Source organism: Pteronotus mesoamericanus, unplaced genomic scaffold (genome assembly GCF_021234165.1).
Source record: "Pteronotus mesoamericanus isolate MK-2021 breed Mesoamerican mustached bat unplaced genomic scaffold, CSHL_Meso_final scaffold_85, whole genome shotgun sequence".
NCBI classification, from domain to species: domain Eukaryota; kingdom Metazoa; phylum Chordata; class Mammalia; order Chiroptera; family Mormoopidae; genus Pteronotus; species Pteronotus mesoamericanus.
In genome coordinates, this window is record NW_026555329.1 from 5,916,505 (window position 1) to 6,493,220 (window position 576,716).

The 576,716-nt window shown below is 40.2% G+C and overlaps 3 protein-coding genes across 4 annotated transcripts; 1 reads left to right on the forward strand and 2 right to left on the reverse strand.

Moving 5' to 3' along the window:
* Window positions 1-74,135: 74,135 nt before the first annotated feature.
* Window positions 74,136-101,334, forward strand: CDCA7L (cell division cycle associated 7 like). Its single transcript, XM_054564645.1, has 10 exons — window positions 74,136-74,187; window positions 87,784-87,924; window positions 92,319-92,456; window positions 95,588-95,959; window positions 97,316-97,387; window positions 97,502-97,672; window positions 98,323-98,448; window positions 99,355-99,504; window positions 100,459-100,595; window positions 101,205-101,334. The coding sequence occupies exons 1-10, from the start codon at window positions 74,164-74,166 to the stop codon at window positions 101,233-101,235; spliced, it is 1,362 nt and encodes a 453-aa protein (XP_054420620.1). The 5' UTR covers window positions 74,136-74,163; the 3' UTR covers window positions 101,236-101,334.
* A 966-nt stretch (window positions 101,335-102,300) lies between these two features.
* Window positions 102,301-353,434, reverse strand: DNAH11 (dynein axonemal heavy chain 11). Of its 2 annotated transcripts, none has more exons than XM_054564603.1 (82): window positions 353,102-353,434; window positions 351,937-352,080; window positions 345,723-345,919; window positions 345,055-345,244; window positions 344,003-344,102; window positions 340,696-340,907; window positions 331,176-331,409; window positions 329,825-329,992; window positions 322,013-322,129; window positions 317,468-317,605; window positions 317,026-317,150; window positions 316,275-316,470; window positions 313,918-314,022; window positions 313,389-313,781; window positions 310,103-310,435; window positions 309,462-309,716; window positions 309,209-309,378; window positions 308,752-308,974; window positions 304,528-304,644; window positions 304,324-304,410; window positions 300,600-300,758; window positions 299,584-299,667; window positions 296,836-296,994; window positions 294,093-294,215; window positions 293,186-293,308; window positions 291,161-291,385; window positions 289,772-289,863; window positions 288,425-288,551; window positions 278,972-279,121; window positions 275,743-275,976; window positions 266,553-266,684; window positions 264,408-264,568; window positions 260,805-260,961; window positions 260,545-260,690; window positions 257,611-257,727; window positions 253,179-253,317; window positions 249,926-250,018; window positions 248,262-248,456; window positions 246,927-247,004; window positions 244,708-244,840; window positions 242,533-242,660; window positions 241,384-241,532; window positions 234,962-235,112; window positions 231,968-232,099; window positions 226,531-226,704; window positions 223,320-223,524; window positions 221,131-221,296; window positions 220,114-220,216; window positions 218,554-218,793; window positions 216,438-216,599; window positions 215,976-216,169; window positions 212,341-212,503; window positions 211,304-211,427; window positions 210,744-210,886; window positions 194,445-194,606; window positions 187,667-187,900; window positions 183,974-184,120; window positions 179,085-179,198; window positions 176,870-177,013; window positions 176,062-176,244; window positions 174,453-174,554; window positions 171,154-171,288; window positions 166,858-167,028; window positions 158,543-158,778; window positions 157,240-157,362; window positions 144,293-144,497; window positions 138,815-138,979; window positions 136,852-136,992; window positions 133,350-133,520; window positions 130,195-130,317; window positions 127,998-128,191; window positions 126,686-126,834; window positions 125,707-125,834; window positions 121,744-121,971; window positions 116,905-117,096; window positions 114,072-114,191; window positions 110,060-110,302; window positions 107,580-107,762; window positions 107,388-107,503; window positions 104,292-104,404; window positions 103,648-103,788; window positions 102,301-102,578 (listed from the first exon to the last, which is right to left on the reverse strand). In XM_054564603.1, exons 1-82 carry the CDS (start codon window positions 353,432-353,434, stop codon window positions 102,331-102,333), a joined length of 13,509 nt encoding a protein of 4,502 aa, XP_054420578.1. In that variant the 3' UTR covers window positions 102,301-102,330. The 2 variants fall into 2 exon arrangements, with proteins under 2 accessions (XP_054420578.1, XP_054420576.1); XM_054564601.1 differs by having other exon boundaries at window positions 210,744-210,913; window positions 316,275-316,497.
* A 23,331-nt stretch (window positions 353,435-376,765) lies between these two features.
* SP4 (Sp4 transcription factor) lies at window positions 376,766-446,803 on the reverse strand. Its single transcript, XM_054564428.1, has 6 exons — window positions 446,610-446,803; window positions 446,083-446,195; window positions 444,037-445,585; window positions 404,759-404,987; window positions 397,485-397,684; window positions 376,766-380,101 (listed from the first exon to the last, which is right to left on the reverse strand). Exons 1-6 carry the CDS (start codon window positions 446,614-446,616, stop codon window positions 379,854-379,856), a joined length of 2,346 nt encoding a protein of 781 aa, XP_054420403.1. The 5' UTR covers window positions 446,617-446,803; the 3' UTR covers window positions 376,766-379,853.
* Between the last annotated feature and the right edge of the window lie 129,913 nt (window positions 446,804-576,716).

Consider the following 576,716-nt stretch of genomic DNA (forward strand, 5'->3'; position numbering starts at 1 on the left):
GGAGCTTCCAATCCAATTTGAGGACACAACAAAAATAATTTCTGACCCTGAAGCTTTTTAAATAGACTGAGAAACTCACAGGCAAGACACATGCCTAGAGTCCCCCATGTTTATGCCTACATGCGTAGCTCTTCCTATACAAATAGATGCACACAACCACCCTCATCTCAACGGAGGAAGCGTGCATGGTCTATTCATAGGAAAATAGTTGGGTCAGGCTTTCTGGGCTTTTTGTTTGTGCACCACAGGGGACCGAATAGCACCGCAGGGGCAGGCATCCGATGTCACGCCAGCCACCTACAACATGCGGTGCCAGAGGCAGAGATGAGAGCGCTAATTAGAGGGTGTCAGGAGACAAGGAGAGAGGGAGAAGGGCCAAAAAAAAGAAAAGCATAAAACTTTCCATGAAGAGGGAAAGTAATAAAGGGTGGGTGGGTTTCTCCTTTTTATTTTTGCTGGGAATTCTCTGCTTTGGGGCTGTACTTACTTCAAAATAGTGCTCTCTCCCTCATTCCGTAATATACAGCCAAGAGCTGGGTCCATGGACATAGCCCGGCTATCTTTTGGATGCTGGCTCCGTGCTTAGGGCAAACATTTTCCATCTGCTTCTATTCCTACATCCTAATGACCCCCTCTGCCATTGCTGACGGAGGTCACACTCCGGGGTCTTCACGAAGGTCTCCCCGTTTTGGGAAACTGATCGCGCATAGCCCAGCACTCCCTGTCTTCCCAGGGAGCATTTGTAGCATTTATGTATTTCCTGGTCAAAACTTTTTATTGAAGTGGGCCTGGCCCCCTCACCCTGGACAGTTAGGTTGGTGGACAGAGCAGGTATTGCCTTAGAGGGTTATTATTATGTTACTAAAAATTACAATAACTTCCAGTAACTAAGGATTTGAGTGGTTCCAGCAACACATTTGCCATTTTTCTGGATCTCATGTTGCCCTGTTTTCTTGCCTGTAGTTGTCTTTTCTGGGTACGCCTTCCCCACCCTCTCTGAGAAAGCTGAAAAATACCTGGTGTCTCAGTCTCACTCTGGACCAGTGACATCAGAGCCTGCGGAGGGCCCAGGCACTGGTTTCTGTGCAAGGTTCCGAGACGAGGCCAACACGCAGGCAGGTGGAGAACCACGGGCAATGTCCTCGTCGTGTGACCCCCGGGCATCCGGTACGCCTGCCGAGTGGGTCGGCTTGGCCCCATTCTCTTCCTTCTGGGACTAAACGCTGTGTGCTGCTTAATTAGCCTCTTTATGAGCCTTAACCCGAGTGCCAGGACCAGGACTAGGAGGGTGTGAGTGGGGCACAAAATGTAAGGAGACACTCACTGTTAGGGTCCCTACTCTTGTCTAGCCTGCTAATCAGTCGACCTTCACGGAAACTTGTACTTCCCTGCCCTTGAAAGAGACCTTTTACTTATCTCTCTCACCTCCATCTAAGCCTCCCTATCCTTTACCATATTTGGCGATCCTGTTTAGCAAGTAGCGTTCTAAGGAAGCAAGAGACATCATTCTGCATTGCCTTCAGTGCCAACACTAAGCCATAATTAAAAGCATTGTTTTCTTTTTTTAAAAATAGGTACAACTGTTCCTTTTTAACCAAAATATTTTATCCTGAGTAATTTGCCTCACCTTTTCCAAATGCAGATACTTTCTCAAAATAGCCAATTCCAAAATTCTTGTTTTATTTCTGAGAAAATGCCACCATGGGCTTCCTGGGGCTTTTGTACCATATATTATACGTTGACCCCCAAAACCACCTTCTAGGTGTGGAATTCTTCAGCTTTCATGATGGTTACATGATGTGAGATATTCCAGGTGGCTATCACAGACCCTGGACGTCACAGCAGACGTTGGTTTTCTTGCCTTTACTTCCAGGTGCCCACTGCACACACCTCCGCCGCAAGGTTCTACTCCTCCCTCCAGTGAGCGTATCCAACACACCCCCGTTGTTGGCCTTCCCTCTAGACGGCCTTCTTCTAAAGCTTCATGTCACTCATTCCCTATCCTGGTGACTCACCCTACGTTCTACCCCATTGCATCAGACAGGAGTCTTGCCATCCTCCCAGCCACTTACCTGTCTAAGCAATTCAATTCTAAGACCTTGGCGCTCTGCCCTCTCACCTATTCATCACATAACCAGCCCCCGCCAGTTGCCGACCTACCACGTTTTCTCCTGCCTCTTTATCTTCGCACATGTTGTCTCCCTGCCCGATGAGTTCTTCCGACTCATGTCAGACCAGTGCATGGTCCTCTTGACCTAGTTAGTGGGCACCTCCTGTGGGAACCTACTTTGCACCCTCCAGAGAGTGAACTCCCCAGTTCTGTGTCCCCATCGCCCCTGGTAGATGCCCCCACCATGGCTTTTATCATAATTAGTGTAATTGTCTGTGATATGAATCCCTGGATTCCGTGAAAACAAGAGCCATTTCCCATCTCTCTCCACAGCCCCAGGTTTTAACCCAGTCGAGGACAGCTAACAGGTTTACAAGAGATGTTCGTTAAGTGAAAAAGTGTAGTGGCAGTAAGATGTAAAACTCTGGTGTTAAACTACCTGAAATAAGCATTTCAGTACCACTATTTGCTATTTGTGTGAATCCAAGCAAGTTGCCTGAAATCCCTTGGCCAGTTTCCTAGTCTGTAAATTGATACAATAATATGACCTATTTCATGGAATTATTGTGAAGAGTTCATGAGTTAATTACTTTAGAGCACCTTCTACACTTCTAAACTAACTCAGACCTTCTAAAATGCTATGAAGAGATTCCTTCTCTTCTCTCTCCTTAGCAAATGTATACACAATATGAATCCAGGGACTATGTATAATCTTGAGATCACCCTTAGCACCTAATCCAGCATGATGGTGACGATCAACTATTTCATAGCATGTTTGCAAGGATGAATGAATGAATATAAGCAAATGACTCATAGCAGGGCCTGATACATAGTAAGGGCTCAATAAATGTTAGCACTCTTTATTATTATTACTATTATTATCATCATTCCCCTCCCCATTCCAATAGCTCTCCAGTGTCAACCTAATTCAGTCCAAAATCTGTAGCCTGAGTATATGACTAATGTGCCTGCATCTCCTTTGTAACCAACATTCAGTTCCTTTGCAAATGCTCTTCCCTTGACTCAGTAACTCTTTGCCAATCCCACTTTTCATCACTTGTTAGAATCCACGCATCCTCTAAGGCCTGTCTCAAATGTTAATTTCCTAATAAAACTTTTTTTTGTATTTTCTAACTACAGTATATATGAGCTGCTTCTGAATGCTCTGTGAACTTGCTTTGTACTTCTTATTGTTACTACTATGACTACTAGCCTTTCCTGTGCCCTTCCTGGGCGCCAGGTGCTTGACAAGCACAAGACACAGGTACCGCGTCATTTGGTGTTCTTTAACCTCAGGAGGAAGGGCGTGTAAATGGGAAAGGGCCCAGGGGCTTGCGAGGCTGGGTGGTGGGTAGGGTGTGGCTGAGGCTGTGCTTTTCCCTGTGTCTGAGCTTGGATTTGACCCTTTTTACACATAGTAACCTGGATTTTCTTGCCTAGTTAGCAAAGAGGGCCGTTTGCTCTTGGAGGACAGGAATTGTGCCCTCACTCAGCTTTGTAACACCGTTAGTATGGAAATAATGTCCTTTGCAGCTGGTTGATTTGTTTTTAAATTTAATAATGAATCATAGTTAATACATATCAATTACACTAAATCTTAACATTAGAAAGAACATAATACACTTTTCTTCTGGTCGTTCATGCATCTCTGTCAACGGGAAGATCACCATCAACGCTCTGCAAACCCAGGAGGACAAAAACAGGTCTCTCCTCGATGACATTAGCTTGATAATAAGCTATTATTATATTCATTCGCATTTTTTATTTTATTATATAGGGTAGAGTAAAAGTAGGTTCACAGTTGTTTGTAAGGAAAATAACACAATAACTAATAAATAATACCAGAATAAACTGTGTTCCACCTGCTGACAATGGTAAACTTGCTTTTGCCAGATCCTGTACTCCGGGTTAGTGCAAAATACGTTGCCCCTTCCTGCAACGCGTCATTTTTATTTGTACACTCAGCATAATATTGTGCTGGTTGATTGTGAAGCCCCACTAGTGGAATAGCTTGGGAACCAGAGCATCTCCAAATGACATATAAATGGCCTAAGGAACCTGACTGCCCGAACTACCCAAGTGGAGACTATCTTACCCTTGGAACCATTTCTAATGCACATTAGCGTCTGTGGGCTGTTAAGCGCATAGAAACCTAAGTGCACTTACAGATCCTTCCCGGCCAGGCTGGTGGGCCAGGTGTCCACTGTTCCTACTCGCCTTCCATTGTGCTCTGGAGGGCCGACCTAAAATCGGGGGCTTCTCCACCTTTGGATTTTTGGGGCTTGGCCAAGGGGAACACCAATAAGAGAATGGGGGGCGGGAGGAGAGTGACCGGGGGTGTTTATTTCCTGCCCCTCCCTGCCGTGGCGCCTCTGTCATCGCCCGGCCTGCCGCCTTTCCACGTGCGCCCCGCCCCCCCCGCACCCCCCGCCACTAGACGGAAACCCTACCCCCTCCTGCAGAAGCCAGGGGGCGCTAACCGGTCTGTGGTCTCCTTTACCCTGATGACATCTTGGTAAATAGTTCCCGTACGGAACCGTCTTCAAATCCCCAAATTTGGGTCTGCCACCTGTTTCTCTAGATGCTGCGTGATAACCCACTGTCACTGCACGGGCCCCTCTCACAGCGATCACACTCAACAGCTAGGTAGGCACCAAAAGGACATCCAGGTGCCGCCAGGAGGCCTTTCCAAATCTATGAAAAGCTTTCATTGGAGGTCCTACAAAAGCTCTCAAGGAAAGGCCCTGAATGAGGGAGGACTTTTTTAAACTGTCCCCACTGTGTCCTCCTAGAATTAGACACAGAGCGAAAATGCCAGTGAACTCCAGAGATGATCTGTCCACTTAAATACATGTTTCCTTGAGAGGCTGCAGATTCATCGCAGCAGGTTTTGAGCAGAAAACATTTGTCTAAAGTGAAAACCTAGAAGCCAGCAACGTATGATTAGAAGACAGAAAATGCCGGGGTTTTTTTTAGATTGGGGACGATGGCTGTGAAGTAGGAGATTCTGTTCTGTGCTTATTTGTGTGCCTGGGTCTTCCTGGCCTCTTAGTCTAATCTGCGCAGATACAAAAATTACACAGCAATCTGGAAGCTTTAAAAAAAAAGGGGGGGGGGGAATGGCAGTAATTAAACGACCAAAAAAAAGTATATTCAAATAAAATTAAGGGTTTGACTTAAAGCCATGGGGGGCATCTCCTTTTGTTTCTTCTTTTGGAACATTTAAAGGAGAATGAACCGAGCAGCGCTCTGTGGAAGCGCCGGAGCAGGACCCGGGCCGCAGCCTGGGCCGAGGTGTGCTGGCCCGCGGCCCTCTGGATGCCCGGCGCGTCCCCCGGCGACTTCTGGTTCCGTCCCGGTGCTTCATGGAGAAGAGGCCCAGGAACCAAAAAGAAAGAAGAAACTCAGAGTTCAGTCATTTGGTTTACCCGTCATATCAAGAGGTTAAATGCATTAGCTGAGACAAAGGGAAGTTATTTTATCATGGAAAATAAAGAGAAATATTTCAGATACCACAGAAAAGCACCCATACCTATGCCCGCCCATATGAAATATACAGGGCAGGGCAAGCATAGGCTTACAGTTGTGAGTATGCGAAGCACAGGCTATTCTTGCATTATTACTTATTAGTTACCGTATTATTTTCCATACAAACAACTATACACCTTCTTTGCCCCACCCTGTATATAACATAATTTAATACAGTCTACCATTTTGCCCCATTTGTAAAGTAAGAAAGTGTTCTGGATATGCCAAATATCCAGAATGAATAGTTGTCTTAGTGAGAAGTTCCAGGTTCGGTACAACTAAGCAGCCGGCATCACTAGACCTATTGCAGATGACATCCCTCTAGGGTTGGCTCTTGGCTTTGTCCAAAGGAGCAAGCAAACCTGTTGTGTGACCTATTGAGATGTACGTGATGGTAAAGCAAGCTACAATGCTTTGTGGGTTTAGCCCCGAGTTTCGGGAGGATATCCCCTGGGGACAGACCCAAAGCGGGGGATGAGGAATCTGCTGGAGAGAAGGTCAAAGCTCAGATGGCCAGGGGAAGCCTGGCTGTTCACAGAATGGCAGAAACAGAGGGGTTTCTAGAGAACACGAGCGGTGAGGAGTCATGCGGGCTCTGCTGGGACTCCCTGTTAGGATCGTGTAGAATGGCTTTTGGGACCCAGAGAAGGAGGCATCCTAGTTCCTGTCAGCCCAGCATCACAGCATCCCCGGGTGGGTGGGCAGAGGGAAGAGAAACCAAAAGCGATTTGAGACGGAAAACCTCACAGCCAGCTGCTGTTCCCTTTCTCGGAGCCTCTGATGACTTTGCAGTGATCAGCCAGTGAAGAGGGCCCTCAGCCCAGCTGGCCCCACTGCAGAGCGCGAGGACGAGGAGGCGCGGGAACCCGGCGCTCTGATCGGTCAGCAGGCTGTCATTTGACTTCATACCGTCAAGCTTTATTTCGTGCTGCCTCCGACCCACAACTGATAAATGCCAAGACCAAATGGTTTGCATTTCACCGTCTTTGCTTTGCCTCCCTAGCCACGTGGTGGAGATTGTAGGAATGGCAAAATGCCCCCAACTAGGTGGAGGCAGGTAAAAGGAACCCCGATGCAGAGAAGGCTGGCCGCTGAAGGAAGGGCTGATGGTAACCTCTTAGCCACATCGATCCTGTCCGCTGCTCTCGAGGGCAGCAACCTGTCCTAGTCTCCAAGAGGGTAGGTAAAGGCTCAAAAAGCAGTTAAATGCTAAGTCCTCCAAAGCAAATATCTCTTAGGTTTCCAGCTATTTCAGGTTCCAAATAAATAAACCCTGTCTCCTAAATCAACCCAGTGAGGGAACTGAATCAACCCCAGGGTCTGGAGCACAATTAGCTACATTAGAGAAGGAATTAGGAAGCAGTCCTGCCCTCGCTCCTGAAGCTGAGTGCAGCCTTCCCTCGTAAAGCCAGACATCTGTCTTTGCCGTTGCCTTGTCTTCTTGCTGGTACATGGAAGAGGTGGTGGTCCCACCCGAATGCAAACTGCATCGCAGTGCAATGTACGAGAAGGCTTGCTGCAAACATAAAGAAGTGTGCTAGCACAGAAGTCCACAAACTAGTCATGCAGTATTGATTAACTGTGAAGACTTTTTTTCCCCTTTGTTCTGTTTCACTCAGCAAAGTCTGTATTCTCTAACTTCTACCCTCATAATCCATCCGAACCAATTCCACATGTCCTCAAAGCAGATTTGGAAAACAAAGGCTGATCAGAAAATTCCCAGATTTCTTTTTGGCACCATCGAGTGGCTCTTATCCCAGAGCCAAGCAATGATGCCAGAGAGTCTCAAAAAAAAAAAAAAAAAAAAAAAATCAACAAATAAAGAATCAAATCAGTCAAGTGTTACAGGAGGCTGGGGAGTGAATTAGTATGTTAGAGGATATCTTCCGCCTCTTCCAATATTTAGGGGCAAGAGAAAAACACACCTCTTGGGTGAACATGAAATTCAAACAAACATGCCTAGTGTACCCTTGACATTCATCTTTTCAATTCCGTTAGAGGGTTTCTCATAAGAGTAGATTGTTGGGTTTCCAAAAACGAACTGACAGTCATTGCTCCATAAGTCCCTTTTCTAAGGGTATCATTTTCCTGCGCAGTCTCTGGGATTTCTGCTTCATTGTCATTTGAAAGCGAGATTTACTTTCACACAAGGCTGGGCTCTGAAGCACTAGCCCGTTCAGAATACTCTGTATCCATTTCATAAGGAACCCCAACTTCCTCTTATGTTTCCAATTTGCTTAAGCCTCTAAGCAAAAAATAAAAAAAAAAAAAGTGTATATTTTAAATTAGATTTTTTCCTAAAATTCCCCAATCTCGTGCCCAAAAATATCCTGACCACCTAGTTATCCATATACTTGGAAAATGTTTCCTCTAAAAAAACAAACAAACAATGTTTCCACTTTCTCCAGAGCCCTGTAAAGAACTTTATTTTCTTAGGTAAAATATCCTGAAGATGTGAGGAGGCTCAGGCCATCTTACTACTGTAAGATGGGAGGAAACCCCATCTGTGTGTGGGAGGAAACCATGGGTCAGTTGCTCAGCGTGCCTAGGAAAAGTCTTCAGGCCTTGCTCACGGTTCCCTGGCTGCTCACTTGAGTCACCTGGGGAATTCTGAAAAATGAATGCTACAGCAGGTCCTGGGATAATGCAGTTTCACTCAACGTCATTTCATTATAATGTTGATGAGATACTGAAGGAACTGAGCTCTTGTTTATATTGTCAACCTGTGGTCAAACTGGGGTCCTTTATTCATTATTTCACTACAGTTTCACGAACCTATCAACAACATTAAGTGAAGATTCAAGTTTTGAAGTAAAAGGTATAGCTATTCAAACTTGGTAAAATAGAAAGTATTAATAGCTTTATGATAGTGAAGGCTAGGCTTGGCCATCAAGTGAATTAAGAAGAAAAATCTGTGGGCTTTCAGAGCTTTTTGCATTTTGACATGCTGAATACAGGACTGTGGACAGTGTTCTATTCTTGAACCGGAAAAGAGGTTAAGAATAAAGTCATAGAAATGAGAATTGTTATAATTGCAAAAACATCAAAAATTTCTTTAGGGCAAAGATTATTATTTATGAAAGAGCCAAAGTGATTTTAAAAATTATTTGTAACATGCGCCGGATAAACATGCATAATAAAATGCATTTTTAGTCAATAAGAAAAGACCATCAACCTAATCAAATCCAGATCTCAAGATGAAGCCCCGGGGCCAGGAGCGCCCGGTAGTGCCCAGGAATTTGGAACTGCGCGTTCTCGGGCCCCACCCCAGACCTGATCAATCAGAAACTTGGAAGGCGGGCCTGCGCAATCACGAGCGATCCGGGTGCCTCTGAAGGCCTTCAGGAGGGCGGGCAGTGCCCCTGCAGTGGGTATTTTTGAAACGATGGCTCTAGAGGACTTTACCGTGCAACCAGGGCTGAGAGCCTTGAGGTCTTTCCTTCACTTCCTATTTACTTCTGTTTGGTTTCAGCTAAGAGAAGGCCAGCCACCTGTCTTGTTCCTGGTCCTTTAGATCAAACAGCCAGAGCTGAGGGAATTCTGGTTTCTGTGCTGTGAGCCTAGAAAGCTCAGCCTAGAGTGTGTCTGGGAGATCCGTCCTGCATCTACCCAGTGACCAAAGTGAAACCCCACCCCTGAGCACCAGGAAGCACTGCAAGATCCGCAAAGACATGCAGAAATACATTATTTTATGAGTCCCTGTAATAGTAATCAGGACGTTTTTTCTCCTGTTGATAATCCAAACCTCAAGACCTTTTGGATTTGTTTTGTTTTGCAAAAGATCTTAAGTGACTTCCTGACTGCTGTCCCCTTAATCAAATCTCAGACCTGAGGTCATTGAGCTGGAAGTCTGATTGGTATGCTCTCTTGTAGCTTTGAATAGGAAAAGATGTTTGTGAAAGCGTTTTTTCTCTTCTCAACTGTTTTCTCAGAATTTTCATCCTTCCCCTCCTCCCTGCCGCCTTCCATTAACCCTCACCCTGCCCTGTTCTCTCTATTTGCAAGCTTTTGCTCCTGTGTAAGACAGATGCCTCTTACTAGAACCACAATCCCCTCTCTAAATTTCTTAAGAGGAGATATATTTTGTTTTTGAAATTTACACTATTTTCAATTTTAAAAGAACAAAAGAATAATATACTTTGCATACCGTATATCTAAGTCTGAAGTAAAAGGTATAGATATTCAGACTCAGTAGAGCAGAGACTATAAATAGATTTATGCTGGCTAAAGTTAGGCTTGGCCATCAAGTGAATTAAGAAGAAAAATCTGTGGGCCTTCAGAGTTTTTTGCGTTTTGGCATGCCGAATACGGGATTATAGACAGTGTTCTATTCTTGAACCAAAAAGAAGTTAGGAATAAAGTCATAAGAAATGAGTTGTTATAATTGCAAAAACATCAAAAATTTCTTTTGGGCAAAGATTATTATTACACAAGAGCCAAAGTGATTTTAAAAAGTATTTGTACCATATGCTGGATAAACATGCATAATAAAGTGTATTTTTAGTCAATAAGAAAAGACCATCAACCTAACTGAAAAATGGGCAAACAAGCAAGCCACAGGCAAAAAGAATTGCAAATGCCATCGAAACATGAAACAATCTCAATTTCATATTTAGTTAAATAAGACTGAATGTGAAAAACAAACCGTCAGATTGGCAAGGATTACACCATTTGGTAACTCTGTTTTTAGGAATTTACCCTGTAATTACTCTCACACAGATGCATACAGATAGTATTGGGTTGGCCAAAAGGTCTGTTAGATTTTTCCCACACGATGGCTCTAGCAGTGCTTAGTTGTCTTTAACTTCATTCAGAACAATTTTGTCAGATTATACTGTGCCAGCTGTCATATCAGTATGCAGTTTTTAAAAACTTACTAAAATTGGTGAATTTTTGTGGAGCCATTTTAATACTAAAGATGGAAGAAGATACACAACATTTTCCATGTATTATGCTTTATTATTTCAAAAAAGGTAAAAACTGGAAAACAAAAAAAGGTTTGTACGGTGTATGGAGAAGGTGCTGTGACTGATCAAATGTGTCAAAAGTGGTTTGCGAAATTTCTTGGTACTATTGACATTTTGTCCAAATAATTCTTTGCTGTGAGGCTGTCTAATGCATTGGAGGATGTTTAGCCTCTGCCCACTAGAAGCCAATAGCGGGAGATAGCTGACATGCTCAGAATATCCATGTCAGTGAAGTTATTGATGAAAATGAAAAATGTCTTTTACAGAAAAAAACTAAATGGACTTTTTGGCCAACCCAAAATAAAGATTTTCACTGCCATGTTATTTTCAACAGATTAAGAATCAGAATCAACCCAATGGTCTTTAAGTAGAAGAATGGTTACATTAATTAAAATGTACCCACAGGCCCAAGAAGTCTGATGGGAAAACATGAGATGACCCTCCACGTGCTGACGTGGCAGGCTGCCCCGGCGTTGGGGTCAGTTGCAGAGAGGGGAGGGGGTGTGATTACAAACACACGTGTGTGGGTGTAAGCGCAGAAAGTCTCTGCGATGATGCACAACACTTCCCAACAGTGGTCACCCTGCCGAACGTGAACACAGAGGGAGGGAGTGTTTTCTGCAATTTTCTATGCTGTTTGATTTATCTACAACAACCAGGTATGTATTCCGTAATATACTATTGAAAACTTAAGATCTATGCGCCCTTTCTGGCAAAGCAAAGACAGCCGTGCTCCAGGCTTAATTTGGCAGACTTGTGGCTGGGTGGAGGTGGAGGTGGAGGTGGGCTTGAAGGGACAGTGTCTCATCCTTTTGCAAGGATGCCTTATTTGCAATGGACACCTTATCTGTTTGTAAGGATGCCTTATTATATCATCCTTTTTTTTTTTTTTACAGTTACAGTTTACATTCAATATTATTCCGTATTAGCTATAGATGTACAGCATAGTGGTTAGAAAATCATGCACTTTACAGACTAGCCTCCCCGACTCCCCACCTTGATATTTCAAGTACTCACCTGCCCCATACATGATTATTACAACGTTATTGACTATATTCTCTATGCTGTAATGTATATCTCTGTGACTGTTCCATAACCACCAATTTGCACTTCTTAATCCCTTCACCTTTTTTACCCAGCCCTATATCAACTTTTTGCAATCACTTTAGTTAGTGAGTTCAAGCCCATCCACAAAAGGGTCCCAAGCTGAGAACATTGGCCCCACCCAAAAGGAACTCCATAGTGAACAAACTTTTTTGATGGAGGAGAAATCTTCCGTTCACCCCATAACACATTCTGTGTCATCCTGTGTGTCAGAGAACGGAGGGAGGCTGTGGACCCTAAAGTTTGTGGGTGAGTGTCCAGGAGGCCCTACACGAGCCCACCCCGGGCGACGCCAGAACCCGTGCCCATGGGCCCTTCGCTGCCTCCCTCGCTTCTCAGCGCTGCACACAGCGCGGCCCCAGACAAGCCTGGCCGCCCGGGTCCCCTTGTGCAGGTCACACCAGCTGCCTCTGAGGACATGGTGAGGGTGTTGGAGTCAAAGTCGGGATTTCCAGGGAGAGAACGGTTAGGTGCCAGCTCTGAGCCCCTGTGCGCCGTTTTGTTCCGATGCAGTGGGAGGAAAGGAGCTGAGAAGGGCGCTCAGCGTGCCGGGCTGTCCTCCCACAGCCCGACGGGGTTGCCGCGGAGACTCAGAACACACGTTAAACGGAAACACTGCGGGTTCCCTCATCAGCCCGGGCCTGGGGTGGCCGCTGTGCGTGAAGCCGGAGGGGAGACCCAGTTCCGTGCAGAAAGCAGCCCTTTCCCTTCCCTGCGGGGCCTGGCGTGGCATGGAGTGGCCGGAACCTTGAAGGTACAAACTTGAGGACTACGAACAATCTCCTGTCGTTCTAATTTACATCTTTTTTTTTTTTTTTTCCCCAGGCTAGTCCAACACATTTTAAGCTTTAGCATCCAAGTCAGGTTTCTTATTAGTGGCCAGTTGCACTGTTGACAAATTAATTAATGAATCTAAAGGGGGCTCTCCTCTGACAGTAAATGCCAGGAAGTTTTTTATCACCGCAATTTGCATCCCTGGCTTCCTAGCAATCCATCTGATTTACAGTGACGTCCTCGTGACTCCAACTTTAGAATATTTATCGGGGAACTTCACTGCAATCTCATCACAGCGACCTCCTGACAAGGTGCGGGGACGGGTATACTGTGTGTTTTAGGTCCGCCACCCCAACAGTCATTTCTGAGATCCATGCAAATGAAAAGCATACCCATATGACAAGAAGCCCTTAGTTACTGTACTGCTAGTCCCGAGGCTCGCCTCCCCGCCCCTCCCTCCCCGTCTGCGTCCACCCTGAACTCCCTCAACAACTCCGGGCCCCATCCGAGCCGAAGCATTCAGCCCACGGCAGCGCGCTTAACGGGCTGCAGGAAATTTGTTTTACAAGGCTGGTTTTAACCCAACTACCTGCTGTGCAGCGCATTGCTACTGTTTGTGAAATGAATGATGGGAAAGGCAAGTCTGTGATTTCATTTGTTCAGACCGATTACTCAAACGTTGCACACGGTATCATTTGCTTGTCACTTAATGACTGACCAGCCTGCCTGAATCATTAGCGCCGCAGCGCAGTGAAAGGAAGACCTCGGCATAATGAGGCGCTGAAGGAAGCGGAGTGCTGTTTTACCTAAAAGAAATGGTGTGCAGAGATCCAGCGCAGCTGCAGGTGTTCCGATGACAATGTGGGAAGCAGTTAGCTTCCAATTTAGCAGAAAATTAAGAGCGAAAAAACTGTTATTTGTGAGAGAAGATCCTCATGGCAGGCAATCATCCTTGCTCTGTATCCACAAGATGAGCATTCAGCTGTCTTTGTCGTGACTTAAAACAATTGGTATCTTGGGCTGCATTCAACACCAGATTGGTGCTTATTATCTGCAGTTTATTCTTTCTTGGGATATTTTGTTTTTTTTTCCCCCCCTATTTTATGGTTAATTTGCTTGCTTGAATGTAAAGCCATTTAAGCTGAAAAATCTGGATTGTGGCTCATCATTGTGCCAGGGCTCTGAGCTGTATGATACAAGATAATTGGTAATTTTCAAATTCATAATCCATTTTGTTTCACTCATCTCCACCCCCCTCCCCCTTGTCCCTTCTGCTCGCTCCTCTGCCCCATTCTTTGGCATAAACTTTGAAACTGGCAAAAGAGGGGATGTGTGGGGATGTAGATTCCTCCAGTGACGACGTCAGCCTCCTGGGACAACCTTAGCACATGTTAGAGAACGAGACTCCGTGACACAAACCCATGCACCTCCAGGAAAGCAGTCACCTGGCCGAACAAATGCTTTCCTGCGGAAACATTTCATTCCACTTGGAAGCAAAGCTCCAAGTCCTGTTGGTAGTTCCATAGAAAGGTTGTTGCTGAGGGGTTGTTGTTTGAGGACGGAAGGAAAAGTCTGATGTTCTATAAACCGACTGCCAGCTTCCCAGAGCATAAATCTAACATGGCACCATATTTCTATCCCCTCTTGTCATGTCAGTCAAGGTGACGATAAAGTCTAAATCTTCATCTGCCAGTTAGATCTAACATAGCATATTAATATATCCCTGTTATTCCTCACGATGCCAGTCAAGATGAATATAGATAAAGAAGCCTAAATCTGCGTCCAGTGAGACCCTTTTCCAATTTTAAACCTGAATGGCCTATGGGATCTACTTCTGATAGTATGCCCCCCCCCCCCCCCCCGCTTGCTATATTCTTTGCTGTTTTCCTGGAGGACCAATGCCATTTGAGTTCGCGCATTTCAGTCAAGTTGTTTCTGAGAAGCAACATTTCCCTCAGGACTTTTCCTCAGAGAGGAGGCGGCCTGCCCCTGTGAGTCTGTCCTAACGCGACCTCAGGATGATGGCAGTGGTCCATGTGTGGGACTCCTGAATGGAATCTGAGCGGGTGACAGACCGCACTGTGCCGACCACACCAGCCGAGCTGTCCACAACAGTCCCGCTGCCTCCGCTGACCAGAACTGGACTGAGATCCTCTCTCATTATGAGAATGTACTTTTCAACGATGGTTTTTCTTCTTTCCATCGGGCAGGCTTTTTTTCCTTGAAAGCAGGGCAGTTCCGCCCTTGCCGCTTTTCTTGTAGATTATAATGCAATTTATTTTCCCATGCTGTCACTCTGCTATTTCCATGGACATGCCTGCTAATAACACCAGTTCAAACATTAAAACGTGTTTCCCCATTTTGAAATAGCTTTCTTTAATTTTTTTTTTTTATTTTAGAGAGAGAGAAAAGGAGGGAGGGGGAAGAGAGAGAGAAACATCAGTTTGCTGTTCCACTTATTTATGTCTTCATTGTTTGATTCTTGTATGTGCCCTGACTGAGGATCAAACCCTCAACGTTGGTGGACTGGGACAATGATCTAACCAACTGAACCACCCAGCCAGGGCAGTTTTGCAATAATTTTCCACCTGAATTATTATGTTATTCTTCATGTGCACTTGTGTAAGTTCAAGGAAGGAGAATGCAAAAAAAAAAAAAAATAGAAAAGAAGAATAGAAAGCACAAATATGGTGACCAATCATAGGCAACAAATTAGTAGACAGAGGAGAAAAACAACCAACAATAGGGGATAAAGGGTTTTCCCCCCTCAGATTGTATTCTGTGTTTCTCTTTCATTTCTCTGTGTCTTGGCTTTCACTTTCCTCCCTGGCTCAGACACTCAAACGCCCTTTCACCATCGCTGGGTTTATTTTTCCAGATGCTGGCGGGCCTGAATTCCCAACCGAGGCCCAGCTTTCTGCGGTGTAACTCGGATTTCCAAGCATTCCCCTCTCGTGTGCGCATTCTCATTGACTCCTTCCTCCAGCACAGATACTCTGTTGTCACCAGCTGGCCTGAGAAAACACTCAGCCATGCTCTATTTTTGTGTCCACTAATAGTCGCTTAGTCTTCTGTCCTGCCAATTTGGTGCATATTTTCATTTTCTCTCTGTTCACTTCCAATAATCCTGTCAGCTCTCAGCATCTATTTCATTAAGCTTCTCTGGTTGAACAGCCATCAGCAGTGAAGGATCCTTTGTGAGGCTGAGGGAGAACGGGTCTCGTGTTCTCACCACACTGGCTGACCTGCCAAAGTGGGGGGATGTGCGGCATGTCACACACATTGCCTGGAGGGTGCAGAGGCCCCATTCGTCACACAACTTCCATCACTCACCAGGCACAGCCTTGTAAACTGATTTCCAAAAAAACGTGAGAGGATTATCCTCACTCATGAAATGCAAAATTTGCTTAACTACCTTAGAAGCTTTAAGGCTACTCCACTTGTTTTTCAAGAGAGGTTCATTTGAACTACAAAGTGAGATTGCAGCGGCGGTGGGAGCGGGGGAGCAGGGGAGTGAGGCCCCAAGCCAGTTATCCTGTACTGATCGCACGCAGTTCGAGTGTCTCGCTCGTGAGTGTCCAGTCAGCCCCCGCCTCTCCTTTGGAGGCCTGGTGTTCTAATCCAGTCCTCCTGGCTGGCTCCCTTTGAGTGTGGTCTTCGTGTCCTAAGACGTGGCCCTTTGTGCTTCCTCATTTCTCCAGTGCGGTGGCGCCACCCTCATCACAGCCCCCACACCTGCTATCATGCAGTCACCCGGCCTCCTTTCACTCGTTTTCCCTTTTCGTCCAATCTGTCTGTCCAGGGATGTTGAGACTTCACTGCAAAAGTCTTTTTCATTTTTTTCCATTTTTCACTGTCACTACCCCAAACTAGACCTTCATAGCTTTATGCTTAAATTACAGTTTTAACCTAGACTATGTTCTTCTCATCAACAACACTGCTTCCCCACAAATACATACATGCACCTTCACCTTCTCATGCATCTAACATGCAGCTGCCAGGTTCATAATGCAAAAATACCAGTTCTTTTAAGCTTATCCCCTTCTTTTGTTAAAAATCATTTTTAATTTTTCAATTATAGTTGACATATTATTATATTAGTTTCAGGTGTACACCCCAGTGATTAGACATTAAACAACTTACTAAGTGATCATCCCAATAAATCTCATACCCATCGGACACCAGCTATAGTTAGAATATTATCAACCAAGCCTAGCTCCTTCTTAAGGACAAAAAGTAGTTTTCTAGTTGGGATGACAGCATAGATTTTTATGTAATTTTATTAAATATAATGTATCAATATAAATATAAAGGTGACTTAATTTTTTTATACCTCATGCCAGGAGTATTATGCTCTATAGTTCAGAATGCAACTGAAATGCCCCAAGATATTGAAAAATCACTCCTCTGTTTACAATTCAAGAACCTCAAAACTCCAATTCCTTTGAGAGATGGCTTTGTCCACCTTAACTCTCTGCATCCCCTCAAAGGGAAAACCTTTTTTTGTCCATGTAGATGATCTTAAGTGGAAAGAAGAGGAACATAGATGTACTCAGAGGATATAGAAACTATGTAAAAATTGGTATGTGTCCCTTTTCACTTAGGACAGGCTTACCTTGGTACCTGACTGGCACCCAACTGGTTCTTTCTTTCCCAGTTTGGCGAAGTTCTGAAGGGCCATGTGCTTTACAGAGACTTTATTTATTAAAATTTGTTTTTGCATAAAGCACTCAAGATTACATTTAAGATAATATTGTAACTCTCCTCACTAATAGGTTGAGATATTCAAGGTCTGAATATCATTTTATAAAAGGACTACGGATATTGGACTATTGTCTTTCTGATGATTTTAATGCGCATTTAAGCAAAGCAATTTTTAAACTTTTTTTTTTTATAGTAGGGGAGGTTCTGGGGAAACAGTAGAGGGCTCTTTAGTTGAGTTGAGGTCTTGGATGGTTTGTAACTATACGAAATGTAGTTGGAACTTGTATTTGGGAGAAGGAACAGGAGAACTAAACAGCCATGCATAAGGAGGAGAAAAGACTTTGGAGCTCCAGAAACTCAGTCCAAGAGGAAGAGGAAGGGGAAGCAAGTGGCAGGGGAGAGAGGAGCTGGACAGCTAAATTGAGGTGCACGGTGTTGTGTGGAATGGGTCAGCCACTGAGTAGTCCCTACTCTCTGGGCAAAAGAAATGTACATGGAAGGACTTTCAACAACAGGAATGGTTGAACACCCTGATAGTCTGTCAAAGGGATCAACAGATGTTGTGTATGTTCATATAATGGAAGGCTCAATAGCAAAAAAGAAAAAGAATTAGAGCTACATATATTACATGAATCTTATAAACCTAATATTGAGTAGAACATTTGGGAAAGCAGATATGTCCTGTGATGCAATTTATACCAAATTTAAAAACATGCAAAACAACATGTCATAAATGTATCAATAAACTCACAGGAATAATAAATACCAAATTCAGGATAGTGGTTACCTCTGGGAACAGGGGCTTGGGAGGGTAAATGAAGAGGGGTACACACAGGACTTGAATTCTATTGGCAAGCATCATTTCTTGAGCTGGGAAGTAGGCACATAGTGTTCATTTGAACTTTTAGCCTTTTTGATATCTCAAATACATTTTTTAGAACAAATTTTATTTCTTAGAAGTTTCAGATTTACAGAAAAATTGTGAAGAGAGGAGAAAGTTCCCATATACCCCAAACTCATCCATTATTAACATCTTATGTTAGTTTGGCACATTTGTGACAATAGATAAACTCATACTGATAACAGTGTTAAAAACTAAAGTCCATTTAGTTTTCTTCAGACTTCCTTAGTTTTTACCTAGCATCCTCTTTCTGTTCTAGAATCCTGTTCAGGTAGAGTTTTACAACTAGTCGTCATATTTCCTCAGGCTCCTCTTGACTGTGGCTGTTTTTCAGGCTTTCCTTTTTTGGATGACCTTGAAAGTTTTGAGAGTACTGTCAGGTATCTTGTAGGATGCCCATCTAAGGAGATTTGTCTGATGTTTGTCTCAGGATTAGACTAGAGTTATGTTTTGGGGAAGGAGACTGCAGAGGTAAAGCGCCATTTTCATCGTGAGAGTGCCGGTCTTGCCAGTTGATGTTGACCTTGGTCACCTGTGGGTGTCACATTGCTCCAATGTAAAGTCACACTTTTCCCCCTTTCTATATACCCTGCTCTTTGGAGGGAAGTCATCCTGTGCAGCCCACACTGCAGAAGCTCTGTGTCATGTTCCACCTCGCTGAGGGCAGAGTGTCTACATAAATTATTTGAAATTCAGTGTAGGTATTTAGCTCTTCTCCACCATTTACTTATTGGGTCAAGAATTTATATCAGTATGGATTCACAGATATTTATTCAATACTATGCGTCATAATCGAATAATATTTTATTTTGTTACTGAAATTTTCCCAGCTTTGGCATTGGAAATACTTTCAGTTGCCTCTAGGTCCCTTTGACATCCCCCCTGCCCCCTGCAATGGTTGTGTTCTATTTGCTTTTTCAGTCCTCTCTTACTTCCTGGTATTACCAAATGCTCCGGACTCACCTCGTGTGTTTCTTGCCTGCGTCATAGAATAAGCCACTCTCCAGTGAGCCCTGGTTACTTTTATTAAGAAGTGGTATTAGAAACCAGGATCTGGGTGCTTGGTGTGCTTGCTGCTACTGGGATGTTGTTGCTTCTAGGCTCTCTCAGCAGACAAAGCAGGAAAATATATGTATAATAACCTGTGCCTAGACACAAATCGATAAGTACTTTCTATATGTAACCAGCTGTATCTATATTAAGCTAAATATGAGTTCACCCTCATCCCCAAGTCTAATCTGTTACCATATGGATCAGTCTAGTCTCTTCCCCTTATCTGTAAATTCTCACTTCAACAGTGAGGAAACTGGCTCCCACCATAATACATTTTTAAACCAGTCTAAAAACCGGTAGAAGAGAAAAGTCGTGTGCATATGAGGAGTGGCTATTAATAGTTCTGCTACAAAAAGTTAATTCTGCCCATTCTAACCTACCCAGGGAAGTGAATTGTAACGAATTGTCCTAAGACTATTCATAGCCCAGAAGCATTACATATAATCATTCTGCTTTAATATGCAAACTGCACACAAACAATTTTAATATGTGGTAAGAAAACAGAAACATATATGTATATATACCTGTGTGTATGTCCTATTTACAAAAGAAGAAATTTACAAAACTAGTAAGCCTAAACATTTACAAATAAATTATGCGAGTACTCGATTAAATTAAAATGAAAACACTTGCTATTATTTTTACCCTAAGTAATATATATGGTAAGTATGTGGTGAGCTGGGCATTGTCCTGCACAGCTGATAGTAGTGCAAGTTGTGACTGCTTTCCCAGAAATCAGTCTGGCAATAAGAGTCCAGGGTCTTATACATGTTCCTTTGGCTCAATAATACCTCTTCTAAAAGTCTTTTCCAGAAATTAACACTCTGAAAGGCAGACAAATGTTTTTGTTCAAAGATGTTTATCACAGGATGAATTAAAACAGCAAAGGATGAAAAAACTACACTGGTGACTAAAAGGACAGTTAACAAATTAATGGCAGCTCCATATAAACACTAGTTTGCAACCACAGACAATAATGTGCATAAAGAGTTTTGAATAGTCCTGGCTGGTGGGGCTCAGTGGATTGAGCGCCAGCCTGCAAACCGAGAGCTCGCCAGTTCAGTTCTCCATCAGGGCATATGCCTGGGCTGCACACCAGGCCCCTGGTTGGGGGCATGTGAGAGGCAGCCCGTTGATGTATTTCTTGCATGTCAACGTTTCTTCTCTCCCTCTCTTTCTCTCTCCCTTCCCCCCTCTCTAAAAATAAATAAGTAGTAAAATCTTTTTTTAAAAAAAGAGTTTTGAATAATAGGGAGGGAGGATCATTACCAAAACAGTTAAGTGAAAAGTACCAGGAATCAAAATTGTTTTTTTGTGTGGTCTTACCTATGTTAAAAAGTATATAGCACAATTTCATATCTAGAAAAACCTTTAAATGCATCTATCCTCCAGTAATTCATCCTACAGATATTCTGGCTTAAGTGTCCAATGCCAATGTGCAAGGATATGAATTCCAGCATTGTTTTCAATAGCAGAAGATTAGCAACAACTTAAATGTTCATCAAAAGAGGGCTGGCTAAATAAATTATGGTACACCCAGACAATGTTTAGCGTGCCCTGAGGCAGTTCTCTAAGATTTTACGTGACCTCAGAGATTCAGTATTTAGTGAGAAAAGCAAGTATAATGTTTTTCTTCTTTTATAAAAGATAAGGATATGTTTACATAATTTTTATACTCATAAGCTAGAGCCTAAGAATGCAAAAATACAAAAAAACTAGTAAGAGAAATTTTCTCTGCAGAGGGTCAGCTGTGCAAAAAGGAGTTTTCACTTTTTTGACTTTTGCATATTTTAAATATATTGCTAAAGTCTTGAATTGCCTTTTAAAATAAAAGTATTTTTTAATTTTAAATAAATGAAGAAGAATGCCTAGTATATCATGGTAAGTTGTTTGCTCTCTGCGGTAGTCTTGTGAGAACGTCTTACTCTGTGGCAAACATGCAGGTTAGGACAGCGTCCTGGGGCGCCGGTGCTTGGCCTTCGGGGAGAGCGGTGGCACCTCAAGTCCAGGCTGACGCAATGAAGGAAGGGACAGCAGTTTGAAGAAAGGAAAGGCATTCTAAAAAATCAACTAAAGCCACAGAAAAAGGAGATCAAAGAGCCAAGTGTCACATAAAAGTGTAAGCCCCCGCCCCCCCAGACTTTCAGATATCTTGGGGAGGGCACCAGAATTCGCACAAGACAGAGAAATAGATGGAAGGGTGACTGAGCGCATTTTAGTAGAAGGTGGGGGACTCCCCCTAGGCAGGGGGTCTGCATTTCAATGTCAGAACTGCCTTCATTGACAGTATCTCAAGGAATACTGGCCTTCGATAACAACCAGCAGGACTATAATCAATCTTAAGGAAAATAAAACAATAGATTAAGCTGGATTCCAAGGTTTTTCTTAAAATTCCAGGCAAATGCAATTCTCTCATTGCAATTTGTCAGTGCTTTTCTAGAGGATGGGAAAATTCCTCATATGGATGAATTCATGGATCATATTAATGTACCAGTCTGATAGGAGTCTTACAAAATCTTATAATCCCATTAGACTCTGAGCTAAAATACTGACATCTATAGTAGTTAAAAAACAAAACAAAACAAAACAAACAAACACAAAACACTTTTGGATATACATCCAGACCAAAGATTTAGCATGAATAGGCTCTTGGAAGATAATGAAAGAAATTTAATACAATACCATTAGTTTTTACCAATTTTACCAATAATGGAAGCTAGAAAAAATAACCAGTTGCTTATGGGGACAATTACTTTTAAAATTTGTGAATCAAGAAAATTTCTTCCAAACAACTAACACTTTGCAATGGGACCTAAAACACACAAAATAAGAAATAATCACATGCCTCTGGAACTTCCATCACAATTCCAAACAATCTGGAAAGGAGACAGATGGCTTTTCCGACAGTCTTGGTCTCCTTTGGCACTAACAACAGTTGTGAAGCTGTTAAAGCATAATAAGTCCATATAAGTTGTGACGTTCAGTCATCCCTGCTGGTATTAGTCTATTTGCAGGTGGTGGTACATTACCACCTCTCTCAGTAATAAAAAATGCTCTGTTGTATGTAAGATTCTGAAACTGTCAGAAGCCCATATTTGTAACTGCTGCAGAGAAAAGATTAAAAAAAAAAAAAAAAAAAAAAAGACCTGTGGTTTCCATGGGGAAAAAAGTTCATTTGCAGTTCAGTTATATCTGAACTGATTAACAGTAAGTATAATTTGTGAACTATTACTATTGCCTACCCCAGACAAGTTTTATGATTTTCCACAATTATCTACAGTGTATTTCACAAACTTTTGACAGCAATAAAAACATAAAGGTCTACAATTTAGGTGGGCAAATATAAGCTCTGTAGTAAAACAACTTGACAAGTTTCCTCGCCAACATACAGATGGGATTTACAACACAGTAACTGAAAAAAAAGTGATTTTAGATCCATGGAGATTACTTCATAGTTCCCCTTTAATTAGAAGCTGAATCCCTTCATAAATGGATATTTATATTTCTGATATGATATTGTCTTTTCTTAAAAGGGGGATTGATAGAATTTTTAACACTATCATATTTACTATAAAAATGTAAACCAAATTTTTCTATCTACTGGCTGCAAATCTCAGATTATAAAAATCAATGATAATTCAAAATTTGTAACAATGCAATTCGTTAATGGTCTTCTCTGCTATTGCTGCTTATGGAAATACGTGATTTTGGAAACCACTGAGAGGAAATGTGTCCCCTTCAATCTTTAATCTGGTCACAGGCTTTTATTTTTTATTATACCAAATTATTTTATTGAATTGGAAAGTTCTCCAAATATCATTAGTTATAAAGAAAGTTATTTGCCTTGAATTGATTCATGTTTTACGCTGTCATATCACATATATATTGCTGTCTAACAACCAACTTCCAAACTTAGCTTAAAACAGTGGTTCATTAATGTCCATGGTTCTGTAGGTTGGCTGGCAGATTACCCCATGGGGCACGCCTGAGCTCACTGGTTCAGCTGTGCTCAGCTGGTGAGCCAGCTTGGAGCCGAGTCGGCTGTGACAGGAGAGAAGGCCATTCTCTCCATGTCTGACAGTCACCTGGAGCTGTCAGAGGAGTCACCTCAATTCTCCTTCACGTGGCCTTTCCTCCTCCAATGGCTGGGACGGAACTTCTTCATAGAAATGTCCAACAGGGCAAAGGCAGAAGCAGCAAGGCCTCTCAAAGCCTACAGTCCTGAACTTGGAGTCAAACCAAGTCACAAGGCAACCCAGACTCAAGACTCGGAGAAGTAGATTCCATCTCCTGCTTTGGGTAGCTACAAAGTATTCTGGCCGTGTTTTCCAATCTACTACCACCATATAATTGGAAATGCCAAAATTCAGTCCCTACTGCTAGCTGGGCAAATTATGCAAAAGGTGCTTCAAGGCACTTTTCCATTATCTTCTAGAAAATTGTAATAACTACACATTTATCAGGACTTCTAAAAAGAAGGCTGTTTCCTGGAGTTGTGCACTGCACATATACATAACCAAAAATCACTGTCCTGCCCAATTCCATCCTGGTGGGCACTGTAGTAAAGGTAATGAGAGCTGGACATGTGAAAATAGCAACAGAAAAGGGGGTTGGAAACCAGGAAGCTTAGTCCCGAGTGCAGGTGATGGTGATAGATTGTAATGGAGAAGAGCCTGAACCGCTGAGTCAGACTATCTTGAATTGGAATCCTGGCTCCATTGTTCCTGAACTGTGTGATCTGAGGCAAAGTACTTCTGTGTCTCAGGCTCCTCCCCTGTAAAATGAGGGCGATAATGATATCCTACATGAACTTTCAAGGACTGATTGCTGTAAAGCACTTAGAAACGCTGACCTCTGGTAAGTGCTGCATAAGTATGAGCCGTTCTCACTGCCGTCACCGTCACCATCGTCACTGGTCAGAGGGGGCGCCCATCTTTGGGTGTGCCTGGGCACACTACTGAGAAGAGGAAGGATCGTATCAGATCAACACAACCATATTGTATCGCATCCCATTCTCATCCAAGCTCATAACTATTTGGGACAGATAGAGGAAAAATTTTAAAAGACCATTTCGAATATTTCCAAGATAGAATTTTAACTAGAAATTTCCAAAATTTGAAGAACTAGTTTCTGTCATCTGATAATTTGGCAGGAATGGCACCGTGATAACAAGAATAGAATTAAAATGTGAACACCAGGAATTGTCTACCAACTTTGGGCTGGACATTTTCTTCAGTTTTCTGACACTTGTAAGTCTCTGAGTAATCTCTTAGAAATTGAGGCGTTTACAGTGAATACCATTGAGTTTTTATTAACGATGTATTGATTACATATTTACATATTATATATTAGCGACCTTTCCTGCCCGTCCTCGAAAAGTTCTGTTTTATGAGCACAAGTGTGAGAGTCCTGGAATCATGTGCGTTTGCTTTCGTTTTTAGGAACTGTGTTTTTAGTAAGCACCCCCGCGGGTTCTTATGATGCACTATGACTAGGGTGCTCTGCTCCCACTCAAGTGTGGCCTGTGGGCCAGCCACGCTGTTGTCACATGAGATCTTGTTAAAATGTGGAGTCCGATCCAGACCTCCTGGATTTGAATCTGTGTGTTAACAAGGTCTTCCTTGGATTCCTATGCACATTAAAGTTAGAAAATAGCTGGATGACAACTTTTGGTCATGGTGGCACTGTTCCATTTTCTGAATTATTTTCAAACATTCAAGTCACATATGTTATACATAATTGTTTGACATATATAAAATTGTCCTATATATACAGAACATGTAATTATATTCCATATTCCATATACATCTGTACGGAATCTTTGTTACTAATTCAAAGGAGATAATCCCTACAAGAACAGCTACCACTTGACAGCACCTTGGTCTGACAATAGGCTCTACCACGTATTTATATATGCTTAATACATATATTAAACACAAAACCCAGGCCTTCCATAATGAAACCACAACATTATTTTATCATTATATGATAGTAATTTAGGTGCTCTTGCTTAATTTACAAGTAAAATTCCCCGTAACTATGCTTTTCCTTCCTCTGACTTTTACAAAACTTTAACATCAGCACTTTTAAGTTAATTCCCCTTTAGTTATGTTGCTCAGTTGTATATATCACTTCACTACTAGAGTAGTCTAGTAGTCAGGCATAGTAAATCTCTTTGTATGACTTTCTCTCATTCATTCACTCCTTTAACAATTTATTATTGAGCTCATGTTTCAAGCGCTATAGGCTTGCAAGAAATACAGAAGATAACAAAATATCTGTATCTTTGAAAAACATCGATCCAATAGGAAAGATGGAAAAGAGAGTCAGCAATCATAACTAGATTGAGTAAGCAGTTTAATAGCATTTGAAGGGGTAAGGAAAGGCGCTACAGGCAGATGTGTTTTGGGGGAGTCGTTGAGTATGATTGGAGTAAGGTGTGTGCATGCATTTAGACATGTTGTTGGAAATGTTGGCAGAGGCCAAATCGGGAATGCCAGGCTAAAGAATTTGAACATTTTCCCCACAGCAACGAGGAGCCATTGAAGAATTTATTCAGAGGGTGAGACTCTCAGAGGTGCAGTTTAGAAAGATCATCTTGGCAATGTGTGGAAAATAGAATTGAGAGAGTGGCAGCCACATTGAACAGTAAGCCTATGACCCAAAACCGTGCACACAGAGAGAAGGCAAATTAGAGAAAAGTATAAAAAACAAAATGAACATGGTTTGATGTCCACTTGACTGTAAGGGGCACAGGAGAGAGCCAGCTCCAGGATCACTCCTATGGTGGGGCACCCCGTAGAAGGAGCAGGTCTGGAGGAGGAAACAAGACGTGCAGTTTGGAGCAGGTCAAGGTTGACGATGCTGTGCACTATGCATTGGAAGTGTGCTATGCACAGCTAGTTTAGGGCCCAGAGGAGAAGGTCCAATTAATTTATGGATTGTCTACCACGTGTGACAGCCCAGGAATCAGAATGGTTCTCATACATACCCATTTTAACTATCACATGCTGGGAAGGAGTTTTCTTCCTCTTGCATGCTGTTTTTCTTCTTTAAGCAATGCTCTCCAGTAGGAGTTCTCTGAGCTAACCCCCAAATGAACAATATGCAAGATTAAGCAAGACTCTCCATTCCCTCTTGTAAAGCATGAACACGGACTTCACTGGACACTCCAAGCTGGTAGATTTCTCTCAAATATACCATCACACGTCCTCTCCCAACTGTTGAGTTGAATGTGCACCAGCAGTTAGCAGTATGTGTTCCCAAATTTTTATATCCCAGTTGTAGTTGTTATTGTAATTACATAACTCAATTAAATATTGTAAGAGCACTGAGCTATGAATGTGAACATAATGAAAGTTGTGATTTCTGTGAAAATGGATGCGGAAACAGGAAGAAAAATTAACACAAGGGCATTCGCGTAACAACTGCTGTCAAACTGGTGGTGAGACGAATGTGGTAGGTGAGGGGAAATAGGCGCAGCCTGGAAGGACTCGGGATTCAGATCGCTCTGCCGGTCTAGTCTCCACTCCACTCGGAGGAAAGCAAGCTGGAAACTCTGCGTGAAGGACTGTAGTATAGTTGATACAAGAAAGGTGTTGAGAAATTCGAAATAGAACATCCATTTGCAAAGGCAAGGTCTTGACCCTCGTCAGAAAACTAAATCCCAAATTACTGTTCAGTTATAATTTTACATTAAAATAAAGTGTTTAATAAGCTATGTATGACTGCTTAAAATATTTTTATTATAACTGACTCTTAAATTAAATAACCAAAAGTGGTTCCGATCCCTCTGCTATGAGGGTTTCTATTGTTACGTATGTATGAAAGCTGTTGGATGCTGACTGCAGTTTGAGCTTTTTAAAAGGAAATGAGTAGCCATGCAGACCTGAACCTCAGTCCCTGCACAACATAGGACCCTCCGGCTGTAGCTCCACCTTTTATTGTAAGTTTGGCTAAAACATTTTCCTACTCTCTACCCCAGCTTTGTCTCCTAAAAAATGGTCATTGAAGAAACTCAACTACATTTTATTCTTAAAAGTTTGATGTGCCAGAGACAGTGAAAATTTTGCTTCAACAAAATAAGGCAATGAATTTTATAGTCTCTTGCTCCAACCAGATCACAAGAGATGTGTCGTCATTCAGCGTCATTTAGGATTTTCTGCAGGCCTGTTGATGCTGGGAGCTAAAAGTCCCCTGCAATGTGATTTTGCTGCCTTATCTGCTTTTACTTTTTTAAAAAGCACACACACACACACATATGCACACACATATGTATACATATAAAAACAAGTATATAGACTGTTTGTTCAAGTAAAAGCAATTAAGTGCAAGTCAGCGTTTCCTGCATCACACCTGCCTGAAATGAGGGGCCATGAGGTTTAAGTGATACTGCAACCGTTAATCCATTGGCTAAATTTGAAAACATGGGGAAAACAGTGCCACTGAACTTATCTGAAAGTCCTACATCTCCAGAAAAAAAATGCCCTCAGTAATTATTAAGGGAATCAGCAAAGGAAATATTTTCTTTTCCTGTCTTTTTTTTTTTAAAAGTTCTATATATTAGCACAAACAGGTTACAAACTAGTGGCTCATGGGTCAAGGGTTTGACATTGCTCTGCAGGACTGGGTGTTTTTAATTTTACAAATTGAGAGACTTCATTCAAGAATTCAGATTTTTTGGCGTTTTTCATGAAATGAGAAGGACTGACAAGAATCAGCCAGAGCTGCCCTGGCCCGGGACTTGGTTGGAGCACTGTCCCGTGCACCAAGCAGGGGTGGATTTGATCTTGGTCAGGGTGCGTGCAGGAAGCAACTGGTCCATGTTTCTCACATCGATGTTTCTCTCCCTCCCTCCCTCCTTTCCTCTGTCTCTCAAATCCATAGATATATCCTCAGGTGAGGATTTTAAAAAAAAAAAAATTAACTGAAGCTGAGCTGTATCTGCCCATGTTAGCAGACAATGTATTTGTCTTGGTCAGGTTCTTGTGTCTGTTTGCTGTAGGCATTTAAGTTAGTAGCTTTCCCTAGTTTTAGCAAGTAACGGTTTAAAATTAGCCATTGATACCAACTTATTGCTCAAACTTCACATTTATTCGGTCGTGTTCTTTCACTTCTTTCAATCCGTCTGTGTCAATCATTGGTCTGTGTCCATATTTAGCCATGAATCAACTTCTGTTTTTTCTCATCTATGTCTCTGCGTTAACTGGTGTCTATCATTATCTGTTTAACTGCTATGTTATTGCCTGCTTCTAATGCATCTTGAGCGAGTGTTTGCCTCATTTTTTTTTTTAGCAGTTTCAGTCTCTAAATAAGGTTTGAGAAGGTAGCATTCTACATCAGGCTCAGCCAACCTTTTCCGTAAAGGACCAGACAGTAAACAGTTTTTGCTTTGCACATGATACAGTTTCACTACTCAATGCTGTCACACCCCAGACTTGGCCCCGGATAAGGTGTGAGGCCGCGCAGGCCGCCCTAGCAGGACACCACAGACCAGGTGGCTTAAGCAACAGCATTGTCTTCTGGGGGTTGGTAACCCGCGATCAGGGTGCCGGCACGCTCAGATGCCCGGGAGGCCGTTCTTCCTCGCTCGCAGATGGCCGGCTTCTCCCCAAGTCTTCACACGGCCTTTCCTGCAAGTGTGTTCCTGAAGAGAGAGGCTCTCTCTTTCTTCCTTTTCTTTTAAGGCTGCCAAACCTATCCGACTAGAACGCTACCCTTACAACCTCATTTAATTACCTCCTAAAAACCCTATCTTCCAATTCAGTTACATTGGGGTTTTGGGCTTTGACATGGGAGGGTGAGGAAGTGGACACAGTATAGTCCATAGCAGCCAATGAGCAGAGCAGTATTCCAATAAAACTTTATTTACAAAAACAGGCAGTGCGCTGGGTTTGGCCTCTGTGCTGTATTTTGTCAACCTCTGTTCTAGGTTATTTCTTGATTTATTTGGAAACCTTGCTTTTAGGTTAATTTCTTTCTTTCTATCCTTGCTATTAAAATTGGTCTCCCCCCCCGCTGGGGAATATTGGCTTTTTCCAATGGTAAAGGTAGCATAGCATGTGCAGTGTGCATGGAAGAGCCTTAGGGAGGAGCGGAGAAGGTCAAGGACTGGAGTTGCTCGTTAACGTAATTGGCCTAACTCTCCCATCACGTCCGCTGCATCTGAGGCCTTGAAGGACCTTGAAAATTCTGAAATGAACCCTGGGCTTATATTAAAATCACTGCCACCCTGATCCTCACAGATTTAACCAGTGATGATGGAAGTCCGTTGAGCAGGGATTGCTCCATTAAGTCAATGATGTTCATACATTTTTTAAAAAAAGATTTTATTTACTTATTTTTAGACAGAATGAAAGGGAGGGATAAAGACAGTGAGAGAACTGGCAACCTTTTGGTTCACAGACCGGCGCTCAATCTACTGAGCCACCCCAGCCAGGGCTGATGCTGGTACATTTAAAGTGAAGAAGGATTGTCAAATTAGCACCACAAAGTCATAAGACACATTTTAACAGGATGTCCCAAACTCAACCTTCTCCTCTGGTGGGGTTCTGGGCCTGGGAGAAGGAATCATTTCACTTCCAAGAAATCCTGAGAACCCAGAAGACACGGTGGAGGAGATGAGTGGAGGATGTTTGCCGGCCCTGGGAGCAGTGTTGCCTCCACGGGGAGGCAGGGAGGGCTGGGGACCCACCGCAGGCCAAAGCTCAGCGCACAGCCCCACGCTGACACCGCGAGGCCTGCACAGAGCAGGGGACTGCCCGCCCCTTCCCCTCCTTGTTTACACTCGGCCCACACCACCTTGGGCGATCGGCATAAACAGTGTCCCCGCAACATTCGCTTTTGTTTTCACGGAAGGGATGTGTTGACACCAACTACCTAGCTGTGAATGTAAACACGATGCTGACAGCCGTGTGCAGGCTATGTAGCAGGTACCGCTTACCACAGGGAGATGTTTAACCTTGACACGAATAGTAATTAAGCAGAACCTTGGAAACCGGTGCCTCCCCAGGAGCCAATTAATAATTTGGTGGGGGAGATGTTCTATGCAAATTTCCCCCACAAAACACTGCAGAGTGACATTCCACCCTCCACCCAGTGGACTGGGCTGGGGAATCATTTGTAACAAAGCCCTGTGGTGCGGGTGTGAACAAGTTGCAATTAGGCAAATTAAATGAGTGTTGCATGTACATCAATTAATTTCTGGTCACAGGATGTACAGCGATCGGGACTACCTTCGTTGTATATCAAAGACTTCATCTTGGCAGCTCGCTTACCTACCTCCCCCTCCTCTTCCTCTGTACCCACCCGCTGAATTCTCCTTGAATTATTTCCTCCCAGTTTATTTACTTGTTAACACCAATGTAGCAATACACTCATCCCAAATAGTCTTCTGCCTCCACAGGAAAAAAAAAAAAAAAAAAAAAAAAATCCCTAGCCTGCTTAAAGTGACATCTCTAAAATGCATGTATCTAGCATATATTGTATTGCCCTTCCTGGGTACAACAGTGATAACATCCATTTCCTCTCCCACTGAGGCAAAGAAAATAAAATAAGCCTCCTATGAAAGAATGGCAGGCCCAAGTTGGGGACTTCCCCACCGAGTAAATTGTGTGGGGAAGGCACATGATTCAGTGTAATTGTCCCAACTTAAGTCCCCCTACTGTGGATTTCTGTGCATTTGAGTCATCGCACTAAGAAAAAGCCTCCCAGGAAATGGAGTTAAATAATCAGCCTCTTGGTTCTTGCTGCTTAGAGAGCGTGTGCAGCGGGGACCGCCCCCCAACCCTGTAGCCGCGCCCTGAGGAGCTGTCTAAATGTGCACACCAGCGTCTAACGGATGGGAAACAAAGGAATTTCTTTTACTATAGAGGGCCCGGCAGGGAAAGAATAAATAGGCCCAAAGTTTAAGCTTCCACTATAATTTATCCCTCATGGTTGCTTCATCTTTGACTGAAGGTCCCAGATGCCAAACACTCATTCATATACCATTATTTCCTTTTCTGTGGAAATTATTATCTGTTTTTCGCTCTGGTGAAACTGACCGTGCAGGTGCCAACAGATTGCTCTCCTGTTGTCAGTGGTTGGAAGCAGAGGGTTGTGGGGACCCCGAGGAAATGACTCAGGACATCAGGGCTCCTGGAGGAACCAACGCTCCTTCCAAAGCCAAAGCCCCAAAGTTAGCAAAATGCCCAGGTTCAATTTGGAAGTGTTGCCAGAGCTAAGCAATTTTTATTTATATTGATTACATAAATACCTGAAGATTAGAGTATGCAGATGAATGGATGGATGAGTACAGTGACATCGTTCTCTTCTGTGCCCCATTATGGCGCTCGCGTGTGGCGCTCACTCCGTCCCCTCCTCCTGTAGCAGACACTGTGACTCCCTGCAGCCACCACTCTTCAGAAGCAGCAGCCGAGCCTCCCCTTGCTTTGGCGTGTCTCCCCTGGCCCCACGCGGCGTGGGTGCCCAGAAAACTCATTCCTCTAATTGAACAGAGCAAGAGAAAGTGAAATCCTGAGGAATTGTAGGAGTCAAGGCGCTAGAGCTCCAATCGTGGATCCTCGGGACAGAGCTGCAGCGGCTGGGTGTGCCCCACGTGGCCCCGGCCAGCCCGGCCAGCACCCCCTCTTCTCAGTTGTTCTTTTTTAATACTATGTTCTTTCCTAACACTAAGGCTTTTCTTTCCTTTTATCTTCTGTCCTTCTCACACCGACTTCATCTCCTGTAGGAGCTCTCAGTGCTTCCTCAGGGAGAGGTTCCAGCCTCTCCCCTGCGCTCCCATAGCAGCCTGCTCGCCTCCTCCGAAATCCTCACCCCCTGTGTGATGGTAATGGCTGTCCTTCCTGATGTTCACCTAAAGGACAGGGGGCTCCCACGTCCACTTTATTTCCTAATACCTAACATAGGACACGTATTTGTTGGATGCCTGGATACATGTATGGGTAGATGGATGCAAAGATGAGTGGACGAGCCCTGGCTGGTGTGGCTCAGGTAGTTGGAGCGTCACCCTGTGCACTGAAGGTTGTGGGTTTGATTCTCGGTCAGGGCACAACCCTAGGTTGTGGATTCAATCCCTGATTTGGGTGCATGCGGGAGGCAACTGATCAATGTTTCGTGCGCGCTCTCTCTCCCCCCCCACCCCACTTCCTCCCTCTCTAAATGCAATGAAAAAATCTCCTCGGGTGAGAATTTAAAAAAAAAATACGTGAAAAAAATGAATGGATACATAGGTGGCAGGTGGATGAGTAGATGCGCGTGTGGGTAGATGGATGGATTCATCGGTCCTCAGCCCGCATCTGGACCTGGAGCCCAGGGCTGCGCTGTGGGCTGGGCTCTGTGGAGCCGAGCAGAGGGGCTCAGCCTGTGGAGGTCATCCACTGCAGGGCCTAGGTCCACGGGCAGCACCAAAGATGTGCAGGCGAAGTGAACGGTCAGAAGGCTGAAGATGAGACCCAGGAGGAGAGGGAGGTGTGTTCTGTGGATGAGCAAGGCTTCCCAAGGAACTAGGAAGGGGAGAAGTCTGAAACCTGGTGGGTAGGGGTGGGAGTGGGGCAGTTTTAGAGTGTTAGGCCCCTATTAAATAAAGGTGTTCTGGTTTCTTCTGATCATAAGAAAGGAACTATTGGCTGAGCTATTTTAGACAAACACAAACTTCAGGAAAGAGTTACCACTTCCAACCTTTTCTCCCAGAAGCTGAACACAGGGACCTCCTCTGTTGTTCCCCATTTCTGACTTCATCAAGTCAGTAGCCTAATGACAGAATAGAAATCTTCAATTTATCACGCCCTAGCATGGAGGTTCTCCAGCCTGGCTGGAGATTGGAATCACTGGATAGCTTTTTTAAAAAAAAAAATCAATGCCTAGATGCAGCCGGAGTTGAGAGGCAGCTACTGTTGCTAATCAGCGGAGTGCGGCCTGGGGCCCAGCAGCATCCGCATCTCCCAGGAGCTTGTTAGAAACGCAGTCTCGGGTCTCACCCCCGCCAGCCCCACTCTATGAGAATGTGGTTTCAGCCTGACTGCGGGTGATCCACACACACACTGAAGTTTAAGAAACGCAGCTCCAGTTAGGCCCAAAGTCAAGACAGCGCAGAGGATATTCACCAGGGACTACATAAAGACGCACAGCTACCGGCGCCAGTTTGCTAAGTCTGTAGTAACTGAGGACTTGGCAAGACTGCGTGCCTTGAACAAGCGAAGTTTATTGTCTCATAGTTCAGGAGGCCAGGCCCCTGAGATCAAGGTGCTGGTAGCGGGTATTCTCCCAGAGAGCTGCAAGGGCAGGACCAGTTCAGGCTTCCCTCTCGGCTGATCGGTGGCCACATTTATGTTTGCATGGTGTTCTCCCTGTTGGAGTGTCTGGATCCAAATTACACCTTTTTATAAGGACGCCAGTCAGATTAGGGGCCCGCTCTACTCCAACATGCCTCATCCTGCCATATCTAATTGTATCTTCAAGAAAACCATTTCCCAATCAGGTCATATTCTGAAGTACTGGGACTTCTTTATATGCCATTTTGGAGGTTCAACCCATAACTGTGTCAAAGGCCAGGCTAACCTGACATTTTGGAGGTTCAACCCATAACAGTGTCAAAGGCCAGGCTAACCATTTGGCACCTCTTCAAATACTCTTTAATACTTCTTTTGTAAAAAGAAGTCTAATATAAAACAACCTTCCTACATCATGAAAAAATAATAAGGAATAAAGGACAAAATGAGAAGTTTGTAACTCTCCTTGTACAGGGCAAAGTGCACCCCTCACCCCCAGCATTTCCCTTTCTCTTCTTGACCTCTTCACCTGCCTCTACCCACAGCACTGAGTAGATGGAAGGTGTATCTTAGCAGAGACTTGAATAAACCAACCAGCAGCAACACCTAAATTCTCCATATAAAACCCAGGGGCACCCCTGAAAAGGCATGGCTGCCACCTTTGGCCTCAGGATTTTAAAAATTATCTCCTTGGCCTGGCTCAGTAGCCCACTTGGTTAGAGCACATCCTGATACACCAAGTTTGCGAGTTCAATCCCCAGTCAGGGCACATATAAGAATCAACCAGTGAATGCATCAATAAGTGGAACAACAGATTGATGTTTCTCTCTCCCTTCCTTCCTCTCTCTCTCTCTCTCTCTCTCCCCCCCTCCCCCTCCCTCCCTTTCTCCCTTCTCGCCCCTAAAAAAAAATTATCTCCCTGAAATACCCAGGCAGTCATTATAAGTCCACTAAAGCAAGCAGTTTATCTAATGGGGCAAAATAAACGGTTTGCAAAAAACTCAGGTTTTATTATTATTATTTTTAATGGCTTTACAGAAAGTGATTTTGTCTCTTGATACTCTTCTACCAAATTTTGAAGGGGATGAGGAAGTGGGAGACCAACGTGCCAAGGGACCCTAATCTCTCCTTCCTGGTGGCCTCCTCCTTGGGGTGGACGTTAAGAACAAAGTCGTGGGCAAGACTTGAATCATACGGAAAGGTTTGTGTAGTTAAAGCAGGTTTTCCCCACATCAGACTAGCGACGCTGGGGGCTGGGCGACTCTTGTTGTGGGGCCCGTCCTGTGCACCGCAGTGTGTTCAGCAGCACCCATGGCCTCCCCTCACTAGACGCCCCCAGTAGCGTCCTCATCCTCAGTTGTAGCAGAGCCACCTCCAGGCACCGCCAAGTGCCCCTGGAAGACAATGGGCAAAAATCGCTGAATTAAACAAACAGAAAAGGACTGCTTAATCAGCTTTGATCTTAAAACCCATTCTTAATTCTCCGAATACACTGCATTTTTTAAAAATTCATATACTAAATTCCTACTTTAGTTAAAATAAGATTTATGATGATAGAGTTAGTTTTTCATTTTTCCCTGTGTCAATCACAGCTGTTCCAAACTTGAGAGAGGGAATACAAAAAATGAAAAAAGAAAAAAAGGACACTATGGTTGGTGATTTTAAAATTACTTAGAAAAAGGATAAAAAACATTATAGATTTTTCACAGTGCACCTTACTCTGATAATATCTCTTTTCAATATTCAGCCAGAAGTGTCCTTCAGTGAATCTCATAGGAAAAAAAAAAGAGTCAACTATTTCTTAAGTTTATTAATTTAATGGGCTCTAATTTTTTATTTCACTCTTACAGAAAGAGAGTCCATTTAAAGGCTGCACTAAAAGCGGCAGAGTTTCTAGGCCTGTCTTTTGGGCTCTTCCGTTCGGGTCAGGGCGAACCAGGAGGAACGGGGCCAATGAATGAGGAAGGGCCAGCCCTTGTGAATCATGAAGAGAAAAAATTGTCTTAGCCAAAAATTCCTTTAAAAGGGAGGTTAATAAAAAGTCTTATAGTTTTGCTCCCTTAGAAGTTTCTTAAAATAAAAATGCACACTAAGCTATCATGTCTTATCACAGATGACAGCGTAATTTTCTGCAGTTAATTGTGTATACCCTGTATAGGTATATGTGTGTGCACATATACATAGACGCATTAAGTCCTTACTTGGCATCATCAATAGGTTATGTGGCTTAAACTGTGACCCCTCTAAATTCAGCGCTGTGTGTCCTAAATTGTCCCATCCTGCTGAGAGGGGACCAGGTCCTGTGTACCAAGGGCTCTGTTAACGGGACCCCTGCACCCTGACAAGCCCAAGCCAGTGTCTGGTGCGTGCGTACCTCCAGGTGAGGGGGAGGTATGTCTCCTAAGGCCTCCTCTTTACTTGCATGGGGATCCCCAGGCCCATGGAGAGAGCTGTGGTCACAGGGCCGATGCGGCCACAAAGCCCCGGCCAGCAGGGCAGAACAGGTCCAGCCACGGTCCCAGGGCTTGGCTCTCTGCTTGTACCCTCTCCTTCCTCGGCGCTTCGCACTATGAAATTATAGGAGAGGTCAAGTTGCTTTTCTTCACCAGTTTCTCTCTTACTGACACTTGAGCAGCAAGGTAGAAAGACAGGGAACAGGACAGACTAGAAAGAGGAGAAAACCTGAGGTGAATTCCTAATGCCCATTATAGAATTTCTGGCCAGGGGAAAGGCTGGGAGGTTGGGGTTATCCCTGTGTCTCCATTAGTAATTCTCTTGAGTTGTGTGGAATTCGAATTCTGACTTTTAGATCAGTTCTTGTTTAGTATATATTTCTATGCTATGTAGAACCTCATTAAAATGCCTGATGTTAGTTAATGTACCTTAACATCCATTTCTATAATGTGGAGGGCTACATAATTTAGCATAATTATCAAGATGAACCACATCTAACATTACAAGAAAATTGCAACCTGTCATAAAATAAGAGGGCCATACTATAGCAGAGTTCTCACCCTCTGAGTTGCCCCTTTAGAAAAGCCCAACAATGCAAATAAATCGTCACTCCCCAATTTGATGCTGCTTTGGTGATTTGATTAATTATTGTGAAGTGAAACAGCTAACAAAGAAGGATAAATAAAAATAACTTCTTGCATCCAAAAGAGGGTGCAAGTTTGAACTCCGATACATGACAGCAAATGAAAGCAAGAATTATAAACAATAGGCCCAGCTGAATGAATTCCTATGCATCGGGCTTCATTGCTAGAAATAGGCCCCTGTGTTGTGCTGGTACATTGTGCACGCTCTCACCTGCAGACCTGCCTTTTCTTCTCCACTTCTGGGGATTAGGAAACTGTGTTCTTACTGATAACAATGAGGTAACACTGGGGCCAAGAGGAGCCCGGCAGCAGGTAGTGTCTCTCAGGGTGCTTTGCCCTTTATTCTAATCTAGGCCCTGCTATTTTTATAAAGCGTTTCTGGTGGGCGTTTTGGTTTTTTTTTCTGTTTTGTGTTGTTTTTTTGTTGGTCATTTCTCTTCATTTCTTAATATGAACTAGTTAACTCTGCAGACGTTAAAGACCCACTGCAAATACTGCCGGCCAAGTTCCACTAGACTCTCACCTATATATCCTTTGGTTCATTATTTGCTAAAAGTCAATACCCAACCCCCAAAGCTATTCTAAGTACTTTTCCTTTCTATAATCCCCTAACCCAGGCTGACCTCTAAAAACCTGCTCTGTCAGGTTTAAGACGAGTGCCAAGCACAGACCCAGCACGTATTAGGCAGTTAATGGATATCTGTGGAGTGACAGACCTCCCAATATATACACCTGTACATGGACTTCCCATAATGCTCTGCTCTCAGTCTCATCCCTTCCTGGTTCAAGGGAACCTTCCGCTCATCTTCTGTGACTTCTCAACTGCACTCTTTCCTGCTTCCTTTCAGCCTCCAAACAGGTTGTCCCCCAAAAGTGATTTGCACAACAACCCTCCAACCAACTGCAGCAAAAACCAATCAACCAATGTAGGGATTAAACCAAAAGATACTGTAACCTTCCCTGAAAGCCAGACAGACTCATTCCATCACAAAACGGGCCTACCCTACCAGGGGGCAAGTCTGCGTGCACCCAGGTCCAGAGGAGGGCGGACACCTCTCTTTACTGACCATCCCATGGGTGCCCAAGGGGCTGTCTCCCGAGCTGCTTCCTTCATTGCCCATCTGGGTACAGCAAGTGTTTCCTTTCTCGTGCCCTGGATTCTCACACTCTTCAGTGCAGAGCACCTTCAACACCTCTCTCTGCTGAGCATGGCTCTGCTCTCACCATAGCGTGGGCGCGTGGTGTGCGGAGAGGCCCCGTTCCACAACGCCGGGCCGCCCGGGAGGGGAGCGGGGGTTCACCCAGCCTGAGTGCTCCGCCTGTCTGCCTTTCTAGTTCTTTATTTCCTGATAAATTTCTCTAAATGGTCTCCAACTGAGGCTCCCACTCCCTCATTACCCAAGACTCGTTCTGGCCCAACCCACCATTTCCCTCTTCCCATCACGGCCACTCTCGAGCACCCCTCTGAGCTTGCGCTTTCCCCAGCCACCCCTTCTCCTGACCCCCGGGCCCCCCTTCCAGATCTGCTCCTGGGCCCTCAGTGGTCCCCTCTCCCTCACCCCATAAGCCCCTGCAGTGCCCACGACCTAAGTTTCCCATCTCTTCTCCTCACACACTCACGCCCCCATTTCCCTCCTGGCACAGACCTGGCTGAGCTGCACATGCTCATTATTCACATTCCACAGCTCTGCCTTGTCTGCTGGGTTCAGGGGCTTATGGACTGTGACTTCACCCAGACTCAAACCAGCTTGTCACAGAATCATCAGACGCAGTCACCTCTCCAAAAGAACAAGGTGCCAACGTTTTTCCTTGGCATTCTGTTCAGCGGGCATCTGGTCTTAGTGTCGCTAAGTATCCAATTTCACCGAGCCGGTCATGCATCCCCACATCACTCTCCCAGCCCAGAAGGAGAGTCGGCTCGAGTGTGCGTGTGCGCGCACACACCCCTAGTATGGGAAACTAACCTTTTCAGGTTGGAAATTTTGTTTTATTTGTTTTTAGAGAGAGAGAAAGGAAGGGAGAAAAAGAAACATCGATGTGTTGTTCCAGTTATTGATGCATTCATTGGTTGTTTCTTGTATGTGCCCTGACCAGGGATGGGACCCGTAACCTTTCCCCACCCTTGGGGCTATCAAAAATGGGGGCAGAGAGTGTTATTCTGAAACAACAACAACAACAACATCATCATCATCATCATCATCATCATCATCATCAGACATCTTTGGTTTTCGAGTGAAATGTAACCAGTGGTTATGCTGTTGTACATTGCTGACATCTTTGGACAAATACAGACTACAGATGCTTCTATACAGAAATACACTAACTAGAGACTTTGACGCCTATTTCCTTGAAAGGTCTTAGGAAGCTCGATTCATCTGGGTTCTCCCCCAGAGGATCCTGGAGCAGGACGGCTGCCGTGAAGGCTCCGCAGCGGACGTGACCCCTCCAGCAACGGCTGGAGCTGCGGTGCTCCTGCCCCAGTGCCACGCATCCGGCTCTGACTCGCTACCACCTTCGTGACTTCCGGGATGCATGAGGGATGCAGCGAGGCAGTGAACCTGCTCATGCTCGTGGCCGTTTGCGTCCTGGTGGCCGCTGTGGGTGGGAGGCACTGCCTGCCTGTTCTCCTGGACTCGCCGCGGAATGTCCGAGCCCTCTCCCCGCAACCACCCTGGAGCCCACTGACTGGCAAAGGCAAAAGCGATAGATACCTGCACAGCCGTAGAAGAAATGAAAACCTTACCTTTTCAGGCACTGCACCATATAGTTTCTTTTTCTTTGTCACTGTTTTTTTTGTTTGTTTGTTTGTTTGTTTTCTGTTTTGGTTTGGTTTTGTCTTCGAGGCTGTTTTTCAAGGACCAACTGAATTGCAGCTCAGGAGGAAAAAAAATTAAAAGACAAGTAAGCATCCAGAAATCTGTAAAGAAGAAAGAGAATTTCATGACTATAACTCTGACCTCAGCTAACTCAAATAAGGTGTTCATTACTGAACAATTAGAGCCACCTACACAGGACGAAGTGAATTTCTAATCAACAGGTAGTAATAGCAAAACCTCCTCAACAGCCAAGAAGCATTAGAGTGGATTATCCATGAAGAGAGGATTAGAAAAAGAGAGACCCGAATGCGGCAAAGGAAACCCCAGCGGGCCAGCTGGCTAGTGTTTGGGATAATAATTCCAAACGTATTAAAAATAAATTGTAAGAAAGAAAAGGCTGAAGGCAATAAAAGCAAGCTTCACACGATACTGTATATTGTGGATAAAATCGTGCACATTGGCAATAATCACTTCCCCAGAGGCGAGTGGTAAAGGCACCCCCAGCAGAGACCAGCAGAATTTAAAAACACGAAGCCTGCTGTATGCTAACAAGAGTTGCTAGAAGGCGGGGGGGCGGGGGGGGGCTTATAATGGAGACTGACTAATAGACACCTTCCTGGTCTGTTTTTTCTGTGGCTTGATTACTGTTTCACAAACAATGTTGAAATGGGAAGAAAAGAGTAGGTGCAGAAAACCTCACTGCTCCACAGCCTTAATTGCGGTCTTGCTGAAGGACTTCATTTCCTTGAGCCAGGACCGAAATACCTTTTCTCCTTCCTCGCTTATGGGGTTTGGCCCACAGCGCAGCTGGAGAGCATGCAAACCCCTTTGCCCTGTCAGCCCTTGTCCACCAGGAAAGGACTAGAATTCCGAAGCCAACAGGAGAGTAGAGTGACTCATTCTTGTTTTCCCCATACCCACAGCCTGCCGCCTTTTTTATCTTGAGGATCTGCCATTTTCTTAAGTGTTGCTTGCTTATTTCAGGAGGCCTTGTTACCTTCAGGTAATCTGTAAACAATTCCCATTTTTTCCCCCTTACTTTTAGTTTAAGTTAATGAAGTACAACAACTGGCTGAAGCTGGGGAAATCACTGGGCTGATGGTTCCTGTAATTCTGTAATTGTAGGCTCCTTTTTTAAAGTAAAAAAAAGATTTTATTATTTTTAGACATAGGGGGAAGGGAGGAAGGAAGAGAGGGGGAGGAACATAACTGTGTAGTTGCTTCTTGCGCACCCCCGACTAGGGACCTGGCCCGCAAGCCAGGCACGTGCCCTGACTGGGAATTGAACTGGCGACACTTTGGTTTGCAGGCTGGAGCTGAATCCACTGAGCCACACCAGCCAGGGCTATAGGCTCCTTCTTAAAGAGGTTTCTTAGTGAAATCTGAAATTCCTTTGTCCTTAATTTCTGAGTGATCGATGGTATCTTTATTGATGGAGAGTTTCCTTTCTGAGTTGGTTTTAGAGTCTGCAATGAGTCCTTGGTACAAGTTAATGTGGTTCATCCATCCATTCCATTATTAAGTTCCTAACCTGCTGCAGGCACTGTTCAAGGGGTAGTGAGTAAACGATGAATGGAATATGATTCTAGTCCTCCAGTCTTTATGGTTTATCAGGGAAGCAGATGTGCAATAAGTAATTAGAGAAATGGTTTAAGAAAAAGAGTAAAGGCTTTCAAAGGGAAGGCCGAAGAGAAAGCTCCTGATTCTTTTAACGAGGACTCAAAGAAATCTCTGCAGAGGATCAAGGACATGCGGTGGAGAGAGAGAGGGGCAAATGCACATGCAAGAGCTGGGAGGTGAGAAAGAGCAGGACTGACTGAGAGAACTGTGAGAAGTTTGTTGTGATGGATCACAGGTGGCACTGGCTTTTCTGAGAAATAGGGGAAGGGCTGGAAGGAGGGGAAGTTGCAGGAGACCACAGAAGGGAGTCAGCAGCCAGATCACCCCCACTACTATGCCTCAGGAGAGAATCTAGCCAGAACAGCTTGCTGGGTACTGAATGTTGCAGGAATCATGCTTTGCCTATGTTCTGCCTCCCAGCTTGTTAAATCTTGCTAAATATTCCAGTATCCTCTTTTCTGAATAGCTGTTCTTCTGATTGGTTTTGATTCATGTTGGTACAAGAAAATGTCATGAGCGCCTTAAGTAATTTACCTCTTTCATAGATTTCTCAAGGAACCAGGCCAAGGTTAAATCTCTTTGCCCATAACCTGGTGTTGCCTTGTACAACCTCCCAACCTAACAGCTGCATGTCTGTCAAACAGGGATTAGAATAGAAAACTGGGGATCTGGACCCACCAGATCAATTCAGAATGGAAGGGTTGGTCCCTGCTCCCGTAACCTAACCTGCTGCACTGCACTTGAAACTGAGAGAACCGTGCAACTTTGCAACGTTAGGAAAAGGCAGTGCCGTTGGTTCAGCCTATTAACCTAATAGTTAAGAGCAAGAACTTTTCTTTTTTAATAAAAATTGGTTACTTAGGGAATAATGCTGATTGAAACAAGTGAAGTACCAAAGTACTGATATGTATGAAGGCAAAATTATAATTCAGATTAACCTACACCAAACACAATACAACGATGTAAGAGTAAAGGCAATCTGATGTCGTGGTTAATGGCCCAGGAGAATTGGGCAGCAGACTGGGTTTAAATCCTGGGCACGCCACTCACCAGCTGGGCAACCCTGCAACTTACTGGGTTTCTCAAAGCCTCAGTTTTCTCATCTGCAAAATGGGAATAAGGGTACCGCCCCTAGAGAGTTGTATGGAAGGTTAATGAGATGATGATATAAGGTGTTTTAGGTACATGCCTGATGCTCATCAGGTCATGAGAAGGGACTAGCTGTGCTTTTTAAACCTGATGGGACAAGTAAGGTCTTAGCTCATCTCTCAATTCCTCCAAGAAACATTTTTTATGTTCCCCTCCCACCATTTGTCCCACAAGAGTGGGCCAGTACCCCTTCTAAGAAATATGTTCCCACAGCATCTCAGTAGCCATTACTTGGGAACGCCGTCTGTTATGCCTTACTCCTTCCCGCTAGTGGGTCTGGCTCGACCCCCCCCGCCCCCCCCTCCCCGTCCCGGGCTGCGGGCCGCCTGACTTCAGGGACCGTGCCCCGTTCCCCTTGGCTCTCTGTCGGCACCGCATCCTCTCACACACTCAGAGAACAACTTAACTTAAAATAACCCAGAGTTTGAAAAGAAATCTGTGGCCCGTCACAATCAGAAATGAATCTTTTGAACTTTGAGTTGTTATTATATCAAACAGTGCAACGTGACCTTGGTTTAGGGTGTTGCCATCAGGTTCCCAGCTGCGAAGTCCACAGGGTTGAGCAGTGGAGGGACCCAGATTGTAAGCCAGACTTTGCCGCTTGGGAGCTGTGTGACTTTAGGAAAGTTACTTAATTTCTCGGGCACTCCAGTTTGCCATCTCTAAAATGGGGATGAGACAACAAATACGAGAAAATACATAATGTGCCTGGCATAGAGCAAGCACCCATCAAATGGAAATTAATGATTTCATTAAGTCATTTAAATTGTATTCACACCTTTGCTGATGTTTTCAAATACTTGAAATAACTATTAGTATATAATTTAATTGGCCTTGTAGACAATAGTAGGGAATATTTCCTGAGCGGTTTTTCTCTTCCAGGCACTGTTCTAAATGCTTTCTTAATTTTATCATCTCAACAACTCCCTGAGATCATATGCTATTATTATCATCATCCCATTTTACAGATTTGAATGCTGAGTAAAGCAAGATGTGCCACTTACCTGCCACACAGTTACGTAGAGTTGAGTCTAGACTCAAACGAGGCACCCGAGTCCATACCCTTGACTGTCACCCCCATCAAGGACAGGCCAGGCACATGACAAGAGAAAGGCTCTGTGGAAGGAAGACTGAGACGCCAGCCACGCTCTGCTTCTTATGAGACTCCCCTTCCCTTCTGTAGTTTATGTGGAATCATGTTTGTCCTCACAGAACTTCAAAGTCAAGTATTGACATTCAACTTTTTATCTGCACAATGGTCTCCTGGAAACCACATTATGAAGTAAATCATTGCCAAGTGTTGCCGTTCTTCCCACAGGAATAATGTTCTCATTCCAGGTTGTATTCCTGAACAAGGCTTCAGGATCAAGTAAATCATTAAAAGGAGTCAAAATGTGTCAAAGACGTGGATAGAAAACAGCCATAACCCCATAGTAGGCTTTTAAAAATAAAACTGTCTTCCACGTTCTAAAAAATAGGCACACGTGTTCTGATGCCAGCTCGAATCCTTAAAGAGCAAAGACACCACCAACAAATCGAACCCGTATGAGTTGAGTATCCTTGCTAGGAAGAACTCCTAATCTGTAATACTATCGCTCTTTTTAGAATGCAGGAATAATTCAGGAGGAAATCATCTGGTGGCTTACAAATGGTTCTATGAAAAGCAGAGGCATTCAAAATAACTAATGGCTTCCGTGTTCCTCCTAAAACTGGGCTTACGTTCCTCCAATTTCTTCACGACAGTTTCTAAATATTTAAGGGACCCCAGAGAACTCGGGTCGCTTGAATATTAAGGGACCACAGAAGAACAGAAGCCTTTTAAAACCAATCTTTTAATTTATTTTTTGTTTTGTGATTCAACCTTGCTGCCGCCTCACTTCCCCGCTTCCATGAAAGGACAGTCCGAAAGAGGGGAAACCCCGAGTTGGGAAATATTTAGCAGCCTGTTCTTTTGCCTCTTTATTAAGAGAAGGCACTTGAGGGCTGACTGAACAGACAAACGCCCACGAGAGAGCCACGGCCCTGCTGAGAGGTGTCCTGAGACCATGTTACTCAAATGCAACCGAAAGGAAATGGTGTGCACAGGCCTAAAGCATGAGGGTGAGGATTTCCAGAACAATGATTCTATGTAATTATGAAGTTATAGACAATGTATTTGGGACAATGAAGATCATGTATAATCATGATTATATCATCATTAGGAAATGGAAAGAAGAGTTTATAGGACAATAGGTATGACTCCACCATTGTAAATAATGAAAGCCTAAAGAAACGTAAAGGATAGCTGTTTTTCGGGCATGAGATTTATGGTGACTGTGTTTCCCTGTGGCCCCTCTACATGCTCGTTTCTTTGTTCTACAAAGAACAATTTCTTGGCAATAATTTTGTATTTCACTTTCAAATGGAAACGAATCTCAGATTTCCAAATGTGCACCTGTTCCTTTCTGTCCTAGTATGAAATCCTTGAGTGACATTTGTAGGCCCTTGTGTGGTTTCAGTGCATACTTAGGAATAGACCAGGTCTTTACCCTATGAAAACACAGAAAATAGAGTTGTTAATGACAGTAACTGAGAATGGAGAGATCTTAAATTAACATTTTTTAGCTCATTTTAAAAGTGAAGCCAAAAACAGACTTTGATAACGTAAAGTGTCTGTAATTCTGAGCCATTCCAGTAGATGGCACTATTGTATTAAAACCACCCATTTTTTGAGCCGGGACTAGAGAAAGATTTTGGCTGTCTTTCTACAGCTCTCCCTCCCCCAGTGGACAACTCACAGGAATGAGGGAAATAATAGAATATTTTCTTCTGTGATACAGTATGGATGGTGCAAATGGGAAAATCTTGTTCAAATAACTAAAGTTTTCTTTATTTGAATATGTAGAATATGTCTGTATTTGGTAGTCCCAGGGCATATGTGCTTTTATTTATGTTAATTGGAGCTTCTAGGTTAACCCTGTCTCTCCCCCCATCCCTTTTTGTTTAAAGTTTGTTTAACAAACTTTTTGTTCAACAACCTTTTTGTTCAAAAAAAGAGGGACTGAGAAACCTGAGCTGTATTTTTATGATTTCTCTTCTCAGATAAAGGCGTGGAGTGAGGGATTGACCCCATATGTTGTTGTTGTTAATACTTTCCTCAGTTTGTTTGTGTCTAAGGACCTAGAATTGCGTGGTGAAAAGATCACATGTTTTGTACCCAAAAGAGTTCACATCCTGGGTTTTCCACTGCTTGGTCCCTCTGAGCACCATGTTTCTTGTCTGGAAGAAATGAAGTCAGTAGCAGGTCCCAACCCTGTGGCTCCATGGAGTTAGAGGTCTCCATCTTCACAGCGTGGTGACATATCCTCCACAGAGCAGGTCCTCAATTAATGTGGCTACTGACACTAAAATTAATATTGCCATAGGATCTGAGTAATTGATTAAATTGCTCAGTGATTAATTTCTGGTCTTGTTGAATCTTCCAATGTTGACTTAGATGGAGATGAGAAAATAACCAGGCTGTAGGTGGAATTTGGTTCATTTCTTAAAGAAATAAGAATCCCAGCAACTACTTCAAAGTAATGTATATACAAGAGTGCTACCTTCATCAGAAGCAAAATACTGTTTTAGTAAATCACGATGATTATTATTGCTTGAACCCCTCCCTGGGTTGATGGAAGAGAGTTGATGTTTGTCCACCATGACAATTGGTAACTCACAATTTTATATCCAAAATGGATCTTATAAAACATGGTGCAAACCACTCATTTTTCAAATAGGGAACCTCTGGTCCAACAGGATTTTTTTTTTTTTTTAATGTAAAACCCTTTTTCTTTTGAAATAATTTTAAACCTACAGAAAAGCTGCAAAATTGTAAAGAGAATTCTTATCTACCCCTCACTCTCAGCCTTCCCCAATGGAAACATTTTACGTAGCCATACCAGGTATGTAAGCAAATTAGACATTGGTACAATACCATTAACTACATCTAGCAACCTTGTTTGAATTCTCATTAGCATCCTTTTCATTCTAGAACCCAGTCTAGGACCCCAGTGGATTCCGTTCTTGGATCTTTTCAATCTCCTCCAGTCTGTTACACTTTCTGTCTTTCCTTGTCTTTTGTGACCTTGACACTTTTGAAGACTTCTAACCAGTTGTTTTGTAGAATGTGCTTCACTCTGCAAATTCATATTTGCGTGCCATTGCCTCACAGTTAGAAGGGGTAAGCGGTTTTAGCAGGAATACCGTTGAAGCGATGCTGTGCCCCTCAGTGCATCATATCAAGGAGAACATGATATTGACATGTCATTACTGGAGGTCATAAACTTGATGACTGGCTAGGGTGGTTTCTACTCATTTTTCCACAGTAAAATGACCATTTTCCTGTTTGTAATCCATCAATAGCTTTGTGGCAAAATTTTAAGACTATGTAACTATCCTGTTTCTTCTTAAACTTTCATCCACTAATTTTAACATCCACTGATGCATACAACAGTTGTTGTTACTGTGGTTTTTTGTCCTATTTCCCCCATTCCTTCTATAATGAATAATTGGATTTCTTCTGTAAAATTGTTCTATTCCCTCCCATTCGTGTTTACTAAATTATTTATTTATATCAGTGTAGACTCATTGATCTTTATTTTATTCTATAGGTTGTAATGTGTTGCTATCACTTTTTTTTATTCTAAATTATTCTAGCTTTGGCCATTGGGGGCTCTTTTCAGTGGGTTCCATTTTCTTTTGACATGCCTCACATTTTTGTGAACATTTCTGTATATTCTGTCACAACAAGATAGTCTAGGCGCATCTTGTATTTTGCCTCCTCAAATCCTGGAATCTTCTCCTGGGAGCATGGTTCCTTTTATTTGAGAATGATACTTAGAAAACAAGATCTGAGCACTAGATGTGCTCATTGCTACTAGGGTGTTATTGCTCCCAGGCTCTCAGCAGTCAAGGACCTTTATGTACGTATGTTAATGCATACCTGCACATACCTCTGTATTTCTGCATCTGTTGCTGTCAATCTGCACACACAGGAGTTTGAACTGATGCTTCTGACTTAAATCCAGTACCACAGGGTTCATTCTTGTTGTTGTTGTCTTCCCTCTTCCCTTATTTGATGCCATTTTTATATCAGCGGTGTTTTTTTAAACAGTTACTTTCATTAATTGTCCAATTTTTTCACCTGATTCATGGATCCAATGTGGAGTGTTTGAAAGTTTGTTCTGTCGAAGAACATCTGATGTTATTGTAAATGCTACTGTAAATTACATTATAAAGTTTAACATAAAACATAAAGCCATACATTTTTGAGTTTTTAATTGATCATATGAATACAGACATCGGTGGCACTAATTGGTGGCACCATACTTTTTTTTAAGATTTTACTTATTTATTTTTAGACAGAGGGGAAGAGAGTGGTTGTCTCTCACTTGGCCCCCACCGGGGACCTGGCCCCCAACCCAGGCATGTGCCCTGACTGGCAATCAAACCAGTGTCCCTTGGTTTGCAGGCTGGCGCTCAATCCACTGAGCCATACCAGCCAGGGTGGCACAATACATTTTTGAGTTTTTAAATTGATAAAATGAATACAGATATTGGTGGCAGTGTAAGGGTGCCATAGTACAAACAATATTCTTTTATTGTTTACACACATTTATTCAATAAGCTTTCTTATAGAGAAATTACCAATTGGAATCATATCCATTGCTGTTGATCCTATAATAAAGTTTATTGCAGTTTTTAATTTCTTAATAGTCCTTGGTCTTATCCAGTCTATTATTAGAATACTAAAAGCTGCAAGAAACATGGAATTGCTATTTATACTAGAAACTGCTAGTTCATTGTTAAGTGGATGAATCATACCCTTCTGAAAATCTGGACTTTCTTTCTTTTTTTTTCTTTTTTCTTTTTTTTTTTTTTTAACAAGAGAGATTTGCTGCCTCTCCACATGCTTAAAATGGGGCTTTAGTTCAGGCTGTTCGATAACACCATCTCCCCTGGCCGAACGGAAGTTCCGAGTCAGGCTTCTTCAAAGCAGGGCTTTCACCTCACACTCCATGAGAAACTCAAGATAAAATTTTAGTGAAACTTACCTGAACTGTTTTATGTGAGCCTGTGGTAACGAGCCTCCTACCACATTCAACATTCTTCTTCATGCCTCTTAAATAACAGTAAGGTTCGTGTGAACGGGGAGTGGGGGCCAAGCTTCCAACACAGTCCCTGGGCTGCTAAATCACATTTTACTGCGGCCGTCCTGTCTCCTTAAATAATGCAGGAAAGGCAGGTGACGTGCTTACAGGCTGAGAGATTACACTTCCTAGCTATTCCATATTTAAGTCTGAAGTCCGAAATCTCATTGTTATTAATGTGAACTGTAGCCTTGGAAAATTCAATATTTGTGGTCACCGTGTAAAGCTACAACCTGCCTTAGCTTAAACTCATAAATAGTTGGAAAGTGATAAGGAACCTCACATGAAGTTTGCCTCCAAAGAAGATCATGCATCTTTCTGAGGGATTTCCTCGCAAACCCTTGGAGGCCTCAGAATCATGTTATGACATTTATTTCCCCCCCCCCCCCACCATTTTCAAGATGTAATTGACAAGAATACTGTAGGATCTCACTGACATGTGAAATCTACAAAAGTCAGACTCATAGGAGCAGATTGTGGAGCAGTGGTTACTGGGGGCCAGGGCGTGGGCAAGACAGGGAGAGGTTGCTCAGAGGGTACAGACTTTCACTTTGAAGAGGAAGAATTTCTGGGGATCCAATGTACCTGTTGGTGACTAGAGTTAGTAATACTATACTGTGTACTTGAAACTGACTAAGAGAGGAAAACTTAAGTGTCCTCACCAAACTTAATAAAAAGGTAACTCTGTGTTAATTAACCTGACTGTGCTAATCATTGCACAACGTATACATAGATCAAATCATTGTGTCCCTTCAAGCAATACTTTCAGGTGGAGCTCCTGGGGATCTGAACGGGAGGTGCAGGCCTAGGCAAGTCACAGATCCAAAACTGGGCAGGACAAAAAGCACCCAAAATTAAAGAGTTTATTTACAGCGCCAGCGAGAACCTTCAGTAATGGAGGACATCTCAGAGAAAAGGAAGGGGGTCAGGGTTTTTACCCAGAAGCAAGTGCTTTTCTGAAGAATTCCTTTTATAGCACCCAGATGAGCAGCTCTGCTGACTCTTCTTGCAGACCTGCTCTGAAGGGCAGCTCCCCCTTCAGAGGGTCCATTCCACATGTAAACAGCATTTCTACAGAAAGTTTGAGTTGAAATCCGTATCTCGGGAGCTCCCACCCAGCTCGCAGTCCATTTGGGGAGGCACTGGGCCAGATCTAATATCCCTCCTTCACAAGCAGCCCTTCGGATATTTGAGGGAGTGGGTAGGGAGTAGGAAACTTCCAAATCGAATCCTCTCTCTGGGCTAGACATCTCTAGTTCTCACCATTGTTCTCCCTGCCACGATATGTGCCTCATCACGCTTGCTCTGGTTATAGGCTATTTGTCTACATATTCTTTTTTTTTAATCCTTACCTGAGGATATGTTTATTGATTTTAGAGAGAGAGGAAGGAAAAGAGAGAGAGAAAGAGAAACATCAATGTGAGAGAAACATGGATTGGTTGCCTCTGGCACATGCCCTGATCAGGGACCCAACCTGCAACCTCTTGGTGTGTGGGACAATGTTCCAATCACCTGAGCTGCCTGGCCAGGGACATCTGCATATTCTTTTAAGTGTGGCACACTCCATCCATGTGCTTCTATAAGCACAAAGTAGAAACTCAATTAAAATTTCTTAGGCAAGCACCTCAAATAACTTGTGAATTAGGGGCTAGGTTTATCTTGAATTTTTTGTTTTGTTTTAATTTAATTGTGGTAACATATACATAAAATAAAATTTTTGGCCCTAGTAGGTAGCTCAGTTGGTTAGAGCGTCGTCCCAATACACCAAGGTTGGGAGTTCAATCCCCAGTCAGGGTACATTCAAGAAGCAACTAATGAATCCATAAATAAGTGGAACAACGCATCAATATTTTTCTCTCTAGAAATCATAAATAATTATAAAATGTACTATCTTATTAATTTTAAGTGTACAGCTCAGCAGTATTAAGCTTATCCACATGGCTGTGCAGACAATCTCCAGAACTCTTTCACCTCGATCCTCTGTGTCCATTAAACAATAACATTTCTGTTTCCCTCCATCCCCAATGCTCACAATCATTGTTTTGCTTTCTGTTTCTATAAATTTGACTCTCTAGGCATCTCACATAAGTAGAATCATACAGTATTTGTCCTTTTGTGACTGGCTTATTTCACTTAACATCACGCTCTCAAGGTTCGTCTGTGTTGCAGCATGTGCGAAGGCTGAATGATAGTCCATTGTGTGCGCATATCACATTTTGTTTATTCCTTCACCCTTTGACACATACTTGGGTTGCTTCTACTTTTTGGCTGTTGCGAATAATGCTGCTATGAACATGGGTGTGCAAATGTCTCTTTGAGATTTTGCTTTCCATTAATTTGGGTCTATACCCAGAAATGGAATTACTAGATCACATGGTAGTTCTCTTTTTAATTGTTTGAGGCTACTCTACACTCAGTTTGATGGTGACCGCACCGTTGTACATTCCCTCCAGCAGTGCACAAAGGTTCTAATTTCCCCACATCCTTGCCAAAACTTATTTTCTTTTTTTATAGTAGCCATCCTAATGTATTTTCGGTGATATCTCATGTGGTTTTGATTTATATTTTCCTAATGCTTAGTGATTTTAAGCATCTTTTCATATGTTCATTGGCCATTTATAGATCATCTTTGGAGAACTGTCTCGTCAAATCCATTTTAAAATCAGGTTATTTTGCTGTTGTTGAGTTGTAGACATTCTTTATATATTCTGGATATTGAAATTTATATATGATTTACAATTATTTTCTTTCATTCCATAGATTGCATTTTTCACTGTGTTGAAGGTGCCCTTTGATGCATAAAATTTTTAGTTTTGATGTAGTCCAATTTGTCTGTTTTTACATTTGTTGCTTGTGCTTTTGGTGTCATATCCAGGAAATCCTTGTCGTATCCAATGTTATGAAGCTTCCCCTATATTGTCTTCTAAGAGTTTAATAGTTTTATCTCCACCGTTCTTTAAGCAGCTTGACAACATAGGAAAGAAGAAGGGAGACTACAAAGCTGAGGGTGGGTTATTTTGAGATAATCAGAGAAACGTGTTTGTAAGCTATGAGGAAGATGCCAGAATTGAGGTAGAGCTTGAAATAGGGAGGGAAGGGATGATGGACAGATCAAGGTCTCAGAGACGGTGGCGTTGTGGTTTTGGAGGCAGAGTAGGGGGAGGGGGTATCCAGAGGCCAGAAGAAAGAAATTATGTAAGATCTCCTGTCAGATGGCTTCCGTTTCCTCTGTGAAGCAGTCCGCACGCCATTTCATAAGGAAAGCAGCAGTGGTGCTGGCGAAGGCCTGGAGCAACTGCTGAGGGGGTGGGAGAAGGAGCAGACCACGGGCATGTTAGCAGAGCGGCCAAGCACATTTGGTCGATGGATATAAATTGATGGTGATACCAAGCACCTAGTTTTATCGGTCTCTGGCCGCAAATGCCCAGGAAATTATTGTGAACTCACCCTCTTCGTCTTTGACAATGCTCCTTATCCTGAAGTTGACTTTGATATTACTGTAGCCACACTGGGTTCCTTATACTTTTTGTTTATGTGGTATATTGTTTTCCATTCTTTCGTACTTCATTTTCCCCTGTATGTACAGTATTTGTCTTGTGAATAGCATAGAGTGGAGTTTTGCTTTTTTATCAGTCTAACAATTTCTGCCTTTTACTTGGAGTGTTTAATTCATGTACATTTCATGTATATTGATACAGTTGGGATTAATTCAATGATCCTAATACACATCCAGGTGGACACGGCCTCCAGCTCCTGGCGGCCTGGCCTTGGGGGCTTGACTTACTCTTTCTGAGCCCTGTGCCTTCCTCTGCGCGGAGCAGGTAGGGGCTGCTGTGAGCATTCAAGACGATGAACAAAAAAGCACAGGCACATAGTGGGAGTCTGACTAATTGCAACTGTTATTACAAGTGTCATTTCAATAACTCTCCATTAACTTTTATCATAAAGATCTTTAACTCTAGCCTGAAAAGAGTTCAGCAGCATTCTATAGACTATTAAATGTTTTTAATTAAGAAATGAAGTTCATGTTATATAAAATTGACCACTTTAAAATGAGCAATTCGGTGGCATTTAGTACATTCTTGATGCTGTGCAGCTCCCACCTCTCGCTCCAAAACATTTCCATCACCCCAAAAGGATGCCTTGTATCAATTAAGCAGTGGCTCCTCTCTTTAGCCCTGGAAACTGCCAGTCTGAGTTCTATTACTATAGATGGCCTTCCCTGGATATTTCCAATAAGTGGAATCATACACTATTGACCTTTTGTGCCTGGCTTCAAGGTTCACCTGTGTTGTAGCATGTGTTAACACTTTATTCCTTTTTTATGGCTGAATAATGCTCCATTGCATGGCTATTCTATAATTTATCTATTCATCTGTTGATGGACATTCAGGTTGTTTATGGTCCCATATGACATGAAGGATAGGGAAACTCCCAATAGGAAAAATAAAGAAAACCTTTGGAAACCCATGGAATCATCAGTGCCAAGAGCTTTAAAGTACTTCAAGTCCAGCTACGTTTTTTTTTTTTTTTCAGGTGAACAAGCCCAGAGCCCACCCATGTAGTTTGCAGCAGAGCTAAGATTAGAACTCGGGGTTTAGGCTCCTGGCCTGTCCACAAAGTAAAAACTAAATAAAATTATCTTAGGTAAAGTCCCTTGAAGGCGTCTCATTCAAGTCCCTGTGTCCAAAGGAACACACACTAAGAGGGACTTGTGTCAGTGATGGTCCTGCCAACTGGGGGAGCAGCAGCAAATTCAGTTCTGTTGGGGACTGTGTCTATCAAGGCATCAAAGAATGGCAGTCCTGCACGTGACTGTCTGAAATGGCTTAGCTCACCTCCCGATGACTAGGGAGCTAAAATGTGGATATTAAGAAAGTAAAGGAAAATATACCTCAAAAGCATTTTTGCAAGAAAATACAAAGTATTTTTGCAAGTGAAAAGCTGCCATTTAATTTTTCAAACAGCAAACAATGGGAAGAGGAAAGGTTTAAAGTGGACTCTACAGTGTAACTAGGAAAAATGGTATCAAATAAAATGAGAACCCCAGGGACCGATTGCGGGCTCTCTTAAATATTGCCCATCTTGGGAAAGATCAAGGCCTCAAGGTCAAGAAAGAAAACAAAATGTTCCCAATGGCATTTTTCATTGTTTTCCCTTACAGGCAGCCTTTTGTTATGTACAGACTTGACAAAAGAAAGCCATTATTTTCTTGTGGGTAAACTGACGAAATTAGAGGATTTTCCAGGCTAGGTGGTTGCGCACAGGACAGTGAGCTCAGAATCGTTCACGAACCAAATGACCGCTGGCTCAGCGAGGGGATCAAGGAAGTCGCATATTAGAATGTGGGATCAAAATATAAAAATAACTGCTACCTATGTTAGAAAAAAAACTAGCCCTTTTCCGACGTGCAAACCCTCCTAAAGCTGGAATAAAATTCCTCCTTTTCTTTGTGAGCTTCCTTCACACCACAAACAAGAAATATCTGTGGCCACCAGGTACGTGAGCCGTTGACACTAAAGTATGTGGCATTTAGAAGAGACTTGGAAGGTGACAGGAAAAGTCACTGCAGGGTAGCAAGAGAGAGAAGGGCAGAGCTCACAGCCTTGGTACTTAACTGAGTAGGACCTTCTCCTCTGGTGCCACAAAATGATGACAGTACAAATAGGCCTTTGGGAGGAAACATGATGTGGTGGGGAAAGCACTAGAATAGAAATCAGGAGAAAGTGCCCTCAGGCCTGGTACTGCTGGGCAACCCAGTTCCCTAGGCCTCAGTTTCTTCACTCCTGAATTGACAGGTAGGACAGATAGTTTTGAAGATGTCTTTCCAAATGAAGCTGATCCCCAGGTGATTTTGAAAGCTCAGAAAGCTATTCTGAAAAAGAGAGAGGAAAATGTGGTTGACTGTTTATTAATGCACCTAGGCTGCCACTTCCTGGAGGAGGAAGAGTGTAAAGAGGCAACATTAGTGTAGGTAGTCAGAGATGAAGCCAGGCCCTGGCTGGGTGGGTCACTTGGTTGGAGCATTGTCCTATACACTAAAAGGTGTGGGTTCAATTCCCAGTCTGAGCAGATACATAGGTTGTGGGTTTGATCCCTGGTTGGGGCACATATAGGAAGCAACCTGTATGTTTCTCTCTCACATCGATGTTTTGCTCACTCTCTCTCTCTCTCAGTCTCTTCACACCCCTCCACCCCATTACTCTATCTCTAAAATCAATAAAAGAACATATCCTTAGGTGAGGATTTTTTTTTTTAAAAGATGGAGTCTTATTATCTGCATTCAGATCCTTGCCCTGACACATACTTAGCGTATAATTCTGGGCAAATTGGGCAAGAGTTCTGTGCCCAGCTTACCTATCTAGAAAAAGGTTTAATAATAGCGCCTACCCTAAAATGTTGTCTTGAGAAATAAATGAATTATTACAGTGTTGCAGAAAATAATTAATACATGATGAACTCACCAGAATGGATTCATTCCTTTCCCTGGGAACCCAAGCTAGACTCCCTTTCCCAGCATTCCTTGCAGCTTCTAAGGCCATATGACTGGATTCTGCTCCATGGTGTTGGAAAAAAACCTAATATGTGCTGTTTTTAATCCTGACCCGTAAAGACCTCCCAAATCATTCTCTATGGCTGCTTTTCCCCCTGAGAAGAACCAGCAGCAGATTCCAAGTTTCCAAGAGAAATCTTTCCTAAACACTTATCAAACTTCATGTGAGAAAGAAATGAACTTCCGTTATTATAAGCCACTGAGAGCTGGCCTTCACAGGTTACAGAAGCTCGAGAGTTATACCCTAACAATATAACACGCCAAACAATGAGCACAGAAACTGGCGCAGAGCTGGGGCGTGAATGTCAAGTAGTGCTCAGACCTACAGGAAACGGGAGCTGCTAGGGGATCGAACCGCCTAAGCAAAATAACGGGGGCGGGGGAGGGTAACCTGGCGTGGCTGTAGGAGAGGTCCCCTGGACGAGCCTGGGCAGAGATACTGAGATGGGAGGCAGGGTGACATTATCGAGGGACCCAACTACCAAACTAAAGAACTTGGAGGCTATCCAGTTAGCATTGGCGAGCTACTAAATGACTGGGAACTAAGCTAACATTGCCTAGAAGACGATGTTCTTAGCTGTAATTGGAGGTCGTTTTAGTTTGGATGCCCCCTAAAAAAGCTTTGAGGGAGGCTCAAGCGCAAGTGGCTGATATGGCACTTGATCTCAGGAAGCACAATGGGGAGCGAAGCAGTGACCGGGAAGGGAAGAAAGCCAGTGACAGGCGTGTTCCTGAGCAGGTCACTGCCATGGGCCCCCGGGCGCAGGCCCACTGGGCACCCTTGGGGGACCATGACTCGGGATTGTCCCCCTGGAAGAGGAAGAAAGGGAAAGAGGTATACACCTAGGAGGAAACGAGGCCTGGTCCCAGGACGTGAGCGCCGGGGCACTCTCCGCCCAGCCGCGCTGCCGCTGGAGGGAAAATGCCCTCCAGTGAGAGCAGAGAAGCAGCTGCGGGCCCGGCGGCGGGACTGTGCGCAGACGTGAGCTTGGGGTTGAGCGGGCAGGCCCCGACAGTATCTGCCACCGCACCCTCTTCTTCACCCTTCTATTTCTAGGTACCTCCCTTCCCACAATCTATTAGCAGTTGGTTGTGGGAGGACTGTGGTGATACAAGGCAAAGAATAAAGGCTTTGGAATCCAGTAAACCTGGATCTAGTCACCAGTTATGAGCTGTGTAATCTTGGGCAGGTTACCCTCTCTAAGCCCCAGTTCCCTCATTTAACAATGAAAACTCGATCGTGGCAAATAGAAAGAATCTAGCAATGCCAGCTCTTGTCTCCTGCCTCTAAGCGCTGGAAGTTTCCTCCCGTGACATGAGAGAAGAGAGCTGATGTGGGGAGGGTGGTGGGCAGGTAGCTGGTCGAGAGACCCCCTCGGTGGTGTCGTAATCAGACTTCCTGTTATTCCTACCTCTGGGTTTCTTTTCTGGACAGGCTACTCCTGTACAACATACACTTACTGATTCATTCGTATGTTTGGTTTTGGTATCCTCCAGGCTGGGGCAGGGTGAGAGAGGGAAGACAGGGCTGGACTAGACTCCCCAGAAGTCTATGCTTGGAGGTCACTTGTAAGAGCTAAGAAGGCCTGGGTAGGGAAGAGCCATGGGCTTGAGACCACTCAAACGGCCAAGACACACTTCCTGTGATGTGACTTCATGCCCCGTGACCCACATTCACCGAGACCCCAAAACTCATGCTTGTGATGAGTTTTCAGTGTTATTAGGTTTCCATAGAAGCTGACATCCGAGTCAGCACATGGCTGAACAAAGATGGTCCATAAGGACATAATTTGTGAGATACGGGAGAGTAGGAGGAAGTAAGGCCTAGGTTTGCAAAAATTAGGAGGAGGATGGACCTGGTACCATCTCTTCTGTTATAGCACATGAACATAATGTTTGAATTTGCTTATACATAGTAGACAAACCAGGGAATAATACCACCAAGATGAATATTAGTCAGAGCCCCCTGAGAAGAAGATGTCAAGAGATGATGAAACATATAAGAAATTTAAGCCCTGGCCAGGTAGCTCAGCTTGTCGGAGCATTGTCTTAGTGTGCAAACGTTACAGGTTTGATCCCCGGTCAGGGCACACATGCAACCAATAAATGCATAAATAAGTGGAACAAAAAAAAATCATTGTTTGTCTGTCTTCCTTCCTCTCTCTCTCTCAAATCAATAAATAAAAAAAGTTTTTTTTAAGGAAATTTATTAGGGGAAACATCTGTGACAGAACACGGGGAGGGAGTCAGGAGAGTTTGGGAGACCCTACCCCAAGTGCAGGATGGCAGGAAGGAAGCCAGGATGTATGGGGGGAGCGTCTTAGACTGCAGCGTGGATCCAAGGAAAGCTTGGCAGTGCCACCAGGAAGCCCAGCCGTGTCTCCTAGGGAATGCGCCTGCTTGTTATCTCTGTCACAGAAAAAGAGGGGACAAGAAGGTAATTATGCTTTTTTGCTAGTGTCACCAATGAAAACACACACACACACACACACACACACACACACACACATGACATTGTCAGCTGAAAATAGTGACTCGTGGGAGAATACACAATAAATGTTCTCTCTCTCTCTCTCTCTCACGCACACGCACACACACACACACACACACACATATGCCCCTTTATCCTCTTTTACTTACCCCAGTTCACCTTGTCTGTGGTTGCATCACATGGTTATCCCAAGTTCGTGTAAACTTCTTAATGGAAATGTTTAATAATAAGTGTGCCCGTGGCAGTTTCCTGTTTTTGATACTGAACTATAGTTATGTAAGGTGTTACATAAGGTGCACCTCCTATTTTTGCAACTTCTTTTTAGTCTGTAATAATTTTGAAAGTAAAAGTTTAAACAAATGTATTATGCAGAATCCCAAACATGAGTGAGCTTACTGGTTTTAAGACCCCGAGTAATACACAGAAAAGGAAAGCCTTCATTATAGAGGAGGATTTTCAAATAGTACATGATTTTTATCTGAAAGAATGTGAGTGTGATACCGCAAGAGCAATGGGCCTAAACGAATTCTACACTTCACCTCCAGAGACAAGGCTGCAAACCTAGCCCAGGACAGAGCCTTGCATGGTTCTCCCTGTTTTAAGTGGGGTTGAAAAGTGCTTGCCCTGGATCGAAAATAACGACTAGTGCCCAGCACTGCAGGCTAGCATTTGCTGGAATCCTGTCTTATCTGGAGCCATACAAGCTGCTGTTTCACGAAAGGAGGAAACAGAAAATAACCACAAAAGCAGGTCTCTGTTTTAAGACTGGAAGGAAGAAAATCAGGACCATGAGCCAGTTCCCTCTGATAACGTGTTTGTCTTCAGCTGTGATGACCCCCGCCCCCCAGCTCCTCCCCAGAGTTGGGAAGTGACAGTGTCTAACATCGGCCACTTCCACCCGGCAAACTCTGTGCCTTTATCCAGGCGAAGGGCTTTGTTTACTTATTAGGAATTTAAGATGTTTAAAACAGGGATACCACTTTTGTTGGGTCAGTTTGTTTTATTTTCATTACTTTTTAAAAAGCATATTACTCTTGAGACTTGCAGTTTTTAATGTATGTCTCTGTAGCACCTTTGCCCTCATAGGCCTGTTAAAATTCTAAATGTCTGGAAAGGTTACTGCTGACATATTAAAGGAGGTAAATATTTCCCAAAATTTGTCATAAATTCTAGTAATTTAAAATGGCATTATCAATATCAAGTCATGGAGCTTAAAGAAACTTGTCCAAAGTGTCAATAATAAAGAATAATTTCAATCACATATGCTAAAGACTGAATTATCTTCTCAGTCCCTCTATGGGAAATATTACATTATTTTCATATTACAAATGAAGAAGTAATCAAAAAGTATATATTCAAAAAATATCAGGAACTGTATTATAGGGCTACTTTAAACACTTAAAATACTGTTTTTTTCTTTATCATGTCTGTGGCATTTGCATTCTTATGTCATTTTTTGCAGTATTTTTCTTTCTAAAAAGATATTCACTTTTATAACTATTTTTTATTTATAAACTTTATTCTTTTGCTCAAAAGGAACACCTTCCCGATATTACATAAACTTCAAGTGCCACGCAACCTAGATATGCCCTTGGTAATATTTCCAAAAGCAATATAAACAAGAAGTTCCTTTACTACTTTTCCTTTACCCAATCCCCAGAGTCATCCATATTTTTTTGCTGTGACTCTATTAGAAATTTTCATATCCTAAATAATATAGTATATTGCTATTTCTTGATTTACTCAATTTTAGATATTATTCGCTTATTTCTTACCAGATAAAAAAATGTATTTCTCTTGCCCTGGCTGGGTGGCTTAGGTGGCTGGAACATCGTCCTGTGTACGAAAGGGTTGTGGGTTGGTCCCTGGTTGGGGCACATGCCCAGGCTGCGGTTCGGTTCCCAGCCGGGGCTCACGAGGGAGGCAGCCAGTCGATGTTTCTCTCACGCATCAATGTTTCTCCCTTTCCTTCCCTCTCTCCAAAAGTCACTAAGCATATCCTCAAGTGAGGATTCAAAAAATGTACTCTTTACATTACGTTTACTTCTGCTCTTCCACCTTCTCAATATACTTTTATTATTATATTTAGTCAAATAATCAGTATTTATGTCATAATTCAGCAAATATCATACATTGCAGAGCCATCACATATAACATAATTACATTTTCTTTATAGTACAGCTTTGTGTTTTTGTTGGTTTCAAATAATCTGTTCCCTTATATTATCACTTGTTATGGTAGCTTCTCAATGGACTCTTTCACTCTGGACATCATGCTCTTTATTTCTGAATCAATCTCTGTCTCTCTCTCCCCCCCTCCCCCCTCTCCCCCCCCCTCCCCCTCTTCCCCCTCCCCCTCCCCCTCTCCCCCTCTCCCCCTCCCCCTCTCCCCCTCCCCCTCTCCCCCCTCCCCCTCTCTTCCCCTCTCTTCCTCTCTCCCTCCACGCTTCTGCCCCCCAGTTTGCACTGTTTTCTCTGCTCTGTCATTCTGAAACTCGCCTTGGTCAAATACTGGAACTCCTGTATTAATTCTATATGTCTCTTAGCTTTTCTCTAGCAGTTTCCACCTGTTTTCTTTTTGCTTCCAGGAATATTTCCCGGACCTTATCTTCAAAATCCTTCATCGAATGTTTTACTTTAATGATCATAGTCCAAGAACTCTTTATTATTCTAGTATCATTCCTTTTTCATGGTATCTTGTTCTTATATTTGGGCACAGTATCTTCTATTATCTGTCTGAGAAGAGAAAAAAAGGTTTTAAAAATATCTCCTTTAGTATATGAATTATCTCCTTTTACCAGGTTTATTTTTCCTATTAGCTTATTTGAATTTCTTTCATGTTGGAGCATTTCTTAAAATGTCTGGTGTCCCTTGTTTTATTGTTTGTATTTAAGAAGAGCCCATGCAATGCTGATTGGAAACTCTGGTGGCACGAACCCGACTTGGTGGCCAGTGGGCCTCACTTAGGACAGTAGAGCGGAGCACCAAACATGTCGCTTGGGGACCCTCAGAGGTCAGCATGCGGGGTTTTCCCTAAGGCTGTGCAGCCTCTCTCTGAGGAAGAAGGTGCCGATTTTCTGCCCACAGGGTAGCTTCCAGGCTGCACAGGCCTGAGGGAGGTAAGTCTGGGGCTCCATCCAGCCACGCTCCACGCAGGGCTGGGACCGGGCCCTGTGTCTCGGAGTCACACCTCGCTCCGCCCTCGGCCACACTGAGCACCTCCGAGTGCAAAGCCTCTCCAGGTTGTTGAAATAAATTTGATCCCTTCTCTTCCCCACCCTTCTATAGATTTTGGCTTCAAATTCTTTCTCTTTGCTAAATCAGTTACCAGTCATCCATTTGCTGTATATCCCCAAAATGGATAGAAGTCGCTCACGCATTCGTATCTCCTCTTCCGTTCTCTTTGCCCTTGTAGGTTTATACATTTGATTATGACTTTACCATTACTTTACTGGAGCTTCAATATGGAGAAAAGATAAAAATGACGAACCTAGCATCTTTGAATGAAAGATTGCTTAGCTTTTAGCTTTGCTATGGTGATATAGTATATAGAATTAACAATTTTTTGATGTACTGAAACTTGTCAACTTTAATATAAAAATTTTGCTCCAAAAACTCACCAATTGTCCAAATAATATTTACTGACAGTCATTCCTTTCCCCATTAATTTTAAATATTGATTTTATCATGTACTAAAGTGTCACATGTACACAGATTTCCTCCTCAACTTTCTAGTCTATTGTTTTTCTGTACTAACATTACAACATGGTCCAAAATAGAATTTTTAGTATTTATGGAAGAAGACGCTTATAAAGGCGGAAGTGTGGAGGGCCCTCGAAAGCCATAACACACCCCTGCAAACGTGTATTAGGTTTTGTTGTTGTGGGTTTTGGGGTTTTGGGGTTTATGTTGTTTTTTTTTTGTTTGTTTGTTTCCTGTGTGACTAGTTACTCTCAAATTTAAGTTTTAAATAGCAAACAGTTTCTCATGGAGTTTCTGAGGGTCCGGAATCTGGAAGAGTCTCAGCTGGGTTGTTCTGGCTCCAGACTGCTCCTGCGGTGGCCACCGTGGGAAGGCGCCGGGGCAGGGAGACCTGCCTCTCCGCTCACTCCTGCGGTCTTTGGCAGGCATCTATTTCACACTGGCGGTGGGCCAGACACCTCAGTTCCTCCCGCTGCGCCTCCTCCCGGGCCGCCTGAGTGGCAGGTGGCTTTTTCCAGAGCGAGTGATCCAAGGGAAAGGCGGAGACCAGGAGGAAAGCCACAGTCTGTCTGTATTTTTGTTTGCTGTTACTTTTGTCGGTGATGGTGCCTCCCCCAGCAAAGCGTCCTTTGCACATCTGCTACACACCTACCGTGGGTGGGCCCAGCACCGGGACCCTGGGCTCCAGGCTGACGGAAGTGCCGTCCAGCCACGTGCTTCCAGGATTGCAGAGCTGGGAAAAGAAAGTATGTTGAACCACATGCTGGCTTTTAAATAATTTATTTATTTTTTACAACTTGAAATAATTATAGACTCACAGGAAGTTGTAAAAACAGTACTGAGTTTTTAACTTTCCGCTTAGCAAACAAGCATCTCTGCCGAAGAGAAAAGCGCTTCTGAGACCCTGATCTCTGAACCCTGCTTGTAGAACCTCAGCTTCACCAAGCCATACAGTTCCAGGGACCCGATTCTGTCTTCTGAAGCTAGCGGTTCCAATCTGAAGAGAACAGGAAGACTGACTTGCCAACATTAAAACAAAAGCTCTACTTAAAACTTATCACATGACACATCTGCAAAGGCACCAAATGCACTGGGTACACACACATCACTGACTCAGGATCCCCTCTGGGAGTTGATGTGTGTTGGACGGTTGACAGGAGTGAAGAGGAACTTTAAGATTCTACTCTTCATTTGTCTATATAGTTTATTTCATGAGAATGTGTTATATTAGTAACTAATTTTTTTAAGAAAAAAATAATACATTTTTTCTCTGTAATCTACCTCCTTTTTTTAAATCAGGCATTTCAGTAGAGTCACATCCATGAAAGCATCCTGGGCTTATTCTCACTCCCACATAAAAATGAGTCAGCAATGATCCAGTTTCTGCCTGGAAGTCTCCAACCGAAAAGTCTGGTGGGAGCTCCTCAACTTTTCTTACTATTGCAGCTCCAGGTGTCAGATACTGGTGTTCACTCAAGACAGCTGGCCCATGACCCAAACTTGAGGCCTTCACTCACTTCGGGGACCCTTGGTTACCCAGACCACCTTGGTTGTGTGGTTCGGAGAAACCAGGGAACACAGCCCGCACTGCTGGGTAGAGCCATCTGTCAGTGCGGGGGAAACCGGGTGCCTTCCCCTAACATACCTCCTTTGGTGGCACAAAGGCTGTCCTGTCTCTGCTCAGGAGTCCCCAGCATTCTCTCCTTTGGCTTCCTGATGCTTCTTTGCAGTGTAACAGAGGAGAGGCGGGGAGTGGGAGTAAGAACAATCCCAATTCTGACACTGCAGTGTGTACGGAACTGCAGACTGAGGGGAAGGCACACACACAGCACACACACGCACCACACACAGAGTTTCCGATTTAAATTCCAAAACTCCTAGCAGAAAGGAAGTGGCCAGGCAGGACATGAGCAGGCAGGACATGAGCAGATACAGTCCGCCTTAGTGCAGCTTCCCTCCATCCTGGGAATCCTCTGAGGAGGACGCGAGGTGACCAGAGGTGCTGACACCCTACGAGTGGTCCGGGGCACCGAGAAGTCTAACTCAGTGCTGTACGGCTGACCTTTTCACGTCACTCTTCAGGAAGAACCCGTCCAAATTTACTGCTTATTGCTTTCCTGTCTCTTCAAGCAAGTAAGCGTCTGGAAGGCCTCAGTCTCACTTGGGGGACAATCTAAATCAGCATCCGCCTCCATCCTCCCCGCGCTCAGGGAAGTCCCTTTCTTTGCATTTGGCCTTTTTGTGTCCAGTGTTTCTTCTCTCTTTTTGTCACCATCAGTTGGGTTAAAATCTTACATGAGTTATTTGTCTTTTCCAAGAATCAGCTTGGTTTTTATAGATTGCCTTTATTGTTCATTTTATTAGTCATCATTCTTTTCATTATTATTTCCTTCTGTTTTCTTTGAATTCATTCTTTCCTTTTACTTTTTTAAACCTTCACATGAACGCTTTGCTCATTTATATTTGACATGTCTTAAATTCTGATTTCCCCCAAATTTGTCTTTAGCTGCATCACCCCAGGTTACATTTGGTTACACTTTGAATATTTTTAAATACTTTTCATATTTTGTGGTTTTTTCCTTTGAACCCATAAGTTAGTCAAAAGTAAAGTTTTTATGTTTTTGGTGTCTTTATAATTTCTAGTGTTGATTTCTAATTTATTTTTGAATTGAGATTAGAGAACATGATTTGGAGTCTGCAAATAACTGATATTTGCTTATTGCCTAGTAGTAGTCAATTCTTGAATATATTTTAGGATATGTGTATCTTATAAACTGCACATGAGTATATGTATGCCCTTCCTCATATTTTATAAGCTTGATCAAAACATTTTCCAGAGATAGATATGTTTTAAATCTCTCCCATTAGCATTATGGATTTATCAATTTCTAATTGTAATTCTTAAAATTTTTTCTTTATATTTAAGATTATTTTGGCAGACACATAATATTTATAAATTATTAAGGGACTGTTAAATTAATCCTTAGTGCTTGTTATAGACTAAATTGTGCCCCTCCCAAATTCATATGCTGAAATCCTAACCCTGTGTATCTCAAAACATGGCTATATTTGGAGATAGGGTAATGAAAGAGATAAATAAGGTAAAATGTGGTCACATGGGTAGGCCCTAACCCTACCCGACTGGTGGGCTTTCAAAAAGAGAAGATTAGGAAACAGACATGAACACGCACCCATAAAAGGCCGCACGGGGACACAGTGAGAAGACAAGACAACCATCTGTAAGCCAAGGTGAGAGGCCCCCCGGGGGAACTTGCCAACAACTTCACCTTGGACTTCAAGTCTCTAGAACTATGGGGAAAAAAATTTCTGTGTTTAAGTCACCCAGTCTGTGCTATTTTGTTACGGAAGCCCTAGCAAACTAATACAGCGCTTTTAATCTTTTGTTAATAATGCTATATTAGCTTTCTTTTGGATATTGTTTGTCAGGTATATTATAAAACTCGGTAAAAAAAACCCCAAACAAACAGAGGTGTAGTTATTTAAAGAGGCCATGATTATATAGGTGGAAAAGCTTATAGAATCTTTAAAAATTCCTGGAACTTGTATAAGTACATTTAACAAGATCTCTGGCTACAGAGTTAATATACCAAAATCATTTGTATGTATATATCCTAGCAACAAACAATTGGAAAATGAAATTTGAAAAAAGTTAAGTGGCGTTGAAGGACAGACAATTGACAGCCAATGGATGAGGGTGATTAGAGAGAGAGTTCAGATAGATCAGGGAAGTGGGCCCAGCGCTCAGCCCGGGGCCTTCTAATAGAGTTTAACAAGGAGAAGAGGGGCCGGCAATGGAGACTGAATAGGAGTTGCCAGTTAACTAGAGGAACCAGAGAACACAGTGTCTCATACTAAGAGAGGTCACTTGGCCAACTGAGTCCACTGCTGCTGAGAGGTCATGACTGATAAAGATAGCAAAGTGACCATGATTACTGGCCACATAGACGTCTTTGTTAATGCTGACAAAAGCCCAATTAATTTGGGTTCTGGGGAGACTGGGACATAAGACATAAAGAGCTAGTATAGGCAACTCTTTCAGAATGTGCTATTGTCAAGTGGAGGGCAGATATGGATTAGTAGCTGGAAGGGGATTGTGGAATCAAGGAAGTTTCTCTCTCTCGCCCCCGCCTCCCCGCCTCCCTCCCTCCCTCCCTCCCCATTTCCTTCCTTCCCTCCTTCCTTCCTCTGTTTCAATGGTCATAGGCCATAGGAAATAATCCAATAAAGAGGGAGACACTGGCTGCAGGAGATAGGGAGGGCATCATTGCAGAAGTGAGGTCCTTGGGAAGAAGAGGAGAGATGAAAGCCAAGCAGAGGGGCTGAGCTTTGATGGAGGCGGCATCACTTCACACCATCTCTAGGAGGGAAAGCAAAGAGCACAGGCTCAGACCCAGCTGGGTTTTTCTATCTGGTGATAGGAAACTGAGGGAGCTACCATGGGATCATTTATATTTTTGCCATTAAATGCAAGAAAAGGTCATTAGCTGGCAGTGACAGAGAGGCAGAGTGAATGAGACCAGAGGACAAAGAGAAGCTGTAAAATGTGACATAGTATTTGGGGAGTGAAGTAAATATACCAGGGAGATATGGTCAACTTGAGTTCAGGAATTTTAAGAGCCAGCATGAAATTTATTGTCATGAAATTAAAGTGAAACTGGTCAATGTTCAGCTGCTTTGATGCAGGCATGAAGTGGTTGAATTTTTCGGGCTTACTTGAGCGATGGTATTTTGATGGGCAAGTGGGATACAAAGGAGAGAAAACCCAGGGGGTTAAAGGTAAGGAGTGATTATCATAAAGTGGAATGCAAGCTCTTTAAAGAGAAAAGCGAAGCCATAAAAAGATAGCTGGTGAAGGTCTGTGAACTGTAATGGGTTGGAGGTTTTAAAGGGGTTAAAATGATGCAGAAATAGAAGTATGAGAGGAGGTAAGCCATAGGTATGGGAAATAGTTGTCAAAGAGTGAGATGCTCAGAACTATTATTTCCGCGATGATGCATATATTAGTGATGACAAGGTCAAGGGTATGACCTTGGGAAAGCGTCACTAAGGTGAGACAGAAGAAACTGCCGTAGGAGATGCATTGAGGCATTATCTCCTAGCTCAAAACCCGCCTTCGATGATTTCCCTCATGATGCCAGGGCTGGAACTTTGCAAATCACTTTTACTTTGCCAGATGGCTCCCTGTTACACTCTGCCAGTGCGGGAGCCTAGAGGGAGCCCACAGAGCTGGAGGAGGAACAGGGGGCTGGCTCCTTCCTGTTTGTGTCCTGTTTCGATCAGTATTTCCCCAGCAATGTTTCTGTACCCGGGCTGCAGTTCCTCCCCACAGCAACAGCAGAGCCCTGTTTGGGTTTTTCTAACACTTGTGGAACTAGCTTTATCGAGCCCGTCGCTCAGACACGGGCGCCAGCCATGGAGGACCACTCTCCAGAGTTGTGTGTTTCAGCTCCGCAGGCCCTCCTCTTGGTGTCTGATTTTGACAGTCCTTGTCCCCCCTTCCCTCCCGCCCACCCCTCGGGTGGTGGCTGCCTCCTGCAGTTGCCATCTCTGTGATACCTTAGCTTCCTTTTTACCCTTTCACTTCTCTGTTGAGAATTTTATATCTAGCTAACAATTCTTCATATTCAATTCTCTCTGTTCAAGTAACTGGCGAGGTTCCTGTTTCCTGACTGGACTCAGTGTGAACAGAATGTGAGACTGTCATGAAGCGTAACACGTAAAGGCAACAACGTGACGCTAGAACAGGGTAAATAAAGAGCAAGGCAGTGTGATTCAAAGGTGAGGTCCTGTGGCAAACAGTCCATCTTTAAGTAGATTGTTTCTTCTTTTGTCTTCTCTGGGGCCAGAAATCAGGTTGAAGTATACCTCTAAAAGTGTCCTTTAGTTGCAATATGGAGACCACTGTAGATTCACATGAAGTTTTAAGAAACAGTAACAAGAGCCCTGGCTGGTGTGGCTCAGTGGGTTTTGCATTGGCCTGTGAATCAAAAGGTTGCTGGTTTGAGTCCCAGTCAGAGTACGTCTGTGCATTGCGGGCCAGGCCTCAGTTGGAGGCATGTGAGAGGTAACTAATTGGTGTTTTTCTCTCTCTAAATAATACATACATACATATATACATACATACATACATACATACCAAGAGGCTCTGTGTACATTTTGCCTTAGCTGTAATTCCCCAAAACTAGAATCTGCCCCAGTGTCCCTCCATGGGTGAATGATTAAAACCTGTGGTTCACCCATACCGTGAACTACTACTCAGCAGTACAAAGGTACGGGCTGTTGGATAGATACAGCTACTTAAATGAATCCCCAGAGAACTACGCTGAGTTTAAAAAGCCAGTTCCAAAAGGTTACATACAGTTATCCAAAAGATGATGTAAATTTTTTGAAATTAGAACATTTTAGAAATGGAGAGTGGATGAATCTACACTGGTCTTAGTATTTCAATGAAAAGTGACACTTTTAGAGGTGTATTTCAACCCAATTTCTGTCCCTGGAGGGGACAAATGAAGAAACAACTTACTTAAAGATGGGCTTTTTGCCACAGGACCACACACTATGTTGTTTGCAGCTCTAACGTCATGGGGCTGGGGAGCAGGGTAGAGGGGCGAGCTTCTAAAGTTTAGAGATCTATAGTGTTTATCAAATGCCTGGAATATGAAACAACCAGGTTGTACAATAGACATGTTGTTAGAGCGAACTGAGATCGAGATGCTGAAGCAGAAGCTGTCAGCACAAATGTTTGTCTCACCTCAGGTTTCAGTTAAAAGATTTCATGAGGATTAAAGACGCTTAAACACTTTCAAGCAGTTACAGTTCTACCCAGAAGTTAATAAACTTCAGGGACTGCTGATTTTAGCATGTGACTTCTGCCTAGCCTATTTCACTAGTTGAGCTTGCTTTCTTTTTTTTTAAGGGGAAGAGTAGAAAACAAAAGATAAATTTATGATGTCAAATATGTGGTTTGCTTGCATTGCCTTTTCTTTCAACCTTGTGATCGAATTCCCCTTTTGGTTGTAATGTAGACACTGTTTTAGCTGCTCTCAGAATGTCTTTTTTAGTGTGTGAGCATCATCCCAGGCTCTGATAGTCAATCAAACATGAAAAAAGAGAACTCCAGATTTTCATCATCAACATCATCAGCATTATCATCATCATCCTGGTTTCTGTTTGATTGTTTTGCTTTCCTTCCTACTTAGGGAAGCATGTTTCAACTTTCAAGTGTAGTTGATTCTGTCTGGGCCATCACATAACCCAAATTTCCTAAAGAATTGCAAAAAGCAATGCCTACTTACATAAGAAATCCTCCCAGCCTTTCCTGAGCCCTATGGAGAACTGCAAGGTCTGGTATATAAAATCCATGACAGTTTTAGAGTATTTGGGGAGGAAGTGGAGAGAAAGATGGAGTGGGAGCTTCACTTGTAGAAAGGAGGCAGGGAAGCTAACACATTGCTTTTCTTAAAAAACAAAAAGATTCAAAATATAGCAGTTCAGTTTACCTTGGTCAGCATCTGATTGAAACAGTCCACCTCCTGCTTATAAGAAGAGTGTGATAAGGGTGTGCTTGCAAAATGACATTCTGTAACAAGCCATATTTAACACGCTTGCAGAGTAGATGACTTCTTGTTCATATTTCATATACAGATATGATTTGCTTGGGAAATAACAGTTCAGAAATGCCCGAGTCTTGTCACACTGCGTTTCCTGAGACCAACTTGGAATTTATGGTTATGGGTTTCATTACATAGTCTTAGGATTAGACCTTGAGTTTTATGTTGTCAGAAATTTCCCCGGGGTTGGGCTACAGTTAGCAAGGTCAGGAGCTCATTTGGACTCAAAAGCTATAAAAGAATCCAGACGTGATAAGTAGGTCAGAGCTGTAAACTGTTAAAGACACGGTGATCGGATTAGCAGCCGAGAGTAACCATCTGGGACAATTTAGCCACATTAAAGTCTAGACCACATGTAGATTTTGGGGGGGAAAAAAAAAGAGAGAGAGAGAGATAGAGAGAGAGACCTGGGTGTATGGGGTAGAGAAAAGACTATTAAAAGAAGGGACAAACACCTGCTAAAAGTGGTCTATAAATGGAAAAATAATTACTTTCACAAACAAGTAGGGAGAAGATTCAGAATCCTAGACACAATAAGAAAGTAGGTTGGGATGATAGTACATTAAAAACTTAGTTCCCATTTTTTTTAATTAAAAATTGAATTTCTTCTCCCCTCCTCAAGCTACCTGAGTTGAGTAAAGGCAAAGAGGTGAGACTATAGCTTTTGCTTTGTAGTAGGACCCATCTTGGTTCTAGTTTGGCTCTACTGGGTCTCTGTGGGCAAGTTTCTTAAATCCTCAAAGCCTCAGCTTCTCATCTGAATAATGAGGACAGTATCATGCACATCACACGCTTGTGATGGCGACTGAGTGAGACGATGCATAAACAGTTTCTGGAACGTGGCTGGTGTTCAATAAACAGGAAGATTATTCCTATTAATTCTCATTACAAGTGTCTACCACTTTAGCCTCCTCAAAATACAATCACACCCCATACTACATATTCATTTTTGGTAGGACTACTATTGCGTAGATTGCTCAGGTTTGCAGTATCCACATTTTACAGATGAGAAAAATGGAGTTCAATGGTCAGTCCCAAGGTAACCCAGCTGGTGAGCCATTGACCTTGGATTACAACCACAGTGGTTCTTCACACAAGGATTGAAATTACCTGGATGGTGATTAAAACCCAGACTGATGGGTTCTACCCCCAGAATTTCCAATTCAATATATCTAGGGTGAGGCCCATGAACTTGAATTTATTTATCAGAGCTCAGGTGATGCAAACCACTGAGCTAGACTAGAGCAATGGTTCTCAAACATACCTGCTCATTAGAATCATCTGGAGGCTTATAATCAATGAAATCGTAACTGTCTCAAGGCTGTGAATTTTTCTATCGAAATTATGATTCAGCCTTACCACTAGCATATAATACTTCATTATTCCAAGTGAAAAGATAAATCTGTAACAACTTCGGAAATTCCACAAAGTCTGGAAAACTGTGCCCTCTCCCAAATAGAGTGTAATATAAAATATTTGTAGAGCCAACTATTTAATGAAGTTCTACATTTCTGATTCCAAAATTTCTATTTCAAGATTCAAGATTCTCTATTAATGCTTGCCAAGTACTCAGTTAGCAAATAATGGAGGTTACTGACCATAGCCGAAGCAGTAATGTTTCCTTAATATTGTAATGAATATTGATACTTTGAAATTCTTTTCTGAACACTAGATAGTTGGTTATGTTAGTTTTGACAAAATAGAAAACAAACTGTGCTTTAAAAAATATTTTTCTATCAAACTAATGAAATGTCTTATGACTTTTATCACTTAAAAAGTAATTTAGAAGTTATTTTTATAGATTTGTTCTGAACTCTATGTTCATATTTTATAGGTTAGTTTTTTTAAAATGCTACCTATATAATTCATTATGAGAATAGTTAGTTCTATGTACCACATTACTTTTGTTGGTACCACAAATCAGAAATGGATCATTGTCATTTCCTTTTATAATACAGGGTGGGGCAAAAGTTCATATGGAAAATAATATAATAAATAATAATGCGAGAATGAACTGTTTTGTGTACTCAAAACTGTAAACCCACTCTTGCCCCACCCTGTATTTATGTTCCTAGAAAGGTGAGAGTTATTGGATAATCTTTTCTAATTTCCAACCATTTATTGTGAGTGCCTAGTTATCACTGTGTTTTATATTCAAAGATTAAACAACTAATAACATATTTTACAAAAACCTATGAAATACGGATTGTATTAATCATATTTGGAGTTTATATGGCATCTCTAATAAATCCCAAATACTTTGAAAATATTGTTTCATTTATTTTCACAGCCGTACTTTTGAGGAGCAGATGGGTAACTGTCACAGCTGAAGGATGAAATGAGAGAACACATGCAACGATGCACTCAGCACAGGGCCTGGCGCACAGCCAGAGCTCATTAAGTTGGCTGCCATTATTGATACCACTGTTATTGTACTGTTGACTTTTTGGTAGAACCACAGGCATTACAGTTTCATTACGATGTGTACTTTTCTTACCCAATACATGAAGGCATCAATTATTGGTTGTTCAGGTCCTTTTCGCCATGGCTGTTCAAGTGGTTATCCTCAGAATGTATTTCAGTTGCGAGGCCATAACTGTATTATGTTGGTAGAATACAAGTCAGGAAGATAGGACTACCAAGTTGTAATTAAAGAAAACTTTCCAGAAAAGCACCCGTCAGTTAGATAATTTTGCTACAAGAGACTCAGTTCTAGGTCTTTTATTCTGCAACAACTTAGAAAAATTATCTCTCAGGGTTTCAAATTTAGGGATGTCTGCCTTTTATAGGCTAGGTTTTATTTAATCACAGTGAGCCTGAAGTTTCAAGATACCAGGAGATAGAGAACAGCCAGGGATATTATCTTGTTTAATGGTCATTGATTTATTTATGATCATATATTAATGTTAAACAGTATTCAGATATTACCCACAATGCTTCCAGCTCTCTGCCAAAAGTGGATTCTTTGCTGGTTTGTCTGGAACACCAAATAGGTGCAATTCACTGTTTTATAAAGGATGGACGGAGGAGGTTGCCCACAGCTAAGCTCTGTGGGGCGGGTAGAGCTACCAATTCAGAGAAGAGGAGAGCGAGTCGGACTCCTTTCCCAGAGCAAAAGTTGTTGGCCAAGGCTGACATCCAGTCACAACCATTTTATGCCATTTAAAGCACGTGCAATGGCATCTAATCACAAATTTCTTACCTAGTTGAAGGTAATATGCACGAACTTTTTATTCTGTAATAGAAACATTTTTAAAGGAAGCAAGCATAGATTTCTAGACAGAGACTTAAAGAAATTCTGTGAACATCCGTGCCTGCTTTTCCTGTTGCAATTTGTATACTGTTGCTTTTGCAAGGGGACACCCTTGCTGTGCCATGCTGAAACCTGATGCTCACATGTTAGTAATCCTGTCAGTAACCCTGAGTAGGAAGTATTATCACAGGATGTTAAAATCCCCTGGTTCCTAAGAGATTTCCCTAAACAGAACAGGCCACTGTAGAATAATTACTAAGTACCGTTTGAGGACATAGGCTTTGCCAGACAAAGGGAGAAAGTTTCCAGGCTGCCACTGGAAGACTGGCTACATCAAATTTCTAAAGCAGGAAGGCTCAGCAGCTATGGGTTTCCAGGTACAAAGCAGGTTACTTCAAGTGCTTTGCCAAATTTGACCTACTTCGAATTCCAAAAGGGATTTGATGAAACCTACAATGAAAGGGGGTAAATAAAAATAAGATCACTGGTTCATGGGAAAGCAGTGACACCCCACCAAAAATTCTGATTGAATAAATTATGCTCTGAGTTTCCTGACAGCCAAAGGGAAGAAAGTAAAGAATAATGGAACGAAGGTTGAATTGGGAGGCAATAAGGGATGGCTTCCAGTTTGGCAATCTGCAGCCTACATTTACTATCAGAGTGGTGGGGATCTTCTTGGAGTTTATTTCCTTGTTTTAAAAAAAATGCCTCCAATAAGAATCTGGAAGAATGCTGGGAGGATTCAAGGAGAAACTGTATGAGAAGGAAAACTCACAAGCACAGTAAGAATGAAAGTGGTTATAATCAAGTTTACCCAATAAAAAGAAAGCAAAGCATTACCTTCATCAGACAGTGCTGGATTATCTTCCTACCTTGAAGGTCCGGAACACAGAGGGCACAGAAGTCACGGTTGCAGAAACAAGAGGGAAGGAAGGAGGGTAGTTACCAAATGTTTTCCCCTCAAGCTCGAGTAAATGCTCGGCCAGGTTCGTTCATTCCTTGAAAAACGAAAGGATGAAAAAGGTCAGAGTGCCAGCCGCCAAGAAGGACTGCAGAAGGTCTCAGGCAGGTAGACTGCGCCTCAGTGAACTCACCACCGCTGGGCGAGATAGGCTTTCAATACCACCCAGTAAACCTGCTGCAATTTCAGGTCATCCACCTCTCGCCCGGCCTACTTCAGGTCTGCAACCATTTCCGCCCACACGATTCTTCACCCTTCCTGTGGGAATTCCAGGGAGACTTTTTCCCTGCCTTGTGCCAAGTCAAGTCCCCTTGTTTTACACCACCATGGCATCTATCACAGCTCCAAATTTACATGTGTTTGCATCATTATTATTGAACACCATTATTAAATAATGGCATTATTTGAATTCATTGTTAATTAAAATTTAATCAAATTAGTTACTAATTACATTATTATTATACTTATTTGCATCACTATTACGTTATCAATCATGTAGGAGGTGGCAGTCTCCCTGACTGCCTGTTCTGCCTGACTAACCTCCAGCTCTGCAGGGACCTGTTTTTTGTTCAACCATGTGTTCCCAGACCCAACACATTTCCTGGCACATGGTAGGTATCCAGCCAATATTTGTTAAAATAATCAGCATTACTGAATTTCCAAGCTGTCTAGCCGCGCTGGACGCTACGTGTACCATCGTGTAGCAAAGGCCTTCTAAAGTTCCAGGGGTGTTTACAACTTTTTGCAAAGGGAACTGTGTAGCGAAACGTTTTGGGAGGCGGCACAACCTCGCCCCACTGAAGCAATCCTGGAGACGGCCGAAAGCAGCCGAGGATTGCGCTCCAGGGCACATCCTGCACTAAACCCTGCAAACGTCCTGCGCGCATAATCCGGAGTGCCAGCTGGAGGCTGCGCTGGGACTGCCTCTTTTCATTTCTCCCGCGCAAAACCCGGCCGGACGGCTCCACTCCCTCCCTTCGCTGCAGGGGGGGGCCCCGGAACCCCCATACTGTTAGCTGCCTCAGGCTGCGCCCATTTGCAGCCCCCTCTCCCGCCGCTTGAGAAGCAAAGTTCCCTAGTCGCGAAGTTTGGGTCTGTGACCTAAGCCTGGCAGCCCAATGCAGCGGCGCCAAGTGGGCGGTGCCGCACACTCCCCCTGTCCCGGGCGCCGAGTGCGCCCCTCCCCGGGCCCGCTCGAGCTTCGGACGCTGCGCGCGCTGCTGTGGGTGTTCTCCCTGCGCCAGGTCGGGGGTGAGCCAAACTCCCCCGTGGCGGCGTGCTAAGAGGAAGCCTGAGTCCCGGTGGAAAAATGGAGTTGGCGACTCGCTCCCAGGTGAGGGTCCGGCCGCTTGACGCAGCCCCGACACCCCTACAACCTGCCTTCCCTTTGCGTCCAGACCTCCTCCCTTCCTTGGGCTGGAAACGTGGCCCTTGGCCCCTAATTGTGGATTGGGCGCGCTCAGTCCCGCAAACGCCTGAGTGGGCGCGCCCTGCAGGTGTGCGCAGTGGGTCACGGTTGTGCCAGCCAGACCGGAGAGGCTAGAAGCCTCCGTGCTAGGGTCCTGGCCTCCGTTCCTGGTGGGTGTCCAGGGGTCGAAGGCCCAGCTGCTGTGGCCGCGAGCCCCAGAATTGACCACATTTGCAGGGGAGGTAGCAGGAGCGCAGCGCTCGCGTTTGCGGCGCTAATGGAACCAGGGCTTGGGGGCGCGGAGCTTTTCAGGTGCCCGTCCCCACTTTCTCTAGAAATTGGCACAGAGATAAGGAAGTTTAAGAAAAGAGTGATTTTTCTAAAAAACAGTCGATAGACCAGTTCAACCTGGATAATGGAGTTTAGAAGGAATTGCTCTTGTATTTGTTCTAGAACTTTTGTAAATGTCTTCAAGGAATTTGTAACCACTTGGGGCGGGGTGGGGGTGGGGATGGCAACGTCATTAAGCCAAATTAAAAAACAAAAAGCCCCAGGATCCCAAACCGTTTACACAGCACGACCCTAATTAACGCGTTAGGGTCTTAAGTCGCTTTTAAAAATTTCTTTAACAAACACTTGCGAGTAAGTTACCCTAATGTTTCAGTGGGGTTTGGAATTGTGAGCGTGGTTTCGGTTTTCCTTCTTTTTAAAAGAGTTTTTCTCTACTTTCTAGTAATGAATGTTCATGGTTTTTTCAGAGGTGAGCAGCACTTTTCTTTTCAAACGAACTGCAAATAAAACTTTTAGAACTGGAAGGGAGCAGCTTGTGGGAACCGGAGAGATACTCAGTGTGAGGCGTGGAGGGGTTTTCTTGCTTTTTCTCAACTCCCCTGACTCACTGCTTCCCCCTTACCTTCGACTGGTGTTTACCTCCATTCTTCACCTTGGGCGCTGGGCCTTGGCGTTGGGAGAGTAGGAGGGCCAGCGCCAAGCTGCTGGGGTGGCCAGCGGTGCCTGAGCCCAGGCTGCTGTCGTCTGGCCAGGTATAGCAGCAAATTAAAAGGTAGAGCCACTGAAGGTCGCTTCCGCCCTGTGGTAATTTCTGAAAGACTTCCTGAAAGTGGACACTGGAGAGAAATCTGTTGTGGATGTTTGTAAGAATAAATTTTCCCAATGGAGGAGGGTTATTGAAAGCAAGGAAAACAGTAACACAAGGTTAAGAAGGACTGAGACAGGGTTAGATATTTATTTATTTATTTATTTATTTATTTGAGCCATTGGGCTTCACCATGTAATTAGTATCCTGTACTCCTAAGAGGTTCAGGTTTCTCCAGGACTTAAACTGAACTTTCTGGAAGAAGCTTTGAGGCCCTTGTGAATTTCATCAAAAAATGTATCTTGATACTGTATCACTCTGCCTGAATCCTGTTGTTCTGCCTGACTCACTCCCACCACTTAATGTATATAGCTCTTGCTCAAAAAGTTCCAAATGTCCCAGAATGTGTAGTTAGAAGTGAATAGCTCTAAAATGTTAAGTAAACTACCATGTGGGGGTAAATCCACAAATTATATCTGTCCCATAATGCATCAAACAGGGTGAATTACTATATGTAAGATGATAGGGTGTTTCCCCCCCCCCCTTAATAAAGATCTAATTGGCAGCACAAATTAAGATGTACGATGATTTTTCCAGTGGAAATGTTCCTGTTTATCATAATTTAAATGTGAGCAGATTATAGTCTCTTTAATTTAAATTAGAGGAGAGTGGTTCCATGGGGTGGGCAGGTGAGTGCAGATAAGAGCACTTAATGAACATTCCAGGCGCAGCAAGATGTTAAATTCGTGTGCCTCTACCCTGTGCCCCTGGCCTTGTGAACAGCGCAGTGTGATGAGCTGCCTGAAGCCGCGTTAGTGCCTGCTGAATACGGCTCAGCCCAGGGTGCGGTAGGTGTTAATCTCACACACTCACACACGCAGTAAATAAAATTTCCACCCCCTGGAAAGCGCAGAGGCGGAAGGGGTTCCCACAAGGCAGCTGAGGCCTGATGTGAGTAGAGGGCTGTAGAGAGGGAGGAGAAAAGAAGGTCTTCCTTTAACACTGACTTCCTTTCTAGCCTCTTTTTTGGGGATGGGGGGCACCCTCACCAGTGCGTGGGATTTGATGTCCTCTGACAGCGATCCCACCTCCCGTGGGCTGTCGTCTGTGCTGGGCTGACCACTGTGTCTTTGCGCTTTAAGAGTGAATGACAGCGGTACTACCCAGTGAAGGCCAGGATGGGTCTGGTCCCTTACTGAGACCAGTGTAGCGCACAGGAGCTGAAGGTGAGACGGCCTCAGCTTCCTAGGCAAGAAACTGGGTGGCAGAATGACAGTGTCGTCCTTTAACTGTCTTCTAGCTCCAGGTTGGACCCTTAGATGAGGAAGTGATGCGAAATGTTCTCGTGAGTGGGCATGTTATTGGCGGGGTAAAGGGGGATTTTTCCCTGGTATTGACCTACCTCATGGTTACAAAGTGTGTACCCATCTAATCCTGGGGCTTAAAAATTTGTGACCAGGGGCTGGTCAGAGACGGGGGTCATCTGTAACTTCTCAGGAGGACAGATCGATTACTTGCCACGTTTATAGTTCTGTATTTAAAAAACCAGCTTGGTCATTGTTGTGATATTATACCATCTCATTAATTTAAGAGCTGAATTTTTAGTCATCAGGAGAAACCTCAGAGAACACAGCCATTCTGACCAGGACAGAAAACTGTGAGGTAATTATGTGACTTTAAAAAAATTTATGAATGTTACACTAAATTAATGAAAAGGTCAGTAAAGCCATTTGAATAGCATAGTCCAAGCATGTTCATTTTAAACTGCTTTTGAGAGTTTTCCCTTTACCCACCAGCACTTCTTGAGTTACAGTTTAGAATTTTTACCTTCATGGTACAGTTTTGTTTTATAAAGACATAGTTTTATTCACCAAAGTGGAATTGATGCAGGCTTTTGGGGTGGAGGGGGGCAGATAGAGATAAGAAAATAAGGGTGGGACCATTTTATTTCCTTTTTGTTTATGAAAAGCAATGGTTTATGGATATTTTAAGATAGTACCATTCAGAGGCATATTTGGGAAATATAGCTGCAGTTTAACACACAGAAAACTTTGTCTTCCATGGTATATGTTAGTGCTCTCTATGCAGTCCAAAAACATGAAGTCTGTCCAGAAAAAATCCAACCATTGTTAATATAACGAGAGGAAAGTGGATTGGAATGCACATGTGTGAACAATGACGCCTTCACTGTACCAGTCAGCAGGGGGTGGTAGACACCGCTGAGTGAGCACACATGCTGTGTGGCCTTCACTTTCAGAATCACCGAGTGAGTAGAGCAACGAATCTGCGTCACATTCCTTCGGGGAAACTCTTCGGATGATTCAGAGGCTGTGGCTCTGGGCAACTGGTGATTGGCAGCCTCACAACAACAGGATGCCCGGTCATGGATCGTGTCTCACGCAGCGTTTTTTGACAAACCATTAAGTCACCCAGGTGACTCAGCACCCCCTGCAGGCCAGATGTGGCACCCTGTGACTTTTCCTAAAACTAAAATCACCTTTGAAAGGGAAGAGACGTTAGAGGGTCGATGAGATTCAGGAAAATAGGACAGGGCAGCTGATGGCAACTAGTAGAAGTGTGTGAAGTCCCAAGATGCCTACTTTGAAGGGAACTGAGGCGTCATTGTCCTATGCACAGTGTTTCTTGTGTCTTCAATAAACATCTCTATTTTTCATATCACGTGACTAGATACTTTCTGGGCACACCTCATGTCATGGGACCAGAGTTGGAGTCCAGACAGTTGACATTTTCTGCCTGTTCCCCGCCGCCCCCGCCCCCCCCCCCCCCCCAATGATCATTGGCTCACATGGCCTTTGAGCATCAAGTATGTGCTGGGTATCATGTTAGTTATGGTGGAAGAAAGGAAGACTGCTTTTCCTGCCTTTGCCAGAGCCCAGCTAGTCCCTGCTCTGTGCTATGGGGACTTGTGGCCTTTGGTGTGGGGAGTGGGAAATGTTAAGAGCCATCCTTCCCTACCACCTCCCCTCCTAGGAGACTATCACTTCCTTTTAAAAGTCAGGCCATGCTAGGTGCTTAAAGTTATTAGAATTAATCCTCACTGTAGTTCTGTGAACTAGGTTGTATTTGCATTTTATTTTAATTTAATCCCCCCCCACTGCCCCCTCCCACCCCCTGGCATTTTAAAGATAAGGTAAAATTGAGCAATTAGCTTGAGGCAGCCAGCCAGGAATGAGGTAAGCCGGGATTCCATTGCCGGACTCTTCCCTGTCTGGAATCACGGGATCTTGGCAGGTCTCCAGATTTTCACTGAAACTATTTTACGAGGATGGGGCCGCTGAAGGGAACAGGGTGGGCCAAGGACAATGTACTGTTCTGTGGTGTCGGCACTTCTGTTTTTTATCGGGGTACCTGCGCTCTTCCCTTTCTAGGAGGGCCAGGTGTCAGCAGGCAGTAGCTGGTCTGGTTCTTTTTTAGGAATTGAGCAGATTATCCAGATCACGCTTTCAACGGGATTCTTTGGATACCGTCTACAAATGTCAGTTTGGAAATACGAATAAGCTCCACCAGGCTTTTACGTAAAAATGATTTTTATGTGAATTTTGTATTGTGCAAATAATAGCGCGCTGAGATGTGCCGAAGTGAAGCACTGTGCCGCTGCTGTCCCCACCCTGCTCTCCGGGTCTCCTTTTCTAAACGTTTTCCGTTCGGCGGCTGTGTTCAGTCAGCGCTTTGGCATACCTGTAACAGCGTGATTGCTCTTTGAATTCTTCCTTTCACAGCTTCAGTATGGTTTTTCTCAATAGTTTGGAAGTCTTGATAGTTTTAACTTTTAATGACTGCATTTCATTGAGAAGATATGTATTGTATGTGTTAATTTTCTGTTGAAAAATTTTTTCTTTATTAAAGGCATTTTTCAATAAGTACCTGTAGGGTATAGTACCTACCTTATTGCTTGCGTTGGAGTCCACAGTATTTTTTGTTTTCCTTTTACTCCTCACCTGAGGATGCATTCATTGACTTTAGAGCGGGGGGGGGGGGGAGGGAAGGGCAGAGAGGGAAACATCAATCCTTTGCTTCCCTTTCATGTCCCTGCCCACCAGAGTTTGAACCTGCAACCTAGGTATGTGCCTTGACTGGGTAGTGAATCTGAGTCCTTCTTTTTGTGCGGTGACAGTGCTCCAACCAGCTGAGCCCAACCCAGCCACTGAGAGAGGAGAGAGAGAGAGAGTGAGCACGAGCGTGCGCGCGCGAGCAGTTTTTGCTCTGATTGGAACCAGGGCCCACGATTACTGGACTGAAACAGTGACTTTCTGCCTGAGCTTACTGCAGCTAGCAGAATGGTTTTGTTTTGGTTTTTGTTTTTGTTTTTTTTTTTTGAAGGGGAGAAAGTGGAGAGTAGTCTCTGTGGTATGTTCTTAACCACCTTCCGGTCTGCCTGGAAAACCCCCAGAAATATGTGAATGTACTAATGGATGCACAGCGGGCCTGTGAATCAGGCTCTCCGGGAACGTGTGCATGCTGGCTGGCTGCGGCGGTGGAAGGCAGGGATACCCTGCCCGGAGCTGCTCTCCTGGGGCTCGGGATCCCTGTTTAAAGAGAGTTGCCTTCTTCGGTCTTGCTTACTTGAACTGTAAACTCTTCCCTAGGGAGCATTCCAGAAGGTTGAATGTCTAAAGGCTGAACAGTTTCTAAGAGCTTAAAAAAAAAAAGGCAGGGGGAAGTACCTCTGATCTGGGTGCTGGTTATAAGGGGTGGGTGCATTTTGTAAAATTTCACCAGACTGTACACTTAGGATATCTGCACTTTTCTTGTTGCGTGTTGCACTTAAAACATTTACAAAATAGCAGCTCCCAGGTGTGTGGGTGACAAGTTCCCAGGTGTCTTGCCAGTCGAACCAGTATCCTCAGGACTGGGCATGGTCCAGGGACCCCTTCCCACAGCGCCCTCTGCTGCCCACCCAAACCTGCCACAGCAGCAGCACAATGGTTGGGGCAGCCCCCACTTCTAACCCTTCCCTCCAGGGCAGCCCTGTCTACTTGGGGAGTGCCTTGCATGTGTGAACGAGTTCTGGCATTTGGCCTTCTGTCGCAGGGCCTGGCCTTGCCCCCCACCCTTCACCCGCCTGCTGGCAGACCTCCCCTTCTGTTAGGAGAGCCCAGAGTTTACCCCAGGGTGGTGGCTGGTCACTCCAACCATGCAGCAGGCCAAAATGATGATGCGCTGATGTGGGAAGACGGGGCCAGCCATATAGTGGTAGGGAGCTGTTAGGTATTGTCAGATTTCTTAAAAAGGTGGTCTGGGGTCCTGGCGGGGTGGCTCCGTTGGTCGGAGCGTTGTCTTCTACACCAGAAGTGTGTGGGTTCAGTCCCCGCTTGGGGAGCGTACAGGAGGCAACTGATTTCGGTTTCTCTTCTCTCCCCGCCCCCACTCTCTCCAAAATCAATAAACATACCCTGAGGTAAGGATTTTTTGAAAAAAGGCGGTTAGGGCTGTCAGGGGCCCTGAGTAGAGGTACGCGTCCCGGCAGGCCCGGGGGCGGGGCCTCTCCGGCTTTCCGAGGCGCAGCGGGCCGGTCCCCCGAGGCCTGGGGGTGGAGCAGCCCCACCCTGCCAGTGCAGGCGCTGCTCTCCTCCGCCTCCAGTTTTATCTTTAAAAGTCATGCCTGTTTCGCATTCTTTTCCATGAAACATTTTAATTTATTTTAATATCAAAAAATACTACTTTAAGTTAATCTTCTAGGAAAAAAATTCCCCTTCCTGTCCCCACCTGGAGTCCAGAAAGCCCTCTGGCTGCACTTTGAGAAGCATGGTCCTGCCAAGTGTGAGATTTAGAAGTCATACCTGTAATAAATCCTGACACAGAAAAGATGTCTCCCCCGGCAATATCTTTTCATTTAAAGCTCCAGGACCCTGAGGGCACTTAAATGGGGGAAAAACAAAAAAATTGAATTCATGTTTAAATCCCTGAGAGTACATTTTTGTAATGGAAAATGTTGAGTGCCTTTATTTTTGTCCTCTATTAGCATTGGCTTAAAATGAAAAGTTAAGAAAAAAATCAAAGTACATTTAAAGTTATTGTTTATCCTTAATTCTCTCTCATTTTTTTTCCCCAGCAGTTGGCACTGGGCATTATTTTTTCAATTGGGGGAATTTTTTTTTTTTAATTGAAATATCAATAGTTGAAGCCAGTGGGGCAGCATTTAGCCCTGTCTCCCACATTTGGCCTCTAACATAGGCTCCCTTATCTGACTTAGGAAAAAAACGGCAACAAAGGCTTTCTGTTTCCCATCTCTCCCAACTCTAAAAACTCCCTGGAAAAAGCATCTAGTTGTCCTGACCTTCCTCCTGCTGAGTGTGTCCTCTTCCCCGGTTGTAATGAGGAACCGAGGCAGCGCGCGCTAAGAGTGTGCACGTTCGCTCGGGCACAATGCCAGGAGCCAAGTGGTGTCAGCAGCCCGCACGGGCCGCCGTCCCGGTGATTGTTGGGGCACGCTCTCCTCTGGCAGGCGGAAGTGTGTCAAGAGGATCCCTGTAGGAAGGCTTCCAGGGCTGGGCTGTGGCGTGGAGATGCTCCGCCCTCATCCCTCTGCGGATCCGGTCGGCGCTGGTCTGCACGGAGCGCGGACAGGCTCCTCTGAAAGGTGGGCACCCCCTGCCGCACTGCTCTCCAGACTTTGTTTTTGTATTTGCAATTACAGTTGACATACCATGTATTAGTTTCAGGTACACAACATAGTGATGGTTCATTTCTACACCATAAGAAGTGATCCCGCGCGCCCCCCCTCCCCCCGCCCTTAATTCTAGCACCCACCAGGCACCATGCATGGCTATTACAATATTATTGACTGTATTCCCTAGGCTGTAATTTATGTCCCTGTGACTGTTTCTTCCACCTGTGAATCCACTGCAAGTCCTACCCCTGTCGGGCTCTGTCCCGTAGCTGCACGGATCTCGAGGCCCCTGGAAGTCTTCCTCACCATCGCCCCCACAGCTGGGTCAGGCGCCCTTGAGGATTGTTCGCCGTTCACCTTGACCGCACCATGTTGAGGCTGTTTACAGAATGTCTGGCTTCCCCTACCACATCCTCCTCAGATGCCCAGCACACATTGGTACTGTTACCATCTTTTTAGTAACCTTAAATTATGACCATGGACAGAGCATTGTCGGTGTCACAGAATGTTCTCCGGGCACAGTTTGGAAGCCATCAGGGCTTTATACAAATGTTCTCTTCCTTTGCCTTCGGGGTGCTTATCTCATTTTTCGTGTGCTTATTGGTCATCTGTATATCTTTGGAGAAATGTCTGCGTAAGTTCTTTGCCCATTTTTCAGTTGGTGTTGTTGAGCTGTAGGAGTTTTTTACATATTCTGGATATTAATCTCTCATACATTATTTGCAAACATTTTCTCTCCGTAGGTTACCGCTTTCACTCTGTTGATATGTCCTTTGATGCACAGAAGTTTTTAATTTTGATGAAGTGCAGTTTATCTGTTTTTCCTGTTGTTGCCTGTGTTGTTGGTGTCATATCCAAGAAATCATTGCCAAATCCAGTGTCATGAAATTTGATACATTTTGAGGGAGTTTTTGGGGGTTTTTTTTGGTAGATGGTATAAAGTAAGAATCCACCTTCATCCTTTGTGTGTGGGGATGAAGTTTTTCCTGCATCATTTGTTGAAAAGACTGTCCTTTCCACGTTGAACTGTCTTAGCACCCTCGTCAAAAATCATCTGAGCATATCTGTGAGGGTATATTTCTGGGCACTCTGTTCTCTAACATTGATCTACATGTCTGTCTTTATGATAGGACCATACTATTGAGATTACTGTAGCTTGGTTGTAAATATTAAAATTAATAAATGCAAGTCCACCAACATGGACTTTTTCAAGGTTGTTTTGGCTATTCAGGGACCCTTGCCAGTCCATACGAATATTAGGAAGGGCTCTTCTATTTCTGCATTCTGCATGTGATTTGAAGTTTTTAGTAAACTACTTGCCTACGTTTAGGTAATTATTAATGTAAGCAAATTTGAATAGGATAAACAAGACTTTCAGTTCTTATAATGTTTAGGTTCCTTTCATAGGACATCAGATTAACCATTTTAAAGTGGACAATTCAGTAGCTATTAGTGCATTCACACTGTATAACCACCACCTCTAGTCCAGAACATCTTGTTACTCTGGAGGAGAGACGGTTCCGTGGTGTGGCCGCTCGCTGTCTGTCCTGCGAGCTGGGCGCAGGCCCCACAGGGGCGCCGGGCTGTAACAGGAACCCCAGGGCCCGCGCAGCGCCCCTGGAAGTATTTATTCACATCGCCAGCCTCTCCATTCCTTGTACGTGCTTCCATTAAACCAATATAGTGGGTGCTTCTCCTCTGTTAACTCTTTAGGTAAAATGGGTCTGGGCCAGCAGGGCCTTCAGATGCGCAGACTGATGGAAAGTCAGGAAGAAAGAGACAAACCAGCTCACCGTTCCCTCTCTCAGTGCCACCTGGGGGACTGGACTTGGTGGCTGTTGCGCCAAGTCCAGCACATTCTCCTAAGTATTGTCTGTGTTCCTCTAGTCACTAGTATTGGAGTATCAGTTCTGATGGCCAAACGGTGTCTTTGAAAAAGTAAGGGTGCCAAAGACTGTTAATTTACCTTCTTGTGAAATTTCAATCTTTCTCCCAAGAACCATCTCAAAGTTAGGCTTGGTTTAGGTGCTGCTTCTTAGCATAAGTGTGGCAGGTGTTAGTGGAATGTTAATTCTGTGTCTGTCCCCTGCGGTGATTTTGTCAGATGGTGGGAAGGTGTTTGTAATTAACCCTCTGACGTCATTAAACGTCTCGTATTCAGTTTCTGAACTTGTGTTCTCTCAAAAGCAAATATTAAGTTTCTTTTGACTGCATCATTAACTTTCTCTTTGTTTTAAATAAAAAGTATTCATGGTAAAAATAACTAGATTAGTAATTTCTCTAATGATCCAAACTGACGGGAAAAAGAATTCAAGTAACTTCTGAATACACCGCATGCGCCGGTGTAGCTGTGGTCTGAGGGCCCTCAAGGACCTTCCAGAGTTTCACAAGGACAAGATATTGTCAGAATAATACTAAGACATTATTTGCCATTTTCTGCCGAGTTACCATTTGCCCTGATGGTACAGAGCCAGAGGCAGAGAAAACTGCTGGCCCTTGGCCTGCACCGCGGCACCGCGGCAGGGGCGCCAAACTGCTGCGCTCATTGCGCTCTTGACCCCAGTGCGCTCGATATTAGGTGAAAATGCCAGCTTCGCGCGAGAACATCTTGCAACAGTAAAAATTGTCTTATTAAAATCTGGATCCTTGAGGGCCTCTCCTTAATATATTGGATGATGAAATGGATGTACATAGAAAGTCCTTTTGCGCCCCTAAGTATAGTGTTTGGTTATCTCGGAAAAGGTCGTGCGTGCGTGCATGCGTGTGTGTGGTCAGTCAGACTGTTCCAAGGGTACAAAGACCCACGAAGAAATCTTGAACTTGGCGGCTGGTGGTGGTGGTGGTAATGTCAGTGGTTGCGTACGTCTGAAACTATTTTGTGTGTATTGTAGATAGAGGAGATGGGTCAGTATATGAGAAATTCTAGGAACTGAGGTTTTCATTGTGGGAGGAGGGGGCCATTAAGCAGAATGGAGGTTGGTGAGGAAGAATCTGCCATGTTGCATTTGAATTCAAGGTGTCACTATGAACTTCTGATTTAAGATATTTAAAATCTCCATGTGCAGTCAGAGAGCCTAGAAGCAATGATACTTCACCAGCCAGGAGCACACTGAGTTCTCAGATCTCGATTTTACGTGCCAGGGCTCCTTGGAGAAGTGGCTGATTGAAGATCTGGGGCAGGAAAAGTACACTAGCTCAGCATGCTTGTGAGAAAGCACGGGGGTGACCAAAGCCTGTTAGGGTTGTGTCAAAAGGACACAGAACCTTAAAGGAGCCCCTGGTGGCCAAAATTTGGACAGTTTGGGCATCACAAAGAATGATGACAGTAATGGGTGATGACATTGAATTAGAAAACAAACAAACCATAAATCTACATGGTGGGGGGCAGGAGGGATACACAGGAGGAGAAAGAATATTGTATTACAGAAAATGCCAGCTGGTATATCAAGGGGAAATAGACTGGGAAAATCGCCATTTTGCTGCCCCTAATGTAGTAATTGATTCAGGCAAGAGTTGCCAGTGGATACTGAAAGTATTGAGTGAAGTGTTATCAGGGAGAAGGATGTTCACAGATTGAGATATTTATATCTCAAATATCATCCTAGTTATTACTTAGTACCTACAAAGGGGTAAAGTATTTTTGCTACAGAGAAATCTGGCAGATCCTGCCCAGTTGCTCAGATAGCGTGACTATTAAAAAGGGAGACAGCCAGACGTCACATGCTTTCTGAAGGAAGAACGCAGTGCTACCTGGCAGGCAGTGCCAGAAAGTGAACTTGAATCTGATCAGGCCCCCAGATTCAGCTACCAAAGTACAAAACATTCAAAGGAACAGGAGTCTGTGAAATACCATTCTGGGGCTGTAAACAAACTGGCAGATGCTCCAGCCCAACGACCCAGTTTCTTCAAAAGTAAGTTGCAGGAAAGAAAATTAAAATGGAGACATTAAAAATAAATAAATAAATGGAGACATAGTGAAGGACTCAAGAGACATATTAACTAGTGTATGAGCCTTATTTGAATGATGATACAAATAAACTGAGTTTAAAAAATAAGTTCTAAAACTGTGATCACAGACTATATATTTGCTGATTATGCAGGATGAATGACACTGTCTATAACTGCTTAAAAAACTTTGGAAGGAGGGCAGTGGGGTAGGGGTACAGAGGGAACAGGGTCAGCCATGGATGGAAACTTGCTGGGGGAGGGGTCAACATGGGTGTTCATTATACTACTCCATCTACTTACTCATGTATTTTACAGTTTTTATAATAACACTTTTAAAAACATTACTAATGAATAAGGGTAACCTGACCTTTTTTGCCTCCTTATGCACTACATTGAGAGCATTCGTCATCTGCATAGGACTCTTACGAAAATATTTAATTGAATGTATCAGGAAACAGTAAAGTTGAGAACGTAAGACATTCTACAAGGTGGGTGTCTTGGGCTGTCTGTACTCAGTGTTATGAAAAAGGCAACAAGAAACAATGTCACAAAAAAACCCCGAAACAATCAAATGCAGTGCAGATCCTTGCTTAGACTCTCTTTCCCTCAGCCAAAGGTTATGAAAGACATTTTGGAGACCGTTGGAGGTCTTTAAATATGGACTCCTGATAAAGGATACTGTTGAATTGATGTAAATTACTTTAGGTATGATTATGATTTTGTGTTTCTATAGGAGAAAGTCCTTATTTTTTGGGTGATCTGTGCTCAAATATTTTAGAGTGGTATCTGCAAATTACTTTGAACATAGGTGAAAATGCCAGCTTCGCGCGAGAACATCTTGCAACAGTAAAAATTGTCTTATTAAAATCTGGATCCTTGAGGGCCTCTCCTTAATATATTGGATGATGAAATGGATGTACATAGAAAGTCCTTTTGCGCCCCTAAGTATAGTGTTTGGTTATCTCGGAAAAGGTCGTGCGTGCGTGCATGCGTGTGTGTGGTCAGTCAGGTCAGTTAGGTTGGCTCATATTAATTAAATGACTTTTTCTAGGTCAAAAACAGTCAAATATCAGCAAGCACCTATGGGTCCAACTAATACTTGTCGAAAGAAAGCTAATGTTGCGACAGATGGAGGTTCCACGTGAAGAATATACAAATGTTTGTACTATTCTTTTACCTGCATCGGTCTTTCAACTTCTTCAGAATGAGGAGCTGGGAACAAACACGTGGTCAATGTATGAAAATGAACCCTGAGCAGATGCACGTTGGAAGGTTACGTGTGCCGACGACGCTCTTGCTAGTAATAATCGCCTATACTAGCATTTATATTCTCTGGGAATTCTAACACCCTACAATTGATTTAGAATATAGAGAAGAAGGAAAGCTGTTTCATTGTGTGCGTTCTCTGAATCAGCATATGAGAACAGAAAAATAAAGAACTATAGGTGGGAGTTAAGAAAAGATGAACGCAGTAATACCTTATGGAGTCTTTTTTCCATGGATGACATTTAAAGACAATCCACTGTAGGAGAAAAATAGATCATTAGTTTCTCAGAAAACTGATGTCTGCTTTTCTCACTCTTTGTCAAGAGATCAGAAATGGCTTCTAGGTAGGCAGGTTGTGACATTCTCTGTAAGCTAGGGTATATCTCTAGAATTGGAAGAAGTCTTACCCCCACCCCCCTCCCCTCTTGTTGCCTAAGGCCTGAGCTGACACCCTTTTGCCCAGGGTTACTGGGGTCTACTGGACCCCCCAGGCAGATTGATAAAGTTATGAGATGATAATTCCCACTCTTTGGAGAATTTCTATAAGTGATTGCTCTTTTCTGTTTTAAATCCAAAACAGATCCCTAAAGATGTGGCTGACATCTTTAACGCCCCTAGTGATGATGAAGAGTTTGTCGGCTTCCGAGATGATGTTCCCATGGAAACCCTCTCATCAGAGGAAAGCTGCAATAGTTTCGACTCCCTGGAGCCGGGGAAACAGGTACGGATGCCTTCGTGCTCATCTGGAAGCCTGGATCTCAGTTCAGATACTCTTTTCTTTGCACATGGTCAGAGATGGGTGATATCCGTCAGTTGTTGAGCATTTTATTTTCCAAGCATTATGCCTTCACGTTTCGAGAAACTGATGAAAGCGCCTAGCTCACTTTCGCTGTTTAAATCCTTACGTGATTTTCTTTTCTAATAAAGGAGACCTCACATGATCACATCCATTTTCTGTGCAACCTCGGGGCTGCTGCCTGTGACGAGGCTGTATTCAGAGACTCACAGACAACGGGTGGGTTGGGGGCCGGGGCGCTGGCCCTCACAGCAACAGCCCACGCTACGCAGTGCAGTGCTGGGAGTGTGTCCTGACCACCAGACACTTGTGCCTTGCTCTTGCAGCATGGCTCTGTCTGCACTTCCCTCTTGGAATTGCTGGGAAGAGCCTGTTTCCTTCTTTAATCACTTTGCTCTGTGGTACAAACAAATTATGCCTCTCTGAGTGTTACATTCCTGGAGGTGTGCGTTGTGCTTTAGCACTGGCCTGACCCACCGAAGTGTCCAGCCCTCTGGCATTTTCTTCTGAGTTCACGGTGGCACTCAAAGTTCTTTGTTCTCCTTCGACCACGGTCTCTCTTAAAAGGCTGTAAATTAAACCCGCCCTGCGTCAACCAGGCAAGCGCGGGAAGGAAGCAGGCAGTTATGTCTGAGCGCAGCGTGGGCATGATGGCTCGGCTGGCTGTGTGTTCTGGCCTCGGTGGGGGCCGTGTTCTCCCAGCGTGTGCTCCTCCCCTCTCGGTGGTCCTCGCCTTACTTGATGTCTCCACGGCATTCGACCCTGCCTGCCACCTGTGTCCACTTCCCTTGTTCTCTTTCCCTTATGCCATTTATTCTTGGTTGTCGTCTCTTCTGTTTCCTTTCCCCATACGTGGATGTTCTCCGGGGTTTTGTCTTCAGACCTTTTCACTCAGTGATCGCAGTGACTGCTCTGTTTTCAGCTGTTACCTCCCACTTCCAAGGCTTGGCTCCTCTCTCCGGCCCCAGATGCACTCCTGACTGCCAGCTGGGCCAGCCTGAAGCTGGCCCTTGTCCCTCCCCTGGTTGTCTGTCTGGCTCCCCCTTTGTTATCTCCATCTCTGGTGTTCTTGACCCTTCCTCCTCCTCTCTTAGCTCCCTGACTCCCTCCAGGGAGTTGGCGAATCTTCTTGCCTCCATTTCTCCCCTCTCTTCCTCAGAGGCCTTATTAGCTCAGCCGCAGAACTGGGCTGTGGTCACGAAGCCCCCCTTCCTCAGAGAGCACCGATCTCCCCACGCGAGCGTGGCCAGGCAGTGAGGGAGAGTGGAGCCTGTTGGATCCCCCGTGAGGCATATTCCAAACAGTGCAGGATGTGGGTGAAATGCTGAGCGTCCAGGAGGTGTTAAGAAACAGAGCATCTGCCTTGGCTGCTGGATGGCCGCTCCTTCTGTGTGGTCAAGCCTGCCCCCTCTCCGCCCCCAGCATGCCGTAGTGCGCCTGTGGGCCCTGCACACCTTACTCAGATGGCCCGTGACAATATGCTTTTCATAGAGGCTGCACTTAATTCATGTACCTGGCTGGGAAGGTGCAGGTGCTGTGTTATCCCCATTTTACAGGTGATGAAATAGAGGCTCAGGGAGGTGGATCAGCCCCGAGTGCCCTCGTTCCTGGCTGCGGTGCTGCAGTAGACCGGAAGCTGGATCGCTGCCCTCCTCATGACACTCTTCTGCCCTGTGTATCCACTGGTCCATGCTCTCCACTCTGCCTGCAGGCTCGCTCTACCCCAGTTCAGATCGAGTTCAAATGCTGCTGCTTCCAGGAAGTCTTACTGGATTTTCTCTTGTTCTGAGCACCATTGTGCTTGTGTCTCCCTTCTAACGCTGATCCTCACCATGATTACTTGGGACCTGTCCATCTCCCCCACTAAATGACAAACTCCGTGACGGAAGGGACCTCATACATGAGTAGTGCTTCCTGCTTTGCTGGTTTGGACTGCTTGCTTGCGTGGTCCCTTCCCCTCCTGTTTCACGTGTCCAGCACAGTTGTGAGCGAGCACCTGAGGGGAGAAGTGAGGCGGATGCTTGTCTGCCTCTGTTCAGCCCGCTGTCTTTTTCCAATCTGCTTTCATGTCACATGAGCTTCAAAATAAAAAGGCAACCACTCTGTTAGCTCCTCTTTTTATCAGTTTATGTGCGTATGTCCTTGATCATGGTGACCAGGCCTCATAACATTCTGCCTAGTAATGACTTTTAAAAATAACAAATGGATCCCGGAGAGTCGAGAGCGGCGAGGGGTTGTAACCTAGAATGCAATATGGCTGTGTGTAGTGTATATTTGCTTCATACAGAGACACGTTAAAAGCATTCCTTAGACCCTGCGGGATAAGGAGAATAAAAGCACACAGGCCTTGGTTTAGGACTGTGGCTAAGTTTTTCTCTATCAAAACTTGGCCATCAAAGATACCGATCTCTCCCAGGCTGACGGCTGCCCTGATGGGCCAGCTCAGACGGTAGAAACTGCCGGAGGACTGGAAGTGGGGAGCTTGCCGCTGGCAGGCCCGCCCGGCTCTCTTCAGGCCCTGGGCAGGGACTGTGGGTGTATGATGAAATTTGCACACTGACCCCTTTCCCCGAAACAGCCTCAGGGGCCGGCTCAGGGCTCTAGGAACCAGATGCTTCCTGCCCTCGGCGGGAGAGAGCAGGTTCGTGGTGGGCTTCCTCGGGGGCCAGCCGGGCACCGTTCTTCTGTAATCATAAATCCTCATTGGCCGCTTCCCCCTTCGTGACCCCCGCACTCAGATCCATCCGAAGCGACGGCAGGAGCAGTGCAGACGTGTACTCAGTGTGTGTAGCACTGCCGACTTTGGTCTCCCTAAGTACAACTTGAATTTCAGTCTAAAGAAACTTCGCATGCGTGTGTGTGTGGCGGGGGGGTGTGTGTGTGCGCAAGCAGCTGCACCACAGCTATCAACAAAGGAACAAAGTAATTTAGCTCTAAGCACACACTCTCCAATTACCCATAGTAATTCAGAGGAGACATTTTTAAGCTTAAAGAAGTTCTGGATATAGGCAATTCTTTTCTCTAGTCCCTGTAAGTTTTTCTACTCGTCTGTTGTATCTGTTTTTCTCCAGAGATGATCTGAGCTTGAAGAAGCATGTAATTAAAGTCCGGGAAAGGCATGGAGGAGATACAGATGCTCCAGCCGCCTGCGGTGTGTTGAGGGGTCATTGTAGCATCGGGGGTGGGAGGAAGAGGCGCCAGAGGCAGCTGGGGGCATGGGCTCCAGCTTGGGCTGCTGGCTCAGGGGAGGCTGTTGGTGGGTCTCCTCTCTGAACTTCAGGGCTTTCTTTTCCCTCTCCTCTCCTTCAAGCATGCCAATCAGAAAACCCCGTTTCCTTTCTTTTATTCGTTCAAAAGAAAAAGAAAGCCCTCTTCTTTTAAGAGTCGGTCGTACGGCATCTTTTCTTCTGCTCACTTGCTGCCTGTCGGTGCTTGCTGGCCTCTCACCACCTGGGGACTCCTGCTGGCGGCGCAGGCTTGGAGCGGACACCAGGCCCCTGGGGCCGTGTGCGGAGGGGCCGTATGCGCGGGCGGGCCGGGGAGCGTGAAACTCACCAGCCCTTTCCTGGAGTCTGTGAAAGGGATGCATGCTTGGCCCTGGCTGGTAGCTCAGTTGGTTAGAGAACATCATCCCTCATATGCCAGGTTGCAGGCTCAGTCCCCAGTCAGGGTTCACACAAGAGTCAACCAATGAATGCATAAGGTAACAACAAATTGAAGTTTCCTTCTCTCTCTCTCTCTCTCTCCCCCCCCCCTCTAAAAAATCAATGAATGAAATTTTTTTTTTTTTTTAAGGGAGGCATGCTGGCTTGGAGGAGAGGGGCTTTGGGGTGGCTATTAGGAAGGAAAGCGTGGGCGGGAGCCAGGGTGTTGCGCACATCTTCCATCATCTCCCCGTGACTTTTCTGGTTCTGTGGAAGCTGGCATTCCATCAGCGCTTATGGGTCGGACAAGAAGCTGCTGGACGCTCTGGACATTCAGTTTTTGAAATCATTCCAGTTTGCGGGCCAAAATTTTTGTAAGCTGTGGAAAATTGTGTGTGTGTGTGTTTTTATTGTGGTAAAATATACATAGCATAAATCATTCCATTGTAACCATTTTTAAGGGCAGACAAGTTCCCGGTGTCTTGCCAGCAAGACATGGAGTGGCATTAAGCGTATTCACCGTGCTGGGCAGATACCGCTGTTGTTCGTTTCCAGAATGTTTTCATCGTCTCAAACAGAAACTCGGCTCATCAGACCACAGCCCCCCATTGCCTGGAAACCCCGGTAACCTCTCTTCTCCTTTCTCTCTGTGACATACGTGTGTTTTTAATTTAGCAGGATGTGCACTTCCGTTCCAAATACTTCACAGAAGAGCTAAGAAGAATTTTTATAGAGGACACTGACTCAGAGACGGAGAATTTTGAGGGATTTACGCAGAGTGATCTGAACGTAAACAGTGTCTCAGAAGCAAAGGTAATAATTATCAACACGGGGGAGTGTGGGCCGTCCTGATTGTAGTTCTGTTTCTGAATTGTATTTTTACTTGAAAGAAGTCACTTCACAAATGAAAAGATACTACTTTTTCTTACATGTTTATCTTACAAGCCAGCTAACAAAATAAAAAACCTTGCTATTCTAAGGTGACTAGAATGCCACCAGTCCATTATGCTCTTAGAGAAAATCCAGTTGCCATCCTCTGGTGCCTTGGAGGCTGTTTTGGAGGATGTGTCCCGCGTGCTAGGTGTCTCTTATTGTCCTTATCAAAGAATTTCTTTTTTTATTTATTCATTTTTAGAGATGGGAAAGGGAAGAGAGGGAGAAGGAGGGAGAGAAACATTAGCTGGTTGCTTCTCGCATGCGCCCAAAGTTGGGGGCCGAACCTGCAACCCAGGCCTGTGCCCTGGCTGGGAACTGAAACGGTTATACCTCGCTCTGCGGGAAGATACGCAACCACCTGAGCCACAGTAGTCAGGGCTCAAAGACTTTCTTGACCCTCTTTTATCTGAAAAGAGGAGGGCCTATCTGGGAGTGTCAGGTCTTTGAAGTCATTTCTTATTGTGTGTGAAATAATGTTCTTGGGATTGTAGTTAATTTGGACAAGATTTAGCTGTAGTGCAGTCTTGGGGTTCTCCTCGTGCATTCTTGGTTTTTGGAGTTTGACGTGTTTTTTAATGAGAAAGAAGACCTGGACCTGCCTGATTGCCTGAGAGAAATCCACTCTTGTCACTTTGCCATAAAGACTCATTTGTTAGTTGATCTCTCTTATAATTCTATATAGTTGATCTCTCTTATAATTCTATATGTTTAGGCCAGTGTATTGCTGACTGGTTTTGAATCTCAGGGTAACTTTAAAGAACAGCCTTCGGATTTTTTATTTTTTTGCATAGAAGTGTTTTCTGCTAAGTGAAAAATAGCATACATTGATCCCCCAAAATCAATGTACCTCTTCCTTCTTTGGTATCAAGAGAAAGGATAGAGGTGAAGCTTCTCCATGGTCAGAAGCTCCTAAGGAACCACTTCTGACGTGGAACCTGTGTAGAGGTTTAAATTCGTTGGAACCAGTAGGTTCATTGTGACCCTCACCTTTTCCTCGGGGCATGGAAGGCCTGAAAGCCCTGATGGGAGGCTGCCTTATTTGTTGGTGATTTTACTTCCTGTGAATAGGCAACCCAGCGCCGCTCCAGCCTGTGGGCCCCAGCCCTCCCCTGTCTGTCTGTAAACAGGCTGTTGCCCTGGCAGTCACGCGGTCTGGCCAGCAGGACACTGAGACCCTTCCAAACCCTAACGGGTATCATCTACTCTTGGTGACTTCTTATCTTCTGTTCTTTAGTTAAGGGATATCTGGCTATGTAAAGAATTCATGTTTTCAACCTTACGTTACCCTCGAAGTCTCCTCCCACCCCCAGACTGTAAATTTGGGGTATGAATTGTATGTAACATGTTATGTTGACTCTGATTCAACAAATTCATAGCTCAGGGCAGGTCCACCTGCAAAATTTGGTGAGAAAACAAGCTTTGTTTTCCCTGTTCCCAGCCTCCTGCCCCCTCCCCCTACCGCCCCTGTGGGTGCCCCCCCACACCCCCCGCTGTGAGATCTGGTAAGACCACTGTTTCTGGTAATAGGATACTATCATACCTTCCTGCCCCATGGTCTTCTAGCCAGAGGCAAACAGCCACGGCACGGGGCTGGCCCTGGTGTGTTCCCCTCAGGGCCGAGTGTCCACTGGTATGTATTACCATTTGCTCTTCCCCTACTTTTTAGTGAGCTGCTCCGCCTCCTTGGTAAAAAGAAGTGGGTTAGAGGAGGAGGATGATAAATAAAGCCAATCTAGGGGATCGTTCCTCCGAGGTTCTTCAACAGTGTCTCCTAAAACTGGATTCCTTGGCGGCCTACCATTTTCAATCCCAAAGTTATTTAATTTAGAAAGTTCAGGAAGATAGATAAATTAGCACCGTATAGTTTATTTCTCTACTCGGCTTGTGGATTGATAACATACACCAAAGTTAGGCAGTTTCTGCATTTTTTCCTCCCTCTGCCTCATTCTTCCCTCGAGTCCAGCTGGAATTTGGGGCTGGTTGCTGAGCAGGAAGCAGAGTCGCATATGTGGATCCCGCGCCCACCCGGGTGCTGCCTGCTGCTCCCCTTCCAGCAGCCCCGCTGTCCGAGTCCCGGGCGGGTCCCCAGGCTCATCCTTTCGGCACGCGGTCCAGGAAGGAGGCCCAGGAGATGTCCTCGATTGTTAGTAGTCCCCTTGTGTCTGAGACGTCACCCGCTGTCACCTGGGTAATGTCGCCCAGCTGTTGCCTTCCATTCTTACTGTGTTCTTGTGTGAAATGAAAGTATGTTTCAGTGATATCAAGTGGAGCTTGAAAACTGGGGGAGGGAATTTCTTGTGCTGATTGAACAGGTGCTCCACAGCAACCTGCGGAGCTGTCTCCCTCGATTCCCTGCCCCCTGCCTCTGGTCAAGAAAAGGAAGTCAAGGATGCATGTGTCCTGGAGATGAGGTTCCCCCATGATCCCAGTGGCAGGTTCTCTGCCTGCTCCTTTTCACTCCTGAGTCCCCATTCCTGCTATTTAGTGCAGAATAGTCAGTACCTTTGTCGTCCCTTAGCCCTCCGTTTGTATCTGAAGATGAGTCTTAGGTCACACGCACCCCTTCCTTTGACGACTCTGCATGTTACTTGGCTTCCGGTTGTGCCAGCTTGGCTGTTCCACTGTGCAGGAGGCCAGTTTGTAGGGTTTCGCTCCTGCCTGATGCTCTGAATGGAACCCTGAGGGTTTGCATTTCTGCTGAGTTCCCAGGCGGTGCTGGTGCTCCAGCTGTGAGAGGAGCCCCGGGTCTAAGCTGTAGGCTGCAGCGAGAGTCCATCTAAACTGAACCGAGGAGCGGCTCAGCGGGGCAGAGGGAACGTGCCTGCCCTTTGATTTAGTCATCGACTAACTCCTTGAGCACTGCACTGAAAAGATCAGGGGGACTCATAAGAAGGGGAAGCTGTCAGCTCTTTATTTTTTTTTCTCAGATAATGTCAGGGTGGTTTCAAATACGTCCTTTTGAAAGCCTGTTGCAAGACAACATCTTCGTTGTTTCTTATTTTTGTTAGCTTGAGAAGTCCGATTCAAGCAATGAAGATGAGGCGTCGGCAGTGAGTGAGGAGGAAGAGGACGAAGAAGAAAAGGCTACCCCTCGAAGAAGCAGGCCTCGGAGAGGCAGCATTGGTCTCCGAGTAGCCTTGCAATTCCCCACCAAGAAACTGGCCAAGAACCCTGATAAAAACAATTCTGAGCCACTGCTCTCTAGCTCATGCCTACCGGACGATAAAAAAGGCATTCTTGGGCGAAAAAGAAGTTACAGGCAAGGGAAGGAAAGGGAAGATTCTGCCTCTGAGTGTGAGGATGACTCCAGGGATGAAGGCCAGGAGAGCTCAGACGCGCTGCTGAGAAGGACCATGAACATCAAGGAGAACAAGGCCATGGTAAGGCCCATGGGGGCGTCTGGGAGCGGGTGGCGGGCCCTGACCGGTGCTGCCGAAGCGAAGGCTGCACACGCGCTCACGGCAGTGGCCGCTGCTGCTGCTTTGGCTTCTGTTGGGTGATGCGCTCTGGGTACTGTGTGTCCTTTTTTCTGAGCCCCAAGCAACGATTACATGATAGCTCTGGTTTGGAAACAGAGAGACAGACTCCTAGCACCATTTTTTAGCCCCCTGCTCTGTGCCATCTGCTGATGCTGAACCACTGGCCTGTTCCCAGCAGAAAGAAGCTAGAAATAAGATATTGGGAAGCCACTTACAAGTTGCAGTATGCGGGTCAGGCAGGCGTTTTTCAACCCAGAAACCTTTTCCCTGTGGAGACCCACTGTGGTCTCAAGATATTATCTGAAGGAATGAAAGTGGTCTAGGTATTAAAGCAAACAACTTGAAAGTGTCTTCACTGGAATAACTAATGGAACAGGTGAAATCTGTTATGCGTAGATTATCTGTACATGGTCAATAACTTGTTAGCCTCGTAATTTTGTATATACAGAGTCTTTAAAAATGATACTGCCACTCAATCATTTTTAGCATTTTGGTGTATCTTCCTTTAAAAAAGAATAATGTAATGATACTGCCCATCCAATCTTTTATGTCTAAAAAGTTACTTAAGAAAATATAAAGCTAGCTTTTGGGTGCAATTTATCCTGAGGCACATTTGTGCTTATTAGCCAAGGGAAAATTTTAACACTGTGTTAAAAACTACATCTTTAAAAACTGCGTTCTTCATGATCTTTTGATGACACCCATACCTTGTGTATAAATCTAAAACTCAAAAGAACCCTAATGAAAATGCACAATTGGCATATTAATGCCTGTTACTTGGTGTTCTTATGTGCTTTTTTGGAAATATTTTTAGAAATTATTATCATCGATGAAATTTTAACTCAGTTTTTTTTTGGAGCTCTAAATAACTGTCAGAATGGTCTAGTGGAGCCTTTTCTGTTTCGAACATGATGAAACTTGATTCAAGGGCACAGACCAGGGTAACACTAATTAATGGCCTGGTCAGGATTCCAACCCGATGCTCCAGGCCTTGGTCATTCCGGGACAGTTTAGGTTGTGTCATGTCCTTATACATAAGAAATGGGCATGGGTTTTGTCCCTACACATGATAATGTCAGCATGTCACCTCTGGAGATAGTCTTTACCTGTGAGGTTAAAATTATAACAGTTGTTGAGATGTTAAGTGACGTTCGTCACGTTTCTCATGGCTGCAGAACTGAAGACTTGTGATCAGGTGTTCAATGAACTAGACTTGGGAATATTTATGTACGGTCCTTTCTTTGTTCTGAACTTCAGCTTGCTCAGTTATTGGCGGAACTGAACTCAATGCCCGATTTCTTCCCCGTACGAACCCCGAGCTCAGCTTCTGTAAGTGGCACTCCTTATTATTATTTATTCCAATGCTGATGGACGTAGTTGACAGCCAGATGGCTTGGGTCCCAGAAAGCACCCAGCTGCACATGTCTATGCTCTCGCTTTCAGAAGAAGAAAACCGTGAGGCGGGCCTTCTCAGAGGGGCAGATCACCAGGCGCACGAACCCCACCCGGAGCGCGCGGCCGCCCGAGAAGTTCGCTCTGGAGAACTTCACTGTCTCGGCCACCAAGTTTGCAGAAGAGTTTTGCACTTTCAGAAGAAGGAAGACAATTAGTGGGGTATTTTTGACCCTAGTGAACAGATAATTCTCTGTCTAAGCTGGTGGTCCTCTGATACCAGCGGTCATCGTGGTCACTCTGGGGCTTGTTAAAAGCGCTGAGGTTCTGCCTGGGTAGACCTGTAGCAGCGGAGGATTCGCATTTGTATAAACCCCCGGGTGGTTCTGGTGCTTCTCAGACTGCACTTGGAGAAGAACCCCTGGTCTAGACTGCAGGCCTTGGGGAGAGTCCTTTGTCTGAGCCCGTGGAGGAGAAGAGCAGCTCTGTGGTTAGTTGCCTGGCCCCGGCTCCAGCTCCAGGCATGTTAGCGGCGCCAGTCAGCCTGGCGGTTTTGCCTGGGGAAACATAGTGATTTCTCGGTGCCTTCGTGTTAGGAATGTGGTATTTCAAGTGCCTTCGTTCCGGAGGGAGATGGGTTTGGCTGTCCCTTGTGATTCACGACCCTGTTGGCTGGGTTTACAGCAGGTGCTTGAGCTTCTCTATCATTCTGGCCCCTGGCCACGAAGGCAGGTTGGTGCTATGAGGCGGGAGCGCAATTAATGGCTCAGTGAATGAGTGATTTTAGGAAAATAAAAAAGGGGCACAGTTAGTACTAATGGTACTAGAACTCTGACAGTTTAAAATAAAGTGTTTAACCACTCCTTTTGCAGGGGAGGTGCCAGGGGCCTAGACGGCGCCACCGGACCTCTTCTTTCCGGCCAGTGGAGGACATCACTGAGGAGGACTTGGAAAACGTTGCCCTGACTGTTCGAGATAAAGTCTATGATAAAGTTCTGGTAAGTCACATGCGACGATAATTCACATGATAGGGATTCTTACTGGGGCTCCGAGGCACTAGCACTGGAGACCCTGCGTTGTCTTTAACCCGAGCCTGGGCTTAGACCCCGGGCCATCTCCCCAGGGCACAGAGTGGGCTCTGAAAGGGAGGGTCAGCGGTGGCTGGGAGACGGCTTGGGCCAGGACCTCTCGCCAGGGGAGAGGTTCCTCGGGGGGCTGCCTGGTGGCGAGGGTGGGAGGGGCAGGGGTACAGTTTAGGAAAACATGTTTTTTTCTTAGTTATATTTCTATACTTTTAATGCCTTAAATATTGAAAAAAATAATGTGCTTTTTGGTTGACATAACCATAGAAACAGGTTTGGGAGACTATTTGGTTGGTAGGAAGTGGGTTAAAATTTCTTTAAAACAGTGCTTTAGAGGCAAGCTATATGGTGTTCTGCACATTTTTGAGGTAAGTAATGCACAACTGACTTAAGGTAGCATTAAAATGTTTTTAATTGCCCACATTTTAAAACCTGGAGGTTTTTATACTGAGAATACCCCGATTACCAGGAACCAGGTTGGAGCTGAGGGATGCTGTGTGGGATTCACTGCCGCTCTGTCACCTGTCACCCTCCATGGGCTTCACCCTCCTGCTTTCCCCTCATCTCTGGCCATTTAATTTCTTCGAGGCTCCCTGCTCCGCCTCCCCTGCCCTAATACGCTTCTCTGGCCCCAGAATGAAACGTGCGCGCAGGCTACTGAGGGTGTGGTGCTGTGGTTTGGACCGGAGACACAGTGACACTGGATTCTGAGAGAGGGACAGTGTGTGTCTAGGCACTTAGGAATGCGCATGACCACGTGTGGCCTTGTGGCCATCACCCTCTACGTCCGTGTTCAGCCACTCCAGCCTTCTCTCCCTGCAGGGTAACACGTGCCATCAGTGTCGGCAGAAGACCATCGACACCAAGACGGTGTGTCGGAACCAGAGCTGCGGCGGCGTGCGGGGACAGTTCTGTGGGCCGTGCCTGCGAAATCGCTACGGGGAGGACGTGAGATCGGCGCTGCTGGACCCGGTAAGAGCAACCTGCGCGTTCGTCATGAATTGCATTGGCGAAGGGAAGCCTGCAGGTGGGGCTCCCTGGGCCCTTTGTCGGGGACCAGCAGCTGCAGAGCTCTCCAGAGGCTTTAACCGCCTCCTCCCTTTCTGCGGCTTGAGACGCTAGGAGGAATGGAGAACAGGGTTTCCTTCTGGAAAGGGAGCAAGCTGCCCAGCGGACAGGACAGGACAGGACATGACGGTGCACTGGGTTTCCCAGGGTCAGCCGCGCTTTCCTACAATGGCCTGGCTCGTCCAGGTGCATCTGTGTGCTGTCTCTGCTCTGAGGTTTCCCATCTGCGAATGCAGTTTATCTCAGTTACTAATTCATTTACCGCCATGAATAGATACATAACCTATGCCCTGGTTCCTTCCATAAAATGAGAATAGTATCTTGGTTAGTAAGTGTGATCTTGAACCTGGGTACTCCGTGCTCTTAACCTTTATACAGTAGTCGGGGAGTATGTACTTTCCCCAACTTGCAGATGACTATAAACTGCTACTCCAGTTAAATGATTTAACAACAGTTACACAAATGGGAGGTGGAAAAACGCGTGTTCATACTTATCTTTTGGAAACCCTCTGCTCCTAAAACCGGGACCAACTTCCTGGCTCTGCTGGAGTTGTACAGTGCCCTGCACTTGATCTGATACTCTGACATTCTCCAAAATTTTGAACTGGTGTCTTGCTTGTTAGGTTAGTTGGTCCTGTCTAAACCGACATTTTCCCGTGTTCCTCCATGTGTCATGTTGGGTGAACAAGCTTCCTGGGCCCTTTTTGAAACCTGTGAGAGGAAGGAGAGAGAATCTTTCACCCTGTGATACAAAGGAAGAGCTACCACGTGACTACAGACTGGAGGAGAGGCCTGCGGAAACAGGCTTGGCCAGAGCTTGCAGATAACGCGGGCATTTCTGCTTCATCTGTCTCCTAGGGCTGGATATGTCCTCCGTGCCGTGGGATCTGCAACTGCAGTTACTGCAGGAGGCGCGATGGCCGCTGTGCCACAGGGATCCTCATTCACCTGGCCAAGTTTTACGGTTACAACAACGTCAAGGAGTATCTGGAGAGGTAAGCCTCACAACTCAAAATGGGGGTTGCAGCCTCGGGTCCAGCAGGGCAGACCCTCCAGGGAGGTGGGGGTGCCTCACTGCAGGCTGATTCTTACACGCCACCTGGTCTAATGCCACCCATGCTGTCGCTCTTTGCATTGGAAAGTCTCAGGACTGATGTTTTCCCTGCTCTGAAATGCCCTCGTTTGCTCGGATTTTCACCTTGGGCCTGCCTGGATCCGGTGCCCCTTCCTGTGTAGAACAGAAGTGGAGTATGCAAGGCAGGCCCAGGGGAAGCCGTGGAGGCCAGTGGCAGCGCTGACCCCACCGGGCAGAGAGGAGAGGTTTGGGGGATGTACATTTAGGACATGGCTGTCTCCTTCTGGGGACAAGGAAACGGAATGCGGGCCCCCAGCAGACTCTAAAAGCAGTTTCAGAATGAGACGAATCCGAGTTGGGGCCGGCCCACACGGTCTACTATTAAATGACGTGTAGGAGTCAGGGCTGTGGCACGTCAGAAGGTCCAGTTCTGGCTTTGCACACCAGGGACTGAGCCTAGGATGCGGCTCTGTTTGTCCTCCCTCCCATTCATTACTTACCACACTAACCCGTCCCATCTCTTTCTCAGCTTACAAAAGCAGCTGGTAGAAGACAATTAAGGGAGAGAAGGACCAGCCCAGCTCACCTTGCGTACTCCTCAAGACATGCCCTTCGTACCGTTTGTGCCTAAGATTTCTTAGAGTTGTGTTTTTATACAGGAATCCTTTGTAGATCTAAATACTATTTTTGTTTTTTTTAAAAAAAAAAGATTGTTTATATGCTTACAAAGATTTCTCAGGAAGACAGCTAAGCACCTCGAGGAATCTATATACACATATACACAGGACTGTTTGAATTGTTAAGTGTGCAGGTGACTAAAAAGCACAGTTAAAGTTCAGGTAAGTTCCAGAGGAAACACTGCATAAGTAGCTCTTGCCTTTGACACCATTTAATTGATGTTGCCTGGCTCTTTCACTTCCCAAACAGTAACTCCAGGCCAAGTTTTTACAGGGGTTACAGCCCTCTTTGCTTTACCTTAGTGCAAACCACGTAGTTTGAACCTGCTCTGCATGATTGGAAATTTATATTGACGGATGTTCCCCTAAATTACAAAGTGCAATTAACCACTGATCTTGAGTGTACCAGAGTTTTATTTTTTATTAAAACTTGAACAAAAAGTGGACTGTCACGTTACCGACACTGGAGGCCTCGGAGCGTCTGCCTCTTCTTTCAGGAGTGCCTGGGGCCAGTCGCGTCTATGTTTTAAGAGAATATAAGAGCTAATTTTTAATTTAAAAAGATTTTGTTTAATATCTTACTAGAACTAAAAGCCCACTAACTGACCAGGAGACTTCCAACCTCATTGTTTTTGAGGTGGTATTTTCAGTGAAACCTTGATAAAAATGTGGGAGATAACTGTGTGTGTTGGGGGATGGGTACTGGGGGAAGCTAAAAAATGACTACGTTCTGGCTAGTTTTCCAGTATTTCTTTCTACGGTTGCTTCTTTCTCTTCCCCTTCTCCACTTTTTAAGGAATGGTGTTAAAAAAAAAAATGTACAGAAAATTAATGCACAGTTACTTAAAAGTTACAGAAACTGGAATGTTTTATGCCTGTCAGTAGAACAAATTAACGTGCAGGAGGGCGACGCAGTGACCCAGTGAAAACCCTCACCGTGGTCCGGTGGGGGGCTACGCATCCCAGCACGAGGGTCCTCTACGCTTCCAGCAGCAGAGCCACGCCTGCCAGGACCCATTTGGCCGTCTTCTCTTGGCTCCTCAACCTGAAGGTCCAGATGTAGTTGGGGCCCCTCGTTTTGATCCTGTACACAGGGCACGCATAGGTGTGCTTGGTGTCCTGTCTGTCCGCGGGGACGGCTCTCGCAAAGATGACGGGCATCGCCGACGTCAGCTCCTTGAGGCGGGCTTCAGCAATGGTTCCTGACTGGACGTCCCATCTCGCACCTGGAGAAAACACGAGGGTGGCAGTGGTGGGGCATGTGGGGACAGACCTGGTAATTGTTGTAGGCAATAAACGTTCCAGTTTTGTCACGTTACTGCTTGTCAGTGGCTTCCTTGCGGATCTGGCCTTTGAGGTATGAGAGGGAGGGCAAGATGCCTGCTATTCAGGTGCAACGCACACGCAGCAGGCAGACTGTTGCTCCCGTCTTTAACACCTACACTCTTTAAAAAAAGTAAACAGATTCCGTAACAATCCAGACCCACTAAACTAACTAGTTTGCTCTGCCTTAAAAAAAAAAGTGCATTTGAATGCTTATAGAGAGTATAAGAAATCTAATGCACCACATTCTCACCCCACCGCACCTTATCTTAGTCCAGTTTCATGTACCTCATCGACACCACCTGACAGGTCTTCAAACACTTGAACTTGCGGCACTTGGTCTAGAGCAGGGGTGTCCCACCTCTGGTGTGCAGGCTGCCGGCAGCCCAACACAAAATCGTAGATTTACTTAATCACAAAAAAAAAGTTTTATGTGTCGCAATATATTGACTGTGTAACCCAGAGACAACAAAAGGTTGGCCCCTGTCCTCCCCGCCCCAAACAAAACGTCTTGGTAAGGACTAGGGCAGAATTTCTGAAAGTGTTCTTCAGGCCAAGAGGAAACAAATGCAGGGCCAAATGAATTTGGAAAACACTGTATATTCCTCCCAGTCCTGTGCCCTTGAGATATTTACAGTCTGCATTGGCATCTTAAAGGCTTGGAGAAATCTTGCAACAAAACAGTGAAAAAAGTAGATTTTGAACCAATTGCAAGCAAAATAAATTCAGTGTAGATTTTAAATGACCCTCAGTATTGAACATCAGATGTGTACACAGATTTAAGTGAGAGCCATCACCCCAAATGCCTTTCCCTCTGGCGTGCACGTGACACAGATCCTCATCTAAATGCAAGAGGAAGTGAGGTAAAGAACCACTCATGGGAGTGGATCGTGAGCGAATAAAAACGGGGCAAATACTTGAACTGAGTAAGGAAGCCCTTAATTGAATAACGTACTCCGTGGAGTGTCTCACCTTCCATGAAGAGTCCGTGCAGATAAGCACCTTCCCGTGGCGGGTGGCCGTATTCTTCCTTGGCTTTTTTGGTCACATCAACCGTCAAGCACATTTTATCCAGTGGCCATGCATTTTTTCGAGCCATGGTCTGCATGATTGCTTTGGGAGGAGAAGGGACAGGAATAGTAAACTGCATGGAAGGTTCCCGGGAGCCACCAACAAGCTGAGCGCCTAACTGAGGTGGGCTCCTGTCCCGCAGGATGTTTTGGCTCCCGGGTATTCGCACGTGGCCGCGTTAGAACAAGGGTTGGCAAGCCAAAGCCTTCAGAGCAACCTCAGCTTTCAGAAAGAAGCTGTTACTGCAATGGCCATGCCCATCTGGGCAGCAGCGCCGTGGCGGGGCAGAGCCCTCATGAGGGAGGCTGTGCACCCCTTGGCCAGAACTAGACGTTTGCTAGCCTGGGCCATGGCTTCCCTCACTGGGCTGCTCCTGGGCCTCCTTCCCTTGCTCTTCTGCCCAGAGTGTTACTTCCTGTCTCTCCCACTCCTTTTCTGTATTGGCTACTGCCTGAGGCCTGGGGAGCAGGGCCGGGAGAGCAGTCACAGCTGGAAGGATTTCCGCTGGGCGGGGGGGGGGTGGCTCTGTGAGCAGCAGACCTTACCGGTTAAGAAGGACTGAGGGTTGAAGAGGCCAGAAAGCCACACCACAGCCGGAAGGGCAAGGTCTTGGGTCCACGTCTCCAGTTCTCGGCATCGCAAGAGGAGGTCATTAAACCTGGTTAATAGAAGGTAGGAAGAAATAAGCTTGCTTTTTTAGTAATATAGAAGTTTCCCAATAACTAGTAAAGCCATTACCTAATGACTTGCAGAATGTCCCTTTAAAGGGCTAGTTTTTTTCCTGGTAGGAATTTCGTATCTTAGAACCATCAGAGACAAACACTGGGGAATCTGGAAAATTTGTCTCCATTATTCAACTATTTAGATCCTTCCAGCGCTATGTGATGACTATACACAGGTGCCAAAAGAGAACATGGAGGTACTTAAGAACAGGGTGCGTGGGAACACACAAGGAAGGCCACCCACGTATGTCTGGGGAACGGAGGGGAAGGCTACTGTGGTCGTTACTAGACCATAGATGCCTTCCCAAGTGGCAACATTTACCCGATAGCAGGAAAGGTTATTAGTAATTATCAAGTTACTTTATCCACTGCATGCTTGTGGTTTAAGAAACTGCTGTTTTTATACAGGTCCTTGCATCTCAGCTGCAAAGGTAGGAAATGCCTGTAATTTACCTATGAGGAAGCTGGCTCACAGAGGCTAAGGGAAAAAACGAGCTCTGGTAACACTAGGAGACCTGTGAAACCTTGTAATGTGGGTTTAAGGAGGAACATTACAAACTGGAGACACGGAGCACGAAGAAGACAGCCCAACGAAAAAGCCAGCAAACAGTTCACACGGGCCAGCCCTGGAGTTTTCTGGGACCTGGTTTGGATCAGAGCGGCAAAGGCAGCAGGGCCGGAGGAGGGCTCATCCCCGCACACCAGCCCTGTGGGGAGGGGCGGCCTGAGACGGGGAGGTGGAGGAGGAAGGGCTCTGAACGTTCCCATTCAAACGGGCCACCAGAAGCGAAATTCTTGCCCACTTAGAACACAGCGCTGTGCCCTGCCCACGTTGCAGATCCCTGGTTTAGGGCAAACAGACTTGAAGATAGGTATCACAGAAAGCAAGGATGGCAAACGACTCACTCAAAAGGTTGCCACAGAAGATAACTATTACAGCCAAACAAGTTTTTAAATAATGAATTGATTGGGTTAAGAAAAAGGAAATTAAGTTGGAAGATCTCAGAAGTGGAAAAAAACACTGATAGAAATGGAAGCAAAAAGCGAAGCCGCATAAGGTAGAATAATTTTTAAAAGCCAAAAAGAAATAGTGAAAGATGAAAGTTGGAACAGCATATATTTACTAATACAATTCTAGAAAATTGGAGTTCCTAAATTAAGAATATGAATATGTATAATCAAGGACATACTGCGTTTCAAGAAAACTTGGCAACAGAATATTCAATACTATGATATGTCCTATTATAAACTGTGAAGATAAAGAATGCCCTAGTCAGGGAAAAACATGAAGCCTTTTATAAAAGGAAAAAAAAAATGTCAGCTTCAGATTCCTCCACAGCAGCATTTGATCCAAGAATAGGGCAATGCCTACAAAACCCTCCAGCAATGCATGGGTTATTTTTTTTTTAAACTAGCTTAACTGACATGCTAGTGTAAAGAACTGATTATGTGGCATGAAAAATTACCAGCACATCCAACAAATGGGAAAGTTGATAGGAAGTAAAAATAAGAGACTACTGAAAAAAAAAAAAAAGACTCTGAAGAAGTATGTTTTAACTCCTGAGAATGAAAAAGAATAATAGTCATAAAAACAGAAAACTAGGTCAGCTACCTTCCTTGCAAACACCCCCCCGCCCAATATAAATAACTTGGAACTGAAAATTGATTTGGGACAATTAAATTTTTAAAATAAGAGGAGAAACATTAGACCAGAGACAACTGAACATACAATGGCGATCACCCAGAACTAACAAAATCAACCAGAATACATTAGACAGATAGATTGCAAATACAAGTGTTCAGGTAGGTAAATACAATGGAGAGAAAGGGGAAGGCAAATTTTGGAGACATAAGGGATAAGAATTTTTCAGAGTGGAAGTAAAAGGTGAATTCGAGTTCATAACATCACACAGTACCAAACGGTACATTTTTAAAAGTCCACTACTAAATAGAGTAGTAAAATTGTAAGACATCAAGGATAAAGAGAAAAACCTTAACTTCCTAGAGAGATTGTATGAGTTGTGAAGAAATTACAAGTGTATTTAAGAAGGGACCCATCAGCTCTAATAAATGTCAGAGGACGCTATAATGACACTCAAATTCTGAGAGGAAATAATCGTGTTCTAGAATTCTACGTTCAGGTAAACTATTAATCAGGAGCGAGAGTGCAGTGAAGAAGACGCAGACACAGAGAATACCATTTACTCCCCACCACATACAACAAAGGCCTGGTATAGTTCCCTCTTAACAAAAAGAAAAGGGGTCCAGAACAGAGGAGGCCAGTTTGAGATGCAAAAAACAACAATGTCTAACTACTCTGCTGTACACCTGAAACTAATGCAATATCGAAGTCAACTGCAATTGGAGAATTTGAAACAAAAATAGACAACGTGGAGAGCAACAGAGTTGAGAGAAGAGAGCAGCCAAGCGCTGAAGACCTAAGCACCTGGGTCAAGCAAAGTCTGAAGCTGGAACTACCTTTGGGCTTTTCAGTCATCCAAGCCAATAAATTGTTTTATTTAGACAAAAAGAAAGAAAATGAGGTATATAATGATATGAAAGCAAATTCAAGTTGCCTCCCATGGCCACAATCACTCAAGGACGGGGTTCTATCATCTACATTTTTCAGATGATAAGATGTGAAATTAGGTCAGGTGCTTTGTCCAAGACCGAACAGCTCATAAGTAAGGTGCTGAAATGAAATCTTGCTCTGACCCTGACCTTTAATTGATTTTTTGCCTTTGAAGCAACACCACTAAGGCAACTTTCATGAAATGAAACCAGTGGTAGTTTGCACACTTAACGAGTGCATTCGCAAAGCACAATTTTTATAGCTCTTACAGGCTGAACAATAATTCAGAACGGTGAACTGGCACCGAGGCAGGCAAGGCCAGTGGGGGCCAGGCTGCGGCAGCTTACCATTTGGCCAGGCCGTAGGTAGATGGGCAAGCCAGTCTGCTCCAAGTGTCTGGAACGGTGTCATAGCTCAACGCGGACTGCTGAGCTTCCACAGCAAGAGACGGTGTCAGCTCCCCCTTGCATGGAGAAAAAAGGCCACCTAGTGACTACCTTCGGATGTGGGGAAGCTTCCCCAGCCCCTCTTCAACTTACCTTCAAACCAAGGTCTAACTGCTGAAGTGACACGCGGATTTCCCGAAGGAGAATATTCATCCTCTCACATTCTTGGAAGCAAACAAGAACGTAGGGGCTTCTGTGTGAGGTTTTTTGCATGATATCTGCCATGTTGAACTCTTCTGGGAGTTTCTCCAAAATGTCATCCAAGATATTCTTAACCTTAAATCATCAATACACAAAGATTTAGCTTCTTTTTATTTCATTTTTGGTCACAGTGGCTATATATTTTTTCTACATATTTTTTTAAGTCCCGGAATGCATTATACAACTTCCAAAGATCTTGCTAATGCATATGAAGGACACCTCCTCATCCCAGGAGGTGGCCGAGGGGCATCGCCGGCCACATTGGCCACCTTCTGCATCGAAGCAGCCTCCTCCCTTTAGATCCTGGCAATGGAGCTACGATTCATTTGCGGTTCATTTACCGTTAGCATTTAGGGGCCAGAAGAACTGTTATCAACTATATTTCACTTGTATGTAAACACAATCGAAGTAGAACCCCCAACATGAAGATACATTACATTTTGTAATGCGTTAATTTAGTCATTTGAAAAGTCACCTGAACCAAAGGTGTTCTTTAAGCTTGAGCTAATTCTGGTGATTCTGTGAGGCTGCCCTCTGACATACCCTAAAATTTTGGGAGCAATTTGGTCAACATTTTCAACAAGAAAGGCTCTATCTTGTATTAATGCTGCCCTGAAGACAGAAGATTTATACATTGGAGACATGGATGTGTTCGTAGTTCTCCAATGTGCATATTTGTTCCCTGAACTGTGGGAAACCAATGAATACCCAAGCCTGAGTAGTATCGCTTGTCTTCAGCCTCAGGCCTCCTGCCTTCTTTCCCTGATTTCTCAGATTACTGCCTGTGGTTCTGATGCCATGTCTGCAAGTTGCTTTAGCACCCTGGCAGGTACATTGTCAGGTTCTGAAATCTTAAACGTATTTACAACAGTGGCAGAGAGTATGAAACCGTGTAGTGGAGAAGCTAGGTGAAAGAATGGCTTTTGGAATCAGCTGGAACTTGGTCTCCTTCATTGGCCCTCTCTAGCTATTTGGCCTTGAGATGTCACTTAAGCTTATCTCTGAAACAGAGATCTTGATACTACTCAGGGCGCTTTCCTCAGAGCCTTGCAAAAGTACCCGATAGATGGTTGTTGCTACAATCTGTTTGCCTATCTGGGGTGCTGAGGCATCTTTACCTCATTTGCTTTGCATTTTCTGGTTTAATGATCAGCTTCCTTATTGGAAGGACTGAAATCCAAAAACTAGATGAAAACCTCATCTACCTCTCTGTTTCTATTTACAACTATAGCTTTTTCTCAAATGGATGTATTTTTACCTGTCAATCTTCTTTTAAAAAATATTTCACATAGGGAAGATGTTAGTATATAGGATATAACATCTTACAACAAATACTACAGTTTCTAAATTACAAACAAGTTTTGGTCCTGGCCAGGTAGCTCAGTTGGTTAGAGCATTGTCCTGATACTCAAGGTTGTGGATCAGTCCCCAGTCAGGACACATACAAGAAGCAACCAATGGATGCATAAATAAGTGGAACAACAAACTGATGTTTCTCTCTCTCCTCCCCTCTCTCTCTAAAAATCAATCAGTCAATAAGAAAATTACAAATGAGTTTCTCAACCTTCAAGAAGTAATTGAAAAATTTCAAGAAATAATATTGAAAGTTCCTGGGACCTTACTATAATTAGATCTGATGGTTAGTGTGTTAACATTATATCTTTAGGTCCAGCAATTCCATTTTCTGAATATGAGTATTATGAGTGGATACCTTTGGGAATTACCTTTGTCTATTGACAAAAGACTATACAAGAATGTTCATGGCTGTGATGTACATAATGGTGAAAAAAATAGGAACAACCCAAATTTCCATCCTCCACAGGTTAAGGAAGTATATATTCATATAACAGAGTACTCAACCACTGGTCTATGCACAACATGGATGACTCTCACAAACATAATATGGAAGGGAAGGAGCCAAACATTAATGAGTACATACTATCTGTCTGTAGTATCTGAAGTTCAAACACTGGCAAAGCTAACCTGTGATGATAGAGTAAGGACAGAAAGTTTACCTTTGGGCTGGAGGAGGAAGAGTATATCAACGAATAAAGGGCATGAGTATCCTTATGGAGTACTGGAAATACCATATTTTGCCATGTATCATGTACTCCTGTGTATAACGCACATCCATGTTTTTATGTGCATTATACATGGGATTATTATACCCATTATTATACCCACGTATAATGCTCATCCTTATTTTCCCCCAAAAGTGTGCATTATACATGGTAAAATACGGTATTCTGTAGTTTGACCTGGGTGGTTACACGGGTGTATGCAAAGGTAAAAATCCACTGAGTTGTACACTTAAGACTAGTTCATTTCACTGTATAGACTTTATACCTCAATAGTGAAGCAAGACCCTGTACCTTGTCTTCAGTGGACTGGCCCAGCTCCTCGCTGACAAGCACATTGCTGGGCTGCATCCCCAGCAAAGTTCTGAAGAGAGTGTCGGACGTCGCCGTCAGGAATTCTATCTCTGCGTTTGGGTGCAGGCCGTATAGTGCTGGGCTTTCCGGAGGCAGCATCTCCTCTACGTACTGGTGGTAGCCTGAGTAATCCAGATTCGGTGGGGCTGCAAAACCTGGTGCCAGCAAAAGTTCATCTTCAACCTTCAGCCACAAAGGGAAGAGTGGTTATTCCGAACTAAGTGGGCAGCAGTCTTTGCTTCCTAAATACATCGAGAACGCTTAGAAGCAGTCCTGGCAGGTAGCAAGCTCTCGCAAATGTTTCACGACCCTTTCGTAATTGATCGTTCTGCTCTGAGTGTGGCACCAGGCTGACCCCCGGGAGGAGTCCCAGGGACACACTTGAAGCCTGACCCTAAGGAGACTTGGTCTGCAGTTTGCGTAGTACGTGCACACACGGGGAATGAACAGGAGCTGAACCACCCTGTTTATTGGTCACCCTGTCACATGCTTGAAGTCCTTGAGTCTCCCAAACATCCCCATTTTGCAGAGAGAAATCGAGACAGCGTTAACTTGCCCGGGCAGATGTTTGACTTTAATCTGAATTCCAAATTCATTCCAGTGTGACTCCATGGCCTAAGCTTCCCCAGTGTACACGCTTTCCATAGTACTGCCTCAACTCATGCTACATACAAATTTTATAAATTTGCAGTTATACGTGCACGTATTAAAAAAATGGGTGTAGAAGTAATATTTTATAGAGCAGTATATACTAAGTCAAATCAGTCCCCATGACTTTGAGCTTACTCAGCCAAGTCCGAGTTGCCCACCTAAAGATCCATAGGCCCTGGGACCGTTGCTGGCACAGACCAGTGCTCAGTGCAGGGCTGTCTAATGAATGACAGGCTGGAGTAATACAGCGCTACCACGCCCATCCCCTTCATTACGGCTGCGGTAGAGGGTAGATATTTCACACAGGGGAATGTTCTTAACCAAGGCAGAGAGTGAATGCAGCTCTTCAAAATGTAACAAAGGCATTTCTGGGTCTGAGTTTCTGACCAGCCAGAAACAGAGACTCAATCAAGCACTTAATATTTTCTAGTATGATCTCAGATTTTTTTTCTTGATTGCTCTTTTAGTTCCCAGGAGCTATTACACCTCTGTGTTCTTTTTCCTAGTCTCTCTTGCTGTAAATTCTGTCTTCACGCACTTTTAAATGTACAAGGGGATGCTACTTAAAAAAACAAAAACAAAAGCTATAGCCTAAAAAAATGTAGCTATTTTATGCCTAGATTTTCTAAATCACTTCCCAAAATTGGGGTTTGTTTCTGTCGTGGTTAAGTTATGTCATCTGATCACCTCACCGGTGCCTGGAGACAAGGTGGATGTCCACCAATTCTTATTAATAATGTGTACTGATCATTATAACCCACACAAGCCCTGGAAGTTTAAAAGATTCATACAGCCTACTCCTTAAGGAACTTAGTCAAGAAAGCAACTTTCTACGCAATCACGTCACCTGTGAGTAATGAGTTGGTCCCTTCCTTCTCAAACCTGCGATACCAGATTTCCCAGACAGCCTACGTCCTTAGAGCTCATGTACAGTTGCTGTCTGTGAATTCCAATAGGCATTTTAAATATTCGAGTCAGCACCTGCATTTCTATTTTGTCCTGCGAGGATTTTCAAGTTTAGCCTTTCATAGTGCCAGAAAGAGAAATCTTGACCCAATAACATGGCAACAGGGACTATCTTCACCCGCAGTTACCATGGTTTGTTTTAGTCACTTATTCACATTTTCTAGTCTTTCACATTTAGATATCAGAATTATCAAAATTTAAATTTCACCTGACTCAGGGTGACTAAAACAAAACTGTGCAGGACACTTAGACCAATATTATTAGTCTATGATAGACACATTAGCCAAACTAAAAATATGGGCACAAAATATGAGTGATAAAACCACAAGTTGGAATACACATTTGAAACCAAACCTCATTTCCAACAAACAAGGACTTGGGTCTTCCCTGTTAGTGTTCACTAAACAGTTGTAAAAAATTTTAAGAGACACAGTTAAATTGACCTTCAATGAAGACAAAAAGTTAAAAATGGTTTCAAGCAAAGAAACTAGCCAAAGAGTGGAAGCATTTTAAAATATTAAAATGCGATGGGAACTAGACATTTGAGTGTATACTCCTACAATGCTGGTTGGGTAATAAATGGCCCTTGCTTTCTGGAAAGACGACTAGGCGGTCTTTACAAACATGTGAGGGGTGCCTTTTGAATGTTAGGCAATGAGCAAAGCAAAGGAATACAGCAAACTCAAAGGAAAAGGCTTAAGGTTTATAGCCAGACAGACCTGGCTCAGTTCCCATCCCTGAACAGTTTGGTAGCCTTGCAAGTGACATCTTATCTGAGTTTCAATCTCTTTGTCACTAGAATGAGGCTCATACTAGCTTCTCACTCTGCCCCTGACCTCTGCCATCATTCGGAGAAATCAGCCTCTTTAAAGGTCGTGGCACCGCTGCCGTTTAGCTTCCCTGTCTCCATGGTAACCTGCTCCCAGGCCTCTTCTGAGGAGTGACTTCCAATTGTATTCAAGGGAAAGTGTCTGCCTGACCTGTGAAATTCTGCTCATTTAGAGCTCAGGCAAGACCAGGAGACTCAAAAGAAACACTTAAGTAATGGTCACATGGCAGGAAAGTATTTTTCCCCTGCATTGTTTAATGTTATTAAAAGTAGTAAAAAAGTAAACTGTCCCAATTTTCTATATTAGACCACACTACACTATGTTTTCTAATACACAATTACGTTACTTCTCAAAGTGGACTCGAGGAAGGTGACCAAAACTATGTCATGTTTTATGAGATGATGTCCTCAGGGAAACTGTGAACAGGAGGCTGTCCAACTGGGAGTAGAGATGACACGGTGTAGGGGCTGGGTGTCCAAGAAGTAACCATGTTATGGCCATGAACCAGGGCTCTTGCCCTCTGAGGGAGAGCAAGAGCATGAGAAAAGCGTGGCCACCACTTGGCTAATTCACTGTGGAAAACAAGGACTGAGTCCTTTTGCTGGAAATCACAGCCCTGGGCGTGAACCACATGGGTGCTGGTTCTACACAGAATACGGCTGGGAAGATGAGCAATGGGCAGAGGGTGCCTTTTCTCCCAGCTCCAGGGCAGGGGTGCTCTGCAAGTCCTTCCTCACAGAAGGAAGAACTGAGTTCTCAAATCACCACATTTTTTCTTGAGCACATATTTAGTTAGAAGTTAGGGATTAAAATTTAGAAGACTCTGGCTCCTCTGACCCTGTAGTGAGAATAGTATAGACTATATTTATTAGTTATTCCCTAATAACTATAGATTTTACTAATTTCAGAGTCCTCAAGTTGAAATCAACACACCTGTCTTCTGGCTCGATCTCTTGCCCATGATAACGGAGTGACCTGGGGCAAATCATGGTGCCTCAGTCTTTTTGTCTGTACAGTGGGGTAACAGTGCCCTGCCCTGGTGACTAAGCTGGTTGGAGCGTTGTCCCATACAGAAAACAAAGCTTGCAGGCTCCATTCCCAGTCAGAGCACATACCTAGGTTGCAGGTTCAATCCTTGGTCAGGAGGCAACCAATTGATGTCTCTCTCTTACAAGAACGCAGTAACAGGGTCAGCCCTGCATACATCACACGGTTATTCCAAAGACCAGTGAGTCAGTGTATGTGAGAGGGCTTCGCCCGCGCACACTCCCATGTGCGTAGAAATCACCTGGGCGGGCTTGTCAAAATGCAGATTCTCATTCTGTACATCTGGGATGCGGCCCATGACTTTGCATTTCTAACAAATTTCCGACTCCCTTGAAGGTGGGCCAGAAGGTACTCACAAAAAGCCAAGAATCCTTAATAATTTTAAGAATACGACGAAATTTTTAAAATTCTTACCAGAATTTTCTCCCCAGTGAAATGAATTTCTAAATATGCCTTACCAGAGATGGATTAATGAATTCTTCTAAATACATCCGACACAGTCTGCGATCCCAGTCATCTGTGATGTGGCCCCCATACATGATCTCTCCAAAAAGATACCGGAGGTCTTCCCACGGGACCTGGGGGGAAGGCACACAAATGTTCGCTTTTGGGCCCAGGGCATCTGCCGCAGAGTGCTCACCAGGTGGGAGGCATGTGCCTCTCCACAAGCCCCCGCCCCCGCAAACCCCCACCAACAGGAGCATTTAAAAGAGGTTCAGCTCCATAGCCCAGGGCTCAGAGCATTGGCCTTGTAAAGGAAGTTTAGAAAGTTCTAGGCTTCTGCACAGCCTTGAGACAATCATTTTTGGTGTGTTAATACATTCAGTGAAAACTCACTAGCACTAAGCTTCTTATGCAGATTTCAAAGCACACCAACTTAGTCCTAGAACATGTTATGCAGGGAAAGCTTACACGTTCAAAATCTCAGCCAAAAATTATGAGAGGGAATTGGCTCCCAGGGTCTTAGAGGAATGAAATGTTTTCACGGTCTGATTCAGGAAAAGAAAACCCACACAATTTGAATTGGGGGTGTATTTTGAATTCCTTCAACTCCCAAAACTTGACGCAAATAAATCCGCTTGCCACAGAGTGATTTGAGGACTTGTTGTATGGTCTGACTGGCCTACCCAACAGTTTAAGAGTTTTAACTAATGACTGTACCATGTTTTATTCAAAAAATCACTCCATCTCCTCTTATTTGGCTTAGCAGGGTTTGAAGGCTCTCTTTGCTACCCTTTGGCTTCCTCTGGGTTTGCAAAACATGCCAGTTTGCGATGAAGCCTTTCTAGACAGGAACCTTTGTACCCTTGGGGGCAATATACCGCCTCCCAACAGTTCAAGTAAAAACTTAATTATAGCCTTCCTTTGTTGCATGATGTGACAGAACAAGTAAAATTGCTTCAACTAGTCCACCGTACTTGCTCCAAGTTTATGTGAATTTGAATAAATGAACCTCAAATACGTCTTTCTTTTAAGCTGGTCTGATGTGAACAGAAAATAAAAGAGAAATGACTAGACTGCACTCCTGCGCTTCCTCTCAACCGACCCCACGGACAACCTTCCTATACAGCTGAAATGGATATCAGCAAAGGCTTCCTAATTTTAATTCTTATTCTGATTACATTTAATTTATGGCTGCTATACAGCTTACCATCTGATGTGTACCTCCTTCAAGACTAACAGCTAGGGGATCTGTCCTTTTTCATAACTGATTCTCTTTTCCCAAATCCTGATCTGTTTTTTTTCTTCACAGATACTGTCTTGAAAAGGGCATGTGTTAACTTAATTCACGGGTCCTTGTAACTTGGCTGGTAATGTGTAGCCAATGATTCAGGTCAAGACACCTGAGAGACGAGCCAGTGTGTTAAACGCCTAAGGCTGTACTGATCTGGAACAACACCGGGGCGGAAGCGACATGATTCCAACAGCCACCTGGTGTTGCCAAGGATGTGAGAGCTGGAGAGAAGCACACACGTCAAGTCCTCTCTTTCTCCTCTTCATTTCTATCTCATCGTGTACAAGATTCAGCTGACATAGGACCAAACTGAGGGTCAACCTCACAGGACAGTCATGAAGGACTTGGAAAAAAGTTTTAAGTGGTCCGTTTTGTTTTCTGCCGAGAACTATTATAGTAATAAACTGTATGTACAACATTTAAAACAAAATATGCTAAGGTGAACAGAAAATATTATTTTTAGAAGGGTCAAAATATGCTCAAGGTATGTATGCAGACTTACTTTCTAATTTCATAGATTTAAAAAAATGATGGATATCGAATATTGATCATCACATACCATATTAAGGCCATTTATTTTGGACACCATCACTTATTCAGAATGTGTTTCTTGGGAGGACACACCCGTGTCCTGTACCAAGTATATACGAGTACATTCTGATGGCAGTCAAGTCACATTTGAAGTCTGAGGAAACTTGGATAACAAAAATTATAACCATGGTTACCAAAAGAACATAAACAGTCCCTTATATGCAGAAAAATGGATGAGTTGTTCTAAAGGCCCTTTATAGAGAGTGTGGCCGAGAGTGCAACACCTGGTTGGCTTTGACAAATACATCTCGAATTTAACTTAATGGGGAAAAGTCCCCCTTATGAGAACTACGCCAGTAAATTCTTACAAATGGTTCCTTTTTGAAATCCAATTGTTGGGTTTGTAAGAGTTTACACAAATGTTCTTGATGAAGCATTGCCGTCCCCATCTGTAAAACACATTTTAGCTACGAAATAAAATCATTCATCTACTTTTACCTTCAAATCAAGGGGAACATTACTGAGAAAGTCACAACAAGGTGGCATCCTTAATACATAATAATGACATATGCAGGAAATGCACCATTATTTATCCTTGTGACGTGCTGTAAATTGCTTCCATCATCAGGACTAATTGTAGTGATTATTAATGCAGTGTTATGAACTGTCAGAATTGCTGTATGTAATTACATTTGTGCAAATGCTTCATTACCTGCCTAATGAATCTGGCATCTATGCACATGTAAACCACTGTTTTTGTTAACATAATGAAGGACATTTTTTTTTTTTCTTTGCACGAAGCTGCTGATGTAGAACTGGTTTGACCTATCTTACGAAGTTCGAGCGTCCACTGCGAGGAAACCTTTGGTCTGGTTTATTTTCACACTGGGCAGAAGATGCAGATAGAGTGTCAGCCATTTCAATAATAGCTTCCAAAGAGAAATGATGGTCCATGTTGATAGTGCCCAAAGACTGACAGCTTCAGTCCACTCCCCAGAAGAGGTTACCCGACCACTGGCACTTACATTAGGGTTTGCCTCTAAGTAGTTGTAGAGGACGTTGGCACAGATGGTCAGGTCTCCGGGACTGAAGGGATAGCTGCGACTCCAGCCCTGGGGGCCGAACCTCAGTCTCCCAGCCACACAGGCATGGAAATAGCACAGAGCAAAGAGGATGCTTTTAAACTCCTGCTCCTTGGAGCACATTTCAAGTGTATCCTGGGAAGAAAGAAAAACTTTTCATTATCCATCTGTATGGCTTCCGAGGGCAAGGGTCTGAGCTTTCAATAATCCTGAAAGGGACTTTGAGGGAGATTTAGAATAGAGCTAACACGCAGTTTTCAGCAGGGCTGCCTATCTTGTGAGAGCACCATCGGAGACTCCATTTGGCATTTGCCCGTCGCTGATTTAAGAGGAACACTTTTATTTTGCTTTAGTTATTCTTCTGAATGCTTCTAAGTTCACTAGAAAGTGAGACAAGTCATTTCGACCAGTAGTAATACTGCTTGACATCATTTCCCCCCCTGCAAAATTGTCCTAGCAAAAGCTTTATAACGAAAGGACATCATCTGAGTTTCGTTATTGTAGCCAAATATTGTTTAATACCAAATACTATTTGCCCCTGGCTTCATAGCAATATAGATTCTCTGGGCACATGGCCACCCATCAAAAGCCTATTTTCTGGCCACCTTTGAAGCCAGATGTGCAACAGAACCGTTTCTGCCAAGAGAATTTGAGCAGAAGTGATGTGTCTAACTTAGTCATTTAGTTAAAAGGAAATAGTTTTACCCTGGTTGTCACTCGTTTCCTTTTCCTGTGGGCGAAAAAACAATAATGATTAGACAATCATGGAAGCCACCGTTAGCTCTGGCGGAGGCACCCGTCAGCCTGGGCATGTGGCGGATCTCATGGGACAGGGCTGCCAGGGAGAGAAATCCCCTGCTTTGCATCACTACAATTTTGTGCTGACCATTAACTAATACAACCACCACAACAAATGGTTTCCTTCCAATGAACTAGAGGCCAAGTTCATTGTTGGGACTGTAGATTGGTGTACGGAAGATTAAAAAAAATATATGCCCTATAGGCTACATCTGTAAAATTGTTTTAAAAATTCAGAAGGAAAGTAGAGTCCTGGTATGCTCTATTGATAAGGTTATGGCCCCAACAGCCATAAAATTCAAAGGTAACTAAACTGCCATTTGATCTATGGCTTAAAGGTACTACTGTACCGTCTTCAGATGTGGAGTTCTGTGAGGCAGACAGAAAAGTCAAAAACCTTCAGCTGAGGTTGGGCGACAGCAGATAAGAAGGTAAGGCTAGATCTGCACTTTCCTGCCTTGTCCTTTAAAATGTCAAAGTACAGCCAGTCAACATTTAAAATGGATCCGAGAACGTGCGCCATCTATAGGGCTACTTAGCATCTTTGGGGTGGGAGCTCAGAGCTGATCTCCCAGGGGACTTCTGGTAAAAGTTGAAACCAAGACCAGAATTGTTCTCTGGTGCAGGACCAGAAGAGCTTTTTCATTTCTTTCTGTAGCACTTTCATCAGAGTCCAGGGCTACCAACCAACGAATATAGTTCTAAGATTGGCCAGGCCACATACAGTGTAGGCCCAACTAAGTGACTAGGCAATTTCTAGGTAACTTATGGGGTTTGGACATATCCAATCCTTAAAAATAACTTTTCTACAACTAAACATCAATAAAAGGCAAGCTTATGAAGGCAGGAAAGAGAAACCATATAACTAAGTACATTAATTCCACCTATATTTCATATAACTGACTTAGTTTTATCCTCACTGCTAAAAATATCACAAGCCAATGTCCATTTCATTGTGCCATTGGAAGAATATATAAATCAGGCTTTCCTAAGAAAAAGTATGAGTCTACCATAATATTCTGCATTTCAGGTCAGTCATATTTTTATAAAGCAAGTCATGGGCAAATAAATATCAGAAAGTATACAAGCAGCACTGGGAACAGAGAATAGGCATCAGCACATAAAAGTGTTGTATGCACACAGATGCCATTGTTACATACATGACAATTTGTTTTTTGCTGCAAATCTTACAGAAACAGAACTCTATATTCTTACTTTAAAAATCTGGTTCTCTGGGGATGAAAGGAGCCCAAACAATACTCCTTTATGACTCTTCTTCAAGAGGCAGATGCAACTGAGCTAAAAGAGGCATGTAAACAAGATCCTACAAAAAAAATGGTTCTTTACATCTTGGTCACTTAATGATCGTATTTACACATACATTCTGCAATGCTGAGGGTAATAAAGAACTAATAATGAACTTTGTTCAATATGAAGATATGTGTCAAAGTTTAGAGGTAAATTCTAATTTTGGGGAAAGATTAAAAAATACAGATTTAATTGGATTTGAAAATTAAAGAATGCAAAAACAAAAACACCCAAACAGAACAGTTAAGTTGCCTAGATCCTTTCGGTGCTTTACCCATTTAAGAAGAATACCCAGTCACAGGAGTGAATGGGATTCATTCACCTAACCCAAATGAGTACCAAATGGGTATCTTGCAGACTAGAGCCACAGCAGCAGCGCAGAACACCCAGGATGATTCAAGAGATTTGGGAAAGAAAGTGGTCTGGTCTGTCATATAGAACACTAATTGCTTGCCCTAAAATGTCTACTCACCAACTTTTAGCTGAGTATATGGCTACCCAGGAAAAATTTACTTTTCCCAGCTTCTCTTGCAGCTAGGTTAATGCAAAGTTTGAACAATGAGATAAAAGGATTGTGTACTAGCAGGAAACATCTTTAAAAGAAAGCAAACATGTTCCCTTTGTCATCTTAAAAAAAAAAATTTATTTTGGCCCTGGCTGGTGTGGCTCAGTGGATTGAGCACTGGCCTGCAAACCAGAGGGTCACTGGTTCAATTCCCAGTCAGGACACGTGCCTGCGTTGTGGAGCAGGTCCCCAGTAGGGGTCATGTGAGGTAACTGCACATTGATGTTTCACTCTCTCCCCCGCTCTTTTTCCCTCTGTCTAAAAATAAATAAATAAAATCTTTAAAAAATTTTCAAAAATATTTTATTTTACTTTTGATTTAAGGGGAAGGGAGGAGGGAGAGAGGGTGAGAAGCATCGACCAGTTGCATGTGCCCCAGGAACCAAAATGCAATCCAGACATGTTCCCTGACCAGTAATTGAACCTTGACCTTTTGGTTTCTGGGACAATGCCCAACAGAGACTAAGCCACTTGGGCTGAGCCCTTTTGTCATCTTTGTTCCTTCTTTCATCCCATTCTTGGGAACATTGATTTGGGGGCAGCAGCTCTCACAGCTACCTGAGACCATGGTAAGCGCACCCTAGAAATGATGGAATAGTAAAACAGTGAAGAAACTGGATTGTTGACAACTTTGTGTTGACATGTATGAGTCCTAAATGATCTACTTTCAGAAATCCCATATGGCAGAAATACTTTTTAACCTTGTTTAAGCCACTGCTTTTTTTGTACTCCTTCCATAAGCAGCCAACATAATTCTAACTGACAAAAGGGTGCTAGGAACCTATTCACAGATAGCTAGGGAGCACGGGCTGATTCCCATGAATTTCATAATCTGAATAAAATCCGCACCTTGTTTTCTAATATAATGACTTACCAGCTTTCATAAAAGACCCTTAAAATTTTTGTATTTTCTTGAAAGTTCTATTTTTGTGTTTGGGTTCGGCTAAAATAGGTTTGATGGAATAGGAAATTCATTTAGTGAATCATTTTGATTACCATTGATTTTGCTACTTATGATTAAATGTAGTCTTAATCTTTTTCACTAGATAAGAAATAATATTCCCCATGAAGTTCTTAAGAATCTTTCCAATAAATGTGAACTTCAGTTAATAAAAGTGGTTTTCCAGATAGGAACTAAAAGAACTGATATTTTCACAAATAAACTAGAATTGGTGGTTTTTAGCTGGACAAGGAATTCATTCACAGGTTTTGGGGGAATCTGTTTATCCCTGTGATTATATGCATCACAGTTTTTCCCTGGGGAGAGTGTCCAGAATTTTATCAGATTATCAGAGGGGCCCTTACCAAAGAGAAAAAAAAACTTAAGGACAATTGGGCTAAAGTATATTTGTTCATGAAATGGTCACTTTTCACAAATAAGGACAATTGTTTTAGGGAGTTAAATAAATCCTATTTCAAAATATCAAACTTTTATTTTGTACTTACTTTGAGAATATCATAAACAGGCAGAAATTATAAACTGAGGGACAATTAAAAAACAAATATATGCCCTGGCTGGTGTGGCTCAGTGTACTGACTGCTGGCCTGCGAACCGAAAGGTCGCCCGTTCAATTCTCAGTTGGTGTACATGCCTGGGTTGTGGGCCAGGTCCCCGGTTGGGGGCGCATATGAGGTAACCACACATTGATGTTTCTCTCCTTCTCTTTCTCCCTCCCTTTCTCTAAAAATAAATAAATAAAATCTTTTAAAAAACTAAATGTATGTCCAGCACAGTTCACAAAAAAGCATACTACGAATACATAATTGGTTCAACGAGATATTTTGAGGGTCTTCTGTTTACATAGTCTACTATATTTATATAGACTACAAATTACTCAATTATTTAATGAAGTAATTAAGAGAATTCAGCAAAACTATATTCTTAGGTAGCTAATTATTATAATTCCTTCATCACATGGGTTTGGTATTGGCCCAGAAGGTACTAGAAGAAAAGTTAAGCAAGCGTGTGCATGCACACAGGTGTACACACATGCACACACATCAAGATTTCCTCATCCCTCTGCACAAGGTACCTGGACAGGTGATGGTTCCATAGTCTTGCAAGAACACCCTGATTTTAGTGTCAGACCAGGGTCCTCTCACTTTCTTACCTGATCAAAGTTGTAGAGAGCAGCATGTAAATTGGCCAGCATTCCTGTGGGGAGTTCATTGGTGATCTTAATGGCATTTTCCAGGAGTCCTTGAGGGATGATATGTTCGCTTGGTGTAGGTGCAGACTCGGCACTCATGAAAACTCTGTAGTTTCTGTGGCTTCCTTGGCTGAATCTTTCAAGGAGTTTCTCTAAGGTTCCCAGCCACTTGGCTACCAAATGGACATTCTGAAAGACAGTATGATTTATAATTCCTGTGAAACCCAAGTGTATTACTTAAATTATAGGATTACAACATTTTCCAATACATCAATGTGTTAAAAAATCATAGTTTAAATGGTCTTTTATTTTCATGTTAGGAGAGCAAAACAAAATAGAATTGAACAACAAACACTAAGTGCTCCAATTCACCACAGGTTGTCTTTGTAAACTCAAATCTCCTTCTTACACACTTATCCACTTCCAGCACCCACCCATCACTTCTGAGATGGAGTTGCCTGATACTCTTTGTTACAGTTCAAATTCAATTACTGAGACTTATATGGGTTAGTTTAATGAAGTATAAAAACTAAAGACCAGATATATACCAGATCACCCACTTCATTATTTCTGATGTAAACTTCTACTCAAACTCCTACTCATCAGAATATAGGCTCAGAAAGATGTGAGGGATGAAAGGCTAGCTAAAAAAGAAAGTAAGCAATCTTTGTTAAGATATTCTATATAATCTTACCATGTTATTTTTCTAAAATCCTAGAGCTGTCAGAAATCACGCAAGAAAAAAAATGTCACCACCACCACTCGGATTTTCCATTTTATGATTCACAGACTTGCTCTTCTAATGCTCAGCAGCTGCAGAGCACAGCTCGGTGCTGGGAAAGAAGTATGAGGCCACACCTCACATGCTCCCTGGCTTTGGAGAAGTCGACACAGTGATCGAAACTTCACCCTCAGGGATATGTCATCATTTCCAACAAAGAAAAGCATTTATGATTGTAACAGCTACCAAAATACAGAGAGCAAAGGCAACAGGGATGGGAACAGGAATGCAGGGGTCTTTCTTTGAAACAATTCTGTTGTGGAAAGACCTACACTGATTCATTTGTTCATAGTATTAGGTTATTCTGCCCCCCCTCCCCCGCCCCCCGCTTGGCAAATAGTGAACATTGGTAGGTGTCACAGGCTGAATTGTGTCCCCCCAAACTCATGTGTTGGAATCCTGACCCTCAGTGCCTCAGAATGTGACCATCTTTGGACCAGGGTGTCCTTAAAGAGGTCAGTAAGGCTAAATACAGTCATTAGAGTTGGCCTTAATCCAATATGGCTGGCGTCCTTATAAGAGGAGGCGATTAGGACAGACAAACAGAGGGAAGACAATGTGAAGACGCAGGGAGAAGACAACCATCTACAAACCAGGGAGAGAGACCTCAGAATACACCGGCCCTGCCGACACCTTGATCTCAAACCTGTAGCCTCCAGAATGATAAGAAATTAACTTTTTGTTGATTAAGCCACCCAATCTGTGATGCTTGGGTATGGCAACCCTAGCAAACTTACACACTCGGTGAGGGCTCCCTCTAAGCTTCCTCCCCTACATGCATACTAGCAGTTTATAATGAGAGTACTTCTCAGTCCTAATTGTGCCATTCACAGAAGCAAGCAGGACCAAAAACAATAAAGAAACTTGTTTTGCCAGCTCAAATGCAGGGGTGGGCACACGTAGGTGTACAGTTGCGAGTCTGTGAAACACAGAGCGTTAATCCTTGTATTATTAACTATTCGGTGTTGTGTTATCTGTATTACAACTGAAAACCTATGTTTGCCAACCCTGGATGTCCTAATGCTCTACCTTGTGGACTACAACACTCCCTTCCTTGAAAGGTTTACTTGAAACAAATGTAAACATATTCTAAGCCGTGACATTGGAGTCAAGGGCCAGAAAAGCATTCAAGGAAGCCGCTGCTGAACATGTGCCCTTGGGGATCCAGCCCGGGGACCATTCTTGAGGATACTGGCTTTGGGACTGGCAAGATCCTTGTTCCCATTTGCCCAAGGGCAGCAAGGCATGCACAACATTTTTAGTCAATCCACATATATTGAAAACCACCCATGTTTTGAGCATGAAAAATGATTTTTAAAACCCATTATGTTAATTCACAAACCATCTGTGATAAGATAGCTGCCAGCCTGAGCCTTTGTAATAGTCTTCTCTAGAGTGTGGGCTTTTGATAAAATGCTAGCTGAATATCCCTGGAGGGACTATATCTGATCAGAGTAATTGATCATTTGTAGAGTTTGGTTAAGAATGTATTAATATGAGCATACAAATCATATCCCTAAACTTGATAATTTAAGTTAATGTAAATTACAAACAATATAATAGGTTCCTATTTTGTTGGTCTCTTTCTTCAAAGTCTTGCTTCTCTTTCAACTGTCAAGCAAAGAGGTACTAGAATCTTCCGGGAACTGGGACAACCAAAAGCTGGGATAGTCTCTACTCTCCAATTATTTTATGTGTGGAGAGGAATAGCAAGTTACATTGTAAGTTACTGGCTTACCACTAAGAACCAAAATCAAAGGACCAGAATAAATATCCCAAAGCAGATACTTCACAAAATAGTATCTTTTGAGATATTTTTTTAAATGGTGAAACTTCTAACTTTCATTTTTGGAGGCAACTGGTAGCTTTGCATAGATGTGAAAACAATAGGAACATGTTACTTTGAATACTATGTTCTCTTGAGAATGACTATACCCCTCTTAGGTTCTTGCCAGTTTGAACTGCTGGAGGCTTGAGAACTCTCAAAGAATGCCTTCTTTTCTGGGAAGATCCCAGCATCTACACAACTGTTGAAGTAAGAACTGCTGTCTCTGAAAATTACCATCTGTCCACTGTTAGCTGCCTGGCTCTGGGAGCCCCAGACGGGAACACAGCATTCCAAGTGACCTCACTGAGGTCTCATCGAAGCAGCAGGCAGCGCCCTCCTGGAAGGTTACGCTCTGCTTATTTTATTTCAAGCAGAAATGCCCAACGCATCCCCCTTAGGTGCTGGAGACCCTAAGAAGGCCGTGTCCTATCTTGGAATGAGGGTGGCAGCATAGGCTCGCTAGCAGAAAAATGTCACTTGCTGCCCATCAAGCCTGGACTCAAGGATCAGCTCTGTCGCCTTCCCGCTCTGTGGCCCTGAGGCTCTCCAGGCCCCTCTGAGGCTCCCTTGTCACACCTTTATGATGGGAGTGACATCATCAACCCTTGCATCGTTTGAGATGATGCACCCCGACAACTGCCTAGGAAAGAGTCTGACATAGGCAAGAGAACCTTTGGGATCAGGGCGCAGCAAATCCACTGGCCATGCCCAGACCTGCTGGGACAGCTGGCACGTCCTAGAGAAGGAGTCCGTCAGCACCGCTCCCAGACGCCTTAAAGCTGAGCTGGGCTCCATCGGTTGCTGGGTCCTGGCTGCAACCCCCAGCCAAGGGAGCCACGTGGAGGACACCTGGTCCCAGACGATGCCAGCCTGAAAAGGGATCAATTGGGTTGTCTATCCTAACTCTCTTAATTTACAAACAAAGAGAATGATATGCAACTAGTTAGGGGCAGAGGCATAGCAGGTCCTCTATAACCTGTAAAGCAAAATGCAAATAAGAGAAATTATGACGGCGTCTATACAAGCCTGTTTGTCCTCCAGGACTGTTGGAGGGTTCCAGACCTCTCTAAGTCAGGAGAATGACAGGGCTCGCTCGGGTATCTTTAATTTTAAGGCACAATGCCTAGAAAATCCCTCAAAAGATGATAACCGTCCAACCGTTCTAGTCAGCAGGGCCCCTAATCACCTTGGGAGCTGTCACTAACGCTGACAAAACCCCTCAGACTCTGCAAATCACCAGAAATCGTGTGAAAGGATGGGCTGGGCCGCTCCCTGTGTTCTTACTTGGTGACATTCAGGAAAAAGTAATACTCACTTGGAGTATGACCCAGTGTCCTTCTTTGGAAGCCTTCTCCAGTGCCATTTCGGCCACTGTCTCCTGACCTTGTCCTAAAGACACGTTGTGGAACTTTCCTGAGTCAATGGTAAACCCAAGTCTTTTGCCTGAGGGATGATACAACACGGTGAGAGGGAAAATGAAGCAGGGAGAGGTGAGAAGGCTGGAACTTTGTGGTCCAATGTCCATCTGTGGTCAGCACCCCTCCCTTCTAGGTCACTTTCCTGCACAATGCAAACTAAACCTCTGTCGTTTCAACAAGCAGCGTTTTGAGCTCTCCACAGCTGCCTCCTAGCAAGCATTAGCGAGGCGGGTGGAAAATCAGGTCCTCTGGTTTTGTGGTAATGAAGCTTTTGACATTTTGATAGATGGCAAGCATTGTTACTGAGCTTTATAAACTCTTGCAGGAGTAGCAAAGCATTTCCCTCATAAAAAGGAGCAACATGTGGTAGATATCACATCGTTTTTTGAAGGGATTGGCTCATTGGGAAAATGCAGGAGCCTCTCACCTTGCGAGGCCGCACTTGAATTGAGCACAGTCGGGTCACAGCTCTATTAACCTGGTGTTCTCAGCGCCGGCCACAGGGAACAGTAATCCAAAGCATAAAGCGACAGGGCCTTGCACAATCGAATAGACCTGCTCTAATGACCATTATTTAGTCACAGGGGGCACAAGATTACATGAGCACGGAGAAAATTGCCCTCTGGCCCTCATATAGTCAAAAGGTGGAAAACAGCATAAAAGGAACTTGCATTATGCCAACCAGAGGAATGTGCCATTTGAACATTTCTTCAGACCGTACGGTGTTATTAGTCTCACATTTTCCATACACTCAATCTCTAACAAATGAAAAAAAATAAAATAAAAGAAACTAAGGTAACTGTAAACTGCAAGGAAGGGTGGGCGGGCCTTGGGAGGAAGGCAGGGGGGCGGGCCAGCGGACTCCTGGCCACTCACCGAGGGCCTCGAGGTCTTTGAGGGCGTCCACCCCTGGGGACAGAATGAAGAACACGGGCGTGGCTGGGCTGCTTTCTTCAAAGGCTTTAACTAAGTCCAGTCTGGTCTGCTCCACATACTTCGCACCCAGTTTTTCCTCCACGAAATTCCTATAAAAAAACAATGCAAAAAGACACCATCAGTGCTTGCTTTTGACCCTGCAACGTGTCACAACTTGGATCAGCTTAAACCACAGGCACAGGAAGAAAGCAAACCACGTTTTTTTTTTACATGGGACGTTTTGTTAGAACAAGATGAATCCCTCTGGATTTACACAGCAGTGTTGGTGAGATCCCTCTCTGCTGTAGAAGTTCTGTAAATCGGCAGCCTACATTTCATTACGCAGGGCCTCCTGAGGCCCCTGCAGTACCATCGGTTGCCTGCCTATGGCTTTGTATCCCCCCAATCCCCAGCCAGATCCCCCGTTACTTATTAACAGTTCATTAGATTTGCCACTGTGCAATTTTCCAGCCTGCTGGGCTTCTCATGAATATACAGATGCTTTTGGGGTGTTTCTAACACAGGGAAGCTCAATTAAGCAGGGACTCAGCAGCACCAGATTTAGCAGAGAGTAAGTTGTACTAAGCAGAATTAACTCATGAAGTAGGGTTCAGCAAAGGCGGCTGCAAAGGGAAAACTGGCTGAACTAGACAAAGCAAAGGGAAAAAAGACTGAGGCACGTGAACACTACTCAAGAAAGAGGGGCACGTTAGGGGAGGAAGTTGCGAACTCTTCAGTTAGTGAACTCAAATTAGAACATGACTTGTCTGAATTAAGCAGCATATTACCACTGGGAAGCCAAAGGGGCTGAGAAAGGGACACTTGAACCAAAATGCAGACAGGGGCTTTCTCCTTTTAAATTGCGCTGGTCGCAAAGTTATGGGACTATGAGCGTCTCCATGAAAGGAATTCATTTTGATTTGACACGTAAAATCTCGGGAGCCAAAATGCCACCACAGAATAAAGACGATGGAAATGAACACTCGGATAATGCATGTTCCTGGCCTCGGAGCTCTGCTGACACCTATCTCTCTTCCCAGAATATTTCCATCGGTTCCCTGTGTCCCCTGCTGATTTCAGAAGCAAGCTTTTCAGGAAGGATGTCCTGAATGGTCTTTAGCAAATTTTAACAACAGGAGTGAGGGTAATACTGACATTTCAGCAGAATCACTTCTCAACATGGACTATAAATGCCTCTGGCAGATTCTCCTGGCCCCTAAGACTAAGCTTCCTCCAAGGTAACTCGCATTTCCAGAGAGGCTGACGGCCCCACCTGAGGGCATACGTCATCCTGTCGGGGCGCATCGCTCTCAAGATAATCAGCTTCTGTATTAAACTTTTCTTCTTCCATTCTTGTGGCAACTTTTCTTTTTCTGGACACTCGGATTCTACCCACTTCCTCCACGGCTTGGCAGATCCTTCCACATCTCGGTCTATGCCTCGAAATTCTTCCATGAGGGCTATTGCCTGTGATAGAATGGGGGAAACAGACAGGGATAATTTATCTCCAGCATTTGAGATAAAGACTTGTGAATGCATTGAATCCTGTATAAACAAGCGGTGCGGGCCAGGCTTTATTTCCTCTCCAGGTTACTCGGCACCCTTTCCTGCCCTGCCAAGAGGGGCATCTCAAAGAATCCCTTGGACTAAGTTCCCTGGTTCTCTTGCTTGGTTGGGTTTGTCCAACAGGAGGCGATGGCAAGAGACTGGAGGGCAGGGGAAGGCAGATGCCAGGGTGTTTCTTCCCCAGCTCTGCCCCTGTTGTGACACAGTTTGGCATGTTCCTCGACCGAACGCCACAGAGCCTGCAGGCTGGCTCTCTCCCAAAACTTCACTTCTCAGTCATTTAGTAACTGCTCCTTTTCCTTCCTTTTCCCATCTGCATCCTTATGTTGATTCCCTTGTTCTTCTTCCCATACTATGAAAATATTATCTCCTCTTTGTTAAACTTTTTTAAAATCCCCTTTTGAATTGCACCATCTGTTTTTTGCTGAGGCCCTGACCAATACAAAATTGAATTTATAATTCTAAATAAATTCCAATTAAAAATTATATATATATATGATTTTATTTATTTATTTTTAGACAGAGGAGAAGGGAAGGAGAAAGAAAGGGAGGGACACATCAATGTGTGGTTGCCTCTGGCGCATACCCCACTGGGAACCTGGCCCACTATCCAGGAATATGCCCTGACTGGGAATCAAACTGGCAATCTTTCGGTTTCCAGGCCAGTGCTCAATCCACTGATCCATACCAGCCAGGGCTAAAAATTATATTTTTAAAAAATAGAAATCTAAATATACTATAAAATAAGGGATAACAGTTATTTTCAATGCATGGAAATAGTTCCTTCTTAGAAAAAGAGTGGGGCAAAGGTTAGCATATGCTGAGCATCTTTAAAGAATTCCAGAGCTTAAGAATAAGCATTTGATAATAAAATAAACTAGATTCCAACTTAAAAAATAGGTATTTATATTCCTCGATTTTTTTCAAAGGTCCTGAACACCATGTATATTCATTAACAACTTTTCTGCCCATTAAATAGGTCAAAAGTTCTTCTACTTTTGATCAATTTAGTTGTACACCTGAAACAAATACTGTGTGCTAACTATAATTGAAAAATAAATGTTTTAAAAGAGCAAAAAATTCATCAATTTAGTAATAAAGATCAATTAAAGAACATTACATTATATAGCATATTTCTACAACTGAAATGCTAAAAGGCGTGTCCAGAAAGTATCCAGCCATGCACTATGGAAAAGAGACATTTATTGAAAAAGATACAAGATACAAGAAATATTGTATATAAAACAAGGATGCCTCAGTCCCCTTCAAAGTAGGCACCTTGGGACCTCACACAGTTCTCTCAGTCGCCATCAGCTGCCCTGTTGTATTTTCCTGAATCTCATGGACAGTATGCAATCTCCCTTCCAAAGGTGACTTTAGGGAAAAGCCAGAAGTCACAGGTGCCAAATTTGGGCTGAAGGGGGGCTGAGTCACCCAGCTGATTTGATGTTTTGCCAAAAACTCTGTACCAGACATGATGCATGAGTAGGCATGTTGTCATAATGCAGCTGCCATAGATGCGGCCTTTTGAATCATCTGAATAGTTTCCACTGAGGAATGTTCAAGCTTAACACAAAATCTGAGGCAGACTCATTGTTCTCCTTGCTCAGTCATTTTGAATGTGATGGCCACACAGCACACATGCTCACTCAATGCCGTCTACTCTCCCCACTGACTAGTACAGTGAAGTAGTCATTGTTCATGTATGTGCATTCCAGTCCACTCTCTTTTGCCACCAGGTTACATTGATGTCGTGTAAACTGTTCTTGTTATATCAACAATGGTTGGCCTTTTTCTGGACAGACCTCATATATCACTACAGTTTTTAAAACTGTATTTCTACATTTGACAGAACTGAGTTTGAAATAAGATGGAGAAATTGAAAAACTATGTTCCTAACATACCTTAATTGCACTCCATGACTGAGTGGTTAGGAAGTCGACAGGACTCAGGTAAGTGTGTTTGATTGTGAATCGAAGCAGGAAATCCAATTCAACGGGATCTATCTCTTTTTTTCTCAATAAAATCTTGAAAGTACAAAAAAATTGAAAAGAGTCATTTGGTTTATACATCAAAATCATGACAAAAGGAAGTAGTCATGGCTTAATAGATATGATTAACTAGGCAGAATCAAGTGTTCTGAAAATTCCTGGAATATATATGTTCTGTAGTTGAAATAAAAGGTAAGTTACACCCATGATCTTATAACCTTGGTCAGAAATCTAATAACAAACAGTTATGAAGCCTGGTTTATCCCAATTTTATGCCCATTATCAATATATTTGAAATATGCCTTCATATTTAGCCTTCTGCTATTAGATCAAACTTGTCTTAAAATTTGTTATACAAGTGGAGAAAGCCTGAGACAACAATGGACTGAGTTATTAAACAGAAAATGCTTGAGTGATAGACTATTTTAAAATTCTAGATATTTTCAAAATTCAATATGGGTAGTCACATACATGAAAATAGTTTATTTTACTGGAAAATTAATTCTTATTCCAGTTTAATTTCTTTCAATAAACAACAAATTGTCCACATACATATGAAGCTTTGATAAACATGAATTTTCAGGATTTGAGGTATATTATAATTTATCCTTGGCTTCCAAAGGGAAGTTTTAAATAGATATGCATGCCTGTGTATGGATGTCATGTGTTATCATTTCTGGTCCATGACTGTTCATGAGCAATATGTATAAACACAAAAATTTCAGCAAAAAACCAATCATTAAAAAATGGCAGAAAAACTGCAGACTTTTTTTTTTTCCAAAGTGGGCCTACAAATGGCCAACAGGTACATAATAAGCTGCTCAATATCACTCATCATCAGGGAAAATGGAAATCAAAACCACAATGAGACTATCACCCCACACCTGTTAGGATAGCTATTGGCAGAAATACCAGAGAGGACAAGCGCTGGTGAAAATGTGGAAAAAAGGCAATGCTTTTGCACTGTTGGTGGGAATATAAACTTGTGCAACCACGATGGAAAAGAATATGGCAGTTCCTCAAAAAATAATAAAGAGAACTACCATATGATTCAGCAATTCCACTTCTGGATATACATTCAAAGGAGATAAAATGACTATCCCAAAAAGCCACTGCACACCCATGTCCACTGTGCCATTATTTGCAGTAGCCAAGATGTGGAAGCAGTCTTAAGTGTCCACTGAAGGGTGAAGGAATAAAGAAGATATGGCACATAGATACAATGGAATATTATTCAGCCACATAAAAGGAAATCCTGCCATTTGTGACAACATGGATGGACCCTGAGAGTATTAAGTTAAATGAAATAAGTCAGAGGGGAAAAGACAAATACTGCATGATTTCTCAAATGTGTGGAACCTAAAACAGTGAACTTACAAATACAGAGAACATACTGGTGGCTACCAGATGCAGGATGTGGGGGCATTGGGCAAAATGAGTGAAAGCGGTTAAAAGGTATAAACTTCAAGTTATAGTGTTAGTAAATGCTGAGAAGACTACGTACAGCATGGTGAATATACTGTATTGTATATTTGGAAGTTATTTGAAAGTTCTCATCACAAAATAATTGTAACTATGTAAGGTGATAAATGTTAATTTATTATGGCAATCATTTTGTAATATTGGGTTGGCCAAAAAGTTTGTTTGATTTTTTTCCATACGATGGCTCTAGGAGCACTTAGTTGTCTTTAACTTCATTCAAAAAAATTTTGTTAGAGTGTATTGTGACAGCTGTCATATCAGCGCACATTAAAAAAAAACTTATCAAAACTGGTGAATTCTTATGTAGCCATTTTAATATTGAAGAGTGAAGAAAATACACATTTTTTGGCATACTATGCTTTATTATTTCAAGGAAGGTAAAAACACAACTGAAACGCAAAAAAAGATTTGTGCAGTGTATGGAGAAGGTGCTGTGACTGACTGACCACGTCAAAGGGGTTTGTGAAGTCTCATGCTAGAGATTTATCACTGGATGATGCCCCACGGTTGGGTAGACCAGTTGAAGTTGATAGCAAGAAAATCAAGACATTAACTGAGAACAATCAACGTTATACCATGCGGGAGTTGGCTGATATACTCAAAATATCCAAAGCAATAAAGTTTCTGGTAAAAATAAAAAATGTGCCCTATATGTTATGGAAAAAACTTAATGGACCAACCCAGTACATACGTATGTTGAATCGTTACGTTGTCCATTTTGAACTAATACAATTTATATGCCGATTACATCTCAATAAAACTGGGAAAAAATTAATACAAACAATTTTGTTTTATAATTCTTTGCTACTGTTTATGACATACATTATAAAATGCCTACACCCACATAATTCTTTTATTTTTTCACATGTTTTCATACAACCAAAAGGAATACATGAATACTAAAAATATGAATAGTTTATCATTATTAACAGAAAGTATTTATAAAATGCCTTCTTTGGGTGAGCTGTTTTAGAGGACATAAATAAAGAAGACATCACTAAGATCTGGATCGACAAAAAAAAGTTATACAGTAAGTGAACTAATAAAAGGACAACCTGCTTATTTCATGTAGGAATGTGATTCTCAATGTTTTCTTCTTTTCCATGGTTACTTTATTTAAACAAAATCTTTTGCAGAAGTCCATATCACAAAGAGTAAAGTGTAGCAGGTCTCACTGAAGGTGGGAATGTGAAGCCCGGAGCCTTTTTTACTCTTTCATTATTTTTCTAAACGGTTCCTAGAACCCCTCACATCTAGATTCATAATTCTGATCTCAGAGAATTCCCTTAGAAGCATCTGAGAAGTTCTGTACAGAACCTGGGAAGGTGGGGTCAATGTCTCCTCATTCTCTTCTTCAGGGTGACAGCTTCAAGGCTTCAAGGGCCTACCCACCCAAACCAAAGCCCCGTGACTGACCGGCAGGTTGTCAAACCCCCAGGTTCCCACTGGGAAACTCAAACTCTCCTGTCAGCAAAGGCTTCCAGAAAAAGGTGCCTATGCTCCCCTTCTGCAGAAATAATGTACATAATAAACAGAGATGTGTGACTTCGGTTCTGGGGATGCTTTCGAGTAACCGAGTTGCTCACCTGAAAAGCCATCTGGGACAGGAAGGTGAGCTTGTCTTTCTCAAACAGCGCCTGGCTGGTGTAGAGGAAGGCGGCGCGGGTTATGCTCTCCATGAGCGCCGAGATGCGCCCCTGCGCATCCTCCACCTTGTCAGCCTGCTCGATAGCTCTGTGGAACAGCACGTTGAAAGCCTGGGCGGTGCAAAGTGACTGTTAAAGGGCAGAAACTGGAGCCTGGGTGTCTAGCTGGCTCAGACACACAGGGGTACAGAGAATGGAACTTTTATCTACAGGGAGAGATGACAGGACAGGATTTTTATGAGGATTACATAAGCTCTTAGAACCGTTCCTGGAACATGGTAGGTTAAATGTTTGCTACCATTACTATTATTATTACCATCATTCCATAAAATCTTCCCATATCTCCTTCCTAGCCAACTACCCTGCACCATTTCCTTTGCATTTCTTATCACTGTTGAGCATTTTAAAAATTTGTCTATGGGCAATTCATATGTTGGAGTTTATGACATGTCTTCAAATTTTTCATCTATTTTTTTAAATTGGGTTATTTGTCTTATTATTCAGCTGCATACATTCTTTATATATTCTGATACAAATTCTATAGAAAAATATGTATTTATTGGTGATAGTTTTTAGGAGTTTGTGGCTTGCCTTTTCATTTTCTTAATAATGCCTTTAGAAGATCATTCATTTTTTAATTTGATAAGGTTCCATTTATCAATTTTTTTCTTTCTATTGTATCCTAAGAAATCTTTGCTTAACCCAAAGCTCAAGGATTTTTCTCTTTTTTCCCCTAGAAATTTTATAGTTTAGCTTATTCATTTTGAGTTAATTTTGTGTGTAGTGTGATGCACAAAAATTAGGATTGAGGTTTTTTTATTCTGTGTTGATATTCGGTCGTCTCAGTACCATTTGTTGTAAAAAAAATTATCTCTTCCTCATTGAAGTGTCTTGGCATCACTGAAATGTCAGCTGACCATACATTTGTGGGTCTATTTCTGGACTCTCTATTCTGTTCCATTAATTTATGTATATTTCCTTAGGTCAATTAGTGTAGGTCTTTATGTCTTGAAATATATGAAAAGTTTCCATATTTGCTGTTCTCTCTCAGAATTATTTAGTTACTTTAAATCCTTTGCATTTCTGCACAAATTTTAGAATCAGCTTACCAATTTCTAAAAAAAGAAAAAAGCCTTCTGGGATTTTGATTGAGACTGTACTGAATCAATTTAAAGAGATGTGACATCCTAATAATATTGAGTGTTCTAAACCAAAATCATGGTCTCTCTCTTCCCATTTACTTACCTTTGAAATGTTTCTCAAGAATGTTTTATTGCTTTTAGTATACAGATCTTGTATTTGTTTTGTTAACATTATCCCTAAAAGTTTCATGGTTTTGAAAGTTATTATAAATAGTATTGAGTTATTATTTTCCTTGTTCCTCATATATAGAAATACAATGGATTTTTCAATATTGACTTTATACTCTACAATCTTGCTAAGAGCTCACTTCTTAGTAGGATTTTTTTCTTTTCTTTTTTTTGTAGATTTCTTATGATTTTCTACCTACAAGATCAGGTCATCGGTGGGGGGAAAAAAGTTTTCTTTCTTTTTAAATCTCTGTGCCTTTTATTGTTATTGTATGGGCTATAACCTCCCATGCAGTGTTGAATAGAAGTGTCAAGAGAAGGCATCCTTGTCTTGTTGTGATCTTAGGGGAAAGCACTGAATGTTTCAACATTGAGTTTACACAGTTAGCTGTGGGTTTTTGTAGGTGCCCTTTGTTATACTGAGAAGTTACTATCTGGTCCTAGTTGCTCAGAGTTGTTTTCTTTTCTTTTTCAAACCAGGTGTTAAAATTTGTCAGCTTCTCTGTCTGCATCCATTGAAATGATCCTACGGTTTTTCTCTTTTATTCTATTAATATGAAGAATGACATTGCATGATCTTTGAATGGTTAATCAACCTGCATTCCTGGCACAAATTCCACTTGGGCATAATATATTGTGTTTTTTATATGTGGCTGGATTCAATTTACCAATCCCTTCTTGAGTAGTTTTGCAACAATGCTCATGAAGAGGGCTGCTCTGTAGTTTTCTTTTCTCATAATGCCTTAGTTTCATTCTGGCGTTTGAGTAATACTGGTTTTATTATTCTCCTTATACTCTGTGACTATTCTAAAATCCAACCACACAGCTTCTCCATTCCATCCTACTAGAACCTGCTAGTTACTCCTGACTCTTTTCCTCTTCTTTATTGCCTATATCCAATCCATCTCTAAGAGCTGATTATTCTAGCTTCAAAACATATCACAAGTCTATTCACTTCTGAGTCTTTTGTCATATAAGTCATCTGCCTAAAACCTTTCAATGGCTTCTCTTTGCACCCACGCTGGAATCCAAAATCCCCAACACAGCCTAGGAGGACTCAGGTGATCTAGACCTTCTCGGCTCTCTCGGCTCTGGTTTGCCATCGTCTCTCTCACTCATTACTCTCTAGCCGCACAGATTCATTCACTACCTGGATCCCCAGTTCTTTCCTGCCTCACACATCCTTGTGTTCTCCAAACACTCTCTACATGGCTACATCTTCTTTATCCTTTAGGAATCAGCTCTAATGTCACTTCCTCTAAGAAGACTTCCCTGAACACCCAGTTAAAAGAGCCCCGCCATTCCTACTATTATTCCCTCTCATTGTACTTGCTGCTTTTACACACACACACACACACACACACACACACACACACACAGACCACCTCCCCATATCCTCACTCACATCTGTTTTTAAAAAAACTGTATATGCAGTGACCCGTACAACATCTCATACGATGACTGACCCCAATAACTATTTGTTTAAAAACTAACTGACAGAATGAATGAATCCTGCCCAGATGCAGAATGGTGCAAAGTAGAGCATAGGCTTTAAAATCACAGGTTCAAATCCTGGCTCTTTAATTATGAAATGTGCAGTCCTAGGCAATTTATTGAAAATCTGAAAGTATTAGTTCCTGTTTCTTTTAAATAGGGATAAAATAATGTACTATATTGAGAGGTTTCAGACATAAGAATGAACTAAAGTATGAGGGTATCTTGTATGTAACTAGTAGCTTAATGAATAGTTGTTCTCATTCTTTCTCCCTCAGCACCAAAATAATATCTTCAAAAATCTCTGGAAATCTCTTCATAAGACACCTACAGTTTCAAAAAGAAAGTATAGGAGCCTCAAGGAGAGTTCCCTTATTAATATATAATAAACTCCTCAAGACTCTGTTTTAGAACAAAGCCAAATATATTATAATGTTGCATAGTTCAATTACTTCAAATTGAAAATTATAAATGAAAGTTAAGAGAATGAGGATGTTTTGGTATTTTTATTTTTGCTAGCTAGATCCTCATGACTCCTTTCTGGGTTCACTAATTACTTAAAAATAAATTCTAAGCTTCCAGAAACAAGTTGAACTCCTGAAGTACAATATTTTTTTTTGTAGTCTATACAGCATTACCTTCAAAGAGAATTGATAGATGGGGTTGATTTTTCTGAGGTCATTAATAACAAAATAAAGAAGAGATGCTCTCGCTGCCACTGGTCTGTAACATTCTCGGGCCTCGTTGATTTTCTTTTCATTTTCTTTAGCTTCTATCACCTGTGGCGGAATCAAATCACATTAGTATCCTAACCAGTCCTATTCTCTATACTTATCCAAGTGATGGGACATTTCTGATATGAGAAATTATTAGTATCAAAATAAATAACACATGGTATCTATGTTATTGAGCTGTTCAAATTTATATTTAAAACAACTTTAATTTTATATTTATTATGAATGTTAGAATATTTAAAATAAAAATTTAATTTTTTAAATTTTTTTATTTTTAAAATACTTTTTTATAAGAGTTTCCAGCGAGAAGGAATGTAACTCTAGCCATTTTATGATTAGATTAAACAAACCTGATCGTTTTTGGTGCTACAAAATGTATCCTGAGTAATGTCACCTTTCGGTTTCCCCCCTCTCTTTCAGGGGTTAATAACCCAGCTAGATCACCTCCCAGGGATAGCTCTTAAAAGTCTGCTGGGTCAATTCAATGCCAATAACTTTATTAGTCAACAAGGTATACAAAAGCAGCGAAGGTCAATAATATATCTAATAGCCATGCTTACTACTGAAAAGCTTTTACATGAAGACTCTCCTGACGGTCTAATTTCGACTTTGCACCAGATCATCCATATGCTCATATATTTCCATTTAGTTTGTCTTTATGTATTAGCCTCTGGGTACATTCACAGAGATAATTAAAAGGAACCACTATCAACCAACATGCTCATTTTTATTGAAGGTTCAAACATGTATTTCTGTTATCTAGGACTACTGCGGGTCGCAGTTTTCCCCCTTTGCCCTCCCCACCCATCCCACCCCGCCACCAGGGGCTACTGCTAGTCACATAGTTTTATACGATGCAGTATTTTCCCAAATGTTTTAACAGACTTGATCCATCAGATTTGTGTATAAAAGGAAATAAGGAAAATGTAGAGCAGAGAGGAAAGTCCCCATATGACAATATTTTAAGAAGATAGGAAGAGGCATTTTAAGAAATAATGAGAAGTTAATTTGAAAGCTCAGATCTAAGTTACCTAATTACTCTAATCTTTACCATCTCAGGAGTCACCTAGAATTCCTTTTATGTAAAAAAGAGAGTAATTGGGGATTCCATTCCCTTGCTTAAATTAAGACAAATCTATTGGGGGAGTGGTAACACAGCCTCCACTGGGTAATTGATATACTACTTAGTAATGAGGATATTCCAGAAAGCAAATAAGACTTCCTCTTATTCTGAAATAATGGAATTTTAAGGGTTAATGGTTACTTGTGAAAATCCACCATGCAAAGTGCCCGCCATGCATGCAGCACACTGGAACACACGTAGGACGTTCAGCAGGAAGTTTACTCAATGAGAAATCTTATTTGCTTTTGAGGAAACACCATTTTCCCAGTGTGAGTAATGTATTTGAGACAGCAGGGGACCATTTCTTCCTCAGTCTTCCAGCGCTGAGAGCCTGCAAATGCAACTTCTGCTCTAAGTACTTCTCTAAAATGTGCAACAGACTAGGAAACCCATGGTGAGAATGGGCAACGCCAGTTTGCCAGAGCAAGGAGCTAAACGAAGCTGTTTTAGGTTTTAGACCGTATTAGCCAGCAGGCCCCGGTTTTCTTCCAACATGGTCACACAGAACAAATTCCAACCTGACAGAGTTTAATCTGATTGTTGTTGCATCCGCAGAAGCACCAGTCGCCACTCTGAACCCCGTGCCGCCCATTTTTAAGGGCAGCTCATTGGATGACCTGAGTTCCACAATAACTCAGTCCTCTTAGAGAAATCGCCAAATTCGGTCACACTTTCTTCCAAGCCTGTATTCACAGAGAGAGAGCCCTGACACAAACCCTCCCGGTGGCCTTTGCCCGGTCCTACCTTATGCGCTATCTCTGCGGCGGTCGCCTTTGTGGTCTCCAGTCTCTCTACCAGTTTGGTGTCATCCAGAAAGCTCCCCTCTGCCGCAGAGAGGCGCCGGAGGAGGTCGTCCTCCAGGTACTGCAGCTCTATCTTAAAGTCATTTTGGTGCTTTGTCAAAGTCAACTAACACAAACCAGAAAAAAAAAGTTTAAGGAATGGGGGTTAAATTCATGGTTTTGAGTTTCCTTCATCATCAGTTTCATGAAACCGTATCTCATAAAACACAACATTAAAACATACCAGTAATAATTTTTTAAAATCCTTTAAAGAAGTTTCAGAAGGCATGTTAAGATGTAGTTGCGCACGAGGGTCCGGTGTGTGAACATTTATCATAAATCATCTAACATCATAAACCTACAGGAAAACTCTATTCTACAGGAGTTGGAAGTCATCAGTTCCATCCTTACACACACAAACAAAGCTCGTCAAAACTCTTCTTCCATCCTTTGGAGAACTGAAGTCACACAACAAACTGCCACTCTGAAAACTAGAGACTGGGTGAGGACAGACAATCACAGCTATTGGGAACATTTAAATAACAATTGGCTACTTGCTGGAGGCAAAGCCTGGGTGTTGAGAACTTCTAGGGACCCAGTGTCTGGGAGTCCTCCGTACCTTTGTGAGTAGATTGGGTTCTCACAGTGAAGATCAGAAAAAAACCTACTCCCACTTTGGGCAGGGAAAAAGGAATGATTTTGAAATATATCCAGAGGAAAGCCACCACTTAAAGTATGTCAAGAATTTTCTGTTCTCTTAACAAAACTTGCCCTCAAGGAAAATTGCTTTACTGGGGCCTTATCTGATTTGGGGAAAGGGTGATTAGATCATTCAGCCTCCTCTAGACTTTCTCTTGTAGGAGAGATAGAAATGAATGATAAGATGCTCTCTTGAAGGGCAAAACCCAACAACTAGTCATACTAGAAAACCCCGAGATTTAACCATAAGATCATAGAATACTTCCCATCGATAATTTCTTACCACCACATCAACAAACTCTAGTATAAAAACCTCACTTTACACTGAGAGAGCTGCAAAATATGGACTCTACTTAAGAAGGTGCTTCTAGGGAAATTCAAAGACGGGGAGACAAAATCAAGGATATGAGAGGAAATTGAAGCCTATGACACCCACAGCTATAGCAAATATTATACACAGCCTAACTCCTGGCCACATAATCATAACACCTCACACTAAAGCTCTGACCTCAGTTCAAATTATTCAATGTCAGGTCTGGCTCTTGTGAAAAGGCAAAAAACACAGTCTGAAGAGAGAACAAATGGCAGAACAACACTCAGGTAGGGCGATGATTTTGAAATCATCAGACTGGCAATTAAATATAACTACGCTTAATATGCTAAGGGCTCTAATGGAAAAAGTGAACAACATGTAGAACCACATGGGCACTGTAAGTTGGGAAGATGGTTCTAAGAAAAAATCCAAATGAAATGCTAGAAATAAAAAAAAAACACTATAATAAATGTAGAATGCCTTTGATGGGTTCATTGGTAGGCTGAACTCAGGCACGGTGAGTGACATGAAGATATGTCAAAAGGAACTTTTTAAGCCGAAAAGAGAAAAAGAATTAAAAAAGAAGAAGAAAAAAGCCAAAAACTATGGGGTAATGACAAAAAACATAACATGCATATAATGAAAACACCTGAAAGGAGAAAAGAAACAGAGCAAATATTGGAGGTAATAATGAATAAGAATTTTCCAAAATTAACGATATTCACCAAACCACCAATCCAGGGAGCTCACAGCATACTAAGCAGTATGAATAAAAAATCTACACCTAGGCATATCATATTTAAATTGCAGAACATTAACGACGAAGAAAAAAAATTTTTGAAAGAAGCGACAGGATTTCAGAAAAAGACCCTCATCTATGGAAGGAAAAGAATAAGAATTACATGGAACTTCCCTTGGGAAACAATGGTTTAGAATGTACTGGGACAGGGACCTAAGCCACATGCTGGAACAAAGAAGGTCTAAGTCATGGGCTAAATACCTGACCAAGAGATTCTCTGTTTCAGGAGCAACTGAGGCACAGCCGCAGGCCTCCTGCTGGAAACCGGTTGAACTCTCACTGCCCCCTCCCCTCTCCCTGGAGCTTTCTACAGAATCCTCTGCCCCTGATCAGATGCCCAGGACACCTGGAGCAGACGTGCAGGGTGACTCACCCTCCCCTGGGGTCTGCACACAACTTAAAGGCCCTTACCCTTTCCCCTGGGGCTGCTCTCAGTGTCCCGCCTAGAATAAAAGCCTTTAATTGGACTTTCTGGCTCCAGGTCCTTTCTTTGCCCCTTGGGCTACACAACACAATGTAAGCAAGAGTAAAGTATTTAAAATACTAAATGAAAAAACCCATCAACCTAAAAAATGAGGAAATGAAAAGACTCTGTTGAAAGGTACCTGAACTACCCGTGAGGCAACACAAAGGTACTTGAAAGTGGACTTAGATTAGCTGCAAATGTATACAGTAAATGTTAAAGACACCACTGAAATAATTTTTTTTTGAAGTGCAATTTATCTGCTAAGAGAGGACAGGTTCTGGAGTCATATGAAATGCTTAGTGTTGTATGACCAGAGAAAGGAAAAAAACACACACAGAAAAGGCAAGGAACAAATGCAGTAAATAAAAAACAATGACAGCCCTAACTTGTGTGGCTCAATTGGGTGGGCATTGTCCTATGAAGGGAAAGGCTGGGGGTACCTATGGAGAGGCAACTGATCAACATTTCTCTCCATTTCTTTCTCCCTCCCTTCCCCCTCTCTAAAAAATATATACTTTTGAAAAGACAATGACAAATATGGCAGATATTATTCCAACTATATCAGTAATCTCTTTGAATGTGGATTATCTAAATACAGTGATTAAAACACAGACTGACATGGTAAATAAAAAAATAAGACATGACTATTGTCTACAAAAAAAATCTACTTTAAAGACACAGGTGTTTTAAAGGTAGAGGGATGGAGAAAGACATACCATGCAAACACAAATAAAAACAAAGCTGGAGTAGCTCTATTAATTTCAGACAAAGTAGGCATCAAAACAAAGAAAACTATCAGAAGCTAAGAGGGGCATTATGTAATGATAAAGGGGTTAATTCTCCAAGAAAATCTAACAATCCTTAACATGTATTTCAACAACTGAATGTCAAAATGCATGAGGAAGGAAATGACACAAATGTAAGGAGTAGACAAATCTGCTGTTTTTGCAGGAAAACTTGAAACTCCTATACCCACAATTAACCGATCTGGAAGACAGAAAATCAGTAACTATAGAGTTGAACCAAACAATACCATCAATAACTCAGTGTTATTGACATTTGTAGACTACTTCACCAATAACAGCAGAACACATTTTTTTTTTTCAAGCTCACATAAGCAGTCACAGATAGACCAAACTCCTGGTCATAAAACACACCTTAAAGTGTTTAAAAGTATAAAATACAAAGTATGCTCTCAGACCACAATTAAATTAAATATGGAGTCAATAACAGAAATATATCTGAAAAGAACAATCTCAGAATATTTGGAGATTAAACCATAGACTTCTAAATAACACACGGGTCAAAAAAGAAGTTTCAAGAGAAGTTAAAAATATTTTGAAATAAAAACAAAATATAACTTATAAAAACTATACAGCAAAAGCAGTGCTTAGAGGGAAATTTATAGCATTGTAGATATACTTGTATATTAGAAAAGGAGAAAGATCTAGACTTAATTTCTAAGCATTCACTTTAGGAAGCTAGTAAAAAGAAGAACAATATAAACTTAAAGCAAAAAGATAAAAATAAGCAATAAAAATTATAACTGAAGTTAATGAAATTTAAAATAAAAAACCAAGAAACCAAAATTTGGTTCCTTACGGATCAATAAAATTTATAACACTTTAGCCAGGGTAACCAAAGAAAAAAAAGGGAGGAGGTACAAATTACCAATGTCAGAAATAAAAGTGGGGCCATCACTATTGATTCCATGAGTATTAAAGGATAATAAAAGAATATTATGAACAATTTTATGCCTACAAATGTGATTACTTAATCAAATATGTTTTATTGAAAGAGAATAGCATTTTAAATAAATTTTATTTTTATGTTACAAAAAAGAATGATAACATTAGGAGACACTATAACCAGTCAAGTATATAAGAACTTTATAATAGCTTTGTAACTTTTATGTAAATAAATTTAAAAGTATTCCAAAATAAAATAACTTATTTATTTTTAAAAACTGCTTCAGACCAGGAGTAGGGGTGAGAAACAAAATGTTCATTATTATTGAAGCTGGATAATGATCACATATGGGAATTTATAAGTATTTGGGATTTATAACTATTTCACATGTCTGAAGAATTTCATTATCAAAAGTAAAAACAAATTCATTAATTAACCAAGCTGTCAAAGCTTTTGGAAAGAAGAAAAAAATGTGTGAGTATGTTACCATGACAAGACTATTTTCTTAGAGGGTCATATGGTGTCTCAAACAGAGACATGGCCCCTGTCCAGGCGGGGTGCAAGGCAGAAAACCCAGGGCCCTCTGAACCCTGGGCCATGGATCCCTCCGTCCTGGCACGTTGCAGTGCCTCTCAAGGTGAGCACACCTGAGAGGAGACCCCAGGAACTGTGCGCGCACACGCCCAGCCTGGGCCCTCGGGCTGCCTTTGCCCTGCTTGTTGACTGTACGGAAGTAAATCCAAGGGAAAGCAGTCTCACACGGAGTCTGAGCCTGCGTGAGACCCACGTGTGGTGCTGGGTAAATCTCACTTAGGAGGATCTAAGCTGTGGCCTGAGAATTTGTATGTAAAGACTTGCCCACCTGCCGCTGATGCTGCGGTCCCAGGAACGCCATTGGAGAACCACTGATTTATACCAGGGGCGGCAGGCTCTCTCCAGGAAGGGTCAGAGAGTAAATGCTTTCGGCTTTTCAGGACATACAGTCTCTGCCGCAATTACTTAACTCTACCACTGCCCTCTTCCTATGTTGATAACCTTACTCTGTTGTTTTCTTGTTTTCTGTATTCAACATGGAATTTAATTATTTTCAGTATTTTTTCTTAGTCAATAACTTTAAGCCATACTTTTTTCCTTTAAATGTTAGTCATAACCAACTACAAGTCCCTTAAGTTCCCCAACCTTACTCCATTTCTCCTCTTTTTTGTTCTTTTGCGCTGGCTGGATAGGCTATGAACATCTGACCTACAAAGGCACATTCCTCTTTGCTAGTCCTTGTCAGCTGCATCAGTCTAGACTTGGAGCCAGCCTGTCTCCTACCTGGGGCACAACCCTAACTGCCTCCTTTATCAGAAGTGCCTTAGATAGCAAGATCCTGGAGGGCAGGAATCCTACCAAATACTTGTGTGTCTGGCACTATAATTTGTGCAAAGCAGGTGCTGAATAAGTGTTGGTGGAATATTTTTGTATTTTTTACCTTAAGTTTCTCCAAATCTGGCCTTTCAATACTGACCACCTCGGCCAACAGCTGGGCTTCCAGACCATCTTCTGTGACCGTGAAATTAAGAAGGGTTGTCTGAGCTTGCAGTTCTGGCTTATAGTGCGGATTTGCCAGCTTTGTGTGAAGGAGAAGACGGAAGCTCTGGTTGAACTCACATTCTTTATCTCCAATCCTGATATACCTACAGGGGACAGAACACAGACATTCAGGAGCTTCCCCTGAACTGAAACTGGTATTAAGGTTTCATTCCAATCCTGTATTCTGATAACGTATGTGGGTCACAAGACCAGGTGATTCGGGATTTTTCAGCTGCTCTCAGTTTCCCTAAAAAAAGAATAGGAATTATCCACTAAACCTCTATATAATTAAGTTTCCTCATTGTAAAATGGTAATAGTAATATCTAATAGTGCCGTCATAACAATTAAAAATAATAAATCCTATAAAGGACCTAAAACAACAAATGTTAGCTTCTATTATTTTACTCTCTGGGATTCACCTTCTATTAAACATTGTTATTCTTTAAGGATAAAATTATTATGTACGTGTTTTTATATCTGTGCACAGGTGTGTGTGTGTATATTCAAAATTTATAGATTAAAAATGCACATGTACTTAAAATTACTTTCCAATTCTTTGGCACTGGCTCAAAAACGAAGTTTTAGAAGCCTCCGGCGTGGAACGCATGGATGGTGTTCCCCCAGCTCTGTCCCACACGCAGGGCGGGCTCTCTGCATCCAGGCTTCTGGTTTGCATCCCGGTTCCCCGGGCCATAGGCACCAGGAGCGGGCACTTCATCCCCACTGCCCCAATCAGAGTGCCCTTTCCTGGGATTTAGGTTTGAGACAGAGAGAAGGGAGAGTTTGAACTGGAACCTGAAAGCTGGTGTGGACGCCACTGTCCTCCTGGTGAACCAAGCAGGAGAGAAAGACATTCCTGATTTCTGAAGGAAGAATAACTCAACCAGTGTTCAGGTGGAGGAGTAATGCAAAGATAGCATGTTCCGGGTTTTCTGGACTTCCGGGTCCCACCTTCCTTGAAGCTCGGCTGTATTTCCACTCCACTGCCATGACACCCTGCAGTTTTGCCACATGCTCTGTGTGTTGGTTAAGGGAGGTGGAGTGGCTGCTGTAGTTATAAGCAAAACTCTGAATGGATGAAGCCTCTCCCTGAGGAGGGTGGGCAGGCAGAGAGAGGGGATGATTCTTCTTTTTCTCAGATGCTGGGGTCTAACTTCTAAAATGTAATAACCTGAGTTCCATTCCCCTCTGGGTTCTGGAAGGCCTTGGCCAAAGTAAGAACTGAGGAGATCCCTGTACAGAAGAAAGGCCAAGGTGGCTCTTCCCTGCCTCAGCATGGTGGTCTGGTGAAGGCGGGGTCCTGCTGTGGCCATATTCCTCATCTGGGATGGTCCCCTTCCACAGCTGTGCTCACAGGACCTAGTAACTCCTTCAGGGGAGAGCTAGTAATGGCTTCCTGTGGCAAATCCCTGGTTGCCTGAACACAATTACTGGGTTCCTTTGCCTTCCCTCTGAAAATTCTTTCTGTAAAGAGTCACTGTGTTAATTCTATTTAAAAATTCCAGTCTACTTTGTGGTCTTTTTCCTGCCAGGAACCTGCGGGGAAGATCTAGTAAAGAGGGAGTTTTAAAATTCATGCCTCACATGAAAATTATGAATACTGGCACTTCTCAAAAGTCTTCTTTCAAAGTGGTCTGAACTACATAGGAGAGAAAATTCCTGTAAGAAGCCCGGGGGCATGGCTGAAGCAAGGAGTGTCTTCTCAGTCTCCTATTTTATCCTAAATACTCACAAAAATTCTGGATTCTTCCCTATTCAGTGTGTATTTTAATTATAGAGATATCATCCTAATAATTATAGACTGTTATCCAAAGTCTGTATTTTTAATTTAAATATAATATTTTTAAATACATGACAAAAATATTTTACTACTTATCTCACTGATTTACATGTGAGATGTTATTTCACTAAGTTCATCAATTTTGAAAAATTGGATGGATTCAAAAGAAAGATGTATAATAGGTAGCATTCAGGCAATGTTCCTTTTATTAAAATCTCACAATATTTGCAACAATATCACTTCCACTTGAGGAGAGAGGCCCAGAATGCAATAACATGGCAGGATGTTGGTTTGCCAGTGGTGGAAGTTTTATAACTGTGTCTTGCTCTGAGATTAAGTCTCTTGTGTCACATGGTGATAAACGGGCCTCTGACCCTCTGGCTACGCTACTGGATTGGAGAAATCTCAAACTACTTGAGATCTGTGTGGAGGGGGATGGGGATGGGGGGGATGTGTGTGTGTGTGTGTGTGTGTGTGTGTGTGTGTGTGTGTGTGTGTGTGTGAAATCAAGCCCCAGAAAGATAACATTTTTAAAAGTCATTGATGTTTAGGCCTCAGGGAGAAATCCCTCTTGAGCAGGGGCTGGAGAACAGTTTCTATACAGGGCCAGAGAGAGAATATTTTAGGCTTTGTGGGCCACATACATCTCTGCCTTATACTCTTCTTTGTTACTGACAAACCCTTAAAACCACTGTTAGCTTTTTATAAGTTATGTAAATGTCTAATCACTGTTATACATTGAAATTAATATATCGTTATGTCGACTATAATTAAAAATACAAAAAAAAAATTTTTTTTTTCTTCAGAAAAAGAAATCATCCCTGGCTGGTGTGGGCTCAGTTGTTTGGAGCATCATCCCATAAACCAAAAAGAAAGGTCACTGGTTTGATTCCTGGTCAGGGCATACGCCTGGGTTGTGGGTTTGGTCCCTGGTTGGGACATGTACAAGAAGCAACCAATCAATGTTTCTCCCTCCTTTCCACTTGCTCTAAAAAAGTCAATGAGAATGTCGTTGGGTGAGGGTAGATAAGTAAATAAATAAAACGAAATCAAAGATAGACAACAACAACGAATGATTCTTAGCTCACAGGTCTTATCGAGGCAGGCTGTTTGCCATTGGCCACTCTAGTGGGTCACAGCAGGTAGTGGTATTGGTGTAATCTCTTCTCAGAGCAATAGCTGCTAATCCCTGTGGTTTCCCAATAACACCACACTACAATTTTTCCAATCAGCCACTATGCATAACTGTGCTTCCCCTCTTTAGGCTTTCATAGAAAAAAAAAAAAGGCATGAGACTGGCCAACATGGATTATGAGGTTCTGACAGTTCTGCAGGTGACAAAAGCTTTTAATTGATTAAATATATGTTTAACTATCTCAGTTATAGCAATGCTTCATAAGGTGGCTCAGAAGTGACTCCATGGCACTAAATTCCCCTTGCACGTGACATATACTCTAAAGCATTCACAGTTTGAGAACCAGAAATCTATCTGCTTAAGGGGCAGGTCTGATTTTCTCTGTGAAGACAGAGTTAACTGGTGAAAATCTGCTGTGCTGATGGAAGAGATTAGGATGTCTGCCTAATAAAATTGGCTTTACATTTTGCTTTGAGACATCATTTTGTAGGCTTAGATTTCTGGGGGATAGTAAATTTTCCTCAACTGGGGTGTTTATAATCTATGAAAGGCAAAACTGCATAACGACTCAGTGGGTTTTATCATTGCTACTAGGTTAATTTGTGGTTAATATTCCTATCTGGGAAATTAAATGGACAACTAGAGCTCTCTCATGGTTTGAAGGATCCAAACAACAACGCTGTTAACCAGAGGGGTGGGGAAAGCAAACAATCATTTTGTTGTTTCTGTGAAAGACACAAATCTAGAGGTCGTGACTTCTAGATCGCAGAAGGCAGCTATGAGCTCTTGAACTTAAACTTCAATGAGAAGCAACAGCAGCGTGTGAAGAGCAGCATAAAACTCCGAAGTGTGGCTACTTTCTTAGCAGAGTAGTTCTTAACCCATTTTCCAGCCCCATGCCCTCCAGGAACAGGACTGGGCCCTGACTCTGTACCACAGTGAGAATCAAGCATGGGGGCAGGAATCTCAAGGGAGAGAGCTCCCCCTGCCCTCACTTCTCATTGGCTGAGAATTGCTGGCTTGGAGGTGAGAGACTAATTATACAAACACAGGCTGAAATAAAATGTCTTTTCCCAGTACAAACACCATGGCTTAATTGGATAGGATATAGGGCGAGTCAAAACATTGTTTCACCTCGCAGAGTTGTAATTTCAAAGCAAGAAGAGCCCCTAGTGATCATTCAGCTAATTCTTTTTGTGAGCCTAAAGAGTTTATGACTTGTCCAAGGTTACATCACTTAGTGGCAGAGTGGGGACTAGAACCTGGGTCTCTAGACTCCCAGCATAAAGTTCATTTCACTGTGTCAGACTGTAGGTTAATTTGCTCTGTTTGATGGTGACAGCCTGTAACCCCAACCTCTGTTGACCTGTTTGACTGTCAATCACAAGAGGGTACCTAGAGAATATGATCGACTCATAACAGTTTACGGCCACCAGAGAAAAAAATTTAAAGACACATCTCAGACAACATGTCCTGCTGATCTTTGGTTAGGAGGTCTGTCTTCGTTTATGAAGGGAAGTAGCACTGATTATTGAGATGCCTAGCCCTAATCCGAGAGCTACAGTTTCATGAAATGGTTTTATTTATAAAATTATGAAAATAAAGCACTCAATTTACACCAAGTTTTCTATCTCCTAGCTTTCAGGAAAAGAAAATACAATATTTTAAGTGTGCCAAAATCCTCACTTCTTAGCTGAATGAATGAATGTATCAAAAAAATACCATTGTCTCAGGTTAACTGTAAGTGCAGTTTCCCACATGTCAAGTTTGCATAAAAATCAGGTAAAATGGGAATTTCAAAGTTCCTTCAAAAGTTTGTTCCAAATCCAGCCAAAAGGTGTCCTGGGATGAAAAGATTCCTAATTTTTTCAAGTCATGAAATGTCACTATTTTTGTGAAGGACTGATGTGCAAATTACATTAAAAACACACTTGAAAATGATTTTTCGGCTAGCGTTCACAGCATTTCTCAGATAAACATGGGGATACACCTCCTCCAATTTTCAGATTTACCTGAAAGCCAGAATATCTGAGAGTAGACAAAGGCAGCATTGTCCCACTATTACCAAGATGACTATCTGAAATTGAGATTATCATCTAGAGTTCTTATTACTAAGATATATGTCTGGAAGCTTAGGAAGCGTCTCTTACTTTTGTTGGAACTATTCTCAAGACTTAGTGTAGCTACTCTGAACATGCCCTAAGTCTTGGATCATAAAAACCTAAACAAATTTCTGTAGTGATCAGATATTCTAAGTGCCTGAACAAACACCGTCACTGTTTATTGCCATCAAAAAACTAAACCTGGAAAAACAGCATCTTTCATTTAGAACAAGGACTTGCTTCTGTGGCAGATCAAAGTTTTTATGAGGAAGGGGCTGCAGTAGGACTCTTTTTAAAAAGAGATTTGTAAAACCTTTCTCACAAGGCCATTTGGAGAGACATTTCCTAAGATAATGTGTCTAAGATGGGCCATTCAGACAGCTAACAAGCTCTCCAGGTACGAGGAATTCCATTCTCTAGGCCTCATCAAACTGTTTTGTCAGGGTAAAGAGATAGCAGGTGGGTTTTGAGACTAATAAGTAATATAGCCCCACTATACTAAACACTTAGGGGAAAAACACTTAGGAGAAGGGAAAAAACAACTTTTCAATGGACACCTAAAAGCCTTACGGCATGCCCTGCTGTTTCAAATTAAAAGCTCCTAGAAGAGACTTGTGAGCTCCAACAGCTCAGGCTGGGAATGCAGTGGAGAGGATCAGGTGCAGAGCAAGGCGGAGGGAGGTGTTACTTAGCAACCTGGGCAGGAGGGGGATGCTTGAATTGGTCCAACCCCATTTCAGCTAAAAGCTGCACAGCTGGCAAGACTTTCAAGAGAAGGAAGGAAAGAAAAGTTCTGAATAGAAATGAGTTCATTGTCTTGCTGCTTCATACACTCAACCTAACCAACACATCCTTCTAAGATAAAAGCTAACTTCAATTAGAATTTTTTAAAAAGATTAAGGTTGCAAGAGTCCAGGTACCACTGAACAGAAAAAAAAAAGGAAGCTAATAAAGAAAATTATAGCAGATGACTACCCTTTTGAGGTATAGAAATACATATTATATATTTTAATGCATCCATATTTAAATATAATGTACCATGAAAAATAAATTCTGCTTCCATTGATATTTGTTTACCTTTTTAAAAAAGAAAAAAGAATATTGCTTTTTTGAAAAAAGAATCTAAGGTTCTTAGTCTGTGACTCTATTTGGTATTTACTTTCACATAAAGTCAAGCAGCATTAGCATGATGACAGTGAGTGCATGTATGCACTACCTGTAGACGCCGAGTGTTAAACTTAAAAAGAAATCTTGCTTGAACTTAGGAATAGAAGGGTTGTTGGAGGTCTTTTATGCAATTAAACTTTCTTTACCATTTAGAAATTGGGAGAGCCCAGAATAGTGAATTCTATTCTATGAAGGCATACATTAACTTGAAAATAAAAACACTCTTACCCACAGGGACATGAGAAAACTATGCAACTCCATAGTTTACCTCAGCCCAGAAGTTCTCAGCTCAAGAGAGCACATTCGATTACAGCTTGGGATTGAATTTAACATGGTTTTGTCTTAAATCCCACCCAAGTCCTCATCCAAATAGATGTATAATCAACTATAATACAACCGTGTGGCATCAATGTCAAAAGCAGCAACATAGTATTTAATAAATTGAAAACTTGCTAACTAAGAAACTTCCCCCTATTCATCTCAGCACAACTTTCAGGAAACCTATAAAATGGATACCTGTAAAACACTATCTCCCTTTCATTTTATTATTTCCATAAAAATAGAAATTGATGTCACATAGCTAATACTTCTATTAGTTAGATTTAGGGGATACTACTTAAAGACTATTACTAAAATAATTATATAAAAATAAATATAGAATAAAGTATAAAATGTCTTTAAAAATATTTGTATGCTCAGAAACATATATGCATTTTCCATTCAAAATACATCTTGTACTTAGGGTATTCCAGCTAAAATGAAAGTTAAAAAATTACTTCAATAATGTTTGGGGGGATCTGAAAGATTAAAGAGATATAATTTTATGAAGATGCTTCACAGATCAGCAACTTCTCTAATATGTAAGCCAGTAAATTTGCTTTGGAAAAAGTATGTGTTGATAAATCTTCCCAGATATATTTTCTGTCGATTACTACTGTAAGATATATTTTATTTAAAATTAGGATTGTCTGGAGTTCGGTGGATTTAATTATTTGTAATTACCCAGCTGTTGTCAGCCTGTGGCCATTTTATGACAGCGGCATCTACTATGTGGGTCAGGTTCAACTGTATATCTTCTCAAACACAGATTTAATGTGCTATTGACGAAACCATTACTAGAACCAAATTAAAGTCTGGGCTGATGTATTGGTCCACAGGGAGCTGTCAGACATGAAAGGAGTAATTAGTATTCATTACTTCGTACTCCACAACATTCCAATTATTAATGAACTTCAACTTTTGGACTATGCTATATCTATCACAAGCAAGCATCTTCTCAGACACTCATTATTAGGAAAAATAAACTAATATTAGTTCTTTAAAATCCCCAAGCAAACGGGACTAAAATAAACAAAAACACTATGAATAGCTGGAAACTTTCCGAGGGATGAGACTTCTCTCAGGAGTATAAAAGTGTTATTCCACTTGCATTTGTGGACTATGATGTAATAAAGACACTTCGGCTGAAGACACTGGCTTCAATCCCTATGGTTTGTCTCCCCCTGTTTTTCTTGTTTTCACGACTGTTTTGTCTGTACAATACAAAGGGAAACAGAAAAAATCAAGTCAAAATGTTCATTGTTGGAGATCACAACAGGAAGACCTATTAGAAAATTTATAAACGTAGATTTGTTTGGGATGTGATGGAAGTAAAATCAAATTTTTCTGTTCCTGTTTTAAGATGGCAAATGGGTTTCTATCTCTATTATTAAACAAAGCATATCAACATTTTCCTGTTAATTTTCTTTTCCAGTGTTTCTCTCAGTTTTCATTTGTTGCATTAAAAGCAAGAAAGATAATACCTATTTCTACCAATCTGTTTTTATTTTTCCATATCACCCTCTAGTTTGTATATGTGTGAATATTTTATAAAGTTTCTTTCTCTCTTTTTAAAGAATTGCATGAAGGAACAAGAGAGCCTTTGCTTTGTTTAAACATATTTCTCATCAGGTGAAAAGAATATGATCACTAAAATATCTCCACTGAAATATGATCGCTAAAACTTTACTCCTAGGTACATTTTAAAGCTTTATAAACAAACTGTTCACAAAATATTGAGTGTCCTCAACTTTTTTTTCTATTTAAAAATAAGACATGGAAAAAAATAGGATGTGGGAATAGTTCCTCCTGGAACAAAAGTGGCCAATAGTATTAAACACAGAACTCTTCTGTCTTACACAAAACAGCAGAAGGGTGAAAGACCTTAACTCAGTTCTCTAAAACACTTTGTCACTCTCTCTTGAACTCTGCTGGGAGCATGAAAATTTACACACACACATGTTGAAAAACAATTTGGCATCATCTTTTAAAGCTGGTTGTGTACATACCCTACAACCCACTATGCTACTCCAGAATATGAACTCTGAAGAACCTCTCTATTGTATACAACTGTACATGTGCATGTGAATATTCAGTACATTAATGTAAATGTTCGTAGCAGCATGGTTTCTAACAGCAAAAAATCTGAAAATAACCTAAGTGTCCTTCAGCAAAAACATTAAGTAAATTAAGGAATAGCCTCACCCTTGAATAGTAATGAAATGTAGCGATGAAAATGAAAGAATAAGAGCTAAAAGCGAGAAGGTATGTCTTAAAACATAATATTGAGTAAAAAATTCAAGTCCCTTTAAACTTTATCCACTACAGTGACATTTTTATAAAGCCCCAAATCAAACAAAAATAAACAATACATTATTTTTGGAAAATGCATGTGCATGCTGAAACTATTTTAAATAAAATAATGGAGTGATAACAAAATATAGGATATTGACTTCTTTTGGGAGAGGAGGAGGAATGGGGAAGGAGAGCAGCACAAAGGTGCCTTGAAGAACATTGAGAATCTTTCGGTTCATAATTTGAATGATGGGTACATGTCGTTCAGTTTATTATTATTATTATGCTTCATAATAGTTTTACTAATATAATATTATGCTTCATAACTTTTACATCAAAGAGGTAAAGCTTTTTGTAGGCTTCATAGAAGAGCTTCAATTCAATTCCCTGTAACAGGCACTAGAGAATTCTTAAAGCATCTTTAAACAGCAGATTAAGGATAGGAATGACGTTGGAAAAGAGTGTGTTAACCACTGTCTTGTTGGAGTTGAGTGAGCAGAGAAAGGAGGCAAAAAGGTCGCTCCAGTCAGTGTGAAGAAATGAAGGGCCTGCACGATAACGTAAGGTGGAGATAGGAAAACAACACAGATTCCAAAACATTGATGGGAAAATAAACACGGTTTAGGGGGAAAAATGGAATGAAAGAGTAAGAAAAGTTGGTTTGGCAAAGTAGCATTCATAGGATTTCCACAGAAAGATAGTACTACCCAATTATTTGGAAAAGCTGGTCAAGAGATTCAATTTCCACATATTAAATTTCATAGAATCATAGGGCATCTAAGGAAACTGACTGAGCTCCTTCAGTCCCCATTTTTCGCATCTGTAAAGTGAGCACACCCTCTGTTCTAGCATCTCTGTAGATGGTCTCATCCATCATGAGGGCTTGGCTACCTCTCTCTAGGTGTTCCCCACCTGCATGGTCAGCAAGGTCCCCTTAATGAGCTCATAGGTCAAATGGCTTCTTAGGTGTTAAAGCAGCACCTCAACCTTTGAATGTCTAGTAAGTGAAATTATTCTCTTTCCCTACACGCATTCCTATTCCTACATCACACCTCTCCAGAAATCACACCATCATTTAATCTGGCCGAAAACTGGAAATTATCCTTGAACCCTTCTTTTCTCCTACCAACAACAATGTCCAATTAATGACTACAAACTGATGACATTTTACCCTTGAGAATTCTTTGATTTACTCTCTTTATCTCTTCAGTCACTGTCTTAGTTCAGGCTCATATCGTGTCTCAACCAAATTACTGCAGCTGTTTGCTAATTAGATTTTGGCAAAAGGTCCATGTCCCTACACCACCAACAGTGTGACCTTCCAGAAACATAAATTTGAACACATTGCTCGCAGCATGCTTAAGAGCCTTCACTAGCCTTCCCACTGACTTACATTCATGATTCTCAAGTGAAAAAGTGAGTCTCCACATCTCTTATCCAGGAAGGTGTGTTTCTTTGGTCAAAAGCCATTGCTGCTGGCATCTCATGTTACTGAAAGCAAAGGGCTCCTCGAGTGTGTTCGGGGGAAAAATGATCAACCTACAGGAAAAGGCCAACCTACGGGCCATACGTCGATGCACGAGGATGCCCGTGTTCTGCGCCCTGATGACTTCTCTGGCCTCATCTCTCCCAGTCCACTCATCTCTCCACAATTCCCTCTCTGCCTCCCCAACCCAAGACTCTTCACTGATTTGGATCCTATTTGCAGTTCCCAATAGCTATTGGGCTGTTTTACTTGTTTTGCAGTTTGGTATTAGTTCTCTCATTCTAGGACTCTCTTCTCCCATTTGCCTATCTGACAAATGCCCACTCATCTTTCAAGACTCACATGAAAGGTCAATGCACTCAAATGTAATCCCCCCCCACCCCCATTAAGCCTTTCCAAGTCTCCACTATAGCAATGACAACTCCCTGTCATGCCTATCTCTCTCATCTCACCAGTGGCCCTGGATTCCTTGTATTGTTTACAGGTTTGTCTTTCCCCAAAGGAAACAGAGCTTCTTTAGCAGCAGGGTCTATGCCTCATCCTGCTTCGAATCGGCAGCCCCCCAGTACAGCGGCCAGCATACTGCAGCGTTCCAAGGGGCTTATTCAGCGTCTGGTAGAAATGTAAGGCATCATTAGCACTCAGGTTCTCTGCGAAAAGATACTCTACAATCATCTGCATGGGAAAGGGAAGCAGGAAAAACTAAAGACACAGACCTAAAATTTACCCTCATACAAGTCGTTGTTCTTACACATAAGTGTTTAGGAGCTAGGATTGTTAAGGGAATAACTGCATACAACAAACACACCAAAAAAGAAGATGTTTAATCTTCTTATGTATTATTTTAAATTCTCTTGACCTGTTAAAAATGCTGGAATGGTCCTGGCTGGTGTGGCTCAGTGGATTGTGTGCCGGCCTGTGAACCAAAGGGTCACTAGTTCAATTCCTGGTCAGGGCACAGGCCTGGGTTGTGGGCCAGGTCCCCTGTTGGGGACACATGAGAGGCAGCCACACATTAATGCTTCTCTCCCTCTCTTTCTCCCTCTATTCCCCTCTCTAAAAATAAATAAATGAAATTTTTCAAAAAATGCTAGAATGATATGATCGGCTCTGTAAAGCCTAACAGATTGTACATGTTCAGAGACAGAGAGAGAGAGAGATTGAGATTGTCACCAAATGTGTTACACTTAAAATTGTATTACCAGAAGTCCAAGTTAAAGCTAGAGAATATGTATTTCAGTGACAAAAAATTTTAGGTCTTCGTAATAGAGTCAGAACCTTAATAACAAGGATTTCACTTTAGTGACATTCAAAATATTACACTATATTTTTAACATCAGACACAGCTACAATTATATTTATGTTAGAGTTTCAGTTTTTTAAGTGGCTTATTAGATTGTTCTAAATGTATGTCTGGGTAAATTCCGGTTTATTAAACAATTATAAGTTGTCAGTCACTGTAAATGGACTTACTTGGTGAATTGTATAATATATACTATACTCATTGGTTAGAGACTATTTAAAAAATACAAGTTAGCCACCTTTAAGTAGGCCTAGTTCCACTTAAAATTGACAGGAACAATCTAGTGATGAAAAAGGAGACAGATTCCGTTGAGGCAGAGAGTAGGTGTCAAAGAAGAAGGGGGTTGGGGGAGCTCTGAAATTACATGTCTGTAAAGAAAGAAAGAGAGAGTGAAGAAAACCCAATGAGACAAGCCTGGCGAATGTTGGTCTCTTGAGTGAAGAGGCCCAGAGCGCCTTTGGGACGCTGCCCGCGCCCCTCCCGCCCCGGGGCCACGCAGGCTTGGTTAGAGACATAATCGCTGCCTCTGGCCTTTTCCACGCTTAGAGAAAATGGCATGATGACTCCCTGGAAATGCCTTCACTGCCCCTAGGAGAATGTCCTAGAGAGCGGGGTACCCCAGAGGGAAATGGCAGCCATTTAGAAGTCCCGGGTGGGGGGGTATTCCTACTTCCGGGCAGTCCACCACTACTGACAGGGTAGGGGAGGGATGTTAGGGGTCCAGGAATGAATTCATTTTTTAAAATGGTTGTATTTTGAGTGTATTAGAAAAAATAGAGCTAGCACAGCAAACCCATACTTTTGAGGATGCTATTACTTGTGATGAGGCTAAAGTTTAAAATAAAAAGTGAGTGGACTTAAAATTGTTTCAAAGAAAAATATTAAGGAAGTAAGGATACAAGTGATATGCACGCAGTTCAACATACAAAAAGATGTTTTACAGAGTACTGAGGTTAGAGAAGCACTGGTATAAATAAATAAAGGAGCAACTGCTCTCAGATTTGTGACAATGCAATTCTTCGTCTATAAATCGGGAATTGGGAAACATGAATCTAAACCCAGAAAACAAATAGTCTAAAAGTCTAGATCATATTGAGGTTGCTTTGAACTTGGAATGCAGGTTCCATGGAATGGAAACTCAGAAATATTGCCAAGAAAATTCCAAGAGATTGTGCCTGATTAAGAGGCTAAGAAATAGAAGCTGATGATCAAACTCATATGAAACACAAAATATAGGTTAAAAATTCAGGAATACTTACTTTCCTTTTTTAATTGTGTTCCTACCAAGCAGTGGATCAAGGACTGGATCTAATGTTTCCTCGAGGTTTTCAATTAAGATGACATCGCCAAAGGCCAGGGCAGTTTCGATGGCATTCAAAAACCTTAAAATTCCGTTGGAATGGAGATAATAAAATTAAGCACCAGAAGAATGTTCGAAATTATTTAAATATATTAAATTATATTTAAGACTCTGTCCCATTTTAAATGGGACAAACTATAACTTAGAGAAAACTATTTTATAAAGTAGTATTCTTTCTTAACTAGATTACATAGAAATTAAGGATTAGATTTTGGGATAAATTTCAGTTATAGTTTCCAAGTGAAATTCAATAGTTTGAACTAATAAATCCATGTATAAATTAGTTATTTTTGATAATAATCATGGCTGAAATAAATGAAACTCTCCTGACATAAGTTTGAATTCATTAGTTAAGTCCTTTTCTGATAAAAATTTCAAATCACATTAAATACCTTGTGGTTTTATCACATTTTCAATTTTTTAAACCTTTAGGTTCAGTCATGTGAAGTGATGAACTATCATTTTACTTCATTCCCACCCTTCAAAAACAGCCTGTCTTCTTCAAAAATAATTTTCTCCAAGTATTCAGATGAGCAAGGAATACACTTATCTGCACAACTGCAGATATTCCTTACTTCATTTTACATGTGAAGAGATAATGGAGGAGGTCATATGAAATATTAGCAAGTCTAAAATTATTTACTCAACATTAACTGAGCCCCAGATTATATACAAGACAGTTTTCCACTTATCAGATAGTATTATCGGACCCAATGACAGAAAATCTCAGAGTAGATTTAGTTCTCAAAAGTGACGTGTAATATTTGACTACATAATGAAATTATCTTCAAATATTTGGTATTGGGACTTAGAGCCATGTTAAAGTCCTACTGTAGGCAAAGTAACTATTTAGGAATCGACTGTAAATATCATTAAGCCGATAGATGTAGCCGACAGTTCACGTGATAGGCCAAATGCTCTCGAGAAAGATTACACGTCACATTTCCATTCTTGGCCTTAGGAAATTGACATGTTTTTCCTCTCAAATGCAGTATTAGCTCTCACCTTCAATCTAATTTCCTCTTCAGGTAAGATGCAGCCCAGCATACTTGCTTTTCGACTTTATGTGAAACAGGATCAGGCAGATAACACCAAATTGTCACATTTTCAAAGTGGCAGTGAGGTCTAACAAATGTCAGAACTTAAGTCAGACCCATTTCACAACAGCTAACCAGAAAGCCAATCCTTCAGACTTCACCTACCCTTTCTGGCCCAGATGTGTGACTTTCAGATCAGGTCCATACTTGTTCTTGATCCATTTAATTCCCTGTTGCTGTGGATCGATCAGCAGGGGCCAGCGCTCACAGTGTGTTAGGATAGTGGCATTTTCAGTTGACATTCTGTCACTGGGCAGTCCTTCGTTATTCCAGGTGGCAATGGTAGCATCATCCGTCAACATGGCCATCAAGTCCAAGCCTTCTGTTATTGGGATTGAAACCTTTAAAATCAGAGTTAAATGCAATAAACAGTTAGTGTGGCAGAGCTGAAGACTCAGGACAACAGACAGGGAAAGAAACCCAAGCCAAAAGAAGACATGCAAATTCTCTGTGGACTCTCAGAAACCAGATAAAACTCTCATCATGAAATACAGTTCGATTCAATAAGCCCAGTATTTACATCTTAGGATTCTGTCAACGGCAGCATTCAACATCTGGTACACTGCTGCATCTATCTGACTTCGAGTACATCTGCTGCTACTCCAACAAGGCAAGAGTGAATTCAGACACCAAGAAGTATGGCGGACAACAGAAATGACTTGCCCAGTGCAGTAATCACCCCACATAAGCAATGCTAAAACACAGTATCTTGCTCAGGCCTTTCATCTTTTACTATAGGCCAACATCACAAAGAGATGACTTCCCTTTCTGGGATGGGTTAGTGGAATATATTCAGCTCATTGGAACTCCATCAGTTTGTCGGTTGCATCCAGTAACTTAGATTACTGCCTCTCCTCTGCCCACACTGTGATCGTGGAAACCAACATTGCAAAGTGGGGCACTGCGGCCTTTAAAAGAGAGAAAGACTGAAAGAGAAACCTATTTTGAAGAATCAGGGTCCTTCTTTATAAAAATGGACTGCCTTTACCAAAAGTAAACAAGATCATGGGGAACAATTTATTCGTTTTGTCATCCATCACCAAACATTTATTGAACACCTCCTACATATAAAATACTGTCTGGAGTCACCAAAATGAGCAAGTGAAAAAGGAGCTAGTCCCAAGGCTTGATGGAAACATGGCTCCGTAAGAGATTATAGAAAGAGCCCTACTTGGCGCAGGCAGGGCAGGCGGTTGTGGCAGGAGGAGTTGATTTATTGGTTGACCACGGAGCTTCAGTAAACAAAATGCTGGAAAAATTTCCACAGTAAAGCTGTGATGCAATCTGGTATCAATATAGGAAAAGTAGCACACTATTCCTACTGTTTCTGACTACACGGTTATCTTAGAAATAAGCTCTATCTCCTAGTGATAGGAACAACAAGTCTTGGTATCTGACTTGATACAGTTACCTTAGAGACACAAGCAAACTGGTATCTTTTAGAATGAGCACCCTCCTATTAGCCGAGGCCATGTGGCTTTAATTTCTTACCTTCTACTTAATAGAACAACTTGAAACAACTGGAAGCATGAATTCACTTTAATTTCTGAAGTTAAAAGGAGTAACAGAAGGTACACATGTAGGTCCTATATTGTAATTCAATAGTTTGTATTGTTTGAGCATCTACTGTTTGCAGAGTGGAGTACAGGGAATCAAAGAGAACACCAACCTTCCCCCCCGTTTTAACCGTCAGTGTAACCTACTAGGGGAAATAAAGCAAGTAACTCATATTAAAGAATATCATAAATACTGTGAAATACTTTGAGATTTAAATGTTTCAAAACAAACTTTAGGATATTTTATTCATAGTGTCACATTTGAATAGGTGGTTGCAGGACAACATAAATTTTTTTCATCAAAGTATTTTTTTGACAGTCACAAGAATCACTTTATCCTAAGTGTTTTTCCTGGGCTTAGGCTGAGGAAAATAAACCTAATCCACATGTGCCTTCTTTTTAGTCCACTCTTCTTCTGAGAATTCCCTGAAAGAGTCTACAGAAAGGAAAATGAGTTCAGAAAGCAGTGTGAAGAGGGAGCCCTTCAGGTCCAAAGTCAGCTTCACCAAGTCAGCAGGGCTCCATCTAATTTCTTCATTACATAGCAGTCAAGATGCTGCTACAACGTGCTGCTGGGGGAAAAGGAAAGAAGCTCCCCTCTTTGGAAAAGAAGCTTTTGCTAGAAGGAAAGAGAAGGCTGGAGGCACCTGCCAGGAGCAAAGCCGAACTCATCCTCACACCAAATGCAGGTCAAAATCTTCTGAACGCTGATGCGGTGGCCTGTTCTAAAGGAAGAAAGGGAAGCTCCTGAGGTAAGCCTCCCAGTTTCTCCTACTATGATGTTAACAAACAACCAATATTGATCATGTGTTAAGTGTTTACAAAATTTATTCATATACATTCGTTGTCTTTTAATTGTCTCATTTAACTCAAGCAGTTCTACAAAGTATCTCTTTTTTTAAAATTTATTTTCAGACATGGACACTGAGGCTCAGAAAGGTTAACACCAATAATAACTCCACGTGTTGGATCTGTCTATGAACTGCTAGGTCCGCTTAATGAGCTGAGTACAAATGCCACCGTGAACTTGGCCACGTCTCTGTCCATTTGTCTGGCAGACAATGACTTTGGGTGGAAATCATTTTAGATAATTTTATTTGGGCCCTCAAGGCTGCATACACCCAGCACCCCGGTCCTTTTCAGTCACTACCCTCTGTGCTTCTCCTTGGACGGAAACAATTTTGGATAATAGTGTCATTTGCATCTTCAAGATCACGCCTGCTCATGGCCCTGTCCTTTCCAGCTACCACCATGCTGCTCGATTTCTCCCCCACGCCATCCTCCAAGTTCATGCCCCTACTGTTGCACTTCCTGAAAACCCTTCCCACGTGCCCTGCAGTATGCTAGTCCTATTGGGACCAAACTCCCTCGCTCGCTACCCGTTTGTCTTAACCGAAACCCAGCTTTCCCCTGGGGCTGCGGCTTTCAACCCCAGCCTGCATCTTAGGTACACATGGAAGTTCTCAAAAGCTGCCAACACCCGGCCCCCAGCTCTAATGATTCAACTTCAACTAGCACCAATGTTGGAAAAGTTCACTCCCACATGATTTATAACAGAATATTATGCGGGCAAAAAGGAATGAAATACTGGTACAGGCTACATCCTGATGAACCTTGAAAACATGCTACATGGAAGAACTTAAGTCATAAAATTTCACACGTTGCATGAATTCATTCATATGAAGTGTTCAGAAGAGACAAATCTACAGAGACATAAAAGAGATGACTGTGTGTTTAAGCCTGGAGAGGTTGTGGTGATGGGGGCGTGATAGCTTAATGAGTATGAGTTTTATTTGGGGGGTGACACAAATGCTCTAGAATTGGGCGTGACAATGGTTGCACAACTCTGTTGTGAACACACTAAACACCACTGAACCGTGTACAGGACTTTCCAATGAGTGAAACATGTGGTATGTGAATTATATCCCAATGAAGAGAGGTACTAGCCACCCACAATGTTTCAGGAGCCATTCTACGGAAGAGAAGTGAACAAAACACAAAATCCGTGCTTCCGTGGGTCTTACTTTCTAGTTGGGGGAGGGGAAAACAGGTTAACCAAACCAATGAGTGCATGAAAGAACATCTTAGAAGGTGGTAAGTGTTATGGTGAGAGGAGTGGAGCGGGATGAGGGACACTGAGGGGTGGAGGCTGTAACCACACTTGGTGCTTTGAAGGTGTTATTTGAACAAAGACCTGATGGATGGAAGGGAGTGAAACCTGTGTCTGTCTTGAGGGAAGACTCTTCAGGAGAGAGGAACCAGCTAGTGCAAAGGGCCTGAGGCTGAGGGAAATCTGATATATTCAAAGAGGGTGGCTAGTGGGAGCAGAGCAGAGAGGAAAAGAATAATAGGAAGTAAAGTAAAGAGATAATAGGGCCAAATCACATAGGGTTTTTATAAGGTCTTGTAGGATTTCTGGCTTTTGACCTGAGTGTAACTGGGAGCCACCAAAGGGATTTTAGAAAATTCATGTAATCTGGTTTGTGTTTTTAAAGAGATCAGATGTGAAGAGAAGCAGCAAATGTAGAAGCATAGAAGTGGGGAGACCAGTGGAGAGGTTTTCGCAGTGGCCCGAGAGAGGGGTAATGGCTCAGCCTAGGGCTAGAGCAGTGAAGGTCGTGACAAGAGGTCCCACTCTGAACATATCTGCAGGGTGTACACCCCGTAGAGCTTCCTAGTTGGACAGCATATCGATGTCAGAAATAAAGAGTGACATCATGGTGACACCGAGGTTTTGGGCCTGAGCTAACAGAAGGATGGAGCTGCTACTAAACAAGCTGAGGACACCCTGGCAGGAGAGGCCCTGGGGCTAAGATCAGGATTCCGGTATGGATGTGCTCCGGTAAGATGTTTGAGACATCTTTCGGATACAGAAGTGAAGATGCCATCGTCTGGGCTGCAGATATACATTTGGGAGGTACTGGTGACCAGGTGACATTTAAAGCCATAAACTTGTTAAAAAGCAGCTCAAAGGCAGAAGTCTGGGCATTTCAACATTACGAGGTTGGGGAGAAAAGAAAGGGCCAACCAAGAAGTCCAAGATGGATTGACCAGTGAGGCAGAGGGATGGTGAAGGGAGGGTGGTATCTTGGAATCGTGTGAAGAAGGATGGAGCAATCGATTGCATCTATCGTAGCCACCAATAGTCAAGTACAATGAGAATGGGAAGAGACCACTAGACTTGGCCATGTGGAAGCAAAGCCTGGCAGGAAGAGTTTTGGTGGAGTGGAGGGGACAAGAGCCTGTCTGGAGTGACTCAGAAGATGGAGGGAGGACTTGGAGACAGTGAGTCTGGATTACACTTCTGAAGTCAGGGCAGAGAGATGTAGGAGTAACTCGAGGGGGCAGGGAGGGTCAAGACAAATATGTTGCTATATTTCTAAATCTTTTATCCTCACCCGAGGATGTTTTCATTTGCTTTTTTAGAGAGAGAGGGGAAAGGAGAGAGGATGGGAGAGAGAGGACATAGACGGGAGAGAAGCGTCGACTGGCTGCCTTTGGATGCCTCCGGACCGGGGGCCACCGGCACCTGTGCTGGGACCAGGGATGAACTGGCAGCCCAGGCGTGGGCCCCGACCAGGAATCCCGCCCTCAACCCCTCGGTTACAGGAGGACTACCAACCACTGAGCCCCACAGGCCAGAGCTGTTGCTGTATTTTTGTAAATACAAGAAATAACTAACTATGTATTTGAATGCTGGAAGGAATGATTTAGTGATGAATTAATAGAGGGGGGAAATTGATGATGACAAAAAAAGGGAGAATTGCTCTAGAACTGTCCTTGAGAAAGGGGAAGGGGATCGAGACTAGCGCACAACCTATGCTGCTGACCTTAGAACTGTCCATTGTCCACCTCACAGCATTAGGAAGACGACATATGAGCACAGATGGTGGTAGGGGACAGATGTGGTTGTGGGGGGCTATACGTTATAAGTGTACCAAGCATCTCTCTCTACATCCTTCGATGCTTCTGAACTCTACTGTGTTCTAGTTTCCTACTTCCCTTGCAGAACTACCTCATTGTAATTATTGCAGTTTTAGAATATATTTTAATATCTTGAAATCTAAGTACCCTCTTACTGTCTCATTTCAAATTACCTGGGTGTCCTTAAAAACATATTCTTCCAACAAACTTTAGAATCACTAGGTCAAGTAAGTCTTCTTCGAGTTTTGACCTCAACTTAGTTAAATTTATGTACTAAACAGGGAAGAACTGATGTATTTAGAATATGAAGTCTTCATTTCCAGGAGCCCAGTAAGGATGCTGGCTTGCTTTAGAAAAGAGTTCCCTCCGATGTTGCCTAGAATACGTCAACTGATCATTAAAATGACATGTTTGGTTTAAAGATTTTTTAAAAATCACACAAATCACACTCACTTGTTGACTGGTTAATTTAAAAAAAACATGAGAATCCCCAGGACACCCAAGCCAAAGTGACAAGCCAGGGACACCTAGGAGACAGTTACCTACAGACAACAGAGCTCTAAAAACACTCTATATACTAAGAAGAAATAAAAGGAGTTGCTTCTTGGAAGGAAGGGCACACTTGGAAGATGAGGAAAACTGTTGAAGGAAAATCAGTATAAAAATTAACACTAGTAAATAATTTCAGCTCCTCGTGGACCCTGGCACATGCTCAAACTGATGCAACTGTCTTCCCACTTCGTTGCGACTGAACTCAGAAATAGAAGACAAGTAGCTCAGAACCTTGGGAACCTCTATTCCATCCGGACTAGCACTTGTTTTGTTTTGTTTAGCACTTTCCTCCAGTATCTTAGTGACAGAAAAGGTCTGTCATTCATATCATGTTGAATCACTTTCTTCCTTTCGGATCACTACGGCCAGAGAGGAGGGGGACAGTAAGCAGATCGCGCTTTAGGGGCTGTTTCTCGGTTGGCATGGTGCCCATGTTCTCTGGAGGAAAGGAGAGCGTCATGATGAATGAAAACAGACATGGCGTTCCCTGAGGACGACTGTGGGGACACAAACACAGGTCCACAGTTAAAAGGAATATACATTTAGCTTATATCGTCTGAAAATGATCATTTTGACTTGGTTATGTTTAGAATGGTTAGGCGTTTTAGATAAGTTGATCAATTTTATTATTATTTTTATTTGTATGACTTCTTCAAAACAAAACTTTATTTTGATGGGATCCCATGTTTGTAATTTTAAATGGGAAAATACAAATCAATAGATGGAAAGCTTCCTAGAAACACATACACTGAATAATGCTCCACCAGCAGTTAAAGACCAGTTTTAACTAAATTTAAGAAGGCAAATATTTATTATGAAAAATGTAAAATGACAGGTAGCATAAGTCCATATGCACAGTAGTATTACACACCCCAAAATGAGGCATACTTATAACAATAAGAAGACAATGTGGAGTTCAATGGTTTACACATTAGGAAGTGCATTTCCCTATAATTTTGCAAAGAACAAGAAAATTTTATGACTGAGAATGCAGAGAAAGCCATGAAAGGGGACACTTGTCAATGTGAAGTACTCACCGGGTGACCCAGGCAAGGATGCTCACAGAGGGGATTAAAGTTTGGAGAAGATGAGAATGAGAGAAAGATAAGAAAAGAATTAGACCACTAACAAACTGAAACTCGAAATGCACTAAGAACTGGACAAAATCAGCATGATATAAAAGCATGTTTTATGGCATAATTACTTAAAGAAAAACCTTGAACTTCCAGGGAGTAATACAGGTAATCTCTTTTTAAAAATCTGCAATATAGAAACATGGTTTGATACTACAGATACATGAAATATTTAAGTTACAAAGAATTTTTCTTTTATAATTAATTATAGGATGCCTTCAATAATGAGCTTTCCCTAAAACATTTACTTTTATTTAAATTGCCAAAATTTCATTGATGTGTTTATATCATAATCCGTCGGTATTGGTAGGGGATTGTTCTAGGACCCCTGTACCAATACCAAAACCCAATGCTCAACTCCCTCATATAAAATGGCGTAGAACAATGCATACCATCAGCTCTCCTCATCCTCAGATTCCCAACCACAGTTTGAAAACATTATTTCCAATCCACAGTTGACTGAATCCATAAATGAGAAACCTGAGGATACGGAGAACTGACTGTATACTTACTTTTAAAAATCCACATATGTGTGAACCCATGTAGTACAAACACATGCTGTTCAAGGGGCAATGGTTCTACTGTGAAAATTGAGGCAGAATCATCAGTGAAGAACATTAATATACAGAGAGATTTAGGGTATCTTAAGGGCTGGACATATAAACGAAGAGCCTGCTTTAATCAACTGAGATAACACAGTGTTGCACAGAACAGTGGCCTGGAGGTCAGAGGTCTGATTTCCTTTTCTATGTGGCCTTGGTCAAGTCCTTCACATTTCCATGTCTCAGTTATCTTTACAGAGAGGATTTCAAACTAGAGGATTTCAAATCTTCCAAATCTATTTTACTTTTTCATATTCAGGGTGAACTATTTTTACATTTATGTTCAAAATGGCTATACTTTTAATCTGAAAGTAATCATAAAAATAGTTTACTAAATAACTCATAATATTAGTAAGAAAACAAAAAGTATCATACTATACAATAACATAATCATCCAAATTGGATTTCGGTTATCAATGTTACCAGCTACAGCTACATCGCTATAGTTTATGCAATTTTTATATTTTTCGTCTTCCTGTTTAGCCATTATTAAAATAAGAAAAACTACAAAACACAAGAAACACCTTCACACCAGAATGTCCAGTCAGCTATTGTTACAGAGGTACAATGGAGCCTGGTACACATACTGCTTTCACTGCTCAAATTTCAGCATAATGCTTCCTAACGTTGCCAAGGCAAGGAATGGGGCTTACCTCCTGCTGGAGAAAGGGAACCCAGTGGCAGTCTACCAGTTCCTGACGATACTGCTTCGTAAAGGACCCGACGTAAGACACAAAGGCTGCTGCAAGGAGAACATCTCCACACAGTGTCTTCTCTTGAGCTTCAAAGGATTTAATAGACTGACCCCAGCGAATTTTCTCTGACTGGAAGATAAAATGACTCAGTTATAATTGCAGCGTGAGTGACGACTTAACAAATGCTTAATGGGATTGCCTTAGAGCACAATTTAAGTCTATGTCCAGTCTTTAGAAGAAACAGAACAGAACTAGGTTGGCAAGACTGTTAACAATCTTTCATGTGTTTGAAACTCATCACTCTGAAGGCGCTCTCATACTCTCCTCAGGTCGATGCTCTAACTCTTTCATTGTCATTGAGGTCCCTCTTGCAAGTCTGATGACAGTTACTCCCCTGTCCCTCTGGGTATAGAGGATCAAGACCTGAGGCCAACACTGAACAATGTTAGGACTTTTCGTGGCAGCTTGGCTGCTTCCCATGTGTCCTGCTTTCAGCAATGGGGCCACGCTGCCACAGGCAAACTTTGTTTCCTGTAACATACTGGCTATGGGTTTATTATAGAAAAAGGAAAATGACCAACACCGCTCATGTTAATTAATTAAAACATAAGGTTTAAAGAGCCACCTAACCTGAATTCTATTAATTAAAAATAGCACTGGTAGTTTCAAAACTCAGGTTATTTTTCTAATAAAATTACTTGATCAGTGGCAAAACCTATAATGTATGTAAACACATGGAAATTGTAAAGAGTTCACTACCCTTGAAAATAATACACTCAAAGAATGTTTTTGAAGTCCTTATATCTAGTTGGATGGCCATTTAACATTTGATTTTCAGGTTATGTATGTAGAGCCCTTAATATTGGATTTGAATAAAACTGCAATAAATATCTACGGATTAATTGAACTGCAAGGTAGTCCGCTTATTCACTTTGTTTCAGTGCATGCTAAAAATACATACATTCTAAGCACATGCAGATTAACAGGACCTGGAAAAAGAATCAGCAGTTTGATAGTACAAGCAAAGACGATCCCTGTGGGATTCGGTTTCCCTCATGAAAGAAGAGAGACAGACCACAGGAAACCAAAGTGACACGTGTCAGAATAGATGGGAACGCCAGTTGCCTGCAAGCCATCATAGCACCTGCGATGCTGAGGCCATGAAACGAGCTGGCAAAAACGGCTGTCGAGGCTGGTTTACGACAGCCTCCCTCCTTCGCCGAACACAGATTGTCCCCTGTTAGTTACGACAGGTCATCCCTAAGGAACTTCGGCTCTCTACCCTCTTCATAGAACCCATTAATTTCCTTCCTCAGCTACAGACAACATATCCATTAACTTTGAAAAGGGATCTCTCATTTGCCTTCCCTCCATCTTTGTGGCCTCTTTGGTTAGTAAATGTTAAACAATAAAGTGCACCCACCTCATTCTCCAAAACAGCTTTGAAATCTGAAGATTTACTAAACATAGACTTATTGGCTACTGAACTCGTCGATAACTTCACTATACCACCCACGCAACATAAATCATTACTGACACTGGCTAACAAGGGTTTAAGAGTTGGAACATGTCCTGTAATAAATTTCTAGACAGTTAAAAATCACTATAATTTTATTCTAATGCATTATAGATTGCCTGTAATGTCATCCTGGCTGGGTGACCCATTTCTAATTTTGAACAGCTGTTCAGCTCAGGAGTTAGTTAATGATTAAATATAAATTGTCTGATTTATTAGTCTGAATGGTTGAGCTTCCAGGTCAATGCTATATAGACAAAATCATCAGTCTTAATGCTTTTCAGAAGTTAACTGTCTCCTGCTCTCATCAGAAAGAATTTATCCTCAAAGGAAAAGGTCTGACATCTTCAATTAATCCTTTAAACACACACACACACACACACACACACACACGTGTGTATGTATATTAGTAGCTATAATATATATTTTTGCTAGATAACACTAGTCAACCTGTTTTCCTCCCCTCGTCTAAATCTTCATGAGTAAGTAAAGCCCTTGGAAGACATTGCCATGTGTTAGAGACACAGGGGAGAGCCTATTTTTCCCTTCATAAAACTTTCATACATCCTGTAACTACTTCAGGAAAACAGTCTAATTAAATGACACTTTTTCTTTTCCTCAGATACTTCACAAGTGGTAAACACTTCAAACTGCTTAAATCTTACCACTTTAAATGGGAGCAGTTGTAAACTCCAGCAGAAGTGGTGGCATTTCTCAACTATCTGAGAAAAATGAATCTTCAAAAGGCCCCAGACATTTTTTTTTTTAACATAGGAGACTGCCAAAGCTCACCTGTTCCTTCATTCAACAATTATTTATTGATGCCTACAATGTGCCAGGGACTATTCTATATGCTTGGGCTCAAGTGTGCGGAAAACAGATGGAGTTCCCATTGTTGAAGACCTTATATATGTACATGTATAAGTGTGTATGTCATGTGCTGATCAATGCTATGGAAAACCAATAAAGCAGAGTAAGAGCTACAGAGTGGGTCTGTGTGCAGGGGGCAGGGGACATGCTCCTTCCGGAAGGGAACACAGAGAAAACCTGCGATAAGGGGAGCTTTGAGCAGAGACCTGAAGGGAGTCAGGGAGCCAGCGACGTCATTATCAGGGGGTAAGGTAAGCCACGTGGAGGAAAAAGGCAAAGGACGCAAGATAGCAAGAGCAAGGCCAGGAAGACTGAAGAAGAGGGGAAGTGGCAGGTGTGAGGACAGGAGGCACCCAGGAGCCAGCCAGCTCGTGCGGGGCCTTGCAGGTAAGGAAGAGCCTCTGGACTGCATGTGGAGTGAGACAATTAGTTACTGGAGAGTTCTGAGAGAACAGTGACGTGAATGAACTTAATTTTTGAAAACGTCCCTCAGCGGCAGTGAAGGGAGTGGACTTCGTGGGTAATGGTGGAAGTGAGGGTGGTACTTAAGGCAGAGACGCGGGTGGCCTGGACCAGCATGGAGAGGCAAAGGTGGTGAGGATGCTGGGATTCTGAAAGGACTTTGAAGGTGGAGCCAATACCATAAATATGCTGTGGGCTGGGTACGGGTCAAGAGAAAGAGCAAAAGGTCAAGGGTGATGCCAAAGTTTTGGCCCTAACGACTGGAAGAACAGACTTTCGATCACTGAGATGGAATGGGAAGAGAAGATTTTGCAGAATGAACTATGAGGGAGGATGGCTTTAAATGTCTTTTTTTTTTTCGTAAATCAGATTTTTTAAAACTGTAGCATATTTCTAAGAAGTTAAGCTATCCCCCAGTTCAGTCGACCCTAACACATTTCTCCCTTCTTTCTTGCTAAGAGAACTCTGATTTTGAAGAGGGTGGTAATGAGTCCAGCGCCATGAGCTGGACCATGATTGGCTAAGCCAGTTGTGATAACCCTTTCCTTTTTCCAAGCCTTTTTTGCAGCTACACACGGTCAATCTAGCTCTGACTAGGGAAACTACAGTGGCAGCACGCTACCCACATTCCTAGGAAAACCTCAGCTTTTCTTACAAAAGGACAAAAATCCAGCCAGTATGGGTTCATTTTTTCTCCTGCTTGAATCTGAAGGCAAAACAGCCATCCGTGACCTTGATACAACATGCATGAGAGCGAATGGCCACCCGCTAAGTCAAGAGAAGCAGAAAGGTACAGAGGAATTAGGTGTCTGATCAATAGTTACCTGGTGTCCTCTGGAGTTTTTTTGTAATATGTAAAAAATAAATTCCTATTTGTTTAAGCCGCCGCAAAGCAACTTTTCTACTCTTGTCAGCTAAATACATTTCTAGTAGTGCAGTTATGTGCTTTGTGGTGGCACTTAAATAAAAATAATAGTTTTATTAAGATATAATTCAGATATCATGAGATTCACCCTTTAAAGTACACAGTTGACTGAGTTTTTAGTATATTTGCAGACTTGTGCAATTGTCCATTTCTAGAATGTTTTGCTGACACGCACAAGAGAAACCAGACCTAGGTAGCAAGCACTCCCATGCTTTGGGCTCTCTGTCCAGTCTGGCAACTGCTCATCCACCTGCTGTCTCTACAACTACTCGGAAAACTACTGAGTTGATGGCTATCTACTAAAAAATGCAGAGAACCTGTCATTTCTTACTTTGGGCAAGTAAGAACTCCCATCTGAATTGATGATTCAATATCCTCCTTTATTGTTGATTCCATGCCTATTTACATTGACAACAAATAAAAAGCCAAAAAAGATGATCTGCATGTTTTAGATAGAATTGGGAAGGAAAGGTTAACTTGCCTCAAGTTCCTTGACGAGTTTGTTAGCTAGTTCAATGGTTTTGTTTGTTTGGTTCACCTCTTCTTGACACCGAACTTTCTCAGCTATTGCTTTTTCAAATGAAGCTGTGAGTCTGCTCAGATTTCGATCCAGATCCTGAATAAGAGTCAAAATTAAACTTCCGAGCCATTTTTAAATAAAATAGAAATATTATCATCTTAAAACATCAGTTACTTTGCAGTCAATGAACCAAACCTCTCTCCATCCTCTGACATTTGCCCCTTTAGCACCCATGTTAGGAAAGAAGGAATGTCACCAGAGACTGCCAGCTCACTGTGTGGCCTTCTTGCCTTTCTTCTGCATGGGACAGAGGGCTGTCAGTGATGGGGCAAGTGGACATGCCCTGCACTGTCCCCTATCTCTTGGGCCTAAGCCTTAAATGATAAAGGTCATCCTTTGGTTCTCTACCTCCTGACTCTTTACTCATTTCCCATGGGTCTGTATCTCAGGCAATGAGGAGGGGTGCTAATGACTGAATCCCTTCAGACCTCAGCAGCCTGACCTAGGTTGGCCAGTCAGATTCTCCTCTAGAAACCTAGGACTGAAACTCAGAGGTATGTCATTGTCTTTAGTAGCAAAAGACCCAGAGAGATATGTACATTTTGGAGGGTTCTATTGAGAAGGGCCTTCTTCCACCAGGGGTACAGGAAAGCAGGAGGAACTGCCCTGGAGAAAGAGAAGGGATGAAGGGGAAGAGACATGAAAAGTCACAGGCCCTTCAGACACCACAAGACATTCATGGCAGCTTCCTGCTTCCTGGAGTCACACATTTTCCTCAGTTCCATGAGTTCTCCTGGTCCCCTTCTTGGCTTAAGGGTTTCTAAGTGGGTTTTTGGTCATTATAGCCAAGGAGGCCTTGACTAAGATATCAGATACTTAGGAGACACCTTACTATAGCATCTTGCTACCTGCAAGTTTTAACAACCCTAAATGTGACTTATAATGTTGCCTTTGTAAATATGTGCAAAGTTTCAAGAGACCTTAGTAAGCAATCTTGTAGAATATACCCTATTCATAATTTAGAAACTGCCTATATTTGTCCATGACCCAATAGTTATGTCATTATTTAATTAATTTTGTGAAAACAGTAACTCTTTAAAGATATTTTAGTTTATTAAAAGTACTCGTGGTCTTATAAAACACAGAAGCACGTGTAAGCTCTGGCATCTGAAACCTGAGTTCATGTTTGGACTCTGCTGCCAGCTAAGCAGCAGCACCAGGTGAGCTCTCTATGCCTCAGTTTCACCCTCTGAGAAATGGAAATAATACCATTACCCAACTCACAGGGTTGGTCTAAATACACATGGAACTAAGGTATGAAGTGACATATCAGTTCATTTCATAAAGCTGGGAAGGGGAGCTGGGTATTCGGACATCAGCCTTTCGTTTCTATGCCTCTTGTGAAGAGGCATGGACAGCTTCTGTTCTGGACCACCTTTCCTGAGACATTTGCATAGCTAATTGTCTTAGAAGATAGAGATCATGTTTCTCTGGAAACAGAAGCCAGATTTGCTCCTGACCAGAACAATAAAGATATGCTTCCCTCTGGGGCAAAGGTTGGGCAGATTTCCTTCCAGCCCTCCTTATCATGGGGGTTTTCTGCATTTAGGATTTCTCAGCTGTGACACAGTTCCACTGTGTACATCATCTGGTGATGGTGTGGTGCATCACTCCCACGGGAACTAGAGGACAAAGGGAGCAAGGCAAGCCTGGAGCTCACGTTGCACGCTGTGCCGTAATAAAGTCCTTGGTCTCTGACTCACAAGTCTCATGTCTCTGCCACGAAGGAAGGACTCAGTCCAAGGACCATAACCCACCACATACCCTAACCCAGTGGTTCTCAAAGTTGAGTATGCGTCAGAACCACATGGAGGGCTTGATAGCACCCAGATTCCCGGGCAACTTGACTGCAGGTCTGGGGTGGGGTTGAAGGTCTGCGTTTCGAACCAGTTCCCTGGTGACACTAATGATGGTCTAGTGGACATACTTTGGGAACTACTGCCCTAAAGAGACTGACTTTTGACTTTTACTGCGGCGCTCCTTAGGCCCTGTTTGTGAGACAGGATGGCCCTTCTTCTACTCGAACTTAGCAGTTCTTGTTTTCCCCCAGCCTTTAAGATGAAGCCATCTTCTAGTCTGACACTAGAGAGGAAGACTTGAAAGAACAAATATGTAGAGACTAACAGTGGTAGAAATGAATTCCCATCCCAGCACAGATGCTGCTATCAGACCCTTCCCTGCTTTCCTAGGCAAGAAGGCAGCAGGAGGCATTTCTCTTCTGGAGGAGGGAGGAGAAATGAGAGGCTGCAGGAGACGAGGACAAAGCTGGCAAAAAATAGAACATGGGCTCAAACCTTGATCTGCCTGTGTGAACAGACAGAAACTATGCAGAGGCAGTTTGTCTTTGGCGTGACCAGCCATGGTGTCTCCACAGAGCACTGAACGTTGGTGGGAACTGAGATTGGTGCATTAATAACTAGCCTCTGGAAATCCATTCTTGGCAGGGGGACCGAGGGAACCCGCTCTTCACAAAGCCATCTCGATGATTACTCTGTCATCTTTTCTCTGTGTTTGCAAACTTAGTTCTAAGGCTTACTGATATGTGAGCCTCTGCCTATACGGTGGGTCTTTAAAAACAGCTGACATGAGCAATTCTTTTCAGCCAGGGGCAGGCTGCGTCCAAAGGATTATTGAGTCTGCATTACAGCCCGTCTTAGCTGTTGGGTCACACAGGGCTGTCTCAAGCACCCTCATCGCTTTTTCTATGAACATTAAGTTGCTTCTGGTATTTACATAAAGCCATCAAAAACGGATAGATGCTTTTTAAAATTTTTTTATATTTATTGATTTGAGAGAGGAGGAGGGGGGCAGAGAGAGAGAGAGATTTGTTGTTTCACTGTTATACATTCATTGGTTGATCAGGAATTGAACCCTCGACTTGCTGGGACAATACTTGAACCAACTGAGCTAGCCAGCCAGGGCAAGACATTTTTCGAAAGGTTTTAGTCAAACTGACAGTGAGAGCTTTTACAAAGGAATAAAGACAGCTTTTATAAAATTAATGTTTACCCTAAATTTGTTCAAATCTACTAAAAAAGTATGTAAGTGAAGACATCGATGAAAGATCCAATTCCTTTCCATTTTGTAGAGATTCTGTTTGGCCCTGTCTGCAGGTGGGGTCCTGAGGCACGGGGTGGGGCGGGGGGAGGGACGGGGACCACCTTTTGGGAATGTCTTCAAGGGTTCTTGTTGGCACTTACCACAAGCTTTTTCCTGAGAGCTTCTAGTTTTTCAGTAGCTGCAGCTAGTTCTGAGTTTGCTTGGGCTAATGCTTGGCGTTTGGGCTCCACATCACAGTAGACCTGAAAATCCATATGGGATTTAATTCACGAGGTAATGAACATGCGAGGAGGACAAGCAATCATTCAATCCTACGTCTGCTGGAAGCTTTACAATTAAACTCTGTAATTTACTGAGCAATTGGTTATTTATTTCTTAGCCATGGTACTACCTAATGGCAGAGCAAAAAATCCACCTAGCCTTCCAAGGGCTTTCTGTGTGTCTACTATTTACTTGTTTATTCTGGACTTTGGAGTCACGAGTATTGTATTTGCATTAAATGCTATATACATCAAACACCATTAAGATACTAAAATCAGCTTGTCATAAAATTCAGAGATCATCTTCACATCACTAGAAATTGCAGTGTGCGGGAGCTGTAGCGAAAGTTGGGATCAAGTCTTGACTTTGAGGCAGAAAATAAGTGCGGAGGAATTCTGTGGACTCAGAAAGTGGGAGATATCCTCACACAATATTAACCACGCTTTTACTTTCTTTCCCAAGTTCCTAGCGACCTTAACTGTGTGTTTTTTGAATGCGTCGTTTGAGAATTTAGGTGGATGAATTTTTTTATCCCGTTGGGGAAAGAGAAAGGAAGTTATATTTTACTCCCTGTTTTATAGCAAAACAACAGGGAACACAGCCACAGTCTAAGTCTATGCTCGTATGTTCACTTGTGATACAAGGAAAGCAGAGCGCTCAGGCGTGTTATTACGGAGAGAGGCCACACGTCAGTGCACATGAGAGGCAGCCTGTCTAAACTCTGTCTGTGTACAGACTTCCGTGTACAGAATGATACTGACTATACTTGGCATTTCCTCAGCAATTCCATTTTTGAATATAACATACAACCGTCTAAGACAAAAATGAGACAAGTCCTCAAGAGTTAAGGACCATGCACTGGCCCTTTGTATACCCATTACTCTGCAAAGTACTGGGGACATAGTTGTCAGACAATCAGTATTTGATAAATGAATGACAAAATGACATGATCATCCTATCTCTATAATGCCCCAAGTACAAACTTTAGATTAGACCATATATAGGCAACAATTACTTTGTCATTAAAATACTAAAACAACAACAACAACAACAAAAATGGCTATTACCTCATCTCCCTAAGTCTAGAGGAGAGGGTGTAGTGAATTTTTGCTTTGAGAGCAGGGATTAAGTTTAATTAAACATGAATCCAGAATGGTAGTTGTCCCAAATCAAAATAAAATTAGTATTTTAACACAAATAAATATAATTATTGTATGCAACAAGTTTTCATCTAGTCGAATCAAATTAATTGCTGCTATTGTATCTAAAGTAGCTAGTCATTCTACCCTAACAAAAGATAGTTTTTAACATTTCAAGGATCCTCCTATATAGAATTCTGATTAGTCAGACACGTCCATGTCTCATTCTTAGAACTTTATCTTATTCGACAATTGCTAAAATACTTTACATTTTTTTGCTGGCCTAGAAATTAAGACATTTATGGGCCTTTGTGAAGACCACCTGGATGCCACCCGACTAGGATAATACCTCATAGAATTTAATGATGTTGATGACCCAGGCACACAGACCAGCTGCTGCAAAAGACTTGGTCCGAATCAGGTTTGGATTAAACTCTGGGTCTTTCAAATACTGTTCGTTCACCACTTTTAGGCAGTTCTCTGGAATGTGCTCTTTGTCGTAGTTAATTAATGCTTGCAGAAAATCATCAACCTGTAAAGCAAAAAAGACTTATTGCAATGAGCCCACTTTGGCTGCAGAGAAAATTCCAAGATCAAAAGTTAAAATCAGCTTTTAGGACTCACATTACAAAGGCAAAATTGGCAAGCTGCATTTATCCTACTGTTTGACTTTTTCAGGCTTTAGTGCATGAAGTTAGAATTAGCAATGGACACTTTTAAAATCTCTTCTATCCCAGGGTAAAATATTCAGTCCCTGCACAGGAGGCACTCACATTTTGAAGGAAAAAAAGGCAGAAAAGAGAAAGAAAATCACATACCCCAAAACCCCTTTGCTTCACCTTCTTGTACATTAGTAACATTTTTCCAGCATAAGAAATCCATGTAATTTTCTTCCTCCTACACTTAACTGCTTTTATAATTTTGCAAATAATTAGCAATCTTCCAACGGCTGCTGGGGTGGACTTAGGTGTGCTATAACCCCAGGCTAACCTCCAACTTAGCAAATACAAAATCTAAGACTAAAGAACAAACAGCAGAGGAATCTCAGCAAACAGGAAGATGATTCCTTTGCTGGGAACATCTTTGGCTGTTGGGTATAACCACAGCACTGAAAACAGAAACTGTTGGGATTTTCATCCTGCCAGGCTGTCTGGTACCTTTCCCATGAAGACTTTAGCTGCTTTCCAACTTCGGTCTTTCGGCACTCTGCCCCGGGGAGCCAGAAGGACCATCACGGCCGCAGTAACATTGGTAACCGCATTCGGGGGGTTGGGAAAGGCTTTCAGCTCGGTGAGATTGACCTGAAGAAAAGCACAGACTGTTTCAAGCCCAGGGGAAGTCTGGGGGAGAGCTCTGAGTTACCCAGTGGGTCTTCATGGCCTCGTACCTCTCCTTTTCACAGCGGTCTCGATTTGGCAGTTCTTTGTTCCCCCCGGCCCCGGAATTACAAGTTCAGTTCTCCCTTGGCACCTTTCTGATGCTCTGGAAACATCACTGCCCTTTTTGGCCTCTAAGTAAAACGGTTCATCTGGTATACCCGTCCTGCAGAGCCCTGCTCACTGAGTCAGGGAATTTTATAAACATATGGGTTTTCAGGTATTTGTGGGTTCTATTCCATCTACATAACATACTTGCATTTTAACCAGGTCCTCCCAGGAACACAATCCCCTAGTTCAGTGGCTCTTAGTTGTGTTTTTCTGCTTAACATGCACAAGAAACACCTTCCGTTATACTGTGATGACTCTCAATCGAAAGGATGCCCATATAGGTTGTACCTACTTTCTGCACTACTCCTTAATCTTCTCGTGTCAGAATCTTGATTTACCCAACAGATGGTATTGATGATATAAATTACAGGTATCAGGGAAAATATCTATCAGGGGCATTGGTACCTAAAGGAAACACATGTAGGTTCATGACACATGATTTAAAAAACAAGTATTCCCTGTAATATTTCATGAGCTACATAATACACTCATTAGATGTTGAACCAGACTCTACTCCATTACCATAAATAGCCTGTTTATTTGGGAAATGACTGCAAAGGACAGAACAAGGGAAAATAAGAACAAAAGCAAAAACTTGAAGTATGCTGATGATGAGAGAGCTGGCTCCCCAAGATTCTTCTGTGCTTATAAATAGCATCACCATGTACAAATATATGTATACATATATATGTGCTTAGATTTATACATACATACATACATACATACATATATTCAACTTTCTATTTAAGTGACATTTACTTTGTCTGAATAAATAATGACATATTTAGAGAAAAAGTTGCAAATGTAGAGAAGCACAAAGAAGAAAATACACATTCCACTGCTCAAAAATAAAGAGGACTATATAAAATCCCATTACTCAGAGATAATCGGTTACTACTGCCATTCACTATTTTCCCAATCTTTTTTCTCTGCATGCATGTTCCCCTTAAAAAAGCCATATAGTATATCTCCTACTTTATAACTGGCTTTATTCACTTAATGTAGCCTAAACATTTTCTCATGTTGCTAACTAGTATTCAACAACAAAATTTTAATGGCAGCAGAGTACTTGAATGCATAATAATCCATCTCCAATCAAGGTATACTTATATTCTTTTATATTTTTCAGTTTGTATTTTCGGTAACAGCTATGTAAATAACTCTTTGCTCACTGTCAAAATCAGTATCTCCAGAAAAAGAGTTAGAAAAAGGAATTGAATATTTCTCTGAAGAACAGTGAAAGTCTGGATCCTTTTCTCTTTGAAATTGAACCCTCAGAACCCCAGGCCTGGAAGTCCCTGGGATTCTCCCCTGGGGCCTCGTAGAGCCCAAGGACAAGACTAGCTGCTTCAAACCCATCGCCCGCAATTCCATTCTTCCTTACACCACCCTTCTAACTACCACAGATTTTTCTCACACGGAAATTTGAAAACTCGATGAAGTTTAATTAATAACATGGCATAAGGAAATGGTGTGGGCCAACCTTCGGTACCTTTGTTCCCACCCACCATTCTTTTCATGAGAGGCTCTCATTATTGCTACTTTTTATATTCCAGAGGAAATACAGAATCCCCCTCGGCCTCCTTAGCTTTTAAAGCAACACATAATTGGAACAATTGGATTTGGGTCAAATCCATTTGCTAACAACAAAACTGCCGTTCCTGAGAGTACAAATCCCATGGTGCTGAAAGTATTCGGTGGGAAACAGACTCCTGGATGGGAAAGGAAGTTGAACTAGAATGATGTCCTCAAAGGTTTGTTTCAATGTTATTACCTTCTTTTTTAAACATTTTTTGGTTGCATGGACTTCATTCTCAGTTCAGTTATTCAAACTCTAAAAACTTTCAATGCGACTTTGAGGAACCCCCAAAATAATCATCTTTACCCTGTTGAGTGTGTTGAGCGCAGCTGTTGCAGCCACCAGAGCAGGCTCAGCCTTGAGCAAGTCGGCCTCACACTCCTTCTGCTTCTGGGACACTTCGGCCTGAATGGCTGTCACCTAATCAGGGAGGAAAAGCACACAAACCCACAAACACAAATGATCACCTTAGGTATCTCTACTGAAAAACGTGGGCTGAGTCAGGCGCACTGTTCAATATTTCATCTATTTCATCAATACACATCCTAAATAGGTGAGGATTTTGTCGAAGGATTAATTCCCTTTAGGCACACTGTGTGTACAAAGCTTAGTACCTGCACAAAATACACAATGACAAATGCCAACACAAATGGGTTCAAGTATCAGCAGGCTCCAGGAGGAGCTCTGACTAATTTACCTACAAAGTGCCACTAATAAGAAAGGCAAGATTACGCGATTCCTCTGTTCTTCACATTCCTTTTCCAGAGAGTCCTGGACAAGTGAAACTCCGGGCTGGCTCAGGAACCTAGCCCACAAAGGATTCTTGCTATTGTATTCCCTTGTATTGCATTGCTAACATTTGTTAAAAGCCACGTTGACTCTTCTTTAGGAAGAGATGTAAAGCTTTCTTGTTCAACTGGCTGTTAGATACCATTCCATGCTGTACACGCGTAACCACAGATAGAATTTCTATAAAGACTAATTACTGGTCTCTAAGGCCCTGATGAGGAACTAGAGCTGCACTAGTCCGGTTCCGTCTTTGGCAGTGGAGCAGTAACACTGATGCCCACTCTCCTGTTGAGAGCCCGGTGGCAGTCTTCACATGCCAGAGAGGGCGCTGTATCAGCCTCATGACATGAGCACATGTAATGTGGATATAGGGAAACCGAGCAGGTAAACTTGAACCAAATCAAAGTGAGAAGCTTTGGGGTTTTTATTCTCCTCCTCTTAGGACATGTATAGAACCTGAATGGCTAGGAAGAGTATATTTGTAGTTCTCAGCAGAACCTTAAAGCTCAGAGCGGGGGCACTGGGCGCCAGGGTCTGGGCGCCAGGGTCTGGCCACCATGGGAGACCGTTACTGCGGTCACGGTGATTTGGGGAAGGTAAAGTGTGAACAAAGTGCATTTCCTCTGACGTGTTTGAAATGAGCAGGTTTAACTATACCATAAAATTAAACACTACTCACAACAAATTATGTTGTCTACTAAAGCTTTATTAGCAGTAATTACCCATCTCCTGATTAACCGTTATTTTGCTGTATCTGCACCTTTTAGGAACATAATTAGTTCAGGGTAGATATGGGATCTCCTGCCAGTACACACACCGCTACCGTTAATGTAAATAAGAAAACTCTGCATGCTTACCGAGAACTGCTCCAAAACCACAGCCCTCAAAACAGCCAGGAATGGACCGTGAAAATTCTAAGAATGCTACATTTTCAATGTGCTACAGTATACAGACGAAAGAGAGAGTGTATTTGGGTTAGCAAGTTATTACCTCAAGTATTTATTTTCCATAAGGGTATAATGAATCTATCAAAGCTTTCTGTTACCACTTATGACAGCACCATTTTAAAACTGAACTCAGGATCACAGATTTTTAGGAGAAGACACAGAGTTTTTTCTTTACGTGCTATTTCTATAAGACTGGGGGTTGCTACTCTTCTTCTGCTTTCTTTACTATCAACGGAGTATTATCCCTTTGGGTAATGTTGATAAACAGAGCAATCTTGAACATTTAATAAATAAGAATCCACAAATGCAAATAAAAAATACCCCAGGTTAACTTATTTCTCGTTCCCAATACCTCTCATCCTAAGGTGCAACAATACTAGAGCCGTGAAAATGCTGTGTATCTTAGTGACTTGGGAAGCCTCTCTGTGCAATTTCCATTGCCCCATGGCTCTGGGGTAGTGTCAGCAAAGCTCGCCATGGAAAAGAGGCAGAAGTCACATAGATTGCATAGAATGAGTCCTTTCCCTCTGCTATTGCCCTTTAAAGCAGAGATTTGGAATAGTTCCATTCTTGGGTACACCAGAACTTTTGTCAGTCAAGAGCTCCTTGCAGATCATGAAATTCAGTGGTAGACACAGAGAGAGAATGAAGTCACAATACTTGTGATGGGCAGAATTATGTTCACCCAAAATTTATGTTAAAGCCCTAACCCCAGTAACTCAGAAAGTGACTATATTTGGAAATCAGGCTTTTCAAGAGCTGATTAAGTTAAAATAAACCCACTAGGGTGGGCCCTAACCCAATCTGACTGGTGTCCTTATAATAGGAGGAAATCTGGACACATACTAGACAGACCAGAGGGGTGCACACAGAGGAAAGATCAGGTGCGGACACAGCAAGAAGGCGGCCATCTGCAAGGCAACGAAAGGCGCCACTCCGTGAAGACAGGTTTCCCCAAGAGGAGAAACTATACCTGCCAACACCTTGATCTTGGACCTCCAGAACTGTGAGAAAATAAATTTCTGCTGTTTAATCCTCCACATCTTTGATATTGTGTTATGAAAACCCTAGCCAACTAATCCGCTGCTTGGACCTTCCTCCAGACTATAAGAAATTCCTGACAGTCCTCCAAGATCCGGCCCTACCCACATTTAGGAAGAAAACACATATAAAAATGGAAGACCATTCAAAATCAAGGAGGATGACCAACTTCTGAAAAGACTGCATGAGGCCTACAATTTGAAAGGTACTTACATTCATGAGGATTGTACTCTACTCAACAAAGAAGCAGCTTGAAAGAGGTTAGAGGATCCATAGACTTTGGAGCTGGTAAGTCAAAGATGGAAGAACTGATTTCCATAGGCTGAATGGTGCTGGTGTTACATGAAGTCACTGCTGGCAATGCCAGTGGTTTTCATGTTTTTTTATTATTATTTTATGAATCTATATTATTTTATGAAGCAACCATTTCAATCTGCTTGTCTACATGGGTTGCCAAGATGCACCACAAAGTAGTGTCTAAATCCCAATATTAAATGTGGCAATGTTGCTTCTCCCATATTAAGCCTTGAGACCCCAAATTTCATAGGATCACAAAATCCATGTACACCTTTAATAACCACAGAATCTAGCACATTGCTGACCATCTAACAAGCGGGAGCTCACAGCACCTATTCAGTGTTGATTTTCCTTGCCTCTGTGTAGTTTAATCACAAGTAGACCTTCTTTCCATGACCACCGAATTTAAAATAGTTCCTTCTACCATCACACTGTTTGATTTTCATCAGAGCACTTATCACTGACTCAAAATATCTTATCTATCAGCATGTCACGTGTCTCCTGGCAGTCTTTCCTTTTGCAATGTGAGCTACATGAGGCCACCTTGTAGGATTTATATCCTCACATGCAGTGCCAGGGGAAAAAAATAGGTGCTCAATTAGTATTCGTTATTTACAATTAAGTTAAGCCTCATGGATATTTGCAAGGATCATTTTATTTCTTGGTATGCATTAGATGTAAAAATAATGTGTGCCTATTTTTTAAAAAAATAATGTTTGTAGAACTCCACAACCTGTCAGATGAGTTCTAAATTTCTAAAACATTTTCCCCTTTGGAAGAATAATTTTGCCTTAGGAATTCACACACAAAAATACCTGTAGAGTACTTGTTATATGTTAAGATCTCAAAAAGGTATCTGTAGAGACAAGTTATGATATAACAATTACTAGAACATCACATATTTATGCAATGCCTAAAAAATATCCCCTGGGTTGGATTAGATTATAATATTACACCATGTGTGATACCTAATTGCTTAATATACTAATATACTCTTAAAAACATCTTCCACTTACTTGTAACTCAATAAAAACATTTATTACCAGAATTAGGAATTACATGCCTATTGGCTACGTCAAATGTGCCTTATCTTCCACCTCAAGACATTTTAAAAAAAAAAAACTTAGAGTTTTTATTGTCAATACCTATTTCAAGTCTTTAGCTGTGCTAGCTAAAGGCAAACATGCTCAATACACATTTAAGAAAAAAAAAGGCAACTCAGTTGACTATGAATGAATGGCAACATCACTGGAAAAACTCAAATATTTTCTGGTATCAAAAAATGCAAGGATAATGGCATAATAGCTACTGATTCACTAGCTTTGCAAGTGGTGGCAATTACAATTTTTTATTAACTAAATCCTGATTCTAACAGTCTAAAATAGGAGAATTTACCTTACACATATATATTCATTCAATTTTTAAACAAATATTTATGAATATTATGTTTACTGTAATATTTCTTTTGGAAAATAAGATACAGAAAAAAAAATCCCTTCCATTTGAGTAAAAGCAGAAGACAAAAGAAGTTATATTTTTTTGTTCAGAATTGTTGAAAACCTTAGTGCAAAGAAAGCAGATTCTATATAATCTTAAAAGCAATTGTTTCCAACAATAAAACATAATACAAAATGCCAGAGCCTCAGTCTAATCAAAAAGAACAAATTTAGCTTAGGATTTAATAATAAACTCTAGTTGCATTATTAAAATGCAAAATTTGAAAACCATCTTGCAAAGTGATGGAATGGGCTTTGTTAACAATTGAGTTGTTCAATTTGCCTAAAAACTGAAAACCTTTAGAAACCTCGGAGGTGACTCTATGACCTTTACTGTATTACAAATAGGCCTGATGTTCAAGATCCACATCCATTATATGCTTGAGTGAGCTCAGTATTTATTGTCCTTTCATATCATTAAAAGAGCTAAAAGGTTGGGAAAATGCATAATGTAAAGAAAGGTCAAGTGGTAATCATGGTGTGAAATGCTGTTACATGTGTAACTATAATAATTCTTTAGGTTTTTATGCTCCTTAGAGAGGAAGTTGTTCCAAATGGTTCACCTACTAGGGTTTATTTTGTGCTAAATACAGCTTGGCGCTCTAAACGGCGGAAGGAGCCTGACCTTTTGCTCCTCAGCATCGGCGATGGCCTTTTCCCGGCTCACTTTCTCCGTCTGAAGCCCGATCTTTGTGATCAGAGCTTCAGCGTCCTGATTTCTCAGTTGCAGCTCAGCTTCTTGAGAGGCAAGTCTGGCTTTAAGATCTCCCACCTAAAGAAAAAAGTCATTATTTTGAGGAAACTTGTGTTGATAAGAACAAATATCAGCTATAACTTAGTTTTTATTTTTTGTATTTTTTTATTGTCACCCGAGGACATACCTATTAATTTTAGAGAGAGGAGAAGGGAGGGAGAGAGTGGGGGAGAGAAACTTGGATGGGAGAGAGAAACATCGATCTGTTGCCTCTTGTTCACAGGACGAAACCCGCAACCTAGGTATGTGCCCTGGGTGGGAATCAAACCTGCGACCTTTCAGTTTACAGGATGACATTCCAACCAACCAGCCACACTGGCTAGGGCAGATATAGCTTAGTTCTTAACATGAAGTGAGGCATCCACAGCAGTCTGCATATTGCCTATTGCATCTGTTTCCACCCAGTTGACTTTAGCCCCATGTGTGAAAACACAGTCCCAACTTTGCCCTTAAAGGAATAAACAGAACAATGTTTTCCAGTGGTTTTGTGGGAGGTGTTAATTTATGTCAGCATCAAGTAGAAGTTCACCTTCTCAACCCATTCTGTGCAGTCAGAGAGGCACACACAGCGGTCCCCACCTGGGCCCCTGTCACCCGCACCCCTTGCTTTCTCGGTCCTACGTAGCTCAGGTTCCAGGCAGTGGGGTCTGTGGGAAAACTTGCTTGATGACAAGTGGAAAAACGCTGCTTCCATTCTCCAGAGAGCTGGAGGCTCCAGACAAGCTGAAGACATCAATGCTCCTTGGCTGTTGTCCGCTGCTTATTTTGATGGATATGCCCATAGACAGGTCTTATCTCTTCCCGCAAAATAAGAAACAGCCTCCTGATTTCTCTTCCCCTCATAGGACATTCACCTTGATTCCTACACTATGAAAGGCAACCCCTGAGTGTCTTGGAGGATCAGAAGCCCAGGAATGTCCCAGATGTGAGTGCCTCCTGGGGGGAGGGGCGCAGCTCTCATGAAGCTCAGTCTTTCTGAGGCACCCACAAATTTATCTGCTGTAAAGAGTGACTCTGCCCACCTTTTCATTTAGGATTTCATGAGGTTCAGAAGGCACCGCTGGGTCCCTCAGTCTGAGGATCATGTGAATAAAAGTAGAAGTGAAGCACTAGGGAGAGAAAGGGGACTCAGCCCTCAGAATCACGTGAAAGCAGCTTCATATGTCATGACAGTTAGCTCTTCATTCCACTTCCTTTCCGGAAGTGTAAATTTTACTGTTTCGTTAAAATCATAGAAGCATAAAAATACCAACTCTAACATTTGTTTTTGTCTCAATTGCTGAAGGCACAGTAGTGGTTCCATCCTGAAGAACAACATGCCCCACCTCATGCAAGGAATTTGGTAACCCCACCCCAACGCGCTTTGTTTACACGCTACCTCAAAAGCCAAATTACCACCACTACCTGTACTATTAAAGTTAAAGCAAGACTGCTTTTTACCCTCTCTATAAACTCAGGGTAACACTCGTCAGTGACATCGGATTTCTATTCCTTTTAACCATGTGAAACTGGTCGTGTGGTACGTCATAGTCAAAAGAATCATCCTAGTCTCTTGGGAACGAGTCTCTTGAAACTGTTATTTCAAGCCCATTTTCAGTTTCTAAGGAAGCTATTAGGTGTGAAATATCCAAAGTGCCTCAGGAGACCTAAGCTGACATCAGAGGAGGAGCTATGTGGCTGTAAAAGGGGTTCCCACATAGGAAACTATAGTTCCTTTACCGAATAAACTGATTTTTTAAAAAATAAGCTCTTAAGAAGCTATTAAATGTTCCAACCATTCTTCTGATGTTAAGAGCATTTCATGCACAAATACCAAATGAAAAGAAATCACAAGTGGTCCTTCAATCAACACTTTGTGCCCCTTCCTCTCAGCCTTTTCGCCTGGTGTTTCTAGCTGTGGAGAAATAAGGAGACCCCAAGCAGCCCGCACTGGGCAGAAAGCTACTGGTTGCTTTCTTTCTCCCTCTTCCCTGCCCCCTTGACTCATCAACGTATAACTGAGGTCATGTTAGAAAACCACGCATCTCCTCCCAGCTCCACGGGACCCCAGGAAAGTCTTTACTGGGGAAAAGGGTCTTGATTTAAGTGAGACAGAACTGGAGAGACAGGTAGAGAAAGGGAAGGAAAGAGAAAGAGGGCAACGAGAAAATGAGTAAGAGAAAATGTGCCTAAAAAGGAAGAGTGAAAAAAAAAGCATTCTTTGAAAGGGAAGAAAAGGATGCACATGTGAGTATAGGGGTCTACTACTCTTTGGGGACTTCCCAGAAACTAGTCTTCACATCACTCCTGGAAACTGACTAGGAAACCTCCTCACCCCGGTTCCTATTTCCCAACCGTGTTTATTCTATTCGCTGCTCAGTACAGATCAGCATTTCACCCAAGAGCCATCCCTGGTACATGGAACAGAGTAGAGGAAAATGGTACTTAAGCATGAACGACGTGGCCAGAGAGACCTTCAGAGGGAAAGGTGCCAGCGTGTGCTTCTCCAAATAGTCTGCGGCTTACGTGGGTCCTCAGCATGCATAAGCGAGCTGGCTGTGCTACTCGGGATGGGGTGGGGGGAGACTGGCTCAATCTCTTGACAAGCGGGCGAGTATGATCTGGTGGCAATACTCTAGAGAAACCCACTAAAATTTTTGGCCTTGCAGTCAGACAATTATTTTTCTTCCTCCGGGTCTAGGGCCCCGTTGGCTCAGAGGAGAGCTGGGCCCTTCTCCTAAGCCTCCACACTCTCACATTCTAATTTCTCTTGACCAGTCACAGCAAGGCAGCCTGGGACCATGGACATCTCATGGGCTTTAGAGGAATACTGATCTGGGTTCAAGTCCCCACCTTGCTGGCTCTGGGGCCTTACGGTCTTTAAGCCTCATACCGAAAATTACAGCAGCAACACCTACGTCATTAAGTCCTTTGGCATTTAACAATGAAATTAGATGACAGGTGTACAGACATGATGAATATGCTATGTGGGCTCTCTGATTTACTCCTGGAGGTTAGAGACACTGTCCTTCAAGGCGGCAGGGGCCATATGCCTGAAGATGAAGGCATCACTGGATACTGAGATAGATGGGGGCTACAAGGAGACCAGACGCCAAGACTGGAGGAAACTGCTAGACTTAGGGACCCTAATGACATCATCAGCCCTCATCACATCACCAACGAGGAAATGACGCCCTCACATGGGGTTGAGATTCTGAGACCAAAACACGTCCTAGTTCCATCCTCAGGGGACAAAATTCCTGACAATAAGCCCAGAGCACTGATGCAGTCCGAGACAAGAGAGGGCAACTGGCTGAGCCTGTTCCTTTCAGCATCTCCCCGCTGCCCTGCACTGAGTCAGGCAAGAGAAGGCATCGTCTCTGCAAATGAGCGGAGAAAGGGTAAGTGGCCGATCCCGTTCTAGGTTTAGGAAAGCCGAAACAGTGAGTTCTTCATGTCCTTCAACTGTAAAATTTTATCACTAGGTATCTTATATAAATGGTTTGAAATATTGCTTCAGAAATAATTTTTAAAAACATTTTAAGAGCAGAGGTTCCACTCAGTAATAATACACTTGGGTCATACCTGCGAGGCTGTTGTTTTCAGCTTCTGGATGCCATTCACCAAGTGCTCCTTCTTCTGGGAGACCTCTTTTTGTTTCTTCTTCAGCAGGTTCTTAAACAGGGATATTTGTTCTAGAAAACTCTTTGGGGTGGTATAATTGTATCTTCTCTCATTTTGGTAATACCTGGTACTCATTTCATTGACACTGGTGTGAACATGTGCCATAAAAAAGCTAATAGAATCTTTGTCTGGAGGCTGAAACAAAACATCGCAATTCACGTGAAATTCTCTCAAATCAAAACAAAACAGCAATGAAAAAATTAGCAAATATACACTGCATTTTTTTTCTAAACACCAGAACAAATTACAGTGTAATCTAGAAACACTTAGTCTTTAAGAGATGCCCACAGGATTAGAGAGATTATCAAAAACAGCATTCAGCATTGCTAACCTCTTCTTGCCAAGTAAGTGAAGGGTTTTTATGTGCTCCACACACCAACCCTCAAAACCAATGTAACACAAGGCGCTGTTTACCACTTGATTTTTATGTATCAAATGGGAGAAAGACAATGGAGAAATTGAGAGACAGTACTCTGAGAAGTATCTTTGGTGTTGCCTCCAACTCAACTTTAGACAAAGTAAACCAACAACCCTGCAGTCACTGGAAAAAAAACCCCTGAAAATTGAGAAATACAGTTTTATAAGAATCCATGTGAAAAATTGGATGGCAAGGTACAAAAGGCACTGCTGTTGGGAGAAAAATATGATCATTTCTATTCTCATTTAGGGGTGGAGGAAAAGAATAACTCTCCTTTGAAGATTTCCTAGAGGAACCCCCTACCCCCACACTATACATTCTTTCCTTTTTGTCCTCTATGACTTCTGAAGTTGTTAACTTTTTAATTTGCAGAGTCACATCTCCCTCATTTTAATGATTATTTATTGCATTCTGTACAAGATGAACCAGGTTCAATTAATCAAGGGAAGCCTAAAAATCAATTAATATGAATTAAATGAGCTACACCAACTCTTAGGAAAGTCACACATAATTTACCAAAGTGTTGTCAATAACACTCAGACATCTTTGGGAAAATTGCGCACAAGTGGCTGGTGATGCAGTTAAACATTTGAAACCTGCACCATTAGTAGGAGACCTGGGGCTGTGAGGACAGACAGCCAATTCTTGTGAGAAACAGTGGCTCCCAAGCACTGTCTAAACCCTCAGCTTTCCCGCATTGTGAAAAATTCCTGCACGGGTTTTAAACATGTACTTAATTGGATTGTTGTGCATATTAAAAAAATCCATGTCACTAGTAACTAACATGTTTTTAAAGCAAAAATCAAATCTTGAATACAAATCCTTAATATTCTTTGTTTCTAGTAGCCCCAAGACATATGTATATTACCAAATAGTGAACTCAGAAATATCCATTTATAAGGAGGCTATATAAACTCCATAGAAATCATACCCTCTTGGGGATTTTATTTTTAAAAGAGCCTGACTGCAATATAAACATGGGTGGAATTTCACTCCTGCCCTGTCCTGCTTTACTGTGAACTGAAAGTGTGCACACAGTCTCCTACAGTATAAATACTCCTGAGCCAGTGCAATCACTCTTCTTACAGAGAGAAAACACAACAACAACAACAAACCCTGGCCTCCGCCCAACCATGATCCTTATGAGGAGGCTCCTGGGCTGCCCTGAAAAGCTCCCTTTAACAACAGTTTCATTTGTAAATCCGCGATGGAAGAAGTGGTTTCCGGTAGAGCTGGAAGTGGCCCGAGACAACTTGTCTCAATGGGGCAAAATAACTATTGTTATCGGGCTTAACAAAATGGCACAGCATGGGAGCCTCGCAGAGCCAGGGAGCAGCTGCTTGTAATTCACACTGTTTTTCAGAAAACTCTAATCGTTCCAGAACAGACCTCTTTGATGACTGGTCTTCCCTGCATTCTCAATTTGTCACTTTCTCTTATGATAAGGTCAGTAGTGACAGCACTTCCTGACATTAACAGCTGTGGCTTTTAGAGGGTCATTGTAGAACTACTAATTGCAGTAATTTCATTAGCATAAATTATTTATTCTGCCATTCATTTATCTCCAGTTTTCTTTGGGGGAGGCAGGGAGGAGAGGGCTGTGGGAGCTGTTACAGGGATGGCCGTGGGATGCTGGGTGTTTTTCACTTTTAGACGTGAGAGCGAAGGGCGCCATTCCTGCTGCCTTTGGCCCCTTAGAGAAAACGAGCTGACCCCATTCCATAGTCATTTAGCAGCCAAACATGGTGAAGGCAAAAATCATCATGTCACTGTCAAATGGTTATAAATCCAAGATTTCCCCGCGAAGCAGCTTTGGAAAACAGGGCTGTGTTCCCCGCATCATCCAATGCAAAATTGAAACTGCTGTTTTCCTCACGTTAATAAAAAGTGCTCAATTTCTACTCCCTTAGTTGGCCCACTGTAAACAGAAACACACACACAAACCCCTGTTCCTTGGTGCGATGGCTCTCGGCTGGTGGCAGTCGCTGCCACACCAAGTACCTGGGCCACCTGACTCTTAAAGAAAAGGCCCAGTATGTCCCTGCTGTTGGAAATGAGAGAGAGCAAAATTCAAAGGAAAAGGAATACCCAGAGGCCAGAGCTAAGTCAAATATCGTAAGTGTTATAGAGGATTTGCTATCTTCCCAAGACTAGTACAGAAGATTGGACAAGTCTGTACTTTTAAATTCAGACTTTCAAAAGGACTATACTCAAAAAAGAAGGGGGCAGATGAAAGGAAACTCTTTTTTTAAAAGTTGAACTTGGGATAACTTTGTAACATATACTGTCATACACCTACAGTCCATCTTGAAGATTTTTCTCAGAAATTACTTTTTTATACAGCTTTATTGAAGTATAACTGATGTACAAATGCACATATTTAATATCTATATTAGTATTTTAACATTTCCAAACTGCTGAGTTATAACATTATTTGTACATTGTAGACCCTTTGGAGGCTGGTAAAAGTGGAGGGTATAGTAGATACTTGTGATTGTCAGGTTGGTTTATTAAATAAAGGACACTTAAAAATGCACAACACAAGCTGTGTTGCATTGGGGCACCTCTTCCAAGCTGATTAACTCCCAGAAAAAGACTCTAGGCAGCAGGGATGCAGGGCTGGCATACTGGAACCTGGATTAGATTTCCAGTTTGTAAAGTTGGGCAAATGATTACATCCCCTAGACTTCCTCCTGCCCACACATTGAACCTTAACCTTTCATGGCTCCTTCTTACTCTGCTTCTTTCCTTCCTCTCCTTTTATTCCTCTCTCAGAACAATCAGACATTTGTGCAATAGTCAAAAGCAGAATTTAAGACTATGGGCTCTTGTGTCAAAGCGCACGTGGGCCCCTTACTTGCTAAGCCATCCTGTGCCTTTGGTCTCCAATCCCTCACCTGTGTCACAGGAAAACCAGTGGCCCTCCTTAGAGGTTGGTGATTTGAGGTAGGAAGCAATGCAAAAGCAGGGAGGTGTCACCTCTGCTATTGGTGGGGGTAACAGTGATCCCCACAAGGCGACTCCCACCAGACGGAGCAGCTGCAGGTGTTAAATGTAACACCAAACACAGTTTTCTAAGTCATCTGCTGTTTTTTGTTGTTGTTTTTTTTTGTTTGTTACTTTGTCTGGAGGGTGCACTTTGTCGTTTGTTTGCTCATGCTTTGAACCCTTTGTCTTTTAGAGACCAAGTTTGGGTCCAAGGCAAGATCAAGTCCAGCCAAAGCCAGCAAGCTTCCAGATGAGTCCAGTCATTGAAAGAAGTAGCTTCAATGGTTCTTCGAGGGAACATTAAAACAAAGAAGCAGTTGAGGACTGAGGCTGCAAGCAAGTAAACCAGAATCCAGCTACCCCTTTCATGGCAAAGGGACAAGGAGGAGAGAGTATGGCTGGCCTCGTGAGGCTAGTGCTAGAAGAAAGCCACAGACCTACGACTTGGAGCTAGTGGTGCCTCCAGTTGATTGAGCTAAACTGTTGTCTTCACAGCATGTCCAGGCTCCTGGGCATCTTAAAAACTGGACCCTGCTTTGGAGAGAGGGGATTCCTAAGGTTTCCATTACAGCCAAAGCCCTGGGAAGCCGCATTCTACGGCTTTTCACCATTCTCTTCTAAATCTGATTAAGATGCACAGAGCAAGAAATGTCCAATGGGCAGTATATCAGTGCGTGTAAAGGAGCCAGAGGGCTAAATAACGGGGAAGGATGTAAATGATCACCTGGGACTTTTCTCATCCATTGGCGCATCGGCTTAAGCCCGTGGGAGATTTAGGCAGGGTCAAGATAATTTGGTTGCATTTGTTTTTGTCTTGATCTTTAAAAAGTGTATCAGTATTCCTCAGAAAGAGGATCTTTACAGAATTTCTATTGCACAAGGTTATCTTTCTATTTTTTAAACTCATGAAATAATCCCCATTTATATTTCAAAGAAAAAACTGTGCTAAAAAAAAAAAACATTAACAGAAGCACTGTTAAAGTTCTTATACCAACAAAATGTTGTTTACCACTCGTCATGCTCGGCCTGACATTAAAAAGGAACTCGGAGGCTTCTGACCCCATCTTTTTTCGTGAATGCTCCTCACTGGGACACACGCGCTTCTCTGTCAGGTCTCCTCCCAGTTGTCCCTTGGAAGTCCACTCCCAGGGACACCAAAGGCCTTTCCTTCTCTCTCTCCTTACACCGCACCAGCCCGCCACTCTTTCCCAGTCTCCTGTGAGGAGGAGCGTGTGTTGACAGCCTTCAGATAAATACCCAGTGGCGCTGAAGTGTCAAACTATTTTGGTCCCTCTGTCACCTGTCAGTTAGTTCAATACCAGGCAACAGAAAAGGGGTACAAACATTTACATAGACGCAGTCAGCCCACACCCCTGGGTGCTGTGTGTGCACTGATGGAAAATTATATGTCGGCACACATCGAACTGCTTGCCTGTAATGAATCCTTTCTCTGTGGCTAAAGGGGGTCACCTTGTGTAAGTACCTTACACTCAGCAAATGAGGTCGATAATTAAGAAGTGCCCAAATTATGCTGATAACTTCCAGTCTTAATAATGGAAATCAAAACTAAGAAAGTGATCAAATTAGTGTTCATTCAAAAAGTCTAAAAGCTGTCTTTAACCTCTACAGAAAAGGTACCATACATATTTAGAGGAAAACGGATGCGTTGCACTTGGAATTATAATTATTGCTTCCAAATAACAAATTAGGAAGGTGGAAAAGTTAAATAATCGCACTGCACTGAAATGAAATCATCTGGCTAATTTGTTTCCAGGCATAATTCAGCTCCACAGAAATGGTCAAGTGCTTTTTAGATTCCAACGTGGCACTCAGCATCCTATAGGAGGCGTCATGATACCACAAGATAGAGTTTAGCACCTGCCAGGAGCCCTCTGGACTTGGAACGATGCAAGTCCTGCCTTGTCCAGCAGATGTCAATGGTCACTGGCAGATCCTCCAGAAGTTACTGTTTCCAAAGTGGCTCCTGCTTTAACAGGAGAAAGCCTGCCTGAGCAGCAGCAAGGAACTTGGCAAAAGCACTAACTAAACTCAAACCAGGCTACTTCCTCTGATGCCCCCTTCCCCCCAACCCCCCAATCCCCTTACAGGAGAAATTAACAGTAGGAAACAAAGCCCTTGGTTGTTTTCCTTACCACACCAGCCTGGTCACAGAACAGGACAAAAGAGAATTGGGCAGCCAAAAGATACATACTGCTCTCTCCCTCTAATCAAGGGGTATTTTGAACCCTTCTTGTAATTATTAGACAATAAAAATAGAGCCCTACATAATTCCAGGAATGCAGTGAACCTAGCGATAGCCTAAGAAATTTGTGTTCATCGTGGTGACCATTAGTTGTCCTACTTAATGGTTTTCCAGATGTTAAAGTACAAAATATTTCTGGCCAACTTTAATGTTAGTGTTGGTGTCCCTTATATGAGCTTTCTTTGGCTCTTCAGGAAGATAAGGAATCACTGTGAATGTCCAGCCTATCTGAAGTACCTTCCCCGCTTCCCACCCTCCCTCTCAGCTGCACCAGAAGACACACCTTGCTCGGAAATGTTCGCTATCACCACCCTCCCACACTACCCGATCACAGAGGCACTCGGAACAAATAAATCTTCATTTCTAGGAAGTCTAAACGGTACTTTCATGTTTACTGTCCTTTTGCCTTTGAATCTGAACCCTCGAAGTTTTTGTTTTCATTTGTTTCATGTAACCATTTTAATGAGAGGTGCAAATCTCCTCGTGATCAAATGACAAACATAACCTATAAAACTTAAAGCCATAAAACAAAGATGCAGATTCATTATTTGACTATGTGACTGCTGAATTTAGGGGGGCTGATTTTTCACCTGTCAATACTCTCATGAGAAAAATCACAACTAATTGCCCTCCGTTGTTAAGATCAACCATTGCATGGCTATGGGTGGCTAGTATTTTGTTTGGGTTTTTAGTGTGGTTGTACAGGATTTGTACTCAGTAAGCCCAACCCCAATACAAGTCATGATCCTGGCTTTGTGGCGAGCCGGGGCCTGAGTCAGGACAGGCTCATGTGCATGCGCGCGCGCACCCAAACCTCAATTCGGTGTAAAGATGTCAACCGCTGAACTCCACAGAATGTAAACTAACAGAGATGATCTTAATAAACAAGGGCAACCCTCTGACAGGAGGTGTATTATGAAAAACATTTCCTGAGGACTTCTGGTCAGAGTGTGTGTGTGAGCGAGTGTGTGTGTGTGTGTGTGAGATATTCAGAGGCTGACATGACCCACCTCGATCCCCTCGATTTCCTCAGTGAACCTCCTGCTGACTGAGACCAGAGCCTCCTGCGGCCACGCATGAAACCAGTCAATAGCCGTGCAGTTAACTATGGCTGGGAACTTCCGAGCTCGAACTCTCAGCGTGTGACCAACCGGAGAGAAACACAAAATGATCTGTGGAGACATGGGGCCGGGCAGAAACAGGAGGGTGATGAGTGAGCAAAGCGCTGCATTGCAGTCCCAGACAAGGAAAGAAAGGAGCACAGCCAACCGTGACACTCAGCTACGCGCAGGCACTGCCGAGCGGAGAGCAGCTGGAAGCTCCTTGCTCATCAAAGTGCCAACCTGCCCAAGTGGCTGCCCCGTCGAACACACTTGGAATTTATGTCTGTCCTTTTAAATATTTTTGATTATCATTAATAGTGGACGATTTGTCCTGTTCTATTACACAAATAACATTGTAACAATAAAAAATAAAAATCAAAACCAAATCGCCATAACAAAATAGTGCCAACACTTCCATCTTTTGTCTCCTTCTGTTCTGTAATTCAGCAGGATCCACAAAGCTGTGTAATACACTTTCTAAAAAAAAAAAAAAAGTGTTATCATATTGCTTATTCTTTCTTTTAAAGTAAAGTACATCACTTGAGTTGTTGACATTTTTAAAGAAGTAAAAAAAAAATCAGTTTACTAAATGCTTGTGATGAGAAATGTATACATTTCTGGTTTAAATCTAAAGTTTTATTTAGGTAGTTAATGATTTAAGAGTTAATTTAAATTTCTTTACTCTCTTTCAAAGGTTTTGATTTTTTTTTCCCCTACGGCATTTAAAAAATTCACTGTGAAAGTCATAAGCATACATGAAGCCATGTAATACCTCATTTAACAGATATTTTTATGTTTGTTTAATTTTGTAAAGCTCTTCAACAACTCCAGAGAGCTAAATCCTAAGATCTAAAATGTTTTTTAACAATGCATAAGCTGACTAAATCATATTCATTATATTCAAGAACCTAGTTACAAACTTATTAACTGCTCTAATATGGCGCATGCTAAAGTAATGAGTTTCAGTTACAATGAATCATTATCACATATCTCAGTTGTTAGGTTTCTTCTACCAGCCTTCTTCTCTCCCCAAACTTGAATATTTCTCCTTTCTATCTGAGAAGGTAGTTTTCCACACCCAACTTATCTCTCATTTGTGACAACTTTAGAAAACTTCATGTATACGTAACTGTAGCAAAGGTGGAGAAACAAAGGCATCCTTTTAACCTGAGATCCTACTTCCACCTCATCCACACTTACTGCTTTTCTATACTTGTTCCTGGCAAACTGTCTGGATGCGGCTTAGCAATCTGTGTTTCAACAAGTCCTCCAGTTAAATCTGATATCCACGCCTACACCCTAATAGTTTTAAAGTTACTATGGGAAAATGTAAATGAGCCATCTACATTTTCAATGCTTTTGCAATTGGTGAAATAATCATGGGCCCTAAGTCTCTATTCTACGTACTAATAAGTACAAACTTGGAGTGAAATAAAAAATGTATGTAATTTTAAATAAATTAGATATCCATTAATAACCTAAATTCTACCATGTAAAACTGACGCTGGAAACTAAATTAGAAAAATATGCCTGCTCATTAGTACGTCCTAAGAAAGGAACGGATGGTTTCACACAGCCTTGAGGAGTGCAATTATTGACTCAATTCACTGCTCAATTTCTAGTTTTGCTAGAAATCTCGCACAGAATTTATCCTGCCATCCAGTTTCCTTGGGAGTAGTCTCATGTGAGATTTTTTTCTGTGAGAGCCCATGCTGATGTCTGGAAACTCTGTCCGATGGTTTTGCTCTTTTTTAAAACAGCCTCTACAACATTATAGATAATCTGGATTAAATGCAAGTGGTTGCTACAAGGAGTATTACTGTGGCGGGGGGATCATTTTTCTTACTATATTTCCCTTAATTTCATAAGGGATTAACATAGCAATGAATTTACAAAAAATAAAAAGACAAGTGATTAAAGAAAGGTGTTATGTTGTTTATAATTTACTGTTTCAGGTTTACTGAGGTATAATTGACAAACAAAATTATAAGGTGTTTTAAGTGCTTAATGTGATGATTTTTATACAGACATTGTGAAAGGATCCCCCAATCAAGTCAATTAACATATTCGTCACCCCACAAATTTACCTTTGTGTGTGTGTGTAAGAACATTCAAGTTTTACTCTCTCAGCAAATTTCAATTCTGCAAAGCACTGATATCAGCTATAGTTACATTATACACCAGATCTCCAAATCTTACTCGTCTTATAATTGAAAGTTTATATACCCTGTTTACCAATCTCTCCCCATTTCCCCCACCCATAGCTCCCTGGCAACCCCTTTTCCATTCTCTGTTTCTATGAGTTTAACTTTTTTTACTTTTTAGATTCCACATGTAAGTGATACCATATTGTATTTGCCTCTCTCTCTTTGACTTATTTCACTTAGCACAATGCCTTCAAGTTTCATCCATATTGTCTCAAATAACAGGATCTCCTTCTTTAAGGCTGAATAATACTCCACTGTAATGACACTTAGGTTGTTTTCATACCTTGGTTACCCTTAATAATGTGGCTTTGAGAATGGGAGAATTACTGTCTCTTTGAGATAAGGGTTTTGTTTCCTTTGATCATAAAACCACAAGTGGGATTTCTAGATCATATATACAGTATTACTATTTTTAATTTCTTGGGGAAACTTCATACTATTTCCCAAGTTTCCTTACCAGTTTATATTCCCACTGACAGGGTACAGGGGTTTCCTTTTCTCCACGTGCCCACCAGCATTTAGTATTTCTTGCCTTTGATGGTACCCTTTCTAAAAGGTGTCAGGTGACATCTCATTGTGGTTTTGATATGCATTTTCCTGGTCAGTGATGTTAAGAACATTTTCATGCACCTGTTGCCCACTTACATATCTCCTTTGGAAAAAAAAATGTGTGTTCAGGTTCTTTTCCTATTTTTAATTGGGTTATTTGGTTTTCTCCTATTAAGTTCCTTGTATATTTTGGATATTAACCCCTTACTGAACATGCAGTTTGAAAATATTTTCTCCCATTCCATAGGTTGTCTTTTCATTTTGCTGATGGTTTCCTTTGCTAAGTATAGCTTTTTAGTTTGATGCAGTCCCACTTGCTTATTTGCTTTTATTGCCTTTGCTTTTGGTGTCAAATCCAATATATCACTACCCAAACTGCTTGTCAAGGACCTTATCCCTCTTTTCTTTTGGGAGTTTTATGACTTCAGGTCTTCCATTAAAGTCTTTAACCCATTTGAGTTGGGATTTGTTATGGTGTAAAATATGAATCCAGTTTAATTCTTTTGCATGTGGCTATTCAGTTTTCTCAACACCATTTATTGAAGAAATTGTCCTTTCCCCATTCGATATTTTTGCCTCCATTGTCAAAAATTAATTGACCATATATGCATGGATTTATTTGTGGGCTTTCTATTATGTTCCATTGACCTATGTGTCTGCTTTTATACCAATACCATACTGTTTTGATTACTATAGCATTATAATATAGTTTGAAAGCAGGTCATTTGATGCCTCAAACTTTGTTCATCTTTCTCAAGATTGCTTTGGCTATTCAGAGCCTTTATGATTATATATTAATTTTTTTTCTATTTATGTGAACAAATGCCATTGGAATTTTGATAAAATTGCATTGAACTTGTAGATCATTTTAGGTAGTATGAAAATTTTAGCAATATTAATTCTTCTAATCCATGAACATAGGATATCTTCCCATTTATTTGTGTCTTCAATATCTTTCATCATTTCTTATAGTTTTCAGGATATGATCTTTCACCTCTTCAGTTAAATGTATTCCTATTTCATTCTTTCTGATGATGCTATAAATAAGGTTTTCTCAATTTCTTTCTGATAGTTTGTTATTAGTTTACAGAAAAGCAATGTTTATGTGTGTGTGTGTGTGTGTGTGTGTGTGTGTATTGACTTTGTATCCTGCAACATTATTGAATTCATTTATTAATTCTAACAGTTTTTTTGTGGATTCATTAGGATTTTCCATACATAGATCTTATCATCTGTAAACAGAGACAATTTTATTTCTTCTTTTCTGATTTGGATGCCTTTCACCTTCTTTTTCTTTCCCTCCAACATTTGCTTGCTTGCTTTTTTTTTTTTTTCCGCCTAATTGTTTTGGCTAGAATTTCCAGTGCCATGTTGAATAAGAATGGTGAGGGTGGGTTCCCTTGTCTTGTTCCTGATCTTAGAGGAAAAACTTTCAGCTCTTCACCACTGAGTATGATGTTAGCAGTGAGCTTGTCATACATGGCCTTAATTATTGTTGAGGTGTGTTAACTTTATAGTTTGTTAAAAGTTGTTATCATAGATGAATGTTGAATTTTGTCAGATGCTTCTCTACATCTATTGAGTTGATAATATAATTTTTATCCTTAATTTTGTTAATGTGGTGTAGCATACTGATTGATTTGCAGATAATGAACTGTTCTTGCATCACTGGAATACTCCGACTTGATCCTGGGATATGGTCCTTTTAGTGTACCATTGAATTCAGTTTGCTAATATTTTGTGGAGGACGTTTGCATCTGTACATTAGGAATATTGACCTGTAATTTTCTTTTCTTTTGTGTGTGTGTGTGTGGTATCTTTATCTGCTTTGATATAATGGTAATGCTGGCCTTGTCAAATGAGTTTTCCCACCTCTTCTATTTTTTTTTTTTTGGAAGAGTTTGAGAAAAATTGGTATTAATTCTTCTTTAAACACTTGGTAGAGTCAGCTACCTAAGCTCTTAGCTAATGTCTCTCATCAACATAGTTGATTAGTTAGCATCATGGATATTGATTGACATAGTTTTTCATTGATGAAATGAGTAGTGTTCGAAAAATCTGAAGAAAATAGAAATATTGTACTAAAATCTCCACTACTGTGTAAACAAAATAGGAAAACCTGCATAGTGAAGTATCCCAGCAATAATACCTCTGTCTCTGTAGACTCTGGGTTTTTACCAGTCCTGTGATAAGAAGCTCACAGAAAGAGTCTACCTTTTCATGTGATTCCAATGGGAAGATCAGTTGAGTTCTACTCTGAGAATATTGCCGTATCTTTCCTAAAGGATACTTTTACTGGGAACTTCCCAGTAAAGGCCAGTTAGGTCCCTAAAAGAACAGAGCCGGGATTACAACAAGCTAACAGAGCAGGTTTCAAGACCTTAAGACTTGTTTTAAGAAAATGTGCTCCACATAAACTCTGTGAGTAGCAGTTCAGCCTGAGACTTCCTTTCTTTGAAGCGCACCTTGAGATGGAAGATTTGGGAAGAAGAGCCTCCCCATCCTGAACAGGTGTCATCGACCTCTAAGCATTGAAGGTCACAAAAATACTCCTCCCAAACAGTTCCTGACAATCGCAAATGACCCAGCTGGCTTAAGTTACTTTCCAGCAGTGGATTAGAAAATAAAGTCAGTTAGGAAAATAAAGTTAAAAATGTCTCAGACAGCTGTGCTCTAAAAGTAAGTTCTCACAAATAAAAAGCAAACCCTGAAATCACCATCTATGTATTTCCTACAGCTCTAACATTTGGATGTCAGAAACTTGCTTTTGGAGTCTATACCATAGAATTTTCTACTCCTTTTTATCCCCTACACAGGTGTTATGACTCATTTGCAGTAACCCACTTTTCACTGTGCTTTGTAATTCGTTTCAATTCCTTTTACATAAGGCCCCATTGTAAGTACATATTTGTCTGTATATCACTAACAGGACTCAGTCCATTTCCTCTGGTAATGGAAATTTGAATTGCTACCGCCACTCTGTATTTTTTTCCAGTTGATATAGTTTATTCTCAGCTAGAAGTAACCCTCCCACATATTTACATCAGAAGCTTCTATCTCTAACTTATGCTTGCATTTATCCTCAAAAGTCTCAGCATTTTTCAAGAATGATAAGACCCGAATCTTATTTAGAGAATCCTCATAGGCGTGGAGGTTTAGCATAGAAAATACTCCCCAGTTATCATCTTTATATTTTTCTCTATCACCCCCATCTAATTTTTTAATTTCAATTATTTTATGAGATCCATCAGCACCCTCAATATATGCACTTACAGCAATTTTTACATATATTTGTAAGTATAAATATATATTTCTTTATATATATATATATATATTTAGGTAGCACATGATAAAATTATTCTCATGACCTTTTACTTATGAATACTGGCCAGTACACATTATTTCAAGAGATAATATTTTACATTGAGGAGTTTTAGTTATTTTGTTTCCTTTAAGAAAAAACTTCAATTCATAAAGAAATTGTATGTGGAATTCCAAACCATAGCAAAGAACAAATCGGTACGTGAGGAGTACGGACAATAGGAGCTATAGTCCCCTTCCATATTCCCCACTCTATTTTCTTACGTATCTGAGGACTCTATTCCCTAATCTCAGCAGCCCTTCTTGTCTTCAGGGCCTGCGCTACCCACCCGCTACTGTCCAGGCCAGTGTGCAGTTGCAGCTCCACACTGTTTTGTTTTTTTTCGGGGGTCGGGGTTTGGCGGTGGGTGTTTAAAAAAGTTTAACAGAAAATCAGATGCCTGATTGCCTACTGAATAGGACACTATGCGGTAACTCTGTATGCATGCGCAGTTGGAACACCCACACCCAATACTGTCCTTGCAAACCCACATCCAAATGTAAGCCACGGGTGAAGAACACTGAACGAATGTACTTTTCAAAATGCAAATTCAATACAAACAGGGTCTTTCTCTCGGGATTAAGCCCTTCATTTCTGATGTTAAAATTCTCTTTTATCATATGAAGTAAGGGAGATGACTTCTACTCATTCTTTGAGATACTTCCTAATCATTTTTCCCTCAATAAAACCCCTGTTGTCCTGCCTTCTGTTATCTTATATACCCTGCATCTCTCGTACATTTAATTGCAATTTTATACTTGTCTGTGCGATCTGGGGGTTGATGCCTGTCTTGCCAACAATGAGGTGGGCGCCAGATGGGCAGGTGCCGGCTCTTGCTCAGGACAATATTCCCAGCGCCCAGCACATCACATGCACTCGACAAGTATTTGTTGAATGCCGAATGGATACGTGAACGAATAAAGAGATAGCAACGTAAAAAAAAAATACTTCTGGGAAAATAAAACATTGATTTCTACATTACAATTGCTTGGGGTTTTGTTTTTTTATGAAATTTCGAAGAGAGCGACGCTCAGATACAGTATACAAGGTCATGCCTTTTGTCTCTCTTGAAAGTTCTTTTTATTCTGCTCATGTCAAATAACATCAGAAAGTGTGAGGGCAGGAGCTAGGGCACTGTATTGAGAGGTGTGGTCCTGACAAGGAAAACATTGTCCGCAGGGGAGAGCCAGACGGACCAGGAACTGGCCCAGGGCGATCTTGCCTTTAGAGCACTTCTGCTCATCAATGTCAGGATGTGGGGCAGAGGGGAGAGAACAAGCCATCTCCCAATGGTAAAGCCATCCTAGATGGCCACACCCATAAAGGAAAAACAGCCAGTGCTCTGCCTGTCAATCAGATGTAGATCAGAAGAGACTTGACTTTACAATCACGCAAGGGTAAGGTTTGGTGACATCTGATTTTCTACTGAACAGCTGAATATTTGAGCTTTTCATACATCAAAGGTATACCAGGGAAATTCCCTGCACGGGTACTAAGTCTTTCAGTTTATGCCGTGTGCTACTGTGTCAATCTGCTGCTTAGCTCTGAGTGTTGCTCAGCATCCCTGTTGAGACTGTCGGATTCCCTAGACAGGCTGCAGCGTGAGCCATGAGGAAATCACCCGCACTCTCTGTTGTCAAACCCCAGAAAGGAACTGCTTTGTCTTCGATCCAAGAAGGAAGAAGAAGAAGAAGAAGAAAAGCCTAAATGGAGCCTGAGGAGAAATTACTACAATTCCAAGGAAAACAAAAAAGCACCCAGCAGATTGAGTGGAAGATAAGTCCACTAAAGTAAATTTAATGTAAGAATCTGTAGAAAACATTGTTTCACACTCTCAAAAGGTTAGAAGAAAAAAAAATTAGAGAAACCCATGATAGACCCAGATGACAGAAGGAAATAAAGGGATTAATATGACAATACATACAATAAAATAGAACACATAGTCCTAAAAATATTAACAATAACTTAAGCCAACATTTCATACAATGCTTAATGATAAAAAGCAAAAGGCATTTCCATTAAAATGAAAAATAAATCAAAGATGTCACCATTATTGCTTAAAAGTTTTAAATAGTGTTCTGAAAGTTATGGCTATCACAAAACACAAAAACGAGGTAATCATTAGAAGAAAGAGTGAAGATTCAAAGACAATGTATCTGTCTACTCAGCAAACCATAAAGAACAAAGTTCAACACCTACTGGAACTGATGAGCATTCAATGAACTGGCTGGTAGAATAACAAGCAAGCAACTATCTCCACCTCCCTCTGTCCATCCATTGGCTTTCTTATATATCCACCATCACCAGTTAGAAAATTTGACAAGAGCAAAGAAGTAATATAAAATAATGAGAAAAATACTTAATGAGAACTGTGTAAAACATATATAAAGACAGCTAGTTGTTTTACTGAAGGTTAATAAAGACATTTGACTAAATGAAGAGGTATGCCACATTCCTGGAGGAGATCAATTATTATAAAGATGTTAATTTTTCCCACATTAACAAATTCTAGGCAATTCTACTAATTCCCAACAGGATTAGTCAAGCTTGAAGAAGTGATTCTAAAGTTCATATGGAATAAAAAAGGAAATAAACATCAAAGGATATTTGGAAAGAGAGAACAGTGAAAAAGAACTTACACTCTCAGAGAATAATCCTTAAATTACAATTAAAAAACAGTGTAGGTGAATGAATGGAAACATTCAATATTGTAAATGTATCTACAACATCCCAAAATCAGTCTATACAATCTCACTGAATTTTTTATGTTTTTTAAAGATTTTATTTATTTATTTTTAGAGGGGAAGGGAGGAAGAAAGAAAGGGAAAGAAACATCAACGTGTGGTCGTCTCTTGAGCACCCCCTACAGGGAACCCAGCCCACAACCCAGGCCTGTGCCCAGGTCAGGAATCGCAGCAGCGATGCTCTGGTTCGCAGGCCAGCACTCAATCCACTGAGCCACACCAGCCAGGGCCTCATTGGGTTTTATAAATGTTAATCTCACTTCACAGTTCATCTGGGAGAGTAAAGGTACAAATTGTTAAGTAAATGTAGAAAAGGAGTATTACAAAACTATAGCAATCAAATCAGCATGGTACTGACATAAAAACAGACACACATCAATGGAATAGAATACAGAGTCCAGAAATAAACCCATGTCTATACTGGTCCATTAATTTATGAAAAAGGAGGAAAGAATATTCAATGGGGTAAAGATAATCTCTTCAATAAATGATGTTGGAAAATTGGACAAATACATGGGAAAGAATGACACTGGATCTGGACCACTTTCTTACACCATATATAAGAATAAACTTAAAATAAATCAAAGACTTAAATGTAAGACTTGAAACAATAAAACTCCTATTAGGATGGTTATCATAATTAATCAACAAACAAGTGTCAGTGAGGATGTGGACAAAACGGAACCTTGTGCACTACTGATGGGACAGTAAATTATAGAACAATGATATGCCCCAGCATTGCCACTTCTTGCCATTTACCCAGAGAAACACAAAACACTAATTCAAAAAGATATATGAACCCCTCTGTTCATTGCAGCTTTATCTACAATGGCCAAAATATAGAAGTAACCAAAGTGTCCATCAGTAGACAAAGGCTAAAGCTGTGGTACATACATATAATGGAATACGCCTCAGCCATAAAAAAAAAAGAATGAAATCTTGACATTTGCAACAACATGGATGAACTTAGAGGGTATTACGCTAAGTGAAGTAAGTCAGACAGAAAAAGACAAATACTGTATGATTTCACTTATATGTAAAATCTAAAAACAAAGTAAATGGACAAACAAAACAGAAACAAATACATAAAACAAACTGATGGTTGCCAGATGGGAGGGGGCTGGGAAGGATGGGTAAAAATGGTGAAGAGATTAAGATGTTCCAATTCAGCGATAAAAACACAGTCATGGGATTTGGAATCTAAAGAAAAATATAAATGAACAAACAACAGAAAGTCTCGTATATACAGAGAACAGACTGATGGCTGCCAGAGGCAGGGCGGCCACTGAGGGGCTGGGAAGAAATGCGATGGGTTGAGAAGTACAGATTGGCAGTTACAAAATCAGTCCCGGGGATGTAAAGTGCAGCATAGGAAACATGGTCAATCATATTGTGGTAACTATGTATGTGCCACATGGGTACTTGAAATATCAGGGGGAACATTTTATAAAGTATATTATTTTTCTATCCGCTATGCTGTACGCCTGAAGCTAATACAAAATCATATTTAATGTGAACTGTAATTGAAAAAAATGTTTTAATTAAAAAGAAAATAAAAAGGAAAATAAATAAACAATAAACTCCTAGGGGTGTTTGCTAAACAAAACAAATTAAAAAAAAGTCATAGGGATGTAAAGTAGAGCATAGGGAATATAGCCAATAGTATTGTAGTAGCTATGTATGATGTCAGACAGGGATTAGACTTCTCAGGATGATTACTTTGTAAGGTATATAAATGTCTAACTATTGTGTTGTACACCTGAAAGTAATATAATACTTATACCAACTATAATTGAAAAAATAAAACAAAAATTTTAATATAGAAAAGGAAAAGGATATTGCTTTATGAGATTCCAGAATATACTGTAAAGCTACAATAAACAAAGCAAAGTGGTGTTTGAGCAAGCATAGATAAACAGATTTATGGAACATAATAGAGTCCAAAATACAATGCCAATATTTAGGCATTCAATATATGAGATAGGTAGCATTTCCAATTAGTGGAGAAAGGAAAGATTATATAATAAATGGCATTGAAATCCTTTGGGGGAAAACATAGAAAAGCCACCTTATACTATACACAACAATCCAGGGCTAAATATTAACAATATTATAAATTAAAGAAAATAAAAGATAATATTTTCACAATGGTGGAGCAGGGAAATAACTTCTTAAAAAGCCTTAAGACACAAAAGCCATAAAGGAAAAAAATCAGATAAATTTTTATACATAGAAATGTAAAACAAAAGTCATTGTAAACAAAGTTAGAATTATAGTGAACTGGCAACATGTAAAACAGACAAGGACATTATGAACATATAAATATTATAAAGTGCTCTTGCAAATCGGTAAAAAATAATAACCAATATGAAATTTGGCAAAGGGTATAAATGGATAAAGTTTTATACCAATAGTAATTTAGATTAAAGTACATTTGAGCTAAATAGTTCAGTCTATACACCAAATTCTTGAAATCATTTGATTTTTTTTTCCCTCCGTGGGAGGGAGCCTTCTAATCAAAAAAGCAGAGAGAGGTAGAGAAAACAGTGAGAGATGTGAAAAAATTTTTAATTCTGAATATGTACATCGTATATCTACATATACATGAAGGAAACTGGAAGGAAATACATCAACATGTTTTCAGTAGTTGTCTATAGGTAATATTACTAATATACTTCTTACTTTCTTCACATGGCTCTGAATTTTTAAATTCTGTACAATAAACATATACTTCTTACATGATCAGAAATAAATCTCTCAGACAGACAGACAGACACATACATAACACACCTAAATAGAGACAGATAGGTAAGGCAGACAGCCATCTGAAATCTTGGGGAAGAATGAGGGGCTGCTGCATTTACCAAGTGTTCTTCCCTCTACAACCTCAGACAGCCAGGAAGGGAGGCAAGAAAGAAAAGTCCTGGAGTTAAGTCAGTAGGAGAGAAGATGAAAGCACTAGTTGCAGGGTAGAGTTACGTAAGAAAAGACACATATACAAATGTGAAGGAGAGAAGGCATTTGACATTTATTCATTGGTTTATTTCAGGCAATCCAAGGACTCACATCTGATCATCATTAACGGGAAAGGCCCTGAGGGATTCACGGGTCATGTTTTGCATGCCAACAGGTTCTCACTGCCCTGCATTTCAAATGGGAACTGGCTCTGCGTGGTGAGCATGGGTAATGGGCTGGCAATTTCACATCATTTAGCTTGACCTGACAGGTGTGCTCACCAAGCCTTGCAACACATTTAGCTTCCCACGTTGCCCAGCTCGGAACAGACGCAAAGGAAATATCAGCTCATCAGAAATCCTGAGTCTTTAGTACATGCTGGTAAATATCACTCTATATAAAACTAACAGAGCAAATCCGTAATTCTTTTTAAAAATTCCAAGGATTGGGATATATATCATATATATATTATCTCATATATATCTCATATATATAATATATATATGAGAGGCAGTATGGGAGCTGGTTTTACATGCGCACACACATAAAAGAAGTTGCCCTTTTCTAGCCAAAAGGTGACCAATTTTTATGCCATGTTATTTCACCCTCAGGGTAAAGTGCTGACCACTAACCCTTCTCATGATGCAACAGACAAAGTGGCAAGGTCAAGAAAGGTCAGGACTATTTGTGGGAGATATCCTATTCCTCCTTAGTAGTAAAAAGCAAAACAAAACAAAAAAACCCCAAAAGCCCTCCTACTCATTTTAGTAGGGAAGGGACCAATTTGTTTATTTAATTTGCAATCCTATGACAATGGGGGGCAGGGATGACTCGTCCCTTTGGATGACTCCAAAATGAATTCTAGCTTGCACTGAGGTCAACTAAAAAACGAGACTAGGAAGAAGACTAGACATGAACAGAGATGACTAGGAAACTGATATCTGTTCTGGTAAGCCTGTCCTAGCATAGATCAAAGGAAACATGTAGGAGAAGGCTGAGGATTTAACAACTTAAAAATGGAAAACTTCTGTCCATTAATCTGTTCTACATGACCATTAGTAACTTCAAGGAGAAAAACATAAAATTATCTCAGTAGATGCTGAAAAGAATTTAATAGGTAGAGACGTCCTTGACAAGATATATACCCTGAGGCAAAAGCCAATGTAAGACAGAATGGTGAAACGTTAGAAACATCTTCATTAATGCAAAAATCAAAATTCTCACTATTGCCATTAATTATTTAACACTCTTCTGTAGATTTACCAGTGCAATGAAGGATAAGAGCAGATAAATAAACTTTTAGGAAAGACAAAAAACTACCTGTGGGCTACATGATATCAAGCACCTTAGAGAAACTATCAGGGAGGCAGTAAGGCAGCTAGTTATAAATAAGAAATCAACACCTCTCCTATACACAAACAATCCACCATCAAAAAAACCTTATGGAAAAATATTCCTTCTATAAAAGAAAAGATTTTTTTTTATCATAAAGATTAAATTCTAATATAAAGTTAGCATTCAACATTTCAATAAAAATTAAAATGCAATGTGTTTAGAATTTAACAAAATGATTCTGATGTTTATCCAGACATGTAAACATGTGAGAACAACAAAAACTAGACAAAGAGCAAGTAGATATTAGATGTAAAAAACTATAATAAAACTTTAATAATTTACAAAATACCAGGCTGAGATCAATAGTAGAGAAACATATTAAGAAAAAAGAACAGAGGATCTAGAAATAGACCCAAATAATATGGCTATTTAGTGTGTAATAAATAATAATGGTACTTTTAAACACTAAGGAAGAAATATATGGTGATGAGATAAAAAGAGATCTTTTTTGGAAAAAATAACCTGAAACTTACCGGCTTACTTTTTACCACATATTCACTTCTCCAGGCTCCCTGGTGGGTAGAGGTAGCATGTGACATGTTTATGATCCATAAGACATGAGTTGAGGGGTTCGGGGGAAGCTCTAGTTTCCCCAAGTCTCCCTTCTGCCTGGAGTGTAGACCCCACTGCATTCACCCCGAGAACATAGGCAGGAAGCCCCCAGATGAGCACAGGCAGGCAAGAGGCGGGAGCGCACCGCGTGTAAGGGGATTGCTGAGCGCGTCCGGACTCGGCAAACAGGGAAGGTTTCAGGGACTATTCTTAGATATTCTCTTATTTGTTACCCAATTGAGTTCCAACGACTTCTAGTGAAGAGTCTTAGAATCTTGAAGAGGAAAACACTCTCCTAAATTTTTAAGAAACCCCCAAATCCATTATGGAAAATGCTGATTAATCTAACATAAAAACTGTTTAAAACTTTAAAACAAAATAGAAACAGACTAATAGAGGACAGCCCAACAGCTGTCATGGGTGGGGGTGGGGGGCGGGGGGGGGTTGAAGGGCTGGGTGAAAAAGTGAACGGATTAAGCAAAAAACAAAACAAAACTTTTAAAAACTTTAAAGTTATAAACAAACATGTACCATATATTCATTGAAAAGGCAAGTGATAGACTAGAAACTATATGAGACAAATACATAAGAGTAATTAATGTGCACAGAACTCATAAACAAAACCATATACAATTCAGTGGAAAAGTTGGCTTTTTATGACTTAACCTCAGAAGCTACTCTGTACCACTCTGCCATACTGCACTCTATCAGCTGAAGCCGTCACAAGCCCACCCAGATTCAAGGAGAAAGGTCCTGGACCCCACCTGTGAGTAAGAAAAGCATCAAAGAATCAGCCGGCACATTTTAAAATCTCTACAAGCTGTAACTTTTAAATCTAGCAATTCCCCTTCTAAAAATTTATTCTGCAGAAGCAAGCAAAATTTTGTGTAAAAGATGTATGTAAAGAATGCTCATGTTAGCATTATTTTTAACGATGGTTCTCAAAATGTCAGCATGGCTCAGATTTGCCCAGAGGTCTTATTAGAACAAAAGTTGCTGGGTCCACTCAGAGTTTCTGATTCAATAGGTCCTGGTGGGAGGGGCTGGAGGATTTGCATGTTTAGAAAGTTTCTAGGTGATGCTGATTATGTTGCTCTGGGGACCGGACTTTGACAGTCAGTGATTGATAACATTGCCTCCTCAAATTCTATTACTGTACTTGTTTTTCCATTTCATGAAGAAAATTTGATCCAAATATATCACGATGGAACAGGGAGAAATCCCTGGCCTTGTTACAACCTGGCAAACATATTCTTAGTCACACTTTTGATGGAGAGCAAACTCTTTGGGCAACTACACCATAAATTCTGCTCTTCTAACCTCAGCCCACAATTGCTCAGTAGGATTAATGCGGCATTTGACATAGCAGGGTGGGAGGGAAACTTACAATTACCCTGTACCCTCAGAGGTATATTCCTGGCCAACGTCACTGCCTTGTCCCCTTTCCTGTGTACCCCAGGCTCTATCACATCCTGGAACCTGTCACTAACTTGACAGGTGGGCAGTACTAAAAGTAGCAAAGTAGTAACTCTTCTAGGCTGCTAGCCATTTTTATACTAGGAAGCCTGAATTTTCCTTAAATTGGCTTCCTGCCTTGAGTTTGGAGGCGTTTCTTGTTTTGTTTCTTGATCTTTACTGCTGATGTTATTGGGTTCTATTATATTTCAATAAGCTACACTGCAGCATAGAGTAGCCTATGGGGAAGAACTTGGGGTTGAGCCTCAGATCATCTAAGCAATACACCTAAGTTACATGCCCTGACACAATTCACTTCCTTCTTCAAACCTCTCCGACTGCTCCCTTAATGATTTACAGGCCTGTTACTTCATCCCAATATACTTTCCCAGCCTGATCCACCCTGTTCTCCCAATAGGAATTCTACGTTCCAGTCACTTGGAGCTATCTTGCGTTTCTCCTAATATGTACTCTGCAGTCCACCCTTATTCTTATATAAATGCTATTTCCTCTTCCTGAAAGTTCTTCCTCGCCCCATTCCTTCCCCATGAATTGCAGTCCACGCTTGACACACGGCACAGCCCCTCCTCTGGGAGGGCCACCGCCTTCAGGGAGGACACTGAGCTCCTCTGCACCCCACGGCACTGTTTGCCTTGGACCTGAACTACAATCATTTGTGAGGGCTCTTATCTCCTATAGGGGTGTCAGCTCCTCAAGGACAGAGACCACGTGCAGTTCCAGCGAGCAATGCACAGCCTGTTCAGGCAATGCTTTGTAGGAGCTCAGCATCACGCGAAAGTTGGGGAAGGTGCACTCTCCACACCTGGGTGTGTAGAAACCCAAATGTCCTTTCACAGCGAATGAGTGGATGTCTTTACAAAATGAATATCCAAAATTCAAACTCATGATATAAACCCTGAAATAGAACCACAGCAGAGTTCCAACAGCAAGTGTTAAATAATATGCAGATAAAGCGAGTGTTTCTTACTTTGAGCTGTAGTTGCACCCTGGCCAGAAAGAATTGCCAACAATTTTCTCTGGAGTCCACCATCCCCAGAACACGAACTTCATTACGAATTCCAGAAATAATCTTGTCCACATCTTCATCGCTGAAGAGATCTGGGACGTCTCCTGCCCCCAAAGGAATGAGGAGAATTACTGAAAGACCGTCACAATTTAAATTTTAGATATGATTTCTTAATGCTTGAAATGCTTTACAACACAAAGGTCAGCTTAAATAACAAAGGAAGACTTTGAAGTCAGAAATGCCTTTTTTTTTTTTTTTTTGCATTTACAAGACTTGTGACACATTAAACTCACACACATAGAAATAACATTTACTCCTTCTAAGGTCCCTTCAAGGCGCCTCACATCTGTAAGCACACTAAGAAAGCAATACACCTCAAATTAGGTAGGTTTATAGGTTTCTCCCCAAAGACTGCCCCAGCAAACATCTCGAAGACAAATTATCTCTCTTTAAAGTTCACCGAGACTACAGATAATTTGTCATTGGGGAAGATCTTTCAAGAAATGTGTTGGTTTAATCACCTGATGCCAGCAAGTCATTAATCAGCACGAGGAAGCTCTCATCTAGAACCTGGGCATCTGTCAGCAGGAACACAGTGGGCATGTTCTTGGCTCCAGTTCTGATGTACAAATTGGCAAGGTCTACCTGTAAGGAAAGGAAGCCATCATTCATGTTTTGTTAAAATGCTGACGCGACGTTGGGAGGATGTGCGCGAGGGCTGGGAGGAACTGAGTGACCGCATGAGAGCTGCCTCGTGTCCTCTCTGTCTGCTGACATGTTCTTTCCTCTCCGCGACCCTGTTATCGGGGCAAACAGCATGGCATCACCTCCGCTGCTGGTGGATGAGTGTCATGTTTGTGGTCTAATGGGGCACAGGGATGAAAACAAGCTGCTGCTGACTGACTCCTTTCTGATACAGTAGAAATGACTTCGGCGATGCCTTTGTCAAGCAGTGCAGTGAAAGGAAGTCTCTGCTCCTTTTGAGGACTAGTTCATTGGAAACACTTGTTGGCTATTTTTTTAGTTTTGTTTAGTAATACTGAAAGTACATGCTTTTTGGGGGGGCGGGGGTTAAAATAGCATTTGCCACAAACTCTAAGTCCTATTTTGTAAGTACAATTGTGAATAAGAAGCAAAATTTTAAACACATGAGCTTCTTGAATGTATCTCCACTGTATTTTATTGTCATAACCTTATCCAAAGTGGAAGGAATCTATTTGCACTTGTAAAAATGGTATTTTTTCATCTGTCATACAGGAATATTAAGAATGTTGACTGTTGGGTGTGGTCAATGCAAAGGAAGCAAGTATTTAATAAAATATTTTCTGAGCCAGATCTACAGCCTTAAGTACCTATAGACATTTATAGAAATTCACTATGAGTAATTTGACCATGAAGGAAAAACAACCAAAGGTAATTAAACCCTCTAAAGAGCATCGCCTGCCCCCATGGTGGGGGAGGTCTTGGACAAATCTGGGAGTCGGAGCTGCCATGCGTGCCCCCGCTTCTGCTTCAACCTCCAGCCAAGAGAGGAGGAGGGCCCATTACTTCTATTCACCCGAAGTTCTTGTATTCCAAAGCCTTGCGTCAGAGTGATCTGGAAGACGTCCAGGCTGCAGATGTAGGCTGCCAGCCGGGACAGGCTCTGCTTGCCACTGCCGCCCACTCCGATCAGGAGGGCATGACCCTGCGGGGTCCGGAGGATTCGGCTGATGCGGCACCTGGTGAGAGAAAGTGCACCCACTGCAGCAGGAAGCCTGAGACTGTAGCTGCTTTAGTTTTTATTTTTATTTTTTTTAAATCCTCACCTGAGGATTGACTCTAGAGAGGAAGGGAGGGGGAGAGAGAGAAACATCAACCGGCTGCCTCTCAAAAGTGTCCCAACTAGGGATCAAACTCACAAACTAGATTTGTGCCCTGACAGGGGATTGAACCCACAACCTTTTGGTGTACGGGGTGACACTCAACCACCTGAGCCACCTGGCCAGGGCTGGCTGGGTATTTTTTTCTTTTTTTTTTTTTTTTAAGATAAATATTTGAACACTAGATTCCAATTTTTATTTTAAACCTTTAGTTCTTATTTCTGTTTTCCCATCAAAAGTGCTGCTTGCATCTACCCTCGCAACATTTGCCTAACAAACTGTCCTCTGCCACTGGCATCTTGGCCTCTCTTATTGCTTCATCACACTCCACCAAAGCTCAAGAAAGCAAGCACATACAGGTCTTTTATCAAGGCTTCAAATTTGTTTGATTAGCAAATAAGATCCTAAACTTCACAGCAGCATCCAGGTATGACAGCACCAAAAGGAGAAGGTCTTTGTGCTAGAAACATTCGTTATAGAATTAATTTGGAAAGAATGGATTTGTTTAGACCAGTGAACATCACACATGTGATTGACTTCATGCAAATTAAACAAGCGCCTCTCTGCGATTCTTCCTTTGCACTGAAGCTCTCCCTAGGCCTCACACACTCTAGAAAATGTATTAAAATCATTCAGAATGACAGAGTTATATTTCCAGCAAGGCCAGCAAATCCCTTGTTTTACATTATCCAAGAGATCCTGAATGCTTAAGCTGCTGATATAATTGCTATGTTTTAAAACAGAAATAAATTAGCTTTAATGTGATCAAAATATGGTTTTGGCTGAAGAAAGATGTTATAATTATGTTTTGGATACTAAGAACAGCAACAAAACAAAATACAAACATGTGGATACACAAATGCAAAAACACTGGACACCATGGTGTTGAATCTAGGTTGCTTTTCTTGAATGAATTGAAACTTCAGGCCCTGAAGGAGGCACATAGATGGCTTTTTAAAGAGCACTTTTTGAAAAAAATGAAGTCAGGCTCAGGTCACTTACACTAGGGCCAGCATGTGTGAGCATTCCCTGAAAACCTTCAGTAACTGGAAAAGGCATGTTATTTCTACAACCTCAGCCATCCCCTGGCATTTCACTTGACATGAGCTCACAATAAAACCCCCTTGGGAAAGCCATAAAATGATTCTCACACAAGTGAACCCTCAAGCTACAAACCCGTGTTCTCATTTCATGTTAATGTACGCTTAGAGCCTTGTACCTCACAAGCTTCCCTACACAGCAAAGTCCCTTTCTGCAACACTCAGGGACAGGCTCTGAAATCATCTTCTAGCTCAGAATTCCTGCTCAAAGAAACAGCCTTCCCTTCGGGCCGCTGAGAACTCCGTGCTGGAGGACGGCATGGGAAGGCTCGCATGGTGCCTCCGGGAGGCCGCTTTCCCCGAGCCATGGCCCTCAGACACAGTCAGTGTAGACTAGCCCGGCCAGAAACAGCCTTGCCAGCAATCCACTTACTGCCACGTCGCAGAGTCTGACTAAAACTGTGTGATCGAGGGTTACCACTGCAAAGGAATCAAGAAGACCATCAATACTTAGCATGCTTCTAATAATTGATGACGAGGAGGCCTCCAAAGTTTTTCTTAGGCACTTTGGCTAAACATTTTAAAGAGCAACACTTTTAAAAATGGAATCCCCCACATTTTTTTGTCCGTTCGGATTTCCTTTCTTGCACACTCATTCTGGACTTATTTTTAATTGTGAATTCATTATTTTAATCTTTGTCCAAGTACCACTCACTAAAAAGGCCAGTGTTTTTCATTAAACCCCCTCAAATTCGTATATGAAAGTTGAACCCACAGTACCTCAGAACATAAGCTATATGGAAACAGAAGTAATTGGTTATGATGATATCATTCTACAGTAAAGTAGCCCCTTATCCAATGCAGCTGGTATCCTTGTAAAAGGGAGGAATTTGGACACAGACATGCAAAGGGATGATGCCATGTGAGTATTGGAGTTGGGCTTCCACAAGGAACTACCAGAAGCTTGGAGAGAGTTCTGGCCCTTCTGGCACACCTTGATTTCAGCCTTCTGGCCTCCAGGACTGCGAGACAATAAACATCTACTTTCCTGTCAGAGCAGTTGGAGCAAATGGACACAGCCAGTGAGACATGACAGTGACCGGGGACAGCACTGGCTGTAAAGGTGCAATCGATGGCATCCCACACAGCAGCCGCCAGACGAGCTGCCAGGCTATTCCACAAAGCACGTCACTCCCAGGCTAAAGTCTGTCTGAAAGCTTCTCATGGGACGTAAAGCCAAAACTCCTTCCTCTGGTCACAAGGAAGTACTCCACGTAAATACGGCCCGTTCGTGCCACCTGTCCTTGCCACAGATGCATACTCTGTCCTCCTCATCTTCCCTGCATGCTGCAGCCATGAAGACCCTCTCTCTGTTTCTGAACATTCAGCCTTCGGGCCACAAGCAACCTGCCCTCACCTGGAATGTTCTTCCTCCAGGCCGATCCTTGCCTAGCTCCTGCTTCCCGTTTCCATCTCACCTTTAACATCAGCTTCACACATAGATACCCACTTCCTCCCAGTTCCTTTGGGAGTCCACATATTTCATTTCCAGGAACCAAACTATCTTATTTCTCAGTGTGACACATCACCTTCTGACATTTTGCTGCTTATTTGGTCATGTCCTTATAAATGTCCGTAAGAATCACAGACATGTCAATGAAGAGACTGCACTATTTGCTGCTCCATCCCCAGTACCTACAATGGCATCAGACAGCAGGGCCCTACAGATGGTCATATGGTCAGCACACTGCCTGAGCCGCCCAGTCTAGGAGGTGAGCGAGAGCCATGCCAGTCAAGCTCTACACTGGGACGTGGGCCTTTTCCTCACTGTCTGCCACCAAGCAAACGCCCCCTTCCCCCTTCTTTCCTAATTTGCACAAAACACTGAATAGCCTGGCAAAGTTCCTGTTTGGCACTCAGTAGGCACTCAATAAACATGCTTAATCAGTGAAAATCAGCTTCAGTCCACCCTGTCTCTGCCACTTAATGACTTCATGACTTTCAATGAGTCACCTGTCTTCTTCTTTCTTAATATTTTACCTAATGGGGCTGCAATGACATAAAATTGGAATTACAGCTGTGATGACACTTCAAAAAGAGGTGTCTCTGTGTAAGACATTATTTAGATTGTGACAGTTTATAGAGAGACACTATAGTTTGATACTGGATGGCAAACAATAGATAAGAGCTGGTAGTTCAGAGGGCTGAACATGATCTACTGAAAAAAGGACAATTGTGGATACCCAGCCATTTCTGCATTGTACAAAAAGCATCCAAACCACTTAACTCACACGTGTTGCATGGCGTCTTCAAATAAAACAAGGTGCATGGCAGCATTTAGTTCATTGTAGTTGTCTAATGCCTCTGTAAGAATTGTCTTCAGCACCTCCCAGTCCTTCACTGGCATATAACATGGGTCATCCCCACCACGAGGGCAATGGCAATAGATGAGGGGCTGTTGAAGCAGAACATGACTTTCTGCACCCTGCAGCAGGAGGAAGAGAAAAGTATGGCCATGCCAGCCATCCGGAACGATCCATCTAGAGGCAGAGAGGCCCATGAAGGGAAAAGCTTGCAGATCGATCCACAGATGGAATGTTCCCAAGTACAGAACAATTACATTCTGGGATCACAGCTCTTTGAGCAAGACAAGCATTTATACAATTTATTCCCATTCAGATCTAACCTCCCATCCATATTCAACACCAATTAGTGCCAGAGTGAACAGTGACCTCTAACATTCATACACTTACTTCAAAGTACTTATATGCAGTTTCCAGCATTTTTTTCTGAAACAAATCACAATCCTTGGTGTCTATCAGTTTGTCTCCATAGACACGAGAAGATTCATGAAGCCACAGGCATATTAAATCATTTGAACCTTTCAAAAATTCAGGAGAGGCAAATAAAATCCCCTATAAGGCAAGAATGGGAAAAATTAAAAATTCAGAAGGCGATTACATTCAGAGATAATATTTTCTTTTAACATTTTAACTATGTGCTGAATTTAGCAATTGATTGAGTTAAAAGAAACATTATAAATAATAGTACATATATATTAGTTTTACTGTGTAATAAGCAACATTTTGAAAATTTACTACCATTACATTCATTTTTAGTATTGCAGCTAAGACAGTATTTTAAGAGCCAGCACAGAAAGTAAACACTGCATCTGAGAACTTGTGCCTATTAAGTCTTCCAACAGATTAAGTTTCCAAAACCATAGTATACACAACACAACATAAAAGTCACATGATCATGTTTTTATTCTCAAATCTTTAAAAAAAAGGTTTTTAAAAGATTTTATTTATTTATTTTTAAAGAGAGGGGAAAGGAAGAAGAAAGAGAGGGAGAAACACATCAATGTGTGAGAGATGCATGTGTCGGTTGCTTCGTGTCCTGACTGGGAATTGAACCTGCAACCTTTTGGTTCACAAACCAGAGCTCAATCCACTGAGCCATACCAGCTAGGGCTCTTTTGGTATTAATTCATCTAACTCTTTCATCTCACAGATGAAGACTATGAGACCAAAGTAAATTGTCTGAATTCACACTTTGTGAGTACCAACAACAAAGCATTTTGACTCTCGCCCTCCCTCAACACTGCCTGCTCTTCAGTGTCTTGGACTCATACAGGCCCCGTCCTCATGGAAAGGATCAGGTTGCCTTGGACTCTCAGGAGGACACACACCAAGAGCTGTTGCAGAGAATTAGCTGCAAAAAGGCTGAACGAGTATTTGGGAATGTCAGGTGCCGCTGACAGACGGGATATGAATGGAGAGCAGGCAAGCTTCCCATCCCACATCACCTATGGCCTTCCTTCCCTTTTCTTCTAGGATAAAAATTCTGCTTTTAAACAACAGGCAGGTGCTAGGAATACAAAGATAAAAGGGAATGGTCCACATTCTTAGGAAATTGTTGTCTACTGCAGTGCTATACTTCTGAGACAGCTGTGGAGTGATTTAGGAAAGAGGGTTAAAAAGTAAGAAGAAACAGCCCTGACCGGTGTGGCTCAGTTGGTTGGGTGTTATCCTGCAAAGCAAAAGGTCACCTGTTCAATTCCCAGGCAGGGCACGAGCCTGGGTTGTGGATTTGATCCCTGGGCATGTACAGGAGGCAACTGATCAATGATTCTCTCACATCAATGTTTCTCTCCCTCTCTTTCTACCTCCCTTTCCGTCTCTAAAAAAATAAATAAAATCTAAAAAAGGATATATAAAGAAACAAAAATCACCAAGTACGAAGAAAGAAATCCCACGAAGTTTCTATATCTAACCTGTTTACTGCCTCTCTCACAAAAGAACTTTAAGCCATACCTAACTTTCTCACTACACTTACTATATAGGATAGACAACATTAGTTGGATTTTTAAATAATCCCAGGCTTTCAATTGCCTCTTTGGAATTTCCTTTCTAAATCAAACACATAAACACTGTCCTTTTACGAGGTAAGCAAGGTGTCAATGTCAAACCAAAATAATCTAGCAATTTAAGAAACTGTAATTTCCCTGGTTGTATGTTTAAAAATCACATCAAATAAATATAAAAAATGACAAATTATCCCTTACACTTGGCACAAAGCGAAGCAGTCAAATATTTCCATGGGATGAATGAAATAGGGAGTTCAGACTTCTACCCTTGCTTTTGCTGCTAAGTCTCCAAAGGACCTAAGAGCGACAACCACTCCCATTGATAAAAGGGAATAACAAACCCACCACACTTACTTCCCAAAAACACATGTGGTATGAAATGAAAGAATACATACGAAGTACACAGCAGGGTTTCAAACTAAGCGCTATGACTGAATGCCATTAATATTACTAGAATCATTCCTCCAAGCAAGACGCATGCCAGAGAGCCATCGAGGTACCTGGAAGATGTTCGATAGGTCTCTCAGGTTGAAGAGGTAGTGGAATCTAACAGCCGTGGGTAAAAAGTGATGGGTCATCATCTGATGGACCGCGATTGCTGCCTGTATCAGTGTGGGGCCACTCCTGAGGACTGAGGGACCAAACGCTTGCTGCTGGAAATGGAAACTAAGGATTTGGCTATAGATGGTGTTCAGCGCGTCCAAGGATGGAAAGTTGAAGGCGAACACTGTGAAATGTCTCTGAAAGGAAAAACACATAGAAGAATTGCAAAAAATAGAGATTACAATGGTACCAATAGATTTTTTTTTTAAAGCCTTATTTTTGTCATTCCTTTCTGTATCCCTGCTCATTGGCATTTAGCTTCATAGCGCCATCCACTCTAGCCCTGGGCCTGGGCCTGGCTGTATGACTTCATTGGGCCAACAGAATGGCATGTGATGGTCACTGTCAGAGGCTCGCATGTTTCCACATGCTCTTTTAAGGTCCTACCTTTGCCATACATTGTACAAGCTGCTAATGGATGAGGGACTTGTGAAGCAGGGTCACGTTGCCCCAGTAACTCCAGCCAGAGTCCCCCTAGATTAGCTGACAGAGAGTAAGGCCCAGACGTGTGAATGAGCCCAGCCAAGATCATCGGTCACCCGGCCTAGCCCCAGCTGACTCCAGGTAAGTGAGGAAGCAACACTCCCTGCTGTACGCTGTCGTTATACATATGCTGTTGATGGCGATGAGTATTATTAAAAAGTGTATATGCACACAAAAGCATGCATGTAAGTATTTACAGCAGTATATTCACAACTGCCCAAATGTGGAAACAACCAAGGTGCCCTTCCACAGGCGACTGGATACACAAACTAGGCCCATCCCTGCAATGACTATGATTCAGTGATTTAAAAAAGAAAGAAGCTATCAAGCCATGAAAAAATATGGAGGAACCTTAAGTGCACATTTAAGCTAAGTGAAAGAAACCAATCTGACAAGGCTACATACTATAGGTTTCTGCCCATACGACATTCTGGAAAAGGCAAACTATGTAGACACTGACAGGATCCAGTGGTTGCCAGGGATTCAGGAGGGATGAGGGAGGGATGAATAGGAGGGACACAGAGGGTTTTAGGGCAGTAGAACTACTCTGTATGATACTTTAAGGGTGGATACCCACCACTATTCATTTGTCAAAACACATAGAATGTACAACATGAAGAACGAACCCTCATGTAAACTCTGGACTTCAGTTAACAATAGCTTACCAGTACTGGCTTATCGACCGTAATAAATGCACGCACTTGTGCAGGATATTTGTAGTAGGGCAAAATGAGGCCGGGAGAGGGAAGGGGTATGTGGGAACTCTGTACTGTCAGTTAAGCTGCTGAGGAAGCCTGTAACCTAAAACTGCTCTAAAAAAAATAAACTCTATTAATTTTTGAAAGCTTACATGATTAACCAAATGTCCAATAGCAGCTCCAATTTGTACTCAAAAGCACAAAGGACCAAGACCTGCAATGTCTGAGTATTATATTTAGGGATTAATGGAAAGGGAGCAGGACTCAGCACCCTACCTGGAGCCTAGGATTGATTGCGAAACTGCCCACTGTCGGATTCATGCAGGCCACGTACTGGCAGTTGTGGATCTCTTTAAGCATCACCTTCTGTCTATCGTACCTGAAAGACAGAACGCGGAACCTTACATCTCAAAGCTGAAGATGACAGCCCCACCACATCCACCAGTTCATAAAGGACTTCATCACCAGCTGTCTTCTTTGATCTTTACAACTGCTCTGCGATGCTGAGCTCATTAGCATTATCTCAGAGACAGGAAAACAAAAGCTCAGGAAACTGAAGGCTACATAGCTCCTTTGATGGCAGAATCCACATGTGGAGCCGAATCAATACACGCTATTACTGCTCATTGATTCTCACATGACTCTGTGTCTGGTTAGAAGTACCCACAACAGCCCTGGGCGGGTGGCTAGTTGGTTGGATTGTCATTCCATAAACCAAAAGGTCTCAGGTTTGATTCCCAGTCAGGGCACATGCCTAGGTTGCAGGTTTGGTCCCCCATTGAAGTGCATATGAGAGGCAATGGATGGATGTTTCTCTCTCTCTCTCTTTCTCCCTCCCTTTCTCCTCCATCTAAAATCAATAAGCATGGGAAGGAAGGAGGGAAGGAAGGAGGGAAGGAAGGAAGGGAAGGAGGGAGGGAGGAGAAATGTCCACGGCAAGACTGGGGGCTCTCCCTCCAGTTAACGGCAGGGTCGCAGACTTCAGAACCCAGCTGTTACCAAATGGTTAAGCTTCTCTAGGTAATTTGGGATGAGTTAATGTTAAAGAATTTGATACTTAAGCCAGACAGTTTATATTTCTAGAATACTTTTCAATCCAACTCTTTTCAAGATACAGAGGGAGTCTATTCCATTTAAGATGATGAAAAGAAGATGCAAAGTGAAACCCAAAAGGTATTTCAGAAAATGCCCCTCCTCAGAAGAGGAAGAAATTAGGGTAATTCTACTTGTGAATGTTCATCCCTAATAATAATAGTTAGATTTCGGTAGAGAATAAAACAGAGAACCATTTACCAGTGTCCGTAATCAATGTGCTGCCGAATCAGAGTGTGGGGCTGAACAGTGCCATATAAATCCACTTCAGGGATGTTCATATCGTCAATAAAGTAAACCAATTTTTTATTTCCTTCCGGGCCATAGTTGCGACCAGCTTTTTTCTCTAGAGGTTTCTCAAGAATTCCTGAAACAAATATAAAGTTCTGTCTGATCAGATAAAATGTCCTTAGTCCTTTTTTCTTATTTTTTCCTCATCTTCTGCCCATTTCATCCACTCTTTTGCTTCAAGTATCACCCCTTTGCAGGTTAATACCAGAGCTGTGTCGCTGCTCACTTCCTGTAAATGGTTCTTCATGGCTCTTCCTTTTGGCCTGCCTGTCCCCAGCTCCAGCCCAGGGGGACATGACGTTCAGCTCGTGCACTACTCAGGGGGGCTGGTCTGCCCGCCTGCAACTTCTTCACCCGAAGGAGAGCTTGCACCCTGTCAGCCCCTTGCTCCCCATCAGCACTGCACCATTTCCTACCAGATGAAATACATTTTCTTCAGTTGTATCTCAGCTCTCTCTAGAATTACAATGTCCAACCATCCCAGGTTATCTGGGACTACTGCAGTTTTAGCATCAAAAAGTCCCAAGTCCCAGAAAACCCTTCAGTCTTTGGCAAACCTGACGGCCGGGCACCCTGCGATACAGCTCCGGCCCGCACACCAGCCTTTTCCGTGGCTTCCGCCCCATCGCTGGGATCCAGTCAACTTAGAGATGCGATTCATTGAATGTGTTCCACAATTTTCTCTCATGAGTTTGCTGAAGCTGGTTCTCCTATCCTAAGTGCTTTTTTGCCTGCACACCACCCCATCTCAAGGGTCTGAAATCCTAACTTTCATTAGGAAAATAAGGCTCTTTCTAGTCCCCATGCTAATAGGCAATCTTTAAATCTTATTTATGCCTGTGTCCCTTTCAGGAAATAGCAGGATGAACTCATCCTGCAGTCAAGTACTTTGTTCAACTCTTGAGTTGTAGCCCTAATCTGCCACTTACAAGTGATAAAGTGATCCATTCTTCTGTGTCTCCAAGTGAAAAACATGTCCTAGACACAGTGCTTGGGGAAAAGTAGACAAATAATATATATTGGCTGAATAAAATACTGCTGAGTCAGCCTTTTAACTGTTTTATTCACAAACACAAAGAAACTTGATTAAAAAAGAGATTGCAGGACAATCGCTCTTGGCTGAGTTAATGATATCAGTAAGAAATTTTATTGTTAATACTCTATTGATACTATCGAAGAAAACAGCAACAACACACACTCATGCACAGTCATAACACAGAAACCACATTCCGGACATCTCAGCATGTTGGATAAACTACTGAACAACAATGCATTTTGCTGCTCCCTCCCCGCAATATAACCCCATTACTCTGCTGGACCAAGCGACAGACCTACTGAAATCAGACTTCTTTAATACTTTTCCTCTACTTCCAAAGTCTACTTTGCTTGTCCTTCCTAACTTAGAATGCCCCAAAATGAGTGGTTTTTTGATTACATCGATACACTTATTCAATAGTTTGAAATTCTTCATATAGTTCTTTTAAGATTAATTAACAGCTCACAGCCTGCCATTTCATCAACATGCACTGAACGCACTTCTCCTAGATCGGTCCCTTACTGGGAACGCTAACAGAGCACTCTCCCTACAGTGCACCCTCATGAGGCTCAGGCTGCATAAAACTCACTAAAGAAAACCCAGCAGTTCAGAGGCAAAGCAGTGAACACGACTGATGTAAACTCCTGCTGTTCTAAAGAGTAATAACCCAAATAAAGTCATGAGTGATATAAAAAGCCAGAATCACAACATTTGAACAAACTATATTTACCCAGAATGGTGATAAGTAAAAATTCATCTGAGACCTAAGAAAATGTCTAAAGCCTAGGTGAAGTAATCAACTGTCTGAGTTGCACCTTGCGGTCTTGACAGTTTCTGACATTTTTTTAAAAAACTGATTTGAGAGAAAGAGAGGGAGAGAGAGATTCTGATTTGTTGCTCCTCTTATTTATACATTCATTGATTGATTCTTTTATGCGCCCTGATGAGGGATCAAACCCACTACCTCGGCACATCAGGACAATGGTCTTACCAATGAGCTACCTGGCCAGGGCAACAGCTTCTTATCTCTTGTCTCTGGAAGGTAAACAGGAGGAACACTTACTTTGCAGAGCTGCAGATGTTGTGTAGTAGTTGAAAGGCACCCGGGACACTACGTAATCCTCAGAGAGGCTTGCCAGCATGTCCCCAACAAAGACTGTTTTTCCCACTCCAGCATATCCTACTAGCATTAGGGGTTGTCCTTTCTCAAGCAGCAACTCTATGAAATATCTAAGACGAGTTGTCTCTGATGTGTGAACCAGAACTCTCTGGAAGAAAGAGACGGAATGAGAGAAAGGTCAGAGAAAGACATTCTGAAATTTTCTGTCTGAACCAACATAGTCACTTTAGAATTGAGACCTAATGAATTCTGAGAGCAAGTTAACACCAGTGGGAGAGATCCTGCCTGATTTTGTTTTGAATGGTCAGGGTTCAGGCACCATTGCCTGAGAGAGCAATGGGGAAGTGCCCTTGACCTGCTGTGGTATAAGCAATTGACTTATATTTTCCAGTTTATGTACCAGCACTCAAGGCTCCCTATTGTAGAGCACCTCCACTCTGCCCAACCTTGTGTTAGACATACGACAGATTACAGGAAACATTTGAGAAACTGTCCACCACCCTCTAGTTGCTGACAAAACGTTTGAAATGTCAAGCCCTACGCAAATGAAAGTTGGCAGCGATGTTTGGACCCAGTGAGATTAAGTGGCAAAGCAACTGGGCATCATCCACATGCAAGGAATTAAATGTGGGGAGTGGAACAGTTTGGGGGAAACAGTGGCTTTAAGTGGAACATTCACAAATCCAAAGCACATCTGAAACATATTATGCATTGTTTTGTTAAATTTTTTATAACAATGTTTCTGCTTTGAAAATTGGCTATTTAGATACTGCATTGTTTCTCAAAGAATTTGAGGTAGCTTATGGGAATACAATAGATTAAAGAGCACAAATAAATAATAACCAAGCTTAGGGAACAGACTAATACATAAGATCAGGAAAAGGTGCAGCAGCTATAGACATGCAGGAAAAGAGTCTTACAGAGTAATTAAAAAAGAGTTGACAATTTCTTGATGGCCACATTAAAAAGGGGGTAAAAGCCACATGCAGGATTCATATTGTTCATAAGAAAGACACAAATTCTGTAATGGAGAAAGTTCTTCCCTGTGTGGTCAGCATGGACTGAACACAACTGAGTAGTTCACAGCTCACAGACGGTCACGGTCACGATGGTGAACATTTACTCTAGAGCTTTGTTTTCATTCAGTGATACTCTCAGGGCCTATTAAAAGGCACACGCTGTTCTGTGCTACATTATTTTTTCCCCTCTTTTTAAAATTGAATTTATTGGGGTCACTTGATTAATAAAACCATACAGGTGTCCAACACAACTCTAAACACATCAGCTGCCCACCGCATTGTGCACTCACCACCAACGTCAAGTCTATTTCCACCCCCTTCTATCCCTGCTTTGCCCTCCCACCGCCCCCTCCCCTTTCACTCTGGCTATCACCGTACTGTTGTCTGTGTCTGTTTTTTCCCCCTAAACCCCTTCACTTTTTCACTCAGTCCCCTAACCCCACTCCTCCCTGACAGCTGTCAATCTGTTCTCTGTATCCATGAGTCTGTTTCTATTTTGTTCGTTACTGTGTTCTTAGATTCCACATATAAGTGAAATCATATGGTATTTATCTTTCTCTGACTTGTCCTAGATGACCTTCTTTATTATTAGTGTTGCATTTTGTAATATTTTTTTTCTCCTTTCTTGCGGCTCATTGTCATCATCTGCTGCGTAATTTGGCTATTAACTTTTTTCTCTACACATTAACACCAATCATTAACTTTTACTGAGAGCCGAGTACATGACAGGGACAATGCTAAGCACTTTATATACATTACATCATACGATACTCATAACAAATCTATGGAGGAGAGTTTTATTATTTTGCTTTCAGAGATGATGCAACTACAGCCTTCAGAGCTGTGATACAATCTCTGATGCGTAAGCCACCCCGTCGAGGGTATTTTGTTATGGCAGCTGTAGAAAACTAATACAAATAAAGTAGGCCCCTAATCCAATATGCCTTAGCGTTCTTATAAAAAGGGAATTTTGATCACAGAGACACAAACACAGGGAAAGTGACATGAGACAACTGGAGGGAAGGCGGCCACAGACCAAGGACACCAAGACTGCAGCAGGCCCCGGAGCCCGGCAGAGGCGTGAGACACGTTCTCCCTCACAGGCCTCAGGAGGAATGAATCTGCTGGCTCCTTGATTTTGAACTTCAAGTCTCCAGAACCACGAGACAATTTCTGTTATTGAAACCACTTTGTTTATGGTGCTTTGTGACAACAGCTCCAGGAAACTTCCTCATCGGGTTTTCTCATTTGACAGTAGCTGCCCCTAATTAATGCCATGATAGTCACCTATATTGTATTCATACAGTCCTACTTGAAATGAGAAGCTCCAAATCAATCAGAATGACATGATTTTGAGAAATAAATATAATAAAAAGTAAAACAGTTCTCGCTAGGTGGCTTAGTTTGTTGGAGCATCGTCCCGTGCACCGGAAGTTTGTGGGTTCCATCCCTGGTCAGGGCGTGTACGGGAGGCAACCCATCAATGTTTCTCTCTCCCCCGCCCACCTTCCCCTCTATCTAAAATCAGCAAACATACCCTTGGGTAAGGGTTTTTTAAAGAGAAGAAAAATAAATTGAGGCAGAATTAGAATTTGAACAAAAAGTAACTTGACAGAAGAGAAATGTATAAGAATGATCTACGAAGAGAAACAATAAAAATGAGAGAAAGTTCCATTTAGATTTGTCCACTGCTGCATAAATTTGAAACACAACTTGAGGAAACTAAACATATTCATTTTATGACTTGGTGGGGGGGTTAAAGGAAAGAAGTTATATATCAAAGTGCTAAGAAATTTACTATAAGGTCAGAAATAAGAATCCACTGGACTACAGAAATGTGCCTCTAACTTTTAATAAAACTCACAAAGTTTCTAGGAAAAGATAAAGATAGTGGTGATCACAGAAATAAGTTGAAATTTTTAAAAAGAGGCTCCAGCAATGCAATAGCCATTTCACTAACTGTTCTTTAACTGAGAGTCTTCCCTCTCAGGAAATACGCATGTGCTGAGCATCTCAACAATATCTTACCCACCAGGCGGGCAGAAAGACTGCTAAAGAACAAAACAAAACAAACAAACAAAAAAAGCTCACACCAGCACTGTGAAGCTTTAAATGACTACGTTCCACACACCTACCTGCAGCGGTACACCTGGATCCATCGTAAATTTGGGGATTTTATCCGTCCAAGGCAAAAACTTCTTAGTATTATGGTCCAGATAATAATCAAAGATTGTTCCTTGAGATGGAAACTTGACTGCTTTCATCTCCTTATGCCACCACCGACTGAATTCTGCTTGACAACCAGAAAGCTAAGAACAAGAGAGATCCTTATTGCAGGCTTAACAGTGATTCTGAACACGTGCAAAAGCCCCTCCAAATCCTGCTGAATGCAGTGTTTGTAGTGCACAGAGTCATAATGACAAATGGGACTCAAAAACTGACCCACGGAAAAGAAATCGCTACAAGCTATAAGGAGTGATGCTGTCAGAAAGGCAGAAAACTGTAATTGCCATATATCCATTGGGTACACATTGTCTGGAATAACTATTAACTTAAAAAGCAAGGTAAGGTTAGGTGAACCTTAAATTACCCCTGGGTTATGAAACTGAATAAGGACCTATTATACCAATTACAATACTACCTACCATTAGACAGTGGTTATCAAACATTGGCGTTGACTTCTTTAAAGTGATAATAAAGTATTCAAATCAACTGATGGTAAATGAGAAAATTAAGAACAAAGGCATACTTTATAAAATTGGTAACATTATTTAAATATCTTTTATTTGCATTTATAGCATCCTTGGAATTGTGTTGAAATATCCTTTCCTTTATAAAATTATGAAGATAATAAATGATCATTTTTAATAAATGTCTTTATTTAGAAAAGTAAGCAATTAGCAATCCTATTTCATCCCTTCAAATCATTCCTGAAACCTTGTTAGCCTTTGAAATGCTAAATCTGGGAGCTGCCGCATGAGGGATGGAGGGGTGAAGAAAGACATGAACTTGGCTTTCTAGCAGGGCACAACTGAGTGGTCTCTAAAAACTCCAAAGTGACAAACTCCTGTTCTCCAGTGAGACTAGAATGGCAGAAAACAGGCAGTCCCTGCTCAAAGGTCCTTGTTTGTACATGACAATAGGTACAAGCCTCAGTTAGGGTTTGGAAACTAGAAGCGGGGAACAGCAGCTGGGCACTAGCAGCTAACGCGCCCTTCTCGCCACAGAAGGCCCGGCCTAGTGACTTATGTGTGTGCAGGAGGGTCTGGTAGAGTGAGTTTTCATGAACTCTAAAAACCCTGGGGGTGGGGGATCCCAACACTGTGCGTGTCCATTGCATTCAACTACCATTTTCTCCAGAGAAATTCTCAAGCCTGCTTTTATTTTGGTGTCCTTGTGTCCGGGACACCATGGGTAGAGACAGACAGACAGCTGGAGGATAGGAGAGGCTGAGAGGGGAGATCGGCCTTTGCAGGAGGAGCTTGCTCACCATCTCCCAAACAAGCTCACACTCCGACCACTGCCACCCATGGGTCAGCGAGCTTAGGCTCATTTCAGTTATTTTCAGATGGGTGACAGGAACTAAGTAGTCATCCTACCAAAACTGGCCTTAAATCAAGTTCATTCAGGGGGTATTACTTATCTGGCACCCTTCTCTTAGGAAGAATGCACATGATTTCTACTTTACATCAAAATTTGCTTACAGTACCTAACCACTGTATCAGTAAGGTCATTTTGGTGACAAATCTCTTATTCATCAACTCACTTAATGAAATGCATTTATTCTATAGCGGGAAAGAAAACTAGCGAAGTTTCTGCCCTCACAAAGTTTATGGGGAAGATAGAGGAGGAGACATGAGGAGACATGGGGGTAGCAGAGATGAAGCCAATAAATGCAGAAATGAACAAATTAGGCATCTTGAAAGGGAAGTTTGCTACAAGGGAGACTAACAGGGATGAATCTATTTTAACTGGCTGTTCAGAGCAGCCATGTCTGAGAACAGGCGCAGACTGGGGAGAAGGCCGCTCCCGTTTGCAGGAAGACGCCAGCAGGTGCAAAGACCTCAGGGTATGAAAGAATTTGTTGTGCTCAAGACCTGTGCAGCCGGTGGGGTGGGAGGGGAAGGCATGGCAGAGGACGAGTGGGGAGAGATCCAGAGGCCTTGTATGCGGTATTAGAATTTTTAACTTCGTCTTAAAAGCAATAGAAACCCTAATTGGCAGGTACAAAATAGTTACTGGATATAAAGTACAGCAGAGGGAATAGAGTATAGTCAATACTATTGCAATAACTGTGCACGGGGCCAGGGGGGTACTGGAGATTGGCGGGGGGTGACCACTTGTAAAGCATATGACTGCCTAACCACTATTCTGGTCGCCTGAAACCAATACGAAAGAATACTGAAAGTAAACTGTAATCGAAAATTGTTTAAAAGAGGCGAAAAGTAATAGAAATCCATTAAAGTGTTTTTAATTCTAGAGTATATCAAAAATTCAGTTTACATTTAAAAAAACCCTACTCTGGCTGCTGAGCAGATAATGGATTATAGGGCAAGCACAGAAGCCCAAAGACCAGTGACAAGGTTACTTCAGAAGCCAGTGAGGAATGATGATGGCAGTTTACGGGAGCCCAGGGAGAGGTGATGTAAGACCTATTTTGGAAGTGGTCTGCAATGGCCAGGGCTGAGCACACCGGTCCCAAGTTGCTCTGTTGCAGCTTGAACCCGGCTAAGGTATTGGCTAGCTGCACGGCCTCGAGCAGGCTAACTTATCCAAGTTTCAGCTCCTTCTTATACAAGAAAAAAGAGGATAGTTGTACCTGTCCTAGGCCTCCCCACCCATGGAGGGGTGAAGAAAGACATGAACTTGGCTTTCTAGCAGGGCACAACTGAGTGGTCTAGGCAAAAGACCATGGGGGTTGGGCTGAGGGGAAAGTCTGCATGTGGTCTCCACACAGAAGCCTGTGGCTGCTGCAAATTGCGCTTTTGAGAAAAACCACGTGAAGTCCTCCAACACCAATTTTTGACTCTCACTCCAAGCTAAGGGCTGTTATTCTTCAGAAAGCACTTGGAGATTCCAGAAGAAAATGCAGCTTCTAAGAAGGATCAAAAATAAGATGTAGGAGGCCATGTACCTGTTCTAGGACTATAGGAATTGAACCTAATCCTAAGAATTCAAAAATCTTTGTGCTACCACATTACACCAAATCCTAAGTAAGGTCAGCTAAATTAAGCTACCGGATCCATACCCCGAAAATGTTGGTTTATATCCTTCCTGTACTAATAAATCCCATTGTCTTCTACAGGTTTGATTTTTAAGTGTCAATGAGATAGCTTATGAAAAGCCCTCAGCACATTCCTCGCAGAGAGCAGGCATTCAGATTTGTTGAACTAATATATGGCTGTCCTAAGGCTATTTCTGTGTCTGCTTCATTCATGTTTCCACCCTCATAGCGTCTCTTTCCAATGCTTCACAGTTGGACCCCTTTTGAAAATTTAAAGATGATGATGATGATGATGATAATGACTATCGATTAGGGAGAAAGTGTCTGCAGAGACAGGTGACCACGGTGATGCCCAGCTGCTAGCCTGAAGGCTGACAGGTTTGGAAACTGGGAAGATGAAAAGAGGATTATCTGGGAGGAAGAGGGGGAGGGTGGAGGGTCAGACGTACAAAGATCTCAGCAGTCAACATCCTACTCCTGTAATTTCCCCTGGTTTTACAGTCCTGGAAAAGGGAAAACCTTGTGGAGAACACAGGAAAAAGACGATGGGGTTGGGCTGAGGGGAAATTCTGTATGTGGTCTCCCCACAGAAGCAGCCTGTGGCTGCTGCAAATTGCACTTTTGAGAAAAACCACATGAAGTCCTCCAACACCAATTCTTGACTCTCACTCCAAGCTAAGGGCTATTATTCTTCAGAAAGCACTTGGAGATTCCAGAAGAAAATGCAGCTTCTACGAAGGATCAAAAATAAGATGTAGGAGGCCAAGTGAATATCGCAGTTACTTATAGATGTAATTTCTGGTAACCTAGTGACCAGGAGCAGGACTGAGCCACTGGTTAGAGCAACCATGGATTTTACGACCCCCAGTGATGCCTTCCAATTCAAACTCCCTGTTTACATCTGGAGATGTCTGGGGATGCCTGCAAGCTGTGTGCCATCTGGTTTTAATGTAGAGATTTAGGGGCACGTGTTGAAGCACTATGACCAAGAGAGAGCCTGGGGGGGGAGGGTGTGGTATTAGGAGCCATGCCTGGGTGGCAGTCCTGATGTTGTCATTTCCTATCAGTGTAACCTTGGTCAAGTTACTTCACTTCTCTGAGCTTTACTCTATCTGGTGGAGACTAGATGCACAGATTTCTAACACTGAAAAGCTCCCACTTTGCCCTTTGGCTAGTCTAAGCATATGCCATAAGCATATGTGTGCATATGCGTGCGTGCGTGCGTGTGTGTGTGTGTGTGTGTGTGTGTGTGAGGTGTATGTTTGTGAAAGTTCTTGTCTCAAGTATTTGCTCAAAAGAAATCAGAAGCCACACACAGGTTATACCAGAAGTGCTGTGTAGGAATGACAGCTTGGCTGTAGGCCATGGGAAAGACCAATGTAAAGGAACTAGCCTGGGGTTGGCTAGTACCCTGGGAATTATATGTAAAACTGAGTAGCAGGAAAAGAGACTGGAGACAAAGAAACCAATCTGAAGGTTATTATAAGCTTTGGATGGAAGTGCATCCCCCACCCCCACCCCCCGCCCCCGCAAAATAACCCCTAAAGCAATAGTATTGCAGGTGGGGCCTTTGGGAGGTGATTAGATTTAGATGAGGTCATGAGGGTGGGGCTCTCATGATGGGATTAGTGCCCTTACTAGGAGAGACACCAGAAAGCTTTTTATCTTTCTCTCTCTGCCCTGTGAGGAAACAGGGAAAAAGCAGCCATCTACAGGCCAGGAAGAGGGTCCGCACCAGAACTTGACCAAGCTGGCACCCTGACCTTGGACTTCCAGCTTCCAGAACTAAGAGAGAGTAAATTTCTGCTTGGTATTATATTACGGAAGCCCAAGCAAGGACACTGTGACAGCCCAGGACAATCTCAATACGTTTCACTCTTGAATTAGGGCTACAGGGGTGAAGAAGAGGGGGCAGATTCAATAGCTATTTTGTAATTGACACTGAAAGCAGCCAGTGAATGAGGAGGCCTAATGCCTCCCAGGTTTTAGAGCTGAGCAGCTGTGGGGAATGAGAGCGCTACTTAAGAGGAGGAAGAATAAAGAGGTAGGGCACGTTTGGGGCAGGGCAAGTGAAGAGCTCTGTCTCAGGCACGCTGCCAGCACTGCCCCAGAGGCCTGGGGGCCCAGAGCCTGAGCTTGGAGGGCAACCTGGTGCAGGGCTATGGAGCTGGCATTGTCGGCCACGGTCAGAATAATCAGTCTGCCTGAGTTTGCCTGGACAACGCCCAGGCTGAGGAGAGAGCAGGGTAAGTAGGATAGATTTCTGTAATGTAGGAAAAACATAGGGGTCACAGAGTACACAAACCCTTCGAAATAAACCTCATTCTGTAAACTGTTTCTAAACACACCTGATCTTGCAGCAGAGAGCCCCCAAAGGCCCAGATACAAGCAAAGACGAAATAGACTTCATAAACTTCTTTTGGGCTGTCCGAAGGTACATTTTCCGGAGTCAACAGACATTCCAGAAGAGCACAAATAGTCTAAAGAATAAGAAATATGTATTAATTTAGGGCAACATTTTCCCAACACTGGAGTATGTCACAAATCTCATTAGCAAATCCACTTTACCCTTAAGAGAGTATATCATTTTTCCCAACTCTGTGATTCGCTACCTTGGGAGAGACTGCCTCAGGTTTCTCCCTCAGTGGAAAACCCCCACCAATTTTAATCAGGCCAGTCTTCTAAGTAATAACAAACTATTAAAAAATTAAAATCTAAAATTGTCCAATTAATAGTCACTGTAACAGACAGAAATACATATAAGCAAAATAATAATAATAATAAGGGGGATATATCTATGCTTTCTTTTTTTTATAAATAGGGAATCAGACCACAAAGGGTATTCTATAACCCTCTTTCTAATGTCTGAGTACAAACCAAAGACATCTTTTCTTACCAGTAAGTCTTGCCCTACATCATTGGGAATGAATGAAAAAAATTGCACTGGAATTTTTTTCCACTGGAAAGGAAAAATTTTTTTGCACTGGAAGGAAAGGCTTATTGAACTATCCCCTCTTGATGGTTAGACACCCTCTCTCCCTCAGGGCTTTGATGGCCCCTGTCCCCACCTGTTGTTGTCCATTTAGAACGTCAGACTGGCCGCCGTGGCCTGCGGCATGTTTTTGGACCTCAGACTAAATTTAGCCTTGGAAGAAATGCTGTTCAGGAGCCTGTTCTTCATACACTCCGGGTGAACCCCGAGGGTGTGAAGCCTGCCCCCCGTTCAGGGTATCAGGTCAGTAATGAGGGGAATGTGGCAGCCACAAAGGCCTTTCCCGTGTGAAATGGTAACCAGTGACAAGCAGGGTTTTGAGGGAGTTCTCTACAGCGCAATTAGTCATCGTGAACTCCCATTGTCACAGCCCCTCAAACTCAGGATGCCCTTTCCTTAGTTTTTGGAAACAGCAACAGGTTTTTATCACTGTCATGTACACAGCAGTGCGAGCTTTGATGAAGCACAGGAGGACGGGCCCTCCCCCCCAGCCATGAAGGAGGGAGAAATCCACGATGAGGTGGCTCATGGGTCCTGGAAATAGTGTGGAGAGGCTTTTCATTTTAATGGGGAAGAGGACCTGTTGTATTTTTCCACCTTCTCTCTTGATTTCTAGTACTTTGCATGGTGTTATGTTTGCCAACTTAAAATCACTTGCTAATGATTTTAACTCACCAATTTGTTATCAAGAAAAATAATGGACAACTCTGAGGCTTTGCTATTTCTGAGTCGAAGCCATGTTGGTCTAAGGAACCGTTCGAGTCAAAACAAAAAGACTGTAAGGTCTCAATGTTACATTATCAATTGATTTTAACACTCTAGTAACTTATGGGGTTTTTTTTTTTTTTTTTTTTTTCTGTTTTCTCCCAAACACAGTACTTGGGAAACATTTTGAGCTCTGTGTCAGCAATAATAAAATCACCTTAAATACACCAAATACACCTTAAATACACCAAAATTAAGGAAGTTTGATATACTGGAAAATATAATGCACTAATTTCTTAAAGTAGCTTTTTAAGCTATTCCCTTTTATGCCCATTTTTTTGTTTAAAATCCCTGTCCTTATAAGTAGCCACAGAAAAGAGGCTATTGTATAAAACAGCTAAGAAGGAGCTGAGGATAAAATGCCATTTCTGAATACTACAAAAGGAGGAAGTCATATTAATTCCTACTGACCTATTTTCACACTACTCTTGAATGAAAAAATTCACACCACAGAGAATCACACAAATACACAAGTCAACTTGAGAAAGAACACGACCATGCTTTTTACAAGTATTACACCAGAGGAAGTCTAATTAGGCTAACCACATAATTAATTCATTATGAATAAATTCAGACCTGCTTTCAGAAATAAATTATACCTCAGATAATTACTGCTGAAGACTAGCGTTTACTTAATTGGTGTGTGAATTATCCAAAAACCTGAACTTTCTCTTCTTATTATGCTTGTGACTTTTTCTAATTTAGCTTCAAACAAATTCGGTAACATAGTAAGTTAATGGTAACAAAGTACTTTGAAACCAATTTTGCTCCTGTAGGAAAAACAGAAAGGTTTCTAATTATAAATCTTTCGTGAAGTTTTGTGCTTGTCAGGGCTGGGGACAGTTCCTTTCCATGCTGAGATTCAGATCACAGCCTTCGCTTCTATGTACTGTGAATTATTTGCTTCCATGACAACATACCGCATATACCCTTCACTCTTACCAGCTGTCTCACAAGTATGAAAAGAAATAATTACCCTGGGAATATTAGGACCTGTCCGTGTAGACTGACCTGACCTTATGAATGTTTTGGGGAGGGGGAGGAGAGACAGAAAAGAGAAGAGAGGATGGTAGGTCTGTGGGGAGTGACGCCTATGTGGTTGAGTCTAGAAACTTTCTCTTACTCAACGGTCAGTGTCTTTAATGACACGGAGTTTTTGTATTCAGAAGATACCCTGAGCACCTTCTCCAGGCCAATTATGTAGGATACAGAAAAACAAATAAAGCTGTTACAATTTTGCCCTTCTTATTCTATTTAAATATACTTGGGAAAAACACATGATTCAATAAAGACATATTCGGCACCTACTATATGCTAGTACCCATGTAAGTCTCTGGAAATGTGAAAATGAATATAAGGTAGCTTCGGCCCTCTAGTTCACGACCTTGTGAAAGAGATCACAAACCTGAAGGATAAGAGAATGGGACGGGTATGTGCCAGGGGTTTGCAAAAGGCACCAGGGAACACGGGGGTTAGGGAATGAGGGTTGGAGAAACCTCAGCTCCAGCATCATTTCCTGTCATCTTGATCAGCTGGCACTACCTCATCCGGACTAGAATGTTAGGCTGTGTCGCAGAAGACAAACCTGCACCAGGCTGTTCTCTGGAATCGAAGTGATGGTTTTAAAGCTTGTCCTCAGCTTATCCAAGCACGCAGGAACGTATTTATCAAAAAGAATCGTTAAATTGGCCTTTTCTGATTGATGCTGCCTTCTGTCTATCCAACTGGCCACATACCTGAAAGGGAACACAGGAAAGCTTTGACTGAACCCTCGGCTTCAAAAGCAGAACTTCACCTCAGAAGCATCCCCTTCCACGCAGCGTGGCCAGCATTTCAGGGACATGTTCAGCAAGCTCATCCTCCTTCTAAAGCTGCAAATATTTTCAAATGACCCTTTAAAAACTTTTTAATGGCCATTTTTACCTTAATGAAAAGGATGTAAAACACACTCCTAACAGCACAGAGAAGCCACACAAAGCAGACTGTAAGTAGGCCATTACTGAGCACTGACAAGGAAGTGCAGTCTGTCATTTCCTGGAGGGCTGAAACTATCCCCACAGCGTAAACCTTATTTATGAAAACAGCTAGGGATTTTTCTTGATTAATCTCAGCATCAATTACTTAGTAATGAGGAATCAGTTACAAATAAAAAGGTGAAAATTCCATAGGGGGGACTTCAAAGTCTCCCTCCCCTTTTCCACTGGACTGAATGTAACTGTAACCTCATAATTGATAACACATTTCCAATATCTGGCTCTGAAATGGTATCTCATTCTTGGGAACAGGTGTATTAATCTGAAACTTATACAATGTTATCAATTTTGATACAATATCTCTAACTTATTAATAAAATAATACTTATCAATGGAATGAAGCACTGCTTAGCAGCATCCACAGTAGTCTCTGGGGAGAAACTATATGATGTTAAATGAAAAATATCTGCTCAAAAAGTTCTCATTAAATAGGAAGCAGTGCTAATAAATACATTTAGCTGCCAGTAGAGAAAGCATGTATCCAGGCCAATTACAACTATACCTTGCTTCAGGCAAGTCAGAGTTCACATTTTCAGCATCAGAAAAAATTAAGACAAGATGATTAGTTTATAAGAAGGCTCCCTTTGATTTTCACAAGGCTTCACAATAGGGTGTTATTAAATATTCAGCTACCTTAATACTATTGTTAGACTTAAGCAATATGAACTGTCAAAGCTTTGCTCAGGTCCAGGAGGAATGGTTTTCAGTTGAAGTCCAGGCGTAGGATGGTAACTTGAGAGAGCATATCTGGGTGACGGTGCCCAAGGACACTGAGAAACAATGGACAACAGGTGTTGGTTACTGGGCCCCAGGGCTGGAAGGCCACACCGACTCCTCAGCTACTCCTCTTACTGCACCAGCTGCTGGGAGTGGAATCCTCGAGTCCAGAACTTACTGTTGATGGGGGCAGGGCGGGGGTTGTTCAGAGAGAGGGAACTCTAAAGTCAAATTTTCTGGATCTGAATCCCAGCTCCACCATTTTTTTTAAACTTTGTTACTTTGGGCAAGTTACTAAACCTCTCTTTGCCTAAAAAAAAAAAAAAATTCTTGTTAATCCAAATTTTCAGATATTTTCTTCCAATTCCTGTGCCTGTCTCTACTTTTTTGATATCTCAACAGACTTATATGAGCTATCTAGAACTCTTCCAGTAAACTTACTTAGAACTCAGAATTAAAGTAAAATAGTATTTGGTTTCTATAGCAAGGCACATGTGTATATGATTTTAAGGCTACTGTCTGACCTGATATGCTCCATATCTGTAAAGTGTGGACATAAATTTATTTTTTAAAATAGCTCAGTGAATTTTAAAAGAAATATTCTAAGAAGGTTACATGACAATTAGTCCTTAAATGGAACCCCACAGAGACACAATGAACATAGTATTTCATAACTTCTATCTATAACATCTCATCAGTTATCACAATATGAGATTAAAAAAATAGATTTCCTGATTCTGCTCACTGAAAGGACCTAGAAGCAATGACGTAGCAATGGCAGTGAGCACACCTAGCATCCCTATATTGCATTCTAAACAGCATCCCTTATATGAGAAGTAGTTTCTTCTGGGTCCTTGGAGAAATGGCTGAATCAGGCCTCAGGTAAGGAAAATCTGAGATAAGTCAGAGGTATCTTTTCTAGCCAGAAAGCAAAGTACTCAGAGACTTAGAAGAACAAGAAAAAAAGAAAAACACAGAAGTGGCTGGTTTGAAGAGGTTCCTGCTGGCAAAATTTGGGACAATTTGAGCATACAAAAGAATAGTATAGGTAATGAATTATTACCCATTGAACCTAAATAAAAGGCATAAGTAGAAAATGATACTCCTAAAAAATGAAAGGAAAAAGGAGAGAAAGGCAGAAAGAGAGAAAGGCAAGGGGGAAGAAAAAATAGAAGAGAAAAAGTTCTTTAGAGAAAAATGTCACCTAATAAATGCAGATAGAGGGACTAAATTAGGAAATCGCCACTTTGCAGCCACGAATGGGTGGTTCTTTAAAATATCTCTTATTCTCTTCAAAAGTGTAAATGTCATGAAAGAAAGAGGTGGGGGGATGTGGACATCTAATGAACAAAATAAACTGATGAACAAAATAGAAACAGAGGCATGGACACATGGAACAGACGGACAGCTGTCAGAGGGGAGAGGTTTGGGGAGTCGGGTGAAAGAAAGTGAAGGGATTACACACGCACACGCACACATATGTGTATACACACACATACAACACACACAGACAACAGTGTGGTGATGGCCAGAGGGAAATGGGGGGTGGGGGTAGGAAGAGGTGGGCAAAGGCAAGATAAATGAGGATGGTTGGAAAGACAGTTTGCTTGGGGCGATGGGCGCATGATACAGCCGACAGGTGTTTTGTTGGGTTGTACACTTGAAACCTGTATGGTTTTGTGAATCAATGTCACCATAATAAATTCGATATTAAAAAAGAAAAAGGTGGGGGGGCTATTCTAGATTAAAGAAGCTAATGGAGACTAGCAGATGTGATGCATGACCCTTGTTTTGATGCTTGATTTCTTAAAAAGCAATGCAGAAAATTCCTGGAGTAAGTGGGAAAATTTGAAAAAAAAAAATGACTGTTTATCAGATAATGTTTCAAGGATAAATTTCTTATGTATGCTAATTATACTGTGTTCGTGTAGAAGAATATCTTAGTTCTTAGGAGATAAACACTGAAGAACTTAGGGATGAAATGTCTCAATGTGTCTGACTTATTTTGAAATAGTTCATCAGAAATAAATAAAAATGGAAAATGCATGTGTCTCTGTGCCTGTGAGAGAGTGTGCGCCCAGCCAGACAGAAGCCAAATGCGGTAAGAGGGTAGCAATGGGTGAGTGCAGGGAAAGAGGCCGCGGCGGCACGGGGGTCGTGGGTGCTGCTGCCTTTTCAACTTTCCTATAACTGTTAACACTTTCAAATTCAAAAATTGAGGCCTGACATACTGGTTTGGAAAACTGGGTTAATCATTATATCAATCTCAGAAGTTAATTAAGGATTAAATGAGTTAGTACATGTAAAGCTACCACATTATTAGTATCATGACATTAAAGTAAGGTAGGAAAGTATCCAATAAATATGAAGTGAAAAAGACACTCCCCAACCAAAAACAGCCATTTTTTTTTGTAGTTTTCATTGAAGGTTTGCAGCGGTAGGAGGTGAAAATATAAAAATATCATTTAGAGAAGATCCCTATTGCTTTGAATCATGACCTGGATGGACCTTTTGGTCATACACATAAAAATGAAAAAACCTCGCCTTAGATCTGAGATGAAACAAAAACCTCCATAAAATGAAATGTAATGGTGAAGACAGACTGGTTTAACTTGCTGAGGAATGCAAATTGAGTGTCTCTTTATCCAGCCTGTGACCTTTGACTCACTAGCTACAAAGTCCTCCTTTACACAGCTTTTGTTAGCACGCATGCATCTCTTCGCGATGTTATTGGGACTGAATTACATAGACCTGGGGAACTGAGGTTCACTACTGAAATTAGCACACTCTGGGGTGAAGTTGCGGGGGGTTCAGGAGTCCTCTGAAGGAAACAGGGGCAGAGACTGACCGCGCTGTCTGTATGGTGGGGGGTCCATGGTACTGGAGAGTCTCTTTCAGCGAGCCCCCATCCAATGGAAGGAAGCGTCCTAGGAGGTCCTCAGAACACTAGCTGGGGACAGGAGGTGGATGCCCAAGAAGAACTCCTCACTTTAGATTAAAAATCACTCCCTCTCCAACCCCCATCCAACAAAGCTTTGTTCCACACGAAAGCCTGAACACAGCTCTCCTTTGCTGCCGAGTTAAGGGAGGAGACTTGTAGTGAGCAAATCAGCACACAGAAAAGCAGCCTGGAGAGGTGCCTCAGCAGGCGTTTGGCTTGAACAGGTGTCTCCCTCACATTAGGAGAGCGCGGGGCGGGGGGTGGGGGGGCGGGAGGATCGGCAGGGTAGGAGGACTACTGACAAAGGGCGGGCACGGCGCCGGACACTGGGAGGAAGGGGCCGTGCCAGGTGAATAACTGAGCAATGGCTGTTGCACTCCCGCCTGCAAGGACGAAAGAGTGGAGGACTACCAGGCCCAGAAGGAAAGAATCTTCGGAAGAGATTTGAGAGGAGCTGTGACCTGCAGTTGAGGGACACAGTCATCTGATGTGACCCTGCAGGGAGGGAGCCAAGGGAATAAATAGCCTGACTTCATCTCATCTCTTCTCTCCCTCTCATTTCCTGCCAGCACTCCTCCCTGGCCAATGTGACCAGGAGCCACAGGGCGAGGAGTGCACTGAAGTGGCCCTCACACGACACGGGGGGAGTGGCCCTCAGAGCACAGGGGAGGGCATAGCAGCGCCTGACTCAAGAAACACACCCGCCACAGCACGTGCTCATGTGCTGGCTCGGGTGTTTCCGCAGCCCACAGCGGAAATGCTAACGGAGGTGACAAGTGACCACCAGGACGAATGACAGGAACTATGCACACGTGAAGAGTAAGTGACTGGGCACAAAAAGCTTGTTCTAAGTCCAAGCATTACCAACTGTTCGCATATGCACATTATATGTATACATACATACACAAACTCACTAAATGACAGGTTTATATCTAAGTGCTCCATATGAGCTATTATTGTTTATTCACTTCTTCAACAAATACTGATTTCTTAACAGCTACAAGGTGTGAACGGGGTAATGTCCAACTAAAAATAACAAAGGTATTCAGATGTTAATTTAATTATCTTTAAGTTAGCCTAATTAATCAGCTTTAAATTTAATTGCTAATGCATTCTTCAAATAATCATATAGATTTTTAGCTCTTTTAAAAACTAAGATAAAAAGAGACACAACAACACAAAGCCAAACAAATGGATTTAAAAACAGGTGAAGGACTGAAACATATATTTCTCCAAAGAAAATATACAAATAGCCAGCAAGCACATGAAAAGATGCTCAACATAACTGATCATTATGAAAACACAAATCAAAACTGAAATGAGATAGCATTTCACACCCATTAGGATGGCTATTATTAAAAAATAGAGAACATAACAAGTTTTGGTGAGGAAATGCAGACACTGGAACCCTTGTGCACTGTTGGTGAGAACGTTAAATGGTATACACTGTGGAAGACTGTATGATAGTTCTTCTAAAATTTAAAAATAGAACATTGTATTTTTAAATTTTAGAAGAACTCTCATACAAGGCAAACAAATGAGAAAAATAGAACCAGAGACATGGGAATAAAGAACAAACTGACAGAGACCGGGGGGCAGGGGGAGGGGGATAGTGGGGGAAAGGAGGGGAAGGGGCAAGTCAAGGAACAGGAATAGAGGCCTCCTGGGCAGGGACAGTGCAGGGACTGACTGGGGAGTTGGAGGGGGACGCGGCAGGGGAGAGCAACAGGGAAAAAGGCGGGACAACTGTAACTGAACAGCAATTAAAAAAATAGTAGAAAAAAATAGAACTATGCCATACGATCTATTAGTTCCACTTGTGGACATATATCCAGAATAATTAGAAGTAGGGACTCAAGGAGATATCTGTACGCCCTGTTCATAGGAGCATTAATTGCACCAGTCAAAAGACAGAAGCAGCTCGAGTGTCTGTTGCTGAATGAATATTGGAAACATACAATGGAATATCACTCAGCCTTAAAAAGGAAATTCTGGCACATGATGTAACACAGATGGACTCTGAAGACATGCTAAGTGAAGTAAGCCCATCACAAAAGGACATTTACGGTATGATTCTATTTATATGAGGTGCCTAGAGTATTCAGATAGAAAACAGGCTGGGGTAGCAGGTCCTGGGGAGTCACTCTTTAATGGATACAGGGCTTCAGCTTGGGAAGATAAAAAAATGTTATGGAGATGGTTGTATAACAATGTGAAAGTACTTAATGTCACCAAACTGTATATTTTAAAACGATTAAACTGGTAAACTTAATACTATGTTCATTTAACCACAATTTTTAAGAAAGCAGTACTCACGGATTCCAGCCCAAATCTTGTGGGTTCACATACAGAACACCAGCTCTGGACACGGTGGCCGGGGTTGCCATGGCTAAGTGATGGATCTCGAAGAGCAGCCTCATGGAGGGAGAGAGGGACACGCGCTCGTTGCTGGCCAGGGTCAGCACCTGCACCGGAGCACAGCAGAAGACAGGCCCTGTCATTCTGGGGCAGAGCAGTGCTGCCCGTTCAGCTGAACGACGACAGCGCTTCCCCCGGGCAGAAGTGCTAAGGGCCGTGAGCTCGCTGTCCCCAGTTAGAAGTGGGCACAGACCGAACAGAGATCTCGGCTCATCCGGAGGGGTGCTCACTGACCCCAGAGGAACAAACTCGCCAACATGGCTTTAGCAATGCCAACCTTTAAGTAACCGTGGTAAGTATTACTAAATATAAGGCATTTATTCTAATAGTTGATTACATGAAAAGGCCTGAATACCACAAAAATAAACTTTCTTTAGAACCCGAAATACTACAGTTATCAATTTTCCTATAGAAACTCATGCAAGCATAAAGATCTCAGACCTATACTTTATGATGAGCAATGTCTTAGTTAAGAAAGCGGTAATGACTGTGCATTTAAGGGGGTAACTGAGGCCATTCTACAGTAATGATGATTGCTGAATTCTTTTCCCTGACCCTAACAACAGGCCTGGTGTTGCCTAGGTGGTGTCTCCCGGACCTGCCCCGTTGCCCTTTGATTTGCCGGGAATGCTGGGTAAGCCAGGGCAAAACGCTTAGGAATGCATTTATACCCAAATGGTAGCCACAGGAACTACTTAGTTCCAAACTTGTCCTTTATTATCCAAGTGTTCCATCCTTTACCCAAGATAAAATGTAATAATTTGCGCCGAGCTCTTGGAAATGGTAAAACGCGTATGACCTAAATTTTTGAATGCATACCTTTTTTTAAAAAGATGGTTAAATTTATACAGGCAAGAAAAATGTATTCACTTAAACTCTTTAACAGTGAAATGAAGAGAGTTAGCGGAAAAGTGCCGCTCATCAAAATAATAACTACATAAAGAATGTCGGGCTGATGGATAAGAACTAGGACCAAAATCAACAAGCAGATAAAACACTTAAAACACGCCAAGTGTTAGTTTAAGTTTCAGCTCTGAGGTTAGTTACCTTGTTATCATCCATGACAGTATTTAGTGATTCAATCCACATGGGATCAATATCTCCATCCAGGACTATCCATTTTGGCCCGTCATGGATAATATTTGCTTGTTCTCGAAGAATGGATGAGAAGAGACCTATAAATTAAGTGTAAACAATCTTAATATATATAATGGATTGAGTGCTGTTTATTTCTCAAATAAATTGGTATTTTTCTATTGGAAGCTTTTTTATTAAGTAAATAAATTTGCTACCTCCCTCTGGCAGGCCATGTGTTTAGCCACACCTGGGCTCCAGACCACAGGACAAGTTTCACTTCCATGAGGAGCTTCCCCACGTGTGCCATAAAGGTGACAGTAGCTTATTTACTTGAAGGACACGTTGTGGGAATTTATAAAAGGTAACACACATGAAACTCAAAGCTTACACCAAATAAAGGCATTATCTTTTCTCATGCACATACTTTCAGTGTCTATTTCAGGCCAAACATTAGTTTATTTCACTTTCTCCATTTTTCTAAAATAACATTCAAGGGACATAATTCTAAAGCTAAAGTATTCAGAAGTGCAATACACTTCCTGGAGAAATTAGGTCATTGGCATTACATTAAGTTATCATTACTTTACAAGATAGGTAGACAACAGCATTTTAAATTCATAGCCCTTTTTGCTGTTACTACACATCTAAGCATTGTGTATTACATGGTGTATTTAATAGTTACTTTTCAAAACTTGGGTATATAATACCATGGTGAGAAAAATGATTTAATGCATGTATGTGGAATGTTGTTTCCTCTGTGAAGTATTTTGTCCAAAAATAAGTGACAATATATAGAAGAACTTGCCACAATGATTCAAAAAAGCCAGCATCACTTGACAGCTTCCACAGATTTTCATAATAAACTGATATTATTCCCTTCCTGCCATAGTCCTTAAAAAAAAAAGATTAATGCTCTGGCTGGTGTGGCTCAGGGGACTGAGCAATGATCTGCAAACCAAAGGGTCACTGGTTCAATTCCCAGTCAGGGCACATGCATGAGTTGCAGGCCAGGTCCCCAGTAGGGGTCACTTGAGAGGCAAATACACACTGATGTTTCCTTCTCTTTATCCCTCACTTCCCCTCTCTAAAAATAAGTTTAAAAATATTTTTTAAAAAAAGATTAAAAGCTAAGAGCAAAATTTGATTGTCCCACAAATAAAGAATGATGAGGTAGGCTTCTAAACATGGGGTCACCAAGGAAGTCTCCTCTGGTGTGACATTTGACCACATCCTTCAGCAACGTAAGGGAGGAGGCTGTGCAGATATTTTTAGTGTTGCAGGTGGTGGGAACTTCAAGCGCAAAGGCCCAGTGATAGGAAGATCCTTGGCGTGTTTCAGGAACAGCGAGGAGGCCAGAGTTTATGGATTATACACAGTAGGTGAAGGGCAGAGTACAGGAAATGAGGTCAGACATGGGGAAGGAGGATCTAATCATGTAAGAACCGTGCAGGCCTTGGACAAAGGTTGGCTGTAAAGATGATGTAAAGATTTGAAGAGCGCCCTCTGACTGCTGCGTAGAAAATGAACTGCCGGGAAACCAGATGGATTAAAGCGGTAGCTGCAGAGGCGAGCACTACTGAAATAGACGTATTTTAAACGTAAAGCCTGTACGATTTGCTGTAAAATTGAAGATGGGGTGTGAAAGGGGAAAAGGACTCAAGGATGACAGCAAAGACAGTGCATTTAATGAAATGAGAAATATGAATAGCAAATTTTAACAGAGAGGTCTGCTTGACTGCACACACTTTCAAGGCAAGAAACATGTCCCGTTGACTTTTGTCCCTGGTCCCTAAAATCCTGACTGCCTGAACCAGCCAGTGTCTTGTATCAGGTACTTTATAAAGGTTCTCTGAGCCATTCGTGTTGGCTTCTCTCCTGGCCGACACGGAGCCCTGACAAAACTGATCTGGGATAAGATACACAGCGCGGAGCGCAAACCTGCTGAATGCAAACAGACCACTTATTCAAATCTAGCTTGAATTTATGGCTTATAGATGCTGCTCTGAGTTGCTGTATCTCCAGTAATGCCGACACATAAACAGTAAATCTACAACTATGACTAAAATTGGCTTGAACTGAGACGTGGTTTCTCTGGATAAAAATGAGAAATTTTTAGCACTTCAAAAGGGGAAAAATACTACTTGCCATCTTTCCATTCTCGGGTAGCGTGATGTATGAAACCAAAGAGTTCATCTGTTGTCACAGCTTTAGGGTTTAAGTCATTCCAAATGGGTTTTTGTTTCATGTTAACATATGTTCGGTTCAGTGTTCTCAAAATCTGAAGGGAAGAAGGGAAAAAAAACAAGCTATGAAAATTAATACTAATGTAAGCCAAATGGAAAGCAAGAGATTTCAAAGAGTTTTCCTTATTCATTATATGTTCCTAGACAGTCTTTGTGTATTAAGATTGAGAATGAGAAAATATTTACATGCGCACATTTTCATCATCATCTTGAAGAATTTAATCCTGTAATCCCTTAGGATCAATTCACCTGATTCTTGAACAATGTAGACTAGGGGAAGTCACTCTTTCATTTGAGATTTTTAACCACGTGTGCAAAAGTGAAGGACTGCATGTAAGTAAACCTTCCTATTCAGGCTGTTAAAATCGGCTCTGCCTGTATTATTTAGATCGGGCTTAAAATTCAGCTTGCATCAGAACTGCTCAGAGGGTGTTAAAATACAGACTGCTGGGCCCAGTCACAAAGTTTCTGATTCAGTAGGTCTGGGGGCTGATGAATTACATTTCTACTCAGGTCCCAGGCAATGCCTATGATGCTGGTCTGGGTGTGCTTTGAGGGCTAATGACCTGGAACGATAGTTCTCAACAGCAGGTTGTCTTGACTTGAGGGAAGAGGGCATGCTACTGGGCACCTAGTGGTCAGAGGCCAGCGATGCTGCTGAACATCCTACGATGCACAGGCCCTACGACAAAGAGTTAACTGGTCCAGGATGTCAACAGTGCTGAGGCCGAGAAACCCTGGTCTAAATCATGAGGAAAAGAAGCCTTGAGGATAAGGATTCACAGGATGGGTGCTTAATATATGTCTGTCCAATTAATTGATACCTTAATCTAAATACACCCCAATCTTCTCACAGGGATTTGAAGGACTGATAAACAACTGCCAAATACTTTGGAATAACAAGGCATTAAACAGCACAGCCCCGAGCTTTGGTAGGCTAGATATATCAGCTTTCGCAAAGGCTGACAAGGGCAGAATCAGTGGAGACTAGATGAAAGCAACTGAATGCCTTAGGAACAGCAAGCTGACATTTTTAGACACCACTAAATTACTGAAAATTATAGAATTTAATTTTCCCTTCCCTAAACCATGGCCCCCATCCGCAACTTACTCTAACAAAATAATCACAGATCTTTCAGTTATCAACTTTAATACTGAGATTATTATATTTTTCACTAGAAAGATCCTCACAGGGGGCCCCCTCTGCAATTGCTCCACTCTGGGTTCACACCTAAATGCTGGCAAGTTCTCTACACGCCCACGCTCTGAAGCCTCATATGCCTATTCTCGTTAGTTTTCGTCATTGGCTACTAAACACGTTTGCATCCAAGCACCCTGAATTAAAATGCATGCATTTCTGCACACACTGTCTGCCAACGAAAAAAATAAGTATGTTACCAGGACTGCCAGTAAGACCAGGCTAACTCAGCAGTGAACTAAAAATGGGGATAATAATATCCATGGCATCTCATCACTGCACAGAGTAAATCACACGTAATGTACCTCACAAGTACCTCGTAATGTACACGATAGGTAGCTCAAGAATGTGTTTTGTGCTGCCTTCCTTTCTTTCAGGTTTTGTGTTGGCCTTCTGGAGGCCCATATTCTGAGAGAGCACGGAAGGAAAATGTTTGGCTTTCTTAATGATATGAGGAAAACCTGGGATAACATGGAAAATTAACGAAGTATAGTTTTTGATAAATGTAGGGAGGGCCAGTTGAACCCTGTAAGCCAGGTATCTTATTCTAGAGTCTCCCAATATGTTAACTTTGGATAAAAGAATTCAGGCAGAATGATATTGAAAGATGCATAAAATAGGATGGCATACATCTAAGTGAATGAATAGGATGCTAAATAGCTCATGTGGAAAACCCAACCTTCATCTCAGCTTATTCTCCCTGTTTAAACGTAATGTTCTATTTGTTATCCTCTCCCAGTCCCCAATATGTAGGAAAATAGTGTCAATTGATCAAAGAACAATATTAGAGTCTCAGATTCTAACTCAAAATTATGGTGGACTTCACTGATGGGAACTCTTAAATAGAACTGAAAGTAGCTCTCCTCCCCGCCCCCAAAGCCTGTTCTTGCTAATGCTGAAAGCTAATGAGCAGTTTACTGTACCTGACTCTTTCCTGTGCCTGCATTTCCAACCACAAAGACAGAGTGCCGCACGGCCAGCAGTTCCTCAAGCTGAACAACCTGCAGACCAAACAGCCAGTCACTGGTTTCTTTTAATGAGTTTGTGGTTAACAGAAAACAAAACACACTCCCCATTTTGCCCAGTTCTTTCCTTACAATCCAAGGCAGCCCCCACTGACATACACAGGGTGGGGCAAAGGTAGGTTTATAGTGGTGAGTATGCAAAACACAGAGTTTATTCTTGTATTATTTGTATTAATTGTTGCATGACTTTCCATACAAACAACTGTAAACCCACTCTAGTCCACTCTGTAGTCCTTAAAGCGGATGGCAAGGACAAAGGGCAGTTCCTCCTGGATGTCCCCGCGTGGAACACAGGAGTGAGAACGGCGACAGCCCCTCACTCGGTGAGTCACTGTCACAGGCAAAAGTGAATACAGTAGTGCTGGGTCCCTGGCAGGGACTGCTAACAAAGCCAGCGGCTTCACCAAGTACCGAACAAGATCAGTGCATGGCCCATCGCCATCTGCATCTGAGGAATGACCGGTGTCCTCTAAAATATCTAAAACAGATGCTCTGCGTGTATTTTAACATCCATGCCATTGCCACACAAGCACCCATATACGCGAGCCTTTAATAAGTCAGGTGATGTCATACACATAGATATTTCTCCCCATTAAAGCATGTACTAATAATTTCACTTCCTTTTTTTTAAACTGGAGAGAAAAGAGCAAAATTAATTAAAGTAATTTTGGGTGCATACCACCCAGAAGTTAAACTAATGAAAAGTATGTTTAAAGGGAGGATAATAGGAAAACTATAATAGAATAACAATAAAAAATTAAAAAAAAACAAAACACATTCATTGAAAAAAAAAGTATGCTTACATTTAAACACATGACTTGATCATCTTTGTGTTTTTACCTTCTCACAGACTGGTGTGACAAACTATATTTACCTTAGTAAAGATTGCCATATTAGAATGCTTCAGGGTATCCAACCGGTGGCTCATGGGCCACATGCGGCCCAGGATGGCTATGAATGCTACTCAACACAAAATCATAAATTTAGTTAAAACATTATGAGATTTTTTGTGTGTGCGATTACATGTTGCAATGTATTCAATGTGTGATCCAAGACAACTCTTCCTCTACCACTGTGGCCCAGAGACGCCAAAAGGTTGGACACCCCTGCACATGTTAAGACCATATTAAGGTTAGTGTCATATGTAAGCTGAAGTCTTGTTCAGTGACATTAACTACAGTATTATCGCTGCACATCCCAAGGGCTGCCATGACAAGTGAATGGTCCCTTTACCTTGAGGACGAAGCTCTCCTCGGGCTGCAGGCGGAGCTCCAGGGCAGACTGCCTGACCATCTGCTCGAAGTGCGGCGCCCTCCGGCGGGGCACGTCCAGGGCTGGGAACAGGTCGCCCACCAGGCCCAGAAACACAGGGATGTCATCAGTCACTATTTTAGGCATATTGAAGTCCCTTAATGCTCTCATGAGTACCTAGAGAACAGAACACACTTTACTTTTTAAAAAAGCCAATACAATGTTTAACAAACACCTAAGTAGTTAAAGATGTTTTAATTCTCATATATAAAGCATGAGAGTTGATATTGTTCTTTATCAGAATGGCACTGTGCCCTCCGGGAGGTTAAATGCTTGCAAGCTCACGTGTCAGAACATGAGAAGACTCTGCTGATGCCATGGACAGCTGCAGACTAAAGCCATCAAGGAGGTTCTGTCCCATCCCTGCCAATGACCTGCTCTGAGCTTGGGAAAGGGTCTGGGCCCTTCTCTTCTTCATCCTCAAACTCCAGGGCATAAATTCACCAAGGCCACCGGATCATTTTGTTCAAACTACTCCAAGGATCTCAGAGTATCAAAAAGGCCTTGAGGTGTTCAAAGCAGTAACTTGAACATAAGGATGGCTTGTACAGAAAGACGTAAGTGTGTAACAGCAACAACAACATAGCAGAAGAGAAAATCAATGCAGGAAAATCCTGACCCCCTCATGAATTGTAACTGAGAGGAAGACAGAGACTGAAAAAAAGAATGTAGAGCTCTGGCCAGTGCGGCTCAGTTGGTTGGAGCATCATCCCGTAGACCAAAAGGTCACAGATTTGATTCCTGGTCAGGGCACATACCCAGGTTTTGGGATCAATCCTGTCAGGGTGCATACAAGAAGGCAACCGAGTTGATGTTTCTGTCTCACATCAATGTTTCTCTCTCTCCCTCCACTTCCTCTCTCTCTAAGAGAAATGAAAAAACGTCCGCAGGCACAGATTAAAAAAATGAATGTAGAAAATCACATAATAAATATCTCTTCACACACAAAGAAACTCGGGAGATGGATCTATTTTTTTCAACTTCTCAAGCCATACTGCATGTATACATAGCGCTGTATGTCCATTACTCTCACTGCTTATTTAATACAGAAAAATAGACATGCTGCTGCTATTTTTTTCTTGCTAGGAGGGACAATTCCCTAGCAGATCTGAATAACCAACAAAGCATTTCACTGGGGTCGGGTGACCAATCTGCCTGTTCCATGATTCACGTCCATCTTACATCCTATGAAATGGACATACTTTCTTACATTAGATCATGTCTTCAATGACTTTTTCAGGATTAATACCCCAGGATGAATCAAATTTTCTAAATGTTCCTCAGAAGAAATCAAACAGCAATTACTGAACTATTTGATTATGACCGCCAAAATATTGTTTGTAGCTGACATTTCAAAGGCTCTTATAAAATCACATTTTCTTTCCTACACTCAATCCTTTTACTCAAGAATACTTGTGATCTTTTATAACATAAGAAATGCCAGGGCTTGAAATATCCTACATTAATAATAGATGCTATGTTTTTAAAGGTCGGGCTATGCATGACCCACCGTCCAGGTACACACTTTGATTTGTGTGAAGCTGTTTAGCTACTCACTCAACAAAATCACATTAGTATTGCATTACCTGATCTTCAGGTCTATTTTTATCTCCTCGTTTCAGGGAGCCAGCTACAACCAAGACGGATTTAACAGCACGAAGTCCCCAGTCATAATGATCCTAAAATCAAAACACAGGTAAAATTTCATAAAAAATTATGTGAGGAAATGATTCTCATTCCAGAAGTAAAAGCTGAAGCTAAGAGCTCAGATAAATACATGCTTTGATGATGCAAAGTCATATTTCCCTCTCCTCTTTGAAACTGTGACAATCATCTCCCTTCAGCTTCTCCTGGTTTCTTTCACCTGATTCTCTGCCTTTGTCAGCAAATTTCTTCTTCCCACAGCATTTCATTGCAGCTTTTGCCTGAGGCTTCACCCACCTCCCTTGCTCTTCTCTCTCAATAGACCTGCTAACTCAGGAGTTCAACCACCTCCATGTTTTCACCTCCATCCACAAGGACATGTCTCCGGCTGTACGCAGAGCCTTGCTGTTCCCCCCTCCTCAGGCCCATGTCTCGAGTTGCCCTGCTAACTCTCCCTCTCCCTCCCTCCACGGCCCCAGCCCTGATGCTGGCACTAACAGCCAAAGCCAGATTCAAGTAAATTCAGTTGTAAACCAGAACCCTTTTGAGCCTTCCCCATCACCCCCAAGGAAGGTTCCTCTCACAGGCTCTGAGCTCTTGGAGAACAAAGCCCCTATCTTATTTGCTTTTGCCCTCTAGGTGCCCTGCACACGGCAAGTGCTCAGTAAACGTAGTGGGATTAATTGATTGATTACACATAACCAGCCTTCTCTCTGCCATTCTCCCCCACCCTCCCCCCGTGGCAATCCACATAGTAACAACACTGCTCTCAAGTGTCTCTAGGCTGTGCCTGTGGGAAACTCAACCTCTCTAAGCCCAATCGCCATCCATAGAAAGGCAGATAAAAGTATTTACCCACTCTACAAGGTTGTTGTCAAGTAAAATGAGTTAATGCTTTGGAGCCAGTGAAATGATATATACACTTATAAAAATATGCCCTTCAGTCCATGAGTGGATAACAAAGTCTATTTAGTGGGTCTTGACCATCATTTTTGTTGGTAATAAAACAAAACTGAAAGGAATAAAGAATACTAGAGTGCCTCGCAAATAACAATGGTAAGAAGTGTTGGGTGAAAATTTGTGTGTCAGTTATGTGTACATGTGTGCATACCGAGCCTCAACCGAAAGAGTATTTTTACTGTGGGTTGTGGTGAAAATCACTTGAAAGCCACTGACGCAGAAGCCGACTGAGGCTTGAGGGGGGACCCAGAGGGGGAAGAACCTGACTTTGGAGGCCAGGGAGATTGGGCTAAAGGGGCCAAGGGGCTAAGTCACTGAAGTACCAGTATTAACGAAGAGGATATAGAAGAAATTCTGGACATAGATGTAAGAAGATTTGGTGACTTACAACATTTAAACATTGCAAAGGACTGCTAACATCATCTTCACCATTGTCATTATGTCATTATTTTGGTAAAAAATGTCCACTGATTCTTTTCCAATCCATCCCTACAGCTTAGAAAATTATCAGGGAACTGTGTTCCTAACTCAGCAGTTCTGTCCTGGCCAGCTTTGCCCCCCTTGTCTCATCCACGACATTTCTCTGAGTTGGGGATCTCTTTCCTTGCCTGTTCTACCTTCCCCCGCAAAGTCCTCCTCTTGTAATTGGCTATAGGGGTCCTAGAAAGGATTTGAAAGAACTAAATTCAAACCCTGTTCCCACCACATGTTAGCTATGGACTCTGGACAGGTTACTTTATTCCATTTCCTCTTCAGTAAAAATGGAGCAAATAATACCAAATTCAGACTTCTTGTAAAGATTTTAGAAGATAACACATGGTTTCTAATCAGTAAATATTGGTTCCTTTCTTTCTAGAAACTATATAATCTTTTCACCCTCCATTGTATTCCAATTTCTATTTCATGTTAACTGAGTCATATAAGTAAATTCTTTGAAGTTATAAATTCAAATGTTTGTTTCATTTTTTAATGAGTCTTATCCCCTTGATCACTGTTAAAAATAAACATATTACTTGGATACAGTAGATGCTCACTAAATATTTAGATATTACTACTGGAAACAAACATAGTTGCAACTCCATGTTTCCTGAGGTCAATGACATTTTTTTCTTCTGACTTTTTCCCATTATAAAATTAACATGTGCTCACTGAACAAAAAGATACTACCAACAAGGATAAGGAGAAAAATAAAAAAAAAAACGCCTCAACCTTACTATCCAGAGACAAATGTTAAAAATCACAAATAGTTTCCAGTTATTTTATATGTATATGAAACACACAGTATAATATAAAATACATGTAAATTGTAGATCACATCTATAGTCTGGTATGTTGGTGTTTTTTGCATATAACATTGTCATAAACATTTTTTCATACTATTAAATTTAATATGACTTGCCCCCCCCGAATATAAAACCACAATTATTAAAATGACAATATGTATTTCTCTCTCAGATCCCAAATTTCCTCCCAGTAATAAGTAATTTATAAAAATGAGTGCTTTTGGCAGTACAGGTATCTGTGTGGTTGTAACTGTGGTGTTTTAATACTTTCTTCCTGGAACAGCTGCAAAATAATGTCATCAGGAAGGTCAAAGGACCAAAGTCAAAGGTGGCCAAAAAGCTGAGTTAAAAAATAATAATGCTGATACATGTGTAACTTTTGTGGCGTATCAGCAACTTAAACGAAACTGCAAGGAGCTAATGACTAGTGAATAGAAAATAGTTAAGTCTGACCCAATTTAGGCACCAGGAAATTGTAGAGCAAAAGTTAAAAAAGAAAAAAAGCAAACTCTACTTTCAAATGATGGATTACCAACAAATGAGGAATTTCAATTTAACATTTCTTAAGGTATTCTCCAGAAAATCAGGTTTACCTGACTCTCATGGACACTCTCACCTTCTCTCACTAGAGAATAATATTCTTACCAAGAAAGGGAAGCACCATAAAACTCCATTTATAATTATAATATTGGTCAAGTTTAAACAAAATCACATAGCTCATCAACAAAAACTAGTAAGTACAAATTAAACATGAAACTTAAAAATTCTCAAGTTCATTTCCAGAAAAAAAAAAAGAATTGTAAAATACAGACTTTTCAAAATGTTATGGAAAATATAAACATACTTCTAAACGTCTAAGTGTAATTTGAGAGAGAAATTAGCCAGCTCCTGTATTTCAAAAGCTGTTTTAATGGGATGTAAAGACCCAGAGAAAGTAACCCAAGACTGTCACCTGCTTGGAGAGGAGCTCTCTGCAGAGCGTGTACAGCGCGATGAACTTCCGGGCTAATGAGCGTGCGTCCACAAAGCCTTCTGCAACTAGCATGATTTCACAGATTAGCTCAATGTCAGGGGCCACCATGGCACAGGGTCTGTAAAGTAAACATTAAATTTAGTTTTAAAATGCAATAAAGTATTAAGTACAAATTGCTGAAATCAAGTGATTAATTTGTACCAACATTCTAACCATTCCCAAGCAGGTCATCACAATCACCTCTGTCAGTCACTGCTAACGAGACCCTTCTCTTCAATTAAAAAAAAAGTCTATCAGTTACGGGAAACATAGGAAACGATGGAAAGTCTGCAAATGGCAGAAGCATAGGTGTGTTTGCTCATTCGCGTGGAATAAATTCTTCCACCTACCAACTGATTTCTACCTGCCAACATGACATCGCTAAATGTGGAGCCGGGAAGAGCTGCCTGGCAACACACCACCATACAGGCACAAGAGACATCAATAGTCTTAAGGGTATAAATATTCATAAAGTAGAGTAATTGAATTATGAAGGGATGAGTTTTTAGTATTTATCACCTTTGTAATACAATTTATTTAATCAAAAGTTTATATAATTTAGTTTTCATTAGCAACTGTATTAAACATCATGCCTTGAAAAATTCATGAAAATTTGTCTATTAGCTCCTTTACACTCACATGAGCCATCTCTGGTCCACCACTGTCTGAGTCGCGCTTACAGATTTGTGTAAGATGAAAATTTATAAAAATACAGCTTTCAAATACCCTTCCTTTTGGAGGGGAACTTCTGTAAGTCCTCCCCAAAGAAAATTGCTATTAACAGCAATGCTTGATAAAATTCCACTCAAATAAAGTGCAAAGAAGGAGTCAGGTAAATAAATAAATAACTTCATTATCTTTGATTCCTTAAAGTATACATTCCAAACATTTATCCACCTGTTGTTGTAAATACGATTATAGTCTACTTCATACATGTCTAATTTTTCATCCTAAGCATTTCCTAGAGTCCCTGTGGATCCATGTTATTGAGTACATACATGTCACTGAGTACATACACATGATTGAAGACACATTTGTTATTGAGTACATACTTTTATCTAAGCGGGCCCCACAATTTTCTCACATTTTTTACTCTTTATCATATGACAGGAGTAGTGAAGATGAAGAACAAAGAAGGGAGAGGAAAAGCTAGCAAATTTGCTTAATTGATGCTTGCATTAATAGTGACAACTAATATTTACTGAGCACTTTCTTCATGCCAAATAGGAGGCTGAAAGCTTTTTGCGCACACTCACTTAATTCTCCCCACTCGATGAGGTGGCTGCTCTTCTTCTCTGCGTTTCGCAGAGGTGCACACTAAGGTTCTGAGAGGTAAGAGCACGTGCCCGGGCAGCAGGGTGGGTAAGTGGTGGAATCACAACGCTCTCAAGGCTCACACCTAAGTACTGCTTGCCCGTCGTTGAGTACTACTGTCTTCATCCAAACGGTCCTTCAGACTTTGCTGATACAAGTATGTTCACCCAACATAAATGATGCTGCCCTTCATCAAATTAGATTTATGAAAACTTTCCAAAAAATCCTAATTGTAAGACCCAAGTGAAAACATGTGTGAGGTGAATTGGGTTACAAATGTAAAATTAATGGAAAGATATACAGTTTTCCAGTGAAAATGTTCTATAATTACTACATTTATTTCTAGACTAGTTATTCTCTAGAATTTTTTTTTCAAGAAAGGCAAACATTATAAAATTGCTATGCTAAAGAAAGTTGCTATATAAGGAAAGGAAAGCATTCAATAATGCATGCTTGAATAAGTGACTATTAGGGAAAGTAACTGTTTAAATACTCATATCATGTTACTTACCAAAACAAGTCTTTAATAGATGAAGTACATTTAAAAATAATACTATAAAACTTAGAAGAAAATACATGTGAAATATTTAGATGAATAAACAAGCAAATTTTAAGCTTAAAAGGCTTGAAAGAAATCACACTAAAAACTACAGATGTTCTTATATTACAATATATTATTTTGAAGGCAGACTATGAATAAAAATACATATTGTGAATACTAAAGAATTCCTAAAAAATAAAACTGAGACGCACGTCTCTAGCTCATCAAGGAAAAAAAGAATGAAAAAACAGAAATTACCCACCTCAGACATGGACTTTAAAACATCACTACAGACAATAAGGAAATATGACTATATTAATGCCAATAAATTCAACAATCTAGTAAAAAACCTGAATAATTCCATATCTATTAAAGAAATTGAATTCATCACTAAAAAGCTTCCCACAAAGAAAAACCTAGGTCCAGATGCCTTCACTGTTAAGTCTATCAAATAAGTAAGGGGTAAATAATACCAATCCTGTAAAAACTCTTAACAAAGAGAGAAGGGAACATTTGCCAACTCATTTCATGAGATTATCATTACTGTGATGTCCAAACCAGATTAAGACATTACAGGAAAAGACACTGCACACCAATATCCCTCATGGCACAGATTTAAAAATCTTTAACAAAATAGTAGCGTAATGACTCTATCAATATATATAAAAATAATATCTCCTAACCAAGTTAAGTTGATCCTAGCAATGCAATATTGAATTGTTGAGCATTTGAAAAATCAATATAGTTCAGCACATTAACAGAAAAATGAAAACTATAAAACAGACCTTCTAGAAAAACACACAGTTGAAAGTTTTTGCAACTTGGGGCTAATCAAATGTTCTTAACTGGGCTAGAAAAAAACAAAACAAACGAGTAAGTTGTATTCCCTCAAAGTTAAAACTTCTAGCTTTGATGAATGCCATTCAGAAAATGAAAATTCAAGTCACATATTGAGAGAAAGACATTTGCAATATATGTATTTAATAAAGAAATTGTACCCAGAACACAGAAGTTCAGAAAAGATGGTATGGGAATGGCTAATAAGTTACATGAAAAGATGTTCAATGTCATTAGCCATCAATGAAATGCAAGCAGAGCCCACAACGGCAAACCACTACGTATCTATTAGATTGGCTAAAACCAAAAATACTGACAATACCAAGTTTTAACAAGACTGTAGAGCAAGTGCATAATGACACAACCATCTTGGAAAACAGACTAGCAAATTTTAGTTAAGTCACACATACATTCCCATATGATTTAGTAATTCAATTCATAGATCTTTTTCAAAAACATGTTCACACTAAGACTGTACATGGAGGTTTATAGCAGCTTTATTCACAATAGCCCCACACTCAATACAACCCACATGTCAATCAACTGGTGAATGGTTATACAAATTGAGTATGTGCATACAAGAGAATACTAATCGGCAACAAAAAGGAACAAACTACTGATACACTCAACCTGGAACAACCCCAAAACCACAATGTTTAAGGAAAGAAGGCAACAAATGAATACATGCTGTATAGTTTTATTTATATGAAATTTAACCCAAAGGCACAGATTAATTTCAAAGGGCACAAGAGAACTTCAAGGGTTTAGAGGTATTCCATTTCTCGGTTGTGGTAGTATTTTTGCCAACTATACACTTAAATGAGTGCATTTTTGTATGAAATTATACTTGAACAAAGTTGATTTAAAATATGAGTTAGATATACCTGGTTCAAATGCAATAGCACAGGTTTTCTGATGGACTGCTAGTAAGTGTATATATTGGTAATTATTGGAAAGGAGGTCATCGATAGGTATTTCAATCATTCACCAAGTAATTATGCATAAAGAAATCTATTCTGGGTAATAATCTGAAATAAGGATAACTCTTTATGTGAAAAGATGGTTATAGCCTGCTATTTTTAGATCATAAAAAAACTGAAAAATACAAATCCTACATGTCTTGGGAGTGGTTAAGAAAATTAAGAACAAGGCATGAGAGAGACTAATCTTGTAGCTATATAAAATGGCATTTCCAAAGAATATTCATTTAATACTATGATAAACTACTTGCATCAAAATGTTAAATGAGAACTAAATAAAAATTATGCCTAACCTACTATCTTTACTCCATAAAACAGAAATTACAAAAGAGACTAGTAAAAGATATAACAATCATTATTTCTAGGTAGGAAAGTTGTAAGTTTCTCTTTAGTCTTTTCTGTGTTTTCAAAATATTTTATAATTTGTGGAAATTATAATAAAAATATCATTACAAACAAGCTAGTATTAAATGTTCAAAAATACCACATGACCTTTAACTAATGAATCTGAGTCTGGTTTTGTATTTCAAAAGAAGTAATTTATCATGTTGAAAGTTCTCTCCATAACGTAATCCCTAAGAAAGAATAAGGGGCTTTTTACAGGAATTCTCAAGTAAGAACAAATCATTTAACAGTGCAAACTAGCAACGTTAGGTGGCATGAGAGCTCCAGATGCTAAACCGCAAAGCGAGGCACTTGCCTGAAAAGAGCTTTGAGATTTTCCGGTAATTCGGTCCGACCAGCATATCCTGGGTTCATGGTTATAAATATTCCAACTGATGGCTTCAGTGTGATAGCTTCCCCAAGAAATACAAATCTACCATAAGAAGAATGTTGATGAAATTAAACGTGTTCACTGAATATGAATGCACAGTGACAAATGCAAACCACTGACAAATGCGAACACTATTAGGAAGCTGTTTATTCTGTGTAATTTTCTTTAAAATTCATCAGCATATATATTTTGAGTATGCGCTGAAGCATGTTTATTAACAATTCACTCCATTTCCCCAAAGGAATTACAAATATGGGAAGTGTCCTTTTATATTGTAGCAAAGCCATAAGATACTAGGATGTAAAAACGAGGACTTAGCTACTTTAACCATCCATCAAAGGTGGTGTCGTTTTTGCCTTCAAATGAGGGCTGCGATTCTTTGAATGAGATACTGCACAGATAGAAGACGCTGTGCTAAGAGAAGGAAGGAACTTCATGTTCAGCCTTTATTTTGTCTATTTCCTGTCCTCCCTCCCCCTCTTTTCCTTCCTTTCTTCCCTTCCTCCTCCCTCCCTCCCACTATTCAGCTAATACCCATTGACAGCCAGCGAGGGGTGGAACAGAGCACAGGCTATAAGCACCAGCTCCGGAGCCAGGCTGTGGGCATTCGGAGACCAGCTACGTCACTTTAGGCAGGTTCCAATTCCCTCGTCTAATTAAAGAGGGATAATAATATCACCCACTTTATTGGATTATATGAGGATTAAAAGAGATTATGTATATAAATGGCTAAGAGTACAATGCCTAGAACATGGTGAATACTCAACAGATTTTCGCTCTGACTACTGCTATTATCATCACTTGAAGGCAGTGGGGAAGCAGGGGGAAAGGTTTCCAACAAGACCCCCAAGGGCCCAGTTGGGATTTTGATGGCCAGGGCAATGGACGGGTAATGGGCTGTAGGAGTCAAACTGAAGGATAAGTAGAAGGAAACTTTCACATGAGGCAAATGAGACAGAGTATAAGGCTTTTTCTTGTGGAGAAGGGGGAGGGCAGGGGAGTTCAGGAGCTGGGCCTACATCACAGGATGAGGAGGGAAAAGAGCCACAATGTTTAGGCTATGAGCTTCTTAGGTACTAGATGGTCAGGAGAAGGTGGATTTTGGATAGTCAAGGTAAGAATGGAGAAATCTGCATTCCTAGAACATCAGGCTGACAGGCTGGGAGCGCGGGCTATTGGAGCAGGAAACGGACCATGTTCCCATTGGTCACAGAGAACTAATCCCAGGTCAAAGGGAGGGACCTTGAGTGGGTGCAGTCAGCAGGGTGCTGGAAGGCTTCATGATTAAGGCATGGTCCCAACTCTTAAATCCTCAAATGTAAACAGAATTTAATGAAATTGTAAGGGAGCCAGCCATCTCCATATGGGTTAGCCTAGCGTGAAGATGAACAGGTACAACTCAGGTATGTGACAAGGAGACACAGGGGACTATCAAGAGCTATGGTAGGGAGTTTTTAGAAATCCTGGATCAGTTATATAAATCTCCATAAGAAAAGAGCTCCAAATGGCATCTGGGTTATATCAGATAATAAGATTTTGACTAAAAGCTCCATTGAGTACATCTGAGGATGAAAGAGGAAAGAATCTAACTTCTCAAACACGGCATTAGAGTAGGGCAAGTAAGGTAGCAGCTACCTGGTATACCAGAGCCATGTGGTGGGGGGACTGGGAGGTTTTCTAGAAGGTGGAAATATGCAGCTATAAATTATGATAATAATTAGAAACTCCTCCAATAGGTTCACAGTTTCCAGCAGCTAAATAATCTTTCCCTGACAGGGAGATTGAAATGTCCCTACTAGCTGAGCAAAAGACCCTAATAAATGGGAGATAAATGGGTAGGCCAGATAAATGAGCTTTATGTTATTAACTGTATCAAAAATGTCACAACGAAAACCACAACTGTGTACTCTAATACTTATTTCCCCAATTATGCCATCGAACCCTGTCAACGTGTATCTTTTGGAGTGTGGCATCATGCTGGGAAGTGGTTAGGTTCTGGATATATTTGGAACTGGAAGAAGGTGGGGTTATAATCTACGGGGATGAGACAACTAACAAATAAGGTGTTGGAGGGAAGACCAGAATTCTGACTTGGAGGTGAGAGGACCATGAGACAAGTGGCATCCAGAGGTGCCCCAACAGACATTGCCTATGCAGGTCCGGGTATTGGAGGAAGGAGACCTGGGCGGCTGGCAGCCAGCCAGCAGCGTGCGGATGGTACTGAAGGCCACGTGACCAGATGACATCGGCAGGGGAAGAAGTATAAAAAGAGAAAGAGAAGTCTGAAGATTGAGGCCTCTGGCCTCCCAAATTAACAGGTCAGGAAATAATAATACATATTAAGAATTAGCTAACACAGATGTGGCGCTTTTGTCCAATTGCTTTATATGTAAGCATCGTGGTAATCGATAAGGTGGGGTAGTATACTTTTCCTCGTTTCATAGAGGAGAAGTGACAGCACGGAGGGTAGGAGAAAACTGCCCAGGTCTGGCATCCTAGAATCCCTGTGAAGAGAGTGTGTCCCCAGAAGCGGGGGACCAGCCATGTCAAATGCTGCCAGAAGGCCAAGGAAGAGCAGGATAGAGAATCGATCACTGATTTAGCACCGTAGAGGGTGTTTATTTTTTAAGTGATTAAAAATAACATAATACACCTTGGTTGTATTTGACACTTAAAAACCAGTAATTAAAATATGGGAGGTTATTCTAAATAATTATTCAAAATTAACCAGTCTCTCTTACTGTATCCATTTCATGAGACAGGGAGAAGCAGCAGAGACTGTGAGCGTGGAGTTTCCTGCATTTTTCCATGTTACTCTTTCTATTTGTAACAACAGGGAAAAAAGCCAATGCCACTCACCTCTTTTTCCTGTTTCTGATGGCGTCGTGGATCATTTTCACTTGCACTGCCACCACGGACAGAACTTCCACAGAAATCCGATTGAACTCATCGAAGCAGCCCCAGGCTCCCGTCTGCACCAAACCCTTATAGATGTTTCCTATGGACTGAAGGATGGAGCGAGGCATGCAGAATTTAACAGAAGGGGGACGGAAGGTATTTCCAATCATTTCAAATCAGGAGCAACGTTGTTAGGATACACGACCCTATCACTAACTTACTTTGTAGTCCATTTGCTCTGAACAGTTGAACACATAAACCATCATGCCAAGGGCACGTCCAAGATCTTTGGTGGTTTCAGTTTTCCCGGTACCAGCTGGGCCAGCTGGAGCCCCACTCATGGTTAGGCGGAGTGACTGAGTGAGAGTAATGTAACACCTTTAAGAACAGAAAACACATATTACAGTCTAACATGAGCTTTCCAGACAACATGAAGGGCAATCCAATTTGTTTTAAAGTTTAAGAAGTCAACATCTAGAATGTGGTAGTCGCCGAAAATATTGATATACCTTTGATTTGTTCGTGGCAATAATGAGAGTCAATGATGTTTCATATTCAAGTTATTTTTAGGCTGGTTGTTTAACAATGAGAAAAATGTATTGCTTTATTTGTTTGTCTCATTTCCTAAGAGCTGTGTGTTTGAATACAAATAACACTCGATTTGCAATGCTACAGAATTTCTGCTATTTCTAGGTAAAGATACTATTAATATGGCAGGCAACATCTAAAACTATTGCTTATAAAACAAATATAGAAATCTTGAATGATGAAAAATTAAACATTTACTTCATTAAACTGCCACCTAATAACTACCCTGAGATGAGATATGTAAATATATACACAGGCTGCAAGTAATATATACCTGTTTCAAAGTAGAAAGCAAATACACAAAGCCACAATTTATTATATTAAAATGTATTTTCCAATTCACTTTGAATGTGTTGCTACTCACATTTAGATTATAATATTTTTTTTTCAGGAAAGACTCAGTGTTTCTTAGACTGAGAAAAATTATGCAAATACAGAATTTAATATTTGTAAAAGGAGGAAAAACCAACAGATAGCAAGTGCCGTAATGGGGCTTCTGCTGATTTAGAAGTCATCTGTGTCTTAGTACAGACAGCAGATCTAGTGGAAAGACATACACAGACAGGTCAGAGGACCAAGGACTAGTGTCTACTTCACCAATAAGCAGATAATCTCTCTCTTTTTTTTTTTTAATATCCACATGCTTCAGTTTTCTCCTCCATAAAATAAGGTTTATTGTAGGAAGATTTTAAGAAAGCTGAAGGTAAATACCTTGAAAGATTCAAAGTACTATACAAATAGAAACAATTATACATGAAAATGAAAAGAGTTTCTATATTTTATGGCCATCACCTGTTTAAGTGTGTTTTATATTGAATATAGAATGGAAAGCCCCCTGGACTAGGAATTATAGACCTTTTTGTAGTAGAGGCTACCCTCTAATAACTTTTCCTGGGGTTCCAAGTTTTGACTGGATATATGGCCACTTGTATGGTACAGGTGACATTTCCTTACCTCCCTTCCAGCCAGGACTGACCAAGCTCCAACCATGTGCCATGTGCCATGTGCCAAAATGATGTGTGCAAATCCTAGGAAAACACCTCCTTTTCTGGGACCACTCCCTTCTGGACTGTTACACAACTAAGACATTAGCTTCTGCGTTATTGAAGCCATTATATTTTGGGGTTCTCTGTAACAGCAGATTAGCCTGCACCTTCCTAGCTAATCCACCCATGTTCCAACTCAAGTCTCTCAGTGACAAGCTGGTTAGTGACCCAAGTCTCGGCACTTGCCCATGTATGTGAGGAGGCATGTTATCTGCCCAGCCTACCACACAAAGGAATGGTCAGCATCAAATGAGATGGAATGAAACTGCTCGAAAGATGTCATTGTGTTAATGTAAATAATTCATAAATGATCAACAGGAATGAAGTGCGAAAGAAATGTACACACTACACAATGTGAACACCATATAGCACTATTTTTTTTAAAGCTTTTATTTATTCATTTTTAGAGAGAGCGTAAGGGAGTAGAGAGAGAGGGAGAGACACATCAATGTGCCAGAGAAACATCAACCAGTTGCCTCTCATACATGCCCCAACCAGGGACCCAACCTGCAACCCACGCATGTGTACTGACCCACATTTGAACTGGTGACCTTCCACTTTTCAGACTGATGCCCAACCAACGGAGACACACTGAGAAGAGTATAGGCAACATTATTAATACTATCAAAAGGAACATTCATCTTTCATCTTCCAAATAAAGCGTGTAGTGATTTTTTAATTAGAAAATTAAATAAACTATTAGTCCTCACATACTGGTAAACTTTAAAATGTCTCTTGCACTTTTCTCCTGTTAACATCACATAGACACAGTAGACCCTTAACACCTGCAGTTTTGACTATTCTCAAGTGATTTTTGTCAAGCTACACATCTTCATCTCTCACACTGAAAGCAGTATATGACTTAATTATGTAATTAAGACACTGAATACTGACTTTTAGTGAGAGACAAGTTAGAGAGAACTGAATTAGAAAAACAGGGTTACAAAAGGTGTACAATTTATCAGTGATGACATTGTGAGCTGATCGATGTGTAAAGAACAGTCACAAAGCCGGTGAGAGGATGCCACCAGCCTCCCCGGGCCATCGCCAGAGCCCAGCTTTGCAGGCCTCCATCTGAAACTGCCCACCTCTTTCTTCCCAATTAACTTGTGTGGTATGGTGATACTGAATAATTAGGAACACTCCTAGGATCTTGAGGTGTGATTTCTCTTTTCTGAAAATCAAGAATTAAATGTGCTTTTTCCCACCAAGTAATTCAGCAGAGGTTAGAACACTAACAAAGAATTTCAAGTAGGTATGACATGCTCTTACCTCTACAACATTCTAACCACATGTATATACTCACCTGGAGCTTTGTATTCACCCCACCTCCCCTTGCCGCACATGAGCCGCACTGGCTCTCTGCCTCATCCCTGGAACTGGCCAAGCTCCTTCCCACCTCGGCAGCTTCGTTCTTGCCTTTGCCTGTACCTTTCTGCTGCCGGGTGTCTGCAGAACTGGTCCCTTGTTACCATTTAGGTCTCAGCTCAAATGTCCTCTCACTCAATCTGCAATAACTGACTCTCCCTTCCAGAGAGGTCTAACATATCATCCTGTTTCATTTTTGTCATAGCATCTATTACCACCAAAAATAACTTTTGTTTACTGTCCCTCTTCATTCCACACACCACACTCAACTAGAAAGTAGCCACTGGGAGAGCAGAAATCCTGCCTGTTTAGCACAGACAGAGCCTAGCACAGTGCTTCACAGGTGTCCATCAAACCATCTCATGGGGCTATGTTCTCTTTTCATCCTTTCACTGTGCGTAAAGCTTCAGAAGTTAATCTGAACATAGGCGATTGTTATTTTTACCCTTCCAATAAAGGGATGCAGTGGGGGGAAGTGGTTACAAATCCTGACATCAGGATGTTAGCCATGGATAACCAGGGAGAATGGACATAGTGATCAGAGATGCTGCCTTGGACCATATTAATCTCCTCAAGATTCCATGATTGGTATCTGTTATTCAGTGTCTGTCATTCTGCTTCCCTAATTTGGCTCTCTTTAACATGTTTCTAACTAAAGTCAGCGTTCACTGTGTTACTTAACTAGTCCATGTACATAAGGCTTTTATGCGGTTTCCCAACCTGTTCATCACTTTTTCTCATTCCTTTCTTCTCAGTCTCACGCAGCTTTGCCTATGTGATGGGAGTTTAGTTTTTCCCCATTTTACTCAAGCTAATTGTTACCTGTCGGTTAGAGGAGTGATCACTAGCCGAGGACTGTTTCCTAAATATTCATAGAAGTACTGGAACCGGGCATCACAGATATCAACAAAGCAGTGCCTCTGGGTGACCTCCCACCGGTGGCGAAGTTGAGACAACCAAGCAAAAGCCTGGGGACCGACAACCTACAAACATCACATGATCATCGCACATAAGAAACAGAGTTCTGAGGCATCAATCTGAATGAATTAATCTAATCAACTCTTTGGAGTCATATTTTATTTTTAAAAATCTCACAGGAGGGAAATCTCTAGGATGCTACTACAAATTGTAATTATATGTAGATGGCTGAATATTCAATAAGAAATACGTGTGTAATTAGAGCCTTCATTTTGAGAAGGCTTTTACAGTAAAACAATAACCATTTGTTCAAGCAATGCTTTCTCCCTTCTCATAAATAACCCCAGGACATTTGATCACTTTTGTAACTTTATACTCCTATCACTAAAATCAGATTAAAAATACACTCTCTATTAAAACGATATATAATTCATAATTTCTGAATGTCAGGAGGTAAACTTTCAACAGTCCATTCTAAAACAAGTCTGCTTTTAATACAGAGGTTTCCCACTTCATTTTTTTTTATTAAATCAAATAACAGTATATTTTCTCATTGCTATTCTTTACTACCTTACTCAGTACTACCCATTTTTCTTCCAGTTTGAAAATATAATTCCAGTCCCTTTCAAATATACGTGACTCTAGAATTTTGGGGGAATCATTTGATGTTACTGAAACTACTGTCTACTATTTTTCTGATGTCTACATAAGTCTCAACATTGCCTATTTATGTGTAGTAGATGATCATAAAGTAGACAAAGTCTGTATCTCTTTTAGTACAAAATAAAAAACTTTTTTTAAAGATTTTATTTATTTATTTATTTTTAGAGAGAGGGGAAGGGAGGGAGAAAGAGAGGGAGAGAAACATCAATGTATGGTTGCCTCTCATGTGCCCCTCACATGTGCCCCAGACTGGGAATCGAACCAGCGGCCCTTCGGTTTGCAGGCTGGCACTCAGTCCACTGAATCACAGCAGCCAGGGTGAAAGGACATATTTTAAATCATAATTTATCTTATCACAAGCATCACCACTGATAAAACATAATACAATATGTAAGAAGGTGCAAAGTATAGTTATCAATGGTTCATTATCAGAATGAGAATACAAAGTGGTATTTTGCAAGGATCAGTTTTGGACTGGCAATTAAAGAACGCTATTCACTAATGGTCCTAAACCTGGATCAAGAAGCGTTTTCAAGCTTATGGCTTACATGAAGAAGCATTAGCTTACACATTTTGGAGAGAATTAAAATTCACTTTGATTTTTAACAGCTTGAGAAAGAACTAGAAAAACAACAGAAAACACTTCACAATATATACATGCATTCAAACTGTTAAAGGGATTGTCTTACTTTAGTACCACTCCCCCACCCCCAAAAAAAGGGGGTCTGGAGGAAGTAGGTGATGGCCATAACATAGCAACGCTGCCCAGTAGACAAGTATACCTGACATTTATAATAGGGACATGTTTTGGAAAGGGGGTGAGAAGATCCTCTCACATTAAAAACTGCCAATGTCCGAGAGACACATGGACTTTTTAAAGGGAGGCAGAGGTTACGAATGCACTGAAAGGATTAGAAAATAACTCCTTTGGAGAAGGTCACTTAGCCTTGAAAGGAAAAGACAAGGAGTGACCAACATTTCTCCTTCTTCAAAAGGAAAAGAATCAAAGGCACACAGAAAGGGTTTAAACGACACACATCTTACTGCCATTGGCTGGGTAAGCCACAGAGGTGAGAAATGAACACGGTGACTTCTCAGGCGGCTTCTGTCCTGGCTTCATTTTTTGCATGATCTGGATCAGAGTCTCCTGACTTGACAAAATCCTTTGGGGACATTGCCTGGGATAACTCTCCTAAGTACAATGTATTAGCTAACTCAAATCACACTCATCCAAAGCAAGTATAACTAACCTCTCGGGACTAATTAAAATGTACAAATTATTTAAAAATAAAAAACAAACCAGCGACTTTCTTAGAAGTACTATTGACAATAAACACTATTGTTAGGAAACACCAAAAATACATGAAATCTCTGTGACCAACTTGCCTTCTGAGAGATAAGCTTTGCCACCACATCTCGGGCGTGGACATCTATGGTACAAATTGTCATGATCTTCTGCCTGTCTCCAGGTAGAAGTTCTCCCAGCAAAAGTGCAATCAGTGCATTCAACTGAGAAACCTAGAAGGAAATTTTTAAAAAGAAGATAAGGGTTACAAATACAGAATCTAACAGCCCAACAGTCTTCATATTTGTAACAAGTCTGTCAGTTTACAAAAGAATTTCAGTGTTATCTCAGCTGGCCCCAAACAACCCAGGGGGTTAGAAGATGAAAGGAGGCATGTTATTAAATTAATTAATTTAAACAGTATAAATATTATTACCTCCTCTGAGCTGAGACTCAGAGAAGACAAGTGAACCTCTAGGTAATGACAAAGCCAGAGGGAGAAGCAAGGTCCCCTGGCTGCCTTGAATTGGCTCTTCACCCCAGTGACAATGCAGCCTACAGCTTTGCTGGAATAGAGGACCACACATTTTAAAAGGCCCACTTGAGCTAGCTTCTATAAAGCCATATGAAGAGTTAAATATCACACGTTTTATTATTTGTCTTTGGCTGTGAGTGGTTTTCTGGCATAGGAGATAGTGATGGTTACTGAAAAATATTTAAATGTAGAGCTGAAGACCACCCCACTTAATTCTTATTCACATCTCTATTCTTGTTTACGTCTGTTGATTTCTTCAATCGGTATTTTTCAAACTACTGGTCTCTTCATAGAATGGAAAGGAAGGAAATGAAATGGAATGACATGGAAGAGGAAGCGTGGCATTACAGTAATAAGAGTAACATTGTTCTGTGACACTTTATTTCAGTTTCAGGCTTCTGAGTGTCCACGTACATGCGCGAACTTGGTCTCATATGAAACATTTCTTGTTGATTGTGGTCAGAAAGGTTTGCAAGACACTCTCTTAGGTGGTTATTTTTGCTAGCAAACTTATTTATGCAAAACATTCCTGTCTAACTCGAGGCTTATTAGCAAAAAAGAAAAAAAGAAGTCTTTCTATCAGGGGTCGCATATTGTAAAGCAGAACTACCCCCTTTCCTTTTTCGCACTGCAGAGGACAATTACACCTGTTAGCTCCTGAGAAGTTGGTAATAGGTGACTATGGCATATCACCAGAGGCTCTCAAACCTTTGTAGCCTAGTGTCAAGCGTGTTCTCCGCAGTACTGTACCACATCCCAGGAAACACCCGACGCTGAAGTCGTCCCTGAGGCCGCTGTGCACCTGAACTGGGCATGATTATACCGCGATAGGAGAAGGGAGAACACAGGCAGGAAGACAAAAGCTACAACACGCTCCACTTCCAAGCGGGAATGTACGATGTGCCAGGCACCGACCTGAAGCATATTGCCTGTATCGTCTCATTTAAGTCTTCACAACAATCGATTTTCACCCTAATTTTGCAGGTGGGGGAACCCAGTCACAGACTTAGTAACCCCGTGTACCAAGAGGGGAGGGGAATTCAAACCCAGGCAGTCTGACTTCAGAGCCTGCGCTCCCCCGGTCCCTCCACAGAGTTGCTGTACCAGCCTCCGCAAGACGACCCGCCCGGCTCCTTCGAGCAGGAGCCAGCAGCGCCAGAGCTTGGCAGGGAGACATGATATCAACCACAACAGAAAGTTGGTGCAAAAGAACCGAAAATATGCACTTTAGATATTCAGAATATACAACAGACTTATAAGCATTAGTTTACTTTGAATATCTTACACCTGTAAAATGTAACAAAAACAAAGGTAATCATTCTTCCACGTGTGCCATGTTCAACGTTTGTCACCCCCTAGGTTTCAGGGTCCATGAAGAAGAGGCCTGTGTCTAGCATGCTCACTGCTTTGTCCCCAGAGCCACTGAGGAGCTGGCTGTCAAGCAGGAGGAGCTCAGTGAGTGTTTCCCGAAATAGATAAATTAATGTACCAGGTGTGTGTAAGTTTCTCAAGAAAATGTGTACACATTGGTTAGAAAAGAGGTGTTTGGTTCTGGATATTTTCTCATCTGGGTCAAGAGAGCTGGTCTTTACAGTCTCAAATCTTACAACAGTACAGTATTTGGTTAAAAAGAATTGGTTGCAGCCCTAGCCAGTGTGGTTGGAGCATCATCCCGAGGACGTGTTCAATTTCCAGTCAGGGCACATACCCAAGTTGCAGGTTCAACCCCGCATCGGGATGTGGGCAAGAAGGCAGCCAGTCAGGGTTTCCTTCTCACATCAATGTTTTTCTTCCTCTCCCCTCCTCCCCTCCCCACCCTCTGTAAAACCATTGAAAAAATGTCCTTGGGTAAGGATTAAAAAAAAAATTAGTAAAGAGTTGGTTGCAACAAGAATAATATCTTATAATGTAAGAACATTTATAAGTTAAAGTGCTTTCACACACATTGTCTTGTCAGAGCCTCCCTACAACCTACAAGCAGTGATTTCTCCATGACTGATTCATTTTTTCACAAAAGTTCAGTCAAGTGAGAGATGATTAAAAATACAGCTCATCAACATTATCTGCACAGCATCACATGTTAGGGATCTTCTGTTCTCTCTCAAGATTGAACCTATTCCAGTAACTCTTTTGCAAGTAATAAAATTCTGTACCCACAAAAATAAATAGTTATTAAATGTCTGTATCATCTGCTCTATGGTCCTACTATCATTTCATGCAATTTATGATCTCTGGCCTATAAAACATCCCCTGGCAGCTTTTAAAATATATATATACCCTATCGTATAATCAGCACTTATTCTTGCCCTTAATCAAAGCAGAATCACATGACTTTCTACTGGATCAAAGATGTTTGCCTCAAGTCAAATACCTAACAAGCCTTCCGAAACTCAAGTGCCATTTTCCTGGAACACCTTGGCCTTGAGCTCATTCATGAGCACAAAGCCTTCCGTGACCTCCCACCACCCATTCCTACCTCACATCCATCCAGCGGTCCTGGCCTTTTCTCTGTTCCTCCGTCACGGCTGCTCCCAGGCCAAAGAAACTGTTTCATTTGCCCAGAGTCCTTTTCACTCTGATCTCTGTATGGTTGGCTTCCTCTCATCATCCAAGTCTTAGCTCACATTCTCCTCCTTCAGTGGGTCTTGCCTGCCCATCCTATTTATTACTACCCCTACCCAACTATTTCACATGTTCCTATTTTAGTTTCTTCATGGTACTGACTAGTGTCCTATCATTCACTTATTTATTTCCCTGTTTACTATTTGTCTCCTCTACTTGACTACAAGCTCAAAGAAGCAAGGCTCTTAGCTCCCCGATTCAGCGCTACATTCCCACACCTGGTATAGTGGCCAGTATAAAGCCCATGCTTAGTAAACACGCATTATGTGGGTAAAGAAAGAAATGAACAAATGAATGACAGCAATGGCACATACCAGAACAACATTTTGTTCTTTCATTCAATCGTTTCACAAGACATATGTGGCTACTGTGTCCAGAGTTTATAGGCCAATAAGGAACGTAGACAAATAATTACAATTGTTTTGCAAGGGCAAGAACAAAGTACTATGACAACACACAGAACCCAGGGCTCGGAAAGACATTTTGCAGGAAAGGGTATTTATTGCTAAGACCAAAGACTGAGTATAATTTAGGTTGTAGAGAATTTAGGATTGGCTACCCAGAAAAGCAGTGTTGAAGCCTAAGGAAGCAGCAGGTATGAAGGCCCGTGATACAGCAGGTGAGCTTGTCTGGGAACTGGAAGAAGTCTAGACTGGTGATAGAGAAAAGGAAAGAGGGACTAGGTACGTAAGATGCTGGAGGTGGAAGCCAGGCCCAAACATGCAGAGCTCAACCAGCTTATTGGAGAGTCTGAGGAGATGATGCTGAAGGGTTTGGGGAGGTGGAGTGACAATTAGATTTGTGTTTTCAAAAGATGTCTTTGCCTGTAGTATGATGAGTTGGAGGGAAACAAGACTAAAAAAAAAAAAAAAAAAAGAGACCAGAGAAGAGGATGCTACAGTCACCCCGAGGAGAAAAGAGTGGCTGGGACTGGGATGTTAATAAAGTGGTGGGGGGAAAAGTGAGAACAGAGATATTCAGAGCAAATGAAGAGATCTGGTAGTTGATTGGATATGGGCTGAAAGAATCAAATGGCCTTCTAGTGAGAAATTGGTGAAGAGCGCCATGCATTTTTCTGAGTTTGGAAACATTGGAGGACACAGGAAGAACATTTTCCTTATGACTTCAGAATCACTGCATGTTTAGTTCACCAGCATGAGGCCTGGCAGATGTCCCAGCCCAGGAACACCCAGGCCACTGTGGCCCACAGCTGGAAGGGGCCCCTCTGCTGCAATGTTAAAATCTCGCTCAGTAAGTCAAAGTGAACATCACAGTGTAACTGCTATAGTCCTGTGGGGTCAGCTACTGAAACCCTCAATCCCTTTCCAACTGGACATAATACAAAAATAAAGTTCTTCTTTTGGAGCAATAGAAAGAAGGACCTCTAATCCCCCCCCCCCCAAAGTTTTAATTTGAGCAGTATCAGAAACAATGGATCTTTATTTCTACCAGTAGAACGGAGGAACCTGCAACAGACACCAGGCTCCATACTCGTCCATACTACCAGGGTACATGTTACAGAATCCGAGTTGGTTTCCTTCCTTTCCCATGGGCGTTTTCTATTTCTCCTTTAATCATGTTGCTAAAACCACCGGCATGTTGCTGAGCAGTGAATGTCGGAGACAGTCCCCCTAATTACCCTGGCACTGATGGGAATAACTCTAGTGTTTCACCATTACGCATGATATTTTTCTGCAGGTTTCTCAAAGATTTTCTTCAAGTTATAAAGTTTCTTTCAAATGCTTATATGAGAAAAGAAAAAAGGTGTAAAATCAACAATCTAAGCTTTTAATAAATTTGAAAAAGAGGAGCAAATTAAACTCTAAGTAGAACAAAGGGAGTAATCGAAATAAAGCAGAAATCAGTGAAATATAAAACAAACAATGGAAGAAGTCAAAGATTAGTCCTTAGAAATTATAAATAAAATCGATAAACACCCGGAAAGTCTGATTAAGGAAAAAAGAAGAAAATACAAATCAACAACAGCAGAAATAAAAGGAGGACATGACTCCAGTCCTTTAGATGTGCCAAGGATAATGTCAAGATACCCACATCCACCCAGACTGAAATCTTAGATAAGGAGTGGACAAACTTGTTCTGTAAAGGGCCGGAGAGTAAATGTTTTAAGCTTTGCAGGCTCGCTGGCCCCTATCATGACTCCACTTAGCTGATGTAGTGGGAAAGCCACAAACGTAGATGCAGACTTCCTTGACAAAATATTAGCAAATAGATTCCAGCAAAAAAAATATACAAGTGAAGTTTATTTCAGAAATGCAAAGCTGCATAACATTCAAAAATTCACCAGTGATCACTTCACAAAGTATACATGTCTAATCTCTACGTTAAACACCTGAAAGTATTGCACGTCAACTGCAGTTGAAAAAAATAAGTTCACCACAGTAATAGAATAAAAGAAGCAAACCACATGAACGTCTCAACAAATTTAAAGAAGTTCAACGCCTCTTCAAGATCAAAAGGCTCAGTGTCTAGTAATGGAAAGGATTTTCCTCTAGAAAGGACATCTATAAAAACCTACAATGACTATACTTAGTAATGAGACATTAAATTATTTTTCTGTTCTTTAAATGTCTGACAAAACCATTGGAACAGGGCTCTATTTATGTAGTAAGCATCTTTAACTACCTTGGTCACCATTTGAGTTACTTCTGTGGTTACTGGTCTGCTCAAGTTTCCCATCTCATTTTGAATCAATTTTAGAAACAGTGGCCATAGAAAATCATTTGTCTAATTTAGATTTTCAATTTAAACCACAAATTGCATTATTTAGCCTTTTTAAAATCTCTTCCTCAAAGAGGCTATATTTTCTTTCCCTATCCTTTTGCTGTTTTTGCTTTATCCTCTGAACTGCAAATCTTTGCCAGTATTATTGATCTGTTCAAAAGAACCAGCTCTTGGGTTCATGGATCAGATTGTACCCATATGGCACATGAGTAATACATCCTTTTTTCTGGTGACGGGGATCTTGAGTTATCTCAGGATCTGTTCTGCTTCTGCTTCTAGAACTGGGTTGGCAAACTACAAGCCATGAGCCAAACCTGGCCTAACACTCTTTCTATATGTAAAGTTTTCTTGGAACACAGCCATGCACATTTATGTTAAAATTGCCTCTGGCTTCTTTTCTATAACAGCAGGGTGGAGTAGGTATGAGAGAGGCTATATGGCCCATAAATGTTAAAATATTTACTATTTGATTTTCAGAGAACTATTTGGCCAACCCTGGCTTCAGAGCCAAGATACAGTGATGGCAGAGGTCCTCAATAAATGCCTCCCTTTGTTTCTGAAGGATTCCTCAGGGCTTTCTTCCTGGGGACAAATGCTCTCACCGATAATCTCTTGGTACGTAGTACATGAGACAGAACTGGTTCCAAAGGCCTATCGCTTCCACATTTAATTCTTATCACTGACCGTGGACTCAAGGTTTTTTTTATATTTATTAATCTGAGTTTGCAATTCTTCTGGAATTACACTGGGATAAAATAGGCTTATTGTTGCAATAGCTTCTTTTTTTTTAATCTTTGAAGTGTGATTTTTCTCTGCTCTTAGCTATCTATCACTTCATTGCCATCTGTTGTCTAACTTCTAGGCATTCCTCAAATTATCTGGTCCAGTATTTCCAGAAGCAATATGAATTTTTTTATATAACTGACTTGTCATTCAATATAATTTTTGACGAGAGGAAAGGTAGAGAGTTTGTGCTCTGCTCAAGATTTTATGGGTTCCTGTTAAATTATGAAGCATGAGTCTATCAGCTCACACTTTCTATAAAGGCAAAAAAAAAAACCCCAAAACACCCTGTCTCCCCCCAAAATGTCTCCAGACAGAAAAATGAGTGTTTCTTTCTTATACGTATAATCTATCTGGGTTTTTGTGGTGGGGGTGGACAGATTGTTAATGAGAAAAGTTTTGTACTGCTAATCTTGAGTCTTATTAGAAGTACTCTGGGTAATGTCACAGTACACTAACAATTTTTTAAAGTCCAAAATGCCTCTGTCTCTTTTTTCTTTTTTTGATGATTTTCATACAGCTCAGTAATATAAAAAGAGGGGAAAAGCTTTCTTATCAGATCCCAAGCCTCCAAAATACAGCACTATTTCCAAGAAACCTTAAAATCTGATTAATTTATATTTATTATATTTGTCATAGTTTCAAAGACTCTGACAAGGCAAGGACATATATCCAAAATGCAGTATTTTTGCCTTTAATCCCAACACTATCTAACATACAATCACGAGAGGTCTAGGTGAAAATAGTTTAAAATAATTATCTTAGATTGTTTATCTCACTACAATCTGGACATGAGAATTAAGAAATTACTTGTTCAGGCATTGCATCAATTATATCCAACTTGAATCTCAGTTTTAAAATTAAGCTATTTTAAAGGAATAAAGCTCATTTTAAAAACTGCTCACAATATTATCAAGAGTAATTTTAATTAAAAACAAACTCCGGCAGATGGTTACATACATTTTTAAAGAGAAAAAACTAAAGGGGTTTCAATTTAGATGAACACACTTCTCATGAACCAAAGTACTGTGTAACTATTGAAACGTTGGCTCCTCTACTGAGTGTATAAGTATCAACTGCAAAACTGAAAACTGTACTGAGGCATCTATTGGCTGGTTGTCAAACATTTCAATTAGTGCTAGAAATTGTCTTCAAAAATTATTTTCTTTCCCTTCTGTATCTTGGTGTTCTTTATCTTTAACAATAAGCAAATCAAGAAATTGAAATAATAAAGCTGATATAAACAAAAAAATTCTAAAATATCATTTCTTATTTTAAGCCATAAAACATACTAATCATCACCAAAAAATGATAAATTGCAGGCAAGGGAGAGTTAAAAAGAGGGGAAAAAAATAGAACAGATTAAGTAGAAATATGTTAAAAGATTTAACTTTGAGCAGTGATTAATAATAGCTGAAATTTAAGGTAGACTATTTTAACTATTTTAAATATCCTTATTTAATATGTAATTTAAAATAGTTATAGTAAAAGCACAAATATCAATAAGTTAACTAATCAGACAGTTGTTTTTGTAAGCATAAGAGAATTCATTGCAGTTTCACTAATTATCTCAGTACTTAATGCCCATAAAAGTATAAGGACTTGGCTTCCTCATCCAAATAGCAGTGACCAAAATGGCAGAGATGTGGGCTTCGAAGGAAGCCAGGCACTTCTTTCAATATGATACTGTTACTTCAAGTTAACTAAGTAGAAATCAATGCCCCGTCCCCCAAAGGATGTAAAAATCAAGAAGACTATACTTTTTTTTTCCCCGAAAGTCAATGACAAAAATTTTTCTACTAACATAAGTTAGGTGGTTTCTATCCAAGATGAAAAGAGCAAAATTAAAAGAAATAATCAACACACTCTACAACTTAAATTTCTTGCATATGTTACAAGTATCCCTCGCTACCCAAATCCATTTGATTTTTAAGGCACCGAGGTAAACATGCCTCTACAAAGAGCCATGAGGGAAGTTGTGGAAAGCAGTCCGGGCTCTGCTAACCCTGCCGGTTTCACTTACAAATTGTGCGACTTGGCAAAGTCACTTAGCATCCCTGGATTCAGCCTTGATCCACTGAAAACAAGAAGAGTAGATAAACTATTATTTCCACTCCTTTCCGAGCCTAATATTCTCTTAATCCATAAACCGAGAGAAAGGCCCTGTCTCTGAACTGTTCACAGCTAAGAGCACACTTTAAGACAACGGTTTAAGAAGACGTCATAATGGGATTAATAAATGGAATTCGAAGCAGACTATTTTCCAAAGTTGCTCATCTGTGATTGAGAATGAACAGAAAACCAAAATATGCACATGAAAACCTTTGTCTGGACGGAGTCCTACACGGAGGAAAACAGGCAAAGTACCTAGGTTTGAGTGGCGCATCAGAGCCTGGAGGGATAATGCACAAGATGGATGAAACCCATGTAGAAAACTAGAACAACACAAAGGCAGAAAATAGTAAGTTAAACAGCTGATTGCTAAAATCTACCTAGCACAGGACTACACATACAGAAGATGCTCCATGCATGATGAATGAATGAACAAATGAATGAAGCTTACCTCTTCAAGCCCCTCTAAGTCTCGAAATCATTTATCTATAAAATACCTGTTTTTTATGGTAATCCTTTAGGGCTGTTTCGTAGCCTTCCTCCAGTCTGCTGAAGGCTATTCCCACATCCGTAGTCCACCAAATCTGTGAGCTGGTTAGTGCAACTTGAGCTGGGAAGTCGAAAATCCACAGTTCTCTAGGCTTTTCCTCATAGGCCACCACAGCTTCTGTGATAGAATGTCGCACCGTTTCTTGCATGGTCTGTTCAAGTTGCAGAAGCCACGTTTCCACCTTTTGAAGCAAATTGAAATGTAAATAGCAGAGGCTTAACTATGGAAGAGGGGCGATTCTATCCTCTCATGTGAGGGCCACACAGAAAGCGGGGCCTCAGCTGGAGTTATTTTAAACCCTTGTAGAAAACTCAAAGAGAAGTCACTCGAAGGAGAAGGCAAACAACTGATGGAAGTGTTTTTCCTGCATGAACCTGTCTATTCCTGGATGCACTAGTCATCTTATTTTACCGACCAGCTGGATGTTAACTTTCCAAACCCTCCAGGAGGTGTTTGTGATCATTCATTTTTCAGATTTGGAGACAAGAGGATTCTAGGCTAACATCCCTCTGGTAACACACAGGGTTTTGAGAAGGCAAACATTACAGCCATCTACGGAACAATGTGCTAGAATACTATTTAGAGCTTTAGGGTTTGGGGAAACTTATCTTTTTAAATATATCTTTGGACAATTTTTAAAACTGCTGAAAATTCTTCTCTAAAAGTTTCATAGTTTTAGTATTAAGACAAGGTGTTTTCAGCAAGTATCTTAATTATATTCCCTACTGGCTCTCTTCACACTTGTCAAAAATTAGACAGCAGGAGAGTATGCGAGATAGGACAACTGCTGACTTGTGAAAATTAATCTTTCTTCTTAAAATTCAAGTTTATTTTGCTCCCACAAATATATTCCAGCCAGTTTTCCATCCTATTCAGATAGGCTTTGTTATATTTATCCGTATATGTTTCCATGGGATGATATTCTATAACAAAAAGGATGTATATACTATGTGCAAATAATTGACCATACCAATGAAAAATGACTAAAATAAATTCTAAGAACCACATGGGATGCTGAGGATGCTAGAACTCATTTCATTCCCTGCCTCTGTGAAGAATGGCAGCAGCTTTCAGTCCCAAAACCCCTTTCTCTGGGGAACTGGGAAGGAGCGACATGTGGTTCAAGAGCTGACAGCCTCCCTGTTGAAAGAAAAGGGATGTGCCGACCTGGAAACAGCCGCAGCAACCTAAGAGCCTTCTCCTCAGAGCTCGGGGCTGGGCTTCGTTCACACGCCTGAGTTCAGGGTCTCTGATCTAATCATTGCTTTAGCCACGAAGCACAAGTCTCAATGGCATCAAGCAACAAGGTCCTTCAGTGAATCAGGCATCATTTAAGCATCTCCCAGATATGCTGGCATCTGTATCCTCCATATGACCACCTGTTCTCAAGAACTTTCCAGTCCATTTGGGAAGATGAGACACACAGCTCATGTTCAGATGCTCATGCCAATGATGGCAACTCAGTATTTGTTGAGAACTAAGCTCCGATGAGGTCCTTGCTGGACCCTTCCCTTTTTGGTATTTCGTCAGCATCTGCCTAACCCTTTCTAACAACAGTGACCACTTCCCACTGTCACTAATTATGTGTATATCCATTTCTTAAATGAGACTAAGAGCTCTTCAAAGATAGGGGCCATGTCTTATTCATGTCTGGATCTCCAAAACCTAACCCAGCACCTGGTACATAGTAGGCATTCAATAAATATGACTCAAATAAAATATCGATAGTCTAAATTGGGAAGAACCAATTATAAAAGTGCGGGGGGGGGGGAACACCTAAAGTAATAGCATCTTTTTAATAAAAGCAATTAGAGGATGAATGTGGTATATGCTCAAAAGTATCTCACACACGTTCCTTATACAGAGTAAATCACAATGCTGTGAAAACTTTCAATATCAAGGGTTCCTGCTAGTGACAATCACATCCGTCAGGCGGGCTGTCCTCCTTCCGGGCACCGTGCCAGCCGACTAGCAGTCGGCTGGGGAGGGAGCAGACAGCAGCACACGTTTGTCAAGATAGTTTATGGTGACTTTTTCTAATCATTGTAATAATATCCTAAAGAGCCCAAGAGATCAAAAAATATATTTTAATCAAAGTATTCCACCATCTGCTTCCTCATCATTTGGCAGGATTTTTCTGGTACAATATTAAAAAAGCAACGGAGAGGAATAAAGAAAACCCCTGTTTTTTTTTTAAGGTGGCCATCACATATCTGCAAGGGACACTTCAAGGAAGCCCCTGCCTCAACGCAAATGGTTCTGTAACAGAGGCTACTGCTTGGTTACTCTGTGGACTAACCCACACTACCCAAGCATCGTCATGAAAAGATGCAATTCCTCTAAATCATCTGAAAACACCAAGAGCCCTTTCATCCCTCACAGTGAGCCATTCTTGCAGATCCCTGCTGCGAATATTTTTTTCATGTGTGTGGCTGTGACAGAAGAGAATATGCTTACTTAAACTATCTGTACATATGGCAATTAGAAGACATCAGCTTGATAGACGCAATCCACATAATTTGCAAGCCGCCATGGACAACGTTCACATCAGAATCCTGAACCACGAGCCGCTTTCAAAGCTGCTTTACTGAGAGCCGCTGCTCCACCCTCACCCCTGAACTCTGAGCAGCGGTGACCACAATATGCTTTGTGGGAAGCACTGCCCCTGGGCTGCATTTGCTTCTAAGCCTGGGGTCCACTCATTCAATTTTTGACTGTCCCTCCTATCCAGTTCAACTGCCAGTGTCTCTGAGACCCTGCGGGTGCTGCAGCCAAAGGAGCAGAACCTGGGACCCCGGCGGAGGAGCCCGGCCACACCGGACACAGGTAAATAGGAAGCTCTGCACAAAGCAAACCAGAGCCTGATTTGACATGAGCTGATTTTCTTGTTCAATTCAACCATTAAAAATTATCCCAGCCTTGACTGGTATGTCTCAGCTGGTTGGGCATCATCCCACAAAGCAAAAGGTTGCCAGTTCAATTCCTGGTAAGGGCACATTCCTGGATGGCGGGTTTGATCCCTGGTCAGGGCGGATGCGAGAGGCAACCAATCCATGTTTCTCGCATTGAGGATTCTCTCCTTCCTTTCCCCTCTCTCTAAAAATAAGTAAATGAAATCTTTTTTAAAATTATCCCTCAAATCCTCCTCCATCACAGAAAACATAATCAAATCTTACGTGGCCCATGCATTCACACTCGGCTTGGAATGGGACATATTCCTGTTCTTTGCTGGACATGCCAATTGCTCTGTGGGCAGAAACATCCTGATCGTCTTCAAACTGCAGATCTGCGATGCTGTCGAAGAGTTTGGCAAGGTGACGTGTTACCTAAGATAAGGTGATTAGAAAAGATAAGAGCATTTCTTACCGGAGGTATATTCTGGTGTTCTAGTGATGATTCATGAAACTTTCTAGAGTTACAGCGTTGTCTCAAAATGGTTTTCTTCAAAATAAAAATCACTTCTTAAATTCCAGAGTGTGAAATGAGCCTGGGAGAGAAACGGCCAGGCACTCGGGTCCGTTCGTCAGGGGCTGGGCGGTGAATTATTTACTAGATTGGAGACTTACTGACTTCTCCATTCTGCCATATTTCTGTAGCAATATTCATGCTGAGAATTTTGTGGCCAAGATTTTAAAATTCAGACATACTATCATATTATTAAAAAGCTTATACTATTAAGAAAGCTGTGTTAAAACATCTGAACCGAACATGTAAGTTAGATACAGTCTTACCCTAGTGTTGGGTCCCATGTGGGGTACTTCCTTTGATACTAAGGTGAGCCCCACAAAATACTCGTTACATAAGAAAGGTGAATAGGATTTCCCCATTTTTATTGATAAGGATATTTAAGCTAAAATATTAGGTGACTTCATCAAGTTGACATTGCTAAGAGTAAGTGGCAGTTAGATTTTAAGCCTTCAAGTCCAGGTTACACCTACAAAGGTCAAATTCTTCTGGCATCATATACTTTTACATCCTAAAGTGTGGGATCTTCAAAGGAACCCCCAATAGCTAGCTTATGGAACTCTATGCAGGTTCCAGACTATTGGAAAAATGAAACAAACCAAATTAAAAGACAAAGATGAGCATTTGTTCTGCTAGAGGCCAGTTTGGAGACTAAAGGCTGCCTGGCTTCCCAACAGAATGCCAGAAGGAGCAACGCTCATCCATCCAGGCATGTCAGCGCAGACCAGGACAACCTTCCCCATCCGGAAGCACTAGCAGGAAAGAAAGGAAAGGCATGCGTTCTACAGGTTTACGCACAAAGAGAACCATCGATCAGGTAGGCTACTCTACCTCCTGTGGGGTGGATTGAGTGAAGGGCAGAGAGGGAACCAGAGCAAGCACCAGGAGGGGGAAGAAGTGGTCCCTCCTTACACGGGGTACAAAGAAAAGCTGCTGAGTAGGAAACAGTTTGGTGGTGCCTTGAAAACTTAAACATGGACTTACCATTTGACCCAACAATTCCACTCTCAGGTATCTACCCCAAATAACTGAAAAGAGGTCCTCAGATTCTTGCGCATAAGTGCAGTATTACTCACAAAAGCCAAAAGGTGGAACCAATACAAATGTGCGCTGGTGGGTAAATGGACAAATAAATCGCGCCATATCTATGCAATGGAACATGATTCAGCCATAAGAAGGAATGAAGTACTGATACCTGCTATAACATGGTTCATAATCTCAAAAACATCATGCTAAATGAAAGAACCAGTCACAAAATACCATATACTGTATTATTCCATTTATATGAAATGTCCAGAGCAGGTAAGTCCATAGAAACAAAATAGACTGGTGGTTGTTAGGGGCTGGAGGGAGGAATACAGAATGACCGTTTAATGGGTGTGAGGTTTTATTTAGGGATGATGAAAATATCTTAAAACTAGATAGAGGCGATGGTTGCACAACATTGTGAATGTACAAAATGCCACTGAATCTTTCACTTCAAAATGGTTAATTTTATAAGATGTGACTTTCATTGCAATAGAAAAAATAAAATAGCCCTGCCTGGTGCAGCTCAGTAGATTGAGTGCCAGGCTGTGAACTGAAAAGTCACCAGTTCGATTCCCCGTCAGGGCACATGCCTGGGTTACAGGCCAGGTCCCCTGTTGGAGGCATGTGAGAGGCAACCAATAGATGTATCTCTCACACATCAATGTTTCTCTCCCTCTTTTTCTCCCTCTCTTTCCCTCTCTCTAATGATAAATCTTTAAAAAGAAAAAGAAAAGAGATACTGATAATCAGAAGATGGTTTAAAAGCTATTCAGCATTTACCAGCATATAGGTGCCACCTCTGTGATGAGTTTTTCTTAAAATACAGTTTAACTGGACTTGATAACTGTCCCAATGGCAGCTTCTAGGAACAAGAGCAACTTGCCTAAGTTCCCTGCATGACAAGACCAAAACCAATATTGGTAAGGAACTCCTTAAGGGGTGAATTAATCTTGGAAGCTCTTAGCGTTTACATCTTTGCTGTATTTGCAGTTTCAGTATTAAAGAAAACCACAGCAAAGAATCCTCTGAGTTTAAAATAGATGAGTTTTTGAGACTCTCACTTACTTTAAACCTAGACGGAATAGCAGCTGATGATCACTGCTTGGGTCATCGTATTCTCTTCCATCCCTGGATATTACCCCAAGGACGTTTATACAGAGAGTATCTCCAACAACCTAACAATCACTGTGACAGCCAGAGCGGCCAGGAAGTACGCAGATGTTCAATGGCTTCTACTGTGGAATGGGCCTGCATACCATTCAGGTAAAAAGCTGCGGGATGAACAAGACCTCAACTGTCACACAGCCTCACACGATTGCTTTGGTGAGAAAACAGTTTCAAAAGAACTTCTCAGCCAGTGACCAGAAAATGCAAACCCAGTAGTTTACGTGTCCCCCACTGTGTGTACCTGGCGCGTTTGAAATCAGACGTCTTCATGGCCTTTCAGGTAAAGCTGCTGAGAGAACAGGACTGGCTTTTATGCTAATATGGACCCTGTTGTTCCCCAATTTGTTCCATTTCTAATGAGATCTCTTTGTTAATAAATTAATTTGTTAATAAAAAATTAAAATACCTTCTTCCTAGTGTAGTGTTTGGAAAAATCTTTTGAAAATGAAAATGAATACATTAAAATGAACATCTCATAGGCTCCTCTTTAAAGGATTTGAGCACTTCAAGTCATAAAAAAGCCAGTAATGTCATCATTTTAAAAGGTTAGCAGCAAATGACGTGGCATCAGCCCAGGACAGATGCCTTAGGTTCCACAGCAAGGCCTACAACTTCTGGGTGGCAGAACACCACATTTATGAGATTGCATATTTGGATCTCATGATATTAAAGTGATATTTTATTTAAACCACATATTATCATAATCCTGATTTTGATGTGTAATTTGGCTGTGGATAGAATTCCAATAAAAGAGCTGCAACAGAATCCTACACAGTGATAATGTATTTGCAAAATGAAAAAAAAATTACACATACAATTTGCAGCCAACTATATTTTGCAAGGATAATCAAACCCACACTGGATGTATAAAGTATGGTATGTTTTTTTAAAATACAGAGTGTCTATTTTCTTATCACACCTGAATGCCTAAGTCCTTTGGGTATCAGGCAGCCTTTATACAAAGACATCCATTTAAAATAGGACATGTTCCTAAATTCTGCCCAGGGGAACTGCTCTTACTTGGCAATTTCTGGGGCAAACGACACTTGGGTGAGCAGCCTCTATTCCTCATCGTTCAGTCGAAGGTAAGTGGAGACCAGGGCAAGATAGCCCAAAACACGGCCACCTTCTGGTACTGTTTCCCTTTGCTATCTGTTCCCCCATTCCTTCCTCAGCTCCAGCCCAAGATGAAGGGCAACACCTATCTCCACCTTCAGCGGCTAATATCTGCTTTCCCTGAAAAAAGCTGGGATTTTTAAATTGATTTTATTGCAACTAAAACTCATTCATCCTTGCATGTCATCAATCAACTACTTGCATCCTGAGCTGTTTTCCTCTCAATTGTCTGAGGAGAACTAGACCTTGTTGTAGAACATTGTGGCCCTGGGAGCGAGGGCTGAGCTCCATCAGCCTGATTCCTGACATTCAGAGTCCGGGTTTCTTTCACTCACCAGGAGGCCAACCAAGGGGAAACCATAGCACTGTGTCTGTGGGAATGTGTGGTCCTAAGAGCTCTGCCTCCTTATCACCTAATAGTAAGCCCATTTCTCACAAGCACCTTTCCAAATGCCAATATTCACAGTCTATTAAAAGTATCGGTTTAGTGCCATCTGGCTCATCGTTGCAATTTGGGGGATTTCTCAAAGGACAAGTTGGCAGGTTTCCTCTTATGTAGATTTGGGCCAATGCCATTGAAAAACATTTCTTAATGCAAACATTAAATATTTCTGAGCATATATATTCTTGATCTTGTCATTGTAGAGGATGCATTATGGCCTCAATTTCCACAGTGGTGCCTTTCTAGTAGCCACATTAAAACAGATGATATTAATTCTAATATACTTCGACCTAGCATATCTAAAATGTTTTCACTTCAACATGTAACATAAAAAATTATCGTTGATATATTTTACATTCTTTTCTCCAGAGTAAGATTTTGAAATCCGGTGTATATTTTATAATACATCTCCATTTGGATTTTTCTTCAGAAATACTTGATCTGCATTTAGATTTCATAAACTATACAGTTGCAAAGCAGATTCATACACCCAAGTAGTCTCGAACATGTTTTCCAATAGCTGAATCAAATATTAGTTTTAAAATTTAAATTTTTTAAGTTTGCATTTCCATAAGCATCTACCGGAGACCTTTGGCCACTGAAGTTAAGCAGCGCCCCTATCCACTGCCCTTTAGATAATCCACGAAGTGGGGAGGTCTGTGTGAATTTGGGGAGGAAAAAAGTCTTTAACAGTTGACCTTAAACTAGCTTACCAACAGCTAATAACCACTGACGGCATTCTAGACACACTGATTTCATCATGCTGGCATCCCAACTCCCGCATCTTCACTTGGGAACGTCTGCTGGCAAGACTGGAGGCTGTAGTCATATCAGACCTCCCTGGCTGGTAAGTTCAGGCCGATCAAATTCCACAATTAACTGCAGAAACTCACTTTAGCCAACACTTAAATTGAGTGTGGCAGGTGGAGCCGTGGGGGGATCTGAAGAATTCAAGTCATTCACACCATGTCAACATGAGTTATTTGCCCACAAAGGGTATCTTTTCTGGGGACAATGCACTGTTATTCCACGAGCCGCGCAGTCACCATGTTATCTCAGTCACACTGCTGGGGGCCCATTCAGGAATGTTGTGCCTGGTGGTCCAAAACCGATTCTGATGTTGAAAGGGAGGTTAAAAGAGGGCAGCGAGGCCGAGTTACGTGGCATAATTGCCAGAAGCATGAACTCTTCTGTAGTAAGTGGCCAAGGATTCAGAATGCACCTTGCGCCTACAGAACGGTTTCAGGGGAAGAAGTGGGCTGTGGCTGTGAATTGCCCTTAGTTCCTTCCCATCTCCTTCCCCAACAAATCACTCCTGAGCGCTTGTTTGCACCGGAGAGGCAGCTAAATGTTTTTTTTTCTTGCTACAGACCTTTAGGAACTGCGTGACAGCATTTTATGTGAATTTGAATTGTTGAAAGTTTAGTTTGTATATCAGAAAGATCTCAATGAAATCATACTTTGAACACAACTGGAAATGATATAAATCTCAAGTATTCAAAAGTATCAAAATCCGAATCTTTTTAAAGCCAGCGGGACAGGAGAACTGTAAACCACATGTACACTGTAGCCGCAAGGCTGGCCCCTTTCAGCTGGTGAGCAGAAAGCCCTGCGTCCTTTTGTCCGCATAGAGCAGACATCCTGTCAGCATGGAGAGAGTGATTCTGGAGTGCTCTGTGCTGTGACTTTAATATTCAGCTTCATTATAATTTAAAACCTTTTAAATGTCTTCTACTCCTTAGTCATTCATTAAGGAGCAGTATGAATACTAGCACTGAGCAATGCACCTGAAATTTGGGAATTCAGAACTTAGAGTGGGAATGCTAGGAAGGACGGAGGTGAGGGGACCGCCATGGTAGGTCTCACTGGTATCAGAGATTAACACTCTAAGATAGTAAGTGATGCTGTGAAAAGAATGATTTACAAGATACCTCTTTAACATTTTTTTAAAAGATTTTATTTATTTATTTTTGGGGGGGAGGGAGAAAGAGAGGGAGAGAAACATCAATGTGTGGTTGCCTCTCGCATGCCCCCCACTGGGGACCTGGCCCGCAACCCAGGCATGTGCCCTACGCTGGGGAATTGAACAAGTGACCCTTTGGTTTGCAGGCCAGCGCTCAATCCACTGAGCCACACCAGCTAGGGCTAAAGTTTATTTTTAAAAAAATTCATGCTGTAATTTAGGATTAATAATAATAATTTGAAAATGTTGGCACCAGGGATGCACAGACCTATGAGGTGACATGTTGTCTGGCTAAGGCATGAAGCATTTTTATTTTTATTACTATTATCTGAGAGGAGGTAAAGAGAATTGGTGACAAGTACCTGATGCGTGATCTGTTCATCTAGCATCAGCCTAAGGACTGCAATTCACAGCCAAGAGGAATTGGGCACGTGCATGTTCTAAAGGCAGCAAACGGGTTAGGTCGGGGTAGTCCCTCCAGGGCTTGGTAAGACACATCTCAACCCCTTATCACCATCTACCTCCATACACCCCTTCTATGGGCGGCACTGAGGGAGGAGGGGAGAAGAGGCTGCCATCTTCATAACTGTGTTTTCAACCCGGAGGAGGATGCTCTGGTTCTTCTTCACTCCTTATGGAGAGGAGGTGAGGGCTTGTTTCTCCCAACCTCTACCCTTACATCAACAAGTGAGAGGCGTTGGAGAATCACTCACAGAAACTACAGGTGTTCTTAAACCAATGCTACCCCCAATAAATTCAATAAAAATAAAGGAAACTAAAAGTGTCTGCAGAAAGTGAATCTGTCGTGTGTCCCTTGTTTGGACATCCGCTTAGGTGGAAAAGAAGGAAGGAGATGTATGCAGATAGCTGATGACAACATGGTCAAGAGCAAGAACTGCAAGAGTTAGGATAGAGTCAGCTCTGCAATATATATCCCTTGGGAAGTTCTTCCTTGTCCCCTGAAGATTGCCCACTGTGTTCTACAAGAAACCCAACACATGGATGCTTGGTGTTGAGGAGAGAGAAGCAGGAGTAAGCATTAAGTATTATATGAAAGACTGACCTTGACACACAGGTGAGATTGGAATTTTAAACTAGATCTTGCTGAGCTGTGTTTGATTTATTTTTTTAATAAGAAAAAGGGACCAGGGTGTTATACCTACTCAATAGAGGGGCCTGCTCCTCAGTGTAAAAGGATACAGCAGAGCACAGTTGGGATTATGAATTGTAGAAAAATAAAACTGCTCCATATCTGTATTCTAGGTAATGAATCCTTTCAACATACCAGCCACACAAGTGTTTATTGTGCATAAAGAATACAATGAAAAGTATGTTATTCTAGTTACAGATTTACGCATCTCTCTTGTAATATACATATATATGTATACGCATGTGTGTGTGTATGGTAGTCCTGAAGGTATTCAACCATGTAATGTGAAAAAGACGTTTATTGAAGAAGATACAAGAAACATTGTACATAAGACAATGATGCCTCAGTCCCCTTCAAAGTAGGCACCTTGGGATCTCACACAGTTCTCCCATTTGCCATCAGCTGCCCTGTCATATTTCCCTGAAGCTCATGGACAGTCTGAAATCTCTTCCTTTTCAAAGGTGATTTTAGTTTTGGGAATAGTTGCAGGGTGCCAAATCTGGGCTGTAGGAGGGGGCTGAGTCACTGGGGTCATTTGGTGTTTAGCCAAGAAACTATGCATGAGTGGGCACGTTGCCGTGATGAAGCTGCCAATCACCAGTTGCCCATAGCTGCGGCCTTCTGAATCATCTGAATAGTTTCCATGGAGGAGTGTTCAAACTTAATGCAAAATTTGATGCAGGCTGGTTGCTCTACTTGCTCCATCATTTTGAATGTGATGGCCACACAGTACACATGCTCCCTCAGTGGCGTCTACCGCCCCCACTGACTAGGGCAGTGAAGCTGTCATTGGTGTCACATACGAATTCCAGTCCACTCTCCTTGGCTGCCAGGTTATAGCGATGTCATATAAACTGTTTTTGTTATATTAACTATGTGTGTGTGTGTGTTTGTGTATATAATTTAGAATTGTATCTCTGATGGGGAAGTCTGTAGGAACATGTACCTGGAATAGAATGTGACACCCTCTATCTCATAGGTAATCACCCCTGGCCGAGCATCCAGCTGCTGGTCATGAGGATATTCCCAGATTATTGAAGCACAAGCATGGCTATGACCACTAGGTTTTAAACTAGTAAACCTCCCCAACCTATAAAAAGTCTTTTTTTAAAAAGACATCCAAAACATCCAGTTGTGTGCTACATAAATGAGGTAAATAAATATACTGGATCCCCACTTAATCTGGTCAGAGGGATTGTGTTTACAGAGCCACCTGGGAGTTTGCATGACAACACTAAATAGTACCTGAGTGGTGAGCCGGAAAATGCGACCACAGTTGACTAAGAACTCTGTTACTACCAGCAAGCCGGCATGCACTCGTATTGTCAACAGCAAGAACAGCCAGCCAACTGAATTTAGGCTCAAGGAGAAATGATGAACCAGAGAGAAATAACCAAGATAAAATGCTGTGTCTGAAGATGAGCAGAACTTCGGAAACTGCAGTGTGAAAAGACACACATTCCAAAGAAAATGGCATAAAAATATCTACAGAAAAAAACACGGAGACAAATCCACAGTGACAAAGCACAGTTTTTGGCTCCAGAATGATTCGTGATAGGCTTTCCACTCCAGGAGTAACCGCCTACGTCAGTTGTAACAACTAAAAGATCTAAACGGACGTGAATGACTGAAGAGAATGACACGAAAGGCAACAGCCTCTCAGTGTTTAAACAAAGGAGCGCTCTGGGATTTGTACAATGTGTACCTCTGACCTGAGCCCTCAGATTACAAAAGATAATAGCTGCTTTTATTTGCTTTAAATATTGTCATGGCGGCATGTTGTTTTTGTATAGGTCAGGGAAAATTAAAGTATTAGGTAAAGGATGAGACTGAAATTCTTCCAGTCCACCTCTGGCTACACTGATGACTAGTCCAGCCGAATAATTATGAAGTTTACTTTGGCATCAAGAGAGAAGTAAGATGATACCAGCCATGATCTCGTTCCAAGTGACCCATTCTCCCCTAGGAAACCCGCTAACCAGGCAACAGACGCTCCAGCCCTCGTCTCAGACTCCTGGGGGATTTGGAGCCAATGTTTTTGCCATTAACTTCTTACAAAGCTCTCAGCCTTGTTTCTTTGATATCCTTTCCCTTCACCGAGTAACAGGCACTTACCTTTCCCAGTTTCTTTAGCGCCAATTCTGGAACCTCTCTGTTGCTGCATTAAGGATTTTACTGCAGATTTTTCTAGCTCCTGGCACATATGACATGAGAAGTGGCATTTGACAATGATAGAGAAACTGTGACATTCCTTAGCTAACATAGTATTATATGAGATTCTCAAAAAAAGATATTACCTGTTTAGGCTGAGCTCCCTTTGAGAGAATGTCAAGTAAATCTGCGGAAGAGATGAAATAGAAGCGTGGAAAAGCCACACGCTTGGTTTCCAGGTATTCAGCAAGAGCTTTTTCACAGAGAGAAAGCCTATATGAACGGAAAGTATTTTTAAGTTTATCTTGTCCATTCAGTTATTAAAATGTTAACAAATCAAAACCCACCTTCTCTCATCTGTCCATGACAATAAGCTCACTGTTTACCAGGTAGGCTACCTCCGTTTCTTTGACACCATCATCTTGCCTGTGACTCATATACAAGTCATGCCAAGGGGGAGGGGACACACACAGGAGCTGTGCACACCCATCACTGGTTGAGGCTTAATTTAGATCTCACCTAGGCTGATGACACTTATCACTTTTCTTAATGACACTCCTAACTAGCAGGGAGAAAGTTAGCTTTGGCATCACTCAATCTGAACAAGAAGTGCATTAGTTAAGACGTAATTGGTTTAAAGTCTTCCTTTTCCCAGTGAATGTTTACAAAGCACACATTGCTTCGCTCTCTCTGGTATTCAGAAGTCATAAGATCCAGCATCATTTCCCCTTTGTTGTTCTTAGCAGAGCAGAGATGACCCAGAACACGAGCTCCCCCAACTCCCCAAAGATTACTGATCAAACAGAAATAATTAACTTCTTAGAAACCCACTCTTTTAAAATTATGGCCAACTTTATCTCTGAAAAAATTCCAGATTATGAAATAATTTTGCTTAGGTGATATATATTTTATGTAGAGTGCTCCTCTACTTTGCAATAAAACATGGTCACAATTCTGCACAAACCTCTTCTTTTTAGTAACTGATCTGCCAGAATATTCTTAGGACCATTCACTGTTGTCAAATTACATGTGAAAACTGCAAATGGTCCCTTAGGACAGGATTTTAAAACGACTACTAATGTGTTCTCTAAGGATAATTTCTAGTACAATTAAATTATGTGCAAAGTAAAGGACTTAACTGAGTGCAATCCCAGTTCCTGGTATACAGTAGATGCTTAATGTTTGTAGGAGACCTCAGTAAAAGAATTGACTAATTAATCATGTAGATTCTCTTGAAAATAAGATATTCTAATTTTACTGTTATGATAATCCTTTTGGAAAACAGAAATATACTTGGATTTATTGACATTAACTCACAGAACATATATACCACCTAATATATACAAGGCAACTAGACAACTATAAGCAAAATTACAAAACAATTTAAAAGTAGAGGTTGTACCTACAATAACATGATCTCAAATATTATTAGGAACTTGAAAGAAATCTCATAGAATTATAACAAATCGATCATGTTATAGTTTTGTTCTCACCTGCACTGTAAATCTTTAAGTTTGTCATAGAGATTAGGTTCACATGTTGCTTCTAAAACATTTTTTATTTTAGCCGTCTTGAACATTAACTCCTGTGTGAAAGTACAATATGGAGCCATTGATATTAGAATTACTGGTCTAAATTTTTCATCCATTTTGGAAATAAAGAACACTCAAATGTTAAAATTAAAAACTAAAAAATGAAAAACAAACAATGAGAGAGCAAGGTTAAAGAGACTTCTGATACAATGTCTACTCACTTTTGCTTTTAAACTTTTAGATAAATAATCAAAACCAAAGTATAATCACACAGTTTTTGTCAAAATAAATTCAATGGACATTACCAGCATTCTGGATCCACAGAGAATTTCTCTTCTCTAAATCAAATAATTAAAAAGAATAAAGGGGGAGAGAGAACTTAGAATCTTAAGGAATACATTCAGATATGAAAATGAGACGAATATGAAACTGTCTATTCTTTCCTCCTTAAAAGTTAAACAAAATACAATTCCTTTGGGTGTCCTGCCTCAAGTGGGAAGAAGAAAAATACTTAATTGCCTTTATTCTTTGGTGAAAGTCTCTCAAACCATTCATCATTACCATGCGTACATCTCTACGTGTTCTTGGTGGCTTTTGTGAAACAAACAAATAACAGGTAGCATTCCCTTGTTACTGACTTCCCCTCCTCAGTCTTCACTTAATGAAGATGAATCTGTCCACTCTGCCTTACTGCAGGGACAGGCAGTCTATGGCCTTCGGGAAATACCTGGCCCGCTGCCTGTTTTCATACGGCCCAAAGTTAAGAATGTTTTTTACATTTTTAAGTGGTTGGGGGAAAATAATCAAAGTAGGCATATTTTTAACACACAAAAATTAAATTAAATTCAAACTTCACAGTGTATACATGAAGTTTTATTAAGCGTGCAGCCACACTAATTTATGTAGTGTCTACCCTTTCCTCCAAAACCCAACTGCAGCACTGAATAGCTGTCCCAGAGACAACAAAACACAGCAAAGCCTAAAATATTTACTATCTGGCCCTGGCCAGGTAGGTCAGTTGGTTAGAGTGCCGTCCTGATACACCAGGGTTGTGGGTTCAATCCCCAGTCAGGGCATATATAAGAAACAACCAATGAATGCATAAATAAGTGGAACAACAAAGAGATGTTTTTCTATCTCTTTTTCTTGCTCTCTTGCTCTCTCTTCCTCTCTCTCTCAATTTTAAAATATTTACTGTCTGATTCTTCACAGAAAAAAACTATCTGACAGCCTACTTCCTGAAATGCAAAATTATATTTTTATAAATACCCCAAATCATGTTTCTTTACAAGATTTTCATATTGTTTAGGAAATGCCGCTAAGATAGAAAGCAGCCTGTTGCCTTCGAACCTTAAATTCAGCATCTACTCCATCGAATCTTCTAGCATCCTTCACAAGTTGGATTCGAATATCTTCTGAACAGACAAAGATGCTTTCCAGGTGAGACCAAGTTCGCTGGACTTCCATCCATGTAAAGATGACTGAGTCTGCTGTGTTTAATTTATTTTGCCAGCTTAAGACTTGCTCGATGAAGTACTCCACATACTTGCTTTGAAGCAGAGTCTGCAACTGAACCTAAAAGAAAGGCAAAGAATTTTAAATAGGAGCTAAATTGGTAGACTGCTAAGTACCAGGAGAGAGAAGCTGCCTATTCTTTAATTTATTTATTTTTCAATTACAGTTGATACTCAGTATTATCCTGTATTAGTTTTGGGGACACAGCATAGCGGTTAGAAAATCATGTACTTTGCAGAGTGGCCCCCCCGATGTTTCAAGTACCCACCTGGCACCACACACAGTTATTACAGTATTACTGATATATTCCCTGTGCTGTACTTCACATCCCTGTGGCTATTCTGTAACTACCAATTTATATGTCTTAATCCCTTCCCCTTTTTCACCCAGCCCCCAACCCCACTCTCCTCTGACATACCATTCATTTTACTGCTGAAGCCCTAGGACCTAGCATGCATTATATGGAACAGGTATTCAATAAGTATTTGCTAAATGAGTGAATTAATGGCCTTAAATATTCATGTTAACATTTTTTCCAAAAGAAAAAAGATAACCGTAAGCAACTGCATTTAATATGTCTTCTACACGATGACCATATATCTCTGTGTGAGCAGAAAAAAATTCAGCGCGCTGGGCTGCGGCTTCAACGAACTTTATTCTTCATCCTTTCTCACTCTCCCCCGGGTCCTCGCCTATTAATCATTTCCAGGCTGTGGATTTTTTTTCCCCCCCAGTATTGAAAAAATAAAACTACCTTCCCTCCAGCTCCCTAAGCCCTCAAGCTTCCATTTTCCTCCTGGTTCAGTTTATGACCAAACTTCGCAACACTTGACATGCCAGGCTCGCTTTCCCGCTACCGCCCTGCAGTCTGGCCGGCCCTCCTGACCATTCTCTGACTGAAATCTCAGAAAGTCAGCGAATGGAATGGCCTCTTCTCATTCTCCTGTCAAGTAGATAATACAGGATTGCTAACTACCGTCACCATGCCGTACAGTAGATCCCCAGAATTATTCACTTCCTACCTTGATGTCTGTGCTCTTGGACCAACATCTTCCCATTTCCCTCGTTCTCCAGCCCCTGGCAACCACCATTCTACTCTGTTACTGTGTCAGCTTTTTTTCAATTCCACGTATAAGAGAGATCATACAGCACTTGTCTTTCTGAGTCTGACTTATTCCACTCAGCATAATACCTCAAAGGCCATCCATGTTGTCACGAAGGCAGAATTTTCTTTTATGCTGAACAATATTCCATTATACACACCACACATTTTCTTCATACTTTTACCTGTCAATGGACACTTTGGCTGTTTCCTTGAACTTCTGACTTGTTTGGGGGAGAAATTTATTCCGTGGTTTCTATGATATTGCTGTCTCTTTTTCCACTATTTCTCTGATCTCTCTCTCTCTCTCTCCCTCCCTCCCTCCTACATGTCTTGTATTGTTCACCAAATGCAGCCTTTTCCAAAGCTCTACTCTCTGCTGCGCATCTTCTTCACTTTCATCATCTAGCTTATCAATAATTGAGACACCAACAATGCCGCCTCAGCCCCCTGTGCTACACTGAACGTCTGGCTCAGCTCTGGGTTTGACGTTCCTCCTTCACATAAGTGTCCCCCACCCTCCCCATCACAGAGCCTCTCTGTCTCTTCTTAGACCCCTTGGAGCCCTCTGTCCATCTCCTCACTCAGGTGCAAATTCTTTGAGAACAAGTGTTCATATCTTTTGATCCCAAATGGTACCATGCCTGGAGCCCGGTACAAGCAGATGCCCAAGAAATGAATAAATAATATTGAAACTTGGGAAAAGTCTAAAACCATGACTTAAAAGAAAAAATCAGTAATAAAAATATGCATCTTACTTGGTTGTGCTCTAGAGTTTCAAAAAGTTGTTCATCAGACTTTAATAATGGAACGCCTGTCCGATAGTGAACTTCATAAGAGAACTCCATGGACGCCCAGGTCAGACTGATTTCAGTTATAACCTAGACACAAACAGTAATAAGTTATGTGTCTAAAAGTTTAACTTACAACCTATATCTAGTCTATCATCATGAATTTTTAAAATTTTTAAAATTTTTGAAAAACAAAGTGATTGACAGCAAATATTATTGGTCTCAATTTTTATTCCTTCAAATAATACATGATGATAAGATTTACAGAATTAATTACACCACATGAAGGAACAAGCATTACACCAGTATCCGATTTCTACCAAATATGACTTTTCCACCCATCACTGAAACAGGATGCCACAGCAGGAAGGGCCCGAAGTGGTTATCTAAAGGTCTGACGGATCAGATTTACAAATGAGCCAGCAGGAGACAGGGGTTGCTCAGAGTACCCGAATGTGAATCCCGCGGCCTCTGTGTGAACCTGCGTAAGTTAATTACCTCTCTCTACCTCAGTTTTCTCACCAGTAAAATAGGACTAATAATAATATCACCTCTCTCAGAGAATTGAATGAATTAATTTAAATAAAACGTTCGGAGCAGGGCTTGCCACAAAGTAAATGATATGTAAGTGTTTTCTTGTATCATTATCATCATCATGATCATCATCAACGGGGTCAACCCTCTCATTCTACATATTTCCTCTGGCTCAAAAATAATTCTATTTTCTGCCCAAGTCACACACTAATTAGCAGCAGAAGACTCGTTGGGACGCATGTCTCCACTCAACCAGGGCACGAGGACTTCTCCCTGAGTCTGCTGATGTGCTAAGGCACAGAACTGTCCTAGTGTGAACGAGACAGCCCAAGGACATCACCTTTTCAGTCCCCAGTTCCTTCACGGCTTTGTCCACAATGCTCCGAACATCATCTTCCACTCGGTGTAACCGCAAGGCCAGTAAGTCTGCCAAAGTTGTGGCTTCATTTATTGAAAAGTTGACCTTATGAGGAAGAAAAAGGGGCAGGATTTATATTCCACATAATGGATCCTTTTACCTAATGGCCAGAGGAATGATTCATAGCTAAATATACGCTAGTCAGCTGCTGAGCACACCTCTAGTTCTGAAAGTTGAGGACAAAGACATTGCTTTTTAACTCCCAGTGACTAAGGCATCAGCCACCAGAAGCCGGGGCCAAGGTTTAGGTCACGCCCATGCTACACTACTTTCTTCTGTTTCATAGCCTTCCCCTGTCAGTTCATTCCTTATCTCCTTTACCCACAAAACCCATTTTTTAAAGAGACTCACTATGTTCATTTATTATAATTTGGGTGAAATCCCAGGAATCAGGTAGTAGCTCATTTGTCTTTTCCTCGTAAAGTATTCTATTCACTGAACATAATTCCCAGTTGCTTCCCCGATTTAACCTAGTTTTATCACTAATTTAATCATAGTTCCTTGGGGGGGAAATATATTGTCACTCTTAGTGTCATTAGTCATATTTGTCATGTGAAAAATACAACTCACATATATTTTTTCATCATCTTGTGGATGCCCCCCACTCACCCCTATGTTTGCTAAGCAGCTCTGAGCTCTTCCAAAGTGGCCAGAGTTATCCGTGTCTCTTGCAAATGAAGAGCTGACCCAGCCACACGATTGCAGGAAAACTACTTCCTTCCCTGCTCCTGCTAAGAAAATCCAGTCCCTGCTTCTTGGGAGCTAGCTCTCCCCACCCTTCCACACTCATCACCAGTCTCTGAAAAAGGGAATGAAACATCCCCATTTGCCCAGACCTGAGGGGTTCCCAGAATGTGGGACTTTCAGTGTTAAAATCTGAAAAATCTTAGGCAAGCCAGGGGAGCCAGTCACCCTATCTTTGTGTCACTTTTGGCCTCGCTCCACAGCTGATGGGCCCAGGGGCCCAGGTCTGCCCTGAAGAAAGAATGGGCAGGAATACGGAATGGGGCCACGCTGGTTAGTCTTACAGTTTGTGCACTGAACATGAACGCCCAGCCCAGGTGACAAGTGGGGGTTGAATTTAGTCACTGCTCTGATGCTCTGGGACAGCCTGGAGGAAGGTGCCTTTTTCTAAATTGTCTGCCAGGGAAAGTACATTTTTCTAGCTTGTAGAAAGGCACGACACAGGCAAGAGACTATAGTGAGAAGAAACATCATCGGAGGAAATGTGACGGGGGAGCAGGGCCCATAGTCTATCACGTATTGGGAGACATCACCAAGGTTATTCTGAATGAACCTGTCTATCAGTTGTAAAATCTAAATATCTAAATGACTTTGCCAGGTAATAGCTTCGGGGATCATTTATGGAGCACTTACTGCTTACTGGGTCTCCTCTCCAATATGTTCACCAATTCTGCATGGGATGCACTATGCATTATGTTCATTCTGCAGAAGAGGCGACTGAGGTCTGGAGAGTAGATAAGTTGCCATGACCCCAGAGTTACTAAGTGTCGGGGCTGGAACAACGAGGCCTAGTTTCCACTCATCGGGAAACTCTGCAAGCTCTCTCCTCAAATCCTAAGCCTTTCACACAATGACTCCCTCTAGGTCTAGATTTGCCCAAGGAGAAAACAAACATACCAGGCTGCCTTTCATATATTTTAAATTCAAATAGGTCACCTTTCCTTAAAAAATAAGGTGTAAGGTTGGTATGTTTGCTCTTAAAAGATGCAGAAAGACAAGAAAATGTAAGCTTGAGTGGCATGGATACATGAGAAACCATTTTAGATATTGCAATAAAATCAAAACCAACAAAAAGGCTATCAGAAAAGATACCGTTACTAAATGAATTGTGGCGGGGGGAGGGGGGAGTAGGCATCACAATTTCAGAATTCCCTGTCTCCCTAAATTCATTTCCATGCCCTCTGATCCTCTCTAAAATAAGGAAGATTCTGTGCAGCTATGTTGTGCTTTATAAAATGCCTTTACATCCTCTTATTTGATCCTTACAAGATCCTCTGATGTGTGAGAGCAGACAGCATTCCTTTCATTTTGTTAATAAAAAGCAAAATTCAAAATAGAGAGGTTATGTGTCTTGTTTGCGGTTACACAGCCAGTGAGAGATAAAAGCAGGGTATCTTAGTCAGTTTAGGCTGCTATGACAGAATACCACAGATTAGGTGGTTTAAATAACAAACACTTATTTCTCACTGTTCTAGAGGTTGGAAGTCCAAGTTCAAGGTGCCAGCATGGTCAGGTTCTTGGTGAAGGCCCTCCTCTTGGCTTATAGATGTCTGTCTTCTTGTTACATCCTCACATGGCAGAGAATAAAAAGCTCTTTCCCTTTAGGGCACTAATCCCATTTATGAGGGCTCCACTTCAGGACCTAATTATCTCCCAAAGGCCCCAGTTTCAAATACCACCACATTGGAAATGAAGGCTTCAACAAGTGAATTTTGGGGAACACGTTCAGTTAATATCGGAGGGCTAAAACAAGGACCTTGGCACGTGCAGTCTATTTGTCCTGTCCCAGGGAGTTTGACCCCTCCCATTTGGCCAGACACAAGTTCACAAATCCCACTTCCTCCCCAATAAATAATGTAAACCAAGGACTAACACTTCACAGTCACAAAAGCACTCAATTAACAAGACCCAGGAAACTGACCCCAATGGTCTTCATGAGCCGGTGCCAGTGCCTGTCCCTGAGGGCCGGGCTCTGTAACTCTGCGACAGCCCTCAGGAGAGCGGTCATGTCCTTCACAGCGCCCTCCAGGCCTGCGTACGCACCCCAGACACGCACTTCCTTGTCTAGTGCCCAGATTTCCTAAAGAAAAGTGAAAAAAAAAAAAAAGTGCCCAGATATAACTACACATTTTATCATTTCCCCTATTTGAAACACTGGAGGAATCAATAATACAAACAAAAATCAGAGTACTCCACAAAAATCTACAAGTGGAAGACTCCAATTAGTCACCCCAAATTCTGGAACCAAAAGGTATTTTTTATAACACAAAATGCTCATGGTTGCTAAGAATTCAAAAGCTTTCATAAGCCTAACTTCTCAGTCCTAGTACTCTTTTTAAAAAAATATATTTTATTGATTATGTTATTACAGTTTCCCCAATTTTTTCCCCTTTCCCTCTCTCTACCCAGTATCCTCTTCCCTCCAGCATTCCCCTCCTTGCAGTTCATGTCTGTGTATATAAATTCTTTGGCTTCTCCATTTCCTATACTACTCTTGACATCCCTCTATTTTGTATCTACCAATTATGCTTAATCCCTGCACCTTTTCCCCCATTCTTCCCCTCACCTCAACTGATAACCCTCCAAATGATCTCCATATATGTGATTCTGTTTTTGTTCCATTTGTTTGCTTAGTTTGTTTTTTTGATTCAATTGTTGACAGTTGTGAATTTATTGCCCTTTTAATTGTTCATAGTTTTGATCTTCTTTTTCTTAAATAAGTCCCTTTAACATTTCATGTAATAATGGCTTAGTGATGATGAACCAAGCTTTCCTTTAGCTTTACCTTGCCTAGGAAGCACTTTATCTGCCCTTCCATTTTAAATGATAGCTTTGTTGGATAGAATAATCTAGGTGGTAGGTCCTTCTTTTCATCACTTTGAATACTTCTTGCCAGTCCTTTCTAGCCTGTAAAGTTTCTTTTGAGAAATCAGCTGACAGTCTTATGGTTAACTCCTTTGTAACTAACTCTCTGCCTTTCTCTTGCTGCTTTTAAGATTCTCTCTTTAACTTTTGGCATTTTAATTATGATGTGTCTTGGTATGGTGCTCTTTGGGTCCAACTTGTTCGAGGCTCTCTGTACTTCTTGGACTTATATGTCTATTTCTTTCACTAAATTAGGGAAGCTCTCTTTCATTATTTTTTCAAATAAGTTTTCAATTTCTTGCTCTATATCTTCTCCTTCTGGCACGCTTATGATTCAGATGTTGGTATGTCTGGAGACGTCCCAGAGGTCTCTTATACTATCCTCATTTTTTTTTTTAAATTCTTGTTTCTTCTTGCTATTCTGGTCGAATGCTTATTTATTCCTATATTCCAAATCATTGACTTGAATCCCAGCTTCCTTGCCTTCACCATTGGTTCCCTGTAGACTTTCCTTAAATTTACTTAGTGTAAACTTCATTTCTTCCTTTATGTCGTTGCTATACTCAATGAGTTCTTTGAGCATCCTAATCACTAGTGTTTCGAACTCTGCATCTGATAGGCTGGTTATCTCCGTTTCATTTAGTTCTTTTTCTGGGGTTTTGTTCTGTTCTTTCATTTGGGTCATATTTCTTTGTCTCCTCAATTTAGCAGCTCCCTGTGTTTGTTTCTGTGTATCTGGTAGAGCTGCTTTGACTCCATCTCAGTAGCATGGCCTATTGTAGAAAAGGCACCTGTAAATTGTGCGTGGCGGCTCCTCAGGTAATTGCCAGGGTGGGGCACCCCACTTCCCTGCTTTGTGGCTCTGCACAGGGGGAGGGCTTGGAGAGGGGACAGTGCTGCTGCCTGGCCTTTGGAGGTTCGCCTAGCACTTGCCCCATTTCCAGTCACTTCATCTGCTCCTCGTATGTGACTGGTGCCCTTTCAGCTGTTGCCCTGGTGCAGAATCCCAGTGTTGGTGTGTTAGCATATATTCTAAGACTATGTGGGCCCTTTAAATGGAGTCTCCTGAAAATCGAGCAGTTTCCTCTGCTGCCCCAATACTCACTGGTTTTTACAGCCAGAAATTACGGGGATTTACCTTCCCGCCACTGGAACCCTGGGCTGTGTGGTCTAGCCTGGAGCCGGGATCACTTGCTCCCAAGGAATCCCTCCCAATTTTTATCCACCGCACATGAATGTGGGACTGCCCGTTTAGCTGCCACCACTGCCTCCCTGCACCAAGCCATGTCTCCTCACCTCTCCACCCATCTTCACATCTCCACCCCTCCTATCCATCTGGATGACTGTGGCTTTTTAAATGCTTGGTTGTCGGACTTCCATACAATTTGATATTCTGACAGTTCTAGGTGTTATTTGTTTTGAGGTGTAGTTGTAATTCTCTCTGTGGTTGCATGAGGAGGTGAAGCCTGTCTACCTACGCCTCCATCTTGACCAGAAGTCTCCTCAGCCCTAATACTCTTAATCTGAACACTGTCCATTCTAGACAGCTTTAGGAAACTCATAATTACAGTGGCTACTCATAAATTCATTAGCCCTAATATGCTTTTCTCCACTCATTCACAGAAAGGCAGGCTTAATTAAAAGTGCAACTGGCTGAGAGTGAAAAAAAAATACTTCCTCATATCATCCTGTGTGAAGTAAATAAGGACATGCGGCCCAACGCCCCAGATACTAGGTTAGGGAAGATGGAAGGAGGTGGTGCTGCGGAAGATAAATTATTGTAATCGACAGTTATGGAACTTGCCTTGGCAAACCTTCTGAGTTCTACATCCATCTGTTCCACATTAATCTGTCTCCACTGGGTTTTAGTCCAATTATCAATGCTTCTCTGAAAACGTACAAGCAGATAAAAGTGTCAACAACATTTGGTGAAAGCAAGTCTCCACAGCAAAATATATAAACTGATGATACACAGTGGCTCTGTCATCCAGCGAAAGGTCAATTATTTAAGTATTAATTGCACTTGTCAAAACTTCCTATCATAAAAACAAATAAGTTGTCAGGACACGTCAAACTTAAAGCTAAAACATTATGATATATTAATTTCTAGTAGCAATGACAAATTCCATATACACATCATCATTATCATTTAGTCCTGAGTACTTTGAATGAATTGAATAAGTATATGACCATTAAATAGATCAGATTTTCATTATTCTAAATATAACATAAAATAAGCTTTCATAAGTATCTTAATCCATTACAAATAAAACTTTCATTAACTTCTTGACTATATCCTATGTCTTGTGATATATTTCTATATGGCTTTCGACTAACTTCGTGAAAAATTATGTATGATCCACACTGCAATATGCCTAGTTCCCTACAATTTATTTTTACATTTAAGTCTGAACTTAATTAACAACAAATTAATTTTTAGCTAGGTTGATTTATATATGCACATACACGTAAGTATAAGCATGGGTGTGTACATGAATTTGTATAAACAGGTCACCCTATATGTGTAATGTGCATTTATATATTAATTTTTATTTATATCAACATAATCCCCCCCCAAAATGTGAAGCAGTCAACTTATTACACACAGTTTCATTTAGAACCAAAAACAAAATAACAGTTATTCAGAGGATCTTCTAACACAGATGTATGAATTCTAATTCTGGGGGGGAGGGAAATATAATGTTCACCTATTTTAAGACATAAAACCCAAACAGAATGATATACACACAAAAAGCTGCATATGTATACAAAAGAACTGCTAAAAGGAAAAAAGCATGCTTTCAAAAAGCAGTGTCTTACTTTAACATAGACAATGACATCCCAGAGTCCCTTGAGCAATTTTATTTCTCTGCGACACTGCTTCATGTGTTTGTACTCTGGAAGAGCCACCTCAAAAAGATGGGTCGAGTCTTGCATCTGTAACATTTCTTCCTCTAACGCCTCAAGCTCTTGGTTTGCCTAAGGAGAGAGAGAAAACACACACACACACACACACACACACACACACACACACACATATACATAAGGAGAGATTAAACACACACACACACACATAAGGAGAGATAAAACACACACACACACACACACACACACACACACATCCAATGACCTGCCAGAGAGAGAAGAAGCCTACACAGTTCTTCAGCTCTGTTTATGGCAATATTAACAACTATGACTCAAAAAGAAAAATTTTGCCCTGGCGTGTGGTGGCTCAGTTGGTCAGGCATTGTCCCGCAAAGCATAAGGTCACTGGTATTCTGTAGTTTATTGTGATGTGTCTAAATGTTGACTTTCTATTTATCCTGGTTGGGATTCAGTGAGTTTCCCGAATCTATTGATTCATGCTTTGATGAGTCCTAGGAAAATCTCAGCTATTATACTTCTAACTACTGCCCATCTAATATTCTGTTTATTCTCTTCCAGAAAGTCTGAATAGAAGAGTTAGACATAATTCTAACTTCTTACTCTGTGTCTCTAAATCTCTTTTGTTTTCCATCCCCCTACATCTATGTCCTGCCTACTATGTGATTTCCTCCAATGTCATTTGCATTTAACTAATTCTCTTTTCAGCATTAACTAGCTCTCTAACCCATCTGCTGAGTTTTTTAAAAATAATTATATTTTTCATTTTTATAAGTTTCTGGCTCTTTCTCCCAAATTCAGATGATCATAATTGATAGTCTCAAAACTGAGAACCTGGCTCATTTTTCAATGTTATCTTTTATTTCCTTAATAAATGTCTTCTAATATCTGACATTTTATATGAATCTATATCTCTAGTTTGCTCCTTCTGTTGGTTCTTATGGATGATGGTGTGTTCATTGATTGTTTTCTTGTAAACTCATATTTGACTGATTTGTTGGACCTCTGAGAAGACTAGAATAAGAGCACTTTTTTCTGGAGAAGACTTGGATTTAGTTCTACTCAGAAGAGCTACTTGAATCCACTTCCATTTCCTGGTGTGGAAATTCCTTAATCATAGAGGCAGTATAAAATTGAACTATAATCCTTATGAAAACAGTCCTATGTTTACAAATTCCAGAGGATCCTTTCCTTCTCCTCCCTTTTTTCCCCCTACTCTCAGCCTCAGCAAGGACTGGCAGGCAAACTCAGAGGTTCCCGTTGCAGGCTGCAGGTTTCTCCTAGCCCACCCTTTCACTGAGGGTGTCACCTCCTGAGACAATTTGCTTTCCCCAGAAAGGGGTAATCACAAAGTTCTAGACATCTGATACTTGCATGGGCCCCAAACAGCACCACAGACTTCGATGCTTCTGCTTTCCATTCTGCACTCTATTTTTTTCCCTGCCCTTTAGAGAGTTCTTGTTTGGCGGGGGTTGCGGGAGGCGGGGAGGTGAGGAACAGGGCGGGGCGGGGGGCGGGGTTGGTGTGGATGACTCAGCAATAGATTTAAAATTGCACATTTGTGAACATGTTTCAGCATTTGTTTTACAAAAGAGGGATTTTCAAAATGTCTAGTCAATCATACTCCCCAAAGCCACTAGCCCTTTATTTTTAATCAACTTTCCTATTATTTATACTAATTCAATTATTCCTAGAAATATATACCAAGTTATGTTAATTCAAGTGTCTACTGTACCTTTGGCTATGGCAGAAACAATAACATATAAGTTCACCAAGGAACCCATTCTGTAAGGAGAGATGCACTGTACCACTTCCAAGCTGCCTTGAATACTAAGGTCACCCGCTCCAGCCCAGGACAAAGGACATACATGCCCTTGGTTGAATCCAGTTAGATAATCATTAAATATGCACACTGAACACACACACAAGAAAATAGTTTCAAGATCAATGTAACCCAGCCTTACTATATACAAAATATCCCTCAACACATTCTACAGACACAAGGATAAATATCTCTGACTTTTAAATATGTTATGATATGTTATTACAGTACAACACTCAAGTGTAGGACTCAATAAATAACTGTAGTAAATATTTACACAGAGCACATTGGTTAGTCCAATAAAAATGTCCCCCTATTCGCAATCTGTTCAAATCACCTGAAAATTAGTTTTGTGTTTAAAAAACCACAACTCTATTAATATATGCTAACCTATTCCCTTTCCAGTGACTATATTAACCACTTTTCTTCAGTCAAGAGAAAGAGAAGACCTTATGCTACAGAATGGTGTTTTCTGAATGTGTTTTAAGCAGCTAAAACTAAATTCAACCCAAAATTTGGAGAGAGCAGTAACAGCTGTCAGAGGCAAGCTTTACACCCATCTAACGAGTAAAGCCTGTCTCCAGCAGGAAATAAAATTAGAATGGCAGCCTTCAGGAAGGACCTAGAAAGACTCCCAGCTCTTAGACCTATAGGTCGCAAAGTCATTTTCTCATTGTGGCTAGGAGGTTAAGAATTTCTAAAGAAACAGAAGATATTATTTTTCTAATAAAAGTTTAAAACATTTTTTCAAGACTCACAGGAATACTTCACCCATTTTGGATTATTTGCCCATTTTATTCATTCCTATACTCAACCATAATAAAGCAGTTCATTATAAACTCGGATTGAATGACACAGTTATATTTGTATTCAGAGTTAAAAATAAGTTATGGAGTTCCTTACTGGCAAAATTCACACGGGAAATATATTTCTTATTTTTTAAGAAAATCAGAAATAGTAAAAATAGTAAAATTTCTGATTAAAAAATCAACTAGAATTTTAATATTAGTTGTATCACTTACTAACTACAATTTCCAACAAGTTAATTATACATGATTTTTTTTCCTGAAAAATAAGATAGTAATAATAGACCCCGCAGGACACTTGGTCCTGTCTAACATCCACACGTAGGAAATATTCCTTAGAAAGTGGCCCAGGATCCAAAGAGTCCATAATATTTATTTATATGTTTGGTTTACAGGATTAATGTGTTAAAAAAATACCTTCATGTTTTCTCGGTCCAATAATTGTGTTGTGGCTGTTTTGCCAATGATAACCCTCCTTGCCTTGGTAGCTGAGCTGGTCCTGGCACACGGGGTTAGGTAGATGGGTTGGGGTTCGAATCTTGCAGCAGAGCAGGATTTACATTAACGATGCACGTTTGGGACAGGGCCAAATTTTAAGGACCTTTGGCATGGACCAAAGGTCTCCATGGATGTTTGGGACAGAACCAAGTATCTGCCAATTACAGCAGAAACTACATCACAGGAAAAAGGCAAGAACTGAAAAAATAATATAAGTAGTAGTACGCTTAGCAGAGTTCTTGACATACATATATATATATATATATATATATATGTAGTAAGTGCTTAAAAATAACAGTAGTTGTAACTTTCACTAGTGTGATTACTTTGACAATGATAGTGGTTTTGAGAGACATGATTGAAAGCAATAAATTTACTTGGGGAAAATTGTTTATAATGGTGTTTTAAATAGTTATTTCTGAACTCCTATAACTAACTGCAAAACTGAGGCAAAATACAGCGGTATCTCGGGGTCTAAACTTACTTTCTAAAACAGCTACTGTAACACACATAAGATAACTGATAGCAGCATTACCTTATCAAGCACTCGGTATGGACTTTCTGCATGAAAACCAAAAGGAGCACAACGCCTGAATCTCTCTCTGAACTCGGCCTGCTTCCCCTAATCAGGGCAGGGGAGAAAAATGAAAGTGAGTCTCAGACAAATAGCTTCCATAAACCTTGTAAAATCTTTCTCTGGGGAGAAAAAAACAAAAACAAAACTTGGTAGCTCACTTACATCGAATAAAATACATTTTTTCCTTATAAGAGTGACTTCTGCATTTTGGAGAGGTGAAACTTCATGTCGGACAGTTGCTGCCATCTTTTTGGTAGTTTCCCATCTTTCAGGTAATTCCTGTGAAAACACGGGTGTCATTGGGAAATTACTTCAGTGCTCAAACAGATCAACCCCATAGGGTTAAATAATTCTAGTCTCTACACTAACCCATGACATCTCCTCATTCTTATATAAGAGAAGGAGCTGATCTCGAAAAAGATGAAAGTGACTAAAAGGTTTTGAGCCAGACTGAAGGCCAGACTGGCCCAGTGGGTCCTTGGATTGGTGTCTTCCATGCATCAACCAGAGTTGTCCTCTGGTGTAAGATTTATCCCCAAATTAATGAAAAATCTTTTCAAAATTAGCGCACATTTCAAAATTGTTTTGCAGTTGAGTGAGGGGAAAAAAATTAAAGTGCTCTGGAGATGACTTTGCTGATCTCTAACAACTGGAAATGGAGCCATGTTTAGCAACGTAGTGGTGAAAAACAAAATGCTTTGAATCTGGCTGGGCAGAGGCGAAAATGTGCCTCGATAGCTCATCCTCCACCCCTGTCTCACTCCGGAAGCTCTGTGCGTACTGTCTCGATGGAGAGTTTGAATGCTTGGGTTAGGTTAATTTCAAAGTACTAGGATTTTTGAAGAAGAGACAAAGGGAAAGGAAGGTTAATTCCTATGGGATGTAGGACAAAAGAAGCAATACATAGTTGAGGTAGCAACTCCACTGCGTCCTCCCTGGCTACAATGCAAACAGGACAACAGGAAGTTATTTCCTTTGCAGAGCCATTGTGCATAATTGCCATTGAAAAGCATTCCTTGTGTCCAGATTAAGAAAGCATTGTTTCTCCGGGTCATCTCCTGGGACACAAATTGTTCTGTCATATGAAACCCCCCATAGTGATGGGACTCCACTTGTGCAGCCGAAGTGCAAAAATCAAGAGTTCTAAAGACTAGTTTGTAACCCTGGATAAATATTTGATGAATGACTCAGTGACTGCCAATTATGAAGAGTGCACTGTGCTAAGTATAAATTGTATCTGTGTGGTGCAGGAGTACGACAAAGATAAAACATATTCTTTGATTTAAATTGTTTTATAATGTCAGAGTGAATGAGAGGCACACACAATAATTACTCTTCATGACAGAATGTGTTAACTTCCATCAGGAGGTCTATGCGTCATGGAATTTAAATGCTGGGGAAGCTACATGGTTTCATGACAGGAATACCAAAGCAGGCCAGGAACCAAGAGATGTGGGCTCTAGACTTGCCCTTCATCTTGTTCTCCCCCTTTTAGCTTATCAAACTCTGCATTCTCATCTGTGCAGCCTCACTTTCCTCTTCCAGTGGATCCCATGGAACCTGAATATCACATGAAGTCCCTTCAGGAGCCATGGGAGGGAAGCCACAGAGAGGTCGCGTCAGTGGCTCAGGCCCTTCAACCCTCTCCAACTATACTATACCGGCTATGAGCTGCTTTATATTTGAGGATTCCAAATAAGCTTCCACTTGATAAAAATAGGTTTGCACTGAAGATCAAAGATCAGATGATCTCCAAAGCCCCGGTAACTGATGTGATCCACTTAAGGAGGTAACACTGACTTTCAGGCTCAAAGGAATAACTGGGTTTTAACAGGCGGAGATTAGGGGGAGATCCCCTGAGATCCCTGAGGTAAGGGTGCTGATGTGGGATGGGGCGAGAGTGGGCGTTTAAGGAAACCGGATAGTATTCCCAGGCTACAGGCAATCAATGAAGGTTTCTTAGCAGGGAAGAGACTCAAAATCTGTAGATTAGAAATTTAATCCATCTCAGAGCATATTATAGATAAGAGTGTGAGAACACAGGCATAGCTAAGGGCTTTTAAATAGAACGCAGCACAGGCAAGTATTTAGAAAATGTTATTACTGCTAATGATTATGAAGGAGAAACAGTAACTACTGCAAGCGGCTTTAATTAAAATAAAATTGGGGCACTGTTAAACTCCACATGCAACTTGTTCTGCCTATCAATCTTGCACTTCCTCCCGGTCAGCCTGAATTACTAACATAGGAGCACACACAGAGCTGAAAGCACGGCCCACTTCTGAAATACTGAAAAGCCTAATGTTTCCAACACTGCCATCGCCTTAAGCAGTGAGTAAAACTTTTGCAGTACCAATTCTGGAGACTGTGGCTAAAATCCCACACATCAATTACTTGTGTTATGATTGGTATCTCTATATATTTTAAGGTGCAAGATCTGACTCAAAGAATATCCGAATCTTTACAAAACCAAATACTTAAAAGAGTATGTTCTACTCTAATCATCACTCGTTCTTGTCGTGTATCTATCCTCATCCCACTCCACATCTAACTGGATTCAATTCAAAGAACAGCTTATACTTATATAAAATTTAATAATTCATATATAGTAATTCTTTCTAGTCTTTATGTAAAGTCAAGAGAACAACTGTAAATATACTGTTGCATTTAATCCTCACAAAACAAAACAATGCAAATGGAATTGTGGCAGCAAACATGGAAAACCGTTTGGTGGTCCCTCAAAATTTAAGCTCAGAATTACCATAGGACCCAGCAATTTCACTCCTACGTGTTTCCAAAAAGAACTGAAAACAGGAACCCAGATACTTGTGTACCGATGTTCACAGCAGCACTATTCACAATAGCCAAAGGATGGAAACAGCCCAATCGTCCATCCACAGGTGAAATGCTAAACAAATTGTGGTTTGTATATATACAATAGAACATTATTCAGCCCTCAAAAGGAATAATGTAGTGATATATACCACCACCTGAATGAGCCTCAAACATATTATGCGCCAAGTGAAAAAAGCCAAACGCAAAAAGCCATATACTGTATAATTCCATTTATATGAAGTATCTAGAATAAGTAAACCCGCCCGGACTGGTGTGGCTCAGTGGGCGGGGTGTCCTCCTGCAAACCTAAAGGCTGACGGTTTGATTCCTGGTCAGGGCACATGTCTGGATTGCGGGCCTGGACCCTCAGCTGGGGGAATGCAAGGGGCAACCAACTGATATTTCTCTCTTCCTCTTTCTCCCTCCCTTCCCTTCTCCCTAAAAATAAATAAATAAAATCTTTTAAAATATTTTTTAAAAACAGAGTAAGAAAAGCCATAGAGACACAAAATGATTGGCAGTAGCCAAGGATTGGTGGCGGGAGGTGGAGAGGTGAGGAATAACAACTAATGGGTATGGAGTTTCTTTTTGGGGTGATGAAAATGATTTGAAACTAGATGGAGGTGGTGGTTATACAACACTCTGGATGTACTTAATGTCATACACTTTGAAATGGTTATTTTTATATTATGTGAACTGCGATTGTCACCTCAATTTTTTAAAAAAAGGAAAGCGGGAAATTGAAGAGCGTATAAAAATAATGAAGTGTCTCCAGGGATAATTTCCTGCATGCTCTGCAGCAAGCAGGGGAGAGGGGCTCACACGGTTCTTGGAAACAAATCCAAGTGTGAGTTCCGTGTTCTCATCACTGACCTAAAATTCAACAGAAGTTTTTAGATAACGTGTCCACGGTTCCCACCTGCGATGTTAAAGCTAAGCCTACCCTGGAATCTGGTGGGTGATGTAAATAAACACACTATCTACAGAACTTCAAAGTGGGCGGGGGGAGAGAGGCTCAACCGTGAGATCTTTATCCAGGGTTTCAGTTATAACTAAAAAGACTTTGCTCATCACGTGGCGCACAGCAGCCACCAGGTCGTCCCGGGGCATGGGAGCAGAAGGAGGACATAAACACGGTGATGTCTCCATCCAAACTGCGTTTTCCTTATTCTTTAGAAATGTGTCCCTGATATTCTTCCAAAGACTAGGACAGCTGTCAGCTGACAGTTTTAAATGAAAGAGAGCTGGAATATATTTCATATGTGAAACTGATGGCAAAAGAGGACCTACTTGAGAGGCTATTCCCTAAAGCCCCTATAACGAGAAGGCAGCAGGGCATAACAGTTAAGAACGAGCATTGGCTTTACTACTTGTGTAGCCCTGAAAAGGTTATGAAACCCCTTTAACCTTAAGATCCCTAACCTGTAAAATGAAACATTAATCTCTACAGGAGAGGTTGTTCTGAGGGTGTCATAAGAGTACAGGTAAAGAGCTTGGCTAAAGGAGATGCTCAGTTTAGGGTAATTATGATTATTTTACCATCACACTTACCTCTAGCTGAAGGTAGACCTGCTCAGGCATCTTCTGGCCATAGGTTTCCAAGAGTGTGATGGTTTCTTTTAGTGGCTCAAACAGTTCATCAGTAGCTCTCTGGCGGCTTCTTACAGCCAGAAGATGCCCCATGATGTCAACTAAACCGTCGTGATCGCCTTCATTTAATTCTCTCTGAAGTCCAGCATCGGTCTCCTTTATAAATTCTTGCAGCTCATTCAGACTATTAAATCATATACACATGTATGTATTTACACACACAAATGAAGCTCATTAAAACATTTAGAAGTATAAGACTTCTGACTGAATCTTATTTCCATTATTTACCTAATTAAACATTACTTGTTATCTCTATTATAAAACTGGCAGTTTTAATGCTCTTAAAATTAGTATCTCAGTTTTAGAAAGCAGTTGGGTGTTAAGATATAATTCCAAATACTGAAACACAAAAGGCTACCTGTCAATGACAAATCTCAGAAGATGCTCCTGAAACATCCAGCTCCATTTCTTAATAATGTTTAGCAAGCTCACTTTGAAAGGCTTCATGTCCACTTTGAACCAACTATCAAACACTCTGAAGTCATCAAACTTGCTCATCTGAACATACAAAGCCTCATAAACATCAATCTACAATTAGGAAAAAAAAAACCAAACTGTAACAACTCAATCAAAAGCCAAGAACTACATGAAAAGCTAAAGGGTTTCCTTGCCTGTTCCTTGAATTGTTCCAAAGTTGGTGGTTGTTCAGGGATCTCGTCATTTGCATGAGCATCCATGTCCTCGGATGATGCAGTTTGGCCATACAGGAGAAAATGCTTCATAAACTCAGCCCGGTCATCTACCCAGAGGTAAGCGTATGTGTCCAGGGTATTTCTGAAGTCCAAGACTTTGCTGATGATGCCTGACACTCTGTTCATTATCTCCTGCCTGGCCTCCACGAGGCCTAACATGTTATCCATGTCATTCTAAATGAGAGGAAAACTGAGCACTTATTAAGGAAGGGAAGGGGAAAGTCAAGGAACATATAGCAAGGACTCATGGACAAAACCAAAGGGGAAGAGTTGAGGGAGGGAGGGAGGAAGGGGGCAAGGGAAAGTGGTGGAGGGAAGGCAGAGACAAATGTATTTCAAAAAATAAATTATATATATATATATATTAAAAAAACAAACTAGTCTTGCCCTATCAATTACATGCAACATAACATTATCCTAGGCAATTCCTCAAAGAGAGAGTACTTGGTAAAACCAAAAATCACATTGCTTTTTACAACTTCCTTCCTGTGCTCCCCATTACCCCAATGTATTTTTAAACTATTAATATAAAAACTAATACCCATTTACAAAGGTAATACCTGATAATTTGCTATTTCCAGATGTGCTGCTACTCGCTTCATCTGGGCCGACATCCTAAAACTATTACATAGCATTTCTTCTACCAGATCATAGAAGCCATCCCCAGCCTCTCTTTCTAAAGAAGGTTTAAACAGAATCTCTGGGGGCAATAAGATCATTTGTGCTTGAAAAAATGGTGCAGGTTTCAATTGCTTCTCCGTATTCATCAGAAAGAAGTCTAAGTCATGCATTATAGCTTGAAAAAAGCCTTCTACCACGATGTCATCAATGAATTCTACGTAAATCTTCCAGGTATCCAGAGAAGGACTGGCTTTGAAGAGCTTCCTATTTTCCTAGAAATATGAAGTATTAATACGTGAGAATTAACACTAGTGAGTATAAAAATGAAAGCATTCCATTTAAACGGCTTGTTAGAGAAGGAACTGCATTTCTGCACATAACATGGGAACATTCAAATGCTAGGTTGCAGAACCCTAAGCTAAACAGGATTTTTTTTAACATCGAGTCATTTTAAAAATACATTCAGAAGTCATTCTTTAAAGGAAAAATCACTATGAAAATTGCTATCTTCAAAAACAGACAAGAAATACACTAGTTCCCAGTACATTCAAGATGTAGTCAACCTGGGCTCTAATTCTTGCTGTCTCTAACTCTATGTGTGGCTTTGGTCTTTGCCTTCTGGGGACTTGCTTGTAAATGAAGAGGTTTCCTAAAGTGGTCCTTCAGAGAACACTGTTCTGGGATATTCAAAGTTCACTAAGTCAGCCAAGGCTTAGGTGCTCTGGGCCATTCTTGGAGACTCACAGTGCACCTATTAGAGTAAAGTATATCTAACTTGGTTTAACCCAAATGTTTCCAAACACACAGAATATTTCTTGCAAGCCCCCTGTGAGCAGCCTATGGAATAGTAACTGAGCTTGGGAAACACTGCCCTGGTAAAGTCTTAGCTCCCTTCGTGCTTCAACAGCATGAAGTTCTTCTACCTCTTCAAGAGGGTGGGTGAAGCGATAAACAGTCAACAGCACACAACGGGGCCAGACAGGGATGTGGCCAATGACTGCTAGAGGCTGGGCAGGCAGTGGGGAGGCCCAGGGACGTAGATTTGAGAGGTCAGGTGGGCAGCGAGGTTGATTCCAGAGACACCTTCTCAGTTGCAAAGGTTGTACAGTCTCTACAGGTCAGAGGTCAGATGCCTGAGCCAGAAACAGCAGCACAGAGAAAAGGAGATGTTGGAATGGGAGCTGATTCTAAGGCAGGCTGTGTTCTCAGCTTTCTTTGACTCTGGATGTAAGATCCAGAATTCAAAGGTGTGTGCTCTATGTAAACTCCTGAACTGCTGAGGTGAGCCTACCTCCTGCCAAAGCAGGGCAGAAACGAGCAAGTTCTAGGGGTTTCTTGCACTCAAACAAACTTAAGAACTGCCCTGTCAAGGATGCTCTCCTGCCCACCACCCAGGTGGAACCATTTACATCTGTGTAGTACACATGAGCGGCACCCCGGAGCTGTGTGGTACTCACCCTGGGCAGCGGTACACAACAGCCCGGACTCCTTTACAGACTCATGAAAGGAAAATACAGATCCCAGGGTGAATAAAAATTCCTTAAAGACTGTCTTTCTCAGCTTCTTCATTTTAAAAATATGAAAACAAAGACCTAAACTACACCCAGGGTCACACTGGTAGGAAGTGAGCTGCGGAGCAGGGACCGGAAACCAGGCCTCTTGCTTCCCTACGGTGGGGCTCTTCACAATACATGACAGCGAGATGCCTGCACTTACTTCCTCATTTATACTTTCTCATATCAAGACATCCAGTTTGCATCACTGCAGTGGCATTTATAAAGAAGTGTTCTCTCTTCAACAACGTAGGGCAAAGGGAGAAAAAGGAAGAGACACGAGTGCTTTGGGTCACTAAATGACCGCTCAGGTCCCTTCTAGACCCAGTCTTCCGTGGTCCCACCTTTCCCTTTTCATCCTAAGCTCTGACTGCAGATCCCACAAGCCACGCAGGACGCGCCGTGAAAAGGCACACCGACTCACCCTCTGCCCTATTTTCACAGTTTTCACCAAAGCACATTCCTCACTGCAAGTCTGAGCACCAGGCTAAAAACCATTTACTGATAAGAGGAGGGGAAAAGGTACCTCTTCTCTATGTACAGTTAATCCCTACCCTATCTCATCCAAGCCCGTGGCTTTCCATAGCATATATGTGCTCATCACTCTTGATTCCATCACTCACCTGCACTTCTCCCCTGCTCTCCCGACTCCCGTTTGCAATGCCAGCCTACTCAAAGTCTCCCTTCGGGCGGGCATGTCGAATGAACATGTGCAAAACCAAATCCTGTTTTTTTCTTTCCCCTACAAAATCTGCTCCCCCACAGTCCTCTCTATATCAATAAACTCCATTCTTCCCATTACTCAGACCAAAAACCTCAAGTCATCCTAGACTTCTCTGCCCTATGATTTGTCACAGCAAATCCTGTTGGCTCTTCCTTCAAAATACATTCAGCCCCAGCTGGTGTGGCTCAGCTGGTTAGAGCATCATCCCATAGACTGAAGGGTCATGGGTTTGATTCCCAGTCAAGGCAGAGATGAGAGGTAACCTGTTGATGCTTCTCTCTCACATTGATGTTTCCCTCCCTCTCTCCCTCCTCCTCTCCTTCTTCTCTCCCTGAAAGCAATGAAGAAAAAAAAAGTCCTTGAGTGAGGATGGTTTTTAAAAAATACATTCAGCAAGGTGGGTACTTTGGTCACTGTTACCCTGATTCAAGCCACCATCATTTCTCACCTGGACCATTGGAACATTCTGCTAATGCTCGCCCTGCCTACCACCCCCTTGCTCCCCTGGGGTTTATACATAACAGGGAAAAACTGAGCAGAGAGTCTCTGGCTGCTGTTTCCCCTCAGAGTAAGAGCCATCCTTCTCACAGACTGTCCTTAGCAGATGGTTGAGAGCATTACATGAGGTCCTGTGAACAAGGTGGCTGGCGCCTGTCGGCACTCAACAAATAATGGTGGCTATTAATAGCATCTCAAAGAGGACATAACTATGACAAAGATGAGGATCCCAACTCTTGCCTTTCTGTTATTAACTATCTCACATTCCAATCTCTTCCCTCAGGAATGAGAATAGTGAGATCTCCAAGTGACACGAATTCCTCCACTTTAAATGCTTGACAAAACAATACATAAAGCTCTTTCAGGATACGTTAGGTTTCATATTTTTGCTCTTTTCCTCAGCGAAATGAAAGGATCAGGTATACATTTTGTAACCATAAAAGCAACTACCTCCACCAAGTTGTGTATCTTGTAGCCGTCCTCTTGGATGAGCTTGTACTTCTTGGTAAACAAATCACCCTTGTCCTCCAAAGCGAAGGCAGTCTCCCTCCGGTGCTCTCTCCTGGGGAGGAGCGTGCACTCGGCCCAGGCCCTCATCGTCTGCTGGATGACTCTGACATTGTGCTGCGTGCGCGCGACCCTGTGCTCCAGCTCCCAGGTGGCTGCTTTCACCCTCTCGATGTACCCCCAGCAGTCATCCTGCCACGTCAGCGATGTCGCGGCCACCCGTAGCTGCTCATCCACCACCCTCAGCTCATCTTCAATCAGAGGGTATTCAACTTCCAGGAGAGTCTGTTTCAGCTTGTTGTATCCTTGCACGAGCAGTTCAAGATTTCCAATGTACTGAGCAAAGAGAACCCCAAATATGTTTATACTTTGCCTGCCTTAGATGCATAAAAGTATCACAGTTCTCCACGTTAGTAATTACAATGAAAAACAGTTCTGTTCAAAATATGCCCTAATATATAAAAACACAAACCTTTAAAATGGTATTTCTTTTTTTGAAGATAGTTAAGGCTGAATCTGGCATGTCTGACGTCTTCAACATCAAGAGGTATTTCACTTCCCTCAAGACAGCCACCAGCTATTAAAAGAAAATCAATGATTATTGCATGTCATTCTATTTTAACACAAGTTAAAAATCATAACACTTAAATGTTGATCCAATCATTACTACATCTTCAAATTGTCAAGGTAAAGCCAAAGACAGCAACATAGGCACACCAAGATCTAAAACAGAAGGCCCATAGAGGGACCTTGGTCTTCTCCCAGAATCTTCGTTCTGTTAGAATGCTTGCTTTGAAAACACAAGTTTGTTTTAACGTGACTGACGTACTAGGAAGCAATCTGCGCTTACCACAAATTTTGTCCTTGCTCATTTGCAATTGCCTCAGCAAGAAACACTAGGTAAATGCTAAAAACTGCACCCAACTAAACTGATGAACCAAAAGCTTTAGGAATATGCAAAATGTTCATACAGACACACCTCAAACATCCACCAGGTACGTCAGTTCACACACCCATCCATTCTGGCGGTACAGCTTTCTGACTGTTTCCATTTCACAATATCACACAAGTTGTAATTCCTCCAACACCCACTTCCATAAGCAAACTTCAGGTCTTTGTCAAGGAGAAGTGTCATATTTATTGTGGTACTTACATATTACTTAACCATTTAAAATGTGTAAAATCACACTATTTTCTCTAGATGACTATTTTATTAATGCATCACTGACAAAGTTTTTGAGTACTGCACCCCAACCCCATGTCTCCATAAGTCCTATATTCTTAATTGTGCAGCCTTTCATAATCCAGAGATTTTTAGGAGTTCATATGTCATGTGGCAAAACTGACTGTACTAAAAAATTACAGGTTCTGTGGAAAAGACCACACAACATGCTTCAGAAGGTAGCCCAGTTGACTTCCTTAGGTTGTCACTCCCTAGGTTAGCTAGGACAATATATTTTGTGTTTATATCTATTTTTTGTATGTTTATAATCCCTTCAGGCAGAATCATGGGAATTATACCTAAAACATCTCAGGAATTAATTTTCTACATACTGGATTTATAAAAGCAGAAGGTAGAAGTAATCCCCAGTTCTCTGGATCATATATTTATGTATGTATGCTGAGGTTTATAAACAAAATTAAGTGATGGGATTCTTTGTAATATTTTAGGGAAACAGATCAGAATTTGGATACAGATTATAACTATCAAACTCACTGAGGCTAACTTTCCCACTTCCTAGGCATACTTTTGGTGTGCTGTGAAAGACAGGACAATAGGTAAAAATGAATGTATAATCCTCACTATCTAAAAATTCAGCCAGATGTTTAACTATTCTCTTTTGTAACAGCAATCTAGAAATGGATATTCTTTTATGCCCGTCCTTTCTTGCAAAACATATTCATGTAGGTAAACAGAAAAGAAAGCTTACTTTATGATTCCTTCCAAGCCATTAGACTTGGCAATGTGTTGTATAAAATATATATGCTGTATTTACCATATATATGCACATATAGACATTATATATCTACATAGACACATAAAAATATATATTATTGCTATTATATTAAAGTACCTATACTTTAATTATTATGTAACATGTGAAGAAGTTGTGAGAAAATAGAAAATTTCTCTGTGTTATGTGACTTATCATGGGATAACAAAAGGTCTGTTCTATAAGGGCATTTTCTTGGATATTATTTAACTTTCAATATTATTTTTGGCATTTATATGGTGTTTTATGTTTTTTGAAAATTTTTTTTTAAAATTACCATCAATTTAATCAACATATTCAAGTATATTGTCCCTTTGAAGGATATCATGATGACAAAAATTTATCACTGTCCAACCACAGTATGACTAAATGTCTCATTCCATACAATATATGGATTCCCCTAATCTTAGTTTACATGATAAAATTTTAATTAAACTAAATATACTGATATATATGTTATGGATATAATTCAAGCCAGAACAAAGACTGATAAAAGACGAATGGTTCTATTCAACTGAGCTAACATGTATTAAGTATTACCAAGTGCCAGACGCTATGTTAGAAACGTAGAACACAAAGATAAAATGAAATGTACCCTACTCTCAAGTAACCCATTATCAAGTGAGGGAGAAAGAGGTAAATAAATAATTATGAGGCAAAATAAAGGGAAGTATAGAATTTGGGAAACAAGTCTCTAAAGCCAAGACCTATTAGAAGGTGTTTTCAGTTATACTCCTCATAGCACTGCCATTGTCCCCAAATAAATTATAAATGACTGGGAATATCAAGAATATACTTGTAATAAAAATTACATCTATTAAACATCAACCCCTACCTTTGGGTCAAAGTTGACACTGAGAAGACCATTTATGGCACTGAATTTAACCAAGGGTTGATTCAAATTAAATTCACAGATTTCATCCACAGTACTTTTCCATTCGTTATAGATACGACTTTCAAATTGGTCTAGCAGAGTTGTCATTTCAACATACTTCTGATGAACTACAGCATCATCAGGACTTTCTAAAAACCTGTAGGAATACAGTTTTTCCACTCTTCTATATGTTAGATTTCAGCTTAACTACTTTATAATAATATACAATACAAAATATAATAAAATACACTATAACAGTCAGGAAGAGAAACAATAAAAGCCAAATAATGCTATATTGTCTTTGCCTTAAAAGCTATAGTCATGAAATGAATGGGACTCCAAAGATTTTGCTAAATGCCAGTAGCAACAAGTTACCAAGTCCTACAAAGAAAAGAGAAAGGTATAGAACTCTGTAAAATAAGAGGAACAGTAGTTATTGAAGGAAGGAAAATCAATAATGAAAAAAATACAAACATATCGTGAGTGAAAAGAAAAAAGGATAAGGAGCTGAAGACAAGGAAATTTATGAAATTATAAGTCCCCTTAAACATATTCCAGAACCTTGGGGATGAATCCTCTTCAATAAGCCCCGCCAATGAAAAGAATTAAAGTAAATGCCTTTGTGAGCCCTAAAATGAACAGCTCCTGCCCTATTTCAAAATCACCTGTATCGTTAGGATAATTTTACTATGAAACAAGCCTGCCTACTCACAGATACTGGAGAGATGCAAAGTTTGACCAAAATGTCTGAAGTCGTTCCAGGACCTCTTTTGCCCATTTGATATTTCCTGAGGTGAATGGCATATTCTTGTTAAGAATTACATTTCCACGTTCAATCTGCAAATTGTTGTTTTGGTGACAAGGAAGAAAGGGAACATTTAATCAGAATGCATTCCAACCTTGTACACAACTGTTCGCTTTGGTACTTTTACAGGACAAATACATAAAATACATGTGTTAAGTGACTCGATTAGTAGAAAGGCAATGGTCCTGAAGCAGGTTCTTCATCTCCACAAGAAAACCAATTAAATAAAAAAGCATGAAGTCATAGTGCCTATGTCTGATCTTTAGAAATCATTAAATAAAGCCCTAGTCCATGGCCCTTATGCACAAAACTGATGCTGTGGGTGTGCACAACTTCACCCCTCACTCACCTGTTTCATGTGTTCGTTATACAATTGCTTACACACATCCAACTCGGCGTTAAACATGTGCACCAGTGTGCTGTAATGTGGGCTGAAAATTTCCATGACAACTGGTTTCTCTAGAAAATTCCCAAATATGGTCAAAAGCTATAAAAATCAAAGTTAAAGAAAGGTTAAGAACCATGGGTTTTTAATACAAATACTCAGCTCACTATTTCTCCCATTAAATCTCTTAACATAACTAAAGATAGAGCAAAAATGTAGAACCCTACAGGCATCCTGCAGTAGCTACAAATCTGAAATATATTTTTCCAATAAAACAAATTCTCAATGTAAAGTCATTTCCCTTTCTCAGTGGAAAATGAGAGGCGTCAGAAACGAATGGGTCTGCCAGTAATCCCTGCCCACAGATATCACTCCTTCTTCCTGTTGGGCACCAGAAAATGTTTTAGAAGATGTTTGCAGATAGAAGAGCAAGATTTATGAACGCTTTATCTCTTCTTCCCTCCTCCACATGTATTCTTTAGATATGGACTATCTATATCAAGGACCTCCAGGGCACAGCATTAATGATGATGCCGGGTGCATCAGCCACAGCGAGTGTCCTGCCTGTGACAGCGGCCCATGCTCTGCACCATGCCACCTGGCCACCCCCGACAGTGCGGCCCGGGGCAGCAGGGCTGACCTGCTCCAAGGTCAACCACTCTCCAGACAGACATTGCCTTCGATGTGAGTGTCCCAACTAAACTAACACCTTCGGCTAATTAGACTCCCTCTTCAGACAGAGACTAGAGCGCAGCAGGCTGAACCTGTGCTGGCAAAATCATAAGTGAACAGAAACAACCAGAAAGCAGTGGAAGCCAATGAGCAGAGAGACAGCAAAAAGCAGGCCTGAAACAGGATCACATGACCAGCTAGCAGAAGAATGAGGGTCCTCAAACTCCTCTTGCTCAGCCCACGGAGCCCCCTAGCTCCAAACTAACCTTCACCACCAGGTTCCACTGAGCTTAGCTAGTGAGCCTCCCCTTGGATTTCCATTAATCCTCCCTTCTCGTTTTCTGCCCTGCATGGATTCTTCTGTGTGTTAGCATGAGACTGCTTTCTTTGCAAGCAAAATAATATAATTACAATACATATTTTTGTGTAATGTTCATACAGTGCCGACAACGTTTCGGGCGCTATATTTTAAGGGGCTTTAAAAAATACCATCATCACATGCTCCAGATCAAGACACCGAGCTTATAAGGAGGGCGTAACTTGCCCAAATTCACACAGCCCCTGGCAGAGCGGGTGCTGGACCCTGGGCAGCCTGCCTCCCGGGTCTGGGCCCCCTGCAAACTGACTCTCAGCAGCCCAGTGGCATCGAAAATCACTGTTTTGTGGTTTGCTTACTATGTGCAGGCTTCATAAAATGTTGATTATTAGACCTATTATAGAGATGTTTTCTTTGAAATACAACACAATATCTTCTCAAAATAACTAAATACAATCAACATGGCAGAAAACTATAAAACCAAGGTTTGTGCCTTGTTAGTGATGTAGCAAAAGAGCTATTTTTCCTCTTAGAGGAACAACAGGTGTTCCCTAAAATTTGTTTTCTTTCAAAGACAGCTTCCTTGTACACATTTAACACTTTGTAAACATTTCCATAAACTACATTCAGCAGGGGAAAAAAATCAATGCAATGAGAAATTATATAAACTAAAATGTAAACCTAACCTTATCTTAGAGGCCAATTTAGACAAACACATTTTGGCTTTTTTTTTTCCTGCTAATATTCATTTTAACCACTGTAGAAACCACTAAATACTTTAAAACCTGCTTGGTTAGCTGCTGCTACCTACCAAATGTAAATTATTAACTTTCTCCTCACAACCACTGTTTCATTGAATTTAAGCTTCATGTTTAAGTTCAAAAGTAAACATTTTCATAGGGAAACATTTATTTTACAACAGTCTCTTTCAAACACTTATCATCTTGACTACAACTGACACAACATCAGAAGCTTCCTAGCTACACCTTTTCCTGTCTACCTGATACATTTAGTGGGACTTCATTCCAAGTATAAAAGTGGGAAGACAGAGAGAATTTTCTTTGGGCAGTTTAAAGCCAGAGAGTAGCAGTTAAAAAAAAAAAATGAGTCAACCTTTTAGGCAGTAGACATTATTTTAATTCTTCGACATCACAGATACATAATAATTACCCTCCAGGATGAACATAAAGGTCATCTGAACCTCTTGCTTCCTTGTCATTAGTGGAACTAAGAGCCATTTCATGAAGAGTATAGGTGGTTTCCTATACCTCAGGGGATTAAAGATGGGCTCCCTACTCTACACTTCTTTCCCTAAATATCCCGTTTGAGTTCTGTGAGGTGAACCTTAATTTCCTTCTACTCCTTAGTTTCATTATGTACGATGGCTCTCACAATGCTGCTGCTACTGTTCAAGCAGTACCTATTTGTATTTTCCAAGGTTTGCCTCTTCCAAAGAGTTTTTTAATCTCTTGCTGCCTGAACCATAAACATTTAACAATTTTACAGTTTTCAATGGTATTTCTAAATACTTTTCTAGAAATCTTTATTTTCTTACACACTTTCAGTTCACCTCCATGCACACGAATTGTGAATTTTAGAGAAACATCCGCTAGTATTTGGTTTTTCAGTGAGTGCCAATGCTGTCAGCTTAGAACTGCAGTTTCCCGCTAGGGTGGGCCGGTCTGCAGGTCCAGGGCCCCTCCTGGCCGCACCTTTGCCAAGAGCAGCCACTGAATCATGGTCTTCAGAGAATGGTCTGCAAATATTTACTCCCTGGGACGCAACGGTAAATGGTCAGAGTTCATCATCCCACATGTATAATAGAAATCATCTTCTCCCTAAGTACACAATCCCATCATGTTTTTCTTCTTCTCTCCCTCATCAGTGTGTATTTCAATACTCTGGCGACCGGTCAGTCCACCTCAGCTCGAGCAGTTGATCAGTGTCCGCCTTACACAAGGCATCGCAGGTGATCTAACTACAACAAAAACTGTACGACAATGTCCCACCCTGCAATGTAGAGGGCAGCAGCTCATCTTACATGTTTCAGTAGACAGGGCACAAATATGTTGTAAGTTAAAGAAAAGTACAGTAAGTACAGTACAGGCAGTAAGATAAAATTATTTAGGAAAAAACAGCTGGCATGTACTCGAACAGAATCCGTATTAATGGTTATGTGGAGGGGAAGAAGAAAGGCCTGAATTAGAAAAGAGAGGAGCCTTTGTAATTAAGGCTCCACTCTACGTTCTTCCTTCCAGTTATTACAAAAACACAAACAAATAGCTCCAGTAACAGAGAATGGAATAGACGACTATGTAGTCATTAATAAAAAAAACATTGCTCAATTCTGTTATGGAAGGAAGAAAACATTTGTGATTCGCTGCTCAGTGGAAAAGGTTACTGAGGGGGATCAGAATGAGATATCATTCTTGTCAAAGAGAAATATATATGCATATCTAGTCCAAGAAAAAGTGTGGCAGTATTAAACATAACAGTTTCTCTGAGAGATGGGATTACAAGGGGCTTTATATTTTAACAACAGTCTATATATTTTGGCCAGCAGCATCTCAGTTTCATCCCAGAGCTCTTAAAAAACAAAGTAGTATTTGATCCTCATGAATTCTGTGTTAAAATGCTTGACTGGGGCCAGAAGACACTAGAGGTTTCACCACCTCCTGACCAGTTCATTTGAACTTGAAGGTCAAAATCAAACAAATCTTACAGACCATCTGTATGTTATACTGTTTTGTGCTGCCATTGTTAACAAACTGTGCCCACAAATCACTAGCTATGTTTCTCCTGGTATTGAAGCATCTCTTGAGACACTTGACTTGTAATTCTCTTCTTTGACAAGCAAGTTTCACAGGTGGTCCCTGTTCTCCACATTATAACTTTCCATTTGGGAGGGCTTTTCTTTTATGCAACACTTAATACACACATACCGCATTCCATCAATTCTATTATAGCATTCTTTTATGTTTTAATATCTCTGAAACTGGACTATGTTATATAATCAATGGCATACTTTTTTTACACTTTTTCTTTATTGATACACAAAATAATGGTATGTCTGACTATCAATGGTCTCTTATACCTGATGAAAGACAGTATATAAGTTGCTATTTGTTTCAGTCAGAGTAACAAAGTAGGCAGGTGAACCCAATATATGTATGCAATGGTTAAAAAAAAAATTCTTGAATTAAAAGATATTTTTCACTGGGGCTTAACTTGAATCAATACTTCATAGGCCACGCCAAACTTGTTCTGAAGGTAATAAGACCTAAAACAATGTGAATGCAAGAAAAGATCCATAATGAACTACCCTGACCTTGTCCAAAGTGAACTTCACTATTCACTTTGCATAATTCAAAGTCTGTAATTCAGCAAGCTGAATACGAGGAGACTGTGACCTGTTAATAGTTTACCTGAATCAGAAAGAAATGCATTTGATCCTTCCACCTAACAGTCTAAGTTATTCATTAGTAAATTATTATTATTATGACAGCTTCTTCAGAACTAACCTTGAATGCAGCTTCCAAACCATTGCAGTTAAAGAAAGCTTCACAAAGAATTGTCCCAAGCCGTCTATCAAAATCCAAAGTTTTAGACTTAAACACAACATAATCACTTTCAAACTCCTGGAAAAAGTCAAAGTAAAATATTAGTTTCCAGGAAAGAGTGTGACCATGAACACAGCAATCCCATAGGTACCACACGCCCCCCTCCCGTCTGTCTGCCCCGGCTTCTGGAAGGAATCTCTTCCTCACAGCAGGGCTCCAGGGCGGGTCGAGAAAAGCTCCACCCGGCCAACCGTTCAGCTGGCAGTCTTACAGGGACCCTGAACTCTTCGCCCCAGCAGCCCCTCTTTCCACAGTTCTCTCCGCTGCGTCAGACCCCGACATCGGTGCCCTGACTCTCCGGTCTGCCCTCCCTCTCCCAGCGCATTGGATTATGAATGAAACGCAGAGCTTCTCAGGAAAGAAAAAAGAATCCATTCTCATTGTAACTTCAGTGCACCTATATGTTTAAATAGAAGTTTTTTGTTTTGTTTTTCATGCAGCAGAAAGCCTACCAAGAAACACTATGTCTTCAGGTGAGAACTAAAATCACAGGTCTGTAAAGAAGAGTCATTAGTGGTAAAGACGAAACAAAATACTATTACATTTTCCCAGTGTCTTATTGCCTGCCATGCAGTTGATGACCCCCGGTTTCCTCCTAACACATAACTACCCACTCTCATAATTAGAAAGCATGAAGGAATAAGGTTCATCTGCACAGCATTGCAACTCACTGTCTCCATGGAAGAAGCCCCAGAAATTCAGAAACACCCTGGGCTTTACCAGTCAAACTGCCCCGGAATACATGCCACACATTTAACAGGACAAAATCCTTTGCTACGTCTGTACATGGACCCTCTATCTATTCATAATAATACCAGAAATAATAATAATGACAACTAACATGCAGTGTTCTGTTCTAAATGCTTTACACTATGAATTCTCACAACATATGACATGGGTAATATTTGTTTCCCCATTTTATAGGTGACAGAACAAACTCAGAGCAGTTAAATAATTTGCACCCAGTCATGCCGCTAGTAGAAGTGGGACCAGAATTTAAAGCCTGGCAACCTGGTTCCTGAGCCCACACCCCAACCAGGATGCTTCTATGAAGGAAGCCACTGCAGGTGAATCGGACACATGCCGAAACCAGAGTGTAACGGCAGAGCTCTGGAGCGCTGTTCGTCACATCCCAGAATGTTTGATTTAGCATCGAGGAAGTCTCCACGTCTCCTGAACCACAGCCAAACAGTCTCTTCATTCAAGGATCACTGACTTTTAAAAAATACAACTTCCCAACAAGTTGTAGCAAGCCTAACTTATCCATGTGGCAACAAGGAACATACAATTAAGATCCTCAAACATTGTTTGGACACTCAGTAAATATGTAATAGCTGAGGAAGGGAAAAGGGCTGATCTCCATCCTGCATCTCTCTCCTGAACTTTCCTCTCCCTTCCTCTCTCAACCCAAATTCAGAACTGCTGATGGCAGCCCTCCCTCAGAGCGTCCCACAAATAATTCAAACTTACGTTGTATGTCCCTAAACTCATTCACTTCTCTGTAGAGCAGCTCTTCTTTATACACCCTCACAGAAATGTTGACTCTGACTCCTGTTTCTCTTGGTCAAGTACAGTCAGCCATTCTCTTAAGCACCCCTTGAGCATGTCCACAGGTCTCCACCTCCCGGGCACTGCCCTGGTCCGGACCACAATTACCACTCCGCTGGATTTCTGCCAACCACTTTCTCACTATTTCTTTGCCTCTAGTCTTGTCTCTCTGAATCATTCTCCGAACCGTAGTCTACGCTAGCTTTCTAAAACAGAAACCTGATTATGTCACTCTTTTAGTGAATCCTCCCGTTTATAATCTTAATTTGGAACCCTTAGTCTCTGAAGACAAAGTCTCCAAGTGTTACATAACCCACAAGGTCCTTCCCTTGTCATTTGGACCCTATTTACACTCTCAGCTATTCCAGTTTCTTTCACACTTTCACACTCCTGGATCTAACCACATCCCCCCTCTCTGTGTAACACAATTTCCTGCTAATCCTCTTCTTTTCACTCACTCCTCACCCCGTTTCATTTCCATTTATTTTTCGGTTCTACGTATCTTTGTTATTTTCTGTTTCCTTTTCACCTGCTCTGTAAGGAGGCCCTTCACAAATGTTCTCCGAGCACTCTGTATAATTGCCTACCTGTATTCTCCCCCGGATGGGAAGCTCTATGAGTATAATGGCCAGGGGTTTCCCCCCCCGCCCACAATTATAGTAGCAATAGTTAAAGAGGTTCCCAGCATGTAGCTGTTTTGCAATAAATATTTATTGAAGAATAAATGATAAGCTGATATTGCTCAAGAATCATTATGAAATTTTTTTCTATATTCTGAACTGCAAAATTACCCTTTATTAGTAACGTGGGAAATTAATAAAAAGTTTTATCTAGAGAAAGGCTATGATTGGACTTGGCTCCTAAAAGACACTTGCTCAAGCTGCTGCACGAGGAACAGACCCTGCCCTGGCCAGTGGCTCGGCTGTTTGGAGCATGGTCCTGTAACCAAAAGGATGCATGTATGGGATGCTTCTCTCTCACATCGATGTTTCTCTTTCTCTCCCCCGTCACCTTCCCTCCCCCTTCCTCTCTCTAAAATCAATAAACATATCCTTGGGTGAAGATTAAAAAAAAAAAAGAAAAAAAGAACAGACCCCAATGAAGTCAAGACAGGGGCTGAGGGAGTGAGGGAGCTCAACGAATTGACTGCCAGCCTACAAACCCAAAGGTCACCAGTTCAATGCCCAGTGAGGGCACATGCCTGGGTTGTGAGCAGGTCCCTGGTTGGGGGAGTGCGATAAGCAACTGACTGATGTTTCTCTCCCTCTCTTTCTCCATCCCTTCCCCTCTTTCTAGAGATAAAATCATTTTTAAAAATCACATTTAAAAAATTCTAACATCTGTCATCTCAGTGTTGACATCTAACAGTTGTCTTTTTTCATTCAGTTGCAATCTTCCTGGTTCTTGGTATAGCAAGTGCTCTTCTGCTAGGTCTGGACATTTTCATCTTGTTATGAGACTTTAGATCTTATTTAAACCTTAAGTTTTTGCTAGCTTTCTCTAACACTGCTCCAGCCTCATTACTGTCAGGTGGAGGCAGAAGTCCAGGTTCTCTAATCCTCAGCCGTTAACACCACGGATGGGGAGCATCTTGTCATGGCTGGGCGCTCCAGTTCCCCACGTGGTCTTCACAGACATCACAGAGCAGGTCACCTGGTTGCCACCTGGCCACAGTGAAAGTCCAGACTCTCTACCAGGCTTCCTCTGCCACTATTCTAGTGGGTGCTGCTGGGTGAGGGAAGAAACCCGGGACTCCCACATGTTCTCCATAGACACCCCAGCCTGTGTGCTCATTGTTGATGAGCAGGGATGAAAATCAAGGCTCCCTCCTTGCCGTCTCAGACACAGTGCGGGCAGGGGCATCCCGCTACAGACGGGGTGCGAGTCCAGGCTCTCCATTCAGTCTGTATTGGCACGGGTGGGGGTTGGGCACCTTTTTCTTCGTGGTGTTTGGCTGGACTAGAGAGATTATTGTCTACAGTTTTCTGTCTTACTGGGCTGTCCTTTTCCTGAGAGACGAGGCTTTCATTAGGGCTTTCCTGTCTGTGCCCATTGGTGCTTCCAGGTGGCCCATGTCTTCAGCTCCAATTCTGGGTTATTGCAGACAACAAGAAGACCCAGGAAACTCATCACCCATCTGCCGCCTTCTTTTCACTTTGCAGAATCTTCTTCTTCTTCTTCTTTTTCTTCTTTTTTTATATAGTGACCAGTGTTTTATTTGTACTTAGTGACAGGAATAGGATAATGTACCTCTGCTCCACCTTACTAGAAGCAAATTTCCTAAGTAAATTTTTTTAAACTTTTTTTATCCTCACCTGAGGACATTTTTTTCCCATTGCTTTTAGAAAGAGAGGGAGGGAGGGAGAGAAACATCAATGAGAGAAAGAAGCACCGATCAGCTGCCTCTCATCCCCACCCAGACCAGATCAGTGTCCAGACTGGGTATCATATGTGTTCAGGGGTTGCATGTTCCTGCACCAGGGATGAACCCACAACCTAAGTATGTGCCCTGATTGGGAATCAAACCCACAAGATTTTGGTTATGGGACATGCTCCAACCAACTAAGCCACACCAGCCAGGATCCCTTGCTAAATTTAAACACCAATATCTATACCACGTTAAATAACATTGAAAAATAAGTGGTATATAAGTGCAATGGAATAATACGCAACTGTTTTTAAAAAGGAGGCAATGCTATTGCATTGATACGGAAACACTGACAAAATGTATTAAGTGGCCAAAGCAAGGAATAAATCATGTGCAAAGGATGCTATTTGTGCAAAAACAAAAAGCAAACAAATACAAATACAAACGTATATGTACATGTATATGCTGTTACATGCACCAGATATCTCTGGAACATTGCACAACAAACTCATAACAGTACGTGCCTTTGTGGAGGAAAAAAGAAGGGAACAGGCAATGTGGTGAAAAGAGAAGACTAAATTTTTGTGCGTCACCTTCCCAAAAGAATAAGTAATTTTTTGAATAATAAATGTTATCTTGAAAAATAAGCAGGCAAGACATGAAAAATTCTAAGAAATTTATACAGCTAAAATTAGAAAATGCTACATATAGTAAGAACAAAAGAACAGTTTAATAGACTAGAAGAGAACAGAGAACTGACTAATTGTAGGAACTGGAATACAACCTACTATAGATTAACTAAATAACTACTTTTAAAATATATTTTAGAGTCTGGGATAATAGCAGGCTAGGTACCTGGATCAGCCTGCCTACTCAAACTAACAGGAAAAAGGAAAAGAGACCCAGCCCCTTGAGCCACACCCCCTGAGGACAAAGGCGCTAAGGTGAGTTCCTCCAATTGCCCAGGCAATCTTATTCCCTTCATTTCAAGAAAGATGCAGCAAGTGAGATAAATACCGAAGAGCTGAATGGCACAGCGAAAAGAGCTGGGTTTGGGGTTAAAAATTCTGGAATGAAACCTGTTTCACTCCTCGGTAACTGTGTAATCCCAGGTAACTGGCTTAACCTCATCTACCTACCTGGGCAGTCACTCTCAGGGTAAAAGTGAGAATTACACGGGAATGTGTGTGAAGGTTCTGCACATACATGTCTGGCACTCAGCACCTGCTCAGTGAGTATTGTGTTAATATACTCTGATTAACAGAGGCTAAGTAGAGCCAAGGGATTATCCTTAAGAAGAATAGCCACCTAGCCACTCTCCTCGCTTAGTTATCTGGGGACTTTTATTGAATCAAGTAATACCTCAGAATGCTGGCAAAACTTCTGAGCCTAAAGTCACCTGAGAAGCTCTTAAAATTTAATGATTAAGAAAGCAAGTCTCTTAGTAAGTTTGATATTATAGTACAATGTTGTTGTCTATATTCACTAAAATCTTATTTTCTAAGAGACTAGAACTTAATGATTCCAACTACTAAAACAAATGGACAATTATTTAACGTGAGAGGGGTGCTAATTATTGCTACAATAGCAATCATATTACCATATATAAAATGTATCAAATTAACATGTTATATATCTTAAATGTGCACAATGTTACATGTCAAATATATTTTAATTTTAAAAAAATAAGTAAGAAATCAAGTCTCTGCCCATACCTGTCCAGATCTCAAACAGTCTTGCAGAAAAAGTCAGAGAAAATACCTAACAACTGAGAAACCCCAAAACATTTCATGGATACACCTGAGAAAACCCACGCTCTGCAAATAGACTACAGTGTTAGACCTTTTGCCACACCAATAAAGGCTCAAAGCCCGATTAATAGGCTTGAGATAGATAAAAAGAGAGAAATAGCAGCATTTCCAAAGCAAATTACCAGGGATTATTTCTTTAATTTACTGGAACATATTTAAACCATTTCTATACTCAAGTGCAGAAAGACTGATCATGACACACTCAACTGTTCTGTTGACATGGGCGTATATTCAGTGGGGGCTGGGGAAGGCCTGGGGTGTGGGGGGCGCAGGGCATGTGGACACACCTGTATAAATACACTAGGTGGGAAGTAGTTTGCTGTAATAGTGCCTCATTAAAATTACCAACTGATTTTACCCTAAAAATCGAGTACAATAAACTCAGCTAAAAAGTACCAAAATGAACAGCTTATTAAGCAAAAAAAAAAAAATGTATAATCATTGCAATATTTTGAGGTGACATTGATAACGAGGACACATTCAAAAAAGCAAAGTTCTTCTTCAACATAAGCATACCAATTAAGTGAACTTCTAGTTAATTCCACTTTGATTTGAAGGAATGACCAAAGTCAAGGAACTTCTAGGTTCGATTCTAAGGAAGAATATCAGAGAGGAGGACGAAGGGGTCACTTCAAGGACATGTTACTGATGTCTCCCACGCAGGCCTGGACACCCGTGGTAAGGCTTGCCCATTTTATTTGCAAAGTAAGTGGAGCTCCAAAATACTAAATACCAAAATACAAACCCAAGCAGATATACATGCCAAGAGCAAATGAATTTTCCCTTCCTACATGTTGGTGACTGCGCAGGCTTTGGGCAGACACAGGGATAAGTTCAGAAGCTTTGATGTTGCCAAAGTGGTGGCAGCAGCCAAACCTGGCCACATTCTCTAACACTGGCTCTCTGAAGACCTGTCAGGTTCTGGGATCGTGAGAAAACCAAGTCTCTCCTGCTAGTCGAGGGCACCAAAGGGTCTGTACATGCTGGGTCTCATATCCCCCTGCTCAGCGGCTCAGGACAGCCAAGCCAAGGGTCCCCTAGGAGTCCCATTCCATCTACTTTCCCTGAATTGCTGCCAAGTGCCGGACGTCTTCCCGGGCTCCGGGGACGTGCTCAGGCTATTGTCACCACAGTCCTCGGTTCCTCCTCCTTTGCCCACAAATTAGCTTGGACACACAACAGCAGTGTCCTCTTATCATTAACTCCACTTCCCAAAAGCCGACTACAGTTGGAAGGATTACATCTGCCGACCATACAAAGCTAACATACTGCACTTTCCCATTTCAAGAATCAATTATTCAGCCACATGTAAATGATAGTGAATAAATTCACATTCCTTATAAAACAACAAGGATGAATTTTTTTTTTTTAAACCCAGGCTTTGCTGCTCTTGGCAAACCACTAAAATGGAGCTGTTTTGATCCTCGAGCTCTCAGGTAATTCCCTGGCTACTTACACGCTGGGGGTGACAGAAAACAGAAGCAGCTTAAATCTGAAAGCTCCTCCCATTTTCTGAAGTTGAAAATATGAAATTATCAATAGCTCTAAAGCCTAACAATTAAAAATATGAAATACAATATTCATGTTAATGAGGTAAGTAGCGAATGGGGTGAAACTAAATGTTCCAATAGACCAGAAAATTATCTAGTGATTCAAGAAAAGGGTAAGATACACAAGTTACATGGTCATCAAATTACCAGATCGAGATAAGTCAATCTGTAAGGTCCTTTACAATATGCACAATCAAGAAACAAACCCAGACTGTAGTCTACTCTTATGTTAGAAACAGTTCTAAACTGACAACATACGAAGGGCTACCTTCCAGTCCCTGGCCTGTCACTAAGGAGCCTTCGGGCAAGCCATTCAACCTCCTTCAGCCTAGAGAAGCTGGACTGGATGGTACCTATTATCATTGTGACCTATCATCTTTTCCCACTTTAAAATTACAGGAGCCTATGAAATAAAAATGCCAAGGTACTATATTACCATGTTATTGTAATCAGATGGGTCATAAGTGCTGTGCCGGAAAATTTTACAGAGTTCCATAAATTCTTCACTCATCTCGCGGATTTGTCCATTCAAAATTGCTCCCTTGGTACCACCAAATTCAAGTCTCTCCAGCTTTTCAAATTCCAACATGGTAACAAATATGTCCTTTGAAAAAACATAGAACTATAGAGATTTTTCCACCATCTTGAGCAGGAAAAAAACATTTTAAAGTTGCAAAGAAATAACACTTTCAAACATTCAAACTCTGTGTGTTAATGGACACTGACTGACACAACACAGACAAATAGTCATGATTTAGTTGAACAAAGTCCCTAATTTTTAAAATCATGCTCCCATTTTCATATTTACTGAAAATTACCTAGCAGTACAGGCAAACATAACTTACCATGGCTAAACATAGAACCCTCTCATTTTATATCTTTCCAATTTTAAGTCAGTTCCCCAGTAATATCCAAAACTCATACTGTCAGCCGCCCCCATTTTACAGCGGTTCAGCTGCCTCTTAATCAGCCTAGGAGAGTATTATGAAAGGGTGACTTACGTTGCTTGTGGTTAAGCATTTAGCATTCATACTTTGAGAGGCATTAAAACTGATTAACTGAAAATGAGAATTTTCAAAACCCCAAGCTCTAATTTTCAATGAAATTCAACAAATCTTATATCAACACACAAACCCAAATTTGCTAGCAAGAGCTTTATAAAGAAAATCAAGGTAGTGCCACTAGTTCAAACTAAAAAAAAAAACCAAAACAAAACAACCTTAGCCCATTGGCTCCATACTATGGGTGAGTGAATGTGTGTACGAGTGTATGCATTCACTTACTTTTGGTTTCTAGTTTTTTAAACACTTATACAGTACATATTTTCATGATCTTCTTGTTTTATATTTTAATAACATAGTATATATATTTAGAATATATACTAAAAGATGGTGTGATATTTTAGATTATCAAATAGTGTTAAAGCATGGAATCCGTGTGTCAAACAAACATATAAAGAAAAAAGGGGGAATAGTTTATAGGTTCCTGACTTAAAACTGTCTTCCAGGAGCTTAGTAGGTTGTAGGTCAAGGGTCACTGGTACAGAAAAAAACTCACTGACTTGTTGCATAATAAAAGAATCAAAAATGAATTTTTTAAAAAAGAAGTCAAGCTAAAGCTTTCAAAGCTCTCTTAATAGCCCTGGTCTTGTGAGCTCCTCATGAGATCACCAAGAAAAGAGACCTCCCACCTCCCACCAAACAAACAGTTCTCAAATCATGGAAAGAGTTACAGGATTTCTGAACCTATCTACAACATGAATAAATTACAAGTCAATAAATGAATACCTCTATTTTCATGAAACGATCCAAAAATTTGTCAAATCTACAAAACACCATATGAGGCTGGAAATCCCATGGTTTCACCTCGTTGTTCCCCTTAAAATAGTTTGTCAATCCTTTTTTGTAGTTGAAAAAAAAATTTTTAAAAGTCTGTAAGATGTTAATGGCTGCCTGCACCTTTTCTAAGGAGTCTTCAATTTCTCCTTTCAAAAGGTCTTCAGGTGAAAGGTAAGCCGTTGCCTAGGATTTAATGAGAGGAAACAATGATCAAAAATCTGTTAATAGTTTTTTATTGACAGCATTTGCTTCAATAAAGAATTTTAGTTTAAAGTTTTTTCAATAAATTATGTCATTTAATTCATTATTAAATGACAATGAATTGGACCATCGATGTTATGAGACTGAAAGTCTAATTTTAGAATTCAGGCACTTGGGTTTCAATGACATATTTTTACTCATTAGAATTATCTACAGATGACTAAAATTTCTGGATGGGACTTCCAGTCAAGATGGTGGTATAGGCAGACATGGCTTGCCTCTTTGCACAACCACATCAAAATTACAACTAAAATACAGAACAACCATCACCCACAAACATCATAAAGCAAGTTGAATGGAAGTCCAACAACTATAGAATTAAAGAAACCACATCCATCCAGACTGGTAGGAGGGGTACAAATGTGGAATCACCGAGTCCCACGCCCATGTGTGATGGATAAAAATTTGGGAGGGTTTTCTCAGGAGTTAGGAGTCCCAGCCGCACACCAGGCCCCACAGCCCAGGATTCCAGTGCCAGAAGATAAGTCCCCAAAACTTATGGTTGCAAAAAGCAGAGGGGATTGAGTCAGTGGAAGAAAATTCTGGAGCCCCAAACAGTTCCTCTTAAAGAACCCACACACAGACTCACCTACTCAGACTCACTCCCTCTGAGCCCCAGCACCAGGGTAGCAGCTTGGAAGCCACCAGTGGTATACAGGGAGAAACTGAAGTGTCTGGCAGGAAGGTGAGCAGACGCCATTGTCCCTTTTCCAAACCCTCCCCCAATAAAGCTCGCAAGCTGGTGCCATTAACTTGAGACTCCATCCACCAGGCTAACACTGTTCGACTTGCCTTGGAGATCCCCACCCAATTACAGGCCTACCCAAGTTGCTTTTCCATATGAATGGCTGGTTTTGGCTCATGCCTCACAATGTCCTAAATCCTATCAAACAAGCAACAGCTGGCCTCAGCAGGCCCCAGGTACAGCACTAGCAGCAGCCAGCCTCGATTCACAGCTTGGCTTTGCTTGGGAATCTCCAAGCCTAGCACAAGTAGCAGCCATCTCAGAATGTTTTATAGCTCAGGCAAGGTGGCCCTGAGAAAAACACATATGGGGGCTGACCTTGGCCTGCACTACCCAGGAAAGCCCAGGGCCAATGCACCCAGTGGACAGCTACAGAGCATGTCAGGACGCCACCACCGTGCTCCTGCAGAGCTGATCCTCCACAGAGGGTGTGAATTGGTGACCAGTGATCACAACCAGTACTTGCAGCTGACTGGCCTGTGTAAATCCCTCCCATTGATCTGCCGACATCAACCAAGGCTCTACTACAAGAGGAGGGTATACTCAGACCACATAAAGGACGCACCTCAAGTACCCAGATTGGGTGACAGGGGAGGCTGTGCCATTGGACCCTACAAGGACACCTACTACATTAGGCCACACACTACCAAGACAGGGAGTCATAGCATCTCTGCCTAATACATAGAAACAAACACAGGGAGGCTACCAAAAAAAGGAGACAAAGAACATGGCCCAAATGAAAGAACACATCAAACTCCAGAAAAAGAACTAAACAAAATGGAGATAAGCAATCTATAAGACTCAGAGTTCAAAACACTGGTTATAAGAATGCTTAAGAAACTTACTGAGGACCTCAACAGCATAAAACACAACCAGATATGAAGGATACACTAATTGAAATAAAGAACAATTTACAGGGAAACAACAGTAGAATGGATGAAGCAGAGAATCAAATCAATGATTTGGAACATAAGGAAGCAAAAAGCAACCAATCAGAACAAGAAAAAAGGATCCACACACAAAAAAAAAAGGATAGGGTAAGCAGCCTGTGGGGCAAATCTAAGCAAGCCAACATTCACTTCATAGTGGTGCCAGAAGAAGAGAAAGAGTAAGGAATTGGAAACCTATGTAAAAAAATAGTGAAAGAAAACGTCCCTAATTTGGTGAAGGAAATAGACATACAAGTCCAGGAAGCACAGAGAGTCCCAAACAAAATGGATGCAAAGAAGCCCATTCCAAGATGCATCATAATTAAAATGCCAAAGGTTTAAGATAAAGAGAGAATCTTAAAAGCAGCAAGAAAAAAGAAGTTAGTTACCCACAGGGGAATTCCCATAAGACTGTCAGCTGATTTCTCAAAATAAACTCTGCAGGATAGTAGGGACTGGAAAGAAATATTCTAAGTCATGAAAAGCAGGGACCTACAGCCAAGATTGCTCTACCCAGCAAAGCTATCATTTAGAATCCAAGGACTGATAAAGAGCTTCCCAGACAAGAAAACACTAAAGGAGTTCATCATCACCAAACCATTATTATATTAAATGCTAAAGAACTTATTTAAGACAAAGAAGATCAAAACTATGAACGATAAAATGGCAAAAAATACAAATCTATCAACAATTGAATCTAAAAAACAAACTAGGAAAACAGGAATAGAGACAGAATCATGGATACAGAGAGCGTTTTGATGATTGCCAGATGGGAGAGGTGGGGTGGGGAAGAAGGGTGAAGAGGTGTGGGGATTAGGAAGAACAAATCGTCCTACTTGGTGTGGCTAAGTGGATTGAGCACAGGCCTGTGAACCAAAGGGTTGCTGGTTCAATTCCCAGTGTAGGGCACATGCCCAGGTTGCAGGCCAGCTTGCCAGTAGAGGGTGTGTGAGATGCAACCACACATTGCTGTTTCTCTCCCTCTTTTTCTCCCTCCTTCCCCTTCTCTAAAAATAAACAAAATAAAATCTTTCATAAAAATAAAAATACCTTACCAAAAAAAAAATAGGTGGTTATAGAACAGCCATGGGGATGTAAAGTGCATACATTCTAGCAATAACTACGTTTGCTAAACTTCATAGATATGACAACTGTATCATCACAATTTGTCATCAGAATTTGCATAAATATCCCTGTCACCAAATATTCTCAGGAGTGTCCAACCTGCAGCCTGCAGGCTGCATGTGGCCCAGGGTGGCTATGAATGAGGCCCAACACAAAAATCATAAAATTACTTAAAACATTATGATTTTTTTGTTTTGTTTTCATTTGTGCTTGTGTATTTAATGTGTGGCCCAAGACAACTCTTCTTTTTCCAGTATGGCCCAGAGACACCAATAGGCTGGACACCCCTGTTACACAACTGTTTTTTCATGTAAAGAAGTACACAGCCAGGAGGGAAAATCTATCAGACCATGGATTTTACAGAGATGGTCCCCTTACCTGGCAGCACAGCATCACTGCAAAGGTGAGAGTGAGCCGATAGGGGTGCGTACACCACTGGCAATTCTGTGAGGTTAGCCAACTTCTCTTCTGAGCGCCTATGCAGTATTATAGGACATAAGATCTAGCTGATCTATACCATATGAACTACTGTGAAACAGAGGAAAGGGCAAGGAGAGAAGAAGAAAAAGACGACTTCATGTAGGATGTCGAACTCTCATAGGACTGTTGTCTACGCTCCTTGCGCTCTTCATGCTCCATCTTTGGACATTCAGAATTCTGAACATAAACAATTCTGGACATAAAGAATTTCCCTCTGTAAGGACCTCAAGAACCTATAAATTTCTAAAAGTTCTTTTGCATATTATTTCTTTCTGATGCATCTCAATTTAACCTCATATAAATTATAGTAAGTCCTCACTCAACATCGCAGATAGGTTCTGTGACTATCAGCAAAATGATATATAACAGAACCAGTTTCACCGCAGGCTAATTGATAAAAACAAGAGTTAATTAAGTTCCTAAGACATCTCATCAACATGACAAAACAACATTGGACAAAAATGACAGTATTTGAGACCTATTGTATGCATTTAAATTGTGTGCCTTTAATTTTGTGGCTGCTTACAAAGTTCATAGAGATCTCAATGGAGAATGTAAAAGGCCATCGAGTTTACCATATCAGATGAAAGGATTTTTTTTCCTAACTGGAGGCATTATCCTCCTCCCATTATTGGCATTTTTACGTGCAATATAAACTCTGCACCACAAATTTGTACAATGATAATAAAATCATTCATTTAGTGTCTAAAATGCCTACTGATGAGAATCCTTTTAAGTTTTAGCTGTAGATTCCTAACCTATGCTCTCCCTTCTCACCCAGGCTGAATGCAAAATTAACCTCTACAGGCAGGTTGCTAACATTTCACACAGCACAGGGAAGAAAGCGAGCAGCACACCCTCAACAATCTGAGTTTAAAACAGTTTACACCTTGATATGAGTGGGGGACTCCAATACCTTTATCTATGCGTATTCTTTATAATGAATATGTCCTTTTCAGAAGAGGAAAAAAATCTATGGACATCACTCCAATGCCATCTCTGTTTCAGCAGCCCCCCCGGGACCTAATTACCTACTTCTAAGGTAGCTTTCCTTTTGCAAGACATCTTTATGTTCATTTCTGTGCTTCTTAGCTAACTCTCCCATAGATGAGACCATCACAGCAATTAACTTTCTGTCCACACAGCCCACTGTTGAATAAGACCTCAGAAGGCAAGGGCATACATTATCCTACATTACAAAACCCAGTCTATACCCTTTCACTGGGTAGAGGGTATGTGAGGGGGCAAAAAGCATCACCAAGGGCAGGAGACCTGGCTACGATCCAGTTAGGGACCACCATCAGCCTAGTAACATTAACTAAGTTGTCTCACAGGACCTCAGTTGCCTCAGATGCAAAAGAAAGAGATTAAGTCAATATCAAGATCCCTCTTAGCTCTGAAGCTCTGAATTATTTTCTGCTTCCTACAGTAGCTCTCTGGAACAAAGCCAACTCTACTCTCGTATTCAATGGTGTTAGCACAAACCAACCAAAGCTACTGGATTTAGGGTGAACTCGTCCCACTCCACAGGCCTTATAAACTAAAATTCTGCTAAGCAGTTCATTTATCAATGAGCCAATTAATTAGCCATTAAGCAATTTATCAATATTATCCATTAGATGCCAGTCTCCCAGTTTCTTTTCTTTTTATGTGCTTCTGTGGATTTTTACTTTTGCTCAATCCTGACACCTCTTATACAAGTTCAACCTCTCAGGCTCTTCCTCACTTAAGATCTTGTGACTGACAATATCCACGACCGTGACACCGAGCCATGGAACAGACAGGCAGTGAGCCTGCAGAGACACACGGCAGAGCTGGGTTACCACAGAAACTTTTTAAAAAAGAACCCATTATCAAAGCTCAAGTGTGCTATCATCCGAGGTGGCCAGATCATGTCTTTTATGTGTCTGGCCTACGTGACTGTGTTAACGGTCACTGTAAAAAACAGGTGAAAAGAGGCACATTTGCTTCTAAAGTAACAAACGGTTTGACTATGATTGGAATGTCTGGAAGGATCAGGCAGGCAATTCAAAGGAGGGAAGCAGGTCAGTAACAAGAGCACGTGGTGGAGACCACGGCCACGGAGACAGCATGTGACCCACCTTAAAGGGCACCTGACGCTCTAGCAACTGAGTGCGTAAACGGGGAGGGCAGAGCCATGCACAGAGAGCTCCGGCCTTTCAGTGGCGGCTGGAAGGATGGAAGTTAAATGAGAATTCCTCAATTTCACTATTGGCAACAATTTTAATTTTAAAATGATATGCAAAATAAAAAACACTGCATTGATCTATATATAGGTCAAATGCAGCTGGCAATCAGCTTATGACCTCTGATGTATAACATAACAAGGATTCAAATGTTTCATAAACACTTTGAGGCCAGTAGATTCATGGAAGCAAAGTACATGAAAGCTACGTAAGGAAATACAATGATAGAAAACACATAAAACGTGTAATCACACAAATCATGCAAGGTACAAATTAAGAAACAACATGGTACCACTATATAGCCAGTGAAACCACCCAAATTTCTTAAAAATACTCAAGTTGGCAAGTTATGGTAGAATTTTTATACATTAATAATAGCAGTTAAATTGATATAATCTTTTAGAATTTATAAATATTAAACATTGTTCAAGAGCCATAAAAAGACTGCATACTTTAATCAATATTAGGAATTTATATTAGCCAATTATCCAAGTTAAGGAAAAGGATTTTTGTATCAAGTTGTTTTCTGTATGTTGTGTATAAATAGAAGAGGCTGGAAGGGACCTAAATATTCAAGGGTAAAAAAAATCATTTTTCAAGAAGCTAGTAAAAAATATATATATATGTTTTTGGGGAAAAAAATTAAAATGCTGGACTTTAAGGTGGTAAAACAATAGGGCTATTTCCATTGTTACAAATTTTATGCAACAAGAATATTTTACCATCATTAATATACTACATTTACATTGTAATTAAAAACAAGAACTTACTTTAAATATATAGATCAAAGCATAATGACCAAGAACTCCATCATTTACAGTTGGGCAACCTTGAGGAAGCTATTTATCTTCTCTGCACATCAGGGTTTTTGTTAAGTTTTTTTTTTTAATGTAAAATGGCTTTACTAATAGCACCTTTGTCAGTGTTAGTGTGAGGATGGACTCTGTGGATTTCTGTAAAGAGTTTAAAAGAGTCCCTTGCAAATAACAGGCATTATACAATATCTGCTAAATATAAAATCAGATAGCAAACAATTTGCAAGTAGGCAAAGGAGTTTAGCTCTTCAGGGAACCCAGATATGAAAGTTGGCTCACTGCTGATTTTTCATTCCTAACATGTTGGGGCAGATTTACTACAAAGTCCACTTGAAGAATCAAGGAAATAGGTCAACAGAACCTTTGGACACAAGTCAGGAACAGTAACTAAGGAATAAGAGAAGCTACATTATTTCGCTGGGAGCTTGGCACACAGACAGGGCCCAGGGATAATAGGTTTACAGGCTTATAGGTAACTAGGATTTCTTACAAGCCACCACCAACAATGAATGACCATTTCTGGGGTTTATACAGTAAGAGGGCTTTTTCTCAAAATGAGAAATCCAGCATTTGGAAGAAGTGGTTATAGTCACTGATCCTGCAATAGAGATCATGCCTAACAACAGAGCAAAAACTGAGTTTGCACAACAGAGAAACAGAAATAGAATAAAGCCAGAGGAGATAAAATATAGCAAGGAATTGACCTGCTACCTCCTGCCAATAGCTTCAATTAAGCTGTAAGTCAATAGTTTGGAACTAACTTTTATGAGGCTCTATTAAATGCCATATTGGACATTTCCCTTAGGTTATTTCATTTGATCCTCACAATAGCAATGGACTAGGCATTATCTGCATTTTTGATGTGGAAACTGAGGCTCAGAGAAGTCATTTAACGTCCCTTGAGTGGTTCACTCAGACTTGAATCCATGTTGGTCTGAGTCCAACGTACTTTCCATATATCACCCCATCTCTTCAGAAGCAGAGATTTTAAAAAAAATAAGCATATTCGTAACTTGATGTCATAGTCTAGAAGCTCTTGACTGCAAGTCAGAACACCTGGTCTCAAGTCTGGGGCTATCCACGCCCCGCCCCCCCCACCATATTCTAAGAGAAATTTAGCAAACGATGTTATCCTTCAAGTCTCAGTTAATTCATCAGAAAAAAATATCAGGAGTTGGGTTGGAACACCATTCCACCACCAGGGCATCCTACAGTTTCCTCTTCACTACTTAGAACAGCAAAATCGCAATGTGTGGGGCAGCAGGAGCTCCAAGCTCTTCATCTTGGCTGTGAGCGGACTTTCCAGGCTCTAAATCCCTTCCCATTGACCCCACTGTACAACAAAAAGTTTTAATTTCCTATATGAGCCATGAAGTGCACACCTCTGGGAAGCATGGACTAGCACAGCAATCCACTCTCCTCTTGCAAGTAATCCAGGCCTTTCCAACACATCCCCTCTCCTTGGCCACAATGACTGTTCCAGGAATGGAAATAAAACACATGGAGCCAGAACAAGAACAAGAAAGACAGCTTCCTTCCCACGAAGTTCCTCCAGTGCCAGGATATGCATCTGGGGCTCCCCTTCACAACATGTGGTGAGAGTCTGAGAATGAAGTCCAACACAGGCCAGCAAAGTGGAGCATGGCAGGAAGCTTGGAAATTACCGTGCAGTCTCCTGGAACAAGCGAGTCCTGATGTCACTGCATTCTCAGACCTCCCAGTTGCACATAAACATATATGCTGTTTTTGGTTTTTTGCTTTACCTCAGTTTGTCAGTTGTAGCTGGAGAAGATGCAGTTCTGGAGAAAAGCCTTCTTAACAATTCAAAGGCTAAGCCATGTACACAGATCCTAATTCTCTGGAATTTGTTTGGCAAAAATTCCTTAGTGGTTCAGACACCCTGCCATGGACTGAACTGTGTCCCCAGAAAGCCATATACTGAAGCCCAAACCACCAGTGTAACTATCTGAGCCAGGGTCTTTAGAGGGTTATTAGGGTAAAGAAATGAGGTCGTATGGGTAGGACCCTAATCTGATAGGAGTGGGTCTTTATAAGAAGAAAAAGAGAGAAAAGTCTCTTTCACCACGTGAGGACACAGAGAGAAGGCAACCGTCTGCAAGCTAGGAAGAGAGCTCCCACCAGAACCCAACCGTGCTAGCACGTCCAGAACTGTGAGTAAACAGTTTCTGAAGATAAAGCCATCCAGTCCATGGTATTTTGTTACGGTAGCTCAAGCAGACCAAGACACACACATCCCCAGCTAAGAACCACCACCTTATATGCCCTCCAAGTATCTTTTAGCTCTCCCATTATACAATGTTCTCTGATACTACAGACACAACAAGAATTAATATTCTCTGATATTACAGACACAGGAGGATGTGGAAGCACTCCAATTTCTTTTTTTTAACATTTTGTAAGTTGATTGAAGACTAGAAAAACAATTATGAGATTTTGTTTTAAAAGATTGACAATTAATCAGAATTCCTTTAATATAATTCCACTACTATTTTTTGAGAATAACTTTTTTTCCAGCCAGATTCCCTTAACTTACTTTACTTGCCAAAAGTCTCCCACCAGCCAGTGTTCCGTGGAAACTAAGGAAAAACTACAAAATACTATACATAGATGCTTTTTATTAGAAGTAATCTTAAATCTCTTTGAAGAAAGGTAGGAGATTAAACAAACAAAATTCAGTAACGACCTGTCCTGTGAATGTATGTGACTTATATCCAGAGCACCTTTGCTATTTGGGATAAAAAGTCACCTGGTTACTATAAAAGTCCTGTCTGAAGAAAAGAAAAACAGTGTTCTGACTGTAGGCTGGGTTTGTTCATTCTTCATTGACCTAATAAAACCTACCACAAGGCAATCATTCTGACTATTCCTATTTTTAACGCTCCATACCTGGTCAATGAAGAGATTACAAAACTCTTGCAACAAAACTATAACCCGAGCAGGGGTATTATAAAACTTGGAATGACTCCATATCAGACAGATGGTGTGAAATAATGGGGCAATTAATCCACGGGTCTGTGGGAATTCTGTCTCCTGCAGACACTGAAGGTGTCTCCTCAGTGGTCGCAGGTAGAGTTCTACATCTTGGGCTTCGAGGAGAGCTGAAGGGGAAAAAGAAATACTGTTCATTGAGGCAGTCTCTCTTTTCTAAACTTACAAGTTCAAGAGAACAATGCAAAACAACATGGCTGTATTTAATATTCTATTTCTTTTTATTTCACTTATCCCACAATTGACACATGGCAGGTTTGAAAAGCTCTACATGCGGGGTCCCTCGGTAACCCCCATTCAGGAGAACACTGTTGTAGCTACTCACATAGCAAGGACATCGTGACTGAAGATTCAGTGGGAAAACACCCTTCAAGTCTAAAGAAATTTACTCAGCCCCATGGAAACTGTGGGAATAAAACATCTCTGTGAAGTTATCATTTGATAGCTTGGATTACAAGCTTTGCCATTAGAATGTTAATTCCTCCTAGGTATTTGGACTAGCACAATTTTATCATTTATTGTCTCATTGCAGTGTCATATGAGCATAACTCTGGCAATGACTGGAAACTGTTCTATTTTATTATTAATCATAATAACTTTTTTTAGTTTTTATAAAATAACTTTTTTAATTATCAAGCATGGGTGATGAAGATATGTTGGAACTAAGTAAAGATGATTGTTGTACAACACTGTGAATATACCAAAGGCCACTCAACTGTACACTCTAAAGTGGTTATTTTTGTGTTTTGTGAATTTTACTGCAATTAAAAAATTAAGCACGGTAAGAGTAAGAAATGCTTTATTAAATGCTATATATGTGAAGAAAAATTTAAATAGTTAACTATTATCAATTACTGCTTAATCTAATCCAAATTCTCTTTTTTATATATTGTTTTATTTATTTTTAGAGAGGGGGGAAGGGAGGGAGAAAAAGAGGGAGAGAAACATCAATTGGTTGCCACTCATACACAACCCAATCAGGGGCTGAACCTGCAACCCATGCATGTGCCCTGACCCAGAATCAAACTGGTGACCTTTCACTTTGGGGGATGAACACCCAGCCAACGGAGCCACACTGGTCACGGCTAATCCACAACTTCTCAATTCAATTTGATTCTTTAATGTACCCTAAATGGATCTCCATTAGACTCCATTTTGTTCCTGAGGCTACAAATACCTTTGATTAACTGAAAACAAACTTTATTTATGCAGGTAGGGAATAAGGTAAATTCTTATTTTCAGGTGTTATCCCAAAAGACCGTCAGGAAAAAACAAACAAGGAAATACCACCAAACCCCTGCTGAATCTTTTGGGGCTGTTGGAGTCAGGTACGCACCTACCCATGATACGCTTGACGTGTAACCAATTAATCTGTCCACCTAAAATAAAGACCTGGGCAGACAGAACGGACCCTGAAACTATCTTCTCCCCAGCTGAGCCCATGTTTTGAAATTGGAGTGTTTTCATCAATGTTAACTTTAAATAATTGCATTTAATAGGTAACTGCCCTTAAATGGGATAAGCACATCTGGTGATTTCAGATGCAGAACCTCATGTGTGTCTTTGAGAGGGGCCTCTCCCTCTAACCGACAATGGCTTTGGGCCACTTGTTCTACTGAAAGTATTGTCTTCTGAACTCCAGGCCATGTGCTCTTGAGGTTCTGAGCACAAGTGAGACTTGTTCCTGTAGAAGCGTCATCAAATGTTCATGCTAACAATGGGGGCGGGGGGAACAAACCCGCAAGCAGCTTCTATTCATTAAGGGTATACTGTACTATATGTCTAGTACTCTATGCACTGTGTATTAAATCTGCAATCCAGTGGTTCTCAGCCAGCGGAGGTTTTGCCCCCATGGGTCATCTGCCAATGTCTCAAGACATTATTGTCACAACTGGGGTGGGAAAGTGGGCAGGGGCCAGGGATGCTGCCCAGGATGGGCCCCACAGCAAAGAATTATCCTGCCCAAACTGTCACTAGTGACAAGGATGAGAAAGACTGCTCTAATCCTCACAAGTCTGCAAGGAAGGTGTTAATATGCCAGTTTGGCCAATGAAAATCAGAGGCTTAGCAAATTTAAGATGCACTGAGTGGGTTGGGGACAGGAATCCAGATCTGGCAGACCCCCCAAGCCCAAATATCCTCCCTCACCTAGAGCCCCTTTTCAAGCAGAATTCACGGAAAAAACCCTAAAGAGATATCAAAACATTTTTAAGACTTTATTTATTTTCTAGAGAGAGGGAAAGGGAGGGAGAAAGACAGGGCAGGAAACACCAATGTGCAAGAAAAACTTCGATTGGTTGCCTCTCTCACGCCCCCAACCGACGACCTGGCCTGCAACCCAGGCACATGCCCTGACTGGGAATCCAACCAGAGACCTTTGGGTTTGCAGGCTGGGGCTCAGTCCATGGAGCCACATCAGCCAGGGCGCAAAACATTTTCAAAATAGATTTTAAGTATTTCCTAACCCTCCACATGTTACTTAAGAAAAAATAAAATTTGTCTAATGTTCAATACAATTAAAGCTACTTGTCCATATTATCTTACAATTTTATCATTTAAAACTTCAGTACTATGTCCATCCATACTTGCTTACACACACCTAAGGAAAATGACAGAAATCCAGAAACTGGGGAGGGTTGCTGCCCCTCGGGGCGGTGGGGGTAAAGCTGGGTCATGACAGGACAAGGAGGCTTTACAATGGGTCCCTTTTAATAATTTCTGGTTTTTAGCAACACCCATGCATTACCTGCTCAAAAGTCACCAACCAACCAAACCCTCCTCTCTGTATGTTTAATCTTCAACCAAAATCTCAACGACGACTTTGAGCTCTTACCAGCTAAATAAGTGGTACACGTGAAACACATTCAAGGAGTCTACGGGTGAATAACTGGGCTGATTGTGGCCCAACTGTTGATTAGAAAATCTCTACGCTGGTCTCTCATTTATCCCTGGCTGAATACCAAGGCCTTTCATATACACACATTCTCATTAAAACTTCCATCTACAGCCACTTTGGTAGGTCCCTACTACAGACCCTAAAAATCTAGTATAAATGGAAGACAAAGTACAGGCAACTAACACAAACATATCATTAGAAGAGACAAGTGCAATCATTTCACGAGCAGGCTAATGGCACAGGGTGGCTGAGCAGGCAGGCTGGGCCCAGGTCATAGGGGCACTGATGGCCCAGGAACAAGAGTCTTACCATTTTTCACAGCTACGAAAATGTCCTTCAAAGTTGGGAAATAGCTGCTTTGTTTAGCTTTCAAGATCTTAACCATTTTGAGGACGGTAGGAGCCTGAAGCTAAATTGGGAAAAATAATGGAATTTATCAAATATAAGCTAGATTACTAAATAAATGCATTCTATAACACAATATTTAAATCACATTCCACTCATGCACAATACACACAGTTTTAACCCTCGACGATCGATTTGGGTTCAAGTTGAAAGTAATATTTTTACATTTTATTTATTTATTTTTAGAGAGAGGGAGAGAAACATCATTGCGTGAGAAAAACATTGACGGGCTGCCTCTCACACGCCCCCAACTGGGGGCCTGGCCCGCAACCCAGGCACGTGCCTGATCAGGAACCGGCAACCTTTTGGTTCGTAGGCTGGTGCTCAATTCACTGAGCCACACCAGCCAGGGCTCAAAAAGTAATTTTTAAAATAACATTTTTTCTTAGCTTTCTTAATGTGAATTTTCAAAATAACCTGTCAATTTACACATGAGTACATAGGTAAAATATTAAAATTTCCATATAAAGTTTCTTGCTGTGTTTCAGGAAATCTCTAAGGGACATGTAAACATATGAATAAATGTCTTAGTTTTCAGAACATTATATTGGGTAACTTACAAGGAAAGCACCCAGCAGAGGAAGCAAAGTTGGCTCTCCCAAAGCTACATTTCTCTACTAAACAGGACTGTATTCCTTCCCAAATCAATTAAATTGACTAGATTAAATAAATTTTATAATCTTCGATGTTTCCCTGGGAAATCACTCTTTTTCTAAGCCACAAAGTGTTTCCAATGATCTCATATGCTGTCAAAATATTTTCAAACAGGCATAACTAATTTTAATCCCCATTAATTTAAAAAGTAGCACTTTAGAATAAGAGAGCAAATTATTAAGTCTTTCAAAGGCAGTATGTCAAATTTTCCGAATTACAGGAAATCACTGCTCTAGAGACCATATTCTACAAATGACTTTGCTAATTCAAATTGCAAGCAATCTCTAGGGCTATCTACTTACTTGATCATAAATGCATGATAGATTCTCTCTCCTCATTGTCCAGAAATCCAGCTCAGTTTGAGGATTCGAGTGAAGACCGGTCAGCAGAGGCTGCACTGAATCTTTTTCTATAATTTCTTGGATCTGATGTGACCATTTAATAACCACCGATTCAATTGCATGGAGTACTGTCCTTTCATTTGGCTCTAGCCTACAAACATTGAAAAGGCTGATATAATAATTCAAAATCAAATCATTTCCTCCACATAAAGCTAGGACTTGGGTTTTAATAGGTATTTTGAATATCCATAAACCAGTTTTCTAAATAAAAATACTTCAAAATCAGATCCATTATTTTTATGACCTCAGTTTGAGTTGTGACATTGTTATTGTCATTGGCATATCTCTAACATTAAAAACATTGTTAAACAAAGAATTATATCCTCAAAGCCATTTCACTAAAAGAATATTCTTTGACATCATGGCAATTGTTACTGCTTGGTTTTTGTAGGCTTCTTTTTAAAAGTGCACTCTGAAAGGAAATAATAGAGTGCTGCAACATAACATATTTTAAAAATATGTTGTAGTTATAATTCTCTATTTTGCTAACAGTTTGCTGGAGGTGTGATATGAAACAGGTATGTTGGCTTGCCATTTTAATATCCTGTATATTCCATGTCGTTACGTACTTGGTCTCTGGAGATTTCTGATCCAGGTCAATTTTTCCTGCAATAGTGGGAATTGGTAGAAGAGTTCTTCTTAACATTTTACCCCTAAAAATATGCATTTTATGTTTCATGACCTCTATGTGACGTTCCATGTCTTGTGAAATAAAACAGGACCAGGATTTATGGTTGTTCCTATTAGAAAGAATTGGCACTAAAATCTAAAAAGAGAAACATTTTAAAAAGGAGTTAAATTAATTTACATACAACGTGCTCCTTTCAAAGATTTTGTCATACAAAATCATCAACAAAACCACTTAATTTCATAAATATGCTCCTATGATATCAAATCTACAAAGAGAAGACAAAAATCAGTGACCCACTTAGACTTAATCAATGAGACAAATTCTTTCAAAGAGGAAATAATTTACTGTTTGTTCATTCATTGCCCACTTACCAAATATCTGTGAAGTTTCTCAATTACTCAAATACCGCATGAAATAAGCAACCTCATGTGAAGTAAGTAAACTACTTTCTCAATGCAAAATGAGCACAGTGGCAGATATTTTAATGGAAAAAATCCTTATGAATCACATGGAGGCAAGAGTGAATTAATCTTCTCACACCCTGGGTGGCATCCCAGTGGATTCAAGTTTGATAGTCAGAAAGATGTTTCTTTAATCATATGGACCTTTTGGGGACTCCTTTCATTAAATTGGGTACATCAGTGAAACTATGTATGTGAAAGACCTTCAAAAAATATTTTTTATTCACAGAGCCCAGCATATACTAAGTAATTAATAAGAGTTTTCTGAGTTTATAAAGTTGGTCTCTTCTTGCTTTCCCACTCCTTTCCAATAACTACTAATTTGACACATTTTTTTCATTGTCTTCTGTTATAATCTATCATTTACCAGAATTACACTGTAACACTTCTGTTATCTAAAATGCTCAGAATATAGTTTTTCCACCTTTTTAAAGTTTGTTTGAGATGTCCCTTAGGCATCTCCCAGACTACAATCTGGTAATTAATTAAAAACAAACTGAAAATTCACTTTGTTCTTCTGATGGTATTGAAACAAATCTTTCTGAATTGTTTCACTATTATATTTTCCCTGCTTAGCACCCACTACTTTGAAGCCGGAAACACAGAGATTAGTGAAATTTAGTCTCTGCGTTCCATGAGCTCAGTGGGTTAGGTCCCTCAATGTCAGAACTGCCCTAATGGCAGACGTGTTTAGGGTGCAACGTGGAAACAGAAGAGAAAACCTCTGTGCTCTGGAAGAGAGAGGTGTTGGGGTAGACTTGCCAGGAAAGTTACTATTTGGTTGAAATCTTTAAGATGAAAGGTCAGGGTGGGCATTCCAGAAAACTGAACACTAATATAGAAAATCATTGAGGGTCCTTCTGGGAAACTGCTGGTCTTGCCTGCCTGGAAATAGAGCCAGCACCCTCAAAATGAATGGCCGCAAGAAAGGCAGGACAGTTAGGCCAGGAAGCGCTTTGGAAACCAAACAGAAAGGCTTGTTGGGTTGAACGTGCACTAACCCACTGGAAAATTGCTTTCTCTATTAAATCTTCAACAGCAACAGCTTTTTCTAAAAGTCAGACATGAGAAACATTCTGGTTATTCAACATTTCTAATTTACAGGGTACTGTTTCAAACTTTCACTTGATTTGCTATTCTGTGATGAGGCCAACTTTTTTTAAAATTACAGTTGACATTCAATATTATTTTGTATTAGCTTCAGGTGTACAGCATAGTGGTTAGACAATATATTATTTACAAAGTGATCCCCAGACACTTCCAGTGCCCACCTGGCACCATACATAGTTAATACAATGTTACTGTCTACATTTCCTGTGCTGTACTTTACACACACACACACCCCCCACCCCCGCCTATTTTTGTAACGACCAATCTAACCAATCTGTACTTTTTAGTTCAGAGGTCAGCTTCTCTTAAACTTAAATATTTGTGTCAGAAGCTGTAGATAAGACTGTTACGAAGCTCTGGGCCACATGCTCTGCACAGCCAGAGTATCTCGATAAACATCACTTAAAACAGACTTGGAATGTGCTTTTAAATCTTCGACACAAAGTAATTCAGTAAATGGGGGGGGGGGGGTTGGGGGCTTGTTTTGTTTTAGTTGGGAAGGTTTTTTTGTCTAGTTTTTGTAAGAAAAACCCAAAAACTTTTTCTATGAACCAAAATAATCTGGACATGTTTACTGAAGATACATACAACTACAGATAAAAGAGCTATTGTGTCCTTGCTGTGGTTCTCTTACCTTCTTTTATCCTTTCTTAATCTGGAAAGTGTGTTTTTATAACACTTGTAAAGTTAGTAGAGACTATTACCTGGGAAACACTTTTAAAATACAGGAGTCTGGGCCTCTCTCAGACCAGTTAAATTAGCATATCCAAGGATAGAGCCCAGGCTTGAATACAAGAAGCAAATCACACCCTGGCTGGGTAGCTCAGTTGGTTAGAGCATCGTCCCGATACACCAAGGCTATAAGGTCCGATGCCCGGTTGGGACACATATGGGAGGAAACTGATGTTTCTCTCTCACACTGATTTTTTTTCTCTCTTTCTCTCTCCCCTTCTACCTTCTTCCTCTCTCTCTCTCTCAAATCAATAAATTTAAAAAAAAGAACTAAATCATGCTTCTGTTATGGTTCGAGGGACATTCACAATTATTATTTATTTCAAGATCTGGGTCAACATAACACTTAACTAAAAAAATAATGTTGAGATCAGGAGTTCAATTTTGGACATGTTAGGTTTGAGATGTCCATAATATCAATACATCAATGGACACATTTGGAAGAAGGCAGCTGTCTGAGCTTAGAGTTCAGAAGAAAGATCAAACTGGAGAGAAAGATTGGGAGGCCCCAGTGCATCAGCATGAACTACCGTCAATCGGTGTATATGTGAGCCAGACTTCAAAAACTATTTAACACTGAACATAAGTGAGAGTATATTAGATCATTGAAATGAGAAAACAAAGAGTAAATATGAAGTCACAAATGACATTCTCCACCTTTGGTTCAAATACTTGGTCCATCCCTTTCTTAATCTATCCCATTTAAAAAACTTCCCTTAATACTTTCCATCTCATTCACTACCTCAGTAACAGTCTCTCCTTACTCCTCAATTGAGTCACATATCAATCTGCCACTTTTTGCATTTAATGTTTTTCTTGTTAATGTACAAATCCCCCAGAAAGTCCAATGCTGACTAGCTTGGAATGCAAGTCACAAATGACCACTGACATTCCACCTGACTCCAACACTTCCAAGTATAGCCTAGTCCGATAAAATCCTTCATGGAACATGCACTACCACTACCGTCTTCCAATAAAGGCATAGGTTTGGGTTTGGCAGTGGGTTTGGGTGCTGGCCATCATCTGAAAAAGTGACATGGCTATTTATTTGCTAATCAGCCTCTCCAGCCTTATTTCTTACCACCTCCAGCTCTGGGTCCCCAATCTAGTTATATGACTTCACTCCTTTTTTAAAAAACAAACCCATATTTTCTCACCTCTGCGCCTTTGCAATGTTTCTCCCTCTGATCAGAATGCCCTTCCTCCAGTCCCTCCATCTAGCTGTCTCCTCCGTGGCCTTCAACACTCTGGGGACCAAGTAATTTTCCACACAGACCCCTGCTCTCCTGGATGGAGACTTCACTGAAAGGTATCTGAGCATAAAGACTTGAAGGACAGGGTTGGCAGAGTGGAACGTAAGGAAGATGATGACATAGGGGAGAAAGGGTCCTTGGGGCAACAGTGTGCCGGACACAATTAGAATCAGCACGGAGGCCATGAGTTAGCAAGTGAGATGAGTTGAGAGGGGTGATGAAGAGGTCAGACCACGGGGATTCGGGGCCAGTTCTTTCATCAAGCATGAGAATTACCAGCTGGTTCCGAGGCAGCATCTCGGGGCGGGGCACTGAGATTCTCCGGTTCTAACCAGTTTCCCAGTGATGCTGATACTGCTGATTCACAGGGAGCAACAATACCACATCTAGCCCCCTATAGGCACCTGGGCCGTTGTTTGGAGTGAAAGGAGGACCTGTGCAGGGTCTAAGCAGAGAAGTTCATGTTCTGGCATGTTCCGACTCATGTTTCAACAAGGGTCACTCCAGCGCTGTGCTGGGAACGGGGTCTAGACGGGAGACACAGAAGCAGGGAAGCCAATCAGGAAACTCATGCAGTAGCACAGATGAGAGATCATGGTGACCTGGACCGGGGTGGCAGCAATGGAGCAAGAAGGGGACTGATTCTAGACATACTTTGAAAGTGGAACCTGTATGATTTCCTGCTAGAATGGATACAAGGCGTGAGACAAAGGGAGGAGTCAGGGCTGACTTGGAGGTTTTCGGGTGGGAACAGCCAGAAGGACGGAGTCCATATCCACTCTCCTGGGGCCAACCACACATAACACAGGTTGGGGGAGTCAGTCCAACTTTGGACGTTAAGTGTGAGATGTCTATTACACATCAAGTGGGAATCGCAGGAAGGCAGGTGGATCTCCAAGTGTGGCTTTTGGGAGAGAGATCTTGGAGGGAGAGAGAGAGGATTCGGAGTACCTCATACATCACTGTTAATGAGCCAGTTTGTGGGCTGTAATGGATACAAAGCAAAGCCAATCCTTGGAATATTTTAGCCCAAAAGTCTACAGCCATGCTTTAGGGCCCCATTCACACTGAATTTAAGCCTTGTCTATAAATAAACACAACCAACCTCACGAGTGTGATGCCCTTGCCTTTCTTTTCTTCCTAATCCTCACATCCTCAAGCATGACTGACAATCTTCCAAACCACTCTAGATCCAGAGGTTCTGGATGTTTTGTGCCTTCTACAGATTTACGCATTAACAGCTTACTCCCTCTCATTTAGACCTTCTTTCAGAGTGATATGCATTGAGACTGGGCTAGATTCAGAGAAAGATCAGAGGAACTTCAAAGAATTTTGTTCCTTCAGATGGTAGAGCAAGATGCCAATGACGAGCGCAGCCTTGCCCTCCCCAACCCGGATGCTGGCTGTCTGGATTCCAATGACCGAAAGTTAGTCACACTTCGTATGAAATCCTTTCATCAGACTCAGTTCAATTAAAATTTCCTGAACACCTGCTACATACCCAAACTGTCCCAGCCACTCAAAGACAGAACTCTCTTCTTAGTGTCTTTTGAAATCAGCTAAAACCAAGCAAATTCCACAGGAAGACTGAAGTTGGGGGTGAGAGCCCAAAGATAGCAAAAAAAATACCTTCTTCCAAAGAGACAGCCAAAGAGACTCAGGCAGTAAAAGAGATAACAAACGATTGGCAGATCCTTAGTAATAAATATGTTGGCAGTCATTTATTTCTACCTTAAGTTTTGACAGGACCTCACTGATTGTGATCCGATTTACTAACATCTAACCCATCAGTTCCCAAAGTTTAGGACACATGAGAGTCACCTGGGGATCTTGGGGAGAGCCAGGCACTGATTTAATTAGTTTGAGTTGGGACCAGAGCCCAGCACGTCCTCAAGTTCCCCCAGGTGATTCTAATGTTCTGCCAAGTTGGAGAACCACTGCTCTGGTTCCACAGGATCCAATCATTTAGTGCGTTGTTCCTCAAAGCTGGTCCATCAGGTTAGAAACACAGAGTACCAGCCCCACCCCAGACCTTCCAAATCTGTCGGCCTTCAACAAAATCCCAGGTGGCTCTGATGCACATGAAAGTGCCAGTTGGTTTAGGGAGCATTTCTCCCGGTTTAAGGGGAGAAAAAGAGGACTTTTAAGGCAACCATTTCTAACACTGTTTCCATTACATTTAACCATTATCTGTCAGAAGTGACATTTAGAGACTAACAAGAATCGAAACTGATTTTCAAAACCCTTCCCAAAATGTCAGTTTGTCTCTATTCAGAATGTAAATTTTAAAACCTCTAGCTACTGGTAAGTACAAGAGCCTATTCAGTTCAAGCTGCTCTTTATTTACTTCCATGATTTAGAAAGAGGAAAATGATGGCCCCACAAATCACCACCTGTGGAATATCAGCATCAGCTAGTATCAGTTCATTTCAGGAACAGTCTTAATGCTATGGCACTCCATCCAGCTGGCTAAAGAGATTACTGGCTTCTACATTCTCTCTCTTCGGGGAGGGAGGGGAAGGCTAGAGTTGTCCCAGATAATTCCAAGTGTCACTGAGGTAAATGAAAGATTCAAATATTAAAGATAGACTAGTACCTCGTCCAGGAAAGCAGTTACAGTTCCGAGAGAGGAGGTGGGTAATTCTCCAAAGAAAACCGTCTGAAAGAAATCATTTACTCCAATGCTCTCAGTAACCTTCTTGGCAATATAAACGAGTTTACTTTTTGCATCTCTTGGAATCTGAAATAAGAGCAAGCTAATTAGTTGAAGTCCAGATGTCTTTCCATGTTAACAAGCAAGGTTGAACTTGTAGCTAGATTGCTAGCAAGAGAGACAAAACCTGGTACACACTAGAGGTAAGTGTTCTACCCACTGCCTACTGACAATTTTTTAAATTAGTTCACCACTAGGAAAGTAGCAAAACAAAAAAATTTTACGAAACCCAAATGCAAATTCCTATTATATTCTCTCTCTCTCCCCCCCTCTCCCTCTCTCTCTCATCCTGTTTCCCAGCTATTACAAAGACCATGTCTAGCGAAGACAGTAACACTTTACATTCTGCCGCGGCACTGTATGACCTAAAGATCTTCAATTTTGCTCCAAACTTTTCACACTTGAAAAATGCCAAAGGCCAATGCTGTACTTGCAGGTGACACGTTAACCTTCAAGTGGGCGAGCAGTCTAAATTTTAAGGGGTGGAGGGCGAGGAATGGAGGGAATAGAGAAGGGAGAAAGGAGGGGAGAAAGGACTGCCCCCCTCGATGGTTGATGAACACCGCGTTTGCACACGCATTACCCCAGCACTCACTTTTAAAGACTATGTATTTTTTCCCTGGGACGAGGTGGAGTTGACAGGCAGTCAGAATACTTGTCAAGTTATCCGGGTTCTGCCAAACACCCTCTCTTAAGGATGTGGCTCCGGAGCGACCCAAGAGCGACTGAGACGTAAATTACCTGGCACAGAACACACCTTGCACCTACCGCCCCGGCGGCGGGGAGAGGCTCTGTTTGTCCTGCTTTGTCCGGGTGGAGCAGGATCGGGCTGGCCTTCTAGAAAACCACCTAGGGCCACTTAACTGCAGGGTGGGCACACATGGGGGGAAGCTGCGGACGCCAGGACAGACTTCCAAGAAAGCTTTTTAATGAGCCCGAGTGCGTGCCCCCCAGGAACCCAAGGAGGCGCGACTCGCCTGTCCCCAGCCCAGTACCCTTACTGCTGGGCGGTGGCGTGGCCGGGTCCCCCCCGCCCGTCGCTCCTTACCTCCCGGGAGGCTGCGAGCCGTCCTGCGGCGGCAACGCTGAACACGAGGCAGGCCGGGCCGGGGCTCTCCAGAAACTCCCCCAGGACCTGCCGGTTGTCCTCGCTCTCCAAATGCTGGCTCCATTTCTCCTCCTGGAGCCCCAGCATCTGCTCCAGGCGGGCGCCGAGGAAGCGCACCCGCGCGTCTTGGGCGAAACTCTGTGCTCTCCTGGCCTCCGCCTCCTCCTCCTGTTCTTCCTCCTCTTCCAGCTCCAGCCCGCCCGCTGCGTCCAGGCGAAGGGTCGGGGCTTCCCGGTCGCCCCGCGCCTCCCGAGCTACCATCTGGGCTGCCATCAGGCACGTCCGAGGAGACGCGGGCGAGCCCGCTCCGCACGCGCCCCTCCCAGCCCCGGCTGGGTGAGGACACCGCTCTGCACACGCACCCGAGGGGCTCCCAAGTCCTCCCGCGACCACCGAGGGCGCGGCCGCTCTTCCCCACCTGCCGCAACTTGGCACCCGGTGTCTGCGCGCAGTGGGAGCCCCGTGGCCGACGCGCCAGCCCAGGACTCGCTGCGCGTCCTGTTTCCCAGGGGACGGAGTCCCCACCCCGCCCGCCCGCTGGGGGCGGAGTGAGCGCGGAGGGGAGGGGCCTTCGGGCCCTGGGCCCCAAACGGGCCGAGCGAGGGGCGTGTCCTCGGTCGGTCTGAGGCACTCGGCGGGCCCCCTCCATTGCCCTCGGGCTCCTCCGTCCGTTGGGCGTCTCCGTGGGGCTACCAGTGAAGACCAATCACTGGCATTCAAGGCCCAGCATTGATTAACAGCTGTGGTTTGAACAGTACCGCCTTGGGGGGAATTCCGTGCTAAATCCTCCACCTTGACCATTGCAGGTAACTCGCTGAAAGGCAGGGCTCTGACTAGCCATCTTGTTTGGGCGATGGAACGAAGTCACAAAGGGACTAAGTAACAAGGAGAAGGGAGAACGGAGATTCAGACCCCGTGCTCAGGTCACTTGCTGCCTTGGCTGAAGTCTGTCCGAATATTACCAGATAAGAGCCAACCCTGCAAGCCAACCTTCCTCCTTGAGGAAACCCAAGGTCTAGGTGTAGCCAGTCCGAATTCTGACCCTCGACCCTCGCTCTCATGCATAGCGAGCTCTCTTTGTAGACTCAAAAGTGCTTGGGAAATAGGTAGAATTATCATTCAATCCAAGAGTAAAAAGAAAAGGGAGAAAAGTTCTGGATTACTAAATCATGATATTAAAATGGAATTTCAGTACAGTCTGTTAGTGGCATTTGTTGAGATTAAGGAAATTCTAATTACTAAAGTAACCAGAATGGGAGCGGGGGAGGGGGGTGGAGGTAAACATTTATTAGCTTTTCTAGCTACGGGATCAGAATCCTGAATTAATACAGACTCCGGGAAAGTCTTTATAATGCTCGGGGCTCCAGTGGCTTGTATGCAAGTCTGGAAGTCACCGCAAACACCTTACAAAGCTTCTCATTCTCTCCTCTCCCCCCACTAGTCCAGCTTTGCATCCCTCTACCCCAGGGTGATAGCAATTCTGTAAATAAGTACTGTATTAAATTGAAACTGAAAAACGACTTTCAGATCCCGCAGGAAATAGATATTAGTGCAAATAGTAAAGTACAATTTTCAAAAACTTACATATATGACTCCAAATATAGAATGAAGACATGTTGAAGTCCTATTCAACTCATTATTGGGGAAACCAACAAAATGGTGGAGTTGGTTCCAATGAGAATTAGAAAAAGAGATGTATAAGCAGTAAAGATAGTCTGTTGGAATAAGATTGCTAGTTTGGAAAAGTACTTTTTAATGTCCTGTAGGGCAATAAGTATAATCTTTTGGGGGGTTTTTTGGGGGGGAGGGGGGTCTTTTTTGGAATAATTTGTATTTCAGAAATAATTTACGTCTGTAGTGAACAAAACTGAAAATATTACTTCACAGAGTTTGGTTCTAGAATCAATAGTAGAAAATGGGCCAAAAAAGGTGCATTTCCCTAGATAATGAAGTAATCCTTTGGTGGACCAGTTAAACAACATTAAACTGTAACACTGAAAAGACATGCTGCCTTTCTTTTACCTTATTACCTCATTTCAAGCAATTTTTCTTAATAATAATAGCTAACACGTATCAAGTACCAACCAACAAAGGTCACATACAGTGCTGAGCTCATTTATTTGCTCCACAAATATATGCCGAATGCCAACTAAGTGCCAGGCCCTGTTCTAGATGCTGGGAATACACCAGAAAAAGGCAGATGAAGTTCATGCTCTCATGTTACTGGTATAAGCTAGAGTTATACTGGCCAGACTGGTGCTATACCAACTGGGTTTGCATGCCACTTCTCCTAGGAGGTAGTGAGCATATGGGACCTCAGGTAGCCACTCACCTTTAGGTGTCTTGATTTCCTTGTCTGAAGTAGGAATAATAAAATGACAGACTGGTTTTCTTTTTTTTTTTTTTTTTTCAGTAAATAGTCCCTCTCCCCCACCTTCATGATACGGGTATATTTTTCTGTTCCCTTGAAGTTGTGCTTAACCCTATGACTTGCTTTGGTCCATGGGATGTTAGTGGACATGCCACAAACAGACGCTTGCAATGTCCTTGCCTTATGGGCTTGGCCATGGTGCCTCTTCCATTGTCCTGAGAAAGGTATCCCCCACTATCCTGCTGGTGCAAGGAACCAACCTGGATTCAGCATGTAACTCAGAGGCAAGTCCAGCCCCGCCTGGTGTATGTCTGTCTACCCTCAGTCAACCTACAGATGCATGAGCAAGAATAAATGACTATTGCTCTAGGTATATAACTGTAGTGAGGTTTGTTATGCAATGCTAGCATGGCGGTAGTCAACCTAAGAGTTGTTGGGAAAATTAATTCAGTTTAAATATATAGAAATCACAAACACTTAGGTCAGTGCCTGGCACATTTAAGAATTATAAAGAGTTTATTATTAGTTAGGGAATGGCAAGTGTGAGAGAAACTAAACAAGCAAAGAAAGACTGCTTATTATATCAGATGATGATACGTTCTAAGAAGAAAAGCAAAGGAGAAAGAAGGGGGATGTTAATACTACCAATGTTCAAGAAAGCCTCGTTTTTAAGCAGAGATGTGAGAGGATGAGCCATAGATTCTGTAGATTTGTTTTTGGAAAAACAGCAAGAAGTCCACTAAGAGGGAAAATATTAGGAAATGCAGACAAAGAATATGGGTTTTTCTTAAAATAACACAGAAACTGCTAACTGTCTCCAGTGCCCACTCACCCTTTATGCCTCTTGGTAATAGAACACTTAGCCCAAGTCCAAGCTTAAATGGAATTCATGGTTACCCACCTGGAAATTTCATTTCCTAGTTTCTCTTATAACCAATAGAAAGTGAAAGTAATGCAATATGACTTGTGTGTCATGTTCTTAGAGAATCTGCCAGCCTCCATTTCTTCTTGTCTTTCCAGCTTGCTGGCTAGTTAGTACATGAACATGGTATGCTGAGACATGTTTAATCATGCAAATGGCCCTTAAATATGTGAAAAATTGCTTGATATCCCGCACAAGATAAAAATACAAAATCAATTTATAATACAACACATTTGTTTTATTTACTAGATTTAAGACTGACATCATATTTTTGGCATGGCTGGGAAAACAGGCACTCACATATATCTCTACTGGCAATTCAAAATTATGAAACCCCAGAGAATTTGTCAATTTCCAGAAACAATGCCTATGCATTTGCCCTATGACCCAGCAATCTTATTATAGCACCAGCTGTAAAAGCAAAAGACTGGAAACAACCCAAATATCCAGAAACAGAAAGCTGGTTGAATTATTTAAAACATTCACACAATGAACTAATACATGGCTACAAGGAAAACTGAGCCCTGGCTGGTGTGGCTCAGTGGATTGAGTGCTGACCTGCAAACCAAAGGGTCGTGGGTTCAATTCCCAGTCAGGGCACATGCCTGGGTTGCAAGCCAGGTCCCCAGTTGGAGGTGTGCTAGAGGCAACCAATTGATGTATCTCTCGCACATCAATGTTTCTCTCCCTCTCTTTCTCCTTCCCTTCCCTTCTTTCTAAAAATAAATACATAAAATCTTTTAAAAAAATAAATGTAAATTCTTTTAAAAAAATTCTCTGAAACTAAAAAGCAAAATTAACCAAATGAATTTCCCTGCATAGTGAGTTATTGGCATAACTATACAGAGAAGAATTATTTCAAGGGATTTTTCAAAAAAGAATTAGACAGTATATTCCTGGAAGAGATATATCCTAAACAAAAAGAACTGCATAAAATAAAATAAAAACAATATAAACACTTTTAAATTGTTTTCAGTAATTTTTTTATTATTATTGTTGTTCAGTTACAATTGTCTCCATTTCCCCCCATTACTCGCCTCTGCCCTCCCCTTCCCCACCTCCCACATCAATGCTTTCCCCTCCAACTGCTGCCGTTGTCCATGTGTCCTTTATACATGTTCTTTGATGACCCTTCCCCTCTTTCCCCTGCTATCCCCCTCCCCCTGACCCCTGGTCACTGTCAGTTTGTTCTTTATGTCCATGTCTCTGGTTCTATTTTACTCGCTTATTTTGTTGATTAGGTTCCACTCATAGGTGAGCTCATACAGTATTTGCCTTTCACCACCTGGCTTACTTTATTTAACTTAATGCTCTCCAGTCCCACACACTGCCTATGTATTATGAGAATAAAGCTGCCATAGGTTGGATTCTTGGATAAATGGACTCTTTTGTGGGGTTTGCATGCAGGTCACTTGTTAGGGAGGGCTCTTAGGGAAAACATACCTGTAGGGGACTGAAGGAAGCAGATTAGGCAGAGGGAGAAGTGAAACTGCCAGGCAGCTGCAAGAGAAGGCTTGGTTGATCCCATGGGGAGCTCATAAGCTGTGATGGCCCTTTGGAGATGTCCTAAATTGAGGCAAGAGAGCCACACCTTTGCAGCCCCATGATGCACCAAGGGAGAAAGCCTAACCTTGGCCATGGAGGTAACCTTTGGCTGAGAAAATTCCCGGTGGCGTCAGCAGACAACATCTCCAGCAGTTAGAAAAATGAGTACCTTGTTTTTCAAGGAGAATGCCTGGGCAGCATTTACTAAACACAAATGAATAATTATGCCCCTGTCATTGGAACCCAGGAGTTTTGACATGGTAGAAAGGAGAAACATATATAAAATAGATGGGGTTAAGTAAAATCCCCTTAGACCTGATTTTGAAGTTAAAGTTTCAGTATAAACTCATGATCTATTTTGTCTTTAATGGAATAGCCATTACTTAGCTTTGCTCACTGAAAAGTGTTTGAAACAAGAAGTAACCCTCTGTGAGCAGCATCTCTAGGGTTTAGATATTGGTCTCTAGATATGATTTCCCACTCAAATAAACAAGGAAACTTTGAGAAATGGCTGATTCTAGCTTTGGCACAGAAAAAATACCAGTAGGCCTTGGGACGTATTGTAAGAGCAGAAAGCAGAGAAGCTAGCCATTAAGTATTCGTGAGGGTGTGTCAAAAATTTTCAGGAGTCAACATGAGGAGGCTTCTACCACCTTACATTTGAACTTCAATAGGAATAAAAACATCAGTAGCTTAAAGTGCTTCAAGTATATGTTGGTCAATGAATTTCTATTGGAAGTATGCTTCCAGGTTCTGCTTATGATGTAGAAATTTGAGAGCTGCTTCACTCCCACCCTTACAACAACAATAACAAAAGATACCAAGAAGTCTGAAAAAAACGACAGCTTTACTTGAACCCATCAGAGATCTGAGATTGCAGGGCAATGAACTTATCTGAAGCCTCTGAAAGATAGGACATGAATTTGTGATGAGCTAGAGTAGATATAATTAGACACTGGTAGAAAACATTCAGCTGAACCTTTAAACAAACTGCTCTCAACAGGGTGGTCTGCCTAGAGATTACAGAGACCATGGGGGCCACAGGCTCATCTCTGTGGACATCACAGGATTCTCAATAAAAAGTCTAGTCAGAGTCTCCAGAGACCCCGCTTTGTGGTTCAGCCCTAAGGAAGAGGAACAAGACCCCATCTTGAGCTTCCCCACCTTCCTGTGGTAGTTTTCATCAATACCCTTTCCTTCCAAAAGAAAACCATATTGCAGCTTATAAATGTATCAAATCAACATGTTGTACACCTGAAATTTATACAGTGTTATATGTCGATTTTATCTCAATTTTTTTAAAGGAAAAAAATACCCCACAGAAATAAATAAATTTGTCAACACTCCTTTCCTTCAGAAGATGGAGCTTAATTCCCTTGAAAAGAAGGCTGGATTTAGTGATTCTTCTAATGACCAGCACGTGGAAAAAGTGACTTGAGTGACGAGGCCCTAAAGGACACAGCAGCTTACTTCTTCTCTCTCTTGGATCACTCACAATAGAGAGGCCCTCCTTCCAGCAGCCACCTGAGTGATTCTTCCTGGAAGCCAATCCTACAGCCCCAGTCAGCCCTTCAGATGACTTCAGCCCCTGCCAACCTCCTTGTCGTAATCATCCAACTGATCCTGAGGCAGAACCACCCACTGAGCTGCTCCAAAATTACTGACCCATAGAAACTGTGAGACAGTAAATGTGTGCAGTCTTAACCATTGGGACTTAGAATAATTTGTAATGTAGATTTTAGAACCTAAAAGCAGGGTGTTGCCATAACAAATACCTAAAATGTGGAAGCAGGAGGAAGCAGCAAAGACTTTTAGGAAAGTGTTGGTAAAATCCTGAGGAAATTTGTACAAACTCTTTGAGGAGGCTGTGGGCAAAGACTTGAAAGAGAAGAAATTCCTATTGGAAACTGAGAGAAGAGAGATTCCTGCTATGTAGCAGCAAATTGCTTAACAGTAGTGATAAAAAGTAGAGAATAGACCTAAAGAACGGAGAGATCTGGCTAAGGTTGGGGGACATGGAGCAATGCTGGTTAAAGGGTACAAACTTCCAGTTAGAAGATCAGTAAGTTCTGCAGGTCTAACGTATAGCACAGTGATGAGGGTTAACCATATTATATACTTGAAAGTTACTTAGAGAGATCTTAAATGATCACTACACCAAAAAACAAAACAGGAGACTTCAAGATGGCAGAGGAGTGAATGGAAGTTACACTGACCTCCTCCCAGGACCAATCTGGAATTACAACTAAATTGTGGAAAAATCACCTGGAACAAACAACTGAACAATAGCAAGAGGAGCCTTAAAACCTCAGACAGACAGAGGAATCAACTTTAGCACAACCTAACTGGTAAGGAGTGCGGTAGAGACTTGAGAAGGCAGGTGGGGCTCCCACGGGTGGCAGCTCCAGAGGGATATATTTAAACAGCCAATTGGAACCCCCTGAGAATAGTAGTGTCTGAACCATAGGTAGGGATTTCCACACTCTACAGCACCAGAGCCCAAAAAGTATACAAATAATAGCCAGCTTCAGAAAGCAGCAGGGTTGCGCTCTGTCAGAGACAGGGTGCTGGAGACGCAAAGAGCCATTTAAAGAGCCAAAGCATGAATTTTCATTTTCAGCTACTTACCCTGGTCTCCAGCAAAGTTGGGGGGCAGAGTGGGCTGGAGCTGCCTGAGGAGAGACTGGGGAATGAGGCTTTGGAGAGAGAATGGAGAGAACAGCCAGTGGGATCCTGGTGCTGACTCATCCCCCATATGGCAGCAGCCATCTTGCTCAGGCAGACCACTCCCCTGAGCAGCAGAAGCACGTGAGGACACAACAGCCCCGCCCCCAGGAGGCTCTGTCCTGGTCTGGTGGTGCACAAGCCTGACTGCTGAGTACAGAGTGACTAGATTAATAACTGAAGGAGACAGCCACAGGCAGTATATTCCTGGGAGTCTCAAAAAGACAGCCTAAGGTCAGACGGGGTCAAGAGCTGACATCGTCAGAGGCAGATCCAGAAAGAAAAAACAGTGGTCTCCTGCCATAGAAGTTCACACCACAAATTCAGGAAGTCAAGACAGATCCATTTAAGAAGCAGAAGCAAAAAAAGAAGAGTCTCACAAATAATGGAAAGACAAAGAAATACCTCCCAATATAAGGGAAAGGAGGAATCCACAGAAAGAGAACTAAATGAAGTAGAGGCAAGTAAATTATCAGATATTGAGTTCAAAACAATTGTTCTAAGGAAGCTCAATGAGCTCAGTGAGCTCAAAGAGAATTATGAGAAACTACAGGGAAACTACAAGGAACTTACTGCAAACTATATCAACATGAAAAAGGACATAAAACTATCAACAAGAGGCAAAAGGAAATGAAGAATGTAATTTCTGAATTGAAGAACACAGCAGAAAGAATCAAAAACAGGCTAGATGAAACAGAGGATAGAATCAGTGAGCTGGAGGACAAGGTAGAAAAAAGCTCCCAGAAAGAGCAAGAAAATGAAAAAAGACTCAAAAAGAATGAAGAGGCATTTAGGGAAATGCAGGGCAAACTGAAACGTAATAATATCCATATAATAGGGATACCAGAAGGAGAAGAAAAGAGACAAGGGACTACTGTCCCTGTTTGAAAAAGTAATGATGGAAAACTTTCCTAATTTGAGGAGTGAAAAAGTCAAATAAGTCCAGGAAGTATGGAGGGTCCAATTCAAGAGGAACCCAATGAGGCCCACTCCAAGACACATCATAATTAAAATGGCAAATATCAAAGACAAAGAGAGAATCCTATAAGCAGCAAAGGAGAAAGAGGTAGTAACATACAAGGGAGCCCTGATAAGGCTAGCAGCTGACTTCTCAACAGAAACACTACAAGCCAGAAGGAAATGGCAAGAAATATTCCAAGTAATGAAAAGCAAAGGGCTGCAACCAAGACTGCTCTACCTAGCAAGGCTCTCAATTAAAATGGAAGGCAAAATAAGGAATTTTCCAGACAAAAGAAGGCTTAAAAAATACACCTTCACCAAACCAGCACTGCAAGATATGCTAAAGGGACTGGTTTAAGAAGATGAAGATAAAGAGTGAGAAAGAGAGGAACACAGGTACAAAGGGAAAAAATGAATAAGTACCTATCAGTAATAACTTTAAATGTAAATGGATTAAATGCTCCAATAAAAAAATATAGGGTAGCTGAATGGATAAGAACATGACCCCCACATATGCTGCCTACAAGAGACCCACCTCAGGACAAAAGACCTACACAGACTGAAAGTAAAGGGATGGAAAAAAATATTCCAAGCAAATGGACAGGAAAAAAAAAGCAGGGATAGGAATACTTATATCAGACAAACTAGGTTTCAAAACAAAGGCCATAAAAAAGAGACCCAGAAGGACACATTATAATACTCAAAGGAAGAATCCATCAAGAAGACATAAACATTGTAAACCTATATGCACCCAACATAGGAGCACCCAAATATGTAAGGAAAATCTTGGAGGACTTCAAGAAAGATATAGACAGCAATACACTGAAAGTAGGGGATTTTAACACCCCACTGTCAAAAATGGATAGATCTTGCAAACAAAACATCAACAAGGATACTGTTGAATTGAATAATGCATTAAATCAAATGGATTTAACTGACATATATAGAACCTTTCATCTCAAAGAAGCAAAATACACATTCTTTTCAAATGCACATGGAACATTTTCAGATAGACTACATGATAGGACACAAAACAAGCCTTGACGAACTCAAGGAAATTGAAACCATAACAGGCATTTTCTTGGACCACAGGAGTTTGAAACTAGAAACCAACCTCAAGGAAAAATAACCTCAGAAACATTCAAACTCATGGAGACTGAATAGCATGCTATTAAACAATGAATGGGTTATAATGAGATCAAAGAAGAGATCAAAAAGTTTCTGGAAACAATTGAAAATGAACACACAACAGTCTAAAACCTATGGGACAGAGCAAAGGCAGTCCTGAGAGGGAAGTTCATAGCAATACAGGCCTACCTTAAAAAGATAGAAACATTTCAAATAAACGACTTAACCCTCCAGCTTCAAGAACTGGAGAAACAACAACAAAGCCCAGAGTGAATAGAAGGAAGGAAATAAGACCAGAGTAGAAGTGAATGACACAGAGACTAAAGGACCAGTTCAAAGGATCAACAAATCAGGCATCTGGTTCTTTGAAAAGATAAAATCAAGTCTTTAAGCAGACTCATCAAGAAAAAATGGGAGAGGACCCAAATAAATAATATCAGAAATGAAAGAGGAGAAATAACAACTGATACCACAGAAATACAAAGGATTTTAAGAAATTACTATGAACAATTATATGCCAGGAAATTAGAAAACCTTGATGAAATGGGCAAATTTCTAGAAAAATATAACTTTCGCACACTGAATTAAGAAGTAGCAGAAAGCCTGAACAGGTGGCAACAGCTGGCAAAATTGAAGGAGTAATCAAAAAACTCCTGGCACACAAAAGCCCTGGACCGGACGGTTTCACAGGAGAATGTAACAAAACATTTAAGGAAAAGCTAACCTTTGTCCTTCTCAGACTATTCAAAAAAATTCAAAAAGAGGGAAGACTCCCAAACTCTTTTTATGAGGCCAGCATCATACTAATCCCAAAACCAGATAAAGACACAACAAAGAAAACTATAGGCCAATATCACTGATGAACATAAACACTAAAATCCTTAACAAAATATTGGCAAATCACATCCAACAATACATTAAAAAGATCATCCACCATGATCAAGTGGGATTCATCCCAGGGATGCAAGGACGGTTCAATATTCGCAAATCAACAAACGTAATACGTTACATAAACAAAAGGAAAGACAAAAACCACATGACCATATCAATAGATGCAGAAAAAGCATTTGATATGGTACAGCATCCATTTATGATAAATCACTAAGTTAAGTGGGAATAAAGGGGGCATCCTCAACCTAATAAAGTCCATATATGAAGAACCTACAGCCAATGTCATACTCAACAGGCAAAAACTAAAAGCTTTCCCACTAAGATCGGGAACAATACAAGATTGTCCACTTTTACCACTTCTATTCAACACAGTATTGGAAGTCCTAGCCACAGCGATCAGACAAGAAAAAGAAATAAAAGGCATCCAAATTGGAAAGGAGGAAGTAAAACTTTCATTGTTTGCAGATTACATGATAGCATACATAGAGAACCACATAGGCACCACCAAAAAAACTACTCAACCTAATAAGTGAATTTGGCAAAAGAGCAGGCTACAAAGTCAATATTCTGAAATTGGAAGGCATTTTTGTACACCAACCATGAAATATCAGAATCAGAAATCAGGAAAGAAATCCCATTTTCTATAGCAAGAAGAAAAATAAAGTACCTAAGAATAAACGTAACCAAGGAGGTAAAAGACCTATACACAGAAAACTATACAACACTGAAGAAAGAAGTTAAGGAAGACATAAATAAATGGAAGCATATGCAGTGTTCGTGGACTGGAAGACTTAACATCATCAAAATGTCCATACTACCCAAAGCAATTTACTGATTTGATGCAATCCCTATTAAAATACCAATGATGCATTTCACAGATATAGAACAAACATTTCAAAAATTTATTTGGAACCATAAACAACCCCAAATAGCCACAGCAATTTTGAGAAAGAAGAACGAAGTAGGAGGGATCACAATACCTGACATCAAACTATATCACAAGGCCACTGTAATCAAAACAGTCTGGTACTGGCATAAGAACAGACACATAGATCAATGGAACAGAATAGAGAGCCCAGAAATAAAGCCATGTCTCTATGGTCAATTAATATTTGACAAAGGGGGCAGACACATAAAATGGAATAAAAATAGCCTCTTCAACAAATGGTTTCGGGAGAGCTGGACAGCTACATGCAAAAAATTGAAATTCCACCACCAACTTACACCATACACAAAAATAAACTCAAAATGGATAAAAGACAAATATAAGTTGCAACACCATAAAAGTCCTAGAGGAAAACATAGGCAGGAAACTCTCAGATATCCCATACAGCATTATTTTCACTGATATGTCCCATACAGCAAGGGATATAAAGGAAAGAATAAATAAATGGGACTTAATCAAAATAAGAAGCTTATGCACAGCTGAAGAAAATACCAGCAAAATGAAAAGGGAACCAGCCACATGGGAAAATGTATTTGCCAATGATCCCTTGGACAGGGGTTTGATCTCCAAAATATATAAAGAACTCACACGACTCCACTCCAGGAAGGCAAACAATCCAATTAAAAAATGGGCAAACGACCTGAACAGACACTTCTCCAAGGAGGACATAAACAGGGCCCAGATACATATGAAAGGATGCTCATCATTGCTAGCCATCAAAGAAATGCAAATTAAAACCACAGTGAGATACCACTTCACACTGGTCAGAATGACCATCATAAACAAATAAACAAATGACAAGTGCTGGTCATTTCTTGTGGAGAAAAGGGAACCCTAGTACACTGTTGGTGGGAATGCAGACTGGTAGAGCCACTGTGGAAAACAGTTTGAAATTTCCTCAAAAAGCTAAAAATGGAACTGCTGTTTGACCCAGCAATTCCACTGCTGGGATTATACCCTGAGAATCCCAAAACACCAACTCAAAAGAACCTATGCACCCCAATGTTCATAGCAGCACAATTTATAATAGCCAAGTGCTGGAAGCAACCTAAGTGTCCATCAGTAAATGAGTGGATCAAAAAGCTATGGTACATTTACACAATGGAATACTACACAGCAGAAAAAAGGAAAGAAAGGGCTACTACCCTTTGCTACAGCATAGATAGAACTGGAGAGCATTATGCTAAGTAAAATAAGCCAGGGAGTGAAAGACAAATACTATACAATCTCACCTATAAGTGGAACCTAATCAATAAAACAAACAAGCAAGAAAAATATAACCAGCAACATCGAAAGAAAAAACAATCCAACAGTAACGAGAGGGATGAAGGGAGGGGGGCAATGGGGAAAAGAAGAGGAAGGATCAAATCACAGAACATGTATAAAGGACCCGTGGACAAAGCCAAAGTGGGGAAGGGTTGAGAGTGGGAGGTTGTGGTGGGTGGGGCAGGGGAAAGGGGTGGTGGGAAAATGGAGAGAAACATATTTAAACAATAAAAAAATTAAAATAAAAAAACAAAACAAAAAGGTAATTGTGTGAGGCCATGAAGGTGTTAATTTTATAAATCATTTCATAGTATATATGTGCATCTTACCATCACATCATACACCTTAAATTTACACAATGTTATTCATCAATTAATGTTGTTCATCAATGTTATTCATCTCAATAAAGCAGGAAAAAAACATTTTTCTATGGTACCTAAGCTCGGTAAGGAGGTGAGTGTGAGGATCTTAAGGGGCAGTAAAAAGGTAACAGAGTCAATGGATTCTGATGCTGAGAGAAGTTAACTAACTTGCCTAAAGTGAGGTAAATATTCATTCTCTCCCCTGGGAAAGTAGGATGAATTCAGACTCAGCCTTCGGGACCAACCTCACTTGTAAGAGTAGCAGATTATTTCCATCAAAAGCCTCTACAAAAAGCTTCCTCTACTGTTCCCTGTGCCTAAAACCCTCAACAACTTGCTCCAATCACACAATAAATCTGTGCAGGTAAATGATCCAACTTCACAACTCTTTTCAAATTTGATGACCAGAGTATTCAAAAGAGTAGGAAGAGCCTACTGTAATAAAGGAGAAAAGAGTGCCCTGAGGAGAAGAGCAAAGGGCAGCAGCAGTGGAAACGGAAGATAATTTAGCATTGTTACTCCACCACAGAGAACAAGTCTGAGAGGAGGCTTTGCTCTCAGCGACACTTAACAGAAAACCCAGTGAAGAGGGGCGTGCACCGAAGACATTTATAACCTCACACGGCAAGTCTGGCTGTAGCGAAGTCATGAGTTGGGGTGAATTCAATGACTCAGGGATGAGACTGTCGTTCACCTCTCTTTTCTGTGGTCTCCAACAGTTCAGGCCTATTCATGGTTGCTAAAGGGCAATTACTCTTTCTAGCACTTCACGCAGTTGAGAATGTTTGGAGGCAAGGAAAGGGAACAGGTTCATTTTTCAGTGAAGAAAACTTCCCAAAACCTTCCGGAAGACTTCCCCTTACCTGTCATGCCCTGGCTCAACCTGGCCTTTGTCAAGGGAAACGAGACCCCCCTAGGTTAGCTTAACTGAATCAGATCCTGCGCCAGCCTCCTCTTAGGGACATGGCCACTAGGAGGAGCCCGAGCAAACGCTGGGTTCTGTCAGTGAAAAGAAGCGGGGGGAGGGGCGGGAAGCGTCCATTTAAAAGTATTGGAAGTGTTTTTTTTTCTCAGGTGTCCCCAATGCATATAACATCATGAGACATATCACGTTAAACTCTCATGATTTCCCATGAATTACAAGACTTTATTACTTTTTTAAGAAAGTGCGGCTAAACATTAAAGGGACTTTATTCTTGGAGAAGCCCTTGACTGCCATCAACTTAAGGATTTGAAAGGAGAAAAAGAAAAGACAGGGTAAAGCTGAGAAAAACATGTGATTTGAGGAATTTTGGTATCTGAGTTTTCAGTTATGAAGACACGGAGACAAGTGGGTGAAGGGCAAGTATTAGGGAGGCATCAGATATGTCACAAGGGTCAGCAGAGGAGGTGACATGCCTGTGAAGGCACATATATGCAAATCACAGGAAGAAATCATCTCATAAGGTCAAAACCACTCAAAACAGACATAAAACAACAGTTAAGTTATATTTTCTTTCCATTGTTGGTTTTGATTTTTTTTTAAAGGGTCTTAAAGCACCTTTGCAGAGAATAAACATGAATTTAAAAATTAAATGGGGAAATGCAGTAGAAAAACTAATAGATTTGCAGGAAGCCATAACTTTGTAATGCAGGGTGGGGCACAAGTAGGTTTACAGTTATTCGTATGGAAACTAATACAATAATTAGTAAATACAAGAATAAATTGTTTCGCGTTCTCACAACTGTAAACTTACTCTTGCACCACCCTGCATTTAGAGAGAAAATACTGAGTTGCACTGGAAATGGCTGACAAAAGCCAGCAAGCGAGCAAGCAGCAACCGCAAGACTCTCAGGAGAGGAAATCTTCACCCAGTACTCGGTGCTGTCTCTTCCTGTTCAAGTCTAATGCACTCTGCTTTGCATTGTAGTTACTTGTGCAGTTTTCTCATGTTTCCTTATTGGTAACTAAGCCAGTTGAAGGCAGGCGCTATAAGAGACCGTGCGTTTTTGTTTTTTGTTTTTTTTATCCCCTGCAGGATCTAGCATAGATCCCCTAGCAATATTTTTGTTCGAATATTTGTTGAATTGAAAAAAGGTCCTTCTTAAAAATAAAAAATCCCAGAAAGGGAAGGACTTCTGTGACCCAATAAATTTTAGTCAGGGAAAGAGAGCCTCTGAAGGGAGAAGGGAAAAATATTGAATACATCTATAAAAAGAGACTAATTAAATTGCAGGTGATCAGAACAAGAAAGAACTTTATTTTTAGGAGCACTAGTTACAGAGAAGAGATTTAGAGATTAAATACATTCATTGAAAGATTATAAAAGGGAATTAAGTTGCGGAGGGTAAAAGCACAATCATTTCTGAATCTTTCCTAAATCCTATTATTATTTCTATTCCTGTTTGTTAAACCTATCCTTGCGATGAGAAATGGAGAGCAAGCCCAGAGAAAGTGCTCAGAGTTGGGCACAGGTGGGAAGTATGTGAAACTTAGAGATCCCTCCCAGAGTGAAGGCATCATCCATGTATGTCATTAAGGCTTACATTTGTCTAGTGCTCAACAGGTTACAAAGCCCTTTCGTGTATGGTAGCTTATTTAGTGGAGAGAGATATTTGAGGATAGCAGTGTACTTAAGTCAGGTAGATCTCCTATTTTATTTTATATTTATGTTATCTATTACACCTTTTATATTTACGTTATTACATCTTCTTTTATTTGCATTATAACTAATTGTAACGTTGTAAAAATTTCTTTCTAAACCAGTAAGCACTATTTGCATTCGTTGCTTTTCTATCTAAATATTTATTTGTATGCCTAACATGCTGATAGTGAATTGTTCCATGATATAGAATATTCCCACATCTCCAAGGATTAGTATGTCCCCTTTTATGCCCCCATCCTGCCAGCACCGAGAGGCCCCCACCACTTTCCCAGCATTTCCAGCCCCTTGCAAAGAGGGCGTGCCTTTTTGTGACACAGTAGGCTTGCCGGGGCTGGGAAAGCCTGGGGTTAATGAAGCATTCCTTCAGATCACACCGCCGGTCTTTTCCGACAGCCACCCAGGCCCTTCACTCCCCCGGTAAACAGAGGACACAAACACAGCAATCCCCCGTGCACCTCAGTAGTTTTGTCATGAATGGTCGACAAAACTAGAATTGGCAAGATCAAAGTCTTGGCAAAGAAAAGAGGGTTGATGGAAGGAGAAGGGAAATAGTAAACATACCTTAAAGAGTATTTCATTGAGTCTCTGCTGCATATTTTTTATCATCTCTGATACTGGGGTGTGTCTAACATTTGTGGTCTGCTGAGAGGCATGCCCATTGCAGCTATTACTGCCCGTACATCTGTAGCAAAACTGGCAGAATAGGAAGTCATTGTCATGGAGGGGAATTCCTGGAGATAAAAGTACAGCATTCATTTAAGAAATGCTCTTAAGGGCACAGATGACATTGTTTGAAAGTGAAAACTCCTGGCGTATTAGTTAACTCTTGCTGTGTAACAAATAACTTCCAAAACTTAGCAGCTTAAAACAATTTGTTAGCTCACAGAGCTCCTGTTAGTCAAAAACCTGGCAGGGGCTTAGCTGAGTGCTCTGCTTCAGAGTCTCTCATGAGGTTGAAGGTAAGGTAGGGTCTGGGGCTATAGTCACCTGAATGCTTGACTGGGCTGGAAGATCCACTCTAAGTTTGCTCAGGTGGCGTTGTCCAGAGGCCTCAGTCCCTCACCATGTGGCCTGTATAGAGGGTTGGTACCACATGGCAGCTCATGTCCCCTGAATAATCCAAGAGAACTAAGGAAGTCTTAGAGATTTTTTTATGCTCTAGGCTCTGATGTCACACTGTTCCATCCATTCCACTCTATTCTGTTCATTAGAGGTAAGTCACTAAATCCAGACACAAGGGAATGGGACTTAGGCTACACCTATAGAAGGCAGGAGTGTTGAACAATTTATGGACAGTTCTAAAACCATCACCCTTGGGCAAAAGCATGATTGAAAAGTTAGTCACTGAATATAGACTATTTCATTTATATTTTTAATGTATGTACAGGAATGGTACATGAGAAAATATCTGCCTAAGTAAGTCTAATACAGCTCTATCATAAGTGCAAACTTCTAAGTGATATTAAAGCTTTGCGTTGTAGTGCAATTGGCAGTGTTTTTCTAGTGCTATATAAATGAACATATATAAAAGAATTGGTCACACATTAGACGGAATTAATACAGTTAACAGGCTTTTAAAAATCAAAGAAAACAAAGTTTAGGAAGCAGTCACCTTTGATGATGTAACAAGCCAGCTGTAATAGTTAACCCTTTCTATCTGGCACCAGGGATGGGGTGGGGGTGTGCGAAGTGGAGGTGGAGGGGCTTTGGAACCTTCCTCCATTGCTATGCCTAGCATCTCTTCCTATTGATGGATGCTATGCTGTGTCCATTATAAAATATTGGGTTGGCCCAAAAGTTTTTTTTTTTGTAAGATGGCTCTAGTAGCGCTTAGTCATCTTTAACCTCATTTGAAACAATTTTGTTAGCTTGTATTGTGACAGCTGATATATCAGTGTGCATTTAAAAAAAGAACATCAAAATTGGTGAATTTTTGTATAGCCATTTTAATATTGAAGATGGAAGAAAATATGCAACATTTTTGGCATATTATCCTTTATTATTTCAAGAAAGGTAAAAACGCAAATGAAACGCAAAACGAGATTTGTACCATGTATGGAGAAGGTGCTGTGACTGATCCCACGTGCCAAAAGTGGTCTGCAAAGTTTCGTGCTGGAGATTTCTCCCTGGACGATGCTCCACAGTCGGGTAGACCAGTTGATGTTGATAGCAATCAAATCGAGACACTAATTGAGAACAATCAATGTTATACCATGCAGGAGATAGATGACATACTCAAAACATCCAAATCAATGTTATTGCTGAGCATGAAAAATGTTTTATTTTACAGAAAAAGTCACACGAACTTTTTGGCCAACCCAGTATCTTCACAGTCACCCCTGTATCTGTGATAATGAGAACCAATAATTACTTTAACATTCTTTTCCTAAAGGGGAATGAACTGAACTTGGAACAGACTGATTAACCCAGTTTGATACCTATGTCTAAAGTTTGATTGGTTGTTGTAGATTCTGAGAACAAAGCACTGTCCTCTGGATTCACAAGCCAGATATATTTTAGGCCAACTTACAGCTCAGCTACAAAAGAAAATTAAAGCATGAGAGCTGATTTTTTAAAGATCATAATTACTCTGGAAGTACTCTGAATAACACCAGAGTTAAAAGACATCATATATTTTTCTTAATAAGAGACATATATACTTAAATCATAAATCTGATCATTATTTCCATTAGAACAAAATATATAAACTGAAGACAAATCTTTTATTTGAATATATTCTCTGGTGATTATCACCTCTTTTCTCATAGCATGAATTCTTTAGATAATTTGTCAAGGCCGTAAATTCAAATAAGGATAATATTTAATAGAAAATTAATATTTTATAAACAAAGTAACGCTTTTCCTAAAAATACATCTTGTATCTGCAAAGTGATCAATGTAATAAAATCCTTTAAATACGTTTGCCCTTTTCTTTTCCTTTTATTTTTTCCATCACCATTTATCCCTATACCCCTTCCACCGCCACCTCCCCCTCCCCTTGCACACTGTTGTCTGTTTTTTCTTTTTTTGCTCAATCCATCCAACTCTCCCCCCATTCTTTTCCTTTTTTTTTTTTAATGTCAAAGTCTACATTCACAATTGGACACAAGGATAAAAGTGCTCCCAGTTACTTATTAAATTGGTGGACATACAGACATAGAAAAGCATTCCCAGTATTCTGAAAAACAAACAAGAAACAAATAAAGAAGGGAGACTTTATCCAAAGGACCTCAAATCCTGTTCTAGTCATGATTAACTTCATAAAAGTGAGAATTAAAAGATTACATATCATCATCAGAATAGGGTTTAATTTTCTAACAATGTTATCTTTCTGTTCACATAACTATAGAACGTGAGAGGGAGCAACTACAGTACAAAACCAGAATAAGCTATAAATTCTGACTTACCAACTGTAATTAGAAATATATGACACTTCATCAAGCACACACCATGCACATTTCACATCTACTTATATGAACAAGTGAGTTAAAATATAACAAAATGAAAGCTTCCAAAACATAGTTAAGGTAAAGTTGTAACCATCTACAATATTCCTGATTTGAGTCAGAACCTTTTGTCAGTGAGCTTCTTGTTTACCTTTAAATTATTTCCCTTGCAGCAGTTTTCGAACTAGCCAGGTTGACCAAACCCTCGGAGATCCTGACGGCTGGCCTTCACACAGCACCATGAATTACTGCTGTATTTAATTCCAACATAAAATTATACAAGCTAGAAACGATTTTACCAGCAGCAAATATAACTTTATTATGGCTTCTACATCTCAAAAATAATACTACTATCAATAAAATATTTATTAAACCACATTTCACAGCAGGATAATAAATAACACAATTTAAGCCAAGCCAACCATCCAGAAAGGCGTGATTCAAAGACTAATGGGTGTTTGAGACAACTGCTGAAGTTTAATTTCCTCCTCTTCCCTGTAATTTGCTTTTGTCTGATCTTCGCTCCCAGGGTCTGACTTCTTGGCTGACTCTGACTTGAAACCTGTTCATCTTAACTTGGCCCAACGCGATCTTAGCCTTGGCTCCTGTAACTGCATGTTTAATACACTCCTGCCTCTGCAAGTGCCAGCCAGCCACGGCAGTGGGGCAGGGGGATCTGTAAGAAATCGAGGAATGCAGAGAGGCAGGGTTACTGCAGAGATGAGAACAGCATCCCTTGTGCCGGAGTCTGGCATACGAAAGGTGCTCAATAAATGTACTGACAGACCGAGAAACAGGATCTCTAAAGGCAAGCTTGCAAACAAAAGGGTCGAGCCAGACTAAGAAGAGGATGCTTGGAAGCCAAGGTAAGATGGGTAAATGGACAAGCAGGCTGGCAGTGGAGAGCAGATTGAGCCTGAGGTGCCTTGAAGTCTGGCAGGGCACTAAGCCAGTTTGGCTGTTTTGTTTGTTTGTATCCTAATTCCACAAAGAATCTGAAAAGCTAAGTGAAAGTAGCTCAGAGCTCATAAATGTAGAGCATCCTATTATTCTTTTCTGAGCCAAGTCTGAGAGGAAGTTGTCTAGGATAAGAAAACCTTTGTACACCAAACTGGACATTTCCTTTTTGTGGCTGCCATTTGGTAGGAGGCTAAAAGCACAAGTACTCTCGGCCTGTAAGCGCTAGTCCGTTTAGTTAATAACCATCTCTATACACAGGGAAGGATTTTAAATGTAGAAAGTTCTCTACACACACATCCGCAAAGAAAGTTACTGAACACCAGCAACCTTGTTTTCACTAACTGGTTTGCTTTGTCCATGGATTTGGTTGTCATCACTCTGAGGTAGGCAAACAGCAGTCGGAATTAACATTTCAAAATTAGGAAATAACTAAGATTTGAGACTTGAATTCTGGTTGGCATTAGGAAAAGATAATCATCATATACTTCTGAGACAAAACTCCCCAGACTAGCTCAGATAGGCAGATAGTTTGAGAAAAACACAGTTGAATCAAGAAATCCCTACTGAAATGTCTCCCTTCCTTATTGGCTATTGAGAATTAACCTTTCAACATACTCTTGCCTTTTTTCAAAGCACTTCAGCACTGGGGCGGCGGGGCACATCCTCCACCTTTTGGGTTAATTTATAATTAACAATAACTTCTATTGAACATTATTGTCAGGGGCCTGACGGTTATCTTATTTGATCCTCTTAACAGTCCTATGAAATATTACCCCCATGTACCAAATGAGAAAAAGAGGGCATAGAAAGGTAAATTTGCCCAAGGTTGTGCAGTTAGTAAGGGGCCAAACCACACTCCTCTGTTGGTGATCTGCCACAGCTCTTCCTGGGGAGAGGGAACTCTGCACTGAGTAGGACTTGGCACCACAATGGCCAAGGAGTGTACCATACAGCGTGCAGGATGCAGCTGTACCACTGCCTCTCACCTCTCTCAAGACTGCTGACCTACTTTTAGCCCCCTCTAGGCTGTTGTACTGCAGCCATGGTCCTGCCTTGGACTCCTCCCTTGTGGATTCCTCTCCTCCCAGCATCCCCTTGGATTCTGATACACAATGCTTGTTCCTCACCTCATGTTGCTCAGACATCACCTGTCGAGCTTTCCTGAGCACTTCTCACCATCTTGGTCCTACCCGTCCTCCCTTGCCCTTTCCACTTTCCGGTAAGTGTGAACTCAGGGAATTTTCTTATTCTCGTCTATCTCTGAGACCTGGTACAAAGTACATAATAATTTGTTCCATGAGTGGAGAATCAAACTAACAAACTAGTCTTTCCTATCGTTCCTATTGTTAAGTCCTGTAGCAAATTAATGTCCAGAAATAGGGCTGGATAAAAATGTAGTTTTATGGAGACTATTGGCACAAATCTTTATATAGAATTTATCATAGGCCATGTGTGCACATTTGGGCCTATCTGTAATTTCCTGTGATTTCTTTCAGCAGCTTCAAAAACAAATTTTGAAGTTTAAACTGCCTAATCCAACCCAAATGTTATATTGCTATATACCTAAAATGTTACACATAGCATATATATTATCTATATATACTTAATTCTATTTAAATATAGGGAACAAAAAACTCAAGTTTCCACTGAACAAAATTTTAAACACTGCCAGTTATACAAAGGAATTAATTAATTAGGGGGAAACAAAGTTATTCCTTCCTTGAAAACAATTATGGTAAAATATTTTGTTTCTATGGAACATTTCAAATATAAAGTCACACAAAATTTTCGTTGACCATGTCTTTTTTCCCGGTTGACCTCACTAGGGAATGTACAATGCACATTTTTTTCCCTCTTATATACATGAATACTTGGAGTACTTATTAGTACTCTGAAATCTAATAACCCCATTAATTGGAATTTTTTTCTTCCAGTAAAAATTATCCTAGCATTTAACAAATATTACCTTAGACAAAAATAAAGGTTTACAAGGTTTACCTTCCTCTTTCCCTCCCTCCTTCTTAAACTCCTTGGTACTTGAATTACTCTCAGGTGTCCAAAAATCATTTCAAGTGCTACTAAGAGGAACACAGCCTAAGGCCTATATTAATTAGCAAATCTTTAAAGAACAACGCGTCTTAAGAATCCTGCTACACAATTATAAGTTGGTTTTGTGTATATCAAACAGCTATTACTTCTTGAGCAGTAAATACAGTACTACATGATCCAGGTGTATTTTATCAAGTACTTCACATTTCTCGCCTACCTGCAGTCTCTACGCCCCTTTAAAGCATCTGAACTTTTAAATAAAAATAGCAAACAAGCTGTAGTATTTCCTGATTTATCTTTACGAACAGCATTGTAAACCACACTTCATTCATTGTATTACAGTATTGCTCCTAGCACAGCTTCCACTTTCCTATGCGAATGATTTTGTCAACAATCCCTGATAAAACAAAAAGCATTGCTTTTATGTTCTCCTTGACTGAGTCTTATTCATGGTTACGTGGTTCCTGGAGTTCCAAGAATCGAACTGATTTTACTATACTTAAAAAAAAAAACCCACCAAAATGTTACCTTCCTAATTGCATTATTCCCATTCTTTTATACAGTATCATCTTGATACTTCCAAATATAGGTTTTTCAGGTAATTAAAATATACATCTTCAGTTTTCACACACCTTTTGAAAAAACTCCTTCTTGGTCTTGTTCGGCAGTAGCACACGGTTACACAGACTCTTCTGCATCTTCGTCTTCGGGCCAGTGTACTTTCCCTGATGCCTGACAGCGCCCCCCCCCTCCCTTGGCTGTGTCTAATCTAGCCTGGGGCCTGGAAATCTGATTTAACCGAAGTTGTTACAATAACGTAGTCATAGTCATACGTCAGCAAGCTTCTTCATGTGGTTTTCAGGGCTCTCCCAGGAGGAAAAGACAAAAGCTTTTGCTTATAGACTTTTGTGGCATCTCTGTGGCATACCTTGCTTCTCAGTGTTTCTGTGATCTTAAATTATATTTTAACTATTGTTTTTAGCTCTTCCTACAACTTCCTAACATTTATTGCTTAAAAACATTTAGGTAAAAAAAGTCCCTAAATCAAATTTTAATTTCCATAAATGTCTAGAGCAATGGCTACAAATTAACATGAAAATGCATTGGTGTTCTTTGGCAGTCTGTTCAGAGAAATGGTGACCAGATCTTAATACCAGGAATTATCCAGAGTTGCCAATACATTTTCTACTGAGAAACATTTACTTTCCATTGTTCGTTGTGATAAGAAGGTTGATAGTTCAAAAAATTTATTGCTGCTTTACAGTATACATAATTAAATGAAGAAACATGTTAAACTCAAGGGAATTTTTATAGGTTACTTGCAATTGTTATTGCAGGCAACAACTTGTACATGATTTTATTTCCAAATCCACAAAAAACAAATTTTATACAAATCAGCACTGTAAAAATGTCAATTACAGCCCCGGAGGCTTTGCTGGCAGAATAATTGTCTAAATTCTAGGATATGGGAAACAGGATTTTTTTCTGAATTCATCTTTTTTTTCCATTTTCTTTTTTTACAAAAAAAATTTACAAGTGAAATGTTACTACAAAACTTTTTATAAGGAATTTTTGCAAAACATTTACATTTTACCATCGACTATTTCTGTTTTAAAATCATTATGTAGATTTAATACCCTATGCTGCACATCAATTTATGTGGGATGACAACTTAGTGACATGCATAAAAAAACACCACAAGGCATTAAAATGAAGACTTAAATACAAATATTGTTGCAATAAAACAGTTATAAAATTGAAAAATAGGACCTAAACATCATGCTTATCTAAGTTTGACAAATTAACTTTTTCTCCTAGATTACACACTTTTATTACTGCTCTCATGAGAGTGTGATAAATAATGACTTAACATCAAGTTCTAATGTAATCAGCAACACATACACAAACCTAACCAAAGAAAGTATACTGTAAGAAAAAACTATTCTAACACTGGAGTTCTACCATGATAAATACATAGCTTTGCACTGATAATTACAATAAAAAAAAAGTTTTATAACAGTGGCAAAGGGAATGAACAGTGAAATGCCATTAAACAAGACTCTACTGCACATCTGTGCCCTAATACTTATAACAGCTATATCCCACTGAGTCAAATAAAGGACATTGAAATTTACGATTCTTGTAAGACAGAAAAGTGGATTCAGAATGGTATGCAGAACAGACTGTCAAAATATTTCTAATTTCAGTGGTGAAATGCGCACCTGCTAACACAAATTAATATATTTTATATGCTATAAAGCTATCCAGATTCAGTCTGTTAAATTTATAATAGGCCTCATTGTTGATTAAAAAATAATTTCCATTTCTGAAGAGCATACACAGGTATGCATTAAAACTGGTTCATGGAATAATGGTGCAGAGAGCTCATACTTGGTATTTTCAACAACAAAAAGTGTCACTCTGAGAAAACATGATTCAAACATTAAGAAAGTTTCTTTGCATAAAAAAATTTATAGCACTGATTGTGTAGCATAATGATAGATAAAATATATATTTGATGTTTCAGCTCCTATATAATAAAATTAAAATTAACACTACCAAATGCTCCTCTGTACCAAACAAAACAAACAGATTCTGATGTTTTAAAGCCAGATACATCAGTTGTTAAGAGTACATTAAATAAAATATACAAAACAATTTACAAAATCCAACTAAAATTTAAAGACTTTGTTACAAGTCTACAAAAGCTTTAAGAAACTTGAAATTTATAACCACAGTGTAAAAATTTTTTTTCCTTTAATCTCAAAGCTTTTTTATACAAACTGAAAGCACAAAAGACCTTCAGTTTTATATAACGCTACAAAGGGCTGGCCTAAAGTGTACACAGTGTAAACAGTGATCATTACAGTATTTCTCCTTCATCAAAAATACAAGAAATATCACAATTTTGGAAGAGAATTTGCATGAGTAGTACTTTTCCTGAAATAATAGAGAATGCACAAGAAAACATGTACCTATATTCAAACAGTCCCCGAACTAAGGATGTTAATAAAATAAACCAAGCAGTTAACACCTTTAGTTTTCAAACGGTCAATTCCAATTCCATTACAATTCTAAGTAAATACATTTTTAAAATATGAAATATCTTACTAATATTTAAGCTACTGATATAATCCAAACATTTTTCATATTAAACTTTTGGCCATCTTTCCTATAAGACCCTTGCATAAACAATGAAGTACATTTTTCTTTAATCACTTATTCAACTAAAAATTATTCTGACTTTTAAAAAATAATTTTTGCTTCATAATATTATACCTGTTACACATTTGTTAGGTTGTCTTTTTAGGGAAAATTCAGTTACTGGCATAACCTAAAGACATTACTGTGTTATAAATTCTTAATCAGCCTTCCAACACAGTACTAGATATAAAATGGGATTGGCTAATTTTTAGTAGAGAGGAAAATGGAAATTATAGTGTAGTTACAAGATAATTTTCTGCTGGCCTTAAAAAAGTGTGATAATTCTTTCTTTGGCTACCAAGTCAAAGCATAAAGAATTTTGCGCATTGTCAACATAACTCATATTTACAGAATATGAAACTACAGATTGATTTATACTCTATGCAAATATTTCCAATATAAACATTTAAAATGAATTTTGTGGTACAACCCAGAGTTAGGAATATAATCAATCCTAACTTCAAAACCTTACATATGTTAAGTTACCTCATTTTATTTTTTCTGAAGCTATTATGAGTTTTGTTTTAACCATTCCCCCCACCCCCCATATTTTCCTAAGGTTTCAATCTAAAATTTAACCTAAGGTTTAGCTCTAAGTTCCTCTTGTGTCTCCAAATGGAGAAAGTCATTAAACATCACTGATTGTCTGCATACACACTACTATAATGTAGTGGTAATAAAGATCTGAGATGCATCTCAGATTACTTTTTTGGAACTTACCTAATTCAACTGTTGAAGAATTTCTAAAATTTAGAAAAGACGGCCAAAACTATTTTCAGTTGATTTTCCAAAAATCAAGCTAAGGAAATAAAGTATTGTCCCTATCATCAGTTAACTATCTTGTTTTCTGTGCTATAGAAAAAAAATCCATATAAATTATTACCGACTGAATTTATAACAAAGTATTTCAAAGAAAACAAGTCCAATTAAGGTCCAGCCTGCAAACTACTGAGGTCTGTCTTTCTAAACATGTTAACACATGATGTTAAGAGAGGGGAAGATTCAGTTTAAACATGTGACACATTTCCAAATAACTAAAACTTATAGTATGGAGGAAATACTTTCTATCTGTTTCCAGTACATCAGTTTGCTGTTTTGTATTTTCAAAATTTCAACATTTCACATGTTGACTCAAAACCTTGGAATACTTAAAGCAGCCAAGAATGAAAACATGATTTCCTACTCTGTAATCCACTTGACCAGCCCATTTCCAGATTTTCAAAGGTGTGTAAACTTAAGTGCAGCACTAGAGGTCTCTGTTATAAATAACTCTTCAGAATTCTTCCATGTTGGCTGAAACATTGGGAGTTGCTGGGTTTGAATCTTGAGAAATGGCTGCAACTGTGACAATTCTTGGGGAGCCAAGCACCTCTGTAACAGATGAGTCCAGTTCTCCCGAGGTAACAATGGCAAGAGCTGTCCCACCACCTTTCTTATTCTGGTGCGTTTTGACATGTTTGGAGAGATGATCGCTCCGCATAAACCTTTTAGAACATTCTGGGCATTCAAATCTCTTTTCACCTAAACAGAAAAATAATAAATAAATAGTAATTCACTTTACTTAAATGGAATTATAACTTTAAATAATTTCTCTTCTGGTCATACTACACTTCTGTTTAACTTTAGACTACTTGCAAAATACCTTGTTTTTACTTTAAAATGCTAATGAACAAGCAGTGCAGTTACAGAAGAACCAGCCTGTGATTGGGAATAAAAGACCCAAGTTAAAGTCCTGGTTTTGCTAAGAACTGGAAGTAAAAGCTGAAGCAAGTAAAATAACCACTCTGGGCTTCAGTTTCCCCATCTATAAAATAAGACAGTTTCTAACAGACGATCCCAAAAATCTCTTCCAGGTATTATAATATATGTAATGTTCAAGGCCCATGTCTACTCTTCCTTAAAAACTATTGTCTAAGTTTTGGTTATAATGCCTAAAGGCATGAAAATATCTTGGAGCTATTTCAAATAAAATTAGTTAATAATTAAATAGTGTATTGAGTTTCCTCAAGGCAAAAATGGGTGTCAGGCAAATACTTAATTTCAACTCATAAGAGTTTTTAGGTCTCAAAGACTAGGACTGTCAGGTTCTGGAATACAAAATGATCCTTAAAAATGTTCTCTTTAATATATGATAGTTCGATGGGAACTATCTACTTCTATATTATGGAACAAAAACGAACTAAATGTTAACAAAGGAAAAAAAGCTATTTCAATGTTGTGAATAACAGATAGGACACATAAAAAATTGGTTAATTGGTATATTGTGATATTCATGATGGAGCAACTACTATTTTCAGTCCTTCCTTCTAAAATTGTTAATTAAGGGAGTGAAAGGTTTTCTCAGTCTGACAGCAGAACTTGGGTAATAAAGTTCAGCTGACTTCTTTACTTGCCCCTACTGTTGACTTACCCACAGAAAATCTATAGGTTCAACTTTGTCCATGTCAGATATTTTCCCCTCTTCTACATGTGTTTGCTTTTATTTATTTATTTTTAAATTGCATTTGCAGTATCTCGTTGAACTTTTTTTCTTTTTCAGTCTTGAAAAATTAAATAAAAGGATAAATAGTTTATACAAAATTCTCAAAGACATTAAAAATAAAAGCAGTTAAGCTTTAAGGTAAAGTGACTTGCATTTATGAATGCTGACACCTAGACAAGGATGAAAAGCACTTAAGGGTTTACTTTTAGATCAATTTTGAACTCCCTTACCTTTCAAGTTTCCCATTTGCTTTCAAAAGAAAAATTCTCTACAAATTTTAAAGCTGAAAAGAATCTTAAAGATATTATTTTACACTTCCACTTTATTGATGGGTAAGTTGAGGCTCCAGAAATTAAACTGCTTGGGAATCATACAACTTTTTAATATCAGAGCAAGATTCAAGGCACCCAATTTCTAGTTTGGGCTTTTTATGCTACATCACCACAGTGCAACTGGAGGCCACTGTTCTTCTATAGCAACAATGGCCACGAATAATCAGAAAGAAATCAGGTGGTGGTGGCCTGACGGCACAGTATCATCCAGTAAGCACTAAATCAACTGGGTGATCGACCTGCAGAGTGGCTGTCTAATAAATATTTGTTAGCTGTGATGTTCACGAACTCAGTCATTTCTCAACAAATACTTGTAGAACACTTGTAATATGCCAGGAGCTGGGAATACAGAAATGAACAAGTGAGAATCTCTGACTTTGAGAAGTTTCCATGATCTGAGACAGTCGTTTGCAACCACGTGGAGCTATGGTTAATAAGCTTCAATTAAGAAAGAAATTCCCACCTGCTCCATAATGAATGGTAAGATAACTGGGAAATGACGGTGACATGGTTTGTATGTGGACTCTCAAGTCTGTCAGCTACTAAGTGGTATGGGTGTCCAATTAATTTCAAGCAATGAAATTTGGCTAGAATCTCAAAATAAGTAAATTATGTTGTTCCATTAAACTATCAGTAGGGAAATGACATTTTAGTTTAGTATCCTTTTTCATAGAGAAGTATGTTTTCTGTGGTGTTGGACAATTTTTAAACCTCCTACTCTTAGCGAACATTATCATTATACTTTATCTCAAGGATGTAAGGAGCTCTTCTTGTACTAATTACACATGCTGCAGTATCTTTTTAATTATTTTATAATTATTCTTAGTAGGTTAATATTTTTGGTAATTAACGCAATTATCAAAACTGTTGATACTAGTTCACTGGTGGTGTGAAGAATAGCCCCCCAAATACGCTCATGCACTAATCTCTAGAATTTGTGAGTATGTTTTATTACATGGCAAAAAGAATGTCAGCTAAAGTCACAGGGGTTGACATAGGAAGATTATTCCGAAAATAGCTAGGTGAGCCCAATCTAATCACATGAGCTCTTAAAAGTAGAGTGCTTCCCCTAGCTGGAGTCAGAGAGATGCAGCAGAAGAAATCAGACAGATCAGAAGCTGAGAGGGGACCCGACCTGCTGTTGGTGGAGGGGACCACATGGAAGGACAAGAAGGAATGTTAGAAGTCCCCACAACAAAAACACCAGTTCCCAGCTGACAGCCAGCGAGGAAACAGGGACCTGCATCCCACAACAACAAAAGCTGAATTTGGTTGACAGTGTGAATGATTTTGGAAGCAAATTCTTTCCCAGAGCCTTTGGTAATGAATACAGCCCAGCTGACACCTTGCTTTCAACTTCGTAAACTGCAAAGCACACCCAGGCTGAGCTTACTTCAACTTTTGACTTAAACAAACTGTGATGAAATAAATCTGTGTGGTAAGAAAATAATCCCATTTACTATTCCAAGAAAAAAACAGTACCTAAGAATAAATTTAACCAAGGAGGTAAAAGAACTGTACTCAGAAAATGATAGGACACTGAGGAAAGAAACTGAGAAAGAACTGGAAGCATATACCATGTTCACAGATTGGAAGAATTAACATCATTAAAATATCCCTACTACCTGAAGCAATCTATAAATTTAATGCAATTCCTATTTAAACACCAATGGGATATTTCACAGACCTAGAACAAATATTCCAGAAATCTATAAGGTACCAAAAAAGATCCTGAATAGCCTCAGCAATCTTGAAAAAGAACAAAGCTGGAGGATCACAATACCTGATATCAAACCTGTAAGGCTACTGTAATCAATAATCCTTGTGGTTTTAGGCTGCTAAACTGGTGGTAGTTTTCTATGGCAGCAACACTAATAACTAAAAAAACTAATAGTTATATATACCCTTGGAAAAATTAAAGCCTAATAAGAAAATAAATTATTGCTGATATATCGCTCAAGATCTTTGAAATACCTTTACTGTCACAAAGTATGTCAAGAACAAATTAAAAATTTTATTTCTCTAAGACAGTGATTTTCAACCTGTATGCCAAGGCACTCTGGTGTGGCACAAAAATTTTTAAAACATGCAATACCTAACTATTTAGTCAGAGGCACTGGCCTCTTTTCCCTGAGATGGTTAAAAAAAAAAAAAAAAAAAAAAAAGACAACAGCCAACACAGTAGCTATCCAGCGTGAATGAAATCAAAATTATACCTTTTTTTTTTTTGGTCAGATTGGCCAAAAAAAAAATTTTTGGTGTGTTCCAGAATTTTAGTAATTTGTTTATGTGTACCATTAAGAAGAAAAAGGTTGAAAACTGCTGCTCTAAGAAAATTTCAAAAACATAACCTAAACAATTCTGGTTTAATAAACTGACTACAGAAAAAAATTTTTTGCTTCTTTGTCTAGATTAAGAGAATGTCATGCTGTATTACACAATTATTAAAATATAGTAGAGCCCTGGCTGGCATGACACAGTAGAATGAGCATCAGCCTATGAACTGAAAGATCGCTGGTTTGATTCCCAGTCGGGGGTGTGCAAGAGGCAACCAGTCAATGTTTCTCTCACACATTCATGTTTCTCTCCCTTCCTCCCTTCTCTCTAAAAAATAAATAATCTTAAAAATATACAGTGGAATCTTTTAGAATAATTTGAGTAGAAAATTCATATTTAGAGACATTAGATGACTTCCTAACATGATATTCCTTTTTAAAAATATATTTTATTTATTTTTAGAGAGAGGGGAAGGGAGGGAGAAAGAGAGAGAAACATCAATGTAAGAGAGAAACACTGATTGGCCGTCTCTCACCTCACATGATATTCTTAACCGTAATTTCTCTCAGGAAACATGTGCTTAGATTTCCAAATGGAATTGTAAATTTGAGGGGTGAATGAAATTAATCAGATTTTTAAGCTTTATTTATTGGAAGTTAACCATCAAGAGCCAATTATAGCTGTCATACTTCTGCCTATAATCTGGTTTTTAAAATGTTACCCTCAAACCTAAACTTAATACAATGTCCTAAAACCTAGACACAGTATCATTTAATCTGCAAAGAACCTGTTTCCAAATAAGGTCATATTCACAGACAACAGGGATTAGGACTGAACATATCTTTCTGGGAGACAAAATTTAACCCACTGCATGGAAACTTTTTAATGTCTGGAATGTATAATAGCCAAGTAAAAAAACACATTCTTTACTCAGTAAGTAACTTTCACCAAATGTCCGTATGTAGAATATATACAATTTCTCAGTAAAAATAACCAGACTTTTATATATAACTCACAGAAATCATTTTTAATTTTTTTCTAGGAAACCCAGTTATTCAAACTGAGAAACCTGATGTCCCTGGGTCCCTCCAACCCTCCCCCCGACCCCATGCTCTCAACCCATCAGTCTCTAAAGGATGCTCTTAACTACCCAGCCTAGTATATCTACACAAATCTTTTCATAAGTATACTCAATTCTCTATCATCATCTGTGGATAAAAGCAAATTAAAAGGGGAAGGGATCATATTCTGAGGGAGTTATGTGGCTTAAATTCTCTTGAAGTAAGGCCTAGGACTAGGATAAGCCTGAGTGGAAGTTACAAGGGAAGTAAAATTTAAAAAGGTATAGGGTAATTATTAAACTACTGAGAAAGTTGACAAAAAGAGTAAGATTGATAAGACTGTTCTGAGAGGCTGGCTGAGATGTAAGACCATGAATTTATAGGAAGATCAATGTCTACAATGATTGAGTACTTTTTCATTTCCTTCTTCAGCAATTATCCAGTCAAATGGAGAAGCCCTTTGGCTATTTCCTTATAAGTGCTTAAAAATAAAGGTATCTTATCTACTCTCATAGTTTTAACTATCATCTATAAATGGATGATCATATCAAGATCCAGACTCCTTAATTCTATTGTGAATTTCACTTCTCCTTGATGTGCCACAGGCAGTACCATTCAACATGTCACAAACAGAACTTATCAACTCTTTTTCTACTCCTATAATTCTTCAGATATAAAGAGGGAAAATACCCCAAAACCATGAAAGAGGTAATGTCAATAAAGATGTTGACCTCTAAAAATTCACTCTTCTGAAAAGAATCAGAAAACTGAACAAAAACTATCAAAATCAAACCTTTCTGACTCTGGAAATTAAACAAGGTTTGCATTAATTAAGGGATTTTTTTTTTAAAGAAAAATGGCTCAATCTTGACAAGAACAGAAAGCTCTGTGGTGTTTTAATTTGTTTAACTCCACTTTCTACTTCCCAGAAGCCTGGGAACCACCAGAGGGAGAAGAGAGCTGGAGCTCTTTAAAATTCTCATTTCCAAAGAATTACCGTTATTTGATTTATCTAGAAGTTCTTTGAAAGGTCCCATGTAGAAGACTTGTATTTAATGTGACTTGGAGGTAGCCCCATATGAAAAGCCTTCTTCCGCGGCGGCGAAGGGCGTGTTTTTCTAAACCAAATATAGGCAAGTGTTTTAACTTTATGGATTACAGAGGCAATGAATAATATTTAGGGCAATGAACCAAACAGGAAGGCTAAAAGGGAAAGCTGAAAAATAAGATTATCTATAGGGGTTTTTAAGTTTCTAGAGTACTCCTTGGCATCTAGAAGTTTACATGAATGCTTAGGGCTGTGCACCTGCTCAGTAAAGGTCCAAGAAGGTCAGGCTTTCATCTGCATAAGGCTTGGCATAAGCAGGAAGTGAAGGCTGAAGAAGAGCTGTGAACTGGCTGAGTGTTGAATGGTGCCCTAACATTCACAGGGAGCCCCTTGGCAAAGAAGGTTTTTCTTGATCTCAGGTATGTATGTATGTATGTATGCATGTATGTATATATATTTTAAAGATTTTATTTATTTGATTTTAGAGAGGGCAAGGGAGGGAGAAAGAGAGGGAGAGAAATATCAGTGTGTGAGAGATACATTGATTAGTTGCCTCTCGCGCACCCCCAACTGGGAACCTGGCCCACAACCCAGGCCTGTGTCCCGACTGGGAATTGAACCAGCGATCTTTCAGTTCACAGCCTGGCACTCAATCCACTGAGCCACAAGAGCCAGGGCAGGTCTCAGGTATTTAAAGAAAGACTATCTGAAGAAATGATAGTGAAAACTTCTCAAATTTAATGAAAAATATTACCTTATACATCCAAGAAACTCAATAAACTCCAAGTAGGTTAAATGCAGAGAGATTCATAACGAGATACATAATTAAAAAAAAATGTTTAAAGTAAAAAACAAAGAGAGAATCTAAAAAGCAAAAAGAGAGAAGTGACTCATTACCTACAAGGGATCATGGATTAAGAATAACTGTTGATTTTTCATCAGAGATCATGAAGGCCAGAAAACAGTGGGATGATATAGTCAAAGAGATCAAAGAAAAAAACCTGTCAACTAAAAATTCTATCAAAACTGAAGAAATTAAGATATTCCGAGATTAATAAAATAAAAATTTGCCAGTAGCAGACCTCCATCCATAAGAAATACAAAAGAGAATCCTTTAGGCTGAAATAAAAAGGCACCAGAAAGTAACAACCTAAATCCACAGAAGAAATAAAGGATATCAGGTAAGGTAACTATATAGTTAAATATAAGACAGTATAAATGCATTTTTGATTTGTAACTCATTTGGTCTCCTATCTGGTTTAAAACACAACTGCATAAAGCAATAATTATAAACCTGTGTTGATGGGTACACATGTACAAAGATATAACTGGTGAAAGTAACAGCAGATGGGGAGGCAGAGCTGTATAAAAGTTTTTGCTTACTACTGAAATACAGTTGGTATTAATCCAAACTAGACTGTTATAAAATGTAAATTATAACCCCCAAGGCAGGCTACCACTTAGAAAATAACTAAAGAATATATATGTATGGTAGAATAAATAATGGAATTAAAATAACACATAAGAGAATTTATTTAACCCAAAATGACAATAATGAAGACAAACAGAAACAAAAAAGATAGAATACATAGAGAAGACAAATATCAGAATGTAATTGCATTAAATATGAATGTATTACACTCTCCAATTAAAAGGCAAAAAGTTGACAGAATGGATTTAAAAACATAATCCGAACAGATATCTGAGAGAGGCTCACCTTAAACTCAAAGATACAAATAACCTAAAAGTAAAAGAACAGAAAACATATATACCATGTAAACAGGGAGCTGAAAGGGCTATACTAATATCAGACCAATAAGATAAAAATTGTTGTTAGAAACAAAGGACACTTATATGATAGAAGAGACAGTCCATCCAGGAGATATAATTATGAGCATATATGCACCTAACAGCAGAGCCCCAAACTACAAGAAGCAAAACTGAAAGAAATGAAGGGAAACAAGATGGTTCTCTAATATGTTTATCCTTCTCCTATATTTATTTCTCCTATAGCCTTCTCCTATATATATATATATATATCTCCTATATATATATCCTTCTCCTATAGTTACTACCAGTAGTAACTACTCTGGGTCTCTTCTCTGGGTGTCATTAAAACTCCTGTAGAGATTAAGTTTTCCTTTTAGGGGTAAATCATCCCATTTAGGTTCAGACTAAAAGTTATATCATGCCTTCTTTGGGCATTAGTTCCAATACTAATTCACTTTTAAGACTTTGTTTTGCTGTTTGGTTCTGCTCAGCACATGCTGGGAATTAGGTGGTGCTTTATAATCCAGTTCTTAAGGCCTTGGCTATGGTTCTTTGGGTCTGTTCTGGGCATGTGTAGCTCTTATTTAATTACACATGTGAAATTAGGGATCTTCTACAAATCTCTCCAAAATTTCCCTCATGCTTTCCATCCCCAAGTGTCCCGTTTCCTGGTTTCTCTGGCCAGACAACCAAAATTCCTAAGGCCCTTTGTACCACCATGTATTGCCTTCAGAAAGAAAAACAGTGGTGATTCCCCTCACACTTGCTGTAAAAGAAGGGCCCAAGTTTCCTTGTTCCCCTGGCCAGAGACATGGGTATTTTCTCAGATTTTTAGGTGCCTATGCTGCCACTGCCTCAGTGCAACTTACAGAGTTGACCTTAGATCACAGGGGCCCCCTCTCCTAGTTCTCTGGTTAGATATACATGCTTTCTTCTAGAGTGTTTGCTGCCTACACCTGCTAGTCAGTGCCCACAGATCAAAGCTGGTAGACCAAGTGGGGGGGAAGCCTGTGAAACTCACTTGTGTTACATACTATTACACAAATTTTGACTGTATCAAACTTCTGCAAACTAAAATAAAGATTATCAAGGAAAAGAATATATTCTAGAAGAGAGCCAATCTGTTTTCCATAGAACTCTGTAGAAGTCTGGGATTCAAAATGGTGAGAGGAAGACACGAAGCATAAAATAGTAAATTAAAGTCTGTACATGGAACATTAACCCTACTATCAAGAAACTGGGGCAAAATATTGAAAGATATGTATTTAAAAAAATGTGGCCCCATATTATATTATTGTATTTTGTAATTAAGTATCTTCCAGTATTACACACAGTGTCCCTACCCAGCTGCCTAGAATAAAAGCCACCAGTTCATAAAGTTCTCATAATCCTTCACTTAAACATATTTGTTAATCATCATCATTATCAACTTGAGCAAAAGCCAAGGATCACTGAATAATTCAGAACAACCTACAACATCAGAAAAAACAAGATGTGGACTAAAAATATTCTCCTAGAGAGACATAAGTATTAAAAATTTTCTACTTGGAAAACGCAGAGACTTTCGGCAAGCCCCCGCAATCCACACGAGTATAGTATGCAATAAAAAGCAAGATGGAAACTAAAAAAAAATAATTCAATAGAAATATTTGAAGATAAAGTTCAAGGAATCTCATAGAAAATAAAAGAAAAAAAGGACACAAAGGAGGAAGCTGTAAGAAATTTACAAAAAAGAAAATCAAGATACAGAGTCTGGCATATACCTAATAAAAATCCAAAAAGAATAAAAAAAAGGGGATAATGACATGTAGTGGGAATGCATGAGGGAGAACCCAGAGTTGAAGAGTCCAACCAGTTTGCACAATACATGGAAACCAAAGAATAATATATAATTATGAAATTAATAGAACATCAAAGAATTTTAAAAGAAAGTTCTTACAGTTTTGTATGGGGGCACATCAAAAGGACAGAGATGATCTAAAACAACTTCCATCGGCCAAAGATGGAATGACTTGAGCAAGAAAATAATGGTAATACTGGATTATGATTCCCAAAATAAAAAGAACAATCATGAGTCCATGGTTATATAAATGACTGAATAAATAATTGGGGAAGAAAGTATAAACCTTCCCTACACAGAATTACAACAAAAAATTATACAATGAGGGAAAAGAAAATGACCTTTAAAAACACCATGGGAATAATTACTGCAGGCAAGATAAAATGAGAAATGCTAAAATTAGTATTTTCTTTAAAGAGAAACAGGATATTTGTGTAAACTCAAAGAATCTCCTTTAAAATATTTACTAGTTATTGTGGTTGTTTTCATATAATGCCACATATTTTCTCATACTCCTCCCTCTGGAAGGTGGAGCTTAATTCACCTCTCCTTGAATGGAGATTGGACTTAAGTGACTTGCTCCTTTTAAACAGAGGATGGAAAGAATAAAATAACTTCACAGAGGAGATGTCTGGTATATACTATCTTAACCAATTCATCAAGGTTAATATCACCAATAAGACACTGACATCATGTACTCTCTAAAATGACATGATGAGAAGGGCAGTAATATCTGTGATATTCTTACCAACAGCAGTTCATAAGTTTAATGTAATCATGATAAAATATTGGACAAAACCAAATTGAGGGATAGTCTACGAAACAGCTAACCTTCAAATGTGTCAAGGTAAGAAAAGCCAAGGAAAGAATAAGGCAATTTCACAAACTGCAGAAGACTAAAGAGCCATGACAGATAAATGAAATGTGGTATTCTGGACTGAATCCTGGAACAGAAAAAGTGTATTTGTGGGTAAGTCTGTAACTTAATTAATAAGACTATTATAGCAACATTAACCTTTTGTAATTTATTATAGTTATAAAAGAGGTTAATTTTAGAAGAAGGTAGGTGAAGGGAACTCTTTAGAACTCTTACAAAAGTATAAAATATCAAAATAAAAAGTTATAAAAAGAACTTAAAAGTTGAAGGGGAAAATCAGGTCACCTACAAAAACACAAGAAAAACACAAGAACAACAGACCTATTAGTACAACGTGCAAGAAGACAATAGGGCAGTACCATTAATATTTTCAGTGAATATAATTTTCAGCCTAGAACTGTGTAAAAGCCAAACCATCAACTTAAGTGGAGATGCAAAATAAAGACATTTTAAAACAAACTTACTTCTCTGTGCATTTTTAAAATTTACTTATTTATTTATTTTTAGAGAGAAGGAAAGGGAGGGAGAGAAAGATCGATGTGCAAGAGAAACATCAACTGGTTGCCTCCTGCATGTCCTCAGATGGGGATGTGGCTGCAATCCAAGCTTGTGCCCCAACCAGGAATTGAACTGGTTACCTTTCTCCCTTCTGGTTTGCAGGACAACACCCAACCCACTGAGCCTGAGCCACACCAGTCAGGGTTCCCCTATGCTTTTTTATAGAGAGCATTTCAGAATATTTCCCAGCAACCAAGGAAGTAAACTGAGGAAAATGATCGAGATCTTGAGAACACTGGATGCAAACTAACAGAACAGGAAAGAAAAGTCTCAGGTTTACAGATGTGCAGCTGCCCTAGACAGGATTCAGTCAGTATCGAAAGCTGGAGACCTCCAGGAATGAGGAGAAGGTGGATGTAGTTCTTGAAAAGTAGAAGTAACCAAAATGTTAAAATGACAATGAAAGGGAAAAAAGGAATTATGAACTTCATAAAACACACACACAAGAGAGAATATGTAATCACAGTATATTACTTAGTCATAATGTAATTATTTACTAATTTTCAGCATTAAGAATTTAGTAATAAAAAAGGAGACACTGCTTATTGAAAAGAATGTAAGTGAAAAGAATGTAAGCGCTTGAACATCAAGTGAAAGAAGACAGTAAAAGTTTAGGTGAGAAGTTAAGATGTGAAAGAGATAGGAAATGAACAGACATGGTAATAGAGTATCACAGAGCAGTGAATCAAGAGACAATGCTGGGTCTGCTCACAATTAAAAGAGAAAAAGTGAATGTCATCAGATGGTGCAAAGTGCAGAGAATTCTTAACTCTCGGTGTGAGAGGTCAAGAGACAGTGTCTAATATTGATAAATCAATAAATAACACTATAAGCACATTATTTAAATATATGGCAGCCATCATAGGAAGAATAAAAATGTAAAAGCAGTTAAAAGATTAAATAATTTTCTCTGGGGAGCAGAACAGAGGTGGGACAAAGAATCACGGTAAGCTCTTCCATATGATTTGAATTTTAAATACCACATGCATGCATCACTGGGAAATATTTTAAAATTTTGCAAAAAATAAAAAAATTTATTAGTTTCAGCAGTGAATAAAAATAACTAATTCATAGTAAGGTACTGAGTTTCTGCTTAGAGCAGTGGCTGGGCATGAAATAAAACATGGTTCTTGCCATGAATGGCCAACGCTTTAAATTTAACATATTAAATGCTTAATTGATATTTATTTATCTCAAAAGATATTGTTTAATATTGTTTTCAACAGTTTTAATACTCAGAATAAAAGTTATTAAATCTTCGAAGGTAAAATATAGTAATATTCCGCTTAATGTTTTTCAGAATAACATTTAATTAAACAATTTTGAATATAGTGTATTAAAGTGTTTGAAACAAGCTTAAAGTATTCAATTCTGAATTATTTAAGCTAGTAGAAAATGTTAATGGTATGAATCATTAAAAAACAGAGATACTTCCAAATGATTAAACTTTGGTTTTAAAGTATATGCATAGATAACTCCTTGGATAAATCTGTTCTGTGTATTTGTATGAGTGTGAGTGTGTGATAGATAAAGACTCTAGAAACTCAGTGTATTTCAAACAAAATTATAAATCACAATGTGAGGTTCCAAATAAAAGCAAGCAGCAATTTTTCTTGGTTTCCCTAATCTCTCCCACTGATAAGCCAGATTGGAAATACTGTATCTTGTCATATTTTTCTAAAACAGGAATCAACATTGTTATGGAGCTAATTTTAATTTACATCATATTTGTCAATATGAGTGGTGAGGTGGCCTTCGAAGCCCCAATCCAGTAACATGCAGAAATGTTTAAAACTTTTTAAAAAATCAAAATTCTCAGTTTTAGAAAAATGCTTATTAAGGGATTGACCAATATACTAAGACTCATCTGTGTTACTAACTACGTTCTTATCAAACTAAGTAACCTTTTATAGACACTTTTAATAGATTTAACAACCATTTTTTCTTCTCTGAGACTATTTTGTAATCTGTAAAATGAAGCTAACTTATATCTTACAGTGTTGCCGCTAAAATCAAAGGAGATAATACATTTGAAAGATCTGATACGTGGTAGCTGATGCATGTTCCTTGATACAAGTTAAACTCAAAAATCTATCTAAATTATTAATTCATTCAATAATTAAATATCAAGACCCAAATCTCGTGTACCAGACCTGTTCTAAATAGAGAGGGTTAGTGTTTTATAAAAAACAAATTGCCCTACCAGATATCAAAACTTAACTAAGCCACTGGTAATTAAAACGATGTAATATTGGTGTAGAAACTGGTAAATAGACAAAAGCTTCAAAACAGACCCCAGAAATTGAGCCACTCTTAAAGGGGACATTAATACATGAAACAAGCCTCACTGCAAATCAGTGAAGAATGTGAGCTATTCAAGAAATGTCTTCACTCCCAGACTCTTTCTATGAGGCCAGCATCACCCTAATCCCAAAACCAGATAAAGACCCTACAAAGAAAGAAAACTACAGGCCAATTTCGCTGATGAACATAGATGCTAAAATCCTCAACAAAATATTGGCAAACCGCATCCAGCAATACATTCAAAAGATTATCCATCACGATCAAGTGGGATTCATCCCAGGGATGCAGGGATGGTTCAATATACGCAAATCAGTAAACGTGATACACCACATAAATCAAAGAAAAGACAAAAAGCACATGATCATATCGATAGATGCAGAAAAAGCATTTGACAAGGTACAGCACCCATTTATGATCAAAACACTCAGCAAAATGGGAATAAATGGGGCATTCCTCAACGTAATAAAGGCCATATATGAAAAACCTACAGCCAATATCATACTCAACGGGCAAAAACTGAAAGCTTTCCCACTAAGATCGGGAACACGACAAGGATGTCCGCTCTCACCGCTTCTTTTCAACATCGTATTGGAAGTCCTAGCCACAGCGGTCAGACAAGAGAAAGAGATAAAAGGCATCCAAATAGGAAAGGAGGAAGTAAAACTATCATTGTTTGCAGATGACATGATAGTGTACATAGAGAACCCTGTAGACTCTACCAAAAAACTCCTCGACCTAATAAGTGAATTTGGCAAAACAGCAGGATACAAAGTCAACATTCAGAAATCAAAGGCGTTTCTGTACACCAGCAATGCAATAGAAGAAGAAGAAATCAGGAAAAATATACCATTCGATATAGCACGAAAAAAGATAAAGTACCTAGGGATAAATTTAACCAAAGACACAAAAGACCTTTATGCAGAAAACTATGCAACATTGAAAAAAGAAATTAAGGAAGACACAAATAAATGGAAGCATATACCGTGCTCATGGATTGGAAGAATTAATATCCTCAAAATGTCCATACTACCCAAAGCAATTTATAGATTCAACGCAATCCCTATGAAGATACCAAAGACGTATTTCACAGAAATAGAACAGACATTTCAAAAATTTATATGGAACTATAAACGACCCTGAATAGCTGCAGCAATTTTGAGAAAGAAAAACAAAGTAGGAGGGATCACAATACCGGACATCAAACTGTACTACAAAGCTACTATACTCAAAACAATCTGGTACTGGCACAAGAACAGATCCATAGACCAGTGGAACAGAATAGAAAGACCAGAAATAAGCCCAGGTCTATATGGGCATCTAATATTTGACAAAGGAGGCAGAAGCATAAAATGGAGCAATAATAGCCTCTTCAACAAATGGTGTTGGGAGAGCTGGACGGCTACATGCAAAAAATTGAAATTGGATCATCAGCTGACACCATACACAAAAATAAACTCAAGATGGATAAAAGACTTAAATATAAGTCGCAACCCCATAAAAGTCCTAGAGGAGAACACTGGCAGGAAACTCTCAGATATCCCATGCAGCAATTTTTTCACTGCTATGTCTCCTAAAGCAAGGGACTTAAAGGAAAGAATAAACAAGTGGGACCTCATAAAAATAAGAAGCTTCTGCACGGCGAAAGAAAACATCAGCAAATGAAAAGGGAGCCAACTGTATGGGAAAATATATTTGCTAAGGATACATCAGATAGAGGCTTGATCTCCAAGATACATAAAGAACTCACTCGACTCCACTCCAAGACGACAAACGATCCAATCAAAAAATGGGCAAAGGACCTGGGCAGATGCTTTTCCAAGGAAGAGATACAGAGAGCCCAGAGATATTTGAAAGGATGCTCAGCATCACTAGCCATCAGAGAAATGCAGATCAAAACCACCATGAGGTACCAACTCACACCGGTCAGAATGGCCATCATAAACAGATCAACAAACAACAGGTGCTGGCGAGGCTGTGGAGAAAAGGGAACCCCAGTACACTGTTGGTGGGAATGCAGACTGGTGCAGCCACTGTGGAAAGCAGTGTGGAATTGCCTCAAAAAGCTGAAAATGGAACTGCCTTTTGATCCAGTGATTCCCCTGCTGGGACTATACCCTAAGAATACCAAAACGCCAATACAAAAGAACCTATGCACCCCAATGTTCACAGCAGCGCAATTTACAATAGCCAAGTATTGGAAGCAACCTAAATGCCCATCAGTAGATGACTGGGTCAAAAAGTTATGGTACATATACACAATGGAATACTACGCAGCAGAAAGAAAAAAAGAACTACTAAACTTCACGACAGCATGGATGGAACTGGAGAGCATTATGCTAAGTGAAATAAGCCAGGGAGTGAAAGACAAATACCATATGATCTCACCTATAAGTGGAACCTAACCAACAATACAAAGATGCAAGGAAAATAAGACCAGCAACATTGAAAGGAAAAGAAATCAACAAAGACAAGAGGGAAGGAGGGAGGGAGGGCGGGGAAAAGGAAGTGAAGGGGAAAGTCAAGGAACATATTATCAAGGACTCATGGACAGAACCAAAGGGGAAGAGCTGAGGGAGGGAAGGAGAGAGGGGGCAAGGGAAAGTGGTGGGGGGTAGGCAGAGACAAATGTATTTCAAAAAATAAATTAAAAAAAAAAAAAAGAAATGTCTTCACAGGGAAGAAAAATAAAAGATACCCCCATTTCATTCCATCATCAAAAAGATTCTAGACTGATACACGACCAAACTTAAAAAAAAAAAAAATCACCTTAAGGCCATTAGAAAAAAATGTTTTTCAAAACTTTTTGTTCTTGGGATAGGAGAAAATTTATTTTTTTTAAAAAAACAAGTTTTATTTATATATTCTTTTTTTTGAAGATTTTCTTTATTTATTTTTAGAGAGAGGGGAAGGGAGGAAGAAAGAGAGGTAGAGAAACACCAATGTGCTATTGCCTCTCACGCTCCCCCGACTGGGGACTCTAGCCTGCAACCCAGCCATGTGCCCTACATTGGGAATTGAACCAGCAACCATTTGGTTCATAGGCTGGCGCTCAATCCCCTGAGCCACAGCAGCCAGAGCTACTTATATATTCTTATATTTGACTAACTAAGAAATAAAACGTCCATATGACAAAAGATAGCACATATCTTTTTGATAAAAGACTAGCAATATATGGAGAAATTGCAATATATAAATCAGTTAGAAAAAGGAAACAACCAAAAAGAAAAATGAGCAAATAATCAACAGAAAAAGAAATGTAAATGACCAATAATGTATGAAAAGATGCTAATCTCAATATAAGAAAAAACTGCTAATTTAAAAACTGAGAAATCACCTGAAAGTGACACACACTTTCAAAGCATGACCCTACTGAATACAGGTAAGCAAAGTGGAAACAGACAGCAAAGTGGAAACTCCAAGCACTGCTAGTAAAGTAGAGATGACAGTCACCTAAGAGACTTCAGCAGTTATCAACCACATACTTCTCTATGATCAAATATTTCTACTTCTTATACCTCTTCACAGTATATACACAGCAGCAAAGTCTGTGACAGCAAAAAACTAGCAATAGTTGAAACAGCATGGGAAATGGATTAATACAGTGTAGTAGTCTTGTGACAGATACTGTACAGCAGTTAAAAGAAATACACACATGTAATACATACATATATTATGCACATATATATGAACTTGGATAGGTCTCAAAACAGTGAAATTATGATACTGTAATATATCACTTATGTGAAATTTCATAGTACACACAAAATAATATTTAACATATATATCCATGAACAATATACATAACGGTGTTATCACTATACTAAAACTTATATTTTAATTTCATGGCAGCTTCTGTCCTTGAGAGGTAGGAGGACAAAGATGATGTCAACTTTATATATAATTTGTTTTATTAAAAAAATAGTAACACTGACAGATGTCAATTCTGAGTGGGTTAGGTGGATATTTGGTCTATTATTCTGGATCCTTTAGTCAATTTTCTGGATTTAAAAAAAAAAACAAAAACTAATAAAAATCACCAATAATCTTAATTCAACTCTGTTTTCACCTTACTTAAACGCCAAAAACAATAATAAGAAAATAATATATTGGAATTCATCTAAGAATGTAAAATAAGCAAATGAAATAAATTCCAGGTTATGTAATTATGGTGACCTAGCTTACAAAAAGAATAAAATATGGGGCAAAGAATTTTGCTCTTAAACATCTTCCATATAATTGTTAAAATGAAGTCTCTTTAATTTCCATATTTCTAGTCTGACAGCTAATTATCACAAATATTTTCATCTAAGCACTGAAAAAATAAGTAGTAAGTTTAAGTCCAAAAATAAACTAACCTGTATGGGTTCTTCTGTGTCTCTGAAGCTCATCACTCCTTGTGAATCTTTTGCCACAAAACATCCAGTTGCATACAAAAGGTCTTTCTCCAGTATGCCAGCGAAGGTGTGCTCGTAGGTGAGATGTTTTGCCATAAACTTTTCCGCATCCTTCAATATGACAAATATGCTGTTTCTTTTTTCCAGGTTCATTACTGCCTCTAACAAAAACAAAAACCAAACATTAATTACACTCTCAAACACCAAGCATATAATTATGGAAAAGAAAAAAGATAATTAAACGATGCTTTTCTGAATAATGGGTTTTTTAAATCATTATGCTGTAACTGTAGTTAAAAATCAAAAAAATTTCAATTAGGAAAAAAAGAACAAACCCAGAATTGTGTACTAAACTGAAAAATGCTATGAAAACATGTTAATTTCAGAGAGTTTGAACTTCATGTTTATTTCTTAGCAGGCTCTTCCCTGGAGGGGGGGGAATCTCTTTTTCAAGACACTTGAATATTCTTCTCTAAAACAGCAAATGATGGTATTCCCCATTTAAAAGTATAAGGTTCAGAGTTTCAATTCCAGCAGAATAGTGTGATGAGCTCCATGGACCTAGTCTCCAGTGAAACCGGGTGAAATTACAAAAAAGTAAACAAAATAAATAGCATTAACAGTCTCTGGAATTGGTTCTAGGAATATATGGCAAATAAAGAAATATTCATTTATAAAAAGCAAAATTTTTGATGCGAACAGTGGGAGAATGTAGTTATTTGAACCAAGACACTCCCTCCTCTCTCTTCCCTTCCACCGTCCCTGATTTAGAAACACTACAGACTGGTGCAGCCAAGGACAGGACCCTCTCCTCCTACCTTCTAGTTGAGGGTTATTCTCCTTACAAGGGGCATTCTACTCCCAGTTACCTGTTGCTGAGGCTAAATTCCAGCTGAGTGTGGCTGACAGGAAGGGAACTCCCTTTTCCCACCCAATCCCAACTCCTAAGACACAGACTCTGCCTTGGTTTGGCAAGAGGAGAACACGGGAGTCCAGATCAACCCTGACCTGGCTCATTGGTAGTATGTAAATCAGAGGTCCCAAGCCAGGAGAGGCGAGCCAAGAAAATCCAAGGCTACTGATGCCCCGCAGCCCACAAGCACTCAGCTCCTGCAGGGGTGTCCAACCCGTGGCCCATGGGCCACATGCGGTCCAGGATGGCTATGAATGTGGCCCAACACAAAATTGTACATTTACTTAAAACTTTATGAGGTGTTTTTGTGTGTGTGTGATTACGCGGCACAATGTATTTAATGTGTGGCCCAAGACAACTCTTCTTCCAGTGTGGCCTAGAGACACCAAAAGGTTGGACATCCCTGTGAGCAAGTATACCCTAGAGAGAAAGGTGCCACTCACCGTCTCAATCCCTCAGTTCAAGAGCTCTGACACACACATTTAGGCCAGAGGGAGAGCAAAAAGGAAAACTCCCAATCTTTTCCCCCTCAAAACTGACTGAATATGCAACAAAGCGTGGAGAAATTTTAGCCCCAGGGCTTTCTTAAAAACAATGGAGATTGCTGCAAATGGTACTAGGACTAGACAAATAGATTCACTGGAGAAGCAGGCTTAGCGGAGGCTGGCTTAGGTTGCCGGACGGAAGCCAGAAAAGAGGCAGCTAGGGGGAGTCCTCCAAAATCAGAATAAATCTCCAACACAGACCTACTGATCTGAAAGGAGTCCGACTGGATCACAGTGGGGCGATGTATGCTCCAGGGCGTTGTTGAAAACAATAGAGCAATCAGCTGGCAATTAGTGGAACTTAACAGCTGGGCGTGGTCAGGGAAAGAGACAATCAAAAATACCCTTGCCAAAACCACTGTCACCCTGAGTCACCATCAGAATACTCCTGTCTGTGACCACTGAGGAGCAACATGCTTCCCAAGGTGCCAGGAGGTGATTCTAAAATAATCCAGCCAGTCCCTAAATATATAAGTGAACAACAATAAGCTGGGGGCGGGGAGGATAGGGGCAGTGCTAAGAGTTGTTACAATATATTATCTGAACTGTCCAGTTTCCAACAAAAATTATGAGATGAGCCAAAAATCAAAATGCAAACACAAAACAATAAAGTATGACCCATACACCAAGGGGGGGAAAAAATCAGGGAAGAGAAACTACCTTTGAGAGCAACCAGATTTAACAACACTTCAAAGCAGCCATTATAAATAGGTTGAAAGAACTAAAGGACACCATGTATTAAAGGGGCATAATGACTATGTGACGTCAAACAGAGACTATCAATAAAGAGTTAGAAAAACAATTGGAAATTCTAGAGATGAAAAGCACAAATGAAATGAAAATTCACTAGAGGTACTCAAGAGAAGAAATAGAGAAGTTAAACACAGATCAATAGAGATTATGTAATCCAAAAACAAACAGGAAAAACAACAAAGGAAAATTAAGTGTCACAGAAATGTGGGGCATCAACATACAACAGAGGAGGGCAGAACAGGGGGGAGGGGTGAAGGGGAGCTAGGGAAGGCGAGAGGAGAGAGTACAGTAGAAAAAAATATTCAAAGAAACAATGGTGAAAACTTATTGAAAAACATTAATCTACACATTCAGGAAGCTCAACAAACTCCTAGCAAGATAGATGTAGAGATCCACAAATAGATACTTTAAACTAAAAATCTTAATACCCAAAGATAAGGACAAAAGTCTTGAAAGCAGCAAGAGAAAAATGACTCATCACTTATAAGGGAACCCTACAAAGATTAAAGGCTGTTTTCTGAACAGAAATAACAGAGTTTAGAAGGCAGTGGGAAAACGTATTCAAAGTACTCAAAGGAAAAAAACTCAAAAAGAATCTTATATTCAGCAAAGCTATCTTTCAAAATTGAAGGTGAAATAAAGATATGATCAGATAAACAAAAACTGACAGAATCAGACTTATTGTGCAAGAAATACTAAAGGAATTTCTTCAGGCTGAAAGCAAGTGAGCCCAAAAAGTAATTCTATTGTATACAAAGAGACAAAAGAGCACCAGCAATAATTCTGTAATTATAAAGGATGGGATAACTTTGTATTTCTTCTCTCAACTTATTTAAAGAGCAATTTTAGGCCCTGCCAGGTAGCTCAGTTACAGGATCTTCCCAATATGCCAAGTTCGCGGGTTCAATCCCTGGTCAGGGCAAGTACAAGAATCAACCAATGAATGCATACGTAAGTGAAACAACAAACCAATGGTGTTCTCATTCTCTTCCTCTAAAATCAATTTTTAACAACTGAGCAATAAATAAAAAAATTTTAAAGCAATTTTATAAATATATATAAAATGTATCATCAAACTTATAACATTGTAGAAATGATATATATGTAACATGTACCTGCCAAAAATATATTGCTACATATACTGCCAAAAATAGCACAGAGGAGGAGGAGGAGGAGGAGGAGGAGGAGGAGAGCAAAGCTGTACTGGGCTAAGGAAATGACCCCGGGTGGGAACTCAAGGCCACAGGAACATATAAAGAGAACTACAAGTGATACAGTTAACATAGCAAAAACTATATATACTTGCTTCCCATCTCTTCACTTCTTTAAAAGAAGTAACTGATAAAGTAATAATTATAACAATGATTTATTAGGTTTGTAAAATTTATACTATATATAACAATAATACTACAAAAAGAAGCAAAAGGGAATAATAGATCTATATAGTAATAACCTTTCTATAACTCACTGAAATTAAGTTACTATAAACCTTAAACTGATTATAAGTTAAAATATATATGGCAAGGCCTAGAGCAACTACTAAAGTGACTCAAAATAATATAATAATAAACCATTAATTAAATTAAAGAACTAAATTACAAGTTAAAATGCTATATTCACTTAATGCAAAAGAAAGTAAAGGAGGAATAGAGGAACAAAAATAGGCATAATATATGAAAAACAAAGTAAAATGGCAGTTGTAAATTCAACTATGTCAGTAACATAAAATGTGAATGGATTATACAATCCAATTCAAAGGTAGATTCTGTCAGAGTGGATTTTTAGAAAAACAGATCACACTATATGTTGTCTACAGGTGACACACTTTGCACTGAAAGATACAAAGAGACTGAAAGCAAAATGATAAAAATAGATAAGCCAAAAACAACCCCTAGAAAGCTGGAGTGGTGATACTAACATCAGACAAAACAAACTTTAAAACAAAAGATGTAATTACAGGTTAAGAGGGAGATTTATTAAAGATAAATGGGTCAATCTATCAGGAAGATATAACAAATATAAACAGACATTCATGTAAACAAGAGAGTAGTAGTAAGAGAGCCCCAAAATGGCTAATGAAAACTAAAAAAATGGAGAAACAGACAATTCAACAGCTGGAGATTTCAATCTCTATTTCAATGTATTTTCATAAAACAAGAGCAATTACATGCCAATTGCTTAAGTAACTTACATGAGATGGACAAATTCCCAGAAAAACACAAAGTATCTAAACTGACTCAAGAACAAATAACCAGTAAGAAAAAAACCCATAAAAAGAAAAGAGATTGAATTAGAAGTAAAAAAAATACCCATAAGAAAAGCCCAGATAGCTTCACTAGTAAATTACACAAAACATTTAGAGAATTAACACCAGTTCTTCAACAAACTCTTTTAAAAATAAAACTGGAAGGAACACTTCCCAACTCATTCTATGATAGCAAAGATATTCTTTATAAGAAAACTACAAACCATTATCTGTCATGAACCTAGATGCAAAAATATTCAACAAAATACTAGCAGACCAAATCCAGCAACATGAAATAAAAATAATTATAAACCAAGTTGCAGTTAATTATATGAATGTAAAGGTACTTTAACATCTCACAACCAATTAATGTATTATACCATATTGACACAGAAACTCCCTAAGCAGCTTCACAGATGCAGAAAAACTTCTGACATAATCCAACACTCTTTCAAGATAAAAAACACTCAATACAGTAGAAATAGTGTACTTTCTTAATTTAGGGCATATATGAAAAACCCAGAGCTAATATCATACTTAATGGTAAAAGACTGGATGTTTTTCCCCTAGTATCAAGAACAAAACAATGATGTCCACTTTTACCACTTTGTTTCAACACTGTTCTGTAGGTTCTGGGAAGAACAATTACCATAGGCATGAAAAAGAAACAAAAGTCATCAAGAACAGAAAGGACAAAATAAAACTATCTCTATTTGCAGATGACATGATATTACCTATAGAAAACCCTAAGAAATCCCCTAAAAAATTATCAGAACTAATGAAAGAGTTCAGAAAGCTTGCAGGATTCAAGATCAATCTACAAAAATGAATAGCATTGTTATACATTTGCAATGAACGATTAAGAAAACAGTTCCATTTATAATAGCATCAACAAGAATAAAATATTTAGGAGTAAGTTTAACAAAAAAGTGCAAAATATATAGTCTGAAAACTACAGAACAATGTTGAAAGAAATTAGAGAAGATCTAAAGAAACACAAAAACACATAACATGTTATTTGGATCAGAAGACTTAATACTCTTAAGTTGGCAACATTGATCTAAAGATTCAATGCTACCCCTATCAGAATCCCATCTGCCTTTTTTATAAAAACTGGCAAGCTGATTCTAAAATTCACATATTGTGAGTGTCCCTATAGAGGCAAAAAAAATACTGAAAACGAGTAACAAGGTCAGAGGACTCATATTTCCAAATTTCAAATTACTACAAAGCCAAACTAATCAACACAGTGCGGTATTGGCATAGAAATGGATATATAAATCAATGAAATAGAACTGATAGTCCAGAAGTAAATTGGTGTGTCTATGGTCAATTGCTTTTTGACAAAAAAAAGCCATAATCATTCAGTACATGGGGAAAGGATAATCTTTTCAACAATGGTGTTGCATGAATCCTTACCTCATACCATATAAAAAAAAATTAACCCCAAATTGATCAAAGACCTAAATGTAAGAACAAAAGCTACCAAACTTTCACAAGAAAACTAGGAATCTTCATAACCTCAGATTTGGTAATGAATTGTTAGATACAACACCAAAAACAAGAGTAACCAAAGAAAACTCTACTTTATCAAAATAAAAACTTAAGCGTTTCAAAGCACATTATCGAGGAAGTGAAAGGACAACTCATGGACTGGGAGAAAATATTTGCAAATCATGTATCAAAAGGGAACAGTACCAGAATAAAGAACCATTACAACTCAATAATAAAAAGAAAGAAAATGGACAAAAGATGTTAATAAATATTTCTCTAAAAAGATATACCAATTGCCACCAAGCACGTGAAAACATACGCTATGTCATTAGTCATCAGGGAAATACAAATCAATACTTACATATATTGAGATACTACTTTATACCCACTAGGATAGAGATAATCAAAAAGTCGTATTATAACAAATGTTGGCAATAATGTGGAGAAATTAGACCCCTCATACACTGTTGGTGGGAATGTAAAATAACACAGTCATGTTGGAAAACATTCTGGCAGTTTCTCAAATAGACCTAGAGTCACCATGTGAACCAGTAATTCCATTCCTAGGTATATACCTATGAGAAATGAAAACATACAACTTCACAAAAAGTTGTGTAAGAATGTTTATAGCTGTCCATCAACTGATGAATGGATAAGAAAAATATTGTATAGAGATACAACAGAATACTGTTGTTCTTTAAAAAGATTAAAGTGCTAATGAATGTTACAATACAGGAAAAAGTTTTAAAACATTATGCTGTGTGAATAAAATCAGTCACAAAAGGCCACATATTATATGATTCCATTATGTGAATGTTTAGAATAGAAAAATCTATAAAAACAGAAATAGTTTCAATGATTGCCTAGAGCTGGGAGAATTGGGAATGAGGGGGTGATGGTTAAGAATATGGGGTTTCTTTTGGGGGGGTCACAAAAATGTGCCAAAATTAATTGTGGCGATAGACATACAACTCCGTGAATATATTAAAAACTATCAAAATGTACACTTTAAAATGACTGAATTGTATGGTATGTGAGTTTTATGTTAATAAAGTTTAAATTTTTGCATGTTAAAGGAAAAAAGTAAACAACTGGAAAAAAGTATAAGGTACAAGGTGGAGAACCATTCCTAGAACAGATCAATTTAATCCCCTTCATAACAACTGTATCTCAACTTCTTGTCTAAAAGGAAGTGATGTTCTAATGATCCTAGAACCCAACCAATGGCTTGATTTTAACTATTTTATACCTTCCAGAGAGACAGAGTTGGCAATAGAGCATTTACCTTCCTTCTCCTTCCCTACAGTTAGGACAGGAACAGGCAACTCTTCGAAGCCTCTTGCCAGGCTGTACCTCTTGATCAGAAGCTTGCTGGCCTTGCTGCAAATGCACTTGTGTGAGTTGGTCAGGACTAACAGCACCTATCGTAGCATTAGCAATGCCTCCAACTGCTACAGTTACAGGAGCTATTGTAGCTTGTTGGACTTTGACGCCATCTTGTCCTTGCTGCTGACCTAAAAACAGGGAGAAAAAGAGTATTATAATGTTTTCTACTCCTCAAGAAAGGAAAACAATAATTTCAATGTCAACATTATAAAGCCAACCATATTTATTTTAATACATAATCTATGTAAAGTACAAAAGCAAAGGGGTTAATGATTTAGACTATGCCAATCCTCCTAAAATATAATTATTTTTACTTTAGGAGCTCTGGCTGCTTCTATATCTCATTGGTGTGTCTATATACATAAATCATTTAACCATCTTGTAGCTTAATTGCTCCATCTGTAAAACGAAGATGATAATATTTGCCACCTACCTACCTCACTGAAGTGCTGTGAGGATTCATGAAACATTATTTGAAAAGCACTTTGAGATCCTGAGATGAAAGATGCTATATAAATACAAAGCATTATTATTACCATTTCTACAGTAGGCAACATATTTCATTCACTCCAAGAAAATGAATGAAAAGTAACTAAAAAGATTAAGTTTTATGAGCACTTCTCATTCCTGAATACTTCAAATTAGGCAAACATTTCTTCATTGATGAGTTTTTTTTTATTACACACATGAAGTTAAGTAGCTTTTTAAAATGCAAAACCACCCATGTTTATTACATATTGTTACTATAATCATAAAACAGACATTAGGATATTATTACTTTGTTCACTCATTTTACATAGCTTAGACTTCACCTCTCAGGTTAGCACATCTATCAACTTGGCTTCTTCACTTAAGGAAAAATATGATAAATAATATATAACATGACAAAATATAGCTTTTTACATTGCTTATACAGATCCTTATGTGCACATGAGTTTGCCTTACAATTACCCTTTTTTTCAACACAGTCTACTTTCTCCCCATCAGCTGTGGAAATAGAAAGTATATAAATGGACAGAAAAGAAAACACCTAGTTATAAAGGAATGCTCCCACCTCAGACAGTTGATACAAGAATTAAAAATGTTAATTTTTACAAACACCTTATTACAGTGCCTGGCACAGAATTGTTCATTACATGTTAGCTATCATTAGCAGAAATAAACATGTGAGTACTAGGTATAAAATAAAAGGGTTAATTTTAAAGCTGTATATATAGTACTTTAACCATGTAATGCAACCAAGACAAATTTTAGCAAGTAAGAAAACAGCACACATTTTCTAAACAAAATTAACCCTCTCACTCTGCCAGCCAAAAGTCAATCTCACCCTCCTGTGAGTATTCACAACACTTGAAACCTTTGGTAGCAGTGATTAACTACAATACAAATAAAAAAATATGTATTTTGTCACTGTCTTAGTAAGGATACACGTTTTGGTTCTTCTACTATAGTTTAAATTTTTGTTTACCTTTGAATTAACATGGTGTGATGGGTAAAGCAATACAAGTAAAGCCAGAAGTTATAAATTCATGTCCCCTTTGGTGACTGTACCTGGAGATCCTGTTTCCTCAACTCTGACAATGCTGACATCCCTCCCTAACATTCTTGTCCCCTATCTACTTTAAAGAGTTGCTCATGAAGATTGAAGATCAAGTTCATTCCTAATGGGTAAAAGCTTTGTAAATCATAAAGCAATACATAAAAGTATAATTATTATACCTTGTTGTAGCTTTTGAGCACGTTAACTTTTACATATCGAGTAAAACCAGATTCCTTAGGGATGACCAAGGCTAAGCAAACAATTCAAACTACTTGTGTGTCTAGAAGCACAGTGATACCTATGCTCCCTGTTTACTGCAAAAATGCATTGCTGGAAACGGGAATTCTATCTGAACCTACCACTATACACAGTGGCTTCATCCCTATGGAGTCGCAGGTATTTTAACTTGGCAAGTATTTTTTATATCTCCTGAAGATATAAGATATTTCTGGCTATAAAACTTTCCAGCCACTGTTCACACAATACTTGGTCATTCCTTTTCAAGTTGCAATGATATCTAAGATACCTTTCATTATGTCAAAAAACTGCTAGGGATCCCTGGCTATTCATTCCCCTCAGATCCTTTGACCATTTCCTTGAGCCTCCATCCTATGAGCATTTATTTGTTCAATACCTGGACAACTTGGGAAATTATTTCAATGAATAATACTAAACAAATCATATTCAAATTTATGTATCTAAGCCTGACAGCCCTCTTGATTGCTTCACCTAGATGCCCCAGAGAGTTCAACATACCTCAACACTACTTTTCTTTTATTTCCACTGCTACCACCAACCTCTTTACCAAGGCCTCCAAGGCCCCACTCAATCACGTTAAATTCTACCAACCTCTCAGACCTCATCATATGTTAGTCTTTCCCTTGCCCACTACACTGCTGGCGCACTGGGCTTTTATTCTGGCACTCAAACATATCAAGCTCACTCCCTTCACAGGGCCTCTGCATATGCTCTCCAGTCTGGGTGGGGATGCCTCTGCACCCAGATCTTTGCAGAGATGACTTTTTAGTAATATTCTGGTCTCAGTTCAAATCTCTCCTCTTTAGAAATGCCAATTCCTGACCACATCACCTAAAATTGTTCCCCTTAGTCCATTTGTGTATCATGACCAAGTTCTGTCTTACTTGCCTTAAATTATCTTCTATTATTTTTTTCATCTTCACCTCACTTCTGAGTGTTGAATGCTACGGGAACAGGGATGTTATGTTGCCTGTTATGTCCACTGTTGGATCTCCTGCATGTGGAACAGCGACCAACCTCTAGTAACCATTCAATAACATAAGCTTAATAAATGAAAGCTTAAACATGAGTTCATCTTCAAATCTTGCTTCTACTAGTGTTTATGTTTTGGTAAATGTTACTACCACTCTCCTTACTCACACTCAAAACCTTAAAAAGTCGAATTTTAGCTTACTTCTCCTTTACTCATTAATTATATCCAAGTTAAAAGGTACACAATAGCATAGTAGATCTTGCCTCCATCTTAATTTTCTCTGGTCAGGACCATCACCCTGGTCCAAGTCCTTGTTACTTTGTGCCTCCACCAGCCTGCCTAAGATTCATGCTACCTACCTCATCCTTCAAACCGCTGCCAGAAAAAAATGTTTAAATACGGTTCTGATCATATCACTTCCATGTGCAGTAACTTTCAATCATTTCCCATTGACTGAAGTCTGGCATTCAATGGACTTCACCTCAAAGAATTCACTCCTGGTTCACAGACTTCTTCATAATGGCCAGATCCAATTCATTTTCTCAATGAGCATTACAGGATTGCTCTGCAGCACTTGACACCATTGACCATTCTCTCCTTCTTGGTAACTGACCAACTCCCTATATTCTCAGACATCCCTTCTTCTCTGTTAGCTCTTATCAACATTATAACCTATATTTAAGTCACATTCTTAAAAGATTTGTCTACACTGGTTACCCTTATTCATTTCCCATTCTCTCCTCAAACTACTGTAGTTAGGTATCCAAATCATCACTCTCCTAAAAATCATCAGAGAACTAACAGTTCTTTGTTAGTAAACCCAAATACATCCATCTCTCTGATCTTAGTCACCTCTCCGGAGCACCTGGAGCTGTTAATCTCAATCTCTTCCTGAAATACTCTCCTCCTCATACTTTGGATACTACTCACCATGGGTGTTCTTCCTACTTCTCTAACCACACCCACACAAACTACTCCTCAGGTTCTGACTTCCCTTATTCTAACTCCCGCCTTGGGTGAGCTCATCCACTTGCATAACTTTTATTACTACTATTTGTATGTAAACTGCTGTCTTGTAAATCTGTACCTTCTGCTCGAATACCTCTCTTGAGTGTCACATACTCCTTGTCATCTACCAGGGAACATTTCTACCCAGATTTTTCACAGGTAATCTGTCTAGGAATCAACAGGCTATCTCACTCTCTGAAACTACTTCTTTCTCACGGTCCAAATAGAAAACCTGGACATCTTTCCTGACTCCCCTTCATCCACCACAACACTATCATGTTATATTTACTTCACTAAAATAATGTCTGACAGATATTATTTTATTAACTCCTCACATCCCTATGGCTGTCCAATTTTAAGTTGAGAAAACTGAGGTTCTGAGATGTACACAAACACCCAAGGTCACAAAAAAGTTAAGTGACAGAGCTGGGATTTGATCCCAGTTCTAGCTAACTCCAAATGCTCTTTTCACCATATATATCACTTACGTTGATCAGCAGACGTTGTTGAATTTACCTTCTCCAAATACCTCAAAGTTGTTCATTTTCTCCATTCCTATTGACTATATATTAGTGCAGGTCCTTATCACCATTGTACCAGTTTTGCCCTTTGCATTCTACAAATTACAGATACAAACTGGTTCTCCCCAAATCTGTGGGCCCTCAATGAATTCACAGGCCAACACTTCTTAGCATAAAGATCTTCGCAATCTAGCTCTTGCTTACTTTCATAGCTTCATCTCTTGGCACTCCTCCTCCATTCCCATTCAACACCAGCCACACTGAACAACAGTCTCTAATGTTCTATGCTTAACTGTCTCTGGGCCTTTGAGTAACATAGCTGAAAGCTAGTACATTCTCTCATCCCAAATGTCCATCTTTGGTCTGACAAAAGCCAACTCACCTTACAGAACTCAGTGCATGTGTCATTCCCTTTGGGAAGACTTTCTGTAAAAATTTCTCTAAGTCACGTTATCTCTTTCGTATTTTCCTATGGACAAACAGTATGGTGAATTCATACTGCAAATGCTTATTTATGTTGTCTTTCCCACTAGATCTTGTATTGTTGTGTTTGAGGAGCTACATACACCTCCTTTTATCTTCCATTCCTAAGAGTGTATTGCTTGGGTACATTAAGACTTATGAGCGGCCCTTACTGGTGTGGTTCAGTGGGTTGGGTGTTGTTCCAAAAACCAAAAGGTCACTGGTTCGATTCCCAGTCAGTGCACATGCCTAGGTTGTAGGCCTAGTCCCCCGTTTGGAGGCGTGCATGAGGGAACCAATGGATGTTTCTCTCCCTCTTTTTCTCCCTCCCCTTCCTTCGCTCTAAAAATAAATAAATATTTTTAAAAAGAGATTTGTAAATAAATGATTGGCCCGTGTGGTAATGGATGCTGTCACTGCGTTGAGCTAAAATTATGATTATAGGAATTTTTCCTAAAGTGTAATTTTTTTTAATAGGATGAACTGGATATAATATGACCTTTTAACTAGATGATTACATTTGTATTAGGGATACCACTACTAGTTATAATTCAGTCAGGAGAGTAAAAACTAAAATAAAAACTAAACAGGAAAAAGCTATTACATAGGAGAAACAGTTGGTTTGTTGAAATGACTTTGTGTTTAATTTACCAAGTAATAATTGATGCTAAAGATGTTAAAAAATATTTAAGAATCTGTGCCAGTAATAGTGCTGGTGATAATGGAGAAGATAAATCATTATAGAAACAAGCTATGTATTTATAGTTATACAACACTTTTCCTATTGAAATATCTGTAGAAAAAGTTATTTATTAATGCTCCTTTGAAACTCTGGCTTCTAACCTGTTACCACACTGAAACTTTTAAAACATAATTTTACAAATAACATGAACTTCTTGGTAACATAGCCTCTTTCTTCCATGCTGCCAGAGGTTTAAACAAAAACACTACAAGGCTGTTTGGAGCAACCAAGACATCTTTTTTATTCCCTTCTCTTTCTTCAAGTATAGAAACTAGGCCAAGGGTAATGGGGGGCAATAGGTTGGTAGGTGGCATATGAGATTGCTAGGTACTCAAGAAAAGCTAGATGGGTATTTGAGAGGAACTCTTTTGTTTCCTGTACATTTTCCTTTAGCACTAGTTGGAGTGGTCTTTTGCCTCAACACAGTAGTCAGATTTGAGACTTGTATTTAAGTGTAGAAGAAGAGAAAGCATATATAATTACTTAAATAACCTAGTCCTCTGGATACTGAGGCAGGGGGCCTATACTGAAGCCAATGAAGTATTACCCTGCCTTGAATTTCAATACACTTAGCTCTATGAGACCTCAGGGGCTGACCAAGTTAGAATCTGAATAATTCTGGTTTCTCTAATCAGATACCATCTTATTCCATCACAATATTAATCACAAATTATTTCTAAGAAAAGCTGCTCAGGACAGAGGACCTCTGTGTGGTTTTATGTCCTTTGGCTACTAAAGTTCCTAGCACACTGGAAGTACTACTCAATGAATGTTTAAGTAAAGTGAATAGTAATCTAAAATGCACATAAACACAGGAGTTTTATTCCAAAAGTATGCCTACAATAATAGATCACAGGACTACTAGATGATTTCTAGCTTTCAGGAGGTATGTTACATGGGTGACAAGATAGTAAGAAAGAGATAAGTGGACACCTAACCACAATCACAATCCTCTCCTGCTTCATGATCTGGAATTCAGATCATTTAGGAGCACACACCGAAAGTACAAACCACAACTTGCCACCGAAACCACTGTATTTCTTTTTTCTCAGATATCAGATTTATCCTACAACATGTGTTAACCCACATTTCACAATAACTTGAAGAGCATTACAAACTACACTTTTTTTAAAAATGACAAACCTATCACTTGGTAATGGAATAATAGGCTAAGATTTCTCCCTTTCCACCTATTTGAAGATGGTAAATATAGCTTAGTATTACAGTTATATATATATATATACACACACACATATATATATACTGTATTCACACACACACACACACACACACACACACACACACTCTTTAAGTTTTTTTCTTATAGTTTTAACAACAATGCACGCTTACCATAGAAAAGTATGAGGGAGCAAATAAATGACCCATATATTACCACTATCATCATTTTGTGTATTTGTTTCTAATTTTTGTTCTGTGCATTTTTATAATGACACAATTCTACTATGTAAACAATTCCGTTTCTGTTCTTTTTTTAGTTATTTAATAAGTACTTCCAAGTTATTACAAATTATTTTAGGATGATAAAATGTTTGCACAATATTCCATCCTATATAGACACCATTATTTACAAAAATATTACCCTAGTATTAGCCATTTAGGTTATTTCAAAACACTTATTACCAGTAACATATAAACAATATAAATAATGAGCAACTTGAACAAAAATATTTTTCCTTATTACCTTCAAGGTACAGCATCCTAGAAGTGAGGTTACTAGGTCAAAGGATATGAAACACTCATAAGGCTTTTTATATACAGGCTACAAAATTATATATATGTAACAAAAAGTAGAACAAAAAGTAGGTTTATAATTGTGAGTACACAAAACACAGAGTTTATCCTATTATTTATTGTATTATTTTTCTATATGAACTGTACACTTACTTTTGCCCTACCCTGTATATATAATATATGGGGCGAGGGGCAAAAAACCTAGAATTATCTTCTGGAGAGCAGGCCCCTTGTAGTACAGGTCTCCCTCACTAAGTGTGTGTTCTAGGAAAACATCTGTATCAGTGCACGAGCTGGTATTGTTGTAAGAGGCTGTGTTCAGCTTCAGTGAATTTTTTCTAAGACTCTTTCAATGTGTTTGCTCATTTCATGATGAGTGATTTACAAGTATAGCTGCCCACATGGCACTGAGCATTCAGCACTCTTTGACCAAATGGTATGACCCACATGCTCCATTCTCCCTACTCACCAGATTTTGCTGAGTGACTTTTTATGTTTCCCTGGATGAAAAAGGCCCTCAAAGGGATATGTTTTGCTGATAAGGAGGAGGTGAAACAAAAAATGGAAGAAGCACTAAAAGGCATCAAAATTGATGAGTTCAAGAACTGTTTTGAGCAGTGGAAAAAAGATCTCAATGGGTGTACTGCCTCAAATGGAAACATTCTGAAGGCAACTGAAGTGTAAACACCTAATAATAATACACAATTTTTTATAAATTCCAGGGTCTTTTGGGTCCCCCCTTGTATAAAGCGCTGTATTCATTTATACTTCCATTAAAAGTATATGAGAATACTCTTGCATCTCATGCACAAAGAAACACAATACGATTTTTTAAAAAAAGACAAAAAATTGATCTCACAGTGGCTTTTAAAAGAAGTGATTCCTACTCTCACCTCTAATATTCTATATATCCTGAAGGTGTAAGCCAATCCAGTAAGATATAGAAGTAACAGATGAGGAAAAAACCACTAGAAAATCAACAAATTAGTAAAATAATAAGACAGTTCAGCAATATGGCCAAATACAAGAGCAACATAAAATAACAGCTTCCCTCTATATCATCAACAAATTCACAAAGTAAAAGGAAAAAATCCATTCACAACAGCAATAATAACTATGAATGTCTGAGAATCAATCAAATTAGAAATGTTCAGGGTCTTGAGGAAGGTTACATAAAGGACATAAAACAAGACCTTAATAGAGAGAAATAAATGTTCTTATATGGAAAGAATCCTTATTATGTGTTAACTTTTCTAATATTAATCCATAGGAAGTGAATTCAATCAGAAATTAATAAATTTTCCATGAAACTCTACTACCTGATTCAACATGTAAAAGATCGGCCAAGACAACTTTGAAAAAGTAAAAGAAGAGTAGAATAAAGATACGTTACAAAGCCATAGGAATTAAAACAATGTGGTAATGACTTACAAATAGGCTAACAGAACTGAATACAGGGTCTAAAACAGATGTATGTATACATGAAAATGTAGTAGATGATAAAATGAAATCTTTGAAATCAGAGGGAAAAGTAGGAAATACATGTTCTGGATTGGGACTATTGGCTATATGGTTACACATGGGGTAGTGGTGGGGCGAAGAAATTTAGATAATCTCCTATCATACACAAAAGTAAATTGCAAATAGGTATTTTTTAAAAAAAGTGGATGTAAAAAAAATACAAAAAAATACTAGAAGAAAATACAGAACTACAGGATCTTTTAAACAAAACCCTAAAACAAAAAACAAAAAACAAAAAGAAATGCTGAAAAATTTGACCATAGCAGAATTTTAAATTTCTTAAGACAAGCAATCTACTCCAACTATCAATTGCTTAAATCAAAATCTGTGAAATTACCCTTAGTCTTGATTCTTTTCTTTCTCTCAGACTCTATTCCTACCCTGCTAACTGCTCCTTCACAACAGATCCAGGATCCAAGCCTATTTCCCCCATCTCCACTGCTTGCACCTTCCAAACAACCATCTTCTCTCAATAACTGCAAGAGTTTCCTACCTGGTCTCCCTGACACCAGTGCCCTCCTCTAGAACTTCATTTTTAACACAGTTCCCAGAAGACTTATTCTAAAACGTAAGCCAAATCACGTCATTCCTGATTAAAATCCAGCAGGTTCAAAATACTATTTTAGGTACATGTGTTTTATAATTGTATTTTTTAAACAAAGCTCAGGAAATAAAATTATATACTAGAACTGATCAGGAAAAACAAAACTGTTGATTTCTGTAACATAAAACATGCCAAGAAGGACTAGAGGGACTTCTTACTGTTCTGAATAATCACAAAAACAATTCTTAACCCAGCCTATTTAGGTTTATTTATTTCCTCTACAGATTAAACTTGTAGTCTGTCTAACAAATGTTTAAGGGCCTCTGAAAATATGTACAGGAAAGAAAATATGTCCCTACATTACCAATAAATTTTAATATATATAGTCTGCAGTAGACTTTGGTTTGCTTTATAATCTGATTTAAAACAAACAACGAAGTTGTATATTCCCAAACATTAAAAAAAACAACAAACAAACAGGTATTTCTATAGCTGGGTGGGGGGATAGGGAGTGAGAATGGGAAGAGATGGTTAATGCTTCTTTATGAGGTTATGAAAATGTCCTAAAATTAGATCATGGTGATAGTCACACAACTCTGTCGATACACTAAAAGCTACTGAATGTAAAGTTTAAATGGCTGTACTATATGGTGTATGAATCACACCTCAGTAAAGCTTTTCTTAAAAAAAAAAAAAAAGGTAACAAGAAAAAAATTCTACTTTCTTTGGTTCTAAATCTCAACTATTGGTTCTCAATAAAGGTAATTTTGTCTTCCAGGGGATATTTGGCAACATCTGGAAACATTTTGGTTTTTACAACTTGGAGAACTCATGTATAGTGGGCAAAGACCAGGAATACTGCTAAACATCCTACAATGCACAGGACAGGTCCCCCAAAAAAGAATTATCTAGCCTAAAATGTAGATAGTGCTGACATTCAGAAACTCTGCTTAAACTAAACTTTCAAATAACTAATGGTCATGGTTTTCATTTATTCATACCATTATAAACAACCATAACTAATTTCAAAGTATATATAATTTATAATATGGTACATTTGTATAATACTTATTGTATAAAAATTATAAACTACATGAGTCTCAGAAACTACATGACTTTGAATTAACATCTTTACAAAAACGGTACTATAAATTTGGGAATAGGCTTCGACAGCTTTCACAGACATATGACTTGCATAGAGTCCATAGTATAGGGGTAGTAAAAAGTAAAAATTCCCAAGTTTGGAAATTATGTTTATTAATTACAAAGAGCTGTTATTATGTGTTTTCCTATAGATGAACTATAAACTGAAGGAAAATGGGGACAGGCTCATAGATGGAGAGCAGGATAACAGTACTGGCGTAGGGAGGAGGTTAGGGAGTGGAGGGACTGAGCAAAAAGGAGAAAAGACTCATAGACATGGACAACAGTGTGGTGACTGCTGGGGGTAGAGGGTTATAAAAGGACTAAAAGGTAAAAGAAAAAATATAATAAAGATTAAATTAGAAAATGTTTAGCCCTGGCTGGTGTGGCTAAGTACACTGAATGCCAGTTTATGAACCAAAGGTCGCTGGTTCAATCCCCAGTCAAGGCACATGCCTGGGTTGTGGGCTAGGTCCCCAGTAGGGGGTATGCGCGAGGCAACCACACATTGATGTTTCTCTCCCTTTCTTTCTCCTTCCCATCACCTCTCTCTAAATAAATAAATAAATCTTAAAAAAATTATTTAAAGAAAAGGACTGCTGAACACAACACACACACACACACACACACACACACACACACACGCACACACGAAATAACTGAGTGCTGTCTGCACTTCTTAAAGGAAGGTGAAACATATTAACCAATGACTTCCAGACTATTTACATACACCATGGGTCATGTTAATTTGTAAACCAATACTAAGTTACTGAGTAGACACAACAGTTTAGCAATCTACAGATTAAACAGAGCTTCGGGGTCAGACATACCTGTCTTTGAGTTCTCTTTCTCTCTGCAGTTTCTTCTTTTTGGAATCAACTGAGATAATGTATGTAATACACTTAGCTCAATATCTGGAATATGGCAGGGTGGTGTGCAAGAGGCAGCTGATTAATGTGTTTCCCTCTCTTTCTCCCTCCCTCCCCTTTCTCTAAAATGAATGGATGAATGAATGGACGAATGAGTGAATAACAAACAAACAATAAAAAGGACAACCTGGATATAAGAATAATTACAATAATAAGTAGCTGCTAGCACTTAGTGAAAACTTTTCTGTGTTCTAAGCACTGTACAAAGCACTTTATGTGTATTGTTGGTCCCACTACAGTAATGTGAGTATTGTGATTGTACAAATGACGACACTCATTTCTAGAGAAACACTTGATCAAGATTTAAGTGGCATAGGCTCTGGCCAGGTTGCTAAGTTGGTTGGAGCATCGTCCCCATATGAGAAGGTTGTGTGTACAATCCCTGATCAGGGCACATACAAGAATCAACCAATGAATGCATAAATAACATGGAACAACAAATCAAAGTTTCTTTCTGTCTCTCCCTTCCCCTTCTCTCTCTCTAAAATCAATCAACAAAAATCTCTTTTTAAAAAAAGATTTATGTGTCAAAACCAAGAATTGAATCAAGGTATAACTCCCAAGGTTCAGGCATAAAACTACAAACATTGGTTAAATCACTGATAAATCAGGTAAGAATTCTGGTCTGGGTCACAAGGACGACGGCGAGTCACTGAACGAGACAAAGGAACCCAGGAGGGGAAGCAAGTTTGGAAACAAACATCAGTTTTACGCTCAAGAGGTTTCTTGTGAAACAGAACCCCAGCTCAAACTCCATCATCAAGCAGAACTGCTCCACCTCCAACATGTCAAGCTTGGCACTGCCTCCTCTCTGACCACTGCCATTTAACTTCTGTCATTCCTCCTCCCAATACTTTTGAATGTCATCTTCAACCTCACCTTGTTCTCTAGTCCACTGACCGGACACACTGTCAATCCAGCAATCCTCCTCAGGCTTCATTTTGCATTCTTTGCTAATCCCTCGCCTCTTTGAACTTCTGCCATATCTGGTGGTAATTCTTCACAAAAATGACCTGATTTCATCTCTTACTACTGCTTCAGAAAATATATTCAGTTTTCTCCTTGATCTCCATTCTGTCTTTTCAGTACTCCCCTCTCCACTATTTCTATGTTCCTATTCAACCAATCTCCTTGTAGCTAGACTAGCCTCCTGTTCTCCATGTCCACACTCTGCAATGTAAAACATAAATTTGACCATGATATTCCACTTCTTAAGGTCCCTGAAAGGCTCCCCATAGCTTTCAGGACACCATATAAATGCCTTATTACAACAAGGGAAGAGTCTCCATAACTTGGTCCCTTGCCATCATGACCACAGCACATGAACTCTTGGTCTTAACACACAAAACTGTCTGTAGCTCCCTGATCATATTGTGCTATTACATGACTCTGACCTTTTGCCTGGAATATCCTTTCTCTGCCACCCTGGCTAATTTCTAGTCATTCCACCTGAGCTATCCTGTATCATCTCAAGGAAAACTTCTTAACAAATTCCCTCATACGATTATATAATATACTTCTATGTTCCCACAGAAGACAGATTCTTCTCTTTAAAGCATTTTCACACTATATAATTAATGTGATCTCTAACCCCCAACATCTTTGCTCCAATTATATACTTACATACTGCTAATGCCTTATTTAGTACTGTGGTATAGATGTCTAGCACAGTACTTGGCAAATAATAGGCGCTTAACAGATATTTACTAAATGAATTAACATAATCATGGCCTGAAAAAGGCTTTATCAGCTCACAAGATACTGTCCTTTTCCTGTTTTCAACAAACTTTTCCAAAATGCATCCTACATATGCTTGGTCATTATGTTCTTCAAGTTAAAAAATGCTTTCAGTTTTGCTGTAGCATTCCTTAAACTTTATGGAGTTATACCGTCTTATAGAACTTTCTGCAATAAGAAAAGTATACTTTATCAGAGCTGTCCAATCTCGGCCTCCAGCCACATGTGGCTGTTAGTTATTGAAGTGTGGTTTGTACAACTGAAGAAATTTTTAATACTGATTAATTTTATCTTAAATAGTCACATGTGGCTGGTGGCCTTTATATTGCACAGCACAGTTCTTGGGTCTTATCAAATGATTGAGACACCACATCCAATAAACTTCAACACTCACTCTCCAAGTCATCTTTCAACATACAACACTCCTGAGATTCCTCTTAGCTTTGACATACCATCCTGTTCTCTCCCTATCTCTCTGAGTGCTCACTTTTCTTGACTGAATTTTCTCCATTTCCTCCCCCAAAACTGAGTGTAACCCTAAGGCTAGTTCTCATCCTTGCACTTCAAATTCAAAATTGCCTCCCTCATCAATTTCACATACTGCCGTAATTTCATTCTTCATCCCCACATAGGCTTCCATATCTAGAATGTCAACTCTGATTCCTGTTCTCAGATCTAATCTCCAAAGAGAAAATGAGTATCTCCAATGGAATGTTTTACCATCAACTCAAATTTAACAAATATCAAATTCAGGTTCATCATCTTCATTTTCTCAACATCATTTCTTTCAATGGTACAATCACTGTCACGGTCACTTAGGCTTCTACTCTAAAGAATTACCCTTAAGTTATTTTCCCCCCTCTATATTCATGCATTGAATACTGTCAACTGTTTTCTTAAAGTCTCCTGAATCACACACTGCACACCCAAATTCATACTTCCCATCACCGATATGTGAACTAACTCTATGGTCCCAAATTGACTTTCCTGTTTCTTCTATGTCTGCTAGATAATAAAACTAAAATAACACTTTGTAAATGAAACTTCCCTTCCCCTAACCCTTCAAAAATACCCTCACACTCCTTCAATGACCAATCACCTGTCCTCGGTCTGACACTGTCATTCTATAACCAGACTTCTACCAACCTTGCCAACTTCATTTTTACCATTTTCCTTAAAGTCTTCACCAACTTAAATGGTCTATCAATTCTTTCTTATATATGGAAGCATATTTCACCTTCCTCTGTTTTGCATCTGTTGTTTCTTCGGTCTACAATGCCATCTTTCTCTATTCATGTTTTTTGGGCTTTCCTTTCCTTCAACAATCAGTTCAAGCCTCCTGGGCTTCACGAAGCCTTTTATTTCTGCCCTGGGTCACAATGACTTCTTCTGTTCTTAATTTCAATGTCACTACCTTCTATCATTCAGTCTGCTTTTGATATACGCCACTGTACTATTACTTCTATGCATTATCTTTAATTTTAATGGACATTCTTACTCCTCATCTAAAACAGAAGCTTATAGAAGGGAAGGACCGTGTCATATATCACCTTTATGTTCCAGAAACTTAACTTTGTTCCTACACTTAGTAGCAACTGAAGGAATATTTACAAAAAAACAGGAATGTCTTGTAGTTGAGAGGTCGCAAGTAGTAAGAAAAAGAAAAAATCAGCAACCGGGGACACTACAACTAAATGGGTAAAATAGGAAATAACAGGAAAAAGGTGGCGAGAACAGAGTATATGAGCAAAGGCAATCAGAGAATCAGATATTAGCATACTAACCATCTGAAAATAGCAAAATCTGCCCTTGCTGGGGTGGTTCACTGGGTTAAGCACCAGCCTGCATATCAAGAGGTCACTGGTTCAATTCCTGGTCAGGGCACATGCTTGGACTGGGGGTCAGGTCCACAGTTGGGGGCATGAGAGAGGCATCCAATCAACATTACCTCTCGCATATCAGTGTTTCTTTCCCTCTCTTCCCCTCTCTCTAAAAATAAATAAAATCTTTAAAAATAGCAAAATCTTGTAACAACAATCATCAAACGACTCTGGATTTTTCTGTTTTATAGGCAATGCTCAAAATAAATAGGAAAAATTAGTGTTTGTGCTGTCTTTTCTTCCCACATAAAGTGGTATTTATTTAATGAAATCTGATATAGCAAGGCAAGCTATTAGCTTGTGCAGGTAGGAATATGGATTCCCAAACATTAGAACAGCATTAATTGGATAAAAGTTTACAGCTAATCTGTCCAGCCCTGGAAATACACAATTGGCATTCAGTGCTACAAGGGTACCATATGCCCTGTTGGTTCTTAGAGCTACGGCTTAAAATAGATGCATAGTTCAAGGCCAAGAGAGGCTGGGCCAACACTGTTAGGCTGTCATGGATCAGTCTAACCCCACAGATGACTATTTTAAGCTACATCTCTAAACAGCAAATGGAGCAACCAGGAAATACTAGCTTTCTACTTTCAAGTGTAGGTGAACTAGCCACAGATTTGTCTCTAACCATGTAAGAATCATTCTACATCCTCTGCCATGCAATCCAGACCCATCTTCAGTTGAAGGGAATTCAGTTCTAGTCATCTCTTTCCATTTCCAATTAACATGAGGGGAGTATGAGCACATCTTTGGGGGGGAAAGAGAATTTTTTAAAAAAATTATATTGACTTTCTTGAAAACAAATATCTGGCATGTTTAGGGGCAGGAGAAGATTAGAACACAGACAAAGAAAAAGTTTTATTCACTTAAATGAATTTACAATCTGATTAACTTTTTTAAAATCTCATTATGAAAGTATAATATAGCCTATTTCCTTATAGTCAATAATATTGTAATAGCTATGTATGGCGTCCACTGGGTACTAGAAATACCAGGGGATACACTTTACAAAGTACGCGAGGTGTGTCCAGAAAAAGTCTAGCCACTGTTAATATAATCAGAACGGTTTGCGTGACATCTATGTAACCTGGCAGCCAAGGAGAGTGGAATGGAATGTGCATGCATGAACAACGACAACTTCACCACACTAGTAAGTGGGGGGTAGTAGATGCCATTGAGCTAGCATGTGTACTGTGTGGCCATCACATTCTAAATGACTGAGCAAGTAGAGCAACAAATCTTCATCAAATTTTGCATTAAGCTTTATCATTCTTCCACAGAAATTATTCAGAGCATTCAGAAGGCCGCAGCTGTGGGCAACTGGTGATTAGCAGCTTCATCATGACAACACACCCACTCACTCATGCATCATGTCTCGTGCAGAGTTTTTAATGGCAAAACATCAAATCACCCAGGTAACTCAGCCCTCCTAGAGCCCAGATTTGGTGCCCTGCGACTTCTGGCTCTTCCCCAAACTAAAATCACCTTTGAAAGACCATCGATGAGATTCAGGAAAATACAATGGAGCAGCTGATGATAACTGGGAGAACTGTGTGAGGTCCCAAAATGCCTACTTTGAAGGGAACTGAGGTATCATTGTCCTATGCACAATGTTTCTTGCACCTTGTATCTTCAATAAATGTCTCTTTTTCATATTACATGGCTGGATACCTTCTGAACAGACCTCATTTTATTGTCTAACTACTATCTTGTACACCTGAAACTAATACAAAATAATACTGAATGGATATTGTAATTAAAAAAATATTTTAAAAACCTCACTTATAAAAATAAACCTTAAGAAACAAATAAGGAGAACTGCTTGTGCATTTGATGGGAGAGACTAACAATTTGATGGGAGAGATAAACAATTTAAAAATGTGTACAGACCATGACAGAAATAAACTTCACTGTAAAATTATAATCAAAACTAATTCTTTTAACAAATGATCTCTACATTTCCTCTCCAAAACAACTATAAGAACTCTTAACTCTTTTGACCTTTTAATTTCCTCATCACAATAAAGCCCCAAAAGGCTATGAATTTACACTATCTTTACAAAGTAGTGGTTTATTTCACTAATTGCTCACAGCTAAGATATCTCAATATTATTCCACATATGTGGATTTAACCATGATATATGGTAATAGATGGGAAATAAAAGATATAAAAGAACTAATAAAAAAAATTGGATCACATTCATATCCCTTTCTGCTTTGTCACATTAGAGAGGTTAATTATTATTTTATTTTCTGTTTTGCTGTCCCTTGGAAAAATTCCATATGCTATCAGCTTGGGCAGACAGGTCAGGGCACATGCCTGGACTGGGGGTCAGGTCCACAGGTGGGGGCATGCGAGAGGCGCAACCAATCAATGTTACCTCTCACATATCAGTGTTTCTTTCCCTCTCTTCCCCTCTCTCCAAAAATAAGTAAAATCTTTAAAAATAGCAAATACGCTTTGCCTACTTACCCTTGATGATTATAAAATGGAAAGAAACCTGCAAGTGTTCTTATTTCTAGACCTAGTAAATACTATATAAACCTAGAGAACGGCTTGAAAAAAAAATGCAACAAACCTACATTTGGTTATTTTTTTTAGAAAACTTAAAATATTACTAATTAAGTTCTTCCAAAGGCTGCCAATAGAATGTATCACATAAAAATTTTAGTTTTAATTAGTAAACAAGGAATTATGAATTATTTTGAAATCCTAAACAAAAAAGTATAAAATTTGGCCCTGGCTAGTGTGGCTCAGTTCGGCATCATCCTGTAAACCAAATGGTTATCAGTTTGATTCCTGGTCAGGGCACATGTCAAGGTTGCATCTTGGTCCCCAGTAGGGGAAGCATGCGAGAGGCAACGAGAACTGATGTTCCTCTCTCATGTTGATGTTTCCCTCCCTCTCTTTCTCCATCCCTTTCCTTCTCTCTAGAATCAATTTAAAAATATGTTTGTAAATGATTAAAAAAGCATAAAATTTGGACTGCTTTCAGTACCTGGAGTATGGCTGTACAGGTGAGTATCTAACATTTCAGTATGAAAAGTAACTATAAGGCTAAAAACCCATGAAAATATTTAAATGTCTGATGTAACTTTCAATAGCAATTACAAAACACAAAGTCAATATAAAACTGAAACATGTCATTAAATAAAATCAAAAGATTTCATAGTATTACAGAATATTGAACTTTCCATGCTATCAGAGGACTAATAAAATGATTATCTTTTTTTCAATTACCAAAAAAGGCAAAAGCATTCCAACATGGTGAAATCGAAGTTTCCACTTACTACAGCTGAGTAATAAATACTAGTCCTTAAAATAACTGACAAGTTTTGAAAAATTCCCACATACTCATGGAAAATGGAATCCAATACTTAAATCCAAAGTAAAATTTTTTCAAGAGAGCTCCATCTACTTAGTCAAATGTTTATTAAGCACCAACTACATGCAAGACACTCAATGCACACTGGAGGAAGGCAAGGTGATCACAGTACTATTACAAGTATTACAGTGGCCCCTTTATAGTTGTTTTTTGTTGTTTTTTTTGTTTGTTTTTAATTACAAAAGCTGAAAACAGTGGCAAAAAGGACATCTCAGAGCCTCTAACATACCAGGTATAAGAACTGGCAAGAAAAGAATAGAGAATAAATCTGGCAGGGAATGAAAAAAATCCAAGAGTTCCAAAGCAAAACAGATTATTCTGTATCATTTTTCCATGATTAAGGTACTATATAGAAGTTGCTAAGTGTTCACTTTATGATCAAAAACTGTAATTTCTCTTAGAATATCAGAGGATCCCTTGGGTAGCAGCTGACAAGCAATTCTAAAATAAGCTAGGCTGTAGTTAGTACAATATGTGGAAGGTTTTCATGGGCAGGGATATAACATCCTCAACATTAGTATCTTCTGCTTAATTATTTCTTCAAATGTGGAAAACCAAACTTGATCCAATATTTATAGAAAGACCCAGTAATACAGAACACAGCAGAAAGCTATTTTACCTCAAATCTTGTATATTTACCTTTTAATATTATGTCTACCAAAAAATAAATTAAAAAAAAAAGTCTACTATGAAAAACTCACTAAAATTCCTAACTCATTTTTTGGTTAACTATACTGAACTGATCTCTCAACAATTTCTTCCCATATTGCTCAGTTCAAAATATGATTATATAACCCAGTCAAATTTAAGATGAAAGTACAAATACTGGGAGATTGTTAAAAAGAAGCACCTAGCTTAAAGACTGTTACGTTTCTAAATCTGTGACATCAAAAACAAAATTAAGGGAAAAAAAAGAGCTGAGATACAAAATCTGGTTAATTTTGGACACAAAATATGTGAATTCTATTATTTAAAACTTTATGAAAAAAATTTAAATAATTATGTTAAATTTTATTTTGCTAGATGAAAAAACTCTATCAATTGGAACAGTTACCTAGCAACCAATCCACTGCCACTTGAGACAGGAGAAAACAAAATTAACTTTACGACCTTGTTCCCTTGAGGGACAGAAGAAACAAGAAAAACGTGCCTATAATTTTCTTCATAATAAAAGAACCTATGACACTTGCACGTCTATTTAAGCATCAAGGAGTTAGACTGAGTTATCCTGGCTTTGCCAGCAACTATAGGTGTGAACTATATATCTACTTTGGGCCTCGGTTTTTTCACTTACAAACAAAAAGGGCTGAACCAAAGATGACCTGTAACGGTAGCTTAGAGATCAGAATTTGTCACTTTCTAATGAGGTTAAATGAAAATTTTTATGCACACACTTACATATATACACAAACACACACACACACACACATACATGCACATGTGTATATTTACCTACACACAAACATTTATACCTCAATACCATCCTCAATCTCTATTCAAGTTACTTCTAAAGAAACTTTAGACTTAACAATATTTATACTATTTCTTACTAAGCTTATGCCATAGGATTATAAAATGAATCAGTAGCCTACTATTTTAAAACATAATGTAGTAATACAAAATCTGAGGCTAACAGATGAAAAGAGTGCCACTGAAAAGGCTGTTTGTTATTCACAGTTCACAAGAAGAGGGGGCACACCATGTCACAGGTGACACACAGCGAAAGCACCAGGGTTGGTCAGGAGGCAGAGGAATGGGGAAGAATTATGGGCAAGTCTTTCTTGTGGTTTACACAAGAAGGAAAAAGAGAGGCAAGAGAAACAGGCTTAGGACTGGCTAGTTCTAATAATTTCAGGAGGCTCTGGGGAATGGGAGTTATTCCTAGGTGGTACCTGGGTCTGGGTGGAACAGCGGCCTGAGTGTGAGGGCTAATAAAGGATGTAAGTTGGGAAGTGAGCTCTGGATTGGTTGGTTTGTATTTGAAAAGCACATTCAAGGGGGAGTTGTTTACTATCTCTAGGAATCAGTTAACCCTGGAAGGGGTAGTCCCTCTGGAATCAGCAAGGCCCCAGATGTCAAAGCATCAGAACACAAAAAATAAAACCCATAGTTAACACACCCAATTAAGCTGAGTAATAGGTAAGTCTCTTTTCTACTGGACATTTATTGAACACTCACCACATACCAGCATCACACTATATGCTGCAGATACAAAAATGGCCATGTAATAGAAAATGAGACTGCAAAATGCTAAACACATACACTATTAATTTAGAATAAAAGAATAAGAGTAAATTTATAAAAACTAACAACAATTTGTATCTACTTAGTGCTGTGGCATTTACAAACATTTTCACGTTACTCCACTTAATCCTCAGAAAAACCCTGTGCAAAAGGCAGGCAAGAAAGCTAAAGGACATCCCCACATTACAGACAGTAACTGGCAGACCAGGGAACTGAAGCCTGGTGTTGATTCTTGTCCACTGCTGTTTTCACTAGTACTAAAATCTCCTTCATATTTAGTTAAATCTACACTATTATGGAGAAACAAACAGTTAGATATTCCTAACTACTGAAGATATATATTCCTCAATGGCCTTTACTGGAACAACTAACATATGGAAAAACATGTAGGATTCTTAACTAATGAAACAAATTCTTTCCTGGAGTACTTGTAAGTGATATTTAAAGGCACAATTCCCTTTTTTCCCCCTTTTTCTTTTCCAACTTACGTATCAATAGTAGATAGAGCAGTAGATCTCACAAAACCTTTTTAAGACACAATTTCCAAAACAGCTCTTTTCTTTTACAGTAATCATAAATAATTAAATACATACTTTTAAAAGAGCTTCTATAAATTTTAATTAACCTACCAAATCAAATCCACGCAAATATTGTATTAAAAATTCTTTTGATCCCTTACTGGTGAGGCTCACTTGGTTGGGCATCGTCCTGCAAAGAGAAAGGTGAGGGACCATTCCTAGGTCACGAGTTCAAGTCCCCAGTCAGGGCACATACAAGAGGTAACCAATCAATGTTTCTCTCTCATGGTGACGTTTCTCTTCCTCTCTTTGTCCCTCCCTTCCCATCGCTCTCTGAGTAAATAAATACAATAAAAATTCTTTTGAAATTCCTGTTAAAAAGTTTTAATTTTTAAAATACTTCACAGAATTCATTCTGTTAAGAGTATCTTCATCTTAGTGCGAGCCATCATTTAAAGAATACTTTCTTCCCCAGGTAGCAGATGGAAATTGATATTAAACTCCATTTGTTCCAATAGTTGTGAGTTTGAAAATGGTGTTCTCTCTGCTTTAACACCTCTAGCAGAAAGTTCTCAAACTCCCATAAATAAAGATGCTACTACTGCTCTTACAGAGACCTCTTTGTACTACAAATCAGCTGTCATATTATTCACCTTCTAGAATAAGGAATACAAAGTTTTTTCCTTTGAAACTGAAACACAAAGATCCACCTAACTCTTCCACTTCTAAATTTCTAGATTTTACACTATTATCCCTGGGCAGGCTGGTAAGAAAATGGATAGGCGGGTTGGGGTGGATAATGTAAAGCTGGAGAGCAAGAAGGCTGCAGGACTACAGTAAAAATCTTTGGTCTGAACATCAGAAACCAACTTTTGGAAGGGTCAGGGGTAACACTGGATGGGAGAGCTTTCTGCAACGTTACCACCGTGGCAGTGCTGCTTCTTACGGGGCTATCCATCCTGTCTGTTAGCTGGAGACACTCTGGCCTAAGCAAGCATACTCCCAGGCTTCAAGGGCAGCTGGTCTCTAACCAGGCATCTTCAATGTCTATATCCACTGGCAAGGGCATTCTGAGTAGTCAGATGAGGTCCCAGATGGCAATCTGAATGCCCAAGGGTTTAGGGCCCTGGCCCTCATCTTTACTGTTGCTGATCGCTGGGCATGCACCTAGTTGAAATCATGGTGGCAAATCATTTTCTAAAAAATTCTGTGAATCCTTAATAACGACTCTAACCTAGATAACTGATCTTTTTAAAGGACAACAGCATTAAATTCATTATTAGATTTGGCTTCAAAGACTTGCCAAAACAAAAACAAAGCCTTATATTTTTTGAAATGCTGACAAATCTCATTCACAGTTTTACTCTGAAAAATAATCAGTTCGATTTAAAAACTAGAAATGTTGTTAAATGATATGTTTACCCTAGTTTTCCTCTTGGCTCACTATCATAAAAATTTAAGCTCAATATGGTTTGCACACATTTTTGTGCTTAAAATTTTAGAATTTTAACACCAAACAAAAATATCTCAAGTATTTCATTTTACAAATATATACACATACAAATATTTTATTGTAACAAGAGGAAAATCCCAAGATCTCCAAAGGTGACACCCTATTTAATGGTTGAGAGAACCTGCAGATAGAGAGCACAGAGCTCTTTTCCTAAATATGTCACAGTTGCTTCCGCTTATCACAAACTGCTTATGGAATGAAACATGTTTGCCTTCCAGTTTGAAAATTATACATAGTTATCTATCACTATCAGTTCAGAGAGAAGCCAAAGAATCCTTTTAAAAGCACTGAAAGCTGTCTGCATTCTTTAATTTCAACAATCAAATTTCCTTTGTGACTTGAGGTAAGGGTTGGAGTGTGAGGAAATGTGCTCACTTTTTAGAATTACACCAAAATGGGCTGGTATCCTTAATTATCAGGTAGGATGGAGAACAAGAAGGGTGATGAATAGGTCCAGAGATGCAGAATATAATCCCCTCAATATTTTTACTCAATGTTTATATAATGAGTAAAAGTATATATATAAATGCACACACAAGCAAGCTTACAAACAGACAAAATAAACTCAATCATGTCTTTTGCAAATACTGACTAAACAATTTATTCTCAAACACTATAAATTTACTCTGGTGTGTCAATCTCTTGTAAAATATAAACTGGGCTTTAATTTTCTTTGGTAGTTACTATAAAAATGAGGGAAAAAGGTCTTTTAAAACTTCATGAAAACTGATTTCCTTGGCTCCAAGGATTTATAATCAAACGTAAGAGTTGTGAAGCCAGATGAAAACCGGGTTCTTTTTTTAAAAATATTTTATTGCGTATGCCATTACACTTATCGCAATTTTCCTCCCTCTGCCCCCCTATAAACTGGGTTCTTTTGTTGGGTCATTCTGACATGTTAATTCTGTAACACCAGGCAAATTATTTAACCTTTCTACACCTGAACTTTCTCATCTTATTAAAAATTGCAATAATCTAAGATTGAGATAAACAAAACTCACCTAGAACAAAATATAGGCCCCATGAGTAGAAGATGTCTCTCTTGTTTCTCTAGCACCTAGAACGATGTCTGTTATACAGTGGCAGACACTTTTTATTATCTCTTCACTAGACAACAAATATAAATTTTAACACCATCCCTGTCAACTAAGTTAATGCTACATAAAAATGACATGCAAAATTATCTGAAGAACACAAACTCTGCACATGTAATTCTTATGGACTTGGGTTTTTCTTTTTTTTAACAAAAGATTTTATTGATTTTAGAGAAAGAGGAAGGAGGAGGAAGTGAGGGAGATTTTTTTGTTCAGCTTATTTATACGTTCATTGGTTGATTCCTGTATGTGCCCTGACTAGAGATTGAACCCACACCTTGGCAATATCAAGATGACACTCTAACCAACTGAGGTACCTCACTAGGGTTCTTTGGTTTTTCCTAGTCATTTTTTTAACACCCCCTTCAGGAAGTAGGTAACTTCATATCTACTGACATGTCACATACTGATCAAGAAGTCATTATATACAAGCCTCATGTATTTGATTTTATTACTTTTATATTAATATAACTAATGTAAATATTAATATACATGATTAATACTACATGTTGATTACATTTAATATTGCTTGATATACATAGTAATACATTAAATGTTATTATTAATATTTTACACATGTTAATGAAAATGAAATATAAGAATCCTTTTTGGTTTACAGTCCTGCAATCTGTTTTTCAAAACCCATTTGAAATTGGTTTATAAAAACAAGTACTTAGTAAAGGAAATGTTCTTAATAGCCTCCAATTCCCAAATACCACAGAACACCACAAAGTTACAAAACCTTTTTTAATTCTAACTCTCTCTGTGGCATATATGCCCCATGCCCTAGAGTAGTGATTTTCAACTGGGATGCTGCAAGATTTTTTAAAACATGCAACATCTGATTATTTAGTCAGGGACACTGACCTTTCTTCACTTAGACTGTCAAGTAAAAAAATGATAACAGCCAACACAACAACAACAATCTGGTATAAATGCCCTTTCTTGAACCATAAATATATAGGTCGTACAACAGAGTTGCATCTTATAGATCACACTGCATAATAAAGGCTGCATCTGATTGGTTAATTCTTGGTACCAGAAATCTTTATATACAAGGATAGACACCTAATTTCTTTTTTTTTTTTAAGTCACTCTGGAGCAAAAAGGGTAGGTTAATTACTATTATTTTTATTTTTGTAAATCAATCAAAATTATACCTATTTTTTGGTCTGATTGGCAAAATATGTATTTTTTGGTGTGCTGCAGAATTTTAGTAGTTGTGTGTGCTATTGAGATTAAAAAGGTTGGAAGTTGCTGTCCTAGAGAAACAAAGAGTGTTCAACTAAAGATATAGGAATAAGTGCCTATTGAACATATAGGGTTGGCCAAAAAGTCCGTTTAGTTTTTTCCATAAAATAATAGCAACATTTTTCATTTTCACCAATAACTTTATTGATTTGGGTATTTTGAGTATGTTGGCTATCTCCCACTATTGGCTTCTAGTGGGTAGAGGCCAGGGGTGCTGCTAAACATCTCCCAATGCATAAGACAGCCCCACAGCAAAGAATTATTTGGCCAAAATGTGAACAGTACCAAGAAACTTCGCAAACCACTTTTGATACATTTGATCAGTCATGGTACCTTCTCCATACCCTAAACAAATCTTTGTGTTTCAGTTTTGTTTTTACCATTCTTGAAATAATAAAGCATAATATGCTGAAAATATTGTGTTTTCTTCCATCTTCAATATTAAAATGGCTACACAAAAATTCACTGATTTTGATGGGGTTTTTTTAAATGAATGCTGATATGACAGCTGTCACAATACACTCAAACAAAATTGTTTCAGATGAAGTTAAACACAACTAAGCACTACTAGAGCCATCTAAGGAGGGAAAAAAACAACAACAAAGATTTTTGGCCAACCCAATACTCCAGTAGTTACTAAGATACTTAAAATAGTTTTGCTTAGCTCTAAAGGTAGATGATGGTCCTATTCACCTAGACCAGCCCTGGAGGATTCTAACTTACTAGCTGCTTAACATACTATATGACTTTGGACAAACTATTAACCTCTGATGGCCTTGGTTTCCTGTTTTATAAACTGCAGTCACCATCATTACCTTCTTTACAGAACTGCAAAAATTAAGTGAGTTACTATACATAAAATACTTCAGCACACTAACACATAAGAGATAAATAATGAATTAACTCTACAAATGATCATAGAAACACATAGAAAGTACAGGGTCTGGCACAAATACCCCTTTTTATTATAAAATCTTTTATTAAAAATCACAATCATTTAATTCTGTAACATAAAAATATCACATTCAAGCACATCATATGACATTTTAGGTAAAATGTTCAAATTAAAACTATAAATTATTACACCCATATTATTACCCTACCAACCACACTCAAGCAGGTCTTACTTCTGCTGGACCCTGTATACATGGAGAGACAGTAAGTGGTAATGGTTGAAGTACAGGTTTCTAGAAACAGAATGTGTTTTGATTATGTGGCCTTGAGCAAGTCCTTTACCACTCTAGGCCTCAGTTTTTGCACCTGAGAATGTTAACTTTATAGGGTATTCTGAAGAGCAAATGAATTTATCAAGTCATGCATACAGTATCTTGCATACTGTAAACATGTAGTAAATGTGAGCCAAATATAAAACAGGCGTTAAAGAAAAACACTTTTACTTCTTATTGCATTCATGGAAAAAATTTAAATGATTTCTTTCCCTTTTAGAACATTATGGAAATGCTAGTTCAATTCCATGTGATTCAACTTTATAGGGAATACAACAAGCCTCACAATACAGATGCTGAGTACCCATTTGCTAACTAAATTTAATGGATGCAGTCTGCCAGCAGAGAGTCCACGAAATAAATTAAAGTCTATCAAGAGGTCACTAAAACCATTTACCTGTCCTGTCATTAAAATCAATATAGGTAATGACATCCTACTAATGAGTACAAAAAGTGAGAAAAATTCTAGAAATAATACAATGTGCTTTAACTTTATAAAACTGTATTTATAAAATCACAAGTCAAATTACTTTTTCAACAAGGATATTATAGGTTTTATTATTGACAAATAGCTTTCCAATGTTAATCATCTCAAGCTGGTTCATTCAGTCTTAAATATATGGGAAAACACACAGGATTTACAAACCACTTTAAACATAATTATTTCTCCTATATAAATCCAGTTAGTATTCTTCATCATATGCATCTAGTTTTCCTCTTCCCTCTTCTCCCGCAACTCCCTGGTCTTCACACCCTCAACCTCAACCGGACAAGTATTTTCCACCCCCTCCCCCAAACCCACACCAGGCACAGGTACCCACTTACCACAGCACAGATCACTATCTGGTTCCTATACTCCTGTGCAAAAGCAGCTCCGCTTCTGTGGACAAAAAGCTATGGTAACTTGACTCATTATTTAAAGAACTGTACTAAACCCTCTCTGACTGGCCATATAAAGAATAGAAACAACCTGGAAGTTTTAATACCTTTAATTTCTCTTACCAAAACTGTCACTTTAAGATTCTCACCTGCAAATGTCTATCAAAACATAAGAATCAGATGTAAGTTCCTTTTATTTCACTTCCCTAATCACTTTTCTTTTTATGATCATAAACTCTCATTCCTTTTCAAGGATGCACCTTGAATCTGTTGCAAGGATCCATCCATCCCAGTCTCCTATAAAATCCAAGTTTTCTACCTGTATCTCGCCCCCTTGTTTAATAACAGGATATAGACGTTCATAAATGTGTGTGGGGGGAATATATATATATATAGACACAGCCCCTGCCTACAGGAGGTTCGCGATTCAATTTTAATGTATACAAATATTCCTTGATCCAAGCCTTAATTGTTCAATGTTTATAGCGTTTTCCCTAACTGAATTTCCAAACTGCATGTAAAATCCAACATAACCTGAAATGACCCTTCTCATTCCAACCTGGCAAAGTTTTAGTGGTTCTTTATGGCTGAGCTCAGTTATCACCCTCTCCATGAAAACACTCCCAGAACTCTACAAGCAGAACAAGTTTTTCTTTTCTCTAGGCTTGTATAATACTTCACTCATAGCTTCTATAAACCAAATGCCACATTGTAATTTAAGTAACTATATAGTCATCATATTCCACTGAATCTAAGATGCAGGTGATCATTAGAAAGAAAAAAATTTGTGTATTAAACTGAGACATGAGAATGATTGTAAAGTGTATTTCCATTTCGAAGATGTTAAAATGGCGGCAGGGGAGGGGGGAGTATGTCTTAGGAGCAAAGAAATGCCACAACAGATAATATATCTCGTGAGAGCAGCAAACACGTCTCATTCATCTTTAGTTACTCAATGGCATACCTTGCTTGATACACACTAGAGAAAAAACACAAGCAAACCTGATATTATCTAATCCCTTACCATTTCTTTCATGTCACCATTCTGTGTACTAAAGAGAAGTTTTTTCCCCCTCTTTTTATTAAATGTATCGGGGTGACACTGGTTAATCTGAAGAGAAGTTTGACAACCTGTTTTTTTATATTAAGCATTTTATTGCCATATCCATTCTAGGTGCCATTTTGAATTCATGACTAAATTTCTCCAATAACCTTCTTTTCACTGGGCTCCTGGTTTATAACTTTTTCACACTTTTATCTATACAGAAATAATCTAGTAATATCATTTGCGTCTCAAATCTTTCCATCCAATTGCCTGCACTGAGGAGATTCATGTTTTTTCAAACTTATTTTTATTATTTTGGCAGAATCTCTTCCTCAACTAAAATGACAGGAAACAATCCAATAAACACACAACTTCTCTGGCTGAAACAGGGGCAGCCGGCTGTTAACCTGGCATACCCTGAGGTACTCTGTGAGACCACTATGCCTCTCCGGAGCACAGAAAAAGAGAACACCTCTCTTGCTCCGACCCATAGGCCTCCATTTGAGGGCGTGATGCTTTTCATTCCATGTTCGTTCCACCACCTGGCACAAGACATCCTCTCTCTTCACCTCCACCCACAAATCTCAAATGTCCACTTTCCAATCCAATCTTGGAGACCTGTTTCAAGTCTTATTTCCATTACAGAAGGCCTTTCTGCCTTGTTTACTACAATCCACTGATGTCACTTGTCCCTGACCTTGCATACTCACCTTCCATACCTCAAAACCCAGTACTTAACTATAAACTCTCATATAGACAGTCAATTGCAGCTGCCATATGACTGTTTCACCTATAGAAGCTGTATGTCCCTAACATAAGCATTCTTTTAAGACAGGTTAGTACATTCACAACCTTACACAGACTGAGCACAGGGCAGACATTTAGATCTAACTACTCTGAAACACACTGTGGCCTTCTTTTCTACCTGTAGATACACACCTCTCCCCATATCCTTGGTTACACTTCAGCAAAGCTTTCAGATATTCCTTTTATACAACTCTCTTCTGTTTAGCTCTGATATTTAACTCAAGCTAATATCCATATCTAAAACTACTTATTCTCCCACTTTACTAGTTCACATTGTTCTAGTGGGTGTCGCTATGTAGAGACTTTACCAGGGTACAAACTTCCATACTCAGCTTTCTTTTTAACATTCAAAGCCTTTTTATATATAATATCTCATCTTTGCAACTCAATGAGGTAAAGAAGAAAGGAATTAATACCACTAATTTACAAATAAAAAAAAGAATAAAGCTTCAATTATACCATGTTTGCCAAGGATGGAACAGCTAATTCGGAGCAACACATTAAAGCAAAAACGTAAAAGTTCTAACTCTTAGTCCTGTTCTATTATAAATTTTAAAATGTACTTTTTTCCTATTGCCTCAACACTCCCACCAGCAGGCCCTGACACCCCACCAGGCAATCGGGTGCAGCGATGTATGTGGGTGGCTCCTGCCAGGAGCGAGCCCTCCCAGCCTCCCGACTGTGACCTAATAACAATCACTCACATCAGTGAAATCCCCACACCCCCTTTCTTGTGTACTCCACTCTGACCTCCCCAAGAAGGGCACCTGACCATGGGTCCCTCCTCTCTTCTTTGTTCCCCACCTGTCTGGCTGAGTCAGCTCCCACAATGCTCCCTCCCATATGAATCCCTCCAGGCATAGAGTGACTGTCTCTCTACGACCAGTAAGTATGGTACGTTTTTTTCCTGTGTCCCCTCCTGTGGCCACATCTGACCGACCACCACAAAATACAAAATACCTGTTCCCTAGGGAGCCTCTCCATACACATCTGCCATACTAGTAAACCTGCTACTTGAACCACATCTCTAATCAAGAGCATCCTGCATCTAAGTTTATTACCATATATAAGGAGAACTTTCAGATATTTGAATTATCACTTTTTCTATTCAAGAGTCTCAGGTCTCAAATACTGTTTTAGAAGCACCTATATGCTAGATAGTCTGAGCCAAGACAACAGACGTACTGGATTTGCTTCCTCCACAGGGTAAATGAACAAATCTGACGCTGTGAGTGCTTCCCAGAGTTTGTAATTCATTAAAATCCTAGATTTGCCAACTGCTTTCCAATTCCACTCAAGAAAAAGTAATTACATTGTTCATACTAAAGTGACAGTATCAGAAACATGACTATGGTTAAAGAGCTACTGACGTAAAATATCCTAACAACAAATTCAATGTTAGACATTGAAAATACTAATGTTTTGGCAGTCACCAAATAAAAGTGTTAATGACTCAGAAAAATAGCATCTAAGAGTATAATGAAGAACAGAAAAGGCTATTAATTTGTGAATTAAAGTGCTGCAGATATTAATAGAATTCATCTTTTTTCAAAAAGATTTTATTTTATTTTTAGAGAGAGGGGAAGGGAGAGAGAGAGAGAGAAAGAGAGAGAGAGAAACATCGACTGGTTGCCTCTCATGTGCCCCCAACCCTGGGGCCTGGCCTACAACCCAGGCTCGTTCCCTTATCTGGAATAGAATCAGCAACCTTTCGCTTTGCAAAACAATGCTCAACTGAGCCACACTAGTCAGGGCCTATGGAACTCATCTTAATTATACTGTCTTTGTAATAAGAAAAATTATAAATGTTACCCTCAAACCTATAAAAAAAAAATCCTAAACATGCAGTCAATTATGTAAGTTTAACTAAAACCCACAAAGTACTCTCGCCGTTTACTGGATAGAAATAGCCAGAACAGGACCATGTACTCAAATATTCATAGAATCTTAAATTTTAGAATTAGATGAAGACACATTTTATCTAATCAAACTTTCTATACAGTACATTCCATAGTGTCTCTCTGATAGACATGCAGCCTCTAATGGTAGGATGATCACTACTTCATGAACCAAACCATTCTATTATTGTACAGCTCTAGTCCATATGTATACACAAATACGTATTTCCTTGCTTTCCCAAGCCAAACAAAAGTTACGTGTATTTCAGTTACCAAAAAACCCCCTTTTCACAGATCTGAAGACGGCTGTCACACTTTCTCATTTCCTTTGAAAAATAAAACTGACCATGCCTCAATTATTGATAGTATGAAATGTTTCCTACACTTTTTATCCTGGGAATCCTTGAAATATTTGCCAGTTTATAAGTCCCATTTAAAATGTGCCACCTAGTACTGTACACAATATTGCAGGAATGATCTGACAACCACAAAAATTCTGAGTTTTACTCTACTCTTACTTTGTATTAAATTCAATAAATCCAAAAGCATCTTTACATGCCCTACTGTAAAGCCAGGTTTTTCATCTTGTACACATACAATGCGCACCCCCAAAACTCTTAGAGATCTTAACTTTATATTTACCTTGCTAATTCTAGCCCAGCAGTCTAATCTCTTCTGGTTACTCAGAATCTCAATTTTATTTCCTATTATAATTACTAGCAACCTCTCCCAGCTTTGTCTCATCTTTGAATTCAGATAATATGGCATCCTTCAATCCAGTATTTGGGGAAAAAAATGTTAAACAGGACTGTATCAAGAACAGAATCCTATGCCACAGTAACAGAGGGCTCTACTGAACTGGACAATCAGTACTGTCCAGTTCATTATATAATTTCATATTTAATTTCATATATAATTTCATATAATTGAGTAACCAAGTATAAGCCTTTACAGAAATCATGATTATCAATACTGAAATCAAGACACATCATGTTGATGTTATTTCCTTTGTGTACTCACCTGGAAACTCTAAAAAAAGATTATATGAACATGGTTTCTTAGTAAACCCATACTGGCTCCCAAAGATCCCTAAATTTTTTTTTTTTTTTAAATACTCAAAGGCCAACTACTTGATAATTCATTCAAGGGACTTTGCTAAGGATGGTTATCAAACTCATATGTCTCAGGTTTAGGGATGTTTTTAGAACTTGAGGTGCTTATTCATGCTCAATTTTTCTATGATGCATAATTTTTAAGTTACTGATACTGGCCTCAAACTAAATCTGAAAGTTCCCCCTGGCCCCTACGAAGCATTCATCCTGATCATCCTGACATCCGAAACGCAACAAATGTCCTTTATCTCCTCACTTACCTTGAACAAGTGTTTCTTTTCTCCATCTTCTCCATATCACACCATTTTGCTCAAGCAGTAATTGTCTCTTGCTTTGATGTAAAGCCTTAATGAGTTGTTTAAAATAACTGTAAAAGCCTAGTTTTGTTATGGGTTTCTGCTTTCCTGACACCATTCTTAAAATGTCAAGCTGCTTTTTGTTTTCATTCTTAATCCTATGCGCGTCCCATCTTCTACATACAATATTTTAAAATCTGAATTTAACACAGAGGTCTCCATGAAGCTAGTTTCTATTTATCTTTTTTTTTTTTAAACAACTTTTGGTTATAATTGTCTGTCAGTGCCACACAATGTTAGAGCTAGAAGAAACCTCAACTGCATAGTCAGTATTTCAGTTTTCAAAACTGCTCACCCCAAAGGATTTAAGTATGCATCAGACACAAAGGGGTAGAAAATATCCTTTATCTGTGGACCCACCCTTTTACCTAATGACACACAACAGAAGCCTAGGAATCAGAGATGATTTTAAATCACGACTCTATCACTTACTGAAGGGGCACATTTGCTTACAGAAATTAAAGCTCTGTAAGACTACCTGTAAAATGGGTACAATACCAATCTTACAAGGATATTGTCAGTCTTAGTGAGTTAATATAAATATTTAGCCCAGCATTTAGCACCTACTAGGTAAATAATAAAAGTTTGTTTTCTTCTTCCACAAGTTTTCTTAAAATCCATTTCTAATTAGAGTTTGGACAAAGATACAGTATCTCAACAGCCTGGGGATTTCTTACCTACACTAAGAATTTACAGATCTCTTAGTTCTGAATTTGCTCTTTCAAGAAATAACAAAATAGTACCATTTGGATTCCACCATCAAATTCAATAACAATGAGAGCAAGAGAGTTGCGCTCTTCACCAATACTGTATTGAACATACTAAGGCTGAATAGCCAGTGAAAATCAATAGGCGGTCCTATCTGGGAGAAGACAAACTCAAGGTGGATACTCTCCCTCTATGATCCCTAAACTAAACCCCAGAGGCATTTACTCATCTACTAGCAAAAGATTTGGATAACAAAGCCATAAACATAGCATAAAGACAACTGGAGCTGAAGTCAAGTTTCTAGCCCTCACTTTGCCACAAAGTACCAGGAAGTCATTTAACCTTTCTGGGCTTTAGTTTCTTCATTTCTAAAATACCACTAAGGAATGAGGGAGGGGGAGGAACAGTCAATCATCTTTACATCACCTTACATAATGACAATTTCATTAAGCCTTTATCTCACCACATACTTACATAAGACAATTTGTGATTCAACAGGTTAACTTTGTCACAATTTGCTCATTCTCTCGGTAGAGAAATACAAGCATTATGAACATCCAATCACATCGCATACCTAGACCAGAACAAGAGGCTACATATATGTATGGTACGGTATCAGGCGAGGTTCCCCTTTTACTGTCAATCCTTACTATGTCATCCCTACAGTACCTCACTTAGCACTACAGAATCTCTCACCCCTACTTCTGCTTTCACTTATAACAGTAGAAACACAAAATTTCTTTACAGACTTTAGCAGCAATACCAAAATACTAAAACTAGTGAGCAGTAATCTCAAGGATCCTTTCAGAATAAATGTATCATTTTATACATCTGGTATTTCTACAAAATGTATGTATAGCAACTTTTCCCTATCTTCCTTCTTTACCAAGCTTCCTTTTCTTTTTTTCTCTTCAACTTGCTTTTATTCCTTCTCCAATTGAATTCCTTAAGTATTACTTGTTATATATTCCCTGATTTGGATTTGAAAGGCAGATAATTAAAAGTTAATCACTGCTTATCTCTCCAACCTGAAATCTCTCTCAAAGATGCCCTTTTAAAAAATTAATGTGACTCTACACTGAATACTTTTTCATCTTCTATGAAAATCTTAAGAATAGGCAACAATACTCTTTTGGCAACATCAACAAATTTAAAGGTCATGCTATATATCATCTAATGGGAAAAACCAACCCGGAGTTCAGAAAGTTCAGAACCTAAATCACTTGTACAGGTTACTCATACCGGGTTGGCTCAAAAGTCCATTTGGTTTTTTCCATAAAATAGAGGGCACATTTTTCATTTTCATCAATAACTTTATTGATTTGAGTATTTTGAGTATGTTGGCTATCTCCCACATGGTATAATGTTTATTGTTCTCAATTAATGTCTCAATTTGATTGCTATCAACTTCAGCTTGTCTACCTGACCATGGAGCATCACCCAGCAAAAAATCTTCAGCACAAAACTTCACAAACCACTTCTGACATGTTTGATCAGTCACAGCACCTCTCCATATATTGCACAAATCTTTTTTTGCATTTCAGTTGCGTTTTTACCTTTCTTGAAATAAAGCGTAATATGCCACAAATGTTACATATTTCCTTCTATCTTCAATATTAAAATGGCTACACAAAAATTCACCAATTTTATGTTTTTTTTTAAATGCACGCTGATATGACAACTGTCACAATACAATCTAACAAAATTGTTTTGAATAAAGTTAAAAACTACTAAGCACTACTACAGCCATCTTACAGAAAAAAAAAACAAGCGAACATTTTGGTCAACCCAATATGAGTTCCTCATAATGATTTCCAATCTATAATGAACAAAATTAGAAGATTTTAGAAAAGTAAGTTTAAAGGAATAAACTTGACATCTGAAAAAAGAAATAACAACCAAAGATGGGAGTATATGTATACAAACAGACGTGTGTGTGTATATACATACATATATGTGTATATTTATACAACAGATGTATACATGTTATCTAACTAGAGAAATCTAAATTAATACAATATATACAGCAAAGAAAAACCATACTTGTATTAAAACTTCAAATCAATTTTCTACTTTTAGTAGTTCTTGAAAAATACTTGGTATAAGAGGTTGATTCTATTGGAGAATTGTTAGGTTTTTAAATTAAATATAAATATCAGTTATTTTCTTTGGTCCCCATCTTAGCAATAAATGAAAAATTGGTCCTCCCATTCCTGGTTCTGCTACATCTTTAGGTTTCATAGTTTAAATCCCCAAGAAAGTAAAGGAAAGTAATAAAGTCAAGTTCTTGAACAGCTAGCAACATCTTATCCTTAAGTAGAGGGTCAGGCACAAATACTCCTTTTTTATTACAAAATCGTAAGCATGTAATTCTGCAACATAACAATATCACACTCAAGCACACCATGACATTTTAGGTGAAATATTAAAACTATGAATTATTACACCCATATTATTGCCCTACTGACCACACTCAAGTAGGCATTACTTCTGCAGGACCCTGTATGAACTTCCTTTTTGTGAGAATTAGCATAAAAGTGTTAGTAGTCATTAAAATTGGTAAAGAAATACCCCTCCACCAAGCCAAAGCATTATCTGTTATTATATGCAATGATTAGGTCCAAAAATAAATCAAATTGCTGGCCAATGCAAGTTAATTACAGATTTAAATACCAATGGTCCCTGCATATTCTAAATTCTTTAAGGAGACATAACTCCTGGAGTTCACTCTATCCAGGGCTCTTTGGCTAACAGGACATAGTGAAAACAGTTCTTTTTGAGCAAAACATCTTCCACTTTGCTCACTTAGTTTAAAAAAAAAAAAGGATGTTCTTAAACCAACAGTACAACTGGTTAATATCTTTGTTCTCAAAATAGGATTTCTGCTTTTCCTTTAGTCAAAGTCAAATTCAGAATCCCAACAAGGAAACAAACAATAGTATACATAGGGGGTACGTGTATTTAATTCCTACTACAAGTCTAACTAATTAAATGCTAGATACTCAGCCTGGAACTCAGGATTTCAAACTGAGACCAAACCACAGAAATACATTATGCTGAATACATTATCAAGGAAAGAGGATCCCCGTAGGTTGTCACTAATAGTTTCATTTCATAAAATCAAATATGAAGCTCCCCATCTTTAAGAATTGATTTCCTTCTATTTACCTGGTACAATTTTATTTATTTTTCTGCCCATATCATCCAGACCCTTCCCCTACCTCCTGAAGAGTAGCATGAGGACGAATGGTGGAAAACTTTCAGTCCTTTGTTCTTGAGCTAGCCATTACATTCTGTCAAAGCTGACTACTAATAATTTTTCCAGGCTCTAGTAATAGTTGTCATGAGCAAATTTTTTCCCTTAAGTTAAACAAAATTAAACAATACCATTCTCCTGGGGGGAGGGGCGTGGAGAGACATGAAATAATCAAGAAGTACTAAAAAGTGAATGAGGACACAAAGTTAACGATTTGAACTTCCAGGGCTCATTTATAAAAGGAACATATAGGTACTTACTGCTCATTTTCCCTCCTCTAGACAGTAAAGTAACTCATGTCCCCCTCTTAATGTCTTTACAACTCAAAAGTCAAAAGAAATGAATGAAATCAGAGCTATTTCATTAGTTCCATTAAAACTACTCCAAGGCATTGCTCCCAATTCTAAATTGTTATCTTTTCCATCATCTTCTACACCTTAATCCTGCAAACATTTGTTTGTCAAGTCCTACTATGCTAAGAAGTAAGTAAATCTGCAAAACACTGGGCCCAGGTTTTGCAATGACTCATAGAAATCAAGGTACATTTCTGGGGTTTATAACATGGTCATCATCTTAAAATGACTGAGCATATCTATTATTACAAAGACTCCTCAACATCAACAAAATTTAAGATCTTGGAAAAAAAAATCTAACTGTAAAGTTCGACTTTCCTCATACATTTAAGTGCTCCCCACATGATGTAAACTCTTTAAAAAAATTATCCCTGAAAATGATGGACTAAATGCAACTACTGGAAGTGCTCAGCACATAGCCAGTCAATAGATGTTTGTGGAATAAGAACTACAAGCTTTATTTGCCATCGAAATTCATTCTCTGAGGCAGATATGAACTCGCTTGACACCCACCTGCTTCCACATTTTACCTTCTGGTTCACTGCTGAGGACTAGACCTTTGGTTCTCAAATTTCAGTGAGATTTAGAATCACCTGGAAAGTTTGTTTGAAAGGCAAAATCCTTGATCACATGACCCTTCCAAAATTATAGTTCCAGAAGATAGATCCTGCATTTTTAATGATGCATTATTCAAGTGAATCTCAGATAGGCGGTCAGAAGAGCATACTCTCAGTTAACACTGGCTTACCCTCACAATGGGCAAGAGAAAAACTCTGGGTTATGACTGGTATCAATTAGAGAACAAAATTGACTATACCTAAACTCAATTATAAATTACTCAAGTCTCTTAATAATTCACTAATGCTTAATAGAGAAAACAAAATATAAGTGAAATAATTTTTGCTTTGACAATGCAAATTATCACTCAACCCACCAAAAACAGACATTTTTTTAAAAGTACTTAAGTTACTGACTATATATAGAAAAAAAGCAAGAACAGAGCAAGCTAAGGACCGCAATCCAGAGAAGCACTTGTATAAACTGTGCTGTAACAGTTTTAGGGGAAAAAAAAATACCACACTCAAAAAAACACTACTTGACTAGATTACTGTACTGTCAACACAGGAGCCACTAGCCACACGTGGCTATAAGTTAAAAGTAAATAAAATTTAACAATCTGTTCATCAGTTGCACTAGCCACATTTTAACTGCTCAACAGCCACACATGGCTAGTAGCTAATATACTCAGTAAAAGAGATACAGAACATTTCCATCATCACAGAAAATTCTTGATTAACTTTGGTTTAGAGGTAACGGTATCTAAATAAAACACGTGATCTCTGTTTCCCTGAATCAGAGACCTCTATCCAGCAATTTCCAGTTTTAAATATATACATACAATATAGGTATTAACTGTAAAAAAGAACCCTAGCATAACTTTTCTTAAACTTGTTTCAAGAAAGGTCATTCAAAAGTGATATGCTTATTCATTTCGGATTATCAAACACAAATATTTAACTAAAGAAGTCTGAAAGTATCAAAGGCACTAAAATGACAACAAGGTTTTTACCAAATCAGAATCAATGAAAAGTGTTTAATTACTAGACAACAAAAAGTAGTAAGTAAAATAAGACTGGTCCAGAAAGATTAAACTACTTATCAGTAGTTTTCAATACAAGAGAATATTATTTATATGCATAACAATGAACTGCTTTATAACTGGTTTTAAAATGACCTTACCGCAATTAATTCTAATTAGTGACATTTTGCTGTCTTCATTTTTAATTTCTTCCACCCACTCTGCACTAAAAACACCTATCAGTAACATAACTACCATCAGATTTACTTAAATGTAATTTTATAAATAAGGGATTATTAATTCAAAAGCCTAAGCAAATCCTAGTTTTAGCAAAACAGTACACAGAAGTTACACAACAACTTGCAAGGTAAATCTGTATCAACTTCATCAGTTTCTAGTTTAAAACAATGCTGTATAATAAAAAGCAAAAGCATGGGCAACAAGATGCTGAATCATGAGAAACAACTACCAATTTAAGAAAAGCAAGCCTCATATAAGGAAGAATTAAAACTTCAACAGGCTCACAACTGTATGCTAATACAGATTTAGACCTACTTCCCTTTAAGGGAGATATAAACATCATTTTCACTAGGGTTCTTTCAGAAGAGTTCAAATGTATTCAAACATTATCTCTAAATTACAGAAGACTATTATGATTCTAATCAGGACGTTTTGCTCCATGGAAGAAGAATTTTCTTAAACTGCCCAACATAGTTAACACATAAAACCTAATACTAAAATGTACAACTGTGAACAGATCTACTGATGATTATACAGAGTTATGATGGTGCAGCATTCCTGTGTATTTTAGATTGCTTATGATTATGTTTACTTCAGAGGTCTACATCAAATCTAAGAATTAGCAAAGAAAAGCAGTAACTAGTCATTATTAAAAACCGTACAAAAGGTCCTTAAAGAGAAAAGATTGTAGTAACTTACCTGCAACACTAGTGATTGTAACTGGAACTCCTTGCACTTGAACACCTGCAGCACCCAGGTTGGCAACACTCACTGTCTGAAGGTTAGGCACTGATGCAAGCTGGGCAGTATTCAAAGTTATTGGGGCACCAGCAACAGCCACAGGAGCAATCTGAGCAAGAGTTGTGCCACCACTTGAAGACACTGGGGTGATGGTTAATTGCTGGGATAACCCAGCATTCTGAACTTGCAAATTGGAAAGACTCTGAATATTTTGAACCTGTACAGTTTGCCAACTGATTTGCCCTGAAGGTGTTAAAGTTGGAGCCCTGATAAGCACCTGAGTCGGATTTACTGCTTGAAGTTGAACATTCTGCAAAGGCTGCTGCTGGATGGTCTGAATTGTCTGCCCTGACTGGAGTTGAAACGACTGTGGTGGAATAGCCTGAATAATCTGTTGCTGAGGCTGTTGGATCTGGATCTGTTGTAAGATAGGCTGGCCTACAATTTGCACCTGCTGAAGAGAATTTGATTGATCCTGTGTATTCTGTATTCCATTCGACTGAAGCTGATTGGAGCTTTGGGCTTCAGATTCAGTAGCAGCAGGTGTTTGAGATTCTTCAATAGTGCGTTCTGAATTACTGGATGATGTGCTTGCGTACTGGCCCGTGTCTGCTGAGCTCACTAACGTGTCACTGCTGGTCAGAGATGTTGAAGTGGTTGTGCAGGTGGTGGAAGAGGAGGGCGATTCCGGCATAGTACTGGCAGACGCAGTGGTGGTGGTGGGTGTGGAAACTAACTGACTCCCATTTGAAGTCCCACTATCAGTAGTAGTAGCAGGCTGGCCAACCTGTCCTGTCCCTCCTCCTGTAGCCACGTTGTTTATCACTGGCAAAGCTAAAGTCACTCCTCCAATGTTAATTGGTAGTGTTGTTACAACTTGAGCCTGAGTACCAGGAAGGGTCTGTAATTGCAGTGGTATTGAAACACCAGGTCTAATTTGGACTGGAACTGTCTGATTTGCCAGGTTTTGAGCAAGAATGTTCCCAGAAGCTGTCCTGTTAGCAGCTGTGAGGATAGCTTGATTATTACCTGCAGAAATGAGCTGAATTTGACCCTGCAAATCCTGTAGAGATGAACTACTCGTTGGACTGATTTGAATTTGCTGGCCTTCCACCGTCTGAAGTTGTGGAATCACTTGGTACTGTACACTACCACTTGGATTTTGTACTTGTATGACTTGAAATTGACCAGGGGTGGAAGAATTACCTGATTTAGTTTTTGTAGGAGATGTACTCCCGTTATTACTGCTGGAAGAACTAGATGAACTAGAAGGTGGTTGAGAAACGTTATTTTCTTTTGAAGCAGGAGTGGAGGCAACAAGTTGCCAAGCGTTTCCAGCAAGTTGTGTTGTTACCAGTTCTAGCTGTTGTGGTTGATTTTGAAGCTGCACCAATCCTTGGCTTGGATCTATAATAATTTGTTGTTGTCCAGTTGCTTGATTTTCACCAGGAGTCCCTATTTTGCTGCAAGTAGCTGCCAGTAAAGCCAGAGGAGAGGGCTGAGAGTCCTACCCAAAACGGGATGGTAAAGGAGAGGGGGGGGAAAAAAGTGGGCGGATTTAGTGGAGGCCAGTAGTTGGGAGGGGCTTATTTATTTTGACAGCTCTACATTTCAGAACTTAGGAGGTGGCAAAAATCAAAAAAGGAATATTAACAAAAACAGTAAGATATAGGAATAAGGAAGCTGATCCTGTAATATAAAGTTTAAATAAAAGGAAATTTCTAACAAACTTTCTTAAAAGTGTTATTTTCCTAAACTCAAAATGCCCTTGGGAAAAATACACACTGTTTTCTAATAGTCTGAGTTCCTGGTGTAATTTTAACCAACGTTACCTTCAAACATGTGAAATCTTTATAAATTTACAATTTAACTTCCTCACTCAGAAAGATGCTTTGAGTGGATAAACATTTTTATTCTGTTCTTCACTTCTGGGCATTTAAAGGGCATAACTCCCTCTTTCCCCTTACGTTTCGTGAGGAATTTTTTTGTTTTGTTTTCTTTTACCTGGGAGCCTGAGGTTTTGGGTTTTTTATTGTTATTCTCTGGCTCAGAGGTTTTCCCTCCTTCTGTAGCCATCGCCGCTGCCGCCGCCTCCTCCTCCTCCTCCTTCTTCTGATCTGCAACAAACCCCCCCCACACACACACAACAGGTTATTAGGATTATTATTATTCGTCTCCCCCCTCTCCCTTTCTCTCCCTCCCCCCGAACATTAATCTCCATGAACCCGCGATCCACGCACACCGGCAGGGGGTGGGGGAGAAGGAGGGAAGGGAGGAGGGGGATATCACAAAACGTGGTTTGAAACCCGACCCATCGGCTCCAGAGCAACACCCAAAAGGAGGTTGTTCTCTCTCAGACATTAAAACAAAACGCAACCCTCCTTCCCTCCCTCGGATTCCCTCCCGCCCTCTCCTCCTCCCCTTAAAGCATCTCAGCGGCCCCGGGGGAGGGGGGAGAACCAAGCAGGGTCTGGAGAAGGAGGGAGGGAGGGAGGCGGTGAAGGAGACCGAGGGGGGTGGAGAATACGTACCGCTCATCCCGCATTAACAGGACAAACCCTCAGACGGAGACACTGGGATAGAGGTGGGTGGGGGTGGGGGCGAGGCGGGAGGAGAGGCCGGTCCCGCCCGCCCGCGGAGGCTCGGAGGAGGCTGTAGCTGGCACAGGCTCTGCCTCTTTTTCCGCGAATGGCCGCCGCTGGGCTGTGGCGTAGCAGCTCCTCTCTCCGCCCGAGCCCGGCTGACTCGCCCTTGATTGACAGCGGCGGCGCGCGGCGCGGGCGGTGGCGCGGGCCGGGGGCGGGGCCAGGGCGGTGCAAGCCTGGCCTACTCCCCACCCCCCTCGGCCTCTCTCCGCCAGAGCCGGCGACTCTCCACCCCTTCCCCCAGCGGATTGGCCGCCGACCTGCCGGGGGCCGGGGCGCTGGGGCCGCCTCCTCTCCACCCCCTTTCTCGGGGTTATTCTTTCTGCAGCTTTTCTCTTCCTCTCTTCGCTCCTCTGGTGCTCTTTCTGTCGGCGTTCTAGATCAGGCGCGCTGTCGGTAGGCCCTCCTTACAGCCAAACTTGTTGTCTCAGGATATCCCGCCCCCTACTCATTTCCCAGCGCCCTCCCCTCAAAATCCCGCTCCAGCATCCCTCGGAATTGCCACTAAAGAAAAAAGTAGGGCTATCGCTTAAGGGAAGCGAGAGCGGCGGATGAGGGTGCGCACGGGCCACCAACGGCTTGGCACGCCGAGTGAACTGGTCGCTGCCCCTACGCAGGGAGCATGCCTTTCCTGAGGCGCATCCGGACCCGGGCGCCCTTTTTACCTGGCTTGATCCCCATTGGCTGAGTCCCTGGTGACGCGCGCTGAGTGGTGGGAGAGAGGGGGGCGGAGCGAGGCCGCAAAGCTCATCGGCCCTCGTAGTTTCTGGCGGACGCGCCGGCCCCTCCTTGGCACCGCCTTCCCTCCCGCCCCCGACCGAGGCCGTGCTGCCAAGCGCAAAGCTGCCCGAGGGGGCGGTGGCGGCAGGGCGTGGCCGGGCCGAGTGGGAGTTGAACTGAGGGAGGAGGAGGGGAAATGGGTGTTATTTGCCTGGGCCTATCCGCCGCCCGGGCCTGCCCAAACCACCCCTGCCACCGCCTCCTCGGCTCCAAGCCGCTCCCCGTGGGGCGAGCTCACACCCGGAGCGCTCGGCGATTGAGCGGGCGGCAGCATGGGGAGGCGGGGTTTGCTGTCCTCCGGGTTTGAATGAACCCGGCTTCTTGGAGAAGCGCCTTCGCCTTTCTTTGCTCACCTCCCTTCTTGAGGCCCCCCGCTTCAAATCCGAGGCCTGCTTTCCCACAGAGAAGGATCTTCCATTTTATTTATTGTCTCTGGCTGGCTGCTGGAGCAGAGCAATGACCCTCTTTCTAAGGTTGCATCGTGTTTTGCCGAAAAGCCCGTGTGGCTAGGGTGGACTTCTTAGCTGTTTCACAAGATTCTCGAGGTGAAAAAAAGCCCAGCTCCATTTGGGTCAGCACCGGTCACAGTTTAGCCTAAGCTTCTGGGCAGGCGGAATTTACATCCGGCTGCACAAAGCATTTTGTTGTCCAATACACTTGAGCAGTCTCTTGACCCCAGCTTTCTTCCAAAGTCTTGAAGTCAGGGTAATGCCACATAAGCGCCTGGGATATAAGCGCCCTGTTAAGTGTACCAAAGGTGTAAGTGAATGGCTAAAGTAAACATCAGCCTTAGGGGCCAGGCGCCCTTACACACTGCCACCCACTTCCTTTCCACTTGGGCTCCACACACAGCCTTGAGCGGTTTTGTCTCCTGCCTGAGGCCTGACATGTTGCAAGGGTGAGGAGGTCCCAGGTGCTGCACTTGATTGGCATTTCCTTTGCTTGTTAAACTAATTGCAACATCCGCTGATGACAAAGCCAGCAGTGCTGCACGACAAAGCAATTCAATAAAGCAAGGCATAGTATTGTCTATGCCTTCTTAAAAAATGAGCCTAAGATCCTTAAAAAAAGACCCCTTCCCCCCACCATGTACAATATAGAAAGCTCAAAAGTACTACAATCTATCCTCAGGCCTCCCCGCTTCACTATGGTGAAGGAAGGGAGATCTTTTACGGGGTCTTATGAATTGGTGCATACCCCATAGTTTCCTTTTGCTTCCGCCCTCCTTCCCTCCCTCTCTCTCTTACTCCCTCCTTCAAGAATGTTTATTGATTTTAGAGAGAGTCGGGAGACAGACGGAAACATTTATCTGTTGCCTCCCACAGGCTCCCCGACCAGGGATCAAACCCTGCAAGCTTGCTATGTGCCCCGACTGGGAATTGAACCTGCGAAGTTTTGGTGTACCAGACTATGTCCAATAAACTGAGCCACCGGGCCAAGGCTGCCTGTAGTTTTCTTACCATACAAAACCTGCTTCAGGGGGGCAATGTCACTAGCTCTGAACCACAAGTTAAAAAAGAATGCCTATCCATTCACTATGGACCTACAAAGTGCCCTAAATATTCTGCGCCCTATATTTAACACTTAATACTGGTATTCATGAAACAGTGTAAAGGAAGAAAAACAACTTTTTCTCTACCCTTTTTAGTTGAGACCCCTGTAGTAAGAGTAACAGAAAAAAACCCAGAATTTTATTAACATGTATTCCTCATGTGTATGTGTGAGATAACTGGGGAAAAATAAGTAACTCCCCATGGTGGCTTAGAATTCAAGTTTAATTATCATCATAACGTGAAAATTGGAGAGGGGATATATGCCTCTTAGGGAGGAAAAAATAATTTTTAGGGAAAATAAGTGGGCCTGTAGCAAAAGAGATGGGAGTTATGACAATTTGTGACAAAGCTGTCTGGATGTGGTACAGACTTTTGGTCTCTCCTGTGATAAGAATCAGTCTTCCCTGGTTAGATGAAATTTACAGAGATAGGATTTAAGACAACTGAGTTCCTTTTGGAGGATCTGTCTTTAAGCAGAAAAGCAGAGTTGAGAGAAAGCCTGCATTTGCTGGTTTTCAAGTGCCTACAGCTGTAAATAATCAATGTGCCAAAGTGGCATATTCTGCTACCCTTCAATAGTTAACGAGCCCCGCTGTTCATGGTGGGGCAAAGCTTCTAATCCCTGGTTGAGCTATGAGACCTGGGGCAGGTAACTAATTACTTAAAATTAATCATTTCTCAGGCACCATTATTTTATCTATATAGTAGAAGGTAAGCTAGCTGAGATAGCTCCAAAATTACCGTCATTCTTATACCACCTTCCTGATTTAAGTTATGTACCATCTATATCATGATTAACTTAATGTTATTCTTTGAAATAATTTACTTTTATTTCTGACATAATTAATTTAAGAAGTTGATATCACCATGGGAAGGGAGAAGCCAGTATCATAACTATAACAGCAAGTATAAATAAAAAGTCAGCAAAATTCTCAGCCTCAGGCCAGTAAGGATGATTTCCTTAGAAAGGAAGCAGTTCATTGAAAAAGATTTCTTCCTACATTCATATTTCCCATAGGACAGTAGCTTTCAATTTTTTCATGATTCACAAGAAGAAATATCATGACCCAATGTGTACACATATGCAGAAGAAATGAGCATTTTTATTCAAAATATTTAACGACACTGAACACTAAACACTAAGATCAAACACTGTCTCAAAGCTCTTAGCAGCATTTCCCAACCTTTTTGGCCCCAGGGACCGATTTCGTGGAAGAGTGTTCCACTGGGGGAGGGCTGGTGTCAGGATGATTCAAGTGCATCCCATTCAAGCTTGCCTCCTGCTGGGTGGCCCAGTTCCTAACAGGCCCAAAGGGTACTGATCCACATCCGGGAGATTGAAGACCCTGTCTCTGAGGGTATCCTAGAGGTCCCCTGCCATGCATTTCCCTAGTAGTTGACCTGTGGAGAGGTCCAGGGGTTGGGAAAACGATGTTGGCCAAGGGGAAGGGGTTGGAAGGGGGGACTCAGACACTAGTCATTCATTTGGCAATAACAGCTTTTAGAGCCATATCAATGTGTATTAGTCGAATATCATACCAAGTGTGTTAACTGAAACATTTACTAGTTTCCCTACTCTCCCCTCCCTCCCTCCTTAAAAAAAAAAAAAATCTAGTAGTGACCCAGAGTTTGAAAAAAAGTGTCCTATGGTCTTTCATAAATCTTCCTCCCACCTTTGTGACGTAGAAAGTTCACATTTCTAATTATACTGCAAGAAAAATTTACTAGTTTCCCTACTCTCCCCTCCCTCCCTCCTTAAAAAAAAAAATCTAGTAGCGACCCAGAGTTTGAAAAAAAGTGTCCTATGGTCTTTCATAAATCTTCCTCCCACCTTTGTGACGTAGAAAGTTCACATTTCTAATTATACTGCAGAGCAAGTCTAGGATCTAGGTAGACTTCCTGTGCATAGATAGCTCTGCTTACCTAAGTCAACTCTCAGTCTACATTTGGAAAAATCCTGCTGAGATTTTTCACAGGTATCTATCAGGTATTAAATATCTCGTGGTCACCACTCTCCATGGCCTGGCAGGTCTCAACTGACCATTCACTCAATCACGTTCCGTGATCATGCTGAAACCATCACCTCTGCCCGCAGTGCAAGCCTTTGAGCACCAAGGCCAAGGCTTTTTAATCCCCCACAAGGCTGAGGATGCATTTAGTGAGACTTTATACGTGTGCTCGTGGATGAATATAACAGAAGCAGCTCCAGAGAATACTTAATATTACAGGAGAAGAAATGAGGCCAAGATATGACAGGTGACTTGAATTTTGAATATGAAAGGGACCAATTTTAAGCCATGAAGCTACTGGTTGAAATCATTGTTAAAATGCTTCATTTTGTCTTTGGGAAGCAGAAAGGGAAAGGTTCGGGGAGAGGCCACAAACCGCAGAAAGGTCAAAGTTTAACATCCACCTTTGCTCCAAAGTGCATTAACTAAGAGTGTAGCCAACCAGGACTCAGTGTACAGTGCATAGTTCCTGTAATACTAAAATGCTGGTATTGTTCAAAATTACATTAAAAAATAAATTCCGTAGATATGGGCAGTAAGTGTTTTCAGGAAGCAGAGAAATTTTTCAAAATTTAATTGTAATGTAACTGGGACCCAAATATAGATCATGTATGTGCAAATAGAGGCAACTGTACACGTGTAGGCCTTTTAAGAGTTACAAATAGCAACAGCTGGGTGGCTCAGTCATTGGTGCATCCCATACACTAAAAAATTACGGGTTTGATTCCCAGTCAGGGCACATACCTAGGTTGTGGGTTCGATCGATAGCAGTGTGTTTGCAGGGCAACCGATCAAAGTTTATCTTTCATATTGATGTTTCTCCCTTCCTCCCTCTCTAAGATCAATAAACTTATCCTTGGGAGAGGGTTAAAAGAAAAAAGATTCTCATGCCTTAAAAAAGAAAAAGTTACAAATAAAGTTTGTAACTGACACTATCAAATAATGAATAAAGATTGCCCCGAAGACTGCTTGTATCTCTCCAGCAAGAGTTGATGGCATTGCTATTCCTCATATGCACTTAGCTCATTCATGGACTGTTCATGTGCGACTTCAGAAGATTTAATTCACAGTGTTTAAGTTTATGATTTTAACCCAATTACATTTATTGTCAGTTCATATTTGAACATAATTAATAGGTATTGGCAGTTAATGGGGCATAGTATAAATACCTATTCACTGTTGTATATCAATTTATTCATATATAATAAGGCTCATTGGATAAGTTGAGACATAGCTAAATTAATTTTATTAAGACTGTATATAAAATTAGTGATTAAACATCATAAAAATATAGAGCAAAATATCCTGGTGTGCAATTGTAACATTCCAAGGCCTGCCAATTCCATATAAATCAATTTATTATATTTTTATTAATGAAGAAATCATTGAATTTTTGTTTAAAGAGAATAAGCACTGGAATCAAACTACTTGTATGTAAATTCCGGTTTGTTTGTTACTAAAAGTGCAACCTTGGACAAGTGACTTAAACCCCTCTGGGTCTCATATCTTCATCTATAAAATGGTGAAGATGACAACATTACCATCTCATGGTGTTGGGTCAAGAACCAATGAGAGTAAAGCATTTTAGGACAGTCTCTGGAACATGGTAAACTCTCATTAAATGTTATCTATTGTTTTTAATCATCATTATTACTAAGATACATTAGTTTCAATATGCCAAATACAGAGGTATATAAATAAAAACCCTTTTCCACACACCTTTATTCCAAACACCAAATTCATCAATAGTAACAGATGGGCAAGTCATTTTTTTATCTGACTTATACATATATATACAAATTATACATATAATGTGTGTGATTTCTAATGTAAAGCTGCATGCACACACATATGTGAACATACAAACATATATGCAAACTTGCTTTTTTTTGGTTTTACCTTAATATACAATGGCCATATCTCTAGGACAAATTATAAATCAAAACCACTATTTTCATAGCATTTACTACTCTGTAGTATGAATATATTTTATTCAATTAAAATACCCCTATTGATGGACACTCAGATTATTTACTGTTTCACCCTACCATAAATAATTAGCAATAAACTTCCTTGCATTTATACTTGCACAGATGTTCTTTCATGTTAGTATTTCTATTTTGGCAGAAAGATCTCCAACATGGGGAGTGCTGTCACAAAGTGTATGCATATTTAAATTTTAATACATACAGTAAGGTTACTGTACAAAAAGTTACTTTATTTCACATATTCACCTGGTATGAGAGTACGTAGTTCCCTATAATTTCACCAGCACTGATTATTTTTGGCCTTGTACATTACTGCAAATCTAATGGGTGAAGAGTGTATTTACCTGACTGCTAACGAGGTTGGGCCTCTTTGCATTTGCTTACTGGACACGCGCGTTTTCAACTGCAGCAAATTGCCTATTTCTGCCCTTGCCTCTTTAGTTTCCTGTAGGTTTGTCTTTCTCTTAGCAATTTCTAGGAGTTGAATGTATAGGTTCATATTAAACTTTTGCTTGTCTTATGTATTGGTAAAATATTTTCCCCAATCTATTGTCTTTGGTCTTTTGCCATATATTCTGTATAATATACTTTAAAGCCCTATTTCAGAAATGATAATACCAACCTAAATGAATGCTTTTCATAGTTCATTAAAATTTGTTTTTATACAGGGATAAGATAACTTGTGTACTATATAAAGAAAACTATTTTCTCCACTAGAGTAGGAGTAGATTATTATCTCTCCACCCACACCCTACCCCTCCCAAACTCACCTCTCCCCTGTCCTTCATACACATAATCCCAAGTGCCTAGACAACGCCTGGACCATCGTAGGCATTCAACATGTATTTACTGAGTCAACAAATTTTAAAGTTTCAGTAAATGATCTATAAAAACAAAGTTCCTCTGTCACAGCAAAATGGAATTATTCTTTATCAAATTTGCAAGATATTTGGAGTGGTTTGAATTGAAACACAGACTACCAAATTCATGGGGGTGGGTGTAGTGGTGTGCATACCCCAGGGAGCACCCAAACATTATAAGCCGTGGTTCTCTTCAGCAGCTGCAGGCATTGATTTTCATGATGATTATGGATTCTCTCACCTATTCTGAGGGCAGCTAGTAATAATAATAATACGCAGGCATACTTCCTTATTTATTTTCTTTTTTTATTTTTCAATTACAGTTGACATTCAACATTATTTTATATTAGTTTCAGGTGTACAGTATAGTGGTTAGACATTTGTACAATTTACAAAGTAACCCCCTGGCATTGTACTTAGTTGTTGACTATATTCTTTGTGCTGTACTTTACATCCCCAAGACTATTTTGTAACTACCAATTAGTACTTCTTAATCCCTTCACCTTTTACTTATTTTCATTGATAACATTTTTCTTTTCACAAGAACCTGAGTCATATGTGATAAGATAATTAAATGATAATAATTAATAAGTTGAAATAAAAAAATCAGGGCCAATAAAAAGGAGAAAACAAATATAACCATCTATAGTGTAAACAGATATGTTTTATCTGAGCTTTAATTTTGACTCTAAGCTTCCTAGTTACCAGAGCAAATAATGAAATGTGATTGGTTGTAGAGTTCTCACTCATTATCAGAAAGGAGAAATATGCCAGTTTTTCAGAGAAAGCAAAGCTCTTCCTTGCTCCAAAGAGTAGTAACAATTTTAAATGCTACTTGCATGTTAGAACTGTGAATCTGGCATGTCAGGCATTTAAAATGCTTGAAAGAATTAATTGTATTAAATTTAAGAATATGGTTTGAAATATATGATGAATTTAAATTAATTTCCATATGAAATTATTTAGAAAAAATTGTGTTTATTTTGAGATTAATATAGCAGTAATCAAAGAGCAAATAAAAGTAATTTTCCTTTTTAAAAAATTTTTTGATTGATTTTTAGGGAGAGGAAGGGAAGGAGAGAGAGGGGAACACCGATACGTTGTCCCACTTATTTATGCGTTCATTGGTTGGTGCACTGATGCCCTGACCAGTAATCAAAGAGCAACCTTGGCATATCGGGGGCAATGTTTTAACCAACTGAACTACCTGGCCAGGGCTCTTATAATTTTCTTATTTTATCAAATAATTCTAGACTTTTGCAAGAAGATTTGCAGACTGGACTTGAAGGCTTGAAAAAAAGTGACTTTAATAAATTAAATGTTAATTTAAAACACAAAAATCTATAAATGTATTGTTCCAAACTGTCCAAAAGCCTCCCTTGGACATTTAAAAAATTCACACTAACACCCATACCTAAAGGAATCAACTCAAAACCAGATATCTAAGAATTTCTGTGAGTGCCAAAGATTTTAGTTGTTAGATTTTAGTTTCAGTCTTTCTTTCTAGTGACATCAGAAACAACTATCTTCTGAGGCTACTTTGTTTTGTGATACACCAAATCCTTAGTCTAAGTGTATTTGTGAAAGAGGGCTCAGGGGAACAAATAGCCAGTTATTCTGAGAGTGGATTCAAAGCTTAAAGATACATATGGTTTAAGAAGAGGGGAGGAATGTGAAACCCAGCATTGTTTTAAATTGATCAGGATTCTTTTCTGGTTTGTCACTCCACTCTTCCTGCCTACCCAGATTCTTGTGGGGCTACAAAACTGCAAATTTATTAAGAACGTTAATAATAATAAAGTTCATGCACCTTGGCTAATAGCTGAGTGAGGTCAAGTTGAATGAGCCTTGGCTGTTTTGGAAGCTGGACAGCAAGTGCTTACATCTTAGCTCCCTGGCAGGTTACTTAACTGTTCTGAGTTTCCTTATTTATATGTAAAATCGTCATCATAATTCCTACCACATAGGTTATTAGCAAGATTATGTGAGGTAATCTCCAGAGTGGGCACTTAATAATTAATTTGGCTTTCTTTTCTTTCTGGTTCACATTGTTTTTATTATATTTCATGAAAATGAAGTCTTCAATTTTACTACTCTCCTAGTTCTAAAATGTAGTGAACAATTTAAGCGCGTGGGAGGTGCTTTCCATGAGTGCTTTCCAGAGCTTCTGAAGTTATCAGTGGCCCTTTTGGGTCTCAGCATCTATATGTATTTAATTTTTTAAAGCAAATTGCTATAAAGTTTACAGGAAGCAATTTAATGAAAATTTAATGGAGGGAAAATGTCTCTACTTATCTCCAAAATAACCAGAACTCTGAAAGTAACTAACTTCTCTACCTAAAGACTGAATAAGGAGTTTGTCCAACAAAAGGAAAAAGCATAAGGGAGACATGAAGGAATCTTTGGTATATACAAAGGAATGTGGAAGAAAAGTGGGGGGAGGGAAAGGGCAAGGAGAGCGGAAAGGCAGACACCTGAAGGGAAGATTCCCTGTCTGGCTTCTCTCCAAAGGGGCTTCTGGCCCGAGTGTGATATGCTCTGTGGAAGTTGTGTGAGCTTGGGGTACTTCTGTACCCCACCCAACCAGAGAAGATGATGAGCTCTGGACACGACAGAAGGGATACTGTGGGGGGAAAATCCAGAAGCAAAAGGTTGAAAGGAATTCATGTAGAAAAAAAATATAAATGGCAAAGGTGACATAAAAGAAAAAAATTATAATTTGCCTGTTCAATGAGCTCTTCCTATAAAGATTTTTTCCAAACGTGATGAGTGGCTTGAGAAAAGCTGGATCAAGAGTGTGATCACAGAGGAGTAACACCCGCCAAGGGGTACAGATGTGGTGCTGGTATTATACGCAGGAACAGTGGCAGGAGTCTGTCTTCCATGTCTGAAATGTGCCGGGAAGCCTTCTTTCTAAGTCCTGCCAAACCCAGCTCCTGACAAATCGTGTGATGTGAACGAGGGCACAAAATAAAAGTAGCTAACATCTCCCAGGACTATGAAGTCTGGGCTAGGAAACGAATATGGGCACAACATCATTGGGCAAGCTGCAACGGTGTATCAACTACAATAGCAATGAGAAATTTCCAGGGTCATAAATGCTAAGTCTTCAGTCAATAAGTTTAGCAAGGGGGTTACTTGGTTCTCTGTCAATCAAGGCAAACCTGGAATGCTCTGTCAACAACCCCAAGGAAGGAGGGCCAGGAATGGGTTACAAGCACTGAGGATGACTTGGGAAATGATACTTACTAAAACAACTTTCAGATACTTTCAGACCTATTAGATGGAGAAGGATTAAGTTTATTTTACCTAGTCTCAGAGAGCTAAACAAGGTCAATAAGTGGAGGTTCTCAGGAGGTAGATTTTGGCAGAGCATAAAAAGGACTTCTGAAGAATTAGAACTATCTGAATTGGCACAAAAACCCTATGGGGTGGGGAGCTCCTCTTAATTGGAGATGTCCAAGCACAGGCTGAACTACTAAGACCATTAGGAATGTTGTCAAGGAGGATTTATGTACGTGACTGCAACAGAAGCAGATCCAGATTTTGCGGAGCCTGAAGTTTTTAAATTTGGGGAACCTCCTTTAAGAACAAGGAGTACAAAATTAGGAATAAAAATCAGAGATGGTTGGAAGGAGCTTTTAGAAGTGAGGAATTCTTGAAACCTAAGCTTCATTAGCTTTGTTGTAAATATACATCAAAAATGTCCGTTCATATCAAACATGTAAGATTTGAATTTGTTTTAAATAGTGAATAATTCTTCTTAATTTTAAAATAATTATTCTTTTCTCTATGGGACAGTAGAAAGGTGGTAGAAAGAGAGAAGTAAAATTAGACTCATCTGGGTTCCTAGCTTGCCTCTGCGTTTTCATAGCTGGGTAACCTTGGGAAGAATACTTAACCTCTTTGAGCCTCAATTCCTTCATCTGTAAAATGCAGGTAATGATCTCTATCATGAAATATTATTTGGGAACAGTTAAATAAAATTATGCATGTAAAGTATTGGTATATACAAATTGTGTAATTAATGACACCTAAATTGAAGGACTGATAAGGTTTGGGTAGTAACAGGAAAAGTTTACTTAAAATGCCATTTGGAATTATCATCTGTCACCCTGAAGATAATGAATGACTTTGTTCCACATCCCCTCATTTAAGGCGTAAGCCAAGAGTTCATGAAATGTCACCAAGCTGCAATGTTAAAATTAGGTTTATTTCAGACAACTACCATGTGAACAGACTAGAAAAATCACTCACAGAACTGATATGCCAAGATAAACACCTTTGTCCTCTTTGTCCCCTTTTTCCTTTTTCAAAACCTGGGGTCAGAATCAAGGACAGGGACGTTTCTTGTCATTCCATTCCCCCGAAGCAGGTTGGCCAAGTTCAGAAATACACAGACAGGCCCCCTTGCCTGGAGGGTAGCAACTTAGCAGGAGTTCCCGTACACCACACAACTCTAGATCACCGTCCAAGTGAGGTCCTCAGCCAGCAGCGACGGCATCCTGTGGGAACTTGTTAGAAACGCAGAATCCCAGGTCTACCCTTGTATTTTAACAGGATGGCCGGGTCATTTGAGGTACAGCAAAGTAAACTGCCACCCTGACTGGTGTGGCTCCGTGGATTAAGCAATGACCTGCAGATGGAAGTGTCCCTGATTTGGTTCCTGGTCAGGGCACGTGCCTGGGCTGCAAGTCGGGTCCCTGGTTGGGGGTGTGTGAGAAGCAAGTGATCGAAGTTTCTCTCTCACATTTATGTTTCTCTTTTTCTTCCTCCTTTCCCCTCTCTCTAAAAATAAATAAATAAAACCTTTAAAAAAAAAAGAAGTGCTAATCTAGACTACAAGGTAACTAGCTTTCCCCACTGGTGGTATACGGTAGAGGTCCCCTTCTTTGGGTTCTTGGAATGTATTTTCTTTTACGAGGTTAAAGAGGTAAGAAGGAGCAAGAGGCCTTCTATTTCTAAGGAGAAGGCACCAACCACTTGCTTCTCACTGACTTTTCATTCTTTGGATTCTCTTCTTTGCATGCAACTCATGAGACAGGATATTTCAAACTTGAGATGGCAAGATAAACTTGGCAGAAGGTCCAGCCACCTCCCTCTGGCTGTCACATTGCTTTCTAAGAGGTACAGAGAAAAGATGGGACCGGGGATTGGCTCCCACGCCAGAGAGAAGCCCAGTCTCTCTAACTACTTCTCTTTTCCCCACTTCCCTTCATCCTCCTTCTTCCCCTCTCTCTTCTCAATCAGCTGAGCAAAACAAGTCCGGGGTCAAATAATTGTATTTGGGAAAGGCCAAGGTGACAAGCCCAACTAGCACTGGGACTCTATCTTTTCTATAGAATTGGTGTGTTCTGGATCCACAGTTCCTGGCCTTGGCTGTGCCCGTACAGACAAGGGGAGAGAGGAAGAGAAACCTGTTAAGCCTGAATTACTTCTAAACCTACAGTCTAGACAAAAATCAGTCTTCCATCTGTCCTAACACAGCTTCCCAGAGGTGCACTGGTGTTTGGAAAGCCTGATCTAGTACCTCAAGACGTACCTTTGCTGGCATTGCCTCTGTGCATGTGTTAAGAGTATATACTCCCTATGCTGTATATAAATATTTCACACATATCAACTCATTTAGGGTTCCCCCAGTAACCCTATACAGAAGGTATCATAGTTGTTCCCATTTTGCAGATGTGGAATCAGAGGCATGCAAATTTTAATAATCTGTAAGGTGGACCAGACAATAAACGGTAGAGCTGAGATTCAAACACAGGCAAATCAAGCCAGAGACCTAGCTCCTAACCTGCGTCTGCCACATTTCTCGAAGGAGCCCCGTTGCCTGGTTTGGGTATTCCCACTTCCCAGCCGGTTACCCTCCTAATCGCATTACCAACCCCCACAGAGCTCCTTTGTCATAGCACAGCTACAGATTTTAAACCGCAAAGATATGAATGACTGTATTTGTTTGTTTAGTGACTAACCAGATTTGCAAAGGAGAAAAGGAAGTATGTCCTGAGCTCAGGAAAACTTCCCTCAGCACTAGCAGTTTTAAAAAAAGAAAAGCAAAATGAACGCTGCATAAAATAATCAGGGTAATCCAGGCAAAATGAGACAGAGAGTTATTCTTTTCCCAAAGGGAATTTTCTAAGGGTAAGATTTGCAAAACAGAACCAATTTAATTCGTTTCCTGTGCTCAATCACAGGTCTTGCTTTGGGTAAAGCAAGCATGCTGTTTACAAAGTACTTTCCCAGATGTCTACTGCCGCATCTTCACAGTACCCTGAAGAGGTTGAGCGTCTTGCCTAAAAGACACAGGAACTAAGTGGCAGAATTTAGACTGAAGCCAGGTCTCCTGAGGTGGAGACTAGACATTCGATGATCACCATATGCTCTCTGTTCCTTAGTGGTAAGTGTAGGATGGAAAGAAGGATGAGAATCTCATACTTTCCATCTAGAAATTTCTAATCACCCAGACATAACAGCTAACAAGTACTGAGGACTTTATCATGCACCAAATGCTGACCTAAGGATGTCACAAGGAATAATCCATTTAATCCCCATGACAATGAGGATTGTTATTATAACCCCCATTTTGCAGATGCAGAAAACAAGATATGGAAAAGGTAAGTAACTAACTTGCTCGGACTCACCCTTCTAGCAAGGGGCGGAGTTCATAGTCAAACCAGGACATCTGACTCTAGGAGCTGTTCTGTTATCCACCAAGCTCTCTGGCTTCTGCTGAAAAATCAAGATCGAATTGCTCCACAGGGAACCCAACAGCATCAATTCATGGAAGCATCTGGGAATGGAAAAGGGAGCGCATACAACACGTTTACAGTAAGAAAAAAAATATCAGTTCTTTCATTATGTTAATAATCATTCGAAGGTAAACAGAACTATTGCCTGAGTGTCAGCATGGAATGTTAATGATTAATAAATTAAAGTGTATCAATTTATATGATCTGAACAACCTCCTCTGTGAAAGTCATGAGGGACTCAAATGTTGGAAAAGTCTTAGTTTCAGATAATAGCTAATACGCTTAGTAATCAAGGTATGTAAAAGGTATTGTTTCAGGAACTGAAGGTATGACCCACCCTGACGCCAGCAGACCACAAGCAGTTCCTCCTGAGGACCGCAAGCCATCTATACGGTGTCTGAGCCGCTGTGCTCCGGGGAGAGCCGCCCACCGCCCAGGGCATATATAGAGACCATTGCCCAGGGCACAGTGACAGAATGCTGCAGCTTTGTATCTGATTAACTTTTCCCCTGAATTCCAAACCCCTCACCTACACTTTTCTTCTCCTCATGAAAAGAGTCAGTTTAAAAATGGAATTGAAGACAGTCCTTTAGGGTACAAATCCGCCATCTTCTCAGATCGCTGGCCATCTGTATAAAGTTCCCATAAAGATTCAATCCCTGTCCCTGTTTTTTGGGTCTGGTAGGTGACAGGCAGCACAAACGCCGGCTTTTCAAGGTTCATATTGATCTATGTCAGGCGATAGGGGGGCTCCAAAGACAACAAAACGTGCCCCTGCTTTCAGGAAGCCTACAGGGAAGCTAGAGAGACAGCAAAGCACCGTCTCTCTCCAGCTCTCTCCCCGTACCCCCATCAGACAGACAGACAGACAGACAGACACACACACACACACACACACACACACACAGTTGTTGACCGAAGAAACGTCCAAACCTGTAGAGAATTTCTATAAGAATTCACTTGAGCCAAACTGAGGACATATGGTGGGAAGCAAGGTTTCAAATGCTCTGGAGAATGACAATTTTGCAGCTTCTTTTACACGTTTGGCATTACGGATGGAACATGAGGAAGATTACATGGAGGTGGGTAAAGGCGAGGATTGGATTACAGGATAGTTGACAAGATTATGTGCTCTCTTGAGGGTGGTTAGGTTTATTTAAAGGTCTGTTAACCTAAATGAGTAGAAACAATAGGCAAAACTTGCTTAAGGCAAAGATAAACCTTTTACTAAAATTAATAGGCCTAGGGTGTGACTGTACACCATGACCTGCCCATTTAGGAATTTATGATCAGGTCACCCTATGAAATTACTTTCCACAGAACTCCCCATTTTCCCCCAACAAAGGTATAAAGCCCAGAAGGTATAAATAAGAGTTCCACATAATTCTTGAAGAAAGAGACATCCTGGGGCCATAGGTGATTAATTACTTCATGAATTCTACAGTTCCTAACTGCTATAGGAGATCCAGCCAAGGCGCAATCTTCCAGGATGGGGGTGTAAAGCAAAACTTTGTCAGGGAGACTGTGTGTGAGTAGGATCCTAAAGGATGCCAAAAAATGTGAATAGCTCTAGGGGACAGAAGGGCGTTCCAGACAGAAAGAACACTGTGAGCATAGGCGTGGAGGGAAAAAATGCTGGAAGTGCACCTTTGAGGTGGGGACAGTAAACATGAAGCCCGACAGGACCTGACATCACCTCAGTGCCAACCCCTCACTCCTCAGGACGGCTGTGGTGGAGAATTCTTGGCGCAGCGCCCTGGCACTAACCAACTCTAGTTCTTCACCCTCCTGCCTGCCAGGGAGCCTCCGGTAACACATCCGTCAGGGGATGGACGACCCCTTCCGACAAATCTGTGTCCCTCCCACCCCAGCGATTGCTGTCCTCTCTCCTGCAGATTCCTTTGGAAGCACAATCAATCCAAGGACTGCTGGCTTTGCCTTTTGGAAACTGTAAAGGCGGCAAAGGTCACCACACCTCCCATCCTTGTCATTGTCCTCAGAGACGTCCTGAAAGTTCCTCCAATCATCCAGTCTTGCTGTCTTCGTGTCCTCATGGCGCTCCAGGCTTTTTCTCCAGGACCTGTGCCCACTGTTCCACCAGCCCTTCCCAGAGCTCCCGCCGGGACGCCACGGTAGCCACCCCAGCATGCTCACACTCTGCCCTCTGCGCCTTTCCTCTCTCACATACTTCACACAGTTAGGGCCGAAGTTTTCCTCACAACCCATCGCCACTGCCTTCATTCTAAAAAATATTTATTAATGCCTGCTATGGGACACTGCAGTGAGCAGAATGGCAAAAAACCCTGCCTTCATGGAGCTTTGACTCCTCGGAGAGGGCTGTTAGGGAATAAAAAGGTAGATGTATGTAAAGCTAAGTGGTGATGGGTGCTATGTAGGAAAATGAAGCAGGGGTATAGAGCGGGAACTTGCTGTAGGAGTGAGCACAGGAGATAGGAGGTTTTTCCAAAGAGGTGACAGTTATACAGGGTCTGAAGGAGATGGCAGGGAGTAGATCACTGGGGAAAGAGCTTTCTAGGCATAATAAAGAGGACGTGCAAAGGCCCTGAGGTGGGGACAAGTTTTATCACGTTTGGGGATAGAAAAGAAGCCTGTGAGGCTGGAACAGGATGGACAAGTAAGAGAGTGGCAAGGTAGGAAGTCAGAGAGGAAAAGCAGGCAGGCCAGAGAGGGAAGGTCGTGGTGAAGATACTGGAGTTACTCAGCAGGAGGTGGGAGGCCAAAGGAAGGTTTAGAGTGGAAGAACAGCATGATGAGAAATATACTTAAAAAAAAAAATTAACCCACTGCTATGGAGAATAGACTATGGAAGCAGGGAGATAGGTTCTGGATCATTCTTCCATTCTTTTGTAGAAATTCTGCAAAAGAATTTCTTTAGGGGTCATGTGATCCAGCTGTAGCATCTTCCCTCACCATCACCTTTGTAACACTTCTTTCCCCCTTTCGTTCCCCGAAGACTTTAGCTCTCCGTTCACAGCTTCTTCCCCCTGAGACTTCCCATCCACCAGGAGAACTTAGTGCACACGTGGATGTTCCATTCAGCTCACTGGCTCCTTAGTTCACGGACTTCCTCGATGCTCCTTACCGTCACATTATTTCCCAATTAGCCACTTAGTCGCGATGAGGTGAAGATCTTAGCATGGTTACGACTGAACTGCTCCTGAAATCATAAAATAGCATAATTTCATTCTCGATTGCCAATCTCCTGTCTTTACAGTTTTATTACTTATTTATTCCTAGTTCAGTTGGTCCCTAGATTCATGGAAAATATCACTCCATTTGTTGTTCACTTGGTCCTTCCTACTTAAATCTTCTATAGTCATTATGGCTATTTCAAACAGTCAGCATAGTTTACAAACCGCCGACCCCCCTATTTGTTCCCTTACTGACTTTGAAAATGAAATCTATCAATTCCTGCCACCCTATGCACCACACCCATCTTTGCTTCTGCCTTGGAAACCCAGAAAATGAGGCTAATAGAGCCTTCACTTTGCTCAGCTTAGCCTTTCCCACATCAGGCACCTTGCTCCACAGCTCTTCCCCCAACCCCTCTGACGCTGGCTTTTTCCCTTCAGCATTTAACTGGAGTCTCTCTTATCTTAGAAACACACACACATAACCACCCAAACACTCCCTCTAACACACCCCTCCTCCTACCTCTTGTTCGCCTTTCTCTCCTTCACAGCCAAGCTTATTGGGAAAATGTTCTATCCACTTTTGTGTCTACCTCTTCACTTTCTATTCAATCTGGTTCCTACTTTATTTACTGAAAGTTCTCTATCTACATTCACCAGATTCTCTCTCCACGCCTCCTGTCTCTGCACACAATGTTACTGAAGGGGCCCATGGTTGGACCAAGGTCATGCCTGGGACACTCTTCCCTCCACTGCACTTCTACTTATCTATTTGTTTCAGTTCTTCTGGCCTCAGGAAAGCCTCACTCTACCCACTGACTGCCCCCCCTGCCCAATTACTGGGTAAGGTGCCCTATGTGCTGGCATAACATCTCATGCTTAATATTTATTTACATTTTCACATTGCATGAAAATTTCTTGTTTACTTGTGAGCCTCCCTTGCTAGACCATAAGCTAGTTGAAGTCAAGGTCTATATATCACAGTTTCTCATATGTTTGAATTATGAGTAACAACATATATAATTTGGGTTTTCATGAAAGAATAATTGAAAGTTGTCAACTTGTGACTTGATCAAAGGGGTAATTTATGAGTCTCTTTCACTTTCCTGTTCTGCATCTATAAACTGTCTCATTTCATTGGGCTCTATGAAATCACTATTCTACAGTGTGCAAAATTGAGCTGACTCTGTTTTGCACCAGTGCGAGAAGAGGATGATCTGCTGGAGAAGGAGCGATGCTGGGCTTATGAGTAGGGACCCGTGTGGGACTATCAGGTAGAAATGGCTAGTGAGCAGCTGAAAAACTTGGGCTGATGCTCGGTGAAGGTCTGAGCTTGGGTCAGATATTTTGGACTGAGCATAACACACACGGCAGTTGAAATAGGAGATCGGGTGTGCTCACCGAGAGAGCCCAGAAGCAAGAAGAGAGGGTTGGTGTGTGGAGCCCCTGAGGGCACAGATGTTTGAAGGATGAACAATGGAAGAGGATGGTGAGAGAAAGGAGACCATAAAGGAATGATTAGAGAAGAAATAACGAACCCCAGGAAGGTCATATGGGGACAAGGTCAGCACCTTGACCTTTAGCCCCTTTGTGCAAGTCTTCCAGTCTGTTCACTCTCCCTGCCCTTCAGTTTCTGGGCTGAACGATTCTGCTGTTGTAGGCTCAAAACTCCTGCATATGCACACAATCTAGTTGTAATCAATTTCTCACCATGGGACACAATGAATTTACCATCTTTGGCCAATTCCTACCACATTTACCCCAATGGCTATTCTAAACCTTCAGTCTCTTGAGGACTGGAATCTTTCTCTACTTTTTATTATTTTTTTCGTAACAGCTTTTGCCCATTGACAGTGTATAATTCAATTTTTAAAAATACATTCACAGAGTTGTACCATCATCACCAGAATCCATTTTAGAACATTCTCTAACTTCAAAACAAAACAAAAAAAGTCCCATAAAAGCCCTGTACCCTTTACCCATCACTGAATAAACCCTATTCTCTAGGCAACCTCTAACCTATTTTCTGTCTCTATAGATTTGCTTATTCTAGACATTTCATATAAATGAAATCATACAACATATGATTTTTGTGACTGGCTTCTTTTACTTAATATGTTTTCAAGGTTTGCTCTATGTTATAGCATGAATCAGAATTTGATTTCTTTTCACGAAGATCCATATCTGAATAATATTCCATTGTGTGGGTATACTATGTTTTGTTTATCCATTCATCACCTGATAGGCATTTTTGAGTGTTTCTGCCTTTTGGATGTTGTGAATAATGCTGCTATAAACATTTGTGTACAAGTTTTCATGTGGTCATATATTTTATTTCTCTGGGGTATGCATATGCCCAAGAGTGAAATTGTTAGCTTATGTGGTAACTCTATGTTCATAAAGTGTTTGACTAACGGTCAGGTTATTTCCCAAAGTAACTGCCCCATCTTAAATTCCCACCACCAGTGTGTGTATGATGAGAGTGCCAATCTTTTTACATCTTTGCCATCCTTACCCTTCTTTGCTTTTTTATTTTAGCCATCCTAATACATGTAAAGTGGTATCTCACTGTGGTTTTGATTTCCCTTATGACTAATGATATTGAATATTTTTTCATGTGTTTATTGGGTTAAGTCCCACAAGACTGTTCCTTACTCCTTCTTCAGATGCCAAACATAAGCCCAGGTTGTCACCTGGGCTTCTGATCTTCACGCTGGCTATAAGTCAGAAGTTCCCATCACTCCATCCTTAGGTTTAACTATTTCCTACAATGGCTCACAGAACTCAGGTAAATACTGTCCTTACTATTGCCTGTTCATTACAAAGGATATTTCAAATCGACTTCTGCTCAAATAAACTCTTAAGAATTTAACATGCCTCAGTTTATCTTTTAACATGTTATCAGAACTTTCTTTAAAATTGTGAATTTTTGTTTCTTAAAACACAAAAATGTAAGAATAGTAAACAGACAGAAAATAACATAAAAGATCAATCAAAATGGCAACTGTTAACATTTAGACAGCAGGCGAAAATATAATGAAAAAATGTCCGTATCATTGTCTTTTTGGTTATATTTAATAGTAGGTGCCACAATCCATCTGCATGTCTTTCTCCATTCATAAAATGAATCAAGAGCCTGTTATCTTTGGTTCATGGTATATGTCTCAACAGATAACAACATGAGGTTTTAAAGCCATAGAGGATTTGTAATTGAAAAAATTCTGCATGAAAACTCCCACAAAGGAAAGGTAAATATTCAATACAATAGTGCTTGGAGCTTAACTTACTGATTGCTTCACTGATTGATTGCTTCTCCCTTCCCCACACCACCCAATATGTCTTACTTGCAAAGGCTTCACGTGCTGGCTGGACCGGCAGTGACTGAAGGGCTCAGCCTCAACTACTATGGAGAAAGGCTTTCCTTTTTCCCTTTTTGACTGGGCAGAAAGTTAAAAAAAAACTCATTAAATTTCTCAATCATTAAGAACTTATACGAAGGAGGGCAAAATGACAAAACATCAAATAAGTTTTGTTCATTCTTTGGCCCTAGTGTCTATAATCATGTTCTGGGTTAAGTCGGGGTGGCAGACTATTTTGAAATTAAGCTTCCACTGCACTACATAGGACAATTAGGAGACAGACTTTAAAGTATGAAATTTGATTATGAAAACACTTTTCCAGCAATAGATGGATAAAATAAGGCACACCATTTCTGTAGTAGAGACATGGTCCATGTTTAAATTACAGGAGAAAGACTTCAAGAGGTAGGACTCTAAAATAGGGTATGGGGAACTCTCCTTACAATTTATACTTTAACTAATTTTTGCAAGGGAATGGGAATGGTATGAAAATTTTCATGGTGGATTTGTTGTCAACATCAGAAGAGTAAACGGAAAGTTCTACTTTTGGAGGACCTCTGACTAATCATTGCATGATTCCTAAGGAGAGACTCTCCCTAGCCGGTCAGGGAAGGCCTTGACCTGCTTAAGGTAGCTTATATATTGGCCGGAGAGTTACCTAACATAAAAATGAAATTGAATCTTAAGATTTTTGACCTATATTTTGCCAAAATGATGGTATACAAGAGTAGCTAAAGTGATATTTTGTTATTGTTTTTGTGTTACTGTTGTGGTTTTAAAGAATCAGTAAAACTTTATTGAATTTCTCAAGTGATCTAAAGATGGGGACTATAATATCTATGTGGAATCTTCCCTGGCTGTGCTGCAGGAAGAGCCCCTCAACTTAATTTCTTCCTATATTAAATTTTCAATTGAGTTCACTGAGTAGATTCTTTTTCTCTCACAAATACATATTTAAATGAATATGAATCAATTTATTGTATGAAATATTACTTTACAGAGGGCTTATCATGAATGCATTCATTTCTTAAATGGAAAGAGCCTCTGTAATGTTTTATAAAGATAAGATTGGTTATATTTAATTACTTTAAGTAGCTCTGCAAAATACTTCTGAGCTGAATACCATTTGCTGTTTTATAATGTAGTTACTTCCAAGATCATTTCTTTAGTACAGTTACTAAGACTGGGCTGCTGACTATAATTTTGGCCAATTATTAATATTTTTAATCCATAATATGTGTTCAAGTGGGTACTGTTTCCTTTTTAATAACACCTGTGATTTTTCCCTTATGTCCTAGTTCTAATTCCTATATTCCAAAACAGAAATAATTAGTAGGATTATCAGTCAGAATAAAAAAATGTAATAATTTTAGTCATGTAAGTTTCTATTTAATAACTACACTATTAATGTGATATTCCTATGATTGTATCTAGTTGTCAATAATACCATCATCTAACCTAAATATTTCAGTTCTATTTGTTTCCATTTGATGATTTGCTTAATTAAGCTAAATTTATCCAAGCAAGTGGGTGAGTTAAAGGTTAAAAAAAGAAAATGATCTGCTCCCACGTATGTACACTAGAACCATAAAATCGTTAAGATAAGTAGAGTAGGTTCAATGCAAGCAAGAGCTGAGGTGGCCAAGGAATAATGAGATTCTAGGGAACCTAGTCTAAAAGAAACTATTTTAATTCATTGTTAAACTTGACTCTGCACTTTGGGGACAGCCAATAGAAAATGGAACTGTGATGTGTTAGAGATCATACCTGTATATCAAGATGAACAAATATCCTTGCCTTGTACTTTAGGAGGTACGTATCCCACAGGGATCTTGATTGGCACCATAAAAGAAATTCAGAATTTTTTTAAGGGGAGAATAATTTTATCCCACTAAAATTTAACCCCACTGATAAAGAGCATGACATGTTAGCTCCTGGTTCCATGAGATTTTACTAGTGCCATCCAAGTTGCCAGGTGACCAACTCATTGCCTTGTAGCAGCAAAAGACTTAGAGGATATAGGACATCGGTCTTAAATATTTTTGTTCATATACCACCTAAAGTAAATTGGAAAAACCATATATCCCCTTGAATATTTTAAAATTGATATCTAAAAATTTCCTTGAGAAGTTGAAAAAGTAAAAGCATGTAATTTTTAGCATATTTTAACTATAGCATTTTAAAGGTGAAACTTGTACTTTTAAAAGTAAAAAAAGATAACTCAGATACCATTTAGGTTTGATACTGTTGTTATCTATTTAAAGTACATGAACAAGCTTTTCTTAAATAGTCAGAAATTTTACATTGTTCCTATTCTTTTTGAATTCATATTTCCCCTCTACTTTCAAATTTCCCCTCTAATTTCTACTGTAGAATTATCTTTGGGGATGAATTATTATTGAAATAACTATTGACATTGAATTGCTTAAAACAATTCAATAGTATAAGTTTCTGGGCATTATTTTATTTCTTACTGGTAAGTACGGCTGTCTCTTTCTATTCAGACTTTCTTCCTTCACACTTTCGGTTGTGTTGGGTATTTTTGGAGCTTTTGTGGGCAGTTTTGGGGAACCAGCTAAAAGGAAGTTGAATTGGAGACCGATTTGGTGTGTTTTTAATGGATTATATATCTATGAGGTTGACAGTCACCTCTGTATACAGTTAAGTATCAGCTAGCCATCTCACTGGCCATCTCATAGTAAGAGCCACACCTACACAACTAAATCAACTCATGTGAAGTCTTTTGAAAAATAAGTGTTGTTTAAGCTACTCAGTGTGCAGTGTTCTCTTAAGGCAGCCCAAACTAAGACAGTATGTAATGTGTCTAGCTTCTCTCAAGATTTTCTCTTTACCTTTGGTTTTTGGAAGTCAAAAACTAGTTTCTAGTGGATTTTTTTTGTTTTGTTGTGATTTATTGATTTATTATTTATCTGGCTTAAGGTTTTCTGATCCTTTTGGCCTAAGGCTTTTCTCTGTAGGAGAGAAGAGTCTCTCAGCAGGGCTTCCGTCCTTCCTGCAGCAGTGACCATTCCTCTCCTCTACACCTGTATCGCAGAAGAGACTGCCACTGATTTCCCACTATGTCCCTCATCTTTCCCATGGGCATCAAATGCAGGTCTGTGAAGGACAGCCAGGAATGAATGGGTGTGGATTTCCATGTACTTTCATCTTCCGTGGGTTTTATAATATACTGCTAGTCAATGCTTGGACTTAGCCATTGTGTTAAAAATTGCATGTAAGTTCTTACCCATTTATATGACAGCCAGAAAATAGCAAACAAATATTATAAGAAATCTATTGTTCCTAGTAATTAGAGTAACATTTTAGGATCATTTAACATCTATGAATTTTTCTATATTAAAGAACATCCAAACAAAACAAATAAGTACAATATTGACACAGCTGTAATCAAACAAGCTTTGTGTAAAGCATTAAAGGCAATACCTATCAATATCCAAAACTAAGTCCATCTGCTTGCTGAGTAATATTACTATAGCAAATTGTTTTCTATAGTAATAATACAATGGGACAATAAAACTATGTTCATGATCAAATAAATGTTCATTGTGATTTTATTGATAATATTAGAAATTGAAAACAACCTCAGTTATCATAGTAGGCAATGGTAAATTGAATATTGCTATGCTAATTTGGTGGATGATTATAATTTACATTATACATACAACTTAGCTTAGACTTTCTGAAAACAGTGATAAAAATGAGGTTAATTAGGTGTGCCACCGTGGGTTTGCAGAATCCTACATTATTATGAATAATAATTCTTCATGCCTATGTGGAAGATTGTTATTAGATGATTAATTTGGGTGGGCTATGGCTAGCCTTAGGGGTTGGTGGCTGTATGAACTAGTTGTCCCTAAATTGTGACCTAAATAAAAGTTTTATAAATTAACATGGAAACAATGTTTTCCTGTGTGGGAGTCCAGATCTAAAGCAATTTATAAACATTTTTCATATATCTACATAATCTATAAGTTACCTATTACACTGTTAATAGAATGACTATCAAATACTTGCCAAGGAGATAGATAATGAATATCATATAAAAAAGGGTTTGGAACCATGAAGGGGAGAGAGAGAGAGGGAGACAGACAGATATTGATGTGAGCAACATTTATTGGTTGCTGCCCACAGGTGCTCTGACCTGCAACATTTTTGGCATACAGGAAAACGCTCCAAGTAATGGAACCACCTGGCCAGAAATTTTTTTTTTTTATATATATTGATGTTGAGGGGGGGGGGTGGTGGAGAGAGAGGTCGATTTGTTGTTCCATTTATTTATGCATTTATTGGTTGATTCTTGCATGTGCCCTGACCCAGGATTGAACCCTCAGCCTTGGTGTAACAGGATGACATTCTAACCAACCAAGCTACTGGCCAGGGCTGCCTTATTCTTTTAATTAGAAATTTCTGATTGATATTAATGATTTAAATTTGATATGCTTTAGAAGATGTACTTAACAAAGCTTATAAACAGTGTTTTGGTGCCTACTAAAATTGTAAATTGAATTTGTTATATATTTTAAAGCTACTTAAGAACTTACAAAAATTGCTTTAGTTTATAAGCTGGGCTTATTAGGAATGTGATGTATCTGAGGAAAAACAGTAAATTTGCATATGCAAGTTGAAATATTTCAGGGAATTCAGTGAAATAAGTTTTCATTTGGGTGTTAATCATACAAGATCACCTAATATATTACACTTATTGGTTAAAAATTAATAGAAGAATAACTAAAAGTGATTATATTTGTTTTTAATAAAAATTATTTAATTTATAAATCGACTAACAAGAATTATAAGTTGAATTTAGAGGTTTAAGAAGAATTCAGTCTTATATTAACTACAGTTACAAATTGCCTATTTAGACAGCTTTAAGTGGTTCATTTTGCATATAAAAGCCCTCCCTTGGACATTAAAATATTCGCCGACATGCTAAGCCCAATGATAACTGTCAACTGAACCCGACAATGTGACAAATGTCTAAGTCTCTCTGGAAAACCCATTCCATTATCCATTTGCACTTAAATAGTGACATTTCTTGCATTTTAAATAAATAAGTAATAAATTTAAAAAGAGTTATTTTTATTATAGAAAATTTGTAAGATAAAGTGTAAGAAACAAACATTATTAGTAATCTGACAAAAGAAAATCATTGCTAATATTTTGGTGTATTAGCTCTCAGTCTTTTTATATATTTTAAACATTAATGAAATTAGTGATATACTAATTTGCCATATTAAGAAACTGTACTGTACATGTAGGGGTTTTTTTTTTTTGTATGATGCTTTAAATTTTTAGCTTTTTACCATAACAATGTTTGCAGATTTTACACATCAAGAAGAGAGATCCAGGAGGTCTGGGTGGCATTTGATGCCCTGTGATGGAGGGGGCATGGGATTTGGTATTAGAAAGATGTCGACGTTTATATGTTATTAGCCAGGAAGACCTTGGACAAGTTTTTAACATCCCGTAGTCTGTTTCCATACCTGTGAAGTAGAGATGACAATAACTACCGAATTTGTTTGTTGGGGAGATGAAGTGTCTATTATTTAACGTACATAGAGCTTGGTTTCAGTAGTGATTTTTGGCTAAACCTGTGACGTGAGGTGCCTCTAAAGCTAAGGGGTATCTGAGATGTGGAAGAACACTGTTCTCTCACTTCCACATAGACTGACGTGTTAGAGTGTCCACGTGACTGCGGGCAGAGCAGGGAGTGTGCTGCAACAGCTACACAAGGAGAGCACAGGCTGCAGCATGGTAGGCAATTCACAAATGGGAAACAAATCAAGGGAAAAAAGGTTAGGCACAGCAATAACACCTGGATTTATGTAAAAGTATTTGCTCTTAATGACTTTTATGCATAGTCAGAGACAAATAATTAGAAAGGACAAAAAAAAGGTACTTTGGAAAGTTCAGCAAGCATCTGAGACCCTGGAGAACAAGAGTTATGAAGGAAAACTACTAACAGGGTGGCCCTCAATTTTCAATAGGAAAATTGGAGGCTCTATTTGTGTGAGTCTAATTAGTGCCGCTAGTCGAATTTTGTCAAATTACAGAATTATAAGTCAGTTCTTAAAAAGAAATTTTTTATGTAATCCTAAGAATTGTCCATGTCCTGCTGTGATTGAGAACAATCCTTGCCACAAAATGATTCTTGGAAAAGAAGCATTCTACTTCATGTACGGGACATTAAAAAGAAAAATAAGCCTCACAAAAAAGACCTTCTAGAAGCAACCGGAAGAAGTCAGTTTTTCTCCACATATACATTCTGATTTCCAAGTATTCACAATCATCACCTCTGCTTTAAAACTGTCCTCCACTTCACTGGGGGCTGCACTCATTGCCAAACTTCTCTGACAAGCTTTTTGCTCTTACTTATCATTGTGCTGATATCCAGCGTCAGAACATTGTGGATTGTGCTGGAAGCACTATGTAATTACATGGGCTTTCTGTGCTCAAAGTTACCTCACCTATTTCATCACTATACTTTTCCAGTGGGGGAAAAGAAACCCAAGATATAAGACATCAGTGGAAAATTGGCACTGTGGATATTGGAGAACCAATGACACTATATTAAACTTCAAAATGAAAGAAGAATACTGATAGCAAAATTCACTTGCTTTCACTATAAAAGGTCAACAAGTAACATCCCAGAAAGTAGAGTGATTTTTCAAGCCATCTGTAAATACTTCATGTGCTTGGAAGTGAATGTTGTAACCTAATCATTCTGGTCGCCATAAATTTCCAGACATCCTTGCTCCCCATCTCCCCCTGTATTGGAAAATCCATGCAACATGTAGAACACAAAAGGTTTACAGCTAAAGTAGAGTACCAAAGTGATGCATCTGCACTTTTAACTTATTACACATTTCAACATAATTTTAATATATGCTGCTTAAAAGTATTTAAAGAGAGTTTTGAATACAAATGTATTTCACTTTTTTGACTTGAAAATAATACTTATTCTTACAAGTTCTTTTCAATCAATTAGTGTTTTATTGGTAGCAGAGCCAAGTGTTGAAAGGAAAAAAGTGGGAATAGCATTAAAAATTTAAAAGGATCTATTTCGGTATCTAATGCCATTGTTGAGGTTGGTTATCTGATCTCTGCACTTTTCAAACTTTGAAAATCAATGTCTTTTCTACATTGACATGCAAAAGCTCCTTCTACAGGGTGGGGCAAAAGTAGGTTTACAGTTGTTCATATGTAAAAAATATAGTAATTAATGAATAATAATACAAAAAACTCTGTGTTTTGCATGCTCACAACAGTAAACCTACTTTTGTCCCACCCTATAGAAATTTAACAAGAAATACAAACACTAAGAATCATTGTAGTATGCAAGTCATAGGATTTTAGAGTCTTTCAAGCAGGTAAAGCAGGTTGCTTTAAAAATGTTGCATAATTAGTAACACAACAAAAGTAATAGATTTTTATCTTTAAGGAAAAATCCTTTGAAATCAAAATGTCTTCTCTCAGATCAGTAAAAATAATTTTCACTTCATTAATTAAAAACAAAAGATTTATTATGCTCACTACTGTGCCTCTGTCACAGGTAGCTTGTCCAGGCCAACATTCCAGTCATCGTTTTTGGTGGTGAAGTCTCTGAAGCAAATCAACCTTCAAGAGGTCTTGTTTGGCTGGGTTGGTCCACTTATTGGTATCTTCCAATAATAATATATATTTTCAAATTCATTTTTAAATTGGTTTTCTTTTAAAATCTAAACATTTCTGCTTGCTTGGGTTTCTATTTTGAGGAACCTGACATGCCCTCAGAGGTCAAGCACTCCTCTTTGTCTTCTGAAGATGATGAACTCCATCAAAGTCAACGGACCTACTTGGTGAGAGCAGAGTGATGAGTCAGGAGGAGGGGAGGGGCCAACCTGTGCAAGAACCAATAAACCTTCACGAAGAGAAAAGCTTTGTGGACAGCTATAGTTCATATGCCTTGACACTAGCTCCTAAAAGTGGAAACCAGTCAAGTTGGTCCCCAAGTGTTTTTGGCTTACTATGGTCATTTTTGTATGCACAGAACAGAACACTCATGTTTAATAGTTCTAAATCTTCACCTGCTAAAGCTGCGGGCTTCAGGATGGACTACCTCTAGAAAGACCCATGGCCCACAAAATGCAAATGATTTTTTTCCCGTTGTACACATGGCAACATTCTGGGTGCACAGCTTCATCAAGGAATGAGACAAAGAGCAGTGGAAGCAGCTGCCCTAGCAATGACAGCAAAGTTTACAGAGGCAAAGAGGGCCCAGTCAGCAGGCCAAAGTGATCCAGGTTAGGAGTTTAGGAGTCGGCAAACTATGGCCTGAAAGCCATACTTGCTTTCGTAAATAAAGTCTTTTAAAAAATGTTGGTACTTGCTTTCGTAAATAAAGTCTTTTAAAAAATGTTGGTAAAATACACATAACATAAATTTTACTATTTTAATCATTTTGTTAGTACAGTTCTCTGGCATTAAATTCATTCACAGTGTTGTATGACTCTTACCACTATCCATTTCCAGAACATTTCATCATTCCAAACAGAAACTCTCCACCCATTAAACACTGACTCCCCATTCCTTCCTCCCTGGGACCCCTGGTAACCATTATTCTACTTTCCATCTATGAATCTGCCTATTTTAGGCAACTCATAGGAATTGTAGAGTATTGGTCATTTTGTGTCTGGCTTATTTACAATGATTTGACACGACATCTTCAAGTGTTGTCCACGTTGAAGCATGTATAAAGTTGTACTGAAATCCAGCCAGGCACATTGGTTTGCATATTGTCTATGGCCACTTTAACATCACAAAGGCAGAGCTGAGTAGTTGCCACAGAGACTTTGTGGCCTGCAAGGCCTAACATGTTTACTATCTGACCCTTTAGAGAAAAAGTGTAAACCCCTGGGTTAGATTAAAAAACCATAAACACCTCCTTGTTTTATATTGTTACTTGCCTATGGCAATTTTGGTTTATTTCACAGTCTAATAAATAGGATTAATGAACTGTTTTATCACATTGTTATCATTAACAAATAGGCCCAAATGTCATGATTTAAAATTCTTCTCCCCTCAGGCCTGGTTACAGTGAAGAGGGCTCATTTTCACATTTTGCTGATACACATTTTACATAATGAGGGCATTTGAGAGGCAGCTGATGAGTGAATCTTGGTGCATAAAGTCTTAAAGCATCTGGACAGTTGCAGATTCTCAAATGTTTAATGCTTCTTTGCCTTTGTCTTCTGTAATTGTGAATTGGTCTGAAAGATCACAATGTTTATGCACCCTGTAATGATAAAAAGCGTATGTTTTTTCTTGAAAGTCTAAAACATAATCTTCTACCTAAACTATTTGGCATAATTCATTATTTTATTGTATTATGTTGGGTTGGCCAAAAAGTTCATTTGTTTTTTTCCTACTAGATGGCTCTAGTGGTGCTTAGTTGTCTATAATTTCATTTGAAACAATTTTGTTAGATTGTATTGTGACAGCTGTCATATCAGCTTGCATTTAAAAAAAAGTTATCAAAACTGGTAAATTTTGGGTAGCCATTTTGATAAAGAAGATGGAAGAAAATATGCAACATTTTTAGCATATTAATCTTTATTATTTCAAGAAAGCTAAAAATGCAACTGAAATGCAAAAAAAAAAAAAAAAAAATTGTGCAGTGTGTGGAGAAGGTGCTGTGACTGATGGAAAGTGTCCAAAGTGGTTTGCAAAGTTTCATGCTAGAGGTTTTTCACCGGACAATGCTCCACGGTCAGGTAGACCAGTTGAAGTTGAAAATGATCAAATGAAGACATTAATTGAGAACAATCAACATTATACCATGTGGGAGATAGCCAGCATATTCAAAATATTCAAATCAAAGAAGTTATTCACCCTGGCTGGCATTGCTCAGTGGACTGAGTGCCTGCCTGTGAACCAAAGGGTTGATGGTTTGATTCTCAGTCAGGGCACATGCCTGGGTTGCAAGGCAGGTCCCCAATAGGGGGTGTGTGAGAGGCAACCACACATTGATGTTTCTCTCCCTCCTTTTCCGTCTCTACAAATAAATAAATAAAATCTTTAAAAAGAAAAAAAGAAATCAATGAAGTTATTAGTGAAAATGAAAAATGTGTCTTTTATTTTACAGAAAAAAACCATACAGATCTTTTGGCCAACCCAATATTAAAACATTTTAGGACTCTTCTAATTAGTGCCACTAAACTATATGTTGGCAAGTACAGGCTAACCTTAGAAGAACAAATTTTTCTCTGTTAAAAAAACAACTAGGAAGGAAATTTATGTTGCAGGTGCAAAATACAGATGAAATGGCAGGTAATGCTGTTTCCCATGAGGTCAGGATTCAGCGATCAGTCCCAGGTTAATGAAATGGGGTGTGGGCAAACATTCCAGATCAGACATCTCCCAGTTCTACCATATATGATAAAAACCAAAGATATGAGGGACACATCATGGAAACTATCAAGGTAATAATAATTAAATAATAATAGCAAATATTTATATGCCATTGATGTGCCAGGCACTATTTCAAGGACCTCGTATGTTAGCTCATTTGATCTTTAGGCAAACTTATGAATTAGGAAGTATTATTATTACCCCTACTTTACAGACTAGGTATTAGAAGTATAGAAATAAATATGTCCATTTTCACTGTTCAGGTTGAGGTGGAGCAAGGATCTGGACCAAATGCTGTTTATTCTGTTTCATTGGTCACTTCCTCCATCCAGAAATCCAAAGGACACAGCTTATACAGAGAGGGGCACATATAAGTGGGGGAAAATCCTGGCTAAAGTACTTAATGATGCTCTAGTTTAGGTCTACCTGCAGAGCAAATTAAAATTAAATAAGAGCTTTTGAGTGTGCGAGGCTTATCATGCTAGGTATTATTGGGGGTGTAAAGATTATAGGATGAAGTTCCTATTTTAAAGGAGTCTTCAATCTAGCCAGGATATAAAACTTATACACAAAAAGAGAAATACAACACAAGAAAGTAAATGTTAGCTGTTTTGGGGATCATACAGATTGTGTCTAAAGAAAAGAAGAGAGGAGGAAAACATGGCTAGAGAGAGGAAGACCATTTAGATGCTTATCCTCACCAAGGGCCCTTTCCTGAAACATCTCTTCCAGGTTAGGGGCAGCTGGAAGAGGATGCTACAGCTGACAGGTACACAGAATGCTGTCCAGCCAAAGTGGTAGCCAGTGGGGACCTGGTGTGTGATCAGATTCAACATCAGGGATTCTTCCAGAAAGGCTCTGGGCAACACCAAAGTCTGTGAATTAAAAAAAATAAAAAAATTTGTGGAGTTTTTTCATTGGGCTGCTTGGGAACTTCCTTGTTGGTGAGATTAATACAGCAAAAATTGTTCTCTCTAATTTACATGCAGCTAGGAGGGTGCTTCTTTGTGTCAGAGGTGGGACCCATGATGGCTGCCAAGTAATGTGATAGTTTGATAGACAGTCTGTATGTGAGAGAAAACCATCTTGGAGCAGGGAACTATGCTTGCAATAAGAATTTTCAAGATCAGGGAACCAAAGTGCATTGTGATATGAGTGAGGGTTAAGGGAGACAGGAAGTGGCCAAAAATGTATTCATCTGTCAACAGAGATCAAGTCAGCAAGAAAAGAGAACACGGTCTAAAAAAGTGATTAATCCAGGAAAACAGGAAGGCTTTAAACGTAGGGCACCTACATTTTAGAAGAAAACTGTTTTGGCTTGGATGATAGAATGGGTTCAGAGCCCCATGAGCAATTCCCAAGCATAGTCAAGGTTCAGTGTCAGCAGAGTCACCAGGGGCTGGGAGGAAGACCTAAAGGGTACGTTGTAAGAGAATGGGAGGTGTGTAAGGCTGCAAGACAGGAGCAGGAAAATGAGACTGCACCTTTGTTAAGCTGGGCACAGGTAGTTTATGTCCCAAGTGGCTGGATACCAGCACCAAGAGAATCTATGCTATCTTGAGAACTGATAGATTAATGTTAATGTGGAAGTAAACGACAGCTTGAAAAAGTTTGTGTTTCCATGGGGGTGATGTAATGATAGGAAGTCTTCTCACTGGGGACACCTGCCTATTATTTAATTTAATTTGTGTGTAAGTCAGTTACCCAAATACGGTCTTTTGCTTTGCTCCTATCAGGGTGGTTCTTACACTCTGAACCCTATATGAAACTGAAGCCCATGTCTACAAACTTTCTACATATGCCATCTAGCTTTGTGCACCATGGCTAAGATATACCCTAGATCAGCGATTTTCAATCAGTGTGCTGCAAGAATTTTTAGAACATGCAATTCCTGATTATTTAGTCAGGCACACTGACATGACCTCTTTTCCCTTCGATTGTCAAATAAAAAAATGACAGCAGCCAACATAACAATAGCCATCCAGTATGAATGCCCTGTCTTGAACCATAAATATATAGGTCATAAAATAGAGTTGCACTTTAGTGGTGATGTTGCATAATAAAGTTGCATCTGATTGCTTAATTCTTGGTACCAGAAATCCTTATACACAAGCATAGTCACCTGATTTTTTCATTATTAAAATTTTTTTTTTTATCCTCACCAGAGGACAACTTTTTTCATTGCTTTGAGGGAGAGAGGGGGAGAGAGAAAGGGAAAGAGAAAGGGAGAAATGCATTGATGCAAGAGAGAAGCATTGATTGGTTGCTTCCCACATACATTGTATGCTCCTGGACCAGGGATCTAACTTGCAGCCTAGATATGTGCCCTGACTGGGAATTGAGCTCATAACCTTTTGGTTATAGGATGATGCTCCAACCAAATGAGCCAGGGTGCACCTGACTTTTAAAAAGTCACTTTGGAGCAAAAAACATAGGCCATTATTCCTATTATTATTTTTTTGGTAAACCAATCAAGAGTATACCTATTTTTTTTTTGGTCAGATCGGCAAAAATATAACTTTCACTGTGCTGCAGAAATTTAATAATTAGTTTATATGTGCCATGAGATGAAAAGGGTTGAAAATCGCTGCCCTAGATTGTTTCTCTGATGCCGGGGCCAGTGTTTTGATAATTACTGCGACAACAGAGAGGACACAGGTTGTAGCATCACAGAATTGTGTTTGCAGCCAGCACCACCAATTATTAGTTGCAATGCTCTGGATGGATGCATTTCTGATCTTCTCTAAACAAGTTTCCTCTTCTGTAAAACGACAATAGTGGTATATCAGTGGCTGGTGATTGTTAGTGGGAATTTATAGAAACTGTTAAGGATAGTGCCTGATACATATATAGCACTCAATAAGCTATGGCATCTTTAGAAGTCTCTAAAGACTTCCGGCATTACTACAAAACTCATTATTGTCTTGTTTGAATATACTATTTTTTTTCTCTAGTAATCAGTGGGAAAAAATTCTGTCATTCCTCACATTTCTTTCTTCATTGAGTACAAGGTGACATTTCCAAGACAACTTATTATGAGTACATTTTACTGTTTTTTCAGTATTTTTTTTCCTTCCTCAGGTAGCACTGAAGCTGGCTGGATTTTCTTATTTTTATTTTGAGTTTCTTTCTACCAAGCAGGTTGGAGGAGCAAATTTTATTCCCTCCACATGGAATATTACAACACCCGTTACTGTTCCAATAAGGACTATTTTAAATGGTCCTTTAGGTTCACTTTGGACATAACATTTAAAGGCAGTGACAAAAAGTATCTAAGAATGACAATAGAAAATTTTCTCTTCCCTGTTCAAGCAGACCTCCTGATTATAAGAAATCTCAATAATCTAATCCTATTAAAATTTGTCAATCCCACTTGTCAAAGTAATACATGTTGATTGCTTCCATTTAACTGTGAAACTTCTTTGATCAAATTTTTCACCCTAATATAGTGACTTGGGGCAGAATTTAATGATTTTATGGATCTCTTCTTGGCTTCAAGAAAAGGACTGCCATTTTATGCTGGTCGTATTTCCTGGTACTCCTCCTCAGTGATAGAATGATGGTTGCTGTTTAAGGAGCATTGTTTTGAGTGCCTCATGCAGAATCACAGCAATTCACTGGTGAAGTGCTTAAACAAGGCAGCTGATACATCATGAAATCTGTCCCTTTCCCCCAGGGATTAGCCCTTGAAACTCCAGAGGAAACAGAAGAGATTACTTTCTGGTATCTCTTGGAATTATGTGGCATCATAAGGCGCTGCTCCTCACGGGAGAAAAACAAAGCTCAAAATATTTTGTGGGGGGAAAAGCAGACCCGTGAGCAGATTTCAGTCCAGTAAAGAATACACCTTGATTTATCACCACATATACATATATTTTTAAAAATTTCATTGTATACATATCCAGTTGCCTGACATTGAAGTTTTTCTAGGAGTCGATTTACTGTACTTTGCAGACCCCAATAATTTGACTTTGCTTCAAGCACTCCCTCGGAAGGGCACAGAATGGATTTGACACCCAGTAAGCAAGATATTTCAGCCTCCTGCCAAAGAGCTGCTGAAGAGTTTCCACGTCAGGGCTGAGTCTCTGTAACAGTGGTTAACAACTCTGCTCTAACTGGATGTGGCCATGACTCACTGCAGCTCTGAGAGCGAGAAGGAAACCATAATTCATCTGATGTGGCTTTTTTGCTGAGGAGCATGTTAGCATTGACAAATGGCAAACCATTGTGCAAAGTCCTGAGTAAGTTGCGTGTAACAAGAGAGCCATCGCTTCCTCTGACACATATTCCTCCTGCACTGTTGAATGCAGAGCATGACAAACACTGAAAATTAGGGTCAGGTGGTTGATTTCTTTACAAATAACGAAAGGTCACTGTACAAACCCCATGATAAACAAACGAAGATATTATGGTTGAACATGGTCAGTTTGGTCACTTACATTCAAATTATATGTACTATAACTCTTTATTCTGAATGTTTCCTAATTCATTCATACACATGGGCATAGACAGAAATAATGTGCATTAAATCCCCATTATGTGTAAATCATTGGACAAGGAACTTTGTAGGGTTTGACAATGAATCAGACACAGTCACTGACCCCAAGAACTTGGGAAAGGGTTGAGACAAAAGCTAAAAACACATTTACCCCAAATCATAACATAAGAGTGTATGGTAAGTGATGTAATAGACCTTCTGATGTTGTCAGGGAGGAAGAGGTTGCTCCTGACCAGGGTGGTACAGGAAAGCTGAGAAGAAGCTGGTGGTGGGGGTGTGTATCTTGTACAAAACATGTAACCTGGAGAGTGAGATGATTTCAGCAGAGAAAGTAACATGAAGAAAACACACAGAGATGGGCGACTGCCTGCCGTGCATTTGGTAGCGGTGGGGGGAGTGGGCAAGAAAGAGACCAGCTTGACTACAAAATATAAAATCTATATAAAATGAAAAGCTAGCTTGGTCCCAGAATGTGGAGGGCTCCAACAGCTAGAAACCTGTTATTTTTTAAAACAATGGAAAACGGCTTAGGTTTCTGACCTGGAGAGTGACAGGATTAAAGAAACATGTTAGGAAGATCAGTTCGGTCGTGGTGGCACACAGAACGGACTACACATATCATCTTCGAGAGGAACATGCTTGAAGAAGGCCCTGAGGCAATTATCTGCTATTGTTTTTATTTTTCAATCTAATCCTCTTCTTTTAGCTTGAAAAATCAGAGTTGACCATGGTACTCATAAATAGTAATTCCCATTTATCATGCATATTTTTCATTCTTAGAGATTTAATAAGGTTTCTTTTCTTTTTAATGAGTACCTTCCCTCCTTTTTTATTCTTAAGATATTAGTGATTCTCAAAACTTTTTTCAGTTGTTAATACCTTAACATTCTTTCGTTTTGTCTATTGCCTTCTGATACTCCAAGTAGGTTTGGAATTAAATATTGAGTAATTTAAAAACGTTTACAATAACCTCTAGCAACCTGGTGATCAGTGCTGGTGACCATGGTTCTCTACCTAACCCTGAAGAATGGCAAGTGAAGTGATGTTGCTGTCCAAGTCCTTCAGATTGGGGGCTACGCTAAGCTCAGAAGACCTGGTCCCTTTTACTCAGTCACCCTCTTCACGGAGGAAGCGTGGAGAGGGCTCCTCACTCATTGCATGTGGAGTACTGATTCCACCACACATGGTGGTTGAGTATGTCATAAGCGTTCTCCTCTGGGAGGGCAGTTTCTAGAAGTTGATACATATTGCAACTACTAGAGATTGGCATATTCCACACCATTCTAACTCCCTTCCACCTGCTTTCCAGTACTATAAAGACTGGAAGGCTAAAAAATGACATTTCCCACACTCCCTTGCAAGTAGGTTTCTGTTTGTGATTTAGGTTCTGCTGAGAAAAAACTTGAAAGCAAAAAAGAGCAACATGAGGAGATCGCCACACATGGGGGAGTCAGTCAGAGGAGTTTGGTTCCTCTGGGAGGACCACTGCGAAGAGTTTTCTCTCCAGTTCCCAGCAGCCTCCTTGATGGGTTGATCATTTCTTCTGCCTGCATCCAAGCTGTTTTCCTCCAACAGGTTTTGCTCACTGCCTAATACCCTGCAATAATTCTTTTGCTGCTTAAAGTAGGTAGAGTGAATCCTGTTGTCTACAACTAAGAACCTTGGATCATGTAGCGTGAACTCCAGCTGGCCATGGAGCTTTTCCAGGGGAGCAGAATGGCTCAGCCAAACAAGGGATGGGCTGCTGAGTCAAAGTTGTATGGTGCACTTGCTCTAGGTCTTCCAGAAGGTAATTTTCATTCTTTCTCTCTATTATGCAGATGATAAGGAAGAAGTACAGGGTGACTCTTTTGGTGGGATTCTTTGGGTTGCAAGAAAAAAACTACTCAAATTATCCAAGTCACAGGAGGATGAGGGCATAGGGAAGGATGCTTAAGCACGCGTGTGTAACAATGGTAGCTGGGACATCAGGGGATTACAGAAACAGGAAACATGGTCAAGTTCAGCCTTACAAAGAATTGCCACTTGATTGACAGCTGCTTTATGGGCCCTAGCAGAAGGATTTTGAGGAGTGTTTGCTCTGGTGCTCTGCTATTTTTTTAAAAAAAGATGTTATTTATTTACCGAGAGGTAAGAAGGGAGGGAGAGAAACACATGGATAGGTTGCCTCTCCCATGCCCCAACTGGGGACCTGGCCCACGACCTAGGTATTTAATATACCCTGATCAGGAATTGATCCTGCCACCTTTCAGTTCACAGGCTGGTGCTCAATCTACTGAGCCAAACCAGCCAGAGCTACTATTCTGCTATTAACAGGACCTAGATACTCTTAGACGCCAGCTAGTTAGTCTCTTTTTTTGATTTTCATGTTCATCAAGGCTCCTGATTATTCACAGTTTCTGCTTCCTCATAAATTGGGTTTCTTATAACTTCTCACAGACATGACCCTACCTGCTATGGCCCTCTGAGTGTATCCTTTCAGCCTTAGCTCCTCTTCCAAGTGCTAGATTTTCTCTAAGGTTCTAAAACAAAATTTCTAAGAACGGGATTCTGATTAACCAATCCACGTGCTTGTTTGTTTGTTTTAATGTCAAATATGAGGTCATTGCTCAGGTTGACCACACAGAGTGAGGTTGGAGGTCAATGCAGCAGAAATGGCAAAGTATCCAGCAAAATCTGTGTTCCCTTTCCACAATATAGAATTGCCATTCAAAAGCCCTGTAGCTACTCTTTCATTTTATTTTTAAATAAATTTTATTTATTTATTTTTAGAGAGAAGAAGAGGGAGGAAGAAAGAGAAAAACATCAATCTGTTGCCTTGAGGGACCAAACCCACAACCCTGACATGTACCCTGGCCAGGAGTTGAACCAGCAACCTTTTGCTTTGCAGAACAAAGCCTAACAAACTGAGCTACACTGGTTAGGGCTGTATCTATTCTCTTACATAACGAAGCCATGCAACCAGTTCTTAAGGCAATTAAAAAGTGGGTATGTGTTCCAACTCTTTCTCTTTCCACAGACAGCAGTGGGGACACAGGATAAAAAGAGCCTGGGTCACTGAATCACCATGTAGAGGATAGCCACCAATATACGTGAAAAGCTATAGTAGACTATAACTACATGGTCTCAAACTTCTATTAATAAGCTCCTGAAAAGTTGAGGTTTGTTTGTCACAGAACTTAGCATTATTTTGACCCTAATGAGTTATAGGAAAGGTTATTGTGTGAGTTTCCTATGAGTGCTGTGACAAAGTACCAGACACTGGATGGTTTGAAACAATAGAAATTTACTTGCTCATACTTGTGGGTCTAGAACTCTGAGAAAAAGGAGTCTGCAAGGCCGTTCTGCTTCCAAAGGCCATAGGGAAGACTGCTTCTGTGCCTCTCCCTGGCTTCTAGTGGTTGCCAGGCATTGTTGGTGCTCCTTGACTTGCAAATGTATCATTCCCATCTCAGTCTACCTCGTCACATGGCCTGCTTTTCTCCTATTTCTCCTCTGTCTCTGGGTCTAAATTTCTCTCCTTTCTCGTATAAAGACACCAGTCATTAAACTTTTGGGCCTACCTTAATCTGGAATGACTTCATCTTAACTAATTATACCTGCAAAGGTCCTATCCTCACATAAGGCCGCATTCTGAGGTTCCAGGCGGACCTGAGCTTGGGGGGGCGGGGCGGACACTATTCAATTTAGAGCAGTCATCTAGTACTAAATGTGGCTCTGTGGAGTGCCCCTTAGCAGATCATATAGGCATGGTAAGCATTATGATCTACCTATTCAGTAAAGTAACCCCTAAGCCAAAACCTTCAGGGAGTTTTGCCCAGTGCTCCTGCACAAGTTGGGCACTGCACAACCCCAGGGGGCATCTTGTACATTGAATTCTATGTGAGTGGTGCTCGTGGGTCTTTTGCAGAGCACAAAACTGAAGGTGGTGGCCTTGCTTAACACTGGGTACGAAGTAGGTGACGAATGCTAAGCAGATGTGTGTGGGCGTGGCGGTGGTGACAGTGCTGAGTGGGAGGAGAGACGTTCAAGGTCGCAGGAACAGAGCACACTACAAGACACTGGTGTGGGAAGGGGCTTCATCTCCCCAGTGACCCGACGTGGGGGAAATTATTTAAGCCCTCGTAACCTCAGTTAGTTTACTGGTAAAATTGGGGACAATGGTACTCAACTGGCAGAGCTGTCGTGAGACGTCGGTGCTCCATGAGGAGGCACAGAGCCCAGCATAGAGTAGTGTTCGGTCTCTGTGTTTCCTTCTTTCGTTCATTTCCTAGAAACATGCTGAATTCGGGATTACCAGTGTGACACTGAACAAATAGCAGCTCTGTCATTTACACCTCTCGCAGCAAGTCAAAGTTCTAGGAAGACCAATGATTACTAAATAAGGTTTGCTTTCCAGGCAGCCTGTGTGAGACAGGAAGTCCATATCTGGGCAAAATGAAGAAGCTATTGTAGGCTTGAGATGACCAAAAAGAGAACTGAAATTCTGACACTACCTCTGCGGACTGCACAGGCCACACCCTCCTCCTCACCAGAACACAGCTGATCTTATCTCCTGTTCTACGTGACACTTTGATCTATCAGTAGGCACATTATGCTGTCTTTTTTCTATGCCCCTATTCTCTTTTTTTCAACATTTTAATTTTCTTTTACTGTGGCAAGATATATATAACATGAAACTTGCCATTCAAGCCATTTCCAAGTATACAACTCAGTGCTATTAGGTGCACAAACAATGTTGTACAGCAATCACCACTGTGTGTTTCCGGAAACCTTTCGTTATCCCAAAGTGAAACACTGACCCATCAAAGAGCTTTCACTGAAAAACGCATCATGGAAATGTATCCAGAAAATATCTAGATTATCTTTCACCTTCTCCAGAAATTGACTTGTTAATGGTCTTTTTATTTTTACTAGATGTTTTGACCATTTAATTGTGTAAATCAGCCATTTGCTTGGTTTCTTGTTGGCATGCCTCATGACTTGAATGAATGGAAATCATGTACATGATTTTATTTTAATTAAGCATAGTTCAGATTTAAGGGTTGAACCTTCATTTTCTGATCTCTCATGTGCCCAGATAGTAAAGAACAGCCTGCTGGTAAAAGTCCCTGAGGGCAGTAAGTCAAGGGGAACTGGTACATTAATGTGTCTGGATTTTGAAGGAACTTGGCAGAAATAATTGTAAATTATTTTTGTGAAATTATATGCCTTATTCTGCTCTAAGAAATAAATAATGAGTTGATCTCCTGCATGACCACATATCTAGACTTTTAATAATACAGAGAGAGCACAACCTTCTGGTGTCTAAAGTGTCACTTTAGAGCTCCTCATGTGAACAGGAGAATAATTTCCTTGACACAAAATATCTTCCTCATCCACATACTAAGGTTCTTGTAATTTTGCCATTAGATGCTCATTTTTTTCTATAGTAGATTCAGCATTGATGTTAACCCTTATGAAAAACAGCTGTATTCCTAGGAGTAAAATATAAGTTCATTAACCTTTAAATACTAATAAAGGGTACCAGATGAAGTTCTGTCTTTTGCACATAAGCAATGAGAAACTGCATGGGAACGTGCTGAAGAGACACTATATCAAAGTCAACTTTACTGTTTTGGAATTCTCTATAGCACAAGCCCTGGACGGAAAGATTGTAACTGAGTTCCAATTTTGATTTCATAACCTGATCTACTGCATGGTCAAAGGCACATTCAAATGTCAAGGCAAGAAATGCTGCTATAGGGCTTAGTTGCTTCCTTTATCTGATTAGACACATAAAGTAAACATACTCAAGATATTTATTTTAAAAATGTTATCATCAATGCCATTCCTTTATTGCCTCATTAAACAATTTAAATTATATTTCCCCCAGCTTTACTGAGGTATAATTGACTAATAAGATGGTTCTTTTTCACAGTGACAGAATGCCAACCTCATCTAGCTGAAGGAAATAGAGCTCTATAGAGCCCAAAGAGCTCTATTTCCTTCAACTGAAGAGTCCAGAAGAGTACAAACTTCAAAGATGGAGGCCTTGAATGTCAAATGTTCCTAGAAACCTTGGCCTGCCCGGCCTTCTCTGTCTTCCTCACTGTCTCTAACTTTCTCTTTTTTTTCACTCTCTCCACTCCTCATCCCCTCCATTCTCTTTTCTTTCTACGTCTCAAATCTGCTTTTCTCTGTGTTCGCTTTATTCTCTGAAGATTTCTTTTCTCTGATGAATTAGATGGCATTGTATGGTGCCCAGGAATATATTCTGCTTTTTTAGTCTCTAATTCCAGAGAGAAAAGATGTAGCACAAGTCCTGGAAATGACCCTGATGGGCCAAGGTTGGGTGTCTTCCCAGTCTCCAAACAGGGAGATTTGTTCTCTATTTATATAAGAAGGAAGTTACCTTATCAGAAGAAGGTAGGGGGGGCGGGGGTGGGGGCCGGGGCCGGGGCGGAATGCCTTATGTATATGAATCTACAGCTTCCACAATCTAATTTTTGGGGTCTGTTTACATTGGTGGGATTAATCAACACTTGGCTTTATTTCTTTACAATAGAGGGCAAAGTTTCAATTTCACATTTGTGTTATATGCTTTCAACACATCTGCAGCAGAGGTGGAAGAGGTACAAGGAGGAGGAGAAAGGAATTCTGAAACCTTATTGTTATCTCTTCTACCATTACCTGTTCAAGCACTGCCCTTCAAATTATGAAATAATAATTTTAAAATTAGAAACATGCACTGTTTTTGATGAAAGTGGAGAGCCAAATTCCAGCTGGAGTACAATACTCTCAGAGTTAAAAGTGAGTTATGTCCAGCCCTGGCTGGTGTGGCTCAGTGGATTGAGTGCTGGCCTGCAAACCAAAAGGCCACTGGTTTGATTCCCAGTCAGGGCATGTGCCTGGGTTGTGGGCCAGGTTCCCAGCTGGGGGCTTGCGAGAGGCAATCTATATAGTAATGTAGTTTGGAGAAGGATATGACAGAAGATCACCCTTCTCAGTGTATCATGTCAGGGGACACAGGATATCAATGTCTTAATTTTGGCAATGTTACCATTAATTGCTTGGTGAAGGTGGTGTCTGCTGGGCTTCTTCACTATACAGTTACTACTTTTTCCCTTTATAATTAATAAATATTTTGGGGGAGGCATTTTAAGACTGTTGCTCCTCCAATTTTGCTTACTAATTTGGGCATTCATTGGAGGATCTTGTCTACAACAATCATTATGTGTTATTGATTGGAATGCTTCTGCAAAGAAGAGTTGCCCGTCTTAATGTATTTAAATAATCAATTATTTATTTGTACTGGCATAAATTAATGGGTATTTGTTTTATTGTATGGGTTATGATCCAACTCTCTATCTATTTTCTTGCTCAAACTGTTCCAGCTTTGGCTGCTTCTTTCTCTTCAGGTTGTCCTGTTCTCACTTCCTGTGACTTGGGGTGAAGGAAAGGAAGGGGGCCACATGTGTTTTGAATACTAGAAGGCAGTCTGATAGTCACTTTACATGAATTTCTCATGTAATTCTCACAACAACCCAAATAGGTAATCATTAATAACCCTAGTCTATATGGATTTTAGGTCTAACACTAAGCTAGGCTAAGCAGCTTGCCCAAGGTCACCCAGCAAATTTGGGCTGCAAGTAGGACTTATATTTGGTTTTGTCTGACTTATGAGCCTCTTTCTGATACACCACACTGTCTTGCTTTAAGGACTCAGGCTTTGCCTTGGGGCAATGTTTCAGTAATTGGATGCTTATTAATACACACTCTCTCTGTATCAGTTCTCCCAAGCCTGGACTCCTGTCTCCTTTTCCTGAGCCTCTTCTCTCTCCTCCCCCAGAGGAACTGAAGTCATAGAATCACAAACTATGAGGCCTCTGGAAGTCTTTAGGAAAATTCAGTTCCAAATATCTCATAATACAAGTGAGCAAAATGTAGCTAGGTCTGTGGGACACACGTAGGGAGAAGGCTGAGACTGGGTCCTAAATCCCCTGACTTCTGGTCCAGTGTTTTCTCTCTCACATGACCAGAGCTCAATTCTCTGCCTCTGAGTTTGGAGAAGTGCATTCTGGAAATTGAAGGCTTTCCAGAGAACATCAGAACATAGAGAAACATCTGTTCATTCATATTACTATACCAGCATCTCTGTAAAACTTGGCCCATAAAAGAACTCCAGCACTACATTTCTTTAAAATAAAAACAGTCACGGTTTTGATCAAGAGGGATCACATGGACCTTTCCAGACATCAAGGAAAATTGGTTCCCTGGCATCTTGGAATCGTTCTACCCCATCTGAGTCTGGGAGGTCCCAACTGGGTCAGATGTACCAAAACAACAGAAAGAAAGAGGAAACCAGAGAGACATGGAGTGGAGTGGAGTGGAGTGGAGTTGGGGGGAGGAAAGACTTTTCTGTCAGTTAAACACTGGAAGACTTTGCTACATTTCAGATCATATACATTAAAGCTGTTAAAAAGCATTTCATAGAATATTGGCAAAAATGTTAATATTACTATATTTAGAGAACAGAAACTAGTCTTAACAGTTACTGCCTATTTTGGAAACTGGGTGGTTTTTTCCCCCTAATAGCAGGGAATAAACACAGTCAAAGAAAAAGCCTGAGGCTGGCATGATGCTCAGCAACTAGGAGGTGAGCCCGGTGGGCTGTGCATGAGTAGCTGGTATCTGTACTGGCAAAAATAAGGAGGGTGCCTCGCGTTGATTGACCACCTGGTTACCTAGGTATAGAGCAGGGCCTTTACACATCTTCTCTCTGTCAACTGTGTGACAAAAGTGCATGAACATTACCATGATATTCATCTTGCAGAATAAGAAGCTGAGGTCATTGAGGCCAAGTGACTGGGTGGAGGTCACACGGGTTAAGTGCCAGTACCACCTGGTGTGACGCGAGCGTCACTGAGCATGGGAGGCAGGTGGTTCCTGGAGGAGGCTGTGTAGTCTCGACCAGGCTGCTGAACCTGGGTGGTGGGGCGGTGGAGCAGGCAGTGTTCTCGAGTCTTTGGAGCTCCTAGTGTTTTCTGCAAAGTCTGTCTTCGGTTTGTACCTGGCTGGAGTTCAGGGCAAGGCTTTCAACCTTTAAGGAGAGCGACAAAGACAGGAAATTGTAGCATGGAGGACGAAAACTGGGACTCATGAGAGAACCGCATCTGGGCTGGAGGGGAAAATGACAGTGATCTACGTCCATGGGCAAAGCACCTGACCTCTTCGAATTGCAACTTTCTCATCTGCCAGTGGGAATAATAGATGTTTCTAACAGGCTTTTGTGAAAATTAATTGAGATAACAACAAATGTAAAAGTACAAGAAAGCCCCATAAAATGGAAATTTCAGATTTAATGCAACTGGCTATTGTATTCCAGACCCTGGAACTCCAGGTTCCTGGCTATGACATGGCTGGCTCAGATCATTTCATCAACTTCAACAGTAAAGGAACATGAGTTTTACATGGTTGAATTTTCAGGACCCCACTTATAATCTTACAGTGGGGATGTACTCAACGACGCCCGAAACATGGTGGACCTCTATTAAATCTACAATGGTACTGATAATGACAACACGAGGAAAAAGGATGAGAAAAGGCAAACATTTCAGGAGTCCAGGCCTAAGACCATAAAGATGGGCCCAAATTTAGGGAAAAACCCTCTCTTATGTCCCCAAAGCCAGAATTTTAATTCAGGGGAGCCACAGGGGCCCAGAAATCAGTACTGATAAATCCCCTTTGTCTTGTGTCAAGAATGACAGAGAAAATGTGGCCAGCCAACCCTTCAGGCAGGGAAGTCAGTGCCCGCGAGGGGAGTCAGAGAACAGAGTAAGAGAAATGAGATGAAGATTGATAAGTCCATCAGTGCTAAAAACACTTTAAACCAGAGGGACATTGACAGGAATAAAACTAGTCCATCTATCACAGCCCGACTCTCCTGACGATATTTTTGTGGATCCTTGACAACTGCCCAAATAGAATTGATGCTTGATTGTACATAATCTGCCTAATAAAAATCTATTTAAATTGTGACATTTAAAAAGTTATTTCTAGTGCCTCAAGTAGCTTAAAAGGAGAGTTTTCTTTCATACAGCTAAATCACAATAATTGGTTTTAAACTGAATGAAACACACTGATTATCAATTAAGCAATGGGAGTGATAAATGCGGCACTTGGCTATTTGTTTTCAAGCTTTTTCTTTCTTCCTGAGATTCCACATTTATTTCTATCAATCTAGTGATTAGAAAAACAAAGTTCTGGTAAATGATGGAAATGCTATATGAACAAGAGCTAGGGAGCAGAAACTGTATTGTGCCAAGTAATGATGCTCTGTTCATTCCAATGTGATTGTCAGCGAGTGCACACAGCAATTTTCATTATGAGCTTTTGCTAGGGATAAACACAAACCCAAATTTAGGAAAAAGCCATTGCTGATTTCCTCTTCCCGGGAACCCTATTTGGCTGCATCTTCCAATATGTGACTTCCACATTCTGTTGATACTGTTAGAGCCAGCAACCTACGGAGTAATTAGTTGAGGTTTTGTCTACACAGCACCAACACAAGCAATTGGAAAGTGAAAAATTCAGCCAAATAATTGGGCTTTGTGTGTAGAGGTTCCTACGTGATTTTAAATAGCCAGTTAACTCTTTTTTTTGTTCAGTAAAAGAAAAATGCAGTTGGGCTAATTGGCCCTTTCATCCCCATGTGGACCAGATTATCAGTAATTGGCCTAGGAAAGCTAAGTATGTCGGAATGTTTTTTTGTGATGGAATAGGGAAGAGAAGGAGAGAGAAGGTGGCTGAGAACAAAGGAAAGAACCAGCAGGCTGTCTGAGGAAGACCAGAGGGAGGGTAGGCATGAAGGTTATAAAGTTGATAGGCAGAGTCTACTCAAGATCCACCGTGTGGTAGCAGAACTACCCTTGGTTCTCCTTAGTTTTCTATTTGTAAGGTATTTCTTTCCCTCATTGCACCAATAGAGCCATGGTTCTCAAACTGTAAGCATGTATCCCAGCCACCTGGCAGGTGCAGGATTGATGAACCCATCTTGCAGTGTCTGCTTCCATGGATCTGGGGTAAGGCTCAAGAATTTGCATTTCTAATAGGCTTCAAGATATGTCAGTTGAAGTACTGAGGTTTGTCTCATTTACAAAAAAATAGAGAAATGGTAGTAAATAAAAGACACCTCCTTAATGAGATGATTACCAATAAAAAAAACACAGTACTCTGGTAGGCAGAGAAATAACTTTTAGTAGAGATGGAATCTGTCTTAAGGAAAATACAAGGAGCCCAAATTACCTTGCTTTACCACCTCAGGGGAAGAGGAGACTTAAAAACATCTAGGTAAATTTGAAGTCCTGATCTCCCTACCAAAGACTATGTTTCAGCCCTTTACTCATAAATTAACTGAGCACTTCTGAGACAGGATAGAAAGAAGTGAAAGAAAAATCCCTACAAGTGGAGGGGGAAGTAGGAGTGGGCATCTTCTCTCAGAGCCCTCACCTCAAGGCCTGATCAAAGGGAAATAGTTAATGTCAGGAAAAACAAGGCTTCTTCCCAGAAAGAGGGCAGAGTCAGAATCTGGTGTCACAAAGCTTGGCGACAACCCCCACCCTTGGATACACACAAAATGCCAAGAACTGACCACACCTAGCAACTGACATTCAAGTTGGCCCATGTCCACTTGGATATGTACTTTTTTCTTCTTACCCAGTGGCACCTGTGCCCTGCCTCTTTTTTCCTACCTGAATAAAACTTGCTTTACTCTTACTACAATTCGTCCTTGAAATCTTTCCTGGGCTAGTCAAGGGTCTGGAGGTTGCCTGAAACACCATGGGGTGGGGGGCACGGCTAGCTTGCCCCTTTCCCCCAGCGGAAGGAATCTGGTAACATTTCTTTGAAGAAAAGCAATACAATGTGCCATAATAGCCTTGTGATTTAGAGACTCATGGCCTCATCAGACACTTTGATTTAGAATCAAGCTGGGTGAGGAACGGAGCACAGGGCATGCCATCCATTTTGCTGGCCTGGATTGTGGCAGAGTTAACATGACTCCAAAGCTGGCATTCGGGGTAGCTCATCATCTGATTCAGCAGTTTCCCAAGTGTAGCAGGTACAGTGACACTTGAGGGGGCTTGCTGTGGAATGGGTTTCCTGGTATCATTGCTGGAACACAAGTCTCTAGTCTCCTTCTAGAGCTCCTTCAGTGATTTTATAGGCTGTCTATATGCCACAATAAGTCCCGTGATTGAAACTAAAAGGGAAGTGGATCTGTTATCTGCAACGGAGAACCCAGCTCCCTATACTTGCCATTTCTCTGTATGTCAGCTGGATCTACTCTGTTATTAATTTAATCTTGAAAACGATGATAGGAAATCATATAACCAAGCTTATCAAGGCAATCTGGGCAGCAAGTTTAGTTAAGTGTCAGTGTTTCTCTATTTCAGAGTAAAGTGCATAGTTTTTTACGTTATTTTTGTACTTTACTCTGAAATAGAGTATAAAGATGGTTAAAGATGCCTGGAAAGGCAGAAGTTACTATAAAACAAATTGGAGATAGAATGGGGAAGTATACACTAAAGCCCTCCAACTCTAAAAGGTAAGAAAGGACCTATATAAAAAGAAAAAATCAAAATATTAAAACATTTTCCAGGTCCTAAAATTTTCTATGTGATTTTTAAATCTTTTCTCATTAACCATATCCTCTTTTAAATAGCATCATTTACATAGTTTATCACAAATCTCATTCCATGGCACTGCCCATTAGGGAAGATGCCATGGTTATACCCACACATAATTCGGGATGCACACTATGGGATCAATATTGAGACTTAACAGTCTGAAGATCCTAAATCCCAAATATATTGGTATCAGTAGCTCATTATAAAATTACAGCTGGCCCTGGTCGGTGTGGCTCACTTGGTTGGAGTGTTGTGTTCAGGGTTTGATTCCTGGTCAGGGCACATGCCTTGCTTGGAGGCTTGCTTCCTAGTTGGGGCGTATACAAGAGAAAGCCGATTGATGTTTCTCTCTCACATCGATGTTTTCTCTCCCCATTTTCTCTTCCCATCCCTTCCACACTCCTAAAATTAGTGAGCATGTCCTCAAGTGAGGATTTAAAAAAAGAGCTACATAGAGTTGTAATTTCTGATTGCATTTGAAAAGCAAAGTCAACATGGGAAACAGGATATGTGCTCAACATTTAATAACCAGTTTATAAAGTTGATAAAGATTAGATATGAGTTTTAGTATTGAAAACAAAAAGGAAGAGATAAATAGAAAAATTTTAGGATAAATCAAAACTTGAGATAATTCTGCTTTTTAAAAGAAGTGCATGATTAATAATGGTAATGTGGAAAGTACAGAGACCACTATAATTAACTGTGTGATATGTTTAATTCCAGTATTTATTCTATAGTTTTTGTTTATTTTGTTTTTATATGTAGGAATCCATACATGGGAATTCTATGAGCTATTTCTTTTACTTAGCTTTATAAATATATTGTTTTTGGTTTTATACAATTCACATAATTTTATGAGTGTATAATATTTGCAGCTAGCACACGATGGTTTAAAAACTATTACCAAACTTTGGTTTGTTTTCAGTTTTATCATAATATAAATAATTGCATAACAAACATCTTTGAGCAAAAAGCTATTTTTCATCCTTAGAATTCTTTCCTTGGGAGAGAGTCACAGAATAGTAATTAGTGAAATCTCTTGATTAAAATTAGCTAAAATCTTTCTAAAATGAATATTCCAAATTATACTCCACTTGAGGTACCAGGTACTTTTATTAAAAAACCCAAGGAACAAACCAAACCACTGGGAGCAAAATAGGGTGATGGAGGGGTAATTGTATCCTTGATTAATTTGAATTTTGTAATTACTAGTGAAATTGAACATTTTCCCACATATGTGAAGTCTGGAAAAAGTCCAGACATTGTTAATATAATGAGAATGGTTTGCATGACATCCATGTAACCTGGCAGCCAAGGAGAGTGGACTGGAATGCACATGTGTGAAAAAGGAGGACTTCACTGTACTCGTCAGTGGGAGTAGTAGACACCATTGAGTGAGCATGTGTACTGTGCAGCTCTTGCATTCAAAGTGACTGAGCAAATAGAGCAACAAGTCTGCATCAAATTTTGCATTAAACTGGAACATTCCTCTGCATAAACTGAATCATCTGAATAGAGGAAACTATTCAGATGATTCAGAAGGCCACAGCTATGGGCACCTGGTGATTGTCAGCTTCATCACCACGATGTATCTGCTCATGCATCATGTCCCATGCAGGGTTTTTTTGGTGAAACATCAAGTCACCCCCATACAGCCCAGATTTGGTGCCCTGCAACTTCAGGCTTTTCCCAAAAGTAAAGTCACCTTTAAAAGGGAAGAGATTTCAGACTGTTGATGAGATTCAGTAAACTATCACAGGGCAGCTGATGGCAGTTGGGAGAACTGTGTGAGGTCCCAACGTGGCTACTTTGAAGGGGACTGAAGTATCATTGTCCTATGTTCAATGTTTCTTGCATCTTGTATTTTCTTCAATAAATGTCTTTTTTTTATAGTACATGGTTGGATACCCTCTAGACAGACCTCAAATGTTAAATAATTGAAGCTTCTCCTTACAGATTATATTCTTCATACATTTATTAACTGGGGTCTTAGTGATCTTCCTAAAAAAATTTTTTTATGAAGATGAAATTGCAATGTATGGCCATAGTCAAGGGCACAGGTAGTGGAAAGGACAGGGAGATCCCAGAGTCCAAGTAACAACCAGGGACATAGGTGCTAATTAAATGGAAGTCAGAGGAGCCACAGAGATCAAAGAAAGATGCAAGGGGCAAAGCCCTATATCGAAAGCCAGCTTACTGGTATTTTTGTGGCCTCATAAAAGGCTTAGTTGAGCTAATTCATTTTGGGGTCTTTCATTTTGAAGTGGCAGTATAGTATGATGGAAAAAGTGTGAATGTTGAAAGACAAGTATATATTTTAGTCAAATGTCTGTATGAGCTAGATTTTACAAATGGCCACAAGATCTTTCTGTCTCTCTACCACACCCCTTTCCAATGTGCTTTTGTAGCTCTTTCCATCAAATATGGAGCTTATTTTTCTAACTGTTGCATTTCCACTTTATCACGAGACTTGCTTTGGCCAATGCACTATTATTAAACATAAGCAAACAAATACAGGTAGAGGGACTCATTGCATGCTTTTGAGCAAATAGAGATGGTTAAATTGTGTTTTTTTTAAAGATTTTATTTATTTATTTTTAGAGTGAGGGGTAAGCAGGGAGCAAGAGAGGGAGAGAAACATCAATGTGTGGTTGCCTCTTGTGTGCCCCCCAACCAAGGACCTGGCCTACAACCCAGGCACGTGCCCTGACTGGGAATCGAACCAGCGACCCTTTGGTTCACAGGCCGGCATTCAGTCCATTGGGGCTGAACTGTGATTTTTAAGGCAACTCTGATAGTGGTATAAAGGAGAGATTATGAGGGGGAGAGACTGGAGGTGAAGGCACAAGATAAGGAGGGTCTGCAATTAGGAAGTATGGATGGCATTACCGCCGAGGAAAGAGACGCAAGTTTACAGAACATAATCTGTAAGGAGAAGATTCAATTATTTAACATTTGAGGTCTGTCTAGAAGGTATATAACCATGCACTGACTGGGACTTAGAAAGTGATAAGATATATGGGGTTAAGTAGAGAACTGAGCAATGACAACGGGGGCTTCTAATCAATGGTGCTGGGAGGGGAGCGCTCTAGGACCGAGGTGGCGGCAGGTCATTCGTCTGGAATAACTAGGACGCACCGAGAGTGGTGCCATGGACATATTTTAGGCCAAGTCCCACAAGTTCCCATTTTTCAGCTGGCTGGCTTGATTTTGCTCTATGATTCTATTCTAGGATTCAAAATGCTCAAAGGACATTTGTGGGAAAAGACGCCATCATTAAACTCCAACTTATATTTCATAAGCATGGAGTTACTTTGTTCTGTGGTACTGATGTGATGGCTGATTTATTTTCTTCCTGACTGTGTAACACTAATCACCATCACACTTCCTGTTCTAATATTTAAATGGTAGAACAGAATAAATAAAATTGTAGGTGTGCTTTAGAACTTCTCATCCTACATTTTATTATTCATTGAGCACCTGCAGAAAAGGAAAGACAGTAACCCGGAAAGACTAAGGCTAGGGTTGCTGGACTTAGTAAATAAAAATATAGGACACCAGTTAAATTTGAACTTCAAATTAAAAAAAAATACGAATAATTGTTCTGTTTAAGTATGCCCATACAATATTTGGAATATACTTATATCCTTTAGAAAAAACTTTTTTAAAATCTGAAATTCAAATTTAAATGGGAAACCTGTATTTTAATGGCAGTACTACTTAAGATGTCTTCTATGGAACATGTTGATACATATTAAATAGAAAAAATTATTCTATGGACTAAACATTTAGGGAAATGCTAGAAGAAGCAAGGTGAAGCAGGTTTCTTTTCCTTCAGGACTTCTCAGAACCTTTATCAGCTGCTACACAGAGTAAGTCTCCCAAAGGAAGACAGTGTGAAGCAATTATTACCTTTTATGGGACCAGACATTTCCTTGATGCTTTGTAGAAATTGTGTGGAGGAGGGTGGTTAATATATTTGTGTCTCCACCAATGTTAGTAACAGGTAGTTTGATGCGGTCAACACGGCATAAGATGTAGATTCAAAAATCTAGGTCAAGTCCCTGGCCTGTCCATCACTGAATTTGAAACTGTGCAAGTCATCCATGGCTGAGCCTCACTTCCTTCTCACTTCCTTCTCACTGTCCTTCTCTAGGGATAACATAACACCTAATGCATAGGATTTTTCTGAGGCTTAGAAGACAAGCACTTGGAGAGCCATTTGCACACCAAAAAGCACAATACAGATCCCCAAAGCATTATAACTAGAGGAGAGAAACAAAACAAAGGATTAGATCCAAGGAGAAATTTCCCAGCAGGGCCTGGAGCTGCACATTTGGCAGCACACCTGTCCCCAGGGTCCCCTGGCCCTAAGATTCTAATTCGCAGCTGTCTAATTCACGGCGTTTTACTCACTGCAAAGCCCCGCCCGCGGCTGAGACTGCTAGGCGTGTGCTGTCTGGGCTGTCTTCTGGGGGCTGGGTGGGGAGGTGCCATCTCAAGGTTGTGAGTGGGAGCTGAGCTCCCACAGAGGTTTCATCCAGCTCTGTCCCTGGGTGCATCCTAGGATTAATGAGAACACGAAGAGGCAGCAGTTAGTCTGAAAGCCAACTTGACTAATTTAGTTGTTTCCGTTACTTATTTCATATCAGCTGTTTTTCACAGCCATAACTACAGTAGTTATTTCTGTAGAAAACTCATAATGAAATTCTGAGTGGTGTTCCATTTGTCCTCCCTCAGAACAGGAAGAAGGGAGACAAGGGGGCTTACAGGAATATGGATCCCTATGGAACTATTTTCCCCTAATTTATTATTATTTGCTTTACTTATTTTTAAAATTTTCAGTTACAGTTTACTTTCAGTAATATTTTGCATTGGTTTCACGTATGTAGCATAGAGGGTTAGACAATCATATACTTCAAAAAGTGGCCTCCCTGATATTTCCAGTACCCACCTGGCACTGTACATAGTTATTGCAATATTACTGACTATATTCCCTATAAAGATCTTTCAAACCCAGTATTAGTAAACCAGTCATTTGTTAATGGTTTTTAGGAAACTGATAGAACCAAACCAAAATATTAACAAAGGTTGTTGAGGGTTCGTGTTTTCTGTTTTCGGAAACTGTTGAGCCTTCCATGTGGGTTTTGTCGAAGCTGGAATAAAGTCCAGGGGTCACCAGAGGAAAGGAGCATCTCTACCCTGAGACGGAGTGAGCAATAGTAATTCATGTGCATGTACATTTTTAACCGTTTATGTCCTTAACCAACAAAGTCAGGAAAGTGACAAGGAAACGTTGATTTCCAGGTACATTGCTAAAGAGAAATGTGGGGCTTTCAGGCTTCTTTTGATAAGGCTGATCCTACTTATTTCTTGAAACTTTTCACCTGGTGACGATACTGCTTCCCATCATTTAGTTTTGACTCCAAGATGATTTTGGTCTCTGGCTTCATTGTCTGTAAAATGGTTTTTAATGGTGACACTCAGAGGTGCTGCTTTCCTCTGAATGCTATTAAGTGACCTAACTGAAAAGGGTGTGATTTAACTTGCCAGCTAAATGCATAACCATAGCTTCTGTAGAACAAATGAAGAGAGCATATGCTATGAGCTGGTATTCATGTGACCTTTAACATTTTAGTGATGTATGGCTGCTGTGCACATAACTGAACCATAATCAAGATAAAAGAATTTATCTTCATTCTTCAAAGTATCATACTTCTAAAAGCATTCTGTCATCCAATTTGTGAACGGTAAGAGCTTGTAACAGTAAGAACTTGCAAAAGGATGACAGAATGAAAGAATTTCTATGTATTTTGCCAAAGGGAAATTTACCATCTGCCTGTCGTCATGAATCACATATGCTGAGAATAATATTTTAGAAGATACTGACAATAAGATGCAGTAATTTGTAAATGAATATTATAGATGCTGCCCTTTTTAAAGCAATCTGTGGAATAAATCAGTACAGCAATCTATAGGATTATAAGTCAAAGACTTCAAATAGGGGAATAATAAACTATATTATTGGCTTTTTGTAATTGTAATAAAGATCCCAAATCTTTAAAATGTAATTACTTTGATTCAAATTTTACTGTTCCCATATGCATCTTTTCAGTGTGCTCTAAGATAGGTAGGATAGGAAAATACACCATTAAGCTAAGACTACAGTAAAGTCTTATTGGCAAACATTGTCAGATTTGCCATCAGTGATCACAGAGGTAGGTCATTGATTGGCCTGATCCTCAGAAAGCATTCGTTGCCTACGGCACAAATCTTAAAAGTGTTATCAGTGGAAAACTTTGATTTTTGATGTGTAGAACTAACTCAGAAAAGAACTTTTTTGATGTGTAGAACTTTGGAAAAAAGCAAAATATAATTTAAAATCATGGAAATTTAGTTAGGAATTTGGGAAGAACCAAATATTTTCTAGCAATTGTCTAACAGTTTTTTTTTTCTGTATAAATAATAAATTTAGAATGAAAAATATTCACAGTTGATTAACATTGGGAAATAGGTATCCTGCCTTAAAAATTGGTTGGGAAAGAGTACTAAAGAAAATGGAAGAGGAGAAGTATTATACAGACTGACAATTCCTCTATCATAAATCAGACGGTTTAAGCTTGATTGTGTGTGGGCTGAGAAACCAAATCTTAAAGAATTTTCTCAGTGGTGGTACTGATATTGCTGTACTTTCTTGCTGGTTGGTAAAGGATCTTAAAGAAGCTTTTCTAATAACAGAGAGATTACGGAAAGACAAGTCTATGGTCAGTGAGGAGGAGGAGGGCCATGACAATTGCCATTTTCTGAAACAAAAATAAGTATTTTTCTTTTCTGAAAACTGAGTAAGAAGATGTCTTCTGCAAAAGAAAATATATATTGTGGCGATTTTTATGCATGTTTCTTCTTTTGTTTCATTCTGCCATCAGTCTAATTTTTTTCCATTAAAATATAATTTAAAAGTATTTAAATATGTGTGGGACCTATATATAATAGAATAGTACTCAACCATAAAAAGAATGAAATCTTGCCATTTACAACAACATGGATGGACCTAGAGGCTATTATGCTAAGTTAAATAAGTTGGACAGAGAAGGACAAATACTATTTGATTTCGCTTATGTGTGGAATCTAAAAAACAAATAAACAAAACAGAAACAAACTCATACAGACAAGTTGAACAAGAGATCAAGAGAACAAGTTGATGGTCGCTAGTTAGGGGAATGGGTAAAAAAGGTGAAGGAATTAAAAAGTACACACAGCCAGTTACAAAAATAGTCACAGGGATGGAAAGTACAGCTTAGGGAATTTAGTCAATTATACTGTGATAACTATGTATGGTGACAGATGGGTATTAGTCTTATGAAAGGGATAACTTGATAAGTTATATAAATGTCTACCCACTATGCTGTATACCTAAAACCAATATAATAGTATATGCCAACAGGAACTTGAAAATAAATAAATTAAAAAATATATTAGCTAATATTGATCTTGTGGAATTTGCAAAGAAAAGTCCTGCAGTTTCACTGTTACCACTACAATATAAGGTAGAATATGTGGTGCATATTTATCATATATTGCATATAATATATAGTTCTTTCTGGAACTAACCATTTGCATGACAATTAAGTGCATTTTTGGAGATGCATTCTGTTTTCTTATTTCCTTAGGTATAATTGCAAGTGATTTAAAAAAGTATGTTCTCATTTTAGCTCTGCTTTTTTAAAAACCTTAACTTAAAAAAACAAGATTTCATTTATTTATTTTTTAGAGAAGGAGGAAGAGAGGGAGAAAGAGAGGAAGAAAAACATCAATGTATGATCAGTTTCCTCTTGCACGCCCCCAACAGGGATCTGGCCGACAACCCGGGCATATAGCCTGAGCGGGACTTGAACAAGTGACCTTTTGGTTTGTGGGATGACGCCCAATCCAATGAGTCACACTAGTCAGGGCTCAAAATCTTAAAGGAGGAAACACACATAATAGTACCTGGATATAGAAATCAGTCAGTACAAATTCTAAGTTATTAGAAATTCCAAAAGATATCAAAGCAAAACCTTTTTGCTTTTTTCCTGAGATCTAAGAAGTAGTATATGAATATTTTGGAAGCTTCAAAAGCAAAATTGGGGGTGAGGTAGGGGCAGCACTTTTTTTATAGAAAAGTGCAACTCTCAAATTATTGTCTGAGATGATAATTTTTTTAAAAAAATTATAGGAACAGAGCTGTAGGCAGAGAAAAATTCAAATACTTAAAAAAAACTTTTAAATTGTATTTTATTGATTATGGTATTACAGTTGTCCCAATTTTTCCCCCTTTGCCCACCTCCACCCAGCGCGCCCCACTCCCTCAGGCGATCCTTCCGCCATTGTTTATATCCATGGGTCATACATATAGGTTCTTTGACTACTCCATTTTCTATACTGTACTTTACATCCCCATAGCTATTCTGTAACTACCTATGTGTTCTTCTTAATCCCCTCACCTCTTCATCTATTCCCGCACATGCCCTTCCTATCCATGATTCTGTCTCTGTTCTTCTTGTTTGCTTAGTTTGTTTTTTAGATTCAACTTTTGATAGATATATATTTATTGCCATTTTATTGTTCACAGTTTTCATCTACTTTTTCTTAAATAAGTCCCTTTAACATTTCATATAATAATGGTTTGATGATGATGAACTCCCGTAGATTTTTGTTGTCTGGGAAGTTCTGTACCTAGTCTTCCACTCTAAATGATAGCTCCTTAGATATCCCTCCTAAATTTTTATCCATCACACGTGGATGTGGGACCAGCCCATTCCACATCTGTACCCCTCCTCCCAATCTGGATGGATGTGATTTCTTTAATTTAATAGTTGTCAGAATTCTATTCTACTTGATTTCTGATGGTTCTGAGTGATGGTTGTTCTATATTTTAGTTGTAATCTTGATATGGTTGTGCAAGGAGGTGAGCTGTGTTTATCTATGCCCCCAAATATTTTACTAATTATTTTCATTCTGCTTATTTCTAGTGAGTGTGGAAAATGGTCACAAAATTTATTTAAGAACAGGCTTCGCAAGCATATGTGAGTTGTAGACTAAGTGCTCAGCCTGGTATATTATTTATACTTATCTAAATCAGCATTGACAAAGAGGAAAGATTAAATACAGTAGGAACACTATTCAGAGATTAATCTGGTATATGACAAGTATATGGAAAAAAGGTGAAGAAAGAACAATGTAAAAGAAATTGTGACCCAATATGTTGTGGTACAGTACAAGCTATTTACAATTTTGACATTAGAAGGTATGACAAATTGTTCTATTTTAAGCTTTAAAAATATGCATAAGTGTTTCAGGGTAATAAAATTGGATTCTTAGTTGAGTCCATGTAATAAGAAACTGTTTTATCCAGTAGTACTATAGAACACAATATTAAATTAAACTTTAAGTTAAGCATAAAATAATTTTTTATGAAGCCATAATAAAACTTGAAGGAAACTTAAGTGTATGTGTGATTATTTTTATGACCTTGATGATGGAGGGGGCTATATATTCATAAGTGCAAAGAAACAAACCCCAAAGGAAAATACTAGATTTGGTAACATAGAATCTTATGCCTGTTATATGTCAAAGGACATCGTAAGTAAACATGCCCTAGTGGTGGGTATGGCTCAGTTGGTTGGAGCCTTGTCCCATAAAACAAAAGGCTGTGGGTTTGATTCCTCATCAGGGCACATGTCTAGGTTGTACATTTGGTCCCTGTATAGGGTGAGTGCAACAGGCAACCAATCAATGTTTCTCACCTTGATGTTTCTCTCCCTCTCTCTCTGTCTCTTTCCCTCTCTCTAAAATCAGCAAGCATGTCCTTGAGTGAGGATAAAAAACAAAACAAAACAAAACAAAAAGAGACACCATATATAAACTTAAAGGCAAATGACTAACTGGAGAAAAAGAGAATAAATAAATATGATGACCTCTATTGATGCAACCTGGTCATTTGTTTGTAAACTCTTTTTTTTGTAAGGAGAGTACCTACAGAAAGAAGTTGACATCGTAGGGTGAGGTGTACCTACCTGATTATTTGATTAATGGCCACCCTCCTTGCAGCCATAATCACATGTAACACAAATACTCCAGAAGTGTACCCATCATTTCTGTCACCAATTCTCCAATTGTGTTTTTTCTGGATCTCTGACCATTCATCTGAACCATTAGCCACTGCCAATGCTACACCCCATATATTTTTGGTATTTTGTGTTTTTACTTTCATGTAGTTTGAGAGATTTTCTAATTTCCCTTGTGATTTCTTTTTTTGAGCATGAGTATTCACAAATATATTGTTCACTTTTCAATTATTTGGGGTCTTCCCAGATGTTTTTCTGTTGATTCCTAATTTAATTCCATTGAAGTTGGAGAGCATACTTTGTATGATTTCAGTTGTTTTAAATTTATTGAGACTTTTTTTATAGTTCAGCACATGATCTATCCCAGAGAATGTTCACGTGTGCTTGAAAAGAATGTGAAATCTATTGTTGCAAGGCATGTTATTTAAGTCTTTTATATCCTTAATGATGTTATTTCTAGCTGTTCTCTCAATTACTGGAGATAAGTATTAAAATCTCCAACTATAATTGTTGAATTGTCTATTCTTCCTTCAAATTCTGTAAGTTTTTGCTTTGTCTATTTTGGAGATCTTTCATGAGGTACATAAACATTTATAATATATATATCCTTTCAAGGACTGAACTCTTTGTAATTGTAAAATGTCCCTCTTTGTCTCTAGTCATATTACTTGTCTTAAAATCTGTATTTTTAAATGACATAGCTACTTCTATTCTTTTATTGTTACTGTTGCATAGTATAAATTTTGTCATCCTCTAACTTTCAACCTATTTGTATCTTTGAATCTGCTGATGTCTCTTGTAAATAGCATCTAGTCAAACTCCTGTTTTTAATCCATTCTAACAGTCACTGCTTTTTGATTGTTTAGCCCATTTAAATTTAATGTAGTTATTTGATAAGGCTGAATTTATACCTTCAATTTTACTATTGTTTTCTACATACCTCATGTATTTTTTAAAAAAGATTTTATTTATTTATTTTTAGAGAGGGGAAGGGAGTAAGAAAGAGAAGAAGAGAAACATCAATGCATGAAAGAATCATCGATCAATTGCTTCTCCCACTCCCCAGCTGGGGACCTGGCCCACAACCCAGGCATGTGCCCTGACCGGGAGTTGAACTGGCAACCTTTGGGTTCACAGGCCAGTGCTCAATTCACTGAACCACATCAGCCATGGCTGCCTTCCTTATTTTAATCAAATATTTTTTATTGGATTATTTTACCTCTTTTGTGAATTTTTAACTATAATTTTTGTGTTTGTGTATGGTTATTCTAGGCATTAACATATGTGAATTTATCCTGTCACAATCTATTTTAGGGAAGTCCAATAAATGTACTTAGTAAATATACTTTGTTTAGTAAATTTATTTCAATATAGTTCCATTAACTTTTTAGTTTTTGTGTTATTGTCATATATATTAAATGTGTACACGTTATAAGCTGAAAAATAGTCTTAGTTATTGATTTATACAATGTTATTTTTTTTAAATACTAAGAGAAGAAAAGAGAGTACATACATACATACATACATAGTTTTAAAAACATATTGCCTACATATTTACAATTTCTGGTGCTCTTTTGAGTTATTATCTGGTGTTATTTCCCTTTGATCTGAAGGCCATCTTTTAGTATTTCTTGTAGTAAAGATCAATAAATTCTCTCAGGTTTTCTCAAGTAGAGATGTTTTTATTTTACCTTCATTTCTAGGAAAATCTCACTTGATACAGAATTTTTGGCTGACAGTTCTTTTTCAGTACTTTGAATATGCTATTCAATGGTTTTCTGACTTCTGCTCTTTCTGATGGGAAAGCACCTGTTAGTTGCATTGTTTCCTGCATGTGATGCATCGTTTTTCTCTTGCTGCTTTCTACATTTTTTTCTGTCTTTCAGCAGTTTTACATAATATGTCTATGTTTAGGTCTCTTTGTGTTTATCCTTCTGGAGATTCATTGGGCATCTGGGATATGTAGGCTAATGTTTGTCTGTTTGCTTGAGCAAATTGGGAAGTTCTCAGCTATTATTTCTTCACATATTTTTCAGAACTATATTCTCTCTCTTCTGTTTCTTGGACTCTTGCTTTATGTATGTTGGAATGCTTTATAATGTTCCAAAGATCTGTGACACTTTATTTTTCTTGCTTCTTTAGATTGGATGATTCCTATTGATCTATGATCAAGGTCATTTATTCTTTCTTCTAACATCACAAATCTGCTGTCAAACATCTCCAGACCATAAGGCTTTTATCCTGTCCTGAAGTGATCTTTGTGTGGACTGTAGAATACCTAATTTCAAATTTGCAGTAAGTTCTCAACTCCTCATTTGCTTGCACTCCAAGCCAGCCTCTCTCAAGTCCCTCAACACATTGATAGTACTTCAGTGATACAGTAGAGAGCTTATCAAAAGCTATGCATGGCTCTCTTATTTCCAGGATCTCTCTGTAAAGTTTTCTGGTTAGTCACTCACCCCACGTAGAACTGCAACCTTGTTCTAGCAAATCTGTTCATTCCAATCCCATGCCATCACTTTCAGCTGCAAAAATCACGCTATTTTTGTCTTTTACTTTGAATCAAGTCCTGCCTTCTCTGGCAGCAAAGCTTCTGTTTTCTGCAGGCTGCCCCAGGCTGGTAATGTCGCATTCTTGTTAACTAAGCCAGTCACAAAAGATGACATACTATATGATTCAATTCATATGAAAGTCCAGAATGTGAAAGTCTATAGCTATAGCATAGATTAATGGTTGCTTAGGGCTGGCCAGGGGTTGGAGTGTGAAGGGGTGATTGGGGTGGGGGCGGTGATAGCTAAAAGCTATGGAATTTCTTTTTTTTTGAAGTGGTTAATATATTCAAACTGTGGTGATGGCTGCATATATCTCTGAACATATTAAAAACATTGCATTGTTCATTTTAAATATGTGAATTCTATGGTATATAAATTATATCTTAGTAAAGATGTTAAAAATAAAAAGGATGACTATGGAGTTGTGGCCAAGAGCTACATAAGCCAAAAAATAGCATGACCAGAAAACAGACCCCAATCAGTCAGTGAAGAAACTTTCAGAATCCAGATAAGGGCCACAGGAAATTATCTGCAAACTGAATAAAAGTACAGAATTCCATTAACAGTTATCAGATGCTAAAATTAAGAGAGATAATGAAAGAATGAATGAATTATAAATGGTATAAACACTCAGGAGGCAGAAGTTATTAAACTCAATTCCAGCCATATGGTATCAACTTGGAGTCTTCTGCTGGCACAATGACCTTTAGAAACAGTTCATTGCATTCATGTGACTCAGATAGAAGCATCCTAAATTTAATCTTTGATCCCATGCTTCAGTCTTAAATCTTTCACTGAGAAGTAACCATAACTAACCTTCTCAATGTTCTATGGGAAATATGTTTTCTTAATTACATTAAATAAATAAGTATAGAGATAATAGAATATGGCATGACATCTTTGTATTAAAGTCTAAAGAATCTGGGTGGGAATAATCTGAAGACATTTTAAAAGTCTTATCTTTTTGAAGCAAAGGGTGTAAGGGAATTTTATTTAAGTGTATAAGTAGTATCAGAATGCTTGAGACAACTTGAAATTTTTATTTAAAAAATTAATTTATTATATTTAGAAGAGGGAGATTTGCTTGTTAGGTTTTAAGTTTGCCTTATCAGATATTTGTAGTACAGACTTGGGCTCGTGAACACACAATACAGTATACAGATGACGTGTTGCAGAACTGCGCACCAGAAGCCTGTACAATTTTGATAACCAGTGTCACCCCGATAAATTCAATAAAAATAAGAAATGTAACTAAACACAATTTAAAATATATAACCAAGTTAAATAATTTCGTTTAGAAATGGAGCTGATTATATAATGGGATTTTGGACTATTCAATTTGAATTAATCAACCATTGTTCAAAGAACCAGTGAAAATAATTTTATACAAATTTTTATATATAGGTTTTATATTTCATCACATATAAACTAGTGAGAATTGGCAGACTAAGACAGTTAGAAGAGTAGAATTTGGACAAAGTGGTTATATGGCCAAATTAGACTTTTTCTTTCAATGTCAGTGACCAAAAAGACAGAATATCCTTGGAGTACATTCCAATGCCCAGAAGGCAAGAGAAGGATGCATAACATCAATGCAACTGTAACAGCAGAAGTGATGTAAATGGGTAAGAAAGATCACTACCTGTAGATGAGCTCATAATTAAGTCAGAATGCCCATACATTTCATTAGTGGAATTTGAGATGCTTCTGAGAAAATGGAAATTTATTGCAGTTAGTATCTTAGTACTGATACAGAAGAAAGTTGTCAATTAGAGTATCAGGAGGAGGCGATATTACGATACAGAGGAGGATGGCTCAGTAAGAACAGGGAGAAGGCTAAGACCAAGATAAATGTTACCTGAAATACTCGCTTGTGGCTAAGAGCTATACCAGTGTGCTGGAGAGGGAGTTAAATATAACCCCATTATTCTGCCATATTACATATGACTGTAGCATAAACTCTGTATAGTTTATTCAAGGTGTTTAGTTATTATTTCATTAGATGTCTATAGGCCTAAGTAAATGAAAACCTTTACACACCTAGGGTTCATCACTCTTGTGATTGGACAGAGCTTAGACAAGACGGTATATAGAATTTCTTCTCTAATTGGGAATAATTGTTAGGGTGAATCAGAAAAACATTTTTATAATCTTGATAAAATGAGATTTCACCTGAACCCCAATAAAATACTGGGATATTGGATTTCAGGTTTCTTTCTTTTTCTTTTTAAACTGTTTAGAGCATGCTGATTAATACCATCATCAGCGTTTTTAATCTTGGGAAGAGAGAGGCAAGGATGAGGATGTTTAAGAGTCTGGGTTCTGGAGATTGTCGGGAACTCAGTTTTATTACCTTAGGTAAGTCAATTGGTTTCTCTAAATCTGAGTGTCTACATTTGCAAAATGAGAGCAATAATGTTCCCTGCCTCATGAGATTATTGTGATGACCAAATGGCCCAAGTCCTTTATTTTTAAAGTATGTAGTAAAATGCCTGTGTACAGTAAATACTAGATAAAGATTAATTATTATCATTAAAGAAAGGAAACAAAAGTACACATTAATAAATGTTTAGAGAATCCCTTATCATCATTGTATGTGTTAATTTATATGGCTTTTTCATTTGTATTATGTAATATTCATGTGTTAATTGTCCATTCCTAGTCTCAAAGGTATGAAAAGAAATACATTGGATTGTTATGAAATAGACCTAAAGTATAGATTGAACAATAGCTGGAGTAGGCTGGGCTCCTAATCCAATATGACTAGTGTCCTTTTAAGAAGACAGCCATGTGAAGACACTGAGACACATAGTGAGAACAGTTTGTATGATGAATTGAAAGGAGGAGGATTGGAGTGATGCATCTACAAGCCAAGGTACACCTGGCATTACCAGAAGCTAATAAGAGATAAGTAAGAATTCCCCTACAGGTTTCACACACTAACACCTCAATTTCACACATTTAGCCTCCAGAACTGTGACAATAAATTTCTGTTGTCTTAAGCCACCAAGCTTGTGGTGCTTTGGTACGGCAGCCCCAGAAATCTAATACAATGACCATGATCAATTTAGTTATCTCCCTGAACCTCAGATTTCTCACATTTAAAATAGGAATAACAAATCTACTTACCTCATCAGATTGAAGTAACCCATGTAAAAAATCAAATATGTTAACTATTTTTCTAAAACTGGGTGTTGGCACAAACAAATAACATGAAGGTAAGACTATATTGTACTTTTAAGTACAAATCTGATATCCAAAAGGCTCAAAAGCTCTTACAAGAATATCAATAATGATAATAGACTAAAATTTTATGAGGGTGAGAATTTGGATTTTATGCAATTGGTGGTTGACTTTCATTCTCTGCCCAGTTTGCATTCTCCAGTTGAGAGGGATAAAGCAGGCAACTCAAGCTTGGGAAATGGCAGGAAAAAGGAGAGCCTTGCATCTCTAATATTACTCTTGCCCAATCTCGGCAGTCATACCAATGAATGAGGCATCGGCCAAAGCAGGAATTCTCAGAATGATGTTTGAGTCTGGAGAGTCCCAGGCCACCATGGAAACTGGAATTGTTCCCGTGGGTATTTAAGTCAGATTAGACAATCGCCACCAGGTTAGTGGCACAAAATTGGCTGGGACCAGAACAGCATTGACACATGCAGGTGGACCCACAGAACTCCTGACCCACTCTGTGGGCAGGCTTGCTCTCTTATTCCCTTGGAATAATGCAACGCTGAACTTTATGCCATTTAAACTTTTAGGTTCCTCTTGTCATTTAATGTTCAGCATATCCATTGGTTTATTAAAAGCTTTGAATAGATATTTGAAGTGTATTAATCACTTTATCAAATGAGTGTTTGGAAATACCTCGTGTGAATCATTTAGCTGATACCTTTCTATTCTGAAACCAATTATGCAGCGTAGGGATGTGAATACCTGGATGTGAGCAGCTCTTTTCTTTAAATATCAACAGATAGGCACATTGCGCTCAGAATGAAAAAGACTGACATAGAACTTTTTTCTCAAGGAAAAGGAAATGCAAAAAAAATGGCACATTAGCAGGCAGATTAGTGCTTCTGCTTCATGCACTGTTCCCCCTGCTTAGATATTATGGTCTCTGAGATAAATCATCCAGATAGTTTATAAATTTCCTTCCCCTCCCCCAATTTATTCAGATGTTTGAACATAACATGGACTTACACTCAGAGGAAGATGTTTGACTTGGAACTTAATTCTTAAGGAACAAATTAGTTAGATTATGTGTTGCTAAAATAAGACAAATTAAGAGTGACTTGGATTTCCACCCAAGTGGAAGAATTGAAGGATGAATAAATAAGTGACCAAACCATTCTAATTTCTAGAAGCACGAACCATAAATGATTAGTAAGGAGATCTCTATCCTTCCTCCTAGTACTCCTGGATTCCTTTTACTTTCTAGTCATTTGAAATTAAAGGCATTTAGCGCATGTCTAGGAGTTCTAATTTTAGCCATGTGATTGCTATCAGGATCCTGAAGACTGAAAGTCTGTTCTCAAATGGTCGACAAATGGAAAGGATCCGCAAAGTAAATCACTTAACAACTGAGAACATCTGTGTGGAGTGCAGGCCTGGAATCTCATTGAGAGCATTCCCCACAGAAGGTTCAATTTGTTGAACTTCACACTGCTGCATTCTACTGCCATACAAAGTGGTGTGCAAATTACATTTCACAGTAATGCCAAGGGCTTGAGCCTTCTCTTTGATATGCTAACCGTCAAAGCACTTTCTCTAAGATTCACTGAGACACTAGTGAGACAGGGCAAGACTGACCCCTGTTAGGTCTGTGCCTTCTAGCCTGCCACACAACAAGCCAGGATGTTTACAAAGGCATCTGAAAAGAAATGTGGAGGATCATTTTGTATCTTGATACACCACTTGACGTGTGCTTATCCCTACATGACGGCAATTGGTCATTGTATTAGCAGAGCAAGACAATGGTGTATTCTTTTAACAAGAAACATATCTCCAGAAGCATATTTCCAAGAGCATGTATGGCTCTTCACAAAGCCCATAGCTTAAAATGTTACAGTTGATTATGGTCTTTACACAAAGGGGACATCTGGTCATCTATATATAATGCGGGAACCATCTTAGTCCAGACATTGTAAAATTTGATGATTTGGAAAAACAATGTGATGCTTGAAATACATGAAATTGCTAGTGTCTACTGTGTTTTATCTAAAAAATGCTAATATACAGGGTCAGGCACAAATAATGCCCCTTTTTTAAATTACAAAATATTTTATTACAAAATCATAAGCACGTAATTCTGTAACATAACAACGTCACACTAAAGCACACCATATGATATTTTAGGTGAAATGTTCAAATTAAAATGATAAATTATTACATCCATACTATTACCCTCCCAACCACATTCCAGAAGGCGCTACTTCTGCCGGATCCTGTATATGATTCAACCTAATGCCGTTCAAAGGTTGGAGTAAAAAGAGAGGGAGAGAAGGGAGTCCATTTGCAGATTCTATTTCTTTTTCTTTTCTCTTTGAGGATACGTAAGCAACTTGAGTCAAGTGTTCAGTGTTTTGATTCAGAAACATATTATTAATTCTAAACATGAAGGTGTTTATTCTCCCTCACTCAGTTGAAGAATTTGATAAACTTCATTCTGTTTTAGATGCAAATCTAATTCCTTCCCTTTGATATGCTAACAGTCACAGCATGTTCTCCAAGATTCGCTAAGTAAACAAACCATAAACCTGACTTACAATACTTTCCTTCTGAGTCTTAGAATTGGTCATCTTTCCTTGTTTTAGAGGCTGAGTCCACTAAACAAGGTACATGGATATGTCAGGAAAGAAATACTCTAATTTCATCTATATATTAAACTATTTAAATCCATGACATTACACAGAAAGAAAAGCCAGACAGTTTGTGCACTTCTGTCTCTGTTGCAGAATATAAAATTTATATTTTTCTCAACTTTTTTTCTTTAACTCAGCAATGCCCTGTGGGCTCGCTTAGACAAAGGCTGACTTTGCTTAGCATCCTCTTCCTAAAGGAGTTACGGAGCTCTTCATTGAAGTGTCATGCTTTGGGGTTCTTAACACCCACATTAATCATAAAAAATGGTAACTGCTATTTAAAGGACTCCTGTTAAGAATACATTTCTGGATGAAAAATTAAATTCCATCTAATCTTTTTGTTAGCTCCATTCTTCCCAGAGACTGTCTTCAATAAGAAGTATTTGATTTTCTAAAGCTGCACAGCATTTTCTTGCTGACAGCTATAACTAGGCATTTCTGAAGGGAAGCAAAAAGGAGAGAAAAAAGGAGAAAAAATTTCAAACCCCCTTTGGGAACTTATTCCAATTTATTGTAATCTATCGGATTTTTTTCTTTCTTTTTAAATCAACTGAACTCAGAATCTGCCATTTTAAAATATTATTGTTTTCAACTAATTTCTACTTGTTTTTTATTGCCAAAGTGGAGGCTCTGTTTATGGGAATACTAACTTTGAGATTTTCAGTTGGATCATTAGAAAAAAACTGAAACTTTTCTGGGTTTGATATCTTAACTTTCCCCACAATTAAAAAAAAGTCACTATTTTATTGCCTTCATGGATTTTTTTTTCAGTTTGTACCCAGTTGAGAGTCTTTTGTAGCATGAGATCGTGTTAAGTGTGATTAATAATTATTTTTTTCTACTTATACAATATTAGTTCAAGGAGCTTAAAGCACATTCTAGCTCATTTTGTTTCTTTATTTTAGACAAGATTGGGCACACTCAGGGTGGTATGACGGTAGACAGTAGTCTTTATTTTAATGATGACAGAAAACCACTGAGTAGTTAGGCACGTTCCCTAGGGTTTCAAATAGAATCACTAATAGTTACAGAAATGGAACTTGGGAGGCAAATTATTCTAAAAGACTGTATGCCATCAAATACACTCATAGAATAATAGGACTCAAAGGACCCCTAACTATTGTGTAGTAAAAGCACAAATCAAGTCAGCCTTTCAGTTTCTATAACACCCTGATCTAGTGTTCCTCTTCTCTCCATTGATATGTTTTCTTTGGTGGCAGCCTATTCCACACAGTGAATCACAAAACAAAAGATTAGATCATTGCAGTCACATATGCAAGTAACTGCACAAGTGACTGCAAAAAAGTTTGCTGGGTAGAGGTCCCAAATCAGAGATGGATTCCCTTGAATGAGTTTTTTTTTACTTTGGTAAAATGCTAAATACCATAAAATTTACTATTTTAACCACTTTTATGTTTAAAAAATATATTTTTAAATTTATTTTTAGAGTGAGGAGGAGAAGGCAGGGAACCTGCGACCCAGGTGTGTGTCTTGACCAGGAATGAACTGGTGACCTTTCATTTTGCAGAATGACACCTAACCAACTGAGCCACACTGGTTACAGCTATTTAAACCAATTTTAAGTGTTCAGTTTGGTGGTATTAATTACATTCACATTGTTGTGGAACTTTCACCACCATCCATCTCCAAATATGTTTTATCTTCCCAAAGTAAAACTCTGTATCAATTAAAGACTAACTGCTCCTCTTCTTCCCTCCAGTCCCTATGTTCTGTTTCTATGAATTTGCCAATTCTATGTATATCATGTAAGTACAGTCATTCAATATTAGCACTTTTGTTTCTGGCTTATTGCATATACCATATTTTAAAGGCTCATCATATATGTTGTATCCTGTGTCAAAAATTTATTCCTTTTTAAGGCTGAACAACATTCCATTGTATTTATATACCACATTTTGTTTATTCATTCATCTGTCAATAGACACTTCGGCTGCTTCCACCTTTTGGCAAAGCAAAAGGTTACTGGTTTGATTCCCAGTCAGGGCACAGGCCTAAGTTGTAGGTTCAGTCCCCAATCAGGCGTGTATGAAAAGCAGTTAATCAATGTTTCTCTCCTTCTCATTTTCCCTCCCTTCTCTTCTCTCTAAAAATAAATAAATAACATCTTTAAAAAAATGCTTGAAATGTTACATCAATTATAATATATCCATATAATGAACTATTTTGCAGTTATTGAAAATAACATTTGTAACTCATGTTTAATAGCATAGAAACAGGGTAATATTTATAATTGAAATGACAAAACCATTATTAAAATGTATAAGCACTGATCTCAACTATAAAAAGCATGTACTAAAAATGCTGGCATGAAATACATCAAAATTATAATAATGGTTATCTCTAGGTGGTAGGATTATGGATTATTTTTATTTCCTTTATATTTTTCAAGTTTCTCACAATAAGCTTCCATCACTATAATAATAAGAAAGTTACTTTAAATCACAGTATAAATGCTAACAATTTATAGGGAAATAAAATGTTAAAAATTACACTTTAATGTTAAGCCATCAGAAATAAAACTGGATAGACAAAATGGTGAAAAAATATCAGGAATGGAAAGTTCGACCTCTGGGCTGGATGATTTACTGGCAAGTCACTTAAACCCTAAATCTCAGGGTCTTTACCTACAAGATGAGATAATAGTACCTACGAAGCAAGGTGGTTGTCAGGATGAAATCTGATAGATACTTGTATGTCTTATCCCAGTCCCTGGTAGCCCTTAATCACATTAGCCACTATTAATATGATAATATTTAACTACTTCTTCATCTAGATATATTTTAGAAAAGAAACCTAAGATCTCTTTTCTTCAAGAGTACCCAGCCAATCAACATACAATGACAAGATCACACAGGCCTGTTTCTCACTGCTCTAGAGTCCCCATATATTGTGAGAAAATAAACCAAAGATAAAAGGAATATTCAGAACACAAGCCTATGTGGAAATTAAAGCTGATAAACACCAAAGAGGTGTTACTAGCCTTTAAACTTTAAGGGTGGCTATAAAAGGCAGGTTCAGTGACAAAAAGCTTTGGCTGTCAGAGACTCAGCTATGCTTGGGGGCAGTTAACAACTAGGGGAGAGTTTTCTCACTGCCATGCCTGGGGCAGAGTGACAATTCTGTCTTTGTATTCTGTATGTAGCTCCTGTCTCCTCCAGTGCCAAGTGCTGAAAAAGCTCAAGCCACCAGCTTGGGTCCCAGCTTTGACACCTCTCTCCCTCTTCCACAGTGTTCAATTTACCTCTGAATCCTATTGCTTTAACTCTAAACATCTCTGATCTATTTCTTTCTGTCCTCGTTATCACCACCCTAAAACTACAATCTTCTTGGTTGTTTGCCTTCTGTCTTGCTCCCTTTCAATCCGTTTTCCCTACAACAAGGTCTTGTAAGAATTCAGTCCTATCATGCGCCTTCTGCGCTGAGAGTTTTTTAATGGTTTATCATTGTTAGTGCTCTTTGGATAAAGTCTAAACTCCAGCTCATCTTGGTACCCTCTCTGTCTCTCAAATCCTTGAAAGAAATAGGGCTCTTCATTCTACTTTATCTTCCTCAAACACTCTTTATGCTCAATCTGTTTTCCACTCCCCACTTGTAAGTCATGAATTAAATGTTTGTGTCCCTCCAAAATGCATATGTTGAAGTCTTAACCCCCAATGTGACTGTATTTGGAGACGGGGCTTTTACAAGATAATTAAGGATAAATGAGGTCATAAGGGTAGGGCTCTTATCTAATAGAATAATAAGATGAGACACCAGAGCACACACTGTCTCTCCTAGTCCTCCCTCTGTTCTCTCCTTTCCCCTCTCTCCCTCCTCTCTGTCTTTTCCCCTGCTATTACTGTAGGTAGTTAGCTAGTTATTAATAAAGGAAGGAAGTGAAGGGAATCAGACATTGTTGAGCATAATCAACTGGGGAGCAGGGGCCTGACTGCTTCACCAGGAAGCTATAGCACTTACAGACCCATTCACACACTCCAGGGGCCTGCTGCTAAGGAGACTTGATCGGAGAAGCAGACAGGAAATCTCCCCAGGAGCACTTCCTGCTCTCTGTATGGGTTGCTGGTGGGATCAGGGGGAGGTAGGCGCATGCACAATGGAAGTCAACATGGCACAGGGGGAGGTATCAGACAAGAGAGGCCTGTCAGTCTAACCTGGGATAGGGATCAGTTGGCTGGGAGGTGGACTCATTAGAAGCCTGCAAAAGCTTGAGAAGTTGATTGGTTATTTTGAAAAAGCACCTGGTCTACCCCAAGCCTGAGATAATATAATCCAGCTCAACAAAGAAGCTCTCTCACACTCTCTCGGAAACATAGGTTCACCCCATTTATTCACATGTTCTCTCCATAACCATGTGGCCCTAGCAGCCATGTGGCTAGCAGCCACATGGACTCCAAACGCATGCTCCAGGGAGGAGCCTGGGTACAAAAGCATTGCTGGGACCAGGGCTAAGCTACTTGAATGGGGACTGAGACTGCTTGCTTAGCAGCCGCTGCAAGCTCCAAAGGGCTAAGCTTTAATATAAAACAGAAACTCTGGACATGAGCCTTTGTTTTGGCCTTGCTGAAGACACAGTTGGACTTTTTCCATGGAGGGACAGACAAAAATGGGACATTGGAACCCAAATGCAGCCTTCTATTCCTACCCAAATAAATCTTGCCACACCATAGTCTCCTGTGTGTGGGTCCACAAGATGTTTTTCTTGGGATCCCGTAAAAGAGCCCTACTTCCACTGGCAACAAGTGGCACCCAATGTGGGGCGCCCTGTTTGCTTCCTTCCTTCATTAATAACTAGCTAACTACCTACGGTAACACTGCCGCCCCCCAATGCCCCACGTGTGGACACAGCAATAAGGCAGCCATCTGCAAGACAGGAACAGAATTTTGATCCAAAACCACATTGACTGGCACCTTGATCTTGGACTCCTCAGCCTATGGAACTGTAAGGAATAAATTTCTGTTACTTAAGCCATTCAGTGCATAGTGTTTTGTTATGGCGTCCCTCGCAGACCTGATACACCATGCCCTGAACATCACACTTTTCTTCTGTCATCTTTCAAGACTCCAACAGGGGTAATTTTTTTCATGTGGGAAGCCTCCCTTATATGACCCATCTGGGTATGGTACCCATTCCCCACGCTGTCAGAGCATTGTGTCCCTACCATCCTATCTTTCGTCACAATACGATCACCTCATGTTTTATATTTGGATTCCTACTGGTCTAGACATCGTGCAGCCAAAGAACCCAACTCTGTGCAGCCTGAGGATCAGGCACTGCGTCTGATATAGTGATGTCTTTGTGAATATTTTGTTAAATTGATTTGACCCTTTGGAAGGGCAGGCTACGTTCACTCCTTCTCTCTCCCCCCTAGCCATGAGAAGCATCTATTGAACTTTTTGAAAAATATATTGAAGAAAGAACCAAGAAATAAAAACTTTAAGGGCAGTAAACTGATTTATAAGAGAAAGGTCTTTTATATGATTTGTAAATATCTATGAGACCAAAACCAAGTAAAGAACAGAGTTGTAAAAGGTTTTCTAAGTCCTTTATAAACCCTCTATGAGTCATATGACAAAGTGGCTAAAGGCAAGGGGATTAGAGTCTGGCCACCGCCAATGGAACCCAAGCTTGCCACTTACCAGGTGTGTGACTTTAACTTAATTTCTTTGTCACCCATCTCCTCAGCGGCATGTTGGCAATAGTAAACAATACCTGACTCTTAGAGTTGTTGGGAAAATTGAATGAACAAACAGGTAAAACTTCTTAGCCTAATATTCAACAAATACTAAGTACTTGATAAATGTTAGGTGCTTTATTTTTAAATTAGTAAAACAGGCTCAGAGAAAGGCAAGATGTTGGTTTTATTACCCAAAAGGCCCCAGATTAAAGGCTGGGACTAGACTGTTTTAGGCATTGTTAAGAATTATTGATTTCCTTGACCTCTTTCTCTGAGGTTGCCATCTCAAACACACAATATTTTATTTTATTTATACCTCACTGTGTTCCAGAAAGGATTTCAGGGAGATTGCAGATGAATATAAAATACAATGAGTAACATGAGTTAAAGTCACAATGAAAGAAGAGAGAAAAAGTTGGGCTAGGAATAAATACTATAGTACTAAAAATTATGAGTACGTTACCGCTTAAGATGAAATACTAAATCAAGAGAAGCTAGGGTAGGAATGTTATTTTAATTTCTCCTTCAACCCGCTCCTTTCTCCCTCCTTTTTCCTCCTCAAGATGATTTAAATGTTATTTTAATTTAAAACCCAAACTACTGAAGTTACTTCCAGCCTCAAATAATTCTACATTAGTAGATAAATACTGAGTTTTCATCTTTTGGTTCATGAAGCTATATTTAAACTTGCAAATAAATATACATATTAATTAATGGGGACGAAGGAACTTAATGTTGATTAAGCACCTATGACCTGCTGGACACCATCCAAGCTCATTCTGTGGCTGCTTCTGTGCTGCCCTGGCATTGTCGAGTGGCTGTAACAAGGACCGTCTGGACCACAAAGCCTAAAATATTTACTATATCATCCTTTGCAGGAAAATCTGCCAACAAAACTAAAAATATGTGATGGCAGTGATACTTTTTTCTTGTGGGCTTTTCTGTGTTACAAGAATTTTCCCTAAAATCATATTTGTGGACGAAAAAGGGGCCACACACTAAACCTGACAAGCCCAGGGGAGGCCTGCACGGTGGGCCTACAAACTCCGTGACCTACAGTAACCACACAGAATGGTCTGAAATTAAAACTTCCTACTAAAAGCGAGTCGTGGCAGGTACTCCTGTCCTAGGTTGGTATCTTCCCTGGCAAAGGGCTTTACCTTAACTGAGCCTGCCTATCGTTGTTTTGCACCTATAATATCATACTTGGAATGTCAGGGCAATTTCCTTCTTTCAGTCCTATCACAGAGCAATCTCCCACCAGAGCAGGACGCCACAGAACTCCTCATTGTTATTGTCATTGTTAATTGTTAACCCACCAATGTAAAAGGAGCATGTGTCTATTCATTTTACTTTCTATCTGACCTCAGAGATTTCTACATTTTGCTTTATCCCACCTTCCGCATCTATAACCCATGGATTTCATGTAACCTCCTGATGGCTTCCCCTTTGACTCTGATGTATAAAGTAAGTGGTAAAACTGCCCTTTTCTGGAGCCTTCTCTCCATCCATTGAGATTTTTCTTCCTGACAATTGTCATCAGTTTGGCTCAAATAAACTCAAAAATTCTTACAGGTTTGGATGTTCCTTACATTGACATATTTTTAATTTAAAAATATTTTTGAAAATTCAGCTCAAATGGTATTTCATCTGTGAAGCCTTCTGTTATGGTCTGCTTCCTATATGTTTCCACGGAAGTGTTAGACTTTTCTATATTAGTAGTTATCATACTGCATGGTAATTATTGTTTCCATGTCTGTCTCTCAGACAAGCCTGTGAACTTCATGACACAAGAGTCTTTTTTTTAGGGGCTAAGCCAGAGCACAATGACCTTATAGCGCGATGAGATAAAACTACTTCCTTACCTTTAGAGTTTACAGAGTATTTTCCTAATAATTTTTATTGTCCTATTTTTAACTCAAATATCACCTGATAGAAAAAACACCCTATATAAAAAAAGCAATCCATTATACTCTAACCCCTTCATTCAACTTTATTATTTTTACAGCACATATAATAGCTTGACACAGCAAACATTTGATTTATGGTCCCTCTCTCCCCACCCCCCTAGAATGTAAGCTCCCCATAGGTATTCAGTCTCTGCAGATCACTGCTACATTCTCACTGCCTGGAACATAAGATTGGTAGAGCTATTCCAATACCCATTTTATAGATACTAAAGAAACCAAGATAAAATACATTTTTCTTTAAAGTGGAAGGAGTTTTATTTGAATTATATAATAGTCATTTCTTTTCCCTTTGAAAAGAAAGACTAGCTTACACATTTAAACTTTCCTATATAAATGTCATTTTTGAGAACAATCATTTTTGGAACTATGGTCTGGTTTCTAAAAGAGAGTCTTTTAAAAAAATTTAGTTAATTATTTTATTTGTATATCTATCTGTTCATTGCTGTTTTAAGCAAGAATTTTTTTTCCCAGCTTTACTGAGGTATAATTCACAAAGAAAATTATAAGATATTGAAAATGTAAAAACATGATGGTTTGTTTATGTATACATTGTGAAAGGATTCCCATTGAGTTAATTATCATATTCATCACCTCACATATTTACTTTTTTTGAAGAAATTTGAACAGATTGCCTATAGTCACACTGACTGTAACTGTTGGATCAAAGAATAATAAGTGGGTACAACAGGAGACAAGAAATAGGGGAAGGGAAAAGACAGAAGAAATAAATTAATGTTCTTTGAAGATCAAATATGGCAGGAGGAGCATTTGGGTAAAAGGATAGAAAATGAAAACCACCCACGTTTCAATAGTAAAAGTAGTGGTAACAGTACTAGCAATTCCGTTATTTCATAGTCTAAGTAGCTGTTGAGAGCAAGATGCTCTTTTACTTTGTGTACCACTGAGAAAGGAAAACATTTTCTTGTTAAGCTGTGATATGCCATTGATGAGTAGATGCATCCTAATTTCGGAGCTAACATGGAAAAAGTATGTGTTAGAATCAAGGTACTAACCGTAAAGTTAACCACTACCCCCTCACTCTCTTATTCCATCACCACCACTACCAAGGTTTCTTATTGCCTACTGGCTTTCACAAGTGCCCTGGGAATTTTTTCTTTTTTTAAAAAAATTACTTATTTATCTTTAGAGAGAGGGAGAGAAACATCAGTTGGCTGCCTCTCGCACACCCGCAGCTGGAGACCTGGTCTGCAGCCCAGGCACGTGCCCTGACTGGGAATTGAACTGGAGAAGTTTTGGTTTGTGGGGCGATGCCCACCACACTGAACCACACCAGCCAGGGTGGGAGTTCTTTTCAATCTATATAACAAACTCTGCTCCTTAGAAAAAGAAACTAAGCCTTGTAGCTACTAAATTATTTTCTCAAGGTCACAGCACTAATTTGAGGTTTAGGGTTCATGACCGCCATGACCATGCGGCAGAAATCCAGCAACGGGGGCTTAGCAAGAGGAGCTTGCAATTAACTTTTAAAAATTCATACATAACTATTTAATGATCATTTTTATAAGACCTGTTTTTAATACATTACCACAGATCATTAAAAGAAGTAGCCCGATTGTCATTAAAAAAACATTATCACACCAAAAATGAACAATAATGCCTATAAAGGGCATCTGATTATTTAACTAAATTTTGAATGATTTAAAACATTTTAAAAATAACAACTTTATTGAGAGATAATTTACATATCATAAAATTCACCCTTTTGGAGCAAAAACTCCAACGATGTTTTAGCACATTCGCAAAGTTGTTCAACCATCACCACTATCGCAGTTCAGTACATTTTTATCACTCCTAGAAGAAATATCCCATATCCATTATTAATCGCTTCTGTGTCACTCACGAAGTCCCAAAACCTAGGCAGCCATTTAGCTTTTTTTCCATCTCTATGGATTTACTTATTCTAGACATTTCATATGAATGGAATCATGTAATATCTGGCCTTCTATGTCTGGCTTCTTTCACTTAGCATGATTTCAAGGCTTACCTATGTTATAGCATGTAGCAGTATTTCATTTTTGTGGCTTAATATTATTCCGTTGTATAGATATACCTCATTTTATTTATGCACTCATCAGTTGATGGATATTTCAGTTGTTTCTACTTTTTTGGCTATTATGAATAATGCTGCTTTGAGTATTTGTGTATGAGTTTTGTGTAAATACCTATTCTCAATTCTTTTAGGTATGTACATAGGCATGAAATTGCCGGGTCATATGTTAACCCTATGTCTAACTTTTTGAGGGGCAGCCAAACTGTCTTTTACAGTGACTGTCCCATATTACATTCTCAATTACAGTGTATGCTGGTTCCAATTTCTCTACATTGTCATCAACAGTTGCTATTGTTTGTCTTTTTTCAAAAAAAATTATAGCCATACCAGAAAGTATGAAATAATCTCAGTGTTGTTTCATTAATTTTTTAAGTATCACAACTATGATCTCTGAAAATTTGGCAAATTGTCCTTAAAGCCATAGATGAACACATTCACTTCTATTAAATTCCCAGGGCTCAATCTGATGGATTTTGACAACACCCCAGTGGAGTACGATAGGAAAATCATCATCTCCAAGAGCTATAAGCTGAGAAAGTCTGCCAGCCAAAAATAAATCATCCTATTCACAGTTTACTGCTTTGTTACCAAGTCACTCTGCCCATGGAAAAGAAGTGGGTGAAATAAGAGACACAGAAGAAGACTCACTGAATTGTACACTCCATTAGAATATCTAAATTTAAGGCAGAACCTGCACCTACAATATGTCTTTTTATGATTTGTCCCATTCGCTTTTAAAGCCAGGAAGGTGACAATAAAAAGACTCTGTATCATGTAAAATGACACATTTATTTTTCATATTTGTTCCCCAAAGAGGTAGCTTTGCAAAGAAATAGCATCTCTCTGAAAGCCAAAGTACTCCCATCATTTATGAACTCTCCATGGCACTGGCGGAGAAGCAAATATTTCAGTTCTCAAAAATCAAGACACATTTAACTGCTAACACAGTCTTGTTATAAATTGTGTATGCATGTGTGTATACAGACCTGTTTTATATTAGATACCTCTGCCATAAGAAATCATTGTGTGCTGCTGTTTGTCAATCAGAGTAAGACTGTAATGTTCGTATAAAAAGTTCTTTTTTTGAAGAAACAATGGTCAGAAGCAAAAGAACAACAAAATATCACCCTTGAAAGAAACTGAAACCAGTTGAACCAAGCACCCACATTCTAATCCATCAAATACTTACTTTTATTTCTTTGATATCTACTCTTGGAAAAAAAGAAACAAAGGAAAATCTTTTCAGTTGTGAAATTGTAACCATTAAATGTGTTTTTATTTTAGCAAGAAGGTATTGCTAAATATTTTTTATTTTTTCCCAAATCAACCTGTTTTCATGTCTAGATATTGACTGATCTTCTAGTACTAGTCAATTACTTGATGCTTCTCTGAACACCCATTGTGTTAATCAGTTCATTGAATATATATTGAGTACTTACTATGTGTAAGGCACCAGGCAAGGCTAGCCTTCTCTTGTTGGTCTGATGTCAGCAGTGAGAACTTCCTTGCTATCCAGAATGATCTGACCAGAAAATTGCATCACTATAACCCTCCACCTACTTCAACTTTGTTTCCAAAGGCCACTTCATAGCTGAGGAACAGCCTATCTAAATCTGAGAACCTCCCTTCCACACCCCCAGCTCAAACGATTCTCCTTCTTTCTTACTTTTCTTCAAACTACTTATTACCTTCTAATCTCATTTAATTTAGTCATGCATTTTATTGTTTTCTCCACCACCATGAAAGCTCTAGCAGGCAGGGATTTTTGTCTGTTTTCTTCCCCCCACCCTCTGCCATTATTGGCACCTAATGCTTAATAAATATTTCTTGAAGAAGTGAAAGAAAAAGGGCACTGTTTATTGGGTCTTCCCAGTCTTTGACTTGCCACGTGCTTTTGATTTTTTGCTTTAAGTCACACATATATTAGCCCTTTTTTTAAACTTCGATTTTGACTTTGGAGAAACACCTCATACTTTGTTTTTCTTTCTTTTTTCTTCAGTTGCTTATTTCAGTTTTATTCTAGGCTTTTGTTCTCATTCTGTATGTTCTCCCTTGTCATGTAAGGTGCTCGCCTGACTTCATCCTGTTGATGGGTCCCAGTGTTCTAAGCCCTTTCCACTAGATCCTACACTCTACCGTCTGCAGGTCATCTCTGCCTTGAGTGCTCAAACTGAATGTTCCCCAAACAGAAATGATCACTTCCCTGCAAAGGCTGCTATGGACTTACAAGCTCTGTCTTGGTTTATAACATCACTAATACCCAGTCCCCTAAGCTAGCTATGTCTGAATCCTCAGTTCCTCCCTATAATGGCCTGATGAATGCTAGCTCTTCTCATTCTTGATTCCAGTTTCTCCACATCCGCACTGTCGCTTTCTTAGCCTAGGCCCTCGCCCTCTTGCCCTGAGATAATGGCAAGCTTCTCTGTACAGTATCAGGACAGGGCCAGGGAACCTCACGGACCTAACACGCCTACAACTACCTCCGGAGGAAAGAGGCTGCGGTCTCTCCGCGGTAAGTTACAATGGCCTTGTGCAGCATGTGTGGAGTGGAAGGTGCTTTGCTCAACGATTGCTCCTATGATCAGAGAAAAGCCAAACGGCCACACGTGGGCTGGACACGGGGTGGGGGTCCATCATCTGAGGCAGCTGGTGAAAACAAACAAACAAACAAACAAAAAACAAAAACAAATAAAAAAACAGGCCCTGACTCAGGGAACTGGCCTGACTCTGAGAGCCGGGTCTCCCTGTGGTCAGCAGATGACGTGGCATTCCTAGCTAGGCGATGGTATTCTCAGAATCTCCCAGAGTTCTAGTATCTGGTTAGGTCGCTCTTGGATTGTGATAAATTGACACCAAAGACACAAAATAAACTTTATAATCTTATCTAAGCACAGACAAAAACAAGGTCAATGGGTAAACCACAAAAAACAACAACAGCAAAAACACTCCAAATGCCCCCTCTCCCAGCTAGCGTGAATGACGGCTGCTTCTGTAACAATTACATCTTGAGCCTCTTTCTAGTATTCCCTTATTCTAGATATAATTTAAGATAGCCGGTCAGGGAATTACCACCCCCTATTTGAAAGCACCCAATCCAGAGCAAAGCTCTGCTCCCTTGAGCCATCCCCAAAATCACCTAACACCAACTCAAATCCCGTTAAATGTCCTTTTTCACGCTGTCCTAATGAGAGAGGCCTCCTAGTTCAACAAACCCAGTGGATCCAACTCTAGCTTATTTCCTGGCAGCCTTTGGCTGGGAGGGCATGGACCCTGGTATGGGAACTCTGTTCCATACTTGATTGAATCAATCGAGCCATTTCTTTATGGCAATATTAGATGCTGGGTAGGCAACGATAGGGCGGGTGAATCAAATTCATGCTATACCTGAAATGCTTGCGGACATCTGAGTTATGTAGTCCAGGGAACCCTCGTCCCAGAGTGAATGAATGGATGATTAAAGAAAAGGTGTCACTTGCCACGTCAGATCCCCATGGGCTACTGTTTTCAGATAACCTATGCCTTTAGGGAGTGTGTTCTAAAGTTCAAAAAAGGAAGCAGAGCAAAAATATTTATTTCCAGAGTGGTCACATTGCTCAGCATATTTCTAGGAACTGCAGATATAGTAGAAACCAATTACACAAACTTTCCTTGCTCTCTTGGATTTACATTATAAATAGGTATAAAAAACAATAAATTTGCCCTGGCTGGTGTGGCTCAGTGGATTGAGCGCCAGCCTGAGAACCAAAGGCTTGCCTGTTTGATTCCCAGTCAGGGCAGCTCCCCAGTAGAAGATGTGTGAGGTGCAACTGTACATCAACGTTTCTCTCTCTCTTTCTCCCTCCTTTCCCCTCTCTCTAAAAGTAAATAAATAAAATCTTTTAAAAAGCCCAATAAATTTAAGTGTGTAAGTCTGAAAAAAAGGAGAATATCAGAGTAATGAGTAGTATGAAGATTGTTAAATTAGGAAGAGTTAGTGTGCCTCTTGATAGTTCCTCTAGATTGGGTGATATCAGTAGAAGCCTATATCAGGAGGTAATATTTATGTAGATCTGAATAGCAACAAGAGCGAGCATGATATAGATGAGAGAGTAAGAGAGAGAGATAGAGAGAATGAATTCTGGGTAGAACGACCATCTAGAACAAAGGCTCTAAGGAACTGGAAGAATTGTCTTCATTTATTTGGGCTGCTATAACAAAATCCCATAGACTGGGTAACTTAAATAACATTTATTTCTTACAGCTCTGGAGGCTAGGAGGTCCAAGATTAAGGTGCTAGCAGATCCCGTGTATTTTCCCTGATTATTGGTTAACTTTTGAAACCTAAGAAATACAATCATAGGCCCTGGCTGGTGTGGCTCAGTGGATTGAGTGTTGGCCTGTGAACCAAAGGGTTGCCGATTCGATTCCCAGTCAGAGTACCTGCCTGGGTTGTAGGCCAGTCCCCCAGTGGCGGGGCGCACAAGAGGCAACAACACATTGGTGTTTCTCTCCCTCTCTTTCTCCTTCCCTTCCCCTCTCTAAAAATAAATAAGTAAAATCTTAAAAAAAAAAAAAAAGGAAGAAATATAATCATAGGACACAATAAAGACCCCTTTTTCTGGGAGCAGGAATACGATGTTATATTTAAAGTCAGTGGAAGTGTGTGCTAGTAATAAAGCTGATTTTCATCAGAGTTTAAGGTATGAATACTTAATTTGTATAAATTTCATTTCTTCAACTAAAACATTTTGAATTGCAGACCAGGAAAATTCCACCTTCTCAGGCTGAAATTTTGTACTGTCCCCAGGAGGTGGACACGGGTATTTCTGGCTGCCACTTAGGAAGCCAGCACTGTCATAGTGGTTTTTGAATCTGTCCCAGCCTTGCTGATGATAATGCTCAAACAGGAAAATGGAATTTGAAGGCAATCAACTAAATTCTGGAATCAATAGCCCTTCTGTTTGTTCTACTTAAATCCCCAAATCCACTTTGCCAGAATGTGCTACCTTAGATGCCTCCAGGCCAAGGGTTGAGATACCGCCCTGGTCTCAGTAAGCAAACGAGAGCACCTCCAGCTCTTTGTAGGAAAACGCCTGTGGTACATCGCTGATCAGTCAGAAAATAACTGCAGTAGTGCTTAGATAATAGCAGACCAAACGTGAGGTTTATTTCTCTTTACCAGATTCCTGTGTGTCTGAAGGTGGGTTATCCACAGATGTGGCCTAGCCTCCATGTCTCCCTCTGGAGGTCAGCCTCACTCAAGTCCAGTTATTCCAAAGAGCGAAAACAAGCCTCTGAGTGGAGAAAAAACCCCCACAAATAACAACAAACATTACTTTGTCTAAGTGTGCAGCTTCCTAGAGGTTCTTCTGGTAATATGGGGACATATAGGCCTGATAACATAGAGACTGTGGGAAGATTTTTCTGAGGAGACATGTTTACTCCCATGGACATCCTGAGAAGACAATTATAGCTGTGTAGGAGGAGGTAAGAAACTCCCAGGAATGAACAATGGCCATGGCTATGTCTCTGTGGCATCGTTTCCTAGAGGACCCTCTACGAAAATGGCAGCCATGCAGCAATTTCTGAATGACAAAAGTACTTGAGCAGAGAAAACTGTGGCTATAGTAAGAGGAATAATTTAGGACAAGAATTTCTGAACCTGGCTGAATATCAGAGTCCCCCAGGATCTTAAAAATAAATTAATTAATTTCATAAATACATTGTGGCAGGTTGAATTATGGCCCCCAAAGACATCCTAATGTTCACATCCAAATCCCCTTACATGCGATTATGTTACGTTAGGGGCCGGGAGACTGACTGAGTTAAGGATCTTGGGGAGATTATCCCTGATTACCTGATGGACTCAAGGCGATCACAAGGGTCCTTATAAGAGGGGGGAAGGGAGGTCAGAGTCAGAGGAGATGAGACTGAAGCAGAGGTCCAAGTGACGTGGGGGTCCTAAGAAGAGAAATGTAGACAGCTTCTAGAAGCCAGAAAAGATAAAGCAGGATTCTTCCCTGGAGTCTCTAGAAGGAACCCAGTGCTGCCTACTCACTTAGACTTCCCACGTCTAGAAGATAAGAGAATAAATGTGTGTTGCTTTGTGCCATGCACTTTGTAATTTGTGACAGAGGCATTAGGAAATTAATAGAGAAATTTCATCACATTCCATTTCACAAATTATAAAGGTAACAGGTATTTACTACCACAATGGGATAAAACAAAGATACAAAGGGAAAAAGTCATCCCCAACTTTTGTGTTCTGAACCTCCCCAAATCTCATCTCCTGAGACACCTGACTTTTTCTAAAAACACTGGTAGTTCTAGTTCTTTAGTTAACTGCTTTTAGTTTATAGGTGTTTGCTTTAAGTATTAAGGCCTTTTTAATTAGCTAAACTGCCCTGCTAACATGTTCTCTAAGAATGGCAGATTGTACAAATGGCCACAAATTATTCCCTTCTCTCTAACTAGGCCTGTTTGAAAACTGATCTGCAGCCCTGGTTGGGTGGCTAAGTTGGGTATTGTCCTTTGCACCAAAAGGTCGTGGGTTCAATCCCCAGTCAGGGCATATACCTAAGTTGTAGATTCGATTCCTGGTCGGGGTGCGTATAGGAGGCAACCAACTGATGGTTCTCTCTCTCCATCTCTAAAATCAATAAACATATGTTCAGGTGAGGAGTAAAATTAAAAAATAAATAATTAAAAAAAAGAAAGAAAACTGATTTGCAGCAGTGCCATTGAAATGCGGATTCTCCTTCCCAAACTAACTCTGGGTTTGGCCAGGTGGTTTGTTTTGGGCAATGACAGAATAGCACATATAATAAGTAGAGGTTGTAGGGAATTCTGCTATTACATGAACTAAGCCAAGGTGAACCAATGCAGACTGTCACAAATTCCTATCCAACTCATAGAATCATGACAAATAATAATGGTAATTTTAAGCCACTAAGTTTCTAGGTGATTATTAAGTGAAAGGTAGTTATAAAGTGAAAGGTAACTGATCCGTTAATTGAAGCTTTTGACATCTTCTCAGGTGCCAAAGGAATTTGATTTTTCTCTCTGGGCCCTAATTTCTGAATAGAATGATGTACACACATAGCCCATATCAAACTGAGGCATCCTATGGTCCAGTCTCAATCAGGAGTCACTTGCAAACATACAGTGGTGAAACAAAGAACAAGTAGCTAGATCAAATTAAAATCAACTAAAATCTTTTTTGACGTTTCTTGAAAAAAAAAATCAATGGGAAATTACATTAATAATGTGCTGCAAAACATCTTAAAATCTTCTGTCACTGTTTTTACTGTTTTTCTCTTTCTCAATATATCTCACATATGCCAGCTGCCCTCAAATGCAAAATCTGTTTTTCTTTCTTCTAAGATCTCTGAAACTTTTTTCCTCACTGTTTGTCTACCTCATTGCCCTCTTCTTTCTAGAGTAATTCCCTGCCTTTTCCAATATAGATAAGCGAGCTGGCAGGCACTCCTCTGTATTTTTCAACTTGCCCATTACCCCGATGTCAGCTCCATAGAAACTGACATCAGGAATGAAGTTGGAAAGACGGAATGATTGTTTCGAAGTGGGCTGGGGCAGGAGCCAGGGCAAGCCTGTGAACAGTCATAATAATATCACGTCTGCTCTGTTTCACAAGAATCTGCGGTGGGTGAAGACACGAGTATAATTCATAGTTAAGTGTGAATAAAGCAGCTGAGAAGGTTGTGGCAAAATTAATTTAAAAGCTTTCTAATAAAAAAGATCTGGAACTAAAATTTCAGATGATCTCAGCTGAACATGGGAATTGTTGGTAATTGTGGGTGAGGGATTAAGATGAGCCACTCTTGGGGGGAGAGATTATAAAGTAAGTCTTGATATTGATAGACAAACATGTTTAGATGTTTTGTTAAAATTTTAAGACAAAATTTGAGAAGAACAGAATAACAGACATAATTTTGAAGCCCCTAGAGCAGGAAAAACCTAAGATAATTCAATCTATCCAATTCAAGACAGAAACTATTTCAGGTGAAAGAACATTAACCTTATAAATCAATTTGGGATGAATTACTATCTTCACACGGTTCAGAATTTCATGCAGGCAAATCTTTCAAAATCTCCCCCAAAAGGTTTGTAATTTACTTCTTATAGTTGCTGCACATTTTATTTTATAGTTATTCTAGGTATGTTGTTATACAGTGTCAAAAATATGAATATAATCTTAGCTTTTTATATTTTAAACATTTTAATATATATCAAAAATCATTATCATACAAAGAGATTTCATATTTCTCCATTACTTTGGTGAAATTTTTAATATTCTAAGATCTTCACTGGCTAAGTATATAATTTTATTTATTAAAAAAAAAATTCCTCTCCTCCTTCCAGTAGTTATGCTTCTCATTTCTATTTTGTGTCTTACAAATTGGCAAGAATGTTCAGAAAAATGTTATATAATATTTGAGACAGGATACTTTTTAAAAATTTTAGTGAAAACACCTTTGGCATTCACCATCAAACATGAGGTTGGCTCCTGACTAAAGAGAAAACCTACTTATTCAAATTGAGGAATTATCCTTTTTTTTGTTCAAAACTTAAAGAATTTTTAAAAAATTAGTAAGTATTAATTGTTGAATTTACAATTGTCCTTTAAAGCAACTAAAATAGATTGAAACCTATTTTTCATATACTTTGAATGCGTCCAGTTATAGAAATTTTCATGTACTACTTAACAAAAGAATTTAAATGTATTAGACACATTAAAGTTATGTTAAGAATATGTTTCAATTCATTTTATATATAATAAATTAATAATAAACAGCAATTTCTGAAAATACAACAGAAACCTTGAGTTCCTACTCCTTTTTATTCAAGCTTAAGTAATAACTCAAACCCATACTTTTTAATATTATGCTTATTCAATTACTTTTGAGTTTCTGTCACAAATATTTTTTTTCCACGTAGGTTACAATACATCAGATTTGATTAATGCAGAAAGCCCTGACAAATGTTTTAGTGAGTTGATTTGTACCTCCAAACGTTTGAAATTTATATGGTTAGTTGACAGCCTGGCTAAGGCAATAAAATACTAAGAAATAAAAATACAAGCTTGTTATTAGTTAACATACACTTTTTGTGTCAGCGCCATAATGTTCTGCGTCTTATCAATTTTGTTCATATGCTGTAGTTTTATGGGAAGTAACAAATTATTGCAACATGAATTTCTCTGAGTTAAAAAGTAATACCCTAAAGACCCAGTTTTATGTGGTTTGCTTAGCTTTTCTGGCTTTACACCCTAGAATAGATCCTGTTAAAATAAATCTCCTTTTCAGTATCCTAATCTGAAGGTTTACCTGTAATTACTTTTGTAGGAAATGTGTAAGTTCTCTCTACTCTTTGATTCATTTATTCATAGCACTCATTGAACACCTACTATGTGCTCTACATACTTCAGATAATTCACGAATAAAAAAATTCCTATACGAGATAAGTTTATATTCTAGCAGACAATAAACAGGAAATATATAAGTGAATTGTGTGGTTGGAACATTAGATTCTGTATGTTAAGTGCTTGGGGGGGTTAGGGCAGGGAAGAAGTGCAAAAGGCAGTATAAAGATAGTGCTCAGTAAGAAAGAAAAAAGTGCTGGGTATAGGTCTCAGTGGGGTGAGAGTTGAGAACAGACCTGACAAAGGCCCAGGAATTAGCTAAGGAGATATTTAAGGGGAAGAAGACTCCAGAAAAAGGAAATAGCTAAAGTCAATACCCTGGGGCGGAAGTATGCTGGCTTGTTCAAGAAATAGCAGCAGAGGGACCACTACGGCTGGAACAAAGTGAGCGAGGGAAAGGAGAAGCCAGAAAGGTAAATGAAGGGTGACACAGAATCACAGTGAAAACTTTGGTTTTCATGGGGGTAGAGGGAGCATCAGAAAGTTTTGAGTGGAAACTGACATAATAGAACACAGACTTTGCAAATATCACTCTGGCTGTGGTGCTGACAATAGCCTGCGGGGGCAAGGGGAGAAGCAGCGAGACCTGATAAGAGTTATTTCAGCCTGGCTGGTGTGGCTCAGTGGATGGAGCACCAGACTGTGAACCAAAGGGTCGCAGGTTCGACTCCCAGTCAGGGCACATGCCTGGGTTGCAGGCCACAGTCAGGATAGGAGGCACTCGAGAGACAACCACACAGAGATGTTTCTCTCCCTCTCCTTCTCCTCTCTAAAAATAAATCTTAAGAAAGAAAGAAAGAAAGTTATTTCAACCTCTAGTGCAGCGCAGAGGTGGTAGTAGTGGTGGTGGTTCTGACCTCGGGCAGAAGTACAAGCAGTGAAAAGACACCAGATTGTGGGTGTACTTTGAAAGTAGAGCCAACATTTCTTAATCCACTGGATGAGAGCTTGAGAAGAGAGAAGAGTCAAGGAGGATTTCAAAAGTTTTGGCCTGAGCAAAAGGAAGGAGGGAGTTGACACCAACTGAAATGGAAATGGAAGTCAAATGAAATGAAATGGGGGAGCAGGCTGGGAGGAGGTAGGCATCGGGGTCCAGCTTTGGACTCAGCTGAGCTCAAAATGTCTCTTAGAAGTGTAAGTAGAGACATTGACTAGGGAGTTGGATACAGATGAGACTAGTGCTAGATTTATGTTTGTAGTCATTAGCTTTTATGATATTTAAAACTGTGTTTCAAGTTTTAATCTTTGTATCATGGATACTGTATAGGAAAACATACACTTAACAGATGTAGGTAGTAGGGCACAAAATTAAAGTACAAAAAATGCCCAAGTTAAGTAGATGCTGGAGTCATCTCTGGCAGGGACACTAAGAACACACTTGAAAGACCGTCCTGTGTGTGTCACAAAAATCACAAAAATAAAGTCTTTAACCACAATCTCACCCACAAGTCTCAATTGTTTCCATTTTTCATGTTGTCTCTCAGCTCTTGTCCATTCATCTATCTTAATAAGAAAGATGCACTTTTAACCTTCGTTTTCATGTGACCTTGTGTAGCATTTTCTACATTATCTCTCAATTTTCCTAATTATCACTCTGATGGCTACATAGTTTACTGAGTTGACCTATCACCATTTCCTTACCTAAGAGCAGTCCACAAACTTGGCTAAACAATGTCCTTACAATTATGTAAAAATCAACCGGGGCCAGGGGGGAAAGACAGAAAGAAATTGTACAAACGTGCCCTGTCCTCCTTCCTTTTGCAGCCTAAATGTTACACCCTCCATAAGTCTCCCATGACTCTCCGACTGGATTGGGTACCCCTTCTGTATGCTTCTAGCACACTGTGCGGTGGTGGCCCGCAGGGTGGTCTCCTGCCTACTGCTGGCAGCTCCACGAATGAATGATGGCTGTGTGCTCACTCGTCAGCACCTACCTACTCTGCTCAGTAAACCTGCGCGACTGGACATGTGGATGAAAGAATGGACATCGGGTGCTCTGCTGTGAATGGCGGCCGATCAGTGACCGCTCAAATTCTACGTTCCTCTTTCCCAAATTTCCTTTAACATACCTATTTTATAATATTTAAAACGTCTCGTGTGACCAGGTATATGCCAAATAGATTATTTTTTCTTTCCTAAAATGTAAATATTATCTGAGTAGCACCAGCAATGAGTAGGGTGTACTGACTGACTTCCAGCTTTCTGCTCTGTTGGGACCATTTTTCTGGACCTTTTGTGGTGGGGCAGGAAAAGGCCATGTTACCTGAGGAAAAAACAATGCAAGATATGGAAGGAAGCTAAGTGCCCATAAATAGATAAGCGGATAAAGAAGATGCAGTACATACATACAACGGAATATTACTCAGCCATAAAAAAGAATGAAGTCTTACCATTTGCGGCATCATGAATGGACCAAGAAGGTATTATGTTGAATGAAGTAAGTTAGACAGAGAAAGACAAATACCATATCATTTCACTTAAATGTGGAATCTAAAAAACAAAATCAACAAAAAAATAGGAACAGACTCATAGACACAGAATACTGATGTTTGCCAGATGGGAGGAGGCTAGGGGGGCAGAGTGAAAAAAGTGAAGGGGTTAAGATGTACAACTTAGTAGTTGTGAAATAGTCTTCTGGGTGTAAACTATAGCACAGGGAATATAGTCAATAATATTGTAATAACAATATTGTAATATTGTAATATGTATGGTGCCAGGTGGGTACTAGACTTATCAGGGGGGTCACTTCATAAATTACGTAAATGTCTAACCACTATGCTGTACACCTGAAACTAATATAAAATAATATTGAATGTCTAAGTAAAATCTTTAAAAAAAAATTGAACATCAGCTGTCATTGGTGGGAGGGTGGGGGGAAGAAGTAACACATTGTCCCTTCCAAACTGGAGTATTGCTGCTGTGAGTCCCTGAAGAGCTCGTTTCCCTCAGACACAGTGGCCAGAATGTTCCCGACAGTAGCTGTTCTGACAGCCAGGCCCCAGCGTGAGAACCACATAAAACAGAATTTCCAGTCAACAGGAGATGGAAGAGTTACGTCAGTGAGCAATTAACCTTTGTAATGTGAAGTTACTGAGAATGGGGGATTATCTGTTGTTGAGTGATTGCTTACTGTATTTTGCTGTGTATGATGTGCATTTCTTTGCCCAAAGTTTTGAGAGAAAAGTAAGGATGCGCATTATACATGGGTAGTACCTGAAATACCTTGTATCTGTTCTTGTGTTTTGTAATTATTTGTTACATAAAATTTCTTGTACCATAATATGTTCAAAAATAACTGCTAACATTCCTTTATAATACAACCCCCCCCGCCACCACCAAGTATCTAAATGTAAATAAATAAAAAATTAAAACAAAAGATTTTCTTCCTGAAAGCTTGGGACAAAAACATAGGAGCACAGTATACACAGGAACACATTACATATATGGCAAAATACGGTATCAGAGTATTTTGATTGATACTCTGAAAATCAGAGTATCCTGATTGATACTCTGTGGGACAAACTTTGCTTCCTGAGCTTTAGAGACAGTCACTGAACTCTAGAAACTTGAAGATGAAGCACAAGAAAATGATCTAAAAAGAGTAAAAGTTAAATGCTGAAAGATTAAAAGAGGAAGCATGTCCAATTTGCAACTGCAACACCACAGGGGAAAACCTTGCAGGCATACCTCCCATGGCTTTTATTTGACTTTCATTCAGAACCAGTTAAATCAACAATTTACCTGATCAGTTAGTAACTGGATGCAATTCTTGCAACATTGGGGACATTGGGACCACTTGGACATTTCTTAGTTAAGTCGAGGTGTTGCAGTATTCGCAAAAAAAAAAAAAAAGACAGAACGTGGCCCATCAGATTACTTCAGGGTGTTTTCCGCCCCAAATGCCAGTAGCCAGATTGATACTTATCACTTTCTGAAGCATGGGCAGTAAAAATAAGAGTAATAAATGTCAGTTTTGATGTCTGCTTTAGTGCCTTTGATCATCCCCAGTGGAGGAAACAAGCAGGCGCTTACCATGGAAGTTCCTTGCCTAACCCAAGGCCGTACCAGGGTTTGCATTCGTTGGCGGCTTTTGGAAAATCTACAGGAGAGAAGCAGCTCCAGGATCCTTGAAAAAGTACTGAGCTTAAAGGCAAAAGATATGGATGTGAGCATCAGCTCTGTCCCGCTGAGGGACGGTACCATATGTGCCAACTCTGAGAGCTTGGGCAAATTTCGTAACTGGTATCTCAACTGCCTCACGGATAAAATGCCAGATTCTGAGGATTCTTGTGAAAAGTGCCCAGGGTGAGGCATGTGAGAACTCAGAGCTACCCAGGCTCAAAGAGATAAGCTTCTTCACCCCTAGGCTATGTTCCATGGATCATGTTCCTGACTGGGACCAGCAGCAGTAGGAGATGGATCAAGAGAGGCCTCGCTGCTAAGTTAATTTTTAAAAATCCAAAGGATGCGTATCAAGCAAGAACTGTTTTTGGTGTTAGCTCATGGATCTCTCCTACAAAGAAATGAAAACCGTCTATCACATAGGGGACTTATCCATTGATATTCATGGTATTCGTGGCCAATCCTCAGGTCATGTGCTCTGGTGATTTCTGCCATTCTGTGCAGTTTGGGCAAATTCTCATCAGCTCCTTTGGTCTTTGAGAGAGAGTAGCTTTCGATCCTCGTGCTGGGCACCTGCAGATTAACTGAGTCCTGTTTATAACAGAAGCATTGCCACAGCGTGAATGCCTGGAAGCATGATGCTAATGTTTTAGCTTAAACCGCTGGCTCTATCTGACCACAGTGCGCTTGGAAATTCATCATCTCAGGCTGTGACATTCACTCAAATGGGCCAACTAATGGTCGAGCCTTACTTGTGGAGCAGAAATCATTCTGAGGAGTGGACTTGGACTTAGTGTCTTGGTACTGGCTCCAATGAAAACATGGTGATCAATTAAAGTGTAGGTAATGGGGCCCAGAGTCTTGGGTAGGTATTACAAATCTTCATAATTTATTATTTATAGACACTCCGAGAGATAATTTAAGAAGAAAAGGAATGAGAGAAAAGGGATTTACAGATTAATCTTCCCTCCTTCAGACCTTCTCCCAAGGCTTTATCAATTTTGGGGCAAAACCCCCCTAAAAACAAACAAATAAACAAACCCTCTCCAAGAAATTTTAGTTGGCCTTCTTTTAAATTTGCTTCACCTAAAAATTCCTGTTCAAATATATTCAAGGAGGGGATTCATTTCAGATTTTCTTCATATTTGTGGATCAAGATAAGGAGAATATAACTTGGAATTCTCAAAGTTCATAGAGAAGTCCAGCACTTCAATACTGATGTAGGTTATACAATTTTCTCTCCCTTTGACCTTGAGATCTCCCTCCCATAATTATCGAAAACTTACTATTTGCCAGGCACTCTGTATATGGCTTCATATTTAAGACTCCCCAACAGCTCTGTGAGGTACTCTTTCCTCACTTGGCTGATAAAAATGTAGCCCAGGGAGCTTAAGCATAGTAGTTCCCCCTGATTTGTGGTTTTGCCTTCCATGGTTTCAGTTAGCCATAGTCAACTGTGGTTGGACAATAGAAAACGGAACACTAGAAATAAACAATGTATATGTTTTAAATTGCATGCCACTCTCAGCAGCATGATGAAACTTCATGCTGTCCTGCTGGGTCCCGCCCAGGAAGTGAGTCAGCCCTTTGTCCAGTGTATCCACGCTGCTTATGCTGCCCTGTCCCTGGTCACTTAGTAGCCATCTGATAATCCATTTGATGATAAGCCATCAAATGGATTATCAGAGAGACCACATTTACATATTTTTATTATAGTATATTGTTATAATTATTCTATTTTATTATTAGGTATTGTTGTTCGTCCCTTACTGTGCCTAATTTATAAATTATACTTGATCACAGGTATGTATACATAGGAAAAAACATAGTGCATATCTATATGGTTTGGTACTACTCAAAGTCAACACATCCACTAGGGGTCTTGGAACAGATCCCCACAGAGAAGAGGAGGCTGCTGTAGTGCCCAAGGCCACTCAGTTATTAACAGTAGAGTCTAGGCTGGAACTCTGGCCATTTCACTTCTATGTTGGAGCTACTGTCTCTCACGGGTGGTGTTAAGAGGCAGGTTCAAAAGTTCTGAAAACTCCCTCCTGCTGGGTTGGGGGCTGGGTGAGAAGAGTAAAGGGATTAAGGAAAGAAAAAAAGAAAGACACAGGGATGAAGAACAGCAGTATGGTGATTACTAGAGGGAAGGGGGTGGGAGAAGGTAGTAGAACGTAAAGGGGAAATAAAAGGTGATGGAAAGCGACTTGACGTGAAGTGGTAAACACACAATACAATATACAGATGAGGAACTATTGAACTGTACACCCGAAACCTGTATACTTTTATTAACTGTCACTCCAATAAGTTCAATTAAAAATAAAACAAAATACTAAAAAAATTTCCTGACAAAACGGATCTGTGTCATTTTTCAGAAATGAGTAGAGAGAAAACAAGATTTTTAAGAAGACAGCAAGGCCCTGACCAGTGTGGCTCAGTTGGAGCATCGCCCCATGAGGCATAAGGTCCCTGGTTTACTTCCCGGTCAGGGCACGCACCTCGGTTGTGAGCCATGTCCCCAGTCGGGGTGTGTAGCAGCCCATCGATGTTTCTCAATCCCATAGATATTTCTCTGTCCCTCTCTTTCTGCCTCATTTCCTCTCTCTCTAAAAATAAATAAATAAAAATCTTAAAAAAAAAAAAAAGACAACAAGAAGCTCTGGCCTGGTAGCTCAGTTGCTTAGAGCACTGTCTCGACAGGCCAAGGTTGCGGGTTCGATCCCTGGTCAGGGCACATACAAGAATTAACCAATGAATGCACAACAGACCTCTTTCTCTGTCTCTGTCTCTCTCTGTCCTCTACTCTCTTTCCCTCTCTCTGTTAAAAGAAAAAAAATCAATCAATAAAAAATAAAAAAATAAAAAGAGGACAGTGGGAAAAGAAACCTTGAGAACAGTTTAAGGTATATCTGTACACATCAGAGGATACTAGTTTGGACACAGGAATTCCCATTTATGGAAATTTTCCTTTCCAGAAACATGGAATTGCCCATCAGTGGGCAATGGTTAAAAGAAAAATGGTATATTCATACAGCAGAATCCCGTATAGCTCTTAAAAAGCAGAAGCGTTAAGATATGGGGTCTCTGTGTCACCTGGTAGTTAGTTGAAATCTTTTCCCTCCTGCAAAATGAGGGATGCTGTGAGAATTGCCTCTTTGAAGGGTGCCCAGCACATGGTAAACACTCAGTAGATATTAGCTTTCATTATCTACATGACATGAAAAGATGTCTACGATACACTGACATGTGAATAGAACTGACTGTGAAACAGGGTGTTCAGTTGATTCCATTTTGTAAATACGTATGATGTATAGGAAATATCTAGAAGCATTTATATCACATTAAGAGAGCTAATCTCTGTGATTGTGCAAGCATTGTTTTCTTATAAACAGGTGATTTTTATAATTAGAAAAATATTGGTTTTCATTTTGACAAAAATAAAATGTAAATTAGTAAACAACCCTTGGGGAAAAACACACCCCACATTTCTAGCTTCTCCCTTGGTTTCTGAGTTCCAAGGCAAGCTGAGCTGGTGAAAGGGAAGATGACAAGATGTAAGTCTCAGCTCTGTCACCTTAGCCAAATCATTTAACCTGGGTCTCAATATCTTGCAGGGTTATTATAAAAAACCAGATGAGCAAATATCTGAAAGCACATAAATCTCATGAAGAATTGACCCTCACAGTCTCTTTTTCAGGTTTTCAAAGGAGCATTTTCTTTCCAGGGCTTGGAATTGTGATGCCAGGGTTTTGCAAATAACAATAACAATAATGACAAAATATTGTCTAAACTTCAAGGGCTCCTACTTATTTTAAATAAATAAAAATCTTGCACATCTTGTATGTACAAGAATCTCTGTTTTTAAAATCCAGTTCTAAATGGATAATATCATTTCCAACCATTGAGATGTCGAGAGCCCCTCCTCCCCCCTCCATGGAAACTGTAGAAGGAGATACGATATGGTTCCTGCAACCCTCAGTGAGGTGTTCCAGGATTTTCTCTGCATCATCCGTACAACACATATTATTAAGCACACTGTTGACTATTAAAACCATACTAGACTTACTTGGAATTCACAGGACACAGAGATGAGTAAGAAAACTAAGTATCTCTCTCTCCCTGTGATGGCTTATCCCAAAGTCTCTGTAATTAAAAAATATTAATGTCCCAAGGCATCTCAAATCAAAATAAATCTTACTTTATAACCAAACATAAATATCACAATGGGAAAGTTGAGTGTGAGGGCATCAGAAGGGCAAAAGTCAGAACTGTTAGTCCTTTGGTGGTTTTCACTCAACATGATTGAAGCCTTAGCCTTCTCAATCACAAGTTACGACTTTTATTTTGTTCAATTCCTAGATGCAAAAAGTAATGTAACAGATATTTTATTTACAATTCAGCCGTAGCAATACATATATCTATTTCAAATCTGTTAGACTAAAAGCTGACCGCCCTCTGGTGGGCTGTTTCTAAAATATTTAGCGCCTCTTTAACTCAATTTGCTTTAAAAACCACTGTGCTTTGCCATGAGATTATTTTACAATTCAACTCATGTAAATAAAAACCACATGATTTGGACAAAGGAGAAAACTTTTGAAAAGGTAAGTACTCTTTATTAATAATGTAAAAGCAAGTTAGGACTTGAGCTTAACTCATTTCTAATTTTTAAAACTTGTTTTCCCTTTAAGTGTAAATTTTTTTTACACTTCAGTCAAAGCTTCAATTAAAATAGTGGAAGCAAAGCAGACAATTTTTTGGACCTTCATTTTCATTTCTGACATTGCTACACTTTGATAATTGTGTTGTTTCCAGTTATTAATGAAAAAATTAAAGTGATGACCATACTTTGGTTCTGTTCTCTGTCACTGCTTAAATATAATTTTACTGTTTGAAAAAAGAAATAGAAATGAGATAATTATACTCTTGACCTCTTGACCACAAAAAAAAAAAAAAAAAAGATTATATTGACTCAGGACAAAAAAAGCTAAAAAATGCTACATCAAAGTATAAGCACTAAGATGGGTATAAAAAGGAAACCATATCTGGGCCTAGTAATAAGAGGCTTTGGAATCCTAAAAAAACTCCAGTGCACCATCAATCTTGTGGCCCAACAGGATCTCGTTGTCTTCTGTTTGCAGTTTCCCCCACTATAGAGGTTCCAACAAGCTGAAATCTCAGACATCCCAACTAATGGGACTTTTTACTTTTCATCTATAGACCTGGACTGTGTTTATTAACAACCTCTGAGGCATCACTAGGCCCATGTTGTTAGGCCATTATCACTGAGAATTCCGAATCATGTTTTAAATTATTTCCTCTGCACACATCTCACAGTTACGCAAACAAATCTTGTGAAATCACTTGAATTCACATTAACAAAGCTATTTCAAATAGATAAAGATTGGGTACCCAGAAGTCAAGAATCTCTGTAATGAAACAAACAAAAAAAAAAGAGTACCGAGCAATTTATCTGGTCAATTTCATCAATACCAATAACATATCTGGAAAATTCAATTTAACATCCTTTTTTAGGTAGCACTGTTTCTTGGCAATGTCATAAAGATTAATTTATCAACGCTCAATTTCATTTAGCATTTGCAAATGGAACCTTAAAAAGAAAGCTCTCCCTTTGTAACAATGGAATCAAAGACTGCAATCAAATTTCTACTCTAGGTTAACTTTGTGATTGCAAATACTCAGGTTTAACGACAAGAACAGCTAGAGGACCATCTAAAAATATACAGTTCCTCAAAATTCAGCCTTTTAAACAGAAGACATTTGAAGTGTGCAATAGCAACTAGAGTGTATTGAGTGTCTCCAAAGAGAGTCAAGAAAATCACGCAATTAAAAATATTACATGCAAGGATTTTGGTGCAAGTTAACATTTTTCATGTTCTCTTTAAAACTAATTAACATATGAAGTAGCTTTAAACTGTAAAGATGCCACCCCTGTGAGGTCTGGTTCCCCCCATCCCCCACCTCCACATCCCAATTCAAAGTAAATGGAAATGCAGAAGAGAAGAGGTGAGTACCTATCTGAGAATTACTGCTTTAAAATTGTAATAAAATTTACTGTTTTATAAAGGCTCAACCTGATTTCCTGGTAGATCTTCCGTTTTTCGTCACCCTGCAGGGACAGCTTGGAGCTACAGGCTGCTTTCAGCCGTTTGCTTTTTGTCCACCCACCCCCACCTCCCTGAACGTGAGGGAATTTGAAATCTCCGTGTTCATTTGAGTTGTTGTTAGAATTTTTCACGTAAAAAATTATTTAAATTATAGATCCTGAGCATTTAGCATCGTGATTCATTTCGGGTTCCAGAAATATTTGAATGGAAAATACGTATGTGTAGGTGAATCTGTACCTGCTCAGAGTAAAAAGTCGTCTTACCTATCATTTCCAGGTATGTAGAAACTAGCATTTGTGTGTGCGCCCGTGCGTGCAAATATATATAATCCTACAACTGCCTCTGAACCAGCAATAAGTCTGTGCTCCATCAATATCTATTAAATCAATATTTTTATAGTTTAAAATGTAGTTTTTGCATCACAAATGTATATTGGTTAATTGCAGCTTTGCGACTTCTGATCTGAAAGCTTGTGTTCCGTGTTGCGCATTCCCTTTTCCATCAACAGAGGGCACTCTGTTGTTTGCCAAGGAGCTCAGCAGCGGTGAGGGGCTGCGAACGGGCTGGGTGTGCAGCGCCTGACAGAGGATGCTTGCATAGAGTTTGCTCCAATAACAGGCAGAAGCTCTTCCAACTGGTCAGTGTATAATTTATTGGAGATGCTACTGATCATTGAAACAACGCACCTGAATGAAAGAGAACCCCATGATTTACAAAAGTCAGTTGCAAGTGACTTTTACATCGGTGGTGTGTTATTATTTGAGTATCACCCAAATGGTTAGCATTGGAAATCATCATATGAATAAAACCCAGATGCACGCTCAAATACAAGCTCACCTTGCAAACGGAGTGACAGCTTTATGTCACCTGCCCTCGCACTGTGTGCGGGAATGTCTTTAGTGTGCCTGCTTCAGTACAACTTAAATATATTATAGCTGTTTTATATTAGGCTCAAGGAAAATAAAATGATTTCTCATATGGTAATTTATCTGAGTCATAATTGACACATTAGAGAGGTTCTAGCCTTTTTCCTCAGGAACAGGTTAGAAAGAAATTTTCAGGTGTGGGTGCTATTAATTTTTCACCAGTCAAAGGCACTAAATTTAAACTGAAAACTTGAAAGAATGAAAAAAGACACACTTGAAGAAAATTAGATTTTCTCAGCGTATTTGTCCAAGATCTACATTTACTGATATGTAATTTATTTGCTGCTTCAACCCAACAAAGTAATTGCAGCCAGGGAGTACAAGGATTGCATTTTGCTCTCAGTGGCAGAAAGTTTTACAAATGTCTTAAAGTCATTGTAAAAGCAACAGTGAGGAATCCTAATAGACACCAGAATCAACATATTTGACAGAAGTGTGTGTATTATCATGGCCGTTATTTTAAATGAGAGTATTCTATCTCAAGAAGTGGAATGATACCACAAATAATAGAATAAATGGGAATGTAAAAGTTAAGCAGCGTGACAGAAACTACTCAGATTTGAGAAAAGATGATTTTAGGATATAGATGCGTTCTAAAAATCCTCTTACGAGAAAATGTGCTCCATTATCACCGAAGGAAAGAAATGCAAGGTTTTCTTATATTAAATGTATGTCTACATAATAGTAAGGATGATGAAACAAATATTTAACAGCCAGGATACTGCATATGGCTAACAATTCCTTTATCATTTACCCAGCTAGAATTTAAGAGCTGTTTTCCTCCTTTTGCAAATATATTTGCCAGCAGCTGTTTCAACATTTATAAAGACCATTTCCCATGATTGCCAAATAACCATAAATTCATTTATGCATATTTTTGAGTTGGCATAAAAATAATTACATGTCTGATTAAATCCACTTATGCCTTCTTGTCTTACTAAATCTATAATAGATATGAATTGTTACGATGTATTCCATCTAAGTGCATAAATAATACAATGCAGATGTAGAGCCCAGCTTTCTAACAACAGAATGTGCAATGATAATTTACACAAATATAGTCAGGCTGGTTATTAAAAATAGTGCATTTTAGAAATTTCTATGGAATGTCTGACATATAAATGCAGAACTTCAACTAAAAAACTGAAGAAATGGTCCTTGTTTATCATTGCTTCACTCTCCTGAAATACACATTAAATAATTATTTTAATAAGCTCATCATTAGAGGAGAATAATTAATCTGAACACTCAATTTCTTAATATGCAAACTATGGGAAATCATGTACACACTTCCAACTTTGCTGAATTCTTGAGGAATATCAGTCACTCCTCCCACCAGCCTGCCTCCCACCCCCACCCCATCACTCCATCCACTCCCACCCACCTCCTCTGCCACAGCGAACCAAGGTAATTTAAATGATTATAGTATTTGGAGCAAGGCTTGAAGGAACTGTTCAAATTTAAGAATCACAACGCTTAGAAACAACAGTTTGATTCCACTCTTAACTCCCTGCAATAGAGATGGAATTTTGCTTTCTTTTGCTTGAGACTCAGCTTATAATAACTTTAATCACATAATATTTAACCATAGTTGTTATACCACAACACTTGGTAACACTTCATTTGGAATGTCCCAGCATTATTAATTCATTTGGTATTCACTGTAATAACACAGATCATAATGAACTCATTTGGTATTCATGTAGTTGTCATAAGTACTTCCATAGGAATTCTATTGCAACTCAGCATTAATTAATTAAACACACTCCCTAATTTTCTTAGGAAAATGGGAATATACTGTATTTTTAAAGTACTATGTCTTTCAGTAAAACATATACTGAGGTGATTATTAAATCATACCTAGAATTATCTGTATATGTCTTTATGAACATATTTTATATGCGAAACAGCCAGCAAACGAAAATCAGTGTCTAGATTGTTGTGGATCATGATATAGTCTCTTAATGCCAGCATTTAATGAATGTAGAGAGAAGTGATATTTGCAATCACATTTCTCACACAAAGAAGAAAACAACCCTGTATTAATTCCCAGAATCTCCAAGACAGAACTGTCCTTCTTTAAAAACAAATAGACACACAAGTCCCAAACGCGCAGAGAAGGAAAGCCCCATACGCAGAGGGAGCTCTGCTGCTCCCTCCTCTCCCAGATCCCCGAGGGCCCTGCTCTGTGCACGTAGCTCCTCACATCTGTTCCTGTGGTTTGCCACCTGCGTGATGTCATTTACTCAGCAAGGAAAAAGCTACCGGCTCCCTTAGCATCCTGAGATGCAAAAATGAACTGGATTATCAAAGAATAATATAAGACCATTTTAAAGACAGATCTCTTAAAATTCACTAACCTGCAGTCACGTCATCGTTTCTAGAGCTATACAGGCTTCTCATGTGCTTCTAAGAGGAGCGGATCCCATTCTCTTCTCTGCCAGCAGAGATCACATTTCTCAGCTCTATCTTACGCGCTCCTTATATGAAAGGAAAATAATGATACCAGATTTGAAGTGTATGAGATCCTGTCATGAGTTTCAGCTTCAAGCATTGGGGGTTTCTGTGTTAACATGAGGGGGAGTTTTATTTGCTTTTTCTGGAGGTAGGCAGCTTACCATTTATCTGAAATCAGGTAGCACTATTAGGAAGTAAATCTTATAGCGTTTAAGTTTAATTAAACTTACAGGAAGTAAATCTAATTTTTTCCCTAACTTAATTCTGCAATTGCAAGGGAGTGCGATGGTTGGGATTATTTAACATTTAAAGGAGCCGAAGGTGTGTTAAAATGGGAAATCTCTGAATGCCATTTAAACCTCAGCATTATTTGTTCATTATCTCTCAGTTATGATGTGAATGGAAAAGCACAGATTAAAGAACGGCACCTTTACCAGGGAAACACTTTCTCCTAGTGCTGTGATAGACTTGCAATAGTTCCAACACCTTCTATAAAAATTATAATTTTAAAAACTATTTTAACATAACACTAGAATTGCCCTATTTCAGAACAGAAAACGAAAAGGAGGAGCATCCAGTTAATGAAGATAACTATTTTCCCAGTACATTTGCAGAAAAAGCGGTTATTTTCAATGCAACCCCATGCAGTGAGAATAGAAAATTCAGTTCACAATTCTCATGGAATAGAGAAACAGATCTGTATTTTCCTCTATGGTTTGTAACTCCTGTTATATTGAATAGAAACTGTACATCAAGGCATGGGGACAGAAAGTGGATTCCTGTTTTGTGGCGTGGAGAATTACTGACTATTCAGAATCTCCCTGACACCTGGACACAATGAGACAGGTTAAAAATGTTGCTTCCTAGAATTCTAGGCTTTTGTTCATCTCAACATGCAAGGCAGCCCTCTCATACACAAAAAGGACTTCAAAGGTATGCATTTATTTTTGCCTTGTTAGTTTGTTTAAGTCTGTAGTTCTTTCTCTGAGAATAGTTCTTATTAATCTTTGCACTGAGATATTCTTAGTATGCCAAATGCCAGTTACCTCGATGTTGCCTGTTTAATAGCAGCAGCTTCTGTTTTGCCACTGGTAGCAAACAATTTAATTAGGAACACAAAATTGCTGCCTGCTGTATTTCCCCTCTGTAAGCGTCTGCTCCTTGTCTACGATTAAGAAACTACCACTATAAAAATCTCTTTCTTTGAGCTGTCTCTAATGAAACTTCCTGATTCCACTTGCTTCCCTGGGCTTTCTCTGCAACAATTTATTCTTTCTTTCTAAACAGACCTTTAGGTATGCAGGCCGTTTGTAAATTACACGGTGCTGGCAATATCATGAAATATCATGACTGCAGTTTATGGGCAGATGAAGGGAGATGAGTTGTAACAAGAATAAATTACACACAATGCATTGAGGGAGAAACGGGACAGTGCTGGTTCCAGCAAAATGACGAAACTTTAGAGTGGTACTTAATGAGGGCACTAAGTTTAGTGACCTTACAAATGGAGGGACATAGCAAATGGGATTCTCAGGGAATTATCTTCCATTATCTTATAAAGAAATAGGGGCACACAGTACCACAGGCCAAGGCCAGCAGAGTACAGGTGAACTGATGTGTTTAGTAAATAAAGCTGTTCACTGGAAACAACAACTAACCCTTTTGAATCATCCTGAACGTACGATAAAATCGCATGGTGGTGAAAAGAATGTAATTTATGGTTTGGGGCCATACATTTTATACCTAATTTTGCCTTTTTACAAATGTGTCTGGCCAAACACACAAAAACTTGCATTATCTCTGTAATTAATATAAAGTTATGAAGAGTATTGGGAACTAGAGAATTCACCTTGTGCTGTAGTTTTCTCTTTCTACCTTACTTAGTCTGCCTGTGAAATGGGGTGCTAATTCTGACTGACCTATAACTGATAAATGGTTGTCTATTAATTAGAAGATATACACACACACATATATATAGATATATATATCTATATCTATCACAGTTACCTTTTTATTGAGGTAGAGTTAACGTGCAGTAAAATGCATGAATCTTATATGATGTTTTGCAAATATATGTATATGTATATACTCTTGTAACCACTATTCACGTCAACTTTTTATTACCCTAGAAGGTTCCCTCCTGCCCTGTCCAGTCCATAATCCTCCAGAGCTAGCCACTCTTCTGACCTCTGTCACCAAAGATTACTTCGGAATGTTCTTGAATGTCATATATATATTTGAAATCATAGCTCTGTACTCTTTTGCGTCTGTGATCTTTCAAACTCAGTGCAATTTTTGACTCTGTCACCATCCCCTTACTGGGAGTGCAAAGGCTGGGGAAAAACAGGATCAGTAACCCTGAAAGCATCACACAGCTTCCCTCCCCTCCTTTTCTTTCTTCCCTTATCCTGCTCTGCTCTACATCTTTTATCACTCAGTGGTAAAGAGTGTGGCCTCTGCCGTCGCTCAGGCTGGGAATTAATTTTAGTCCCATCACTACTGCTTGGGTAAACTTGGGCAACTTACCTAAAACCTCTAAGCCTTAGCTGGCTAAGTAGAAAAATGAGATTAATAACTACCTCATGTAGAAGTTTTAAGGGCTATAAAAAATAATCTACATCAAGTACTAGTAGAAATTCTGGCCCCTACATGATAATATTAAGACCAGTGTAGGACATTTAAGCCAGCGATTTTCAACCAGTATGCCACAAGAATTTTTAAAACATTAAATACCTGCCCTACGTAGTGTGTCTCAGTGAATTGAGCGCCAGCCTGTGAACCAAAGGGTCGCTGGTTCGATTCCCAGTCAGGGCACATGTCTGGGTTGTGGGCCGGGGCCCCAGTAGGGGTCTCATGAGAGGCAACCACACATTGATTTTTCTCTCCCTCTCTTTCTCCTTCCCTTCCCCTCTTTCTAAAAGTAAATAAATAAAACCTTTAAAAAAAAATTCAATACCTGACTATTTAGTCAGAAACATTGACCTCTTTTCCCTTAGATTGTCAAATTAAAAAATGACAATAGTCAACACAACAATCGCCATCTGGTGTGAATGAATCAAAATTATACCTATTTTTTTCCTATCCTATTGGCGAAAATGTTTTTTGGTATGCTGCAGAATTTTAGTAATGAGTTTATGTGTGCCATGGGATGAAAAGCATTGAAAATTGCTGTTCTAAGTTAAAAAACACAGGCTTTTTGTAGAGCTGCTCATCAGGACAGTAGGCCGAAGAATCAGTAGTATTCTCCAGGCTCTGAAAACAATGGTTCTAGTTAAAAAAAAAAAAAAAAAAAATCAGACCTAAACCAAACATACCGCATCCCAGTAGAGGGGGGAAAAAAAGGTTTCTGATATTTGTTTTTCCCTAGGTACACCTACCTGAGTCATTGTTGGTCATTTTTGAATAAAGAAAACTCTATTGGTAAAAGTGTATTTTCATGGATTTCACAATTACTAATGCATATTTATTTTGAGACAACTGTCAGTAGGAATGGATAGACTTTAGAACTAGAAGGAAAATTATAAATCATTCAGTTTATTCTCACTTTATTTATTTATTTTTAGAGAGAGGGAGAAGGAGGGAGAAAGAGAGGGAGAGAAACATTGATGTACGAGAGACACATTGATCAGTTGCCTCTCGCTCTCTCCCAACTAGGGACTTGGTCTGCAACCTAAGCAGGTGCCCTGACGGGGAATTGAACTGGTGACTTTTTGATTCACGGGCCGACACTCACTGAGTCACACCAGCCAGGGTGGTTTATTCTTATTTTATAGATGAGGAAACTGAGGAAAGTCAGGTCATTTGCTTAAGGTCAATGAAAAAGCCAAAATTTCTGCCTCATAGTCCAGGGCAATGGTCCTCCCCATGTGGTCCCCAAACCAGTAGCTGCAGCATCACCGGATGCTAATGAAACCCAGAGGCGCACATTTTCAGGCCAATACCCACTAAATCAGAAACTGTGGGGATAGGGCCCGGCAATCTGTGCTCTCCGTGGAGGAGTTGGGGTAAAATCTTGGTTTTTCTGGACTGTCTCCATGATACCATGAGATATCCTATGCTCTTGGACTAAACAGTATAGCAATTATCTAAACAGGATCTGCTCAGGCGCTCTTAAGCCAAGTTTAATTTAATGTATGGAAATCAGGGTCTAAGAATGTCCACAGATATGAGATCTGGAGCGTTACCATGGACGATTTTTGAAAGGAGAGATGACAGCTCTAGGGCACTACAGCAGACCAGTGCCTCTCAAACTACCTTCAGTGAAGGACTCTCCTCCCCTGCCCCACCCTGATCTGTCATATACTAATACTTCTGTAACATGCAATAAAATAATAGAAAAATACATTTAAAAGACATAAAAAATACAAGCCAAACTTTAGAAGAGATTCAATAGATGTCAAATTACACTGTCAAATTGCTACAAAAAAATCCTAAGGCTTATTCTTAATTTCTGTACTTCTCATAGACAAGTACAAACAGTTTACAGACTGGTATTGTTCTGGAAGTACACTTGGAGTACCAAGAAACTAGGCAATCTACAAATTAAAAGTGAGGGCTAGTCCAGACCTAGTTTTTAACTACTACAGAATAGGTTGAGTTAATTCTATGACTCCCTGTTTTCATCCCTAGAAAGGTATGAAAGACCACTGATCCTTTCTCTAGAGTCAGCCCTAGGAAAATTAGTACTGTTTCACTTTTTGGTGCTTATATTCACTCATTCAACTGACATTTAATGATCATTGATTATGTGCCAGATTCTTAGGCTGCAAACCTGATTAAGACATGGTCTCTGTTTTTAGGTGCCCATGTGGTAGTGCATAATAATAATTTCTCTTCTATTTGGTGTGCCTCTAGCCCTCTATCCATACCTCTATATTCTTCCTCTTAAAAAAAAAGAACTGGAAGCAGCTTACTTGCAGGAGTGTCCAATCCATGAATTTACCTAAAACCTTTTTTGTGCTCATCAATTTTCAGTAGTGCTTGTGTATTTAATGTATGGCCTAAGACAACTCTTCTTATTCCAGTGTGGCCCAGAGATGCCAAAAGTTTTGACACCCCTGCTTAGAGTAGAATGAGATGAAGATAAAACCATGAAAAGTTTTATATTGTGTAGCATTTTATTAGCATCTCATTCTAACCTTGGCTTTCACACTCTCCTGTGTTGTAACTGGGGTAGGTGGTGTTGAGTCCATTTTAAAGATGAGAAAGCAGGTTCAGAGTTGCCTTATGTGCTCAAAATCATGCAGGGCAAAGCGGGGAATCAAATTTATGTTTGTTGCCCCCTAGCCCCGTGCTTCCCTCATAGTCCCCTGGCCATGGCTGTTTTTCACCCATAGTTCTTCATCTGCCGTCCCCTTGGCTTCCCCCTGGATACCTGCTCCTCCCCAAGGATCATGACCTCATGACCCTCCACGGCTCTCACCTCGGCTTCTACCTATGTTTCTTTAGAGCTAAGGGTCTTTCAGTCTTCTCTTTTTCAAACTGAGACTTGATGAATATCCTATTCACTCTTGAGCTTACTCCATGCTGGGTGATAGCATACGTAAAAGGCCTGAATGTATGTCTCTGTTTAATGGTATCCAATGGCCAATTACTTCCTTTCTATCTGAGGGAAGTACTAGTGAAGACTGAGATAGAGGAGTTTGTCTTCATTATTTCTTCTCTCTTGGTGCTGGGTCTTCATCCCGAAATCAGTGACATACACACAAGTACTCTTTTCTTTTCATTCCTTTAGTAAAATAGTCTCTCGGAGCATTCGTTCATGTCAAGGTGTAACGGCGGTCAACAACATGAAGCATGGACTACCTAGATGTGTGTTTGCATTTTTTCTTCACTGTTGTGTTGCCATAGCCAACATCACGTCTCTCACATGGTAAATGCTCAGTAAATATTTACCAAATGAATGTAATGAGTTTGTAATTTGGTAGAAAGACATCTTTTTCCTAAAGGGCTGGCAGGAACAAAAACCAATAGGTAAGCTTCCATCCTTTGCCGGGCACCATAGTCAATGATTTCATTTCGGCTTTTTATTTAATTCATGCCTACTTCATTTCTCTCCATGCCTCTGTCTCCCTTCCGATCTGCCTTCTCTCAAAATGTTCAAAGTCCAGAGAAACCCTCTTAGATTCACCTTGCAATGTGGTAAGGAATTCAGGGATGATGAAATGTAAATTTACACACACACACACACACACACACACACACATATAAAATAGGATGTTATCTTTCCCATTTATTGTGAGGGCAATAAAATCTTTAAAATGATATGTTCTCCATACTTATTTTCTGTGTAAGAAGAGGAATGGATGAGAAGAAAAGGTTATTTAGATGCTGCCTCACTTCTCTGTGGATGTTAGTTGGGAACAAAACCCAGGCACAGAATGGTGCTGGAAGACACCAAGAACAGAGGTCCTGGGGGACGCCGTGGGGCCACGTAAAAGGCATAGGGAGGTAGAAACTGGGGATTAATTGCACAAGATTTGGCATCTTCTCTACCACTTATTTATTAACTGGATGGTCTTGGACAAGTCACTTAACCTCTTTTAAGTTAGTCTATCTGTAAAATGAAAATTATAATAGCACCTACCCAATGGGTTAAATAAAATTTTTCTCAACATAGCTCTCAGCCTCCTTGAATGTTTAATGAGTACTAATAGTTATTGTAATAATTACATGACTTAATAATAGAAAAACCACTCTGGCTGGTGTGGCTCAGTGGATTGAGCACTGACCTGTGATCTGAAAGGTCACTGGTTTGATTCCCAGTCAGGGCACATGCCTGGGTTGTGGGCCAGGTCCCTAGTTCAGGTGTGAGAGAGGCAACTGATGAGATGTTTCCCTCTCTTTCTCTCTCCATTCCCCTTTCTCTAAAAATAAAATCTTAAAAAAAAAAAATAAACCCACGGTGGTCCTATGAACAGAGTACTTAAACTTCCATAATGCTTTGCCATCTAGAAACATCTATCTTCCTAGATTCCCATGTGGGAATCTAGGTTCACTATGTTCACTATGGTTTTTGCCTCAAAGTAATATAAGTAAGAGAAAATAGAAATAATTAATATCCTTTTCAAATAGCAGAAGAAGCCTTTTTACCTCCACTGGAATAAGAAGGAGAATAGATTTCTGAGACAGTGAGTAAACAAAATTAATTTATGAACTGTGGTTTTCACAGATATGCCACGGAATGGGGAGTCCCCTCCTTCTCCAGATAGAAAGCCCATCTTATGCCACCAGCACAAGGACACAGAGTTCATGGGAAACTGAGAGGGCTTATCTGAGGGATGCTGATTCTAGTCAGCATGTTCCGAAGCTGTGGGACATCAACTTCACCCTGGACAGTGGGGGCCAGACTTGAGCCTGTATGAGAACCACTGGAGAGCTCGCAAAGTGGAGACTTTTGGACCTCGACCCACAGTGTCTGACTCATAGGTCTGGGATGGGACCAATATTTTACTTTTTTATAGCAAGCGATGCCAATGATGCTGGGACCACGCTTTAAGAACCACTGCTTTAGAACTGCGAGGTCATTGCCCATTAAAAAGACTTTCAAAATACAGGCTCTTCTGGCTGAGTTGTTAGTATTATTTAAGAAATAGTCTTTACTTCTTGGAACACCCTCTGTTTATGAGCCCTGACTTTTCAACCCACATTATCAACATGTCCCTTTGTCCTTTTTCCTTCTTGGCAATCTAGTCTCTTCTTTTCTTGCCTCAACAGTCTCCTTCTGGAAATCTTGCCAACATATTTTTGGTTGATGCTTTGGGTGTTTTGTATTGCATTTTCCCTACTCTACCTATATTGTAATTTTTGCTTATTTTATAACTAAAAATTTTCTTTTGCTCTCACCTTTGGCCCAAGAGTTCCCCCCCAAGTCATTATTTTTTTTCCTGTATACAGAACATAAATATATCTAATAGAGCTAATTATAATAGTATACTACATCAGAATATGTTTACCACCCAGCACACATTATTTTTCACCAAAGCAAAACTAAAACTAAAATACCAGTGCTTGCCACTGATGCTATAGGTTATGTATAATGAATTGACCTCTTTATCAATTGCATTAAAGATTTTGCCACTGAGTTTCCTTAAATCAAGGTATATGGGTGCTGAAAACCTATAGAAACTTTTGTTGCCTTTTAAAACTTTACAAAAAATTTCTGTTTTGGTAGTGTAAACCGTAATTTAGACTCTTGTTGCCAAACTGATACAATTAAAAATATCAATTTGCAATAGTATCTCAGCTGGATCTCCCACTGTGCCCAAATGGCCAAATATAAATAATCTTTAAATGATGCTCAAATATAAATATATGGCCAAGAATATGAATCCAAGTGAAATTTTAGCTTTAACTTAATTAAGAAGATGAAATGGATACTTGCATTTTACTTGTTATAATTCACCATTTTCTTTACAACTGTGCAAAAAAGAAGAGTTTGCTGCAGTCATCAAAGAATATGTGTGTTTGTGTCTTTAAAAAGTGCTGTATCTGCACTATGTTGTACTGAACCACAAAGACACTGGCTAGCGTATCATGAGATTACATTAATTTGTGCTTGGCTTCAGAAAAGTGAGCACTTAAGTCAGCTCTGCAGATTCAGGGACTAGGTTTCTCTCCTAAGAAAGCAAAGGGAATAAATCAAAACTCAGCTCCAAGGACACAAGGGTGACCTGGCAAACTGGTTAAAAGAAAACATTAATGTCCTGCCCCTTATTAGTTAAGCTTGTCCTTAATTTCAAAAACATTTAGCTTTACCCAGTCACTCTACTTTGAACAACCACACTTAGAAAAAAAAAAGAGACAATTTAAACTAAATTGTCTCTTTATTAAATAAGAAAAATTAGGAGAGCAATGAGTAAGGACATGTCAGGGTAGTGAGGGTAGTGCTGGGGGAAAAAAAGATGAGAGAGAATACAAATTCTCCTTTCCTCTTTTTTCACTTATACTTCAGATCCCTCATGAATGAATTCTCTACATATAAAATTGGAAATTTTCCTTTTTGATGAGTATTAAACCATTTCAAATAATTTCAGTCATCCATTTAGGTCAAGTGTTCTGAATAAGAAAATTTTCACATTTAGAAGTTTTTCAAATGACTTGAAAGAGTAAGAATTCTCCCACATGTTACAATGTCTGGAAACATTTTTTAACCTTTATATTTAGCAAAGATCAATTTTGGTAAGAATGGGGAGACATGAAGGTTCAGGCACACTGAAGCTGGCGGTAGTATATGTGGGGACAAGGTCTATTGAAAGTGGTTTACAATACCCATTAAATGAAAGTGTATATAATCTCTGACCTAGCAATTTCTCTTGTAAAGATTTCAGCTATATGTATAATTTCACAGATGTGGAAAGACAAATGTTCCAATGATATTCAATGAAATATCATTTGTATTAACACTTGTTTATCAGCACGCAACTAATTGTAAGTTGTTTACCTATCTATAGAATATTATGCCTTTATTAAAACTATATATATATGCAATGGTCTCAAAGACATATGAAGTAAGAAAACTGCATGCTTATGTTTGCTTTATATATAATACCTCTGAAATGATAGAGAAGCAGCTGGTATAAGTGGTCACATCAGGGAAGGTCTTATGCAAGGAAGGGTACCCAAAATGGGAGGGGAATTTTACCACATTCTCTTTGGGACCTTTTGAATTTTATACTCTGAGCATCTATTTCCTATTTAAAATGAATTAAACATTTTAAAAGCTGATGGAAACTCAAGTCACAAATAAACCAGAAAATGCATAAATCCAACTTATTTTAAAGACTTCAGGAGCCCAGAGCTGAGAACCTAAATCATTTACTTCTGAGTGTAATTAAACTTATTTTCTACAGAAGGTAAAGTCTTATCCTAGGGCATGCAAACCTAGGGCTTGGAAAGTATTTCTTTTTAACAACATATTTCTCAAACATGCATTTGTAAAACTAAAATGCACCCATTCTTTGTTTTCAGTGACATGTTTAGTAAGTTTAAAGCTTGTCTCTGTAAGGGAAAATAAAGGAAGCTTTGTAGCCATCATTAAGTGTCTTCACTGTAAGATTTATTGCCATAATTGGGATGGAGAAAATGATTTTTTTTTCCTGGCAGCAAAAATAGTCTTAAAAAGAAACTAGGTATTGTTTTCTTCTTTTCCAGGCAAAGTGTAGATACCCCAAAAATTACATGGTGTCACAGAGCATGCCTGAGTTAGAAAAAATGATGCGCTGCCTTTTCAGTCTCATTAAGAAAATTACACAGTTAACTCTTTGTACCTTTGAAGAATGTCTCTGTCTGATGAACTTTGTTATTAGAACAACACTCAGCTGGAAATTGTGTACCAAAACTAACTTATTCTGGAGTTAGAGCAGATTCCCAAGTAAAACAGAAGTGTCATAGCAATAGATAACAAGGTCTACAACTGGAAAAACATTACAAGGTTTTTCATGTAGCTCCTGGTGGAGGGAACAACAAGAAATGTGTAAATAGAATCTAGACTCTACCAAGTGACTGAAAAGTGGGTTATTGATGCACCAGTGGAAGAGAACATGTCATTTTCTGCACTACTGTCTACATAGACTAATATCGTGGGGTTCATGCAACTACTCTCTCTCATTTACTTTCCTTATTTGGTCAATTAGTCACCAATCAGAGCTGGGTAAGTAAAGATGCTGGGAACCCCAAAAGCAAAAGAAGTACAGTTTCTCTTCTTTGGGAATTTATACATTAGTGAGAGGGACGTTGGAGGAAAATGAACATAGCAAGAGATAAAAGTAATGCCATGTAATGTCTAGGAAGGGAGAAAACCCCTTCAGAGCCCAGAAGAAAGTCGTCTAACTCAGCCTGAAGCGCGCATGGGTTTGTGTGCCTGGAGGAGGTGGAGTGGGGAAGATCGAGAAAGATTTCCAGGAGGGTGTGAAATTTGAAGGGAGTTTCGGGAAATGTGGAAGTTAGCCAGGTTTGGTATTGGGGTGTATGTGTGCGTGCACATGCGTGTGGGTAAGGGGGAAGCATAAGGAAAATTAGAGGAGAACGCAGCACTACAAAGATGTGGAGGTGAGAAGTACCAGAGTGAGTGGCCAGGCAGAGGGCCGCCTTAGGCAGCTGTGTTCCCAGGACAGATGGTGAGAGGTGCGAGGGAGGAAGGATGAGTGTGAGAGCGAAGCAGGGTCCACACAGCAGATTTTCCACAAAAAGTTTGAATAAGGATGGACTATGAGGACAATGCAACGAGACATACCTTCAATCCCCTTAAAATCGATTTCCTTCAGAAACGGAAACTACAACTTTGGATGCTAACTACACAATTTGGGATGGGAGAGGATGGCCAGTGTAATAAATTTAAATTTAAACTATGGTAATAATTAGGTTGTTCTGCTAATTAACTGGAACTTTTAAAAAGAAAAATATTTCTTCTGTGGACAAGACTGCCTATGTGGAATTGGCTACCACCCCACAGTTTGCATCTGACAAGCAAATTCACAGAAACTTCACTGGTCCTCAGGGAGCTGGTGCCTGAAGCCTAAGGGTGTTGTCATTAGGTAATGCTTTCATTTGGGCACACTCCAGACAATTATTTAAAAATAAAAAATATTGAGGAAACTAAGAAGAAAAATTCATTACTAATATTAAAAGCAACTGTGATAGAGTAGGACGCAGTGACACGAAGTGACTTTTTTCTGAACACACATTTGTTCTTTTAATAGACATTCTATTTAATGTGAAAAAAATATTATGGTAAAATATACTGTGGTCAAATTTACTGTGGCACCTGTCTCCAGCAAGATAACTTGGGCTTCCATACAGCACGGTAGTGGCTGGGTTCCAAGAGAACAAAAAAAATCAAGCTGCCAGGCTTCTTGAATTCAAGACCCAGGACAGACCTTCTGCTGCTTTTTATTGGTCAAGGTAAGTCGCAAGGTGAGCCCAAGACAAAAGCTGGGGAAACAGATTTCACTTCTTGGCGGGGAAAGAGAGGAATTTGTGGCCATTGTCACCTACCACAGTATTTATATTTGAAATTGTGAAAGCAAAACAAAACAGACAAAAAAACCCCAAAAAACAAAAACAAACCCTCTTCCTATTGTCTGTAAGGACAATACGCTAATTTAGGTTTCTTTAACTAAATGGCCTTTCCATAGGGCTAAGGGTGGAGAGATATGGGGAGATGCTATAACACTGACTTGTATTACAACTGGCATGTTCAGTTTTATTTTTATAACCTTATTTTAAGCTTCCTGATAATAGTGTCATCTTTGTTTTCTGTCTTCTGCTATGTTTGCAATTATTCCTCTATTGGTGTCCTATATAATTATTGGGAGTAGAGAAATTTTGAATTAACCCTATAGGGATCTAGGTATATTAAATTTAAAATTATTGAATTCACCAGGTGACACTGTTCAATAAAATTATATCAGTTTCTGGTGTACAATCTTATAACGCATCACATGTATATTGTATTATACATTCACCATCCAAAGTCAAGTCTTCTTTTCTCACCACTTAACCCCCCTTTCCCCTGTTCTACCTCCCCTCACCACCTCTGCCCATACTGTTGCCTGTGTTTGAGTTTTTTCTTTGCTTAAGCCCTTCACCCTTTTCATTTAACCCCCTAACCCCACTCCCTCTAACACCTGTCAGTCTGTTCTCTGTATCTATGAATCTGTTTCTATTTTGTTTGTTAACTTTGTTCATTAGATTTGACATATAAGTGAAATCATATTGTACTTTCTCTGACTTGCTTATTTCACATAGCATAATACTCTTCAGGTCCATCCATGTTGTCGCAAAAGGTGAGATTTCCTTTTTTTTTTACAGCTGAGTAGTATTCTATTGTGAAATGTACCATAGCTTTTTAATCCACTCATCTACTCATGGACACTGGGCTGCTTCCAAATCTTGGCCACTGTAAATAATGCTGCAATGAACATAAGGGTGCATATATTCTTTTAAATTAGTGTTCTGGGTTTCTTCAGATATATTCCCAGAAGTGAAATCACTGCTTATAATGCAGTTCCATTTTTAATTTTTCGAGGTAACTCCACACAGCTCTCCAAAGTGGCTGCCTCAGTCTACATCCCCACCAACCATGCACAAGGGTTCCCTTTTCTCCACACCCTCTGCCAACATGAGTTGTTTGTTGATTTATTGATGATAGCCATTATGACAGGTGTGAGGTGATATTTCGTCATTTTATATTACATTTTTCTGATGATTACTGAAGCTGAGCATTTTTTCCTATGTTTATTCAATATCTGTGTGTACTCTTTGAAGAAGTGTCTATTCAGATCCTTTGCCCATTTTTTTAAAAAATTGGATTCTTTTTTTGGTGTTGAGTTTTAAAAAGTGCTTTATAAATTTTGGATATTAATCCCTTATCAGATGTATCATTGGCAAATATGTTCTCCCATTCAATGGGTTGTCTTTTCAATTTGTTGATGCTTTCCTTTGCTATACAAAAACTTTTTTAGTTTGGTGTAGACCCATTTGTTTATTTTATTCTTGTGTTTCCCTTGCCTGAGGAGATATAACAGAAAAAAAAATTGCTATGAGAAATATCTGAGATTTTACTGCCTATGTTTTCTTTTTCTAGGATTTCTATGGCTTTGAGTCTAATGTTTAAGTCTTTAAACCATTTTGAGTTTATTTTTCTGTGTGGTGTAAGACGGTGGTCTGGTTTCATTTTTTGCATTTATCTGTAAAATATTATTTATCTGTAAAAAAAAAGATAGATGAAAAAAGGATAAATTGAATTTCATTGTGTGACTTGGAGGTAAAAAGAAAGCTTCAAGGGCACTGTACAGCCCCGGGGGGCTGGGGAGATGGGATGAGGCTTCATGGAGTGAGTACAACTCTCCCCCACTGGCCGCTCCCTCTACAGAGCTAACAGGAGAGGACTGGCTTCCCCAGGATGGGAGCCTAAGCTATTTCCTCAACAGAGTTTTCAATGCACACCTTCAGGAAATCCTTGGCTACATATCACCACAACAACTCCACTACAGCTGTCCTCATAACAAAAAAACTATTGGTTTCCCCCCACAGAATAGGGGGTGTGCGTGCGTGCGTGCATGCGTGTGTGTGTGCGTGTGTGTGTGTGTGTGTGTGTGTTAAAGCATATAATACCTAGCAAATGTTTCATGCCTTTTCAAGTGTCAGTGCAAAATATGGTAAAAGGAATCCAAATGCAATCCAGTTATCCCTTTGCCTCACCAAAAGAAAGACTGTGCTGGTGGGGACCTAACCCTTGTGACAGATCAGAATGAAATGGCGCACGTGAAGGAGAACTTCCCAGGCCGGAACGTGTAAGCCTGCGAGTGCTTGGAGGGGCTGCTGAGGGCTATAGCCAGGGGAACGCACCGACGCTGCTGCTTAAGGGTGTATTTCAGCACTGTGAACGCCATTCCCATTACTTGACAAGATGACAAAGACGATCCAATGAACCACAGCACATAAAAGGGAAAAATAACATTTTCTCACCAAAGGAGGGCTTGAGAGGTCCATCTGGCTGCAGGTGCCTGTTGATATGACTTTGCCAAGAAGGTTTCAACTGGAGATGGGCTCCGAGAGCAGAACTTTCACTAAGAAGGAGGTTGAGATAAAATAAGGGTTTCACAGGAAGCCAGCCTGGGCAATGCAAGATGGACTTTCGTGAAATATTCTAACTTTCTAAAGGGGCTCCTGGTTTCCCTTTTTAATCCGCATTTGAATAGGTGAAAATGATTTCCACAATCAAAGCAGAATCTCTCAAAATCCGAGACGGTGGAGTGCTCTAAGAATCACAGGCCTCCCAGCACCTGGTTTTCAGCCCTAGCTCTATTTGGGTATCACTTACCAGCAGATAATTTTTTCATTGTTTCTCCAGGCTGTGGCTAGATGAAAACTTATCATCTGTATGATCAATAGTCATTTTGTAAGTCAGCACCACTTACGGGTGCAGGCTGCTAGCACAGAAAACCTGCTGTCAGTCAATTGAGCTGTCCCCTTACACATGCAGGCTTGACGGAGAGATTTCGTTTTTCTCAGCCTGATCAAACAAATATCATCCAGAATGGCTATTTTCTCCCACTCTGGGTTGTTTGTTTAAGTTCAACAAGTGTCAGGGGAATTTAATGGACCATGTGGTAGCAAAATCAGCTCAGTGAGTGATTCTTCCTTTAATTTTCCTATATTACAAGGGGATAATATTGAGTATTTGTAGACTTCACAATAAATTTTGGGGAGAAGGCTGGTCAAATTATGTTCTGGTAAAAACTTGGTAATATTTGGAGTCTACTTGTTGGAGCTGTGGTTTTTTAAAAAGTTGTTATTTATTTATTTCTAGAAAGAGGGGAGGGAAGGAAAAAGAGAAGGAGAGAAACATCCATGTGTGAGAGAAACATCAGCTGGTTGCTTCTTACACATCCTTGACTGTGGACCTGGCCCACAACCCAGGCATGTGCCTTGACCAGGAACTGAACGTTTTGGTTTGCAGGCCCACGCCTAACTCACTAAACCACACCAGCCAGGTCTAGGAGCTGTGATTTTTCAAATAAATTACCTCTAATTCTAAAAATAATTTATAGTAGAACAATACTCCTATTTGCACAATGATTAGATCTTGGCTGCAGAGAGGGACCAGGGATTGAAACTGAGCTCTGGAGGCCCCATTTTGTGATCTAATAGGTAGAAGGAAGTTTACAAAGAAGGCGAGGTTCCCGTTTCAGAGCACCAGGTTTTGCCCATATCATTGTAGAAAACTCACCTGTCTTCAGAGTTTCCAACGCATAGAGGTTTTACATTGTTGGCTCTGTGATTTACCTGTATGTGAGAGGTGATTAAAACCTACAAAATAGCTTGGAGTTCCAAGGCTAAAACAGTAGGCACAGAGAAGTACTAATTAAGTGCACAGGCTCTGGACCACACTTTCAAGTTCATATCTTGCATCTGCTCATCATCTATTAGCCGTTTGACCTTGAATGAGCTTCTTAACCCCTGTGAACCTCAGTGTTTGTAGCTGTGAAAGGGGATAATAAGAGTCATACCTTAGAGGCCTGGTGTGAGGATTAATTGAACTAATGCATGCACAGCACTTAACACAGTGCCTGTCACATTGTGACCACCCAGTAAATGAGAGCCACCATTTTGAGATGTGACAAAAATAATCTTTGGGAATGTATCGCTTGCTGAAGAGGTGTTTCATCCACGTGAATGAAGTAAAACCAACTTGATTAAGGGTGTGATTACCTGACTTCCACATTTCCTCTTTCTTGCCTTTCCTTTCATGTCCTTTCATACCAATTTATCATTGGATAATCTCAACAGAACTCAGCACAGGACAGTTCCACTAGGGGACAGGCAGAGAAGAGTGGGAAGGTGGTGGGCTCACCATGAAGATTGGTGAGGAAATAAATGAAAAGAAACCTGTCATCTGGCTCAGTATAGAACACTTTGAGGGGGGACTAACCTAAGTTGCTTGAAATACATGTTTCTATCATGTAAGATATCAATTAGCATGATTTTCTTGATTGTGATAAGCATGGAGCATCAAGATGTGAAGAGGGACATGCATGGGCATGTGTCTTACTTTCCACCCGGGCACATGCATGTCTGTGCACACATGCAGACACTTCCTTCTGACATTAGTCTTTTTACATTTGTGATGAATTCTGCTCTCAGTTCCGCGTGACATTGCTGGCAAGAGAGCAGAGTCGCTAGGTAAGTGTGCAAGGCACTGACAGCAGCCCTTGGACTCAAACACTGATTTGCTGGTGTTCTGCTGCCTTCCTTAAAGTGAAGATTGTGTCCTCTGCATCAGTGACAGAGACATCTTCAAAGAAGGGGTTGGTTAAAAATGAGCATTTGAGTGAGAAAATACTTGCTATTCTTCTGTCACTGCCTGAGATCGGAAGATGTGGAGTCAATTTAGTGAGCTTCAATTGCAGCTGACTTTGGAAGGAATAATATACTCATCTCTTTAGATGCATATTGAGTAGGGAGTCTCCCTCTCTCTTGCTGCGATTTTGCAGACTGCAGCCTCATCCCATGTCCAAACATAGAGTGCCCCCTTAAAACAGGGAGAGGTAAATCCCAAGGCCTTGGAAGCCAGTGATTTAAGGACTTCCCAATTCACTTCTAAAACATATGCAGGCAGTTCTCTATCATCCTAAGTCTCTTGTGAAGGCTGACCCCTGAAGGTGTGAGAAGGGCTAAGCTTTACAGGTAGGCCAGGTGGGCCCCTGCCTTTACGGGTAGATTTCAGAGGTGTCAGAAAGAAAGGCCTTTGGTGCTGTACATCCTACACGTCCCTACCCAAATGCCAAAAATGCCACCATAAAAGCTGTATCCTACAGTTATTTTCATTGAAGTCACAAGTTTCGTGGGGAGGAATTAAGCACCTGAGGTGGGCAGTAGTTGGGGAAGGGATATGTTGACAAATGTCATCCTCTCTACTGTTCTGTGAGTGACCTTCGGGAAATGAGACTATAATGACCCAGAGAGTGGTCCCAATTAAAACGAGCACAAAATTGAAAAGGAGCAACGTTGCTGAAAGTACAATTAGTTGGCTCTGTTATATGGGGGACCTTTGGAAAACACTCCACACGAGACCTGAGACCCTGCCACTACCCCACAGTGTTTTCCCTTCTCAGAGGAAGTGCTTACGACAAGAAGACTGCAAATGTGTCAAGCAGGGTGCCTCCAGTCCTCTTCTGTGAGATGATCTGTCTGTTTGCAAGAAGACAGAATGTGTAACATCACTAAACGCCCTGGTTATAGCTCCTCTTCTTCACAAAGTCACATAATTTTGCCTTTTATCTTTCTAGAACACAGGCAGACATCATCCATCCATTTTACAAGCGAGGCATAGAAACACTGTGTTTGGTTGCCACCGTGGCCTTCATTCTAAAAAGAGACAGTTTCCCCTTCCTTTGGAACGATTATCCCGTGGTGACAGCAGGGGTGTGGCTGCAGGTCTTGAGCAAAACCCTTTGGGACTCAGCCTCGAGGTGACATTTCCTACAGGAGCGTTGATGCTTGGGACTGTTCGGATGGTCGAAGAATCCCACTTCCAGGCAGAGGACAAGAGAAGGTTTTGGGAACACGTGGCTTTGCAGCTGATAAGAGGCAGCAGAAGATAACACCCTTGAACTGCTCTCAGTTTCCTGACCTCACAATATTACTGAGTGGCACGACTGAGTCTACCACGTATGTATGAAGAAGGAATGGTGGGCATTTCATGCTGGGAACAGGATTTATGAGGGAGAACAGCTCGTTGTGTGCCTTGGAAGGAAGGATGATGACCACCATGGGGAAGCAGGTGGCTTACGGGCGGCCGCAGAACTCCACTGCTCTCCAAGTCCTTCCCTCTGTGACCAGGTGAACGCACTGTTTCATGTCTGCGGGGCTGGGAGGGGAAGGTTTTCAAGAACAGAGAGCTTCAAAGGATTTTTAGTTTGTAATTTCCAAAGATTTATTCAATGAGCATTTATTTGGAACCCAGTTACATGCCAGGCACTGTCCACATGCAGGGGATTCTGGGGTGGGGAGAAAAAACAGGCTTCTTCTCTGCCCTGTTAGGGAGCTGACATTCTAGGGTATGCAACAGGCATTAATAAAATAATCATACTAATAAATTTACACTTCCATCCTTGGTCAGTGCTAGGAAAGGGAGGAATACTGTGTTGTGAGAGAAGATGATGTGGGTGATTGGCATAGTCTGCAGGGTGAAGGAAAGTTAACTCAGAAGAAACAAAGACCCAGATTAAATCTAAAGTAGGAGTTGGATCATTTGGTATAGAACTGGGGAGGAAGAGAATTCCAGGCAGATGGAATGGTATATGCAAATGCCTTGTGGCAGGAAGGACCACAGCAATTTAAGATGTTGAAAGAGGCCTGGGGCATGGGGAGTGAGGGACCATGGGGGAAACATGGCTGCAAGGTAGGTCTGGATCTTGTTAGGGCCTTGTAGGTCATTTCATTTTAATTATATTGTTTACTCTAAGATGAACTGAGAGCCCAGAAATAACTGGTTTTTAAAAACTGGTAGTGCCATAAAACAAAGGGACATTCTTATATTTTTTGATGCGCAGGGCTCCATACAATGCTGAGTGTTTCTAGAAACTAGGGTTTGTCTCAGGGCTGTCACGTGGGCCCCTAGGTTGGTTGTGTGCCGAGGATTCACATCTGACTCTGCTGGGACCGAACAGGCTTCTACCAACTGTGGGATGGGGCAGGCTTGGTTCTCTGATGAGCAGACAGGGTTGTTTTCTCTAAATGGAGAATCAAAGAACACACTTGAAATTGCAAGTTGTGGGAACGGAATCTAAATTGGTTAAATGTCAGATACGTCCATGATTTATGTCTCCTTTATATCTCACTGCTGATAAAGCTAACACTCCTCTATTAGTTCGCTGTGTGTGTGTCTGTGTGTGTAGAGGAAAAAAATTTCCAAGGCAAGGAGACCCGGGTCCATTGCCTTGTTCTCTCCTGGCACAAGGATAAGGTCAGGGATCTATCTCACTTTGGATAAATGCAAATTTCATACCATGCGCTAAATGAAGTCCCTATCTTTAATTTCTTTTTTTCTATTATACAAGACATTTATACTCATTATAGAAAAAGTAGGAAATTTGTACAACCAAAAAAAAAAAAATTGAAGACTCCCCATTTAATTAACATTTGGAATATGTACTGCCAGATATTTTTCCCATGAGTGAATGAGTGTGTATCTTTACAATTTCTAATATGTCCATAATATTGAATGAGTGACATGTTCATTTCTAATAGAGAAACTAATTGCCATTCACAATGGAAATTAAACTGGAAGAAACTAGAGATGGAATAGTAACAGCCTCTATCATGAGTGTTTTCTTGTGAAAACTCCAATTCCACAACAAAAAATTCTGGCTGCCAGTTTTCAACCTAATTATTTCCTGTCAAGCTGTTAGTAAATTTAGGCAACGATGAAGATAAATAAAAAATGTATTCTGAGAAAATGTAAGTCAATGTCTTTAGAGTTTTGATAATCAAAAAAGAATTCTCCAGGCACCCACATGAGTTTTCTTGTCTGTGTTTCTTGTCTGAGTTGTCTTGTCTGGAGGCATGAGAAGCCCAGGGCCATGTTGACTCTTCTTATGCACAAAAAGATCTGAAGTATGAACTTTTAGAAAGTTACACATGTTGTATGTGTTCGTTTCCTATGGCTGCTATCTCATATTATCACAAACTGGGTGGCTCAAAAGAAATGTAGTCTCTTATACTTTGGGAAGTCAGAAGTCCAAAGTTAAGGTGTCACTAGGATTGGTTCCTTCTGGAAGCTCTGAAGAGAGACTTTCTCCCAGCTTCTGGTAGTTGCCAGCGACCCTTCACGTCCCTTGGCTTGTAGCTGTATTACTCCAGTCTCTGCCTTCATTGTCACGTGGCCTTCTTCCCAGTGTGTATCTTCTGTGTCTTCACATCCAAACCTCCCTCTCCTTTCTTTTATAAAGACAACAGTCATTGGATTGAGAGCCTACCCCAATCCAGTATGAATTCATCTTGACAGGATTATATCTGTAAGGACCTTATTTATAATTAAGGTCACATTCACAGGTACCTGGGAGTAGGACTGGAATATATCTTTTTGTGAGACACCAAACTGCATATTGCATAACCTGGTGTATAATGATTTACCTCATTCATTACCAGCAGCATATAGAAAAGAGAAACAAAATTGCAAAGCAGTTTATTTTCATTAATGGCTCTAGAATCCTACTGGAGATTCCCCGCCACATACGAGAAATATTGAATACCTAGAACAAAACAAAACAGAACAAATCTTTTCCTTTAGCACACTGGGAAGACCCTCGGCCAACATCAAATTAAATCTGGGAAACAGAACGGGACAGAGCAGATTCATGAGTCCTTAGAATATTCTCTTTATATATTAAGGATTTATAAATATATCAATTTAAGGATGAAAAATGCAAATAAGAGTATCCTAGAGTGAATGAGCCTTTTTTTTTCGTATAAGAAATATGTTATTGCCCTGGCCTGTGTGGCTCACACAGTTGGAGCGTCCTCTCCTATACTGAAAGGTTGCAGGTTCAATTTCCAGTCAGGGCACATACCTAGGTTGTGTGTTCGGTCCCCAGTTGGGCATGTATGAAAAGTCCCTCGCTGGGGCACTACAAGAGGCAACCAACTGATGTTTCTCACTCTCTCTTTCTCTCTCTCCCCCTCCTTTCCCCTCTCTCTAAAATCAATAAGCAGGTCCTTGGGTAAGGATGAAAAAAACCCCAAAAACTTTGCACACATAATAAAGCAAAACAAATGTGAGTTACTCTATTATTTTAATAGAATTGTACAGAGTCTATTTGAAAGATAGGGTATGAACAGGCTCAGCTTCTTTTTAGGCAGGAAGTTTTAATATAAAACCTGTTGTTTTCCCGCCCCCGCCCCGAGATTTTGGGACATAATATACTTGCTGTGAGCACAAATCCAAGAAATTATAGTAAGATTTGTCTTAATACACACCTAATTCCCATATATGATTACATTTTTCTACAATTTTTATGCTATATATTTTTAGAAATGAAAAGCTTTCTGTAAAACAGAATTCCTCAAACTGAATATTTGCTCCCAGATTTACACTATTTGACATGAAATGCTACATGTTATGGCAACTGTCATTATGAAGGGGCGCAGGATATGGGGAGGGAGGACCTGTTCTCTCTGTGAAATACTCTTTGCTGGCTTGGCTTCCCCAATCTCAACCCTGTGGTTTGTCTTCTCTACTCAGCCTAGACCCACGTCCACTGCAGCAGACTTAACTCTGTCTGGTGAACCACTTCTGCAAAAACCTAATCAACTCCTTGAACCTCGACTCCTGGTGTTGAAAAGTGTTGCAGTAGAAAAAAAAAATCACAAATATAAGGGGTATATGTATGGCCCAAAGGGCTCAGGGTTTCCACCCTCCTCTCCAACTTCCGTGCCAGCCTGGGATGCCTGCGAATGGTCCTGGCCAGGGTTCTTCCTATTCCAACCCTGCGTCGAGCAGGCACCTGCATTCTCTACAGCACAGGCTTTCAGAAGGATTTGCTCCGGTGGTTGCACAACCCCTTCTCTGGTTCAGGTGATACTAAAATGACTGAAAAGACTTTAGAACCTACAGTTCAGTGACTTTAATCATTAATACTCCATTTAGGGGGAGCACTAGTGACAACAGCAGGGAAAAATAGCTGTGAATTCTGTTATCAATAGAAAAAAAAAGACAATTCTGTCCTTATTCTGCTGTCATAAGTTACATATTAAAATGGACCTTAATGGAAAAGTATCAAAGTACCGAGCTTTAAATTGTCTGCTTACTGATGTTTAAAGGTGGTCACTGGTTTAGACTTGAAGTTTGTTTTGAGACCTCACTGTTGTTTGTCTTTATAAATAGTGACCTGTGTAAAGGAGAGTGAATGCAATGGACCTGTTTAAACATAGACACTCTGGGTTCCTTTCCTTTCACTGATGGGCAGCAGAGAAAATTACTTCTATTGCTAGCAGTTGAGGTTTCATGGTTGTGTCCCCACCAACGCCCCCAAACCATTAATAATTTTTTGTTAGATTGCATAATTTATAGTATCAGTTTTGCATGCATAATGTAATACTGTATACTGAAGGGTAGTTAGTCTTTCTTCAAATAGGTTACCGAAAGTGAAATAAATACCTAGATTAAATTTCCATACTAGGGTGAGAGAAATGAAATAATTTGCTGAGTTGCAAAAATATGTAATAGACATTGTGTAGATAATCTAAATTCCAAAAAAAAAATTACTTCATTGTTCTAGTCATTGCAAATGGTTTCATTCTAAAAGCAATTCTTAAGAAAAATGTTGCTGCAGTAGTTGAATAAAAATAAGCACTTCTAAATAAAATGAATTTAAGAATAATCTCTAAATATTAATAAAATGAGGCAAAATTAGTTTAGAATCTTATATAGTAATATAAAAAAGAGATTGTATTTATTTTAGTGTCTCTGTTTTGTGAGTAAAAGGGTTATAGAACCTTTAAAATATGACATTGTAAGCAAGTGCTGGAAAAATTTTACTTTATTTTGACCGTGTTCTATTCTAAGAAAAATATTACTAGAGCATTATTTATATTTCTAGAAACTTGGTGTTAGTAGAGATTTGTAGATTTTCTGTGGTTATAAGAAATCCAATTCATGTTTCATATTAAGAAGCATCTATTAAAATAACTATATTTTTTCCAAACCGCCATCTGCTCCTTTCTTGTATCGTCTATAGGTCAATAACATTATTAGCCCTTCTGCTTTTACTTATATCATATTTTTCATGACGCCAAACCCCTCATTTTAGGAAGCTTTTGTCTTCCTGAGAAACTATCAAACTTCAACTGTGGGACTGGCACTAGACCTTGGGGGAATACCAAATAGAATTTTAATTTTCTCTGGGCACTGGGTACCATTTGTTGTTTATTCCTCTGAAATGGTATTCTTTGCATTACGATCATAGGATTATGTTTATGAGGACATGTGTTATGTTCCTTACTGTGATCTCGCTTTTTCCCCTGTGGAAAGAAACATGGGAGTAAAGAGAAAATAGGGAAAGATATGTACAGACAGTGGGGAAGTTAAAGGACTGGTTAACGACTCTTAGATGCTGTAAAATAAGTATATATCAAAATGACTGGGGAATCTGATTTGTAAAAGTCACAAGTGTTGGTAATGTTTTTAAATGAATTGTTCCATACAATTCTTTTGTTTGGGCCCACTTAAGATCTCTTGAGGCTGTTTTCCATACATATATAGTTTTACATTTAAAATGTACTTTCCACATAATAAATGTTTTAATATTTCCATTTAGCTAGTAGATGCTCTTAAAACATATAGAAAAATTTTGGTTAGAGTGTTTATTTAATGGGACTTGAAAAACTGTGTATCATAATTTATTTGGTAGTTTAACATTTTCCCTATTCCAAATTACTCTGTAAATAACACTATCATCATCATCATCATAATTAATACCCTTAGGATGGAACTCTGGGGAAAAATTAAATGCTGATTTTATATAACTTTTTTACACTCTTCCTACACATAGGTTGATTTACAAAAGCTTAGTAATTTTGCTGATGCTTGTCCATGTCTACAAATTCATGGCATTTCTAAGTTTAGAAATGCTTTGCTAATATGATTAGAGTATTTCCTTATTTGTTCCCCTAATCTCATTTGGGTTGTGCACAAAATAAAGGAACTCATACACTTGAGCCAGAGAAATCATACATAACCTTGATAAGCTCCATAATACTGATGCTGTTTTGATAGAGAAAACCACAAGTAATGCAAATAGCAGCCTCTACTCTCCAGTACAGGTGTGTAATAAGCACGTATAATTAAGTCAAAGACACATAATGGTTTGTTGTTGGATACGCATTTACAACAGCTGACTACGCTCTTAATGTGTGGTTCATGAGTTAGGTAATTTTCTTATGTCTCCACTCCTTGAACAGAATATTCCTCATAGACTCATATACAAAACAATTCTGTGCCTTTTACACAGTAGATTCCCACTGCTGCCTGTAATTTAGCGTCTTTGCCATATCGGCTTTACCTAAAGATGATTAAAAAGAGCATGTAAATTCACAAACAAGTCATTTTATTCTTCAACTTAAGTAATTTAGAAATGCCTCCCAAAAGGAAACTTATCAAAATGTAAGCCTTTCGACATGGTTTCCATCTTAGTGAAATATATCAGCTGTGCATTTAATCACTGTTATGCATAAAATATGGTTTATGGCGCTGCTCTATATATCACATAGATTTCTTTGTATATTATGAATCTGAGTCCTTTAAAGGGCATAAAGCAAATATGAAAAACTACTAAGGATTTTAAAAAATCAGTATAGAAACAAGCAGCAGTGCATAAACCATTTTCAGTTATTTTAAATTCCATACTTTCACTGGGATTTTTAAAAATATAATTGAAGACAACCCCCCCCCCCCAAACACACAGTCTTTGGATTTTGAATTGAGCAAACCAAGAGAAGAATGAGTCTATATAAAGAGTACATGAATTTCTTTATTTTAAACACTTATAACCCTTTTTTTCTTCCCATCACGATACTATAAAACATCATGATACTGTAAGAAATATCATTTATGCCCAACCAAGATGATACGCAGTGCCTCTTAACAGGAACGGTCAAAAACATCTACTAAGGTTTTGATGTGGAGAAAAATAATGTAAATTTGTTTCTATTAAGGTGATATCTTACACAGGTATATAGTGTGTGGTAAAAATGGTCATGATAATATCCAAACTCAATACAATTTTCCCGTAAATTACTGAGTAGGTATCCTTAATCATTGGATTCAAGTCTTATGCACCACCTGTTTAATTCAGTTGGTTCAGATTTACAAATCATTTCAAACACTGCAAAGGAAACAGAAGTTCTAGTTTTACTTTCCATATTAGCTATTCAGATCATCTCATTCTAGTCCTATCTCAGGGTAGGAGCTAAATAACCTGAATTCTTTGGTTGACTTTTAAAGCCTTGTTTTCAACTAATTTCAGACCAAAACTTTATTTTAATTGAGTCCTTAGCATTGACTTTCAGGAATGGAATTTAGTGTCGATGTCATAGTTATTCTTATTGTCCTTGTCATTATTTTTGTTCCTCATGAGAGAGTCATTTCCCCCTCCATCTTCTTTTTTGAACTTGTGTATGTTGTGTGTGCGTGTGTAAGAGGGCAGTGCATCCTCAGCCTACGTACTATATTTGGTTCATATAAAAGATTGGGGTATCAAGTTTCTCTTTGCAAGATCGTAGTTCACCCAAAGGAACTCCTTCACCTTCCTATCCCATGTAAAACCCACCTCAGTTTCCCAACCTCTCTTCCTCCTCCTTTTAAAACCAGTGTGTCCAGATGTGCTCTGGTTCTTCCCTTTTCTCAGAAACCTCACACCACTTGTTACTCTTCTAGTCTCCTAGTCTTTCTCACCCACGCTGTGCTTCTTTCCCATCTTTTTCTTCAATATATATATTTTATTGATTATGCTATTACAGTTGTCCCATTCTTTTCTCCTCTTTATTTCCCTCTGCCCTGCACCCCACTCCCACCAGCATCCCCCACCCCTTAGTTCATGTCCATGGGTCGCACATATAAGTTCTTTGGCTTCTCCATTTCCTATACTATTCTTAACCTCCCCCTGCCTATTTTGTACCTACTATTTATGCCACTTATTCCCTGTACCTTCTCCCCCATTCTCTTCCCTCCCTCTCTCCTCTGATCTCCATTTCTGTGATTCTGTTCCTGTTCTACTTGTTTGCTTAGTTTGTTTTTGTTTCTTTTTTTTAGGTTCAGTTGTTGGTAGTTGAGTTTGTTGTCATTTTACTGTTCATAGTTTTGATCTTCTTTTTCTTAGATAAGTCCCTTTAACATTTTATATAGTAAGGGCTTCGTGATGATGAACTCCTTTAACTTGGCCTTATCTGGGAAGCACTTTCTCTGCCTTTTGATTCTAAATGATAGCTTTGTTGGATAGGGTAATCTTGGATGTAGGTCCTTGCCTTTCATGACTTTAAATACTTCTTTCCAGCCCCTTCTTGCCTGTAATGTTTCTTTTGAGAAATCAGCTGATAGTCTTATGGGAACTCCTTTGTAGGTAACTCTCTCCTTTTTTTCTTGCTGCTTTTAAGATTCTCTCCTTATCTTTAATCTTGGGTAAGGTAATTATGATGTGCCTTGGTATGTGCTTCCTTGGGTCCAACTTCTTTGGGACTCTCTGAGCTTCCTGGATCTCCTGGAAGTCTATTTCCTTGGCCAGATTGGGGAAGTTCTCCTTCATTTTTTGTGCAAATAAGTTTTCAATTTCTTGCTCTTCCTCTTCTTCTGGCACCCCTATGATTCAGATGTTGGAATGTTTAAAGTTGTCCCAGAGGTTCCTAAGCCTCTCCTCATATTTTTGAATTCTTGTTTCTTCATTCTGTGCTGGCTGAATGTTTATCTCTTCCTTCTGCTCCAAATCGTTGATTTGAGTCCTGGTTTCCTTCCCCTCACTGTTGGTTCCTTGTATATTTTTCTGTATTTCACTTTGCATAGCCTTCACATTTTCCTCCATTTTGCAGCCATACTCAACCAATTCAGTGAGCACCCAGATTACCAGTATTTTGAATTGAGCATCTGATAGGTTGGCTATCTGTTCATCGCTTAGTTCTATTTTTGGAGCTTTGATCTGTTCTTTCACTTGGGCCATTTTTCTTTGTCTCAGCATGCCTGTTACGTTAGAAGGGGCAGAGACTTAGGTGTTTGCCAGGGTGGGACAACCCAGGTTGCTGGGTTGTGACACTCTCTGTGGGGGAGGGGTCCAAGAGGGAACAATGCCACTTGCTTGGCTCTTGGCCAGCTTTCAGTCACTTCCCCCTCCCCTACTACCCACAAGCAAATTGGGCCCTTCTGGTGCTGATTCCCAGGTGGGTGGGTTTGTGTACATTCCAGGGCTCCATGGGTCTCTCCAATGGACTCTCCTGTGAGGCTGGGAGTTTTCCTGCTGCTGCAACCCTGACAGGTTTTACCTCCAGAGGTTATGAGGCTTTCTTTTCCTGCACTGGAATCCTGGGTTGTGTGATCTGTCTCGCTCCCCAGCTGTTCCTCTTGGTTTATCCACAGGCAGATGTGGGACCGCCCAGTCCTCCAGCTGCTGCCTTGTCACTCATCCTCTGCACCTGGCTGCCCATATCCGTCCCTCCTACCAGTCTGGATGAATGTTTAACTCCTTGGTTGTCAGACTTCCATACAGTTTGCTTTTCTGACAGTTCTGGTTATTTTTTGTCTTTAAATTTGTTGCTGTCCTGCTTTTGGTTGTGCGAGGAGGCAAAATGTATCTACTTACGCCTCCATCTTTCTCTTTCCCATCTTTCCTTTACTGAAGGACTTCACATTAGCACTCAAATGTGTTCTCTTCTTGGTCAAATGATGAAAACCCACCAGACTCTAAAGCTCTCTCCAGGTCTCTGGTATTTTTTTTTCTTCCCAACATTTTCTACACAAAGAGATTCTACTTCTCCATATACCAGTTACTTGTCAGGTAGCTCTGATCCTGCTCTAGCCCCTAACCATGCCACCATACTGCTCTTGCAGGGACACTTCTTTCTCCTTCAACCAAGTCCACTTGGCATTCAATTTCTTCCATGAATGTGGAAAATTCCAAGAACTACTGAGCAAGATAGGAGGTTAGAATGTTTAAACTCTGACTTTGTCCTTCAAGATCTAAGCAAAGAAATGGCCACTGAAAGTTAGAGTGACACGTGCAAATGTCACCAACAAATAAGGAGTTCACAGACACCACATTCCTCCTTGGCAGCAGCCCATTCATTTTGTAATTCTTTTTAGGATTAAGGTGGGAGTTTTTTCAAAGTTTTTAAACAGATGCCGGACATGTAAATTTTATTTTGGGTTAAAAATTAATATACATTACTACTGATATAAAATGAAGATTGATGCCAAAATAAAAATAATTTCTATCACATGATCATTGTATAAAGACCAGAAAATACAGATTAAAAAAAAAAAAGGTAAAGTAGGCTGTCTTTCAACCAGTCATTGGTAACTATGGTTAACATTGTTTAAACATTGAGAACTATGGTTATAAGCTTTAGTTATGTGCAAATGCACATATTAAAATTTTTTAGTGGCATTATGTTTTACAATTTAGTTACTGAGTGGATACCTAATATATCTGAAATAATTTTCCATGTTCATAAACATCCATTTATTAAATTTTTAAAATAACTTTAATTGTAAAATTTCAAACATGTTTAAATATAGAATGATATAGTCAGTAGAAAAGTACCCATCATCCAGGTTTAATAATTGTTGACATTTTGTCATATTTTCTTCTGATTGGTGTTTTCAAATGAGGAAATGTTACACTATGATTGAAGGCACTCCTTCAACTTTCCCTGATCTTCTTCACCTCACTTTCTTCCCCGAAGTGTAGACTTTCCATCCATATTTTTATTCTTTACTATATATGTTCATAAAAACATATACTGTTGCTTTGTGTATTTTTAAATGCAAACAATTGATTTTAGGTGTATGTATCTTTCCATACATCTTGCTTTTCCTATTAATCATGTTTTTGTTAGTTGTGTTAATATAAGTTGACCTCATTTGTTTTACCTGAATTATAATATTTACCTGTATAACTAACATGTATGTTTCTACAACATCATTTTAATTGACACAGATTATAATATATTTTAGTATTCCACATGTACTTAAACTACTTCACTATTGTTAGACATTTAGGGTTTCTACAAACTTAATATTATATACCCCTTCTAGAAATATTGTTGTAGCTATACCTTTGGATAAATCTTTCATTATTTTCCCAAGATAATTTCCAAAAATGGTTACTGCTGGTTCAAAGAGTATGCATAATTCTTTCTCTATATATTTTCAAATATATGTAGAGAAATATATACATTTATACTTCCCACACTTTCACATCAATGTATAAGAATGTGTTCTTTTCCAATTTGATATATAAAAAATAAATTCTTACTATTTTAATTTTCATTTATTTGATTATTAAGAAGATACAAGTTATAGCTTTGTCACTTATTAGGTACTTCTTTCTTCTGTAGCTTATTTGTGTAAATCCCTTGTCCATTTTTCTACTGGTGTGTCCATCTGCTTTCTCCCTCATATATTAAGACAATACTTATCATCCAAGTCTTTGGCTTTTTCACTGTCTACCATGAATAGTGTAGAAATTCTATGAAGTAAAATCTATCATTTTTTATAATTTATGCCTTTGATACCCTATTTTAAAAGCTGTTTCTCCATACCTTAAAAACCCCAATTTTTACCCAAAATGTTCATCTCTTATCATAATTTCCATGTATAATGATTTTCAATTCAATATACCCGAGGCCAGTATAACTACATTATTTTCTCAGCTTTGCACTTGGTTGGTTAGTACAGACAGAATCCAGATTGAGGCTAACTAGTGAGGAGGATAGGAGTTGCCTCATAACTTTTTCACAGCTTACTAATTATTTGTATAGACTATGAAGATATGAACCTACTGCTTAACTTTCCATCAGGGGAGCAAGTATTGAAAGCGCCAAGGAAACTTCAGCTATGAGATCTTGAGCACGTTTCTTCTTGATGTTTATTCTCATTTTGTACATGCTGTTGGGTTGAGAAATTTAAATAATCATCATTTCAATAAAGTAATATTTTGACATAGATTGCTTTCCTGTTAGGGGGACAATTTCATGGTCTTTGTTCCTGTCTTGGTGTGAGAAGGATTCAACATAAAGAGACGTTTCACTTCTCTCTCAGCCCAATTACTGCATAATTTTTCACAAATCATTCTGTGACTACGCATAAATCTGTCTTTTGCTGAGGATTTCCAGTGTGTGAAAAAACAACAGAACAAAGTTTTCAAAGGGGAGGAGTGCTCTTCTGAACATCAATATCTCTGCTACTTGTTTGAATATCAAAAAATGATGGGGTTAGTTAGGGTTTAAGTTAGTTGATTTTTTTTTTTTACATTACATTTTATGATTGGTGGTGACATATAGTAAACATCTAATATACATTAATTATCCATGGTCCCTTATAAATTATTTAAGGTTCTTTTTCACAAGCACTATCACACTGTAGTCATACTATTAACTAAATTTTTAGAT

Bases quoted from the DNA above. Each gene is read 5' to 3' on its own strand.
- CDCA7L (XM_054564645.1), top strand. From the start codon at position 74,164: ATGGAGTTGGCGACTCGCTCCCAG. The intron at 87,925-92,318 runs GTACGGATGCCT...TTTTTAATTTAG, and splicing joins CCCTGGAGCCGGGGAAACAG to CAGGATGTGCACTTCCGTTC. The intron at 98,449-99,354 runs GTAAGTCACATG...CTCTCCCTGCAG, and splicing joins AAGTCTATGATAAAGTTCTG to GGTAACACGTGCCATCAGTG.
- DNAH11 (XM_054564601.1), bottom strand. From the start codon at position 353,434: ATGGCAGCCCAGATGGTAGCTCGGGAGGCGCGGGGCGACCGGGAAGCC. The intron at 266,685-275,742 runs GTATTTTATAGA...ATTTCCTTCTAG, and splicing joins AGGATTACCATAAAAAACAG to GTTTCTCAGTTGAATGCACT. The intron at 157,363-158,542 runs GTAGGTGAAGTC...CGGAATTTTAAG, and splicing joins ACACATCTGGGCCAGAAAGG to GTTTTTGAATGCCATCGAAA.
- SP4 (XM_054564428.1), bottom strand. The intron at 404,988-444,036 runs GTAAGTTACTAC...CCCTGTTTTTAG, and splicing joins TACAATCACTAGTGTTGCAG to GTCAGCAGCAAGGACAAGAT. The intron at 397,685-404,758 runs GTAAATGCTCTA...TGTTTTTGTTAG, and splicing joins TGTAGGGAAGGAGAAGGAAG to AGGCAGTAATGAACCTGGAA.